We start from the raw sequence: 448,612 nt of genomic DNA on the forward strand, positions 1-448,612 counted from the left end.
TCCTGTTGCCTTTCTTTCACTCATACACCCTTCTCACAGATACTAAGGGAGGCCAAGGTTTGCACCACACAGTTTATGTCTAACTAAGAGGGAGAGCATGCACTGCAGTATCTCCAAACCCTGTCCTGCATTGTCCACACTGTAGCTGCCTTCTGGCCAGCGCACCCAAGTTTCTCACCTGTTCAAACCAAAGGACTGGTGAAGGGACGCAGGAGGACATGGGAAAAGGAAGCAGGTGCCTGAGCCACCACTTCAGCATGAGCTGAGGGCACAACCGAAACATGCACCTGAGTCCAGCACCTCAGCAGCACTGCCAGGGCCCTGCTTTAATCCCAGCCCTGGGACGGGGGCACATGTGAATACCAGTCAATCACCTTATTCTTGCTGCAGCAGGAGCTCTTCCCCTGCTTTGGGAAACCTGTGTGACTTCTGTCAGCCCTCTGTCTCCTCTCAGCGGAAGGACATCAGCATAAGTAGCAATCTCTCTGTTCACGCATGAGGGAGACAAGACTGATCATAGCCCTGCTCACCAGGGAAGCAGAAGACCTCTTTACATTAAAAAAAAAGTAGAGAACAGGCTTAGCATTTCTCCATTAGTCCATACTTATTGATCAGTCACCATTAAAAGTACGATGTAAAGGAAAAGAAAAACGCCACCTCACTGCAACTAACATGGAGGCATGAATCTAGCCCCAGATGTATCAATCCTTTAGGTTTGTACATCCAGCTTTCTAATAACCAGTAATCTTCTTCACACTCCCTGTAATAGTACAACACTGTACAGCTGTGGCACTGCCAAAAAAGGGGCTTTGAGCTCTCTTGCAGTGAATTTTGCCATAGACAGAGAAAAATCTTATTCATGGGAGCAAGCTCATGAGCGCAGCTAGGGTGTGCCACAGGAGGAAGCAGAAGTGGAGACCAAGAGAACAAATCCAGGGCACTGCCAGCAGGTGTTGGTCTCCTCCTGATGTGAGGAGGTTGTAGAGAAAGAGGAAACCGAGGGAAGGAGTGAGTCACCTTGAACAGGGTTTGGACAGTCTTCTCACCTCATACTTTCTTGGGCTGCATGTTCTGGCCCAAAATCCAAAGCAACAATTATATGAATAGCTACCCAGAAACAAATCCAGCTGCAGAAAAGATGGGTGGGGTAAATCCCTGTTCATTTTATGGAAGGCGTTTAATTGGTACTTATTTTTAAACAGACCACCCTTTCCATCGCATTGCAACAGTCTTGACACTTTTCCCTTCAAGTTTCCACTTGAATTGCCACTGAAACCACCATTAAATGGCAATGTAGTTCAGATTAAAGGAAATAATCTCCAATTTATTTTGTATTGCAGATGACTTTGGGAGGAAAAGAACATTCTGACAGCTGTTTCCATTTCATTGTGCTTTTTTGTTTTCAAAAAAGAGGAGAACATTTGTTTTCAATTTGTCTATAAATAATAGGGGAAAACACAGCTGAGGGGCCCAGTGTGATTTTTACAGAAAGTTCATTTTTAGAAATCTGATAAGCATATAACCACATATGTTTGAAATCACAGTAATATAAAATATAGAAACTTAAAAAAAAAACTACTTGTCAAGCCATCTAATATTTATTTTATCTAGCACTTAGCAGTATTTGTCAAATATTGTATGTTAGGGGCAACTTTGGACCTAGATTCTGAAAATGTGGGGAAGTATCTTGAGATGTTCAATTAAGTACTGACCCAGAAAACACTCCTACCCAGAAGACACTTAACATGTAAGTAACTCCTGTTAGAGTCCAAAGGCTTGCTCTGGACAGAGTTTGGCCATGACTCTATGCCAGGACATACAGCTATTGCCTGCCAGCTTGAGAAGCACACAGAGACAGAACGCTCACTGCTAATCAGATATCTGCCACCAATGTCTGCTGAGGCTTCAAGGACTGCTCCAGTTTCTCTGTCTGAAAAATGGAATTAACAGACAAGATTCAACCCTTTGGAGTCCAAAACTGTTGTGTTTTTCCCTAGATTGAGAGTGATCTCACAAACCAGCATGAGAATTTATTAGCTCATGTTTATCAAAATTATTCTTGAAGACAATGGACTACACCTCAGTTCTAGTCAAACTGCTGTGGTACAGACCAGACCCAGCAGATTACGAGTGGTATTGATGGCATCTGTTCCTCAGTCCCTCAGCTAGTACAGAGCTAAATCTATTTTCAGTTGCATAAATGAAGCCTACAAAAGCCCTGATGATGGCCAAAGCACAACAGCAAACCACCTAAGTAGTCCCCTATATGCCTCAGAAACACTGTGTGTGTGTGTGTGTGTGTGTGTGTGTGTGTGTGTGTGTGTGTATTTAAAACAAACAAACAAAAAACACACACGAGAAGGGGGTCTATGCCATTACTGTACCAAAAGAAAGTTCCCCAACCTTGAGTATTTTTCCTGACCATTAAGGAAGATTTCTGACCTACAGCACACTGGAACACAGTACAGCAATCTAAGAAGACTGAGGCAAAAGAGGGAGGTGAGTACAAATGTAGCTCAGATGTAATAGTATGCCTTGGAATATTAAGTTCTCTGTTCCCAGGCCTACTATAAAGATTGTTTATGATCCTAGTTTGTCCTCTATTTTCCCTAAGTATAATCACTTCGTGTCATGTCCATGCCATTTAACTGATATATTGTTAAGCTTTTATTCATAATGCAACTTTAAAGAATATTTCTGATCTGACTTAAATTTTTGTAGTTGAAGCCATTGGAAATAGTGTTCTTGGAGAAAGGCTGTTTTCAACTTGCATCATAGCTTGTGAAAGCTACAGGAAGCCATTAATAAACAGAAAGGTTTTATTACAGAGGCTCTGGCTGCGCCCTGCAAGGTTTTCACAGAATCAGAAATTCAGCCTGTTTATATCAGCACAGTGCCTGGAAAAGATACTGCATGCAACCTGGAGAAGCCCCTAAATCTTCACAGGAGAGGCTGCATTTCCTATATAAGGAAGCAGGCTCTGTGTTAAAGGCAAAGTTAGAAGATGTGAGGACATAAGAGAACACTTCCCATCAGACCAGTTGGCTGGAGCCATCTGTCCAACATGCAGGAAACTTGTAAAAGCTCATAGGAATGACCAGGCAGCAAAAAGACAAGTTCACCAAGGGGCTCAAGACAGTACAGCAAGCAACCGCTGTCCTTTCATCAGTGTCAAATTCCGCCCGTAAAAGCAACATGGGGCACAGAATAGCCCAGAGGTGGTTATTAGGGAGTCTAAAGGGAAGAAAATGGACAGCAGCTGCTGCCACTATTGGCTACAAAGGGTAAGCCCCTTCCATGTCTTTGAAAATTATTTCCTCTTCTGTTTCTGTCTAAGTAACAAAAAGCCAAATGAAGGCCTGACAAACTAACAAAGGGACATACAAAGATTCCTATGTAAAAAAAAACAACAACAAAGTGGTGTTTCCTAAAATTTTAATGGGTTTGTGGCTGCCTAGCACACATCATTAAGATGTCTCTTCTCTCCCTATGTCCTGCCTAGTTGACAGTAGGGACTGCAGATTACATCACATCTAGACTTTTGAAGAGACAGAAGGGCAGTTGCTGCGTCCACAGTCTTCTCAGACTTTCCTCCAGGTGCTCTGCTGGCAGCAGACTCTACTGCTCCCCAGAGAGGCAAGCAATGCTCTTTACTGTAAAAATGTTAGGAGACAATAACTAGTCATTTCAAGAATATGTTCTGTTTTCAAATAAACACATGGAACAGGCTGCTTGATGAAACAAGACTTTTTTCACAAAGGAAACTCTGCACTGCTCTCAGTGGACTTAATCTTGATTGCACTTGCTTTGACATCAGCCAAAAGTAACTTCCCTGAAACCCAAGAGGAGTATTTCAGCCAAGTGCATTAAGGCAGGTGATTGCCTAAAGCCCTCAGCTTCAGCCCACTGTGATTCAGACGCATCAAATTAAAAAACATCCCCCATAATCTCCATGTTCACAATATATTGATTCACATTGCCCACATACACACCCTGGGAGGACATGACAGAGTTGTTCCCGTCATCTTTTACCACTCCTTAAGGAAAGTATGTAACCAGCATCCCACCTGCCACATATTGAGTCACCTCCCAGTTAAATACATTTCTTGTTTGTATTTTTTCTGTTCAACAGATAAACATGTTTCATTTGTCAGTACAGCTCACTTCCTCAGGAAAAGAGCTGAAGGTTAAGCTCTAAACAGAATGCTAATCGCCCACCAGAAACACTTGCTGTAAGACATATGCTGATACTGGATCCAAGGGAACAATAAAAGGCATCGAGACCTATTTCAATCAGATGCTGCAGGAAGGAGGTCTTCTTATGTTGAAAAGGAAAGTGAATAATTCAGCTGGCATGGTGACCAGTTTTGTCATACAGAGTTAACATCCTGCTGTCATGCAATAATTTAAGCATGCTGGTTTTACACGCTCCAGTACAATCTAGACCATGGGTGGAAAGCTGTTAATGAGTCACCACAGCAGGCTGCTGTGTGCCACAGGAACAGGTAAGTGCCCTGTGGGCCCAGGCTCTTTGTAGCATCCACAGGCACTGGGTCCCCACCCTGGCAAAAGGTTCTAAACCAACAGCAGGACTGGCTTACTGCTGAGTCCAAGCCTCATCCACACACAAGGCCAGTCACACCACACTACCTGTGCTCACCTCAGAAAGACACTGCCATTCCCCCTCCCCAAAAAACATTCGATCACCTCCCACCACTGTGAAGTACGAGTGACATGCAAAAATTTTGACAACATGCTCACAGGACCATGGAGACTAACATCTCATGCTCTTGGGATAGGGAGTTCCTATAGTGCACATTCATAATCATTGCAGGATACACTGAAAGTGGTAAATTCCCAACAGTATTACATTAGATACTACTGAATTTTATTTAATTGAGTTATTTTTTTCCAAGCATCTTCATACACCGAGCCTCCTTCGCACATTATAGGGCATTATTGTCATTTCATAGGTGGACACAAAATTTAAGGTTTACAAATGGGTTATTTGCTAGAGCTCATGGAGCAGCCTGGCAGCAGAACCAGGAGCAAGTTTGGCATTCCCACTCTCTTGGCTTTATGCTTTAATCAAGCTTTATGTAAGACTAAGGAGGCCCAGGAACTGGCCGTCCTATCTCTAATGTCAGGAACTGATTACAAAGGCACCAGCGGTTCTTGTTCTTGCCAATACAGCTCCAGTCTGACAGAAAATTATTTGACTGAGGGCTGGTTCAGAAAAGAGCCATAAACTGATAATACCCACATTACTACAGGAACCAAGAACTTAATCTCTGATAGTTATTTCCCAAAGTAAATATTTAAATAAACTAACATCTAAAAAATAATAAAATGTAATTAGAGATAAGCAAAGTTATAAAAGCTGTTCTCTCATAGGTTGCAGGAAATTTTATTTCCAAATCCTTTCAACATACAATGGGATTAAAAAGTCACTATGATAGAAATAGACATTATAATCTAAAAACAGGTTTCCTCTTAATACCAAAAAGCATTTCCTGTAATGGGAAGCTGTCAACAGACCCACATAGTAGCAAAGAGAGTTGGTTTATTTTGGCATTGTCTTTAAGGAACATTTGGATATCCTGCCTATTTGCACCTGCTTCAAGCATCCAGATTGATTTGCCATGGTGGAGGACTCCAAGTCACTCATTACAAAAGGTCTATCTCTCATCCAGTAATCCAGGAGGTGTTATGAATCCACACATCTTTATTCTTGGGTTGCTTTTTTCTCTTTCAAGACAAGAAATCAGCCTATTTTTCTGCCACAAAATTTCAATTCCTGAGCACTACTTCTCTGTTCAAAAAAAAAAAAAAAAAAAAAAAAAAACACCACAAAAAACAGCCATTAATGTCTGTTGTTTCTTTCCTTTATGTTCTTTAAACTCCCCAAAAACAACGTGTCAAGGAGGAAAAAAAAAATCCATAACAAAGCATTTCAGTCCCCAACTCAGGAGCAGAGATGGCAGTGAGGCACCGGCCAGCAGGGCAGTGAGGCAAAGCGTCAGCCCAGCCCTGCGGGCTGCCAGCTCTTCATCTGTCCAGGCTCAAAGGGGAGGAAGAGGAGGAGCAGCGCAGAGGCTGCAGCAGCGGCGCTGCTTCCATTCACAAGCGCAGTCACCCTCCATAGGAGCATGGCAGGAATTTCAAATGGGATTAGCCACCCGGACAAGGGAAAGGTCATACTTGACATTTCCACAAGAAATTCTAATGCAAATAGGCCTCTGACACTCATGACATTTTTGCACGCACATCTAACAGCCATACATATGTAAAAGGAAAATGATAAAATGTGATGACTAATTTATGTAAATCCCATAAAGGCAATAACACTAAGGGCTGACTACATAGAAACATTAGTCAGGCAAAGGAGTACAATATTATTGTATTCCTCTTCTATTTGCTGCCATTTTAAATTAGTTTATTTTGATAGGGTTGTTATTTGGTTAGCTTTCAAAAGTGCCCAGTGCTGTACAAGGAGCAGGCCACGTAGTCCTTGCTTGTAGTAAGGAGCATAGTGATTTCTTGGCCTTATTTTGAATGGTTTGGGTTATTACAGTGGGGGTAGGAGCTGACAGAGGCAGAAGAAGAACAAAGAGGAGAGTTACTTTGTCGTCTAGGAAGCCAGTAAATTTTAACCTACTTCAGCTTTGAATTTTTATGTGCTGTAAAACCCTGGTTGAACACGCAAGGAAAGCAGCGGGTTTTGGAATTAGACACCAGTGCTATTCAAGTGGGACACTTACAACATGAAGATTACAAGGAAAATGGTTTTGTTAAAGCTTTTCTCACCTCAAAGAGCCTTAACAAGAGCACTAAGTGATGTCTAGCTGCTTGCAAACATCAGCCTACAGTTACGGCTATTTCTACCACATATCTTGATAAGCAAGTTTCCTGTCAGTTGTCTTTTGCAGCAAACAGAACATAAGTGCCTTGGTTAATCTACCTAAAGAAGAAAATCAAAGGTATTGGGCTGAACAACAGCAGAGAGGACTGATATTTTGGTTGTCATGCTTTTGTTATTTTACAAAGTGGCCTAAACTGCAGAGCAAACCATTAGAAGTACACTGTGGTATTTGCAAGCCTCTCCCAAGATAGGTAGAAAAGTAAGCCAAAGCTAAATATAAACTACATACAGAAAACCCAACACCTTCAGAGGTCTTATTCAAGGTTTTACTTTGGATGCAACTAAGGGGAGATTTTACCCGTTTGCTAACATCACCTGTTGTATTTCAATACGTTTATTCCTGCACTTCAACATTATTTCAAAGGGCAGTGCCTCATTTTCTCCTGCTGGGGATGGGGAAAACATTTATTAGACTACTTAAAAGCTTGTTTATTTTTCTTAAGGCTAATTACCTGCCCGCAATGATTTAATTCTGTTTATTACAAGTTTTAAAATGACAAGTTCATCTGAAACCAGAAAACAGTGATACTTTAGCAACAATGAAGGCCACAATCCTGCAAGCACTTATGCATATGCTTCACGTTTTGCATGTAAATAGTCCCATTGACTAAATCCCAGTTCTCTGAAAAGGAAGAAAAGGCTGAAAGGGAAGCATTGTTTTCCCAGGCAAACAGCGCTGGAGAAGAAAGGAACAAGTTAGGAATATAGAGAATTAACTCATTTCCCGTCTCCCACCACAAGCACACATATCCTGAAACGCGTGGAATGACTTTGGGGTGTAAAGTTTCTTCTGTATGCAACCCAGTTTTTGAGCGTCTTAATGCTTTACTGACACTCCAGGACACTTTATTTACGCAAATCTAGCACGGCAAAACCTTTAAAACGTTCTTCAAGACAAAACATTGAGAGCAAGCGAAGAGCAGATCTGGTTTGTACTCAGCCTCCCTGAAGTACTAAAAAACAAAACAAAACAAAACAAAACACCACACATACCCCAACCCACCATCATGGAAAGCTTTTGAACACCGTAGAAGTAAAATAATTCATCCCACACTTCCCTGAGGCTTCCCAATTAGCTCCATACCCATTTTCCTCCATGCTGGATAACCACAGGTGTGTTGCTGAAGTGAAAGCCAGCTGGCAGGACTGATCAAGACAATACAGCTGCCAAAACTGTTGACACGCCAGTGGCATCAGGGCTGTGCCCAAAATATAACATGTCATGAGCTGAAAGTGGGCTTGGACCCAGTAGGGACAGGCAGAGGATAAGCAGCCCAGCCTGAGCAACCTCCACCCCAGCACAAGGAAGCTCCCAGGTGTCCTCTCTAGCCAAGGCGGAGGAGCAGCCTACAGCCATGACCAGAAGCCCAACTCCAAATAGAGGATGGGAAAGATCGAGCCTGAGTCCAAGAGAAACCTGCAGCTTGGGGCTTTCCAGAGCATATGGTAAAAGCAATTCAGTTAATGGTGTGACATGGTAAAACCTGCAGCAAAGCTGCAGTACTGGAAGCAAGCAAAGTGTGTGCTAAGTATGACAGCAAACCAAAACACAGGTGACCCCTGTGTACCATCAGTGAGTTATAAAGCACAAACTATTACTGTGCAAGCAAGAACCCACTTCTGGGAAGATAGAAATTACTTTAAGAAGGATATAACTCTTGATTTAGGACATGAAATGATCATTTGCTGACATGGGTTAGAGCAGGGGTGTCAAACTCATTTTAACTGAGGGCCACATCAGCCTCGTGGCTGCCTTCAAAGGGCTGAATTCAGCCTTTGACATCCCTGGGTTAGAGTATGACTTTCTCTGTGAGCATGTTCTCACAGGTGCTACAGGGAGAGGCTGGGTAAGATAGCCCACACTAAAGCCCTCACTGCTGTGCTTAGCTTGCTGAAGTTTCAGCTGGCTTGTGTATTTCTGTACCACAACAGTGCAGCCAGAAGTGCTGACATACAGGTAAGACCCTTCGTGTGTGGGCATAGCGTGAGAGCCGTGGGCTGCAGCCCAGCCCAGTGGCCCACAAAATGAAGTCAGTGGGTAAAGAGCTGTCACTATCTGTGGAAAAAAATCTGAAAACACGCACAGATAGCTAAAAACAACATTACTAACAGTCATGGGCATCTTATTGGGTGCTAACGGTGGCAAAAACATTAGTAAGTGGAAATAGCCTTATATTACACATATGCGTGTTCCTACACAGGACGATGAGAACTAGATATACTATTCTGCTTCATACTGGGTTACAGTTTTTCCACTTGATAAAAAAAAAGCATTACTTGCTCTGAAGTTCCTTCTGCCATTATCAACTTCTTTCAAACCTGACTATCATACTGCCATCACTGAACCCACATGACAGGTTGGATGAGTGGAAAGAAGTACAATAAATTTGCTGGTGTTAATTTTCCTATAACTGTTCGTCACCAATTCTTATTAAAAAATAAGCACCCCCAGCACGGACAGATTAGTCATTATATAAAAGTAATTTAGACCGGAACTACTGCTTTGAGTTTCCTTCCAACATAAAATATTTTAAGATTCAAATTCCTTATAACAGCAATAACTTAGGTATAGGGGAGAAGACAGAGAAGCAGTCGTTACTCCTGTTGCCACCAAAAGAGATGAGCACAGCACGTGCAGTAGTGAATGAAGCTCTACAGTCTGTGTTAATTGAACAGTTTTTTGTAGCCTTAAGAGTTACAGCTGACACAACCTCTGCCTCTCAGCTGCACTCAAGTTACCACCTGGCAAATCTTCCAAGCAGTACAACTAAACCTATGCAAATATTTCAATTATTCTTACTGTCCAAAGATAACATTTTAATGGATAAAATGGGTGTGCAAGGGAAAACGCATGGAATTAATTAAGAATCATAAGCGAACTCTTCCTCACTGAGAAGTCCTACAGAGCCTAACAGTGGTGAAACCAATGGCTTTATATAGAAGATTGTCCTGAGAGCATTCTAAAATTTTCTAGGCCTGGTGTTTTAGGGCTTGCTTCAGGAAATTAAATACTAAAGAATTTTATCCCAGTGTCACATGCCAAACACCCTCCCCCTCCACCATTCAGAGACTTCAGAGCTAAAAAGAATCACACCAGAAACTTCAATCACTATGTGGTCATACAATCACAAAATGTAGTCCTTCATTTAGGACCTAGCTTATCTCCAAATATTTCTGATTATTTCAACAGAATTAGGGTAAAGTTCACACATGCACACACCAAGTGTCACATACTCATTTTAATACATCCTTCTGGAAAAAATGAAGTGATTGGGGAAAGAAAGTGGGAACAGCCCGTCTATGGTGTGCTTGCACTCACAAACATATGAGCACATAAGCTCGTATCAGACAGACTACTTCACATGGGCCACTACCACTCACAGTCTTTTCCCTCACTACCCAAGTGTCCCCTCTTCACTTGCTAGTGGTATGCCTCATGCAATGTCATTTCCATTACTTGTTAACACATTTTTCTTCCTGCTTTCAAGCAATTTTCTGTAAAGATCTAAACAATGCTACAGACAGCAAGCCAGCATGCACACTAAGTCATTTCCAATGCCTATTATCTTCCTCCCAGTAGAAGACGTCTTTCAAACAGTCCCCTGACGACATTTTCTTCTTCCACACTTGGACTGATACAGCGAGAACAGGATGTCCTCTCTCAGACATTAAAGATAGCAAGTGTTTTACCCACCTATCTTGGAAAAGATTGAAGATCTGCATGAAAGTCTCTTTTTGCTTCTCCTAAGCAATTAAAACCAAGCCTGGTCAGACTTTCTTCATAAGCCAGTCTAAACATCTTTGCTCTTTGAGCTGCCAGCTTGTGGTACAAGAGGCACACAGCCTTTCTTTCCCTTTTGCATGGTTCACCCAGTGTCACCGTGTGACACTAGAACACCTGCAAAAACACACGTGATGCTTCCAGGCACCCAATGAAATTCTCCAGAACCCACCAGCTTTCATGTAGATGCTTAGCAACTTCTAGTCACATATGTTCGGAACACACAGTCAACAACTAACCAGACCTTACCACTGGCCTATAACATCTCAGTCAATCTAAAGCTGTCCTGGCCTTTATATATATTTTTAAGTCACTGGCAGATTTATTTGTAATTTTTTGTGTGTGCACATATATTTGTGTTTGTATATATACATACACACACACACACACAAAAATACAAATAAAGCAGCCAGTGACTTGACTGGCTTTTATGCTGCTTCTGAAGGGGAAATTTCAAAAGCTAGCAAACAAGCAACAACAAAAAAAACAACCATGCAAAACACCACACACAGCAAATCCAAAACCCCAAATAGCCTTTAGCTCAGATCTCACATAGGCAATGAAAACAGAAGTTCAGGCCTTTAAACACCAAAATACATAGAAATCAGGAATGAGACCCCGTATTTGCAGCATATACATTGGCTATATGTTTTTACCCAACAAACGTGAGATCAGCTATTGCCAGTATTACCAGTCAACCAGCCACAAGTCAAGCCTAGGCTCACTAACAAGTCATCATGTATAATACTCTTCTGTATCAGATGAAAGAAACTGAAAGGCAACTCCAGTAACGTACAATTCATTACCTGCTGCACATGGGAAACAGAGAGAAAAATCATTAAAAGAAAAAATTACAAAACAAAAACTACTCCAGCCACCAACTAATCAGCTTCATGGAGCTACACTTCCCCGCCAAATCCATGTAAACTGCCTCACGTTTTCATGTCAGGGGCCCGAATGCTATGTTTCTCTCTGCTGAACGACAAGATGACAGTGTTAGGCATGAGTGACAAATCTGTAATTATACCTGGTGCCTTGACAGAGAGCACTTCAGAGGTTATTTTAGAAATTAATAAAATACACCATTCTTAAGTGTTTTGTTCTTGAATTGAATGTTTTACACCCTAAGAGTGCAATTAACTGCACCAAAAACATTTTAAGAAAGGCAAGATAACTCTTTTTCATGGGTACTTTTGAAAGACTGTGAAAACACATGGGTGGTTCTTCCATGGAGAAGCATGTAGAACTGCAAACCTTCATATCTAGACCAACTGGTATTACTGAGCAAGTAACTATTTAACAGACTTTAAAGGTAGAAATACTGTGAAATATAAATGCATACATGGACATAAATACCTCTAAGTCTGAGGATGGCAAAACTATCATGGCACAAACTGTGTTTTACTTACCTGACTGTATCACACACAACACACATGTCCTGCAAGTCTTAGGTATATGTGATGGGTATACAGTTTGCCTATAACACTTCTGCCTCATTTTGTGTAGCTTTCATGGGAAGGTGTTTGGTTTTCCCTCCCTACACATTATTCTGCATTGAAGTCTAACTGCACACCACTTAAACCCCAGTTTGCAGTCAGAATAATTATTAATCTCAACAGTTTTTCCCACAATGTTGTTCACCCCAGTAACTGCTTGTTTCACATGTGCTCATTTGTTTTAACAACCCCTATGAGACAGATATTATTAACATGCTTGTTTTAAAAGATAGAGCATGAAGCTAATTGGCTTTTGAGTAGCAGAATTCTGGCAGAAATTAGTTGCCACTGTGACTACTACCGGTAGGCAGCCTGACAGAAACACACGGATCCCTTGCCTTCCTTCCCACGTTCCTTCATCACTTCCACGTTACTTTTGACATAACAGATGATCGTCACAGCTCTAAGTGCCACCTCCAAGGGGGTCTTTATTACCCCCAAGGACACTACAGTGGGGAAGGGCAGCAGCAACGTCAAGCACATCTATCACATTTGGTGCTCAGTTTGAGATGCCTGAGAAGTGGCAAGCGGCAAGCGTGGTGCACATGTGCTCCAGCTACCTCTGCAGGTCCAGAGTGCTGCACAGCAGCTCCCCAGGGCAGGCATCAAAACAAACAAACTAACAACAACTAAATCACTATTCATAGCCCACAAAAAATGAAATTTAAGTGACTGGGGATAAGAAATTCGTACGAGTGTCCGGGGCACAACCATTTACTTTAAACAGACCGTGTCCCTTCTTTTCCTGCAGCTGCCTACCACGCTCAGCCCTCCCAAGCACTCAGCCTGGGGAGACCCTTGGGGCAGACCTGCTTTGTCCACCAGCTGAGACTGAAGATTTTCAACACAAACGTAAAACTGTGTGCAATGTAACCAACGACAGCATATGCCTATCCACAAATGGTGCACAGGAAACCCTAATTCTGATCGTTCGTGGCCTGCAAAAAGTCTTAATAATGTTATTTTACCACAAATTTCTGCATGCAATTGTCTTTAAAAAAAAAAAAAGAAGAGGGATGGGGAGAAGAGAATAAAATAAGCATGTAGTATGGTGCAGGATTAGAAACTTGATATCTCAGATGCTTAATCTAACAAAAGAACCAATGCCAATAAAAGTTTTTCGTCCCCTGTGTAGGAGCTGGACTGTGTTCAAGACATAAGAGCCCAGAGGAGCCTCCAGCCCCAGATAGAGGTACCTGCCCCAGCTCCCTGCGATGGTGGCACCTTGGCCAGGCACCGCTGCTCATGAGGAGCAGAGTCCCAGCAGCTGCAGCCCGACCAGCCGAGGAACAGAGCTACAAACTGCCGTCGTGATGCTGAATGCAACCAGCTCACACCACGGAAGTTCACGTTTCCCAGATGAAGGAGCATCCGTGACAGTCAGAATTTAAAAGCTGATGGTGAATCACTGAATGCAATACAGCTAGTATCTTTTTTAAAGGTTATGATTTAAGGGAGCAGCGCGGTGCACACCAGTAACAAAGGCGTTGTGGTAACCAGCAAATTATCCCCTGCAGAAAATTCCTACAAAATTGGGTAGTGGCAGAACCCAAGAGAAAAGGTCCATCAGGATTGTGGAGAGGAAACTAACAAGAAAACACCAAACACACCACACACCAAAGAAAAAAAAGCAATAAAAATCTTGCAGAACAGTGATCTTTCTCCTTTAACTTCTATGGGACCAGAAGCCTGTTTGTTTGGTTTTTGTGTTTGTTTTTTTTTTTCCCCAGACTACTCATGACTAAGCCATCTTGAATACATATTGAATACCCAATTAAAAATTAAATAAATAAATGAAACACTACAACTTTCTTGACTGTAGTTTTTAGATGACTGAATAACTTGCATAACAGCTTCTCTTCTGCTATTTCTAAGTCAGTCCAGATCAAGCTGGATGGGAGAGGTGAGTTTGAAGTCTGGTTTGGTTTCAGGCTAAAGCTCAAGGATAGTTTATCCATTTCTTTAGGAAAGAGATTACCCACCCTCCAACCAGATGCACTAAATTTTATGTTTAATGGGAAATAACATCAGAATATATAATTGATATACCAAGTGGGGTATAATGCACAATCAAATTGTAGGTTTGGGTTTTTTTTTAATTTCTGTAGAAACAACTGGTTTTCTTCTTACCGCATTTTACAGAATCTGCTTAACCTTCTTTAAACACCACCTCTTTTCTGTCTACAGGTGACTGGAAAGCCTTCTCTTTCTAAATCTCTCAAAGTTGCTTTTTGGAAAAGAGAAGCATCAGCTATTTTCTCCAGGGCTTGAGAGCATCTCCTCAGAAATAACTCTTCTGACCAACCTATCAGTGAAACACAGCAATTCAAGGCTCAACACCAACCTGAGAGGGTTTGGGGCTCCTAGTTTTTGGGCAGGTTTTAGCTCACCTGCCTGCACAACCAGGCATGAAAACCCCAAGCAAGGAGTAGTTTTGCTCCTCTCCGTCGATGTGTAGCTAAGGGCTTGGAAAGGAACACACAGCAGTTTGCATCATTGCACAAGATGAATATAAAACCTGAACCAAAACACAATTTGTTTTGCAGTTTATTAAAGGAAATGTTTTCATATCATTAATCATGGTCGGCGAGGCTGCTTTATACAACGGCGTTCCTCCCTACCCCCAGCCATCCCACATGCGGCCTGAGCCGGACTAAAATTCTGCAAAGCCTTGCATTGTTCTGCCTGACACCGGATCAGCGAACACAAAAAAGCAACTGCCAGCTCAAAAGCAATCCGGTGATAGAGCCTGGTGCTATCTAATCAAGGGCAAAAGGTCACTTCCGAACAACTGGGCAATAAAAGATTATTTCCAGCCACAGAACAGAAAGGCCCAGTGGTGGATGCTTGAAAGAGGGGGGTGGAAGGAGGGCAAAAGGGCTCCCGTCTGTGGGAGGAAGTGCATTGAATAAAGCCAGCAGACGGGAACCATCTGGCTTTGTGCGTGGTCTGTTCTTCAGAAGAGAGAGAAAGCCCCCTCAGCGGGGCCAGTGACTCCATGGAATGATTCAAACTTTTTTCTTTTTTATTTTCTTTGCAATTTAAAAGCAGTGTTCCCAGGCACCAAGAAACTGGAAAAGGGAACTTTCCCAACAGGCGGACGTGTCTTATCAAGTGCTGGCTGCAAAACAGAGCCCGCGTTTTAATTTGGTTGTGATAGATGGCTCTTATCAAGGCCTGTGGATAACCAGACGGGGCTTTTTTGTTTGTTTTGTTTTTAAAGATGGCTTCAGAAGAAACCTCTTAGGGACCCAGCACATTCAAGTTCCCAATCCATGCAATACACTTCCCAAGAAGCTGAGTTTGATCAAGCTTTTCAATAGCGAGCAGAATTTTCACTGGTATCACCTTTATTGTGTATACTTCATGCATTTCCCCCTTTCCTCTCACTCTCCTCTTGTTATATGGCCTCATTCGAATGAAAGCAAAAAAATAAAAGGGCCAGATTACATTCAGTCCAGTTGCCATGGCCTGTGGGAGGGCAGAATTGCAAACACTTCAGTACAAATGGTACAATCCCTCCTCCCTCCCTCCCTTCGCCCCTGCAGTCGTCCCACATGTCCTCACTTTCCCTCGCTACGTGATTCGCACCGGAGGCCTTTGGCACTCGGCAGTGAGGAGCTGAATCGGTGCATCTATTCAAGCTCCCAGACACCTCCTTCGTTCACTAGTGAATTAACTTTAAGCATGCAAATCACACTAATCCAGAATTCACAGGACAGGAAGTCAGGAGTGTTCCCAGTGCTCTGGGAAATATTTTCCTTTCGGGAAGGGGCAGCGGGGGGGTCATTGCACTCTTCTTTACAGCTCGCCGCAGGTCACTCTGGCTCATCTCAAAGAAAGCTTAGTTCAGAGGCTCAGCTTGACATTCATTGGTTTCTAAATCTGAACCTCTCAAGCAATTGTCCCAGCAAACCCAAGGATTGGGGCCTGAGCAAATAGCCACCGACTAATCCTGCTGTAGTAGGGGGAAACGAAGCAGTTAAATGTCCAGTTTATCAACAGAAAACAACAACTGAGCCTTTGTCCTAACAGGGTGCATTAGGAAACCGTTTGGCAGGGCTCATATGCATGAGAAAACAAGGCAGCTGGGAAACATGAACGTAGGTTTTAGAGAGATCCATGAAGACATTGGATGAGAAAAATATTCCTTATGTCGATTTTCTGTAGGGTCATCTTCAAAAAGGAAGAAAAACCTTAAGAATTCTGAATAGGTCTGACACATTTTAACACTTGAGGGGCTTTGTTTTGGGTTTGTTTGTTTGTTTTGGTTTGGGATTTTTTTGTTTGTTTGTTTAAAAAAAATAAATAAAAAACCAAAGGGAAAAGCCCATAAAGTAAGAGTTAAAACTGAGAAACATGAAACAGCAGCACAGCAGGTCCTGTGCCATAGTCTGCTTGCTACAGGGGGGAAACAAAGTGCTACCAACAGCAATTTGACCAAATGGTCACACCAAGGGCTGCAACAGCTGCAGTATTTATTCTCCACAGCTCTGCAAAGCTAAGGCACTGTGCAAAGATACCAGTGTTTCTACTACACTCTCAACAAAAGACCAGATAGCAAATAGATGTGGAAACACGGAATATAATTTAGAGACATAAGACCAACAACAGAAAACCATGGAGTTTAAATGGACTGCTATAAAGTGTGTTAAAAAGAAAAAAAAGTCACTGCCCCTGCTCTTCAGTACCAATCTATTCTCAGCTTTTACTCAAGAGTTTCTAATCACTCACAGACATTTTTCTCTAAAGATTTCAGACACCCAAAAGGTGCTAGAAAAGCACAGCCAAGGGATTTTCCCACCACATTCCCTATTTCCTCAAGAGCTGAGCAAAAAGCACTGTCCTGTTGGTCAGAGCAAGGTATATAATCCATGTAGCATACATGGAAACTGCACTTCACTCACTGTGCAAACCCAGCGGGAAAACAACCTAAAGGTGGAAAAAAAAACAAATTTAAAGTAAGCGAGCATCAGGTTAATACTGGTGTTGCTTTAACGGCAGCTTTCAACGCTTAAGAAAGTGAAACCACCTGTTGGAACAAGGAAGTCTAGTGCAAGGAGTAGGAGACAGGTAAGAAAATGTGTCGCCAGAGCAGCCCATTTACAAACAAGGCAAGGCTACATGATCGGGTTATCAACAGGAAGATCACATCACCAAACTCCTAGATCACAACCTACAACAGGAACTTACACAGAGCTGTTAAAGAAAAGCAAATATAGCCTTTCCTGGACTGCCAAAAAAAAATCCACCCAGAGGAATGCTTCTGTGGCCCAGGGGTACGATATTCATATGCCAGTCACAACAGAAACAAACATCTTCACTGCAGTGGGGGCAATTTCCACTGCCACGCACCACAACTGAAAACCCAGAGAACCACGGTTACTTTGGAAGTACACCAGCATTCTTTGAGGCCAGAGCATGCCCCACTAGCCCTGCGCTAAGCAGCCACCCTGGTTTCCACTTCACTTAGCATTAATTACAAGGCTCTTTCTTGGTCAGCTTGGCAGCTTTGTGGTTCAAGGGGAAAGAGGAAAAAAAAAAAAAAATCTCATCCTATTAAGCGCAGCCCAGCGACCAAAAGACTCTGAAAGATAGAAAACCCTTCTCAGCATGAACAAACATCAGAGTTGCACTTGAAAATACAGGTTCTAATTGCAAGTGGCATTTCCAAGCTACCCTGCTCCTGGAGCCACCTCCATGTGGGCAAGGCATGCTACCAGACAGTTAATACCCTCAAACAAACAGCTTCCCATTCCCAGCCACACACAGGGCTTGCAAGGTTTTAAAGATGCACCATTTGTATCACAAAAGCCACTCAAAGCCCTTGTCCTAGATGAGGAGCATCTCTAGCTAGACACCCAACAAAGAACAAGTGTATAGCTATTTGATAAGTACCTTGGTTTGGTGTCTGACAGATGCAAAGCAAGCATTTTGCAGAAAGCAGACACCGTAATTCACATATCAAACACCTGCAGCTTAATCACAGAACACAGAACACAGGCCAGTTTTATTGTCAACAGCTTTCTAGAGCACACACCACAGCATCCAGTACCCCAGCAGAGACTGACCTAATACATACCACATACTGCAGCGCAGCTCCAGCTAAAAAGAACAGGGCAGGAGGACTCCAGAAGCCACACAGGATCATAGCACACCCCTCCTGCAATAACCCCGCCAGGCTTATGGCTGCGGGTCCCGTGGCAAGCCTATATGCACCCCCATACTCCTGCATATAAGCAAAGGCTCTCCCTGGTTGAGGCTCCTCAGCTCAGGTAAATTAGCACCTGCTAATTTCGTGGACTAACACAGCTACTCTCAAGGTGTAGAAACCAGTTTGCCACAAAGGCCTCTGGTTGCTCAAAGCATTCCAGGCACAACTTTTCATTTTACCCTAAATTACAGATTCTGAAGCATTAGTCTGCCATGTTCTCAGTATCTTAACTTCCTTATCCAGCAACCCACATGAGAAGTGCTCTCTCTTGCTGATTTGGGATCCTTTAGGGTTGTACCCCAAGGCAAACATATTCCAGTAATCTACTGTGCAGATTAGGCATGCAACCACTATTTCTTGAATCCAGTTGTAAATCATACAGTTTCCTGCCTAGGTCTAGATAAGGATATAACCCCTAGGCTATGCACCAGCTGACAATATCAAGTCCTTTTGTTAAGGAAATGATTGCAGATGACTAAGTGCTTTCACCTGTTTCACTTTGCCAGGTAGCATCTCCTCTGTATGTCTGGACTGAGCTGAAGCTAATGGAGAAAAACAGCAAAAACTGTTTCTCCCCTAGAAACTTGAAGCTGAGACTGTTCAGACAAGAAATTTTACTGGGACTTTGGCTAGGGGGTCACAGCTCTCTGTCACCCAGGGGTGCCAGAGCAGGAGTGCACAAACAGGGCCGGGAAGCCCAAATACCTCTAACACAGGGGATGGTATGAGGAGACAGACTAGAACAGCAGCCATCCAGCTGGGAAGGAGCAGGAACCAGGGGCAAGGATATTGCCACAGAGGCACCAAGCCAGGGAAGAAGAAGAAAGATTCAAGGACAGGACAAAGAGAGCAATCAGAAATCACTTCACTGTTGTAGGAGAATTGCTATAGTCCCAGAGTTTCAGCAGTGCCACCCTGGCCTGATTTTAATTGTCAATGAGTCCTCGTGGTCTTATCACGTACTGTAGGTCAGCTGCAAAAAGGGGGCTTGGCCTAAAAACCTCCTCTCCAGCTGTAGAAGCCAAGGCTGGAGAACTGTGTTAGTGTCACTCCTCTACCTCCAAACTGGCCTTACAGACCATCCACTGCATTTCCAGCTCAGGAAGGCAAAAGAGACAGAGTCACTTCCATCTTAAACATTCCCTTTGTAACCATATCCTGGCAAGATCTGGCTCCTGTGGTCTTCACTTGGGGAAGTTCTTAACTCTGGTTATGCTGGAGATTCACAGACTTCAGCTTCAAGCCCTTTTCATGCCCTGTGGCAGTTCAGCTGGGGAGACATTGCTTTAAACTAAGGCAACTGCTAAAGAAGGACTTATAGACTGTGTTGGACAAAATCCTCAGCCTTGCTCTATGGAGCACAGCACAGTGAGATGGCGTGCAAAAGCAGGGGAAGGATGGGGAAGTAAAACTACATGTTACTAGTTATGCAAAAACCACTAGGAAGAGCTGTATCTCTAAATAATAGGAGATAAAACCTCAAGTGTCTTCCAAAGACCTACATGAGGATGTATGAGCCTTTAAAACAGTCACCTTTGAGACCACAACTTTTGCACCTAATGATTGCCCTTGTGTAGTCCCTTCTCATTAATGCCTCCAGAGAACAGAATAAAAAATACTTCATACAACTCAAATACGCATGTAATAATTTTGCAGTGCGTTGCTGAAGTACAGCACTAACACAGAGCAGTAACATCTCATAAAATATCCATTACATCAGAATTAGCTGCCATGTGGGGAAACAGAGGTGGGAAGCTAGGATGTCTTTCTTGTCCCTGAACAAGGATGAGATTTGAAGGCAGACCTTCCTGGCTTCGTCTTTTCTTTCTTGCTGCTTCCTACATACATGAAGTATAAAATCACACTTTATCAGGACAACAGTAAGACTACAAAACAGGTTCTACCACTACTTATTATCCAACTGAGGGGTGAGAGTTTCTCTGGAAGGAAGACCTGGGGGTGGAGGGTCTGCTGGCATCTCAGCCAAGGCTCAAGCCAGCTTGGGGAATTCTAAAAACTATTTGTTTTTCTGACTCTGGTGTATCATTGCACATCCTTGTCCAACTCATCCAGATTGTTGTTGCTGTCATTGCTGGAACTTCTTCTTTCTTCAGCACCAGTTAGGCAGCAGCTGGGTTCTTCTCCATGGGGTACATACCACCACAGCAGCAAGTTCTCCTCCATGGGGTAGGTACCACCACAGCCGCAGGCTCCCTCCAGCATGCCGCAGGCACGACACTGGAAACTCTGATGTCATGTCTCATAACCCATCAAAAAGCACCTTGTTTAAAGCAGAGAGATCAGATGAGATCATATAGAAGTTTTAACTATTCTATATTTTTGGCACACCACCTACTTACCTGGGAGGTATTGCGAGAGGGTATTGTAAAGGTTATGTAAAATCAAAACAAAATCGTCAGGCATTCCTCTGCCCATCGTTTGTTTTGGCAAATTTATATCCTCTGAAACACATGATAGAGGCATCATTTTCTGCAGGAGAACATCACGTACAAGCAAGGCTGATGAACAGAACATTTTGCCAGAGGTCGCTGGGGAAATTTTAGATGTAAGAGAGGAAAAACTTTGTTTTATGCTGAGTGCATATGCAGATATCCCCACATAGCATCTCTGTGCCCATAGAATGCAAAAGCAGGAGGAAAGATTTATCTATCACACATCCTGCGTCATGGAAGATATTTTTATCATTAACTGTATTTTACATAAACACTCCAGAAGAGACAGAAAGGCCCTTTGCCAACACATCTCAGTGAAAATCAGAAAACAAACCAGAGGAAGAGATGAAAAAATACAACAAAAAGGACTTCACTGAGTTTAAGTGACTGTGGGTGGGATTCACCTCACTTCATTCCAGCCATCTAAATGTTTGGCATCTAGTTTAATATGGTCAGCTATGACTCCTCAACAGGCCTCAGAAGCTCTCCACTGAGAGCTCCACCCCACCAACCTCAGGCTGGGGTCAATCACTATCCAGTCCTACTTTTCTTATCTTTCTGGTGGCAGAGGAAGCCCAGGCAGCCAGGCTGGCCTTTGGCTGTCAAAAAGCTGAGCATCTAGTAGCAAAGCTGAATCCCAGCCCATACAGCAATTCTTTCAGAAGGCCATAGCTTGCTGGGGAATCTAGTTAACAGAAATTAACCACCACCTCAATGTTTTTGTTTTGGCCATCTTTGCAAGCCTGCCATGCAGTTTATAACAATGTTTCATTTATAGATAAGTTCAATGGTGAAGGAGTCATGGAGGCAGGCCAACAACATCAACCCAATTACCGAAATAGAGTATCTGGCCACAACACCTCCAGGTCAGCCCAGAGTTTTGTCTGGCAGAGACCATCTCTAGCAGCAGTAACACTTGTGGTAGGACGTGCTAGAGACAGCACTTGAGCCTGGCTCAGTTGTATTGGGTTGACTTTTGATTAAAACATAAGTTTAGGGCCTACTCTTGCCTTATAATACCCCTGCTAAGCTGGGCAGAAAGAATGTACAAGCTGGTCCAGTCGAGAGGCACTAGCCTGGCTCCTGTACCCTCACCCGTGTGTGCAAAGTAAGAAGTAATTGTTGCAGTGAAATGGTAAATAATTATTAAGTAAGGAGAAAAAATATATACTTTATCTCAGCAATTCTAATTCAACTATTTTTAAAGCCAGTAGCCTGTAGTTAGGTTCTGAAATTCATGCATAGGAACCAAGCTAACTTGACTTTCAAAAATGTTGAGATTGTATCGTCCAGATAATAAGTCCAAATTTTAGGTAGTCTTTACATATACTCCTCATATGGACTTACATGGCGCTTCACTCGAGGCTCCCAGGTTAAGCTGAATTTGCAACTAAATCTGATACACTTGTTTCTCTGCTCTACATGGAGCTGTTGAACCTGCAAGTGCATTTTTGTTCTCTCCGGTGTAAAAACATAAGCTGGTTCATGTAACCTGTCATATACACACTCCTGAGACAACAGTGTAAATCAGAAACTCCTGGATTCTTTGGATTAAATTCCATTTGAAAGAGGAATAAAATACATAGGAGATGTGTACCCTCCCACTTTGGCAGGTATTTCCCTTACTCGTCCCATTGAGGCAATCTCTGTCACTTTTACTGGGATGTGCTAAACATCAGCATTCCCGAACTTTAGATTTGAACTTATCAGGGGAATCTCCCAGCTCTCAGAGGAAGAGATCAAATCCCGTAGGATTTCTACAAGGTTTAGCAATGGGTGCTTAGTTACCTTTGGAAGAAAGAGACCAGATTGGCAACAGTAAGGGCACATTTTGACATCTGGGGGAGGATGTGGCTTCCCAAGTGCAAATGGAAGTGCTGTTGCAGGTGGGAAAGGTGATGAGTGCATACCCGGGAAGGACTCTAAGAGCACAGGAACCTTGATCTCTGCAGCTGCACACTGGTCACCAAGGGCTAGTTCTGCTTCTCTGCTGGAGAACAGAAGCTTATAAACCTGAAAACTAAGTGCAGGCACAGACGAGGTGCTCACACTGCTGGAGAATGAAATAGAGAATGGTGGGGTGGATTTGAAGTGAACTGTGGTGGTCCAAAGCGGATTGCATTTACAAATACAACTACATTGTAAATGTAAGGTGCATGTAAACACATCTAGTGCTACAGCAGTTCACATTTCCCAAATGCAAAAGTACAAGATTTAGCAGCTGTAGTAGTAAAATCCAAAATTACTCTGCTAAATTGTATTGTGGTTTTCCAGAGGATTATTTTTTTAAATGTATATCTCCTGTATCTTCCTAAATTATCTGCAAGGAACTGGAGAAAGGAGGAAATAATCACAACCGCACAATAAAGCTACTAGTGAGCAAATTGTACATCTAGACTCTAAGGCTCTGCTCAGAATCTCTCCCTGCTCTTTTTCAGAGCTCCCGATGAAGATCAGCATCCTTTCATGTGTTCCCACCCTGGAGGAGACGTACATCAAAAGTGTTCCAACTCAGCATCCTTTTCTCCTTCTGTGACAGTTGCTATTGCAAGTGATGTCTAAAATATATTAAGTATTAACATAAGAGCTGCCAATTTAAAATTTGCTTTAGAAATTCTGCGAAGTAAGTATCAGTAACCACTAATAAATTATTCAAATGACTGACAGTAACATTCATATTTGAATGGTTTATATTGCAAGGAAAAAGCTTTACATATAATTTGTAGTGCTATCTAAAAGATAGCACGTTGTAGAAGAGGACAGCTACAACAGGAAGGAGGGGAAACAGAAGTAGGTTATTGAGTCAGTTTTTCCAAGTCTTGCAGATGGCAAGAACAAGAAGGAAAAGTCATGTTCACAGTTAAAGCTAATGAAATTCTACAAGCCTTATGGTAAACTCAGAAACACACACATAAAGTGCAGAATTGCTTTGTGGTTTTTTTTTTTCTTTAATACCTTGTTTGCTTGTTCAAATGCATGTGGAGGGAATGCACGTATAGAATTTAATCAGGTGCTGCAAGTTACTTCTGTTTTTTGGATTGTAGCCCTATATTCACGGCTGCAGTCTCAATAACCACCTATATAGTTGTGTCCTCAGGCAGGGAAGTAAGGAGAGAGAGTAGGTGACTGCCTTGGAGCCCGAGGGCACACCTAACACAGAGAGACAACCCTAAGCTAAGCTTACAGCCCCCAGGTCTGGCACTGTGTGACAGTTCCCCTGCCATGAGAGTCAAGAACAAGGATTCCCTTCCCCAATTTGCCCAGGTGCCCTGTGCTTTATGTTTTATAACCAGTTGGATGAACATTACCAAAGGAGGCAGCAACCTTTCAGGCCAGCAGTCCCAGCACCAAACTGTGCCCTCGGTTCAGAAAGAGACAAACAGCTGCCTTGGGGCAGGCAAACATGGGACAGGTGCCGAGCGCAGGTATGGCTTGCTAACAGTTTCAACCAGAGTAAAAACTGGAGTGAGTAGTGCTGCTTGTATCAGCCAGGATTTACTGGAGCAGGTTTTATCAGAGCAAGCTTTTCTATCTCTCCTACAGCTTTTGCATACATAAGGCTTGCAGATACAGAATGCAAGTGGGTATTTGCATGCTGGGCAACTACTTTATGTGTGTGCACGAATCTCCTGTGCCCTCAGGAAGTTTCCACATATACAGCAAGGCCAAATAAATAGTTCTACATGTCCAAAGAGAGATTTCTGCAATCAGCATGTTCAAAGGTCCATTTTTATTTTTCCTTTTTTAACTTGCCAGCATACTATGTGACAGCCTACAATGTGCAGACACAAAATTCACTTCTGAAGGCAGGTGACTCTTACTCTGATGTTAATATCTTCCTGATACGTGTAAGGAAGCTGAGCATCCCAAGTGAGACATTTCCTCTCTGTCTCAACCATGTGCAGTGCATTTTTAGATAAATACTAATAAGGATGTGAGAGTATTTTTTTTGCAGCTTCTTCTCAGGTGTCCACAGCTCTCCATTAACAAGATAAGGTTAAACAACAGACACTTATATCTTTATGCGGTAAAACAAGCTTCTGTATTTAAGATAAACTTTACAGGCCAGATGGTTGCCTAGAATTGAATATACAGAAGAAAACATTTAACTATCCAACATAAAAGTCAACAAAGTATGAGAGGCGTGCACCTAATAAAGGAGATAGAGGATACAATAAAAAGGGGCCCTAAATCAAAGAGCAGGTTCCCAACAGTAAACACCCCCATATTGGGCTGACTGCAAGAGCTGACTTGGCCAGACTTTGCTGCTCAGCCTTCAGCATCGCTAGCAACCCAATCGCTCTTGTGTTCTGCTGTTTCATTTATTTGCTTGGAGGTACATTTGACTCAGGACCATCTTGCTGGGGTTATGTCTGGGGCTGCATCCACAAGACTACTGTGCAGTGTCTACAATGGGGCTCGGTATGGACTTCCGCCTTTATCAGCTCTTTAGGAAAAAAAATAAAGAAAGGAATAAAAAACGCAGAGCAAACATTATCTATTGTTAATTACCTGTAAAGTAGGGCTTTTGCCACTTCCCCAGTTTCTAAGAGCTCTGAAGTGAAACCTGAAAGAAGCCACCTATTGTTTTCAATTGTGCAAGAGCCAGGAGCAAACAGGGCTCAAATTGCAGCTCTGAAAGGCAACAGGAAATTGGCAGCCCGGTAATCTGCTCCCAACTATTCATAGTAACAAAGGCTACATTCCTCCTAAAATATTCACCATTAGAAACCCAAGGCTGGTCTATTTAGTAGGGCCCACAGAATAAATCTGTGGAAATAAAGGGTTTTAATTAGAAGGCCATAGGATATGGCTCTAGTTTCTAGCCCTACAAGTAACAGGCATTATTTAGGCTCCTGCCTAGTTTCCCACATATACAAACGCTAATACCTGGAGATCAGGATCACTGTCATTTTCAAAAAAAAAAAGCTAATACATGTGGATCTGTTCACTGTATATGTGTCATATGGTACAGTGTACAGGACCATTTTAAATTGGCCCCTGCGTTAGGATTACACATTTCTCCAAACGAGTATTGCTTCTAAACCATCATAGTCAAACACACGCACATGATGTGTGGCATGTTACAACACACAACTTATAAATAGTGTCCAAAAAGTGCTACACTTTCAGGCATTTAGAGGTTTTCCCATTCATTCATCACTCTGTACAGAAGAATTATTTAATAATAAAACACCACACTGCTGGGCAAAGACTTCGTTGTGCTAGTGCCTCACAGCATGACTCCACACAGCGCTTCAGCCTCGGTTTTCCCAGTAGCAAAAGGGAAACACCTTCCTCAGAGCTCTTTTATCAGGTGTAGTTCATTTAAAAGCATTTGTTTTAAGTCCAAGTGCAAAATTCTTTGAGCTACTTGTTAAAGAGGCATTGCAACTTTTGCCACCTGGACAGATAGTTATCCCAAACCCAGTGTGTTAGGGTTGTCAGCGGGAAGGAGCAAATCAGATTAACATTTACAGGGGATGTTATCTGCACCTGGCAGCAGTGATGGATGATGGTGGAATGTCATACCACAGCAAGTGCTCCTGTTCCAGTACACGGCAAGAGATGGAAAGTGGGGAAACAAGCTCACAAGCTCTGAAACTCGGGATTTGAAAACCCCCACAAAAATCTATACGGAGTCTTCAGAAATGCATCTTATATGTCTACCACTTGCTCTCAGAGAGACCATTTAATGCAGGAGAACTGATAAGTTTTCAACAATAAGAGTATTTCCTCACACATTCTCACAGATCATTAAACTCAAGACCAGACACTGCCGAACTTTGGCAATTTCATAACTAGATCTGAACTTTGAACCAAAACAAAAGCATGAGATCCAACAGTACTCTATTTCCCACCCTGACTAATAAGGCTGGAGAAAAGACACAGCACTTTTCCTTTCCTCCCCAGCAACTAGTTTACACATTTTCATTTTGAACTGTGCTACTCAAAAGTGCGCAAATCAAAAAGCATTGAACACCACACGAAAAAAGAAATGCTTTGGAGAGGAGCTTTCCCAGGCCAGGTAACTTCAACTTTTCCTCCTGCTTAAAGTGCAGGAGAGGAATCCTCACAGCACTGGAAGAACTGTCAGATGGGTTGGAAGTTGAAGCACGTGCCAGAAGACAGGCCATTTCATTTAAAACATCCATTAAGTAGTTAATCAGTTATGCAATTTCAGCATATGTTTAGGGTATTCCAGCTACTTCTCACAGTTACTCTATCATATGAGCTAAGAATGTCTTAACTTATCAATGCTAGACATTCATAAGACAGCATGCTGCATTAACCAACCCAATTAATTAACAAACACACAAAAAACCCAAACAAACAAAAAACCCCAAAAAACAAAGCAGCAAAAAAAAAAAAACCCTGCCCCCAGTATTGAGCCCATTCAGAACTGCTTGCAGTGGCATTAGACCCTAGTGTAAGTACACTGTCGCGTGGCCAACTTAATCACTGGTGTAAATCCATCAACTTCATTCAGAAGCAATATTCCATGGTCTAAAACCAGTCATACTACGGTAGCAGCCCCGAAGGGTCAGGCAGGATGTGAGTCCCATTGTGCTCCTTATTGCACAAACACAATGAAGTTCAGCCGTTTGGGGTAGAGCCTGTCCAATGTTTGTGCCTTTTGACAATGTGTTCTGTAGGATATTTGTTTTCAGATTCCTAGCACTGTACATGTATACAAAGGTTTACTAAACAGGGCATGCTTACAATGCAAGAGAGGCATGGCTATCATGCACCCTTCTCCAAGGACTAAAACATGTTCGTTTCTTTTATTCAAAAGAGAGCAATTCACAGCAATTACATTTTCAAGCTGAAGATAGCTGATTATGTAATATGCACAACAATGCTATTTCCCTGGAAGTATACTGTTTCTCTTCATTTTACAATATTGTCATAAGACTATGTCAGGAATATTGAAAGATCCAGGTGAACTTCTGGTCCTTTTTTGAAGCTAAAATCAAAAGTTTTTCAGTTAGACTAGTTTCACCCCTGTATACTTAAACCCAAGAAATAAGACCATGTGTGGCCTGCAGGAAATCTGTCTTGTATTTGTATTTACTAACAAGTAAATGAGAAGTATCTCATCTCAAGACACCTTCATCAGGAGAAGTGGGAATGGCAGCTGCAAGCATTATACTGGGGAAAAACAGAAACATTGCATCTCCTTATCACAAATATAAACTGAGCAGTAAATATCACTCCAGGAATATCACTTCATTCCAACTGTGCTGGTTTCTGGTATGGTGGCCAGTATGTGTCCATGTTCCTCTTTTAGCCTTCAACAGACACTGAGTTTGGATTTACCTGTTAACACCACAGCCAGGAAACACACTACCTAACAGAAACAACCACAGCTAGGAAGTGCAAAAAATTAAAAGCTGCCCTAAGCCCCAGTGACAAAGGGTAATCGAAACATGACATTCGTAACCCATGCACTTCATAAGGCTGGTAAATCCAGCTGTGTGATAGCAGAACATAATTTTATTTCAGGTTTTTTGAAGAACCACCATGACTGACACAAATGGTCTTGCTGGAAAAAAGCCAACTATTAATAAGGATTCCTTAGAATTTGGTGGTAATTTTAGCAGAACAAGAAATACAGAAGTACCAGTGAGCCCTGAACATTCCTCCAGGACAAAAATCTATTACTTTGTAAATCCATTAAAACACTTCATACAGCCCTTTTAATCCCTTTTAACAGATTTGCTTTATCACAGACAGAGGGGCTAATCCTCCCCCATCTGTCTTTATGATATGGAACCATAAACAAGAGCAAGTGCTTTTCATTTGTTAAGCATTATCCCCCCTTAGATAATGCTATCATCCACACCAGCATCAGCGTAATGAAGCCGTCTTTAGAGAAACACCCCAACTCTCTTGAATTCCCATCCTAGCATTTTTTCCCTCCAGCAGGGAATGTGGAAACTTATTTACCATCTGTTTCCAAAACTCATCTCCAGCCATGGATTTCCTGATGCTAAGCAAACCAAGACTTGAATTCCAGCTTGCTGGCTTCCCTTTTCCTTTATCCCAAACCGCATGCAACACATATCAGGACTCTGCTGTGTGTTACCAGATGGCAGGCTTGTCCAAATCCCCCACTAACCCATACAATTAGGTTAGTAGGTCAGCTGAACGTATCACCTAATTAGACAATCTATTTTATACCAAGTTCTCTTTATTTTTCAGAATAAGATCTCCAAGCTATCTGACAACAGTTAAATAATTTTTTATGATCTACATTGTAATGGACCTCTGACAGTCCAACATGTAGAAAGCAACCAGAACAGCGCACTCACAAATTTGGGGAACTGAAATTCACACTTCAGTCTCCTAAGCACCAGAAATCTCATTAACATTTAGCAAACCCCCCTTGTAACAAAATACAGTATCTCTAGATGGTCATTCCAGTTGCTATACCGTAGAAAGGAGAACAGATTATAATGACTGACCACTCAGGGCATATTTAAAACAACTTTTGTCTCTTCAAGGTGTGGAGGCTTAACTTCATACATATGTCATCTGGCTCATTTTTTTCCCCACTAGAAAGACATTCATTTGCCCTCACGTGATCCCCTCCCCCCCCCCCCAAATCCACCTGCCTGAAAGAAGTCAGTGTCATTTCCATAGGGTAAGGCAATCACCATACATTCCAGAGGACCCAAAAGTGAACTCAAGTACATAAATATATGTTAAGTACAAATGATATGGCATCTAAACCAAGACAAAAAAGTATGATTCTTATTGCTTTAACACTGCCTTCTCTAGAACACCTGGCGATTAAAATAACACTCAGGTCACACAAGGAACCATTATCTTCTCCCTGCTGTGTAGGTCAAAGCAAATCTTTCCTCCTAAGGAAATGCAACTTGAAGTTACTCCCAAAGTTTGGTTAGTAAAGAATAGTCAGTCTGACTAACTAGACCATGGGTTTTGTAGGTTTTTTTTTTTTTTAAAGAAATCAGAAATAGTGATGTGACCTAGCTTATGATGAAAGATAATCATTAAAAAACAGAGTACATGTGGGTCCTTTGGGCTTGCTTCTGCTAGGAAACAAACCAAGCCCCCATACAAGTCACCTGCCTGAAAACAGAGACAGAGGTAAGCAATACAAAGCTTTTCCTGAAGAGGAATAACTAGCACCCTTTGAGCAAACTTACTCAACAGAGAGCTGGATTGAATTGTTATGAAAAGGCTGTTGACTCAGTGTTTTTAAGTGTCAGTACATAGTCTTAAAAGCAGTCATATCTGACCAACAGTGACTGTTGGACAAGGATTTCATTGTCTCCTGAGGGCTGTTCGCAGCTGTCACTGTTGGAGACATATTAGTGATAAGAAAGCAGCGCAAAGCAAGTCGCTTACTCCTCAGAAACATTCTTATCTTGGCTTGGCTTCATCTTGTGAAGAATAAATCTTGGAAAGCATACTTTGCATATATATATATACACAAATATATATATACACACATATATACACACACATACACACTGCCACTCCACAGCCTCCCACCTCTAAGTTTTGCCACACTAAGAGCGGGAGAGCAGAATTCTCCGCTGTATGCTGCAAAGCAAGTGGGTTCCTAGATGCAGCCAGATGATTTCACTGTATATTTCACAGAAGTCATTATGTGCCATTTAATAAAGAACGCAACATTTTGGTCAGCTCATTGTATGACTATGGATCAGCTTTGACAGAGTTAACTACAAAAGCCGAGCTTATCAATATGCTAGGACTCAGAATAGCTTGAATATGGCAAGTTGAAGCAGCAGGACTTCAAAATGCAAGATATGACATATCTGTCAAGTTATTACTCTGTTCTTAAAGTGGAGGTTCTCTTGAACCACTTATTCTGAACACCATGTGAAATTACATCCATTTATTAAACTTTTTTACTTTAAAAGAATTGTGATGTTAGCCTTGACCCTCACAAACAGAAGAATGAGTTTTCCCCATTCACTCTTAATGAAAAGCTTTTTTGTTCAATATGTGTTAAATGGCCACAAGTAGCTGTGACACTTAGGTCACCCTTAAGAGCGTTTAACTTAAAGACAGAAGATTCACTTGAAACCAGGAAAATGCATGGGAAAAGAGCCCAACAAGCCATATGCATAGGCACAAACACCCCCCTCCAAATTTCAAAGCTGGCAGCAACACAACCATTACTTTTTATCCTGCCTCTCGCTTTTTATTTAGATTTGAGCTTGATATGTTCAGTACTTCAGCTGATGTACAATTTAACCAGCCAAGAAGTTCCATCTAGGAAAATTTAAAATAGATTTACATGTTAATTTGGTATTCTTTAGGAAACAAAACTACTCAAAGTTATGGTTTCCTCATCCACAACTGTGTTTCCAAATGCTTTGGTAAACAAATAGGGCCCATACTTCTTGGCACTGTTAAGTACAATGTATATATTCAATTCTATTAAATATCTCATGGCAAACAATATATAGGTAGCAAACTTCAAATTAGGTAAACTAAACTAGAGCACAGACTAGTGGCTTTGAAGTATCAATAGGAAATTATTTTCTGCCTGATAGACCACAAAGAGGCAAAACCCCAGTAACCCAGCACTATGCATGTGTAGCACACAACCTGTCATTATAACAAAAGAACTCAAGAGCCATTTTCATTAATTAATATATTTTCTGCATTATAGTTAACATATGTACTTTCTTCGTGTCATCCTTATTTCGTTAAGTATTGATATTTTGTTATATTCAGACATGAGTACATTTTCAAAGTCTTTTGCAATAAATATCATAAAATAATAGAGATTCACATAATAAATATTCTTTACAATAAAAAAAGTTTTAACAGACTTTTGTCTTAAAAATAGTTGGGATTCAACTTTGTGTTTTATACATAAAATATACAAAAAAGACCACAACTTGTGGCTAAGGCAATAAAACAGGGACAGGATAAATTTATGAAGTACAGAGCAGAGCTAAACTCACTAAACTGAAGGATCACAAGGATTCAAGAATGCGTAGGTGACTCAATGACACCTGAAGGCTGTTTGGATACAGAACACCAGCAATTTTAATGTCAACTGATACTGATAGGCTACAAAAACAGGAGTAGAAGGGTGGAGTGAGCAATATCCTTCAAAGATTTGACAGACCAAGAAACAAATGAGTATGTTGCAGCCATAAAGCCTCCACTGTGAAGATCTACACAGTGTAGCAAAAACTGAAGTTACATTGAAAATGTAAAAAAACCAAAAAAGGTGGTGGGGTGATTCTCAGGACTGAGAATGTTCCAAAAGTGAAGACAAAAAGAGAGGAGGGGAAGAAGAAAAGTGGAGAAAACACAAAAAGCAGGCTGCTTATAGAAGAGTCAGGTCTTTCATTTGGTAAAGCCTTCATCTTACATCTCTCTCCAGAAAGAACACGAACAAAAAGTTATTTCAAAATCCAGCTCACTCATGAAAGTTATTCTTCCTTGGTACCCAGGGAGTTAAGGAAAAAGAAAAATTGCTGAGAACAAAAAAACATCTTTGGGAAAGACATTCACAGAGCAAGAAGCTTCAAGAGCCCAGTGAGCGAGCCCTCACTGTCCCTTTCCGGAGTGGTTCTGTTACAGACTCAAAAGACCCTGCCAAAGTAAGCGGCAGATGCAGATACCAGGTCCACACTTACCAAAGAGCAGCAATGACTATGTAAAACGCTCCACACTCAGCCAAGTCAATAGGAAGAGGAGAACAAAGATGCAAAGAGAAGGATTTGTGTATTTGAAGTTGGGGAAACAGAAACGAAAGTGAAAGAACTGCTACCCCCCCACCCCAAAATGAGGTGGGGGGCGGGGAGAAGAAAAAAAAGAAAAACCAGCTACAACCTGAAAAACTGAAGTTGGAGGAAGCAAACCTCCCTCCAAAAATCATGAAGGCTTGCCCTGACCCTGGGAGGGGCAGCTCTCCAGTTTACAATAGACCGTGTTGGAGTTCTTGCATCGGCAACCTGGACGGTTGACGCGGTCGTAACACCCTCGACACAGTTTTAGGCATCCTTTTGCAGGAGGGTAGCAGAGCAAGCAAGGCAGAAACAAGGACATTGCTCCCATACACAGGTACCTAGAACAGCAGTGCGACTGGGAACAAGAGCAGGGATTATCCGCGTAAGAGTCCCCTTCATCGTCGTTAGAACAGTGGTAGAAGATCCCTTTGACCAAACACATGCAGGTGCTGTACTCCACCATGCTCTCTGCAGAGCACAAGCACTGCCGGTTGCAGGCCAGGCAAGAAGGGAGGGCCCTCGGGGCTGTGCACTCGCCGCACTTGCACTTCCCACACTGTTCGCAGATAAACTTGTGCTGCGCCAAGTCCTCTTTCAAAGGACCCTTCAGGTCATCCACAATCAGAGACGACTGCTTGGGCTGCGTCCGGATTGTCCGATCGGATCTGTGGCCCGAGCCTGGCCTGGATGGAGGTGACCGGCCCAGCAGCCCTTGCTCTGAGGAAGCACTGCTGTTGCTCCCAGAGCTCGCCGCGCTGCCCGTGCTAGTTGATCTGCTCAACACAGGAGCCCTTGCGTTATGCTGATGTGCCAAGTGCCCCACGTGGCTGGGTCTTTGTTCATAATTATTATTCACATTAATTGGTATAATTTCATGAGTCCTCTCATGCTTCTCTTGCCTCGGTGCTGTCCGTGGACCAGACTTTTTCACCACAGATGGACCTTCGGTGTATTCATTGCTGCCCCTGATCACCTTGATCTGGTCCAGTGACAGGATAGCTGTAGGCTGGCTCTCTCTTTCATAGTCCAGTCGCTGCCGGCTGTCCAAGGAGGGCTGCTGAATCACCACTAGTGAACCACCACTGCCATGCTGACTTTGGGGCTCCATCTGTAGTGATCTCTACTTCTGGCATTCAGTGGGAACCTGGCATGCATCTGAAATCCTAAAATAAGAAGACAGAACGCATAAATAAACATTGCATGTGTACATATATACACACATACACAAGATCAAGGGCAAAAGAGGAATAGAGAACAAGATAGTTTTCAAAAACCAAAATGATATGGCAAACCACAAGTCGTCCTAGCCACTTGGTACTGATCTTTCAGCAGGGGATTACAACAACGTTGAGGATCTGGCCAAAGTCCAGTAATGGGGAGAGTCTGGGTATGGCATCATAGACGAGGAATGCAAAGGAGACCCCAACTCATTAAAAATAAACGAATAAGAAAGTCCCATGTTAACTTGAATGCTTACTTGCTTCTCACCTGCTACTGAACTCAATGTCTAACTAGCAATAGCAATTCTGAATGCCCTAAAACTAGGTTGGAAACGTGCAGGAACACCATGAGGTTCGTGTATGGCAAAGTAAAGAACATGCACAATTCTCACTCATCTGTCTGAATATGCAGCATCAGAAAGCTCGACGGATTCTCTTGTTAGTACATTTGGAAAGTTTCCTTTGTGAAGTGACATGTGCATTACAGAGCCTCGAGCTAAGTACTGTCAAGTGGCCAAGACATTTTCTGTAAGAAAGCAACTCAGCATCCAAATCTAATATGTTCTTTATAAAACCAGAGCAAGGGTGCAAACAACCCATTTTTCTGATCACAGCCTGGGGTGTGAAAGAAAAACATGTTGAAAAGACTAAGATGAACTAGGTGTCAGATAACATTTTTATTAATCCTTAGGTACTTTTTAGATAACAAAAAGAAAACAACACACAAACCTAAAACACAACCACAGAACAAATCCATTTTCACAAGACAAACTTATTAGAAGCTTCTCACATAAATACATCCTCTACTCTTTTTATTTAAATGTTATGCATTTCCATCCTTTACGTTCTGCCTAGCTATCAACGTGAACATTGCAACATGGGTTCAGAAAGTTGCAGTGAAAGTCCTGTACCTCTATAAAGATTTAGAGGAATATTCAAATGCCATATATATATATGGAGAGTCATGAAAATAAACTGCTTTCCTTTACTAACAGCTGGGGGTGGAAGTCCTCCCTAAGATGTCATATACATTTACCTGAAAAAGGAGAAACAGCAGTGCTATGCAATCAAGCATTTCCAAATAACTCATCCAATAATCACGAGAAAGAACCTGTCTTGCCTACGCAGACCCCAGCCAGCATGAAGCTGTTCTCCACTCAAGAGAGAAAAAGGCACAGGGATTGGCAAGAGCAGGAAAGGTTTCTTCTAACAGGTAGTTATGCATTTTTTATCATTCTGTCCACTAATGAATGCTTAGTGCCAGCTTCCGCCAGGACACAAAGTCTTTCTGCTTATCTACCAATCAAAAATTTCATTTTACATATAACGTCACCTGTGTGAGCTTTAGGGTCACCAGATTAAGAGGGAAAGAAAAAAACAACCAAACAAAACGCACACAAAAATCAGAACCCACATTCACTTCTAATTCTCCTCACAGAACAAGCTGCATCCTTCACAAGCACTGAATACAAATCCACAACAGACTAAGGGTGAATGAATGTGAAAAGGGAAAGATTTACAGCTGTACCAACCAGGAGCTGGGCTCTCCAGGGGATGAAAAATAACATCCCAAGAAATTGCAAAAGACATCCAGTGCCATCTTTGGGGCAAAATGCAACATCAACACGGCACACGGACTGACAAGACCAGCTGCAGACCAGGCAGAGAGCGGTACAGTTCAACCTCTACCCCCATGCAAATAAGCTTTAAACCGGTTATCCCCGCACAGCCCACCAATAAAATAAAACAAACGTACAGCAAAGACGGCGACAGACCTCATGTTTCTGCACGCAGGGCAGGCAGAGCCTGCAGTGCCTGCACCGCGTGTCAGCGCTCCCTCTCCACCCCTCAGCAACTCCCCCTTTCCCCACACCCCCTCGGAAACGCCGCCACCCCCCCTTCCCGGGCAGGCGGCGACGCGGCGCCCTCTGCGCTCCGAGCGGGGCGAGGCGCGGAACGCGCAGCTGACGGGGAGGAAGGAAGAGGAGGGGAAAAGAAAGAAAAAAAAGTTATGAATGAAAACAAGGGCTTTTTTTTTTCCTCCCCCTTTTGCAGGGGGAGGGCAGAGCCCGAGGTCGGCGCTGCCTCAGGAGGGCGGACTTCCCGGCATTTAAAGCGCCAGCGCACGGCCGAGCGGCCGCTATAGCGCTGGGGATTCCCCGCCGCCGCGGCCCGGGCACCGCCGGTTCTGCCCCCAGCCCCTCCGCCTCCCGGCCAAGCCGCCGCCTGCGAACCGTTTGTGTCTTTTTTACGTTATGCCCGTTTTCTGCGGGCCGAGGCTCCAAGCGCGAGGCGCGTAACGGTCACCCCTAAACGCAGCATGCCGCCCTCCCGCCCGGGCACGCCGGGGGCTGTCAGCACACCGATCCCCCGCCCTCGGTAGGTGCGGGACCCCTCCCGCGGAAGCCAAATCCCGGCAAGATTTTGCGGGTTTTTTTGGAGGGGAGGACACCGGCGCGTGTCGCGGGGGCCGGTCCGCGCCAGGGAGGTGACGCGCGTGTGCCCGCGCCCCCCACGGCACCTGCTCGCCGCCCCACGTGCACCGAGCTCGGCTCCGGTGTAAACGCACAAGGAGCTCCCGAACTTACTTCTTAACGAGGAGTCACTGGTAATGGCAAATCCACACAGCGGAGGGCGGCGCGACGGCAGCTCCGCGGGGCAGGGTGACGGCCGGGCTGCAGCCCCGGCTCCGCGCCCTCCCAGCCCCGCGGGGTGGGGGATGGCAGATGGGCCGCGCTCTTCGTCCTTGCGAAGCCCTCGTAGATCTCCACGTCCTAGTCGGCGAGCGGAGGAAAATCCACCTCTGCTGCCTGCCGCAGCCCTTCTCCCTCGGGGGCCGACATTCAGCGGCCGCCTTTCCCTCCCTCGCTCCGCTGCAGAGCCAGAGCACTCCGTGCCCGCGGGACTCCGGGGGAAGGGCTCTCCTTTGGCCAAGAGTCTCTGGCCCTGGAGGTGACGGAAAACAAATCAACCCCCTTCTGCAAACGGTTTATCTTGATCTAGTGTAAGCCAGCTGCAGCCCGCCGCAGACACCGCGGAGCAGGATCAGGCAGCGCGGGGCACTTGTGAGGAAGGTCTCCGAGAAGAGGCGGCAGAGCCAGGAATGCGAGGCTCCTGCTGTTCCTTCGCCGGGGCGGGCTGTTATTTCCCTTTTCTGACCGGAGCGGTCCCAGGCGATTCCTCCACGCTGGGGGTGTTGAGTGCAAGGCAGCGTTCCCGGGTCCGGCGCTCGGCTTCACCGCACGATCCTTGCCGCAGGTCCCTTCTGGCCTCAGCACCGGCAAAGTGCAACCACAACCCCTAGTGCAAAAGATTTTGGTGTTTGTTTTGTTTTTTTTTTTTTAAATCACGAAGAGGCACTTGCTTTCACGGCAGACCTCAGCAAACTGCACACGAAGCCAGCGGCAGAGCGTAATGGCTCTGCGAGCTCTCTGCAGAATGCCATGTGCTTGCTGTTGCTGTTGGAGGCTGATTGACAGGCTCGGAGCACAGTCGGCACGTCAGGGAGAAGCCTGCAATACAAGGCAGCCCCGCACACAAAAATCTTGCACGAAAAATCCCCAGAGCCTCCTCTGTATTTCGAGAGAATCAAACAAGGCTCCGGCACGCAAGTGAGATCCCCGCGTTAGGTAGGACAGACAATTCCAGCGCTTGCACAATTACTGAACTAGAAGTTTTACGATTACCAGCAAATTGAGACTGGCTTAGCGCTGATCACTCGGGAAGCCGAGCGACCGCTCTGCTGCCCGCACTCCCGCACAGGGACACGGGGCCGGCCCGGCGGTCGCTCCCGCCGCAGAGCACCCCGAGCGCGCAGCCCGTGGCGGGGAGCAGCAGAGGCAGCTCGCCTCTCCCCGCACCGCCTGTGCAGCGCTCCGGCTCGCACCGCTGCCGCCTGCCCCGCCACCCCGAAGCCCTCCGACCTCCCCGCCAGCTGCGGTAAAACCCTCGCTCCCCGCCCGCACCCCCGGCACCTGATCCGGCTCCCGAGGCGTGCGGGGGGAGCGGGGAGCACCGCCCAGGCTTACCTAAGGCCAAGGTGAACGCCTGCTTCCCGAGGCACATTGGCGGCCCCGGCGCGGAGTCCAGCCCGGGCAGTGTAGGCAGCCGCGCACCGCCGCCCGCTCCGCGCTGTCCCGCCGCCGTTCCGGAGTGACTCCGGCCGCGCTCCGCCGCCTTTCAGCGCGCAGCCCCCGCCCGCCGCTCGGCCGCGCCCCCGTGATGTCAATGTGTCACTCCGCAGCGCCCCCGAAATCCCGGAGTGGACTTCCCCGCCCTCCCGGGAGCCGCTCCGGCCCGCCGCGCTCGCACAGGTCACGGCCGCTCTCGCCGGGGCGGACTCGCCGCCGCGGGGCTGCGCCGGGCGAGCGCCGTCGACCTCGCGGGCGCCGCGGCGGGTCCCGGGGCCGGCCCGCGGTGCGGCGCCGGGGGGAGGAGGGGACGGGACGGGACGGGACGGGGTGTGTGCGCGGGAGCGCGGCGGCGCTCGGGAGCAGCCCCGGGCAGGCCCGCGCGCTGCCCGCAGCGGGGCGGCGCGCACCGGCACGTGCTGGGAGCCCGCCTTCCACCACGCGCGCCAGCACGGGCAGCGGCGCCGCGCGCCCGCCGGCGACACCCACCTGTCCCCGCACCCCGCGGTTTGTCCCCGCTGCTCCGGCTGCCCCCGGCCCCGGGCCGCACTCCCGGCCAGCAGGGGGAGCGCGCTGCGGGGCTGGGGTGCAGCGCGGGGGGCTTGTCCCCTTCCCCCCCCAGCGACTGTAAGGATGCGCGAAATGCCGGCCTGACAGACCGCGGGCGGAGACGAGAGGCGACTGTCCCTTTGGATCAGCCTTCAGCTGCTGTGCAGGTATAGGAGTAAGGATTGTAAATAAAGAAATACAGAAGCACAGCGGTTTCTTACCTAAAGCTCAGTTTTCGGGAATGACGCTTTCCTCGAGAGCAACTTGCACAGTTCAGAGAGATTTCCCCGGTGCCAGAGCGTGAGCTGTATGTATATCAAGCACGGGCAGGGTGCATGGACGAGGCAGCTGGGTTGGGCTAGCTGATCTCCAGAGGCCCTTTCCAACCCCAACCCTTCTGTGAAAGAATGCATTTATTTTTAGGTGCCAGCTGATGGAAGAAAATGTTGTTGGGCTGAAGTCCTACCATGCTCCTCTGATAATGTTACGGAGGTATTATTTTGTCTTAAGCAGGGTCTAGCCAGATGGAATAGCTATTAATTTGTATTTGTAAAATGTTTCTGCTTGTTTCATGCTATCAAAGGAGTAGCTGAAGACTTAAGAAAGCATTTACTCTTATAATCCTTCCATTAGATGGAAAAATCTTCCTACCGTTTTACAGGTGGTCCTGAAGCACTGGGAGATGATGCATTTTACCCAGTTGTCTTTCTCTACTGCCTTTTCCAGCCCTGGCTCTGCAATAGTTCCATCCAAAGCTCACCAGTGCATTTCAATCACGGTGCTGAAGAAATCAGAGTGATGCCTTCAAAGCTGTTATTTTTATAGTCAAATGTTATCTTCATGTTATACTTTAAGTGATTAAAGTGTTTTAAAAGGCAACTAAACGAACATGGAAAAATGATTTAAAAAAATAAAAGTTCTGATAATTATTTCATAAGAATACGTGGTACAAAGGTATTATTCAGTGACATAGTCTGTCCACCCAGATCACCCTTATTTTTCATTAAACTTCACTAAGCTTGGAAAGAAAATATCCAAACTACATTTTCCATCATTATACGAAAGTTTTACTTCAGCCACATATTTCTCTATGAAATAAGATCTTTATGCATTAAAGGCTATATACTGCATATCACTAATACTTCTAAATTTGTAATTAAGAGACTGCGGATATAGACAAACTATAAATACTGTCTTCCAACTACAGAGGTTCAAGTGACAAACAGCAGCATAAAAATCTTTGGCATGGTCACAGAAGTGTCCTAATCCATCATTAATACTGCTAGGGAAATTAAAAAATGTGATTGCTCACCAAAAGCATTTTCAGACACACTACAAGCAGAAAGTACAAAACTATTTTCAGTGAAATCTGTCTTAAAACTTTGGGACCTGTCATGGTTCAAACTAACAAAAGTTCCTATCGAAGAACAAAAATCACTACAAAAAACCTAACAGAAATTACTCCTGCAGAGCAGCACTTAGGTGCAAATCTGTCTTCTCCTGCTATATTTTAGATTTCTTTCACAAAACTCTGTTTTGAATAAAGATGAAACAAAAGAAGCAGCTTTTATGTAGGTGTCCTACGTATAGTAGTTCTTGCAGCGACACCAACAGTAGGAGCATCAGAGGCAGTGGCAGGCAAGCTGGAGATAACTGGTGGGGGACCAGCCTTTTGGGTTAGCAGGACTCTGCTACATGGCTGAGAATACTCCTTAGCAACTGACTGTCTTCTCACAGAAGTCAGTGTGTGTTTTTTTCTATGATAGTGCCATAAAAACAGTGGTTAGCACCTCTTCTTTCACATCTCTAAAGCAAGTGCTACCTTAAAAGACTATGCCAAGCATTAACAGCTTGATTTTTAGAAATACAATACTGGTCTTAAATGGGTCAGTAAAATAGTCAAGAATACTGGCAGCAGTCTACTCTCACTTGGCACCAGAACTGACACTTCACTGAAACAAGGGAGAACCCTACAGCTATATCAGAAGGCTCTCCACAGACTCCAGCAAACATACCTGCATGTCACTCAAGTCATCTCATTAGATTTTCTTGGAAATGATAGCAGTGAGAAGCTGTAGCAGGAGAGCTAAAATTATGGAGAATAAATTGGCAAGGTGGAAGAGGATTGACACACCTTATGACTACATCCTGGCACAACCTTAATTTGAGGATTGACACACAGACAGGAATCCAGTGCAACTAAGTTATTTTCCATCTCCAAACTGTTGTCTAAAGGAGCCTGTCTCTCTTTGACAAAAAAAAAAAAAGAAGTCAGGAGAGACCAGCCCTCTATGCCCAAAGGTAACCCTTCCGAAAAACTTCTCAGAATTAGGTTCAAGAGCCCAGATGATGGCTGATAACCATGATTCAATCCCCATTTCCACTTTCACTTTGAGGATCATGTACTGGAGATAAACTCCATCTTCTGCAGTCATATGATGCTTCTCCCTCGTGCAAGCTTTGGAGTGCCAAAAGACGTTGTACAGAATAAAAGCAGAGTGCTGTTTTCTGTTTGTTTTTCTTCCTAATCCATATCCAGAAGCAACTTTCATCTCTAGGTCACTTGATTGACCGTTAAAGGTAGTGATCTACCCCTTTGTAAAGATGAAGTGGATCAGCTGTGATCCTCCCGCTATCACTAGTGGTTAACAGTGCTTCCATGTCACACCCCACCTGGGAATACCATTGTATTTCCCCCAAAGCAGCATCTCCCAGCCCATGCTGAGGCACAGATCCCAGTGGAGAACCAGGACTTATAGTCAGTTCCAGACACTGGCACTTCATTCCAAAAACTATCCTGTCCATCAGCACAGCATCATCTCAGACAGAAGAGGTGACAAAAAGCGTGTACTTGAAGAATTCGATATTTACTGTTCCTGTCACTCATCTTCTGTGGCGATAACTATCTTGAGCCAATTTGGCTTTGCGGAAACTCAGCCGAGAAAGTGTTTACATTTACGCAAGCTATTTGTCAGTTAATAAGTAATCTTCACAGCTGTAACAATATTTCTGAAGTTATACAGGAATTCAAAAGCAATTTAAAAGAACCCCACACATTAGCATTTAAACAAAATTGCTGTGCCAGTCTTCTTACCTCTAGAATGTTTAAGTTATGTGTCTCCCCCTGAGCTGTACAGCGATAAGCTTACAGAGGTGGGGATTGTGAGAAACAACTGTTACCTGCAGCTCCCAAAACCTTAGCACAACTTTGACGTTGCGCTGGGTGGAACTTGGTGAGTGTTGGTGTTTGGAAGCTGAGGACCCACAGCATACTCAGAGAATCTTGGAAACACTCAGTGCAAGGAAACTATGTGTTTGCTGGTATAAGAACTATTACTGTGAAATTTTAACACACCTAGTAAAAATAAGAAAAAGTACACAACCCAACAAGGTCCTACAATAGCTATTGAACATTGCTGTGTACAGTTTCATATCAGCTCACTGAAAATCTTGGTGGTCCCGCCTTAAGCTGGTCGCTGCATGGGATGAACTAAACCTCTTCTGAAGAGCTGAAGTAAAAACCACGTGTGCTGCAGTGAGGGCATACCTTGAAAGGTACAGTGAAACATTTCAGGGTGAGAAAGGGAAAGTGAAGGATGACGTGAGGTAACATTTCCGATCATGCTTTCTCCTAGACAGGTTGACCTTTATCTGAGATCAAAGGGATCAGTCGCTGGGGATTTCTTCAGCTTGTGTGCAAGGATTGTTCATAAAGCTCTCTCAAGAAGCGCAGCCATGTAAAGCTACTCCTTGCCCGTCACTGCATGGGCCGGGGATAGGCACACAGGAAATTCACAGTCGCAAATACAATCTTGACTTGTCTCTTTAGAAGATAACATCAGTTTTTCTTAGAAGCAGACGAGATAGCAAAAGGCAGCAGCCAGGCAAACCTCTGAGAACAAAGGGACCAACCTTGACGCGAACCTGCTTCATGAACGTTTGAACGTAGAATCTAAGTGCAGGGGAAGCGTGGCAGAGCTAGGGTGTTGGTCCATGCCCAAATTTAGCATAAATTAACAAGAAACAAAATTCAAACATTTGTACAGTAAGTTGAGAGTTTGAGAACATGCTTCCCCCCTCCCACATCTCTTGCACCAAATTAGAGAAACAAGTGTTTTCCTTGGGTATTCTTCCTAATTACGGTGAGCAGCTGGAGATACAGGATTTAGTAGTCAGGTTAGTGATACACAATAGCTATTTCTGAATCACTGAAAATTCAGTTTGATAAACAGAGATTAGCAGGAAACATTGGCATGGCTGCAACTTAGGTAGAATCCAGCTGACTTTTTCGCCTTCCCAAACTGTAGTTTTTAATGCTATCTTGCTTTTGCTGTGAAGAATAGCAGAGCAACTTTTGCTGTCAAAAATGTAACTGAAGACAAATAGCATTGAAGAAAAGCTGTAGGAAAGACAACACATTGGTAAAGGCACCTAACAAGAGGAAAAACTGGTCACTCTTCTAAGCACAGGCCACAACATGTCTGTTCATTTTTCACTTGCCACATAGACAACTGGTACATTGACATTTCCCCTTCAGATATCCACAGTTACTTGTTTTATGGCCAAGTTTATTTCTTCCTTGGAGAACTAGCTCTGTAGATTTCATGTTTATCTGTTGTACTAATTGTCTGGGCTTATACAAGATATCTTACTAAGGTACTGATGATGTCTTCATTACTTGGTATTAATTTTTAACTCTTTTAGCAAATTAACTAGTATTGCTTCATCTGCCTGTATAAAAACCTCTGTGAAAAAGGAAAATTCTCTCTATTGCTTATTACAGATAATTTGTTCACATCTATTGTAAATTAAATTATCTGCAACTCTTTGTTTCTTGCCTTAGCACTAAGTGAGCTGCCTTTTACTATCCATTGAAAGATGATTCCTTGCATGGAAATTAGAATAATCTCTGTTCCATTTCAGTTTTCACTGATAGAGTATTCCTGTGTTGAGCTACATTACCACAGTTTTAAAGTCACTAAAGAGAAGAAAATGAGTGTCTATGAATCTAAGAATAGGGCTGTGTTAAAAGATCTTCTTTCTTTCTTAACCTTCTGGACCGGGCACATTTCACAATGTCTCAGTCCTGACTCCATTGAGTTTGTTTCCTGCCAGAGACAGCGAAGAGACTCATCACAGCAAAGCCACATTATGAGAGTATAACTCAATTAAGAGAGTAATTGTTTGGGTGTCTCCTTCAACCTGCCTTTTACTTGAAGGCCTGGTATCTGACTGAATGCTCAGCTTTTTCTGTTAAGATTTTACCAGATGAAAATGCAGTCTCCACATGTGAGGTGAGATGAGATGACTAAACCAAGCCCAGCTCCCAAGAAGGAAGCAGCATATTTGAGCCCTTAAACACAAGAAGCTTGCTACTGCAGCAGAGGCACAAAAGGAGAACACACTTGGTGGAACAGTTCTCGCTTCTCTCCTCCTCAGCAGCTCATTCCAGCATGCATTATATTTTTGAAAGGTGCTGGATTGGATTCTTGGATCATGGCATCACATCCCAGTCCCTCCAGTTTTATTCTGCTGCATTTTTAGCATGCAATTGAAATAAGAAAACCGCAACATTAACGTGAAGACTGTACTGATTTAGTGGGTGGAGCAAACCTGGGTAATTTAATTTCTGCAGCCATTTGAGTTTAAGTGGGTTCTCTCTATCTTTTTTTTTTCCTAAGGCCAATAAGTTTGTTTTTGCTTTTCTTCTGCTTTCTTCTACAGCTGAGTTAGGTAACAAACAGGTAGAGCTACAAAGAATCTCCTGGTGGGATTAAGTAGCATAGATCTAGCTGTGTAAGTATACAGTGAGAGCTGAATGAAAGGAGACGGCTGTTTTAATTACAGCTGATGAAAAACTAGCCAGAGGAAATCCACCATGACTGAATAATAGCATTTAACTTCAAAAACAACCGAGGAACAAACCTTTCCCATTTCTGTTCGAGAAGTGGCCACTCCCCAGGCGTGGACTGCATTATCAAAGAAAGAGGTAAAGATCTTCCCTAATTTAAATACATGGTTCTGTGTATGTTTTTATTATCTAACTGCTTGTGGAGACTCAGGTATTAGTACACCTCTAGGAATGCCTACTATTTATCAGGTTGTGCAATCCATCACTGTCAGCTGAAGGAGGTCTCAGGAGCAGCGTTTCTAATTTGATTTGAAAATATACATGGAAACCCGAGACTGCTTTTAGCCAGAATGATGGGGTTGGCCTAATGAACACAATCTCTCATGTTGTTCTCAAGAACAGTGTGTCAACAACTAAGTTTTGGTTCCCTCCACAGCTATGACAGCTTCTGTAGAGAAGCTGCAACTTATGTCTAGGCCACATTCTTGGTTCTGCTTTACCAATCAAAAGGCATTTCAGTGAGGTTTTAACAGACAGCCTTCAACTCTCTGGAATGCAAGCAGGGAGGAAGTTTTTCCATGGATCCCTTGAAAATAACTTTGCACCAAGTTTGAGGGTTTTTTTTCTTCACAGAAACTGATTCCCCAGTGTCTTCCTACAGGTGTATGATACTAACTGATGCTTATATCTAGAGACCCAGATCTCAGATAGCTACAATATTGTCATCGCTTTCGGGCCAGAAATTTGCTACAGGAAAATGAACATGCCCCAGAATGTCTTTGTGGCAGACACGCATGTATTCCTAGCTGCAGCATTATCCTCCTCAATAACTAAGTATTTAGGGTTTTTGGCTTATCCTGGGAAAAAAAACAACATACAAACAAAATAAAGCAAGCCCACAAACAAACCCCACAACCCCCACACCTTATTTACTCTTTTATGCCTGAAAGGACATGGAAAAGATCTCTCACCGTAAAAGAGTACAACAAAGTCACTGGTAGTTAGCTGCATCCCAATAAGAGAACGATCAAATAGAATTTTGCTGTTAATCTGTTGTTTGATAGGGTTTTTTTTCTTTTCAAGTTTTCAGGGTCTTCTTGAAAAGATTCTATTTAGATTTGGCAATATAAGTATTAAGTGCCAAGATAACCCTTAACGTGTTTAGTGTACTCTATGAGAGCTTGCTAGTCACATATTGAAATTTTGCTTTATAATAACAACTATCTGTCAAGGAATATTCAGTGTCAAGGGCCTGAATGTGTTCTTAGGAAAATCAAAAGTTAACCTTGGCTTCCTTTAGGATTGGTGAAGTCAGGAGAATTCTGTCTTTTTGAAGCTAGTTTGTGTGTTTGCTCTTTGCTCTAATTGTATATCAAATATATCCATATATATATATATCCATATATATATATATATATATATATATATATATCCATATATAAAACAACTTTTTGGTTTGAAAAGGTCAGATTTCTCTCACTAAAAATGATTTGAAAAACTCTTGATGATAAAGAACACAAACCACAGGTGACAATGCACATGATGTCATGTTATTGATTAAAAACCCCTCTCATTTCACTCAGGGTGGGAGATGGGCGGTAGAAGAGGCAGGAACTGTGCTGCTCCTATTCAAGGCAAGCTGCTAGGAAAGCTTGCTCTGCCTCTCCTGCTGGCTGGTGCCCAGAAGACACGTACAGACACACACCAACACGTGTACGTTATGACACCAAAATACTGGGCTGGTGTGTCGGGAGGGGGTTCCCTCTTTTAGACTCCCTCAATAACTCTGATTTATTGAACATGCTATTCTTTAGAAGCCAAAGAACTTCAATGCATGAAGGCCACGTCTACTCTTGAAACACATTTTATTTATCTCAAAGCCAGATTAGGATCTTGTATCTATTGCTTCCCAAGTTCAGGAAACTGAAGTTCGATAGTTTCAAAAGTCACAGAGAAAACCGATTTTTCCACTTGAGTAGTACACTAACCTTCTAAACCACTGCAGTAATGCTACTGCAAGATGACATTTTTTTGGGCCATTGCTATAACATTGAAGTATTCACAAGGGTGGTGCTGTAGTGTTCCTTACAGCTGTTTGGATAGATTTACAGTGGTATAATGTGGCCTAAAAGAAGCATCTGAATCAAGAAAAAAAAAAATGCAAAGTGTGCCTAATTGAAAAATACAAAATGCAGGACCTTTCCCAGTGTTCTTACTTTGTGTGTTTCCACTGCTCTTTATGCTTGCTTAGAAATGTGGACATCATTGCCTGACTGAATTCAGCCTTTGTAGTAATTTCCTGTCCTGCTTATTAAATAAAGGAAAAAAACCCAACAACAGTTCCTCAGTGGGTTGTAGTCTTTTATGCATGGAAGACTAGGCAGAGTCCCCAGAGTATTCAGAAAGGTTGTCTTCAGCTTCAGCAGATATTGAGGTCAACTGCTCAGCTGTTATTTATGTCCATGCCTCTTAAAGTAAGTGAAATAGCTGTCATCACCAGACTGGATTTCAGTTCTGTGTAGGGTAATCATCAGAACTTAAAACATCAATCTGTTAGAACTTAAACACCACTCTGTTCTTATAGCAAACTAAAACTTCTTTTCTAATTCTCCAAATTCCCCATCTCCAGAAAATTTAAACAGAAGCCTATGATATTCTTATGCAGGTAAGGCACAGTTTTCAGTATATTGCTGCCACATTCTGAGATTTTGTGGAAGGTATTGTACAGGTTGCTCATCAGGGCTCTCAGAAGTCACTGCTACTCTTGTTTCATCACACAAACAGTGTGAAACATGGGAAGTAAATGGAAAACAACATTTTTGGAGCTGGATTGGTGTCAAGAATTACTTTTTCAAAACCTTTACTGCTCTTTTTTTTAATTGCCACATGAAAAAAACCTGTGTCAATTACAAGCACTCCTGTAGACTCATTAGCTCCTGTAGACTTAATTTTCCAGGGTGCCAACTGCTTTAGAGTGCTCAGCACAGCTTACGAAATCTCAGAAAGAAACAGTTGCTCATAGAGTCCTTTCTAAGGCAGGAAGGCAGAATTCCCATCACCTAACCTCCCTGGACAGATCTTGAAAACATTGTCTTCTATTCTTAGCAGTGCTATTGAAATGTACCACTTGAGCACTAAGTGCTACCTAGATGTCAAGTCAATTCTAGGGCAATCATTCAATTTCAATCAGAATAAGTTACTGATATCACCTTATATATACCAATCATGTAAACATTTAATTTAAAAGACAACTGTACTAAAATGGTAGATGCATAAAGTTGAAGCTTTTAAAAACCCCAAGCAAACTCAAAAGTAGAACTCGTATGAAAGAGTTTCTTATTGAAACAGGAAATATATGATATTTAAAATAATATTAAAAATTGAGTCAGCCACTGATACAGCCAAGAGATGAATTTTCAGCTATCTCATACCCACGCTAATTTCAAACTAGTAAAAAGTGCATATTTTTTTCTGTTTGAAAGGAACAAATTAGTTTTTATCGTGGAGGCTTTCTATCATGCCAGGAGATATCCTCCCCCTCCCCTGCCCCAAAGGAAAGAGAGACAGAAAGGAAGAACCACGTCAGGAGAACCAAACAGGTTACTTGTTATGTGGGGAGCAAACCCACAAGGCACGAAGAACACGGCGCATCTATGAGCAACAACTAGAAGAGAAAGATCAGGTAGACACGTCACTGAGGAGACACTGAGAAGGCCGCAGAGACCCACGGAAATGTTTGAAGCAGAGGTGGATGTTAAATGACTGTGAGTTTACTTGTTAAGAACAACTTACTGCCTGGTTCCAAAGAACTGATTAACAATATCTGACTATGATGTCCCACCAGCTCCTACTACATTGAGAATAATCTTTGGTACCAATCAGATTAAAAACTGTAATTTATAAATGTTGGAGATGTTTTCAAGTATACAAAAGAGGATGCAGAGAATCAGTTCACTAATGGCGAAAAAAGAAACAATTTGTTATACTGACCACTGAATACGATACTCCTGCCTTATCAAAGGAACAACACTCAGAATAAGGAAACCAAAAAAAGAACACCTGAAAGCTATTCCTTCACTTTGGAATAGGACTGGGAACTCAGACGTGGGAACGGAGACTTATCAAGAAAAGCTTATTAAATCTCAAGCACATTTTTAGGTTCTCTGTCAACTGATGTTGAGAACTTCTGAAGGTATTAATTTACTAAATTGCATCCATCTTTCCATGTACTGTTAGTTACTTGGATGCTAATATGTATTGCATCCATATGTTTGTGCTTATAAAAATGCAAAGTAAATGTAACAGATGCAGTAAATATGAAACACTGTTTATTTCAACTTTGTTCCTTGCACAATAGCTAAACTTTTGATATTACAGGTAGTTCAGACAGACAACAGTTGGTCCATCGGGTCTATTATTATATAAACTTAGGCTTTGAACTAAAAGAAAAAAACCTCAAGATTTACTTAGTGCATGTCATGTAAGATCACTCAGTTTCAGGTGAAATCACAATGCCACGAGGAAGGGGCAGACAAACTTCAGTAAACACTTTTCAAAACATCAATAAAATTGTATTCTAAAGGCAGGTTGAGGAACAGGCTCCAGAACAAAGCCTTCGAACAGCAGAATCTAGTCAGCACCACACATTTTCTTCCTCATTCTTGACACGGTTGCACATGCAGTGCTGCAGAAAGAGCGCCTGCATTTCCCACTGCTCTGTCACGCTCTCAGAAAAAAACTATGGGCTTCCCTAGCACTAAACACATTTCAAATCTTGGTAATAAAAATAAGTTGCATAGCCTCACTAACCAGTAAAATTCAGTGACATAAATGTAGCTGTTTAAAGCTCGCTGACACTGCTCAGAGGCCATCTCCGGGGTCTTGAAGCAGAGGGTAACGCGAGACCCACGGGCTGGGAAACTGCGTTAATGTTTAGGCCTGGCCTGACCAGTGCATTGCTTTACCCAGGCCCCAGCTGATTTCCTGACAAAGATCATTACCAAAAAGTGAACTTCTAAGGAAAACAAAAGTGAAGCCCTAATGAACCAAAAAGCGAACTTCTAAGGGAAACAAAAGCGAGGCCTTAATGAACCATTTTGCAGTTGTAAGCCTGACGAAATCCTTACAACACTCAATACACCGTAGTTGTTTTCAGTGGAAGTTGTATCGTGCCCCATTTTGCAAAACCGGACACAATACAATATAACTTTTTGCAATACACCTTTTCACAATTTACTTTCCTTGAGGAGAACCTCTTGTCTGTATCAGAAGAATGGTCTGGTCATAAGCAAATAAAAGCAGAAAAGTCAAACCCTGATCTCCTCATCCAATTTCCTATCGCAGATATCCCCCAGACTTCACCGGGAGCAACGCCTCAGTAAAAGCTTACGACTGTTACTGTACTACATGTTTGTTTGATGAAACCTGCCGTGGTCCAAATAATTTCCACATCATAAATATTTTCAGCACTACTTGCTTCTCTGCTGAGCCGTGTAGAGGAAAACAATCCTTACCGGCAGGGAATGGGAAAGAAGCAGCATAACAACGCCTGAAGAGAAGGTGGAAAGGACAAAAAAGATGAGTAAAACCTCAGCAAAAGGAGTAGATCAATACAGCCGGACTGGTCTTTTGGCAGAAATGCGATGAGAGCTTCTTCCACATTTCACAAAAGGGGCATAAATAATTCCTCTATTTTCAGCACCTTTTCCCCATGTATCTAAAGACCATGCTTCAAACCACTTTGTTCCAAGTTATTCGCATAGGAGATATAAAAGAATACCATCCACATATAAGACAGGCAGCAACCGAGCTCCTACAAAAGAAACAGCTCTGTGGTATGGTTCATGTTCTGTGTTATTAGCAGTAATTAAATTAATTGCTGTATCTGTAAGCACCAGAGCAAACATAAACTGATAGGTACGGTCTGTGTGGCTGACAGAGCTGTGAACACGCCAGGCCGTTCCCCTGGCATGGCAACATCCAGCTGAGAGAAGCGTGACTAATTTTAAACTCTCAAAGCAGTGATTACTGATGAGATTAATACACCTAGAGGCCTTTCCAACTGCCACTTGATGTCAACAGTGACATGAGATGGCACTGGGAAGTTCACTGCCCAGGATAAGGCACTGGAAGTCACCAGTGCAGAGGGGAGTGTTGTATGGAAAGACCTGCAAAGGGGTAAATCTCCATTCCTGATTTTAGTGCTCCGTCACAGAAAGACTTTGGTCAGGCTACATTCTGTTCTAACTTTTTCTTTCACCGTCTCCCCACCCAACTTCATACAAATTCTTATAAAGGTTATGTACAGACTTGTACAAAATTGACACTGACACTAGCTCTTGGAGGATTTCCCAGAGCAAGTTTAACAGAGATTATATAACATGTTAAATCTGTGTGTTGGTTTTCTGTTGTTGGGGTTTTTTTGTTTGTTTTTTATTTAATTTAATATAGATGTTATTATACTAGTAGTTTATTCTCCTTAGCTTAACCCTCCAACCGCTCTTTTAAAATAGTTAATTATGTTTTGCAGAGATTAAAAACCCAAGGTTATTATGCACATTTTGTTTCCAGCCCTTACATAAAACAGGACAAATGTGTTAAAACTGGAGGGTCTCAGGGGATGACCAAGCAGACCTGCATGAAAAACAGTAGTGAGAAACAAAATGGTTTGTTGACAGTACAAGGTCCTTTTGATGGCTACAAATACTTGTAGAAAAATAGAATCTATTTGAGCTTGTTAATATTGCAGTGGGTTTTCCTTCTTCATCTCATTGTTTTCATTGTAGAGGAAATAAACAATGAAGCAGACTCAGAAGAAAGGAGGAAACTTTCCACACATGCTTTCTAATTTCTCTTCCACCCTACTTTTTCTTAGACTTCCACTCCTTAACCTTTTCCTCCTCTTCTCATTGAGAAAAAAGGCAAAATTCCACTCCTCTCTCCACTGCCTGATACTCAATTTCTGGAAAATTCAGAAGATAATAGTTTTAACTTTTTCTTTTAAAGTTTTTGCAGCTGTACTGACTCCTGCCAATGTTGTGATAATGAAATCAGAAAAATCTGTTAAAAAAAACATTATTTCATTCCATTCCAGCCATAACAGATACAAACAAGTAAAGCATAGTGATGTGCAGCTTGGCTGAGAAAGCCTTTCATTATGTTCTTTAATTACTCCAAGTTGAGGATGACATCAGGTGTCTGGGGACTAGCCTTGGCCGCAGCAGGACAGGGACATGAATAGACCCACAGGCCATCTCCACCCATGGGGCTTGCTGCACTTCAACAGGGGTTGCTCCGAAGGCTTCAGAGAGCTGTCCCTTCCATATGCTGCAAACACCTTGTGCTGCCCTGCTGCAATCGTTGTCCTTCCCAGACAACAAAGCCCATTTTGGAGGAGAGGTGGGAAAGAGGATAATTTCTTTTTCCTGGAAGACAGCAGCTGCAAGGTTGTTCTTCCTGCTGCAGGAGAAGCCCTTGGCAAGACCAATGCAGAAGCGGGGCTGGCCTAGGAAAATTTAGTCTTTGATGTTAAAAAAAGCCCAAAGAAAGTATGAATTGTGATTGACACCTTACATACACCTTAAGTATCTGACAGAGTCAAACTCCAGAAACACCTCTGCTAATCCAGTGCTGATGGGGTTAATGAGATCAAAGCCAGATTCCTCTTTGTGTTTAGTTACGAGACACTTCCTAACATAGGGCCAAGGTGGCTGGAGCCCTCCTTCAGCTCAACAGCACAGAAATCAGCATCAGAATAGCACAAATCAGCCCGTACTCTGATGACAATCAGTATCCCTACTTTCTGCCCCCTTCCAACTCCATCAAGCCTTTCCACATTAAAATCAGTCAGTGTTTAATTTCAGGATAATCTTCCTAATTCACAGGTTTAATTTCAAACATTTTTTCTGTCTCCTCTCGCACCCCCCCAGTTACTCAGGAATGGCTTCACATGCTCTGCTGCACGGGCTTACCTTCTCACCCAGCAGACTAAATGATCCCAAAATTCAGGTTCCCAACAGCCACATGCATAAATAACACGTCTCCTACCATCTTCTTTTAAGGCAAGAACAGCTCTCCTACCATCCTCTTTTAAATTGCTCTGGCAAGTGCAGGAAGGGGCCTAACAAAGCTGTATGCAGCCAATTGTGTTATCAAGGCACTTGGCACTACCAGCTGATCCTTGATTACTATTCATCCCTCAGGAAAATAAAACACCCTTTTGTAGTAAAAGTGTAATTGGTTACTATGATGCATTACATATTAACAAAAGCAGCTTTTAACCAAAATTACAGATGATGAAAGCCTAGAAGTGGAATCAGACCAAGGTAACCAGTAGTTTCTACACATTTCAGAGAGAAAGCAGACAGTTTAACCAAGATTTTCACTGCTAAGAAGAAATGAGTTATGAGAACGAGTTATGTTACATGTTTGTACATAAGATAGTCATGAGTTCTGTAAAACTAATATCAAGGATAACATTTTTATGTTGTAGCATCCTATGTATGCAACTGCTAGCACTGTAGTAACCTCAGTTTTCACAGGGTCTCTCAGAAGTTTTCAATATGCTTTCATATTCTTCTTTTTTTTTCTTTTCTTTTCTTTTCTTTTCCTAAAAGTACTGCTTATATAGTTATCTGAAAGGCAGACTTTACAAGGCAGAAGGGTAGAATTTGCTGGTTTGGTGGAATAATCCCTACTTAAGTGGTAAGGAAGCATTCCAGAATATTAAAGGATTTGTTTGTTTGCTAATCTACTTAAGCACCTGTAGGCCTTAACACCCACACCTTGTGTGCTTTAGGGATCTTTCACATCCACGGCCACTCTCAATACAATGGCTCTGCGTTACAACTGCGGATTGAGACTCCTGGCGCTGCAGCAAGCCGCCTATCGGGACACTTACCTGAAAATAGCCTCATGGCTTTGGGTCATTGACCCACCAAACCCTGTGTTACGTTCCTCAGAACCGGTGCTGGCCCGTGGGCACGTGCAGCAGCACATACACGTGCTGTGCATGCTCGCTCTGCTACTCGCATCTCACACAACAACTCCCCGTGAACACAGCGATCCAGGCACCATGGAAACATCTCATACATGATGCAGATGAGGCTAGAAGGGCACGTTTCACCTCCTCAGTTTGGCGAAGGCTCGCTGACAGAGGAGGGCAGCTTTAAACGGCATTTAGCAGAACAGGCTTGCTGTAAGCAGCTGCCCCTGTGTGAAACTTGAAGCTCTTGCCAGCGGTGTGGAGGAAAGACATGACCTCATTATTCCACAGCCCAGATAATCCATTCCTGGATAAAGTGAGAGCTGACAAGTGTTTCACCTTGAAGGTTATCAAAGCCCTTTCCACACTCTGCTGATGCGGAGGCATTTACCAAACAGGGATGTGAGAACTCTGTGTTTGTAAAAGAGATTTTAAAAGTCGGGTGGGGGTGTGTGGTTACGAGCACACTGCCATACCACACAGACACAGGAATGGAGAGGAAGAGACCAACAGCATTTCCAGAACCATTTATGCAAATGGGATATATTTGCATAAGCTGGTGAAATATTTGTCTCAATATTTTGAGTTAGTGCTGTCACTTCCCCCCATCTGCCTCTAGGCAACTTTCTCCAGATGAGAGCCTGAGGGGCCTCTCTTGACATCAGCTCTCCTGCTTAGCACCTCTAAAAAGGTAGTTCAGCTCTTAGCTGGGATAAATCTGTCTGGACCATCTTCTAGGGTCTCACCAACGAGTGCCAAGGGAACTGAGGGTGATTCCGGTCCCATAATATTTCAGTTAGATGAATCCAAGCTTTATTGCCATGGGTTTTACACGGGCACATGCAGTCAACACGCTAGCCTCAAACTTCGTTGGAAGGACCCGTAATCTGTTTGAGCAATGGCTCCACACTAGTTCAAGGGGAAAGAATGTCATCTGGTTGCCATTGCCTTCCCTTGCAACACCTGCGCTCTTGCTGGAGGCCTGCCATGCAAACAGAGCGGGGCTCCTTCCCCCTCACTGCCCTGGTCCTTGGTGGACTAGTTAACAGAGAAAACACACATCTCCTTCTCCTATCAGGACTCTGGAGTCATTGGATTTAAATCTGCAGGGAAGAAAGACACCATTTAAAGTATTTAACACAGAACATATAAAGCCCTGGAGGAAACGCAGGACTTCGTTTCCTACAGAAAAGATTAATAAATGAACAGGTAGCAGCTGCAGAAAGAGCAGACAAAAACCCCAAGATTAGGAGTAGGTTTCAGCTGAAATATTTGTCTTCCAGATGTTAACCTACCATTCAAAACATGCCCAAATCCAACTGCAATTCTGCTTGCCTCTTGCACCCACTACCTAGGAAAAGTTCTTAATTAAATCGCACACATTAGATCACCTACAGTATTTTCTTTCATGTCAGAGGAAAAAATGGCATCAGCAAAACCAAAATATTTTGATAAGAATTATTATAATTCATTACAACCATAACAACAACATTAAATACAAATACAAAAGGGTCACAATGTATAACCCATTTTTCAAATGCAGGTCTGTCATGAGTTAGCTCCACATTGACCCGCAACTTGAGTCTGGAACAGCTATAAAAAGCTTTGCATAGGCCATCTGGCTACTGCATCCAGTGGCCAACAGGTCACTCTGGAGTAGCTGAAATGCACTGATTATCCACCCTCCTTCACGCTGCCTCTCCTTACATGCTGGTTGTGGAAATGGCGTCCAGGCAGTGGACCTCCCCATCACAGAATCACAGAATGTCAGGGATTGAAATGGACCTCGAAAGATCATCCAGTCCAGTCCCCCTGCTGGAGCAGGAACACCCAGATGAGGTTGCACAGGAAGGTGTCCAGGCGGGTTTTGAATGTCTCCTGTGTCACAAGCAGGCTGAGGCACAGGTCAGTCTGTGCCCAGCTCCCTTGCAAGCTGCTTCCCATGGCCCCGACAGCATTAGCACGGGGGTGATGCCAAGGCATGGACACCAGAAGGAAGCACATTCAGTTTTGTCCCACCTTAATGATCAGAGGAAGCAAGGTAAGTTCTTTACACTTGCTTTATACTAATTATTTCAGGGGTTTTTGCCAAGGTTTTGGCAGCAGGTTCCAGACTTCCAGGCATGTGAGTGACTCTTTATCTTTCAAGTACAATTCCTTCCAAGTTCTTTCCTAGATGGCACTTAGATTATTGAGCTACCACAATGACTGGACGCTTGCTTTTCTATTACTGGTAATCCTGTTTTACCCACCCAATCAATTCCTTTCTCTGGGAGAACCAGAAGCAACCAAAAGCTTTAAGGGTCACCTCCTTCACGGGCTTGATACTTGCGTGTTGCAATAAGGAGGGGTAGTCTTCCTGCCAATGAATTTGCCGGCGTCCATCAATTAACTTGAGCTTACTGGGCAACACAGAGCAAAGCAGCAGGCTCTACAGCCCGGCTTGCTCTCCACCCCTCTCCATATCCCATCAGCAGGAGTTTGAAGGCTGCTTGCCAGGGAAACATCACCCACCGCTGCCTCCCACAGCGCGCGTCCACGGCCACTGTGCTGCAGGAGCACCGTACAGAGCCCGTGCCCGGCTTCTGAAGGACGAGAACCACACTCTGACATTTCAAATGAGCAAAGAAACTAAAAGGCAAGAGCCAGAATATGCAAGCCAGAAAAATCAACTTCAAGGACACAAAATTCAGAAGGGCCGACAAGCCTAAGCTCAATGATTTTAAATAGCCATCTTTGAAAATGATCCTGTCCCTGATGTTTGCCGTCACACCTGAACTCAGTAAACCTCATGTTCTGTTCTCATTTAGAGACTGTAGGCAAGTTATCCACATTCTTTCTCCAGGATTAAGAATTATATATTGTACTTGCAGTGAAAATCTGTTTTATGCATTAGGGAAAACACGGGACTCAATGTTTTTTCAAGTTAGGTGATGAGATTTTTGCATTTTGATCATAAATATTCTCCTGATCATTTCTGACAAACTTGTCAAAAGACATTTTATGCCATTTTGCAAGACACTGTTATTGGAGGGAAAAGTTAAATTTTGTATTTAAACAAATTGTGCCTGAAACACTGAAAAGCTGATTTAATGTTAACAATTCTGCAACTCAAGCAGTATTTGGGCCAAAAACTGGCTCCAAAAGATAATGGCAAGCAGCAAAGAGACTGTATTTCTAAAGAACATAATGAAATAAGTCTAGGAACCACTTCAGCAGTCAAAGACACGATGGCAGAGAGAGATTTTCTTCTCACGTGTGCTTTTCTGTTCGCCCAGCCTCTACCATTGTATTAAAATCAAATCTCACGGAAACATCCAAACAACGACAAACGTGATGAACCCAGCAGAAGAAAGGATGCCTCTATCTTTGATTTACTCTGGTGTTCCAGCTTATATGGCCTCACGCTGCAAGCAATTTGATTTGGTGCCAAAGCACAATGTGTTCAGTAAAACATGCTGTGAAAAGTTCAGCTCTGCATTAAAATACACTCATTTCAATGACCGGCTAACAGAAGATACTTTTGAAGTGCTCTGTCCTATAGTGCCCTCGTCAGTAAATTCCAATGAGAGGCTGAGGTGCAAAAGTGCTCATTGGACTGGATTATGAAAGGACTACGTTGCTCATGTGCTTTGAAGAAAATAGAATTTTTGGTTATTTTGCAGAATTCTGATAAGAAGGTTTCAAGCGCATAGTAACAGTGATCTGTCATTAGGAACCGGAAAGGGAATTCTCATACCTTCCTTTAAATCTCAATTTACCTGTGGCTTGAGATGGAGTAAGATTTTGAGCGACAACAGACTAGCCAATCTGCCAAAAGGAATAGTTAGGAGCAACATAAACCCAGGGATTTCACAAATTTGCTACAACTTGCTCTTTTTTAAAAAAATAAAAAAAAAAAAAAAATGAAGAGTCTTTCTTTTTTAAAAAAATCAAGTTCCACAAACCTAACGACAGAAAGAACAACTTCCTACATTTAAAATCACTTCAGGCGTGGAGGTACGTACCAAGAGGATAAATGTGGTACCACGTGGCTGAGAGGATAAATGTTTGCAGGGATGGGTTTTTTCCCAAGGCACAAACGACAGCCACGGGCCAGCATGCCCTCCTCATGTCCTAAAATTCAATGTGCAAAACTCCCTCTGACGGCATCAGGAGCCCACGGACGCAAAGGGCAGCAAACTCCTGTTCTCAGGGCAGATTCACGCCTTGGTGCACGTTCCCAAGGGATCTGGGCACTTCCCAGGGAATGTCCATCTAGTTTTGCTGCTCATCTGGGGCACCTGGAAGTGTTATTTTTAGGATACAGAATTACAAACAGAATTTGTTACTGGCAGTAAAAACTACATTCTCTGCTTCCTCCCTTCAGGAAAATTCCAGGGGATAAGTGTATGGCATTTAATTTTTTGAAACATCTGAAACGTAATTGTTATGATAAATGGTTCACATCCTGAGCTTCCAGGTGGAGTATATACACTGCAGAAAAGAAGGATAAAGTAGTTTCAAATGCAGTCTTGATCCTCAAGGCAATTCTTCCAGTTTATCGTGTTTTTAATTCCCTCTGCCTGGTGTATGAGTCAAACTATGAAAAAAGAATAAACCTGCACATACATCAGATGAACTAAGTAAACTACCTGCTTTTCCTCATCCTCTAATCCTTTCCAGAAATAGTAAAAGTAAATGCTAATTATAGCAACAAGAGGTTAGAATAACAGTAATAGAAAAACTATAATTTTAAACTAGTAGATTTCTGTTTAAAAGCTACGAATTGTGTACCGAGTGGAACTAAGTAAATCAAGGCCAACAGATTAACCCTTAATTTCATATTGATAATATAAGTAAATATGGTAGAAATATATCTTAGATATATACATTTCTTATAAAAGGATATAAACTTCTATATATTTATAACTCTCTCATGGATACACATGTAATGACTGCAAGAACCATCAAAAAACAAACCCATAAAATAACTGTACATGTGATAAAGCTTGAAACAATATTTCTTGTTTACTTTAAGAAATAAAAGCAGGATTTGGCTAAAATTTTTCTCTTTAAATTCTTCCACTTACCTGCAAAACATGGGGAAAACACAGAATTGCTCACTGAAACTCAAGGTTTTGTCACCTTTTTAATTTTTGTTATAGTTTGTCTTGGTTTTGCTTTATCTTTTCCTTTATTTTGTCTGGAATCGAAAAGCTCGGTCTTTCTAATGTGAGGGAAAATGCTGAAAATTAATTTACTTAATTACATTTCATACTGAGTGCAAGAGCAGAGAGCCCGTAAGGACCTGTTGTCATTTCAACAGATGATATAACAAACAAATAATGTGAAAAGATTTTATCTGTCCCTGAATTATTTTGTGGTCATTCATAACAGCTTTTGCAAGGAGGTTTTCTTATTCATTAATTAGGATTCACTAGGATTTTAAGTGGCCAACTTGAAATTACCAATCATCATTCCCATTTCTTTTGATGGAAACAAACAGCAAAAAGGTTCTTTTGCCAACGCCTGGCAGTGGTTTCAGGTTGGCCAAGAATTAGATGCAGTTCACGTCTCTGAATGCACAGGCGGCCTGGGGATGGACAATTTTTAAGGTGCCTGGGTAAAAAGGAGTTGTTGAAGACCAAAGATAAAGGTTTTGCTGTAATCGACCCGGATACCTTAGCTTTATCTCAGAAAGCTCTGTGTTCAGCAAGCCTGTTCAGCAGCTTTTCTGGGGATCGTAAATCAAAAGATTCAGAAGAACTTTCAGCGTTGCTGTGGTGCGGCCGCTCCCCAGGTCTGTGCCTCACTGGGATGGTCCCTGCGATTAAACTGAGGTCGAGGCATGAGCAAATGAAGATGCTCATTGGCACTATTTCAGGGCCAACAATCCACCCAAACTTCAGAATTTTATCATTACTGATACATGGATATACGCTCAGATAAACAGACTTAAACCAGCAATCTTACTACCTCTAAAATGCAGATTATACCACTTAAGTTGTAAAATACAAAGTTCTGACAATTTCCATTACACTCAAAAGTTCCACATGGGCATTTATTACGTTGATTCCGCACCACAGTTAACTTCGGGCATTCCAATCTCAATACAAAATTCTTCAGCTTTTGACAGCTTTACAAAGGAAATTTGCTATTCACACCATGAAAGGGAGTATGTATTAATTTGCCTTTCAAAGCGCGTGCAGTCCACTTTTCTGCTGATAATCTGCATAAAACTGGATTAAGGAATCGGGAATCCTTGGGGTGACGACAGTCAGCGCGTACCAAAAATGCCGTTCCTCAATACATTTGGCATCTATGTCTTCCTGAAGAGCTAGGAGGGCTGCTTCTCTGCAGACTGCTGTTATCTGGAAGAAACAACAAAAAACCCCCCAGCACGTAGCGTTGTTATTACAAAATGTATTACTTGAAAAGAAGAAAGTGAGCACAAGAATACCAACATCCTCCAAATACCAGATACTCACAGCGACAGAGTTGCTCCAACCTCTTTTTTTAATAAATGAGGTTGCAGGTGATTGGCATGTCCAAGAAACAGGATATAGCTCGAAATCCAAACCACAGCAACATTACATTTCATATTACAGTATGTGGCAAATTAACTTGATAATCATATTACCTTGTGTTAAACTCCCCGTGACACCTGATAAATTAAAACCCCGGCAAACAGCAGTACATTTTTCTGTCCCCAAAGCACAAGAGCAGATATTCCCAGGCTCTACGGGCACTTTTCTTTCTCAGCTTTACGCTGGGAAAGAAGTAAAAACAATTAATTCGGGAAGGAAGGCTGGAAGGAGAGGGTTGTGTGGAAGGGGAGGAGGGTTAATGTCTCATACCCTGCAATGTGTTTTTAAGCTCTCTGGACTTCAGACAGCGGAAACAGACTGATGCCAGTGTCACTCTAAAGACACATTACTGTGGTGAAAAGAGCTTGTGGAATGAAAAGAGATATTGTGATTTCCAGTGCAACAGGGAAAACAGTGATTGATATTGACTGCTCCCTTATATCTGTAAATGAAAGAGCCAGCTGAAACACATTTGTCCAGCTATTCAGCATATTTTCTCTGTTTGTTCACTTACTGAAAAGAGTTCCCCCGCTTCTGCTGTGCTAATGGTTGCCAAAGCCGTTTAGTAGCTTTTTAGAGGATTTAGCAGCATGTTTAGGAAGCTTTCACAAGAAAACATGCATGGATTTGGATGGCTTTGTCAAGTTACAACAATATTACTATTAGTTCTGTGCTGCTCTAATGAGCAGTGAAGCCAAACACTGCTGTTATGCATTTTAATGCTTTTCAGGACTTCAGAGACAGTTAAATGTGGAAGCGTAGCTGAGATTTAATGCACCGGCTTCTTGCAGAGGTAAGTAATACATCATCTAGAAAGTAACGCAGGGATCTTGGTCTTGCTGTTGAGGTTTTTCTCTAAGTAGACGGTGTGACTGTTTCCCTATCTCTAACACAAATATAAAACCACTTTAAAGAGGAAAAAAAACAAACCAGATCCAAGTCCCCCTCCATCCCCACCTAACACCAAAAGCAGAAGTCTTTCAAAAGGGAGAAGACAGTTGATGGAAAAACAGATCCCAAGCATCCTGGACTCTAAACTTGTGCTGATCTTTGAAGGAGGGGTCTGTTTGTCCTTGATATATCTGGCAGTAAATGCAAGTTTTCCACAAAACAAAAAGGAAGAGACCTTCTTGGGGTTTTCACACGCATTATTAAAAACACCCACAATGCAGTACGGCAGGTTTTGACCAATCTATTCTGCTCACAGAGACCATCACTGATCCATAGCATCAAAATTATGAAGTAGGGTATCACTACAGCACAAGACGTTCGCTTGTTAGGAGCTGGAATGTTTCACTGAAGGACAAGCTGAAGGAGAGACTGTCAAGTTGGCAGATCCAAAAAAGAAGGAACAGCACTGCCAGTCTTATTTCCTCCTGTTTCATTTGTACACTGATACACTTAGGAGAGATTTGCCCACAAGCTCATACTTCTGATGATGCTTTTTTTCATTTTCTCCATACTCTGCCAAGGATATGGGTAACAGTGATCATAATCAACCTCCAAATACAATTTTTTTGTTTGAATTTTATTCCTAAAGACTGAGCCAAATTTTGTGTTTGTTTCTGAGGAGTATCTGAACTGCTTTTAAGGGAAGAGGAAAGGATTTTAAAGCATGAATTATCATTCTCTTTTTTCCTGGCTGCACTCAGAATTTTTGTGGACTAAATATTTTATATGTTATTGAGTAATAAACAGCAAGCATTATGGCGCAGTGTTTAAAATTTGTGCCCTCGCATCTGGTCACAGAAATCACATGGCGTTGTTTCCATTCCTCGGCTAACCCAGGATATCAGGTTTCTGAAGTAAGAGATTCGACAAGGCAAGTTTGATTATTTTTCTTCATTCAAGTATGCAAACTTAAAAAAAGTCCTCACAAGCATTCTCACTAGCTAGTAAAGCTAAATCGCTCATGGAAAGCAAACACAAGTAGTAATACGGCCACAGTGAAATGAGAGCGAATTCATCTGGTGAAATCTACTGTGTTATTGGCCTGGGGTCTGCTGGTTATTCATAGATATTTCTTGTCATAGTCACGCTAGGACATTTCATACTAGACCAAGCAACTGAAGGGTTTTAAAATGTCATCTCTGCCTATTTAAAAAAACCAAACAGTATTAACTGGGTCAAATGAGAGAAAGAAGAAAGGTAGCAGAAGAGGCTAATTGACAAAAAAGGAAGAAAAACAGTGGCTTTGTAGCAAGATAGGGATCCTTCCCAGGCTTAGCAGCACTCCAAAACCAGAGGCTGCATCTAGATCATAAGTTTTTAAACCTTGCAGCACGCTTATCCTCAATGAATTCGTCCAATTACTTTCTTAAAACGCTTCTTGAGGCTTCCACAACGCCACCCTGTAATGAGTACCACGGTCTAATCACACATTGTATAAAAAGCACTTTTGTTTGTCTCTAACCTGGTATTTTCAACAAGCGCCTCCTAGATCCTGTGTTATGAGAACGATGATTCATCTGTTGTTCCCTGCTCACCTTCCCCATATCACTGACGGTTTTACAGGGTTTTACCTCATCCCCTCCCAGTCAAGTCTTTGCAAGCTGAAGAGCCCTCAGTGATTCAGTCCCTGCTCCTGCAGAACCTGTCCGTAGTTCAGACTGTCTGTCGTGCCACCTTGGCTCCTTCTGCTCCATCCTTTTGCTGTCGGGGGGCTGAGGCCGGCTCGGGCACGGGTGAGCTGCTGGCAGCTCCCTTCCTGCTATTGCAGTTGCCATTATGTTAGCACAGAGATTATTTTCTTCAGAAAATTATCCACACTGTCTCCAGCATCTTTTTCTGAGTGACAAGACCTAATTTAAGTTATATACTTGTGAATTTGAAGCCCGGATGATTTTCTTTTCTCTCCATTGCATCTATCACCATCACTAGCCTCTGCCTGCCCTATAAATAAATGCTGTGAACCAATATCACCTACCTGCCAGTTTTAAGACGATGCTTAATTATTTTCAAATATAAATCCAGGGGACTGCCATTTTTACCTTTTCAGCATTAACAAACAAACAAACCACAAACCCAACCAACCCAAACACAAAAAAGCGCACTCTCTTGGTTCTCTGTGTGCTGTGAGGAATAGGGATCGTGTCTTAGCCCTGTTCCAAAGGCAAAATTGCAGCTCAATGTATTGAAGGACAAAATAGATGTTCTTGACTGCATCTGAACAGAGAGTGACTTTCAGCGTTGGCTGTTAGAGCAGTAATGAAGACATTAAGCGATTGTCAGAAACAACAGTAATTAAACAGCAACAGACCAGGCAGCAGGTAATTAAGCAATAACCACTGAGGTGTGGAGTGTTATTGCAGAGATGGATAGCCAGCCAGGCACGGTTGAATACTATTGAGTCTATAAGTACCAGAATATGCCCTAGTTTTATTATTAATATCATTATAAATGAAAGTTTAACAAACACAATTCTCATTTTCAATGGAATGGGAGCAAATTACTGACCTATGCATTAGTCTGCTGTCTGCAGCCCTGTCTTAGCATGGAAGTAATTGTGAATTCATGTGTTTAAAACAGATTATTATTTTTTAAAGGACTGATTCATCATCTGAATGAGTGCTATAAGATCAGAAACTAAACAACTAATTTAGAGTTTTACTTCAAAGTAAAAAGGCAACTATATAAAGTTATCCTGGGAGGAAATAACTAAAATCTGCTATCTGAACTACAGACACACACAGAGCAGTAACAAGCAAAGCCACACACAAGCTCACAGCTATGGTGCAAATAATGATGAGTACCAAAAAGAAATGGATTTACACCTTGTTGTTCCTTCCCTCCCCATTTCACTCCCAGCAACAATAAAATGCTTATTGCCAGTTACTGTTCCCTGAATAAACAGCATTCAGCATGGCCCATCTTTCTCCCGAAACCAATGGTGACACTGGCTGATTGAGCTTGGCTGATTCTCCCCCACTCTGGCATTAACCACCAACTCTTTCCAGCAGACTGAAAGTCCTTTTCAGCTTCTTTGTATTTAAAGTGCTCTAAATAGCTTTAAAGAACTTTAAAAAAAAAAAAAAAAAAAAAGAGAGAAATGAGCTTCTGTGTTAAAGCCTTAGGTATTTTCAAGAAAGTGGTTTTGTTAGTGCAGAGCCTGTAGGGAACACCTGTGAATGTCGGGTTTAATTGGGCTGCAGCTGGTGTCGATTGTGTGCGCAGTAACTGGCAGCCACTGCCTGGCTGGACATTGTGTTTCATTTTCCTTTTTCCTTCCTTTTTAACTTGCTCCTCCACCCCGCCAGTTAAAGTTGTAAGGGATTGTGTGTAACAGGGATTAGGAGCCTGGAAACAGAATAGTACCCTGCGGCTTGTGAATGCTGCAAATTGTGGGGTTTCCTGGATGAAAACTACCTGCGGGACCCGGTGCTCTGTGGTGCGCGCCCACCAGGCAGCCTCAAAGGAGGATTAGGGATAGGTTTGGGGAGTTTGCTTTCCCACTCTGTTAAGGAGAGATAAAAGGTCCATACGTGGCATTTTAAAAAGACATGAATGACTCCCGGGTCAGGACATCTGCTTCTCTCTCAGGGAAACTCCTTCCTGTGGCTGGCACCTCCTCTTACCCCTGTGTCAGAAGCTGCTCTATGGAGAGCAACAGCCTTATCCCCACCAAACAGGGGAAGTCAGAAAGCTCGCAGGGCCTTCACCTGGCTGAGGACAGAGCTCAGCATGGAAGCCTTTCCAAAGCGAGCACAGAAAACAAATGGGGAGAAGATGTGCTGTAGGCAGAGAGGCTAAAAGGCAGTCCCAGGGAAAGGTTGCTGACCGTGTACTAAAATTGACATAAATCTCTGAATTTAGTGCAACTCCAGCAGCACACAACTCTCTGTGAGGGATCTGTATGAAGCTCAATGCCATGCTGGGCAGAGATGGTAAATACCTCTAGGTAAATACCTCAGAGAGGCAAATACTTCTAGGTTTTTGCCACCCCCGGCAGGTCACTCCCGCTCAAAGCGTGGGACACCGTGGCCCCTCTGTCCCCCTTCTTCTTTGTGCAGGCACCACCCGCTGCAGCCTCCCACTCATCCCTTGTGCCGGCTCTGGCACTAAGCTGGCCCTTTCATTAACTGATTCAATACACCAGAACATCAGAAAACCAACCCAGAGGAAAAAAAAAGAAGAAAGAAAAAGTGCTAGCTTGCTGCTGGGTTATTGAGATGGGCTCACAGGGGGATTCACCAAGCACCGGTCGGCATGGGAGGGGTGGAGAGCAGAGCAAGCGACACCCCTTCCACCCAGAGCAGAGACCTGCTGGATTGCCTTGGGGAATTTCTGCTCGCTTATCCCATTTCAGCATCCCCGCACTGTTCCAGATGTGCAAGGTGGTCTGTCTGAACGGGCTCAGGCACCGCAGCACCATGCTGCCCTAGATAACGCTTTTGTACAACATACGGCTATTAAAGATAGAAATACTATTTCAAGATGTCACCAATACACTTTTATTTAAAATGGGCTAAACTGAGTGGCTTTTAAGTGGAGACAGGTGGACTTTTTGATGTACTTCAAAAAGGCTTAAATTCAGTACTTCTCTTGTGTTCCTACTTGCCTGGTCTATATATAAAACAGGAAAGTACAAGATAAGGTGCCTTTTCTCGCTTCTTTGAGATAAGAAATTCTTACAGACCACTATAAATCTTGTTCCACTTAGCAAAAAAAGTTTCCATAACTATGAAACAATTGATTGCTATAATAAATTTTGATCTAACCCTTAAAAATAATTTATAAAAAGACAGACTTCCTTCTTCCTTGTTTATTAAAGAGACATTCAACAGGAGCAGATATTGGTTAGTCTACTTTAAAACAGGTCTGTAGTGCTGAGGCAGCACCTTTGCAATTCTTAAATAAAAAGGACAGGTATTATGTGTATCTCATGTCTCTGATCCAACAGGCTGAGCAAACAATCTCTGCTACTCTTGGTTTCTTTTATGAGAAGTTGTTATCGGAAATGTAATTGAACAAAACCAGTTCCTTTAATGATGTCTGTAGGAGATTTTACTTTGGAACAGACAGGCCCAAATTTTGACTTGGTATTTAATCCACAGTTTGCTTATTTGTGTCATTTTGCAGACTGATGTGCATGTGACCATGTGTGTGGGTGCCCACATCTTACCTGTGGTGCTGAGCGTGGACACGAAGTGGCTGTGCCACCCGAATACAGCCAGTCTGCCAGACAATGGTTCCCACTCAGCTCTTCCCATGGTGGCCACAGCTGCCTCGGGGGACCGCAGCAGGGACCAAGTCCTTCTCCTGCTCTCAGCCATGAGGCTTCAGATTCACCTCATCTACCTGCTTGGGTCACATCTGGCTTGTTGGCGAGGGGTTGAGCCACACAACCGGCCAGTTGCTCTTGTGGGACACTGCCATCATGGCAACAATAAGTGAGACAGCAAGGACCACAAAATGCTGTGTCTAATTGCCCTGACAGTACCAAAAGCGAGCAGGGGCTGTGTCTGGGCAGCAGACAGTATCACATGTATCAGTAGCTCTTACTATTCTATAAAGCTTAAACACACCCAGGGAAGAGAAGGGAAAGAGGAGGTGTGTAGCCAAAATTAAACGTATGTCTCATAACTATGCACATGATGACAGCTAAAGAGAATAAACTGGAGGCTTCAGTGGTACAGGCGAACTGTCATCATACATACCTCTGCTCATCCCGACATGTCCTAACAGAGCGAAACTTTGACTCCATCTGCAAGCTTTCCTTTTTCTTCTTTCCACTCTCTTAAAAAATATTACTGGCTGTGCTATACTTCCAAGCAATATATAAAACATGTAAATTCCAACATAACTTTTCTAACTGCAAGCCCAAAATGCAGCTATTTTCCAAAACGCACTCTGCCGATATGGCTCCCATCAGTTTGGCAGAGCCATGGCATAGCTACACCTTTCACAAAAGAATTCCGTAACAAAACGAGTTTTTACATGCTGAGACTAAATATTTTTAAACAGCACTCTCTGCCAACTCCAAGTTTCAGATATATTTGTGCAACTAAAAAAAAAAAAGAAAAAGTCACACATGTTTCTATACAAGATTAAGCTGCATTTCTGGTTAACCTCAGAATTATTTCATTTTTATATAAACATTTAATGAGAAAGTTTAACTTCCCTTAAGTGAGGAAAAGGAAGCCAAACCACCAGAAAAACAGTTTTTCTATATGTACACATACGTGTGTGTGTGTGCGTGCATGTGCTCGTGTGTGCATACACACTCATTTAATTAAAAGTAATTAACAGAATCCTGTGTTCTCACAGTACGCTGTTACTATGGAGGACCTGTACACAGAGCCAATGCTATTTTGCTGCATGCAGCTAGCAAGACAGATTGAATTATGCAAGTGAATATGTAAAGCTTGAAGCCTTGGACGACATCATTACCTAGAGCTGTCGCAAGTTGCTCTATAGAAAAGCAAAACAAAAGAAAAAACTACAAAACAGATTTGTCAGCTTCTACCTTATGAAACCTATCATAGTGTAGCTATTAATTAGCCGTTGTGTTTGCTTGCATGCTTTTCAGATCTTGAAGCAAAGAGATATGAGGTTGGGCGATACATTCAGCTTATTCCATATTTCCTGCACTGAAACATAATGCATGCATTTGCTTCTCAAACCTGTAATTCTTTTCTCAAGTTTAACCTGTGAAAGTAGTGGATGCCATAGACTCTTACCCAAACAAAGCAAATAAGAGCAATTCTGCAAAAAGAATTGGGAGAAGTGTCCTCCCTCCCCTAAAAATATGTGGTTTTTTTTTCATCGATAGAGCACGGCCAGTCTAGAACTGTCTTTCAACTCCTTTCTACTCCAGCAGCGTTTCTATTACATTATATCACCATTAAAAGAGCCCTAAACTTCTGAATCCACCCAGTAAAAAGGAATGAAAAAAAAACATTTTTTCATGTTTGGCTTTTAAAATATTTTATTTTATTTTATTTTATTTTATTTTATTTTATTTTATTTTATTTTATTTTATTTTATTTTATTTTATTTTATTTTATTTTATTTTATTTTATTTTTTAACTGTCCCTTTCATCCTGTCTTCAGAGCCACAGCAAATATCGTCTCTGATGCAAATCTTGCATAGTAGGTTAATAGCAACCATATTTGTAGTTACCTACCTATGAGATACCATAACACAACACAGTCAAAGCAAACAAACTCAGTTAAAAATAATGGCCAGAAAGTCTAACAGATCTTCTGGAGTCTTAGTGTTTCTATCAACTTGGCTAGAAAGCATACAAATCCTATGAAAATAAGAGAGATGAAAGCTTTCTGCAAACACATCCTGAGTTGAGGCAAGGAGAGAGAAAAGACATTTGCTGTGCAGGGCCTTTCGATTGCAAGCTGAATAATGTCCTTAATGGAAGCTCTCCTGATTTTTCATGTATTTGGTCTCAATTCCTGGAAGGTGCGAGATGTCTCCTGTGGAGTATCTATTTCCTCAGCAGAATGCTAGAGGAATTTTGGACTGTTTCTAAGTTTACCTCTTGGAGCTTCCCAAGGTACCCAGCTGCTCATGTTTCCCAAGAAAATCAGGGAGGAGAGCTACTGCATGCCTGTATTCCAGGGAGGCAGAACACGGCTGCGAGGACAGTCGGCCCTGGAAAGCAGTGCTGTTGGCCAGGGCCAGATGCCTCCATGTGCGGTTATTACTCCTTAAAGAGGAAGCAAAAAGGCTGGTAAAGAACTTAAGTTTTAATGCAAGTTTTGCTTCTGCAAGAAAATGAGCAATTATAGCAAGGAAAAACACAGAATGATATAAATATATAAAGCAAGGAAAGTGGTGTACCCACAATTATCTTGAGTTAAGGATTTATGTAAGGGGTATGTTTTAATGGAATGAAAAGGCAAGAAAATAGCAGTAAGACAGACGTGACAGTGTGACCTGTGCTTCCAGTCTAAACCAGTGATGCACTGGTCACCACCTCTTTTTGCTCTGGCCCCCTGATGAGCCTGTTCAAGTGCTAAGCAGCAGAAAACCAATGCAGCAGCACAGAAGAGAGTCTTTTTTCCTGGTTTAGCACCCTGCACTGGCTCACCCAGGATGCAGGCGGGAAGGCAGGCAAGGGAGGAAAACTGCAAAGGCAGGGGGAGGATGAGACTGCAGCAGAAAGCGGGTTTAAACCACACGGAAGCTGACATGTTAAGCCTACATACAAATGCTTTCTCTTGTGCAACTTGTTTTTCACTCATTGGCCAATTCAAAACCAATGCAAGATGTGTCTAATTAGGAAAAGTAAATGCCTGGTGTGTATACAGAGAGGCATTTGCTGGTGCAGGTGGCCTTGCGAATGACTCTTTCAGGTGGGCAGCCCCCAAGTTTCCCATAAGGATCTCGGTGTTCTGACTTGACACCCCTCGATCTACCAGGTTTTAGGATGTTCATGCTTGAAAAACCACCAGTATTTTGAGTTATTCAGTCATAAAACACTTAATAAAACTCTACTGTCAGTAACAGCATATCTGCTAATCACTTTTAGTTTGAATAAAAACCTCAAATGATACATCCCACAAGGTGTATTCTTGTGTCTACTAAGTATGGTCCGTAGCTAAATGTGGCCCACTGCTTCTGGTCTAGAATTCCTCAGTGCAGTGAATCACTGAGTGTGTACCACGAGGGACCCGCAGCACTGCCCAAAAGTACCAGCTGCCTCACAAGTGGAGCAGCTTGTCACCGGTATCATTGGCCCCCATCACTCCGGGAACAAACCACAGAACAGAATGAGGCAGCATAAGGTAAAATGTTGAAATGCAAGAAACTGTCAGAGCTGTCACTTACCTTCAGTGAAAAGTTATGAGTGACCAGATTAACAAGGCATCTGCTTTTGCATTGTTAACATTAAAACTTGTCATTTGAGTGTCCTCCTGCAGCTGAGAGAACTGAATCACATCACGTTTGAAAGTCACTTCAGTATTCCAGATAACCGGATCTGCTACTCCTTGGATAACAGATCTAATTTAGCAAATTCCTCTTTTTCTTCTCTTTCATACTCACAAACTCCTTCTCAGTTTGTGCATGTTATTGCGAAAACCTCCTCGGTCTCTTGTGCTTTCGATCCTTCTTTTCTTGTCTACACTAGACAATGCAACACGCATTTCCAGTGCTACAAAGACTTAGAAAATGGGTCATTTGCATTTCTCTTCATTTAAAGAAGATGCTTTATATTCAAGCAGTTTAAGGCTAGAGATTTATGCTTAATAGTTTTCAGCCATGAGGATCCCCCAAGAACCCTGTGGCATCTGCTGTCCTTGGCCGCAGCACCCTAGATTCAGCATTCCCGACTTTAAGCCCTTGCCTTTGGTATTTGCATCGCAGCACAATAGCTCTGGGCTCTCTGCAAAGAAAGCACTAATCTGCGGGTGCCCAGAAGGCTCCTCAGGTCACCCAAGCCCTGAGGAGAGGCACCTACCTTTCCCCAGCAGTGACAGAGGGAGGTGAGAGTGACCACACCTGCTAAGTAGGTGCTTAACATTTGAGGAAGGCTGTCTGTAGACACTGCCACATATGGTATTACTGTTTTCACAGTCACTGAGATAATGCCAGGTGTCTCCCACCTTTCTGGGCCCCAGGAAGATTTGCCAGGATAGCATCTAACACCAGGGCAGAGGCTGCAATCAAGGGAGGAGGGAATGACACCTGAAGGAGCTGCTATCGCTGTAGCACAGCTGGGGACGCTGCAAGAGTGAGCTAAGAAAGGTCCACTATAACAGAGCTAAGGACCGCAGCTAAAAAACCTTCAAAAGTCATTAAGAAATGTTAATGCAGCCAGAAACAGGACTGGCTTGGGCAGCTGAAGTGTTCCCAAGGTGCCAGGTTTGAGGGACAGTTGCAAATTGAGGTCACGCTCAGGTTCCCTGTAGGAGCGCGCCTCTTGCTGTGGGACTGGCTTACCTACCGGAGCGTACACTGCCAGAGAAAAGATTCTGCTCTCCCCGGTTTCACCACTAGAGAAAGGAACTGTATCAGCTCTCTTTGTCCAAACAGCTACGAAGGGAAAGGAGGAAAGAAAGATGAAGGAAACAACTATTACGGAGAGCAACAGACCCTTGGGCTGGGAGGGCTTTTGATGGAAGGGAAGAAGGAGAAAATGAGAGAAACCCCTGGTACGGTGGGTGGTACAGATCCTAGCCCACCCTCAAATCTGTAGCCTGAAAAGTAAGAACAGAACGCAGTCTTAGCCCATACTGCAAGCCTCCATATAAGAAGTCCGCAAGACTGGATCTTCAAAATAGCTAGCAGTTATCTTTGGGGGAAGCTGGGATAATACACAGGAAACGCTCACCTGTTCCTCTGACCTGCAGTGCTGCGGGTGCTCTCCTCCTCCCTTCTGTCAATATTTTACCACGCTGAATTATATGGCCAAACTATATAATCCCACAATAGAGCACAACTGCTCCCGTCGGTGCTGCTCCAGCCTATTGACCGGGCTCAGAAGTCACCTAACAGTCTACTTTGCATGGCACAGAAGAGTAAAGGAGGATGCTAAGGACAACAGTGTCCAACAGCATGTGCCAAGCTGGCCGTGAGCAGAAGCAGCAGAAAATACAGGACCTCTTATTCGATGGGCAATGCTGTAGCTCATGCTGCTCTGTCTTACAAGCATGGATTTCTACAGCTGGTACTGTCCCCAGCCCCTTAACTGGGAGATGAGTTCATCAGGTGTGCTCAGGAATTGTCTATGTGCAGGAGGAAAGGTGAGCTTTCCACTTTCCAGTTTGTTATGTTTACTCACCTTATGTTAGATGCACAGACACTAAGACTGGGACAGTGAGTGGTTTAGCTCCTCTCCAAATACAGTGAACGATGATAAAAGAAATGAAAACAGCACATACAAGATACCAGCACAGAAGCACTGGTTTCTCTACTGAACCGAAAAACAAGTGCTATTTTCTCTCTACTTTGCAATTATTCAGCACTGTAAAGATCGGGAGATGTTCTTAACATTTCCTGCTTGCTATCAAGTTTAATACTTTCCATGGTATCTAGAAGACTTTGTGATATCAATTGTTTGTGTGGTATCAGCAAGTTTTAAATGCATGAAATGTCACAGGGAGCCTGAATTTCATCACTTCCTTTCATTTGTGCGACACCACAAAACTGTTACTCACCTCAGCAGCTTGAATTCATGAAGATGCTTGTTTTAACCAAAAGGGTACATACAGAGTGCGGGATCTGTGTGTTCACAGACTGCATCAGAAAGTGCTGTTGTCATTCAGAAAGTCTCGCTCGTGCTGTAACGTGCATCTCCTACTTTGCAAGTGCAGTAATGGCTTACAACTCAAATACCATAACTCTGAGAGACTCGGTAATGGGCATAGAGTCCCAGTGACACTCCAGCACTGAAGTATTTTTTTTCCTCCAACATAACCGTGTTGGGAACAGCAGCACAAGAGCCCTGAAATTCTATGTCAATAAATGATATTTCACTAAATTAAAGGCCACAGGTAAGTCATGTTGTATCCATAAGCACATGCATGCCACAGGCCTCTCCCCTTCTGATACTTCCCTCAGCTGTCGATCATTCAAAATCCCACGGAAGAAATATGTCAGCGTTCATAGTCTTTTTTTTTCTGATGGGTAAGAGGAGAACCTTCCACCCCTTGGTAGACACTGCATTCAAACCACACTGCCAAATATGATATGATGCCCTTTCCAGAGTTAATTTTTAATTTCCTGACTCTACTGCATGAGAAATTTTCAAATTGTCTTGGCAGTCACTCCACGGCATGTGTGGACCTAATTGCAGAAGAGAATGCAGAGTCAGCCCAAATGAAAACCTCCGGACTAACTGAAGAATTTCTGCAGAATTAGTTAGTTGGTTGAATTAAGTTCCAGAGAGCACTGCAGTCCAAGAAACGATTGCAAATGTAACGCAAAGGGTGCAAACCTTTCTTGCCCCAGCCTGCTGTGCAGTAAGGGGAGGCAGGTGTCTTCAATGTCTCACTCAAAAACTCAATGATTTTCCATTTTCATTTTTTAATGCCACAATTCATAACCCACAGCTCTCCCGCACAGCTATAAATCTTGGCACTCTCTCGATTATGAAAGAATTTCCCCTGGTATTCAATTTTCTTTACCTTAAGTCACCCTAATCATGCTGACATCTACTATCGATGATTATATTAGCCCTAAAAGATCCTTAAACAAATGAAAAGGACTGACTTCCACTCCTAAAGTTCTGCTTCCAATTTTCTAAAGGAAATTAAATAATGTATAAATCAAATGCTGGGCGCAGGCCCAGGCAGCTGAACATCGCTTTGTCCTTTCAAAGTGAAGAGGAAGTGTCTGCTACAGAAGGGACAAGCCAAGAGAAATAAAGCTTAACCTCAGCTCCATGTGAAAGTGATTTGGGATAATCGGGGGAATCTGCAAAGAGGTTAAAACAGGGACCACATACTAACAGGGGAACTTTACATGATGATCAAAAATACATCAAGAGCTGACCTTCACCTTGGGGGAGCTGCACAGCCCTGGCAGGCTGTTACACCGGAGCGGAGTATGAAGGGCAGGAGAAAGAAAAGATGGGCAGGAAGTCAGACATCTATTTATAGCTGGCATTTGTCATGTCATGGTAATCTTATCAGGTTTTTTCAGTTTGCAAGGTTTATAAATAAGTACTGCCTGACAACTTTACAGCAAGCCAGCTATGCAGTAAATGTGCACGCTACTTTTCAGTTCTCCTTTAGCTAAGACGTACTACTTAGATTATTAAGTCAGCCACTGCGGGACTTCTTAATTTATGTAGTATTGATGGACTGCTGATTCTTCTCTTTAACACAGTGTATATCTAGAAGGGGAAAACCAGTAAAACAGTGCTAGATATTTTCCTGGTATTATTTTCTAAGCAAGCAATTGCTTTAATTGCCACAAGGCATTTCTTAAAACTATTGGGAACAGATGTATTTCATAATACGATTTCTCCATTAAAAGAAGATCCTGATCAAGTTTACACAACTCCAACAAGAGTTTATGCTGACATTTTTGCACACAGAAGAGTAGGTTTGAAATCTGAGATCAGCACTAGACTTCCTAATTAGAGTCACCCTAACCCCATTCACATAACCAAACTTTGATGGAGAGAAAAAGATGTGACATTCAGCTGTTAATGCTACACCTATGTACACTCTTGGCTATTTACAACATCCTCCTCTCCTCACCTTTAAAATCTAGAGAATGTTTTAGATGCAATGCAAATGGCCCTTAAACATGGATGGCGGAATATTCTAGTCTTTACACCTCCCGAGAAACCAGCACAATTATTTTCAGCGCTGTCATTTAGCAGTTGTTTGGTTTGTCACAACACTAATTGAGTAGCTGGCAAAGCAATGATAGCCACGTAGCCGCTACATATACATGCGAATTCAACAAACATCCTGTCGCAAACACGGCAGGAAATGCTTCACTGTTTAAAAAAAAAAAAAAAAAGAAAAAAAAAAGTAAATCTCCAAACAAAAATACTGGCGATTTCTTTCCCTTTTAAAATGCAGAGTCTGTATACACACTCTTATTTTGTACAGTTATTTTAGATTTATAGTATGCAATGAGTGCCACTTCCATTTAAATCTCTGTATACAAATTAATCCGAACATTAGGCACACTTGATTCAGAAGAACCAACATGTTTTCTGGGTTCATAGACTTGTAATTTGCCGACAAGTACCCGTATATTTAATGAGAGCTATAGGGGATTAGAACAGGCTTCAGGAACACTATTTTAGTATAAAGAGACAATCCAATCAAGCACTGTGAGCTGTGAGACTCTCCCATCCATCTCCCTGCTACCTCTCTCCTGACAGACCCCTGCGAATGAAGCATGAGCCCACGCTAAAGCTGTGTTTAAAAAAGCAAACCAAGCAAAGGAACCGGGGACCTGTGGGACCACAGGGTTTTATAAAAACACCGCTAGAATAAACTCCTCTATAAAGACCTCAAAGTTTCGCATCACTTTGTCTCTGCAGGTTACCAAATATCAATAACAAGAAGAAAAAAAAAACAAACTATAAAGAAGGATGGGGGAGAACTAGGAAGTTTTCACAGAATGCGGTTGTTTGCCATCCTTGAATTTAAACAAAACCAGACACGCAATATGTTACTCACACATGAAAAGAGAAGAGCCAAAAAGGGAAGGAGAGTCTTCTCTCTTTCCCGCTCTCCTTGTTTCATGAAAGCATCCCTGAAAGCACACAAGCATCTGCTTCGGGTTCCCCTGACGTCAGTAAATGTGACTGAAGTGAAGCACATGCTTAAATACATTCCAAAACACTTATCTGCTTTTCATAATTGAAAGCTAAATGGAAGCTATAAATCAATGAGCAGAACAAGTTCAATCAACAAGTAAGACATTTTTCAACGTTGTGATGGTACATGGTGGTACTTAACTGTTTCTGCAAAACTTTGGACACAACAATACCTATTATTGGAACTAGAGACAGTTTCTAACGTAGGATTCAATCCATTAATTTATGAATGCTAAAATATTTGCACTGGTAACAGAACGGAATTGTGATCCATATCAACATGTCACATCCCTTTGGTACTTCGTATCTTAAACACGGCATTAACATGAAATAGTTAAACTAGTTACAGGTAGGCCATTGTGTGCAAAGCACCCATCAGTAGCAGTTGAATCCTGGGTTCCCAAACTCCTGATGTGGTATGTATTTTACAGAAAGCTCTGCCACAAACTACCACCCTTCATTTTCACAGTCACCCCAATCTGCTGTTCCCAAGGTGTAAATGTCACATCTAAGCTTGTTAAATACCTGCCATGGAAAGCCAGGAGCTTCCACTGAATGTTGCAACACAAGCAGAGAGCAGGCAATAAAACAGTTTGTCACTAAGGATTTCTACCTATTTTTTAAATGCCGATCTCTTCAGTAGAAGCAAAATCAGAAGAAATGCAAGCGTCTAGTACAAGGACATTAGTCTCTGCTGGATATTTCTGCTAAGTCTGCCGGGCAGGAAGCTGTGACCAGCGCTCTCAGAGAGGCTGTGAGAGGGCTGAGAAATATGGGATCTTCCGCTGGTGTGCGGGAGACATTGCACACTGGGGACCTTGGCAGGGTTGGGCAAAAGCCACTTCTGCTCCAGACCCAAACAGGAGTCAGCCACTTGGCTATCCCTTTTCTAAGGGACTGAATGTAGGATTATAGGGGTTGGCTTTACCACAGATGCCATTTTTCACCATCTAGCAAGCTCTGCAGACACCTGGAATGGCTTGCCAGTGCCCACACACATCCTAAACCTCATGGACCAACCCTGGGACAGACTCCAGTTTGTTAGAAGCCATATAGCAATGGCCACACATGCGTCATCTATATACAGGTACTCATTTAAAAATGTATCATCTACCTACTGGAAATAACAAGACCTGAAATAATCTACAGTGACTTTGAAGTTGTGACCATCTACCACAACCATTTATTATTTAAGCACAGGATATTGCTTCTAATGCCATATATAAACATATATGACACTATTTCAAACATTGCATATTTAAAATGGGCACAAAGTAGTGTAGCTCTCATTAGAAATATAATCTGATGTGAGTTCATGGTGTTCAGCCTACAGCATCGTTTGCTGCATGTGTTTATCTGAAAACGACACTCCACGTGACTCTGCTTTCAAGATCTCCCAGAAATGGAGAATATGCTTCACCGGAGGCTTAGCACAGCCTTGCCACGGCAGCCTTGGTGGGGACGCATGGCTGGCAGGCACAAGCCTGACGTGCCCATCTCCAGCAGCTCCAGGAGACCCCTTGCCCAGAGCTGGTCTCTGCGCATGGGTGGTGGGAGGGTGGCTGGTGAGACTGGTCCCAGGGACTACCATGGGAACTACTGTAGTGGGATCTAATTATTCGGTAACAGGCGGTTAAACTGGCAATTCCTGGCTTTCAATAGGTTTATTTATCTTCAGGACAATTTATCTGCTGCTGTAACTCCCCTGGGGATTGTGCCAGCAAAGACTTTGGCCTAATAATTTCAGATTCATTTCTGTAGTATCATCTTTGGGAAGATTATCTGTATATCCCATCACTACAGATCTTGCAGAAGCAAATACCAATTCCAAGGGAAGATTTTGACTATGCAGCTGCTCTTTCAAGATAAAAAAGAGTAGCCTAGACTATGGGAAAAAAAACCCAGACTAAAATGTTTAACAAATATGGTAAGTTAATGCTCTCCTGTATATTGCTTTGTGTGTTATTAGCACCTAAATATTCTCCATGGTTGAAAGTGTATTAATGAGCTGGAAGACAAAGTGATCTAATCAGAAGACATCAGCGGTAATTTCTCCTGCAGATGATTTACATGCAGCAGCCATGTGTGATTGTTTATGATCTCTACATCTGGTAATGAGTTTTTGACATGATGGAAAGCTGTGGTAGAAAAATGCACTCTATTCCTCACACTGATTAATTAATGCTCTACTTAATCTGAAAAAAGGCACTTTAAAAATAAACACTAATTTTCAGCAGACCATAAAGAATAGGTAACAACTGAATCACATAGCATAGGCCTAAAAAATGTTGTACCAAACTCACAAGCATTAAAAAGGTGACTTTTTTTAACTCCCAGAGTACCATGTGAAGAGCATGTGCACACATATACTGCTCTGACTCCACAAACACTACATTAATGTTTCACCTTTTTCTGAAAGAGAAGCATAAACATATATTTTCTCTTTCCAGCAGCTTTCGTTTTGCACTGCTTTCAGAGCAACAGACCGTAGATACCTGCAGAGATGATCAAAGCCTCTGTGCCAGACTGTAGGAATGACAAAAGCCAGTAAGGGATGGCAGAGCTAAAACAGTCCCCATCATTCACACTCTGGGTGCCAAATTATGGTTTGCCTTTACAAGTTACCTAAAGCAACACTGTTGGTCATCACTCTCTATCCCATTCTGACAACTGATAAAATAAACAGTAAATCACATTTTCCACAAGTGTCGTTGACAGGAAAAGCAGTGAGACATTGAATCCCCACAAACAAACAAACAAACAAACATGGAGATGGGGCGTTCAGCCTGTCCTTTGCCCACAGGGCTGGCTGCTGGGGGGGGAGCATGGGGGGCTTGGTGTCCTCAGCTTCCACTGAAGTAATTCCATTGCTTTTAGTCACTTCACCAAGACCTTGTCTACACAGGATATTATGCTGGAACAACTACTGCATTTACATTCACACCCTATCTCATTCCAGGACAACTTCCTCACATTGACGTGCCCTTAGAAGTACAAGAAAGAGCATTCGTCTGTGGCTGCATTTAGCCCTAGGCTGAAGTCTCACGAGGTAAGAGAGAATAGAGATTTGACTTTATCTTATAAATGGTGCTAATATATATCACCACCCTTTGGACTGAAACCAACTTCTTCTCTCTAATCTCCCAATCACTTCCCACAGAAAGCACGCACTTTCTCTGGCCCATCAAAGAAGGCAAGGAGGTGAGGAAAATCAGAGGGGTTGCAGGGCACGGGCAGCCTGAGCGAGCTGCATCCACCAGCAAGTTTCCCAGAGGAGGACACTGGAGCTATGAAACGGCCCCTTTCAGTGACTGAGAAATTACCGCTGTGGCTAAGAGAAAAACTGTTTGGGCTACAAGTACTGAGGAACAACACTGTAGAGCCTTGGGACTGATTCTCCAGCTGGAATTAAATGTAAGTCAGGTGAAACACATAAACACGGAGCAAACAATTGACTAGAGATTAAAGCTTTTCATGTATATTGAGGTGACGATGTCAAAATACAGTTTCTCCTGCCAAGCACAAGTCCAGCCCCCCCACTCACACAGCCAATACATGAAGTTCATAACTCAGGAGCTCCTGTGGGCTCTTTAGATACAATAGAAAATGCGTTTTTGCTGTCCTCACAGCTGAGATCCCTAAACATATCCCACAGAGATCATCTGAAATATCCCTGGGATAATTCAGCAAAGAGGTTCAGATTTCCCAATGCCAGCTATGAGGACCAAGCAGAAAACCACACATTAGATGAGGATGTTCTGGCTCATATACCCGGTGAGGTACAAACAGGTAAGGTCAATAATGACAGGAAACAGCGAGTTGTCAAAATGGAACCAGCAACACCCTAGAAACACTTTGGTTTCAGGAAAACAGAGCGCAGGCTGAAGTCTGCAGAGAAGTGCCAGCCTCCGCGGCAGCACAAGGCACTCGTGAGCAAAGGGCATGGGATTATTCTCTGCACTCTTCCATCAGTGCTTTTCTGATAAAGATTTAATTGCGTTTGGCGGCAGCTGTACCTCAGTGGGTTCCTGGGTCTATGGAACAACTTTGTTCCATGTAGAATAATTCTTTCTTTGCTTCTGAGAGAAAACAAGTTACAGCTTCAGACCACCTCGGGCTGCTGTTTTAGTGCTGCAGATTCCCCACGTGCCCGCTTCTTCCCTTTCCTCAATTCTTCTCTATCTGATTTACTGTTTACTTACAGACCAGATGGGAAACGTCAGGAAAGCATGCATCCGGGTTCACGTTCAGAATAAATACTTTTTATGACTATTCCCATGACCTGCAGCAATAGACTAGATTAGTCACCCACAACTATGTATAATCATGCAATCATTTAAATACATTTTCAAAACAGAATAAGTTTTAAGATACAGATCAACTAAATATTCCTCTATAGACGTTCAACCACCTATTTCCTACAACTTTACCATTTCCACCTGAGATGGAAAGCGTTATCTTTCGAGCATGAAGTCTTCCCTCAAAAATACAGTGGAGAAATATAAACACACGTATCCACCTGAAAGTGTAGCCTGCAGGCTGCTAGTGCTGCCCTGTCTGCTCAGCTTTCTTAATGAAACAACAATTAAGAAGTGCAGTAGGAAAACAGCTGAAAATGGATGATGATACTGAAGTAATAGTGCCATTTACCAATATGTGCAAAAAAACCCCAAACCAACCACTTTTATAATTCTACGCCTGTTAATTTTAAGCTAATACAAAAGTATAATTGCAAAAGCTTTTTGCTGAAAAGAGAACAGAATATTCCCAAGCAGAATACGTAATTTAATCTAAACACAAACAAACAAAGGTTCAAATTCAACCTCACCCATTACACTTAGCAGAAGAATTGAAAGAAAATCTTGAAAAAGTTTTAACTTAAATACTTCAAATCTTTTCAACATTCTGAATTTTTTCTAACTAAAAAAAAAAAAAAGTCAATGACACAAAACTAATGATTCAATTTAGTGTTTCTAAATCACTGTTCACCACAAGAAAGTCTAAAGCAAAATTTATAAAAGTTAATAACTGCATTTTTTTCTCTGTAAGCAATGAGACAGCTACATCCTGTGCTCCTTTGTCTTATTCATTTTTTGTTTGTTTTTTTTTTTTTTTTTTTTTATTAATTATGATCAACCTCTGTGTTGAAGAAAAATCTACTGCATCCCTTTTGCTTTGGGAAGTGATTCTGATCACCTCTTGAGCGCTGCTGCATATGTGACTGGCGGGAACGAAGAACACTCGCAGCTCTCCGCCGCCTCCCTTCCCTCCACTGCCCACCCTGCAGGAGCCGGAAAGAATTCGCAGAACATCTCATCGGCCAAACGGACTGATTGCATCATGTTACAAGGCTGAAACAGAACACTAGGAATCTTTCTTTTGTTAAAATCATACACGAAAGAGGAAAAAGAATACAGAGAGTCCATAACTAAGGTAACTTGGCTTTCTATAGCTGTTGGTTTGGTTTTGTTGGGGTTGTTTTGGTTGTTTTGTTTTTTAATGAAATGGACGTCAGGTGTTATTTCTACAGGTAAATGCTGAGAATACTGTTGTAATCCTCTAAAAAGGAAAGAGGTTTTGTATTTCTTCTTTTCAAGAAGTGCTTCCCCTGTATGTTTCTGAGATGGTGCACAAGGTACTGCAAAGTCTTTCCATCTCACCACAGCAAGGCCGTTCAGCAAACACTCAGCTGTGAGCACCTGAGTCAGTCTCTCCCTGGTCAGCCTCAAGGATCCTTAAGGAGGGACTTGCCCCTATTTTTGAGGCTCGGCACATGGTGAACAGCTTTCCCAACCCCAGGCCCGTCAGCTTGCTCCATATCGACCCCACTGCGCACAGAGTCGTGTTGCTCCTGGAGCAGCAAGTGATCGGTCCCTGCCAGCTCCGTCTGAACTTGGAGAACGGGGGATCTGGAAAACTGTTTAAAACTGCAGATTTCCTTTCACTGCGTTTTCTTGTTGTTCTGCTTGTTTTGGGGGCAGAAGGCTGGAGCAGGAAGAGTCATTACATGGTGAAAAGCAAAAAAACACATTTTCATGTGTGATTACTTACACTAATATGTATCATTTTACATAAGTAGTACATCTACATATGGAACCTATTATTATTGAGGAAATGTTTTTTTAATGAGGAAGACTGAACAATACTTAAGAGAGAAAATGTTCAAACGCATGTTAATTTGCAGCAGAAGTAACAAAATATTTTAATAAAAACCAGTAAAAAGACTGGCCTTCGTATCTCGGATCAGCCCGGTCCTGTGTTTACACCTTGAGAACAGGATTCAACTTGTATGGCTTTTTCAAGCTTTGCAAACCTTCTAAGCTGAAATTTAACCTCTGACTCTGTCAAAGAGTTTTAAGAGTAAGACCAGTGCTTCAGCTCTCCAGAGAAATAAAGAGACAGTTCATGATATTTCTGTATTCCAGATCCATAGAAGCCTTTTTACTCCTTCCACTTTATTTTATAGAGCCTATGCCTGCCCTCCCTTTCCAGCCCCCAAACTCATCCAAAAATAAATAATAATAATAAAAAAGTATTTATGTAATACAATCACTTCTGTATAAATGTAGCTAATTACATTCCCAATTGCTGAACACTGTTTCCTCTCCCTGTATGCTGGGGTTAATTAAGCTTTCCTTAAATGCGGCATATGAATTAAGAAGAAACAAACAACAAAAACCCCTTGCTATTTACAAATGAAAAAAATCTGGTGCTAAGAAGTCCTGGCAGGCTAAACATTAGTACAATAAAACTGCTGGATTTTAAGTGGTAAAAATAAAGAGACCAAAAGCTCCCTGTTTTAAAAGTGGGACACTTTCAAGACTGTTCGCTGTAGGAGAGAGATGCTTTCTTTCAGGAATCATCTCAAAACCAAGGATGAATGATTAGTATCAAATCTAAACCTCAAACCAGCCGCAATCTGTTATCATAATGCAAATATTAATGTGTATTTGCTATTCCTGCCAAATGTTATCAGCGTTGTTCCGACTCGCAGGGAACAACCTGTTCTATGCAGATCCTGGCTGGGCTAGGACTGGACTGGGTTTATCATTTTAACACCAGTAACATTGTTTTGTTCACCTTGAGCACCCACAGCACGAGCAATGCTCACCGGAGGACACTGCCCGGGTCTCTGCGCTGGCGCTTTGGAGAAGCCCAAGGAGCTCTGGCACTGGGACACCAGTAGAGCAGCTCCTGTGGTCCAGGGAGCTGCCGCTGGCCGTGGCTCTCACCACTTCTCTCCACTTACCCTCTCTATTTACCCTTCTAAAGCCAGCATTTTAAAGCACTTTTTAAAAATCATCTGAACTACTTTTGCTATAAGTGTTTGGTTTTGAGGCGTGTGGGGGGGGGCTGGCTGGTTTGTTGTTTTGGTTTGGTTTTAGGGTTTTTATTTAAATTTAGCAACTTTCTAAGCTTCCTTGCTGTGTTTTCTAAGTCATCCTTTCAGCGGCAGGCCATCAGAACGGCAGTGAAACCAGCGCCAGCCGCTCCGTATCGCCCTGGTGCAACCTGCTGGTAACATCCCGCAGGAGCCAAGCACTGAAAGAAATGTGTGACCTGCGAAAAACAAATTGTAATAATGTCCCATGGGCATTTTGAATGCAATTTCTGATTTTGAAGCTGCACACTGCAAAAACGGTCCTGCAAGAAATCTGGCAAATTATCATTTCTTCTGTTACTCAGGTGGCTCACAGATACTACCGAATACAACACTGAGTGTCTTCCAAGTCTTATGTAACAACAGATTTCAAGTTGTAAACACCACACAGGCATCATAACAGGCTTTGAAATATGGTTTACTTGTTACCAAATACGATGCATTGAATGATTTATCAAATTCACAAGACAGAAGAAACCAATGAGACAATCCAACCTATCTGCCAGCAAGTCCAGGACTGTTTCCAGTAAAATGCAGACTGGCAGAAGAGAGATTTATTACCACAGTTTCTTAATGCTATGATTTATAATTTAGCAAGCCTTCCTATCATGCTGCACATGGTACTTTTACCAAGCACAACAGGCTTATCTGGATTTCTACTGCCTGCCTGACTCAGTGGGTCACTCGCTGCCCGTGTGCCTCTGTAGCTGATTCGTACACATGGAGCTATTCTTGAAACAACTTATTGGATGGCAATAATCTCGTGGGGACAAGAAAAAAAGGTTTGCTGCTTCAAAAAGATGTGGTAAGAGTGGCAGACTTGTTTTAAAAAGTCTCGCTGTTCTTTAATGTTCCTACAGCAGCACTGAGGCCACTCTGACTTGTACTCAACTGCAAAATGCAGATTAAAAGGACAGGTATTCATTTGGCCAGTGCTCCTCATGGACACATATAGCCATGTCTCATTAGAAACCTGTGGAAAGCAATACTGAGAGGCCTGGAAACACTTACAATGACTTAGCTTGGCACTAAATGGAACTGAGAAGATGCCTACTCTTCGATCCCATTGAAATGCAAGGGTTTTCTTGGTCATGGAAAAATCATGTTGCTGTATCGAAACCTAATTGCCCAAGCAGCGTTGGGTCGTTCATGCATCCGTTGGTTTGAAAGAACAGCCAAGAAATGACAGGCACCTAAGTGACAGCAATTGAATCTGGCTGCAAAAATACATCCTGCCTTGAAAATGAAAAAAAAAAATCAATATAAGCTTGGTACATCTACTGTTATTTCTGCTACCTAATTAATAACATATATGAAATTAGAATACATTTTTATCTTTAGGAATTAAATAAATAATCCCTGGATTTAGCAAGCTCAAACATGTATTTGGTTATAAGTTAATGAAATAATTCCATTGGTTAGAGGGAATTTTTTATGCACATAAAAAAATCTTTGAAATGCTGTAGGGTAACAATGTAAACTTTGACTAGGCCAGAAATGAGGAGGGATTAATAGTCTGGCTCTGGTTGAAGTGACAAAGGTGAGGAAATTCAGCTGAAGAGTTAAATTCAGATTTCAGATTATCTCAAACTTTCAAACTTGGTCAGACCAATTTTTAATTAGCCATTAAGAAGCAAGTATATTCCTTTGTGCAACACATATATGAAAGTAACGAAAAATACCTCCATGGTAGCTAACAGTTGTTCAGACTTGCAAGCAGACGTTGCAGACTATATTTTTGTTCCTTAGTAAAGGGTACATTGATTAGGACTATTGTATCTCATCGCACTTCATGACAAAGAAAACATGAGCAGCAACACACTTTCGTGAATTGAACACTAAGACTTCAAACAGCTAAGAAGAGATCTTTTTTGTTCATGTTCATCATGAATTCCTACTTCTCCGGGCTTCAGGTACAAATAGACAGTTTGGAACAGAGACCTTACAAGTTCATGATGAAATCCATTGCACATGCAGAACTGAAGGAAGTCGGCTGTTGCAATACACATCTGGCCAACTGGAATGTGTGCAATGAAAGCATTTTTGGTTTGAAATAGCTACGAAATGTAGTACATCTGCAGGACTGCCTGGCTGTAAAATACCACACCTGGCTGGATGATTCATTTGCAGCTTTTGCTGCTTCACCTTTAACAGCAAATTCATTGCATGAGGTAGGGGATGGTCACTTCAGAAGAAGAGCTAGTACACTCACTTTCAACACTGCAAAGACAGACCTGTGTATATTTAAGTGCTAAAGATAACATGAACATTTATAGTGCAATGCATATTGTACATATCGTCATTCATATTTTCATGAATTTCTGAAAATCCTAAATATTAGAAAAATACATATATGGTAAAAGTTCCTGTCATACCTTCATAAGCAAGAAATGTAAAGAAAGGGAAACACAAGTAGAACACAAAACCCAAATGAGCACTGTGTTACTATATGTGCAAATCAAATCAATGCAATGATACTATTACCGGAGTGACAATATTACAAACTGATTTTTAAAAAGCCTCTAACAAAAGTTGCAATCTTTTTCCATCACATAAGAGAGACTTTTGGGCTGTGTTTATGTATCATTTGAGTAAACTGGTTGAATTGCAAAGACAAAACTCTGTCCTAGAATAATGAAACAAAAATACTTCTGCTTGGAACTGACATTTATCAATATAAAGTACCCATTTTTTTTGCCACTGTTTGAAGTAAGGGAAGTAATTAAAGTACACAAATGCATTTCGATACTACAACACTATTTCCTGTACATGTTAGCAACAAAACGCTTCTCCTGCCCCCTCCACGCAGGCTGTTCATTAACTCTCACAATAAACATCGTACTTCCATATCACACATTTGAGAGCACTCCTGAACTGGTGAGTTGAGCAACAGCATTGCTCTGTGCAAAAACAGCCAAGTCCAGTCAGGAAACAGATTAATTTGAAAGCCTTAATTAATGACTGAACATTTATACAGCCAAGATTTATGAGTTACAAGGAAGTAAGTCCAAAACACAACACTCCCTGCTGCATGCAAGCTCTCTTTTTAATGGTAAACAATTAGCCTAGGGTAAGATACTGTCCCAATTCTCAAGTTCACTTTCTTCCTCCAACTTCTAAACATCGATAGAAGACAAATTAATTTAATGCTTTCCCCCTCCTCCCTTTTTCTTGGTCTTCCATAAATATAATTCTTAATTAACGAGGGTTAATGAAGACAAAATAAAGGTATTCTTTTCTCAAAAATAAATAAACCAAATTGTTTCAAAGGTTTTGGGTTAGTTTTGGTGTTTTTGCTGTTGTTTTTCAGTTTTTTAGCTCACAAGTTCAAAAACTATACAAAAAAAAAAAAGAAGAAGAAAGAACAGAGCACTTTTCTGGATGGATAAGTTGTCTATATATTGGATAATTGTCTATATATGTGTCTATATATGTCTATATATATGGATAATTGTCTATATATACTTGAAGCAAACGACAAATAAAAGGACGGTGCACATGTATATGTATAAAAAACTCTCTTAAAAAAAAATCCTAGGTTTTCTGCTGTGAGTTTACTTGACTGAATTCACAAATACTTTTGCAAATTTAGTAACAGCGACTGTTAGTAATGAAGAATAAGCTTTCAGCTTTTAACATGTGGACCATATTCCGCTTCTGAAGAGAACTGACATCTTATGATGATGAGCGCTTACTGTTTGAATATTAAAACAAGACTGCCAACTCTTCTTTGGAATTCTTCAGGCCTTAAACTAGAAAAATCAAAATCAAGGAAAGTTTTGTTCTCTCTTGTTTATACTAAGTCACCAAACACATTTTCTTGCCTGCAAATTTTCTTTTGCTAAAAAGGAGCGTAGTTTTTCTTCCCCCAGTTTCTATAACACGTAAATAAGCAAAAATGACCACAGCAGTGGCAAGATCCCATAAAGCGGTAACACATCTGAGTACAAGTGCCTGAGTACAAGAGCAGCGCGGGGATTTGGGGGTTGTGTTGGTTGGTTGATTGGGTTTTTTGGTTTGTTGGGTTTTTTTTTGGTTTTGTTTTGTATTTTGGTTTGGTTTGGGGGGTTTTGGGGGGATGTTTTTTGTTTGTTTGTTGGGTTTTTTTGCTTGCTCCGGGTAGTGTGGCAATGCTGACCAGCCAGCTGGCCCCAAGCCCCTATCATCACCTGTAATAAGAAAAATCCCCCACAACGTGTCCTCCTGGCTGATTCTGTTGGGTCCTTCCTTCTCGGCTACCCGACGAAAACCACGTGCCTTGCAAGGGAAAGTGGCTGCTGAAGAAAGATTGAGTGGAAAGAGTTTTCCTGACACAGAGTCACAAATACTTGGAAACATCCCACCACAATACCCACAGAGTCTAACCTATGAGCTGGGTAAGTTCCCCCCGCCCCCGCCAATCTTCATCAGTTTCTCATCAATGGGAGCTCACTGGGAAAAGTTCCAGGAAAATAAACAAAACAAAACAAAACAAAAAGACAAAATTGATTTATCCCAGTAAAAAGCACAATAAGACCAAAAATATACAGGACAAAACAGAAGACAGATTGCTGCACTCCCCTCCTTTCCCTCCAATGGTGTGCTTCACCGTGCAATGGTAAGTATAATCGTAATAGGCTAGTTTTATCACAAATTTACTTTGTTTTCTAGGAAATTATTCAAACACCACAAAGCCAATCTCTGTAAGATGCCAATTACTCTGAAATTATAACTAACCCCCTCCCCGCCTCCCTAAATAAGAAAATAAACCATCAAACAAACAAAATCCAAAGCAGCTCTTTTCAACTGGGCAAAATGCTCTTAGTTCTCCTCCGCTGACAATGGGGATGTCAGGCCCAATTAGCGACTCAAGTCATCTTGGGGTTTGCTCTGGTTTCTTCCACTGCAAGTGGTCAACCCAGATCCAATGGCTCGCTTCTATCCACGCAATGCCATGAACAAATTACAGAGGACTAAGACCTGAAAGGTTTTTTTTCTGCCCAACTATCCTTGACGTTTTCAAAGCCAAGAGACAAAAAGCCTGAGCTAAGAACTAGGTGGTAGTCTGAAAAAGTTTAATTAAAAAAAGCGAAACAGTCCACGGAATTGCTTCTACCATTGCTAATAATTTGCTGCAGAGTTATTATTGTGCTGTTTCCATCTGCCAATAACCACTTAATCCCTTCGCCAAAGGCAATCTAAAGCTTTATGTATTTTAGGGAAACCATGCAAGATAAGTTGGAAATAACGACTTTCAATTTTTGATACACAAAAATCTGAGCGACAATAGTGCATAAAGCCATTGGCTTTTCAGTAGTGCTAAGAAATGTTACTTGACAGCTTCTACTCCAGGCAATGGTTGGAAAGCTAAGACCAAAGTTTTGTGCAAATACAAATCTCTTAGTATTCAAATACAAACCACAAAAGCCAGCTGTAGATATCTCCCCTTTAAGTGGCTTCTTCAGTGGATTGCAGCTCCGCTTCCTACAAGCAGCCAGTGTTCAGGCACACCGTGAAAACAGAAGTTACATGACAAAAAGGAATATTTCCCTGTTTGAATATGTAGGTTTTGCTGCAAACACCCAAAAGCTCCCCTGTTCCCACATTCTGCACCGGTGACTATCTTAATTACTAGCAGCTTCTCAGACTGTTTCAGTATTACTGCCGGGCAGCTGAATCTCACCAAAAAGCCTCCAACTCCAATGTCATTGCTAAAGTTTGTGAGTTAAAAAAAAAAATAGGCAGATATTCCAACCATTCTTTAAAAAAAAATCTCACTTAGAAAATTAAAATTACACATATTCAAACCCTCTTTGACACAAAGAGAGCAGAGGGCATTTTCAAATTCAAACAACTGAATGGGATGATGACAAGTGTGTAAGCTTACAGCTCATATGCATTCTGAGCGATGGGAAATATTAAAGCATATCACAATTAAAATGGTAAGGAAAATAAAAAACCATCCAAGCACTTTATCCCAAAATAAACTCAACATTTACTTTGCACAAATGAAATATTATTTCTATTATACAAGCAATCACTTGAAGCAGAAGAGTTGGGGCATGTTCTATACAAATGTAGCTTTAACAGTGACAGCTTTTACATTTGAAATGTAGTACATCTATTGTTCAATATATTCACAATCTAATGGCATACTTCTTGATTTTTATTAGCTCTTATTAGAATTAGGTTCCAAATTTTCACAACAGAAACAGTTACTTCACTCATGACTGCCAAAGGCAAACATCCTATTTTATATGTACACAAAGATACCAATATATGCTCAAATATTTTAATTCACGCACATGCACCTCTCCAATCTTTGCAGTTCAGTGAAGTGTAAACAGTTAGTGTTGTTATTAAAATACACATTCTTCATTCACAGAACAATACTCAGGTAGATTAATAAGCCTTTATATCTGGGCTCCATTGTTCCCTTACTGCTCATTAACGTTTCTTCCACCTTGACAGCAATTTAACTGGCACAGTCCCAGAGTTACAAGTAGGTCAGCACAAGGTGTTCCTCTGCACAGTTTCATCTGGTATAAACATCCTACCTGATTTCGCCTTCAGGTACTACACATTTAAATATGCTTAGTACCAATTAAGATAATAATCAGAAGTATTTTGGATATTATTGTCCAAGTACTACCTTATTTCTGGTGTAAGTGATTCTGTTAAGGACAGAAAGGCAATTGTACTGCAGAAGTGGGGAGCGCTCTGCAGCTCTCCTGGCCAAGCTCAGTGCTACCTCTGTGGGAAACCCCCTTGAAATCCTCAGTGTATCATAGAGGAAAATGTATATATACGCATAAAGAAAGGTAAATTGAACACCGAGGTTTGAGAGTCAGACATTGTACACTATTAAAAGCAGGCACTTCAACCAGTCAGACACACACTAATCTCAAGGACATAAAAAACAGCAATGGATATGTAAGAATATTTACTTTTCCCCCCTTCATTATGAAAAAACTTGATATAAATCAATGGTCTCACATCACGGAAAATGAAACAAAAAGCTTCAGACAGATCTTTTGTTGACATGCTAAGATATTCAGTATTTACAGCAACTTCTAGATGTTGAGGAAGTTGGTTATAAGAGTCAAGGATCAGGTATTAATTCTCTGTGAAACGCAACAACTTTTGGGTGACTTTCTCTAATTTGTACACCTTGTCTTTAGGACCAGAGTTGAGTCAGACTCAAAGCAACAGGCTCACTTCTAACTGCATACTCTGTGACATATCATAACTTATAAAATCAAGCACAAGCACTACAGGTTTAAATCAGAAAAACAGGTCACCATGATGCAGTGCTTAACTTTTTTTCTTTTCCTTTTTTTAACATAAAAGCAAATTCTACCGCTCTGATCTGATACGAGCATTTGTATTACTTAAATGAAAAAGAGAATAAACCAGCTTTTTCAGTTGCTTCCTGATCACTGAAAAAGCAATTTTTACTCTGAACATTTAAGACTTTCATTTGTGATCAATGGTACACTGAAAGCATGTGCTATAAAACACTGAAGAATAATCCCTGCTGTCTGATTAAAAAAGGAAAAAAAGAAAAACGAAATAATTAAATTAAAAGCTGCTAGAAATAACTCACGGGCAAAAAATAAAACTAAAAGAAAACAATAGCAGTAGCCTAAAGAGACATATTTCTTCCTTCAGGAATGAATTTCCATCTGCTTTTAAAGAGCAACATGTTTTTCCATTATTGGGAATGACAGCCAAACCCAGGACAATAAAGCAGCAAAGTCACAGGCGAGAGCAGCGGGCAAGTGAAGCTGCCTGACGGGGCATCAGCCCAGGTCCCTCTTTTAGGAGCCCGCGTTTGGGTGACAGCACAGCAGCCCCCTCGCCGTGTTGCCGACACTCTTCCTTCTGCCACCCCCTGAACGAGGGGCTCCCGGTACCGCTGCTGGGTGCGAGGAAAAGGGAAAGCGAGGGCCACAGCATCGGTGGCAGAACACGCGTCTCCCACAGCCCCCGCTGGTTTGGTGAAACTCCAGATGTTTTATAAAAGCTCACGGGAAGCGAGCAGCCCCCTCAGCAGAGGAGCACTTACCCTGACACCAGCGATGCTCCTAACACAGGTGCTTTATCCAAACAGGCACACAACACGAAATAACCCTGCAAAGGCACAGGGAGGTCAAAAGCAAGTCTGAGTGCTCGTTTACAGAATCTAGGTGGACCGTGCCATTAAAATAGTTAACGAAGACACAGAAAGGAAGACAAAAACATAATGAAATTAGCTCTAAGGTTCCCACACCCTAAGTGATTCAGCATTTAAGGAATCAAAAATTTCAGCTCTTTGGGCTGTATGGAAAAAGAAAATCTCAGGTTTGAGAAGCAGGATAAATTTTATACCTTAACACTGTTTGGTGCTTGCTTGGGGTCTTATTCAAATTCCCTCCAGCATTTTCCCCAAGTTCCTCTAAGGATCACTGTTCTTTGAGTTATTTAGGAAGCAGTTCTGACTGTATCCTCCTGAGCTGCTAATGGGCCTGACCTTTTCAGAAACACTAATGTCCCTTCAGTCAGATGCATTAAATCTCCTCTGCTTGATTAAACTATTAGCAAATCATTATCTCACTGAAGGATAAAATGTTCTTTCCCAGATGAGTAAGCCATACATAAATTTCAGTGCAAAAGCTCTTCTGTATGCCATATCTTACATTTTGCATAAATATGCTAATTGTAAACCATACTTTATATACTCGTAGGGCGAATGCATATAGCACTTTATCAGGTCTCAGCTGAGACAAGATGTGATGAAAATCAGCCCACTTAAGGCAAGGATCCCCCTCCATCTCTGGAAAAATGAGGGAGGGGAACCAGATCTTTTTAAAGTGACTAAAAAGGGGAGCAGGAAGGGTGGCACAATGCTGCAAATTCTCACGGTTTGGCATCGCCATGCCAAGTGATTACCCAGGTGCTTGTGCTGCCCTCCTTCCCAATCGGCCCAAGCACATTCTGCACGTACGAGGCCCTTGTGAGACCAGCAGTAAGCAAAATCCCATGGGAAGTCCTGTGTAGTTAGTTATTTCCTTTCCTGTGATTCATCTCGTTTATCCTGAACACTGACATTCAGAAAACATGCCGAATGCCAGGTATTTCCTCACCTTCCAGCCACCTGTGCCAAACACATCCTCAGCACTGACAAACATGTGTAGGAAGGTGTTGATCCCATATTACCCACATTGGATGAAGGTTGAGTCTCTTTTCCTCACACACCCACACAATAATGTTCACTTTTCAATAAGTCGTATACATTAATAGATCCTATGCATCATTCCAAGAGAAACTTCAGAGGTTCATCTGAGGCCTTAATCTTGCTGTGTTTCAATTTGACAGTGTCCCTCACTTGGAAAATTGTGTTTTTCTGTAATGCCGTATCCCGGTGTGGAGCTAAGCAGAACTCCTTCGGAAGAAAAGGTCATCACACACATCACATGTTTCTGATAAGACACACGCATTTTTTTGCGGTATCCTAGAAGCTCAAAATCTGAGGGCCCAGTCCCAAGGCATGATGTGTTGAGTACCTTCAACACCTACTGAAATCAGTGGGAATTGAACACGCTCTGCATTTAGCATAACTAAACATAAAAGGAGCAAACATATTTGTACTTCAAAATTAAAACCACGAGCTTTAGCCAGGACATTATTTGCAACAGAATCTTTACCATTTTGTTTTGATAAAAAGCCTGTGTCCCTTTTTAGGCTACTATACAGGATTGGATCCATTGCTCTTTTAAAAGAAGGGCTTTCCCTTAAGTTTGGAGGATCTTTTCCTACATGGAAAACTAGATATAAACAGATAATACATCCTGATTTGTCAGATGTCCCATTTTTCCTATATCGAAGCCCTCTCCCACCTTTACTGTAGACGCTCCTTAGTAAAGAGACAAATGTACAGATTTTTCCCAATCTCTTAAAAGACTGTTTGCCCTCCTGTACACCTACGATAGAACGCATCTTCACTTCTTTTGTAGTCGGTACATTCCTCTACAAGAGTGAGAAGGGGGTTTGGGAAGATTTGGGGTGAGTTTTTATTAAAGTTTATGGTTTAAATATGTCAGTATCTGGTAAACAAGAACATACATGTTTTAGAATACGTATTTCAAGAGTCAAAGGCTTTAGCTGATTCAAGTCAGTGTGCTGCTGCAAAGATACTTTGGCAACAAATACAGTCTCATTTGAGCCAGAGCAAACCTTCATTGGCTTGCCTTTTTTTTTCCCTTCATTCTCTGTGTTCCCATCGAGAGTTATTGCAAAGTGAGAAAGATATTTTTTACATTAACTATTCTACTTCGACTAAGAACCAGTGAAAGATTTACAGGCTCCCAGGTTCCCGCTCTACTATTATTTCCTGTAAGCATGGAAACTGATAATACTATAGAAACAATGCCAGCCTTCCCTTCCACCATGACCTGCTTTCCACCAATTTAAAAGCAGTTGGTCCCATTAGCTCGCTTTTATAAGCACACTTGTCTTAAGAATATTACCATCATATCCAGAATATTTAATTTAATTACTTCTAACCATCTTTAAACTCAAAACGGCTCAAAACTTGGTTTAAGTTTCTGCCTAAAACCTCCCTCTCTGCTACTGCCTTCTAAACTGCAACAAAAACACAACCTGACCGGAGTTTAGACAATAAAAGAAGGTCCCTCGTTCTACCACGTTTATTTTCCTTTTTGTTTATCACCTGCTTTCCAGAACAAAATATTTCTACAGTGGGGAAACACTGTCTTCATCCCTCGCTCGTCCCTTTTTGGAAAGCAAACTCCAAGGATCTGAAGACAGATGCACCCCTGCCAGTTAATTTGTAAAGGCAAATGACACAATCTTTTATATCCCCCCACAGGTCTAATCAAGATATCAGTCTTCGCATTTATAAGGGCACATGTCCTTCCTCTAGGCCAAGACATGTCCCAGTCACAGCCTTTCTTCTTTTCTGTTTGAGACAATGTAAAATTTAAAAATCACACGACAAGCAATTTCCTATCAGATACTGCCCACATGATTTTGTTCTTGCTTGCACTAGAAAGTGTATTTTCTGTTACAACAGAGAGAAGCCAGTAATTATGAAAAACCTAATCTAAACTACAAATGAAAAAGGCAGACCACCTGAGTTTGCGGGAGGCCTATCTTTCCTCACGCAAGCTGGCTGTAGCAGCATCGTGAAAGCAAGCAAATGAGACGCAAAGAAATCACATTGCTTGCACTTTCAAACATTGCTTTTACATGCTTCTGTGGTTGGATCTTTAATTAATTGTACTTTATGCACAGTAAGCAATCAAGCAGATAAAACTCTTCACCATGAAGTGTAACAGTGAAAACGCCCTAGGAAAAAGCTATGGTCAGACTGAACAATCTCCCAGTGAAGACATCCAAAATATATAAAACCATTTAAAATAATAATCAGTTTTCTAAAAATGGGATCTCCTGCAATATTGCCCAAAATGAAATGTAGAAACACTAGAATTAACCTTATAAAAGTTTCAGTGCAGCACAATGTTTGCTGTTGAGGTTGAGGACAGTCCTAGGAAAAGGCAGATGCCTTCAGGACAGGGATGCAGTCAAAGAAGTTGCCTTGGAGGGAGGAGGAAATGATCCTCGGTGTCAACATCAGCTCAGAGGCCAAACCTTGCTATTCAGAAACTTCTAAAACAATTTCTGACTTCCCTGACTTGCAGATCCCTGAAGAAGAGCCTCCTGCACTGCTGCAGAGCACTACTTCAGAACGGCCTGGAAATGAAGACTGAACTCAAACTCAAGTATTTCCAGAAAGCTGAGGCTTTGTTTGACCTCTACTATTAGCATAATAAAAGCTAACTGTACAGACACTGCTCCTCTAATGCACTTTCTTTTTTTACACTAAACTTCACTTACATATGAGAGAAGGAGATTGTAATTCACCCTCATAAATTATCTTCCGTCTTCTCTCACATGAAACAGTGGGAAGTAATCACCCTATTTTGCTATCTTGATATATCTTTAAAGGTATTCATTAAAAGAAAGGTACATCCAGCAGGTGAATAGAGATAACTGGTCATAAGTGATGACAGGCAAAAATGCACAACTATCTGATCTGAAAACAGGCCAAGTTGGAAGCCAGATTCATACTGAACTATCCACTTTACTTGCTGTTTATTCAGCTCATGTCAGGATGATTCAACGCATCTTTACATGCAACTCCCTATTCATACAGCATCTTCTAGTCACAAAACCAAGCATTTTCCACTTCTTTTTCTAAACAAAGGGTATAACAGTGGAATGGGAACTTGCCATTCAACAGCGGAAACTATTTGTGAAGCTGGAGACACTAGGAAGAAAAGGCTTTAAGGAAACTAGCCACTGTGTGTGCCAACTGTCAAGACTTTTTATATGTTCTTCCAAGGAACACTGACTGAGGCTTTTTCTGTATTCAGTCTTTACATCTCAATTATTATAATTCTTTGACTGATGTGAAAGAACAAAATTCATGAGAAATGCCAGATTAGAGAAAGGCAGGCGGTTTTCCCCTGGATTAATCTATAGATGCACTCAATGAACCATTAACTTCTTTCTGGTTCTGTGCAAAACCTGCACCAGGACATTTGCGACTCATTATCAACTAAGCACAGGAATTGACCGCTAGAGCCTCAGCAGTTCCAGATCCAAAGGAAATCCCCATATGCTTGGAATTTCTGAAATAAAAGCATTACAGTCGTTGCCTGGTAAGAAGATGGTTTCTATACACAACAGAGGATATGTTTATATTTATGTTTTTGGAGGCTTGTAACTCAGCCAGAAGCAGATAAATTTTCCCAAGGCAGCAAATGTCATATTACTGAGATCTGTGTAAAAACATAGTGCTGTTTCACGTCACTGCTCCAAAGCACGGAGCCAGTAGAGCTCCAGCAGTTTCCCAGACCAACATTTAAGCCTGCAATCCTTTCTATTTCTGCCCTTTTTTCATTATGAGATCCCACATTCTGCGGTAAAAAGATGTCCTACTCGAAGCAGCTTCTCTCACTATGCTGCTTTCATTCATTCGCTCGCAGAGCACAGTTTGTCCTGGAGAGCTCTTGCGGGTTTGACTTTGGTGTCCGCCGTGACGCCGGTTCCCGGCACAAGCCTGGAGGGCAGCCCGGGTGCTGCTGCTGGCCGTGGCCACGTCTGACCCCAGCCCTTGGCCTTGGAGCACCCACAGCACTGCCCGCACCAGCCAGAGGCTACTGGTAGGCAATGCAGCATTTTACACCACGCCAGCGTTTAAGCGACGGCTAAATGAGCAAAAGTCTTGCCTAGGAACAGATCCAACGACCAGTCAGCTGAGAAGGGCCTTCAGCATTATGACACAAGTACTCCACAGTCACCCTTTCTTTTGGACCAAGGCAAAAGTTTAGCTTATTTCCCTGCCCTTGCAAACAGCATGTAGGAAGATGGGGGAGCCGAGGCAAGCACATCACATTTTCCGCTCTGCTATGGAAAAAGCAGAAGGTGACTATGTAATTAAAGATGGTGCGATAACGCGTACACTAGGACTGGCTACAGTAAGGTGGAAATTTTAATTCTGGTATTTCATACCTTTTAAGAGCTCGAATTGGCAACCTTAATAGCATTCTTTGAATTTTTGAAGTAATATAATTACTTTCAATTAATCAAAATGAGGAAAGAATGAAATATCCTTTCACGAGACACTGACATAAATAATATTCAGGGAACAGAGTGGTGACCACTAATGTACCGATGCTTATTGTAACTGCCAGGCAGCAGCATCTGACAAAGTTTCTCCTTCTACTTAGGACAGGCAGTAATTGTCTGATGTCCATTGTCAGAAGCTGATTAACTAATAGCAATGAGCTATAAGTGATGCTGTGAGGTCTCGATTACATGTAATAGGAAAACACCAGCTTCAAAGTGACCAGTGACTCCCTTGCAACTCCCCTACACTGTCTCATAGCTCTGTCTCTCCTCCCTCCACCCGAGCCTCTCAGTCACAATCCCAAATGCAAAAGATCCCTGGGGAGGTGGGGAGGCCCAGGTGAAGTGCCTGGGCAGCCTGAGGGCACTTGCCCCCATCTCCCTCCACTCCTTCTGGCAGCACATCCTCAGTGCAGCCACCCGCGACCGTGACAGGCTCACCCTGGAAGAAGCCCTTTCCCTGGCAACAATCAAGATGGAGATCTTGAAGGTAAAAAGCCACAGACTCTATTCTGCTTTCTGAGCAAAAACACAGGAATCTCTCAAACACGCCCTTTCATACCTCCATCTCACGCTTTGAGAAGACTCAAGGGAGGATATCTGGATACTTTAATTCAATTTTAAATACACAATTTTGTGTAGCTGTTACCATTTAGAAAGTTTTACCTCTGCTCCTGAGTACTTCTGTGTGTGCTGAACAAGCTCCTCTAAGCAGACTTCACCACTGACTGGCATGGACTGAAAATGAAGTTTGAAGATTTCCCCACGAGTGGCTGCATCTGGCAGTGGCACGTAGATAATTCTGTCTATTCGTCCCGGTCTCAGCAAGGCCTGCAATGAAAGCATCACAGAAAAAGTTAAAACGCACAGCACATCACATCAAGAAAGTAAAAACCACAATTCATTTAAAAACAACACCGCTGCCTAATAACCAACAATTTCAGCAAAAGCAAGAAGCTGCACAAGAACAATCAAGCTATGTACAAGAGGGGTTATTCTCCTATGTTAGAACAAATCAGTCACTGAAAAGACAGTAAGGCTACTCAGCTTGTGAAATACCAGTTTATGGAAAAAAGGCATCATAAAGGAACTATAGTCATTTTCCTAAAATAATAATTTTAGGCTTGTTGCAAGGTGTGCCGGAATGTTAGCACTTGGCAGAAGGACAAATGGCAATGGACGCATCCCAAGTTCAGATCTTCAATCAAGACAACAAGTAGAGCAAAAAGGTTTTTTTGAAGTGAAGCTTACATTCTGGATTCATGTTGCTTTATTCATTCCAAATACTTAGAGCTGCACACGCTTACCAAAGAGCAGATTACTCTTTCAGGTTTTTATGCAAAATAAGGTAACAATAGACAGAGGCCAGTGATGCTCAGGTTCAAAAAGGAAAAGGAAAAAACATAGGCTTGCAAAAGCACTATGGTTTAAGACACGTAGCATCAGCCTTGAAGTGCTGGAAAACTCTCAGTTTTTCCTTCTCCTGTGTTGTGAGACAACTGAAAATTCAACAGATTAACACAGTGACAAGTAGACGTCTCAGCTTTTCAGTTTCATACACATGTATTGGCCCTTGCACTTTGGTTTCTCAGGGTTCCTCCGATAAAATACACTGGGGAGAGGTGGGAAGGTGACAGAGCGAACTCAGGGCAGCAGCAACAGACAAGGTAAGAGGGGACAATGGCCCAAAGTGCAGCGTGGAGGGTTCAGACCGGACAGGAGGAAAAATCTCTAGCAGAGGAGTGCAGCACCGGGGCAGGTCATCGAGGAGGCTGCGGAAACTCTGTCCCCAGGGCTTTTGCAGCTGGGCCAGATGAAGCCAAGCTCTCCCCACCTGCCGCAGGGCCTCTGGGAGCCCCCTGCAACCAGCGTTTCTGTGACTCTGTGCTTTCTGGATGGAGTCAAAAAGTAAACATCTATACATAAAACAATTATACCCGATACACAGGAGAAGCCCAGATCTTAAATTTATGAGAAGAGAGGAAGTGCATTTTCCCGTACTTCTAAAAATCTCCAGCAAGATTTGTGAAAACGGTCTACAGCAAAAAAAGTAAAAAGCCTCCCAGCCTTTCTTACTTGACATTTGTGGAAAAAAGTGCGCATAGTGAATGCACATAAATAGTATTTAAACTATTTTTTAAAAACTGAACCATGTTTATAAGATTCAGCATGTAACCTAAATTGTTTTTATGTTATGGTTCTCCCTTGGGCAGAGTAGTTTGAGTTCCAGATGACTAGAGATATTGCATGGCTGTCCTGGGCTGTCAGCCAATAAGTCTTTTCCCAGCCTGATCATGTCAGTGAAAGTCATGCTGAAAAAATAGTAGGAAAGAGCTTTCCTTCCTGCACAGCATTGATCAAGTTAACACCCTTCCTAGAGTTTCTTTAAAAAGACTGTTGTGGTGCTTCAGAGTGGAAAAATGTATCCTGAATGTTAAGAGATGTCTTGTTATTTTTAAAACAGAACATGAAAACGCTCAGCAGAAAGTGCACAGCCCTGCAGTGCGTTGCATTGAGCTCTGTAAGGACATAGTGAGGCTGTACTGGGAAGCCTAAAGGTCCATATCCAGCCCAGTACCCTGTCCCTGGCAGTGGCCAACACTGGATCCTTACAAAAGAGAGCAAGAACCAAGCTGCCCACTGATATTTCCTCAGCAGACTGTGCTACTTTACTTGTGATATATTCGCCAAAGAACTCAGCCCACTGATGATAACCCGACCAGTGTGTAATTCAGTGTCTAAATCGTGTGTATCAGGATGTTGCCATTTTTTTGCCAACACACTTGAAAGAGAAATTTGCATGTTTCAAGACGAGGCTTGGAGGGAGAGAAATTACACTGCAATTGTGTTCTGCATGCTTTTAAGGAAATGCCTATAGCTAATTCTGTTATTTAGAAGAAACAAGAAATGTTCACATGAGTACAGTTGTATGCCTCTTTTAAATCCAGGCAGGTTTACTCAGAAAGCCCAGATAATTAGAACATTTTCTAGGGCCTGCTTAGCTTCACACTGATGAATGGCCATGGTTGTTGTGCAAGTGGGACAGGAAAAACACTTGATGCCAATCAGCTAGGACCAAACACTCCTTTGTATTGCATTGGCTTTTGGTTCTGAGATACAGTCTTCAAACATGACAGAGCACCCATGCTTGCAAAGTACAACTGCAGATGTAAAAGAGTGAATATATTTTTTATCAGTTGCTAAAATCATATTTCCTCCAGTTTGTCCCAAATGCTTTGGATTTTATATATAGGTATAGTTGGAGGCCAAACTTTTAAACACTATCATGACTTTTTGGTGCAATCAGGCCTAGGGACCCTGTCCAAGACAGCCATATGTGCTGGGAACTGTACAATAAAAAAGTACAAGTCGGTCTCTTCAGTGCTTGCTGCTTAAATAGACACCGATGAAAAGGAACAGAGAGAAAATATTTGGTAACCTCACAGGAGAGAAGAGTCAAATTCCCTCCAGCCCCTGGAGAGAAAAGCAGATTGAACTGAGAGCTGGTCTCCACCAGTGTTCCCGACAGTCCAGCTGGACAGGAACTGTGGAGACCCTGGGCACAGCCCAGCTGCTCCTCACTCTGCTGTCACCACCCTTTTCCCTTTGGCAAGCCACCAGCCCCCTCCACTCTATCCTCCTGAGGAACTAAAAGTGAAGAAGAGGGTGAGGAAGGGGCCTGCCTTGACCTGTCCTGTGTTACTGGAGAGCAAATCCCCAGTGAGGGCTGTGGGTGGGCTGCAGAGCTGCTCTGCAACAGCAAGTCCGGGCCATTCTCATCTGCAGGACACCATGTTGACCTCTCAGGCTAGATGCTGAGGCTTTTGGTCTCTGCATACTTCTCCTTTTTGGAATTGGAACTGAGCTGCATGTAGAGGTTTGCAATAAGGGAACAAGATAGCCTTCTTGATGCTTTTACTCGCTGAAGTTTCTTCTGGAGGACAGTGAGCTCTTTCTGGGTTGCTTCAAGAAGCCTACTGTGGCATTTGGTGCGGACATCTGCAACAACAGTGTCAGCTTTAAGATCGAGGCCCAGGTCATGCTTGTTTCTGCTGCTGGCAGCAGTGCTGAGTTTGATGGATGCTGGCACCACCTTTTTCCTCAACATCATTTCTAGAACTAGAAGCTATTTCTCTTCTCAGTGGGATGTTGCGTGACGCAGGCTTCCCCACGGGAAGGGTTTTGCAAGTGGTTGCCCCAAGCATGCGATGACTTTCACAGGCCACTCCAGAAGACAGAGCTTCCATCTTGCAGTTTGCTCTTTGGAAATCATGTAGAGAGCAATAAGGACACCCAGGTCACCTCCAGACAAGCCCTGCTACCCCCAGGGCACAGTGGGCACGGTGGCTGGGGGGACCTGGCACTGACTCATGCGTGAGGCAGGAGGTGAAGCTGCCTGGGACTGACCTTGGCTGCCAAGCGGGAGAAGTTGGGCAGAAGAAGGTGAGAAAGTGGGCAGGAGAAGGCAAGAAAGTGGGCAAGAGAAGGCAAGGAAGTGGGCAGGAGAAGGCGAGGAAGTGGGCAGGAGAAGGCAGCAGCGGCAGGAGGAGCGAGGCTGAGCACAAGGAGAGGCAGGAGGAGGAGGGTGAAGAGTTGAAGCGGGGCTGCAGGTCCGGGCAGATACGCGCTGCCGGGAGTGCAAAATTAACCGCTGGCGGCTGGGAGATGCAGAACTGATTTGAGGCTAGGAGCACACAGAAGGTGGGAAGTTGATGGGGCCAAAATTAATTGATGTGTGCGCAGAGCTACATAATTCATTGATGTCGAGATGTGAGAGTTGCATAATTTATGTAGGCCAGGAAGGGCACAAAATTAAGTAATTGGGGTTTTGGTAGAAACCAGAATACTTCATACCATTAAACAATTCTTTTGTGAGTTTATGTAATTTTTTTTGTTGCTACCACAACATTTATGAAAGGGGTCTGAGTGTACATACACTGTAAGGTTACAGTGGTACACAGGTACAATATTATTCATGGGGGCACCAGCAAAGTGAGATAATTGTCATGTAATACATAATATCATCAATAGCAAAACCACATTTTAATGAAGAAGAAACTACTCCCCTTTCAAAGAGAAAAGCTTAAATTCTTTAGTAATTAAAATAGAGTGTTACTTCAAAATGTATCATTGGAAAAGATACCTGGTTCAAAAATGTGTATTTTGTGAGCAATTATGAAGATGATTATTTCAGCAAAGAAAACTTAAATATGTAAAGCCAGGAAAATATTTGTGGTTCCTCTTCAGAATGGACTAGAATTAACCTTAGGGATTTGCTAATTTTTTTCCTCCTCTTTCAGTTTTTTTTAAAGCATTCATTTTTAATCAGCTTTTTCAAAGGGTACTTGGCCATTTCAAGAACTACTTTGTCAAACAATGCAGAATTCTAACACTGATGGAGGCATATACAGCTGACAAGCTTTCTGTGGGACAAAAAGAATAGCTTTCCTACTGACATACCTCTACAGACACGTCTAACTCGCCAAATAATTCTTAATCAGATCTTATAACAAAACATCATACATAATGGTGGAAGAGGGTAAGCTGACACTAGAAAATATAATTCCAGAAATGTGGCAAACTTAGACAAAACTTTCATTAGCAAAACATAACTTGCATAGCAAAATATATGCTGTGCAGTAAAGTGCATATTGAGGCAACAGAGAGAGCAAGTAGGTTCAGCAGGTAACAAAGTTCATCTGGAGAATCAATGTTACTGCATGTTCTCTGCTGCAATCAATCTCCACAAGTAGGAACAGATTTTTATACTAAATTTAAGACGTTTCCTTTCAAGTAAATACATTATTTTAATACAGAACCTAAAAAATGCAACTAAAAGTTTAATCTCACCTTTGGAGTCCATTGGGATTAGACCACAGATAAAAATGAGAGGACTGGAAATAACAAAACAATCTGTTTTCTTTGTAACTAAATCCTTCCAACTTAAACTAACAATTGCTATTTAAGAACCCTGGTTGTGGTCCCTACTTACACGGAGTCCCAAATATGAGAGGTACTCAATATCTTGTAATCTAATTTGGTAACGCAATATTTTTTACTTTTCTCATTACAGTATTTGAACATACATAAAGCATTTTAAAGTCAGTCACATTCTTCCTGCGGTCTGTGCAAGCACTGTTTGTGAGATCCTTTCAGCGTTTTTGCCCGCACGTCAGTACAGATGTGTTGCAAACATGGAAAATACTAAGGCAAAAGACAGGCTGGGGAAGTGAATTTGTTAACAACGATGAAAGGGCCTTCTTGTGCCATCATATTTCTCTGTTGCAGGAGCAAAGTCAGCTCCCATAAAGGCGCTTCTCCTGTGCTTTTGAGGCTCAGCTCGGTGCCTGACATTTTCATCCTCCCCCTGTGCCAGAGCAGGTTCACGTTCCCAATGCAGCAGCCCAGGAAGCACTTGGGCATTTTAGCATCTTCGGAAGTTTCAAGTCCGGGAAGCTCATCCATCCTGTTTGCTAGATAGGCTACTGGAGGTTTGTTGCAATCATGGCTTAATTACTGAAGATGAAAGGTGCTGAGGGGAAAAGACACATTAGAGTGTCACTCTTAGGCACTTAAAAAAACAGTCCAGTGGAGTGCTAAATTTTATTGCTCCACAAGGTGTTTATCCCCTTCCATCTGGCATGAGCTGCTTCAGAAGGCAACCTCGAACTCCTGTGTTTCAGGTGACACACTTATTTGCTGTGTCACAAGGCTGGAGTCGTGTAACTACAGGTTCTTGAGTCAAGCGATACTGCCTTTTTCTTGCCAAGAGCCCCTTTCCCCACACTCTTCCTCCTCCCCAGCTTCTTCCTTCTGTGCCAACGTCTGTCACCACCGTCAGCACATGCCAACATCTCAAACCAGTTCCCCTCTTTGATGACTTGTTGGCTGGTCACCACCCTTGTACTTCTCCCAAGATTTGTGCAGATTACTCTCTGCTCTCGTTACACAACATCTACGATTCCTCTCAGGGTGGAGCAGTTTGCTCCTTTAAGCTGCAGTATACCCACTACTTCAAAAACTGCATTTGCAAACAGAATTCCACTAGATATTATTGGAAACTAGCTCCTACAAAATGCCGCAGTCTCCTATTATCGGTCCCTATGCAAAGGCCTCACTTTCCACAGAGATTTCTAAAAATCAGGCTATACAACCCTTCCGTCATGTCAGTCTTGCTCAAGACCTGGAGCATTGTGCAAGTTGACAAGAAAAGACATGATATGTTTGACAGCAGGTGTTCAGGAAGAATGTGCGCTATCAAGTGGCAGTGAGCACAGCGTGAACGTTTTACTCAGGGATTAACCAGAAGTTCTAATTAAAGGCAGAGAACAAACATGTGGTTTGATACGTCGACAAACAGTAAACCAGCTTGAACAGGGAAACAGTTTATATCACCCAAATCCAAACAAAGATGAAGCGATACAGAGAGTTAACTATCTGAAAAATAAGAGGGCAACCTGTCCTTTGCTGCTAAGCAAACTCCCCTGCTTGTGTAGGATTTTACTACTCATTTGCTTAACCTCCAAGGCTACTACTATTAGTTAATCCTTTTACTTCACCCACTGATTTTTACCCCTTTCCAGTTTGTCTCATCAACAGAGGGAATTTTTTCTGTGTAATTCAATGTATCTTCTGGAATTGCTCACTTTGCTGGTTACCAACAGGAACTAACACATTCAGCTATCACTACAGATAGTCCCTTACTTATTACAGCAAAACACAGTTTACCCTGCAGTTCCCGTAAGCAGAAAAATAATGAATTCATCTTTTCTTATAAGATGAAATCTGGGAAAACAACTGCCTCGAATCAACAGAAACCACTGGTGTTGCTTGTTTGAATGACATACCCTGCTTCTGCGTGTTTCACAGCAAATCAGTCATTTCCACTAATGGTGGTGATTTTAAACAGATACAAGCGCTGCTTAAAGAGCTAAGTTACAAACAGGCAGTTTGTAAAAGTGCTTGAAAGAAAGCAAAAAATATCCAGAGTTGATGTGAAAGCACATCAAGCCTTCAGGCAGCCAAAGCATTCGGAGCTGATTTTGACTGTGAGTTCTCTTCTTTCCCTGCTGCCTGTTACCGATGAGGTCCCATAGAGGGCTGGGTCTTTAATCGCCACCACCACAGCACTGCCACCAGGCAGAGCCCACCCCAGAGCCAGCGCATTCAGCCCAGTGGCAGCCTGGCATCTGCACCGCAGCCTGGCGTCCGCACCGCAGCCCTCCCCTCCCTGCCAAGCCATGGGGTTTCAGGCTGCTCGGGCTGGAAGGAGCTGTGCCTCTGCCTTTGGGGATATGGCACCGAGCATGTAGCACCAGGGATTATTCAGCTGCCTTATCTTGCCTCTGTAGCTCAGGGAAGAGGCTCCTGTGCCCTCCTGCCTCCTCCTAAACTTACCTCCCACGGTCCCTCCTGCACCGTGGGCAGCTGTCGTCAGGTGTGGACAAAGGGCAGCAGGGAAGAGGGATGGCCGGTAGGGTTACAGCCTCTCCACCATCTAAAGAAACTGCTTGTGAATAGAGAAGCAGGAAAGCTCTGCAAAAAGCCAGGCTTATATTTCCAAACCTGCACAAAGCTGGACGCACCAAAATATTCTCATCTTTTTAATCAGTAACATCAGTGTCCCAACCGCTGTACATCACAGTCCTGCCACTGACAGAGCTTGATTAATATAGCTCATTCAAAGAGAATCACAGAGAAAGAAGACTTGAGGAGACTTGTTTCGTTGCAGCAGTGAGACCATGTAAACACAACTGTGAGGAACAATGTACTCCTTGGCCCATGCAGATAATACCAGAACACGTTTTTATGTGGTTTTGTTCAGATAGGATTAAAATATCTCAAGAAACTGAGTTTCAATCACTTCTCTTGGCAGAAACATCTGCAGTCAGATATTCTGCAGCTGCAGAACCAGTATCTCCGTGCTTTTTTTTTTCCCCTGATAATTCAAACAGTTAAATTGGCCAGTTGGCACAAATTACTACGGTGCTCATTGGGAGCCAAGCTTTGCCCAGGCCTCCATCTATAAAAGTCTAAACCTGTCAGTAACACAGCACATTTTCAATGCCGTAAAAGCAGCGCAAATCCAAGCAACCCTACTGATATGATTCCAGATACTCCAGTTTGGCACCGGAGAAACTCAGCTCCGACTCAAGCCTCTTACATGTATTGAAAGACATGGAGGCACCCACAGGGAGCCAAGCTCTCCTCCCCTCTGCTTTGTGAATACAGTCTCAGAAAAACCCAAAGCAATTTAGCAGATTCTCCAGAATCTGCCTCTAATTTCAGGACACACAAACACCTGTTTTCAAGCCACAGACTCTCTGTAAAAAACAGCACCTGACCATTCCTCCTCTTCTCGCTGGGCTGCAGCCGTGTCCTTCTCTCCTTGCGCCCATGCCAAGCGGCACAGCCCTGGCGCAGGGCCGTGGCGGCACCTTCTTTGGCAAGGGGCGCTGCAGGCACGAGAGCTTGTTCTTGCCCCATCTCCAACCTGAGCAGCCTTACTGCGGTGGCCTGCGGGCAGAGGATGTCCTGATATCTGGCTGTTTTCCTGCAATTTTAGTGAGGAGCCACGAGCTTCCTCCTTGCTGCGTTGCACGGAAAGGTTTTGTTGTGGATGAGGCACTGGACTCACCCTCTTCTTTCCTAAATCTTATGCAGGTCTTCCTCCCCCATTTCTGATAAAATGATTTTTAGTAAAATTAAAATAAACTGCAGAAAAAAAAATCTATCATCAGCTAATAAACAATGTAACACACCCTCTTCAGTGTATATCTAAGAGGTGCAAAACCTCAGGAATGTCAGTTCTTTTTTTCCCTCTTTTTTGGGGGCGGGGGTTTAATAAAAGAACCCCTTTAGAAAAGATAACAATTACATGTAATAGAACCTGGAACCAGACTCTTTTGGCAATTAATCACCCAGGAGCCGTTGCAATCCTGCAGGCTGTTTCTGACAGATTCTGAGAGCTTTACAGGAATCACTGGGATCAGATGTGCCTGGGCTGGCTTCTGACAGGGACCGATCATGTACAAAGTGGATTGTTGGTTGGGGGGGGGGGAGGTTTAGTGTTTATATTCATACACACACACATATATACACATGCGGATGTGTGCAGCCATATACACAATTATAAAGGAGTCTTTCTTTACATACATGAAACAACTGCAGAACTCATTTATTAGCCCAGAGGCAAAAAAAAAGACAAAAAAGAAGGAAAAAAGAAAAAAAAAAGCAAAAAAAAAAGCAAAAAAAAGCCTTTTCTTCCTCTCAGCAAAGTAGAGCTATCCATCACTTAACAGAGATACTTCCTGTTTTCAAGCAGTTGGGAAGGCATGACTTCCAATCCAAATACTTGGTTTGGCAACCTATTCCTGTGTTGACAGATGCTTTTATAACCACTTCATTCCACCTGAAGTTTCAGTATAAAAGGAGGTGGGTTTTGTTGTGTTTTGTTTTGGTTTTTTTTTTGAAGGGAGGAGAGAGGAAAGCAGAAAGGAAAGGAAAGAGAAGGAAGAGGAAGGAAAATACCACAATTATAACAGCTGGATGACAGAGGTTAGCATAGCTCTGACAGATGTTACCGTATAACCTCAAAATGACATGTTAGAGGAAAAAAAAAAACACCAAACCTGTTCCTTGTAGGAAAGAGAATTTTGAACTCCTGCCAAGACATTACAGTTCTCTTCAGAAGCTTTCAAAAGCTGTAACAATGATCTGCCACATAATACAATATTTTCCATACATAAGCTATGCTTTTATAGTACCATTGCTCTGACTGATTAAATTACCAGCACGGGATGAGAGTTTTTTCAAAGAGACATCTTAGCCTCAAAAGCCAAAAATCCACAGCAGGTCAGCTTGATCAGGACCTGCCTTGTAGCAGCTTTTCATCTCCTACGTTCTGTTTTCATAGGATTCATTAACAAGACATGCTCTAAACACTTCTTGAAACCGAATACTTCAGTGTATGACAAACAGCAGTAAAAATGCGTTGCACACAAGAAGATGTATTTGGAAAGCTGTATGATCCATTTTATACCACCTTTTGTCATATCAGTTTCTGTTTTGCTTACACCTGGTTATTTCAGTGACTACCCTACCACAAAAATCTTGATGAATTTACCTGGCTTGTGATCAAACTTTATAGACATGTCTAATAAACTACAGATAAATATAGTGTAAAAGAAAGGTTCACAGAAGAAAACAGGTACTTGAAACAAGCTGTTTCTGAAGAAAAATCATCAGAGGTAGGCAACATCAATGAATCAATTCAGAAACAGCTTCAAAAGGAAATCAATGACTTTCCATTGTCACAGCTAATGCTGTGGCAGAAAAAAAAAAGCATTTCTGGTTTTCATTATTTGAAAGATATTATTTTAATACTGTGGCTCTGGAAGACCATTTAGAGAAATAAAGTAGATACTGGTCACAATTACTGTAAGCTAAAGGAAAAGCCATTCAATTTGTACAGAGAATAAAGTCACAATAATAGAAATGTCACTCATTTGTACTTAAAATTGGAAACCAAGGTGATCTTGTCTTTTTAAAATCTGTCTTGAGGCTTATGTTTTATTCCAAAGAGACAGGGGGTGAAACAAACAAATCCTGGTTGTAACCCCTTCTCTTTGGGAGGTATAGCCCTCCTGCCCCTTTGTATCCAACACATACTGGGTACCATCCACTTGCATAGTGCCATTTGAGACCCACCAAGGTATCTTAGATACCTCCTTGAGGCTGGCACGTCCTACCAATGAGGCTTTCTGCCTGCCAAGGGCACAGCTGGTGGCCATGCAGGAGCCTGCTGAGCAGAGCAAATAGTGCAGGATGCCCCTGTTCAGGTCACGAAATCCCAACCATGCTTTTGGTATGAGTACAACCAGAAGACGCGCTGTAGGGTTTTAAACTCAGTCCAGATGTCTGAAAACCAATGAAGCCCTCTTCTCCTCTTAAAAAATGCACTTAATCAAATTTTGGTTATAAATTGAGGAGAAAAAAAACAAACAGATAAGTACATGCAGTAGGAAAGAAGCCTCTTACCAGCACCTGCAAAGTGGCGCGCGTGCAGCAAAGCACCACTTGATGTAGAACATCCAGCAGCAGACAGGCAACACGAGCCTTTAAACATGGCCATACAGCTAATGAGCCTTCCTGGGACCAGACTAGGACATCAGGGAAGAAGAATCTTTGGGAACAGGCAGATGCGGTCACTGAGCATGCCACCAGCATAACAGCACAGGTGACGCGGTTCCAGAGATTGAGAAAGTGAGGATAATACGGAAAAACTGCATCCTTGACTATAAAATCCCAGATTGCTACATGCCAGGATATTACTGTAGTCAAGACACAACCTAATTAAAAACAGTGGTGCACTGGCTGGGTCAGAAGCCAAGATACTCTGCTTGAAGAGTAGGCCCTGGCAGACATGCCTTCTTTTATTATTGCAAGCAGACAATCACTGACTTCCTCCACCCGGATGCAGGAAGACAACCTGGTGGTTTTCTCCCTCATACCGGCAGAAACCACTTTGTATGTTGATCTTAGAAACTTGTGGGTGGTGCTGAGTTTACATAAATTACAGTGCTTACTGCAGTTGCAAGTGACAGACAGAACTTGGAGTCTGGGATTGAAATATGTACTTTCCAGTAATTAGGCCTGGAACAGTGCTGATCAAAGTCCTGCAATCATTTTACAGGTCTGCCAAGAATTTGTAGCCCCTAACAGACATGAAATATTAGATAGAAACCTTTGGTGCCACTCCACTCAAATTTTTTGCCTACACTGCCAAGAGTTCCTTCAAACAGACGCAAGACTCTGCTGAGCCATCTGATTTTCTCCTTCACTGTCCCCAACTTTGTGAAGTCACCCATAATGTTTCCATCTCTGCGCACTTTCCAATGGAGGAAGTATTTTGGTCAGCCCCTTTTACATGTTCTACAGTCAGCCTGAAGGCATTCCTGCCATGGCAGACAGTCTGGCATCAGATCTGGCCTCATTCTTAGCATATATCCTAGATATTTCCATCTCCATTTCTGGATAATTTAGGAGATTAAGTCTTGTTCAACTCCCTGATGAATCTCAGTATTTGTTATAAATTCATTCCATTTAATACCTACTATTTCCCTGAGGCATTTACTTTCAAAAGCTTTTAGATGTCTGTCTGTACCTTTGGTGGATTTCCAGCTTTCACATCCAACTGTTAAGGTGGAAACAAAATTCTAGTGAAGACTCGCAGATTGATTTTAGATTGTGGTTTATCAACACCTAAACCTTCTTTATGCTGGTAAATGCAGCTGCTGTCTTGCTGATATATTACATTATTTCTTTCTGGACATCCTGTTCATTCACATCTTACTGCCGTGCAGCGTGAAGATGCCCGTTTTGCACATAGCTTGTTTTTGTATCACATTATTGAAGTCGAAAATGACTGTGGTTCTCATTACGTCTATTTGGTTTTTAACTATCTTTTTTTTTTTCTTCCCTCTTTCTTTTGTGCATGCGTGTCTGTTGGATCTAGTTCACCTAGAAAAGAACTTGGCTGTGGTTTCCGTTCAGCAACATAATGCATGTTCTACCTGAGTCAACCTTTTCTCTCCCACTCTTTCCCACTTAAACGAACACTGGCTCCAAAATAGCAGAGGGGAAAGACTGCACCTCTACTTCATACCCTTGTCTGCATAAAGGAGTATTCACCTGTCAATGTGCACTTCAACCAAATAAGCTGCACCTTGATCTAAAGCCTTGATGAGGCAATTACTTTTCTTAACATATGCTGTCATTTCAAGATGTTACAGACTCAATCCTGATGGACACAGTCCAATATTATCTTTAAATCTATGAGTATAATCTAGGTTATAAAACATTGGGGGAGGTGTTTCAAGTGAGTGTTTTGTTGAGTTACAGTGGGGATTAAATCTGATCAGCACATCATCTTCTGTTTTACTGAACTTCAACTGATCCAGCTATTTATTCTGCCTGAAACAACACAGGAGAAGACTTTTCTATCAATGGAAAAACCTCAGTGTCACGCTAATTATTATGCTAGTTAAGGTGATCTTTAATTTATCCTCCTATTTTTTTTCCCTGCTTTATTTTTTCACCCCAAATTACGCTTTTTCTACTGACTTTCAGTTACTTTTCCCAATGTCTTTTTTCATTTTCCGGGGCAGTATTCATTTACAGCTTTCCCTGGTTTTTGCTTTTCTATCAATTTCTTCCCTTTATGCTGTGAACTTGATGATATATACTTAAAAATTATTTATTTCCTAAGATTGATAGATTATTACACTACTCAGCTGTTTAGTATTATCATTGCTTATTTTCTTCCCTTTTTGTTATAAAATTTTGGTTTTTCCATAGTAGGAAGTGTGTAAACGTGCTAGTAAAGCATTTTCTTATCACCCCTTTAACCTTTGTTTATGCTTCTTTGATAAGGTCACCAGTTTATCTCTCGCCCTTTTTATACCGCATTTACTTGTGGTGCGATTTATAGAAATTCTGTGTGTCTCCCCCCCAACAAAGGGTATGTTTGAACAGTTAATTTGCATATTTTTCACAACTTTTACATATATAAACTAACCAGGATTTTTTAAACCTTGAATGTCTGGGAAGCTGCATTTATTTTACCAGTTATAAAGCTGTCAGGCAGAAAGGACCAAAACAAGCCACGTTTTGTTCCTGACATAAATTTGTTCTTCAGACAGGCTTTCTTTTTAAGTGTTATGGGACTTTCCCTCTTCTTCAGCTTACGGGTGTCCAAATAGGCGTGATAGGTGTGAGCTTTCCAGCTAAACAAACCTGCTCTCCTTGTGGAATGCAAGTTTTGGAAACCTTCAGTAATTTCAAAACATAAATACTTAAGTTATTGCCATACCCAAACTGTACATTTTCTTAGCTAATACGCTGAGAAGCCTTTTCAGTCCTGTCCTGTTGCCAGTGTCACAGGAGCCCACTCCTCAGCACTGGGGAACTGTAACTTACTAGCCAAGCAGAAAAACAACTTGATCGCTCCATCATCTAAAAGCAGTGTTGTGTTTTTCCTACCAAACTGGTGAGTTATTGCTCATTTGAAAACTGGAAACAGGAAATATCTTCAGTGTTCATGGCTAAGGTCTTCCCGGCATTTTGCGGTGTTTGATCCTGAAAGCTTATTAGGCGACTTGTTTGCGAGTCACTTTGAACTACTAGATTTATCTTGGGCTCTAATCACTGTTTAGAAGTAGATTTGAACTGTAGTACATTTAACATAACCATTTGATTAGTCCATCTGTCTTTTTCTAGTAATACTCTCAAGGTGTCATGTAGGCATGCAACGTATCATTTAAGACAGACAATAGCACAGTTCAGGACACAGTTTAGGAATAACATGCTCTGAGCTTGATGTTGCCCAAGGGCAATGTGACTTGTAAGGAGACACTTATCTCTATTTTCAATTGATCTGGAAGCATCTGCAAATTGGAGGAACTGTATCGAGACCTATTAAATTCAGATTACTCTAACTCACTTCATAGGGACATCACTACTCAAAGCTGACTTCTAATGAAGAGAAAATATGAACAGCTGCCCTCTTAATATGGATGACTCTTGAGCTCTAAAGTTAGGATTTAGCACAGGAAGCAAAGGAAAGAAAGCCCTTACTTCACATCAGTAGCTAAATTTCTAATACTGTGAGTTTCAGAACTACTCAAATTTCCTCACACGTATTCCTTAGCTTTTTTTGTACTCGTGTTCATTCTTCAAGTTTCTGAATCTGTAAAGCCATGCTTTGGCTGAAGGCCAGAATATGCAGGATCAAACAGAGATTTCCATTTAGTCAGGCTTCTTTGATGGAAAGAATCAGAGTTTCAGATTCTTTTTAGGGATGCAAAGATATAATCTTTTGGTACCAATAGCATATACACACAGAAATTAGTCTATGGGAAGTCTGTGTCAGGAAATTCAGCTCCTCTCATGACGAGCTCCCAAATCAGAGCAATCACAGAAGCTGGGAGAATTGCCTGGATGCTCTCTAAAGGCTTGCACATATCCCCAAAACCCAGATCCGGCACACACCAAATCCCAGTGAAGAACTGTCACAGTCACAGGCTCAGCATTTGCAAGGATACACTGGATAAACACCACAATAAAGCACACGTACCCTCAACACAAATTGCCTCCATTGACTTAAGCGGACAACAGTGGACATAAACAGAAGATAAAATTCTTTCTTGGCTGCTATCACTTAACAAAGTGACCGCATTTTGATTTTTTTTCACACACCAGACACCATCAGAAGTGAATCATGTCAGTCTAAATTTGGCTTCTGACAGACCATGTCATAGTCATAAGATGCCATTCACCCATGAGGAACTCCTTTTAATGGGGATGGGACCTTGGTGTACAGTAGTGAGGACATGCACAAAACATTTAGCATCCTGAGGGCACTTGGGGATGGGGACCCAGAGAGACAAAGAAGGAAGTTGGGAGAAAAGGCAACTCTAACAGTATTTCTAAAAATTAAGGCCAAGGCCACAATACCTGAATTTGTGAGCCTGACAGAAGTAGGATTCCCAGAGAGAAACAAGGTCATAACTGGAAAACAGCAAAACACCATCCTGGGAGGCCTCCATCCTCTTGAAACAGGCTTGATACATGAAGACGGATCAGCCTAATATGAAACTGCTGAAATCTATTTGTAAGATATTTGACTCAAATGAAGGAAAGGGTTTCTTTTCTTCTTCTCTTTCAAAGGACTGGACCTTCCTTCCAAATTTTGAAAAGCCTGGCACTGCTGGAACTTGGGCTACTTAGGACACCATTTTACTGTAGACTTGGACTCAGCAAAACACATTTGGCCATGGAGCACCTTTCTACAATGGAAAGTGGAAGCTCCCTTTCTTGTAGCTTTACAACTGAACAACATATGAAGAAGATTTCTGGAGAGAAAGTCCCTATATATGCACAACACATTATGACCTTTCCCAGCAGTTAATCTTATTTAATATAAGTTACCTGTACTTCTACAATTTTTTCAATGGAGAAAACAGGAAACACTTTGCTTTTCAACAGGAATTACCGAAGAGATTTCTTTGTGCTGTAATTTCTGTCACAAAGGGTGCTGACAATGACTCAAGACCCATTTTTTAAACATAAAAATGAAGAGAATTAAAATGTAAGCTGAAATAAATTGTTCCTCAGACAGAGTTGGGGATTATACCTGTCAGATTTTGATGCTACTATGACTTCTCATCTGCTCCAGGTAAGTTAACATTCAGTTGTTGACGCACGATTCAAATCTCCCTTTGCAAACACACTTGGCTTAGCATCTCTTTGTCGAAGGCTGATGTTTTAAAAAGAAAACTTGCATAACAGAGAACACGGTTTCAAAACTCAGAAACCCGCCATTCTGAAACTGTAACTACAAAACTGCCAGCATTCGAAAGTAAGCGAACCAAAGAAATGCCTCGCTGCAATGATCTACACGGACAGGCACTCGTGTCTGCACTGAAGAACTCCCTCGGCAGCCGAGTCTCCAACAACAGCAGCACTTAAAATCTCCGCAGACTTTATACTCATTTCTGGTACACCTGTGTATAGACCAACATGAGTGTTTCATAACGCACAGGGTTTCAGGATTCCTGGAAGATTTATTAACCGACGTGACAGCCTGAGAGCACAAACATCCACACACAAAAACTGGTGTGTGGAGGAAATGAATCTCTAAGCTAACACTGCTTTTCCATCCCACCCTGCACATCGGAAATGCTTCCAGAAAAATCCTCAAAGTCCTTGCACACAGTACAGAGCCTGCTCCTGTCACACAGTACTTCCTATTTTATTTTCTTACGCCAATACAGTCAGCCCTAAGACAGACAAAAGCCTGCTCAGCTACAGCTATACATAATTGCAGGGCTCTGCTGGGTGAGCAATCCCGGTCCTGGCCCTCCGCCTGCGACTCGTGTTAAGCAAACAGAAGAAAACATTTATCTGCAGAAGTCCAGGGAGCTCTGAAGTGTCCTCTCAAACGCCAGGCTTCACCTGTTCATAAATTGCTCAGATTTCACCACAAGGCATCCATTTAAAAGGCCGAGTTACAAAGCATGGCCTTGCCAGAGGCGCTGTGGGCAGCCACGAACTCCCACACACCCCGTTCATCTGCAGCTCTGAAACGCCATTGCCCTCCTCCTGCCCAAGAACATATCTTTTCAGTTTCATATCCATAAATCTCCTCCAGCAGGTTGAATGGAAACAAGGCCCATCCCTGCCCGAGCCAATGTCACCAAAAAAAAGTGGCCAGAGGAAAGGATGAAGGGTACATCCCTCCCAAACCTCTGGAAGCCACAAAAGGTGATCTAATACAAAAGCCTGCACCTGGGAAAGCAGTTAAGAGGTACCATGCTCCAAATGCAATGCAGTCACTTGGGCCCTTTAGTTTTATTTCCTAACAATAAATTCCAAGCAGTGGGAAGGGTAGTAAAATAATTATGATACTCTGCACCACACTAAGATACCACAGAACTTCCCCAAAAGCAATTCTGCTCTTTCAGAGTATGTAATATTAAGAAGATGGCCTTCTTCCTTCAGTGCCTAGTTCAGTCATCAGATGATGTAGGGCTCTGACCACAAAACTATATTGAACTTATCAAAATGAAGCACTTTTTCTCACTTGCTTTTTAATTATGACTTAATAAACACAGAGTAAAATAAAAAATATTTTAAATTTCTATTCACTGGTATGTATTAAATGGATGCTAAGTTAATGATAATACAGCTGATGTTACTATTTATATTGCTGAAATGAAACTTGACACATTGGAAGTTATACCAGAAACAATTCCTTTAACTTCCTATTTGTATTTTATTTTAAATTAAAACAGACGATGGGACTATTTTTTCAATTATATATTTCCTGCTGTTTTCTCTTTAGGTTTTCATTCTCATGAATCCCAGTGAAGCAGCTGTAAGAGGTAACAATTACAGCAAAAATGTTTAATTACCCAACTGGCTTTTAAACAGTACCTGTGGGCACATCCAGTCCTCACATAAAGTTACTTAAAAGTAAACCCACAGGAATTACTGTTAAATAATGGTATGATTATCAAAGAAAATTATTCTCTGTGAGTCATCTTACATTAATTACAATATATTATTTGGAAGGTAAGGTGGAGGCAGTTTATTCCGCAGAGTTCCTAGGCGAGTTTAACAAGCGGTCCCATTAGGAACCACGGGCAGGAGCTGGGCTGACACCAGCACTGGACGCGGCTCTCGCACCGACTCGCTGCCCGCGCCAAATCCGTCCCGCTTACACCCCAGCCTACACCAGACTTGGCAGGAACGGACTGAAGCAATAAAGCTAATGAAAAATCAGTTATGGGAGGCTACAAACACCTCAAAACTACTTGGAGAAAAACACGGAATTGAAGAACTGACCAGACTTCCAAATCCCACTTTTTGAATGCCCTTAAAATACCTGCTTTTTAAAAATCTCTCCAAACAACATTTTGAGAGAGTATACTCTAAAAATCTGAGAATTAATTCAGAAAAAAGCTATTTAAGTACCATTTATAACAGATGGAAGAATCTCATTTAGGCAACATTTATAAAGAGGAAAGTAGCTGTTAATCTCTGTGATTTTGACTCTTCCAGTGGGAAACTAGATCATGCACATGTTTTTTCAGTAACAAAAACCTCTTCTTCTATAGCAGCCCCATTTTTAAAAGAGATTAAATAACACACATAGCTTATATATTACTCACATGTGCAACACCATGTGTGTATGCATTGAGTTCAACTGGACTGCTGATCGCTCAGTTGCTTGAATTAGACTCCAGAGATAATTGTTTGCTTGCTTTGGACTATTATTCATAGTACCTTCCACTGCCTTCCCAAATTATTCACTGACGCACCTACCGAAGGGACAATCACTGTAACTCTGTACACTTACACTTGTTAAGACCTAAGAGCCACAGCCTGCTGTTGTAAACCAGTGTAGATTCACTGTCACCTTCTGGCACTTTGCTAATATTTACAGCAGCAGAGACTAGTCCCAGAAATTAAGCAGTGGCCAGTGGCTTCTCCATTAAATGAATCAGCAAGTTTATATAACCTCAAAATCCTACAATTTGGGTGGTTGAATCTTACTCCTTATTCCATCATTGAGTCCTTTTGGCTGGCAGGGAATTCCAGAATTTGGAAATTATGTCTAATTCACCATGATCAACACACAAGGATTACAGATGGCTTTCTTCTGCTCCAGGGAATCAAAGCCCACGTTAAAGAGTTTCCTGACTGAGGAGTTGCAGCTAAAATGGAAACCAGCACTAACTGTTTCTACCGCAGAAGAAAAGAGCCAGGAATTGGAGCCAGAATAATGGAGGAGTGAACAAGAGAAAAGTGGGGAAAAAAAGAACAAGAGAACAGAAAAAGCCAAAAAGAAAGTAAAGAGAGAATATTTTCCATTAAGATCTGTCAAAAGAGACAAAGATGTCAACAGGATTCACACATACAAGTGGTTCTTGAAAGGATCTGCCATAATTAGCACTGCAGTCTGACAGCAAAGGAAAACGAACACCAGCAGCTAGAGTTGGCCAGACTTGTGCATCCCTCCATTTTCTGGCAAAGACTTTAGGCTGAGAACTTCTGGGTCAGAAAACCAAGTAAAAGACTCAGAAGCGGCTATAGGGTGCCTCCCTGGAGCTTCTGCTTGCATACATAAAGCACGGTGCAAACACGTGCTGCGAGCTTCCAGGCCAAGCTGTGTCCCTTGGGATGCAGGTGGTTGTCCCTGCTGCTGCGCCTTGGGGACAGCTGGTGGCTGCAGGGGTCCTCAGGGTGGCCTTGGGGACACCCAGCACTGACCAAGAGCAGAGGGGTGAAGCATATGAGCTACAGTACCTACCATGTTTCCCCAAAAAATAAGACCTACCCCCAAAACAAAACCTAGCAGGATTTTTGAGTAGGCTCAAAATATAATCCCTACTCCAAAAATAAGCCCTGGTTACAGTTAATTTAAAAAGTTGATTTAAATAGTGTCCAGGCAGCTATACGTGTAAAAAAGTAGTAAGTTTTGGAGGAAAAAATAATATAAGACCCTGTCTTATTTTCGGGGAAACAGGGTAGGCAAGCATAGACACGGTGTTTTCAAACCAAAGTACTTCCAGTGGACTGGATATCTCATGTAAAAAAAAGCAACCTGCCCCCAAAAACCCAAAACAAAACAAACCCCACCAAACCCAAACAAACAAAAAAACCACACCACCACCACCACCAAAACCCAAACCAAAACAACAGCAAACCAACAAACCCCACCTCATTTCTATAGCAAGAAACCAATCAGAAACACTGGTTATTCATATAAAGAACTGATCTGACTTTTTTTACCACAGGAGCATCTCAAAAAAGTTACCTGACATAAGAGGAAAACAAAACCTGTTTTTTTTTCAGCCAGATAGCTCTGGATATCTCGACCATAGTTCAGCAGCTTTAGGTGGGATAAAGAAACTGCATCAGGTCCTTTCCGTATTAAAGGGAACTATTAACACAAAGTTAAGCTGGCAGATTCCTAGAAATAGGAATGGTTAAAAATTCTAGCTTTTTATATCCAGGCTAGCCAAGGTCAGACCATTTTAGAAATTATTCTCAATATTTTTGTGGCTATGGAAACTACTTGCTAATATTTTACTGGAAGAAAAATAATAGTTTCAAATTATTCCACATTAACATGGTTTATCTTGTAGCACAGAAATTCAGAAAAGTAAGCACAGCAGTCTGGTATGTAAGACCTGATCTATATAACCACAAATAAAAATTAATCTGAAAGGTGAACGGTGTAACAATGCCTATTCTTTAAATTCCTCTGATAAGTACATACTAGAACCCCTCCAGGGAATATGCCCAACCTTCCCTACTGTCTAAACATGTTACCTTGAAGTCTCTACTATCGTCTACACATAACATACAATGCTGGGTTGCCCTTGTATAGTTTGACATAGCATTAGAAGCAGGACTTGGGAAGGTTGCCAAATACCTAAGGCTAAATCCCTAGCCCATTAGAAGTCTATTTACGATTGCCCATAATGCGATTTTATATATAAAAATGCAAAAGGAGATGCATATGGAATTAACTATTAACTGTATTGTTCATTTTTGTTCTTTTTTATTGTCTTTTTTTTTTTTTCTTTCGGTACATGAAAGAACTAGGTCAACATTTTCCAGAATTACCCAATTTGCTTTATACTTACAAGAAAGGAAAAGCATTCCTATTACCACCATTGTCTGGGGGAAAACAGTACAATATGTATGAGAATTTTCTCATTTGAGATTTTAGAAAAGGCAACCTAGTAGAAAAACCCTCTACCATGTGGAATAATACAGGTTTTTATGTGAAATATCAGTACGGACATCTGCCGCCGGAGCTAATAAAGCAGCACCAGTCTATCAGGTGGGCCACTCACCAGAGGAAAATTAAGACTATATCATGCCTTTGGGTTTCACAGCGCTGTTTTGATTCCAGAAGCATGCAGAAGAATCTAGATTCTGTGTGACATTTGATGTACCCCATTAAAAGATCCATCTGCTTCATTTTACTTGTACTGACTTCTACATCGGTCCACTCTAATTAATTTAGCTGCTTGATACCCAGCTCCACAGATGCCATTGCTCTCCACTCTCCTTGCACACTGGGTGCCCCACTCTCGGCTTTCGGTCCTCTGAGCAACACGGGTGAGAAAACCAAACCGTCATCAGTGCCAGACAAGCTCACATTCAATGACAACTGTTTAATTCAGCTGCCAAACTCCATCAAGCCTCTAGTGCACATGCAGAAACTAAGGTTTATTATAAGTAAAATTTTCCCAAATCTGGACAGATCTTTCACAGAGATAACAAAGGTACCCTCAGAGCAGAAGTTTCAAGCCTTTCCTGGTGTGCAATGAGTGACAGTGCTCCTCCACCAAACCACACTATGAAAAAGAAAACAGTACAGGCAAAACCAAGCACCTGGGGGAAGATATCATTCCCCTGTTTATTTTGTCCTGAGAAAGATGAAAGTGGCATCTTTGCTGATATTAATAAAGCCTGAAGCACGCAATTGTTTCAATGGTCAAAGACTCCTATAACTGAACCATTTGGCAAAGAGTTGGGCAACTTTAAATATAGGTAGCACTATCTAGATCACCCATAAAAAGCATCAAGGACTTCAACTCCACTAAGGCAGGAGGCACACTTGTGTTATCCTACCTTGTCAGCGGACACACGGTATTTTCAGAATTAGTTGACTGAGACTCCACAGACTTCACTAAATCATCACACGGGATGGTTAAGACGTGCTACCTTCCCATGAACTAGCAAATGGTTCTAAAATAATGGGCAATGTCTCCATGAACCCCAGTGCTGATTCCATAAATACATTAACATTTTCAGTCCACCCAGGTCTGTCTTTAATGTGTCTGAAGTTAATGTAAATGAGATTTTTTTAAATTTTGAACAAATATGTAAATATCTATTTGAGTAGAAGATGGCAGGCAAATTGGGAACATATTTGTTCATTGAACCAATGCACCTGCTGCCATGCAAACACTCGTTGCTTCATCAGTAGCCAAAAGCCCAGAGAGCACAAAGAGGAATGCATCATTCCCCAACATGTGCCCTCTTTATTACCAGCCATTCATACAAACCACATTGTCCAGAGAGGCCACTGGGTCTTTAAGATGGTTAAGCCATGGTTTGTGCACATTAACAGTATCATGGGTAGATACCCACCTCCCTGCAGCACTACAAACAACAGGCAAGTTCCTTGACAGTTTATGTCCAAAGTGTTTTGGGGGTGCTGGGATTATTTTAAAGTTTATTTTTATATTTTCCCAGCACACTGATATTCCACCTGGTAGCTCCAGAAGTGTGTTCACACTCCAATATCTCTACTTAAAATATTTAAAAGGTTATAGTAAGCAGAGGAAAAGGTAGCAGATACAAATAAGTGTACTGAGTCACATACTCACCCCAAGCAAAAGTATTGCTTACCTTTGATGAGGTAAGTAAATAATTAGCTATACTTAAAGCACTTCTCTTCCAGTCTCTCAGAACACTGTTACACAGGCAAAAGCTTTTGAAGACTTTCAGAAGGGAAGCACTCAAAATTCGCCATCTCCTTGCGCAGACAAAATATCATGCCTTCAAAACTGAGCATCTATACCAAGGATCTTGGGATGTTAAACTGATTAATGATGGTAACGGTTTTCCTTGATAGACTGCCTCATAAATAAAATCGGTAATTGTGCTAAATGCAAAGTATTTCTCAGGAATGTGCCCACTTTGATTAAAGCTTTCTACAAAACGTTTTGGGGCTTTGTCTCTCTACTGAGGGAGAAGCAATGGTATACGCATGTGAGACCAGGGCACAAAGAAACCTTCTCCTTGGAATAACCCAGTGTTTTGTTTTTTTATTTGAGGGAGGGATAAGTCAGACAGTTGTGTCATGACCATAAATACCTTAAGTGTCAGGTTATGAATCTTGGTAAAATGGGGTTCATCTGGTTAAATACAGACACCCATCTTCAAGTTAATCACCCTGTGCACCACTGATAGTCAGGGGAGTTCAAGGTGTAATTAATTTTTTTCATTTAAAAAATACCTAAGTAAAGTTATTTATTCTCTTAAATCTCTAATTGACTATAAAAGTGAAATAGACTATAAAGGGAATCCATCTGCTGTTCAGTGTTGGAACTTTTATTTTTACCCTCATTGCCATCATTATAAACCCAAGCTAAATATGTAAGAAAACCCAGAACCATTTAGCTTTACATGCTTTTACACTAACTATCATCTCTACAAAACTATCATCTTATTTGTGTACCCCTTAACACCTATCCTACAAAATAATTATAGCCTCCAGATAAGGAATTACGATATATAACAAACAGTATAACTAAGAACAAACCCTATTGAAAAGATGTGACTAGTGGCAAGATGCTTATGTAACAACAGATGTTAAATATGTGTAACAATTCAAATTATTTTGTATTTTTCTTATTGAAGTATACAAGATGAAAGTCCAAAAGTGCAATTAATACAATGTTATTTTATGTAGTCACAAGGTAAATTAATAAAATTCAGCTGTCATAGGTGGTTTTTCTCATTTTATTTTTGTTTTTACTCCCTTGTGTTCCTCTTGGTTTAGAGGCCATGCTCTGTAAGGGCTTCATTTAAGGAAATCTTACTGAACCCAATTACTCCATAATAGGTTACAGAACATCTAAAACTCTGAGAAAACAAAGTGTGCTCTGAGGATGGAAGAAACATTGAGTCAAGCAATCAATACTCAAAAGGTTTGGAATAAAAACAAGTTATTGAGGACAGATATTAACTGCTAGGACTTGACAAATCCTGTGCCACCTCTTAACCTCCTGCCTTGGGTGGCTCCTGGTTCTCTGGGAGCTACTGAAAGCACTTTTCAGTTCCTACCAACATTTGGTACTACAGACCCTAAAGCTCCTAAAGACTTTGCAGCAATACTTGCTCTGTGTGTTACTGACTGATGTGCTGTGTAAGACCCTGGCTTTTACGTAGCCTCTCTAACCTCAAGTAGCACCTCACCAGTCGGCAATATTTTGGTGTAGGCAAATAAAATTATTTTATATACTTGAATCAATAAACGATTGACAAAAAAGCCACCCCACAAAAGTAATTAACATCAGGGCATGATTTAAGACCGAGTGAGAAACATCAAAAGACATTACAACACTGTTTGATGCTCCTTTCTTGGCAATAAGCCTTCCCCAATTTCAGAAACAGAGAGAAAAATGTTTCCAGTTATACGGATGCTCATGCACTCTTTGCTTAGTGAGGCCAGATCTTTCTCTGCTGACTCCATTGATAGGCCTTTGGCTTCATATATTTCTCAGAAATAAGAGGTTTTTCCTGCAGCAATGCCTAGATACTAAGGGATGACTATGAGATGAAAACGAACTTACTTCCAAAGGAGAATAAATGGCTATGAATACAGTACAATGCAGTACGAAGAATTTTATCCCCATATAGGCAATTACACAATATAAAACTCTCCTCAGGGAATTAATGTTATCACACAAACATTACTAGAAAGTATGGACTTCCAGGTGTAGTTGAGAGTCTGAGGAAAGTAAAACAATATTTACCCCCATCATTCATTATAAGAATATGCTATCAATCATAAAACCATAGACTCATTCTGGTTAGAAGAGACCCTTAAGATCATTGAATCCAACCATAACCTAACTCTATCACTAAACCACGTCCCTAAGAACCTTGTCTATACATCTTTGAAACACCTCCGGGGATGGTGACTCCACCACTTCCCTGGGCAGCCTGTTCCAGTGCTTCACAACCCTTTCCATGAAGAATTTTTTCCTCATATCCAATCTGAACCTTTCCTGGTACAACCCAAGGCCACTTCCTCCCGTTCTATCACTCGCTACTTGGGAGAAGAGACCAACCCCCTCCATTCTACAACCTCCTGCCAGGTAGTTGTAGACAACAACAAGATCTCCTTGCAGTCTCCTCCAAGCTATGAATGAAATGCTGTGAAAGGCCGTCAATGAAATGATGGGCGACTTCTTAGTGTCCCATCCCGTGTTACCGCCCATGCCCAGCCAGGTCACCTCCAGAGGCAGCAGACAGAGCAGGGCCCTTTCTGTGCTGTTGCCTCTGAGATAACAAGAAAGTCTGGATATCATGTGAAGCAGAAGCAGCATGACTGTGTTGTCAAAATTGTTTCCACAAACCGGTGGAAATCTCAACAAAACGCCTTACACTTCATAGCATAAAGCAGAAGTCTCACACACTCCAAACATTTTGAAACCATTCCTTAAAAAGCTAAATGGTTTCTGGCTATAAAATTGTGCATAAATGAAATGGAAAAATAAACAATTAAAGCAGTACAGATATTTACAAAGAAACAGATGTAAATACATCTCCATGGCAGAAGTGTGCACAGAAAAATGTTTGCAAGATTTTCGCCTGCTCTGAAACTAATAACAATGTCAGAGAGAAACAAGCAGAAAAACAACAGTGGAAATCTAATGAGATATAACTGTTTTCTGAATATCCTTATGTATCCATGATTATCAAGAACATAAAATACAAAAATAATTAGAGGTGTTTTCTACAGAATAACTGACAACAGTATTCACACTATTGCTTGATATTTTCTGAAACAGCCACTGAAACTGCCAGGTTTTCAAAGAAAGTTTCCATCATTTGTTTGTTTATGGGTGCCCCAAGTCTTTACCATAACACAATGATACGCAGCCTTTAACAAAATGGTGTACAGCTGAGTAAACCTATTTACTCCCTGACCTGCAACCCCATTTGGATGATTTTAGCCCCTTTGGAAACAGTAGGAATGACTGAGATAAAATACTTTTGCCCCATTATCAGTGATGTCCCTTCACGTCACCAGACAAACCAGAGCAGTTGCTTCTCCCGGTCTTGTACTGGTGATGAACTTCAGTAATCACCTCTCTCTGTGTGCCAGGGAACATCTTAAGGCGCCTGGAAGCCACAAAAGTTTGGCAAACCATCTGGCTCTGTTTTAAATACTATGCAGATTACAGAGGACAGAGAACAAGTCCTACTTTGTAAATACAATTAACAACAGTTACATCTTTACCTTTGCACTCAGGTTTTTCTTTTTAACAGTTTAATCTCCGAGCTGTACAAGGGTGTCCTCACTTTATTTGTCAGGCACAGAAATCTACGCTGTGGGCAAGATGCACACTTGACACTGGGTTCCAGTATAACCGGTCTGCTTTCCAGAGTAAATCGGCAGCCTGGAAGACCAGCTGGAGCTCAGGGAAGCTACTGGCTGCTCATAAGAAAGGAAATGGAGCTGTCATATGGGGAAGTCTTTCCCTGTTCAAAAGCCAGTGAATAACTCTATTCAAAATAAATGACTTAAACACTTTGGTCAACCAAGGCCTTAGGAAAGACTTAAGATGCCCATTTTGAGCACCTTTTTCAAGCTGCAACAGCAAATTTAAGAGTGCTCTAAGACCTCACCGGAGCATGTATTTGAGAATGAAGCACTCGGGAAGACGTGGGGGAGTTGTAACTAAAATCTCAAAACTTGGTTAAATGTAGAAGGTTCTACGTATGAACACAGGAGGCCGCCATCCAGGAAAGGTAGCTTGGGCTGTCTGAGAGGAGAACATGCAAGAGCGAAATGGCTGAGCTGGACAAATAGTAAAATCCACCAATTACCTTCTCAATGTAAAGCTGCCGGTAGCTGTGTGAGCAAGCAGGAATCCTCTTTAGTGATAAATGATCAGCAGATGTAGTAAGTATGGTATGCGTACACACACTCTTTACCTCCATTGTTATAATGTGGTCTTACAAGGATCCTAATGGCTCGTGGTGTATCTAAAAGTATAGAACACTCCCAGCCATTTATTAAGCCTGTTAAAATGCTTTATATTGATTCATCAGCGCCTAGAATACAGTTTTCTAACTTTATACTGGATAACATAAATTAAAGATCTGGGCGTGCGATTCAACGTGAAGGTTTTGGTAATTGTAAACCCTTTCTCTCCACCTGCCTGGTTTAAATCTCTATCTTACAAAAAATGAAATAAAATGAAATGAAATAAAATAAAATAAAATAAAATAAAATAAAATAAAATAAAATAAAATAAAATAAAATAAAATAAAATAAAATAAAATACCCAACACACCCTTAGAGAAGGTGAGACTGCAACAGGCTATGCAAAAAAGCAAAATACTTTCTGAATCAGAGATGGAGCCACTTGTTTCAAATTAAGTAATGAGTCTGTTTCCCTCCTAATCAAAATAACACTTAATTATTGATAACTTCAGTGCATTCATCAGCTGCTTAATAAAACACATTCACTAATCAATGTCAAGTGCAATTGCTTCTAAACCCTTCCATACACTTGCATATAATCTTGGAAAAAGAAGCAAAAATAAAAGCAGTTTGCTCAAGGAAACTCCATAATCCTGAGAGTTAAAGTATGAGAGAAGAAAGAATATTCTGCAATACGCTAACACTTTCATTTTGCTTTGCTGTACAACTTCTTCTTTATAGACAAGATAGTCCTAATTGATGTACAGACACTGGTCATCTTGTCTATGTGCATTGTATCAGGCATGGGTAAAATTAATGCACACTATATGAGGACAGAGAAGAGATTTAAGTAGGTTTTTCATTCCAAGCTGTCTAACTGGAAAAAAAAGTCATTAGGAAAAAAATATATTTGGAGTCTCCAGATATATAATCTCTTTCGCCAAAAAGTTTACAAGAAAACCTCCCTTCCATATGCACCTTCTATTTTTGTACACACTTTTCCCCATTTCTTAAATAACACTGCAGCAAAACAGGAGAAATGCAAAAACAATTGGTTACGTTTTGGCAAAGATTAAAAAGTATAGGGAAAGTCTGGAACATAGAAAGCTGGGCACACAATAACCATAACTTTGTTCTTGTACACAGCACGACTTATTAATTTCCCACTAATTTGGTATTTGCCTGGATTCACAATTCTTGGGTTTTATACAAGAGTTTGTATTTCTCTAGAAACGTCCAGTCTGAAAGGCTTTTCATTCCAAAACAAAAGGATAGCAGCGCGAAGCTGCAATGTACATGGAAACCGAAATTTGCTTCGAGCAAGGTGTGACTTAGAACAGTTCCATGTACCTGTTGCATGAGCCCTCTGAAGAGGTGCCAGCCCCAGCCAGACTAAAACTGGGACGCTGTTGGGTGCAAGGGAAGTTTCTGCATTCAGCAGGGACAGAACTATCCTCAGAGAACAGCAGGAAGGCAACTGGCATGACCCAAGGGGTTGATGTTGTCTCTACATTCCAATGGTGAAATCTAGAGACGCCCATGAGTAACTGTGTATGCACCATAACCGCATCACTTTTCCCACAAATATGTGAATTTGGCTCCGTGACCCTTTGTTTACTAAATGAACTAGCCCTTTTAAGGACTCCATAGGTGTTAGTGCCTCTGCTTTTTTTCTACTTTTTAAAAACACTGATTACATATTAAAATAATGACTTGTTAGTAATTTAAATTCAACCAAATGCTGCATATGACACGCAAGAAATGTTCTACATAGTGTTGTTGAAGAAAATTAAATTCACACCTGAATGGTGGCAGGGGAGAAATACTACAACCAATGGATATAAAATAGCAGAAAATATTGTTTTCTCCAAAGGACTCCACCAGTTCCCACCAGTTCCAGGACTCCACCAGTTTCCCCTCAGTTCCAGAAGGACAGGGAACTGCTGGAGAGGGTCCAGTGTAGGGCAATGAAGATGATTAAGGGAGTGAAGCACCTCCCTTATGAGGAAAGGCTGAGGGAGCTGGGTCTCTTTAGCTTGGAGAAGAGGAGACTAAGGGGGGACCTTATAAATGTTTATAAATATATAAAGGGTGAGTGCCATGAGGATGGAGCCAGGCTCTTCTCGGTGGCAAACAATGATAGGACAAGGGGCAATGGGATCAAGCTGGAACACAAGAGGTTCCGCTTAAATTTGAGAAGAAACTTCTTCTCAGTGAGGGTGACAGACACTGGAACAGGCTGCCCAGGGGGGTTGTGCAGTCTCCTCTGGAGACATTCAAAACCCGCCTGGACATGTTCCTGTGCGACCTCACCTAGGCGTTCCTGCTCCAGCAGGGGGATTGGACTAGATGATCTTTTGAGGTCCCTTCCAATCCCAAACATACTGTGATACTGTAAAAAGCCAGCAGGGAACAGCTATGGGTACAGAAAAGTCACATACCTTTTCAGTCATGACCATAGTTTGCTTAACTAGAATAAATCACAAAACATAAGTAGATAAGTCAGATAGAGAAGGTATATCTAAATTTAATATCACATTTCAAAATTTTTCAAGGCACTTCAGGAACGTGAGTCCCGAATACCTGATTTTTTCTTACTTCTAGTGACAAAACGGGCCCTCCACTCTGAAAAAGCTGGAGCACAGTATTTTTGAACATCTCACCTTCAGTAAAGTCATATAATACAGACTTAATAATATAATATGAAATATCTTTATTACCTAGAGAAATGACTAGACCTCAGGCAATTTTCTGGGACACCTTCAGCACAGTACCAGTTGCTACTAAAGTGTCATCAGCTGGAGGGCAAGGGGGAAAAGACAAAAAGAAGAGTCCTTTCGGGAGAAGCAATATTGAAGAATGGGTTTGGGAATTACTCATTCCTGAGTGCCTGCAATCCAGGAAGGTCCCACACATAATCTTGGGTTTAAAGTGCAGTTGATCTCTGAAGAGGAGGTGGACAGAGGCTGCAGAGATTTATGTGGCTATAGACTTGTTGGCTTTACTGTGAGCTGGTACGCAGCTCTGATTTAAGATGTGCTGAGCAGGCCTTGATATAAAATAATAATAAATTAGTGATGTGCATGATGATTTATGTGTCCGGAGCCCAGAGCACAGAATGCGCACTCAGTAGGTTTTATAAATCCCTATAAATAAATACAAATGAAATCACACCGTGGGATGTCTCTGTGTTATGTCTCTCAATAGTATCTAAATTAGGTAGGGTCTATTTTCAACATATAAATATGCTCAGAAAAACACACTATTATCAGCCTCCAAAAACCAGCCTGGGTTATGACAACTAATTAAGTCCTCTGTGGGTTCATTTTTGTCAGGCAAGTCAGCAGAGACAACTCAAAACATACACAGGAAGTATATCTGCTGCCTAAGATGAGATGTGTACAATTACTTTTCTGACCATAAATACGCTTACTTCACTTCTTCTTGCTAACTTTACATTTCCCATGTATGATTCATGGTGTTACACCAAGGTCACCCAGGTCCTTGGTATTAAAAGGTTACACAAACACATCTCTGGAGTAACCAAAATGAATCAGAGAGGCAGCGGAGAGAGTGCAGGTCTGAACTTGGAAAGGGAGGGCGTGTTAAAGCCAGACCCCTGCCACTAAAAAGAAATTTCACTTTCATTTGTAACTTCACACAGAAGACAAAGAAATGTACTATTACTGGGAAAGAAAATCAGCAGAAAATGTTTCCCTTAAGAGAGCACTGTTGGGGAGACGAGCAGGGAGGCAAAAAGGCAAAACCCCCGATATTCATCTCACTAGAAACTACCCGAGGACCTCTCAGTACTCTGGGTTCTCCTGCTGTTCCCCAAACCCAGCACCTACACAGCTCAGTGCCTTAAAGTCCCAGCACTGACAAGGACTTGTGGTTGCAGCCTAGTCTCAGGCTGCTGTTTTACGGTTGACATTCTGTCAGACAAGCTACTCCACCAGTGAAACAAAATTAGAAAAAGTAAAAGTTGCAGTCAGGTCGATGAAAGAATCACACATATCCATTCCTTTTCCATGGAACTTCTGTTAACCCTATACCACTTTGCTACAATCACTGACATGCATAAAAATGTTGGTAGAGGGATGTTGCAAAACAGCATCAAACAGTAAGACTAATAATTTGTAACTCTACATCTTCAAAATACTGTAATATTAACAGCAAAAATCTGTTTGCAACATCTCTGTGAAACAAGGGACATGACAGTTTTACAAGTGTGGAAATTGGTGAGCACAGTCTTTTAGTGGTTTCTCAGAAGCACCCTAGGAAGTCAGTGGTCAAAATAAAATTATAATAGTATCCAATTTTTCTACTTCTAGTATTATCTGTGCACAGCCTTTTAATCCTCCTAGGTCTCAAGCAACTTCTAACTTCTTATAAACTCCTAAATCACTGCCACAGAGCAATCAGAAGCAACACTAACTCTTTGATAAGGCATCAAAGTGGAACAGCAAGCTGCAGTGGCCAGCTTAGTAACCACAACACCACAGGTCAGCTTTGACCTGCATCGCAGAAAAAAGACAGACCTATACCACAGAAAAAACATCTCTCCCTGAAAGATATTTCAGGCTAGCTCTGTACTCTACAGCTCCAGCTCCCATCCAATTCAGACAGGTGATTGGGACTCCAGCACCAGACTGGAGCGAGGGAATCCCAGTAGAGAGGGGGACACAAGCTCTGCCTCGAGCCCAAACGGCTCAAGCAACAGGTTCTCAGCCAACCTTAGCTTTAAGCTCAAGTTCCTGGGAGTCAATAAATAATACAAACATTTTTCATGGATGCACATACTGCCCAGCACCATTTGATTTATTTCACTGCCTATACGTAGATGAATTGCTCAAATTCAAGTAGACTAGATGAGTGAGAGGGAGTAAAAACTACCATTGTTCCCACCAACCAGTAATCAGCAAGCTAAAAGACTAAATCATCCTCAGATATAAATTTCCTGATTTTGCTGGCTTATGTAACTGTGATTTTCTGAGTACAACTCCTCAAAGTATCTTCATCTGCACTTCTTTGCTCAGTACAGTCTTGCTGTGAATTCTAATAATCCCTCTCCTGACACTCAATTGTGCTTTGAATGCTTATTCTTTCTATTACTCACCAAATAAGACTCAAAGCATAAATGGAATGCGGTGGCAGAAACTACCTTCCAGCTTTCAATTCCTGACACTACAAACCAAAGTCTATAATTTATAGGTTTTCTTTTTTTTTTCTCTCTCTAAAAAAAAAAAAAAAAAGGCAATGACTTCTTGTTATTGTTACCTTTATTTGAGAGGTTACAGCCAAAAACTGTCCAAATTCCAGACGGTGCAGGAACAGTCACACTTTCTCCTGCCAACTGACAGCATGTTAGGACAGGAATAATTTTTTGTAAGAGGACAACACGTTTGAGGCTGTTTCAGAGCAACCTTTTTTAAACAGTGAATTAAGAAATACTACCTATATTCGCTGACAAACTGATAACCAACATCTGGCACACACCCTGTCTGTTCCCAACCAGACCAACACCCATTTCCTCTGCTCTTGTTCTTTGCTGGAAATCTCAAGGTCTGGCTGATGTCCTCCACCGAAAATTCATCCTTCCTTTTAATTTTTCCGCATTCCCGGCTAAGTCAACCCTGTTTCTTCAACTTCAGTGAAAAATTATTTCCAAAATCCCAAGTCCCTTTACCAACTTTTCATTCAGTGTTCCTCCTTGCTTCTACTTCCTTCCTACATATAATCCAGAAAATTTCTTCCTATAGAAAATATCACAACATAATACCTTTACCTTTCCACTTTCCACCATCATTCATATATACAATTCTTTCCTCTTTCATTTCTGTCCCAGCTGCAGTTTCCTTCTTCTTATCTGATGGTCCCTTCACTCCTCTGCTTGCCTGTCTGGACTCACCAAACTCACCTGCTTGGGTCCTTCAAATCCACATCTGCCTTGTTCCCAACCTTTTGGCATCTCTGACTCATTCCACAAAGTAAAGACTTTGTTTCTACCACCCTAAAAATCACATTCTTCAGCACCTCTGCCCCAATCCCAAGCCTCTTCTTATCTCTTTGTGGAGTCCCATTCTTCTAGTTCTCATCCAGACTGTCTCTAATTGACATCGTCCACCACAATCTCTTTCACACACGTCGTCTGATATCACCCATCCTCAAAGTATTTTTCTCCATCTTCCAATGATGTCATCACTATAGGTGCGCATGTTTATCTTCTCAAAACTTGTCTGTAGTAATCCCTTCCACTGATTTCCTAAATTTTGACTTCCTATAGGAGTCTTGCTTTTCACGGCCTTTGTTTCTTTTCTCCCCTTGCAAACTGTCTTTCAGCATGCTTAGCCATACACATAAATACAACTCCCATTTTCATATTGAATACTCAAATGTTCTCTGTTGCAGTCTTTTCTCTCCCTTCTTCAAACTTCTTGAGCAACATCTCGGAAAATTCTTGCAGAGAACCACCATCAGCTGAGGAATGACATGGATACCACCGCTGATTTATCCCCATCGCTTTTCTCACTCAATGTGAACCAGAAAATTACCCTGTCAGTCAAGATTATAACCCGATCACCTCTGACTCAGACCATTTCCTGAGTTCTTGACATGTAGGAGAGATCTACTTTGTAGATTCTTTCTGCAAAACATTTCTAAAATAGATGCATTCATTAACTAAATACCATATTGATGTGCTACCTCAATGACTCTTTAGATGCTTGGCGTACTTAAAACCAAAAAACCACATACAAAGCAAAATCTAAACATGTTACACTGCCTCCAACACTTGGACTGTGGAGTGTGTTTTGCCAATAACCTTTATCCTTCAGGTCCTCCAGATACCTCTTCAGAATCTTTATAGCTATGAAATACACACACCCACATCAAGCTCCACAATCCTTATAAAATTTGGTCCATTTACATGCTGAGGCCAGTGCATGAAGTATTTGTTGCTCTGCTCTTTTCATTTTTCTGCCTGTAGCCATTTGTTTTCTCAAGACTTGTACCCAGATTACCAGTTCTTGCAGTCAGAAACTTTATTGGAGCTCTACCTCTGACAAAAAGGCTTGAGTCCTCATATAAAGTCCAAAGGCATTACTGCTTGTTAAATAATCAAAACTTAAGGTTTCTGCCCAACAATAATATTTCAAAATGCATTTCTGAGATTTCTGCAGCCCTTGAACCTGTGTTTTGTCTTTTTTCTACAGCAAAAATATCAAAACAAAGCAAGTATATCACTTAATGTTTCACATTAATTAAAACCAAGTAACTTCATTTCTCCAAGCATAAGTATAAACATTTTCGAGAAGCAGAAGTATTTATAAAGACATCAGGACTTCCATTTTACAGATGGAGTAAAGGAAGGAAGAAAAATCAATCAGATTCTACCAGTGAAACCATGCAAGTTGAGAAACAGACTTTGAAATAGAACCCCATCTGATGTCCTTTCATTTGGTGATCTGCGCAGATAGGCTTTACCCAACAAACTACCCAACTTCCACGATAAGCAAAAAGGCAGAACGTTTTGTGAGCAAGGCATATGAACAGCAACAAAGCCCAAGAGTCTTATTACTCCTTTCCACTGAGACTGTGCAATGAAAAAGAAATGCATTCTTGATTTGCTGATATTGATCAGATTCTTTGCCAATTAATATTGGTAAAATAAACTAATTAATTTTATTCCAAAACAGAGTTACTGAGAATGAAGTTCAGATTACTGAAAATATTCTCAATTAAGTTAGTGAGAGTAAAATGTAAAACTTTTGTTTGTAAGTGCTAGCTTATAATTGAGAGTATAACATTACAAACCGTGCTAGGGCTTTTCCAGCTAACAAGAAGCAGGTACCATTCTACAGAAGGCAATAGAACTGTGTAAAAATAACTGTATGGTCAGGTACGCTTGCAGTAGGACCGAACAAAAGTATAATGACACCTCATTTCACATTGAGGACTCCTGAAGCACGAGGGACTGCATCACTGCATCCAGCACCAAGTTATCTTCATCTCTAGGGTGGAACCTATGCTGACAAAATTATTTTGTACAGGTAATATAAATTCACACTTTCCAGTGAAACAAATCACCTTCCAAGGCTCTAGATGAGCCAGTCTGGGGCCCACATCACCAAACTTCACACAGACACCTTTCATCACAGAGCCGCCTCTCAAAGCTGCCAAAAAAATCAGCGCATCTCCTGAGCTGAGAGGTGAGAGGTGGCATCCCAGTCCTGGGGCAACGGCTCCTCCAGCACCAGGTGAGGACCTGAGCTGCTGTCCAGGACCTGCCGAGCACCTTCCACTGCCTTACCTCTGATTTGTGCCGTGCCTTACAGAAAAACCTTGACGTTTTCCCCTTCCTGACAGACACGCACACGGCATCAAGCACATACCAAACCCTGCTGCAGACACAACGGTGCAAAAGCCTCCAGCTACCTCCTGACAATGTCATCAGGTGAAACAGGCACTTGGTGCCCTGAGTAAACAGAACTGGACAAGGGAAGGAATTAGTGACGTTTCCGGGTCTGAAACGAGACCTCAGCTCCTTTCCAGGTCAGACTGTCTGCCGCCATGGATGCTGACGGGGAAAGGGAGACGAGGATGGTCTCCTTGTGGTGATTGAGGGCCTGGGAGACAGACAGAGAGAAGGAAAAACATATTTCTAATACCTTGCAGACTTCTGAGTTAGACAAACCTGTTAGCCCAGCCTTTTTTTGTTGTTGTTGTCATTTCTTCTGCAGGATTAAGATCCTTATCTCGATAAGTTATTTTCTTAAAGTTGAAAATCAATGTTAGTTACGGAACCCAGGGAGGAGAAATGGACCGAAAAGCTTGTGTTTGTTCACATGCCCTGGCTGACGTGTGCACTGGGATTACAGTGGCCACAAGCTTTCCTCTGCTGGGTGAGGGGCACAATCTCCTGCGTGGGCAATTACAAGTTTTGATCATGTCTTCTATAACAGCTAACAAAGCAACAGAAGATCCTATTCCACCCAAATCCAATTTCTCTACTAAAAATTCTAGTTTTCTAGGACAGAAAATCAAAACAGATTAGGGTCCTCAGGAAAAAACAACCCACTGTGTAATTTTTTTTAATAGCACTTTCAGATTAAGACCATTATATTCAAAGGCTTTTCAGAGTTTCTGGGAATGTTTTTACTTCGACCTGCATATCCCTGATTTCTCTACCTCTGAGCATTAGCAGGAGGGTGAAGAGGAATAATTCCACAAAAATAATTGCAGTTCTTGGGTGCAGAAATCTATCTCCCCAGACTTTGAGCTGGACTGCCAATGTAACTTACTCAGCAAACACAAAGTTTCTTACACCTACGGAGGATCAAATGAAGATAATTTCATAGAATAGTTTGGGTTGGATGGCACCTTCAAAGCTCATCTTGTCCAACCCCCCTGCCATGAGCAGGGACATCTTCAACTAGATCAGGTTGCTCAGAGGCCCGTCCAGCCTGGCCTGGAATGTTTCCAGTGATGGGGCATCTACCACCTCTGTGGGCAACCTGTACCAGCGTTTCACCACCCTCCTAGTAAAAAAACCTCTTAATTATATCTAAGCCTAAATCTACCTTGTTTTAGTTTAAAACCGTTACCCCTTGTCCCATTAATCTTTTCAAAGTCCCCTCTTCTCCCTGTTCCATTTGCGGTGTTCCTCAGTCTCATCCTAGTGACTCAAGAGAGCAGCCGGCACGGACGGTCCAGTGAGCTGGGCTCTCTCCTTGCTCACAAGAAACTGTTCAGCAGGAGTCTTTGGCAAGCTTAAGGTTCTTACAGAACCAATTATAACCTCTCATCTTCAAGAGAGATGTCAACTCAGTGTTGTGAAACTCACAGTATTTCACAAAACATTTTCAATATATTGATCTAATGACGTGTTCGGATGTCACTAACAAACAGCCTGTCATTTTTAAATTAATTTAAAGCCCTGTAAAATGCTGAAGATGTGCTGCTTTATATTTTTTTCCATGTAAAGTAGAACAGTATTCCTTAGCTGTATCTTTTAGTATTATTGTTATATAGTCTGTATCCTTGCATCAGCTATTTGGGAGTATCTATGCTCCAACAGTTACTTACAAAATTCAAACAGTGCCAAGAAGTCTGCACCCAAAAACTATTACAACTAAATCTCTCTGCTCACTTGAATAGGAGTCACCTTCTGCAGTCTGTTGCTAAGTCTAGAAGAAAGAAGTGTGAAAATGCAGGCTGCTTCATCCTTTCATGAGTTTTTTCCACTACGCACAGCAGTGCTTAGGAAATGCATTGTACTGAACACAGAACAAGAAAGCAAGCACGATGCAGCCCTCACGCTCCACAGGGCTTGTCATAGGCAACAAGCCTCTCTGTGCGCTTAACTAACTCCTTGAATTGCAGATCTGACTGAGTAATTACCTTAAATTCAGATTCTTTTTGCGCTGCCCTAATTGTTACAGAGTATGATCTTCCTGGGACTACACATTAACAACGGAGATATATTTGCAGTCTCACGCAAGGGACATAGGGCATAAAAGAAGAGACAGATGGGAGCAGTCTTGCCCTGCTGCCATGCACCCAGCCTTTCAAAACCCTTGGGGACACCAACTTCCAGACCACTCGGCTTTCTCTTTGGTTACAAATTCTTCTGAGTGTTTGGGTAACAAGGGTATGGGTCTGTGTATGAAGCTGGTAGGAGGGGATTTAACTAATGGTCAGGACAGAAAGTGCATGCATGTCTTTGTATCAATCTCCAGGTACTCTTTCTCTGACCCACTGAACCTCTCCTGTAACTTTACACCAGAGAACAGCCCTGTTCTGTGTTTCAAACTTATTAATGGCTTTCAAGATTTTAATCATCCATTCATTGGCTGTGAAGTGAATATTATATCCCTTTCCTGTAGGCAATCAGATACCATAAGGCTTTAATGTTAAAACTCGTTAATGCTGCATACAAAAAAGTAACAAACAGTTTCTTATTTAGTGCTGGACTGGTACCCGGAACACCACCTAACTCGCTGCATATATCCTGAAAGCACCTTTATTAAGGTGCTGATCTGACAATATTTGAAAACAAAACAGCAAAAGGCAACATTTATAATGAAAAAACAGGCATTGTTTTAAAACTACAACCAGTCATGACTTTGCATTTTTATAGGAAAATCCTAAAACTGCATCAGTGCAGAACAATGACATTGTTAATTGTCTTAGTGAAAAGCTCCACTACCTTGGGTTTTTTTTGTGTTTTGCAGTATATTTGGTAAATATACCATTTGGCTGTGTATATTGTGGCCATTGCTTTAACAGATAAGGGAGAAAAAACAGCATATATGGTATTCCTGAGAAACATACCAGTGCACTGTACCTGCGAGATGCAAACTGGGAATTTAAGTGATTCTTGTATTCTTTCTTAGACATCTGCTTTTTGGCAATTGCTGGAGATGGGCAATCGGACTAGATGAATCCTTGGTCTGGCTACTCTTATGCTCCCCAGATTTTCAAACAATCCGGTAAACTGGTAGAAGGGTTTTGCACAACAGAATTGTTCCTTTTTACTCAGGATTAAAACACTTCCTCTTGAAATAAGCTATAATTTGACATGGTAATCAAATGAATTACAGAAAACTCTTCTTTTTCAAACCTCTGGTTTTGTTCTCCTTTCCTGTATTTTTGAAACTCAAGGGATCTGACCTCAAGCACAATGAAGTCAATGAAAATCTTTCCACTATCTTCATCAGATTTTGGGTCATGACCAAAGCTGGTTTTCCCCTGTTGCCTCCTCTCCACAATGGTTATAGGCAAAATAGACAGAATAACAACCTGTTGACAGGTAATAGTAATTTACAGTTATATGAGAGGTAGAAGCATCATACACAGATATGCTGTAAACTGAGCTCAATACTATTTGTAACCTACATAACTTCATGTCTCAGATTTCTTTGCAATCGTAACAACGACTTCTTTCAAAGACAAGTTTTTCTCCAAATTATTACATCCTTTAAATCACTGGGTATCTCCCAGTCTGTCATCAAATAATAAAGAATACAATACATATATAAAAAGCCAGAAAGGAATCCTTTAATGCACTTTTACCAAGATGGTTCTGTCAGTTTTGCAGCTCACATCATGCACTACAGGCTAATGAGACAAAGCAGCCCATGACAGTTCTTGAATTATGATATTTTTAAAAATATTGGTTTAAAAACCTTCTTACTACAAGAACAGTCAAGTTAAAAGAAGGGAACACGGTGGGGTGGTGGGGGACAGGGAAGAATTATTGCCCTACCAGCAGTTCCAGTGAAGGTTTTACTTTCAACACATCCCCAAGCACATTATTCCCTGCCATTCAGTATTCCATGCAAACAAACAAAATGTTTTCTTAGCTAATTTTAAATTCTGAATAAGTATATTTGTGGCTGAAGTACTTCTTGGCCATATTGTGTACCAACAAATACAATTTCTAATTTTCAATATGCACTACCGAATTACAAAGAAGGTATTGCTATTTATCATTTTATACTAGATAATGATCTCCTTCATACCAGATGTACCCTTATTCTGGCAGTGGAGTCCCTTCATCTTTCAGTAAGGTATTGAACCATTACAACCAGTAAGGCAACCGTAACTTCTGGGGAAGCTTACAGCATCATTTACAACTAAAACCAAACACCATCAGGCTTCTTCCTCACATCTTTATATTATCTGATTTTATATGTGCATGTATGTATATATACACACAGATACAGAACTATGCTACTGAGAAAGCTATATGCGCATGGAAACTATGCTTTATCACCACTAAGATTGTTATATATAACAGGGAAAGTTGGTGGAGGAGGAAAGGAAGAAAAGCCGCTATGAGCCTGTGTTTTTGCTGGACTGATACATTGGACGCCCATCCAACAACGCAAATCATTTCAGCTGCAGTGGACCAGCCCCTCTGAGCTTCACACTGAGCACACACGGGCTTTTACAGGAGTGAACCAGCATATTGTTAACCAACCATGCTAATCTAATAAAGGACATTCAGCTGGGAAAGAAAGGTTAGATGGTAAAGGTATCATTCAACATCTTTTATGCTGACTATTTAACATAAACAGGAAAGCAGCAAATCAGGACAGAAACATGATACATGTAGGGTAATCTAACCACTACTTTGCAATCAGAAAGGACTTTTCATCATTACTACTGCTGGGAGATAAAGTTGGTAATAAATACAATGTATGACATTTTGGAGGCAATTGTTCTCTTGATGGTCTACCAGTAAGCTGTTATTAGAAAGCCGAAATACCCGTAAACTCGAATGTAAACAACTTACATATCCCTGAGAGTCACTAGGCTTTACTTTTTGACTCGTTAAGGAAGTTGCAGCAATGTATTAATTTGCACTGATGATCAGAGCATCTTGAATACGTTCACGAGTAATACATTAAAAAAAACTACTGGAAGTACATGCTGAAAAAAAAACAAAGTCAAAAGGCCAGCAATACGGAACAAAATTTCAAATCTCAGGAAAAACAACAAAAGAAACTTTTGGAAGGCCAAGCACTGTAAAAATACTGTAATTTGCTGTCAGTGAGAAAGCTCGAATAAACATTCTCAGCACAGTATTTGCCTTTCTGAAATCACTGACTGTAATGTTTTGAATGTACACATGTGTATGTAAATACATTTTGGTTAATCAGGAATCATATAAAATTAAAATGAAAATAAATTCTATGAAATAGTAAAACAGGAGTTCTCGCCAACAACACCCAGCCTGCAAGATACAGCAGTGCAGACTTCCAGACAGATTTACTGTTTATAACTGCAACGCACCTCGAAACAATGCAAGGTAAAGATGTAAACTTAACCTGAAAAACACAGATTTTTAATCACAATGAACCACACACTCAACTTTCTTCTCTTCAGCAAGCTTTTGTGCAGGACATCCTTCTGTGAAAATACATGCATCGAACAATTACAACAAAAGGGGCCTTGAAGAACTCTGTGGCTTAATTTTTCTACCTGTAATAGTCATATTGCCAAAGTAATGGGAAAGGTATGAGCAATTCTTCAAACAGTTGTGTTTTAATTCTGATGCCAAGTCTTTTGGTTATGAAGAATTTTTTTGACTGAGTTGAAAGTCTATCGCAAGTACACAGAAAGACCTAGGGCAAGAACAAAGGTGCAGGGCAGAAGCTAGTTTATTCAGGTTTGTCAAGTCAAATCTTGTAAAATATGTACACATTTAATTGTTTTCATCATTTATATATGTTTCAAGCGTGGAGGGGGCCTCCTGAATCATTTAAGGTAGAAGGCAAGTGCTGATTCTGGAAGTCCTGTTTGATCAGAGAAGTCACTAATTTCTGGCAAAATGTGAAGCTTTAAAAGACTTCATTTGGGGCGGGGAGGGGTGTCACACTAAACAGAGAGAATTTGGAAACATTTATTCCAAGCAAAAATCTCTCAACAGCAGCCTGAACTTTGGAAGCAACCCTAACAGTGGGTTAGGCACCTTATAAAGGATTAAACAAAGCAATAAAGTAATGGGGAATAAATGAGGGGCAATGAGTGTGTGGGAGAGACACTGTAATTGAGAAAGCATTATAAAATGAGGTACCAACTGCAGTAAAACAGTTAATGAAAGCACAGCACAAGTCTGGTTTCTCTCTTTTGTTGTCACTTATTTTTCTGAATGACGGGATTTGCTGCCTCTTTTCTTCTAAAAAAAAAATATATATAATCAAAGATTACAAAAGGGACACCTGGAAAAACACGGATGTGGTCTTTTTCACTCCAGCCTACCTCCCTGGCCCCCCCCATGCACACTCATCACTGCCCAGGCTCCTCCCCATCTTCTTTCTTTCCTCAAAAGCAGTTTCTCTCAGCCGCAGGAATGCCAGGCCATTCTTTCAGGTAGCTCAGCCTCCCCAGTTCTCCTTTCACATGTCAGGATGTGCCATTCAGCAGAGCTTTGTAGGTACATGTTGGGAGGGGTTTTTTTCAGTATCTGTACCAGAAGCGCACACACAAATGGTTTAAGAACAAAACAAGGAGTTCTCTCTACCAGCCCATCAGGTCCCCGGAGACCATTGTACCATTTTTACACTAAGATTTTTCTCTTATGCCCGCTTTTGACTATTGTTTTGACAAATGTTAATTACAAGAGATCCCAACAGGAAGAACGTTCCGTGTATTCATTCACCAGCAATATTATTTTAAACATAAGAATAATGAGAACCGCAGAGGAATCTTTCTTACCCAGGTTGAGTTTTGAGTTGATCAATTTTAACACTAAAGGTAGGTGGAAAAAAATACATGGCGCATTCAATACGCCCCTTCCACCAGCCCCTGTGGTGATGAGAAGAGAAAACACAACCACAGCCATTAATGCTGTTCATGAAAAATACCTTTTTCTTCTAATATCCTGAAGAGGGGCCTTGCACAAGTCTCCCATCAGCCTCCCTACACCTACAAGGGAATAAGGAGACTTACCCTGCTCGGTATCCTGGCTTGTGCTCTACATCTAAGCAGCAAGAACATAGAGCTTGGTGAGAAATGTAGCAGCTAAGGATAAATAAAGCAGTATTGCTTCATGCTTAGGATACTACTGTGAAAACTGTAGTTGAAGCAGTTTGCTCCCAAGCAGGTATTTCATGTAGTGTCTCACAGCTGGAAGTAAATATTCGTGGAAAATGGCAGGACTGACACATCACCCCTTGGTTGTACAGCATTCTACCCTTGCGATGTACCTAAGCCAAATTGCATTCAAGAAAAAGGATACATAGTTGAAATAATCATTTATGCCCTCAAAATGGAGTAGACCATTAACAAGGTGACTCTTGGGACAAATGCAAAATAAAACTTATTTTGCTAAGAGCTTACAGTACTGGAAAATATTGATCAAATTTTTATATGGTATAAGAGATTGACTTTTTCTACGTAATCAAAAGTTCTGCAATATCCACATTGACAACAGAATGCAGTTTTAGCATGACGAACAGACAAACTAAGTGAGAATTATTCTGGGACAGAAGAGGCTTCTGTACAGTCTTCTGCTCTAACAAAAATTACTCCAGATGTTTTGTGGAGGTCACTTTGCTTCTTTCTGATTTGGTGATGTTTGAAATAGCAATTAAAGCACCAAAACTTTGCAGGATATTCTGAGAGATCAAATGTACACTGGGAACCACAACAACCCACTGAAGGTACTCCTGGGACAGGTGTTCAAAACAATACATTTTGTTTTCCTTTAAGAATACCAAGGAGAATTGAAGGTCTAAGCACTGTCTCTAAAATGCAACTAAAAAGATTATCAGCACACAACGCAATGCAACGGCAAAACAAGTACTAAAACAGTCAGTGCTCTTTCCGTCACGTGTTGCCCACAAAGCAAATGCTAATCAAGCTTTAAGACTCTTCTGGAAAGGTTCCTCCAGTATAATCTACAGCAGTGCTTCACGGTGTAGCCTTGGTCTCATGTGTTCCTACAAAAGCATTCCACAACAATCCTGAAGAATCACATGGGTGATTTCTTCCCACAGTGTTACCCAATAATAAATATCACATGGTGAGCATCAACAGCAGTATCACTCCCATGTTAATTGCTTATTTTGCAAAGAAAAAGATACGGCTGTTTTCTTTCTTTCATATTAAGAATGCTAAAAGAGGATCCTTGTATCACATCCTTCTTCCAGAATTCAAAATAGTTGCCAAAAATATAACCTGTATATCATTAGTGGAAAAAGATTTCCTGGGGGAAAGGTATTGTGCATGCAGTTTCCGCTATCTACCACACGGAGTATTTAGGAAACAAACATTCTTTTTCCTATAATGACAAAACAAGTTATGTGAACAACATGAAACGAATCGCAAGTTTGGGCTTTATTCCAAAACCCCTATATATTAAATCCAACCATCAGCTGGATCATCACATCTGTTTTCTAAAGAATATAATAGATGGAAATCTGCTTCTTAAACTGTTTTTCATATAACAGGAAACAGACAAAATAGCATTGCAACAGTAACTCACAGAGGCAAAAGGAAGCACCGATCTTGAAATCAGAGCTCTTCTCGCCGAATGCTTCTTCAACAAAAATGGAAAGTGTATCACTTTCAGTAAAGGAAGACCCCAGTTTGCATCTTTATTATGCATTATATGTTTTTTAAGGTATTTATAAATTAAAGAGAAAAATGTTCCATTACAACCTGATACACAAGGCTTTTCTACCGTCATATCACACCATTCTAAACAAGCACACAACATAGAGACAAACAGCCACGTGCAGAAGCACACACACAAATACATGCACACATATACACACAAAGAAAGCTTAAAATTATAAAATGTTTTAAAATATGTTTTTAGAAGAAGTAGCTTCTGCCATTCATGATGCAGATATAAGCAATTTCTGAATGTTTCCCCCCTTCTCCCTCATTTAAGAAAAGTTTGAACTTCACGTACTTTAATATTAACTTTTTAAAAAATTGTTTTCCTCTGAAATTTTGTTATAATTGAACCAGGTGATCAAAATATGCACCTCACTGAAAACCACAGGCTCACTTGCCCCAAAATAAAAACTGTTCAGTGGAGAAAAATCAATGAACTTCTCAGATATGATCTGGTAACTTGCTGGTCTCAACATTCAGGCTACCAACACTATTACCCTCTTGAATAAACAAAGCTTTTGGAAAGGTTAAACCTGTGAGGTCCTCATCGGAAAGTCCCTGAGTAAATTATAACATTTGATGATGACATTCCTGTGTCTTTTGGAACCAGTGAGGGGAAGTAAGGGTAGGTCATTATAAGCCACTTGCCTTTACAACCGGCTGTAAAAGACAATGAGGACAGGAAGCTTCCCACCGAGATCAAGGTGCACAATCCCCAGCTAAAAATAAACAAGCCCTGATAGTCACATCTGCTGGAAAATATCATTGGAGCCTGAATTCCCAGGTGCCGAAGCAACGGGAAGAGAATGTCTCGGTACAGCAGGCTCCCGAAGGATCACAAAATAATAATTACAGGGATTGGCAGCGATCATTGTTCGTGTTAACGCTGCGGATAAAAATATCAGAGCACGCCAACTTGTTTTATCAGGGAAATAAAATAAGTTAAAATAAAGATCATATTAAAATAAATTAAATTTACTCTACATTTACTCTTTGCCATCCTTTAAGTCTACCAGAGTATGCAAATTTTAGCAGCGTGGCCCTGTGCAAAGCGTTTCTGCCATGTATGACCAGCTCTGGTTACCAGCATGTCTAGGAGCACAAGGAGCACGCGGTGGGACACAGCAGCAGGCTGCGCTTTCCTCAGCGCACAGCAGTCCCTTTCCTCACTGAAGTTCACTCATCCTCAGCTAATTAAGCCCTCAAATTGGTGAGCATTGGTTTAGTGTGAGTGCGCGTGTCCCCCCGGCACAGCCTCCAACCTCGGCTGCTGTGGGAGCGGTGCCTCTTCCCACGTGCTGCTGGAGCACACCTGCGTCCAGCCCCCCAGCCCACTTCCCAAAATTAAACTCCCCTGTGACTGGGGCAGAGCATCACTTCCACAGTCCAAAGCTGACACAAAACAATATGAGCACCCAGCAACTGGCCTCCTGACCCACCACAGAGCTTAATGATTATTTTAACTTAGATTGTCATGTTTTTCGTCTGTAGATCTCAATAGTTTTTATCACAAAGTTAATGTTTCATTTTATACTGCTATTCCACAGACCAGTGCCTTGCCCATTAGACATCACTGCCGCCCACATACGCCACCCACTCCCAGAGCCTCTCAATTGCTTTGGCGATCGATAGCCATATGTCCGTGCCAAGAAATATGTACTCTCTGCTGAGAGAACCGAGTTGCTATAGTCACTAAGATACTCCCCTGTCAAACTAGTTATGTGCAAACAACCAGGACCTGTGGGCAGGCCTGCCACGGCTGAGCAGCAGTGGAAGAAAAGATGGATAACCGCATTTCTTAAGAAGAGGGTGGTTCTCCTTTCAGCCATTATTTGGTTGAGCGGTGGAGGAGTTTTCTGCCCTAGCTTTTTGGTTTTTTGTGTCATTGTGTGCAGGGTTTTTTTTTGTTGTTTTGTTTTGTGGGGTTTGTTTGGTTTTTTACTTATTTCAGAAGCTAAGACAAGAAGGAGAACTCTGGGGGAAGCAGCAATCCTGCAGTTTTCCAGCTACAGTGAGGCTGGTGGACAAGGGAGCGAGAAGTCCAGGAGAAACCAGTCAAACACCACGTCTGGCCAGCCAGCTCTTAATGTGCTCCAGCTCCTCCTGCAGACAGAGGACATGTACCTGGTGGCTGGTTTGGTTTTGTTTGGGATTTTCCTTTGTTTTTCTTAAGTCAACCTTAAATGCAGCTTTGAAAAAGGAAAAGGCCCAGTCAAGAAGTGAGGTGCAGCCCCTACCCGGCCTGTCCCTGCTCTGAGCTGGAGGACCATCGCTCAGGACGGACGTGCCATGAGCAGGCTGGCTTCAGCAAGCTGCCCGTGAACACTCTGATGACAACTTGAGTCATAAATCCTTTCCTATTCTGATTTTTTGGCAGCTCTTTCTGCACAGAACGGCCTGGTGATAGACTATGGTCTAAAGACTACAGTGGGAATGACGGAAATTCAGAATGCTCCAAAAACTAATTCTGATGCCATTAATACATAAATGTATTGGCCTTGAGGCAGTTTTATGTAATTCGTAGATACCCTAGAAAAGTTTTAAAAACAATAGATTGGAAACCATTTCTGGCTGTCAGTACTAGGAAAGGCTATGCACAGGAATGTACCCTGAAACCTGATATAAAGATTACCTAAACAAAAACAAGACCTGGGACTAAAATACAAAATGAAAAATATTCCAGCTGTGGGAGGGCAGGAGGAGCATTGTGTTTCAGGCCTTTATAATGTTTTAATTACTTACAATTCACCGTGTACCGCTTGAAGCCTTCTGCTCTAAAGAAGAGGGGCTTTTCACACTCCCAGGCCTCCTCACCTGTGTTTGGTGGTTTGCTACTGCTTCTGCTTCTTCAAAAGGCTTTTAAAATCCCTTCTTTTTCAGTGCCACTCAAGAACAACTACAATTGGTGTGGAAGAACTTCTACTGACTGGTGGTAACCATACAGTTACTATATAATAACAGACTTGCATAATTATACAGATAATCTCTTCTTTAAAATAGAGTATCCACATTCTAAGAATTGGCCGGAAGGGGTGAAAAGTAGAACTAGATACAAAAAAAGCAATTAGCCATCTTTTGTAACTCTTCTTTCTAGACTATAACTATTTTTGCAGGACTAATTTCTGCAAAGTGTTAATGGCTAATATAGGTCACTCTCCTACATACTCTGCTGCACATTGTAACCTGAGAGCTATGAGACACATTCTCTTGGACACATTTTCCACATTATTTGAATATATACTACCCTTAAAATTATTCTGGCATGACATTAAGGAAGTTGTGGCTCAGGTGGTAAATCAAGGACCATCTTGAAAGGCAAGCTGGTAAATTAAGTTATATTCAAATTAAATGGGAAACCACTGGTTGTTAAGATTTTATAAAACTACCCCTAAGAACAAAAGGCATTTTAAATTTCTGTTGGCTGCCTAATAGCAGGAGCTATATTCTGGTTCCATAGCATTCATATTACAATATAAGCAGCCCCCACATTCCCCATATGAGTTAAGTTCAAGCTGTAGCAGCTCCAAGGCGCTGTTCTGCCTCGGAAGCAGCTGGGCTCGCTCTCAGCAAGGAGCGTCCTTAGAAATACGAGTCTTGCACTCCAGGCAGGGGCACTGTGCATGTCACCCTTGCGCTATTCAGCTCAAGGGCCAAGCCACGTTTGCATTTCTCATGCAGGTGAGGGACGGCCCTATCATCCTTCCCTTCCCGTATTCCCTTTCGCATCTCCTCCCAACGCAGTCAACAAAACCAATGAAGGAAAAAGCAAGGTTTAGTTTGCCCCCAGCCCCACTCCTGCAGAGCATCAGAATTGTAAAACAAAGTTCAATACAGCATCCAAACCATCTCAGTCCAGTCCACTAAAACCCAAATATTACAGGTATAAGTGCAAAATTAAGTTAATCAGCTGAATTCTTCCATGAGTTTGCCTTTTTTTCCCCACTAACATTACTTTTTCAGGACTCAAATCTGCTGCATGTAAAATGCTTAGAGCATCACTTCATTGCTTCCAGTGGAGCACAGAAATACTCTTTCCAGCATGGCTCAGAGTGTCAGACTGCAGCTGAGGGAAAGCAGAGGGGCAATTTCAGGGCCTCTTAAATAAAAAACCAGCAAGTTACCCAAGTATTCTGCAAAACCACATTGTTTTAAAAAACATGATTTCTTTTCTAAATCTAACTTACCAAGAGACATAGTACCTTGACCATTTGAACATGCAAGTACAGTAAAACAGGTCAAGTCCTTTTTCTAACACTTAAGATTTTTGCAGCAAAAATCTCTGCAAAACAACTTCATGCATGAAATCTCTCGTTCTAGGGGTTTCACAGACAATTCATTTTAGTATCTTCTTGCAAATCAGCTTGATTGCTTTCACAGCTCAGTTTTCTTTTTTTAATATTACAAAGGATGGACCAGATGCAGGAAGAAACTTCCTTAAACCAGAATGACTGGGAGGACAGGCCGTTTCATTGGATTGTTGCAAGGATGGAGATCAGACATACAGCTTAGAGGGAAACATCTAATTTCACGTTTTAAACACCTGCATAAAAAAAAAATCTCACTCTGATCAGAGGAATCAGGGGACTGGGATTTATGAGTAAAACTGTCAAGAGTATAAGAAACAGAATACAGTACTTCCAGCTCCCTTGCCAAATCCTTATTATGACTTCAGTTCATTTTACATAGATTTGAGCAAGCAACCAAAAAAAAAAGAAGATAGAAATAAAGGGAAAAAAAAAAAAAGTCTTACGGTCTACAGAAACATCAGGGATTAAATGTCAGCAGCAAATCTCTCAGTACTTCCTGCCACCATGCCAAATAAAGCCTGTTTCCAAGCCAAACATCTGCTTTATCTGTCCCAAACAGGAACTCATGAGAAAGAAATGTAGCACCCTTTACCACTGTGGTCAAAAGACAACATTTTTAAAATTCCACTCAATTCAATGATTTACCTGTCAAATCTCTGAAAAAGTAAGTATTAAAAAAAAAGACTCTGTCATTGGTACTGTGTTCCTCAAGGGCTCACACAACCAAGACATCATTCATCAATCATGCAAATGTTGCATTGGCAAGAATATTCACCCCGGCTAATGCTTTTTGCAGAAGTTCCAGTTCCACATACATTAATTCTAAAATAATAAACCAGACTGACATTTATTATGTGCACATGTATATAGAACCTTCTCTCTCTTTTACTCTCTAAAATACGAGATTATATAAAAATCAGGTGTTTCAATGACATTGACGCTACTTTGAGAGTAGAGTTTTCTCTGTGTCTAATGCTATCAGACTTCCACAACAGCTACAGAGGGTTCCATATCATTCCTATTTTCCTGCTTTTGGCTCCAACTAACAAATAATATTATTGTAAACTAGATTATGTACTGAAAATTGACGTGGCAAGGTAAAACATACAAACATTTTTCTAGGTCAGAATTTCCAGCAGACTGCATCAGAGCTTTTGTGGCAAAGCATTTTGATGTCCCAGAAGGTGGAGGCCTCTTGGGAACTGTGTCTGAAATTCCCTGTTGTCATTTGTGAGGGCTGACAAAACATTTTGTTGATACATAAGACGACAGCAATCTCTATGATGAGTTGGAACTCCAACATAAAATATATCAAATTATCTTCCACCTACGTTTTGTTCAGTTGAACTGTCTCAAATTACATTATCTGAAAATCTTGCCGAAACATTCCTAGCATCCATACAATAACTTGTGTATGCAGTTAATTAATCCTCACTCCACTCTGTTGAGACACTGAGGTTGGCCTCCTCCTTTTCCAGGTAGAAGACACATAGACAAGCCTAAACTACAGAGCCAGGAAGGGGCAAAACCCAGATTAGCACTTCTTGTTCTGTAATCCTGTGATGAGTCTTACAGATCACAGTGCACTTATGAGCCATGAAGCTGAAGGACACAAAAACTATACTACTGTTCAGAAAAGAATTAACATTTAGAATAGTGTTATTTGGTGATGAACTTCACAGTTCAAAACTGCAGTGAAAACAATGCCATGGCGTAAACATTAAAATAAGGGAAGGAAACAAGGAGAGACAAAATCTAGATAATCCACACATGAATAAAAGGATAGTGACTTCTCAGCAATGGAAGTGAGGACCTCGAAGTTCAAGTCAAATTACTTATTAGATATGAAAATGCGTGCAGTTCACTTTCAGTTTGGATAAACCAGCAATGAAAAAAGAAATCCTAATTCTTTCAGAGATAGAAAACTGAGAATTGCTTTTTTTCCTTCATAGCAAACAGTATTGGCATCGTTATTCAGACCTTACAGAAGTAAACAGCAAACATAGACTCTAATAACGAAAAGGTTTTTAATAAACAATAATATTTACTTAGTGTGCATTATTTAAAAATAGTATTTTTGTTAGGACTTGCTGGAGTTTTCAGTTGTTTTTATCTTGCAAATCTCTCGTATCGAGTTTCAAGCCAAAGTCATGTTTCCACATGAAATAGTAACTTGACTTGCTGTCAAATGTAGCTTCCATTGCTGAGGAAATTTACATTTTCAGGTAAAAATTTGAAAGAAAATCAGCCATTAAGCATCTCTGTGCAATACAGGATCAGCAGATGGCCACCTTCCCTTTGCTTCCCTTAAAAGATACAGTGTATTTATTAATCCTCAGACACATTGATCATTCAAAGATTATTAAGAGACACCCCTTCTTAATAAGGAGCTACTCTGTGTGAATCTATGTGCTGTTGGTGAAGTTCTTTGACCCTTCTTGATTTAGATAATGGAGAAGCAGAGAGGAAACAGAAACTGAGTTTTTCAAAGAACTGTTAAGTGATGAAACAGATTTTTTTTAAAAAGTTAAATCCTTCAGGCCTTTAGTCCTGTTGCCTCAAATTTGTTGCTACTCTGGACTCAGGAACATGGGGAGCTCAGCTCCAAGTCAGACCACCTGGTAGGCTGCTGAAAAGCCAGGAAGGCCTGGGAACCTTTGTATCTCAGAGAAATGAAAGACTTTTTCCCATCCAGCCACCCTTAATTGCTCAGTGTGTTTCCTGGGGATCGCAAAGGAAATGAGTTGCTGCTCAATTCACTAGAGCCCTGTCTATAGCTCACTTAAGAAAATAAAAAGGCAGGGATGGGGGCAAACATAAAAGAGTAGCTAAGCAAAATGGGTTACGGGACTTAAAGAAACTCACATCTAATTCCTGGCTCACTTCTAGTTTTCCATACGGTTTTGAGCATATGCATTTAACATGTCCTATCACAGCTGCTCACTGTTGCATCTGTTGCTTGGATGTATACAACCCATTCATGACTGTGACCTCCACAGACATTTCGGTGGAGAGTACAATGTATACCTAGGTACCATCCTTCACCCACTCACATGCTTTCTTCTTGTGGTTTCTGTCTTTCCTGCTACTCAGATTTATTTTCTTGCAAAGGTATATTCAAGAATACAGTCACACAGCAGCTTCTTAATAGTTAAGACTGCAAGAGCCTTCCCAGAACAAAGAACACGTGCAATCTCTTTAAAACTTGAAGAAGTACATAACACTTAACTTGGCATGTGCTAGAATTAAATCAGGGTTGCATTTGGGTTTAGAACCCAAATAAAGTTTCCAAGGCATGAGAGAAAGCAAGCAGACCTTCAGAAAAACAAAGCAATTAGTAATTTATTTTCTACTGTGGGACTAATTTTTATCAGCTTACCTTGCCATCAATCAGTTCTCATCTTATATGGGAACTTGATTATCACAGCTCATTTTTAACCTAGTCTTTGCAATATTTCCCAAGAGTGTTCCCTTGTGATTTTAAAAACCAAACAAACAAGAACTTTGACCAAATTGAAAATTAATGAAACACCATTTATCAATTCTCTGCAAGCAACAACTGAATTTGCAAATGTTGATATTTATAAAATTTAGGCATCTAAAATGGAATTAATTTCTGTGTATCTTTTAAAACAGCATATATCAAAAGACTTCTTTTTAAGTGTGCTGTTGCTAACTTAGGAAGGACTCCTTCACTACTGTCAGCCAAATAAAGAGTTTTAATTGGTACACTGCTACTCCTCTGAAGTAGCTTCCCATGATGGCAGGTAGGAAAGATACTATTGTTTCCTAATTAACATAATTATAATCTCATTGATTGAACTGGTTTTTAGGAGACAAAAAACTTCTGAGAAGCAATATTTTCCACAGGACCTGGGCACCATTCACTTCCTAATTCTTCAAGTGTTTGAGTGAAGTATCAGACACAAAACTCCGTTAAACTGAAATCTGGCCCGTTGAGAGGGGGGCTATGAGAGGAGGAAAAAGGGAGACAATGAAGGAACACTGGGGAATCACATAGGGGTAAGTTAGGAAAATATCAAAATTATAGTAAAATGCCCACAAAAGGGAAAACAAACATTAGAAAATGTGAATGTGTTTAGGTAAATCTAACAAGTAATTTGTCCTAGGAGGAACCAATCACATCCCATCCTCTTCAGCAACAAGTTGGTTTCAATTATAGATTCTGGTGTTTATTTTTGGTGGAAGGATTTTCTCCAACTGGCATAAAAAACTTGCAACGAATTTAATTTGAGGAGCACGTTATCCTTCTGCAGTTGAAGTAGCAACAATGTCAGCCACAAAGAACTGATCTCATACACAAGGGAGCTGGCACAGCAGAGGACGGGTGACAGAAAAGCGCAACAGAGAGTCGAACATTAGGTGAGCTTCCCTCCTCTCCCGTGAGCTGCCAGTGTCACTCTCTTAGTTAACCACACAGGGCTGAGTAAATGTGCAGCTCTACATCCCGTGTCATTTAATGACAAGTAATACATGTGCAACCCAGAGCTCCAGCAAGAAGAACAGACACCCTTACATGGGTGCCTATAAGTTTGAGATCCGTCTCATTGTCTAAAGGAGGAACGTAATAGAAACAGTTTTACTTTATTTGTATCTGTTATTTTTTGACTAATTGACAAAATCAGAATTAGATATTTTTACAAATGCTTTGCAAATATTTCCAGCAGAAAATTCTGATTTTTAAGATCTAACAGAGCGCTGTTCATCTGGGCTGCTTCTGTGGTCTGTGTACTGCTGTCAGGGATAGAGTTTTTCAAACCACTATACAGCTAAGAACAGACCTGTCCTGTTTGGCTCCCCTAGTTATAGCAACTTCTGAAATACAAATACAGCTGATCCAGCAAAACATTAAGAGCTTCTTGCCTGCTTCTTTCTCTCACACAGAGTTAGGATCAATTCAACTAGTTTAAGTATTTTAGTGTACATAAAACACTTTAGATTTAGTCATCTAATATTGAATATAATCTAACAATACCACTACCAGATTGAACCACAGTTCCAGTTTGCCTGTCTCATAAATTAGAAGTCACAACGCAAAGGCCCGGTGCATGAAGGTACATACCACTCCACTACAGCCTAAAGGAACTTATGGGACAACCAGAAAAAAAGCCCAAATGTGACTAAAACATTTGGAGCAGGAAAGAAGGAATGGTTATTTTACACTGCAACAACCTTCCAGTCTTCAGTTTCTTACAGATAAGCCCACTATAGCTGAACAAGCACCTCTACCTTAAGAACCACCAAAGCATGCATACGTTACTACACTTGGCTACTTGCAATATTATCATAAGGGTAGTCCAACTTTATGCCAACCTGTTTATGAGTATTAATTTTGTCATGCCAAAATGAGGATATCCATTCTCTTGGGCAAGAAGCTTGACTATACTTGTACTGATAGGAATCTAGCCTAGTTTTAGGCTTTAACAAAATGAGAAAAATACAATGATGACACTAAAATGTACAGTGGAAACCTAAATTCCATTACTTAACAAAATTGAAGAGTGTTTTTGTCATTTTTTTAACACGTTAGCAGATGGACAATAGTAAGAGAAAGACATACTTTTGAAAGATTTAGTTAGTATTTCAGAATAATTAAGATTAATGGGAGGCTTCCAAACTAGTCTGCTAATGTACCATGCACAGCCTGTTAAGCTTGACACCGTAAGGTTTGTCACATGGCCTTGACTGCAATGACTATTTAACGTATCTGGTGTGTGCTGTCCCCTAGGACCACAAAATAGACTTTATAAACTGTAAGGACAAACACTGACGTGCATCTAACTTTGTTTATCGCTGAAGCCATGCCAAACGGTGCTAATTGGAGTTCTTCTGCTAAACAATGTTTATGCACTAATTAGTCCACTTCCTAAACTAAATGTTCCAAGAAAAACTAAGAATACATGGCAAACTGCCACTAAGTTGCAGTCTTGTCAAGAACATTAGTTTGCAGACAGATGGGGACAGGTAACCAATGATAAATTCAAAAGGATGAACCAATGTCTGTGGCTAAACAACATATAGAAAGCCTTTACCACCTGAGAAAGCAAAGCAGTTCCATGGTTTTAATTCAGAACCAAAACACTCAACTTGTAACAGCAGAAAAAATACACTGTTGTACCCAATGAGACAGAACAGCAGGGGTGAGGGTGTCTCCAATAAATTAATATGCTGTATTTTGATTGCAAATGCACTGTGCTACTATTATTTAGTTTAGACTACTAACAAAAACCTAAATAGGATAAGGCTGCCAAATTATTTAAAAAGCTAAATCACTCAGGCCTTTGAAAACAGCAAATTAAACCAGCCAAGAGACAAAATCTGGTTGTATTTTACAGACAAACAGCAAGTCCATTTTGCAGGGGAATGGGGAAAAGAGGTTAAAAAAGGACTGAAACTCCACTAAGGGCAAAAGCTCCTGACCCACCCCCCCCCCGTCCCTGCCCCCCAGGTAGCTCCTGGGCAAGGAAAGGACAGGAGGATGATATGAAGGAGAAGCCACTGGTAGGGAGACAAAGCTACAAGATCACAGTGAAGGAGGGAGTCAGAGAATCATCTCAAGGGGAACACCTCCCTTTGCTTTCCACGTTGATTTTGATTATGAGACAGTGGGCTCTGGAACATGCATGTTTTTGGTTACCCTGTGCATGATCGAGGGGCTTTAGTATGTATAACAGAATAATTTGGAGGCCAGTATCTAGCGGAGTGCCTCAGGGGTCAGTACTGGGGCCAATATTATTCAATATATTCATTAACGATTTAGACGAGGGAATAGAGTGTACTATCAGCAAGTTTGCTGATGACACCAAGCTGGGAGGAGTGGCTGACACGCCAGAAGGCTGTGCTGCCATCCAGAGACCTGGACAGGCTGGAGAGTTGGGTGGGGGATAACCTGATTAAATTTAACAAGGGCAAGTGTAGAGTCCTGCATCTGGGCAGGAACAACCCCAGGTTCCAGTATAGGCTGGGGAATTACATATTAGAGAGCAGTGTAGGGGAAAGGGACCTGGGGGTCCTGGTGGACAACAGGATGACCATGAGCCAGCACTGTGCCCTTGTGGCCAGGAAGGCCAATGGCATCCTGGGGTGTATTAGAAGGGGGGTGGCTAGTAGATCGAGAGAGGTTCTCCTTCCCCTCTACTCTGCCCTGGTGAGACCACATCTGGAATATTGTGTCCAGTTCTGGGCCCCTCAGTTCAAGAAGGACAGGGAACTGCTGGAGAGGGTCCAGCGTAGGGCAACAAAGATGATTAAGGGAGTGGAGCACCTCCCTTATGAAGAAAGGCTGAGGGAGCTGGGTCTCTTTAGTTTGGAGAAGAGGAGACTAAGGGGGGACCTCATTAATGTTTATAAATATATAAAGGGTGAGTGCCATGAGGATGGAGCCAGGCTCTTCTCGGTGGCAAACAATGATAGGACAAGGGGTAATGGGATCAAACTGGAACACAAGAGGTTCCGCTTAAATTTGAGAAAAAACTTCTTCTCAGTGAGGGTGACAGACACTGGAACAGGCTGCCCAGGGGGGTTGTGGAGTCTCCTCCTCTGGAGACATTCAAAACCCGCCTGGACATGTTCCTGTGTGACCTCACCTAGGCGTTCCTGCTCCAGCAGGGGGATTGGACTAGATGATCTTTTGAGGTCCCTTCCAATCCCAAACATACTGTGATACTGTAATTTGAAAAGAGAGTCAGAAAATCCAGATACGAAGATCTTCAGTGTTTGTGGTTTGGTTTTGGGGGGTTGTGTTTGTTTGTTTTTGTTTGGATTTTTTTGGTGTTAGTTTTGTCTTGTTTTGTTTTGGTTTTTTAAGATAAGTCATAGGTCACTTGCACAAAAAGCATGGTAAGACTATAAATGTTTTCATGCACCAGTCTGAATTCTAAGAAAGCTTTTCAGAGCATGAGCAGCCAGTGCAAGACCGAGTACAAAAGGAACCTGATCTCTAGATGCTACTGGATTATCAGTATTACTGGTAATCAGAAATGCCTTCTGCTCTGTTTAACAAAAGGAGGAAAAACTCTTCGCCTGGAATTTCAAGCTAGTTTTGCAATTTATGTCTTTTGACCCCATAGTCTCTGACCTGCATTTCATTCCACTCTGATGCTGAAAGACTTCCGCATGCGGTCACAGCCGAGGGCCAGACACAGAGTCTGATCTGGTCCGGATCTTCAAAAACGTTATCTCCAGCCAGCAACTTCCTCTGCAACTACAAAGACCTGGACCATGGCTGACTCCCTGCTGTACCAAAGGAACCAAATCCAGGAGCATGCCTAACTGGTCCCAGATGCCTCAGGAGTCCCATGGCTTCCTCTCTCTGCCCAGCAGGACAGCTTCTTGCTCAGAGCCCTGGGGCTACAAGGGGCTCCCTCCCACCTCAGGTTCCTTCAGAGCCTGTGATCACATCTAGGAAACACATACCAAAGCCTCAAGTAGGTTCCTTCTTCCTACACACAGCCTCAAGTACTGTTCTCCTCCATCGTGAGCACCGGATAAGAGCAGCTGGCTCTGAACTGTCCATCTCTTAAGCAGGGAGATGTGAGAAGAGTAAGGAGAAAGGTGCGTGTCCCCCGAGGAGGTGGGAAGGGTGAGTGCTCATGCAAGAGGATGATCCCTGCAGCAAGGTAAAATTGCCTTCAGGATATTAAAAGGCACAAGGTGGCAAAGGATAAGCACAGTAGACAGGAGTGAGACAGAAATCAGGTCCTTAACCAATAACTGATCTTTTCTAGGATACACCTGGGAGCTTGCTTGGTTTCCTTATTTAAACTTTCATGTGGCTGTACAACTAACTGGGCTAAAGATGTTCACTCAGCAGTAGGATATAGCTGCAAAATATCCTCTTGCTACAAATCTTTTTACACCACTCTAGAAAAGCTGGTGGTTTCTCCTCCCCACAGCTTGATCCTTCCTAAACCACGGGATCTCCATAGGATCTTTCCCAAGTCATACATTTCTACTTCTGGAGCTGCCTTCGTTTTTTGTTCATTGATTTCTCAGTTACCAAAAACCAAGGGCACAGTATTCCCTAGAGGTTTTAATCATAAGAAAACAATCACTCCCAACAGCTCAGCACTGTCAAAAGAAAACAAACAGGTCATAAGCTATTTAAACTGTTCCTTCAAATCCTCCAACTGAAAAGACCAGCAATTTCACTTATTTATTAACAAGTTCTTCTATCAACACACATTTTCTCTTTAATTCAAATCTTAACCTCCACTTTCGTTAGAGGAATAAATTGCCTTTCCAGTGATGGGGAAACCCATTTAGAACCCAGGGGTACTTAGTTAATTCACAAACACATCACATTGCTGGTAGAGGAAAACACAGTGTCTACAGCTTTGCTTATGCCTGTGGATGCCAAAGGATATACTAAAAGGTACACGTAATCAGCAACCTGCAGAGTATAATTGAGAATAAAGGACAAAGCTCCACACATGGGATATATTACAAACATAATCAGCTTCAGAAGACTTCTTTCTTAAAACATGAAAACCTTGAAAAAATTCATGCCTCAGTATAACCAAATTTGTCATGTAAATTTTAAGAATGCTCCCATGCTTGATAATCATTATGTATTTTGTCATTTCTTTATAAAGCAAGAATATTGTTTTGTTCATATATGAGTTTGGAAAAATATTTCAAAATTTGAGTTGTTACAGTTGAGGGTCCAATATTGTCCAATATTGCTACAGAAGTGGTAGTGGTGCACAAATCAGAATGTCAACTATAAAGCAAGGTGTTGAGGACTATTCTAAGCCAGTTTATGCTCAAAACAAAATAATAAAGTAGTAAGAAATATTCACCAAAAAATACAGCACCATTTAAACACTCAGGTTGTGATTTCCAGAATGCCACTGCCCACAGAAATACTTTTGGAAAAGCAACATTGCTAGCAGAGAATAGCAGCAATTAAAAAGAACAGTAAAGCTGTCAGCAGCTTCCTTCTTGTTCAGGCCACTGTGATTTCTGTCCCCAAAAACACATCTTCACTGATGAGAGGAACAAAAATGAAGAAAGTCAAGAATGACTGCACATGTCAAATATCCCCAGACTCTGGAAGTGAGGTAGCACAAATCTTGTCTCACTTCACTTCACAGCAAACGCTCCCTACCACCAGATTCTGTGACCGTGACAGATGTACAGCCTGCTGCAAATCTGGGGGTGATTTGTATCAGAGGGAGGCCCCAAGAGCCTTTCCACCAGGCTCAGTAGGGTCTGCTCTTCTCCTGCACTGGAGCTTTTGGAGCTCCAAGCAGCTTCTCACACACCATTCATTGCAAGGTCACGTTTCAGTAAACAGCACCTTGACTGCTGACAGACACGAACCTCTTCCTGATCACCACAGGGATGATGGCTGGTACGGAAAAACAATCACAACGAAGCATCCCTCAACTTTGAACTTTGCTTCAGGCACAGGAACAAGTGTTTTGAACTTTTAAAAGAAAATTAAGAGAATACAGACTGCTTTAATTCGCTCCTGTCGGGCTTGTCTACAAAGACCTTAATGGCTCCGCTAATCCTGTTGAGACACTTGAATTCCAGGATTAATGCTTCTTATCCTCTTCTGCTTGTATTTTGTACACAGCAAAAACAGAAAAAAAGGGAATGTTCATCCTGGCCTACAAGCATCCTTGTGAGGAGGTACACTGGGGTAGCCACCACGGCATCACCGAACTTCTTGAAGGAAAAAGTCTTTATCCCTGCTCCTCATCTCACAGAATCACAGTATATCATTTGTTCCTTTCCTGCTCACTTGCACCGAAAGGAAACCAACAGCAGCAGTTCTCCTGACTGCTTGTTTGGGAACTGCTGGACAGCTCAGGGACTATTGCATCTACCATGGAAATGTTCTTTCTCATAAGAAATGCAACTTCTTATGATAAAGTCATGTAGTTTCTGGGCCAAATTCACCCACGGTTTTCAGTGTAGATCCAGTAAATACAAAATATCTGGGTGGATAAAACAAAGACTAAAAATTAGCCTTCTATGTCCGAGAAATACTGATGCTTATCTCCCCTTCTACTTGTACTGGGAAACAGCTACTGCTTCATTCCACTAAAAGAGAGGTCTGATTCTTCCGTAAACTGACAAGATATAGATTATTTCTCATCATTGCAGCTCTAATGCTGTAGATGTCATATGCATCAGCTTCCTCCTGCAGTATCTGTCAAAAAGTTAAGACATCTACTAACAGACAACAGGATTTGCTCAGCTGGGCCTTAAGCTAAAAGAAGTACTGAATTGTAAATAGGCAGTGCTTTAGGACAAAACATGTCAAAAGAGCACAATCTGAACAATGACATGTAAGGAAAAGTGAAAAACTAATCATTTGCAACTAGACTCAAAACACATTTAGCCCCTGCTGCCCCCTGCCAATAGCTACAATAAATGTGAGGCATAAAAGCATCTCTTTAAGAACTGTAAAAAGTAATATTTAATACAAGGAAAGCCTTATTTGGTGCAATGAGTACAAAGTACAGGTGAAAAAGTTCCATGACCTAAATAACAGGTTATTTCCTCAACTGCCAATGGAATTTAAAAGTGCCTCAACATTAGTTATTTCCTTAGGAAGCATTCTCATAGTTTACAGCTGCCTGTAATTTCAAAGCAGCTGAGAGCCTTATTTACGTGGCTCTGGTCAGCGATTTACAGGAAAACTCTATGTTGGTATTACCTGACATTCACTGGTGCAGGATGATGCTAAAGAACGAGTCAATGTGCTCCGGCTAATCTCATACTTTCTTCAACCATTCAGCCTGAGATTGAACTTTTTATTAAAGCTCCAAGCAACAGTAGCAAACAGCTGGGATCCAATTTTCTTTTTTTAATTAAGTGTACATTCAAGCAAAAAAAAAAATAACAGGGATTTAAATAAAAAAGATTGTTGTGTTTAATACTCTGATTTGTAAACAGAGAAGCAAAAAAAAAAGAGAGTTCAACAAGGTGAAACTGTTCCTTCCATTCATGTTACTTTCTAAGGAGATTAGATTAGAAAAGAAAATCGATGCTTACTTTAATATTATTATGTTCAGATCATATCTGGAATTGTTTCCTAAGGTTTCCTCCATTGGCAAACATAATGAGATTAAAAAGTACAAATAAATCAAATACTAAATATTTGTAATAAATAAAGCAATACTGCCATGAAGAAAAGAAAAATCACATTCTGAAAATATCTGCCCGCCAGGCACACCAGAGAACAGGCCCAAGTGTCCAAATCAATAGCAAAATGTATTTCAGAATTTGGCCTAACAAATGAATAGCTATCATCTCTACTATGAAACACATTTCCAATGTACTCCTACCAGCTTCTTAAATAACTCAATATCTCCAGTATGAGAAATTTTGAAGAAGCTACAGTAACAGTAATTAAGAAGTAAAGTAGTAAATAAGAAATGGGATGCTTTACAAGGCATCATACAAAGTGATTTCCATCCTGCGATACATTTTTGATGCAAAGCTTTAGCTGTCATTTAAAATGGGCAAAATTAAAATTGTAATCTTATGCTTCCTACAGACCAGGAGGGAATCAATGTAACTAATAATGTTCTTTTCCCCATACATAGTTTTTCTTATGGCCTTTTTCTCCATCCAGTCCAAGTCAGCACGCCTGCTTTCTACACAGGGGTACCTGTACTTCCCCCTCTTGACAAATACAGTGGTTCCATTAACACTTGCAGACCAAGTACAAAAGTCTTCTGTGTACCTTTATAAGACGCATTGTCCATAAACACTTGTGGAATTAAACAGTGAACTTTCCCCTCTGGGCTGAGGCTGACTGGGAAGCAGTGGCTGGATACAGAATGGTTTTTGCAAACAGGTCAAGCAGGAAGGTTAAGAGAGCAGACAAAAAAAACATCAGCTGAGAGTAACTGTGAGTCTGCTGCAAACTCACAGGAAACTCACAATATATTTTAACAGATGTCATTGCTTAAACCTCTTGACACTCACGTGCTCCATGCCAAAATGGCCAGCTTCATTCCTATGCAACCCAAGCACCTACCCATCACAAGGTCTTCCCCTTTTCTCTCTGTTGTAACTTTAATTTACTGGGTATTGCAGGGAGTGGGAAGGAGAAGCAGGGTGGCATCACTGCTTTTGTTACTGAAGAAACCACTTATCCATTTCAGAAAAGGGTCTGAACAGTCAAAAGACAGTGATAATGAGTATCTGAAACACAATGACTTCACTTAAATAGGCAGTATGGAGAAGCAAGGAAGAAGTTACAAATGGTAGAAACTAGAGGACAAGGAGCAAAACTCACTGAAAGTTTCAGGAAAAAATAAAAACATAAAAATAAAATTTAAAAAGTCAAACAATAAATATTTTTTATACAATATATATACCACAGCAATTGTTAGTCCAAAATAAGAAATACCAGGAAAGGGAAATCTGGGAAGGAAGTGCAGAGGTGAAGGGACAGCAGTTAGTCAAGAAAGAAACGCAACTGAAGAAAATTTTGGGAAATCAGAGGAATCAGAGTAAAACAGAACTTTAAAAATAGCTAAAGCCTTGAAATTTGGAGCAAGCTATTAAAAACAAACAAACCCCCAACATAAAGTCTTCAGCCTCCTGAATCGTATTTTGCAAAACCTCGAGACCATTGACATATTGTGGTCTGGTTTCACCAGGAAATCAGGTTAACATCATCATACCGCATCCAAGGGTAACTGAGCTCAGATCACCCCCGCCCCTGGTCCACATCACTTATATATATAAGAAGGGCAGAGCGTAATATTTCTTTCCTGCATTGGGTTCTGTGGTGTTTAATACACCGAGTTCAGCTGCAGCCTTCCGAAATTCAGCAGATGTCATCAGCCAACTAAGAGACAAACAAACCCATCAGAAGTTTCATCACTTTTCACGGCTTTGTGGAATCACTTGTTTTAGCTCTGGGAGGAAAGGATGCTGGTGTGGAAAAGCTGATTGTGTTGCCATGAACTATTTTCAAGGTATATTTTTTCCAAGTTATCATTTATTTTCACTTTTTAACTGTTCTTACTCAGTACCTCTAATGTCACTAATCTATTGTAAAACCTTGGCAAACAGTTACTGAAAAGAGGTCAGAATCAGAGGATCTGTTTACAAATTAAAAAAAGAACAAAACAAAAACAACACAATACGCTTGGAAACTTCCTTACAAAGGTGTTTGATTTTGCCAGAAGTGACAAAACGAGAGGTAGTGGTTGTGAACAGGAAGGGTGGGAAACACTAAGATGGAGAAATACAGTGAAAGGGAAAAGACAAGAAGTTTCACAAAAAGAGGGAGGAAAAGCAGGTGAAAATTTGAAACCATGAAGTCAACAGAATGAAGAAAGGTCAAGCTGGGAGCAACGGAGAAATTCAGGCACTGAATAGGCCAGTGTTCACAAAAGGAGCAAGTCACAAGGAAAAGTATCATTAGTGGTGGAAAAGGGCAAGTTGTGGTTCAGAGAAAAACAATTGAGAAAGATTTGGGACTGGGGGGAAAATCCACACAGAGTTTGATAAAGATCAGCTCAAGTGAATGAACTGAAAGAGCAAACAGGCGATGCAACCCAGAGAACAGCAAGATGGCTCTAAAAGAAAAAAAAGATTCCAGAGACACCGGAATTTGGTTGATTTTGACCTTGGAAATGGAGAATTTGTTTGGCATATTTGATAAGAGTCTCAGATAACTCTAGACATTTAAGCACAACTTTGCTGTCCTTTGCAGGACAATGATTTCAGCCAATTTTTGTTGAACTTATGAGAAGATGAAATGTAAAGACAGACTGTGAAAGAAATGAGTTTTGAAATTAAAAAAATACTTATGAACTTTGTATCATCACCATAATTGTTTGCAGCTCTAATGTCTCTGAAAGAATTCTGCCACTCCACTGCTTTTTGCTTTGCAAGCAAATCTACTGATACAGACCATAGCCAGGAAAACAAATAGATTTTGAATATGTGGGGAAAAGTGAGCACAATGACAATTATACAATGTAATTTTATTTATAAATACAGAAACTGAGTCTCAGAATTACAGCGCACATTGAAATTCAGCAGCTACTGTCTGAGAAATGAAAAAACATGTCCCACCACCAGTAAACTGAACACCTGATCTGATGGTTCTGAAAGGACAGTACAACGCAAAAATCAGTCTTTACTACCTAGTGCTGGGATTGATACAGCCATCCAAAATGCAGGTTGTAACTCTCTCTTCATCAGGATACAGAAAAAGCACCGTCTTTCATGAATCAGCTGACAAAGGGAAAAAGAATGTTCCTGGCAAACAGACCCCTCTTTAGTTTAAGGGGACATGTGCCTGAAAGTTCTTCAATTTCTTTAAGGTTATTTCTCTGCAAACCTCACCTTTCTTACAAACCCAGAGCACAACGACCGTAACAATACATTAACAACATAGGACATAAAAGTAATTATTCTGCTCCCATAAATTGTCCCGGCCTTCTGTTCTGCATGTGGGTTTTTAACAATTCTTTAGGCTTATCACTGCAAAATGGTATTTTCTTTAAGAAAAAAATAATCCTTAAACCATGAACAACATGTTATGAAGTGAAATTGCTCTTAAATACTACTGAATCTTCTGTGTGTCGCCTGACACCCAAGTCTTGCAGACACCTGATGAACTACATAGAAATCAGGCTTTGGAAGCAGAGGACAAGACTGAGAAAATATGTATTCCCCAGAACATGATGTTTAGTTACCTGCAAAGGAGGTAATTGCAAAATTCTAGCCAAATTAGTTCAGGTATACCTTTGACGCTACGTCAGAAGTATTTTCTGATATTAGTGTATTGAATACATATATTTAAGAAAACCAAAAGCAAAAAAGCAGATAGTAAAACAAATAAATAAGCAGATGGAAAAGGGTAGGAGATGGGGTAGCTGAGGAGACTTATGAAAGAATTGCAATAAGAAATTTGCAGTTAAGGTCTAATTAATATTTCTACTTTTTTTTTCTTGTGAACTTCAACATGGCACCAAGAAATGTTTGATTAGAGCCTGCTGCCATTTAGGTGGGCTTTCATCCTGGTAAGCTGTACGGCAGACACAAAGTCCTTGCGAGGATTTCAGTTCATTATGAATTAGTGTCTAACATTGAGAACACCTTTCATCATCAACTTGTACTGCCTTCAGGTGCCTATAAATTCCTCTCAGTCTTTATGTAGCGCTTGTCTATCAGACCATGTCATCAATTTTACTGCAGGCAAGAGGCAGACACACCTCTTCCTGAGACAGAGACAACACAACAATTACCACAGCCACTCTTGCGTGATCATTTCATATCAGCTCATTGCCAACTGCTAATCAGCCACGACTCACTATGGAAAACATGTCACATTTTCCAGGCTTTCCTTACATCGCTGGCACCGAGAGCTGTAAGGCTGAGATGGTCCCATCATCACATCAAGTGTACAAGTCGCTCTGACATCACCCACCAAACACATCCATGTGGCAATTGTGCCCCTTCTCTCTTGTTCTGCTAATATACAATGATCAACAAACTATATTCCAAGAGAAAGGGTTTTTTACCTTTGATTATGACTTCATTATTCATTTATAGCCTTTTTAATCGACTATGCCAAACCTACATGGAAAAAACAAAACAAAACAAAACAGGCAATACATGCTATCTGAATAGAAATTAATAGCTAATGAATACTTATAAAATAACAGCAGGGGCCTTTCAACTTTTTTTAACCAAGTCTGTGCTGCTTGTAAAATGAGTTGTTTTGTTAAAGAAGAGCTGACTGAAATTATGTCTTCTCATTTGAACATTCAAAAAATTATGCATGAACACACCTATCCCTCCAGGGATGGGGGGACTCAAGGGATGGGATAGGGAGTGCTTATGTTGAGGGGCACAAGCTAAATCTAAAGCTGTAACCATCCCCTCATAGCTGTTTGGTTAAAGGTGCTGATGCTCAGCTCCCCAGCTAGTATGAATGGATGTTCATTCATACTACCCTTGTCATCAGCTAACTGTGAGATTCCTCAGTTAGACACAACGATTGAAGAAGAGGGACCAAAACCAAAGTGTTGACTGCCTGAAGATATCATCCTCTGCCTAAATTCACATTTCAGAGCCTAATTCTGATCCCAGTTAAAATCTGCACTTCCACTGACAAACAATCACTCAGGTCCTAGACACAAATCCTAAATATAACAGTGTGCACACAGACATATTCCAGCCAAAGATGAGCATTTTTCAGTTTAGCTTCCATTACTAGTGAAGGCAACTGAGGCAGGCCAAAAGCACAGCTAAAATTAAACTAGTAGCCCTACGCCAAAATGAGAGCCTAAATACAGGAGACTATAAAGATAAATCTTCCCATATATTTAAAACCTAAAATGTATCCTGTACAGTGTAGGAAGCAATCCCCTCAAAATAATTTTAAGACTCATTAGCAGAGCTGAATGAGAAAGGCACAGGCCTGAAGAAAAGTCTTAATTTCTCAGGGTTGCTATTTTATCTTTTTCAGAATTTAAATTAAATTTGTCTAAGAATTTTTCTGCCCAAAAGGAACAAGGAGAACAATGACACATTCCTTTGCAGGGCTGAGAAACAATTCACACAGGCCACAACACTCAAACCTCAGGTGTCAGCAGCAGGTCCAGGTCTTGATTCCCTGATAAAAGTAGAGACAAACAATGAAAAACTATTGGAATTAGCGAGTCTCAGAAAAGTTACTTCCCCCCTTCCTCCAAAACGTGATTGGCCTCGTCAGTCCTAACCTGCTGCTATTAATCCCACATAAAATGAGTTCAGTTAAACCACCTTCATGGCTCAAGTTTTGATGCTTGCTTTGGCACAGAAGAACCCACGCACAATTCAGTTACATCATCTCAGCAGCAGCTTCTAGCTCAGGGGTAGGAACATCATGCACCCTGATAACTCCACAGCTTGTGACTGCCAGTCCATACTTTGATCGCGTACAGTATCGGATTGCTGTGGCCATGAGATGATGGAGTGGAACATCTCCCTTATGAGGAAAGGCTGAGGGAGCTGGGGCTCTTTAGCTTGGAGAAGAGGAGACTGAGGGGTGACCTCATTAATGTTTATGAATATATAAAGGGTGAGTGTCTCTTTATTGGTGACTTATTGGCTCTTCTTGGTGACAACCAATGATAGAACAAGGGGTAATGGGTACAAACTGGAACACAGGAGGTTCCACTCAAATATGAAAAGAAAATTCTTCTCCGTGAGGGTGACAGACACTGGAACAGGCTGCCCAGGGGGGTTGTGGAGTCTCCTTCTCTGGAGACATTCAAAATCCGCCTGGACATGTTCCTGTGTAACCTCATCTGGGTGTTCCTGCTCTGGCAGGGGGATTGGACTGGATGAGCTTTTGAAGGCCCTTCCAATTCCTAACATTCTGTGGTTCTGTGAGATGCAGCTAATTTGTGCTGCCAAGCACCTGTCTTCTGTATTACATGTAAGTATTTCGGGAACCTAGTTCAATGCAGTCTACTTCTCTCTCATGTTTCCACAGAGACGGTGTCCCCAGCAGAGATGGAGCACCCTGCTGCTCCTCCACCTCCTGAAGAGCACAGCCCAGCAGCTGCTCCTCTCCAGGTCCCCACTGCACAAGGGAACGAGCACGCACCGTCAAATTATTCTTACGAAACAATTCAGTCTTCAAACTGTTAAATCTCATCCAAACGTGTGTTTTGCTTGTCAATCCTTTGATTCTGTTTTCATAGGAAGGAAGTAATGATAAATTACTGCACAAAAGCATGTGAGCTCTGGCAGGCTGTTTGAAAGCTATTGACAAAAACCAGTCTATTCAGTGCAAGCGTCCTACTTTTACAATCTCTCTGATCAGGAGGCAGAGGCCTAATTCAATAGTTCCTGATGGAAAAATACCTAGTAGGAGTGTTTGATTTCTGGAGACAATGGTTGTCATGTGGAGCTTTTCTCTACCTCCATCCCTCTATTTTCCCCTCTTCCCCCCTGCCCTTTTTTTTTGTTGTTTTAAGATCTGAACAATTTACTCTGAAATACCATAGTAATACTTCACTTCCACAAAGCCTACTTAAAAAAAAAATAAAAAAAGAAAAGAGAAAGAAAAAAGTTGAGGGAGGCGGAGCAGCTTTTCAGTAGGGCTGGGACCTTACTAAGTACTACTTAATCAGGGCAGGCTGCTTCCCACAGGCAAGCCCATATTATGCGGACTACACATGGTCATGAATGTCAAAAAATATCCTACACTGTAATTTGTTCACCAACTGAAAGAGAATCAGGTTTAATGCAGGACCCTAAACTGGAGCATTTCAAACCTCTTTCTAGAGTAAGAGGCTCAACAGAGCCATCCATGCTATAAATGCTGGTGAGTTCGCAGCAATTCTTACGCTACCTGAAGGCTGGAGTCCCTGGCACTAGTAGCAAGCTCCTCTGCTCCCTGTTTGCCAAATCATGACAAGACTTTTCACACATGAGGCATATAAAAAGAGCGTGTGAAAACTCATAGCAAAGATCACATCTTCCAGTGTTCTCATTGCACAACAGCACTGACCATAATTACAGCTTCAGAACCATTCACAGACCTTTGACAAAGCAAAATTCCATGTTTTAAGCAAAGTTATTCCAGTCACAACTTAGAATCTCATCAAAATAGCACCCTCATTGTCCTCTTTTAACAATACCATTTGTTAGGAGTGGAAGATCTAATGCAGCTTATTTATCAATATCTCCCCCAGGTTTCCAATGGTGTGTGCCTGCTCTCTTTTAAAGCTGAGCTTAATTGAGGTAGTAGCCTGAGATTTGAGGCATGTTACAGGTCTGAGCCCAAATCAGGGCAAACTTAGCAGTTAAAAACCTTCACATTCTAAGCATATTCCTATTTTAAGCATAGACACTAACACTTATTACATTAAAATTTAGATCATTCTGAACAGTTCTATGTGGGTAGAAACCTGTTTTGGCTGTATAGAGCAAACATGGGAACAGACCAGCATATGGGCCAGAAAAATGGCCTTTATTCAACTACACGGGCAGAGATTCTAAAGAGGAAAGAGTGAGCCTTTTTCTTTTAATATTAACGGTTTTATATGGTAGAATTGCAATACTAGATTGTTCTACATTTCGAAACCTGACATTACTTGCAATCTCAAGAATTATTCCCTTTCTGTAGATAACATTACATGAGAAGTCAGGTGCATATTGGAAGTACATGGATGATTAGAACTCAGTAACCACAACACAGAATGTGAGCAACTCAATTGAAAAACATACTATGGGAAAGACCATTGACAATGAAACTACAGTCTGCTTGATTACCTTTTTTTTTTTTAATAGATAACCTATGATAATCAACTTACAATTTCCAAAAAGCAAGTAACTCTCTCAAAACAAAACCCAAGAACTCTGAAACTCCTACATGTAAAATCAAGATACACATCCTCATGAATGAATATTTTGCGGGTTTCCTTTGAAATTTATCTCACAAAATATCAGCTAATCCTTATTTCATCCAGTACTTTTTAAGTAGAAAACCTGTAAAAACATTTCACCATACTGGACATTTGACCCAGTCACCAGCAAGCAAAGAACAGAGCTAATAATTCAGACATAACACCAAGTTTTAGGTCAATTCTGCGAGAGAGGAAGCTGACAAGAACCTGTGGCTTATCACCTCTTATGCCTCAGGACCTTTACCTTGCAATTCCATCAACCAGACAGCTTTTCAGTTCAGCACACAGTTCATTTAGATTTCCCTCCTCCAAATCCCCGTGTACAGCAAATCCAGGGAATCAATCCAGAATTACTGTTCTACAGAAGGGCAGAAACCTGTGTTACGGTACAAATCAAAAAACAACCAAGGACTGAAGAGTTTCCTTGCCATTATCTCCAGACAGTACCCAAGAAGACGAGAAGGAGGGCTCAGCCCTTTCACAATGCAAAAGATACACACTGGTTAGGTTGAGCTTCAGAAGTCTGGGTCTGAGAACCCAGGGGCTTAATATTTTTATCATCATCAAGCGCTGCCTCAAGCAGGAAGACTGGAAACATAATGTAGAACCAGAAAAAAATGCTGAAATTAACCCCATTATTTTATGCTCTGATCAACAGGATCAGTGCTGCAATTGGAATAAATTATGCCCTTCTGAAATTAAATCAGGTATCAGTGAAACCCCATGAAAAATGTAGAAGAGAGATGGACAGAATGGTTGAAACAATACTAGGCACAACACTGGGTTATATTCCGAGATTGCCTTTGTGCTCTAAATTATATACATATTTAAGATTATAGTAACTGCAGCTAGCAAAAATTCGTGGCAAAATTACATTATCTATCAGTGGAGGTATCAGCACTGGGTGTAATACGGAATACGCTACCTCTCATTTTGAGCTCTGCTCATTTTTCCCTCAGTTTTGAAACCTATGTTGACAGCAGAGCTGGAGATACTCCAACGTGCCGCACCACTATTGATCATCAGATTCACGGGAGCGTAAGAGTATTCATGGGAGCACAAGAGTAGCGGGCCTGCAGGACTGCTGCTGCTTTGATCTAAAAGAAAGCTACACATCATTTTCTGAAAAATTATTTCACTTGATATCAGTCTCTCTCTTCACATTAGCTAAGCCAGACCTGTGACTTCATTACCAGAAGAAAAAGTAATTTTCTTCACCCTGCACTCTATTTTCAGATTGATTCCTACACCCACTTTGTCACAAAATCAAAAGTTCAGAGCTCTCATGATCTCCTTTGTCTTTGCTCTCCAGACATGCATGTATATACACACACCATCAGATGACTTTTTGCACTTTTGTAGCTTTTCTTTGTTCCAGCAACAATCCAGAGAACAAACAAAGCCCTCTCCTCCTTCATCACTCCTCCCCCCCTAAATGATCTGCTTTTAATCACAACTAACATTTAAAACAAACATTAGAAAGGAGAGGCTACCCCTTTATAATTACGGAGCTTGATAATTACCTGGTGACTTGTAACAGACCGGTTCTCAATGCATCTTCCTTCCTCTCTCCCTTAATAATGTAATCTGATCTCCTGGCTATGCTTTCATCTGGCATCCAATGCTGCACGTTGTTTATCAAACAACAATCTTTCCTTAGGTAATGACAGAACAAAGGCAAGGAAGAGCAACTTTGGTAAAACTACAGCACTTACCACTTCAAAAGTAACTGCATCAGTATAATTTACATTGCCTGTGTGCTTTTTTCTTCTCTTAAATCTAGTATTATCTTCTCCATGGGAGACCATGACCTACCTTCACCCTTTTACTGGACCCTCTATATGTTTACACATTACAGAAGGTATTGTGCAAAGTGTCGCCAGTAGAAGTCAAAACTAAAAACATGGGTCTCAAATACAGAAAGCTGAAATATGCCATAAATGCCTTCATATTTGAACATACAAATATTTTCTGTGACAACAAAATCATGTGTTTTATGTTACTGGACCATCGCAAAGTCTTCACAATAATGTTCAACGAATGCTTTTTTAACACATTTTATTCTCTCAATGGCACATTTAGAAATTCTCATAAGACTCTAAACACAAGTCAAATTTCTCAGACTTCTTATATCTCAAAATGGAAGAGAGGTCATGTTGCAGAAGTTTCTGCTTTGGAATAATGTGTTCATCAGTCAACGTACGAAGTGTGCACAACTGGCAAGCACAAAAGCTTGGTCTCTTCCACCACAGACGATGTAAAACGATAAAAAAATAGATCTGGGTGAAGGAAGAGATAGAGGAGTATGAGCTATACAACTATGCTAATCTGAGCTTTAAGATCTTTGTACTGAAAGAAACCGAATGCATGTGTTATTATAAAAGAAAGCCCTCAAGTACCACTCTCAGAGTCACATCAGCACATGCCCTTCACAAGGTGAAGTCTCATATGCCCTAAGCGTGCTTGTATTTACTATTGATTACCAAAGAATAACAGCTTTATGGTGTATGACTCTAGCGCAAACTAACTTTGTTATTAAGATGATGATGATACAATTTTCCTGCTCACTTTTCATGTGATTTGAACAGATTCAGAAATTCCCTGAATCTTCCCTGACCATTAGTTGCAGCAAACAGCTCAGATGATGTTTTCCAAAGGTAGAGCGTAACCACCTACTTAAATAGGAATGAACCAAAAAAGGACTAAGATGAGCAAGTCAAAAACCACAGAAAAATGTGGGTGTGAGGATGCTGCCAAGTTCTAATGCTGTTGCAGCTTCTGACTGAAAACACTGTCCTGGGACAGGTAAATCAGGTCAACTCCAGAACTAACAGTAGGGAAAAAGGGGTAACAGCACTGCAAGTCAAGTGCGGGATTGGTATATCCTTCCGTAAATCAGCAGGTAAGACTTCCATTCCTTAAAGCACCTACTTACCTAACAACACTAAGTTAACTAACATTTTTTTAACAGGAAAAAAAGGTCTGTAGTTTTCTCCTGAGAAGTCCTTGTTTACTTAGTGAAATCAAAAGAAAACAAATTTTTAAAGTTGTGTACAAAGTAATCATTATCCTCCGTGATCTCAGAGGTCTTTATAATAATGACCTTTGCAGACATTCCCAGTTAGCAGGAAGCTCATGAGGACAAGCTAAAAAGAGTTATGTCAAAGCTTTGATGGAAGAACAGAAAACTGTTCTGATTCTCCAGAAAGAGGAAAGGCCTCAGGACCAACTTAAATTAATACTTAAAATAAATCAATAACTTGCAGACTATATCTTTTATTGTCATTAAATTTTGCAAAAAGCCAGGGCGCTTCAGATAGGAATGCATAATAAAACATAAAAAACCAGACACTTCTTCAGTAAAGCTGCAGTTATAAAGCCATTTCTCAAGCACATAAAGAGAAAGCTATAAAAGCACGAGCTGATTTCTTTAATGCCAGCAGTGAACCCGAGAGCTTTTACTGAGTCAAAGACACGGTGCCTCTGGCGATCTTGCAGCAATGAGGGCACTCGGAAGTTGTTATGACACAGAACAGGTGCGGAGCTTTGCCTCAACCGCTACGCACGACTGCCCATTATATACCTATCACTTATGGGACCACTTATACTGTCTTCTGCCAGGAGGTTAGGCTGGAGGTAAAAGAAGCCATGCCACATCCTATCAATCCGGCAGCTTGCACACTAAACCTGTCTCTTTGCATTTGTTACGCGAGAAGACCCTATATGTGCTGTCCCTCCCCATGCGTTCCTGCTTCAGCCTCTTTTTCTTTAGGAGGTCGAAATAAAAGGACACTTCGAGAAGGTTTTAAATAAGCAGAACACATTCTAACCTAACCAAAGGTGAACTTTCATCAGCATGCCAACCATTTAATTTCCTCCCAATCACTTGCGTAAGAGCAGTGAGTAATTAGATGGATTTAGGTTATTTCTAATGGTATTTCTTTTTAAGTAGTTACACCACCCAATCGCAATGGCAACAACAGTGCTGTAATTGGGCCCTAACAGCTTTTGCACCTGAACCTTTCACTGAAATCCACTCACAGCAATTCCACTTACACGCCCCTGGCAAAATATTGTGTCATGAGAAGAAACGCAGCGTAATACAAAACAAGTTAATTCAGGTACCAGTCATACAGTTTGATTAATGCAACCCTCAGACTAAATACAAACCCATTTCTCCACACCACGTGAAGAGCAACACAACTGTTGTTGCCACTGTCCCGTTCCCTGATACCTGGCCTGGCTTCTTCAGATCTAGTTCATCTTTGTGTGGCCCAACATCAGGTCAAACACACGGATTGTCTTGCCTTTAAGCCATCTTCTTCTCCAACTGAAAAGTGCTTCTCAAACTAGCACATCTAACAAAACAGTTTATACAAGAAGCATCTGTCTCTCAAACACGCTGTCATTATTTGTCAAGGCATCTAGCCATTCTTCAGTACATGCTGGTTGCTACCAACAAAACGATAAATTTTAGAGCAGTTGCAAATGTTAAAATACTTTTGCACCTGTTTTTGCATCTAAAACCCTTTAGTCCAGTGCAGGGCCAACCTGATGAGGCTGAGGAGGGCAGGACATGCTCTGCAAGGGCTCTGCACAGTTAGAGGGGAGGGAATAAGAGAGAAACCCAGAGCACCTTTCTGTAATTCTGTAATTAAAAAAAATAATCTCTTAGTGATGAAACAATTTCCACTAATGTCACCTATCCAGCAAATTACCGCTGTTCCTCGCAAACTATACCACTGCCAATAATTCTTGGTAAGCATGAATGTTAACAAACCTGCAACGCTTATTGGATAGCTCTTGTAAAAATGACAAATCGTGAGTGAATCATAGCTTTATTAGCCGCCCATTACCCCAGCCTATAAGAAAACTGCCATAATTAACCTTCCCGTTACTGTTTCCCACCTTTCTTACCTTTAGTAATAAAAATTTAGCACAGTTACTACTTCTATTTTACTAGAAAAGAATCATGCCATGATTTTACAACAAGAGAACATGTATCAGTTGAAGTCTGCATTTAAAAACAAATAAAATCGGGGTTTTTTTCCCAGTGTTCTCAGAAAGTATTGTAACAGCTGTGTAAGGAAAGGTTATTTTAACCTCCAAAATCTATTATTTCTTTTTTTCTCCTAAAAATTTTCTGGAGCCAGACAACACAAAGCTGCTGTGCCCTGAGCTAGAATGGAAGGTGGGGATGATAGGAGGGGGGGGTGCCTGTTTACAATTACTCCATTCCTGTTTTTGATGAATCTTGCTGAATGACCACTAAGTGTTGGTTTTGTTCTTTGGAACAAGGGAGCTATTAATGGAGGACCTAAAAAGGAAGGAAAAGGGAAAGCAAACAGAAAGCTGCCAAACTCAAAGGCGTTTCAAACATTTCAGCTGCATGTCCCGGAGGTAATCTGCTCCACAGGCACAAGACTGTCCCTACACATTTGCAGTTGCTTTTCATCCTCTTCCTTAACATGCTAAAATGAAACAGCTGAGATACGGGGGAACAAGAGAACGTCAGAACTAAAGTAAAAATTCAAGATACCTAGTAAAAGATGACTAGTTACATTATTCAAATTTATGTAACGAGAATTGAATCACTGTCTATGTTTGGCCGTGGCAGCCACTTGCAAGCAAGCCTTCCAGAACCACATCGGCAGTTGTCTTCAAGAGGAAAGGATGGATCATGTCTTTCTTGCACCATCGTCTGCCTTCTCTGCGCACCATCCCATAGTCGCCCCTCTCAAGAGTCTCCTCTGCCATTACGCTGAGACAAAAAACAAAAGCAGCAAAAACCACACTCTGCCTCCCTGCTGCACATACATACTTCACCTCCTCCCTGCAGGGGCCAGAACTTCAGAAACTGTCATATTAAATACCGGGTCAGGGATTTAAACTGAGCGACCAACAACTTGCAATCCACCACAGGCAATCCTGAGAGCCCTTCAGTGAGGATCCCAAATATTTCACTGAGGAACCCGGCTTTCTCACTTTTTACCTCAGCTGGGCAAGACTGCAAAGCATCAGACCGTCTTAGTCCAACAATCTCATAAGCAGAAAAGGTATTTTACATTTACTTCTTACTGTATAGTAGTTAAATATTGTCCCTTCTTACAAGCACAGGGAGTATATTTCATGAACAACAAAAAAGTATAACGTCAACTAATAAGTTTTCCTTCAAAGTTGTTTCAAAAATTATATAGTACAGACACACAAAAATGGGACTATGTGGTTTGTTTTGTGTGTAGTGTGGTTTAAATACTCTATTGACACACATTTAGAGAAACCTCCTTACAGCCACATACTTTGAGTAATATAGTCATGTCAAATTTATGCCAGCAAAACCATTATGTACCTCAGCAAATTACCAAGTTTTCCTATATGCTTAACTGAACATGTCGTCAACCAACTTGATTGAAAGTGTTGCTTAGAAGAAAATCGCTTTCCTCTAATTCTCAGAAAAAATGTGCAATGCTGTACGACTTGCTATATGGCAGTCCATTTATAAAGCTGACCGGGGTGGACAGTTTCAATTGGTTAACTGTTCATCTGCTATGACATTTGTTTATTTACAAAAGATACCGGTCCTCTACAGTGTATGAAACTATCGAAGTTGCACAGCGATGTTAAAACACCATGGCTGTGATGCCACGTGTCTGTAGTACCACTCCTTACTGCACTTTTTCCAATACCTTCAAAAGCCATCAAATAGATCTGGGCTTGTATAAACATCAGTTGTATGTGCCTATACTGTATAGAGGTATTTGCATCCAAAACAAATATATGTTAATATTCACCTGCTGCACACCGGGCAAAGAGGACAACAGCTTTGCATTGCTTTCCTGCTTGCCCATTCATACTGTCTAGAGGGTTTTAGTTTTGCCCCTGCTAATCGCCAGTGTGGTATTGCAGGAGAGGCAGGTCCAGAGCAGCTCAAACACGAATGGGGAAGATCATCCAAGAAATCCGCAATACATCAAAGCACAGGGAAAAAGAAAGAGAGAGGAGAAGGAAACAAAACAGGAGAAAGTAGTTTACTTTTTGGGTTTTTTTTGACATTTAGAGAAGCAACAAATCAACAATGAAAAAAAAATATTCTGTTTACCTTCACAGTAACTGTTGGGACACACACACACAAAAATTGAATGCAATCATAGTATTATTTCTACTTCAGTGAGAAGAAGCAGTGCAAAAGAAAACTTTCCTTGAAAACAATTAATTGGCATGCACACTTGGGATTCCTACCCTATAAAAGTGACATAATTTATATTATTTAGCATTTTGATTAATCCCACGTGTTGTTGCTAGAGCTCACCATGAAGGATTTTTGAATACTTCTGCAGCCAATATGATAGAAGCAATAATAAAAATAAGATAACTTTAAAAGCTTGTAACAACATATTCTCCCATAAAGTACTATATAAAGCAAGAAACTACTCTAAACAAAAAAATTAGCAGCCATTATTACACAAATACCTCTGCCTATTTTAACATCTCATTTCACACGTATCTTTGACAGAGAGGCTGTCACCAGCTAAGCGTGTACTTACAGACTTGGAACCACCATGACCTATTGATGACAAGAAGCTGCATTACCTTTAGACTTCATATGTGGTAACCATGTTTCGCCTTCTGGTGTCCCTGCAATGGTGGCTGGAATGCACATTTTCACCGACTCAAATCAAGAGGGGTAAGTTACCACATGTTTCCCACAGCTCACACAGGCAGATGAGCCACACAAAGGAAGAGTGACCAGAGCGCAGGTGACCTTTGCTGCTGTTTGTGTATCAAAACCTTCAGTCTCTACCTTGTGAGGATCCTTTAAGCTCCAGGAAGCAGAGGGTGACTAATATTGTCAGTTATAAGGGTTTATGTTCATTTTAAAACACAGACATGACAAAACACATATATTTATTCTTAAAATTTGGATAGTTTTATTACCTGAACAAATACAAAATCCATTGTGCAATCTGGCTATGATGCTTATCTCAGTGACATTGTATGGCAGTGATTGCTTTGACCTATTTCTCTCTTCTCTGGTGCTTTTTAAAACAGTTCTTTCATTAGCCACTTAGCACTGATAGTCACCAGTCTCTCTTAGCACCAGATAGCCACTTATCTACCCATCGTAATTATCTCCTTCAAGTTACAAAGAATACAAATAGATATTTTCATTCCATCTTCTTCCCTATTCACTGCTGCATTCGCTTTTGCCTTCTTTTTACTCACGTTCAGCCAAGACTAAAATAATGATGATAACAGACATGTTCCCTTATCTGAAAGCTGCTGTACTCCCCAAACGATTGAGATTGCTGATCTCTGAACCTCCTCCACAGCACTGGCCACATTGTTCCATTTGAGAGCATAACACCAGACTATTTTTATATCATCCCTATACTGCTCGGCATATATCTTAACGCTTTGTTTGTTTTTTGATTGTTGCTGCACTCGGAGCAGATATTTTCACTGGCATTGAGCCATCCATAAGTAATCCCTCAAACAAATACTTTGTGCTTGTGAAAGCTCAGGCAGGACCCTACAACATACACACAAAGGAGAACAAAATAAGGTCACAGCTGCCCATGCAGGTCTGGTAAACTCCCAGCATCTGGCTTTGCAACCTTAAAGTGTCTTTTATCAGATTCTCTTTATGTATTTATTGAAGCTTAATAGAAGAGCTATCTGCAAGGAAAACCAGAGAGTCTATGATGTGGCACTCTGCTGACACAATGGGAATTCGGGGTCCTCACCTCCTGCGGTGGGCAGGAACGGGGTTTTTTCTGTACAGTGCCTGGCACAACACAGCCTTGGTCTAGGACTGGGGCTCCCAGCAGCCTTCCTGCATATACCAACGTAAATAGCCAGTCCACAGACCAGACACTTTCCATGTGGATGAAGAGAACAATTTGTGGTGTTATTCTGTATGTGGACCAGCCACTCAAAAGTCCTACCACAGATACGTTGCCTGTGGATTATACTACTATTTGCAAGGAAGCAGAGAAATGATTTCTTTTAAAACTTGGCTTCTTTTTCTGGCCCCTAAGGAGGAATGTGGTCCAGTGGTTACCAGCATCACAACCAAACACGGACTTCTCTGAAAGTCTGGGTGACTAAACGGATGCTATTTAAGAGCTCTGGTACAGCTACAATCAGACCTCCGCTTCTCCACAAGTATCTAATGTGACCACAAGCAACGTCTCCATTGTGCCATTTGCAAACAGGGTGAGCGCTCCTTGCTCGCCTTCGCTCTGTGATACCGTTCCACAACGACCATAAAATGCACGGAATTAACATTCAATCAAGAGACTAATATGCATGCTTTTTTTGGATACTTTTGCCCTTTTCCTTACCACACAGGACAGTGGGGGACTTCTGAATTCTCACCACTTTCCTCTCCCTAAACATAAAGTCTGGATTTTGTGCTTCTCAGACAAAAGACATAATGGAAAACAAGACTCTGCAGTTAGCACACAGAGAGCCTTATGTTGTCCAGACTACCCAAAGCGCAGAGAAGCTGTTTGCAGAATTTTGTGATAAGCCGATTAAATTTGCTGAGCAAATACATTTTCCATGGCCAAACCTAGGTGAATCTTCTCAGGGAAAGCAATACTCCTGTTTGGATTATCACCAATGCACAAAAGACGAAGAGCCTGGAGTTTTTCAGACACTTGATTTGATCTAATCTTGACAAATTATTCCCTCCTTTTTCTTTTTTTTTAATTCTCAGAATCAGCTACAACATTCTCATGAAAACTTAAACACATCAGTCCAAAACAAAGAGTAAGCCCAGAGTATTTCAGTTAGAGTGGTTAATGTCACACACTCTTTCCTTAGTGGCACCTGTAGGTTTTGATACCACAGCAGCCAAAGAATGAGAAAGAATTGAGGAGTTGGAGTTCCCTGTTTTACCCACACATACACACAAATGCTGTGGTTTTTGGCTCACACAGCTACATCAGCAGAAAATCTCCTCCTGTCAGAATATGTTGGTCTCCACCAGAGCCTTCTTCCAGCTTAACTAGAGAAAGGGAGCTCTTGGGGACACTCAGTGACACCAGCACAGTCACAGCTGTACAAGCCTCGTGAGCAGACCAGACACGAGCAGGATTTCAGATGGAGAAACTGAAATTAGTGCCCAAGTTACTTAAACTCCAATCCCTAACATTCTGTGATTCTGTGTGTGTGTAATTCAGGTTTACACGTAATTTGTGTTAGCTTGCACAAAAGCAAAATGATTCAATTTCTTCTCAGTTCAGGGCCTGCACATACAACGTTGCTACTGCTAGTCTGCTGTCAGCTGACATTTCTCTAAGAAGCATATCTTGTATGGAGATAAAAGAAAAAGCAGGAAATAAGGGTATCTTAAACGGAAATTCCCCACATTTCTTTTTCCTCTCGGACTATAAAACAGGACGAGGATGATTTCAGGATTAAATACATGACATCTTTGGGGTGTCATTTACAGGCCAGATGAAAACTGAAGTGAAATTGAGAGCACTAAGACAGGAGACTGTTTTTCACAGTATTTTCATCAGAGATTTTAACTGGCAAATAAATATGTAAAGCTAGAGCTAACAGCCTACATTTGAAGGACAAAAACTATCCTCCTGGCTACTAGGTTACTTTTTCTAGGCATTTGAGAATGCAAGCCACCACTTCACGTGTCCTGGAGAGCAGTTGCACGCCTACATCATATGGTAAAAACTAATTAAGAGTTAAAGAAAACAGAGCCAGTGATACAGCCCAGTCTAAACAGTGCCATGTCAGACAACAATACTCTTGTTCTAGTAACCCTTATACAACCTATTTTCTGTCTTTTATATCCCATACTTATCTTACCTTGCTTTCTCCTACTACCAACGTTTGGATACACCCTACTGTCTCCACTGCCTCACCTGCAGAACACAACTTTTCTCTAGATAAAAAAATGCAGTGCTTCAACACACAACCATAACAGCAACACCATCTGAAATAAAAGAAAATTATTTATAGTTTCTCTGACTTTTGCTTTCCCTTCGGCTCACTTTCTCAGTTCCTTGCATCTTTTGCAATTGCCACGTCAGGGACTTATTTTGAGAGTATCTATTTAGATGGGATATCTATTTAGACAGGATTCTCACTGCTGAGGCCGGATTGCATGGAAAACACTGGGCAGCCCCTGCACACCGACAAAAACCCCACCTGTACCCCCTTGGCAAGAGGTTGATGGAGACTCAGAAGGAAGCAGGATAGAGGGCACCACTTGCTACCACAGCAAGCAGACTTTGCAGTAGCTGTGGGCAATTTAAAATACGAAAAGGTGTAACCTTTCTATGTTACACAAGTATTGACCAGAAGTTAGTGCTAGAGAAAGAGGGAACACAAACTCTTTTTGATTCTAGTGCAACTGTCCATTATAAGCATGGTTTTCCAGCAGTCTTGCCTTTATTTTGCCTTTCTTCAAGGAAAGAAAAACTGCAGGGATTATGCCCAGAGCGCCCACACTCTTGAGTCTTACTTTCAAAAACCAACACAGCCCCGTAAAGATCTTTAAGAACTTCATCTTCCTTGTCATTCATAACACAAAAGCTGCACTGCATTCTTCTTGCAATCCAGGGTGGTACAATTCAACTAAAACACATTTTCCTGAGCAAAAAGTATCTTTCAGTCTTTACCACTTATATAGACTGAGACACCTTGGAAGAGGCAAATTGTTCTTTATCTTCCATCGCGGAAGAGATTCTCACCAGCCTTTACAGATCTCATATATTTTTGCTGAAGGGGTTTAGGGCACTCAGAGGATCAGAGAAACCCCAGCCCTTAGTGGGCTCTTTCCAGTGGAAGAAGTGGATGTTCTTCACCTGTTCCCAGCACACTGCTACAGCTCAGCAAAGGGCTGGAGGAGGAGAGAGGAGGGCACCAAACAGGAGGGGATGGAGCCACCACAGCAGCCGACAGCTCCAGAGCCCTGTCCCTGCCCAAGAGGCCGCGTTTGGCACTGCCAGGCACGTGGCTCAGTCTCGGGCCAAGAGCCATCTCACCCAGGAAACGTCAAATGCCACCACGCCACACGGGACACAGTTTATACCCTTGCACCTTCGGTTCGAGCAAGGGGCACAGCAGACTGTGAGTACAGCCCAAACTCACCATCCGGGCACAGTCTGGTTCGGATCCCCTGATGTATTCTGAAGGAGAGGAGTCCTCATTGCCTTAGTCTCTAATCTTTTTCTCCTTCTCTAGAGACTCAAAATACATTTCAGAAATAACCAGATGGTCAGCAAGCACTAGAAAATGGCTTTTGATAATGAAACCTAATTAATGCTGACCTGATCTCCCTTGTGTATTATCAGCTTTGGCCATCATAAGAACTTTGCAGTTCCACAACCACTACAGGCAAAATTTGGACACAAAGTTTGTGGAAACCCTTATTCTCTGGGTTCCACCTAGCCCCTTAATTTTTGCAAATGAATTCAAATGGGACTACTAGTTTTACAAGGAAATTAGTACTTGCATTGAGAGCACAAGTTTATTCTGAAGCTTTTGCTTCCTTTGAACGTGTTCTGCAGATTTGCATTATTGTAGGCTCGGTGGCAAAGCACTACAGTCACAGACAAGATTCCTTGCTGAAACAACAATTTTCCCTTTATGGCTTCTTAGAGCAAATTCAAGTCAAAATAACAAAAAGAAACAAAACAAATGCATAGCTGTCATTTAAAAACATATATTCTTAAAAGGCTTTAGGGGTATCATTTATGAAACACAAAGAGATTTCCTTCTTTAGCAGTGTTCCAACACATGACTCTTTCGTGCTTACTCCAAGACATGAATATACTTGCCTGAGATGTCAGTGAGGTATTTATACAAAGGCAACTCTTGGGAAGCCTGTTATTGCGAATACAAAACAGGAAGTACAGTAATACCAGCAGTGGATGCTAAATAATGCTTAGCATAAACTCTGCTCTCCAATTAATAAGCACTGTTAACCCCTTCAGGGGAAAATGAGACGTGAAGCGTGAACTGAAAACACTGACTCATGATTAAACCTTTGAGTATTTTTCTCACAAGGTTTTTTCTTTCATTGGCTTCTTTTGGTTTTGTTTTTTCCCCTCCCTTCCTAATAGCAGACAGAACACAACAGAGGACAGAACTTGCAATATAAATGAGAAAATGGGAGGAAAAAAAATGAGGGTTGAAGCTTGTTGATCTGTTGTAAATGAATAAAAGAAAAATATGAAAATGGAACAAAATTATAGTGCAATAAACCCTTAATGATACTTTGCACTCTGCAAGTCCTTTCACAGTTACACTTTCACTACGCCTTGTAATAACCATGCCATACGGAGGGTGCATCTTTAGGAACTACTCCAAGTATTCAAATACATTCGTACTGATGTACAAATGTCACAATTATTTAGAACAGGATGCAAATAAAAATACCATACTATACTAAATATTCTTCAGTCACTTAGCTGGTACTCGACAAAACTGCAAGATCAAAGTTAAAAATTAACATTAAAAATAAGGCATTAACCACTGAGAATGGTTTTTATTAAAAAAAATAAACTTATCAGTAAAAAATGCATTACCCCATAATGAGACAGACACTCCAGGCATAAAAGCAAAGCTTTTTCTTCACACATTTTGAATAAGAAAAATATTTTAAATAGACATTTCTAGAACACAAGTGAGACAACCCCATCACCAGTTTGTTCTTTTCAAAACATGCGCAGCTGTAGAAAACAACCAACCAAACAACCACACCACAAAATACAACACCAAGAGCTTCCTAAGTACAAAAACCTGAAACAAAACACATGTGCAAATTCCAGATGGACAAAATTCAAAACTCCTTCTTCCTATGGTCTGACAAACCCGTATCTGTTTACAAATGGGGGAGAACACCTCTTCTGACACAACTGAGTCACACAGACTCTCTCTCTATCTCCACTTTCTCCTCTAAGCACAGTATTTTGAAATCTTCATGCCAGCTAAGAGACTGAACTTTGGTTTGACTGCCATCTGCTGATCCCAGGTTTTGGGAATCAGAGGAGTTATTTAAAAACACAGCTTTCAAAGTGCTCAGTGTTTGTTCTTCCAGTTCTTGGTAAAAATAGAAATTAGGGAATTAGAAATAACAGGGATATATGTTTAGAGAAATCAAATCAAACCGAATGTCCTGATATTTAGCATTCTTTAGCTCATTTTCAGAAAAACAGAGAAAATGTAATTATTAAGTGTGCATGAATAGGACAACAGTTGAAACAAAAGCATGTTACACACAGGACCACTGTGACAATGAGAAACAGAATCAGGTACAACAGTTACTCCTTAAAGAGAAACATAGCTGAAGCAACTATTAAACAATAAAAAAGGAAACCACAAAATAGTAATAGACTACCTTTATACTCCTCTGCAAGGAAGAACATCACAACAATCCTTTTACCACAAAAAGATTTGATAGAATGTAAAGTCATTGTTTCATTAATAACTAATGAAACACACACACATAAGAAACCCAATCCACTTTCAGGACCCCCACATTTTGTTGTTTTCTTTCCTTCAAGATGGCATTTACTTCTTGAAGGGCTGAATGGGTTGCTAGCACTGAAATGATGGAATCAGCCTCTTTAGAACTGATTATACCATGAATGAGGACAGCACTTTAAGTGGTATATTTTTCTAATCAATAATGTTTTTTATCAGTACAACCCACCATTTCGATTCATATCAACACAGCTCAAAGCCAAAACTGAAGCAGTAGGAGATTTTTCTCCTGTTCCATACAGGAATGTCCTGCTAAAACCAGCTTCAGCTCGTGTGTCTACAGTAGGTGACGGAGCAGCTTGTGCATGTGCAGAAAGTCATGTCAGGGCATCAGGACCACCTGGCTGAGAAAATATCTGGTTTATTTTTATTCTTCCCCTCAACCTTGATGAGGTGCGAAAGCTCTTATATCCCCACTTTACTTCTTCTCAGTTTGTTCCTTCGGCAGAGCTGTAGTTCTTTCCATTATTATATCAGAAAACTAGAAAAATCAAGTGATTATATTTATCTAAGCAGACAATGATAAAACCCAAAGGGTTCAGAATTGCCACAATGACTGTTTCAGCCCAGTTTGTATCCATGCTATATTTTTACCTAATCAGATATGAACATCAGTCACCTTTATCCAGTTCCTAAAATTCCAGTGCTGCAAACATTCAAATGCACGCTTAGCTTTAAAGTTAAGCTTATACATTAATTATTCCAGTGCTGGAAACAAATGCAATCTTTGGCTTATGCGAAAACAGCTTTAAAGGCTTGAGTGTAGACTGAAGGAGTTCCAGCAAACCTACCCATGTTCCAGGCTACAAACTTTTGTAGCAGTTATTTCTATGAGAATAAGATTCACATGAATAAACCCATGGAAGTCTCACCACAACACAAAAAAAACCCCAAACAAAACACAACACAAAAAACCCAAAACAAAACAACCCACGACACACCACAGAAAAACAAAACAAAACAGACTGACATTTGAATAATGAGTTTAGATTTTTCTATGAGCCCAGAACTTCAGGTGGCATGTGGTTTCTGAATGAAACCACAACTTTGATTCTCTTAAAACAGTACTAAAGAAAATAATTTTAAAATATATTAAGTGTCTCAGAAGTTAAATGGCTCCAGTTAATATTTTTATTTTTCCAAGAACTTGCATTATTTGTGTGTAGGGCAACAAAGATGATGGAGTGGACCATCTCCCTATGAGGAAAGGCTGAGGGAGCTGGGGCTCTTTACTTTGGAGAAGAGGAGACTGAGGGGTGACCTCTTTAATGCTCACAAATATATAAAGGGTGAGTGTCAGGAGGATGGAGCCAGGCTCTTCTTGGTGACAACCAATAAGAGGACAAGGGGTAATGGGTTCAAACTGGAACACAAGAGGCTCCCCTTAAATTTGAGAAGAAACTTCTTCTCAGTGAGGGTGACAGACACTGGAACAGGCTGCCCAGGGGGGTTGTGGAGTCTCCTTCTCTGGAGACATTCAAAACCCGCCTGGACACCTTCCTGTGTAACCTCATCTGGGTGTTCCTGCTCTGGCAGGGGGATTGGACTGGATGAGCTTTTGAGGTCCCTTCCAATCCCTGACATTCTGTGATTCTGTGTTCTGTCACAGCATTGCTGGCAGATCACATAAGAATACACCTTTGCTGTGGAAATGTGTGTGCTTTAACAGCTTCTTTATTTGTGATGTGGCATGTTCTGTGAAAAATACTGTTTTCACATGCAAAACAAAGACAGGACATATGCTCTACAAAACCTGTAAATGATCTTGTAAAAATCCCACAGACTATCTAGGATCTTCAGCAGTGGCTTCTTTGCTTCTCTTGCTCTGTCTGACAGAAATAAAAGTAGCTTACAAAGAAAAGTAACCCATCAAGAGGAAAAGGGAAAAGACTTTCCCTTCAGTCAGAATTCTGAAATCTCTTCAGATACAGTGGGGTTGCGGAGTCATAGAAAAGGAAAGAATTTTATCCTCCGTGAATGTTAATCAGCAACTTTATTGAGAAGCTGTGAGGGAACAGCACCTAATGCCTCAGTTACAGTGCCTACAGCAATTACAGCTGGTTTACTTTCTTTCCATCCCTATTACAAGCACTCTTGTTTAGAATGTTTAGAATGTACAAAGGATACAGAGGTCCTGAAAAAGAAGGTGGCATTCTTCTATGGGTACTACACCAGCCATAATTGCGGTGAGGAACACAACCTATTTCCACTTCAAACCAGTTCTCTGCACTGTTCCACCCCCAGATAACACTTTTCGCTGGAGAACAGGCAGACAGTTGAAGCAATATCATAAAATGCCTCATGGTTGGTGTGAAAAGTCTACATTCTTATAGTAAAATGTACATATAAGCAAAACAACAACAACAAAACTCTAGGTAATCTCCAAGCAACACGGTGCATTACTTAGCATAGGCCAGTATGGCTTGATCTAGCTAAGACACACCTTTCATTAAAGAAACTAACTGTTTATCTTGATTTCTGCTGCACAGAACCAAACCATTATTTAAGAGCAATATCCTGTGAAGCCGGTGTTTCTAGGTGAAGAGCAAGGTTTGCACTCCAGCTGCCCTGGGAAATGCATTGCTTCTGAGTACAGGCAGGGAAGCTCAGGGGAACACAAGGAATAGGAATCAATGGAGAAATCTAGGATGAAGCCAGTTACATTTCCTCACACCTACTCAAATGGCATCATTAGTGCACAAGACAGAGAAGCTCAGATATCAGATCAAAATGGTACTTAAGCACTAAAACAGGTATTTAAAGACTTTAACACACTTCAGTATTAAAAGCATGAAAGAATCGTGTTCCAGTTTTACAAAATAAAAAGATAATTTTGTAAGCTAGCACAGAGTACTTACATTCCTTAATAAAACTAAAATAAATGGCCATTTTATAAGTGCAGTAACATGTTCCAAGGTGTGTGTTTGCCAATTGCACACACCTCAATGTTGACTGATGAACACACACCCCCTGGCGTGTGTTCTTGCTTACATATCTCACGTGCCTCCCTGTTAAGTAATGGAATAAGACTTGCCTTGCAAACTGGCTAATGTTGCCTCTTCTCACTCAGTGACTTCTGCAGAAAATATTCACTGTTAAGAAAAACAACTTCTGAAACAGAGTTGAACTATTTGCAATCTTAAATACACCCTCTCTGCAAGACCAAACTCTCTGATAACCCCCATTTTCTGTGTCACTGTCAGGCATGTGTTTTCCCCCAAGACTGGGTTGGCATTCAGCATTTTTCTGTGTGCATTGCTGCCTACTGTAAAGACACAATCCTCTTTACCAATCGTGTTTTCCATACCAGCTACTTGCTCTCAACGACTGCCTGTTTCACTGTTTTCCAGGTTATAAGAAGATGGGCACACTCATGCTCTCCACACAATGACAAGGTACACTATGGTAAGGAGATGGCCTTCTTCTAGAATGATTTTTCTCTTTAAAAACATTTTTTTACATAGTTTTGTTTTTACTTGCTTATTTCGAATAAATGCTGGCTAGTGTATAATAGCTCTAACAGAAAGGCATGCTTCTTGCAAAACAGTACATTTCTCAGCCTGCTGGAAGCCAATCCATGGGGTTTTTTAGTTTTGTTTTATTTTGAGTCACAGGACTTTATTCCACAGACATATCAACACCAAGACCTGCAACTCACCTTTCATGGTCATTTCTGACATGATATAGCAAAAACAGTGCCATGCTTATTGTTCTCCTTTTCAGAACCAATGTACAACAGTGCAATGGGATTCAAATTCTCTTGAGTTCATCATATTGTGTGATGCTTTATCTCTCATTCCTCTGTTTTCAATAAGAGTCCAACTGTGCTTGTCAGGATCTGTCTGCAGATAACAGAGCGTACTGGCAGCACTGAGGCCCTTCCTATGTTACCTCTCTATTGCAACACAATACAGACCCCCTGCATCTCATCCGTTTTTCCTGTACAAAACTTGCACCTCCTTTATGAGGTCTGCTACTGAAAAAATGATGTAATACAGGAACCATAATTACTGATGATATAGTTACCCAAAGCAACAAGGATGAAAACTGAGGGAGAAGAACCATCCAAGACTCTCAGGAGACGTAGCAACCAGACATATTCAATGCAAGTAAACGCAAAGTAATGAACATGGGAAATTCAGTATTCCCTTCATATATAAAAGGTTGGGCTGTAAGATGAATCATTACCACTTCTAGTTTTAATAGACAGTGATGAGAACTTTAGCTCAGTTCTTGGCAGCAGCCAAAAGAGCAAATCAAGTATTAAAAATTTGGAACTGCTAATAAAAGAGTGAAGAAAGCATATTGCACCCACAGAAATCCAAGTCGCACCCATACCTTGGATACTGTGTGCAGTCCCGGTCTCTTTGTCTCAGAAGGGACACTACAAATCTGGAAAAGTCAATAATTTGCCTTCCCTCCTCTTAGCAGTTTCGGAAGGTATTACTGCAGGTGACACAGAAGCACATTCATACACAGGCCATGAAGTTTAAGCTAGTAATGACTGCAGCCCTCTAAATAAATAGCCCAGTGTTTCAAGAGGTTTATTTACCTCTGTTTATCTATCTTCATACTCCATTAGTTCTCTATCTCTGTGTCTTCACCTGAGAAAAACTCTAGTGACATTGATGCAAGTTCTGACATCCTTTTCTATTGTATCAACTGCCAACCCAGTTCCCGAACAGAGTTTACAAAGCAAAACTCCCTGTACAGGAAATTAGAAAGTGGATGTGGGGGGAAAAAGAAACACAGGAGGATAAGGACAGAAAAGATTTGTTATACAGCGCTCATGGTTACTGATGTGAGTTTACAGGGAAAGGATATCAACAACAGCAGCAAAACTTGACCATATACAATTAATATGCTATTAATTAATAGAATTTTCTATTTTCTAAAATTTGTTTTCATACCATTTTTTTATGTTCGCATTACAACTTTGAGTGAGGCTATCAACAGGAAAATAGAATACACATTCTATCTAAAGTAGTGGCTAGTATAACAAAACCAAAGCAGCTCATTTTTAGGTTTAAAAGAGATGAGTAGCACAAAGCAAGAATTTTATTGTGTGATCACCAAAACAAAGGAACAGCTCTCAAATAACCTCAAGCTTTTCAGCATCTGATAGGGACCAGTTATTCAGGAAGAGTCTATAGAAAGCATTCAGAATATTGTCATAAAGTGTGCACAAAGCACATTCAAGAGAGAGCTTTTCAAAATCTTTCTGTATGTCTGGTATAGGTGTCTCTGCAGTACAAAGCTTAATTTGCCATGGAGAAAATACACTTACATTTAAAACAAAGGAACAAGTAACTACACCCTTTTTAATTGAATTCCCGAGTGAAGCAAGAACATGTAACAGACACAACCCCCAGAAGGAGCAGTCACCTGAGATCTCCAGAAGAACTGCTGAGTGGAGTTTTATCAGCCACTGCCCGGCACCACTCAATCAAAATACTCATATGACTTCCAGACATTTCTCAATCAGCTTCAAATACCTTGTAGTCTACACCTTTTTCTAGATTATCCCAAAAATCTAGGAAACTGTCATGATTCTGAGCCAACTCTTACAGTTGTATATACATCAAATCATACAGAGCTTCAAACAAGCTTTTGTTATTAAATGACATTGGCATATGCAACCCTGAGGTACTCCAGTGACCTAAATACCCATCTACCAAGTGTCCACTGTTCATAAGAGACATTAATGTCTCATTTGGACATGAATAGAGCCCTAGCGTTGCACTCCTGCAAGTATGCATCACAATCCTTCCACATAACTTATGAGAATGAGGTATTATGAATCAATAACCTTCAGACTGTTCCCTTTTCTTTTATGCTACATTACTATAGCGCTGCCTTCATTTAGCTTGATGTTAAGAATTGTGGTTTTTAATGACTAAGATGTTATAGAAAGAACCTGTTTTTCCTGAACAAACTTCTTTTCTTTCATTGCTACAGGTACTGCACACAAATGGTCTACTTATCCCTAAGCGGTACAGACACCACATGTGCAAGACATCCAGTTTTCATCACTGATGAAGCAAATAAAATGGAAGGCTGGATCCTCTTGAACAAAACAAACAAAAATAATAATAATAAAAAGAAAACACAACACACCAACCCACACACAACCACAACTAGTCTATGATGCCTATGATGCGGTATTTTTCCTTCTCTCCACAGAGTTGTCACAAACGAAAGACTGCTCTAATCAACTGAATACACCAATGGTTGCCTCCAGTATCCATGGAGATCCTCAAGTAAAATATTACTATTATCCTTACTTAGAAAAAAGTGTATATTGGCAAATCCCTAAATTCAACTGTTGTTCATAGAGCCCTTTAGTAACGTAGAGAACTTGATCATATTCTGACTTGCCCATTGTAAAGCCCTGAGGTTCAGAGGTTTTCTATACCTCAAACTAAAATGGTCACCACCTTAAAGTGTCCAACCAGCGAATGACACTGTGGTCACCACTCCCAGGCTGCACTCCGCCATGATTGATACTAAACCACTGGTATGCACAATGCTGGGCTTTCTATTCAACCATGACTTCCATTTTCACTGAAACAGCTTCCACCCTATTAGGGGAGAGATTAGTATCAGCACTTAACATAGAAGTCACTCAACATTTAACTTTATAAGACCATGCATTTAGTACCTTATGCTCTTCTGAGCTTTGACCTTCTTGTCCTTTCCAAGCTGGCTGGCTGCCTTTGACTGATTTGTTTTGTAATGTTCCAGTCAAAACATTTCAGCTGTTGTGTGAGGAGGAGGCCAGGAAAAATGTCGCTTGATCTACAATTTTACACAAATAATAAAATTATTTCACCCTAACCTTTGGAGGGAGGTCTTGAGATCTGACCACATTAGAAGGATTTGAAACATCTCAATTTGAAAAAGCTTTGTGAGGATTCTTGACATTTAGCAGATGCATTTTCCAAGTTTTGACCCCTCAAAGACTGATCCTACGAAGGCTCAAGGAGTCTGCAGGCCATGCTGGATCCTGGCTCCCAAACTGACAGCAGGAAAATGACCTCTCCTCTTAATGGAGTCACCTGCATCCAGTCAAGCAGGACAAGGAGAAAGAGGACACCAGAATTGACTCCACGAGAAAGAAAAGCATGATACGAGAAGTAAACTCATTGAAAAGTAAGAGTCTGGACAGCGGGCAAAACTGATACTCACTAAGAAAGGACACCAGATGTGGGAGCCTGGGAGGAGAAAGAGGACTGGGGAATCCTGGCTGGGCAGGAATGTGCCTGATGAGAAGCACAGGGAAAAAAGTTGACATCAACTGAGCAAAATGACTAGAAGCAAGAATACTACTGAGATTAGATGAATACTTTGTTGAAGATGTGAAGTCAGGAGTCATTGGAAACACAGACCCAGATTGGATACTGGATAAAGAGAGCCAGCAAACTGAACAGGGAGAAACAACAAGGAAAAATGTAAGGAAGGAGTTACGCTCACGGAAAGCTGGAAGAAGCGTTACTACTGAAAAAGTAATTTATCTACCCATTCCTATGTTGTCAGAAAATATCCTAGATAACAGGTAAAAGTCCCATTCTTGCACAGTAGACACCACAAAGCAAAGGAGTTTAACATTGTTGTCAGTTTACCAGCTATTTCAAGCAACCAAGTTTTCTATGGCAGATCAAGAAGGTCCTATGCTGCTGATAGCCACAAAGTTCTCGATATAACACCACACGATGGAATCTGGATACTCCCCTCAGAAACTAGCAATTGTTCCTCTGATTTTAAACAGCATAAATCAAAGCCCTCAAAAGAAGGAAATATGAGTATTAAGGTAATTAAAGTAGACACAATCATAATGACTTGTAAAAATAATTTTCTAAATTAATGCAATTTAATTAACCATGCAAAATGAATACCACTTTAATTAACATAATTAAAGATTATATTATGATGCATATGCACAAAGAAGAATGACCCAAGATTATACACACAAGCTTACCTATGGCAGTTCTTAATTCATAGGTGCTTGACAAGCACAACATTCTCTATAATACTATTTTAATATAGTATACACAAAAAAAACTACATACACACTGTGCATTTTGCATCCACAAAGAGGAAAGCTGAGCAGAAGACCAACTGCAAACGAAGCACTAAATGTGTTCATGGCTACAGCCCAAGTTCCATAATTGTGGCCATTTCTCCAGCCCCTGTAGCTCACAGTGCTACACTAACACCCTTTCTACATCATTCCCATAAATATTTAAACAAAACAAGACTTTTTGGAATGTCTCTTCCTTAACTGTTGTCACTGCCCTAATGTAGCTTATTAAATATAAGAAGACTCATGAGATCCAACATGCCTGACTGCGAAATAGGCCTTGCTTCTCTGCCATCAAGCCCAGGATCCCCAGCTACAAGCCACCAAGGCCCTGGCGGCTCCCAAAGATGCTCCCACAGGCACTGAGCCAAGACACATGGCTCTGGAGAGCTAACTCTGCACAACCCAAACCCTGACACAACACGGGAAGAGCGAATTGAAAGGATTTAAGAGGGAGAGGTTATCGTCATAGAGACTGTTCTCAACTCATTCAAGTAGGAAGTGAAAACCTGTACTTTTACAAGCACAGTTAAAACTTGCTTGTAAAACTTTGTACGTGAAAATCAGTCATAAAATTAGCGTTACTTCTGTAGACAAAGTTGTATGCTTTGTCACTAAACCCACACGAGGAATAGAGTTGACCTAACCCAACACTTAGGAATTTACACCCAGCCTACATGTACTGCTGAAATGCACTCCATTTTTTAGAAGCATGAATCATTTTAACCCATAAGTGTATATTCCCACATTCTGTTACAAATACAGTGTCATTTCCATGTCAATGTTAAAAAACAACCAACCAACCCAACAAACACACAGGTGGTATCACAGTTACAGACTCGCTGAACTGGGGGATGTTATTTACACAACGAACATGGATCTGACAGCCTTTCAAACTTCCCACTTGGTGAATTATCTGGAGGTTTTTTAACATGCTGTGCTCCTCATCTGGACTTTGTTAGGCTAGGAGGTACGAATAAGAACAAACTTTGGCCATTGGCCTCTACTTTCCCACCGTTACACTTTACCAAAAGAAGTAAACACACTTTAATACCTTCAAGTAAGTTTTCTGGCATGTGTTGCAAAGAAGTTTATGAAAATATTAGTGATGCTAAAATACATGACCGAGCCAATGCAAGGAATGCTTTCCTTTATAAAGAATAAGAGCAAACATATTTACTTTTGTGTTCTATTTGAAGTAAAACCATTCTATTTTTTTTTTACATACATTGTTTAGAGGTATGTTTCCACAGAAAAAATAAAGCAAATTTATCCTGGCCCTATAGTGTATCTGTTAAAGGAGAAAATATGCAGCCCAGCAAGTTTTCCCTCCAACCTTTCTTTTCAGGCAAGTAATAAATCTTGAGTGAAAAAGTCACTGTGCTCTTCAGCTGTCACCACTAAGATTTTGTTTTTTAAAACCGTAGCAGCCTTAAGGCTGATTTACTACTCAGCCCTCCACACTCTGACAATCGAATAGTTGGAAACAAAAATCACTTTTGCACACCTGGAAATATTTTATTTGCTGTACTCATGAGAAAACAAACTTTTCATCAGCAAGGAAGGGGAGGTAGGGAGGGAGAGAGAGATTTTCAGGTGAATCTTAACACCCACTGCTTGACTTAAACGACCTCTGCATTCAAACAGAGCAGTCGGGCTCTTTAGGGGCAATGGGCTCAGGATGCAATCCAGCCTCAAATCACCAGCTTGGAGGTCTTGGCCGGTCAGCAGCAGTGCTCATCAGCTGCGTCCAGTCAGTCACTTCAGTTTGGCAGGTGAAAAGAATTTGTGACAATTCCTAAATGGTTTCATTCACTCTTTTTGCTTTTCTTCTTTTAAATCAACTTAGTACACTCTTAATCACCTTAAAATGTAAACACCTGATACTAATAAAGGCAAAAATTAGATTTTTTGAGAAACAGCTACTTTCTAGAGCACCTCTTTGCCCTACTCAGAGCTGCAAGTTTAACAAGATTAAGGGTAAAAACCAAAAAATCACAGGGAAAAAACGATTGATGGAAAACGTGATTGTGCCAAGACTGTGAAACAATTTCACAATATCACATCCTCTTTTCAATGGCATGTAGTTTGATAAAATTTTTCCCTAAAGCTTCATTTTCAGAAAATTTATTATATGTTCCACAACAATCTTGTCTTCAAAAGAAATCCCACATCTTCTGTTATTTCAAAGAACTAAACTTGCACCTGGGCAAAATGATGTAAGCACTCGAGGTGCTGGCTAACTGAAAAGGATACCCACAAAAACCTCTCTATTTTTAATCCCAGAGCTTTACAAGAATATGAGGAGTGCCCTTTGAGAAGCAGAGAGGTATTTCAGCACTTATAGTAAAAACAAAATAATAATTAATGGTTCAGCACTGTGGAGAGGCACAGCAATTGCATTTACATTATTTGATTTCTGCTCTGAAATACTTTGCCACCTGTTCTATTCTCATGATGACTACAAAGCCCACCTAGAAATGACAACTGATTGCAGTAACATGACAGCAGACAAGGCAAGAAGTTTAGCAAATTACTTGATAGCTATACCTACCAGTTTCCAGGCTGGACAACTTCATCTCCAGTAACCTAGCTGTGCCAAATTAAGTATGCAAAAAGATTTAATTCTAACTAGTGTTTACTTAGTACTAATTTATTCAACTATCATAGAATACTTGGTCTAGCAGTAAGTGTTACAACACTCTCCTCCTCCTAAAAAGTACCCACTCCTGTGCCACCTATCTTTCAAATCTGGATGAAATCTGCACAGAAGCAATGCTGAGAAATGACAGATAGAGACATACCCCTGTTCCCTGCTGGGACTCTGCTCGTGTTGTATCACTGCAAGGCCAAGGGACACTTGACTGCTCATCCTTGAGCCAAATCCAGCGCAGAACAGAATTAATAGCTAGATATTTACATTTCTTCCTCCAGAATCCTAAAGCAGGTTAGTACAGGTAGAACCTTCTTTCAGGAGCAGCTAGGGATAGGAAAAAACAAAACAAACAAGAAAACCCACAAAAAAAACCCCATAACACAAAGTTCTCCTTCACAATCCAGTGCACAACTATCTGTATTCATGTACCTAAAGCAGCAGCGAGTGGCGGGATGGTTTGTAGAGAAGATGGAGCCATACACTTCTCGAAGGTACACAGCAGACACAAGTTACAACAAGCTAGAATGGTAGAGATAAGGAAAGAAAACCTCCCAGGTGAAGGTGGTCAAACAGCACAGCAGGTGCCCAGGGGCTGTGAAATCTCCATCCTTGGAGAAAATCCATTCCCTCCCAAACCAGCACCGAGCAACCTGACCTAACCCTGATGTTGGCCCTGCTCAAGCAGGAGCCTGGACCAGAGGACAGCCCAGGGGCCCCTTCCAACCTGGAGTTTCCTACATCTTCAATCAAATGAGAGGTGAACGGTTGTCACAGAGGGAAACATAACACGTGGCCGATGGATTGTGTGGCTTGTAACTCCACAGTTCTACACTATATTTGGGAAAACTGAATTCCTACCAAGCCAAAGCTGTAACATAGGAAGAACCTTTAGTAAGATGTATGTGACCAAAATGGAAATCACAAAAAGGCAAATATGCAAATAGGAAAATATGTTATGTGGTAGCAACTCAGTTTTGTGCCACTGCATCTGACTGCTAAATATGCTTGTAGTATCACCTGCTTTACCACAGCACATAGATATTTTCAGACAATTCTGAATAAATACACAAGATTCTTTCCTATTCCTTTTAACTTGTAAAACTGCAAACCTAAATATTTGAATTTTTTCCATAAGCCTCCAGAAAGACAGAACTTTGATGTTTTTAAAAAGGAAAGATTATTTACTTTTGCTGCAGGCAAGAAATCAGAGTTTCTTTACTGATTCTGCCAAATGGCTCTATCATGCATTTTTTTATTTTCATCAAAACAAGTCACTTTAAATTAAGGTTGTCCCATAACTACACAGTAATCAACATTTTAAGGGTCAGATCAACTTGCTGAACCTCGCTTTGACTTCTCTGTCCAAAGGAACTCCTCCAAATCCAAATGAACCACAGGGGAAGGGAGTTTTATTCCCTTTCCTTATGCTTGGCAGTTGCTAGGAAGAATATAGGCTGCGGTTTTAGTTCGTTCACATAGGCAGAACAGACAACTCAATAGTATCGGCATGGTTCTGAATTTAAACCTGGTGGTTAATACACCGAAGCCAACAGGCCTTATCTAAGAACAGCAAAACTTGCAGGTAAAGGAAGAGAAAGAGGAAGACAGTGAGGAGGAAGGCTGGGGAGCGGGAAGTTTTTCAAAAAAGAAAACAGATGTGCAAAAGAAGGCAGTGAAAATCCTCTGCACTGACACAATACACAGAGCACATGTTCTTATACCAGCACACAAGATGCTTCAGGATTGTTATTACAGGAAGGCTTGGCCCCCAAAGCATTTGTAAAGATTCAGCTCTTCAATAACCACAGTACCAGGGTAGTTTCTGGTTCAAGCTACGCTGAAGCCCATGAACACGGACAAAATCCAGACCATCATCAATCTAGAGACAATGGGGCAACACTGACAGCACAGCATCTCATTAATCTTCATTTGTCCTATCACATCCCGTCATTCTTATGCAAATAGCATATTTGAGGATACATCTTTTCTGCACCCCACGATAAGGAAAAGTGAAGCTGTCAGGAGCACCAGGATGTCATCCTACACCACAGGCCATCCCTTCACTCAGCGCCTTGTGTTTTACATCACAGTTAATGTGTTTGACATTCAAATTTGACCCAGCAGGAGGTAAAACTATCTGATGCCGCAGCAACATGCATCCAGCTTCCTGTGCTAAAACATCCACCAAGGTCCCTGGGGAGCTGACAACCTCTCTTCCTTTGCTGTACTCTTGCTAATGGAGATTGAAATGCTGCTTAAAAAGAAGATAACTGCATGGGCAGGTAATGATAGCAATTCACCCTTCTCACCCAAGAAATAAGCCCAGGACTAGAAGGCAAGGAAAAGAGGTTCCACTGAAAAAGCAAAAAAAAAAGGAAACAAAAATCCTGATGAGTTGGTCTAGGTTTGCTCCCATGGAAATCTGTCAGACTACACCGGAAAACTTGTCCACATATATGTCTGAATAGAACTTTTAATTTCAAGGTATCAAACTATACACAGTGTTCAAAATATTTTACGCAAGGGGATGAGTGATCTCTCTTGTTAGGCCAACTAACACATGGGCAAATATAGACAAGCTTTAAATGGTAAGCAGCTCCACAAAGTTCCTGCAAAGTATTTAGGCATTAATAAATAAATAAATAAATAAAGCTCTCCTGAGTGGATAAGTCACCAAAAAGGAAATGCATTTCTCCTATTATTGCTCATCAATTCTACTTAAAGAAACAAGAACAGAAGGGGAGGTTTTACTATTATTATTACTGAGTCAGTGTTTTGTTTCTGTATCACTTTCAAAGAATGTTCAGAACATCTTGTTCCAGAATACTTCCCTTCCAAGACAAATCACTCTTTCAGCATCATACAAGGCTGAAAACATTATGTGCTGGTTTTGTTTTCTTGTGAAAAACAGAAGCTATCACAAAGTATTTCCAGCATCCCATGAATGGGATGCAACGTAGCTAAGTGCTACAAACATGAGACGCAACTTCAGGTTGGAATAAGATTTCAATACAATCATGAGATCTTAGAGAAATTACCTTATTAATAGACATTTAAAACAAGTCAAAACAACCTTGCCATTAAACAACTTTATAAAGTCTGATTCAAAATCTATTCACTATCCAAAAGCAACACCCTGTAGTGTCTGCAAGGATGATGAAGTCTTCACTAGGCTCAGGGGAATACCCTTACATTCCATATTCTCACATACTGTTTTCAACTTACAGAAGATTGATCATATTTGTCAGTTAAGAAGCAGCCACATAAATGGAGATGTTAAGTGGATTATTAAGTTTTATATTACATGCTTACAAAATTGTTACAAAAAGTGCATTCCTCCAACATTCTTGGTTTGAAATACTAAAAAACAATCGCAAAAAACATACCAGACATGTTCCCAGTCCTGGGAAGTACAGACTACAGACTGCCTTGTACCTTTATACCGTAAGTAAAGTTCACACATTCAAAGTTACTGTATAGTCATCTAAGATCTATGAAAACAGGGCACACTTTTATTGTAATACATAACTGAACTGATATTTCCATATAAAGCGTTAAATTGATTTAACAAATATTACCTTTTCCAAGCGATCAATCACAACATAAACTAAAGGCCCATACTGAAAGATTTCCCATTAAGTGAATGAAGTTCACAACACAAACACTTTGTGGTGTCGATCTCCTTTACTCCAGGGAAGAAAAAGTACAACTAGTGCACTGCAAATACTGCACAGACTGAGGGGGGATGGTGTCCTGGTACAGCCTGTCTGGCCTGGATGGAACATGGTGTGAACAATACCAACTCGAATGGGCTTCTCCAGTCCCTTTAAATCACAGTTCAAACTCCCCCTTCCTCCAGAATGGTGACATTTTGCTCTGCTGCTCTGTAAGTCAACTCTTTCTACAAAGTTACCAGAACTTCTTTGCCTTATATCTCAGTAAAACAAGTTTTTAAAAATATCTAAATTGTCAATAAAATCCTAAAATTCCTATAATCACACAGCTTGCTCCTGTGAGGAGCACTGTCATGCAACCTTTTCCTTTTCTTTACATTTACGGTCAGAAATATCAGCTTTACCTGGGAAAAGAATACGTAAGCCTAATGCTGTAACCTAAACAAAAGTGTGCTGTTAGTTCTTAAAAAGTTGACCACCCCCATAAAATCCTGATGCATAAAAGATGTCCAATTCTTACCCACCAGATTAAAATGAAAACTTTCAGTTCTAGGCTAAGAGATCTGGATTTGCATCAGTGATGCAGGCACAGTTGGCATGTATCTAGTAACTAGTCCTATCTAAAAGCTGCAGATATTGGAGGGTGGCAGCCTTAACACACTGTAGAACTGCCTTGATATCGCCAATATTTCAAATAAACACTGTCCCAGTATGCCAATTTTTCAAATAAAAACTAAAATATAAGAAAATAGCATTCACTGTGGGCCCAGGAGAAATCCAGCAGAAGGGAGAATGACAGAGCACTGAATTCTCAGGCAGCAATGGAGATAACACAGCCCAGAGCTGAACTGACCCAGAAGGAAATTTCCCTTCTGCTCCACATGCAAACTTTCCTTCAAATTTAACTCAGTCTGAAACCAAAGAATAGTTACCAAGGAAAAATGAAATCAATTTGACCGAAGTGAAATCTTGAAAATTTCAATTTTGCACAAGCATATTTTTCTCTGATGAGTTCTATTATCTTTTACTGAAAACTCTTTGCTAGCTCTGTTTTGCCATGGCAAGCACACAGTGTGTAAGGAAGCACTAAGTGAGCCTAGGACAGGACACCGTCAGGACACTGTCAGCTGTGTGGCTTCCTTCAGTTCAAAAGGGAAGAGGCTATGCCAAAATACTATTCTTTTTTCCCCTCAAGATTTCATTTCTATATAAACCTGACTTTAAAAGCGTTTACTTCATAAGTATTTTATGCCTGAACGCTCCAAGACAAACAGAAAAGACTATTCAAGAAATATCTTAAAATAGGAGAATTTGTTAACATTAAAAGATCACGAAAATAAATTTCATTAATTTGTCATCAAGTTCATGAATGTTGCGAAGGTGAAAAGTTGTGGAATAAAGAACCTTACCAACACTACAAAATATACCTTAAAGGAAATCACTTCAGATTGGTCTGTCTACTGCACTTAGCTGTGAGAAGACACAGCAGTGGTAGACAGCTTTAAAGTGGATTTTCTAGAGGGCTGCTGGGTTGGTTTTGTGTCTGGAGGTTTTCTGCAGTAAGTGTTACAATCCTCCTGCTTTTACAAACTTGAAATGTTCTTGTTGCTACAGCAAAGCTACCGCAGGATCTAAGGAGAAATTGTACTGTTTACAGTTGGAAACGGTATTGCTGGCAGCAGGCTAAGGGCACCAAGGAGATATTTAATCTTTTGAAAGGAAGTAACTAATGGAACCAACAAACTCCAGCAAACTCCTGCATAAACAAGCACAACAGAAGCAAAAACCACAAAAGCAGTTTGACAGAAATGTTGTTGCATAAGTTCAATGAGCTTGATTTAAGGAAAATTTCTTCTAGGAAACAGCTACTTAAGGCCATCACAAAACATTCTGTTTCTATTAAAAACACTGTAGAGGGAGGAAAAAAAAGCCATAGACATAATCCTTTTCTTTGCCTTGTCTTCATTTTCACATTTCTACTTTTAATCATTAAATTGATTAGACAAGGGTTTGGAGAGTAGAAGATAATTTAATTGTTCCAGAACCTGGTCTTCTCAAGAGAACAGGATACACAGCAGTGCATCTATTCGTACCTTGTCTATCATGTCCGGTCTGTTTGTAGCTGCCAAAATTGTCACGTCCTTCAGCTGTTCTATCCCATCCATTTCCGTTAACAGCTGAGCCAAGACACGGTCTGCTACATTTCCAGCACCTGAAGAGCTGATTGAAAAGAAAAGTCACAGCATGAGCTTTCCCTTCCCAGAAAATTGGAAAGAAAAAAAGGAAAGAATATACTGTCCTTTCAAATTCATAGTGATCCACCTTTTTATGTTAATTCTTTCTGATTTTTATTTTCACCTTCAGTCCCTGAGGTAAAAGAGTGTCAGTCATAGGAAGCAAGTAAATGCAAACTGGAGAATTCAAAAGATTTCTTGGTATTCAGTAAAGCAACTCAGGTTTGTTTGGTTGGTTGGTTTTACTTACTATTCTGCTATGTAAATTGTAAAGATTTTAATACAACGTGAATGTCTGGAATAAACACTTAAGAAAACAAATGAATTCATGCAGCTTCTTTAGAAGTCAAACTTTAGCTTTTAGCACCATCCATGTGAGTGCTCACATCAACCTACGCAGTGTAAAAAGTTAGATAGTTATGCATTTTAAAAAGCTGCTCTATATTTTTATGTTCTCCCTATCAAATGATAATAAATCAAGCGTTGACCAAGTGCCTCACAATAGCATTGTCAGTCCTTTAGCTTGGCTGATTTTCCATACACGAGGGGGAAAAAAAACAAGACTGAGGAAGGGAAAATGCCAGTTTGGAAACCACCAATATGTGAAAAAAACAACCAAAAAAAACCCCAAACAGACAGGGCATAAACTATCCTGAGCTTTTATTTCTTCAGTTTGGAATTCACTCTAGTAACCTTGAAGTTCACGGAAAAATTGCTTATACTGTTGAACTATATGCAACAAAGAACATTGCAGAAATTTCATTAAAGCTTGTAATAATTTAAAAATAATAACCAAATAACATACCACCTTTTTCCTAGACAATTATTTGTGACGCATAAATAGGTAGGGACATATATGTATATGTGTGTGCTCATATCCACACATACACCAAAGAATGCAGAAGAGGAAGACATTGCATAAATTAAACTGATATCAAACGGATCTGTTGTGATAAATAATCTCATGAATAGTTGTGTTCTTTAAAACATCCTTCTAATTCTACATAGAGTTTTTATTTCTGAAAATACTATTAAAAATAGGTGACTACACATCATACTTTTTTATATTTGAAAGGTTACTAGACACAGGAGATGCTCAGTCCATCACAATTACGTGTATATACTCATATATTGGCAGACACACTACACAAATGATGTATGTGCCCCTTGTAGCATCCAGCTCTATATAAATTTGGGGAGCGGGGCTGGTGCAGGCAGCGGCTTATCCAAAAAGTACCCTCTGCTGAGCAGGGGCAGGGAAGATGAAGCAGGCTGGGGAAAGTGGCTGAGGGACTGGCATACAGCACCAAAAATGGGAGGTTTACTCGTCTTCCTCAGAGAGCAGGAGCCCTGCTCTTGGCAAATGCCAAAAGTCTTGCTGCTTTTGACACAACCTTCTTTTATGGATGGCACACACCCTCCCACATCTTCCTTCACTACGGGGACTGCACTTCCAGGGCTATTCCCCCCTCCACTGAACATGAGAGGACTTCATTTCTCTATCCAAAAATGGGCACTCCTCATAGAATCATGGAATCGTTTATGTTGGAAAAGACCCTTAAGATCATCAAGTCCAACTGCCAAGTCCACCTCTAAGCCATGTCCCTAAGATTCTCCCCCCTCCAGGGATGGTGACTCCACCACTTCCCTGGGCAGCCTGTTCCAATGTCTGACAACCCTTTCCATGAAGAATTTTTCCCTAATATCCAATCTAAACCTCCCCTGGCGCAACTTGAGGCCATTTCTTTTTGTCCTATCACTTATTACGTGGGAGACCAACCCCCTTCATGCTACACCCTCTTTTCAGGTAGTTGTAGACAGTGATAAGGTCTCCCCTCAGTCTCCTTCTCTCCAGGCTGAACAGCCCCAGTTCCCTCAGCTGCTCCTCATCAGACTTGTGCTCCAGGCCCCTCACCAGCCTTGTCACCTCCTCTGCACTCTCTCCAGCACCTCAGTGTCTTTCCTGTAGTGAGGGGCCCAAAACTGAACTCAGGATTCCAAGTGCGGTCTCACCAGTGGCACAGTCACTTCTCTAGTCCTGCTGGCCACGTTATTCCTGATACAAGCCAGGATGCTTTTGGCCACCTGGGCACATGCTGGCTCATGTTCAGCTGCTGTCAGCCAATACCCCCAGGTCCTTTTCCCCCAGGCACTTTCCAGCCACCCTTCCCCGAGCCTGTAGCACTGCCTGGGGTTGTTGTGACCTGAGTGCAGGACCTGGCACTTGGCCTTGTTGAACCTCATGCAATTGGCCTCAGCCCATTGATCCAGCTGGTCCAGATCCCTCTGTAGAGCCTTTTGACTCCCAAGCAGACCAACTCTCCCACCCAACTTGGTGTATTTTCAATTCAGTTCAAAGAAATTAATCTCTCAAATTCCTCCAAATCTATTTAACTTCATGCTAAAGCAGTCTGAAACTCAAAATGAGGCCAGGTTTCTTCCTGCAACACACATCTTTTTGTCTTCTGTCACTCCAGCTCTATGTAGGATTAGGATAATTTTTTAAATATCAAAAGTTTTTCTGAAACTTCTTTTTTGAAAGTACTCTTAAGTGTTTATACAGATATACAGGCACCTACACACATAAATACTGTACAATTATCCAGCTGAACAGTGGTTTTCAAAATAAATATTAGATTTTAAAATTTAAGCCATCCAACTATGTCCAACAGAGAATACAGGTGTATAGTTGCATAGTTGTTACACACACATACTGCTGCAGCCCCGCCATCCACCACCAGCACGCCTGCAACCCAAGTGCTTCCCAAATGTCCCAGGGGCAAAGCAGCCCTAACGACCCCATGGCTGTGGTACAGATTTCCTCCTCACAACTTCTCTAACTTTCCTATTCTACAACTGGTTCTGTAATTTTCCGGTGCAAAACAGTTAACTTATCAGACCTAGTCTGGAAAATATCTTTGAGGAGCTATAATAAGTGTTGGCTAACAGAATATTTAGGTTGTTAAGAAATATTAGAGAAGGGACTTGGGTTAGCTAGTTGTCAGCTTCTCGGTTTGCTGCAGCCGCGTTACAAACTCCCAAGGGATACCAGAGCACTTCTACCATACCCATGGGTCACGGTCCCATTGACTTATAGAGAGCTGAACATGATAAAACTCTTGAGGTGTTGGACAAAGACAGTAAATTCTTTTCAAAGGACACAGAACTTAAAGGAAATTAAAATCAACTTTGTAACATAAGCTGGTCTCAGTAGGAATTCAGGCCTCCCATCTTGCATAAGTTTGACATTTACTTGACTTTATACCCAATGGACTGCACCAAGAAAGCGCTAAGCAAAGGAAAAAAATATTGTAAGTCTGGGACCAAAATGTCAACATAATATGAGATGATCTGAAGTTAGACGACTTTGGGGAAGACGCCAAACTTGTTTTTAATGAAACAAAGAAGAAATATGGTGGGTAGAACGGATATTACATCTTTCTCCAATATAAATATTTCTCTTACAAGCTTCATACTAAAAAAAAATAAAATAAAAAAAATTAAAGACAAGTTTATTCTAAAGAAAACGCCCATGGTTACAGGGGAAACACTTTCACACCATTAGGGCATAATCAGAGAACTGCAGCTAAGCTATCGCTGATGGCATAATAGCCCTCAAAGAATGAAAGGGTGAATTTTTAGGGCTTTTCTTATTATTTGCTAAATGCAGAGTTAAAAAGTGTTACAACCACACAGGCAAAAATTATCAGTAACAAAAGCAGTATCAAATGAAGAGGTGTCTGGGACCTGTGACACCAGGAATTTTCAATTTCAGTGCTTTTATTTACACCGTTCACTAAGCTGTCATGTGATGAACCCTATTTAGCTCAGAGTCTCCAGCAAATTAACTTTTGGCTTAACAGGATACCCTATAAAAATCCACAGGTTTACATCGGAGCTGCACCACACGCTCTGAGAGCCCTAGTGCTGCCTAAGCTGTTAATCTGAAGGGTGACACGCAAGTATGCGTTTTTCCATTTTCCCATGATTTCCCAGCAAGGGTTTCAAATTAACACGGCAACGTTCACTAAGGCTGCCTGGACTTTTGACGCAAACAGCAGCCAGGGAAACAAATCATGATTAACCCTCCAGTCCCATGGAGGCATTGCCAAAGCCAACTTCCAGCCAAGAGGCTGCCTCTGCCCCCATCACCCCCCCAACCTGACCTCCACACGTCGATGTCATCATCACAACGGCATGGAAACAGCCCTCAAAAGGCACGTCCTGGTACAAACTAATTTCCTGTCAACGCGCTGCCTGCAAATCCAGGCAGTCAGAATTAAGCCCCTCACATAATCCGCACGGGGCCATGTGTGCGCAGGCCTGCGGATGCGAGAGCCGTGCCCTAACCAGAAATACCTTGAACTTCAACATAAAAAAAGTGCAAGCAAAGAGGAGTCTGGCTGCTCTGTAAGGGCCTGAGAATTTCAACTAATCTCTTGTGTTGTCCTAATGAAATACATCAGTCTGTAGGCTATGTGTTATTGCCATCTTCTTGCCAACCCCTCTTTCTTTAAAATCCTCAATGAAGGAGTTTTAAAGGCAAAAAATGTCTTTGCTTACTAGTTTATTACATTACTTAGAGCCAGATATCCTCCCCTATGTGACATTGCAGCTAATCCTGCAAGTGTCCCAACAAGTCTCAGACCAAGCACACACGTGCTCCAGCACAGGCACTTTGCTTGACCATCAGAGAAGATTCCTGAATGGCAAGAGACTGTCAGGTAAGACTATCCATGGATTAAATGGTGAATATGGGAAAGAAAATTCATTCTTGGTATTTTATTTTAGCCTAGAGGCACTTCCAATACACATTTTGACAGAAATAAACTTCAATTCTATGGTCTACCGAAGCCTCACAATTAATCTGAATTAATTCTGGATTTGTCTGAAAGAACTGGGAGACCATGAGCCCCAGCTCCAAGTTCAGTATAGCAGGCAAGGGCTCTCCATAGCACATTTTCTTTTCCTTATCTCCTTCAGCCTTATCCAATGCCTGTTCTAACCAGCTGGATTCACATCTTAGTGGGCACTGACATTTCCACTTGAACAGCATAAGCCACACTCATACTTCTTTCTGAGGATACAGAAGCAACTTGATGCTATGACTGCATCAAGGAGTACACACAGTTCACCAGCTGATATAGTTCTTCAAGCCAAAGAGATTCTGTTTCTGGACATAACCAGATGTATGAAATCACCAGGTTTAAATCTGTTACCCTTCTTGCGATAGGCACTTTTTTGGCAGCAACCGACTTGTTTTGAGCATTTTCACTTTTTTAACTTCCTTTCCTTCTTCCCCTCCACCTTCCTTTATCTAACAGATTTTTCTAGTATTTGAAAACTAAAAGCGGTCTGAGAATGCAGTCATTAGTGTGTCACATCATGATGAAATTTGGTAAGCATCACCACTGCGAGCTAGTGCAAATGTACGTTTGCATCCTCTGGCAGCCTAGAACACTTCCAAAGCCAATGGAATTAATGTTTTTTTCAGAGCACCAGATGTCATTTTCATTGGAAAATGTATTCAAGTCTCAATCACTGTCCTGCAGAGAGGAACCAGTGACTTGCCATCCCAACCCTAACATAAATGTCCTGAAACCTGTCTAACACCTTCGCTTCAGAATCAGGACCTTAATTGAGTTATGCTGTTAAACCGTAGACACAGAAAATGCAGGGAATATTCACACAAGAACATTCTGAGCACTCTCGAGTGCACAGCAACTGTGAAGCTACAAAACCAGAAGGAAGCCTGGGAGGGCCCCTCTCCTGAGAAGCCCCATTTCTGCACAGATGACCCTGCCTCAGGCAGATCCGCAAGGTCGAAGAGGCAGACCTGGGACAAGTCTCCAGGATAAATTACTGCAGAGGGATTAATCTCCACACAGCTGAAATCTATAACGTGGGTTTTGTGAGAAGGGAGAACAGCCCACCTTCTTTTCCAAAATGTCACATCAGGCAAGATTTACATACAGATAAAAGCTGCCTTTATTATTATTTTTTTCCCCCCTAACAAAAGAATTGCAATCGTAATCAAAATTTACAGGTTTTAAAAATACTTGTGGACGTGATATCATCTCAAATAATTATTTTACTGGAATATCTGGAAATAATTTCATATCAAAACAAACGTAAAAGCCATTGATACGACAAAAGGGTTGGTATAAAAAAAATTAATATGGGTTGAAATAGACCTTTCTGGCAGAAGTCTCCACTTTGCACAAACTACCAAGGTAAAAGGTTCCTGAAATACCAAAGCCCCCTGCCAGCTCACTCCCACGCGACAGTCTCCTCGCTCACACAGTCTGAAGGATTTTTATTGAGTCTGACATTTCGGTCAGAGCTTTGCAGGGGTAACCTGTCAGCAAGGAGCACCTGCCAAGTCTGTCTTTTCAGTCCAACTGCCGTGATCGTAATTAACTCTCACACTGTTTTATTTCCTTCCCTCACAAACTCCGATGAAATATAGCATTGGCAGTTCAAGGTTTTGCACAGCATTTGGGAAGAAAAAACTATCTACTCCAATAGCATCACCAGAAAAATAATAATTGCAGCATCTTCTTGGATACTGAATTTCATTCAAAAATTATCAGTGGGATATTTTGTCCAGCAGAATGGACACTGCCATGCCAGTTAGAAAAAGCAGGCTCTTCTAATCCCCTGCTGAAATACTAATTCAGTCATAATATTCTTATATCTAAAGAGCAGGCCTTTACCTTAACTTTGAACTTCAAAACCCAAACTTAACTAAATATTCTAGGTTTACAGAGGCATGCTTAGATAAGCAGCACAATATCACTATTTTTTCCTACAGCAGTTTTCCCTCTCCTCCTCAAAACCACACCACCTTTTTATGTCATATACTTATTTCTGCTTACAAGCACGATTCCTGCTTTGAGCTGCAAAACTGTCAACCACAATTACTAATTGATTCCTCTGTGTACATACACTCACAACAAAAGAGGTAATTCATAAAACAAAAAGGCATAGCAAGCACATCTAGGCATCAGTGATCATTATTAAAGCACTGGGCCAAATTAACTTCTGGTACATGTAGGGTACAACTTCAATGCATATTATTAATTCAGACCACTACAGATACTACAGGCTTGGGTGTAATTAAAAGGTCTAGGAGAGATACACAGCATCCAAATCTTGCATGTTTTTAGTTAAATATTTTGGCTATTCATTAAAAAAAAACCACCACCATACCACTCTCTTCAGTGCTAAGATAAGAAACATTCCCCATAGCAGGGAATTTTCCTGCCTGTGTTGTCAGAAAAATCTCTTAAAGAAGATAATCGTCAACCCTTCCCTCCATCAGCACCCTACAATAAGATGCTCTTGTATTCTATACACATCTGTATCAGCTATTATTCACTATATTGTTTCAGATCTCCCCTGTTCCTGCAAGAGCAAAATTAGAGTATTACAGAAGGGGAATCTGAATTTTCCAGACTTTCCCAGGTTTCCTCTGGAGATTCCCCTTCTATAATACATTTAGCTTTATGGTCACCTCCAGGCCAAAATGGTGTTTTGCCAACTGTCAATTCGCCAACTAAGTGTGGTTCATGGCATTTGGGTTTTAAGAAAAGCACAGAAAAATGAAAGAACTCCATTGAGTGGCCTCCAGCTTTTAAGTAAGCTTCCTAAAAAGAGAAGATGAGCTTTATGAAAACAGGGAACAGTGCTCAGATCTCAGCAGATGACTGAAACAAATGGCCTACAGACCACTGCAGAAACATCCTAATGATCTGCACAGTCATACACCCAGACTCTTCCATTTGCCCAAATTTTTTGCTATTGCAGCTTCCAGAAGCTAGTGAAGCAGGCCCAAAAAAGGAAACACAGTGAAAGGAGAGAAAAGGAGGAAAGGAGCCAGTCTGAGATGGGTTTGGAATCAACAGGCTTTCTTCCAGATGCTTTCCCCAGGCACATCTCCAAATCCTTAAGTACCTAGATGGTGATCCATCGTTCATTTCCACCTGCCTGCAACCAGTTCCAGATGTATGTCCATGAAAGATGGATGTTAGACCTTGCCTTCATCTGGCCCTGGCATCATCCAGCTGAAATAGGAAGGATGCTAACATCAGGAGTTCTCCTATTCTGTTAACACTGACATTGCTTTAAAAAAAGTAATCCAAAACCACACCTGATGCACAGAGAATTTCCCATTTCCTTTCTTTCTGTTTTCCTCAGCATTTCTCCTCTGCACATTCCTAGAAGTTAATCGAGTTGAAAACTGTAGTCAATCATGTCTACCAGGGAAGCAAGTACAGTTTCAGTTGGATATATTACAGACATAGAAGTACCTAGACTGGATTTCATTTCATTATAACAATATTTAAATATGAGAGGTTCACCTTCATCTGGAATAAGTTTCACAGAATGGTTGATGTTGGAAGGGACCTCTGGAGATCATCTAGTCCAACCCACTTGCTAAAGCAGGTTCACCCAGAGTAGATTGCACAGGAATGTGTTCAGGTGGGTCTTGAATGTCTCCAGAGAAGGAGACTCCACAACCATTCTGGGCAGCCTGTTCCAGGGCTCTGGCACCCTCAAAGGAAAGAAGTTTCTCCTCGTATTCAGATGGAACCTCCTGTGCTTCAGTCTGTGCCCGTTGCCTCTCATCCTATCGTTGGGCACCACTGAAGGGTCTGGTCACACCCTCTTGACGTACACTCTTGAGATATATATAAACATAGATGAGATCCCCTCTCAGCCTTCTCTTCTCTAAGCTGAACAGACGCAGCTCTCTCAGTCTCTCCTCATAAGAAAGGTGCTTTAAGTCCTTAATCATCTTCATATCCCTTCGCTGGACTCTGTCCAGCAGTTCTCTGTCCTTCTTAAACTGGGAAGCCCAGAACTGGACACAGAACTCCAGACGCAGCCTCACCAGGGCCGAGCAGACAGGCAGGAGAACCTCCCTTGGCCTGCTGGTCACACTCTTTTTAATGCCTCCCAGGTACCATTTGCCTTCTTGGCCATAAGGGCACATTCATTTATAAGTTTTAGTTACAATTACATTTAGTGTGGGTGAGCTGACCTTCTTTCATAGCCAATGCCCTACAGTGGTCACTATATATGCCCAGAGAGAAGCTCAAATTAATGTTTTGGCTGAAGCATCTAGCTGCAGGTCAGCTTTGCCGCAGCACTGCCAAGCCCTGCAGAACGCCTTGCCTACGTTAACTGACTTGATCACTCGCTCTCAACCCTGTACATCTAGCCATGCACTTAAATGACTGCAAGAAAAGGGTTTACAGATCCCGTTGTGCTTCCACTGATGCCAATATAAGTGCCTACCGACTTCAAATACCCAAATTATAACACAGGGTGGCAAAGTTACAAATTTATTTTTTTGAAACAAAAAGGAAATACAGATTTAAAACACATTGTGATAAAGGATTCTTGCTAGACAAGAAGTGTTAATGACTTTATTTTAGAATTAAAGGGATTGCAGACATTTATCTTATATACACACAACCTACGAGTAATGCTATTTGTTAAAATTGCTATTCCAAAGCAAATCACAAGCTTTACTGTCCAACTAAATTGTTTCAAAACTTTATTTCTTCACCACTCCTTGCTAGTCTAAAATAGAAAGCTGGCACTGGACACGCAGCTCTTTTTTGTTTTTCCCCACAGAATATTTCTATTTGGACACCAAATTTCAAAACCTTAAAGAACTCAGACAGCAATCACAAAAGCTTTTAATTTCTCAGTGCTCCATCGCACACAAGCACAGCTCAGATATTGCAGGGAATCAGCTGATGTTCCCCAACTCAGAGACAACCAGTGCCAACACAAGCCAGAAAAGCCAAGTTCCTTGCCCAACTGAGCCAGCTGCTAGAACAAAACAAGTACAATGCAGAAAATTCCATTTCTTCCATGTGTTCTTTTTTCACTCTCTTTTGCCTTTGCATCAGTAACATTAGGGTGACAGTACCTCCTTCAGCCCTGCCACTAGTGATTTATCATGTGCAAGGTAGTTTTCCACTGAGAACCTCTGTCCTACCTAATGCCACTTTGCTCTGTCCCAGCCTGTAGGTTTCATGGGACACAGCAGGCTGATCTCCTTCCTGACAGAGGCTGCCGATTACACAAGGGCGTTTGCACAGACAGAAAAATGTGACACTGTGTTCAAGTGTACAGTGTAAATATGTGCTAAAATATTCCAGAAAGACAGAGAGTCTGGTTTAAAACCAGCAGCTTTATCACAGTGCCTTTTGAAAGCAAAAATGGCAAACACTGCAGAAGAGAAGCTGCTGTTTTTCACAGCTTCATTTAGCAGCCTGAGCACCTCAAAAACTAAGACTGCAAATATTCTAAAGGGAAAACAGTACGTTTCAGACATTATGAGCATTTTAACTGTGGCTTAGGAATGTACCTATATTCCACCCCCAGTCTACAGGATAACACACCTCCTGGAAAAGCACCATCACATTGTAGTGTGAGGCAGCTGGTACCAAAGTCCCTTCACTTTGTCACTCCTACCCTCACTCCAATAGTTAGCATTATTCATCTGTCAACTTAATTTGACCTTCACAAGTCAAATGCAAGGTGCCGATTTTTGTCCCTTGTCTTTCTCCCCACCCCTCCTTGAAAATGGAATTTATCAGTGTCTTTCACATCAGTCTACAACATTTCCCATCTTACATTACAAAGATTTGCAGTTGAAGGGGAAAATGCTTTGCTTCTTAAAAACAAGAAAAGGAACAAATAAGTCTCTTGCCCAAAAATCCTAAAAATCCTACTTATATAAACAACATCCCATTTCCAAAGCACAGAGATTTCTTAAGTTCAGCAAACAGACTGTCTGCTGCATTTACACAGAGCCACATTCATTCATCACTTTCAAGTCTAATTACCGAGCCATTTCCCTCTTGGCAACCTCTAACAGCCAGAAGAATTAGGTTTTACATCATCAGGATACCAAGGGATAACAAATACCCATAACTCTTTGCAGCTGTGCAATTTGTAAAGCATCTCAAGCTTTGACCAGGGAAGGGATTACTTCCAGGCAAACGTTTTTCATCATGTGCTGCTGTATCTGGTACCAGAGCTGTGGGTCTCACTTCAGCACAGTCTCTCCTACAAAGAGTCACAATGTCAGCTTCCATAAGCAAGGAGGGGGAAATAAAGTCATAACCCACTTGTGGAAGAAAATGCTAATTAGAGCCACAGAGCAGTGGAAAAGGTTTCGTGCATCACACAGTTCACCTCTCCTGGTGCACGACTGCTCCTCGCTGCATGTTAATCCACGAAACATCAGTTCTGTTTGAAAGATGTCAAGTGGTAAGTTGCCAGAGCTCCTCCCATGTGACTAATTCACAGTGAAGGAGAATTCTCTATCAAAAGCCTTTCTGATTTACAGAAGTCTTCCCTATCTCAATCATTTTTTCTTACTCAAAATTTATCATGACACCTCTATTTTCTCCCAGTGTTTCTTCTATAGGTTTATCATCTGTTCTTTAGAACCAGTTGTGAATGCCTCCCTTTTGCTTTATAGTCAGTCCATTCAGCCCCTAGTCTTTTATTTTTGATTCTCTCTAAGATTCCTGTAACATCTCAACATAAACCAGACTGAGAGGGAAAAAAATCTTCTGAGAGTGCTAGAAGAAGCACAGTGCAACACAACAAAATGCAGAAATCAATATAGCTCAAATTATCTTCACTACCACACTGGAAAGCCAGGTCCATTCAGAATCACCCTTTCATCTCTTTGCTTCAAGGATACTTGGGCTTCTCTGCTGAGCAACTGCTCCTTACACTGAACTATTTTTCTACAGAAGTACAGGATTACATTTTTGTAGATTCTGTCCCAGGCTGGTGTGTATCCAGCCCAATTTTGTCTTTTGATTAAAATGTATTACTTTATTGTCTATATGCAAAATAGCAGGGGAACAACCCAAGAAAAAAGGCAACCCAGGATCTTAGTTCGTCTATATAAAACATATGAAAGTTCTAAGCGGGCTGGATGAGAAATAATATTTTCAGAAATAGTACATTTTGACACTGAACAATGTCAATTTATATAAATTTTGCTGACTTCAAAGTATTATTTCTTGTAACTAATACATGAACACAAATACCTTTTATTAAAAAAAAAAACCTGCTACACAAGACAATTACATCTGATAGTGTTAGATGTATTAAAATTATGGAGTTATGGCTTGGGAATGTATAATAAATAAAACACTGTGGCATATCTGAATGCAGCTACAGTGTTTGCCATGGAACAAGGGCTTGTGCAGTGATAGAAAATCCACAACACAATGCAAAGGAGACATTATATTGCATGGTGCAAATAAGAAAATTTCTTCGCTTTCTTCATCTATCTGTATTATAATTAATTACCAAGTCTATTAATTTGTATGTGGCTGCTGATAAGAAGGGATTGTTTAGTGATGTCTACAGAGGGTTGGGAGCAAAACTTGTGTTTAAACCCACATGCTCTAGTCAAATCTAAACAAGTAATAATGGGTTAATACTCAACGAAGTGCTTTGAAAAGCAAAAGCATTAAGCAGTTATTCAATGTTATTTCACATCTGCATTTCAGATCTGAACTGTGCATAAAACTACTCTCACAACTTAACAGTTCAGGCTTCTCTGCGTCTCTGGATACGTCCTGTAAGAATCAGGAGATGTTACCTACCTGGGAGATCTGGGATACAAGTGCATTCTGCACAAAACCCACAGGATCCTTGCAAGGATTTAAACCGAGAGGATAAACTTTTACAAAGCTGTATCACAGAGTGTTTCTCACTGCAAGGCAGAGAAAACCAATGCAACCAACAGAGGGAATGGGGAGACAATATAAACAGGTGTTTCCTTGAAAACCAGTATGGTTAGTAACAGTGCAGGAAATGGATCTCCAGAGGCCACAAATCGTTAGCATCTCTAATGCATTTGCAAATTCCTACTGTGCAAAGTCAGCCTGTAAAAAAAGGCCGTTTCTAATAAGTGCCTTGTCTGGTTTCCTACACCATTTAATTTCAGATGAATTTTATGAGAATTCTGCTACATAATTTACCTCCCATCTGGTTCAGATTTGACAATGAAATATTTGTGTGTCCCACCCTGTTCTTTTTAAAGCTCCAAAACCAGATGTCTCCAGCACAACATGACTGCAGCAGGTCATAACACATTCTTCAGCAAGCTGTGCCAGGCCTCCTACCCCCCACAGACAGTTCCAGGTAGGGTAAAATTGGGTTGTTTACTCTCTAATAGAATAAAACAAATAAACTCAACACCTCTAGAGCACCATGTGAGGAGGTGGATTAAAATACACTATGCCTTATTCTTCCAAAAGGTTTTATCTTGATAAAGCAGCGTTTCTGAAAGCTAAACACATTAAGAATTGCAATTTTTTTTTTCCTATTGGCTTGATTCCAGCACACATTTTTGCAACTTCTGTACTGCAATAAGCAGACAGGTGTTTCAGGGTGTTTAGCATTTCTAGGAAGTTTACAAATTTCACCGTTGCATACATTGCATATGAGAAGGATGCTGATGAAAATACCTATCAGATTTTGCATTTTCTACAGAAAAATGTGTTAATTTCTTAGCAGCTTCACAGGGCAGCTCTGTGCTGCACGTGATGCCACCTCCTGTTACAGAAACCATTTGTGTTGCTGAAATGTCAGAATGACACCTTTTATCCTCTCCTGGAGATACAAATGACCCTTTTGCCATACAAAGGAATCTGTAGGGTTACCAAGGTAACTTCCTTTCCAGAAAAATGATGAAGTTGTGATATACCTTTAAAATGGACAACTACTTTCTACATGCACATATTTGACAGTTTTTCACACAAAACAAAGCAGAAAAAAGTACTTGCTCCCAAGCATTAGTATTTCTTAAGAAGGTATCCCCCAAGAAAGACCACTTACACACCCTGTCAAATTTTAAAAGCTGTAGTAGGAACTAAAACCTGCTATAATCCTCCTTCAGACAAGAGATAAATGTCTCTCATAACCATCGCAAAGCAGGATAATAAAAAACATCGTTAGCTGCTTGCACAATAATACCTTATTAATGTCACACATGAAAGGATATAAGTGTTCCCCATGAAGGTTTTCCCCTGTCTGGTGAAATGCTTAAATGTAAGCATTTAGGCACAAATGGTAAGCATTTAGGCATAAGGTAAATATAGGCATACAAGCAGTCTCCTTGGAAAACCCAATATTATATAGCATATGATCATATTATTTGCTTGATGAAGGCACTATTCTAGGCCAGTGCAACAACCCTGGGAAAATAAAGGAGTCGGTTACTGGAAATAAATGCAAGGTAAAACCACAGAAAAGATTCAAAGGGCACGAGAATCAGTAAAATCCTTCCTATTAATGACATGAGAAAGGAGGAACTCCATCAGCTTTCCTGTTGGTGCCACGCTGAGAATGCTTAGGTAGAAGTCACAAATTCAACACTTCTGCATGTAAATATATTTAATAAAATAATTATAGAAAGGTAACATACTTGTAATTGCACAAAGAGTAATTTATCAGAAAATAACATCTGTGATTTTTGTGACAGGATTACTTACTTTCCCCTTTCAACTGCCAAGGCATCTATTTCATCAAAGAAAAGGATAGAAGGAGCCACTGCTCTGGCTTTCCGAAAGATCTAGAAAAACAGCAATGAAACACTCAGTTTTAAAGAATGGAAAAGTTTTACATAATGCCATCACCCCCTGCACACCTCAAAAACTACAGTGTCACAGGAGAGAAATAAGCCTTGTGGCCTTTTTTTTTTAATAATAATAAAAACCCCACATCTTTTAGAAGGTATTCAGGACACTGCACAATACAGGCTTACACTGAAAGCTGCTACTGGATCCCAAATCCGACATGCATTACTAGGCTGGTGCAGGAAAAAATGAAACAGCACAAAATATCCATTCTGCTTTTTTTCTTTTCTTTTTTAAACTTAAACCAGAAGAAGTTTTTTTTGAAAGTGTAAAGGTAACCTTGTAAGCAGAGAAGAATGTGAATGCCAAGAAAGCTTAACATATAACATTATGTATGGTTTGCCCTTTCTCACCTCTCTCACTGCTCGTTCAGACTCACCAACATATTTATTCATCAGCTCAGGTCCCTGCAAAATTTAAAAAAAAAAGAAGTTTTAAAAGCATATTAGATTTGTGTATGAAATGACTGAGACAACTTGGCTGTGATACATTACTGATGCTCTTTTACAATGAATTTTTATAACTTGTCACTTGCAAGTCTTATTTGTGTATTTTTAGACTTACCGTCTACCTGTCTCAAGTTCTTCTCAATTTGTTATAGCACTGTGCATGCATGTAACTATGCATGTAGGTTAGTCCTCTTACCATAATACTTCCCTGGTATTCCCATGAGAAACAGAATTCACCAAAAAAACAAACACTTTGGGGTTCTTAAAATCTATTGGCTCAACTACAGCAACAAGGGGGCTGCAAATCAGTCCAAAAGCATTTGCTTGCACTCAACATGCATCCTGTGTAGCCCAGCACCAAAACAGTGACTTAAACCAATGCTTAACAGCACTTCTTCGAATTTGATGGCTTGCAGGTCCAGAAAGAAGCAGCTGCCACAGCAGCACACCTGAAACCCATCCATGAGGCACCCCATGCCCAGCGAGAAAGCTGTTCAGTGTCTGAGCTCATCCACATTCCTTCTCCCCTCTGCCAAGCAGCATCACCACTGCCAGCTGCTGCGGGGCTGGTTATACTCACAGCCCTGTCCACCAGGAACAGCCCAGGGACCATGGGGTCAACCCTCGAGTCTCAAACAAGTACTTACAACTATAAAAAGTAAAACAATGGAGAATTCTCCAAGCATTTTCAGTTCTGCTATATCCTGCAGGATAGGCCGCTTAAATAATGCTTCCTAATGGGACTAAGATCCTCCTGGGATTGGTAACGACTCATTGACTTCAGCCTGGTTTGCATCAACATTGACCTGCAGCCACGACCAACAATTATTATCCCCTGCCCTGAATTAAAATAGTCAGTGGTTTAAATCTATTTTCCAGGGAACAGGTGTCCTCATAATTTCACCAGCAGAAACTACAACCTTCTTCACAGTCCGAAAAGTGAACAACCTTCCTGCTCCACAGCTGCAAATACCTTCAGGTAATGCTCAGCTCAGGGCAGCAGGGCAGCTTTAAACCCTGGGTATGCAAGAAACAACGTGTGGCAGACACACATTTCTACATTAGCAGCGACAGCGCTTCCGTGACAGCTGCTCTTTGAACAGGACCGTCTGGACTTCGTACCCAGATGGGTAGAACACTGATTCATTACTCTAGAAAGAAATCACACTGGTTTTTGCAGTCTCCCCTCTCCACACTGATTTTCACTCTTGCAACAACAGTTAAAGCACTGACTTGATCTTGACACTGGCACCATTGGAAAAATCCTGTGCATACGTATGGGGAAGAACGTATACTCTAAAAAGGGAAGCACAAGGTATGTGATATCAGCAAAGCATCCAGGCCATGCTGCTATTTTTGTTTATTTATTTATTTTCAAAGAGTTGTCCATTACAAAAAGAACCAGGTGAGACAGTCCAGTGGCCAGACCTGTTGTACTACACAGGTAAAACCAGCTGCGTGAGGGCTGGAAGAAGACTACCATGTGCCTTGCTGGTAGGAAATGATACAATTAGCATTGCTTCCTTTCATCAACATCCCCCCCTTAAAACAACTGCTGCGGTAGCTAAAGTTAAAACATCGCCTGCGGGCTTTCAACAACTCCAATACTGGAGTCTGTTGGGTACCTGGGCGGAAACAGAATTACCCAGACACATAACTGATGAAGAACACAGGAAAGAGAGAAGGAAAAAACAAGGTGAGAGCAATACAAAGCCTTTTCCTACTATTCACTGTGGCCACTGAAGGTGAGGAGCATGCAGCAGGCTGTGCAGAACAGGCCTGTGGCTCAAAGACACGATCCAGCTGCTCCGGGCCCTTGCCATTCATCACATTCAGCGCAGATGAGGAATCTGATAGCACGGGCCTAACAAACCCTTAAGGAACGAACACCGTCTACTTTCTGTCTAGCTTTTTCTTAAACCGAGTTGATACACTGAGAAACGTCTGCAGATTCTACCCACAATTATAGATTTCTTTCACTAATGTCTTCTCGGAGCCTGTGGACCTCCTTTTTCATGCCCTTCTTCTCACAAGTAATCTTTGTTCACATCAGCATTCTCGTGGAAGCCAACATCACACACATCAGTGCCAACTCCTCTAGAACGACACTACATCAAATAGCCTGACACGTTGTTTTCTTTTGTCTGAGCAAAAAAATACTTAAACCCCAAACTACTGCCTTCGAGCTTTAAGGTACAATGTAATTTCAGATGCTTGGAGATTTATTTTTAATTAAGCATTAAAATATGATCAAGGCAACATCAAAGCAATAAATACTGTTTAAAATGTTTCCAAAGAGAATTATTTTGAATTCATGGTTTTGCTGTAAGCTTTGACATGAAGTTTTTCCTCCATTTTTCCCGTCATTAAGTAGCAACCCCAGGTGAAGGACTGCTATGAATTAATGACCTGTGCCTCTTCATGAAGAACTTTCATGGAAGTTGATTTGAAGCTCTCCTAGTTCACCACTCATGAGCAATACCAAAACTGCCATTCAGAACCACAGCTTTTATTGCAAGCAGCTTGTAACTCTTATTATATATGGCAGTATAGGAGAAGACTCCAAAGTAAGAGAAAGATCACACAGAACAGGAGGAATTAGTATACATTTCATCACATGCAAACACTTAAAACCACAACACAAAAACTAGAAATGTTCAAAGAAGCTGGATGTAGAAACTGCATTGAGTTGGCTCTGGTCTGTGCTGAACCCCTGCCTTACCCTGTCTGGACACGGGCTGTCCTTGGGCTGACACTGGTGGCAGCTCTTCTGAAAAGCACATCTGAATCACCAGCAGTCTACAGGCCACCACCTGCTGACAGGTGACACGGTTTCCAGTTTTCACAAATCTCACCTTCTCTTTCTAAGAAGTTTGCTTTTAAGGTGGAGGCCACTCAAGAAATACCAGGAGGTGTGGGGTTCGTTTTTATTATTTTTTCAATGCTTTTCTAATGCTTTAAAAATCAAATTACGTGGGCCCCACTTAGTCAGCGAGTTTACATTTTCTGAAACCTCAGTTTTGGCCCAGAGGTGAGCACAATGATTCCTTTAAAAGCTGTTCACAACTGTTGATATACTGACCACAAGGTGCTGCTAACAAATGGTTCCGGTTAACGATGCATTGCTCTGTTCTCTTCTGCAACAAGCGATCTTCCATATGAAGGGACATGAAGAAATACAACCTGTTCCTTCTGGTTGTTTGCACGGTGACTCCAAAACCAGCAAAACATTTGGAGGAGGAAGTTGCCAGAAGTAGTTGTAGCTCAGCCTTGCATATAAGCTTACCATTTGTGAGCTACAATCCAGACTAACAGTATAAAATCTGCCAATTCAGGTCCACTGTATACTGAGGAGTTGTATTTTTCAGTCTCAAAGCAGATAGTTTCCAGGTATACTCTGGTTAAAGACTATCCCATTCTTGTTTACATGATACATTCCCCATGTATCATGAAACCTTCCAATTGTTTATGGTCTGGATTGGGCGTGGATTTTCCTCTTATGTTGATTTTTTTTTAAAAAACATAAAAAAGTGAGAAGAAAATTCCTTAGATTTAAAATATTATCCAAATAAGCTCTTTAAAGATTAACTGCACAAAAGATAAGATTCCTGTATACAGGCTGCAACATGAGATAAGCTTATGTACACATGGTTATGACAGAAGTTCTCAAAGTGTTTTTAAACTGCAAGAGAAACATCTGGTACCCCTGAAGTTAAAGAGTATCAGTAATTTTCCTAAGCAGTGCTTAAAACCACTTGTGGATTTTTTCTGCCTGAAAATACCGGGCAAGCAACTTTCAACTAATAGGAAAGTTAGTCAGTGACTTCCCTATATATATATATATATATATATGTGTGTGTGTATATATATATATATATATATATATGGGGGTTTTTTTTGCTGTTTTGACAATCAGGTAAGTTATGCATTTATGCTTGTTGAGCCAGATGGATATGGCTCCAGATTTCTCCAGCATACAGCTCTGTTTACTCTCTTCAAAATCCTGCCATAACCTCACATGCAAGTTCTGGGCTCTCTGACACAGATGCACTAAACTATGTTAACCATAGGGTACAATTAATTCATTTTTTTTTTAATCAAATTATTTAGAGAATTTACATGACATCCTACAGATTACTCTTTCTATATATCTAGTGCACAATTCCTTCTTTGCCACGTTCAAAGTAGAAATAAGACATTCAAATATCAGTCATAATTAATATCTAATTTAAAATTAAGTATCTAGAAACTGAGCTCTCCACTTTGAATCTCAAAAAGGGAAAAAAGAAAGGGGGTGCCCAAATTAGTTTTCAGCTGTTCAAAATGTGTACCTAAGGCAATGTTCATTGCCCACACTCCGACATCTGCATTTGAATCAGGCATTCGCTCTAACTGATTTGGCCAGACAGGCATCTACCTCATGGACGCAATCCACCTCACTCTGCTGCGCTGATTTCTCATCCGACTGCACAAGGACGGTACACAGCCAGCTCAGAGCCAAGCCTGATCCCATCCCAACCAACACCTCTTTCACGGAGTTAAAACCACAATTTTGGCTTCCTTTTTCTTCCTTTTTTTTTTTTTTTTTTTTTTTTTTAATTTATTTCCAGTTCTATGACAACGCATGTGAGACGATCTACTGTCACAGCATTAACTGATTCGGAAGAGACTCAGAATGTCCCATCCCTGCAGACATCCCAGGCCAGGCTGGACGGGGCTCTGAGCAACCTGATCCAGTTGAAGATGTCCCTGCTCACTGCAAGGGGCCTGGACAGATCACCTTTCAAGGTCCCTTCCAACCCAAGCCACTCTCTGATATCATACAATTAGTTACTTAGCCTTTTGATACTGTAATCTCAACAGCAAAACACCATCCCATCCCACCACGATCAAACCAACTCAACATACGACCCAGGCCAGCTGTAGGAAATAGAGCTAACAAGATAAACAGTGAGAGTTCCTTTATTTTAACAGTAAGGCTATTTGTAACGCAAAGGTTGTACATGCGTGATTTTGTAATTGGTTACACTACACAAAGAAATACCTGCTTAGAAAATGCATTATACTTGCTTATTAAGAATAAAGCCTACTTCCTCTCCTTCAGCGCTGTTTAATAGTTTAATCTGCATCATTCCCAGCTTCTCTGCTGATGTAAACCCCAGGCTGAGCACCATGCACCATTTTAATCACTTCCTCTCCCTCCGCTCTGCATTCCAGAAGACCTTAAAAACTTGTTGACACCTGTCTGATGTTCTAAATATTTCAACAGGTGCTTGTGGGCTCCAAAGTATCCAAGGGAGTAAGGTGACAAAAAATTGCCACCGTCAATCCTTGCAGTGAAGTTGCTAAAAGCAGCAAAATGAAACTGCAAAGGCAAATATAATATATGTTTTTTCTTTATTGGCATGCCGCAGAATTCACTTGTTTGCCATTTGCCTTGACGAGCAAACTTTAATGACAATCTTTTCAGGCTTCTTTACACAAGGCAGAAGCCAGTATTTGTAGTGTAGCATGGGAACTGACCAGAAACATTGAATTAAATTCACTGCATGCAACAGTGCCTTCAGAGAGGCCTACGGCTGCACCCAAACCCACCAGAATTTGGCATGCTTACGAGGTGCTGTGGCGGCACGGGCACAGCAATATCAAGTCGGAGGCAAAATTCCATCGCAGCAGAGTTGAAACAGATCTAAAAGTAACCAGTCTCGCTCACCAACCGTGTCCACAGAGAAATCCCTTTGTAAGTCATTGCCATTTATCCTGGATTTTCAGCACCCATTCCTGTTCACTGCCACATTCAGCCACCGATTAAAATGCTGCCACCCACTGCCCTGCCTGGGACCAGGCTTGGCATCGCCAGGGCACTATCGACGTGGGATCAAAAATCACACAGCAAAAAGACACAAAATCAGCCATCTGCACTGCAAACTGTATTTGGCTGCTGACACCTCACCCCTCCAGCAACACCCCATTCCACAATCACTACTTTGCCGTATCCTGATTGCTGAGAAACCCTTAGTAACTTGAAGGGAGAGAGGAGAAATAAGCGCTAATAAAAATTAATCTTGCAACGTTATTGAGAAAGGACAAGGAAACAGAGACGGGATTATCTTTGAATCACTGTTTGCCTGCACACTCACTTTTGGGAATCTTATAGTAAGAATGGATGAGTAAAACATGAAGATAGCTGTGGGATTAAATGAGTTCATTAAAGTATCTCAAATTATTATCCCTTGCGAAAAATGTTGAACAAGAAATTTTCAAATACAGTTAGTTTCACCATCTGCTAATTAACTAATAAGTTACTGTAAGTGTGTTACTATGGATCTTTTTGGAAGTTTTATCAAATGTTTGCAGAGTTTCTCATAAAACCACAATACTGCTTCGTTTTCATTTAAAACGTTTCACTTAGCTAGTCAGAGTCATGCAGCTTTCTTATTTCATGCTTCTGCTCACTGAAACCCCCATCAGAAGGCTACACTGTCTCCCCAAAATTCAGTGACAGTTCTTCACAAAGAAAAGCAGCTGGCCTTTCCAAGCCTCATTAATCTGTTTGAGCTGCCACAGTCAAGAGATGAAGGGAAAAGGAAACTTCAATTGGAAAATATTTTGACGTAATTGACTCAGATGACAAACTAAGCTTAAGCACGTCAAGCAGGGGGAGAGGTACAAAAGCATCGACAGGGTGATACAAGAAGTTAAATCAAGCCGAGGTGAAGTCCGAGCTCTGAGAACAGTGTATATTTTTGTAATTACTGCCAACCGAAAAAAATATATTCCTTCAGCCCAAGATCTTAAGTAACAGCAAATAAAGTGTCCAGAATGTTTTCTAACCTTTTTTTTTTCCTCACCATACTTGGAGCTCCTAACCAATGCAAATAATATTTCAGAGCAGTATAGTACACATCATCTGTACCATTCGTTTGCTCAGTGTTAACGTCCTTAAACACCGTCATGAGTGGGATTGGGGTTTGTTGGATTTGTTTGTTTGTTTTTAAATATTGCTCCATCACGTTTACAACAATTAGTGTGTCTCATCTGAATTCCAGGGGGTTTAACTTTTGCAGATCTAAATTTTCTGAAAATCTAAGGTGGTTTTTGTCACTATCAGTGAGTGAGTTTTTGCCTTAGTTTTGAACGGACAAATACTAAAAGCAGTAAGGAGCAAGACTAAAGCGATGCTTCCAAAACCACTATAAGCACATAGAAACTACATAATTTTTCTTGTTATTTATTTTGTAAACTCAGATAACCTGTTAGTTGGACAGAAAACAGAACTACAACTCCCTTGTTGACACAACCCTGAGCAAAAGCCTCCTGAAATCAGCAGAAAGTGTCACTGTGTTTTTAGCCGGCTGAGTAAGTAGAAGGTAGAAAGAAGATGCCATCAATAACCTACATCCCCTCTAGTGTGCAGCATCCTGGGCTAAAACCCTGAAAAGCTTTGATGCTACAAGAGATTTAGAAAAAGGGGTGGTGGGAGGGAGCAGGAAGGGCCATCCCCTGCAAAGTAGTTGACAGCATCCTCCCCAATAAATATAGCAGATACATTGTATTAGAGACAAAGAAGGAGAGTCAAGTGAAGGAATAAAAATAAACAATTCCCCTTAGGAATTACATGCAAGATTGCTTTGTAAAACAAACAAACCAACCAACTGCTTTTCTCTGGAAAAGCAAAAGGTCACCAATCTGGGTGAAAATATAGCTATAAAAAGTTTTGGCCAAATATCAAAGAGCAGGTTTACAAAAGGGCCACGTTCATTGGAACACTAACCATTCAAACTTCACAATAGATCTCGGGAGAGAACAGGATGCAACGTCACGTATCTGTTATCGTGTTGTTTTCTTCAGCTCCTCTGCCCAGAAATTACACCTAGACTTTGCACATCTTCCAAACCTCATTAGAGACAACTCCGACGTGGGCTGGAGGCTGCGCCATTTCGACCATGCGTCACGCAGCGTTATGACAACCAGCCATGCGCAAGACACATGGAAACATCACATTTTAACCCAGATGAAGTACCTCATTTAACAGAGCCAGCTGTCCAAACTGCACAGACGTTGCACAGACACATCTGGACAAACAGTGCAAAGCCTTCCTGGGGCCAGGCTGGGGCGATACCTGTTGCAGCCGAGCAGGACAGCCAACTTAGACAAGCAGAGTACATTCAGCACTTCTTGAGAGAGCTGGACTTGCTGTGCCCAAGTATCTTAAATGTAGCGTGCAGACATAATAGGTCCATCTTTCAGAAAATCGCTGGACCAAGTAAACGCTGCATGTAACGTACTCTATTTCCTCTCCGGTTTCAGACACAGGAGACAGACGGCATCCAGCAGCCGTGTCTCCTCTTGAGAAGGACCCAAGAACCTAAGCCACCCGAGTTATCCCGAAAGAGTACACGTATCCTACAGGCTGTACGGCAGACACTTTTCATCAAGACTACCTGATTTGAGGCAGGAGAGACTGGAAGGAAAACGCAAGTCTGAAAAGTTAATTATCAAGAAACACACTTCCATTTCAAAAAGTCTGATATCAGTTCCAGGAGAGACATTTGAGTCATAACGTAGAGAACAGGAAAATCACTAGGACTATAAGGAAAAAAAAAAAAAGCCTTCTAAAAAAAAAAAATCATATTCATCTACTTTGGATTTATTGCAGGAACACATGCACTGGAAATTAATTCATGCCTGTTGTGCTTTAAGAAGTGCCACAGACAATGACGTTTAACACATTTAGCACATGATGGATGTTGCCTTTTCTGTCCAGGAAGCAAATGTGGAGTCAGAGAAAGTGGGCTATGCTCCCTTCCTGGAGTCAACATATCCAAGGCTGGACATGCTCCAGAGATGTGCTGCTTGAAACATCTGGACATTTGAATATTAGACCAGTTCCAGGTCAAGGGATTTAAACCGACAGGGAATAAAAGGCAGTTTCCTGGAGCCAGGCACTTCGCTGCAGCTTGTCAATGACAGAGGGGTTTGCACCATCAAACTCCACCATGAAGAAATGCTGCATTCCTGTACAAAAGCACTTCATAGCAGTGCAGCTTCAGATACCCCCTATTCCACATAAGCCACCTTTTCCATTTGCACAATTAAGTGCATTGTAACAATGCCTTATGTAGCTATGACTGATGAATACAGCATAGCGACAACATTTATTTTTAGCTGGGTTTTTTGTTTCTGTTTGGTTTTTTGTGTTTTTTGGTTGGTTGTTTTTTTGTTTTGTTTTTCCAGATTGCTACCTTTTTTCCCCCACACTCTCAGGCATCAGTGCTTTGGGAGAGACAAAGAGGAACGTTCTCTTCTAAGCAGCACAGGATGAAAAAGCTACCATTAACTCTGGAGTACAAAGAACTTCTTTATGGAAGAGGCAGTACAAGGCAGTGTTTCTTAAGGGCTGAGGTTTCCGAGGCTGCTCTCATTGATGTGACCGTGACCCAGAGGCCTGTCTGTAACCCTGGGAAGCACCAGCAAGGACGGGCTGCTGGCCTTGGGGTCAGCGGGACAGGCTCTGCTCACAGGCAGGACGGATCCAGAGCCGCGGTGTCTCTGAAAGCAGCGGCGGAGGAGGAAGCTGTGCAGAAACTCACAACACAGGCGGCTTTGTGAGCCGAGAGATGGTCAACAGACTAGAGGACGTGATCTTACTGCTGAGGAGATACTTCTAAAATACTTAAACAAATGTTTTTTCTTGCACTTCATTAACATTCTGACACAGCTGCGAGAATACCCCATGTGGAATCACTCTGCTGTCTTTTTTTTTTCCTTCCTATGCGTTGAAGCTCGGTTTTATTATTAAATAACTTCCATTCATGCGTTTTCCATACGACCCACGCTAATCAATTACACTGATTCATAGGCAACGAAATCCAAAATTTTTCAATACTTAAAGTGTTCCGTAATACTGAGAGAATATCCCACTTATCCAAGAGTACTCCAGATATAACTGATTTTGCAAACTTTCTAAAAAACTGATGAAGTGGAATGATTTCCTCTGAAAAATGGCAAATAGGGCAAGAAAGATCTGTAATGAAACATGAACAGTAAGATACAGAAAGTGGCTTTCCTGAGGAATGAAAAGGAATGCAAGAGATGAGATATTATTTCCATGCAAGCAACTATTACAGTAAAAAGAGCTATCAACTATCCAGAGTTGTATTTCATTTATACTGCTTTAAGAATTTAGTGGTTTCCACTTTAAAAAATATTTTAAATTATGCCATTAATTAAGATGCCACTACATAGCTTACCCACCCATCTAATATATAATTTCTGTGCTCTGATAAATTAAATAATACATTTTTTAAAAGCATACCAAAAAAACCCACAAACCTCAATATTTACAAGGTGTTTGCTGTAGCATATATAACTATCAGGAACACTAAGAGGCACTGGGTTTTAGCACTGGAAATTGGTAAGCTATCAATAATTACGTAGGAGTTGAGGAAACAGAAGACTAAACGGCCTACCTTGACTGCCAAGAAGTTGAGGCCACTTTCATGAGCCAAAGCCTTTGCTATCATTGTTTTTGAGCACCCAGGAGGTCCGTAGAGCAGCACACCTTTTGGAGGCTGAATCCCCATTCGGATGAAGGAGCCGGGATGTTTGAGAGGCCATTCAACCGCCTGCTTCAGTTTCAGCTTAACATCTTCTAGTCCTCCTATGTCTGACCAAGACACCTGCAAAGCACACCACTTTGCTGAATTCAGACAACACAGCAAAACTATTAAAACAAAAAAAGAACACGACAAAAGCGCCCTGTAGAGCACCTACTAGTTATTTCATGAAGTTGTTTTTCATCAGTCACTTTTTCAAAAAGCCTTTTAAACAAGAAACAATTACTAATAAAGTCACATGAGTAAGGGAGATTAGACTCACTTTATACTGGGGGATGTAGGTAAAATATTTTCTATCTACTTCAAAGATGAGTACCAAAATATAGAAAAATAACAATAAAATGACATCACGATCATACAGACAGCAACACTTTGTGTGATCACTAGCGAATTCACAACTCGGATCTCTTGTTTTTTAATGTGATGCTGATGCAGAATTTGTACATTACTTCAGTGTCTTCCCTGCAGGAAAGGACTGCATGAGCTATACCTGGTTTTATTTACAGCTGCAGAGTGAGGCCCTGATCCCAGCTGTATAATCCCACTAAGCTGAACAGGAACAAGCATTAGAAGCTTTGGAGGTTCCTACGCTCACCAGCACTATCAGTCCCACAGGGATTTGGGCACCAGGCATTTGACTAGAAATTTAAAAATAAGCAATCCTCCAAACAGACAAGTATTTACAGAAAAGAAGAACTGCACACAACAAAGCAACACTCAAACCCAACTGCAGTTCAATTTGCTCTGTTGAAACCACAAGACAGGCTTGTCAGACATACACTGGAACAGAACTAATACATCCCACCCAAAACAGAAGACTGACCTAAAACCTGCTCCACCTCTCCCCGCATTGCTGTCAACAAGCCTGAGACTTTTCCCCACATCCCCCGGCCTGTTCTTTGTCCTGTCACCATCCATTCCCATCCACTTCAAATATTAAACATGTCAAGACGCACCTAAATCAAATGATCTTCTGTCTTAAAACACTCTTCCAAAAATTTACTAGACATAAATCCCCTTCAGCTCTGGAAAGTCAGCTGCACTTGAAGGGCAAGCAGAGTATCACACAGAGGCAACGTATCGCCTTTTCTCCTGATTTGAAAACTGGTGTCACTGCTGGCTTGTCCCTATTGCTATTTTCCTGATACCAGTACACAGAGTGGAAACCATGAGCAGAAAGTCCCTGAACAAGGCAATTCAGCCCACTACCAATGTGGAAGACAAAGAGGATTTGGAAGTGGTGCAAGCACTTTTGTGTAAGTCCAAGCAAATTGCAAAGTAAATAAAACTTCTCCTCGATTGTGAGTCTTTGACATGGAAGAAAATGACAAAGACCATGGAGAGCAAACACCAAAGGTCAACACACACGGGTCTACCTCTCTGAGTATTTTTAAAGGCTAACTGGAAAGGGAGGAGCTGACAATCTGCTGCCCGCAGAACATCTCTTTTACACCAGGAATATGGGACAGCAACACTAGAAAAAACAGAACCCTTTATCTTTATTAGTGGCCAGCAGCTTCTGGTTCTTAAATAATTACTTTATAAGCTTGGGGAAGTATGAGATATGTTATGCTGACCACCACTAGGTACTAAGAAGGATCTGAGGACAGAGGGAACTGCCAAAGGCAGAATTCCTGTGAGGGAAAGAAAGGAGGGAAAGAAAGGAGGGAAAGAAAGGAGGGAAAGAAAGGAGGGAAAGAAAGGAGGGAAAGAAAGGAGGGAAAGAAAGGAGGGAAAGAAAGGAGGGAAAGAAAGGAGGGAAAGAAAGGAGGGAAAGAAAGGAGGGAAAGAAAGGAGGGAAAGAAAGGAGGGAAAGAAAGGAGGGAAAGAAAGGAGGGAAAGAAAGGAGGGAAAGAAAGGAGGGAAAGAAAGGAGGGAAAGAAAGGAGGGAAAGAAAGGAGGGAAAGAAAGGAGGGAAAGAAAGGAGGGAAAGAAAGGAGGGAAAGAAAGGAGGGAAAGAAAGGAGGGAAAGAAAGGAGGGAAAGAAAGGAGCACAAATTCCTATCACCCAGCTTTGAGCCAGGCACCTTGGGCTGCCGACACAGGAGGGATGGAGGGAGAGCGGGGAAGGGGACAGACAACTTGGCAGAGAGGTTCAGCTGCAGTACGACTGCTTCACAAGTCAGACAGGGGTCTCACACCCAGTTTCTCCCTTTCCTTCAGAGGCGAGATGTCTTATCTGGGCACCCCATTTAAGTTCCTGAAGTTAGAAAGCATCCTCCCCATCCACTTGAGTTTTCGCAAGAGACAGAAATCTACTTGCAGAGTTTTGATCGCCATAAAGCAAACGTACATGTTTCTAAAAAGTGATGATATGTCAGATACCTCACCTGCATATTGCCACTGTTCCACACATGCAAACCAGCTCTTTTAACTCAAATTTCATGGTTGAGTAACATAATTAAGCTCAGAACAGTTAATCCAAGTCTTCTCTGACTTTATATCTAAAATGGTGTGGTTAAAATAATTTTAAAAATACACGTTACCTATCCCTACAACCCTTATACTACCTAGCAGCTCTGGCAACTGCACAGAACTAAATCTCAGCACTTTTAAACAAGTAGATGGTTTTCTTAGAGAGGACAACACAAAAAATAAGCTTGTTCTCTTTTTCACTATCAATCCTGCTAAAGCGTGGACTAATCATTTCTATCATAATGTCTTTCTAGCCAGACAAAGATTTTGACAAACATGAAAAAAGAATGTCTTTAAATTAATTAAGCCACCAGGAATTCTCTAGAAGTTTCAGCAACAGTAGGGAAAATCCATTAGTGGTACTTCGCATGCAAGCAAAAAGCCAAAGAGAAAACAGCGAAATGTTAGTTTTACCCTCCTGCAAATCTTCAGACTACTTCACAGGTCTTCTGAGGCATTATTCAAATGATTTTTCAGACATGCCATCTGTCATTTAACATCAACACACGCAATAGAATTGTACAGAAAAGGTGAAGTAGGGCAAACTTATATGAAGGTTCCTTTCTGTAATCTGAAGGCTTATTTTGATTTTGGTTACATTTAAAACCAGGAAGGGCAGAAAAGGGAGACAGCTGGATCAGGACATACAAACAAGCCCACTAAACGTGAGCCTGCCTGTTGTGAGTTGAAAACAGAATAGTTAAACAGTCAAAAATTCATTTAACTTACTCAGAATTTCTCTAACACAAGGTGTGGATTTCAAGCAGAAAAGGTATTAAAAGCAAAAATAGATGATAAAACACTACCTTCACATTCTGGTCAAGTCCTTAACAATTCTTTTTTCCTCATTTCGAAGGGATAGAGGTCAATAGGGAAAAAAAAAAACACACAAAACAGCCCACCAACAATAAAACACTTACAAGTCAGAATTAATTTAGATTCATATAAGCTTGGAAGAGCCAGGTGGATTGCTTTTGCACACACATCCTCAGTGACTTCCAACTGCAATGAACCCAAATTCTAGCGTATATGTGAGGACAGCGACACTTCTTTACCTGCACACCGACTCAAAGGTCCTGCAACACAAGCAATGAAGTGTGATATTCTGTCACCGTGGAAATGGTTTTAAAGATTAACCTCGGGGCTGAGCTTACACATACGAATACAGTGCTCTGTTACAGTGTGTAAGACACCAAGATTTCGTTATTGCCATAATCTTTAGCTCTCCCCAGGTCAACAGAGCTCAGAATACAAGGCAGAACAGCAACTCCTCAGAGGCTGTTAAGCAGCAGCAATAAAGAAATAAAACAGACATGCAAAAGATGTCTCATCCAGAACCTTCTGGCTGCAGAGACACAAATCTGGGTGTTAAATTACAGTAAAAGTAATGAAACAGGCAAGCAAAACCCATAGCACTCTGCAAAAATTTCAGAAAGACCCATAGGAGAGGGAGGAACAGCAACTACAGTGCAACTCTCCAAAGAACAGAAGTATTAACTTCCTGATTTATAATGTGCATCCCCTCTCTCCCAAATCCCCATTGAAAAAAAAAGGCAGCCTTCTAAAAATGCTGTAACACACAGCAAAGTTCAAGAAAGATTCTGTAAAAATGGAAAACAAGATGCTACATGGAACCGAGCAGGCGTGTATTTTGTATTTGCCTTGGCCACAGGCAGTGCGCATGGCAGCCTGGCCACCCATGGAAGGATGAAGGAATAGAGAAAAGGGAAACACACACACACACACAGAGCGCCCATGGTGGCACCTCTGCCTCCAACAGCTTCTCCTGCACACAACCTCACCCCAACCTCACTTCATTTTGGCTGTTTTCCCCACCACTGATTTCAAATATGCTTGGAGTAAGAAAAGAGCTCAAGATACGTCAGTGTCAAAACCCCTAATAACCAGCTTGTCATAGAGCGCTTTTCAGAAGCAGACTGCGAAGCCTTCTATAAATGTTACCCAACATCCTCAGATACCAAGAAGTGACTTGCTCAAGTCCATCCAAACAACTCACTTCTCATATACCCACTTGCTCTGCAGCTACTACCCCAAGTATACATAGAACAAGAGGTTATTCCAGGCTTTAAATAAGACAGAAGACTGCAACAGAGCAATTTAGCCTAGTAGCCTTCTAAACAGCCAGGCAGCTAGTGCTCAGTTCTAGGACCTAAAAAGCAAAGACTGATTTGAAACCCAAATTTTCCTCACAGCCTACTCAAAAGTTCTGCAGATTTTACAGAACAAGTTCTGTGTTGACAAAACAATTTGGAGTTCATGACAAACCAAGAAATTACTTTCATTCAGTATGAGAGGTGATACCAGCTTAAAAAAAACCACAAACAAACAAACCAAAAAAACCCAAGCAATCAGAAAAAAAAAAAAACACATAAATGGCAAAGTTGTCATGACTACAAAGGGAAGGAGCACTTTAACAAAATTCATTTACTTGTGGCCTTATTTAGAAGTTACTTTGAACTTTTATTCAATTGACACATGGCTGCTGCAAAGCAGTGAAATATAAAATATATAGAAAGATAGATAGATAGAAAGATTAGATAGATAGATAAATAGATAGATAGATATCTGAAAATGGTGTGGATGGAACTTTTGGGCTAAGGGAGCTCCCAAGTGAATAATGTATCTGCAACAAACAGCAGGGAAGCAGATTTATTAACATAGTTCAGACTTCTGTTTTCTCTTTGGAAAAAAAAAATATCATAGCTGATCATTTATTTCACATTTAAAGTTATTTTTAGCGAGGATTTTTTAGATTATAATGTTACGATCAGACTTCAAAACACAAAGGAATGTAACCCCTGATTTTCTAACAAATTGGCCCACACAATTAACTGTCTAGCGGCATACCTTCTGGGGCAAGGACAGCAGGGGAAGAAAGGCCTATCCTTAGAGAGAGAGAATCTGGAGATTAATCAATACAGGATGATTCAATAAAATACTATGCACACAGATACGTTAACCAGGAAAAAAAAACCACAACAAGTTTTAGGTTTCTCAAAGATAGCTGGATTCCTCTCTCAGCCGTGTTTTCTTTTCTGCTCCCCCCACACCCAGCTATGACTTTTATAGCTTGATAATAATGCAACAAAAGGTGTAAGTAAGGCAGTTTCTGTTGGTACAAATTACTGTAGGTAATGTCCCAGTACGACACGGCCAACAGCCAACTAAGTGTTGAACCAGTAAGTGACCCAAGTCCACGGACTGAAAGCACTGCACTGAAAAGAGGGATAAACCAGTAAAGCAAAATAACTTATTATAGAAACTAGGACTATTAACATCAGTTCTGTGGTAAGCAAGTAACTTTAAGGTTTCCTCACAGGTGTTGCAGGAGTAGACATTCAGGCATAACAATATTAAACAGCAACAGGACACAGCATCATTGACACAAGATGATGCAACTAATTAATAGCTCTGCAGTTGCATTCATTTGGCTTCTTAGATATGTGATTTACTACTGAAACCAAGTACTTCAACATCAAATTAGTTGCAAATGTTAGTGTAATCAAACACACGGCTTCAACCGGAGCAGTTAAATACACAACTTTAATCAGTGAAGCAAAAAATGAGCCTGTGAAATTAGATTAGGGCATACCTAAAATTCATTACTAGAAGCATGCAATATAAAATGTTTCATATACTTGTTAAAAAAAATGTTATCCAAGAAATTAGAAGATGCATTGTATCTTCTGCTGCAATCTGTGTTCCAAACAACAAGTCCAGCTTGTAAATTCTCTGGACAACAGTACATTAAATGCTAATTGACCGGCACTCAGACACTAACAATCAGGTGAGAATAAGACATACTTATTTGCTAACAAATAGCAAATTACACTACCCGGAGTTTAATAACAATGATAAATAGACTTTTTAAATTTCACTTGTCTACAAACCACACGGTGGACAACTTTTTTTTTTAAATTGCTACACCATACTAAAATAAATGAATGAGTTTCAGACATTTACAAAGGTTCCCACATCACCTCCCAAGCCCCCAGTAATCAGCCCTAACGAGGGGGCTGCAGCCCGGATTCCTGTTGCTTCCTTCCCCTGTGCTGCCACCCCTGCCACCCAGCTGCAGCGTAACCAAGTTCCTTCAACCAACCCATGGACTTGAGCACTGACTTACAGCACCTGTCCCCCTCAAACACAAATGGCAACAGAGCAGTTAGCCCTGAGGGTGGTGGTGTTACAGGGCTGGATTTACACCACTGTGACTTTCACAGACACCTGTGTCAGTATTTCCAGATATTCATACTGCTTCTGGCATGCACAGGTACCTTTGGTTTGGTAGACTGGTAGTTCTTGCCTCCCTAAATAATGGTTAAACTGAATTCCAGCACATCCTTCGGTAGGTGATGTGGGAAGACACAAAATCTGTTGCACCCGGTACTTTAGTTTCCATTTTAAACTCACCCCAGGCACCAAGGAGATGGCTTGAAATTTACCCTACATCTTCATAGACTATGCATTATTTTGTAAAAACGCAGGTCCTGTCAGCATGAAAAAAAACTGAACTGTGGTGTTACCTCCCTTCAGTAAAGGAATAAATTTCAGTAGTATTGCAGTGACTCAGCTGGTGTTTAACAACCAGAAACGTGACAATCAAGGAAGCCACTGGCAGGATGCTTCAGTGGACAGCAGGAGCCTGAGTAGTAGATTGACCTGGATTCTGAACAGATTTCCTGCAGTAGCTGGAGACCTGGCTTCTACCTGTCTTTATTGTGCTGGTTAGCAGCACCCCATCTAGCTCCAAATGGGCTGGTATATCTAAAAGACACAGCACAGTGATAATGATGTGAGCTCAAGAGCCAGGAGCACAAGTAACAAGAGAATTGGTAACTCTGGTTCTCAGCAGAACTAATAAGCCCATGCAGATATTGATGCCACTACACCATTTCCAGGAAAAGTTGTCCAGGGCCAGCCCAGGCATTTCGACCCAGTGCTTCACTACACAGCGTGGACTCTTTAACAAGCCAAGTGTGATATCCGAGCTGGCTGTGCGCAGCATCCTGTTCACAGATTTTATTTCCCATTCCTATAGTTTGGGAATAATGGTCTACAGTTGTGAAATCAAATTCCCAGATGACTCATCTTCATGCAACAAGACGTAAATGTTTTCTTCTAGGGCTCGGAGAGCTGTTGAGAAACACCAGCAGAACAGCTCATGGGCTCAAGATTTATTAAGATTAAAGACACCATCTTCTTTTGCTCAATCTTCCTAAACCAGATCAGAGTCATCTTAAACCAGATCAGTTTCCCAGTCCAATTAATGTTGTGTCTGCTACCAAACTACTATAATACAATACTGAGAGAGCAGTCAGTGGGGTAAAGGTGAACCTGTCATTGCCAATAGAACTGTTGATGTAATGACAGCCCCAGGTGGGCAACTGCTTGGCAGCAATAACCCACCTACAGTATCTAATTCTGCCCTCTGTTAAAACCATGTAATGTCACTGAAGACATTCAGGTCACAGCAGTATGAACTGTGTGTAGAATTAGTTAACTGCTTTACATGAAATGACAGCAATCAGTCTTCTCACAACTTTGTTTCAACACACTTCAGCTACAAATGCTAAAAGCTGGTATCTGCTTAAGTTTGTGTTTGCTTTACAAAAGGCTCCAGCTTGCACGGCTATTCAGAATCTGCTCTGAGCAGACATCTGAAGCTTTAAACTCCATTAACCCACTCAGGACATAAAACTACAGATCAGGAGATATGCTCTCGCACTAACAACTTTTCCTAAGGCATTAGGAAATGAAGTTCCTGTAAATGGGTCTTCAAAATTATACTTAAACAAACAAATATCGAAACAAAAAGATGATGCACCACATTTATTGGCAACCTGAGGCTTCCACTTCACAAAATGACTCTCTTTTGGCAGGGCATTTCAATGCCTAACTGAAAGTTTTAATGTGGCTCTAACAGCGTTGCTAGCGTATTGCAAAAAATAACTTACTTTTGGCACATCAACTGCCACCTCCCTCATGGCGCTGGGCCTGACATCCCGCATCCCCTGCAGGAAGTCATTGAAGGCAATTGTCACTGACCCAGCCACCTCCGCGTCTAACGGGTTACGGCGCTTCCCCAGTGCTCTCCGCAATGCGTACAAACCTATTAAAAACAAAACAAACAAACCAAAAATATGTAGACATCCTCCAGGTTCTCACAAGCATAAAAAGTACAGCACACAAGCACACGGCAGCACTGGAAAGGAAATGATGTTCAAACAAATGTCTCCATGCCAGGCCTTGGCTAGGTCAAAGAACACACAAGACACTTCTGATAAGAGAACAAGAAAAAAGAGGATTTCATTACCACAGACAGAATGTAAACTAAATCTCTTCCAAAAGAGAGAATGAAACAGCCTTGTCGCTGTGTTGCCAGAGATGAAGAAGCTAACAGGGCAAACTCCAAATGTCCACACATCAAGATGAACACATTTCTAAACCACAGAGGGAAGAGGGATAACAAATATTTAACGCAAGTCTTATGTGAGCTGATTCTGATTTAACACATCTGCAACCTTGTCTGTTCCTCTATTAATAGGACAGTATTTTCCAAGCTGCTCTTAAAAACAAACTGATAAGATTTCTCTTGCTTTCATTGGAACCCTATTTTGCTATCTATTAAGACAGCAAATACCTATACTTTTCTTGATATTCAAAAACTTTCCCCTGCAACACTCAATAGCTATTTTCTCCCTTCAGCGATCACACCTCTCAAACATAAGTTGCTTTTACCTTCTTTGTTTGGCCAAATCACTCACACACAATACCTATAAATCTGGATACTAATTCCCAGCTTCCTCCTATAATTCAGTCCTTCAAAAGCCGCGCAAGTCCCACCCAGTCGCACATCAGTACATCAATACTCTCCTGGCAGGACCAAGCAGCGCTGTGTGCAGCTCCCAGACATGCCCCCGGGACAGCAGCTACAGCCCCCCTTGTGTAAGATGCCCAGAAGCACCATGGTTTTCCCACTGTATAATTCTGCATTTGGAGTTCTGTTGCTTCTATTTCCAATTCTGTTGTGCAAATCGAAACTGTTAAATGTGTGATTTGGTATATTATTACCTGACGGGTATAATCTTACACACGGGTATACACACACCTGCACACATGCAGGTATGTAGTACAACCTGTCATGTGTTACCAAAACAATATGAGCCTGTTAGTATGACATCACTTCATCTTGCATGACCATAAAAAGGCAAACATTTGTTAAATCTTTTCTATATTTAACCAAACAAAACATCAGTTAGTGCTACATGAAAGCACAATAAAAGGGATAAGCCATTTCTGAAAATAGTCATGGTTTTAACCTTCAGTGGATTGTTGCTTTTTTTCCTACAGAGTCATTGGTACGCACAGACATGTGAAGTTTCTGACAATGACAGGAATTCTGTATTTCCTACAATATGTACAACGTGTGAAGAGATATAATATCTCCCTTGTGAAGCTGTACAGCTGGTGTCTCTCCATAAACTGCCAATTATGGCAGAGGCTGAGCACCTGCATTCAATACCCAGCCTCTTAATACAATAATGAAAAAAAAGTTTGTAATTCGGGTTTCCTCTTGTGCAGAACATCCAGAACTAATAAGATGTATAAATGAAAGCATTCCATGATGCCGAGGAGAAAAATTAAAATCTGGTCACCAGAGGACAAGCATAAAATATAACTGACCCAGACGTTTTAACAACCCAGACAATTTCCATGTTCTTCCTCCCCCCTTTTCTTCCTTCCTCTGAAACAGTTCATTTTAAGCAAACAAAAAGCTTCAACAAGACAACACAGATTCATCCCCCAGATTTAAAATTTACATCCGAGCAAATAACAAACCTGACATCTTATTTTAGTGTCATTGCAGCTAACACTTTTGAGGGTGGGAGCAGGTATTTGGGTTGAGTCCTACAGTTTCTTTTTGGTGCAGTCAATTCACATGGGACTCTTACTTAAAAAAACAACAACAACAACAAAAAAAACCAACATAACATGAAATTAAGTCACAGAGAAAGTAAGTAACTGATAGAGATCTCTGCTCCTCATTTCTGTAAATATCTACTCCATCAGGTACAGGTTTAGCCCGGTGGCCATTTGATGGATTTTAATCATGGTTATCTTTCCTTCGTGACATCAGGAATTCTTAAAACCAAACAAGTTTATTTTAAAAATTGAGAGAGAACAGCACATAAAATGCTCAAGTAGAGCACTGCCCTTAAGGATCATTACTGCCTGTGCTACTAGGAGCACGAGTGAAATCTCAGTCCTCAGCAGTGGGTTTGAAATGCAACAGCCTTGAACCAGAACAGGAATAAAGAGGTCACAGCTTTCCAAACAAAGCCTGAATTCATTTCGGCATGTGCACGCACACGCCACTGCACAGGTCAGCACTTAATTGAAACAATGTTTTACATTAAAACAATAATAAAAAACAGATTGAAAAAAGAAAGCATGATTCTTCCTGTTTCCTCCTGTTATCATAATCATTCTTTCCTGCACTTCGGATTGACCTCTAACCAGAGCGGGGGTGGAGAGGGGGACTCTTATTAACAGGAGGAGGATACAGCCAGTGGCTTACAGGAGACAGAAAAGCACATCCTCGTCTGGAGACACTGAAAGAAGTATTTAAAGTAAGGAAGTGCAGGATAGAGTGCAAAACATGCTGCTAGAAGCGATGCAGCAGCAAAGGAGGTGGAACACTACAGCAAAACCAAGCTTATCGCTACAGAAGTTGTAACGCAGGCGAACTGAAGATTCAGCCATAGTACCTCAGAAAACACCAGGCATCTCAGCTTAGCCCTTGGGTATCTTTAGCATGGGGATGTTTTGGTTTGAGCACATGGCATTGCTGTAAACCCGACTCTTAAGCACACACAGCATTGCCTTCAGTTTTGCTTGCTCCTTTTCTGATGCTATTTCATTCTTAAGGATTAATGAATGTCAATAGCCTTTCAGCAGAGACTTTCGGCTCAGAAGTGGGTGAGTATGTTTGCCCGGTTTTATTCCAGCCCGAGTCCTGTGTGACGGGAGGAAGGTCACCGAGGTAGTTACCCGTTCCCAGTAAAGGGCACAGGGCTGGTCCCCAGGACCGCCCTTTGCAAAGCAGAAACTTAACCTGGAAGTTAACATGAAAGGCAAAATTTGCAGTAGCAAACAACAACGATTCTCAGTGGAGTATAAATGGAAAACCCCAGTTTAAAAAAAAAAAAAAAAAAGAAGAAACCAGCATAATAAGTCACGCATGATTACAAACAATGGAAAATAAACAATTTGTTCCAGTCCAACAACTGTGTGCTCTACCTCACCAACTTATCCTGTCTGTCTAGAACAGAGGAAACTAAGTGGACAGAGCTGGGGGGGGAAGAAAAAACCACCACCAAACAGCAGAACACCCTGTCCTGGTACAGATGATTCTTCTTTGGTACTGGGCTGTGCATGAGGTCAATAGCATTGTTTCCCTGTAAGATTTTCTTGCTCATAGCTTGGCTAAGTGTTGGCACATTAGATCATCATCACAAATGTCTGAGCCTAAAAAGAGACCCTGTGACACTGCTGTATTTATCAGAGTCTGTGTATGATTATATACTACTGTAAATAATAGAAAGCATCCACTCAAAACGATGAACATATACACATTAGTTTTCAAAAACAGAATATACACAACACTTGGGGAAATGAATGGAACAAAACAAAATTATTAATCATGCATCTTTCACTGCCCATCAGCTATTTCTTCCACAAATACATCTTGTCTGAACTTACACTGCCAGAATCTTAATACCAGAATTTGTAAGTAGCGTTGAAGAAATTGTAATCATCATATAAGATTGTTTACAAAAGGAAATGTTTCTTCTTTCCCTGCTCATCTGGCATTTCTCTCTGCAATTATTATAGCCAAACCCAGAAGACACATACCATTTCTCCCTGTGATAGCTATCAGATCCAACATGATACTCTCCTGTGTGACTGGAAGTGGAACACTTAACAGCGTACAGAAAGATTTCAGTTTCCTAATGGCAGTGGATGGGGTGCCTTCCTCTACTTCTAGATCTTTACATACTAAACTTCAAAAATTAACAGTTTTATGCACAGAAAAAGCAATTCATACAACCTGAAACCAATTCTGAACTTTAGAAGCTGTAAGAGGAGCATACGTGACTTCTCAGGCAATGGATACAAAAGTTATTCCAGCGTTTCAAGTTTTTGAGATAAGGAGCTCTTCTGCTTTATATTTGACAATTTCTAACCAGCATGGCTTTCTGCACTCATTCATGACAGCAATCCCAAAATTATACTAGGAAATGTTTTAGAGAATGTCAAGTGTCATATACTACAACTCGCATGTGTTCTTGAACATATCATAGCCTCATAAACAAAGGGCGTTTATATTAGCACTTCATTACATGAGGATATTGGATTATCAGATCCAAGACAAAAATAGAGAAAATGTGTATGTATATTCTTTGCAGTCATGCATGAATATGGAGTAACACAGACAAAGCCTGTTTGCCTAGCAGATGGAAACCTTGCCGTCACCTGGTAAGAACCGCTGATCCACAGAGAACGCCCCGTCAGACACATCCTCATCTGTTCAGTCAAATCTTTCACCCTGCGCAGACCCAGCAAACCAGCTCCTGCCCATCAAGGTGAGACAGCGCCAGGCAATAACAGAGCAGCTGGCACGAGCACCGAGACACAGCAGGGATGTGTCGAGGCAAAGGCTCTTTTTCCCTTTACTCCCCAGACAAAATAATGGAACGACAGCACCAGGCAAGTACCTGCTATCTGTGGACCACCAGCAAGATTTCCTCTGACCTGGAGGCAGGAGCCAGCCTTGACAATGGCTGAAAATTCACACGTATTCTTCCATTTGCATCCTAAGAAACTTCTACAGTTTGGAGGGAGGTTTTGGTTTGTTTGATTTTTATTTGTCTTCCCTTCCCCAGTGTAAATAAGTATGGAATCACACCAACAAATTTACCAAGGAATAAGAAACCCACCCATGGATCAGACTTTCATAAATATATATTTTAACCTTATTTCTTTTTCATTTAACCGATACATGAAATGCATGCTGATTTCAAAAAAATTTCTGGAAGCAGAAACCCTTGCTTTTGCTCTTGAAGCTATGTTCTGCGATCTGTCTCTAGCTGCCAGCGCTATATGGGAAAATCCCTGAAGAACTTTCATATGCTGTTTGCACAGGAAAGATAATGCCCTTAAATCCCATGTAACCATAACACTGCAAATTCGCTCAGCTAACCTGAGCACTAATCTTCTGTAGGGATTACATACGCGATTTATAGCCCTTTGTGAAGAGCTCCGGCATTTGCTGGAACACGTCTACGGAGCTGACTAGATGTTGCTGAGAGGTACGACAGGGGAGGGAAAGGAAGGAAGGAAGGAAGGAGGAACTGCATTTTCAAAACTTCTTTCATACAGGAAACAGTTTATTCACAGATCAGGTATGCACACATCATTTATCCTAAAACAATGACAACAAGAGGGAAATAAGGAATACCAGACTGCCCGTGTTTCTCGCCTGCTCTCATATGGAGACGTACCTAAGCTAGGGCAAGTCATACATGCCCTGAAGGAAAACAAGGACTGCAACGTTACCAGAATAGCAAAGGCAGAAAGGCAAGAAGCAAAAGTTCATGGCTAAATGCTGGCCTAATTGCAATTAGGAATGTTGTCAAGTCAAACTATAGCTAAAAGTTAAAGTCAGGAGACCTATGAAAACTTTGCCTGAAGATATTTAAGCTATTCAGTCTACATACAAATGCCAACAGTTAACTGATATTACTCCTGCAGAACTAACACAGACATACAAGTTAAGTTACATTTTTTAAGTTACATCTTTTATGATTCTTTAGCAACTAAATGAAAGAACTGCTTTCAGATCCTAAATTTGCCAATATATATTCCCAGAAAATTATTTGCCTGGACTATGACAGGGAGTCAGAAAACATCAAACTCTTCTCCTATAATACCACTTCTACACAAATAGCTTAGCTGAAGTATAGTTGTGCTTTTTTTCCCAGAATAAACTAGTATCAGCTATGGAAAACATCCTTTTTTAGCCAGATACTGAGAAAACGTGCAACTTTGCGACCTGAATATGAACATCTACTCTAAGCGGGTTAGTTCAGATGTAGTTCTGAAGTCAGCAGAGCAAGATGGAGTGACATGAATCATAACACGGCCAGTCCCTCCCTACATACTACGAGAGGAACAAAACTCCTATGGATTTTTAGTACAAGCAGAACTGCACCTCAGATGTATATGAAACTGAGTCTATTACCATTGATGTTCAAGTTACATTTGAAACCAGACTCAGCACAAAAGCAAAAAGCAAAAAATAAAAAGCATAATAATTGCTTCAGAGTGATGATGCTGTACTTGAGCTCTAGATGTTCCCATATTATGGTCACTTGAAGAATGTAAGAGCAAAACAATCGATTAAACAATTTTTGAAGAGAACTAGGGAGGGAAATGTTAGCCAAAATTCAAGGTATTTAAATCTAGAAAAAAAAAGTGTCAAATTAAATGCTACCTACAAAAACACAAAGTGGCATAAATGAATATCAGACACTTCATAAAAACACAAAACAGAAGGAAATGAAAAACAAATGCGATTCCAAAATTTTAAAAAATATATAGGTGCATGTATATATATATATATATCTATAAAAATAAAACTTCCAAGTCAACACAGGAGAACAAGCAGCTCAGACCATTGTAGAAAAAAAACAAGCCTATAGGATAATTTAGAAGATCATGGACTGCAGAGTGTCTTCAAAAGTCAGTTTAGTCTTGGTCAAATCATTTTCATCCATTCAAAGCTTCTGCACATAGAGCTGAGGCCGCCCCGTTTCTAGCAGGCCCCCAGTGCCTGGCACACCACTCCCACCCAGCTCGGCACCCCAAGAGCCTGCAGCACCCCAGGGACACCAAACCCAACACACGTCACTCATGTCACACGACTTGGAGCTGGGTTAACGACACGGCTTTGATTCCAGGTCTAGAAATTAAACAGGGACCACGCAGAACTGTCTGTTCCTGCCAAAGCTCAGCCAATGACCCAGCCTAAGAAATTTATTCTGTTCTTAAGCAAAAATGACATAACACTAAATTTTCAGGAACTGCAAGCTGAGGAATGATATTCTGGCTGCCCCTGACAGGCAGCAGCCTACACAGGTGGGGCTGCACTGGTGTCCTGCACCCCACAAACCACACAGCTCCTTTTGGGGCTGAACCTCCAACCCATTCAAACGCACAAGTCCCTATACGCGTTGCCACACATGAATAATATCATTCCTTCTGTATCACTCAAGCTGCAGAAGCAAGAACATGGTCTCCAGCTGCCAAGGAGGTTAATTTAGAATATTGTCAATAGTTACTGATCAACTCTTCAGAATATATCCAGTCTTTCCTGCTTATATAAATATCGGCAGACAGAATGGGATGTGCTCTAAACAGACTATTAAGTACTCAACCCACGACTGTGTATATGAAGTCAGCAATCCCATCATCCAATTAACTGCAAGCCAGTTTCAGATAAACACATACTTAAAATTAATTATGATGAAACCCAAAAGTTCGTGTGCCCTGACTGCAGAAAGTGCAATGTTTTTCCATATAAAATCAAAAATCAAGTACCATTATCAAACAAGAAAAAAGCCAAAGAAAAAATAACCACAAAAAGCAACATAATGCGCACCAGTGTATCTTCAGAGAGGCAAACACAGCAAGACTTTTTCTCTCTGGATACAAAGACAATCACAGTAAGGAAACATCTGTGCACTCAGAGACACAGGGGAAAAAATACTCAGAAATTTTGCAATCGCATCAGAACGATGCCGAACCAAAGTGGAAGGGTGAGAATCTAACCCAATGCAGCTAAAATAATAATAATTTTGTGGAATCTTGAGAAAGTAATTGAACTAATTTACACGTCCAATACAGCAATTCTAAAATCAATTCTGACTTTGCCAAGATGTTGGGGTAGGGGGATGAATCCTAAGAAAGAGTGCAAGGGATCCCACAGACAAGAACAAGGTCAAGCGCTCCACCCTGTCTCAGGCACGTTCCTTCAAGCTGCTCAGTGACATCCAGATGTAGCCAGTTGTGCACAAAAGCCACCGTTCTGAGTTGATGCTCCAGGAAAGAATCCAACACCACATGTTACAAAGTGTGTCCAAAAAAGCCACATTGCTTCGTTATGTGTGCGTGCAAGAAAGGACACATCTGTTTATAACCTGTTAAGATGCCAAACTATGTCAATTGCTTTGGTTTAAAAACAGCTTCAAAATTACAGAACGCAGTACAAACTTAAAACTCACAAATGCTGAAGATGTAGGCTGGAATTTCTTGGTCTTGTTACACTGTAAATTAGCATGATGGAACACAGTATCAGGAAATTCAGATGTTCCAGTCCATATATTCATTTGTAGCTTTACTTCTATATCATGTCTGGACTTCTCAGGGCATTTTAAAATCCAGTGTTATGCCATTTCTGAAAAAAACTTCTAAATTTCATAGGAATAATTCTTTTTGTATTGACCATCTATGTTATTAACATATATATAAAAAAACCTGCATGACCTTTTTATAAAAAGGCAAGCAGCCTTTCCTTCCCATGGGAACCAGTATTCAGTTAGAGAATGCAGTACCAGACCATTTGCAACAGCAGAGTTTCATTCTTTTTCTGTGCTACGATAAAAGAAAAAAACAACAACACAGACATGGTATTTTCAGTCACTTTCCAGCAGGGAATAAAATAATTACAGCACATCAATCAGTGCTTTCTTTTTAAAATCTGCAACTGCAATCAGTTAATTTGAAAACAAACAACCCCATTGCCTTGGTCATCAACTGCCTTTGTCAAAATCTACACTTTCAATAAGTGTTTCAGCCCCTATTACTACATGTAGGATGATAATCCAAGAAAAATATTTACATGTATTGCACACCCCCACCAGAACTCGGGTCCAAATTGTTTTGGGAAAGGTTCAGACTGAAGCATGAAGTTCGTGGCTTACAGAAAGGATGGATATTCCTGATGCCCTAACACTAGGCTGTTTCATCCAGACTGTGTCTGAGCTGAAATGATGAGCTCAAATTTGTGATACAAGGCTGAGAAGCCACATATTGAACGCAGTGTTTGTCTAATTGAAAGCCCAGTCAGGGGCTGGTCCTCAGGGTGCACAGAGACTCACTGTTAATCACATTAGCCCAAACAGCTCACGTTTCCTGCAGGTGGCCAGGCGACCAAAACTGCAGAAGCTGGGGAAGAAAAACAGGTCTAACAAAGAGACATTCCTGGGCTTCAGGGGAATTTACTTCCCCATCAATTACAGGAAAAACCAAAAAACTGAGGAGCCAGCCCTTCAATTGCCTAATTTCTTTTTTTATTTTTTTTTTTCTTTTTTAAATATAATGCCAGTGTATTGCAGAGACTCTTTCTTGGGTCATAAATAACTTATAAATAACTTTTTGGGGTCCCCTAAATAACTTATAGCTTTACAGATCTAATATCTCCATATAATACATATTCAGAGCTATCAACTAAATAGCATAAAGACTCTTCATCCTAGCTGCACTATTTATCAGAACTCAGGGATAATAAAGGGGCCAAATGAATCCCATAGACTATAAGATCTCTAGACAACAGGACTCTTAAAATTATGAACAAAAGACAACAGACCACATCATATGTATATGCAAGTAGCTTCACCAATTCAGCAGAGCAGCACTGATTCATACCAGTCAAAGATGCAGCTAAAGCTCTATTTCCATCATATTATTTGGAACAGGCAGCTGAAGCCAGTGAACCATTATAATCCTAAAGGCTAAGCAAGGTGATAGCTGTAACTGTATTACAATCAGACAATTTGAAAAACTTTGTCGCAAAATGAAGCGATTAGTGCTTCTTTCACAGGAGTCTCAAAGTTTCAGTGGTTTCAATACGACATCCTTACTGGAACCAAATAGATGTTATTGCAAGAGAGACCACTGTTTAAACAAAGACATTTATTCTTCCTCTCCTCATGATGCTATCTTATCATAGTCCAAGTGTTTTGTATCAGCACACTGAAATCATGTGTAATGAACAAGGATGTTCAAGATAAATTCTAAGAGTTACAAAGCAAATACTTCCTTTCTCTGTAAACAATATGACTGAACCCACTTCTTGAAGAAATCAAGCTATATTTATATTCACCCTGTTGAAATGCTACAGGCAGCCATAGAAGGGCAAGTTTATAATAAATTGCTATATTTGGAAACCTTTGTTGCTAAGCATCTTCTAACATTCAGTACAGTTTATACCATTCATGTCCCCGCTACATAATTAACATTTCATATGTTTCTCCAAAAAAGTGCAGTGCTTATATTTGTTGTTAAATTAAAACCATTATAATTTTTAAGGGAATTTAATAAAAGACTGTGTGGCCAATTAATTAAAGCAGAAACAAGAAGATCTTAGGGGTATACAAACACTGACATTATATGCAAGGATATGGCAGAGTCGGTCTTCTTAAACACTGCCTCTACTTGAGATAAAACTCAGAATGCAGCTGTTCACACTACAAGGTAGTCTACTAAATAATTTAGGACGCAGTAGACCTCTTCCAGTCTTATTGACTTTCTCAGCTGCACACATAACTAAATCCTTTTCTTGTCATGAATTCTGTGCACGTGAATCCCTCAGAAGGTACTTGAGTCCCCACGAGCCTCCCACGAGGAGCCCAGTGCAAGCTGATGTCCATGGGATGTGGTCCTTCGCCCACCGAGTATTCACAGGTTTCCTTACTATGCCGTTAACCTATATGAAAGGTTACAAGAACAAGCAACACGCAGCTAATTGGGGAAGTTACAAATACACTGCTGGCAGTAGAGAATCAGAGCAAAACACAGTTTTTCCAATGTAGTCATTACAGAGAACATAGGTTAAGTGTATCTTGAACACAGGTTAAGTGTATCTATCCTGAAAAGCACTGCATGTCATCTAGCGATGCTTGCCATGTTAGAAATACCAGCTTTACTTTTAATTTTGCTGGGCTGATCATAAGCAATCTCTTAGTTATTTGTAAAATGGAAAACAATATCTTGCTTAACATGCGAGATAGGGATATGAGTACTTTGTGCAACAACGAAGGCTGAGATAGACACACATCGAGAGCTGACGGCTGCCACTGTTGGCAACTCTTCCAACAGTAACTGTGAGCTTCACGATACCTAGCATTTTTTGTATAAACAGCCACATAATTTTGTAGTTTTGTTTTATGAAAGGCTAGAACTGTATCTTTAGTAAATAAGGTGTTGAAAGAAAAATCCACTAATATTTTAAAAATTCAGCAGATCAAATAAAAATGCCCTTAGCTGATGATTATGTCTATCTATATAAAAATATCTCACGGGTGTTCGGTCATAATACCCCCTTTGGAAAAGTCCAGAGCACACTGCAGAGATTCTGCAGATGTCTTGTCCACCTTTCCCCTCCTTGTCCATTCCAGCACACACACCACCACAGTTCTGTACACACCAAATAAACAGAGGCCTAAAAACATTCAGTGCAAGCTGAGCATTAAAAGGCTCCTAAAACTTCTTAGTGACTTCCATGAAAACACACAAAGTTGCTCAACAGAACAGAAAACTTGCCTCTCCGCCCCCAGGAGAACCACTAAGCCACTCTTGCACCGGAGAACAATTTCTGCCAAGAAAACAGTTGGAGTATGTTTAACTCTCCAACAGCTATTTACTTTTCATTAACACAAGTTCTTCAGAATTGTATAGAAGACAAACATCAAAGCTTTTATAATACAGTATTTAGGAAACCTAACTATAGATGCAAAAGTGAAAGATTTGCCCATCATAGTCCTACAACTGCTACATTTACTGTGTGACATTAATTACTACACCATGGTTTATATAAGCAGTATATACACAATATTATACATGTGCTAAAAAAACAGAGTTGAAGTATAAAGATAAGGAAGGATGAGTCCTTTGGAAATTATCTAAACTTGGTATGAAGAATATAAACATATTTAGCTCGTAAACTTCCAGGCTTTCGAGCCACGTATGAAGTACCTAAAGCTACAAATGGGGTAACCAGGACTCAGTCTCCCAAAGACCACTACTGCAGTACAACTGGCAAGCGACAATAATATTGTACCGAAAACTGGATGTGTATTGCTGAGTTCGGAATTCCTGCTTCTGAATTAGTTTCCATGTTGTACCTGTATTTACACACACATCATGTATGAAAATGACACAAGTAACCTTAAAATCTGTGAAAGAACTCAGCTCCGATATTGCCTAAATATTAGGCATTTTGGTTGTCTAGAAATGCACACCAGTAGTCTTAACTATATGTCTATATCAGGTTTTACGCTGTAATAAATACAAATTATTACGTTCAGTTCTGAGCCCCACATTACCAAAAGGTTATTGACAAACTGGAGGGAGTTCAGAGAAAAATCAACATAACTTCTCAGAAGGCAGGAAGGACTTATTTATGAGGAAAGATTAAAAGAGCTAAATATTTATAGTTTGGCTCAGTAATGAATGAGGAGGTAGGGGACATGAGAACAGCCTAGAGATATCTGAAGGGTGTAAACACTAAGGAGGGAGAGTGAACATGTTCCACAAGGATGTAAATAGAATGAATGGCATAAAACTAAACAAGGAAAACTCAGGCTGAATATCAGAGAGCATTCCTGGACAGCAAGCTATCTTGGCCCACGGCACAGTTTCGTAAGTGAAGCAATACAAGCCCATTGCTTGGAACAACAAACAAGACTAGACAAAACACTGGAAAATTTGCCACATGGAATAATCCCACTCTGCTGAGGAGAAATATAAAAGCTCGTCTTTTCTAAGTTTAACTCCAGTGAAAGCAGTAATATTTTACAAGGTGTTGAAAACTTAATAAAAAAAATAGATATCAAGAGCTTAACCAGAAAAAAGACTCCAGCTAAGAACGTTCCTTAACCACGAGCAACTTAAATTCATTTTAAGCAATCCTTTGACTGACTCATGCTTCTTCAACTCTTTGAAAAGGGAAAATACTTGTGGACTGCAAAGAGTTAATGACGCCGGACTGTATTTTCCCCAGCAGAGGTCACTACAAGTTAACAAATAACGTGGAAATAGAACAGCGTGGATTCGGGCTTCAGGAAAGAAGATCCATAGAAAAGAGACACCCTCCTTCCCAGCACAGGATGTGGGTGCAAAGCTCCCAGATGACAGCATGTCCTGCAATCAGCAGCAGGTAGATGCCAGAAGTTTTGGTCTACATAGTACGTATGTTCAATTTACACAACGTCCAGAATTTATTTTCTAAAGGGCCCTCATGAAGTGGGTAAATATTGCCTGCGTACAGCTGGATAATGAAGTGCCCGGGATTGATGTGTGCATCACAAGGCTGGGTCATGTTTGGAACTGAAACCACAACACACTCCACTGAACGTTTTAGATTACATTAGTTAAGTATTTACTATGTGAGGACTGTGACACAGGCAGACTGACAGGCTTCCAAAAACAGAGAGGAAGCAAAATAAAAAGGAAGTTTATCTGTGTTGTTGTTTGTACATATTTGTTTTTCAAAAAAATGTTTGCTAACTTAGAGCTTAAAAGACAAGCAAAGCCAACAGAAGAGCACTATAAAAAGAACAGTCCGTGTCCATACATATTTTTTCTTCATGATCCATACTGAAGTCCACAAATGCACATTTGAGAACTATCTCAAAAATTTGGGCAACTGGTAGGTAAAATCCTTGCTGTTCCAGGTGCCATCACCCCTGATTAAACTTCTGTCATCTAATAGCTAATTCTGATGCAAGAATTAACTGCACTGTGCCACTGCCGGAGGAAGCTGTCCCAGTGCCAAAGGAAATAAAAGTAACCGGCACACACAGCAAACATATATTTGCCAACTACAGGAGAGCAAATATGCGTAAGCAGAGCTGAAGAGTCGTATTTTGACTAGACTGCTTTAAAAGGCTGCTCATGGGCAGATTTAACGTCCAACACTTAAACCACGTTAGACACATTCTAGCAAAATGTACAAATTGATAGAGCACACTTTCATCCAATGAAAACAGAATTGAACTCATGTTTAAGTATCCCTTGGAACGTACTGAACCCTGGCTGCATGATATGCGGATAACGCTTCAGGCCTGTACGGGCGGCCAAGGGACAATTTCCAGCCCCCAGCCCAGGGTGAGCTGCTCTCCAGCTCTCCCAGCCCCACCACACAACCCGACCCAGGTGCCTGCAGCCCCACAGCCCCATGTCCGCAGGTAGATGACACACAGGCACAAAACAAGGAAGGAAACCACTGTAAACACACTCAGGCCAACAGTCTCAACGTCCTGGGAACCAGGGCCCACAGGACAAGCTCTCTAGCCTGAGTGACTTGGGATTATTGTATGAAAAGAGTAGGCTGTAGAGGATGGAGCAGAAAAACTCTTAGAGATATGCCAGTTAACTCATTAAACCACTGGTAAGCTACATTGTATATTAGAAATGGCACAGGGATTCCCCACTGTTATTAATCTTAACATTGGTTTTAAAATAGATTAATACTTGATTAATAATTTATTAATAATATTAATAGTAATGATATAATTAATAATTTAATAATACTTAATAAAGGTTGTCTGATCTGCTCAGGAACAGATAGGTGTTTCTCATATTCCATGCTTTGTTATGGGTTTTTTTGGACATAAAAATTAATTAACTCTCATTATTTTAATAGCTATTAGTACAGACTATGGATTTTTAACTTTTTCAACCAAAATAAGGAGACTAAAGTAAGATCCTAAATAAGCTACACAAACCCTTACCTGCTTCCTTGCACAGGGCTGCCAAGTCTGCACCCACATAACCATGTGCGCTATCGGCCAGTTGCACCAGCTCTGCTGCTGTGAGTGAATGGGGAACTTTCTTCAGAAGCTTTTGGAGTATGTCCAGACGGTCTTGGGCATTAGGAATCCCAATTTCTATCTCCTTATCAAAACGCCCGGGTCTGCGCAGCGCTGCATCCAGTGCGTGAGGACGATTAGTGGCCCCAAGGACCAAGAGCTGCCCTTCGCTGCCCTCCTGAACACATCAAACGATGCAAAATATTAATTTGAAAATACAATCAAACGTCACGCAGGTTATAAACATACTTCTTGCTTACTTTTCACAATTACTACACACACTAAAACCCTGATGCTATGTCTAAAGGAACAAAGCAAACTTTTCATAATATATACCCAACGTGATCCCACCCAATCTATCCCTGCAATTTAGCAATATTATAGGCTGTATGTACATACAAATAATACAAGAGAAACTTCACTCCAAACTCCCTCATCCCAGTGTCTCCCACTCTAACCCCCAAGAACCTGATTTCCTACCTCAGGAAAGTAAGCTAAAAGGCACAAGAACACACACAAAAAAAAGTATCAACGGATCTTGAATAAACAAGGTTGGGAAACGAATCATTTAAGGTACCAAAAACAGCAGAGACAGGAGGTTATAAAGCTTCCTGTAGGTTCAGTAGGAAAAGTAAGGTCAGTAATCCTGACCAATTTCCTCATGCTCTGCTTTTTCACTTTTAGAGTGAGGCAAAAATCAGTTCAGAGGTCTCTTGTCGTGCCATTCTCTTTTTAAGAATGAATCACTTTCTCTGGGAAGAATGTCCATCAGCCTTTGCCATCAAAAATATGTTCCGCCTGTGAACAACTCCAGACTGTGCAGCTCAAACTATTATGCAGGAAAATAACTAGAAACTTGCAGATTACATAAACAGCAGAGACTGATTTTCATATTGTGGACAGAGTTCTTTCACCTTTTCTGCTAATAATCAGAAAACAATAGATGCGAGATGGGCAAACTTTATGGACTTAATCCATAACATACTTAATTAAATTTACTGTTTCTTCAGTAGGCTTTTGTTTATATCCTAAACATTACTATAGCAATCCTGAAATAGCTGTTGTTGCTTTTAATAATGCATCCTACATACCATCAGAAGTATTTTGACAACTTTGATTTCAGAGCAATTAAAAATACCTGGGCTGTCACTAAAATTTATCTCCAAAACTACGAGAGTGGGGAAAGGCAAAGGAAAGACAGTGAATGGAAGAAAACTTACTTTCTTTTAATTTGACAGTTATCAGGAGACACATTTCCCTCCTATGTCTTTTGCTTAGCACCCAATAAAGCATTAGATTACTATATAAAGTCTCACATAAGCCTATTTTCTGCATTATAGATGAAAAATTATTTTGTTCAGCTAGTCCCCATACACATTAATTGTCTCACGGCAGTCTACTTACTGAGCCAATGCCATCCATTAATGTCAGCAATGAAGCAACAACTCTCTTTTCAACTTCATTCTGAGCCCCTTCTCTCTTTGGACAGAGTGCATCCAATTCATCTATAAATATAATGGAGGGGCGACTGGGAAAAAAAAGGGGGAGGGAGTGGAGAAATGTTAAGGTGCTCAGAAAGATTTAAAATGGCAAGGCAAAGAAGTGCAAAGCTGTTTACAGAAAACACCCAGCTCCTATGAAAATTAACAAGCATCCCACTCTTTCAAGCAACTGAAAGTTTCAACCTTGAATATGGTGTTACTCAAAGAGATAACTAACGTGACTAATGTATTAGACAACTAATACCTTTAAGATGACCTACCAACCTACTTTTCTGTGACTCTCTCCTGAAGACCCAACACTAAATATTCTGACTTCACGAGTAAAAAGAGCATTTTATTTGCCACCTCTACAAATAAAGGACGTGTTCGTCCTTTGCTGATGTATTATGAACAACAACCACCTGGAAGGCTGAGATCTGCCTTAACCAGGTCTCACAACTGTGAGCAGAATGCCACCCTGATCCAGAGACAACCCAGTACCAACACTAGCTCATTTTGAGCTGGCTTCCATGTCTCAGCACAGCACTACTTTGCTCTCCAAAGATAAAACTAGACAGAAAAATCTGGATCCGGGTGAAACTGTGGCTCACACTTCCATCTGCTGAAATAAGTGTACAATACGCTAACAATACAGACTGAGCGATTTGGCACCATCTGTAACAGTTCCTTAAAAAGGGTAGTGTCCAAAAGCGTTTAATAGGCATACTAGAATTTCACTGCTTTCCTTCTAGCTAAGCTCTATATAAACAAATTTATTTCCTTTTAAAAACCACTGCAGGAAAAAATTACAATTCAAAGATTCTTGCAAATGTTTTCCCTTAAAGAACATTGACACTAGAACCAATACCGCAAATAAGTGAGCACGAATAAAATTATCCAAAAGAACATACCGCAGTGAGGCTTCAGCAAATATCTGACGTAATCTTGATTCAGACTCCCCATAAAACCTATAATAATTAAAATATTTTCATAAAAAACATTTTTGGGGCTTTTCCGAGCAACTTGGAAAATTACTGGGCACGTGTTCCAAAAAGTCACAGTCCACCCTTTCCAAGTCCCAAAGTACAGGCAAATCTACAGTAAGCTTTATTTCCACAAGGACAAGACATTTAGGTAAAACAGGGCACTTGCAAAGACATAACCATCTTGTAACTAGAAAAAAGGTTAAAAGGAAAAGCTTCTCTCGTCTCTGTTAGAAACAATTCTATCTGTACTTTTAAAGAACAAAAACGTGGTTCCCTGAAGCCATTAATCTGTGCAGTCATCTTTTAATTTCAAATAGGTTTTAACAGCTCACTCTTCTTGTTGCACAACTAACACACAATTGCAGATGCAGTTTTAATCCCCTTTTTAATTTAGTCCATGCCTCGCACAAATTTCTTGGCCAAATCCAATGAACCTCTTATGACAAGAAGAAACATAAGCCCAACTTGAGAGAACCCTTTCCCGTCTGTTTTTGACTCTTGGGCAGACAGCACATAGCCAGTCCTACAGGGAGGATGGAGGACACCCAGTGGGTAGATGCCAGTACGGATTTGGGGCTAACATCTTTACAGAATTAATGAAAATAAATTGGGTAGACTTACTTGCTTATTATTTCAGGACCGTTGATAACAGTAACGTGAGCACCAACCTCACTCGCAATGGCTTTGGCAATCATAGTCTTCCCAGTCCCCGGAGGGCCGTACAACAGCACCCCTCTGGGAGGAGAGATCCCTTTAAACAAGCACAGGCACACAAACAGAGGAGAACGTTAGTTGTGATAAATAACACCAGACTGAACAACCTCCACTTGCACATTTCACTGCTCCAGTTATTACTGGTTATAACTTGGCCTCAGCAGTAACTTCTTTAATCAGCATGGCATTTTGATAAAGTTGTATGCTTTCAGGGGGAAGACAACTCGCATATGGCATCTATGTTTTTTAAAGTCCAAATGATCCTGTTTACATTCTTATATTTTTCAGAAGTTTGACATTATCATTCTCCCTATGCTTTCTGGTGTGTTTGGGTTTTTTTTTTCTGAAACGTTACTGGACTGCGTCATTATTACAAATTCCCAACATCAGAAAACCACATCTGTTCAACACTCCAAAGAATTTCAGAAATACTACAAGGCTTGTTTTAAGAACACTTAGAAAAAGATGAAAAATACACATCAAAATGATGAATTTGCTTCTTTAATGGCAAATGTTGAGAGCTGAAACAGACAGAACTATTCAGGCACAAAACATAAGGGACACTAGAAGAACAAGGTACTATTGTGTAGAGTTAAAACTGGACAGAAACTGTAGGTAAGTGCATGAAGTAATACTACGATCCCAGGTAAATAGCCAAAGAATAAAAGCTTCAGAGCAGCAAAGCTGAATTAAATGGGCATAAAGTAAAACGTGAAAAATTAGAAAGGAAGAAGAACAGACAAGCATTTGACAACGGATTGACCCAGGCACAAAGGCGTTCCCGAAACAGAACCAAGAAACATCAGTTCGGTACTGCAATTGCACACAGGGAATGATGCTTGAAGGGCAGGTTGCCACATTGCCGTGGTGACAGAGAAGAATAGAGCTGGAGTGAACAGAAAGCCTGACTCTCAGGAACTAATATACTCAAAATGAAAAAAATTACCTGCTAACTGACAGAGGATGGAAATAGTGTCTTTACAGACAGGTTACTTCACAACAGCGCATTAAAACATGTGCTGCTCCCTCGTGTGGTGTCTCTGGTACTGGCGAGAAAAGGAGCTGCTGCACCAGAGGTCTCAACTCAACCCACAGCCTCGCTCCCCACCAGCACACAAGGACTCTCAGCGTCTGGATGGTTACTAAAGGTTTGTAACTGGTGAGGAAATATCAGCATCTCTCATGTAATTAGTATAACAAAGAATGTGATCAGGTACTTTAGGGACTAATGCTGAAGCAACCTTTCAGCTAACACAAAACGCGCGGTGATGCTGAGGTTGGAGGTCAGCGAACTGAGCTAGACCACATAGGGATGAAGACACCTCACACCATCCCACTGACACCTGCCAATGATGCCCAAGCAACACACATAGAAAGAGCCACCTGCGTGTCATGGAAATTGTCCCAGCGATCACTGAAATCACCTCCTCTCTAAAGCATGTGTATGGGAAGAGGTAAGGCAGAGAAATAAAAAGCCTCAAAGACATGATATGAAAGAAATATTTATAGGTAAGAGCCCTGTCTCACAGTGATGCACACCTAGACAGTACAAAGAGCAGACATGCCTGCTTTATGTATATATCCATTAGTGATAAATGCACAGTACAGAGTTTCATCTTGGTCACAAATAACCTGTAAGTTCATATATATGTTAGATACAACTTTATATACGGCAATGGTAATCATGTTAGTTTTTCCACCCTGTAATTCCATACTAAACACACTGAGAAGTTTGAGTAAACAGCCCTAAACACTCCCTTAAAATTTTGCAGGAACCCTACAACACACAGAGATAAAAACAGCAGAAGAACTTATCTGAATTTTTCTCACCTTAAAAAAATATAATTAGTTGACTCTACCAAAAAAGTTAAAATTTTACGAAGACACCAACATTTGCACCTTTCAAACGCCAGACTATATAAACCTTTCCTATTTGCAATAAGTTCTGCTTATGCATACCCAAACTTTCTTAGAGACACATATTCTTTCTTATTCAATTCTTTTTCACACAAGCTGATCATAACATCTTCACAGTACCCATAGAGCATAATTATAAAACAGTTTGACATTTTTGGACACACAAGTACACCAGATTAACGTTACATAAAATTCAGTGCATATTCCTGGAAGAATAACTTTTGGGGTTTTTTTGTTGTTTGTTTTTTAAAAAGCCATGTTAAAGATAAAAAAACTAACATCAAATGAAGAAAACCAAGTCTTAAGTATCATACCATAACTCTTGAACAGTTCAGCTTGCTTCATGGGCAGTTCAACAGTTTCTCTAATAGTTCTGAGCTGGCTGCTTAGACCTCCTATCATATCATAGGTGACTCGGGACTCACAATCACCGTCTTCTGCTACGCTGGTCCTTGTTTCAATAAAATTGATTCTAGTTCTTGAAGAAATGAAATAAAATGTGTCTGTACTGCTCACTGCTCCAGTTTTGCCGGTTAGCAGGAGTCCCTCACTGTCACCTTTTCCCGCCAGCTCCAGGTCATCGGTGAGGTCTGCACCACCTCCCTTGCTGTAGGTTTCATCTCCCTGACCAGAGTCTTGACCACTGGCTGCCACAGCAGGACTGGGTGTAACTGGCGAACCGGGATCCATCGGTTTGCTTGGTGTGCTCGTACATTCAACCTCTGGGCTACCGTCGATGTCCATCTTGCTGAGCTGCAAGGACAAATCTAGCGAACTTGTCTCCAAATCGGATCTTTCAAGGTCTGGCTCGGGCGTTTCACTGGGAACGGCGCTGCCCTGGGCAGTCAGCTCTGCACCATCGGTTCCTTTCACCTTCATCACCACGATGTTACAAAGTTTGCCATAGAAAGTGAAAGCCAAGAGGTTTCCTGGCAAAACTATTTTCCCATCTATGAGAGAGGATTAAAAAAGAAAAAAAAGACAGATGATGAAATTTCAGTCTAGTTTGGCAGCAATAACATTCAGGCATTCATATAATTCTTAATCAGGAAGTCTGAAGAGTGATTATAAATCAACCTAACCAAAAAACCCTAATCTAGGCAATTTCAAGGTAATTTCAGGTAATGCAGATGATCCTTTTGTACACAAGCAGACTGTACTGGATAAACATTTGTATCTAATACAGAGCTCATCATTAATTTGAGCCTTTTAAATTTCATACAGCATACACAGGGAGATTATGGAATTAGTATTTTAAGGAGTAACAATTGTGTTTGCCATGTTCACAACATTTCATGTTTAGGCCATCTTGACAGTCTTGGCCTAAAAAAAAGGTTTTAACCTCTGTGTTGACAGATTAGGAAATGTGATCTGAATGCACCCTGCACACAGGCACAGGAAAAAAAAAAGAAGACAAAAATGTAAACAAGATTTATTATTGCCAGCCAAATTCATGAATCTGGAACACAGTTCACATTTCCTGCTTCTTAGCATAGCAATACTGTTATTAATCCCTAAACCAGAAGATTCCTTTCGAGCAGAACAATTTGTAGTGAGTGCTTCAAGTAGCACCACTTTGAATAACTTACCTTGCGTTTTGCCTTATCTATACAAACCTACCATACAATGAACAGCAATTTTGCTTATTTACCACCAACATAAAAAAAGATTCAGAGTATGAGATTTCATGTTAATAAATATCCCGTGCCTTGTTTTTATCGCTCTCTTTTCTTCACAGTGCAAGTAGACTCTGAAGGGCACCACAGTATCAGCCAATTGCTAAACAACCATAACTTGAACCAGCAATATGCACAATGGACAGAAGAAACGCAATCAGGATCAATGCATATTAGATATGTATAGCATGGCAAAACTATTTAGCCCAAAGAAAACAGATCCCTAAGAGAACTGTTAGCAGAATAACTTCCTCTATTTTGCCATAAGCTCTCGATTAAGAAGGTAAGAGGAAACCGTTTGCCCTTCTATCCAAAACGTGATGATCTACTACAAAAATTAAGCAGCCAAAAGAAAAGCAACAAAACTTATACCTAGGTTTCTCAGCAGACAGACGGACATTTCCTCGGCATTAATGGTGGCATCTTTGTCCCTGTGGTATGAAAAGAAAAAAAACAAACACAACAACACACCACAAAATTTTCCAAGCAGTAACTACTTCAAAACCAAAAAAAGAGTCCACACCATTAAGGCACCAGAATGACAAATATCACCTGTTTTACAGTATATGATTTAATCCCACAAACAGAAAAGGTGGATGAGCACTTTACAGACTTCAGATTATATAATCTTAATTCTGAAGATGTTAGACACATAGTAACAGAAGAAGTGTACGTATTAATTTTGATGTAGTTTTCCATACAAAATAATGTAATAGTAACATAATTATATTTATCATTTCTTAAGATTACAAATATGCAATGCATGCTTCTCATCTCAGCATGCAGAATGCTCATTGCTGCGTTCACTGAAATGAAAAGATTACAGATAAGGTCTGTTTCAGCCCTGCAAACACACATATAAACACACATATCTTATAGATTAAACTGGTGCCTTGAGTGCTTGCAAAACTGTGCATGTCTGAAGTACTGCACATCCACTAGCAAAACAGTACGACTTTTCCTCACGATGTAGTCTTTCATTAAACCAAGTTTAAGTGATGGAACAGACCAGGCTTGAGCCACCGCCCCCAGCAGCCCCGGCCAGGCCCACGGTGTTTTCTCAAACACTGATCGCTGGGATTTAACACACGACTGAACACGTGTGCTCTTAGCCCAGAGCAAATGACAGGTAATAGGTGTCTCATGTGAATGTCTTTCATATTAAAACATTTTACATCACATTTACAACTGGCTGAGAGCACAGACATCATTAACTCTCCCTGCTCCTCAGACACACTGCAAAGTACAACGATGTAGCAATTCAATCATTTTTCAGTGACACTTGATCCATATAATCTTTTTCCTGTTTCAGCTGCGGCTCTACCTTTTGTTAAAGTCCATCCAACCACTTTTTAAAATTCAGTATTTACCCTGCTCAGCCAATCTGTATGAGCCTCACAGATCAGCCCTTCTGTTTTCACAATAAAATAAAGGTTTTTCTACATCTGTTTTGCACATAAATGTCCATGGCATTTGTAAGCCCTTCGACCTGTATGATGAAAAGCATTAATTACACTGAGACCTGAACAGCAGCAGCACCAAAGGCATTTAAAGCAGTTATGGCTGTTGCAAATGAAGGTATGATCAACAGGGGGAGCTCTAAACCTAGAAATAAAAACCCATTTCTCCATTCTACCGATCAAGAAAGCAACTTGCGGTATTGAGCTAAGTTAGAGGAGACCTCTCAAAAACCATAGCTGCTCCTGACAAGTAAACACACACTCAATTATGTTGCTGGGGTCTGAGGTTGGGGTTGATTTTTTAACTGGAAGAAAAAGCTAAATTATGCATGCAAGCAACACCACAGAGCTATTAATTTGCAGAGAATGAACTACACCTGTAAAGTATCTAGGAAACTAAGCAGTACTAGAATAATGGGATTTGTGTTTATTTTTTAATAATTTATATTCTTACAGAATAGGATGGCACTATAGTTTGTGGTCAATTAGCAAGCTTGAAACAGACCAGTTACTGTTGTCATGTTTTCTCTCCTAGAGTAATTCTAGAAAAAACAGTCACTTATATGACTTGGAATCCGGTGGTACATACGTACAACAATCCTCGGAGCCTGACTCTTGACTGGCTGAGATAGAAAACCTCTGACTGTGGAACAGTTCCCAAAAAATATTACAGTAACCATAAAAACCAGAAGCTACAAACAATTCCTCTGACCTCATCCTTAGCTTTATATTTCAGTGAAAGTCACAGCTTTAAAGAAAGAACACACTGCGTATTAGCATGGGAAAATATAAATAGATTAGGCTTAATTACTTAATGTGGCATTGCTTTTTAACGAAATGAGTGTTTTCAACCACTGATACAACCAAGAGGTATGTAACAATAATAGAACTTCCTATAGAATTAAATTAGCCATAGCAAAAAACTGTAAAGATACCTTAATTTATCATTTTCTAGTGAGAAAAGTGGCAGAGAGGGCACAGCAGGCTGACACCAGAAGTCAGCACACAATGTGCAGCCAAGTCAACCAGTAAAACTATCATTGAAGCTAAACTGATGATATTACTGACAAAAAGCAAGATTGCCTCACCACCGTTTCTGAGAGCCGGTATGCTGGAACAGAGCATCTCCCCCTTAAAATGGACAATGACAACGCCAGGTTTGAAAACAGAGATTTGACAGGGAAGTGAAGGTAATCGATAGAAATTAAAGTGTTGGGACACTTTCCAAAGTAACTGTAAAATAAATTTATTTAGGAAATAACCATAATCAGATGCTGCATCAACCCAAATGCTGACTCTGTGGAACGTTACGAGAATGACAAATACAGCAACTCATTAATCAGATCGGTAAACTGCTAATTTTTCAGGAGAGCTTTGATTTGCACATGTGCTCCCTTTTGGGTGAATTTCAAGTAAAAACCAAAAACACGTTTCAGAATTTCCAATCCTAAAATATATTCCAGTAAATAAAAGGTGGAGCACAAACCTACACGTATACAAAGGCGAAGGTCTGAAGGGAAGTGGTTAAAAAAAATCACTTAGCTCTCCGCAAACTGTGAGCCAGTCGGTTCTCTCAACCACGACAGGAATTTCAACAAGAGCTGCTCAGATGGCAGTTTGCAGTATATTTCCTAATGACATGAGGAGCAACACAGGCTCCTTCTAACCTGACATCAACTCTATCGGGAGTGATCATCCTCATCCTTTACAAGAATATGAAAGAACCTCTTAAGACTAATGGGCTTAGTGGCATTATATTCCCCACACCAGCACCACCTCTCAGTTAAGATTTTTGCACAACAGCTGAGCCACTCTGCTGCCCACACAGGAGGCAGCACTCAGCAGCAATCAGCCACTGAACTTCACTCTTAATCCTACAAACACCTGCACACGTTTTACTTTGTGTGGGGACTAATTCAATCAAAGCAAGAGAGAAAAATGGCATCTTCTAAGAGGCACAAGGCTGCAGCACAAAGCAGACACCTCATGGTATGTCACTGGGTTATAACAAGTGCCATACCTCAGCTTTACATCAACCTCCTCTGCCTGGATGACTGCACCGGTCACAGGCTGCACAGTGACAGCATCGCCGGGATTTACTTTCAGGTTCTTCTGCGTGGTTTCACTCAGCCCAACTTTCCCACCTGGAAAGCCTGTGGTGGGCCAAGCCGTACAGACCTAGGCAGAGTTTCAAAGCAAACAAACGTTAGCTGAGGTTTCCCATCCCTCCCCCGCCCCATTCACAGTCTTCCAGTTAAAGTAATCCAGGTTTTGTTATGAAAAACATGGGCACAGGGAAAGAAGGATTGGGTGCCACAGTGCAAGATACAAGTAGCACTGAGTTCCTAAGATAGGGTCCAAGCCACTTTTCAAGAAATAAGAGGTTGCATTTTGCCTACAAAGGAGATAATAAAATTCTACACATTCTGCAGGTGACACAAAAGCATATGCTCTGCTGACTAGGAAATGCTATAGAACAATGAAGAAAGAAGAGTAAAGGGCTACACTCTTTCTTTGAAAATAAAATACACGTGTGCATATATAATATACAATATATAACCCATGTTCACACACAACTTCTAAATTAATTGAAAAAGATGAGCAGCATGGATTTTTTTTCCAGTTCATAGAATCACAGAATGTCAGGGATTGGAAGGGACCTCGAAAGATCATCCAGTCCAATCCCCCTGCCGGAGCAGGAACACCCAGATGAGGTTACACAGGAAGGTGTCCAGGCGGGTTTTGAATGTCTCCAGAGAAGGAGACTCCACAACCCCCCTGGGCAGCCTGTTCCAGAGTCTGTCACCCTCACTGAGAAGAAGTTTCTTCTCAAATTTAAGCGGAACCTCTTGTGTTCCAGCTTGATCCCATTACCCCTTGTCCTATCATTGTTTGTCACCGAGAAGAGCCTGGCTCCATCCTCATGGCACTCACCCTTTATATATTTATAAACATTAATAAGGTCCCCCCTTAGTCTCCTCCTCTCCAAACTAAAGAGCCCCAGCTCCCTCAGCCTTTCTTCATAAGGGAGATGCTCCACTCCCTTCATCATCTTGGTTGCCCTACGCTGGACCCTCTCCAGCAGTTCCCTGTCCTTCTTGAACTGAGGGGCCCAGAACTGGACACAATATTCCAGGTGTGGTCTCACCAGGGCGGAGTAGAGGGGAAGGAGAACCTCTCTGACCTACTGACCACCCCCCTTCTCATACACCCCAGGTACCATTGGCCTTCCTGGCCACAAGGGCACAGTGCTGCCTCATGGTCCAGTTCTGAAAATAAATTCCTAACTACCGTACAGCAAACACAGAAGAGCACACTGGCAGTCTTCCCCGATGCACACTGCATCCCGCTGCCTGTCGAGCCCACCAGGAGCACAGGGGAAGCGCAGAAGAGCGCGGGCAGGGCAGGACCGGGTCTCACCTCCTGCCGCCCGCCCGCGGCGCCCAGCAGCACCGGGCGGCCGATGCAGGCGCCTGCGGACTTCATGCTGCTCAGCGACAGCTGCGCCAGGGCCCTGCGCAGCATCCTGGGGACCTTGTCATCTCCTAACGGTTTCAGAAGAAACAAAAAATACATAATCGGTTTTTTTTTTCTCCACGTGTCAGAGGAGACCAGTGTTTCCCGCACTCCCCAGTCAGCACAACCGGCCGGACCCTCCCAGCCCGGCCCGGGCACGGCCCCGGCACACGCTGCTGCTCGCTGGCTGTTCCGCACGGTTCCAGTCCCCGGCGGTACCTCCCGCGGCGGCCGTTACTCTCCCACACGGCCATAAAAAACAAATGTCACGGTGTCTCAGCCGGCCTGGCCTGAGAGACGCCACGCACCCGGTCCCTGAGGGGCCGGGGAAGCGGGAACCCACCCGGCTCTGCCCAGACTCATTTTTAACCCAGCCGCCCTCCGCCCGGCGTGAGCCGCCGCCCGCGCCCCCGTACCTGCCTCCACGGCGTCGACGACGCCCAGCACCAGTGGCCCGCCCTCGGCGGGGCGAGCCCGCGGGGAGCCGCCGCTGCCGCCGCCGCCCGGGGCCGCACGCCCCTTGCTCTTCCTCCTGGAGCCGGCAGACATGCTGCCCGCCGGCCGCTGCTGAGAGCTTCCGGGGCAGAGGCCGGCACCGCCCCGCTGGCGGCCGGTTCCCCCCGCTGCTGGGCTGCGCGGCCATGGTCCGGCTGTGGCGGGCGCGGGGCTGGGCGGCTCTGTCGGGGCTGCGGGCGCGGCCGGACAGGTTCGGGGGGGTGAGCGTGGACCTGGCCGAGCTGCGCCGTCCCCTCCGCGTGGAGCGGGCCGCCTTCGGGCGGTGGCTGCGGGGCAAGTGCCGGGTCCCCGGGGCCGCAGGGTGGGCCGGGTGGGGGTTCCCGGGGCGCCTGGGCCCATGAGTGACCGGCCCTCGGCCGCCTCAGCTGGACGGCGCGGCGGTCGCTGCCCTCCCCACAACCGCGGGCTGGCGGCGGAGGGACGTTCCCTCCCGTCACATTGTCACATAAGAGCCACCTGTCCCTGTGTGAACACCCAACCCAGCCGCCTGAAATGCCGAGCTGGCCGCACCCCCCCACCCCCCCAGTCATATCTCACACCGATGGTCACTTGGCCCTGTGGTAAATGAGGTAAAAATACGGATTTTCAGGCATAGATCCCAGTGCTTGTGCACAACAGGGTTTAAAAGCAGAAGGAGAAAGGGCGAGGGGCACCCAGAGGGTCCTAGTGGGCCGGTGTCCCCACGGGTGACCCTGCCTTGCTCTGGGCAGAGGCGCTGGCCCGCTGGCGGCACGAAGGCCGCGTCGCCGTGTGGCTGCGTGTCCCCATCCTGCAGAGCGGGCTGGCGGCGGCGGCCGCCGCGCAGGGCTTCGCCTTCCACCACGCGGAGCCGGGATCGTCCACCTTGACGCTGTGGCTGGGAGAAGGGCCCAGCCGGCTGCCGGGGTTCGCCACCCACCAGCTGGGAGTCGCAGGTTAGTTACAAAATAAAGAGTGGTTGCGTCCAAGAAATGGCTTTTAAACGCTTAGGAGCAGGTTCGGCAGGGAACGGACTGCACCTCTGCCCAGGCAGTGTGTGGAAACCTGCTCGCTGTTTGGGGAACTTCTCAAAGTGAAGCATCACGGATGCACCTGTGCAGCCGCGCGTGTTGCTAAACAGGCCGATAGAGAAGTTTCTCAAATTACTCCAGTTTGAGAAAATGGTTGACAACAGCTCAGGGAGAAGAAAATGTGGTCCCAAAGCATTAGAGTTTAACTCATGGATATTGTTATTAATCATCTAGCATCATTAAGCATCCAGCGCAGGGCAACAAAGATGATGAAGGGAGTGGAACATCTCCCTTAGGAGGAAAGGCTGAGGGAGCTGGGGCTCTTTAGCTTGGAGGAGACTGAGGGGTGACCTCATTAATGTTTATAAATATGTAAAGGGTGAGTGTCACAAGGATGGAGCCAGGCTCTTCTTGGTCACAACCAATGATAGGACAAGGGGCAATGGGTTCAAACTGGAACACAAGAGGTTCCACTTAAATTTGAGAAGAAACTTCTTCTCCGTGAGGGTGACAGACACTGGAACAGGCTGCCCAGGGGGTTGTGGAGTCTCCTTCTCTGGAGACATTCAAAACCCGCCTGGACACCTTCCTGTGTAACCTCATCTGGGTGTTCCTGCTCCATGGGGGGATTGGACTGGATGAGCTTTTGAGGTCCCTTCTAATCCCTGACATTCCGTGATTCTGTGATCTTTTTGAGAAACATCTCTTGGCTTTCAGTTTGCAGGTGGGAGGGGTAGGATTTCAAGGTTCAAGTGGTTCAATTTTAAAAATAAAAAAGTAACTACAAACAACTCAGAAAAAAAAAAACCAAACACTTCTTTGCTTCCTGTCCTTATTGTAGATGCTTAAAATACATGCATCTGCTTAAACTATGGTCAGGGTAAGGTCTGTAAATGGGGCAAACTTGGAGCAAGGGGGATTGTTCAGGAGCCAGCTCAACTTTTAGCCCAAATGACAAGGGTCCAAACCTGCTTTTGGCTGTGCCTGGAAATCTGCAACCCAAACATATTTTACAAACAAACATCTGGACACCATACTCTTACCCATCTAGACCTCCCACAACCACAGCTGGAAAGGAGTTGCTCTGAAATCTGAGGAAATTCCCAAGGAACTAGATAAGACAATTTCCCATTTATTTTATACAGCACAGTACAGGGAACTGAGCCAAAAATACACTCAGATTCACCAAATGTGAATGTTTTTGCCCCCTCTCAGCAGCCTTCCACAGATATGCAGCTATCTTTCCCGTTACTCAGTGATGGTTTGGACCCCTTGCGTGCTGGTAAAGGCTGTAACAGTCACAGCAGAGGGACCGTGGATCTCTGCTGTTAGGAGCTTGACTTGCTTCTTTGTGGCTTGCAAAGGCTGTGTGGGGCATTAATTCTCCACCAGGTGGCTTTAAGACTCCTAAGTAGCCCTTTGAGAAATCTGGCTAGATTGGAGTCATAAGAGCTGGGTTATTCTGTGTAGCAAGAGGTCAGGTGAAAGGAAACTTTGGAAAAGTAAAGCCTTCAAATACAAAAAAGCGCTACTGCTGCCATCGGCAGTGGGAGTTCGTGTCACAAAGCCAGCAGAGGGCAGCGTGCAAGCTGCAGAGAGGCTTGGATCGCTTCAATGGACATGTTAGAGCATGTTTTCCCGAGGTTCGAAAACCTCACTGTTAAAATATGTGGCATTAAACTCGAGCAAGATAGTGCGTTCTCCTACCGAAAGCACCCTGTTACTCCTTATGGGTAAAACTTGCATGTTTGAGAAAACATGACTAACTGAAAGGGGATTTTTCTGAAGTAGGTTTTGCATAGCTGAAAGTGCTGTTTCAAATAAAATCATGTGATGGATGTGTTGTGACCCTGATGGTTATCAGGAAGAATGTAATATAGGAAAAATCATAACTTTGAAAATTGTTTCAAATAAACATTTGAAAATATGAAAAACGCACTTTCAAAGCATAATCTGCTGATGTGCTTTGAGATAAACACTTTGCACACTGCAAACCTTTGAGGAAAGAAAAAGAGTTTCATACATGGGTTATATGGATTTTATGATTTATTGCACAGATTTAAAAATTGCACAACATGTTATGTATATGTCCTTTGCTACCAGTTTTCAAACCTGTACATTTTTATTCATGAATAGAGTTTCTTTAGTAGAGGGAAAGACTTAAGGAAGGCGTTTGGGCAGGTGAAACAAATTTCTGTGTGTGACTTAATGACTGCAATTTTTTCCTTTCTCTGTTCCACTCACTCTTGGTGGAACTTGGACGCATTCAGAGAATATATTAAGCAGTGTAGATACCACCTTGTATACGTTTATTCCATTATCTTTCTACTTCAGGAGGGAGAGCCTGGGTAGGGGAAGGGCTTTATTCTAATTTTATTGAAATATTATCTAGCTACGTACATTTACATTGTGTGTATATCTCCAACCCGTGGTGTTTTTATTTCCTGCACCAAAAAAAAAGTGTATTTTAGAAAGTTTCTGCAGTAAAGAGGAGCAAATTTGCTGATGAGAGTGTTCATGTCAAAGCCAGTTGGTTAATTACAGTACTTAGTCCCTTGAGCATCCTGAAAATAAAGAGCAAAGCCGCTAAGCATGGTTTGCTGGCCCGCAGGAGGGCAGCACAGGGAGCAGGCGGCAGGTAGCCAGCCGGCATTGCCAGGTAGCCCGGCAGCTGGGTTGTGGCTGTCTGGAGTTTCCCACAGGGTTTGGCATCACCCAGCCGAGCGATGACAAAGGTGTGAATAAGCGAGGTCAGGGCATCCTTTGCCAGGCTGGATCAGAGTCGCCAAGCAGAGAGTAGCAAACGTTACTCATTGGGCTTGGCCATCATTGTTTAGAAGTAGTGGAATATGTGATGTATCTTCCAGCTGACTTACTGCATCCGTTTGTAGGCGGCAGGACTTTCCAAATATGTAAAGGTCCAAAAAAAGCTTCTGGTGTGTAAAATGATTAAAATGTTTTTGAAAAGCATTTCCAAAATTCTCGGCTCTTAGGAGGAAGTGGTCTGCCAGCCAGAAAGTGACGGATTTGTAAATATGCCACATAACAATGGCGTGGGAAGACAAGTTGAGGAAGGAAAGTAAAATGAGATGAAGAAAAGTAAAAGTCATCCTCTTCCACCTCCTGTGCAGCATAATCCTTGCAGTGTGGCTGTTATTTTCATTGCTTCCTAATCTAGTTGCTGAAACAAAGTCACTGGAGTGAAAGAGAGAGGGGTCTCCATACACACCCGTGATCACCAGCCTTGGCCAGTCGTGTTACTTACAGAACTGTGTAAAACGAGCAGCTGCATAAACGTCAAACTGCGCAGGAAGATGGAGTTTGACAGGTTATGGCGGCCCAGGGCACAGCAGTTCCAAAAAGCAGTTTTACAAAGCAGTATCTGTTCCTGCCTGCTGGTGTCTACAATGGAGGCTGTCATGTGCACTCACTACATGAATGACAAGTGCTTCTCAGCCCTGAATATCCTCTCATACATCTTGTATCAGTCATAAATAAAACAGGTAGAGGGAAGATATTTTTCCCCTCCATTACTCATTGTTTGGAGTTGTCTGAGGGATTTTTTTTTTATTAATTTTCTTAGCTATTTCCCAAAAGAGAACATTCAAAACAAAGCAATGTTGTAATAGCAATTATTTGGTTAGGCTGCAAGTGTAAACCTTTCCAGAAAGTCATCCTGGCACTGGATGATTTACAGCTCCAGGTACCACATTTGTAGCAGGAGTGAGAGCTTTAAAAACCACAGTCAGAGCCTGCAACCAAACTCCCATCTCACTGATAGTAACCAGGTGTGGCCCAGCAAGCCTCAGCAGTGGGGCTCCTGAGTTACACTTGGGAAAATGGGACCAGACAGCAAATCCCATTAGTGCTTTTTTCTTCTTGCTTAGGATTTAGGTACCACCTAGCAAAGATTCTGGACATCTCACAGGGAATTTCACTGCCAAAAATTCACAGGCATTGATTTCTGGAGGAACAGAGGAGAGAACACATTCTTTCTGTTTGATTCAAATTGCAGTTTCCATTCTTCAGAAGTCCTCCTTGGTCTCAGCAAGCCACTTGGCTGAAGAATGGCTTTTCTAGAAAATAACCCCTGTAATCACAGCAGGAATCGAACTTGCTCTTGCTTTCCTTTTGTTCCTTCCTTTCATCGTTGGAGTACTTGAACATGGACACTGCTAAGTAGTTACAGGAGGAATGAAATTGTAAAGTCACAAGCCACAGGGAGGCAGATGTGTGACTACCCTCTTAAAGCACGTCCTTTCACGTATCTTGAAGGAAGACTGGTATTTCATCTTTTAAATATTCCTCCTACACGTAAGTCTGCCGTGTATTATTAAAAAACAGAGGATGTTTTGAGCTGGACTCTCATTCCTTAATAATTCCCTTCTGTGGAAATACTTCCCCGTAGCATTTTCAATGTGTATATCATCACAGATCTGTCCATATACTCTTCCTCCTGCTGTAAAATGATATAAGCATTTTTTTATCATTAACTACTAATTTAAAACCCATGCATGACTGATGTGGAAAAGAGCCTGGTAAGTTGCACCACTGTACTCATTCTGCTCACCACAGTGCACAACTTGAAAATCTTAGAAAATGCCTGTTGTAAAGAGAACACATTTTTAAACTATGACCAATGAGTGTGACATAATGATTAAACATGAAAGCACTTGGGTTTCAAAAGTAGGAAAACGTGCAGTCCATGGGAGAGAGTCATGGGCTGAGCTTGAGGACACAAAGAAAAGCTGAACTTTTCAATCATACATCCTGAAACATGCTTTTTACTCAGGTGGAAGTGTCCCTTTTCCATGTGGAAGCAATGCTTTTGAATTGCTCACAATTTAACTCAGGTTACTCTGCAGTTCCTGTCATGAGTTGTTAGCTGGGTAGCACAGTATGAGTTTATAGATAGTCAGCCAGTTGAACATTATTAGTACAGTCAGTCCATTGAGCCCTAAACCTTGTATGTTATTAACAGAAAACACTCAGATTTTCACTACAGCAGGCAGGGAGTTTGTCATTAATTTCACTGGAGAAAGGTTCTTGCCCATTGTGGCTACTCAGCCAGAGTCACTGGCAACATTTCTGTGTTTTGAGCAAGATCACAGACGCGTCTGCTGAAGCACACAGCTTTGCTGCATTCTTTGGATCTTGATCTTGCATTCTTTACTTCTGATAATAACGCAAGTCAATTATTCTTTTAATTTCTTGTCTAATCTGGAACTTAAATGTGGGAGGTATTAATCTTGGTACTGCTAGCTTTGAATTTTTATACAGGATTCTTAACCATTTTTCATATTTTATTACATAGTAGTTTTCCACCGACAAAAGCACTTTCTGCAGTTCATCCAGACAATTCTTCCTAACTACAAACTGAGTGTCAGCACGGGTTTGTCATTCTTTATCAAAACATGTTAACTTTCCATTGTTAAGATTTAATGCGGTCATCTAACACTTAATCTTTTTCAATATTGTCTGTCTACTAGGTGCTGTTTTAGATGAAAGCACTGGAAAGGTGTTGGTCGTACAAGACAGAAACAGGGTAAGTTTGTTACAGCATTACAAAACAGAGAAGTTCATTTAGATAAGCCTACTCTGTAGTAGAAAACAAAGATATTTGTATTTTCATTCCAGCCCAAAATTGTGATAAAGTTACTTCCTTTCAGTAATGTCTTGGCAGCCATCTATCAACAGATTGCTGTCTTGCATTTGAAGAAAAAAAATAATATAGAATGCAAAGATCAAAAGCTTTGTTGTTAATTATAACTGGTGATTGAATCAGCAGAATTAAGTATCCGTTCTGCTTTGAGTTTTCCCTTTTCTCCTGTAACTGACCCAGGAGCCCCTGATCTTGTGTTTGGATCCACACAGACCTCTGGAAAATCCTCACGGCTCACAGCAGCTTTTGGGAGAAGGATTCTGATTGTGGTTTCAAAAATTTCAGCCATATTTGTGGCTTTAAATAAGCAACAACATGGTTTGCCATGACCTGGAGACCACCTTTGTAAAGCAGGTGTAAAGATCATTAATTTCTCACAAGCTTAAGTGACCTTACTACTAATACTAAGCAAGCCAAACCAGAGAGTGTTAGCGTGGCGATGGTGGGTCGTGTGATGTGGCTTGAGGTAACCGAGCATCCATCATGGGTAGTGCCTTCCAGCCTCTGTCAGGATAACCGAGGTTTTAATACAGCAAGGGCAGAAATGTCATCATCCCAGTAAAAAACACAAGGTAAAATAACAACCTAAACATACAGTACTGCTTAGCATAAGACAGTCTAAAATACAAAAGCACTTCCCAGCAGCCCTGCCTTTTCTGCTTTTAAAAGAGCCTCTAAAAATGTAATAAAGTATTTCAGATGGGAGACATTAAAAATAACTGCAGCACATACACTCCAGTCATATATCTCAAGAGGGATATTGCCAGCTTCCCTGGGTATCTTCTTCTGGATGACTGGCATTTTCATTGGAGGATCCAGAAATACCCATAATAAACCAGCTCATCAGCAGTTGCCTATGCTGTTCCATTTCAAATATACTTAGCTTCTGTTATGCTTTCATTTGCAAATTTAATAAAAGTGTCTGTAGTGAGATTAACTGCAGTTTTACCATGGAAACAATCAGATTTTATATACAGTAACTTATGTTTGCATGATTTTCATTTTATATATTTAAAACCAAGCCAGAATCTCAGTGGCTACATTTTTCTGTCTCTCCTGGAACAGCTACTAAGAGATTCATTGTCAGGACCCAGACTAACCATCACTGAAGTTCATCGGTAACTACAACACAGCTAATGAACATCCATGAAGGATGCTTTCATAGGCAGGTTCAGTCATACAACAGGCTCAATTTCTAACATGAGTTCAGAAGAAGAAAAACACCCTGTTCTCGCTTCCTGTAAGCAATTTTATATTTTTACTTACTGTAAAGTGAAATTCTCCAAGGTCTTCTCTATAGCAGGACCATCCGGCTTACATTCAGTAATTACTAATTAAAGCAAAAATCCAGCATGCAAGCTATAGGCTCCAGAAGAGGTTCCAGTTCTAAAGACTCTCCAGGAACAGAACAGCACAGAGGAAACTTCACAAATGCTACTTTCATTGTTCCTTTTATGCACACAAATTACAAAACTGCGTGCTTACCTTTTAGTAAATATTTTTAACAGTCTGCAGAGTAAAACTGGAAACCGCACATTCTGCATATGTAGAAGGAAACAGTAGTTTCTTAACTAGGCCCAGGAGGCTTCAGGTTTCACTCAACGCTGTGGTTCTGTTCAGGCTCATCCGCACCATTTTAAGTGCAGATATCTCTATCCAGTTTGACAGAGGCATCAGCTGCTCTATTCCGGTTCTAGGTGCAATTCCATACTCACCAGACACGACCTCCTTGGCTGCTGGCCCCAAAGCAGGAGAGGGCCAGCCTGGTGCCCCTTCTCCCTCCAGTTCATTCTGAAAAGCGGGATGGGTATATTCCAGGTCAACTATTTCAGGTTATCTTTCCAGAACAAAGCTGACACTTGGCATGGTGAGCAAGGAAAGTAAAAGGAAAAAAGTGATTGTTTCTGTATTCCCCCTTTTACAGCTTTCTTATGGAGTGGATAAATTAAGCATAAAAGCTAAGTGTATGAACACCCATCCATTTCTTGTGCAGTGAGCAAATAAAAGATCTCAGTGCAAGCAACTGGCTCAGACAGTTGTTTCCCAATGTCAGTTCCAGCACTCCTTTCCCTTCTCATTCCCCCCCCAAAATGAACAATTTCCCTGAAACAGTGACTTTTAATAGAAATTATGTTCTGAAAGCTTAAAAATAATTAAGCAGCTAGTGGAATTTTAAGAGCCGTTTCGATTTAATCATGAAAGGACAATTCCACAGCACACAAAGAAAGACTTCCAGGAACTGAAAGCAAATCTGAAAGCCAATGGATAAATACATGTATTTTCCATCTGCACTATTTTTAATCTATTAAATTTCTATCCAAGCCCTTTAAGCATGCCCAGAAAAAAACATTTTCCAATGTAGTTGGTGGGGTTTCAAATCACTGGAAAGCGTACAGCTTCCCTCTCTATGCTCCATGTGCCAGAGAGTACATTTTTACAGCGTGAATTCCTGTTTGAAGGTTAACTTCTTCCTACATAAACTTTCAATAAGGCAAGAAATAACAAGTACACAGATACAAAGCGTACAAATCTTTGTGCCTTTGCAAGAGGTGTAGGAACTGGGACTCCTTTACCAGTATCAACAACAGCACCAAGTCTGCACTTCACGTTCTAAGTACTGAACTTTATTGCAATTCAATAAATGTTTCTCTACATAAATCACACACAAGGCCTCAGTTTTCATAGTCCATAAAAACAAACAGGTTACACTAAATGGTTATTACAGACACACAAAGTCATCTTAAAGCCAGTGCAGTATAGAACAGTACTACAATCATAATAACTGTTTGTAAGATTAAATATATATACATTTATTAAAAGCCAAAACCATGGAAGTGGAATACATTAGTGATTAAATATAAGATTATATATTCTGTAGCAGCTTTTTTAATATTCAACTGCTCTAGTTATCTAGCAGCAATGTTGTCTATTGACTCTTAGCTTGTTTCTTCAATCAGTAGATGTTTGGTTCCAATATTTTGTACAGACTGTAGGTATCTGTGACCATCACATCAGCAAGAAGTTCCTACTTAGAGCCTTACTGATGTTTGTGAGAGTAATTAAAATACTGCAACTTCAACAGGAAAAAAAAGAGTCACGTGTTAATTGTCTCCTTCATATTAGAGAGTACAAAACAGACTGCATGCTTCATTAATGTTGTTTTCCTTCAATACAGACTATAAATGCATGGAAATTTCCAGGAGGGCTGTCTAATCCAGGCGAAGACATTGGTAAGTCCTCGGATACCAGGTCAGACGTCAACAGAATTGTAAGACTCACATCGCTCCTGTGACTAATCACTGCTTTGAATTAGTGGTGAACAGATGAAGTGACATGATCCTATGACCGTAATGGTAATGAGGTGACATTATGTTGCGGGCAGAGCGGCTTTGTATTTGTAACATTTACCCTTTTCCACAATTTTTCTTAAACAAATGCTTGAAGCCAGCTTGTTTTTTGTAGGCTTGTTTGATATGCTGTAATATGAGCTGAAAGCACAGAGGATTAAGGTAATCAGTGTATAACCCAAATAACACTGAAACAAGCAGCTCTGAGCTTCACTGGAATCCAGGGCAGTGAGCTCAATGATGGACTGAGCAAAACTTTCCAACTCTCCATTTTTACGTACAAAACTAAAATAAATACACTTGCTTCCTCCCACCCTTGTCCATTTGATTTGTTTAGACTAAGCTGGTGGGCACAGGACCAGCGTCAAGTGCAGCGCCCGAGTCTTGCGGGCACCTACTTCGATAAACACAAGGCACTTCTGTGTTAAAAAACAATGCAGACTTGAGGAAACCCATCAATTGTACCCAGCGTAGCCCAGCCAACAATGAATACTGCTGTGGTTCTGTTCAAAGGTGAATGAACAAGGGTGTTTATGAACAGATGGGAAACGGCGCTTTTTCTTCTCCTAGTATCTCACCCCTTAAAATTACAATCCATAGACTGGTTAATTCTTAAGTTACATTGCAGTTATTAGGTATGTCTTAGTTTCAAAGGTTAATTCGCTCATGTTAATTTAGCCCCACGTCAGTATTCGGATATGAATATCCTCTTCCAATAAGTATTGCAGGACTCAGATGTTGCCCAGAGCAAAGCGGCAGCTCTGGCAAACTGGGTGCTGAGCCTAGGTTTCCCGAATCTGTTTCACACCTTAGAAATAGCTCTACATTACCTTAGCAGTCTTCCTACAACAACGTGTGGAAGGCTTGTATTCCAGTTCATTATTTCAATACATGGAGATATTGTCTAGTTAGTGGGATATGGTCGAGTTGTAGTTAAAACAGGACTCATGAGTTAAAAAAAATAAGTCTTTTCATCAAACACGGTGACAGAAATCAAACTTATTTGCTTGACGGTGCACATACAGGTAACATAGTGAAATGGATTAATGTTTTCCAAAATTCCCAAACACCCTGTTTGTCTAGCCAGGCCCCATTTCACAGGGCAGGCCGTGGATCTAGGCCAGGAGATACCAGAGGGATTTTTGTACTAAGGGAAAAGAACGACCAGCACTGGCCACAGCTTCCCCAGAGAAATCCTGTGACTCAGTCAGCCAGTGGCCATCCCTCAAATAATGGGCGAGGTTATGGCCAGAGCCTGATGTAGGTACAGAGAAAGAAATGGGAGGAAACAAGTCTCTTACAGCTCCCCTCCTGCCACTACTGAACTATCTCATAACAAAAGTTATGATTCTCTGCATCATATCTTAATATTACAAGAAGACAGAAATTAGTGAAGCACAAAATATAACAGAACTTAGTTTTACTTTTTTATCCTTACATCAAACATTAAAAACTCAGTCATTCAAGGGAAGAAATTTCTGATTACAATTACAAATTGCAATTACAATGCTTGAAGACCCTGTGATTATATGAAGTGACAAGATACATGACCGCCTACTTTAATGAGTACAGACTGACTTGCACAAGTCATATGAGTAGTTTCATAACGCAGATTAAGCAAAGTGCACACATTTTTGTATCTGAATATTTCTGAAACTCAAGCCCTAGTGTTTCTTCTACTTTGTCATTATACCTTTAAATATATATATATACACATTTTAATCAAAGGGAAACAGAAAAAGGCAGTTTATGAAGCAAAATTTAAATGAAATCTGTAATTATTTCATTTTTCTTACCGTAGCCTGCCTCAGCATTCCTTACCATCTCAGTTGCTTACCTTCTTTGATCACTTTTGTGTAATACAGCCCCTTGTCTAATAATAAAACCACTTGCCACAGGGAGTTTGCTTCACAACCGCTCTTTTAAACCAGAGGACTGCGGGGCCCTCTCTGGGCAGCCTAAAGCGCCATCTCTCCAAGGTCACTAATGGTAAATTAGTATCTTCCCCCTTGTACTTTTTCCCCATGTGCAGTAGCCTTCTAACTAATTAATACTATAACCTAAAGTCACAGACATAAATGTTCTGCAGGCACCAGGCACTGGCGGGTGTCCAGGCCCACAAAGACCTCTACTTACTTGGTGTAAACTTTACACAGGTCGTTCCATTGCAAGATGGGAGTTGAGCTAAGGCAGAGGTATGTGCGGGGTCAGAGCCATTAATCCATTAATATATAGTCGTTTGGCCTCTTCTGGATAACTAATTTTATTCATGTATTGCTAGCCACTGCCTGTCCTCAAATTCTTTTCAAAAATTTGAAACTACCTCTAAAATGTCTGTTTTGTTCCCCCCTGACACGTCCAGACGCAGGCTTCCAGAGGAAGGTGAAATCCACACGGTCTTGTAAAATATCTTTTGCTTTTGGAAGTAAGCCAACACACTGATTTCTAACTGAAAGTGAACTACCTGAAGCAGATAACACTGCAAAACAATATGTATTTACCACTCAAGACACAACTACGAGTTTCACTAGATTTGTAAGAAACCTAGTGTTTTATCTGCCAGTAGTTACCCTCAAGAAAACAGGATTTGAACGGACTACAGTGAAAACTGCAGAATTTGGGGAAATAAGTGAAATATCAAAAAAATCTCATTTGAGCTCTTTTAAGTTATTATTCAAGAGCAAAACCTTTGCTGTTGAAGAATACTGGATAGATGGGTAACTCTGGCTTTAATTGCAGGACACAGGCTCTCTAGACCCTTGAAGTTACAGCTCCTTTTGTGACAGGGAATTTAACACGTCGCTTTGGTTGGCGGACACAAAATGTACATGTGCCGCATGTGTTCTGTGTTCTTCAAACAGCAGTTTTACCCATGTTGTTAACACCTCGTGGCAAAGGGCAATGAAGCCAAGCGATTTGATGAGTGATCTGACAAGCACACAGGTGCTGAGCTGCACAGGGTCTGGCCCTGAAATGGCACAGAGGCAAGGAGAGAGACAGGGACTAAGATTCGAGGGACTGAAAAGTGGGTGCGATGCCTTCTTGGATTAAGAGAACAGTGGAGCTGGCAGCCACCAGATTGTCCATTTCAAAGCCACACCCTGTACAGTATTATCAAAAGTTTCTGACTTTCATAATTTTGTAGGATACACAAGGAAGCCACGTAGCAATTAGTTTTGTTCATGGACCAAAAAAATTAGCTTATCCTTGTGGTGAAATAAGCAGGCTTACATTCTGGAAAGGTTATGAAGCAGAACAGAGAACGCCTTGAACTAGAAATTTTCTGTGATCAAAAGATTTAAAGTGTTAAGCTATCACATGGACTGTAAGGATTGCTCTTTTCACCTAGGAGACACAGCAGTTCGAGAGGTTTTTGAAGAGACTGGCATCAAGTCAGAGTTCAAGTCCATCCTAAGCATCAGACAGCAACACAAACACCCTGGGGCCTTTGGGCAGTCGGATATGTACATCATCTGTCGCCTGCAGCCCTCCTCCTTCAACATCAGCTTCTGCCAGCAGGAGTGTCTGAGGTGTGAGTGGATGGACCTCCAGGAGCTTGCCCGCACCAAACACGCTACTCCCATCACCAGCAACGTCGCTAAACTCTTGCTTTACGGGTACCGGGAAGGGTTTGATAAGATTGATATAACCATGAGACAGTTTCCAGCTGTTTATACAGGCCTGTTCTACAAACTATACCACAGGGAGCTGCCCGAGTCCTATAACAATATTACATGATAGCAATAAATTTCACATTTCATTATAATAATAATTTAGGAGCATTGTAGCATTATTTAGACCGTATGAAAGTTATCCATGGACATTTTTTTAGGTAATTATTAGAAAGTAATTATTTACTCTATTCTCTAATATGCTATAGAGATATAAATTATTTCAAAAGGTAAATATTCCTGTAAGTGTGCATCAGATTTGTTTTCCTTTACTCTGTAAAGCAAACATAAGGTAAATAAAATATCTCTACATAGATATCTAGCAGGAAACAGAAGTGTTACTGATCCTGTAAATACGTTTCTCCCAAGTAATTTTACCTCCACACACACTGGCACAATAGGTTTAAAGAGCAATATAAAGACAGTATGAAACATTCATGTTTTAATGTTTTATCTGCACAAGTAGTTAATATCAGCAAATAACTGCTTGTATTTTTGCTACTTTGGAGAGGAATAGGAAACTCAACCTCTCTAGTGTAGTGTGGCGTATATACTCGGAACCTGCCAGGGCGATCAGCTTTTAGCAGACATGGGAAGAAAAAGGATAGCTTTCTGTCCAGGTCCAGTTTTTGGTCCAGGTTTGTACTGTCCAGTTCTTTTCAGTGCCACATACCAATCAGAGTACTTCCGTGATCGGTAAGTGTTGTAGTTATTAGATTCCAAACGCTCAAAAAAGAAACATTCTTCTGTTGCACATTTCTAAAAGGGAAAGAGAAAAGCATTATTGACATTCCATCGCGACAAATCAATTCTTCAGATTCCTCGGACTAACTTATCAAGAAGCCAAGTTAGCAGTACATTTGGTTTTAAGGAATTCACGTTAAATGTTTCATGTTTGAAGAAAGCTACAGGTCATTACAATATTGTTAAAAACACCTACAAGAAGAAGAGTTTTTAACTATGATTCATTTATTGTCTTTAACACACACCAAGCAGATTCTAAGTTGCTTTCACTACGTAACTCTTTTTCTGATCTGAAATTCAGTCAAACCATTAAGTGAAGAACCCTGTGCCTTGGCACTTGATGGGAGATCTCAACTTCCACGCTCAGCAGTTTTGCCATGGCATCCTAGGTTATAATTTGACCAAAAAGAAAAGCAGGATGTAATAGAACAGCGAGTATTTCCCTCACCTTCCTCAAAGCAACCTTTTAGCAATTAGATAAATAGTATGGGACAGCTGCAGCCTTTGCCTATTCTTTTCTAATTGTGAGGTAAGGCCACTACAGATCTGTATTTACACCCCTGTGAAACAATGGCAAGCCTGCATCTGCTCAGGATTTTTTGAAATCCAAAACTTCTAAAATAATTTTAAGAAAAGAGGAGACCTGGCAAACAGGTTTATACCGCATAGAAATAAAGCATATTTGGTTAGTGTTTAGAAGGACATCTATGGAATTACTCTGTTTAAGGAAGTATGTCTTCAAAACCTGCTCCCCCTCCCCTGGATTAGCGTGCCTTCACACCTACAAAAGAAGGTGGTTCTTCACTTGACAGGTAACAATTGAACTGTGCAGCTCCTTACCATGGGAAGTTATCATTTCCCCGACTTACATGGATTCAAGTCACTCTTGGATAAGTTCATGGAAAAGAAATTCACTGAGATTTACTGAACATGTAGAAACTGTTCTTGGCTGAGAGGTCCCCAAAGCTGAATTCATTTGGGGGCTGGGAGACCATTACAGGGCATTACTACATATGTCTTCTCTTACACTCCACATTTGGTCACCAGAGGGAAGATACTCAACTGCATACACAGCCCTCCAAAGGTACGCCCGCCATTAATGAATGAGCGGGATGCGCTTTCCTCGGCACAGCTTTGCATACAGAAGAAGCCACTGCTCCCTCGGGATGGGAAGCACTCTTCATTTTCAAATGATGCCATTCATAGCAGTGAGATCAGGTAAGGTCGGTATTATCTATTGCAAGATTTTAACCCACAAATGTCCTAGATAGTTATTATTGCCTGGAGCGCTTAAACCTGAGCTCATTTAACTGTGACTAGTATTTATAGCTGTTCGTAGTCAACAGAAAACAGGAAAGTTTATTCACTTCCCATAATCCCCCACTAACAAACCACGTGGTTCGTCTGTATTGACAATGTAAGAGGACATAGAAACAGCTACAAATAAGATCTCAATCTATAGGAAGAGGATCGCTATCTGTATTTAACTGCATTTATCCCAAGGTACAAATGCCTTTCAATGAACATTAGTGCTCTCATAGCAGTAACAGTGACAAACTTGCCTGCAGAACCTACGCTTTAAGCAAGAGAAATGATTTTCTCAAATACAAAGATGGCTGCAGTTCAACACCGCAGGAACTTGATGGAGGGTGGAGGGGATGGCGCTTTCTTTTCTTATACACTGTCTGTCAGTCCATCAGTTCAGTTGCACTCATTTACCCAGAAAGGTTTGGGGAACGCTGGAGGAGCAGCAAAGCTATTCACTCAAAAGCAAGCAAGTAAAATCCAGGAGAGGAAACTGGGAACATGAGGAAATTCCCAAATGAGCAGGCTACTCTCTGTTACAATTTTCTGTTAACATTCATGAACATATGAAATACCCAACTGGAACTAAAAAGTGAGCTTGGAACAACTAGGCTTCCTATGGTTGCATGAAAACAGACGAGGAGAATAACTCCTCATATATGCCAAGGATCTGTAGCTACAAGCAATTAAGTCATTAAAATGTAGTCTGGAATAAAGTGATCTGTCTCCAAACATATGTCTCCAAATATAAGTTTTTTTCCTCCTCTTCAACCATTTTCAGATATGAATTTTGGTTTCTAAGGAAAAGAACTTCCAAGAAAAAATGCATACGCAATTTTTCATGTCTATAACTAATATTTTTACATTTCAAATAGAAATCACATTAACAATTTTCGCATGATTTGTATTTTAAATAATCTTCAAGATAAATTGTGTTTTAATGCCTTTCATTCTAGCAATGTGAAACAGATGCATTAATCATCTCAAGCCACAGATCCAAGCCTGAAATGAATCCTAGCAGCCTTAAGAGAGCACAGAAACTGTGTAAAGAAAAGAAGCATTTAAGAACAAAAATACACTTTAAGCAGAGTTTAGGCAAGTTCAGTCCAAATGCCCACGCTGGCAGTCCTGGCAGAGCCCATCGCAGCCGGCTCACCCCTCCCCTCCGCCAGCGCCGCCACCACTCAGTGCTTTGTCCGCGGCCGAGCAAGAGCTCCATCCCACAGAACTCCAAGAGACTAAATAAAACCACCGAGCGCACGAGTTCTCATCATTAGCAGTCGTGGCTGCGCTTGTGCCACACGCAGCGTGTCTGCTGTGAGCTCAGCGGAGCCGAACCGTACCGACCGCCGAAATCCGCAGGGTGACCCACCCGCGGCAGAGTAAATGATTGAAAGAGGCAGCAAATTCTGCGACAACGTTTTTCCTCCCTTATTCGCACGGCCAAACGCCACCCATGATTCGCTTTCAGTGCAAACTGTATCTTCCTTAACACCACGTCATGTTAATTAAATAGTTTTGACATTTTGGACTCAGATTAGGAATAAAAATTCCTCAAGTTTGTTCATTCTTAAAACCAACAGCAGAGGGTTAACCTGTATCTACCGCACTGCATGAAGTATGACCCAGGAAAGGTGAGCATCATTTTTAGCCTTTTCCAACTCCAAAAAGGCCAGGAAATAAAGGTTATTCCCACAAATATTACTGTACCACAATTTTAATCTATAACATTAAAAGAAAATAATTTTCCTCAAGTCATGTCCTTCAGTCTGGCAAGACGTGTCCGGTCATAGTGAAACCACAGAGGCATGACAGGTGCAGTGAGCAGGTCATACCCTTACAAGTCAATCAAAATCAAAATTCTTTCTCTTACTGGAAATTTTGAGAAATTTCTTCTTGAAATAATAAAAAATGTTTAATCCCATAAAGATTTCATTATTATAATTAAATGAAACTGCAAAGTCAAAATGAAATATAGTAGTGAAACGTTGCAATTTTTCCATTTCTGCACAAATATTTTTAGTTAAAGCAGCATTTTCCAAGGGGAGGTCTTGATTAACTGCATTAATAACCAGCCATTTCCTCCAGTGACTGAACTGGTCAAGATTACCTCCCCCCACAACTGAGTCCGTTAGTAAACGGCATGAAACTGCTCAACTACCAGCTGTATCATCCAGCTTTCAAGACAAGAATGGGATCCAGCGCACCACCACGCAGCCACCAACGTAAAGCAGTGATATGGCTATGCAATAAACCGTTTTGCAGCCCAACTCCGAACAAACCATGAAAACACGCCTCAACAAAGTAATCACAAAAACATCCAACCAGATGAAAAATGAGCCTGAATGATAATTTGCAAAAGTAATTTTGAAGATGTTAGCAAGGACACTAAATAAATTGATCCTTGACACTAAAAGTAATAAAAAAGAAGAAACAAAAGAGATGTTAAGAAGTGTTTACCTAAGAACAGGAAGCCTACTCAAAACTGTAACTGATTGCTAGGTATTAAAAAGAAAACAGGTGTTTCACACAGTGCTCGGAAACCTGGCTCATGGCACAAAGCAACACGCAAGTACAGGTAAGAGAGCCTGCAATAACAAAAAGTGCCCAATGTATCTGGGACAGGGAATAAACTCTGTAAACTGATGTTTGAGTTAGTGGGCAACTGTGCAACACCAAAGAGAATTTTTATCTCAGTATCCAAAAAAAAAAACAGATACTTAAAGATTGGAGTATTGGTAGTTACGCAATAAATCCACAATGGGCCAAGGCACAGGAACACCAAACTGAACAGGGAGGGAACATGGGTTTAGGCTCATACACAGGAGACCCAGAATGTGACCCGATGAAGGGAAAAAACGTTGAGGAGACCATGACCAGCGGTTTCACCACAGAAATTTGTGAAGCCTTCACAACGTTTAAGATTCTTCACTCCAGGAACAAATTTGCCTCTAACATGTTCTCTTCATTGGAAAGCATGCTACTTAAAATTACTGATGAAATAGCAGAGAAGAGCACCTGACTGACTAGCAGATTAGAGAACTAAATAGGTGTTTAGAAATTAAAGTTCCAGAATATCTTAAAAGAAATAACCAAAGGTTTCAGCCGATATGAATTCATGTGCACTGACGAGATCCCTTCACCACAAAGATTTCCAGCACATGCTGTTAAGAAGCTCTCGCTGAAATACAACACTGCTCTAACTGAATAAGAAATGTGGGCAATAGGGACAGTTTCGTGAGCGCGTTTGTAGGCAGAAAACAGCAGAGGCACCACTGGCCACAAACTGAAGTCACCGTACAGAAATGCTCAGAGAAAAAACATTGCCTGTGCTTCAGAAAATGACTGTGAAATTGCAGAAGTATTCATTAGGCTGGCTGAAGACCAAAAATCTTAAGAGTAGACAGGTTTCACCTATGAATAGCAAAAATTAATAGCTATAGGAAACAGTGTTGGCAGCAGACATGATTCAAGTAATACTGTTTTCCAGAAACAAAGCAAAACAAATGTTTTCTAAATGTTCCAACAAGAAGCACGAAGTGACCCAACTTGACCAGATTTGAGAGAGTAATTCCAAGTGAACAGCAGAGAGTCTCCTTACATCGCCTTACAGGAGCTAAGCTGATAAAAACCACTGCATATAGCTGCAAGAGAAGCATATTCTATGCAAAGGACACAACGGAAATTCACCATGCAACAACAGGTTGGAAATCCCAAATATAAATGCACCTGGGTGTTTCTAACTTTACCAACAGTCCTGACTGCCCTATTTTGACCATTCACTGCTGCTCAGGGTAAGAAGGGCAATTTGAACGGGAAGGCAAATGCCAGCACGCCAGCACCACAGGAAATTCCCAATTATCCTTAATTCAAGAATAGCACAGTGGACGACTACTCACATTTTCTTCAACTGAGCTGTCACACGATATCCAAGTAAATAAAGCTGTAACTTGAAACAGGTTCTTTAACTGTATTCACAGGCATAAACAAAATCGCTTCCTGGAGGCAGAGACTTGCCGTGCTGGGGCACCACACCAGGGCTCCCTGCTCACCTATGAAACTGCTGAAGCGTTTCGTTTGCCTTCAGCCTAATTTCACTTTGGCAGAGGCAGAACTGAGGGGAATCAGAAGTAACTTTGCAGCCTTTCACAGGGCTCTTTCATTAGCTGTGGCTCAGCTGGGGTCACAGATCCACTTTATTATTTAACACCTGTTACGGGTGGGGAGTTGCACAGAAGCTGAATGGGGCTGTGTTCAAGATACCGAAGCATCAGGGCTTATTTCAAACTAAAATTCTAGTAGGAAGCCCTACAGTGGTATTTCACAAGTGTTGAAGGTTTCTCTGCACTGAAGGTTGTAAATATGGAGATTTACAGTATCTGTGTCTCATAAGCAAAATGAGACTGCAGCTCTTAAAGCAAAATTTATAATCTAGCTCGAGGAGACCTTTCAGTTCTCAGAGTCTGCTAAACATATTGGCTTTGAAACACTGTTAAAAATTGCATTGATACTAGTAAAATTCATGGAGCTTAAACTAAAACCAGTCCCATGAGAGACCAGTTTACCCACATTTAATAGCTTCTTAAAAATTTTATCATCACATTTTCAAAAAGCTTTTCTTGACAGTTTTCTAGCTTAGAAGTCTACATGACCAAAATCCTAATTCTCTACAAAGAGGAATATGAAAAAACAATATATACAGATTACTATCAAAAACATACAAGTCAAAATTTTAAAAAGTTTGCTTTACTTCCTATTTTAAAAGGGTCTTTACAATCACTTCATGAGAGAATAAATGAAAGAGGAGAATACTCATGGGGGAAAAAAAGGGAGAGACTTTATCCTTCATTTGTTCCTATGATTTCCTTCTATATACGATCACTACAATATTTCTTTCTCAGGCTGTTTTAGTTAAATTCTGCAGCTTCTAAGCAGGGGCAGAGATATCCATCTCGTCATTGTTCAATTAACTGACAAAAGCTTTGTGGAGCTAATTGCTCCCTGATAAATCACATACAGAGAAGTTGAGTAAGTCCTGCTGGAGCAGAAACTGCTCAATACAGAGCGAGGAGAGTACCCACCAATACAGATACACACATAGAGAACACACACTAAGAACTGCTGCTTACCAAGGCCAGCAATCTGCCATCCTCCTTCATAGCCAGAAAGCGATTTGCACTGACACCTTTGATTGACACCACTCCTCTTTCTTCCGCTTGAAGTTGCAGTTTGACTGCGAACAAAAGACAAACAAACAAACAAAGGCAAAAGTAAATTTTCACTGCCGTTGTGGTATTTCAGCACTTGACTGCAAAGCTTCAAACCTAAAACCTGAGAAAGCCTGAGCTTCGGCTTGCAGTGAACATAGTAACCTTTCAACCTTTAGCTTTCTGATCCCATTTTTCATCAAATAAAATACTTCTTGCAAAGCAAGTAGCCACTGGCAACAAGCACAAGTTATTCTTCTATGTTCATCTCACATAAAAGCAATTTAAAACCCTTAAAATGCCTTAAAGGACCACTAACAGCATAGTTGACTGCTCATAGAAAACGGGAATTTTTCACGGCAATTTTCTTAAGGAGATATTTCTCAATGTTCATAGAGCAGCGTCAGGCACTGATGCGATTCTATACAGCTACATTGTCAGCGAGGCAGGAGTCCGGACTATTATAAAGATCATTCAAGACCACATCACTGAGGGAACTCACTCAATGTTCTATAAGTTCCCAAAAGTATCAATTAGTTTACACCATACATCCAACAAGTGGTTAGAACGAACACACCAAACTGCAAAAGTAGATGAGGATAGCCAAGACACAAGAAATGGTGTTACGGAAATCAGCAACATGAAAAGTGGGTTTATTTTCACCAAGTATTTAAATAAATGAACAGTCATGGTTGTTTGAAAATCTGTAAGGTCATATCACATAGCTTTTTGCTACTGCCTGTGAATTAACACAAAGTCTGATTTTTCTAGCCACAAAGCAAACCCAGGAGTTTACACTAAAACACAAATGTTCTCCCTCTGCCTGCAGCTTGTTTCAAGCTATAAATATAAAGTAAAAGTGGTCCTAAATCCAGAAGAGCTGTTTGCTTTTTTTCTTCCCTGATTGTTCACATCCTTGCATTCAGAATGACAAATAAATCAAGCCTTTAAGTGGTTAAAACAGCAGAGCCAGGATGTTGCACCTACGCTGCATTTTGGTGCAACCTTAACAGGAACATCTGTGACATTGCCCCTCAAAGTTCAGGTTTTCCAAGCACTATCTACACAAAACAAGGAATACTACATTACAATAAAAAAAACATAGAAAAGTCCATCAGACATCTTCTACGTGACTTAAGTATTTATGGCTCAAAAGAAATCTAAACACTGTGTTGGAACTGACATTTTTCTGGAGGACAGGAAAAGGGAACAAATTACATGTTGTCCTAAACCTCACACAAGATCCTGTTCTACTGCCACTGTTTTTACATCACCTCCCCCCGAAAACCTATCATTGATTATTTAAAACATCGCTTAAAGAAGGGGAAAAGATCCATACAGCAACTAAAACAAGTTCTTAGGACTGCGTGGCTTGACATGTGGTCCTTCCCTTCCCAGCAAACATGCGCCCATTCCCCGCAGCTCCGTCCCACGGAGCCAGCTTGCACGGGCAGTATGATTCCATCCGATTTCTGCTAAAAACACACACCACCATTTCTGTAACAGTAGAACACAAGAAACTGGATCTCCGCAATCCCCCGGTTTGCCTCTGTTGTGGATGGCCATCACTTCCAGCAAAACCCACACCCTCAAACCCCCTCACTCACGGAACAGCAGTGAGAAGCCAGCGCAGAGGAGCATGAGCTTTCTGTGCCACACTGGGCTTCCATCCGCAGCTCCACAAAAGAGCAATTGTATTCTGTAACAGGAAGCAAGATCATTGCAACACAGGCATCAAAAATGAGGAATAGCTGAGAAACAGCTTCTCACCTTCTTGGGATGTATAAAGACAAAGAAGACTTGGACACAGAACTGCAGCAGCTAAAGAAGAAACAAGCAGCGTGTCGCAAGCTGGTACTGGTTATGAGTCCATCAGGTGTCGGAACAAAGGATGTGACTCATCTGGTGCGAGACTATCTGTGTTTCCAAACATGAAACAGGCTGCAACTTCTCCCTTCTTACACATGAATCCCAGAAATTATTTTGGGAATTAGTTAAAAACATTTTCTCTTTGAACACTCTATACAGAGAACTCACCATGGCAAAAGCCCAGCTAGAGGAACCAACAGCTACGCCCCATTTGTTCAGAAGGACTCAGCCAGGGACTCGCATCCGTTTGTGTTTGCCCATTTCTTTCTTTGAAGGGCTGATGTGAGACAGCAACCCCTGTTCACCCACACACCCGGTTCTGTACAGTGAGGCTGGTTTCGCAGCTTAGTGGGCAAAACCTGATGGGCAGCACTGAGACGCATCACCTCAGACACAAGCTTCCTTCACCTACCTGCTTTTGCAGAGTATATTGTTTTTTTCTATTTAAAGTATTAAAAAGCTTGATCTTTCAAGCAACCAGAATAAATGCTTGAAGTGATCACAAATTTGGGGGTGGGAGCAGCTCTTGAGATCCAGAGGGGTGTTGCTGCTTATTTGGCTCTTAGCTTGCAGGGAGAAAGAGATTTCTGCAATTCAAATGAAAACTTTATTGGTTTACTTCTATTCCTCCTAAACACAGGACTGAAGAAACTCCAACAATATCAGGAACAGGAGATCTTTAGGATAATTGCCACAAACCCTTTTTTAAGTATTAAAATTATTTAATCTGATTTTTCCCTAGATAGAGACAGATATCAGTACGAGTTGCTAGTAAATCCAGTAATCTGTATACACAACTGAAGCTGTATTAATACAAATGCTCCACTCTAAAGAAGATAAAATGGTTTCTTACGAATTATGTGCCTGTTGCCATTTTGCACAAAGGAAAAAAAAGCCTCTCTCATAATTCACTAATAACCCCTGACTTCCAAGGAATACAGAAACCTCTGTAGTCATAAAAAGTTGAGCGAGATGTTTAATTTCATCCCAGGATGAAGTATGCAAAATGCAGCCCTCCCTGAGTTACTAAGCCAAAATCAGACTTGCAAACAGCTTCAAAAACCTTCAGTGCAACTCCTTGGCCTCTGGGGAAGCAAGAATGCAGAGAAGTGCTCTGGGCAGGGACTGGGGGAAATGGACTTTTGAGATGTGCCCAAGTATACCGCACATTAACAAGAAACAGCTGTGTAAAATATCTGAAAAGTAATATTAATTACTGCAGTACGGACTTATTATGCTTCGTGACTTTCTCCTGACAAAAAAAGCATACCAGCTCCTACGGCGTCATCCAGGGCCAGAAGTTCAGGTTCTGTAAAAATAAACTTTTAATACAGGTTTTTAAGGCCTGTAAAAATATTTGTATAGTTTGGAGAAGCTTGTGAAAAGTGTTACTTTATTTTTTTTTTGTTTTTAATAAAAGGCATTTTCCTGCAGAGTTTGAAAAGCACTTCAATACTGAAAGCCCCAAAAGCAACAATCGGCTTCACTGGTTTTTCCTCTCTAACTCAAAAAACACATGAATAAGCAAAGCCAAAATAGTAACATTAAGTTTTGCAAGTTTCAGAGTTATCTCATTACTTTATTAATGCAAGGTCATTATTTGCCACAGTGTTATGTTGATGTGGAGATGCCAAAATATAACACAGCCTTGCTAATCAAACACATTTTGACAACGCAATCATCACCAGAAGCAACAGTTTTAGGTTTAAGCTCAATGCAACTCAGTGCGATCAATTTTAAGAGAAATGTAACACTTGACACTGATGATCCCTATCTTTTGTAGCCTTGAGGTCACTGATAGCAACAGTTCAGACACAGGCCATCATCTTCGATCTATTTGTAACATTTGTCTTCAGCATACTTGTACCTCAAAACCAGATCCATAAAAAGCTTGTATTCCAAAAAAGTAGCACGGATTGTTATGAAACAGCTAATCAACAGAGGGCCAAAAAGGCAGGTTTTCCCAGTTTTTCTGGCAGCTTTTGGGAGGCCCCCTCCGGCCCGGCAGTTCGGCATTTCACCGTTCACGTTCGCAGCACGCCCCGTCATTTGTGGTGGGCGCCAAGCGCAAGGCTGTGGTTGATGCCTGCTGGTTTTGTGACAGCAGAGAACTCGGCACGCTGAGCAAACATCTTGAGCACTGAGGCCAAGTCATCACAAAGTTATGAAATAAAAAATGTCGTATCCCAGTTATAACCCGTGCGAGCTTTATGCACTGACAACTAAAAAGGACTTGCTAAATTTACTACTACTAAGGCTTTCTTTTGTATTTCTTCTGACCAAGCTGAAGTATGATCATCTTCACTTTTACTACCAAGAAAGAAGAAATGAAGGGCAAGATACACAATTTTTATTTCATGCCAGGGTAGAAACTCCGAGGAATAAGGATAAAGTGGTATCTTTGGGAAGATATTAAAAGGTTTAGAAAATATTAATGAAATAAAGACAAAGTTAAGCACTTAACTATAATTCAGGAGATGGATTTAAAACCTTTGTCTGACACAACTTCTAATACCGTAAGATAGGATTATAGAAGTATCCTAAATAAAACTCTCCTTTGAGCCATTTCCTTGTTCCTGTGTTCAGCACAATTACAAATCTTCTACCTGAGTCAATTAACAAAACGCAATTGATGGATATAACACGGTCTATAATACTATATTAAAGATTTCCCCAGAGAAAAGATACCAAGCCCAGAAGAAGATACTGTACCGCCCTCTCACAAGCTGTACAGTTAAAAGCACAAAACCAGATGTGGCATCATAAGGTGGAAAGAGAACAAGCCAGATAAAGACAAAACTCTCAAACCAAGATTAAATTCATTGATAGATATTTACAGCTTTTGAGACAGAAAGCATTAAGCAAATTTTTAATCAGAAGGTCGTTGTCTAAAAGGCATCTGGCTGAAATGCAAGAAATGCTGATGAAAGTTCCAATTAGAGGGAAAAGAAACACAATATCTGAAAGACACGATGAGCAAATCTCTCTTTGCTCGCGCTGCCTACGAAACCAGGAGATCCTATCACACTCGTCTCCTTGGAAGCACATTTTCCAGTTCCTCTGTGCCGTAATAAACACGGGAGTAAGGTACCACTAGCCGTGCCCCAGCCCTTTCCCAGTTAACTCACACAGCAGCAGCGTACAAATATACAAACCAGAAAAATTTAACTATGGGTCCAAAGTTGGGGTTTTTTTTAAGTCACTCAGTTAACAATGAGTTTTTCTCAAATTTTGCAAAAGGATTCCCATACCAAAAAACTCACAAGCTGTCATCCTCTTGAACTGCAAAATGCTTTCCACAGGCAGACGGTGTCCAAATCCCGTCTCCAGCTGCTGAGGGCGGTGCATCCCATTACCAGAGCACAGCAATTCTGCATCTGACAGCAGCCAAGCTAAAAGCTCACTGAGCCCCAGCTCTTCCACCAGGATCCGCAGCAACCGCTGCGCCTCAGCGCAGCACTCGCAACACAGAATATCAATGCTTTGTCCATTTTTTTTCCACAGCAATTCCCTGAAAGGTAGGTGAACCATAGCTGAGCCAAAATAAAAGAGGACTTAATCCTGTAAAAAATGTGACCGTGTTCATTTTTGACAGGACATTTTATTAGGCGCTGTGACTGGGAGAAAAAACATGAAAAAGGAGTCCTGACTTAGCACCCAGTTGTTGAACATTGTTAGAGGTATCATTAAAGACTGTTACACATATACAGCCTTCTAAAGCCATAAGGGTAATCTAATACTCAGAATTTCCAGTATTTCTTTTACAGTCATAAATCTTCTCACTTATAATACCGTCTACATCTCTATATGGCAGATTATCCAAAGAGCTACTTTTACCTAAGGAGAATACCATTAACTAGGAAAACACATCACTTTGGATGTAGTTTGAGTAAAACTACTATGCCTCCCAGTACTATAAAACGGGATAGAGGGGAGACACTTTTTCTTCACAATTCACAGAGGCTGAGTTAAGAATACATACTCGCTAATGCTTTGGCTGAAGAACAATTCAAGCCACAGCCTAATCTGAATTTCCACTGAGACCAGGACAATTTGTGGCATTAAAGGATGTTGAACCACACTGCAACACGCACCAGAACACCTGGGAGAGTTTTCCCCATGTTGCACTACACACAGCGTCTCCTGGATAAATACAGCTGTTCTGGAGCATGCCCATGACCATACAAGAACGTGGGGGCTTTTGCCCTTAACACAAGGAATGTGCAGGTGCACTCTTTCCAACAGTGACACTTGGGCACAGAGATTTTTACCAGCATCTGAAAGGCAAAATGACTGAAGCGATATGTTCCTTTTTGTTGTAAGACAATTTACAGAAGATTGAACCTCTTCAAGACTGCTCCATGATGTATGATAGGTTCAACAGTTCGGAGTGGGGTTTTTTTAGATTGGGTCCTGATCCTGTGACATGTAAAACACAGACAAAACACTCCCTGCACCGATGTGTCCCTCCCCTGCAGCTGGCAGAGCTGCACAGGCAGGGATTTCTGCATGCAGTCATGTCACTAGTGGATTGTGGATGTAAGATTATAGTAACACATACATGACTATCCCTCTTTCATAGGATATATGGCCAGGACAGATTCACAAGTCGCAGGTTTACCTAGCTAGCATATTTGAGAGTTAAAAATGGGCACTTACTTCACTACTTGGTGAGACTTTTCTAAGAACATGAAAGTTGAAAAGTGGAATTCAATAGCATTGTGGCTGGCAAGGTGCAAGATTGCTGTTAAGAACTTCTTAAAGAGCTCAGAAAAGTATTTCCAATGTTGTTTTGCATACTGCAGAGGAGAAAAGCACAACACAGACAGAAAAGGTGCAGAGTACAGAAAATGTGTACAGTTTCCAAAAGTTTTTCTGTTGCCCTAAGCGCTAGAAAAATTACACGTACAATGAAGACTCCAAAGTCCTTTCACAGTTCTCTCAACCCAGCAAAGCTTTTGTAATGGCCCAGACCAAATAATACTGCACTAACTTAAATGGTCCCAAATGATTTCATTGCTCTGCATCATAAAGAGTTCGGCCAAAAAAACTCCTTCAAAATTGGTTTCTTTAGAAGATCTTGGCAAAACCCAGTAACTTAATACTTTAGGAAAAGAGAGCTGCACGTTGGAAGTTACTGGCTGCCGAGCTCGTAGTACCTTTCTCACACACTCCCAGTCGATCGAACACGTGCTGGCAGACGCAGAGAACAGCGCGTCCGGCCTCCTGCAGCAGGAGCCCTTTGCCTGGGGCAACCGGGCTGCGCAAAGCCACGTGCTATTATTTTACTCGGAGCAGCTGCGTTGGCGAAGATGTTCTGGGGCACGAGTATGCCACAGGATCACTAAGGAAGAGGGAAAGCAAAGGTCATAGAGGGGGAAGAAAGCCACAGAAATACATAAGGAAAAATAAAAGACGGAGACATGAAGAGCAAACAGCAAGGCAAAGGGGCAGGGGAAGCGTGCAGTATCACAGTGTCACAGTATCACAGTATGTATGGGATTGGAAGGGACCTCAAAAGATCATCTAGTCCAATCCCCCTGCTGGAGCAGGAACGCCTAGGTGAGGTCGCACAGGAACATGTCCAGGCGGGTTTTGAATGTCTCCAGCGAAGGAGACTCCACAACCTCCCTGGGCAGCCTGTTCCAGTGTCTGTCACCCCCACTGAGAAGAAGTTTTTTCTCAAATTTAAGTGGAACCTCTTGTGTTCCAGCTTGATCCCATTACCCCTTGTCCTATCATTGTTTGCCACCGAGAAGAGCCTGGCTCCATCCTCGTGGCACTCACCCTTTATATATTTATAAACATTAATGAGGTCCCCCCTTAGTCTCCTCTTCTCCAAGCTAAAGAGCCCCAGCTCCCACAGCCTTTCTTCATAAGGGAGATACTCCACTCCCTTAATCATCTTCGTTGCCCTACGCTGGACTCTCTCCAGCAGTTCCCTGTGCTTCTGGAACTGAGGGGCCCAGAACTGGACACAATATTCCAGATGGGGTCTCACCAGGGCGGAGTAGAGGGGAAGGAGAACCTCTCTCTATCTACTAACCACCCCCCTTCTAATACACCCCAGGATGCCATTGGCCTTCCTGGCCACAAGGGCACAGTACATCAGGGTGCTGTACTGGGGCAAACTTGGCATGTCAGGTAGGTGGAATTCGAGATGTATTAGCCAAGTGGATTCCCAAAATCCCCATCTTCCCACTCCTCCACAAAGAAACAGGAAATCTAACCACTGCATCAGAGAAACCCTAAAATAAAAACCATCAGCTCCTGGTTTTAGATACACTTACAGAGCAAATAAAGGTATGATTAAAGCCTAAACTAGACTTCCATTATAATCTACCTAGTAAAGATCACTACAAACAGACTTCCGTGCCGACTAAAACAGCGAATACCTAGTCATGGTCTCAAAATTACTTAAAACTCAGGTCAGAAGGACCCTATCTAGTCCAGCCTCCTGCTCAAGGGTTTCCATCACTTCACAGTGAAAACTCTGCTGCCACATTTTCGCTACTGTCAAACACACACACAACTTCAATCAAAGCTCACAAGGGTTCACTGACTTTTCCTGCAGCCACAACCACGGTGCCCCACTGCAGCATCGCTTTTAAGACTCTGCAAGAATGTGAGTGAGATACAACATTTTGTCAAGAGGACTCTGGGCCCAAAACCACTGATCAGCCAGTGGTCCAAGAGATTATCTGGAGTTTGCAAACATGTCAACAGCAAATGCACCCCTTGCCCAGACACAGCAACGAACAGCAGTTTATGGACCCTGGAAAGACGGGAGGAATCTCATGCTATTTCAACGCATGTTTTCATTAACATACGGCCACTTCATTTGAACTAAAAAGGTCATTAGCAAAACACCTCTCACTTGGTTTACAAGAAGGGAGAGTTTATGTACCTCCTGAAAAACCCCAGGCTGCACGTCTCTGGATCAATGACTAGCATTACTACAGTCTCTGCTGTGGAAAAGCTAAAGCCAAGCCAAAGGCTCAGGGCCCATCTCCAACATATTTGCAGAGGCCCTGTAAGGAAAATCCTTCCATGGGGCCCCTGAATGACACTGCGGTGAAGCTACCGCGCCAGCTCCTCATCAGTCGTCCTCCCGCACCCCCGGGCCCGCAGAAAAGAACAAAGCAGCAACTATTTTGCGGTCTCACTGCTGCAGAGGTGGATCACCTCTGGAGGGAAGGAGAATCAGACATGCAGGAAAGTTCACCAAAAAGTGGGGAAATATAACAATCAACAATGCTTTTCCAAATGCAACACTCTGCGACTGAATTTCCACTCCTGCATACTCCGTGGCTTAAGCTGGACGATTCCTTCACGCTTAGGGGCAACGTCTATTCCCAGTCAGGTGTCCAAGCAAGACACACAGAGTCGGACGTGTTTGCTCCACACCTAACATAATAAACCCTCCCAAACCCAAGGGCAGGTTCATCCGAGAGACACACGCATGTACACACACACACACAGATTAAACATCCCCATTCTGGCATTTCCAGAGCCAGACAAAGCTGCCCTTGTGGGTCTGATCCAAACCTCAGCTCATGAGCTGGTGATGCCTACTGTAATGTATCTCTAGGAATCAGAAATATCTTTGGCTCTGTCCCCGTACATCTAGGCTCTGACACTTTTTGATGTCTCTTTCTGGAAGCCATATTAAGCACATTAAAATCTTCTGCTAAGCAATAAGCTTTGCATTGACATATGAGGCATCCCCAGTCTTGAGATTGCAAACACTCTTGCTTCCACAGCCCCATTGTAAAGCAACTGTGCCATCGGCAGAGCTGCAGAAGTACATGCTGCCTAAACCCTGGAACGTACGTGTGGGGAAAAGGCAGAAATACGTATGAAAAACAGCAAGGAGCCTCAGCAGAAGAGGTGGTCTTTTCATGAACAAAACCCACAGAACAGCAACAAAAACAATCAAGCAAACGAAGTGTCGCACTGAGAAATAGTGAGTCACGCTCCCATACAAAGGCACATTGCTTTGCTTTTGCATGACAACATTGTAAGTGTATCTTTTTCCTTTTTGCCAGCCAGAGGCATAAAACCACTTGCAGACAGACCTACGGTCTTCAAAATGTAAACATCTACCAGAAAAATATACACTTCTGAAATATCAACACTTCAAAAAGTTCCGGTTACACTTACAAGTAAATCCAAGGCTTTAAACAAAATAATAACTTGTGTAACTGTATATCGACCCAGTAACCTAGTCTGCTGTTTAACATGGACATTCACAGATCCTAAGAGTTTTAATCTTTTTAAGTAGTTCAAACACTGAATACAATGAAAATTATTTCCTTGTTCAGGTTCTTCATTTATTCTCATTTATATCTTAACCCAAGCTCCTATAAATATCCAACTCCATCTAACATATACCTATCACACCAACTCCATCTAACATATACCTATCACACTGCGAGTCCTCCCCCAGAAACACTGATTACCAAATACACAGCATCCTCAAATGCTCCCTATAAATTTCATATAAAGGACAGCAAAATCATCCTGCAGAAGAATAATTTCAGAATAATGTGACATACAACTTCTCTGGCAACAGTCAGGCTTAGTGCTCCTTGCTTAAATGCCCACGTGTAAAACATGAACAATTACGTTTCTTCATTTCACACAGCTTGCACAAACCAATTGATCAAACTTCATCGGGTCCTTTAAAAGTTAAAAGCACTAGAGTTTCTGTATTTTGCTTACAAAACACAACTTGGGTATTTTGTGCTGTGATTGCTTGGCATTAAGGATTTCAAACACCACAGACCACAAGTACCCTATGGTATAAAACGATTCGCCGTACCTCGCTGCCACACTGTTTGCAGTTTCCTTGGCTCTGTAAATGAGCCGACTGCATCACTTAAAGTCAAAGGGCCAAATCCATGCAGAAAGAACTAGTAACTTTAGCAGAGGAGGACTTCCTTCATTACTGGCTAGGGGTAATAAAGCCTAGTCTCTGAGTTACCGATACCTTTACTTCAAATTCTTGATTTAGAACCACGTTTGAGGTTTCCCAATGAAGGCAATTAATGCATGTTCACACACGTTTTTCAGGACTTTTCTCAAAGGGCTTTTCGTAACAAGGGTACAGTAATCCAGCATGTTTCTTTAAACTGCTTTCACTTCATTTAGTATTCACAGAAGTCCATCACAGAATAACCACTTTCAGTTGCTCAGCTTTAGAACAAAGCTGGTACGATGTTCAGCCAACATAACAATGTCACTGACTAACATCACAAGACATGTACAGACCTTGCAGAATTTCGGCTCTTTGTGTTTACCATGCATTCACTTATCTCTGTAACTACGACCTGTTTTTCACCTGCAGTAAAATAAACATACAAAACCAGAGACAACCTGATACAAGCCCAAAAATGTGATTTCAGAAGACAGAGAAGGTAAAAAATATCATTTTTAAAAGGTATTTTTAGTGCTCCTTCACACAAATGTTCAGTAGCACACAGTATTTTAGAGCTGTAACTGATGTCCGAGCAGTGGATAACGGATTTGATGTGATAAAAGGAAAATGCTGCCTGAGCAGTGGTGAGAAATTGCCAGCCCATTGACATAATAGGCTTTAGTGTCACAGGTGGAAGGGAAAAGCTCGATTTTAGAAATGCCAAGAAGAACCGGCAAACTGGATTTTAAGAGAGTCTGAAGCACAGAGGAACTGCGTCAGGCACCAGCGAGATGGCATAGCCCACAGGGTAGGAAGAAATAACAAGCTGATAAGGAGGAGTTCCTATAAATTAAGTTGCCCTTTAGAGTAAATTACTCTTAATCTGACCAAAAGGTTAAGAGACAATGTCTGTGTGGAGTTTGAATTTCCCCCGCCTCCCACACCAATGAAAAGATGACTTACCAGAATTAATCAGAGTCTTTAATAAATATTTGCAAAAAGTCAACTAAATAAAACCCACAATCAAAATCCATACACATACAGTACTGTACTGGTGCCTGTTCACCTAGTTTACTGCAAGGACAATGCAAGGACATTAAGCCTGGAGACTTACTTCATCCTCCATCTATTTTATCCCCTTCCACCAAGCTGTGTGTATCCACCCTATGCTGACATTTAAATAATGCATCCACAGGGGAACAGCATGAGTTGCAACTAGGGACAACAGCTGTCAGTCACTGCTGACCTAGAACAGTAGTGAACCAGAGTCTTCACAAAAAGGCTCCAACTTGCTTTTGAATGCAGCTGCCTTTGAGTATAAAGAGTTTTTCTTTGTAAAAACCCCAATCCCCTAACACCGGGGAAAAAAAAAAAAAGAGGCAGAGTGCATTTTTAGACTTTTCCTTCAAATATCTGGGTAACAGATACATTTACATTTCACATTTACAGCCCCCTACAACCACTTAAAGGAGGCAGACTGCATCCACCATGGCACCCAGTCTATACTGGGGAGCCAAGACCTTGGGTCTGCAGGACCACAGCAAGAGGGATCAGGCTGTAGTCACTTCCCCAGTTCTCTGAATAAAAACCCACTGCTTATTCTGAATACCTTCATACTGTACTAAGGCAGCACACGAGTATTTTCCTGACAAGAAAAGAGAGACTCACCATCTGCAGCTTGGAAGAACCTACTTGGCTCCCTGCTGCTGCAGCCAGACCATTACTAGTACTCACAGTACTCACAGTGCTGGTTCCACACCGCTCCAGGCTGCAGTGCAAGAGCACGCTCCCAAAGTACACCACGGCTACAAGCACCAGCGGTCACGCTGCCTCGATCAAATCAGAAGGCAGGCCAGATGTCTCTCAATCCTAACAATATTTTCTCTTAATATCACATAGACAACACTGATCCATGTTGTTAGAACTCGATCACTGACATTCAGCCTCATTTTGAGACACCTTGCTCTGATCTTCAACATCAATAGTAACACCTTGCAGTCACTTGTACTAGCTCAAGCCCAGACAGTTAAATGCTCTGGAAGACAATGCTTCTCAAAGCAGAAAAGCAAGCCAAGGTTGGGGCTGAAACCAAAACGGGCAGCATGGGACAGTTCTGTGGACCTCTTCAGTTTTCCGGAATTCCTTCATTTCTAAGGACACAAGCATTGTAGGTCTTTTTCCTCAGTTTTCCTCAATGAACTACATTACTGTAAGTAAAACATCCATAGTAATTCTGTAAACATCTATAAAACCACAAAATGAATCTTTCATATTTACATATTCAGAAGCATGGCCAGACGCACGTTTAGTTTATTCATCCCAATCGCTCCATTACAGCCAGAGGAACCCAATGAACTGAATCCATACACTATTTCCCAGAAATCACTCAGTCTAACAAGCCTGTGCAGCAGGACACCACAGGTGACTTCCAAACAGATATGACGGCCTCTCCCCGTATTTCCTCTAGATGACCCTCACTGGCTGCTTCCTCTCAGTAAAAAATGCTTTTATTTTTGTATCCATCTCTGTTGCCGTAGGTATCAACAGGACTGAGGAGAGTATTGCACAAAACTACTCTACAAGGGTGATTATCTACATCCAGAAATCTCAGTCTCACTACTGGTCTTCCCAGAGTTGTGGGACTATATTAACACTAATCGTAATACGGTCCTAAAATTACTACTCTAACCTGAAATGTAACATAGGTGATGACTGCATGGACACTGTTCATCCTCTTCAAGTCATCTATCAAGGAAGATGCTGTGATGCCCATACACTTGAGTGTGTTAAGGGCATCCTTTATCAGCAAAAATCACCGCAGTCTTGCACCATCACAGAATGGCAACAGAACTTCTAATAAAACAAATCAGCATGATAAAAGTTTGGAGATGGACACCAGGTAATGTGAGCACGAGGCTAGGTCAGCCTGAAAGTAGAAAGAGCCAAGAAACAGACTGCAAGTACTTTCTAGCTGTATCACAGTTCATATCTGTCCTTGCTTTTACAAAACACATCACCACGCAGTATTTCATAGCTGCGAGTATCAGGCTTTTGTGATTTGCACATTGCAGCTGGAATCCTAATAATTTCTATTTTATGAGATCTGCTAAAGTCTCAACACAAAGAAGCAAGCTAACGAGCTCCACAATACAAGAACATAATTTCACCACATTGCCACTGCAAATGGCTATGAAGTCTGGTTCCTACTTCGCCCTTCCATAGTACCATTAACATCTTTCTCCTTTGAATCACTCCAGCAATGTGATTTAAAGCTCTAAAAGTCAAACATGACTGATAAGTTCATACAGGATCACTCAACCAGAAGTGTACCATGACAGCTTGTGCACGACATCCTCCACCCTACTTTGTAGACATCATCTCATTTATATTCTCGGACGAGCATATCAGGCTCCAGTCAAAATCTGACCCTACCCTGAACAAACAAATACGTAAGATAATAATCCTGAAATGCCGTAAGACTCCAAACAGTCGCCCTTTAAATATTTTTATTGAGAAGTCAGGAGGCAGCAGAGAAGGCAGACAGGAACTCACGTTTACCCATATATTGTCAGAAAAGACATTACCGAAAATGGCAAATGCAGAGACACCTGCTTTATTTTGAAGTGTACGGTCTTGAACAGATACTGATAAAAGGATATTAATTCTCCCTGAGAATTAAAATGCAACAGCATTACTGACTTTTAGACTTCACAAGTCATGCCATAAACATTTCAACTATCACTTGCTATAGATATTCAATCCACAGATTTCATGCAAATATATTTTTTTTTCAGTAACAGTAACTTGATTCTCAGGATAACCTTTATTTCAAAACCGGATTACATTAACATTATATAGCCTGTTTTGTATTGACTACATCATTGGACTAAACATGCTGCCACCGACTATCAAAAAGCTACATCGTTTCTAGAGTTATTAACCAGTTAATTACAACTGATCACCTCTCAAGTATTTTTAAACAACAGATGAAAGGTGATCCCAGAGCAATGCTGCCAGGAGTGCTAAAAACCATCATAATCAAAATACAAACTTCAGTCTTCTTTTAGTCAGATCAGAAGTTACGGATGGATTTGCGGATTTATTTCAAACTGCCTGTACAAATGAGGAAATAGCAGAAAAATCATTTTCTGAAGGGAAAAAAAGGAAGAAAAGGGTAAAAAAAAAAAAAGCTCAGAGAAAAACTTTCATAGAATCTCTCGTTACACGTTTCATTTCAGCATGTTAACAACCTTAAGTATATAGCAACCACTGGGTAATTGTTTTTTAAGACTGCTTGCCACATATGTAATCCAAAGGGGTTGGGAAAAGCTTACAGAAACAGAACGTCACTGAAAAGATCACGATTTAAAATTCAGGCTGAGATATCGATTAATTAAAGGGCATTTAAACAGAATTCTGCCAAAAAAAAAAAAAAAATACCCTGCAGTGGAACAATCTCCTGTCTTTTAGAAAAGACGATAGATGTATTCTGTGGAAACTGAACATGAGAAAAGAGCATTTTTCTGGGTTCTGCCTTCCAACATCTTTTGAACCCTGTGACTGTTAATTCTACTGCCAAAACCAGCGCTGCATCTCTTCTTGCCCAATCCAACTGTCTGTGCACTTGGCACTTCTCTTGCTTTTATTATGGAATACAGAACTTGAACCTGCTTTTATTGCAGACAATGAATCTGAACACCTTTTAAACTTCTTTAGTAATAGACACCAAACACTTTAAAAAAGAAAAAGGAGGAGAAAAAAAAAAAAAAGGAAAAAACCAAAACACAACCCCACAGTTTTTAACCAACTGCAATTTGGTCTCTTAATCTTGTATGTCAAAAGAAATAATATCTTTTTAAAAGTTACTAATATAGTTCACCTTCTGTAAAATGATTTTAAATACATCTCCAACACACGATAAACTTTTTCTTAGAATTTAAGCATTTATTAGCAAAATTTAATGCAAAATTTAAGCATTTATTAGCCAAATAAAAACCATTAGCAGACACCTGATCTCATTTTCTTGTGAGCAATTCAGGAATATGCAGCTCTGTTTTATCAAGATGACAAATGTCACCAAGTCTTCATTCTGACTTCACTAAACATCATATGTGTATCACTGCAGTTTTTACGGAAAGCCTCAGTCTACCCGTATAAGGGGAGCATAAAAACAGCTTTTGCAAGAACGTGCAAGTTATGTGACTATCTCCATAATTTGTCCATATACTGTCAAATTATTATACATTATCTGTGTTTGTCTTATTTTTCAGCTATGGCTGTGCAACTGCTAAGCAGGAGTTGGACTGTTTCTTTTGTAATCAAGAATATGTAACTACCTACAAGTACTCCCCATCTCCAAAGCCCATGAGAAGATTTAAGGGCTAAACCCTGCCCTCTAGTGTACCTGGGGATGGCAGTGCCTTGGGAACCTTCCACACTCTTCCAGCAGCCCTTTCCAAACCAGGCAGAAAACAGCTGGGAGAGACAGGACAGTTCACTGCCCACCAGAAACATCTCGTTATTTGCCTTTTCCAAGTGTACCCACTGCTCAGTCACACACCTTCGGGGGTAAGACTCACCAAAACCTGGGCAAGACAATTAGCAGACACGACAACAGAGGAGAGAACATCCTCTCCTGAACAGCACATGTCCCTCAGCGTGCCCAGCCAGCACAGGTGCTCTGTCCCTCACCTAATTAATTTAATAAATTTACCCTGCAGGACCATGCATGAAAACAGTATGATGGTATTTCTATGATGAAATACGCAAAAGACACAAAGGAAACACATTCTGAACTTTTTTTTTTTGGGGGGGGGCTCTCTGCTACATTATTCCCTAAAACCAGCTACATATGAGAGCCAGGAGGAATTTCTGTGTTGACTCTGTCGCAAAGCACTAATATTTGGCAAACCAGCTGAGGTCTGTGCAATAGATCAAAAGTAATGCAAAACGAGTCTGTTTTTAAGCAGACCAGGGTAGAAGGAATATATTTGGACATTTAGGGCCAGGTTTTCACAAAAAAGCCAACTCTCACCTAGTGCTAAGATTTAGAAGAGGATGCCCTGTCAATAGCTCCAGACACGTCTGTGGAACACTGAAATGGGGGAGGAGATCTCCTGAGTCCCATATAACTTATGCACATAACCGGGTATTGAACCATTACAGTAAAACACTTGACATTTGCTCAAATTTTTGTTTCTGAGGATCACTGTTAGTTCTTTCTCCTATTCACAGGAACAGCACTCAAGATTTCTAATTTCTTGACTAAGCTGGTATGCTCTAAAAGTCTGCATATACTTCAATATGGTCTTTTCAAAACATGTACAGTGTAACCATTTAAACGTTAAGATTTTTACTTGTATCATACACAACATTAGCAACCAGGTATGAAAGGAACTTTCTTAAGAAGAAATTTTCCTGGACCAGTATTAGCCTACTTTACATTTTCTTGAGATATTTGTGGAAGACTAGCTGGCTACCGAGCAGGAAGAAGGTCCTTCAGACATCTGCAGGGCTGACAAGAGCTCATGCTGCTGAATCCTTTCCGAGTGACAGACTGGAGCCTTGTCACCTCATTAACAAGTGGACGAGAACAGCTCGGGATTCCTTGGACGCCTTGGTTTACGCTCACCATAAAATAAAGCTGCTTGAGAAATTATGGAAATATATAAATGCCAACCATTCCTCAATGAGGGAAACTGTGAAGGGAACCAGCTGTGCTATTAGACATTTTCTAAAATGTATGGATAAGCGTTGCCTTTCCATTCCCCTCACTTTTCCCCTTCACCGACACTGTGGCCTCTTTGAGGCAAACACCTCTGGAGAGTTTCTAAAAGCCTTTCCAGAAAGACCGTGATCTTTGTACTTTTTCCAGGACATAAATCAAAAGTTGTTCATCAAGAACAACAACAAAAGACACATATTTTTTGTTGTTTTGCTTTAAGCAACAAAACTCTAAGAAAGTGCCTTCTGTTCCTGGTTCTTGTTTGTCTGAAATGTACCTCTTCCAGGGAAAAAAAAAACAGCAGAAGTCCCCAGGGTGTGTCCAAAGGGGCACTTCACTGAAGTCACTGTACAACACACATCAGATGTGGCAATATCAACCACGTAAGCCGTATTGTCCTGTTTTTCAGCTGTGTGAATCATGCGATTCTGACCCTCCAGCACGCAGGACGTAAACTTCCATTCCCAATTTCACTGACGACATTATTATGAATAAATGATCGTGAATGGGGTGAGTGTAAAACAGTCAAAGCTCTTGGTGCCATGACATAAAACAGGCCATATACTCCGAACAAGTTGTCCTTTGTATTAAAGGCAGAAGGGGGTGAGCAAAAAAGGGCATGGATAATGGAAATTTGTTTACAGTATTAGATTTTGGGTTGAAACATACGGAGTTAGTCATTTGCCCTCTAAAATAAAAACTTCCTTTAAAAGTAAAAATGAGGATGTGTTAATCAAATGCTATTTTGTGTAATTAATCCGTAAGAATAGCAGCTACCACAAGAATCTCTCCTAACTGTCCTTTAATTAGTTTCTAAACCAAATTCTCTGCAGCTATTATATTTCTTTTCTCAAAACCATCTTACAAAAACCTTTTACTTAAATAAGTGAAACACCATGAATTATTTTGAGGTGTATATTTTCTTTGGTGTTTTTTGGTTGGTTTTGTTTGTTTGTTTTTTAAAAGTCTTTTCACGTTGTCCCAAGATTTATTGCCATCTGCCACGCCAACGCGACCTGCCAGGCATACCACAAGATTTCACAGGGACGTCCACAGAGCAGCATTCACCAGGTCAGAGTTCAGCATCGTGCAGATTCGTAGCAAATGACGTATTTACAACAAAGATGCTAGGGACGTGAACCATGTAATGCCGCAGCAACACGCTTTGCTGACGCTTCAAGCACTGATATCGCCACTTCTCAGAACTAGAGTTCTTCCAAGCCAAAATAAAAAAGCAATAAACAAAACAACAAAAACATGGAACAAAGAGTTGTCTGATAACGAGGAAGGGAGGAGGGAGGGAGGCAGTCCCTGAGTAGTCCCATGCAACTGCCTCCACAGAGTTGCACAGCAGCGGCCAAGGGAGCAGCTGGGGCACGGCTGTACTCGTCTGCCTACGCGCACTTGTCGGTAGTGAGTCCCACCAGTCCTACAGCTGTATCGCACTTACACATCATTCTTTTTAAATAAAGGGATTTTCTGCAGATGGCCAGAGAGTGTGAAGCTCACGGGTACCTGAGGAGCTCCCCGGCAGCTGATTTTCTGCAGTACAGGGCACAGGCCACGTCAGTCATTTAAAATTCAGGTTTTTCTTTACCTGTTGCCTCCATTCACTTAATAGGAAAAAGGGTAGGAAAACAGAAGGGTTTCAGAGAGGAAAACAAGGGAAAATACTACGTAAGATTAGATAGTACTGAAGTGGCAGAGAAGGTAAGTTGTACAGAGACAAAACGGAGCCAGAAAGAAATGACAGCAAAAGTAAAGCTATAGAGCAAAACAGAGAAACTCGAAAGGGAAAGACACGGCATGGAAAGATTAAGGCACTACCACCAACAAGATGATTTGAAAACCTAATTCAATACTACATAAGCAGCATGTGAAGTCAGTTAAAATTCTTACCATTGATAAGGCTCAATAGGAAGACAAAAGACACATTAGAAGGACATGAGAACATAACATTAGAATTGCTCTGGCAGAACGGCTAGTACCAGTTTTCCTGGCAGAATAATAATTAAAAAAAAAAAGGGGGGTTGGTGGGAAATGATGGCAGGGAAGCTCTATGATGAAAAAGGTGACAATGACAAACACCACCACCACTCAGGGCATCTAGCCCCAGCCAGGTGAGCACAGAACAACAGGCACCACTACTGGCACCCATCACCACAAAAAGCAGAGTACTGAATGAGGTAGCAGCTGAGAGCCATGGCAATGTCTGGAGACCCAGCTTCAGCCCTGTACATCCCCAACTCAACATCATCTCCCTTCGCAGCAGATTCCCAGCACATTCTCATTACTACTCCTAGGGGTGAGATAACAGGTTTGAAGAACTAATGAGACTTATTTCCTGTAAGAATTCCCGTATTTCCCAAATATAAGAGGCTAACACAAGCCAAATACATTATTGTACACTTTCCAGCACAGACTTGATCCTGTGCAGTAACTGACTGGTATGTGTAAAAACCAAGTCACTTATCTATATGGTAAATTAATGCTTTGCTTTAGGTATCAACATTCAAAAAGCCCCCATGCAATAAGTGACTGCATTGTATTGGCAATAACTATACTTTGTTACTATTCACCACAACGTCTACATTTCCCTTTAAGCCAGTATCTAAGAAAGAGAATGAAGTGCAACCTGGCAATACTGTTATTTGGGAACAGTCTGTTACAGTATTTCTTTGGAACTTTAAGAAAAGTGTTTTTGCAAATGGTGAATGTCCAAACTGGCAAGTAACATTAACAACTTTTTGTCTGTCTCCTCACTTCCTTCTCCCCTTCATCCCCTGACTTAAGTCCCCTCTGTGCACCTATCACTCAGAGGACAGGTGCAAAAGAGATGAAGAATCACAGTAAGATATTTCACCTGCTCTTTATACCAGGCACCTGCAGACAGGCCACTGCCTGGTCGAGATGCATACATTGTATAAGAACAAGCTTTCTCAAACCAGGAATTGAATTGAGGTTGTCTGACAGAGTGCTATACAGCAATTCCTTTAACCTGTTTTGAAGGAAATACCTCATGGGCATTTTGAAAACTTGCCAATTTTTCTACAAAAACTCCATGCTCAACACTTCCAACATATTTTGAGGTCTGCAAAAAGGCATTTTGTTTGTGGGACAAAGAACAGCCTGCGTTTGTAATAACGACGTGGCCCATGGTCCCTGTGAGAGCAGGCACTGAACACCGCGGAAGGCAGCGGCCAGCTCGGGTCACAGACCCTCAGACCACGCTAACCACTGAACCATGAGCTGTGCTCCCAGCTCAGGAGCCGCTTCCTCCCTCAAAACATCAGGTATCAGGGGACAAACTGCTTCTAGTGAAATCTACAGGTTTTATCTGCATTTCACCTTAATGAAGTTTGTTTGGGTTTTTTAATAAAGACATACAATTTTTTAAATCAAAAAGGTGTTTCTGCAGCACTTTCTTGTAAGTTTGCAACAGGCTGCCTAGGGCAGTGGTGGAGTCACCATCCCTGGAGGTGTTCAAAAGGTGTTTAGATGAGGTTCTTAGGGACATGGTTTAGTGCTAGAGTTAGGTTATAGTTGGACTCGATGATCCTGAGTGTCTCTTCCAACTGAAATGATTTTAAGTGCTCTCTGTTTCCCTCAACAGATTTACACCTCTCTTCCTAAGAGTACTTCTATTCACAACAACTTACCTGCACTGGAAAAAAAAACAACCTTCTTTCTACCTTTATGCAACCATTGTATTTACCACTGCTGTGTAAAGCAGTGAAGTGCCATTATGTCCATTTAAGAACCATGCAAACAAACTCAGAGACCTTCAAGCACATAAGCATATTTTAGTGCATTTGACAAGGTCTGGAGTGCAGCAGGTTGAAGGAGAAGATGCCAACAAGAGTTTGCACCAGGACACCCCACAAGTGCCGATGTGGTACCCAGCTGTGGAAAGCCCATCACGGTCTGGAGCCACCAGCTGCCCCCAGCAGACCCCGGCCGCTCCCACCACCTGTCAGCAGCCCCGCCGGGCCGGCCCAGAGCCGCAGCTTGCATGGCGAGTCGGGGACCAAAGCAGCTTGAGGCTCGGAAGCGCAACTGGCTGGAACATGTTGGGAGGTGGGTCTGCAGCCTCAGAGCCTCTGCGAGGGCGCCGGTCTCAGTGAAAGTTAAATACAGGAAGGCACAGCGAGACGTGGATTTGTGATACATGCCGGTACGTGCATATGAATAAAACATACGCCTGTACATACGTACACTTATTTATACACAAGGGTATGCATATTTACAGATGTTTTGTAAGCAACGCTCACTGCTGATGCTTCAGCAGGACGGGACGGCCGCCGAGGCACCGGCCCCTCTCGTACGCCCCGCTGCCTCGGGCGGGGCTGCCGCCCGCCCCGGTGGGACACTCACTGTGGGGGTCGCTCTTCTCCCGGACGCCGTCCACCCTGCCGTCGGGGTTGATGCGCAGGAAGAAGCCGCCGTTCTTGCAGTAGAGCCGCTTGGGGTCCTTGAAGTGCCCGGGGGGGAAGGCTCCGCTACCCCCGTCGTCGGGCAGCGCTGGCAGCGTGGTGATGCTCCCCGCCGCCGCTGCCGCCATGCGTCGGGCCCCGGCGGCGCCCCGCCGCCCCGGGCCCCCGCCGTCCCCTGCCGCCAGCTCCGGGCGGCCTCGTCCCCTGCCCCGGCCGTCCAGCCTCGCCTCCCCGCCGCCCGTCCCAAGCCCTGCCCGGCCGGCCCCGCTCGCCGGAGGGTCCGGTGCGGTCTGCTCCCGTCCCGTCCGCAGGAGCTGCGCAACGGCGCTGCCGGCCGGCGAGAGGCGGGCGGGCAGGGAGAGCCGAGCACACCGCGGACGGGCTCCCCGGCGGCACCGGGCTGCCCCCGTCGCCGCCCCGCCCCCGCCCGCCCCCGCTCCGCGCCGGGGGCCGCTCCCTGCCGCCGGGGCAGCGGGCGGGCGAGGCGCTTCCCTGGGGCGGCCCGAGGGGCAGAGCGGGGCCGGCTGGCTGCGGGGGACCCGGGGGGCACTACGAGCCCCGTGTGGCGCCGGGCGGGAGCGGGCCCTGGGGCCAGGCCCGGCTGTCCCGGGAGCGGGCCGGCGGGGCCCGGCCCGCCTTGAATCGCGGGTCTTCGTGCCGTGCGAGCGCGGCACTGCTGCGCGGAACAGCGGCTCCCGCCGCCGGCAGCGCTGGGAACGGAGTGCGACAAACGTGCCAGATTCAAGGTCAGACATCTTCTCCACTGGCTTTATAAATAAAATTAAATAACTGGAGAGTTGTTTTAAACCAGAAGAAGTTATGTGGCCTCTGTATCATATTAAATTGCTTAAATCACAATATAATAAAATGTGTTGACCTGTTAAAATCCACATGGCAACCATTTGACTTCCGTGCATTTACTAGAAAGAAACTAGTTCATCTCTAGCAAACTCATGTACTGCTATCTACAAAAGGCAACGGGAGAATTCTGGCATCAGCCTTTAACAACACTACTAGTACTTCTAAAACAAATGTGTACATAGCTTATAAAGTGTATAGACCCATCCAATACAATTTGTGCTTGAGGCCAGCAACAAAACTGAATGGTTTGTTTCAAAATCGATGATTTGTGCCCCAAATCACCTGTCTAGCAGCAGGGTGTTCATGCCTGTACCTTGGAAAGCTTTCTGACTTCAAAGGCAGCACCAGCAGCCCTGGACAATCCTATCCAGGACAGCTAACACCAATATTTTCATTTCACACAGCTAACAAACAGAAACCCACACTGAGAAAAAAAACACCAAAGCAAGGCACGTCTGTCCAGCAGATGCAATTTGTAATACCTTTTTTGCTAGCACAGATGTAAAGCAATTTTGTTCCCAGTCATCAATTTCCCTTCCCAACTCCGACCCTTTGCAAGCCATAAATTGTAATTCTTTACCAGAATCAGTGACAATTACGCTGCTTCCCACACCCTCACTCCAGAGGCTTAATCATGATGAATGGAGCACGCAGAGCACAGTGTGTCCCGGCCCAGGGCAGGCGCAGGTTCACCCCCGTGTCAGCCAGCCGCCCCCTCGCAGCACCATGGGCACAGCCAAGTGTCACACGCCTGTGGTCCTTCTCGATGTGTGAGGATTTCAGCCCTGTCACTCATGAGCGAGCCCCCCTCTCCTTACGTTTCCAGCTCTCTCTTCTTGCCACCCATCCACTTATGACACTTTCTGCCATTTCTCCTGGAAACCCCACTGTTACCACTGTACCTGAAAGTTGTAGACATCATGGTCAGCGGTGAAGACCTTCCTGATTTCCTCTTGTAACAGAAGCTGCATTTGTGGAAATTCGTGTCCTTGCACTATAGTCTTCCAAAGTCCTTGCCTTGCCTCTTTCTTGGAAGGTAAGTAAAAGGAAGATAAGGTAGATTCAGGTAGATGATGAGAAAAGGTGAACACATGATTCTTAAAGCTGTAAGAAGTTGTGGGGTTTTGTTTGTGTTTGGTTTGGGGTTTTGTTTTTTTGGGGTTTGTTTGAGTTTTTTAAAATATTAACCCCCACCCCCCACACCGGCAAACACCAACTTTTCTAAAGACTAAACATCCGTCTTTTCACTCAACTATTTCTGTAATTCTGTCTTCCCCTGCACACACAGCAGGTCATTCACAGCTCTCCCATATCAAACCCTAAGCACTGTTCTGGGAAATCGCATTTTGGCACCTTGTAGGTGAGCGCTCTATCTTCTGGGAAGAAGGATACACCCGGCAGGGTAGGAGCAGCCCCCGTGCCCCAGGAGGGCCCTGCAAGAGTGGGCCAGCTGGAAGCTCTGCCATGTTTCACTGGATAGGGCCCACTTATTTCTCAGTTTTCTGAGCCCTGGCCCCCATGGTGGGGCCCAACCCAGCGGTGGCAGGGCGGATAACATAGTTAGCTCAAATTCCTTATCAAATGATCCTTTAAAGCTTGTGCAGCTGGAACTGGCTACCAGTAAACTTATGGGGCTTGAGAGCTCTTTAGAAGCTTGTAATTGGGGCTTATATCTGTGGGGCCTAGAAATGAAAGACAACAAAGCTCAAATGGGAGGCCATATTCCCTAAGTTATCTGCACTCACCTCAAGATCTGCCAATTTTTTTTTTATGTTTTCCTATCTTTCTTCCAATGGAAAACATACTATTTTTTCTCTTCTCCATTCTATTTTCTTCTGCACTCCAACCTCTTAATATGGTCATTAATTTTCCTCTTAACACTGACTAAAGCAATTTTGGCAGTAGCATTTTCCTTTCTTGTGGCCTCAACCATGTTAACCCTAACACCACCCTTCCTCAACTTAGATCTTGCACACAATTACACCAATACAGCTACTTCCCCTCCACCCAAACCATTAATTATCCCTGCTTCCAACCCCTTTCATAAGCCTTCTCTTGGCCCATGTAAAACATAGCCCGTGTTAAAATGACTGAAACCCTACCTTCCTTCTACTTCAAAAATAAATCTTAGAGACATATTCTCTAACTCATTCCATTTATCTAAATTATATACCTTTTTGTGTTTGTCTTCCATTGTTTTGTAACTAGCTAGATTTTTTAATAGCTTACCTCTTAGAGGGAAAGACTTCTTTTATCCAGGGCTGCTCTCACACTGGGTGGGCACACTGAACACAAGGTACTTCACAAACAAGACAGACACATCATTCCAATGGTAGATAATTGTGGGCCATCTGCATGTCCAAACATTGCCTTTTTTCAATATCTAATGGTCTAGAGACCTTTAGTAGCATTGCACTCAGAACACCTGAAAAAAATCATATTGTTAGTCTGGTTATAGAAAAACCTTGAAAAATGCAAGAGTAATCTTTGAGATATTTCAAATTAGGAGTAACAGGCTGCATCAGCTCCATCAGGTTTTAATTTTTAATCCAAAGTGCAAGAATCCAGTCTACAACTTTCCCAGGCTCTCTGGCAGATATTACTACAAATCCTGCTGTACGACAACCCCATAAAATTTCAATCCCCTTTCACGGAATTTGCCTTTAGAGGAGTTTCAGCCATGTGTCCTTGACAGTTTGCTAGGAATATGTCTCCACAGTGTGTTTGGTCATACAGGTATCATGAAGACTGCGTTCAAAAGGCGTGCTAAAATAATCTGCAGCAGACCTGATTTACCATAGAATTAAAGCAAAAAAGCCCTCTCTTTTGAAGACTTATTAAAACCATTAGAAAGCAGAGACACACAGGAACACCTTGGCTCATCCGTCTTCCCACCATTAAGACATAGCAGGTGGTTTGTATCAATATGGCAGCAGGAAATGCTTTCAACTATTAGAAATGGAACATCAGCCCCAGGCCTCCAGTGCATCACAGCACTTCTTGATTCTCTGGGTTTCTTGGCTTCCCAGTCACTCTCTTTGGTGCATATCCAAGTAACGATTAGCCAAAAAGAGATGGATAGGCTGTGTCTCTTTTGAAGTTTTTCCTATGTTGTCTAGTGCTCAGCCTTACAGTGGAAAAAACATCTCTCTCACTTCACCAGCACATACGGATGCCGAATGCCTCCCACCATGCTCTCATTCACTTGTCAAAGGCAACATCCTCCGCAAAGTTCCACGCTCGTGGCCAAATCTTCTGTAAGCATCTTTGACTTCAGCGTTACACTAGCACCCAGTCTGGCCCACACAGGAGCTGCCAAACAGCCAGTAACACCCCAGCAGGGAGTGCCAGGTCTTGTTTGGAGCAGGGAACAGCCTACACATTGCCTGGGCTTGTGCAGCGCCTCAGTCAGGGTAAGCCTCATGCTCACCAACTTAATGTAAAGCAATATTATACAACACACGTCTCCTGAATCAATCTCAGGAACACTGTGACAAGAGACCTTATATACAGCCAAGATATGCACTCAACTTCTCTGACAGTGAATTGCAGTTCTTCTGATTCAGTCTTACTTGGTTAATCCTTAGCATTAAGGAAGGCTTCTCCTTCCTCCAAATAACCTGTGGGAAGAGGGGCTTGCAAAATGAGCAAGAGGTCAATTTGTAGTTCCGGTAGTTTGCGAAGAAAAGAGTTGTACTAGGATCAGAAATGGAAAAGAGCATTCTCTCTCTGTGTCTTTCTCCTCTAACTTTCTGGATGTTACAATTCTCTGCTCCAGATGTCTTCCCCAGCTTAGAAAAATAAATCACAAAATATGCATGATGTGCGCTTGAATAAATCTACCTCAGTGCTCACTCCAAGTGGAAGATAACGTTAATGTGAGACAACGGCTTTTGTGCAGACAGTCCAGGCAGGTGCTGACTAGATGAAATATAGCAAGTGTCTTAATCTTTTAGTGAATTGTTTACTTTTAAGATAATACATTTCTGGGGAAAAAAAAAAATACTGCTTAACTTTAAACCTATTTCCATCTATGTCTGAGCATGAGCTTAAGAATTCAGTAGCAATTTATTCCCCAGAATTCTCAGTTCTTTCACCATCAGCAGCTGATATTTATATTCTGGGTCAATATTCGTATGCTCGCTCAGGAGCTCAACCACGTGCTTCATCTGCTTTGTGTGGTGGAAGCGTACAGCCACAAAACTGTCAATAACAGTCTGAATTTTTCTTGTCAGTATTAGTTACTATAGAAAGTAGACTCATTTTTTTGCTCATCCACTTTTGTAAGTGCAGATTATGAGAAGTTTCTGTATTTGAAGTATTTATGCATATCAAGTGCCTAAAAAGTCTTCCTTTTTAAAAAAATCTGTAACAGAAGTTCAGCTTTTCATTCATTCATCTTTCTCATGGCTTTCTGACACTTCATCAATATTTTTTTAAACAAAATCTTATTTCTGCCCACTTAATCTTTTTTCTAGTACAAACAGTAGAAAGAAATCACATCTACAAGAGAAAAAAAAAATCTCCTTCCTATTATAAACCTGCTATAGTCCCCATTCCAGAAGAGTATTTTATTCCTGTAAAGCACCAGTGGACACTTGTTTATGTCTTTCTAAAGTAAAATTTTCTGAATATATGCTTAATCTGAATATGACCACAAACGGTCAAAACTTTGCTTTGGGTTGTCTTTACAAATAGTTGATGTTGGAAACATAACAGCCCAGGACGGCTGAAGATAAGAGAACTAACAATCCAGTGAGGCTGAAATTGGAAGTAAATCAAATTTGTCATGGTCCAAAATGATTGCACTTGGAAAACGACCTAAACTGTCTAAAACCAGTGACGCCTGTTGCAGATATGAGAGATACGGTAGTGACCTCAACTTATGAGAAACAAGAAATAGTGTTCTAAGTATTTATGGAGGTTAGAGTTCAGAATTAGCAAAATGGCTACTCTCTCTAACATATAATCAAACACATACACACTCTCCTTCTCTGTATCCACATTATATAGAGTAATAAATATAAATTAGCAAAATTACTCCAGACTAAGAAAATAAACCATGTCAACATAAAGACTGAGAATATTCAGGAAAAAGAAAAGAACCACTTTTAAAAATACTTTGAAACCAAACATCATGAACTAAAAGAATTTGAGTTAATATTGGATTTCAAAGAAACCCCGATTTATTAGAGGGAAGTGACTCCTTAGTGGGAACAATCATAAAAACACATCTTTTTCTCACAGCATTGCATTATAACCATAAGGTCGTGATTTAGGTATTTAACTCTCCTGATCCCACGCCAGTGGAGCAGTAGTGGCTGAAAAGGTCACTGCTCCAGCTGTCCTTCCTATCTGCAGGACAGCTGTGGCTGAGCTGCCCCAGCGTGGACTCTGAGTCAAGGCAGTTTAAAGACCTTTATGTTGTCAGTAGTTCTGTCAGTTGTCCCAAAGTAACTTATCCCCGGCTTATGACTCAGACACGTTTCAGTTTCATTATATCACTACAGGGTAAAGTAGTCGCTCTTGTGCTGGAAGTGCTTGGACACACATAAGAGATGATAAGGAGATCGTCTTCCCTATAGTGTGGGAAAATCAGTGCTTGTGAGGCAGATACAAAAAATGCAGCCCATGTCTGTCTGTGATGTTGTCATTCAAGAAACCCATGTGAACAGAGTGCATACAAAAATTTAAGAAGTGGATCTTCACATTAACATCGAATAATTCAGGTTGGAAGGCACCTCTGGAGGTCATCTGGTCCAACACCCCTGCTCAAGCAGGGCCACCGAGAGCTGTTTCAAGTTCTAATGATTTTTCACTCTAAACACTTCCACATCAACTACAATCCACTCTGGGAAAAATATTACCTACCTCACTGTGTTACACTGCCTAGCTGATCAGGAAATAGCGGTATATCTGTTGCAGATTCTTCTTTATCCTCTTTTCAGTTAGGTTATTCTCTTATAAGGGTCATAAGATTCATAACTTCCATATGGGCTAATTCTGGAGAATGCCAAATTATTCACAGGACTGCAGCTGGAAATTAAAATATAGGTGGAGGTGGGGAAAAATCTTCTTTCCATTCACTGCTATGTTATACTACAAGGCAAGACTAACTTCATGGAGGAATATAGCAAAGACAGGCTATTCCCAAGGAACAGGAGTTACCACATCATGCAGCTTTCATCATTTCACGTTTAAGGGCAAGGAAAGATGAGATCAGCGAGACGTTACAAAGAAAAAATATGTTATTTTACTATATCATGGATTTAGTTTCTACCAGTTGCTCAATCAAAACCTCACTCTGCATTATTTCTGTAGAATGGATTGGCTGGCAGGTAGAAAATAACAGAAATAAAAAACAAAAGCCAAAACCCTCTCTCTTGGTAACAATCTGTACTGATAGTATTCCAGAAGGAATGTCACAACAACTTTCCCGTTTGTTTTCTCTTTGTTTCAGGGCGGTTTCCATGGATGCCCAAACCTAGGCCCCACTGAAGGGCTCCCCAGAGCATAACACCATGTAGCAGCAGGTCACAGACCAAGCATCACATGCAGAACACAAACAGAATTCCAGTAGCACAACCAACACATTAAACCTCTTGCAAATACAGTTTACTGTTCAGGATATAAGTATACCAGAATTTGAAGAAAGAGAGACAGGCCCTGGAGCACTATTAGAAGTGCAAATAAATTACGCAGTCTCTTGTACTGTATTAGCTTTTAGTTCTAGGGAGGGAGAACTATCCCCAATGAGTTTGAGACAGCATTCAGTGCTGGGGTGGATATAGTTATTATTGCTCCACCACACCCCAATTCACCCATCCATGCAACAGCTAACTTAGGTGAAATGCCTTCTGGATTTCTCCCCTTTCTCAGCTATGAAATCATTCCTAAATGTCTTTAAATTTACCATTACTGCACACGAACCTACACCTCCTACAATATCTGAAGTTACAAGTACTGTAAGTGCAACTTAAGCCAACTGGCTCTTGTGAAATCTTGTTTGTTTCTTGGAGAGAAGCTTAGTGTGTTTCTGAGTGGTAATTTAAAAAACCGTAAGCTGCTATCCGCATGCCAAAATACAATTTGTTATCTGCCAAAAAAATGACTTTCCCAACACTGTCCAGGCTAATATCTCAAACCTGACCGGCAATAATTAACTTCCAAGCATCTGGGAGGTTAAATGGCTCAGTGATCTTTTTCTATGCAAAAGGAATACTCATCACATGAGAACTACTGTTTAGTTTACATGCATTTTTCCCCTCAGGAAAAATTAGAGAATGAATGCCTGTGTAAACCACTTTGTTACACCCTCATTAGTTTTATCAAATGCAGTCTTTCACCAAGTACTTGATGGAAATTTTGTAAGAATATGCCCATCTTTGAAAGCAACCTGAAGAGAGAGAAAAGGATTTCTACGTTGCTATGTAGTCCTTATCCCAGTGACAGTAAATTGATGAGTCGATGGATTTCACTTTTCTGGCTCTAATCAAATATCCAGGCAAAAAACATCACAACATACATTACTATACTATACATGACAGCAGATAATCTGGAAAGCAGTAGGAGAAGGACCTGCTCCTGCTTTCCTGGTTGTGTGTTGTTTTTCCTCTAGAAGCTGTATTATGTGGCCAAAGAACCACTAGTGAATGCTGAAGTTTGCTCTGACACTGATGTGGCCAATTACTGACCCCTGCCTTGTTCAGTTGCCAGGCATAAATTCCAGCCATTTCATCCTTCAGACAGCATTTGGTAGAAACTTCTTTACAGACCCCTTTAACATTACAATGACATGCAAGAAAAGCTAGATGTACCTTAAAGAGAATGCTGAAGGTTCAAACTCTAAGCACCAGAGACCTAAAGGCCAAAAGCCAGAGTTAAAGGTGCCTTTCCAGTCTGAATGTTTGCCCTGAAGCTTTCATGCTCTGTTAAAACTGTTAATCGGCCCTAATCTAAAACTCACGAATTCTCTGCTGACATCCTAAGGGGGTTATCTGCTGATAATGCATCACTAGCTTTGCCACAGGCCGTAATTACTCTGTGACAGTAAAACAGTAAAAGTTGCTGTCACTCCCCCATATTGAGTGGTAGTAAGAGGAGTCAATGCATGTATGTTATCAGTGGATTTCAATCTTCTGACAGCAGATGAAGGGAAAGGCTGTGTAATCCTCCTCAGACCCAGGAGTAAAAACCAGGAGGACACTGAAATAGGCACAGACTCATCTTCCTTTCTCTTGTCTGCTCCACCCTCCACCCCCAGCCTGTCTCATCTCCTCATCCTTTGTCCCCACCCTGTTCCTTTCCCTTCCCCTGCTGCCAGGCACAGGTTTCTAGCCTGTTTCTAAATCTTTCCTCAGCTCCTTATGCCAAGCTCTGTCCTTTGGACTACTTTTCCTTTGTATTTCCCTATGGCTCCTAGCCACGTGCTTCATCGCTGGGTTTCCTTTCCCCACTTCTTAATCTCTGCCTCCTTTCTTGAAGTTCAGAGCCCATGTTCTCATTCCCCGGCCAATCCTTGTAAACCTATAGCTTAGTTTTTCCATGGACATTTTTTTTCTCCCTTCCCCTAGTACTTTCCCTCCTCGCAGCCATTCCCAGCTCCCTGTTTCACTCCTCACAGGGTTGAAGCGTCCAGTCCCCTCAGCTTGCCCATCACCACCACCCTGCCTGCCTGTGTATGACAGGGAATGCTGGACAATCTCCAGCCAGTCTGAAGTTCAAAAAGGTTCAAAAGGTTCAAAAAATGAAACGATTTTTAAGACTCATACAACTTACTGCAGAACTCATTACAAAATTCTTCATTCCTCTTTAAAGGAAGTAAGATACTGTTGCATAGAATACCTCAGCAAGTGCAACCAATCGCAAACTTCTGTGTTGTCTAAGAGTGCCTCACTGTGAGGAAAAATAACAAAAATATATGTGTCTAACTTCATTGCCATAAATATTAAGGGCTTTCATTCTGACTAATGGCCCACCTTGAGTCATTTCACTGCAGTCGACAAGTAACTTGCAAAAAGAACAAAAAACTCAGTAAGGAAATGAAAAAATCCTTCCCCTCAAAGATGAGGAGGTAAAATTCATTGCAATTAATGATATTAATGAATTAAATGAAATCAAGGCAGCCAGCTAGCATCTTTAGTGCATATGTTTGCATACATATACTATACACACAGGATGCATAAAACTGAGTGCCTAGAAGTCTATTTTGTAAAATTTACTTGGCATCCTGGCCAAGATGAATACTGGATTTTAGCTGTTATTTCCGTTAATAATTGAATTGCATTTTTTCAGACAGAATAACCTCAGCATTTTCATATTAAATTGACAGCAGTTTATGAATGAATTTATGGGATTTTTCATCTAGTGGTTCATTTATTTTAAAAAGACCAAGTTAATATAAAAAATGCCTTTTATTGTGTTATACATCACATTTTATGTCAGTTGCTCCTAATACGAAGTTGGGCTTTTCTTTAATTAATTTCTTCCCCATTGTTGCATTTCCTACTGTTGTTGTTGGAATACAAACAAATAAGGCCACTCACCTCAGAGGTATTAGTCTTTTCTTATGACATCAGTGTGTAGGCTGTGCAAAATCGAGGCATCTGTTAGTCACTCGCACCATCTGTGTGGGCCCGGAGAAAGCAAGATGTAATCTGTCTTATGGTGAGCTTTGTACAAAACAGCAACAATCCATATTCAGCTGCGCAGATGCAGCGGATCCCTTGAGGAGCTTCAGTCTGCCAGAGCGTGCGCTTGTGGGTGTCAGTGCTGGGGGTCAGCTCTTCATAACGCAATGAGGGAAAACTTTTTGTTTGTCCAGACAGGAACTGTGAGGGTGGTGGCAGTCAGCTTCACAGACCAGAGTTGCTGAGCCAAACTGCGGTGGTATTAAGTAGCACTTTAAAATTTCAGAGCCAATATCCTTTCTCATTTTTACTCATGTAAGAAAATTTGCTCTGGGATGAGTTGAATAGAAGGAGGAAGAAAGTGATGAAATCATTCCCTTTAGGTTTTTCTTTCCCACAGGAGTAAACCCATTGTCTTTCCAGGCCTCTCTGAAGCTACCACAATGCTGTTCCTCAAAGTGGGGAAGGAAGGAGTCTACCAGGCAAAGGCTAAATGCATAGTTAGCAGGTCTACAGGAGTCTCCCTGCATAGCAGCGTGCAGAAGGAAGAACAGGACGAGCACAGGACATATCTCCAGGCTACCTCACCTATTTGGTTGGAATTTATGATAACATTACCTTTTACTCACACCCTTTCAATACATTGCACCTTTCCACTGACTTCTTTGGCAGTCATCTCTAGATTTTATTTTTAGTGCATACAGATGACAACTACATGAAGGTACAGCAGTATTTTTACCTACAGCACCTGCATGTTCCCATGAAAAGCACACAAGGGCTTTTACAGCCCTACATCAAATTACTTCCACTTGTGCTGAACAGAATTCCTGTAATACGTATTTTCTCTAACGAGGGGTCCTGTCACAGTCCCCACCATCACAGCTACTGTAAGACAACACCAATGCCATGCCAACTACTCCATGTTTATCAAGGGTATCTGTGGACATTACTTTCAAGGACACTTACGCATTCCAACCTCTTTTTTTGCAGTGGTACCACGTAGCCTAAAACACATTATTACTTGCTGAGGAATGGTTCTCCTATCTTCCATATATATTGCTCACCACTTTTTTGGACTTTTTTTTTGAAGGTAAAGAAATCTGTTACTTATTTTCAGATGAAGTATATGATCTCATGCACAAATTTAGTATTGAGCATCGTTATTTTTATGCAACCTTTTTTTTTTCCTAGTGGCTAGGTTCACCACAGAGAGACAGACGAGCATAAATACTTTTCCCAGATGTGGTTGTGGAATGGAGAACAGAATGGAGCAACAGAGAACTGTGATCTTCAACAAACAAAAGATTCCATAATTCTGAGGGAGGAGGAATGCAGTCTGTCTTCTCATCCCAACAGTCACCAGAAGAGGAAGAGCAAGAGCCTTTTCTTATGCTTTTTTTCTGTAAGCACTAGAGCAAACTCCTTGCATGTTTTGCTGCGTCTAACAGCATGTGCTCTTGTTATCTGGTTTCTAAGAGTAAGTCTCCATGCTCCATAAGGACAAACAGATGAGACAGTTACAATATAAGTATCATAACAAAGCTCTCAGGAGCTTGGGGTAGGAAAGAGAGAAGAAGTATATATGGGAAGAAATGGAAAATGCAATATAAGGAATGAGTTACTGCCAATGCATGTTTTATCCAGAGCCTATAACAAACAAAGGTTAATAATCTAATAAAATAAAATTAGTTCGACCATTATTTTGAACAATTAGTGAGTGTTTTGATGAGTCAATGTGACCTATTTGGGAGCTCTATTCAGAACTCTTTTCAAGCTTAGGCGATGACTGCAATTAAATTAACTTCATTGGAGTTGTTAGCTTGATGACAAACCTCTTTAAATCAAACTTTTTCTGTTGTTCTTCCTTACACTCTAATGTTCAATACCCTTAGCATAACTCTCTAGAGAAATTAATATTTTAGGGTATCTTCCATTTTGTCTACAATTTTTAAGCAGTTGATTCCCAGGCAACATCCCCAATGCTCTCCAAGTTAAGCACCAGTAAAGCATCTTGGCACTCTAACACTGGAGTCAATTCAGGCCTCAATCCAAATCCCTTAAAAACCTATTGGGCTCTTTCAACTGACCATGGTAGCCATTGATTTTAAGAAATGTAACTTCCCAGTCAGTTCTCCCTAGAAGTCCATTCTCTTTGCATCACATCTGTGAAACTACTTGGTTCTAGGCCATGTAGTAAGGACAACCGAGTAAATATGTGACAAAAATACTGATGAAGTGATTTGCTTAAAAAAAAGTCAGCACAATTTGTAGCTTTATCCAGTTATTTTTTAAGCAATTGTACTTAGCAGATGGAAGTAATTTTTCCAAAAAAGAAGAAGAAAAAAGAGGTCCCTGCAACTTTATGAAGGGGTGAACAAAATTTCTTTTGGCTGCCACATGCCCAAGACACAACACCAAATTCCTAGTGGTCTAGAAAAAAAGCTGCAGCATGTGTGTTATTGCACCTATTATGAGGTGACAGAGGTGAATAGTTTTGGTTGTTAAAATTAGTAAAGCAAGATAGCTTTGTTCTTCCATTCACATACTAAAGAGATCAGGACTTAATAGTGTCTATTTTTATTTCAGTCTCTTTATGTCAACTTTGTGTACTGTCTCACAGCCTCCTCATAGACAAGCTCAGGAAGCATGGGCTGGATGAACGCAGATGGATTATGAAGCGGCTGGATGGCAGAGTTCAGAGGGTTGTGATCAATGATGCAAAGTCTGGTTGGAGGCCCATAGTTAGTGGGGTTTCCCAGGGGGGTATCAGGTCCAGTACTGTTCAACCTGTTCATCAGTGGCCTGGGTGAAGAGACTGAGAGCACCCTCAGCAAGTTTGCTGATCATACCAAACTGGGAGGAAGGGCTGACACATGAGAAGGCTGTGCTGCCATTCAGCGAGACATGGACAGGTTGGAGAACTGGGCAGGGAAGAACCTGATGAAGTTCAACAAGGGCAACTACCGGGTCCTGCAGCTGGGGAGGAATAACCCCAGGCACCAGTACAGGTTAGGGGTGGACCTGCTGGAAAGCAGCACTGCAGAGAAGGATTTGGGAGTTCTGGTCAACAACAGGTTGACCATGAGTCAACAATGTGCCCTTGTGGCCAAGAAGGCAAATGGTACCTGGGAGGCATTGAGTGTGACCAGCAGGTCAAGGGAGGTTCTCCTGTCCCTCTGCTCTGCCCAGGTGAGGCCGCATCTGGAGTTGTGTGTCCAGTTCTGGGCTCCCCAGTTTAAGAAGGACAAGGAATTACTGGAGGGAGTCCAGCAGCAGGCTACGAAGATGATTAGAGGTCTGGAGCATCTTTCTTATGAGGAGAGACTGAGAGAGCTGGGTCTGTTCAGCTTGGAGAAGAGAAGGCTGAGAGGGGATCTCATCAATGCTTATGAATATCTCAAGGGTGGGTGTCAGGAGGATGGGACCACACTCCTTTCAGTGGTGCCCAATGGTAGGATGAGGCACAACAGGCACAGGCTGAAGCGTAGGAGGTTCCATCTGAATATGAGGAGAAACTTCTTTCCTTTGAGGGTGCCAGAGCCCTGAAACAGGCTGCCCAGAGAGGTTGTGAAGTCTCCTTCCTTGGAGACATTCAAGATCCACCTGAACACATTCCTGTGCAATCTACTCTGGGTGAACCTGCTTTAGCAAGTGGGTTGGACTAGATGATCTCCAGAGGTCCCTTCCAACCCCACCCATTCTGTGATCCTTTAAAAAAAAAAAAAAAGATTAGCATATATTCTGATGTTTGGATTACTACCATGTGGAATAATTGAAAACACAATTACATTACCTCTCAGACACAAGGCTTTTTTCCAGGATAGTCACATGCAAGAAAGGCAAATTATGCTGTAAGCAATGACATGAAAAGACTGGAACAAACTATGCAATTAGCTTTGCAGTGTGTATGGAATGGGCCAGAATTCAGATGTGATACAAATTAGTATAAACAAAGGAGCTGCATTTGCTTACCTCATGTCTGATTTTGATCAACTGGTCTTAGCATATGAAAAGCAGTGGTACTGGGAGTAATTTAGCTGTAATTCCTGCTTTGTTGTACTTCACTAAACCCTCATTGACTTCGGCTTGCAGATCAGGCTCAGATTGGTTAAGAACTTCCCCACATTATCTTCAATACATTCCGAAGCCAAGGCAGGGCACACAGGTCTCATTTCAACTGCCTTTAAAAGAAAAAAAAATATCAATGAGCTTTGCTATGAAATTTCAGCAGAATCATTTTTAAGGTTCTAGGCCACAAGAGAAAAATCACATGTAATAAAGTAACACTGTACTGTTCCTGACTAGTATAAGAAATGTATACTATACTGTGGTTCTGGTGTTTTAAGACTGACTCATCAAAACTGGTTGAAAAACAAATTCTTACAAATGTACAGGAACATAAAGCAGCATGCAGAACAAGCACAACTCAGAGGGTTACATATAGCAAACAGATAATGTCCACGTTGACATGCATAAGATATGCTTTCTCTCACTGGAACACATTTTATGATTTTCATACTAATCTATTCTCACTAGAAGTGACTCCATCTTCACTGACCATAAAGTATAATCTCACAACGTTACCTTTTCAGGCAAGTAATTTGTCCGAAAGAAGAACAGAATAACTGTTCTTAGACATAGTACCTCTTGCTAGCCCTTTCTCAGGATGCAGTTGCCATTTGAATGGCAATTGTACCACTCCACAGTTTAGGGTAAAGGCGACAATTTTTTCTTATCTCCCTTTGGGGAACTATTACCCTTGTTAGTCTTCAACTCCCAAGTGTTAGGGAAAGAGGAGATTTTTGACTCCAGGGACTACAGCCACAGCCCATGGAAAGCAGAAGCAAGGAAGTGTCTTTTGGTACACCAAATTCCCTCCCCAAGACAGACAGACAGACGTCATTTTTTCAGATGAGACACAACCCAGCACTCCACAAAACAAAACAAAAATTTTTTTAAGTGTATGACACAATGGAGGAAAGAGGTTAGTGCTGAGGGTAAATTCCAAATAGCTCGGCATGTTTTCCTGGATTGTCTCTTACGTAACTGTCAAAACTCAGTCTCCAAACAGGCCGCTGGGAGCAGAGGGGAGTGGGGCTGGAGCTCATGGACAATGCCAGGCACACGTGCACATACACACACAGCCACCGCACACACAAGGCAACAAGAATTAGCTAGTCCACTGCAAATGTCAGCCAATTTATGTAATATCCTTTTACTCGGCATTTCTTATTCACAAGAGGGTAAAAAAATCTCATTAAACAGCCTCTGAAGAACTGGAAGCAGGGGGAAGCTGGTTGGATTCATGGTCTTTCTCTGGTCACCACTGTTGTTGGCTGCTTGACAGTCTATACGTTACTTCAGTTCAATAACTAGTGAACAAGTGGGCATTTATTTCCTAAGAATCACTGATGCAATAGGTGTTAACAAGTTCTAATTGTTATTAACAGCAGCTGTCAGTTTAAGCTGACTAAGCACACCAGCTCTGGGCTGCTGCTGTTCATGTTATCCCATGAGGCACACGGAAGACTTCCTGAAGAATCCAATTTGTTCAGAGAATAGTTTTTCAGATGGTAGAGAGCCAGAAAGTACGGACCAGATGACAGCAGTGCAAGACTTGCTGATTTAACACACCTAGGAAATAAAGAAAAAGCTGAGAAGTGGGAGGAGAGTATGAAGATGAACAGACTAGATATAAATAATACCAATTATTTCCCCAGCTAACCTTTCTAGTAAAGAAACACATTAGTGATACACTTATACCGCCTTGAAATAAGAATTCCACCTGCTCAGTGCTTCAGAATTACGTTATTTGGCAGCTCATGAAATATGACCTTTGTTGCTACACTACATTACCTTTCTATTATTATTTTTAAATTACTTTCATTTCAGAGCTCTAATTTCTTGTTCTTTCCAGCAGAGTGAGCAGTAATAAGCTGTTAACAAATGCTGAAGCTTTTTTGTTTAGATAGGAAGAAGAAGATAGCAGATTTTCTAATCATCACAAAACAGAAGAAATTTCAGTTAATTGGCTTACAATCAGAATCAAAAGCGGTTGTGATCAAAGTAAAGCTTACAATGCACATGACAGAATTCTAAAAATAAATCACTTCCCTTCACAAGTATTGAAAAACCTAAGAAAAATGTAGGGTTAAAGTTCCAAAACCAAGTATAGAAATTCTCTCTTTCTAGAACAATGTCGTAAGGGAAAAACAAAATGTAATCAGCAAGCACAAAAACTTGAATTTTTACATGCTACTTGTACTCTTGTTTCCCATGGATGCCTTTATTGACTCCATAGACATCTCACTTTATGAGACTTCCTTGAAAAGCTATTGGTTTATGCTCCTCTTAAAAGCACAATATTCAGTTCTTTCTTAGGAACTGGTCATATGTTTAGGATTATCTATATGAGGGAGTAGATGTTCTAAATATTGTGTAATGTTTGGTGCACTATTTTGTACCTGCCTGGTAAAACTATTCTTGCAGCTATTCCAAACCTGTATGATAACATAATCTGTTTATTCAGTCTCATGATTGATCTGATGTACATGAAGAAAACTTATTCTGGAGAGTTTTGGTTTTTTATAGTCATCTTCAGTTCTAATGAATACTTCTGGTTTTGATGGAGAAGACAGATCTGTTTAACATATGGATCTAACCTCTAACACTGAGGGGAACATTACTCTGTGAAAGACAGAGGCATGCATAGAAAATTTAAAAATAAACCTGTTTTACATTAAACAAAGTGTTCTACAATAATCGTAAACATTGTATTTATTTACAAGACTTAAGTTATTTTGCTGGCTTTTCTTTTTCAGTAACTAAAGTTTCCATTTGTTACTCTTGCCCCTGCTGGAAATACAGCAGTAAACAATATCTTAAGTTATTACAAATACTCAGATGACTTTGCTGAAAGAGTATTTACCTCAAGCATGTCCCAAGAGTCATCAGATTCAGCTTGGCTTGTATTTTCTGTCTAACACTAAACTAAAAATGTCCATTTAGATAAAAGATAGAGGATATGTCACTAAACAACAAACAAACAAAAAACCAAAACAACAAAACACAAAAAAAACAACCAAACAAACCACAAACCCTACAGGAAATGAGAAAGTATTAGAGACTGGGTTCTAGTTTAAGTGTTAAAAGATTATGTCTCAATATATCATTGTAAATGACGCCTCATTTATACAAATCCAGTTAATATGAACTAAATATACCATTTTCCAGAAGAGGCAGCACATTCACACAAATCATAAAAGTAAAATATAATTACATGCCATCATGTAGAATTTCAAAAAATATGGCAAGCTCCAGACTTGGTGTAAATCCTCCTGAATTCAGTCTCTTTTGACGCAAGTAAGGATTTGAGCAATGCCTGATGAGGTGTCCCCTCCAAGAAAACCCACTTGTAGAGAGCATGCAAACCTCACCGACCTTGCAGTATGAAGGAGGACAGAAGTTAATTTATGAAATCAAGATTAATATGATCCCATAAACTACAGAAATAAACAGAAGTCTGATGGATTTTTATTTTATTTTCAGCTTGGAATTTGTTTGATTTAGAGATGTTTGATTTATAATTATATCATGCTGGCTGAATGCTTAGTTGTGTTATGGCTCCCTGCCCAGAGATCCTCATGGATGCAGCTTTGAACAATTTCTTTGTGTTTCACAGATGGTCTGTGCCTTTCCTTCCTTCCTTCCTTCCTTTACTTCCTTCCTTCCTCTTTCTTACTTTCATCCCAAGATTTTAAAATTAAAAAAAAAGCAATAGTAACAGTGGAACAGTTTTAGGCTTCAAGTGGTTACTTTTCTCCAGAGTTTCTTGTGGAACTGAGTTGCTTCGGATTAATGTAAATTCTGTAACATACATATCCTATTAATCTCTAAGTAGTGTTTGAAATACTAGCAATATGTAATGCCTTCAGAATTATGTTTGATGTAGCTAGTGGTAAGAGATCATCTGTCTTAATTACAACAACCACAAAACCTTTCACAAAGAATTGCTGCCTATTGTTAGTCTGCTGTAGTGCGGCAGAACTTTGCTGCCTCAAACATACCTGTAAGGCAATAAGCAGACATGACAACGAAATTTAAACCCTTAAAGACTTACCTTGAGGCACAAGGTGTAGGTTTGCGTGGTTAACAAAAGATAGGTAGTGTTGGAAAACTAGAAAAACGGGAATGGGGATTTTCTCCCTGAAAGGGAAGAATGACAGTACATCCTTCCTCCAGTTAGTTCTTTCTGAGACTGCACAAACTACAGGCAGTTCCCTATAGGGTACACTGGAGTCCCTATAGACAATGCAATAGTTTGAAAAGGTCACATGGTTCACACGGGCATCCCAAATATCAACTGTAGCCAACCTCTGGTAATCAACTTAATAAAAATAAGCAAACCAACCCAAACAACAGCAACAAAGAATTGTCTCATGCTATTCTACAGCCTGTCATATCTATCACTCCAGATGGCATCACGGAGATAGTTCCATCCACTTCTGGCACTGTCCTCCAGAGCAGGCTACACGGTGACTCTGCCTCACATTAATTCGATTTTCAGTGACATTTCTTCTACAGAACAAGAAAGTCCTGATTGATTGCAGCAAATTGCAAGTAGCCCAAGTTCCTCTCAGAAGCAAACACTGGGATCTTGAGCCCAAATATTTCATATTTGACGATGTTGTGGGGTTTGGCTTTAAGTCCCTTACTTTCCTGCCAATTTCAAATGTGATTCAAAACTGAGTTCATGTTCTGATCTGTTGCAGTCATTCTCATTTGTGAGAAGCAGAATATAGAGGGGATTGTAAAAAAATAAATTGAAAGAATTTCCGAAGCTGGCACATCCAAAAGGATTTAAGAGGCTAGATCAGATGATGAGGCCATCATCTTTATATTAATCCCTTCCTTCTATGTGCATGTTAGAGGCCTAGGAAGAATTATCTCTTGCCTAGATTTTGAATACAAAAAGCTATTTATGTAGAGACAACATCTACTGTAGAAGATTTGCTTTGACTGTCATTAATGAACATGAAATTATCAGCTCATAAATGATGATGACACAGTAAAGCAATCCAAGAATCAATCCTACCACTTGTGACTCCTTCCCAGTAAGTTAAATTTCAGTGGGACTTTTGCTATTGTTTTCAACAGACTGCAAAGAAAAACGCAGGCTGTAATCAGCAGCAATTTCACAGCAAATGAGGAGGAGTAAATAAATGCCACAAAGAATCCTTCTTAGGCTGCTGGCAACAGCACAGCTACAAAATCAGCCTCTGCTTATGACGTTCAAACAGATGGGTGTCACCCAGGTGGAACAGATGACACATTGAACAACAGACAGTCTCTCACTGTCGTATTTGACCCCAAAAGAATGACAAAGCTTATATTTAAGGAAGAAATTACTACGATCTGCTAAGCATTTGATGGAAGTCACCTCACATACATTCAGAGACATAAATACAGAACAGACTGTGTTATATGAGGGGTTTATGTATATTAATTTAACCCACAGGCATTATGGAAAGATAAGTCTGTAGTTGAGCATCCTATACAAATAAAATATTTTTGATCTGTCTGTAAAACAGATATTTTGCTGTGCAAACAACAAGAGAAGATAATAATTAGTTCCATTTAAAACAAAACACACAATGAAGAAATAAAGTGCAGTGAAAGAAGAGAAACAGGCTAAAGGTAAATTTAACAGATTTACTGTGCTCGTCTCTTTAAGAAGAGTAAGCAGCAAAGCAACATGGGTTTATAAAAATAAAGTTTATACCAGCTACATACATGGGAGATGACAGTCTTAGAGGTGACATCTTAAGCAAAGCTGGATCAGTTAAGTCAGAAATGGATTTAAACCCAGTAGAATTTCTGAGATGTCAAGCCAGGTAACTTCTAGTGTATTTTCTCCTCAGGAAATGTGGGGTTTTTTCAGATAAATATTTAAAGTAAAGCAGGTAGGTTTTCATCTATTTAGAATTCCTGCTGAAAGCAATGAAATTGTAAACAAGGGAAGCAAAATAGTGTATGAACCTATTGGAAGCATAATTAAGAGCACTTTATTTTTACAGCCCACGGTAAAAACCTCCAATAGCTAGAAACATTTGCTGTTTTTCAAGAAGACTGTTTTTCATCAAATATCACAAGAGAGAAACAACCAAGATCAAAATAATGTCTCACACATTTTATTTTATGTATGAATCAACTAGTTTAAAGTCAATACTACCTTCTTTGACTAGAAGCACCGGAGAGTTCAAGGATAGAGTATGTATTTTTAAAGAAAAGCCTAATACACATGTTTGGAAAGGAAAAGGACAAGACTTAAGCTCCTGGCAGTATTTGCAGACATCCACAGACATTTTGAATAGAGGTATTCTTCTGGGGGCTTTCACCTTGTCTGAAGGTTTTGTACTTGTTCCAGGTCTCGCACTGTTTATTACATTTTAAAAAGTCAAGTTATTCTTTCCTACTGCACTGCAAACTAGAACATTACTCTTGCTAATTTTGGGGACTCCAGAGTAAACAGAGCAGGGGAAGAGCCAGACACAGATGGGAGCATATTTCTAAAAAAGCAATTTCAGTTTCCACTTTAAAAAAAAAAAAAAAAAAGAACAAAACCAAACAGGAAAAAAAAAAAAAAACAGAAGAGGCAAGGATTTTCCTCAAACCCGCAGCAATAAGGTCAGTTAATTTTCTGCTTGCGATATTGAATCCATTGCTATAGAAAATGCCTGACCCAGTACTGTGTCACATCAGCAATACAGGAAACATGACAAGGGACAACTTCTTACTCTTTTGTCAGACCAAGCCAAATAAACAGAGATCCAACACTGGAGATTAATATTAAAGCCATAAATAAAGGGGCCACATGTAAAGTAAGTGACTGCAGATTATAAGGAATTATTTACAAGAGATATTAAAAAGAATATGTTAAACTCAAAACACAAACCTCACACATATAGCGCAGTCTCATTTCGTTTCCATAGTATTTAAAAAGAAGACATTCATTCCATCCTGCCAGTATGTCAATATGTACGTAGAGGAACCGTTCTGCTCTACTGAGTTTGCACTGTATGTTGTATGACTACTAGTAGCTCTGTTTGGCACACTACAACTGCTGTGGTTTAATTTTCATCCTATATTCTAAGAAAGAGCTACTGTGTTCAGAGGCAAGGTTCACTACTACCCTCCAAGAAGTACTCTCTCCTAGATATTATCACTGGGGAGTCCAGACTTGTGGGAATTCTGTATGGCCAAGCAAGGCAGGAGGCTTCTAGACAAAGTCAACCAGCTTTATCAGGTTTGCAAATCAGGGAAATGCCTTTCAAGAAGACAAATCTTAAATGACATCAAGCATTCATCCATTACTAAAATTATTCTGACTGCTATTTGTTATCCAAGGCCTCATTTTGTTACGCACTATATGAGCAGAATAAAGAGTTTCTTCTCTACAGAGTTTGCAGTTAAGAAACAGATTGATAGAGTTGGATATGACTGTTTCAAAGCTGACTGTTCTTCCTAAGTGACATTCCCTGCAAGAAACATCTTTTAACTACTAGGGATACTGGGCTTTTAATCCTCATGAAATACTTCAGTGGAAAGGATGGCTCAGCCTACTGCATCTCTGAAGTAAATTTTTTCCAGGTCATCATTAAGTATTCTATTGCTATTAGAACTTATTAGATGTTATCTGAGAAAGACCGCCTTTTAATGAAGGTTGCGCTCCTCGTCAGCATCAGCAGTCCTTAACTATACATTTCTTTCCACTAAGAAATGATCAGAAATACACCCTTTTCCAGTATTCAGGAGAGTGAGGAAAGACGCTCATGTTTTTGCAATAATCTGTTTCTTAGGGACCAAGCATTTCAACTCCCCAAAGCAATGGAAACTTGACCGATGTTTTTAATGAAAAAGGGATTGGTTCCTGTATTAATTCACAACCAAGCATGATTCTTCCTTCCCCTCCAGTCTCCTGAGAATAACATATCAGTGAAGTAACATCTTGTCACACATGCACATCAGCAAAAGCAATCATAAATTCTCATTCAAGAACTGAATTTGTGGTAGTGGCTCATAGCAACACATAAAACAGAAAGAAAACAGCTTGATTGGCCTTTTAAAAATATCCAATTCCTAACAAGTCCTATTTTAACTTGTTAGCTGAGGAAGATGGACATGAGCATTTAAGGAAGGACAGAGAATAGAACATGTTAGTATAATGCCTCTTCACACCATGGGCACATGTTAAATTCCAAGTATCGTATTGTATGGCAGTCTAAAGTTCTATTTTACATATACATGAACACAATTAATAAAGGCAGCCCCTCTGGGCACACACAGAAGTCACAAACTTTTAAATTAGCCCCTGTGTTTTGGAAAGCCTATCTTCAGCAACTTCATATACAGTAATTACTGATCTGACATTTGGCAATTCTCTTGAGCTTATTTACAGCACTGATGTGAGATGTCAAATACTTCAAAAATACAGGCTAGAATAACTGCATAGCCAGGGTCACACATAAAACCATTTTTAAAATTAATTGCCTGGTACTTCAGATAACAAAGAAATATTTGGGCTTCTTTTCCAGTGAAGTCCTCTTACTGCCAATTACATCTGAGTTTCCTGGCTTCTGGCAGCCATCAGTATATTGTCACAGCTAAACAGCTCCAGAAAACAAGTATCCTTGAACAACTTGAATTAATATACTTGGGCTGGTTATTTAAACAGTGCTCACATAAACTAATAGACTAAGGGCAGTAAGAAGTGGGGTACTGAACACTGATTACCCCTTGCCTTGAGTGGGGCATACGCAAGGAATTGGAATACTGTTACATCAGGAAGACTTTGCCAGATAATCAAACTGATCTAATCACCATATCTATATATTGCAGGTGTAGTAATCTAATTTTAATTACTCTAGGGAATCAAAGGCATTATGCTGATATGGAATTATACATACGTAATTGCACTTACGAACGCTTCCCCTAAAACAGTACATGCATGGTATATGCGTACCTTTGTGCTACAACCCACAGACAGAACTGCATGGAGCAGCAAATAAAATAAAGGCATTAATACCCAAAACAAGAAATAATTCCTTTCAATTTACTGGAGGTGTTCTTTTTGTAAAAGGTTGTTCTTGGACAAAATTAGGATTTACTGATAATAGGTAGTTATTCTGAAAAAGGAGATGTTCTGATAATTTCCTTTGATATAAACAAGAATTGAACTGATTAACTGCCCTAGCTCAGGATTGTATGATTGGACTACAGGTTAGTGTTGCTAGCAGAGAAACTATGTGTATTCTGCTCTAGAATGTGTGTGTGTATATATATGTAGATAAATAAAATGTATTTTATACAACTCCTCTGGAGTTATTTTGTCTCTCCAGTACTAACAAATTGGAGGGGGGGTGCTTTAGGTTTGGTTTTGTTTTAAAGTTTCGTCAGTGAAAGCAGCGACTCAGATTACACCTTGGAAATAAATCAGTTTGCAAACTGTGTTATTTTTAGTCATCTCTCCAAATCTGCAACATTGGTTAAATATTTGGTCTAACAACACAGTGGACAAAAGTTGCGAATAGCACTAAACCCCAGCCTACTGATTTGAGCTGACATAAAAGACAGTCAGGGACCAACCTTCCCATTACTTCTAAATAAAAACTGCATGCTGTCTTTTATACTCTTGCAATAATTAAAAAATAATCCTATTGTTTGGAATAGCACTTGGTCCTCAAGGAAAGAATTTCTTTCCATGTAAACAGAATTTTACTTGTGTTTGGAATCTCTGCCAGGCAGGGAAACCAAATACAGGCTTTCCCCACTTGGTTTCCCCGGGTTCTCATTTGCTCTTTCAGCATCTGTGCCTGATTACTGCCCAGCCTTTCTTTCCTCCCCTCTGAAAAGCACACAGGGATACCTCCCAAACATGTCTATCATGAGAACACGTCTGCTGGGGATGGTGCTGGGGAACTTGAGGTTGGATTAAATGTGACACGAAGCCACTCCCCAGGAGCCATGGCAGTGATGTGGTGTTAGAAGCTGGGGAACTGTTTTTTCAGCTACACTCAGGGAAGCACCTCCTCCCTAAACTGCTCCTGTGCCTCCCTGAACTGCATGGGACAAGGAAGACACTGTCACCAACCACTGCAGCTGGCACTGAAGTCTGGACATGTTTTCTGTGCTCTCCCCATTTCAGCGACTGCTCTGTAGACTACTAGAGCTGCTCTGCAGGGTTTTTGTCTGTAAATCCATGCACTAATGAATTCAGCGATCACTCTTTTGCATGGCTTGCTCAACCATCAAGGGGTTTTGTACCGTCCCTCTTCACGGCTGCTCAGAATGTCTATCCCCTGCCATGTCCTCTGTGGGGATTCAGTGCTTACAGCTCAAAGGCATTAAATGCAAGAAAGATAGTGAACGCTGTGGTGAACACTTGGCCCATAGAGATCACATCAGTCAGTCTGCAGGAAGCTTTGCACTGACAATGTCTTCAGCCAGCAAAAGCTAGAAACTTTCTGCTAAGAACAACTGGCTTTTCAGAAGCCATTAAAGTACTAAACACTGCAGACATGTGACTATATTAACTTCATTTTTGTTCCTCTGCTAAATCTTGAAACGCATGCTGCGTGCCTGGAAAGGGAGTGCTTGCAGGGGAACAGAAATGCAGTTGCACCTCAGACATTGTTTCCTCTGATTACACACTCCTGTCTAGTCTCTCCTTTATCTGCAAACTTTGCAAGTATTTGTAAGGATTTGCAGAAGTACTTGCAAAAGTTTTCAGCTCAGGTTATGTTCTTAAGGCTTACTGTAATGCACATAGCATGGTTCCAACCCTGCTGGGCACTGTGGAATACACAGTCCAGAACTTGCACAACTTACACACAATGGACAGCTACAAATGCTAACCACAGTTTTCAAAATTGAAACAACAGTAAAAGTTAAGTTCTCAGGAACATGCAACAAACTGGATCGCAGTGCTCACAGCAACGCATCACTGACATGCAGCTAAAGAAACCACTGTGGGTGTTTGCAAACGTCTAAAGAAATAGATATTACTATGGGATTAAACAGATACGTAGCGAAAACAGATGGAGCAGTGTGTTCTTTTCTTCCTTCCACCATTCAGGATCAAAACCAGTCTCTAGTTTGTGCACGTGCCTGACCTGTTCTCCCTCTCCCCTCAGCTGCACTGAAACAATCTCTGTAGACATTAGTTCTCGGAGCAACGTTATCTTCAAAGATACCCAGCTCCCCACTACCTGCCTCCCCTGCCTGGGCAGGAAAAGGGCAGGGCAGGGCAGCCGGGGTGGCAGAACTCCCAGGCGGGATGGCTGGGGCAGCAGGCTGACGCCCGCCAGGCTGCTGCCTGCCCCAGCGGCACATTTGGCCTGCTGTCAGTACCAGTCGCACACTTCCCCCCTCAAAATATTTGCATACACATGATTTATTCTTAATCCAATTTTTCCACAGGGGAATTTGGAGAGAAGGTCCAAAGGGAATAGAGGGAGCCATAGCAGAACTGATCTGAGACACAGCCCGTCCCAGTTCTCCTCCCTTTGCACTTTCATTACTCACTGTGCCGTACCAAGGCAAAGAAACTAATAAATCTGCTGATGTTAATGAATCACTTAGAGTAGACATAAGCCTTGGGGAAAACCCTGTAATCAATGCTTCCTTCTGCCTTTGAGATTTAAGCTAACATCTTTGCACTAGGACAATGAAGATTTTCCTCAAATACAGAAACAAAATGCAAGGAAAGCTGACAGACTTTCCAGTGTCTGGTGAGCCAGACAGCATTTACCGTAACTCCAGAAAATTGGCCTTTTAAACACACAGAGCAAACCTCCTTCTGGTAACCCAATATGCTACTTGCACCATAAATTCTAGAGGAATACAGCTAGGAAAGCAATTTCATCACCAGTGCAGTGAAAACACACCTCACCAGTTTCTTGCTGGCTAGGGCTCTATAGCACATTCCTACTGAAAAGTACCTGTGGTTATGCCAACTGTTACACACAAGTAAAATTTCATTTTAGTGAAGCTCTACTTCTATTAGAAAGTAAAGGTATATATAGGAAGTGACAGAGCAAGGGCGACAAACACTTAAACCTTGAGTTAACTCAGATTCAGCATAGGCACACTTCTCTTAAAGATCAGGAGGTTATTTAACTCACACATGTGTACATGTGCACATGTGTACACACCATCTCCATTGTTAGCCTTCCTGTTGCTAACCTCTACTACAGCCTCAGAAGCCGCAGCTGACATGTCTCAAAATACCTCAGCATAAACATGATGCTAGGGGTAACACCTTATCTGTTCCACATCCAGGCCTATGCTTGGTTTTCTCTATCCAAAGCAGCACAAGAACCGCAGCGGGAAGCTTTGATTTATTGGTAGTCTGCTCCTGTCTCCCTTGACATGGCACCTCACCCCACAGCAGAGATGCACCTTCCACTTCAGCCCTGCTTCAACTGATGAGATAACTTGTGTTTACCTTGTCCTTGTAAGCAGAGCTGAAAATCTCATCACTCCATAACTCTTCTCATAAATTAGATCCTTTCTCTAGCCTCTCAAATAAAAGCAAATGTCCTCCCCACCTCTTCAACAGTCCCAGCCTGAGATAACACAATGAGGTCAGAACAAATAAACAGTTTCAACTCCCAGCTCTCTTGTGAGCTCAGGTTTTCTGCTTGAGCCCTTGCTGGTGCATAACTACCTTAGCCGCCACAGCCTCCAGTCTCCCACAGTTATTTCATGGCCTGCCCAGGGACCATTGCCTCCTACATTTCCTAGCTCATTTTTTTCAGCATTCTTGGTAGCAGGCAAACTATCAAATGCCTCGTAACAACCATTGATCATCAGGCTATCAGTCCTTATGGGACCAGAATTTGCAAGCAGGTTGTGCCCTCTAAGCTAGCCCAGCCTGGGACAAGGGTCTTGTTGCTATGATTAAGACCTCTGCTACATTTCAGGAAATCATGCAGGAACAGAGAGGCCTAAAAGGTTTGCCTTACAAAGATAAATGTTAAATAAAGAGGCATCAGCCCTAAACAGAAGGAGGAGTCATCAGGGAATGATATACTGGGATGCAAGGGAGAAACGAGGCACCTGACTAGGACAGGGTTTCAGCAGGGACTGAGACGCTACCTACTCCATGGGACAATCCCTTCCCTAAAATCTCTGCCATTTCCCAGGTATGTCAAATATAAAAGCTTAGCTCTTCCATCACATCATACTGTATACAAACAGCCTTTGTGTACCCTAGGAGGAGCCTCTGCCCAGGAGAAGCTGAAATCACCCGTGGCAGTTGTTGAAATCGTTCCCTGCGCCGAGAGCCACGGCAGACATGCACAGGACCTCATTCAGTGGGGCAAAGAGGTTTGAAGCTGAGGAAGCCACACATGTATATTGTATTTCATGCTGAAGAAGGAGGATGACTTGAGGACCCCATGCATGTTAATTGTCTATGAATATCAAAGAGATAATTTGAAGTAATCCAGGATACAATATCTAGCCAGTTTATAAAATTTTCCATTTCATTGGCCTGTAGAAAAACAAGTGTTAAATAATCAAAACATAATGCCTGACAGCTTCTTAGAAAACCTGTGCATCACAATATTTAAATATATCATTATATGCTTTTTAAAATCCTGATTGGAAAAATTACATCATTCTGGATTTGTTGAACATTTGGTGCGTCAGCTCTCAGTGTCTAAGAGCCCTATAAATAGACATTTGGACCACCTCAACACAACTTGTGTATGCACTTTTTCCATAATCCACTTAACTCTATTATTCAAATAAAGTACAACTGGATCTTTTCTTGGGAACAGGGATGATGCAATGCTCAGTACAGGAGGTTCAAGAAAAACAGTATAAAGCCAAAAATGAGCTGCAAACACTTGCAAAGCAGCAGAGGTTGTTTATATTTATTTATATGCTATGTTTCCATTTCTTTCTCACCTAACACCCACTAGCTCCTTTTGCCTCTTTCGATCTACCAAACTCTGTCTCTCTCTCACATCTTAGTACACCAAGTGTACTAATTGTACACCAAGTGCAGCCAAGCAGTTAAACATCAATTGCCAGTTGATTAATAATGAAAATATAATTGCAGAATGATCAAAATTTTAATATAACTAGATTGCTATGCTGCTAGGAACTGCTGTTTCAAATTAAAATTATAAAATGCTGTACTATCGATGAGATTTAGCCAAAACCCACTGAATTCTGGACTTTGTTAGAAAACCAAAATATTTACAGTTTCAGATCAGACATGGCCAAATACTATGAGCATAGTTTTCTGCACACAGAAGGCTTTTCCTCTCTTATTTCTAAAAGGCAGCTGCTATGAATGTGCTCCCTTAACCTTCTTAAGAGCTTTCCAGTTACATGCAAGTAGAATATGAAAATAAAAATATGAAATTCAGCAATGAGAGCTCTGAATATATATTGCTGAAATTCAGCAATGAGAGCTTTGAAAATATATTGTGTAACGTTACTTTAATACACATGCACATATATCTATATGCATCTAAAACAAATTTGAGGATGAACTTAGTATCAGAGAATCATTTAGGCTGGAAAAGACCCTTAAGATGAGTCCAACCATTAACATAACACTGCCAATTCCATCACTAAGTCATGTCCCTGAGTGCCACATCTACATATCTTTTAAATGCCTCCAGGGATGGTGACTCAACCACTTCCCTGGGCAGCCTGCTCCACTGCCTGACAACTCATTCAGTGAAGAAATCTTTCCTAATATCCAATCTAAACCTCCCCGGCACAACTTGAGGCCATTTCCTCTTGTCCTATTGCTTGTTACCTGGAAAAAGAAACCAACGCCCTCCATTCTACAACCTCCATTCAGGTAGTTCATTATCTGTGTCTTTATTTTCCTTATATACTGAATATAACAGTTATTCACATAGTGAGGACCACGTGGGTAAACAGCTCTATAAAAATCTGAATTTGATACAATATATATATTAGCATAGAAGAAAGCTCCAGGATAAAATACATATAGATGGATTCTCTTCATCATAAAAATGAAGATAGGGCGTCTTGTCAGTTCACTCAAAAGATGTTTCTAAGCATCCAAATTTCATCTCAGGCTTAAGGTTAATTTAGACCATGAACAGACTATCCCATCTCTCTGGGGAACTCCCAGTTACAGAGATCCATAACCTTTAAACAAGTCTCAAAAAGGGCTATTTTTAGCAGGATGTGGTGTAGGTTATGGAGTTATGTGTTATATGAATTAAGACATTAAAAGAAGCAAAAAAAATGGAGAAAATGAAGGGAGGTAGAAAATATCAAATGCTGTCAAATATCTACTGTCAATTACAATGGGAAATAATGCCCAAGTGTTGGCACCACAGGGGAGACATCTGAGGAACTGTCTGTCCTTTTCATTAACTCCAGCCCTCCGGAATTTGGAGCTGTGAAACGGGGACGGGCCTTCCCAAAAGGAAGGAGTGACTCCAGCAGGACACAGAGAACTGCGTTAAGGCTCAGTATAAGTCAAGTGGGGGACTGCCAGTGTTTACTGGGGCTTAAGGCAGCTGATGGGTCTTCTCCGAGATGTCTTCTGCAGTGGGAGATACCACAAGGAAATAAGTCCAGAAGAAAAAACCACCCACTTAAAATAGTAAGTAAGTAGAAGCATAAGCTCTAACAATAAAATAACTACTCATTTTCTGTCTGCCTTTTCACTGAATCAGGACTCAGAAAATGCTCTTTAGTGCACCCCAATTCTTAGCTTTCACCACAGGAGTCTGCCACCAGCACCAGCAATCTCAAGGAGTAAGTGTTTAACTGCCAGCCATTAGTGTTTTAATGAGAAGGTTCCTAAAGGCAAGAATCCGCTTTAGTATCACCATTTCCATTCTTTTTCCATTCTGTTTTCACTGGACTGGTGAGACATTTCACATTAAGCGTGATTCAGAATGCCAATTTCAGAAAAAACATCATCATAGTTACACACCTCTTTCTTGCAACAAAGTGCCCATTTTCTGGGGCTCTGCCTTCAAAATTTAAGTTCTGAAACACAGTAAAAGTGCTTTGCTTCAATCATCATGATAGATTTGTTTTCAGCTAAAACATTTTCCTCTCTGCAAGGATAACTGAAAGAGCCTAAAGGAAATAACCTAAAACCCGCAATCATGATGTAAAATAAAACTCTGTGTAGAGATACTTCCATTCTATAATACCAAAAAGGAGGATTCAGCCTGAATTTATGTCAAGAGAAATTCCGAACAGTATATATTTGAAAATAGGAGATATTTGGCACATATAAATATGCAAAAATAGAATCTACTAATACAGTCTCTTAGCATAAAATGTAACACTCAAATTACTCCAAGTTTAACTCTTACATTTGCAATGTACAGAAATTAAGAGCAAGATTAATTAAAAATTATGTTATATATTTTCTTTCATTTAAGTATGCCGAGTATATTTTATAAGTAAAAGCCATTAAAATACATTAAATAAGAATAATTTAGAGAACACAAGTCCAAACACCTTATACAGACTGCACATGTTCAGTATATAAGCACATCCAAGGTATCAAACTTTTCTCCAAACAGATTCAATATGTACCCACCTGCTCAGTGTTCCTCATTATAATTAAAAAAACAAAACAAAACAAAAACAACAACAAAAAAAAACACCAAAAAAATCCAGCACATCTGCTCTGCTAAATAAGGTAAGAGAAGTCAATTTGACTGGATTAATCCATCCATACAAACAATATCATTAGTCAGAAACACTGAGGTTAGAGCTGAGGTTAGAGCTAAGCCCACAAGCGATTTTTGTTTGTTATCTAACTCCTGCTTCCAGAAATAAGGAATTATTTCTGCCTTGTGAGTGTTTCACATAATGATTTCCTCTGTTACGCTCTAAAGTCATAATCACATCTAAATGTTTGCTTTATAAACTATGAAGAAATGCAGATTGTACCTGGACTTCTTCCACCCACTGACTCACGGACTTCTACATAAAGCTTGCAACTCCTATAAAAACATGAATTCACTTGATCCATGCGAGTTCAATAACTGATTCCTTTTGGGACCTGTGATAATTTCGGCATCTGTTTGAAGCACTAGTAGCACCAAGTCTAGAGCTCTCCGCCACGCCTCTGTCTTGGCTGTAACATTATCATAAACCTTTAAAACCTCCGTGTGGTCAGTGAAGGGACTAGAACCACTGCTGAACAGGTCACCTCTTCTAAACTCCTTCAATATATATGCTGAGGGAGAGCCACAGTCAGCTGCTTTTTGGAGGTGATGTTCAATTGACGTACATGCTTCCAACTCTGACGCAGCTTTTGCAGTGTTACACATAACCACCGAAAGATACTGCTTCCAGCCCCTTGCTAACGCTTGGAGGACAACTGATTTATATTCTGACACAGATGCTGCCAGCCAAGGGTTGTGAAAGTCTCTCACAGCGTTTTTATTTGCTGGTTGTAAAGGCTCATCTCCAAGCATCTGAATGTGACTAAGGCATAAGAGCTCCACTGCACCACCACCAAGGAAAACCTTCCCATCGTTTAAAGCATGATGGAGTCGATACACAAAAGTCCAGAATTGGTCTTCTATGAGCTGCATCTTTGAAGCTACAGTACTGGTAAGCACAGCTGTGAGCAGGGAAATTCCTTGCACTTTTACCCTGACTGGCACAAGCTCACCCAGATCCATTGCACGCCCATCGCTGGCCTTCCACAGCTCCACCTGGGCCCCGCTCCCCAGGCAAGAAGCCTTCAGCTGAGTGAGGTATGTCACTGGCTGGGCACCAGTGACCTCCCGAAAAGCACACAACACATCCCGAGCCACAGAACCAATTACCAATATACTGTTTGCTATGCAACCTTCCAGTAAGTTTTCACACACATTTCCTTTGACCAAAACCAAGTTTACTTCAAAGCTTTTTAGAATATCTAACATATTCCTCAGCCACAAGTCTCCTGCTCTGTCTTCCTGTAGGCCGGGATGCTCCAGTATGGTCCTTACATTACATGGTCTACTAAAACCTAAGTGACGATATTGTTCAGTTAGGTCACCATCCATTAGCAGGATCCGAAGGGGTTTGTCTTCAAAGTATTTGATAACTGTGGCTTGTTCTGGTGATACTAGTGTGACAAAGCCTGGGGAAACACAAGAATAGCTTTCAGGCAGGCCCAGTAAACAGCATGTCACCACTTCTGCAATATTAAACTGGGAAGAGCCACGCCGTTCTGCTCTCTCTTGTTGATACGCAACAATGCTTTGTAGCAGTTTCATGCTAGTCTGATTTCCATAGCTCAGAGCCATCGCCAGGTGCCCTAAACCATAACATTCACATGGCTCTGCTGATTGTCCTGACAGGTATCCCTGAAAATCACGTTGCTGGCTTGAAAAATGGCTTTTTCCTAGAGTGCTGAAGTATCTGCTATGTGTTAACTTTTTTTTGTTGCAGCTAGATGTGATAACACCACTTCCAGCAATCAGAGACATACTTTTGTCACCTGCTGGTTTGACACGGGGAGCTATTGAACCAAAGCCGACCAAAGGTGAAACAAGGTGCTTGTCAAAATTACAGTCCTCATCTTGATGGGAACAAGAATTTATTGGAAATATTTCTTCTGGTGCAGAAATTTCTTTCTGAAAATCTAGGAAAATCTGAGGATTTAGAAGACTGTCACATCCAATTTGGCAAGTTTTGCTTTTAAAGGCATGTGCCCTAACTCTGCTAGAACACAGCTCTTTATTCACATCATGTACTGACATTTGAAGGCACCGGACTTTCTCACAGCAAGAGTTCAACCCCTCTGACATCACAGATACTATTGCTGAAACAGGAACATTCTGCTGGAGGCATTCCAGTACAGCATCGCTCCACGCACCAACAAGAAACAACAGGGTACTCATCCCAGTCTTAAATTCCTTGTTTTGTGCCTGAATGGTTTCATTAAGAAGCTGTCCGGCAGCACTAGTTAAATCCAAACTTTCGATCAGTCGAACAGCAGAACAAATCAATGTGCTTTGGTTGGTGCTTTCATCCACAATGAATTTACATGATTTAATTGGCCCCAACAACGTTCTTCCAGCTCCCGCTAAGGATGAAAGCTGCTGAAGTCCAATATGTCTTCTTGCATTCACGTCCTTGAAAGCCATTGGCAGCAGGCAGGACCTGTGAACAGAACACAGACTTACTGCCCCATGCTCACAGGACTCCAGAGCACACAGCAGCCAAAAATTAAATTAGCAGTCTAACACTGATCATAGCACTCCTATGAGGCACTCTGTGCAAAACAGTTCTTCATTCTACCCACTTATTATGAGACACAGATGCAGTTATTTGCCTTACTTAGAGCAGACTGGACAATTCTGTGCAAGCCAAAGTGCTCTGTACAGATCCGTGTTGGTACCAATAGTTATGCTGTTGACTTTAACCTTCAAATCTGGAAAAACATGCTCAAACTTATTTTATTCCACTTCTATTTATGCCATTTAACATGCATCAATACTTCATTAAATGTGCATGAAAAAGAACAAACTGCCAAGACTTTAAAGTTTTGATCTAATAGTCAGTTTTAACATGCCAAAAATAAATCTTCTTTCCCTTTAAAGCCCTTCCACACCACACTCCTGTGGCAGACCACATGGATTAAACTAAAGCTTCTTTTCTTTTTTTTCCCCTTTTTTTTTAAATGAAAAGTGTACACACCAAGAATTAAGCAGCGTTAACTCATATACATTTTATGCTCAGATACAAATGATTTATTTCATCATCCTACAGGTTCCTTTGCATAGCTATCCCAAATCCAAAAAACTCTTTCCCACCTCACTCAATGAGTGTCCATCTGAATATTATCCCAAACAAATACGAAGTGTGAATTTAAAAAGCAGAGCAGGCAGTCAGAAATAACCTTATACCCTGAAAGACCTAAAGTTCCAGTCCAGCCTACAATTTTTCTTTCATTACTAGATACATCTTGAAGTACCAAAAGAATAATTAACCAATCAATCATTTTAGTCTATAGTTACCTGCAATTAACAACAACAACAAAAAAGCACTTTTTCAGATAAGCAGGTACGTTTGGCTTTACAAGGGTACTGGGAGTGTGCATCTGAAAACTTCCATGCAACCTGCTTAAGGTTTTTTTCTGGAAATTTTTCTTGGCAATCTCTTGCAATAACAGTCTAGCCATACTCTGTATCTGTATCAGTACTTCCAGTAACGACAATAAAAAAGCCTCCTTTTTCTTAATTGGAATCCTTAGCTTAATATCACAGGTAGTTTGTTTTGAAACAAACAAACAAAAGAAATTATTAAGTAATAACCATTGTATCATGGAATCCAATACGAAACGTTTCCACCACTCCCCTAAAAACCCATTCTATCTGATTTCTCTTAAGCATTTACTAAGGCAGTGGTTTTTTGACATCACTTTTTCTGAATTCAAGCAGTTCTCTGCTAGTAACGGCCCCTTCTCACCTTGCTCATTTGGATAGAATGAACAAATAACCAATTCATGATTCTCTTAATAAAATTTAGGAAAGAGCTAAGCTGGCGATGCTGAAAGGCCAGGTAATGCTCTCTCGCTGTCTAGGTCATCAGAAGGCCATGCTGCTGTTTGGATGGGAGACAACTATGGAAGGATTGCTGGGAAAGGGGTTTCCATTTGGCAGTACAGTGAACTTCTTACTACCCAGTCAGTCCCGAACGCGGGTTCAGCTCAGCAGTATGAGCTACTGTCACACTGGAATGGTGTTTTTATTTCAATGCATGTGAAACCAAGACTGGTTATGAAACAGATTAATTAGTGGTACTACAGCACCTTATATCAAGCTAATGCATTTTCAACAAACCTCAGCACAGACAAATACAAGTTATTTAACTAAAATTTTCTCAGAGATTTAAGTTAAAAAAATGTGCCCCTTCCTTTCTGCTTAAACTTGTACTTTAAAACTGTAGCTTCATTTTGGGCACCAGCCCGTACCTCTGCAGACACATAAACCTGAATCAAATGGACCCAGTGCTTGGCTGCAAAACCAAATGAAGGCAGGCCATGCACTTACAGGAAAGAATGTTTTTATTTCATTGCTTGCACAACCTCTGGCATGTGTGATTTACGATTTTGTGAAACTTTTCCCTCTCTTTTTGTTTAATGCGTGTTATTCTGGCAAGAACATCACACTGTCCTATGCTAGCAGAACCAATATAGAGCAGACCCAAAATTCAACTTTTCATCCCCCCATTCCCTGACCTCTTACCTCTTTTTCCATCCAGTCTGAGGTGGAAAAGGTAAGAGTCAAATGGAATTACATTTCAGAGTCAAACACAAGTGAGGTCATCAAAGAGGAGGCATCCTGGAGAATAAATGAACAAACAAAACTGGTAGTGAAAGTCTGACACTTATGAGACATTACCTACAGATGGCTTCTGCTGAGTTAACTTGCATGCTGACCTATTGCTGCCCACCTCATCATCTGTCTCTGCAAGCAAAATAAAACTTGGGCTTAGGTTCAGTTTATGTTTACGCACATGGGTTTTAGCTGTCTGAAGCGAACTCTAAGATACCAGAGGTACACCAAAAACTTATGACTTACGTTGTCTTACAGCACCACAAGCATGAGGGCTGAATAACAAAATTTTAGCTCAGATTTCCAAATTAATGTATTTTTGAGAAATGTTGGCCAAATAAAAAAGTCTCTCATGCATGCACACACGTTCTCTTGCACCAGCACTGGTGCACGCTGAATGAAAAACAGGTAGAAAATGCTCTGCTTACAACTAAACCACCAAGTGTTCAGGTAACTGTCACGACTCACTTGAGCTACCTAAAACCTACCTATGTGTGGAGAGAAAGAGCTTCCTAAACGGCTGTAGCTGAGGCCAAACGCCGCTCGTGAAGCAGCGTGGCAGCAGAGACCGGCCGGCACGCACGGAGGGAGGCGGAGGGACTCCAGCAGGGGGTAAGCACCCCGGAGTCGCCCTGCCCGGGCCTGGCGGCGGCCCGGCCGCTTCCTCTCGGCCGGAGGGCCGGCCCAGGCCCCCCTCTGTCTGCACAGCAGGCGGCTGCCGGTTTCTCACCGGTGCGGCTGCGCTTTGCTCCGCGCCCGGACCCGCGCTGAGGTGAGGCAGGGCGGGCGCGCGCTACCAACGGCTGCCGCCCTCGCCGCGCGCCGTTGCCAGGACACCGCCGCTTAGTTGGTGCACCCGGCGGGCGGAGCGGCCGCCGCGCTCTCGCTGACGTCACGAGCCCGCCGGGTACCATTGGCCCGCGCCGCGGAGGTGGGCGGCTCCTCCGGCGCGTCCTGCTCGCCCATTGGGCGGCGCGTTCCGTTGCGTGCGGCGGGGCCGAGCGGGTAGCGCCGACCCGGAGCCGTGTCCGTGCAGCGCGGCCGGATGGTGAGCGCCCTTTCCCCCGCCGCGGGCCCCTCTGCCCCTCGCCGCCGCCGAACGGCTGCAGCAGCCTCCCGCATGCGTCCCTCCGCGCCTTCCCGCTTGCGGCCGCGGGCTCGGCTTGCCCAGGGGCCCGGAGCCCTCTGCCCATCCCCGGCCTCGGGCAGGCAGCCCTGGGCCGCGAAGGGCTGCGGGGAACGGGCCGCCGCCTGTTGCGCGGTTTGCCGGCAGTGCCGCCCGGTTTCGTCGCACAGGCGGAAGTCGGCGCTCGGGCCAAGAAGGGAAAGGCCTCCCCCAGAAAACTCGGCACTATGAAATACACCCCGATAAAACACCGAGAATCGCGAACTGTGTCACCTGCTTTCGCGGTGCGGGGTCGGCCAGAGGCTGGGTGGTGTTATCGCAGCGTCCTGCCCTGCTCCGCTTCTCCCTCCCCTGCAGCACCTGCGGCCGGCACTGGCCGGGGAGAACCTGGAACATAAAATGGATTTGCACAACTCAGTTTTGAAATAAACAAAGGGGAGTCGATGCACACACTGCTACTCAGGATCTTCAAATTTGTTGCTAGATTTGTAGGTGTATATGCATGCAGCAAGAAAAGAGGTTCAGGTAGTGCGTATTTTTTTCTTTATAGCCAGGAAAGCATCTCGTGGGTTTCTCTCAGAGTGGAATGTAGTAAAAATCTGATACCTGGGTTAACAGCAGAGAAAAGAGGTGTTCCTGGCAAATTGGTTTGCAATCCAACTTGGGAAGGACAAATCATGTTAAAAAATGAAATTTCATTTCCAAATACAACAAAAAGGAGTCCTCTGTGTTAACAGATTGGGTATTTCAAAGAGAGAACCCAGGCAGAAACGTCTGTCTATTCAGCAGAGATAAGAGATTGCTCAGCAACAGCCAGAAAACAAATTCCTTTCTTTTGTGTTTACTCTTTTTAACCCCAACCAGTTAAAGCTGGGCTTCCATGAGTCTGCGCAGATTCAAGACCGGAGGACTAAAACCTGCTGCTGGTTTAGAAAACCTATACTCAAGAAAAACATCTTTCCTGCTTACGGGCAGGGGGTGGGGAAACCACTGTGTACACTTACACCAGAAGCAGGAAAGGTCACCGAAGTGTCCTGGGTAATAATGCACAAGCTCAGCGCAAGCAGCTTAGTTCTCCATGTGGGACAGGTTTTGTGCTGATCTCACTGTTAATACGGCTTGTTGTTACCTCGCACCACAGCTAGCTGGCGGACAAGCAGGCTGGAGCTACACACCTCCCTTTACACTTTGCTCCAACAGAGAAGATGCTCTCACACATCTCAATTCATTGCTGACTTTGAGGAGTGGCTGAATTGGAGTCTCCTGAACAGAAAAGACCCTATATAACCAGCCTTTTTAGCTGTGAGGATGATTTATTTGACATTTTCCAGGTGAAACCACTCCTGACTAAACAAAGCCACCAGCAGGAGGTGCAGAGGGTCTTAGTCACCTCAGTGAAGTGTTCATTTCCAGCCTGCCTGCCTGTTCTTCTGGTATCACTCCTTTAACTGATGGTATTTCTGTTTAAAACATGAAGCCCAGATGCTTATTCCCCAGTAACAAAGTCTTCAGCTTGTTTTCTTTCTAGAATAACGTCAGAAAATGTGGATAGAGACCCAGTGTCCACCACTTGCAACGAAAAACCTGTCTCACTTCTGCTACAGCTTTACTGTTGTTATTTATAATTCAGTTGTGTTTTGAATTTTCTTGAGAGTAGGCTATTTCTTATTGTTTCTCTCCATCACTTTCTTTAGGCATCCAACTATAGAAAACCTGGCTTAAGTACAGCCCAGAGGAAGAAAAGCGGCTTGAAACCGGAACTTACAGAAGAGCAAAAGCAGGAGATCAGAGAAGCTTTTGATTTGTTTGATACTGATGGATCTGGAAGCATTGATGTAAAAGAACTGAAGGTTTTCAAACTCTTTTTCTTGGATGGAAATAGCTTTGGTCTCAGAATTTAAGCTGGTTTTCTGTTTTCCAGCCCTGTTCTAAAATAGTTTTGAAGTATGAACAAGAGTAATGGCTTGCTGTCACAAATGAATATGGGGTGTACCACATGGTTAACCTGAGAAAGCATTGCATGTAACATGTCAGAGCACACAAGCCTCTCTAATACATGGATAGTAAGTCACATAGCTCTGAATATCTGAGCATTAGAGGAACCAAACAGTTCCTCTGTTTACGTAGACACCGTCCACACTTCAGCTTTCCTGACTGGCTGAGCTCATTGTTTCTGGGAAATGGACTTCTGCTGGTTTAGAATGAATGTCAGAATGTAAGTTTTTTCCTTGTCTCAGAAACAAAACAGAGATTTTGCACACATTCAGAAAAGATACAACATCATTTTCATACACTTGTTCCAAAAATTGCCATCAAGAAATAACAGATCCAAGTTGCCCTTTAGTAACAAAACAGGTAGTGTGTGTGTGTGTGCACACCTGTGCATACACGCAGTAGTACAAGAGGAAGATTATTCTCCATTTTCTCCCTATATTTTACTGATATGATTTTTTTTTTTTAAAGCCTGAATTTTTTATCTTAATTATCTCCTTGCCCATGGTTTCTCACATACACACAATCTGCCTCAATTTCTGCGTATGTTACCTAAAAGAGTGAGTTACCTAAGCCTGTGGCTTATCTCAGGATTTATCTGGAAGTAGTTATGATTGATTAAGGAGAGTGTATTCTCTGAACGCAGATTAGACATTAAATATACATTAAATATAAATATAAATATGTTAAAATATACTTCTTAAAATGGACCAAAACATTTTTAGCACCAACCATTTAATGCTATATTTTTCTTTTTCAAAATTAATTTTTAAATATAGGTATTTTACAATAGAAAGCTTTCCCTTCTGAAAGACAAAATGGAACATTTTCAGTTGTCCCATCATAAGAAACTGGTCAGAAAACACACAAATGCACTTCAGTTAAACCTTAAATTTCTGGTGAGTTAGCACTTTCCAGTAGACAAGTGTTAAGTAAAAAAAATCTGCCTAATATTAACTATTGATTTCCACTAGCGCATATAGGAAGAATGAATGTTCACAGTTCAAATCTTCCTCTAGTTATGTGTTCTTGAAATTTCAGTCTCTGAATTAAATACGCTGTAATCATCTGGAACACCAGCAGTGTGAAATTACTAATAAACACTCAGCAAAATCATTGTTCTAGGCCAGTGAAATGCTAAAGCCTGGTTTTAAAACAATGTTAATATTAAGCATTTGCACAACAATCTACACAACAACTGTTTTGATGGTGACACTTTGCTTGTGCTCTGTGAGGCTCAGGTTTGCTTTTCTTCTCCTCACTAGCACAGCAGTCAGTCTTTGATTTGCTGAGGCTGCGACTTACAGAGCATTGTCAGTAGCCAAAGGTGCCAAAAGCTGTGCACGTGGATTTCTTCTGTCTCTGTGTACTGGGTTGTGTAAAGTTAACTACATGTAATTCTGCCCTAAATTTCAAATGGAGAGAGATCACATCGCTCGTTTCCAACCTCTTGTGAATTCCCCATTTGATAATCCACTTGCTTTAGGAGCTATGTTGAAAATAAATCTGTAGTTCAGAAATGTAGATTGGAACCTTTGCCTAATTCAGACACAGTAAGTTTCTCTTGGTTTCAGAAATATATCCATGTTTCATATGGGCCTAAAGTGAAAATACATCTGAGTCTTAAGAATATTAAACCTACATTATTACTATTTGGAAAGATGAAACAGGCAGGTAAGAGATATCAAGATATTCTCATTGCAGTGAGTTACTATTACAGTTTTGGATGAGGAAATTAAGCTTTAGTGCAGCTGCTATCACTATAATTCTGGTGGCCTCCTAACAGTTGGTTTTTGGCACAGGTTGCAATGCGTGCTCTAGGCTTTGAGCCAAAGAAGGAAGAAATTAAGAAAATGATAGCAGATATTGACAAAGAAGGAAGTGGCACCATTGACTTTGAAGACTTCTTGGCCATGATGACGCAAAAAATGGTAGGAATTCTTAACAGAAATTCTTGTGACAGCATAAAAAAATACTGTAAAGGAATATCCTGGTGGTGGGTATTTTATAATTAATATGTGTTTTGTTTTAGAGTGAAAAGGATTCAAAAGAAGAAATCTTGAAAGCTTTCAGATTGTTTGATGATGATGGGACAGGAAAAATTTCATTCAAAAACTTGAAAAGGGTTGCCAAGGAGCTGGGAGAAAATTTAACAGATGAAGAGCTTCAGGTAAATTCTCATTTGCCAGAGGTTTCCTAAGAGGCACAGACCAATCCTGTAGCTCCTAAGGAGTGGGTAGAAATTTATGCCTATAGAAAAAGGGCCAAAAGGTCAGAAATATGAAGAATCAAATACACAGTTATGTTTTCACACTATGTGCTTCTGTTTTGTTTTAATGAATGGAAGATCTCGTGTTTAGAGTCCAGTGCCTGACCAAATATACAATATATTTTGTAGGAAATGATTGATGAAGCTGATCGAGATGGAGATGGAGAAGTAAGTGAGCAAGAATTTTTGAGAATTATGAAGAAAACTAGCTTATATTAATATTTGTTGCCTTGCTATACAGCTACTCCAAAAGATAACCTGGAAAAGACTTAAAAACTGGGCTTGTGCCTCCTGCATATGTCCTGCTACATAAAGAAAGTCTGAAAGGACGGATTTTTGGTTCATTCTTCTTTTTCAGCAAAGTTAATTGAGGAAGGGGGGGCTTCAGTACCCAGAACTATTAAAACGAGGTATTGCAGAAGTGAAAAGGAAGGATGAACTGAACCTGCAAGGCAGGATCCCGTCCCTTCCCCTCCCCCTTGACAATTTCATTGATTGCTATTTTGGACAAAAAATGCTGTTTCAACTATTTATCTAAAAGACATTTCACTTGAGATGTTCAAATTCCCCCTGCTTCTGGGAAGGGCCAATTGTGACTTTCCTAAGACTACAAAATGAAGGTACAAGCACAGTATTTTTATTCCTTTTAAGGCTTTTAGGTTATCTCTTGGTATTTGTCTCCTTCTGTTTATTTCCTTGAAAGACTCTAAACCCAACTGCATATCTGTATTTATTTCTGTACAAAACAGTTTTCCCATGACAAGTTTTTGGCCCTAATGGGAAGCAAATGCAGCGAACCAGATTTGGTTCTTCATTCAGAGCTGTGTGCCATCACTAGATGTTCTTTTGTTTATCTGATTGTCTGAAACCTGGTTTACTTGAATGTAACCTGCTTGGATTATCACAGTTTATTGTATAACCAGTCAACATCTTGCACCATTGTTTGTACTCCCAAGACATTACAGAGCTGCTGTTACGTATGCCAGGATTTAAGGCACCTAAAAGTTCAGTGCGGCATGCTAGGGTAAATTTCTCTTTGGTATTTCAAGTCAAGTTGCAGGGAGGACTCGCATCTGAAGTGAAAAAATAGCTCACCTTGGACATCTGTGAAACACTGAATATATTTAGAACCATGCAGCCCAAATTCATTTCAGACATCACAGGTTTGGTTTGTTGGGTTTGTTTTAGGAGTACCTTCATTTAAAAAAAATATTTCTTACATACATTGTCAGTGTAGGAGTTACTGGAGAGCCACATTTCCTTCTATGTTATGGTAACACAGCAGTGCCACACAACATGACATCCGACGATGTGGTTCTGGCAGGAGGGTTTTTCCTTGGGTTCGGATTAGACAATCAGCTTCAAAACTGCAGGGAAATGGTATCATCCTAAATTACATCTCCCTCTAATAACGTGCCTGACTGAGAGTTTGTTTCTGCTCACTGTGAAACGGCAAGTAGGTAGCAAAGTGGCAGGAGGGCTCAAGGGGAAGAGAAGGGAAAGAACAGTAGTTCACCAGTAGCTGTGAAGATCTCTCTTCAGACAGCTTCTGCTGCTTCACAGCATGGACAGTGTTTGCACAAGAAAGGAAGGGCCAGCTCCTGGCTTAGCTCTTCATTACAGCTGCTGTGGCTCTTCAGGCTGTAAGGGCCCAGCAGGGGGAGAATTCGTTTCAACAGTGAAAGGAGAAGAGCTCATTCACCCATCTTGTTCTCAGCGTGCAGACGTGGACCTGGCACATTCTGCCCAAGTCCTCCAAGTGTTGTACTCTGAACAGCGCTCTCTAAATAGAGCCTCTCTAACCTGCACAGAAGTGGGCTCAAACCTGGGGGAGAGCAGGGATTGTGTAGGACCCTGGAAAACTCAAGACATCTGTGAAGTCCCCTGTTAACACAGTCAGTGGCAGTAGATGTAAACTATAGTACAGTAAGCGTTTTAAAATGTCTATTAATTTTGTATAAGTGTGAAATAAAACTGTTTTGCAAGTTAAGGACTTTGTGTGCTTTATAACTTGGTGTGCTTACTATGAAAACTAAATATTCAAAAATAATTCTAAAGTGTTAAATGGTTCACCACGTACATTTTCACTATCATTTATCTTTTCTTTCTAAGAGAGAAATTCTTAGGTGCAGTAGTCTATCACACAGTTTATCTGCCTCTTCCACTATGCTTATTAAAAGTTTCTATTACTAACCACTTATATTCAGAAAGGGAAGTTTGAAGTTCTGGGTGATTATGGGGAAACCCAGAGCCTATTAGACTGCCTGTACTTTTTTTTAATGCTTCTACAGGAAGAGATTGATGACTGTTGTTTACCTATGATGCATGTCACTTCTCTCTTCCTGTTCTAATCCCATTACTTGACTTCTGAAGGTAGGAAAAAGACACACAATCATACCTACCATATATACTACAATGATGAACGGTTATTTCTGGCTTGCCCATTAATTTCTTAAGTCCGGAATGTGGAGCAGTGGCTGAACTAGCACAGAACTTGCAAGTGTTAACGTAATAGAATAAGTGTCTCATGCTGCTTTAGCTCGTGTGGTAGCGAGGGATTCCTTCAGTCGCATGCAGCGAGTATGACGACTAACCCACAACAGTATCAGCAGCAGCCCACAGCGGTGCTGTGGTTCTGCACCGACTGTTTTCAATGTTCTTGTGAATCCCTTCTAGAATTTTATCTTTTACGTTTCTATACATGGTGGAGGAAAGGAGCCTGATTGAAGCCAGTGGCAGAACTCAGGTTTGTGTGAGGAACAGGTACTGAAATGTCCATTTAGGAATTCAGTTCTTTTACTGTGCTGGAGAAAGTGACTCAGATCAATGAACTGGGAACGTACCCAGCAGACATTTTTTCCTGGGCTCTGTTCTAGTGCCTACGCATGTAGTTTACTCTAAATTGAGGGGTTTCACTAAAGACAGCTTACTTGCATCCCTCTCCTCATTCACTCTGTTCTCCAAAACAGGAGCTGGGACGCTTCCAGAAGACTTGGATTCAACCCCTTTGCACTTAAGCACCAAAAAGGAAGCAAAGCAGCAGTTTGGGATGCCTTGCCTCAAAGGACCCATCCCTCAAGGCACCCGAATCCAAGTGGTCAGCAGTGTGAGCATGTCCCCACTGGCACCCGATGCAGAGGGGAAGGCTTCAGTCCCAACCCCGCTTTATGTTCCCCACAGACAGATCAGGGCAGCTCTGGGGGCAAGGGGACGGATGGCTGTGACCCTCATCTTTTGCATCCCTTTTCCCTCCATGCTGGCAGGGAGGCTGGGTTCTTACCTGGCACTTGCAAATTCTCCTCAAACAGCTGCAGTTCGCACTCTCCAGCATGCGAATCCCACTGGGACTCTTCCTTCTGCAACATCGGTGAAGCCCGGTTTTCAGTTTGAGTGTTTGTGCTGATCAGATGCTGCACAAAAAGGAAAGTAGAACTGCAGTTTGTATTCGACAAGTGCCTAAATATCAAAGCATTGATAAGGGCAGTAGCTGCTAGGGAGATAAAACTGCAAATGACTTCCAGCAAAAAATGTTTTTAAATCAGAATGTTCTAGGCTTTTAATAAAATACAAAATAGTTCAAGAGAAAAAATTTACGTAGCAGCTGTATGCCAAAATATGCCAATTGCATGGTAATTTTAAACTAACTTTTGCTGTTATCTCCCCTGCGCAACTTTTAAGTTCTTTATCATCTCTCAGTCCCGCAGCACAGTAAAGCAAATCTTCAGCTGGCTTCAGAAAAAGCAAACACAACAAAAACCCACCAAAAACCCCAACAAAAAACAACAACAAAAACCCCAAACCAACCAACCACAACCACCAACCAAACAAAAACAAAACAAGAAACCCAACCAAACAAAAGTCATCTGAACTGGCAACTTCAGACAACGGACTGTTGTGCTTTGTGACCACATCACAGTGGAAAGTGGATAAAGGCAGCAGTCTGGGAGCAGGCTGACTATTTTGCAGTTATACTGGTGCCAAATGCAAGTCAAATAGCAGGCTGGCCAGGCACAGGTGACTGCAAAAGACTGGAGGAGGCTTTGGCTGCCTGAGGTGCTCCTGCAGTTAGCAGGTAATGAGCACTACGCTCTCACTTCACTGGGTGTGAGTTTGTCTTCAGAGCAATAAGCACAGGGTCAGCTACTAACGTTGCAGTTAATTAACAGCTTCTTTTCAGGTAAGCCTAATCTTGGCATGTTAAAGAGGATGAGGGAAGGCAACAAAAGAAACCCCTTGGTGTACTTTCACATGCCAAGAGTCCTACTAACAGAGCCTAAATATTTCAATAAACTCATGAAGCATTTAATGTTGAAGTATTTAAATTGGTCATTTACAGTTTTGAAGAGTAACTCATGTCCTGCAAACTGCTTGGTGAAGTCATACCACATATTCGAAATGTTAAGTATTAATTCCCTGGAAACTCCTCACTGAGTTAATATAAATCAAATATCACCATATTACATTAAACACCCCTGGATATTGTACTCAGGTTTTAAGAAAGACTTGGGCTGTAGAAAGCGCGCCGGGCCAGAATTCAGCGTTGACACATTTGATACACGGAAATGCTACCAGAACATGTTTTCTTGACACGGGTTAAATCTTTCTGTGACCCCTCCAAAAAATTCTACAGTACCATGCTACTTAAATCTATTCCATGCGCTGGCTGGTACTTTTGGCAATCTTTGCAAGCTTGTCATTGCCTTTAGGTGGTGCATTTTTTGCAATCATCCATTCTCCCAAAATATCAATGTTAAAGCCAAATCAGGATCACTGAGACTGCATCCAGCTGTCATTGCCAGTGGCCCTCCTGCTCACTCAGAACTTATTATCCCTCCTTCAATTTGTTTGAAAATTATTTTTGTTTCCTTAACCAGATAAAACCAAAAGAAGATGAGAAAAATACTGCTCCCAAGATGCTTTGAAACACCAGCTTTGTTTCAAAACCTAGTTACATATGCTAACAAACTAGCTGCAGCTGCCTGACACATTTTACAAAAACCAGGCAGGGAGAGTAAATCGTTAGTGAGGGATGTTCTTCGGACACCCCACAACACAAGTGACCAGGCAGGCACAACCTGCACGTCCCTGGCGTAAGGGAGCAAACAAACTGCGTGGTCCGCAGGATGGGATGATCCTTGACACTTGAGGAAAGAATCCCTATGAGGATAATTTTTCAAATATAGCTTCCTTTTTGTCACGTGTATCAACATAAATAGTGTAGCTGTGAGTGGACAGCCACCCCACACCACAACACCACATGCCAGTGCCCCAGCCATCAGGACATGCCCGTCTGAATCACTCCTGTGAAGAGAAGGCCATGGCTGCCCCTTTGCTGCAGCTCAAGGTTGCTGTGAAAGTCTCTGCTGAGAAGCTGTAAAAATCTGCTTTCAGTGGGTGTTACACACCCCGCTTAACTAGAGGATGCGCTCCTAAATTTCTACATTAAGGAAAGATGTAGAAGTCTTTTCTGTCTCCCTGTAAGGGAGAAAAGAACTGATAGTTCTGAGACTGTGACAGTCTCGCTAGAGGGCATTCAGTTACTAACGTGTAAGATGAGTGATGCTTATTTCCCTCCTCTGTGGCTTTTAATGACGATCGAAAGTAGGCTAACAAACACCATCCAGCTGGGGCCTGAAATATGTGGTTGGATACAGAATTATTTTTTTCTTAAAAAGGAACACAAGACTTCTCACACAACTCAAACACAAAATGCTGTACTTATTAGCTGATTGTTCAAAGCTAAACCCCCAAACCACACTTTCTGAAACTCCCACTCTGTATCAATAATTACAGACACACTCTCAGGGGAGCGGAAAACTGAAGTTGCCTTTCACACAGTCCCCCTGAGTGCTCTGACCACTACTCTAGAGGGTTATTTGCTCTCTTTGGGAATATTGCTACCAAATGGAACCACCTGAAGCAGAGAGACAAAGCCAGACCTACTGCAGGATGCTTGTGGCCCTCCCTTGGGATGTGAGAAAACTGGAATCACGGCCTTGCTTCGAGTCAAGAGGAACAAGGATTTGAGAATTAGACTCTTGTCCCCAAGGTGAGTGTGTCAACCTTTAGGACACCGGGATGTGCCTTATTCCAGTGGCCTTGTGGGGTGGAACGTGACCAAGAAACGCATTTTCAGGACACTGGCTGGACAGAGCCCACAAGCATGATAGATAGACACCTGTCTTCACTTGATAGTAGCTCAGAATATCAAGAGCTCGACAGCTCACATCTCGTGCTGAAAAAATACAGGGGCCCTGTAAGGAAGAAATGTGGATTTAGGGTGGAGCAAGACAGAGGACCTGCAAAGCTTGATGCTTCAGTACCTGATTTGTAGGTGCCCAATTCCTTAAGCAGTACAGAGAAAATGAGGGTCTTAAAGCAATGATCCAAATCTCTGCTGAGCTGGGAGCCCAGCAGAGCTGGCTCATAGCAAACCTGCTCCCATGCAGAGCATCAGAACATCCACCAGCAGTTCAGACTTCATCACAAATTGTACAGACGTGGTGCCCACCTTTAAGAGCCTCAGCCCTTTCTGACCTTTGCTCCTTGATGATTTCAGAGACCCACTGCAGTGGCGTTGAGGACTTAAAACGGTACCTCTTGACCTCTTTGGAGTTCTGGCTGCCACCAATTACTAAACTTGAAATTGCTCAAGTCATTTTTTGCTTGTCTGAATTAGATTTGATGCTGTGAATAAGAACAAAACAAAGTTGTCAAACCTGAGCTGCAAACACGCAAAATTCTGGGCATGGTCTTAACAGTTTCACATGCATTTATTATTCCCTCCATGTTGGATGCATGTGCATGCACACACATACTGCATACACACATACTGTGTGTGCACATGCAAAACTTGCAGTCCTGTCATTATTAGAATTTCACAAACTTTTCACATGCAAAAAGCCCAAATGTGAGTGCACATTTGGAAGCTTCAACTGGGAAAAGGGTGCATTTGCTGCAGCGTTTTAGTCCCAGGTAGGATAGGATCTGCGTACCGCAGAGTCATGATGGAGCACAAGTCTGGCCCTTATTTCCCTGGAGTGGAAATCCCAGAGGGTTATGACCACAGACAAAGTTGATGGGTAGGTGGGATGGATATTGTCAGTCCAGCACTAAGCCAAGAGCTGTGGGGCAGGGCTGCACTGCATCAAGCTTTTGAAAGCCCAGCTTTGGTAGCAGTGCCATGTTAGTCCCTGCAGCATGGGGTTCAAAGGCAATGCCTGCCCCATAGCCTGTGGCACACAGTGCTCCCAGACGGGGACAGAAGCCACTGCACCCATCTGTTGCAGGCACATGGGCTGCCTGGACAGCCAGGGCCACCAAGGGCTGTGGGACGGGCACCGGAGCTGCTGGACCAGGCTCAGGGGCTGCAACCCACTGGTGCAGACTCGCTGAGCTGCCCTTGTTCTCAAGGCCACTTTATTTCCTTGGAAATCTTCTGACTGGTTCTAGTAGTTTCACTATAAAAAGCAATCCCCCAACATCAAATAAAGTAAAAAATAGCTTTCTGTGGGAAACAAATGCAACAGCTAACCTAGCCCATTTCCAATCTTATTTTAAAGAGCTCTCTGCCCAAAAACATGGCACAGCATGAACAAAACCAGTAAAATTTACACATCCATGCTATTGTATGAAGTTCCTCCCTAGTATGGCTTCTTCTTTACCTGCCTCTTCTCAATACGCTTAACAAAGAGAAAACAGATACATGCTTTCCTGTAAATTCTTTCAGACCTCCAAATGAGAAATATCATGAAAGATCTAAACATCAGGGAAAAACTGACTGCAAACATTGCAGGTCTGATTTATAAACACAGGAAGGTATTTTAGTATAAACAAGCAGCATTTCTACTGGCTTTTAAAAATGTGGTATCAGATCATCTCGATTTCAGTTTTCAAAAGTGTGTGTTCTCCAAGTTAAAACAAAAGCTAAGGTGACAGGTCCAGATGTTTCCTCTTTGGGCAGCTTATGCCATGATCAGCCGAAGAAGAAATCCATAGAAACATGGTTTCCACACATCTTTTGAATGTTATGTTTAAATTAGTCCATACAATGTAGTTAATTAAGTGAGGTCGAAGATGATTACTGCAGAATAGCTCATTTTGGAATGGGAGGTGCACTTTTTTTTTCTTATTAAGTTAACTAAATTAATACGGGACCCGCATAGTGATGAGGTCCAAAAAATAAGACACACAGAACTATCCTTTTCATCTATCCTCAACATCTGGACTTCTCTTGTTTGTTCTGTTTCATATTTCTTATGAGGCCTCGGCAACTTCGAGTAGGTAGGACTGGTGGTCCCATTTAAATCAAATGTTAAAGCTTGTAATTTCTGAATCATTTCTCCCTGTCACCTACCATTTCCAAAGCTCCTGTTACTCAGTTCTTGATGGCTCATTAGTTACATGAGGAAACAGAAACCAGCTTTGCTTAAAACTCCACCAAATGAGCACAGTAAGTGAACAAAGATTTTTCAATTACTTTTCCAGTTCTAGTGGTCTCATCTGTTACTTGTGGAACAACAGGTACATTTTGCAAAAAAACAGAACAAGATTTTTCTACATGAAAAAAATGCGTGTCAGTGGAGGTACCGTCTATCTAGAGAAGACCAATGCTTTTGTAAATAACAGGTGAAACAGCTGTAAAACCTACGATTTTTTTCTCTAGGCAGAAAATTACCACAGTCGAGAATAGTGTTTGGCAAACATATCCTGTAAGTGGCTATTTTTCACCTTATTCCTTCATATTAGGAAGCAATAAAGTATTCAACAAAATGGCTGATAGGTTTGAATATCATTTCTGCTCATGCTGTGAAGCAAAGAAATATTATTTGTCAAATCCTGATAAAGTAGGTCACTACATGGGTCAAGTAAACACTTCGGATCCTACTGCAGAAAGCAATTTTATTATTGCTTACAGTATTAAAGATAGTAATATTACAAATCCGAGGGAAAATATGAGTTGAAAATGCTTCTGTATCAAAATTAAAGGAGCTTTTCCCAGAAATGAAACAGTTTTTAGAAGGGGGGTGGGAAAAAACAAGTATTCTTGTTTTTCCTAGTACCAAACCAAGATGCAACAGATGTATTAAACAGGATATTATTTATTACGTGGGGATTTTTGCGCGAAGATTCAGATTTCTCCTATCAAATGCCATGCAATACTATGAGTCACTGAGTCAAGTTGTAGGATGGTTCAGTCCTGACCACCTCCTGCTACAGGCTCAGTATCATCTATTCCCATTGCCTTCAGCAGGACCAAGCGGTCCTTAGCACTTTTGCAAAACTGGGCCCTAGACAATGAAGGCTTTAGGTATGGGCTTCCTATTTCCTGCAGTGGATTTGTGTAGGTGGCCTTGTTACCAGAAATCCATACTCCTACACAGCAACTTCTGACTGTGTTTCTGCAGAAATGACTATGATGAAAGGAATGAAATATTTTTAAAATAAAAATCATGTGTTTGTTTCTCCAAACCAGTTAGGCTATCTCCTGCTGGTGAGATGAACGTCTCCACCTCCTGTGTGGCAAAATTAAGAGCAGGGTGGGAAACAAAAGGATTAAGGTTTGCAAAGACGCTGTGGCTGGGGCTGCTGGGCGCACCAAGAGGGGAGAGCCCGTCTGTACCGTCCCTCGCCCATTGCCAGCGGCTGAGTCACTGGCCCAGCCTGCAGAGCTTCTCGCTGCTGCGTTTCGCAGCCAGGAAAATCCCACATCCTCCCAGTGGGTGTAGGAAATGCAGCTACAGCCTCTGGATGCGTCGCCACCAAAAACAAAGGGGAGACTGTGGTGCGGGTGGTGTCTGAGGGTGCAGGGCCAGTGTCCCGGGACCTTGCAGACAGCACACGGGCTCTCAGGGCACAAGAAGCCACGGTGGGTGGGAGCAGAGCCCATGGCCAGCGTTGCCCACCTGCTGCCCACAGCCCCGCGGGTTTGCCAACCCCAGTGATGTAAGGTGCAAGACCAGCACAACCTCCCCACAGGGGGATCTGCCAGGGCCACCAGGAAACCTCCTCTCCTGTCCCACCCCATCCTGCCTCTCTGTGCTTTAGCGAGGTGACGTCACCCTTAGCCCATAATTGTCTTCCCTGTGGGCCAGCCAGCCCAGACTTTTTGCCTTCCAGCGCAGGGGGAAGTCACTAGTCTTGCCATGCTGTTGTGGCCAGCTTAGGCCTGGCAGGCTCCAGTGAAGATCACTGGAGATGCTCCTCTCACCTCCCACCCATCTCAGCTCACTCAAACATTCTCCATGAGCAGACGATTGCAAAGTTGGGTACAATTAGCCAGGGCAGCTTCAATAACTTGATTTGCCAATAACAGCTGAATATTGCCAACACTGCTTCAGATGATGGCTCTGCAAGCATACTGCAGGGAAAGCAACTGAAGACATTGCTCACAAATCCACAGTGTTTCTTTCTACAAGATCCCTGTGGCACTTGCCAAGCTCATGTTGAGGGTGGTGTTGTTCTGAGAAGACCGCAAGCATCGTGGGTCAGACAGCCAGAGCCTGGATGTCCAGTCTAAGGTTGAGCATTGCTCTTGAGAAAGAAAACACAGCGGCAGACTGACATGGGTTTGTCCAGCTGTCTGGGCAACTGCTCCAGACAAAAGCTCTTTTGAGAAGCCGCTTCTGTAAAGCTGACAAGAAGAGAGCTGTCATCCCCAAAAGTGTGTTCACATGCACAGGTGGCAGCAGAGCTGGCACCAGGAGCTACTGCCTTAGGAGAGCAATCGAACAGCTGCTGTCAATCCTATGCAGTACAAGCCTTCCCACCCTAAGTCTCCAATGGCTTATGAACCCCTTTTCTCAGAGCTGGCATCAGGTCCCCAGCCAACCCCGCAGCCCTAACACAACCCTTCTTCACTAGCGCCATGCTGCTCCTTACGCCTCCTTAGCAGAGCTGCTGCCCTGCACCTCCAGCACTGCTCTCCCGGTCTGTTTGGCCACCAGTACTTCTCCTAGGAAGGCTAAGAAGTGCAACCACGCAGGAAATAAAGGAGAGAAAAAAATATCTCCTGGCATCCATTCCCTGTCACATTTGTTCCATGCATAAATTGACCAAAACAGGAAAGCTCAGAGAGGGGAAAATAGCTACATGTGAAAGGAAAAACAAACCAGCCTATCCTAGCTCTGTCTCGGCATGTATTCATTTACCGGACCAAGTGCCTTTGACCCAGCCCAATGGGCAGACAAGAGAGCCTGCCTTTGTGATCTCTGCCAACAAGGGGGAAAATGAGTCCCCACAAGTACTTTACCATTACTGGGTCACCACTTGGACGTTTTAACACTGGTGTTCAACACCAATATTTTCTTCTGAGGAGGTGTCATAGGGGTTGGCTCCTCCATTGGTCTGGCTGAGGAGAATGCAACTGCTCAGGGAAAAGCTGGTTATACCACAGGTTCCTCCTTCATTGGGTTCACTGCATCACCTATCAGGCAAACTATTTTACAGTGATGACCAAGTAGATGTTTACAGGTACTTCACAGCCACCATCTGGAACGTTTCTAAATGTCCACATCTGCATTCTTGGGGTGAATTTCCTTTTACACGTTGGAGATAGAGTGAGTTTGTATCAATAAAAAGCGTGTAAGCTGCTGGCTCATTGTCCTGGAGTTCAAAAGTTTAAGGTGGTTTTTGAATACCACCTGAAAATGTAAAGGTGGAAGATGAGTTCCTTTTAACCTACAAAATGATTTGTTTTTAAGACTGAAGCACTGATTCAAACTGAATCTAGGTATTTAATGGAAAATTGAGTCTAGGACAGTAACTTGTGTGGCATTGTTGCCATCTTGAAACTTTCATAGTTCAAAAGGTGGCTTAGGCTTAAGTCTTTGACAAAATGAAATCGTTTGACACTTATTTCAGCAGTTTCCATTGAGAAATTGGCTTGTTCAAGGCACTGTCTCTCTGAAAAAATCACATCAACTTCAGTAGATTTTACCTGATAACGCTCACTGAGTTCCTAGCAATTACCGCTCTTTATTATTTGCATATGAAATTTTTAGGGACTATCCAAGCAGAACATTAATAGCTCCATGGCCTAGAAAGCTTTCGACCTCAGCAGAAGACAGCTGGCAACAGACAGACAATGCATAAGGCAGTATTGGCCAGAAATCCAAGGACCATTAACATCCTTCTGACAGTAATACCTTAGAGAAGGGACATTTCCAAAAGCCATCTGAAGAAGACTGAAGTTGGGATGCTTTGGAAATACCAAAAAACGTGCACTCTTAAATATGTAACAGGAAGGTGGTAGAGCCTTGGAGCACAGGTCTGTAAGAGATAGAAGGGATCATACCAACAGTGAGTGCGAGATGATCATGAGGCTGAAAGAGCACCAAAGCTGGCACTGGATGAACAGCCATTTTATTTGCATCTAATACCGCAGAGCAGAGAGATGTCATAGAAATTAGTTAAGCAGAGAGGGAGGCTTGGAAAATCAGCTTTGCAGGAGAAGGCAATGACTATGTGAGAGGCAAGAAGAATCCTGTAATAACAGAGATACAAGAAGAAAATTTAGCTCTGTGAATAAAACCTTTCATGCTACTGAATATACACACCCAGATGTAAGCATTATCTGGATAGAGAATAGTCCCAGTCAAAGATGACACCCAAGTTGCAAGTCTGAGATAGAAGCAAGATGCTAGGGCTTTAGCGACCCAACAGCAAGTACAGCCAGCTCTCAGTTGTCCATGGGTGCCTAATCCATGTTGCAGATTGAAGTGCAGACACACTGGAGAAGTCCCAGAGCACAGCCAGCAGATTCAGACATGGGCCAAGCAAACAAAGCCATACAGCTCTCTAGGTCTGCAGAGATCCAAACTCAGGTTTTGTGCTTTTTGGCAGGGCTGCCCCTAAACAATCAACTTGCAGATTGGTTGCTGTAAAAAAAACAAACCAAACCAAACCAAACCAAAACTAAAACAAACAAAAACCAAACCAACCAACCAAACAAAACAACAACAAAAAACCCCACAAGCCAAACATTTCTATACTTTTGCCTGTGGCTCCTCAGTTTGGGTTCCTGGAGCATTCGGGAAGGTGAGCGAAGGCTTTGCAACCACATGGAGCCAGTGTGGGTCTGGCAGCACACCTGGAATGACAAGCCTTGATGGACACCAGAGTGATCTGTGTGGAGACACCCAGGTGGCTGCCATGGAGCCAACACGCCAGGCAAGGTGAAGCTGAGCCAGGATTGACCTGTTTTGTTCCACCTCTGTGCAGACTGGCCAAGGTGGCCATATTCTGCACTCTCTGATACACCCTCTGCTATTTGGTTTTGTCAGAGCACAGACCTTTCAGTGCCTTCTTTACCTGTGCACAGCCATGCAAACTTCAGACTAGCAGTAAATGCTAAGATGTGCTGAAGCTGAGCTTCAGCTTATGAGATACTGTCTTAATCATCCTAGGACTAGAAGTACCCAGCATGACACTGACCTAGCAAGAATTTGGGGTGGCTACAATGTCAGGGACTGAAGATGCCGTCTTACTGCCTTGTGCTGGGTCACGTACTCCGCTGTGCTTCCTGTACCTCCTGGGTTCAGCAGTGGGGAACTGTCAGTAACCACAGCACCATGATTAGCACGACACACCACACCACACTCATGAGAACCATAAGATTCTTTTCAATGCATGACAGCCTGGCAGGTGTGACAGGAAGAATACGAATCTCCTTCTCTGCCTTGGGAAACCCGTGCGGCCTCCAACAGGGAGCTGGAAAGAGAGGTGTAGACAGCAGCCGATAGCAATTCATATATAATAGACTAGAGTGCCTAGGGAAAAAAATTACAGCAAACTGCAGAGGAGTATTGGAGCAGGGAATTATCTTGCCCTTTGTCAGGTAGAAGTGGGGGACATGAAATGGTGTTGCCAATTCCTCCTGCCTCCTCAGTTATGGTCACTTTACTCACTTGACTTAAATTGTGATTGTGTGCATATATTCCCGAACAGATCCACACTAACATACAGCCAGCTTTGCTGTTGCTTCTGCAAAGCTCTTCCTCAGCACAGGTTGTTCTTACTGTTTCTCTGCTAGCCTGCAGCCATATACACACCTGGAACTTTCCTCATTGCGTTCAGCATAATGTTGTCATAATAATGTCATTCCTGCTCCTCAAAGCAATGCAATCCACAGGCCTCGCTGGGGCTGCTGCTCACTCCTTCTCATGCAGTGCCTGCTGTCCTGGCCAAAGCCCAGCCCTGCAGCCAGTGGCTCCCCTGCCTGTTCACATGGCTGCGCTCAGCTCACCCTCAACGAGCCTTCTCTTTTTCCACCTCATTCTGTACCCCTTCCTACACCGTCAGCTGCTTCACACCATCTTTGCTACTCACGGATTTGCACCAACTTCAAGAATCATGGTACTCTTGTAAAGTGATACAAACACTTGGAATAGCATGAGGAGCTTTTTCACCTGTGTCCTTTATGGTGGCAATCTGACCAGCTAATAGCTACTACCAAACTGGTGTTACAGAAACCCCTCAGTGTATTGCAGTACTTCAACTAACTGCTTCATTTAACTTGGTTTCAGTTTGATCAGTGCAACCCCTGTGCGTCTGGTCAAAACCCACTGCTGGCAGCTGCTTGCAGGACGAGCTCTACAGAAAAAAGAAGAGCTGCAGCCGATTCTGAGCGTGTTCCTCCTAGATGGATAAAGAAACCTATTTGACAGTCACGCGTGCAATGAGTAACTCAATAAGAAACTCCACGTATAAGAGTCCAAAGCAACTTCACCTAATACTCAAGCTTAGCCGAGAGAGGGGTGGACTGAAGCACCTCCCCATGGCCAGACGGGCAGCTAAGCAAAGACAGGCCACCTGGGGCAGTCCTGATCCAAGCCGGGCAGGATCCATAGCCAGACAGCAAATTCATGCAACACTAGGATGTCTGCGTGACCCTGAGGGACTATGATCTAAGGCAGATAACAGAGTTAGTCTGAATTTATGCTAAAATCATCTGTGTTTTTCAGTTTCCTCCTTCCTCATATGCTTACTCTGAAGGAAGAGGAGAATTATATCTAAGTCTAATCTTTATGTATGTTCGCTCAAACTATTACAAGAAACAGGCAGGAGGCTCCAGAAGCAGGACTTCCAGAGCACCAGGTCCTGTGTATACCTGTGTGTCAGCAGGACATCACTGTTACCACTACAGGTACACTGGGCTCCTGCTTACTGTTCCTATCTGTCCTTCCCCTTCTCCAGCAGTCGTTTTTACTAAGAGTGGATATGCTTGTTTTTCAGAGCCCATACTCTTACAACTTAGTGTTTACCTCAACATGTAACTTCACATGTTCCTCTCCTTCAAAACCGCCCAAAGGGGCAAAGTTGTAGTTACATGCAAGGAGCAGTTACCAAATATCTACAGGATTTAGAAGCACAAATTCTGCTTACCCTCAGCATGACTCCTAATGGTAAATATCTCTGACGTTTTTGCAAATTTCCCCTTTGTAGGTTAAAAACTAAATTCTGAAGGAGACATGAATTAATTTTTACCTTTAGCCGAAGAATAGCACAACAGAGGATTGTTTCAAGTCACAAACGAGAGGCATACACCAGAGAGAGAAGGAACCAGTTCCTCCAAGTCTTAGAGTAAAATCTGGGACACAGGGAAGTGCTGGAGGAAGAAAGGAGGGAACCACCATGGTCACTTAGCAAGTCCTGAATCCAAATCCCTTCCTGCACTCAAAACTGCCTGGCACAAAGGTATACACCATCTTTACAGGATGTGTTGCACAACTTGGTCACAGGTTGCTGCATGTTTTATGTGGCTGTGGAAATGCATCTGAGAGTTTATTTTTGGCAGGTACACAGATAAAAGGTACCAAGTGAGTCTTATATAAGTAAAAAAAGAAACTCTGCCTTCCCCCACCTGCTCCGCCTCACTTGAGGGAGTTTGACTCACGATTTTCCAACTTTTGGAGACTTGTAAAGGCTTTTCTCACAGTGCAAGCCACAGCCACAGCCTTAGAAAGGTGAGTAGAAGGGACATAACACAGCAGCATTGTGCAGAAAGGAGTTGTAAAGCTGTCAGGGAATTTCTTAACTTTGAACACAGGACTTTGAACTCAGAACAAGCTTCTACCAGCATTTCTTTCGGACCAAGGTAGAAGTTGATTTACTTATTTGATTTCTAGCATTTAAAACCTTCAAAAGTCATCTGGTCCAACCACCCTGCAATGAGAAGGGACATCTTCAACTAGATCACATTGCTGAGAGCCCTGTCCAGCCTGGCTTTGAATGTGTAATCTCCCAGCCCTATGTGCAGCCTGTTCCAGTGTTTCACCGCCCTTGTCGTAAAGAGTTCCTCCCTAATATCTGGCCATAATCTCCCCTCTTGTAGTTTAAAACCATTACCCCTTATCCTATCACTCCAGGCTCCCACCCCAAAGCAACACACCCCCCAAAAAATATGCCTCTTCTTCCCCACAAAAACAAACCCCTTATTTTTTTCTTTAGAACAATTCACTCCAAAGCAAGCATATGGCTTCCAGGAAAAATATTCCCTAAAAATGATACCAGGTTTTCTCAGCAAGTCTTTGACTATTAACTCCTCTTCATTGCATGTGATACGAGCCCTCAGCAGCACATCTTTCATTTCATGCAAGTTTCAGGAATTTTGAAGCGAAACATTGCCAATTTGAATTTAGAGGAATTTAAGCCTAATTTACCAAGTAGGTAAGTTATGTCAGTAGCTGGCGTCTTCTCAGTTTCTATCTTGTTGTACCAACCTCCTTTATTTTCTTTTTATGTCGTCTTTTCCAGTGCTATACCATGCATTTCTTTTAGCAATCTTTGCCTTGATAAAGCAACTGTCTTCTGGTTTCTGCAAAACTTCATTCCAGTAATGTGTGCTTATGACCTATGTATGTTTTTAATCTTAAATCATCCTTAAAACTTATGTTACTATCCTGATGAATGCATTGCTCTTTTCTTTCTGATCTGGCTTCTTCGGCAAAGGTTATATATGGTTGGTCAGATAAGTAGTAAACAAATGTTACCATCAGTTTCAGATCACTTCTGAGAAAGAGAAGCCCCCACAAGCCAACAGATGTTCTAATACACAGGCAGAACCGGCAGGCTAATTTTTTTGTTTGTTGGTTTTAATTTTAAGAAGCCTCTTTGCAGATCTGCTTGCTTCCTATACTGAAGAAATGCAGAACCGCAGATATGGACTGTTGTCTTCAGACCAGTGACAGACGCAAATGGTTTATTTATTTTTTTCCCCTTGCACAGTTTTCATTTCAGTAGTGACATTTGCATTTTTATGGATGAGTAATTTGGAGGGAGAATGCACACTAAAAAGGTAAGACTACAGAATGGTGTCTGTTTAGCTTTGGGAAGACTCTAGCTCTTGTTTAAGCTGATGTTACTGCTATGCATTTCTAAGGGTAGAATCTGGATCTGCTGAAGGTCAGATCTTTCTGAATAACTCCATGTGCAGAGAAGTGTGTTCTGGATTAAGAGTGATGAGTCTCCATATAGTTTATCCATTTTTATTCTTACTTTTCTAGGTTGCCAAAAGAGGGGAAAGAAGATCTTATGCTGGGGAAAGATCTTACGTGTAGGGGAAAGGGACCTGGGGGTCCTGGGGGACAGCAGGATGACCATGAGCCAGCACTGTGCCCTTGTGGCCAGGAAGGCCAATGGTATCCTGGGGTGTATTAGAAGGGGGGTGGTCAGTAGGTCAGAGAGGTTCTCCTCCCCCTCTACTCTGCCCTGGTGAGACCACACCTGGAATATTGTGTCCAGTTCTGGGCCCCTCAGTTCCAGAAGGACAGGGAACTGCTGGAGAGGGTCCAGCGTAGGGCAACAAAGATGATGAAGGGAGTGGAACATCTCCCTTAGGAGGAAAGGCTAAGGGAGCTGGGGCTCTTTAGCTTGGAGGAGACTGAGGGGTGACCTCATTAATGTTTACAGATATATAAAGGGTGAGTGTCATGAGGATGGAGCCAGACTCTTCTCGGTGACAACCAGTGATAGGACAAGAGGCAATGGGTTCAAACTGGAACACAAGAGGTTCCACTTAAATTTGAGAAGAAACTTCTTCTCAGCAAGGGTGACAGACACTGGAACAGGCTGCCCAGGGGGGTTGTGGAGTCTCCTACTCTGGAGATATTAAAAACTCGCCTGGACATGTTCCTGTGCGACCTCATCTGGGTGTTCCTGCTCCAGCAGGGGGATTGGACTGGATGATCTCTTGAGGTCCTTCCAATCCCTGACATTCTGTGATTCTGTGATTACTTCTTCTGACTATTGAACTGGTAGGATATATAGGCAGACTTTGCCTAGCATGGCAATTCTTTCTGCTTATTTCTGATAGGAAAAACAGTACATAGACTCCTGCAAGTCTTTCTTTTCCTACTGTAACTTTGTCCAGATGAAATATTAGACAATGCTCTGACTCTCACATGCCCTTTCAGTAAAGCATTTTCCCCTTCATTATTCATCAGAAAAGGATTATATCTGGGAAACTGCAAGGTTGTACCTAAAGATGCAAATCAAAATTAAGGACCCCTTCCTTAGTCAACCGTGATCAAACATTCAGTGCGTGCACTGAGTCTTCTAGCACACCTCCACAGCCACTCATTTCACAGATGCTACTCCTTCTGGGGAGAGCTACACCTTCTGCTCTTGGTTTGCCTTGGTTTACCTCTGAAAAAAATAAGTATTCTTAGCTGGAGCTGACTAACTCAAAGTGAAATCCTAGCACAGATAAGGCATGGTTTAGTTTTCCTATAAGCTAACACCCAGAATTAGGGTATTTGGGGTGGTGTATTTATAATAACCATGATAGAACTAAATGATTCTATGGTATTTTCATGCTTCATATATCATGATTGATATAAATATGCAGCCAGACTCTGTGCACCATCAAACAGTAGAAATACTCAGCCAAAACCCATCTGACATCCTGAGCTGCCCACACAATTCCCCTGAGTGTGCAAAGCACCCAGGACCCGTATGCCAGACATTAAGCACAAACCCTCTCTCAAATCTTAGCACCCCACTGCAGCTGACACGAGGAAATCTGCTTTGGCTCGTCTGAAGTAACGCTAAAATAAAACCAGACAGCTGATTCTTTGGCTGCAGACACGCTAACATAAATCACTGAAAAATCTGAGGGCAACCTCAATGCACACAGTGGCTGTGGCTGGCAGCTGTCTCTCCAAACACTGTGGTGTGCCACGAATCCCCCCTTCTCCGCTGCCCTGCTGCAGGCCTGCACTGCCGCGTATTTATCCTCCCCAACCCCGCTTGCCCCGGGACAAAACCACCCTGACTCATCTCCAGCTGCTTTTGCAGCTCGTCGATTGCCACTGGGCAATTCCGCTACTGCTTAGAAAGAGCATCCTATGATACGATAGTCGAAGAAAAGGCAAACGGCCGCCCTGTACGTGCCTGAATATTTCTGCGTGGTGCAGTACTCCCTAAAGGGCAAATTTTTCCATTTCTAAGAACAAGAATTCTGCTCTTGTTCTAGGTCACTTGTGGAACCACGCAGATAAGAGATCTTACCAAAATGTCACTAATGATAAAGTATAGAGTTTTCAAAACTGTGTTTCTGAAGGTAGGCACTTTATCTAGGTGTCTAAATGGAGGGGGCAATATTCATACCCAATTTCCAAGACTTACTTTTGAAAGCACTGGCCCAATTATACGTGGATATTCAAAAGCTAAGCAGGGTGCTCTGGGTGTTGCACCAGGGCAAGGAAAAGCTCAGTGGTCAGTTTAAACACCAGTTTGCTGAACAGGATGGGACCAGCCACACCACGCCGCACACCACAAACATGACTGTTTTCTGACTGACTGTGACTGCACAGCACTGAGCCACCTAATTCACATCTGCCAGTGCAACGTAGCCAGCTCACAGGCTGGAAACATCACTTTGGCTTCTGTCCCACAACATGCCTCTTTGCTCCCTGTTCCACTGCCTTTTTTGTGGCAGCTGAACTGCTTGCAAATAAGAAGGCCTAACATGCACAATGTACCACATGCAACAGAAGATTTTGCAAAATGTAGGGCTGGTCGTTGGCTGCCCCGTAGCTTGCGAGCTTGGCACCTGAATGGTGCTTTCCCACAATCTCCTCTGAAGCCATATCCGGGGGAAAATTCAACAGTCTCTATTTTCAGTAGCCGGTTGGTAAAATAATTGCTTTTGGCTGAAAAAAAATAAATATCACTGACCCATAATCAAAATATAGTTTGTTTTTTAAACAACACTTTAGCTTCAAGGCCATTGAGTCCATCTCAGACCATGCTGAGATGGTAGTTGTGCTGTGTCTTGACATGCAGGGGGGGAAGAACACAGACTTGTTTCCGCTTTTCTCTGTTCTCACCTGAATGACGGGATCAAGGTTAAACAACCACAGACAGAAGGAAAAAAGATCACTGAGCAGAAGGGGAAATGTGAAATACGTCACATAATTTTTTCTTTTTTGCTGTCAGAGGTGCTCAGAAGTCGTGGCCAATGAGGCAAGAACAGACAGGCAGTCTGCAGAACGGGAGATTTCTGACGGTGAAGTCCTGTTGGGGTTTTTTGGGACAGTTACATACAAAACACCAAAGGAATGCCTCAGAACTACTATCCCCACCTACAGTGTTTCTTTTCCTTTACATTTACGGTAACAATGTTTAGGCAATAGTTTGTTTTTTTCAGTTCCCACTTACTATTCATTGTGAAACTTGGTAAGATTGGCCATGTTATAATGGTTCTCCACAAGTATGTGGATAAAGACATTTTTCTTCAACAGTTTTTTGCTGTATTTATTAACCTATCCCATTGTTTGGACATATTAACCTATCCCTTAGGACATATAACATGACTGGCATTGGTCTAGCATAAATCTTCCACAATCCTGCTAACTTATTCCTGTGTATATAAACCATATCCAAGTGTTTTCTGATACTTTGCCCAACTGCATAAACACAGAGTACCAAAACTAACTGCAGAAATTTTAATCACTGCTACAGCAAGTGACTCCAGGCATGATTTGGAGCAACGGGCAGATCTGTAAGAACAAATACTGAAGTAAAACTCCACGTAATACAAACAGCAGCGGCACGGCAAACCACAAAGATCAAGTTACGAATCTGAGTACTCCAAAGTTTTTAGTTAAAGTAATTAGTCCGAAATCAAAGGTTCTACCCTAAGCCTGGATTATGTGTGCAAAGGAAAGGGATTCACTTGGTTATAGAATCATAAAATAATTTTGGATGGAAGAGCCCTGTTATGCTACAGAACAAGGAGCCTTTCTAATCTGCACGGTCAGTGCTGCTACTCCTTTTACTTGGTAAGTATAAAATTCTTTATTTTAGGTTATCTAGGCCTTAAATTCACAGAAACACAAATTTAAATTAACTTCACATTCGTTGACATTAAGTAGCTTTGTTTAATTCAATTGAGAAGTCCATGAAATATCTGAGCCCTAGTCTGCTTAGTGAAACTTGACCTTCTACTATGCAAACCCAGGAAAAACCCCTCTTCTGCCATTTCCAGTTGCAGAAATAATACCCAAGAAAACACTTCAGGAAGAAAAAATTTGCAGTAGATAGATAAATACCATTTTAAAGGCAATCATGAATAAGAACCTTTGACGTCTGTCAACCTTTTCACTACCTGAGAACTACCTGCTGCTGGAAAACTCTCAGGTGGCTGAACACTGCTTTCATAGGCAAGTTTGTCTTTGCCCATAATTAAGGCCAAATTTAAAAATCACCTGTCTATATACTGAGGAGCAAATTTTATCCTCAGAAATTCAAACTTGTGAGCAAATCAGGGTTAGAATAAAAACACACTGCTATTCATGTATGGGATTGCAAAATGTAAGCCAAAACAGCAGAAGTGATAGAAGGTCAGCCTAAATACTTATATTTCACTTCATTAAAACAAGGTATCTTTAAATCCCTCATTGTGCTACCTTGTTCGTAACATTTGTTTTTAAACTCTGCCTTATTGCCATTCACATGCTTAATATTCTTGATGGTAGTCACAGCACTCAGGTCCAGTCATATCTTATTCATAATTTGATGTTAAAGGGGTACATTTCTAAAAAGACACCACCTGGGCACCCGTAAAATGATGTGCGAATGTCCCCATGTTCCCTTTTGCCACAAAGCAGCACAAGTTTGCACAATGACGTCTGCATTTTTCAAACACTGACAGTGAACAAATGGACACGAGCATGTGCCCAGGCTTGAGCATCTGTGACCACAAACCCCAGCGGGGTTTCTGAAAGTGCAGGGTTTGACACTGGTGAACAGAGAGTCGTTTACTAGCAGTCTCTGGATATTCCCAGGTTTCCTGTCACTGAGGAAAGGGGCACCAACGTGCACGTGAGGAGCTGCTAGCACCCTGGCAGAAACTGCAGTACTCATCTTTCTGTAGCTGTGATGATTCACGGGTACAAGTGAATCCAGGTTTGTAAAGGGAAACTGTATCTTGTCAGCCTGACCAAGGCTGGGTGGGAGCCTCAATCAAATCTGCCCCAATTTCTTTTCAGGCTGAATAGTTACTGCTGCTCTTGCCAGTTTTGAACTCACTGCAACTCCCTTCTGGCAGTAAATTCCCCAGAACAAAGCACAATAGTTCTCTCTTGTGTCTGACAAATCTCATACACCACTTTTGCTGCCCCACGGTGTAGTAAATAAATCTCAAGTTTGCTGTCTGAGCTCATCTTAGCATCTTTTTGTCGAGCTCTGTTGCCCTCCGTTGAGAAGGCATGCTATCAACTAGCACTGCTTTGAAAAAACCAATCCACCAGTAGCAGAAACATTTGGCTCAGGCCACCACTAAGTACTGGCACAGCAGACAAGACGTACAAAATTGCTTGGAAAATTGAAGTTTGAAAATGTGGCTGCAGTATTTTGAGAATGGTCATAGCTGATACTATGATTCAGTATCAGCAACTACCCAAACAGTCTCCACTTTATCTGGAAGCAATTTATGTCCTTTGCAAGCTGACCATGCTCTAAGCAATGCTCACAACTAAAATTCACTGTCTTCCACATAAGCCTTGCAAAAGCATTTGGCCAACCATTACATTCTGAAATGGAATTGAGACTCCTATTTCTGCCCTGGAGATACAGTCATTTACTGGTGTGACAATTCACAGATTTAGAATACAGCAAAGGCATGAAAAATACATATCTTATTTTCTCCCTGTGATATATTCAGCTTGAAATTCAGTAATGGATGAGGGATTTTCATTTTTCCACCCACGGAGATGACTACCCTTAGTACACTAGGAAGAATGCCTTTGAAAAGCATATTCCTCAGGACAAAGCATACTACTTATCTCATATGAAATAATTTCTAAATAAATCATAAACTAATAATTTATATTGCTCTTGCTGCCTTACAGTAAATTTGGTTGATAGGTACATCAAAAATAGCTCTAATGAAGTGTGTAGATTGTGAACATTAGGTTAAGAGGCAGTCTGGTTGGCAATCCTAACCAAGTCTAGCTGGGGAAACTGCCAACATGTACAGTTGATGTGCGCCTGCAGATCTCTTTGTACGTGGCCGCTACTGTTGTGCCTCTGCCAACAGGGAAAGCGTCCTGTCAGCAGTGCTTCTGGCCACACTCAGCGCTGATTCCTCTTCATATTTTCCCCTCCCACCACCTTCACAAGCATTAATCAAAAGTCATTCATGAAAAGCTTTCACCATGCAGCAGTTTGATTTCTGCTCCAGACAGCCCTCAGCAAGGAAGAGTCAAAGAGCTGGGCCATCTGACCTCATGTGCCCTCTTCAATTCACAGCACGTATGCCAGCACTGCCATAAATATCACACCTCCTACATGTGGCAGTCTTCACTTTGCTAACTTTTGTCACCCTCTCAATCACGCGTCCTCCCGCAGCCACCCGGCGCGGCACTGACCTGCAGGAGCCAGAGGCTCGGAGCCCAGCCTGCAGGACCCGTGCCACCGGGGTGCCGAGGGGGTCGGGAGGGACCATGCCGCTTCTCAGTTCTTTCATCTGTGTAGCAATGGTTGGTAACTTCACAATCTTTTTTGGAATAATTGTGAAAAAATCCTGTTAGGGAAATGCAAAACAATGAGTGTGTAAATGCTTCACATAAAATTTTCATTTCTATCCAGAGCTATTTGTTGTGAGTTTAAGGAATTTCCCTTACCCTCCCTGACCACTCCCCAAAATGCACCCAATCCCCCCAGTCCCCAAAACAGCTGCTGAGTCTCCAGGGTGCCCCTGCAAGTAACGCACACAGCCTGACTTCCACCCAAGCTGTTTTGTGGTCCTCCTCTTTGGGGATGGTGTGATAACACTGAGGTAGACAGAAAGCTCGTGTGAACAACATACATTTTCACAAAGATTACAAAATACTCATCCCGCTCACCATATGGAGATGCAAACACGAACTTCATACTGAGCCAGACTTTTGGTCTGATTTGACAAACAGGGTCAGGAATTTTGGTGTAGGTAGGGGGATCGCTGTCCATCAAAGCCCCTCGGCCCACCACATCCAGGTGTGCTCACCGAGGAACTGCATTACAGAGGCAGCCGAGGCAGCCGCAGCGTTTGCCCGGCCCAAGGGAACTGCCAGGCTGGATCCAGCGCGATGGGGCTGAAAAGCAGCCCAGCGTCCAGCCGAGGAGGCACTGCCGGCTCTCCGTGTGGGGCACAGCCTCTGCGCCCCAAGGAATGCCCTGCAGGCACCACTGTCCCCCAGTACACAGGTTTTCTTTTTCTCCGTTTAGTTTAACTATAGATGACATTATCAGTGTGCCTAATTGTTCTGAATCTCATGAATGTCTTGCCCTTGGTGATGCCAAAGCAAAAACTTCAACAGCTTGATTGTCTGCTGCATTAAAAAGCACTGGTTTTAATTCAAGTGTGCAGTATTTTTCTTACCTTTCTTGTTATGTTTTACTATATATTTACTTAAATATTCCAAAATACTCTGAAATTAAGATATGATCCACATTCTTCATTAAATAAAGCAAAAATAGCCTTCAAATGTACCAACAAAATAAAATCATCTCCTGGAATGAATCAATAAAACCACCAGACCATTTTCAAGTAAAATGACACCACATTGCCAGAATGACAAGCACAGAATTGCCTCATAGATAATAAACCAGATTGAATTTGAGAAACCTCATATAGACTTTCTACAGTGAATCATCTTTTTTTTTTTTTTCTAGCTGGAGGTTGAAGAAAGGGTGATTCATCCCATTCTGAAATTGTTTTTTGTTTCAATACAATACAACTTTGTTCTCTTCTTTGTTCTTTTGAGCAATGTTGGAAGCACAGAATAATAACCAGTTAAACCAGTCCCAACAGAAGAGAAAAACAAGTCTGGGGACAGGAAGAGGCATTTTCCACCTGAAAAAGGAAGGAGTGGAGAACCAATGAGGCAGAGTTGTATGAAAATGTCTTTCTCAAGGCAAAGAAAATTCATGTTTTTAAACCAGAGACAAATATTTCGAAGGGAGAGAAGGAAATGGTGAGTGTTAGGTGAAAAGAAGAAACTGAGATCCATGGGCTTTAAAGCCAGTGAGGCATTGGGGAGCTGTTCCTTAGCCAGCAGGGGAGTGCAGGGCTTGTGACCTGGACATGCCAGTTTTGTCACAGCCACTGGCTGGTGACGTGTCAGATGCACCGAGATGGCAGGAGCTGGGGCGAGGGGGAGGAAGGCGAGGATGAGGACGCAGCAATACCATGCTGCAGGAACACCAAGTGCTGACGTGCTCACAGGGACAAAGTGAATGTGAATGTAAAGTCAAAGCCAAGGAGGAAACAGATGCTAAAATTACAAGTAATAAGAGGGATGTCAGGTTTGGGAGTGTATCTCTTGCCCCAAACAGGGAAGCCTGGCTTTGAGGCTCCTAGCAAGGAAGCGGAAATAAAACCACAAGTTTTCTTGTTCAGCCAGACAGAGTGACTGCGGGTAGTCGCTAGCTGTGACTAGTGCCACAGAGTCTTACCAGTGCTGAGAATGTGCAGGTCCTGTGCCTTGCAGCAGGAGGTACATGCTAGGCACTGAAGTCACTTACTTATGTACCTCTTGCCTATAAATTTAGGAGAAAAGTATTGCTTGTACATATAGTCCTCAGAGTCTTGGGCAAACTAACTTACTTGATGAAGTAATCCTGGGAAAACTGTTTGCCAGGAAGGATTGGAAGGAGGATAAGAGGATGGCTTGGCAGTCCCACTGCAGCAGCTGTTCCCAGAGGTGCAGATGCCCAGTGGTGGTTCCCAGAGGTGCAGCTCCATGGAGAAGGCAGGACCAGCGGGCAGGGATGTGGGTTGGTGCAGATGCCCAGTGTGCCCAGCCAGGAGCAAGCAGGTGGTCCTGGCCAGAAGCTGCCTGTGGGAACAGCATGGGGGGAGCTGGCTAGCAGTGGTGGTGCAGCTCCCTGCTGCTGGGCCCTTGACTGCATCCTGTGCTCTGCAGCTGCCTGGGACCTGGGCCCACCTTTGGCTGCTGGCCTGCAAGTCTGACCAAGGAGCTGAAATCCTGAAGGACCTCTTTGGTCATTTAACACGGGGCTCAGCTCCTAAGGGCAGCTGTCTCCTACAAGTGTGCTCCTGAGTCATGATGCTGTTCTATCCACAAAGGATACCGGACTCTGCTTCACCTCTCTGGTGCCACCCTTTCTTCTCCAAGGCACCTACTGTAACCGCATCTTCAGCCCTTTGAACTGCAGTTTGAGGTTACCTGAGCATTAGAGATCCTTTATCAATCTCAGACCATTGGGTGGTGTTCTTCTCTCAGCTGGTGAGACCCATGTTCATGACCACAAGAGGCATGATCCCAATTACATGGCTCCCCAGCAAACAATTGCCATGTCACATAACCCAGAGAAGCACGTTTACTGCTCGGTGCAGCAGGTAAAGATGACAGAGTGCCCCAGTGTTGCTAGGGTAATGGTAAGAGAGCAAAAAGCAAGACAGAAAGAAGTCTTCATCATATAACTGAGAGCAGAAAGAAATGGAGGAAATCCAGGGGAATGGGGGCAAGAAGAAAATTATGGGAAGAGATGAGCAGAGACACATCCCAAAAAAGAGATCACAATATCTCTTCTTTCTACTAGAAAAGTCCTTTTAAATCTAACATATAGCTCATTTCTTTCTCCATAGCCATTTATAAGGTGATCACTTTAATACCTGAGTACCTTGCAGGCCTTGGGGAGTGGGGGCAGAGAAGAGGTGTACAGGAGCCTTCATTTACTCTGTTAGCACTAACTCGCGGTAGTATGTCCCTGCACCTCCTGGATGGCTGAACGCTCTGCTTCCCACTTTAGATTGTCTGCTCTTGCCACTTATTACAATTAAACACATGAAAAATATACGAAGTATGGATGTGGGGAAAACAAAGCGACCTCTCTGGTCCTGTCATGTCATGTCCCAAGTATTTCCAGTGATGTATCCTTTTCCTAAACAGGCACAGCAGCATGAAAACTACTTATGTGGGACTTAGTATTTAGTTTTTTTGCCCCACATGTAAGCAACGAACTTAACAATAGGAGGAGCCTGGAGAATGGCTTTGATGTCATACAGAGCTTTCTATGCTCCTCATCAAACCTCTCAATCTACAAACTCCTGCCAAAATTGTCCAGCAAACCATTAATGTATACTGCATTCAGGCACCATTTGCACAGTGATTGCTCAGCTTTCCAACGAGGTACCAGAGGATTATTTAACCAGCAGAGGGTCTGGGAGGCTTCTGTTGCACTGATGTGATGTCTATGCTACTGCAAGCCAGCTGTTTGGAACCTGGTCCAAGCTGATTTCATTCTGGCCATACAAAGAGCTTGGAGACAAATTTCTGGACTACATAAAATCAGCACAGTGAGGTGTATGGGCTACTCAACAAGTAAAGTCAGAGCACGCTCCATCCCACTTATCCTTTGTAGTACAGTACTGCCCAAAGGATTACTGTAGCTCATATACTTTCAGCCCTGCTTATTCTACAGTACAGCACAGTGGAAAGTTAGGGTTATAATTTCATCAGTACCAGAGTAAAGGGCTGGAAAGGAGGCTGAAGGCTCCTTTCCATGTCCTAAACTCGGAGCACTACATTTAGGTCTGGTCCACAGTCACGTAAAAGACTGCCTCTATTAACAGTAATGCTGGGGATCTTCTGTAACTTTTTTCACTTAAAGCTCTTCACAGAGGAAGAGAAGTTCCTTCCCCTCTGACAGCTCAGGGAAGAGAGGAATGGCACAAAAGGCTTGCCCTATGTGACTGAGTGGCCTCATGACACGCTCAAGCATAAACCACCAATTACTGTAAGCAGCCTGCACAAGATTTACCTGCTACCGATTCTCCATTATTTTTAAACTTCTTGCTGCTCACTTGTTTCTCTGTGTGTGACCTACTAGGATTGCTTATTGACCTGCTCAGCATTGCACTATACGTGGAATATATGGAGAAAGCAATTTGGGTGAAGGATGATATTTGATGCTGCTGTCCTCCACACTGAGTCACATCAAATAGAACATCTGAAACCTTTAGTGTAAACAACTCTCCTTAGCTCCCCGTTGCCCTCACAGGCAGTTGTGCAGCACATAAGCAATACTATCAGTGAGGAACAAACCACTATTCAGATCACAGGCACTTGAAAGGTAAATGTTTCAAGTTATTTGCTTCCCTCTTAGATAATGGTCTATCAAAATATAAACCACCCCACCCTGGTTTCAAAACATAAACATGCTAAGGTGGGGTTAACCAAGGGCATTCTGTCCCTGCTGTTTTTTAAGAAACATTAATATTGAACTTTATTCAATCAACAGCAGTTAAGCAAAACTACATATATCAGACACACCTCAAAGAAAATCTTCTTGCTGTCCACGTACAGTATCAACTATTTTGTGTATGACACAAAGGGCATATACCTACTATCCATATGTGTTTTAGAAGCATCAAGCTGCACGATGATGAACATGACCACTGAAATGGTCCTGCTGCTGGTATTCCAGCCTGCCTTTACTGTGGGCAGACACTCAAGTGTCTCTCATGGCTTACCTGGTGGGAAGCAGGTGAGATTGCACAAGGGTTCGGATTCAGCCTGGTGTGGGTCCCTGTGGGGAAGCCCTGCTGCACCCTCGTGTGTAGCTAGCATGCATGCTGAAGCTCTCAAGTGTGCGGGGTTGAGGGCAGCTTCCCTGTGCACCAACTCTTTTTATTTTTAAAAGGCATCTGAGCTTACCCTGCATTGCTGTACATACTCTGAAGAAGCAAAGAAACAAAAAGGAGAGGTATTTTTTAAAAGTTTGATGTGAAATATCCTCAATTTACTCAGATTTCTAAAGCAAGTAAAGTGTCTTTCCATGCAAGACACTGCCTGTCATAGAAACAGTCTCCAGAATGAAACTCACTCATTAGCTTGTGCAAGCTAAGTTAGAGAATGGCAGCCTCCTGGCAACTTATCTTAATTCCTAAATAAATCCATTGAATGCTTCCCCTGAGCCTCACATCTCTCTAAATCTCAGCCTTTGCAGGAAGAACTATGCATATATTTTATATTTTGTAAAAAGACTGCACAGATCTTGAATTTAAAGACTTCAAGGCATTCAATTCTTTAGAAATAAGAAGTAACACGATAGTTTGTGTTTTAGGTTACTTCCTACTGTATCCTCTTGATAAAATGAAGGCTATACACCTTCACAATTTTCCATTTACACAGAATTCCACCAGTTTAATCAAACTGAAACATAAGGTACTGTTATGGTCCCTGTACCTTCAGATTTCCTTACTGATAACCCACATACTATCCGTTAACCCATTGCATCATTCAGAAGAATAAACAACCTGGGCTCAGCATACAGGAAGCTGAACAAAAAGGAAATAGAAAATATTAGTTTTCATATATATATCTATTTTGACCTCTGCGCAGTTGAGACTGACATGTTTTCACAAATTGATGTTATCCTTCAGAAGAGCCTGTTATGTTCACTACGGAGGCTAAAAGCATTTCTTGTTTTCCAAGTCTGAGCTTTTTCCATTTAAACCACTGTTACCTCACTCCCACTGAACTAAAGGTTGGATCTGGTGGTTAATAAGGATAGCAAAAGTCATGACTTCCCATTCTCTTGTAACAAGCCACCCGGAATCATTCAGGCTACATGCACCATGAACACGCATTTTTTCCAAGCATCTTTCTTTAGGTTCAGCAAGATTCATATGCTTCCCTATTCAGCAAGTCCTCTTTTCACAGGGGAAGTTGGGAAGTTACTTGCTTTAACAGTGGTGCGATGATTGTGAACAAAGCTTACAAGGCTGAAATCAATGCAATACAAATTGCCTTTTTATTAATTGGGAAAGAATGGTGTCATCATAAGGTACTCAAAATGCTTCTGATGGCAGAGAGCTGGCATGATCTGGGTGTTTGCTGACCCCACATAACCATACCTCGTACTTCTGCCCCGCTGCTGTGAGAAGGGAACCTAGTGACGTTTTCCTTTTAAAGCAAATAACAACCCCCCCCATGATACTAGAAGCCAAAAGAAGCCATTTGCCAACTCTGTTCTATATAATTTTTTTCCCCTCAGCTAACTCGGAAAATATTTTTTCCTTTTTTCTTCTTTTCTTTTTTTTTTTTTTAATAATTTTCTGGGGGCTAAGGCAGGTATTGTTAATTTGAAATTTAATTAGGCAATACAACTCCAAATACATTGTCTTTACCATTGCACCACAATAGCCTGTTATTCGACACACACACAAATTATTATAGTTCTATAAGACTTCATAATGTAGAATACTCCTTTCACTTTCTCAATATTTTGCTAGACTTCTTTATGCTGGGAACGCTTTTCTTAGTAATTTCACTAAAAATCTAAGAAATGGGATATCCAGATTATTTCTAAAGCTGCTTTTGAAATGCATACTGCATCTTAAGCAAACCTTCTTGCATATATATATGAATAACTTTGGGTTAAGTACAGGCTGTTTTGTTGTACACATAATTTTATTCATTATATTAAAGACTAAAGTTTTCAGTTACTCTTATTAATCTTTAGTGGGTTTGAATGACATTCTTGGTCCATCAGTTATTTCAGGGCTGCTTATGAAATCTGTCACTGATTTTTGTTAAAGTTACTGCAATAAAATAATGTAACCAACAGATTTGTTCTGAAATTCTTTTAAAGATTACCCATCAATAAATCCACACAGGCAAAAGATTATTTCTGGGGGCATTTTGGTGGCTTTAGGTTATTCCTTCTGTACAGCTTTAGCATAAGGGAATAAGTACTTGCACTTTGTACACCTTCTCCCCTTTTCTGATGAAACAGTTTTTTCCTCAGCTCTAAGATACTTGCCACTTGAGCGTGATGCTAAATGGAAACACTGTCATCTGCAAACAAAACAGTAACATATAGATAATTAAATATTGCTCACCATAGCCTTGGACAGGAGATATTGATTTTAAAGCTGCTATTGCATTCTGCCATTTCACTGTAACCCTGGTGTAAGTCAGCTACCTAAAGTGCTGAGAGACAGCGCGAAAATAAAGAAGCAGCTGAATTCACAAGTGTAGGAAGTTTTCACCTTCTGTCTCCCAGCAGAGTATCTACATGATTATTTTCTGGGGCTGTTAAGTGTACTTACATTGCTGACACTATTCACAAGTCCACTAGAGAGCAGCTACGCCTCACATTTAACTGAATTGGCGGGGAAAGGGAGGGGGGGTGTTAATTAGTTTCTCTGACATTTATTACACTTAACTCAATGACTAATCAGACCTGAAAAGCTTTCTCAGTACTAGACTGAGAAGTGATGGAGGTGTGGATTCTGGCTGCTCTGATTCATAACCAGTGCAATAACCTCTCTTTTAACAGTGGTCTTGTTCACACACATTGCTCTTAGAGAAATCTTGGCTCATATTCTAGTTTGGGCTATTCCATTTAAACTGAAGAAATGCAGGGCTGAGTTACAGGCTTTTTCTTAAACAAGCCTTGAGTGTCCCATGGTGTGAGCTCCCTTGAATTTCTTCAGAAAGAGGAATTCGGATTTTTTGGAAGAGGTCCAGAGCATCGGTCAGCCAAAGGACCGCCAGGCCTGACCTGGCCTTTTCAGTCAGTGCGCAAAATGGGAATTGACAAATAGCCAATTAAGGCTTTTTTTACCCCATTTCCACCACACACAAAAAAGTGCTGTGTTGGTCTATAGAACTAGTAAGGCATAGCAGTCCACATCAACCCATATTAGACCATCTTCCACTAACTTATGGAAGATGTTAAGTAACACTGAAGAATAATTTACATTAATGAGAAAACAAAGTATTGTATAAAATATAATCGTATACAAAGAAGACAATTTATCATATAAAAGATTGGCTTCTCCTGACCATTCTCTTAACCTTATAAAGAGATTGCACTTGTATTTTTTAAAACAGAAAGGAACAAGTTAAATATAAAGACACTGTTTAATTCAAAAAGCCTCACTATTTATCTTTCTGTGAGAGAAAAAAAAAATAAAGGAAACTACTACCTCTAATAGCAGTTGGTAAATCCAGATTCCCTAGCCTGGTCTGGCAAGTCAAAGAAAATTGCTCTGGCCCTGTTAGAAGCAGACAAATATTAAGATAGAAAGGACATCACCCCATCTCCAGTCCCCAGACCTAACCAGATCCGCACTGGCCAGCTCTTCCCTGAGCTACACAAAGCTTTCGCAGATATTCCACAGCTCCTCATGGTCAATCACACTTAGTCACCCAAGTATGTCACCAAATGCGTTAGAGTACGGACTGACAGCAGGACACATGCAAGTAAAGGCAGGGCCAGGGAAGCTGATGCTAAAATCTAAGAAAGCACAGAGAATGACTACTAAATGTTAGACTGATTGCCTAAAACAGGGTGGGCATCTGATTTTTTTATTTGCTGGAAGATGTATGAAGTGCCACACACAGATTGCAATTACTGAGATAGTCAAGCAAAAAAAAAGCTCACCTCCAGTTGAATATTCTGCATCAAACTATGAAAAAATATCTTCCACCTTTTAAAACTGTTTCAAATAAAACAAAATTTCAGAATGAAACATCATAACTGGAGAACCAAAATGCTTATATGAAAGTGTCAACATGAAATATTTTGATATTTCTAATTATTTATTAGACAGAAATTAGACAAACTTAAAACACAATATGACGAAGAACAGAGCTAAAAGAGAAAATTCATGCAGTTCAATCCTTAAAAGCATTGAACTAGATCTAGCAATAGAGCAGGAAAAAAGACAGCTCAGAGAACGAGTGAGGAGAGTTTCCATGGCATATATGATTATACCAGAAGGTAAAACTATTTAATCTCTGCTCAATTTAAAGGCAATTTAAAGTGAAGTGAACAGTGCCACTTCTCTCAGAAAAAAACAGCATGGTCAAGACAGAAAGGCAGAGAGCACTGGCAAAAAGAAAGGCAAGAAAAAAGCTACAGAGTCTATTGCTTCTCTGCAATACTCAGTATTTTTCACAGCACCCTTCAAAATAATGTTCTTTAACCTTTTCCTGCAGATCCACCACAAACTGTGATTTGAAACAGCCTCCTTTGATCTCTGGTTATTGTTTTGGAAATCACATCTTTGTCTCCTTTTGTCTTCAGGCCGTTTCTGACACTCTAACAGAAGCAAAGAATTTTCCTGTTCTCTGCTCTAGTGTTTCCATTTCCCTTCATGTTGTCACCCGCTGTGCAGCAATATGAAGTATAATTATTTTGCAGCCTCTGTACTCCAATCAGCATCTCCTGACATGTGGTGTCATGAGGATGGAGCCAGGCTCTTCTCAGTGACTGCCAATGATAGGACAAGGGGCAATGGGTACAACCTGGAACACAGGAGGTTCCACTTAAATTTGAGAAGAAACTTCTTCTCAGTGAGGGTGACAGACACTGGAACAGGCTGCCCAGGGGGTTGTGGAGTGTCCTAATCTGGAGACATTCAAAACCCGCCTGTGTAACCTCATGTAGGGGTTCCTGCTCTGGCAGGGGCATTGGACTAGATGATCTTCCAAGGTCCCTTCCAATCCCTAATATTCTGTGATTCTGTGTGCATGATCTTAGAATAGTTTGTGATGGAAGAGACCTTCAAAGATCATCTATCCAACCCCCCTGCAGCGAGCAGGGACATCTTCAGCTCGATTAGGATGCTCAGAGCCCTGTCCAGCCTGGCCTCGAATGTTTCCAGGGATGGGGCATCTACCACCTCTCTATGGACACACAACTACTCCAGGAGATCAAGGTGCTGTGGCTTTAGCCCTGGTACATGTGCATTCTTTGACCAGCCCAAAGGGCAAGTAAAATGCAATATTTCTAGTGATTTATGCTCTCAGCGTTTCATTTTGCCTGCCGTTGGGCTACAAGCAAGTAAACAGTTGCCAGCAGTGGCTCAGTTGATGGCAGGGGAAGGTCTGGTTTGAAGGCACAGCAAGGTACCTGCAGTGTCTGTGCCCAGACTGCCAAGCACTCCCCAGGATAAGCACCACCATGAGGTCTGGTGCAGCCTAACAACTCCCTGCTGCTACAACATATGTTTTCAGCTGGATGACTGAACCTGTCCCCTGAGAGGCAAACACCAAAGCTGGTGAATGACTGGTGCTGGAAGAAGAGGAAAAAAAGGGACATCCTGTGACTTTTTAGCTAGCCCTTCAACATCCAGGGCTCAAGTCTGCAGAAGGGGAGATTTAAGGAGCTGCTTTTGCTCCTCAGCACCGTAGATGTGACAATCCTGGGAAGGAGAAGGGGTGTCTGGTGCAGAGGTACAGCACTGATGCTTCACTGCCTATCCCTGGTCTGCAACAGGCAAGTAGATTAGGAGGAAGGCAGGCCCAGAGAGACAACTGGAGATGTAGTGGCTAAGAAACCACCTAAAAACGTCACCAACCAGGGATCTGAAGAACTGTAGTCTTAGTTACACAGAAAAAGATACAACATAGGCACAGACCAAAAAAAAAAAAAAAAGGTTCTTCCTTGGTTATCTGTATATTCCACACTTGCAGTTGATTATGGGGGAAAAGTGATTTTCAAAAGCCTCCATTGATCTGGACTAGCATCTTAAATGCCTCCTTGTTTTTCTCTCATTTTCCCAGTAGTTAGTTGAGAGAAACTGCACTGTCTGCTCAAGGAATGGGGTATCAAATGTTGAGTCTGCAAGAAGAACATAAGTAACAGGCAAGAAAAATGTCATTGTCCACAACAGTATCTTAATAAAGTAGTTTTACTGTTTTCTTATATATTTGCCTACAGATGCAGTTGCCATGGTTATTGGGTATGTTTTCTGGAAGGAAAACACAAGCAGGACAAGACACCTTCATTTTCCAATGTTGGAGTAACAGCTTGGGGGTTTTTGTGTGTGTGTGGTGTGGTGCTTTTTTGCTTTTTTCTTTTCCTGAGAAGAAGCAAAGGAACAACTCTTCTGTCAGGACCAATGAGACAGTTGCAAGGAATTAAAATCTATGGTCTTCTATTGATGTTTCAATATAGCAACTAGTGAAATTTATTACGATGAATCTTAAGAGTCATCCCTCTGAAATTAATCGGTAGTGGGTAATCACACTTTCAATCTGCGCATGCAGAAGTCTTTGACTAATGTTTTCAGATGATTTTTGTACTCCCACAAACGCACTGAGTAGTCATTTTCACACAAGTACTTATTTTATTTAAATTTTAGCAAGAAACTTTGTTTTGTACCTTGAATGTTCTTTTTCTTCTCCTTTGTTTCCTGTTAAGAGGTCTTTGCTCATTTCCATAGGTTCACTTAGAGAGAATGGTGTACGTGCTTCTGGGAACTTGCCTGCCAGAGGCAAAAGTTGTTGTTGGTGAAAACTCAGAGGTCTGGGCAGTCATAGGAACAGGATTTGCCAACACCAGGGACTCAGATATCCTGCACTGCCACAGCCTGGCTTTCTGGGGATGATGGTAGGTACTCACCAGAGGAAGGAAAGGCAATGCAGTGGGGCCATGACTCTCCTGGTCAGACATGGATGCCTTTCTGCAAGAACTATACAGCACAGAGCAGCCAAGAAATTTCCTCTATGCTCCTTCCAACTCCAGCTGTGCACACCTGCTATGTCCACTGCTCCAACATCAGCACATTTCACTTTTCAACAAATGGAATCAATTCACTGAATGGAGCATAAAACTCAACTATGAAAGAAAAAAACATTTAACTGATCTAGTGTTCAATCACGTTTTTCTGTGATTGCAACTGCTTCTGCTGCAGCTCCTTCTTTGTCCTGCCTTTAAAGTAGAGTCATTAGTCTTGGATTTACCTTGCATGTCAACTTATTCATTTGTTTAAACCACCTGAAAGAGTATAGATACTGCTGGCTACCCTAAATGGTACCAGTACCATGGTTTACTCTAAATTACCTTACTTAGTTGTTTGTGGTTCTTTCATTTATTTATTAGTCAAACTCTCACTTGGAAGATTTTTATTTTATAATGTCTATGTCATTCCCCAGTTAATTTCTCTCTTTGTCTCCACACTTGAGAAATGTGTTCACCCTTTATTTAATTTTAATTTCCTTCTTAGACCTTAATCATAATCAAGAATATCTTGATTCTTCTTCCTTTTTGAGGTCAAAACAGGCTCGCGGTACCTCTTAAAACATTTCCATTATTGTTTCCACTGAATGCAAGGAAAATATGTTGACTTCATTAAAAAAAAAATAAAATTGAACCAGAGATAATTTTCATAAATTAGATGTACAGATTTCACAGCTCAGTAACAAGGATGTCAAATGTGTCCAGCTTATACAGCCTCCTACACAGAAACCACAACGTTTCAACGATAAGTCACTGAAACCACAGCATTCAGCTTTTTATCCAAGGCTACCTTTACCAAATGGGTGCTGCTGCTTCAGTGTGATGACTGATCACACAATAATTTTTCCAAGGTTCGCTTAAGGTGCTGACCTGTGAAAAAAAATGAAACTCATTATGCAAAGCAACTATGCCATACAGCTTTTCAAATCTGCATGTATGCGCATATAAAAGATAGATATGTAGGCACAGGCACACACATTCATATCTCTTATATATGTCTAGTCATATATGAAGACAGAAACAGACACATCTGAAAAAATTAGACCAAGAAAAACTGGTTTTTATAAAGATACTACATTAAAGTTAAATCTGTTAAGGACAACATGAGATAGTCACCTCAGACCATTACATAACCTGCTGTAAAAAATTCAATAGCAGATTTAAGTGTAAAGTCATAACAAAGTGCATTATGTTCACAAAGTAATTAATATTTTAGAAACAGTGTTAGTATTCCTATTTAAGATAATTTTACACCGGTACAGTTAAATCCACATCAGAAATTTTATTGGTATAACTGCCAGAAAAAACCCGACAAATCTTGCCCAAGTTATACTATTATACCCGCAAGAGTTTTAAATGCGGACCAAGCTGCAAAGTTAAGATTTCCCTAAATCTTCTTCCTTAACATGATTCTGTCAGAAACTGCATTTCAGGCACTGCTAAAGCGCTGGATGCTGTTTGCACTGGCACCAAATTGCTGTTCCTGGAATGAAGTTGCTGAGTGATACCCACCGCCCCTCCCCAGCCTTGTGTGTGAAGTAGTTACTTGTTGCGTAGGTGATCGACAGTTTTTATCAGTGGCAAAGCCTGTAGAAGAAGAGTTTGACTTCTTGTGACTCACTTCTGTTTGCAAACCTGTCAGTTGTGCTAAGGAGGAAGTAGAGTTGATAGTGAAATGATTCCAGTCAAGACAAAGTATATCAAACAAACTCTCAAGGTCTTTGAAAGCGGAAGTTTTTAACCTGGATCATTTCAATGACCCAAGCTACTGTAACAGAAGCTCCTCAGACTGCAGTAAACTGTGACACAGAGATACAGCGGAATGGCAGTGACCTGAAGTAGAAAGTTCTTTAAATGGCTTTGCTGCTGAAGAAAGCACTTGCACTACTACATCCTGAGATCTGCAGAGATGGCTTCTGTCTCGGCCTTCCCTTTCATTATGCGACAGGACACGAGAGCCTCTTCTCTGCTGCAGAAGCTGAAGTACAAGCAACATGTGACAGCTGATCCACTGGTTTGCAGCACATACAGTGGCAGCACACAGCAGAAGCTGAGAAGTTGGTCTGTGAGCAGGTACGTGGAGTCACTCCAAGGAGAGAAAGACCACATCGTCCAGCACGATGTCACGCTGCTCCTCTGTCCTCACTATTTCTTGCTGTGCCAAGGAGGTATCCCAGCATGGTACAACATGATGCTGCTCCTGGGAGACAAAAAAAAAGGCAGGAGAACAATGTGAATGAGTTTATAGAACTTGAAACCATTGAAACCAACACTACCATTAAAAAAATAGTTCTAGTAGAAACTGTATATGCACACAAACATATATACACATATGACATGAGAAAGGAATTTTTTACTATGAATGTGGTGAAACACTGGCCCAGGTTGCCCAGAGAGGTGGTAGATGCTCCATCCCTGGAGACATTCAAGGCCAGTCTGGATGGGGCGCTGAGCAACCTGATCTAGCTGAAGATGTCCCTGCTCATTGCGGGGGGGTTGGACTAGATGACCTTTGAAGGTGCCTTCCAAGCCAAACTACTCTATGATTCTATGAAGGAGGGTACAATTCGTAATATTTTGGTAGTACATGAGAACCAGAAAGCGAAACTAGTTAGCAATAAAAGTGGTATTCAGTCATCTGCTTCTACCAATATACACTAAAAGGTAAAGCATAATAAAAAGTAAAAAACATTTGATTTTGAAGATAACTTTAAGTAGAATGTCTTTGTAAAGAAGGTAAAAATCAGGGTAGATTTGCTGGAGGAGAGAAAAGGGGCCATAGCCTCTCACTAGCTGCACTGTGCATTTTGGTCTAGACTATGTAAGAGGGGAACAATTGTACTGCCGCAGAGACCCCACACCAGCCTTGCCAAACCCTGACAGTGACTTCCAGAAGAATCTGTAACATAAAACCTTTAATTTTTACATTGAAATGCCATCTGTGATGCCAAGCTGATCACCATGCAATGCATGTCAGGATATAGGAAGGCCCAACTGCCAGTGGAATAGTTATATATGCGGTGCATTCCCACAGGCTGCAACGGACCCCACACCAGACCTGTCCATCTTTAGACTAAAATGTTTTGGGGTTTATGTTTTATGCTATTGATATTGTAACACAGAAGTAACTCTCTTCTGAATTCTTTTCATTAAGATTAGCAAATGAACAAAGGCAGCAGTCTGTGTTGTGCCACTCTGCTTCTGCCATTCACTGCCTAACATATATTCACTTTTCTTTCTGAACATTTTGAATAAACATAACATTTACTGTTGGGTGTTAGTACTACCACATCGCTGCTTTTTGCAACATAGGCCATAGTGTCTCTTGGTGGAGTTGTCAGGAAACATGTGTTACAAACAGAGAACAGTTCTGCCGTAGGAAGACTGTGCACTGCTGCGCCATGTTTCCCAAGGAGACCTGAAGATCGGCACTGCAACGCCAGCAGGCACTAGAGCTACAGGAGAAGTCAGCGTTGGAACACTGACTGTTCTTGCTTATTGCCCCCACCTCTCCCTGCCTGTGGCTTTCAGATGAACAACTACTTTCTGCTCTCAAATTGTGAAGCGAACTGTGGTAGCTTGACTTCCTGTCAACAGCTGCCTTGTCTTCTGAAGGTGGCTGTCCTTTAGTAGTGGGTAAAGATTATGAGTAGTACTGTAAGTAAGAATGAAGTTGCCCTATAAAAGCTGGAATGCAGCTCAGGCACAGAAGCTCTAAGCTCTTATCATTACAGAGATCAAACTGGTAAGACCTCATACAGGAGTTTTTAGCTGAAATGTGAAAGGAACTATATGACATGGATGCCTGCAATGGCAAAAGACCAGACTTGGTGACCCAGCAAAATTTCTTCCATCCTACATGTGGAGAAAGTTCAGCCAGGAGGTGTAAAGCTGCTCCAGCATGAAAGGAAAGGACATTTTTAGGTAATTAAATGTAATTAATTATATGTAATTAAATGTAATTTTAAACATTTATAAATGTTTATACAATCCTAAAATTACCTTTGTCCCTTTGAAGGCAACTGTGAGGCTGATGGGGCCCCCAGTGAAAATGAGTTTGACACCCCTGTTCTACATGCGTGGGGAATTTCTTGCTCAAAAGTTTAGTCTGGCTGGGCAAAACCAGGAGAACAGGAAGCTGACTCTGTTCTTTTAGCATCCAGAAGGAAGGAAGAGATGGGATACAACACAGAGACATTTTAATTTGACATGCCAATACTGAACAGACTCCTAAAATTTAGTTAATAACCTAGCCAGATTAGCACTTGTCATACTCCTTGTTATCCAGCAACTGGGAGTTGTCATCAATGTTGTATTCAAGGTAATTACCCATATATGATAGAAGAATCTTCTGTAATAAAAGCACCCCTTTGATCTTCAGTACATTCTGTTAGGACAGAAATTCACAATCTCCTGTGAAAACTGCTCCATTTATTCCTCTAATTCCTTCATTTACTGTATGGAATCTTTTTATTAGCCAATGTCAGACCCACTTCAGTATGGATTAGAAATTGGCTGTAAGTTAACTCTGGAGGAACATTATGGAGAATGTAAATGGTTTTACAGTGTTGTATGAAGTCTGATAAATTTTTAGTGTCTATGTCAGCACATTCAAAGTTGTATTTACTCTGATTTTTATAGCAAATACAAGTTAAGAACAGATTTTCTTCCCAGGTTTGACTTTCCCTTTTTAAAATAAGGTTAAAAGACAGAACAATTATACAAAAGCTTATAACAAGAAAGTAAGATTTGAAGAGGGTAGAATGGGCTTGGAAAGCTGTCAGAAATATTTTAAACACTAGTTTTCCTGAATCTGGTACACAGGAGTCTTCTTCTTAGTCTCCCATTTTCCAGCATAACTCTCTCCCCCTTGCTTTCATACAATCCCCCCAAGTCGCAGATAGGATATGCATGAAATTTCACGTACATCAGTTATAAAAATTCTTTGAAAGCAGCCCTGTACATTACGGGCTCTTTTGGCTGAGCCATAGCAATGACTAAGCTATGGGAAAAGCCTCCATTCAGCTACACTGTAAAGGAAAATGTGGGTGGGGGAACCGGGCTTTCAGGGTCAAAGTCATTCAGCACTTGGGTGGCACTGTCGCAAAGAGGAAAGAGGAGGACTCGGCCTCATGATGGGAGGATTTTCAGATTTCCACTCCGCAGCCGTCGCTCTGGGGCTGGGCAGGCAGCGGTGTGAGAGAGAGTGTCACCATTTGACTCAGCATGTTCCTACGCCACAAAAGAAGTGACGTATATAAAAAGCGTGTTGCTCATTGTTATCTGATAAAAGGGATATCAAGGAGTTTTCTCCACTGCCTAGACATATAGGAAGTTCTTTGTCCTTATATTTCACTTTCTCACAGTATGCCTTTCTTCAAGCAATTATTGTGACCTTATAGCCTCTAACACAAAACAGAAGTCTCTAGATTTTTAGAGACATGATACGCAACCACTCAGTATCACATTGTTAAATACCTATTGTTTAGCTTCTAATTACTCCACCAACTTTAAAACTGATTTTAAATATGATAGATGTAATTTAGAAATATCTTAGAGCCATTTCACCTCTCATGGATTTGGTGGGGGTTTGCCTCCACCAAATCCATGAATTATCCTGCTGGACCAGCAAATGAATAAAATCTGCTGCATTTATGTGGGGCTTCTGGTAGAACACGACAATGCTTCACTTAGTACAATACGTACTGCCCAAATGGTCTCTAACATTATTGCACAACCATTCTTTCACACAGTAGGTTTCACTTCAAAACATGCAGTGGTCTTCACTGCAATCAGCCTTTCACATAAAGAACTTCTTAATTTCATCTAATATCATAAACTGCCTTTAGCAGTGCAGTGCTGCACAGGCAGGTTTGTTTTGTTAGGACCGGGGCCAGCACACAGACCTGCCAGCCATCAGCAGCGCTCTCCCATTGGACTCAGTTTACAAGATCGTTAAGTAAACCTAAAGAGCCTAATACAACAGCTTTGCTTAAATGTGAAGCTTGTGATGACTCAAACTCCTCAAAATAGTGCTCATCAGGCTTGAGCTTTGGTCAGTGGGTTTAAAGCTGCCTTTGTCTGCCATTATAATTCCTCGCTTTCCTAAAGCAACAGGTTGTCAGGAGTGTCCAGGCTAGTCACGTGCTAAGCCTCACAATGAGCTCACTCTTCTGTTACTTGATCTCCAGAAACAGCACTGTTTTATGACCTGGTCACTGCATTAGATCTGTAATTATTACAAGTTTCTGAAAAAAACCCATAACATTAAAATTAAAATGGTTGTTAGCTACACACGTATGATTCTACTATGGAGTTGTAGGGTCTCATTACGTGTCGCTGTACAGAGCAGAACCAGTATCTGGAAATTACTCCCAGAGACACAACTACCATCTCTAGAATGCAGGTACGCATACTCTAGTACAGCAAATCACTAAGGACAAAAATGCAATGTTAGTTTATAATAGTGAAGCATTTCTAGTTGATATGATAAAATATTAAAACCACTAATGTGTCTGTACAATGACAAGAACCAATGCCCTACATGTTGCCCCACCAAGCCCTGTGTTTCTGAAAATACATGGACAGTCATATTGCACATTAACTGAAGTTCCTGCGTGGTCCCGGAGTTGTCTGGTCAACACAAACAACCTGCAGTGACATCTTTGCATGAATAACTGCCAACCATCTAATGAGGACACAGCTAACAGTCATACTCTGCGTCCAAGCAGAAAGCTTCCAACCCTTCAACCACATAAAGATGCATAAAAGAAAGGCTAACAGGGTTAGCACGATCACCTACAGCAATGGGGCTCGAAGGAGCTTCCCCAAAAAATTCACAGTTGAAACACTGACAATAAAAAGCAGAAGCAGACATTATCAGCAGCCTGCTCCTTGACCATCAATACTGCCAACAGCACAGTCAAACACTGGATTGAGACGACAATGCATGTTCATTCAAGTTACTAGTCAACAATCTACAGAGAAGACAAAGGTTCCACTATGGTGAAGAGGAGCAGAGCTCAGTACCCTCTTCTTGTAAAGAACACCACTATCAGAAATAATGTCTCCATCCTCTCAGCAGCCTCACAGAGGTGTTGAACAGTGGTTTAAAAAAAACCCAACAACAATATTGCAAAGCTTCACACTAATGGGATGGGAGGAAGTCAGGGACAAAATATCCTGCTGTTTTTCATTCATGAACCTTAGCTATAAATTAACACAATTTCTGAATAAAATCTGTTGAGATGCTCCCTACTTCACAGTACAGCTGAGCTGCTTATCTAAAATTATTTCAAGACATGTCCATCAAAATAAATAAATAAAAAAAAAAATGATCGCACTACTTTTTCTTCAAGAAATTACATTTTAGACTATGTGGCAGAAGAAGATTTTCTTTTCCTTTGAGTTCTCATCTTTCAGGATTTCTGTTTGATCAGGTGTGATCAGCTATCCCTTTCACCAGGAGAGATTTAGTGCCTGCACACATGAGAGCAGGAGTGCATTATGTATATCTATGCACACACCTATAAAATCTCTTCCTTTAAGCTATCCAATTTCTGAAAGGCTAAAAAGGCGTAAGTACATAAACAGCATACAGTAAATAATCACTTGTATACAGAAAATGAACACACTTGAGTATGCCAGATAGAGCTCGTATTAGCTCATTTTGAAATGAACAATGAGAAAGAAGTGACCCAACTTGACCGCCCAGATTGACCCACCAGACAGAAACATACAGATGCTTTTTATATAATGTCAGCATATTTCACAGACCAGCATTCTAGATAAAGGTGACACCAAACTTAAGTCCAAACACTGTATAGATTTTGTAAAGCATTTCCAAAGCAACATCAATTCTTCAGACTTCCAGAGTCAAAGATTTAATCTGAAAGACACTTGAGCATCTTTTTATTCAGCAAAGTGAAGGTGTGCAAGTGATTTTAACTGCCCTCTACTAATTCCACAGAGGAACCTTTTAATGGTGATACCACATTGTTGATAACTGTTTGTTAATGATAATACATATAAGAGCCAAACCATTTATTAATGACAATACATATGAGCCACTTAAAGTATTTTTTTTTCTTTCCTCCTCCCTGTGATGAAATATTAGGAACAGTGACTTGGAAATCAACTGATTCCTAGAGCTGGCACCCCAGTCAGTCCCTAGTGCCTGCAGAGCACCTTACTGAGAACACTGCAGCTCAGGGAGTGACAGGATCTGCACCTGGGCTGAAGGCAGCGAACACAAAAAAAGGAGTATACTCAAGATGAGTACCTTTAAATACCTTTAAATTCAGTGACAGCCATTTAGAAAGAAGGCCACTGTGGAAGTCCCATAAAAGAAGAATCCTTACCAGCATTTGCTGGAAAAAAAAGTCCCTCCGCTAATACAATTCTTTTAAACATTAAATAAATCTTCTCAAAAGCAGCACATATACTTAATTACAACAGGTATGAATTTTGAAGGAAATTATGAAAGTCTGCCTTATTTCTTGATTCAGATAATTCTGCTGGTTTTACTTGGGCTTTACAATTTTTAAAGTACGCACTTTTATTTGGATTTCACACAAAACAAATGCACTCCTACGTTCTCAAGAGAACTCTCAGGTCTCAGTATCACATCTCATTTGACGAGTTGCATTAAATTGCAAAACTAACCTTAAGCCTAGCTGCTGCAGAATGTAGCTGAATATGTTTAGCTGCCATAATCACTGGACCACCACCACAAAGTGGTAACGTTCCTTGGAACTCACCAGGATTTAATCCCTGACCTTCTGGTATTGCTCCCATTTGGGGAATGGGCATGATACAGGGATCCACCTCTCCCAGGGCAACACACCTCTCTACAACTGCACTTTCATCCTCCAGTGGACATAATCTCTGTGACACTCCTAAAATATTTGGTACTGGTTCCAAGTAAATGTAAAATAAACTTCAGATGGCTCAAATGCTAAGATGAGCTTTTACTCACAGCTGTTGCAGAAACCAAGCAGCAGTAAAAGCAGCAGTTCAGACATCAGGAGAACTAGCTAACAAACATCCCTTGGAGTCATAAAGTAGTAGGATAAATACATTTAGGTTCTGAAAAGAAGCCCTGTCATATTTCTCCAGCACAGTACAGAAGAACTTTGGATGGACTGGAGAGATTCACTGCTGTAAGAAACAAGAAAAAAGAAATGCAGAATCTTTGTTTACCTAGGTCTGTGGTTTCTAAGTACCTACTTTTTACTACGATCATTTCTTGACTCAAAGTGAAAATGGGAATTCACCATTTTCTCTTTTTTTCCTGTCCAATGTGCAGATGGGGCATATTTTCGTTCGCTCCATCAATCCCTGCCCCCTACGCACAAACTCGTATACATGCACCTAGCCAGTGGAAAAGAAAAAAAGGTTACTCATTAATCCATTCTACAAAGCTTTCCAAACTGAAATGGGTGGGTTTTACATCTCCAGCAAGGATCAATATATAGGTAGGTACGTAGCATACCTCAGCACAGCTCAAAGTGAAGTGTTCATCTTGGATAGCACAACTTTGCTCCTGGCATATTTTAAAACAAAACTCAACAGTATGGAGAGGATGATTATTTTCTGTATGCTTTTCTTCTGCTCTAGTACGGCACTGACTGCAGCTCCACACAAAATAGCAAAATACAAACAACTTTTAAAGACAATTGATCGGTTAGAACCCATAGTGAAAGATAAGGTAAGCAAAGTATTTGTCATAATATTATTTTCAAGCATTATGTACTGCTTAGAATATATCTTGTGAGGGATATAACTTTCAAATGTTTAACTTTTCTAACTTAGATTTATTTTATTGTAGGATGTCGAATTGCTGCATACACCAGAAAACCCTGTGGTGAGACTCCTTTAACCTTTCTAATTGTATGAATTTGATTCTGTACTGGTTTATCCCATTGCCAAACGGCAGATGACTTCTTTTTCACATCTCTGACCTAGTACTCTTAATGCAAGCTAGATTTAAAAAGAAAGTACTTTGATAAAAGTTCCTTATTTCTGGATTTTTAGTGGCAGAACTGTTTATACTATGTAATCTTAATAACTATCTTGCTATTGTGTGTGTATTCCAAGACACCCACAGATTCAAATTTGTATGTATTCTGTTTACTCAAGAAACGGTGCTAAGAGTGGGGATTCACACAAGCTCTAGCTGAGCAGTGGTGCTCTTGGGGATGCAGGTTTTGGGAGTGGAAGTGCCTCTGGCTGCCGGGAGCTGCAGCAGCACTGGGAACACCCCCGAGCGAAACCCCAGCAGACCCCCTTTCCCCCCACTGAAGCTAAAAGCCAAGTGTGACACTGTAAGGCCACGTTACGTGGTGCTTCCTCTCATAGGGGATCACACTTGTTTCTCTGAGACTATTCGTGTGCAAGGGTTGTGCTAGCAGTGGGAACACAGAACTGCATTTTGCAAGTATTCTCTTTGGATTTTAACGAGTTAAAATCACAAGAACAGGTCCCTGTTAATCCCCTTTTAATACAGACATTTATTCATACATTATTTAATGCTGATATTTTGTGTTCCAAGCTCAGGAACTTCTTACCTGTAGTAAATTACTCTAGAGTCACAGAAAGTGTGTGCATACTCGAATGTGGCAGGATGCAAGATTTACTGTGAAACTAAATGCTAATAGTAATAACAACATGTCTGAAAAGCTTACAAAGTAAATGCATCCTCCTTTCTTTTGATAATCCCCAACATGCAACAAAGCTCTAGAGCTAGTCATGGCTAATCTAATGTTATACTTCTGTTACCAGTTGTCTTAAATTTACCCGTAATGTTGATTTCTTAGCCCTTCAGAAAGCAAATAATTTTGATCAATGTATAAAAATGATCATTATGCACAGCTTTTTGAAAATGCTGAAAGTGTAAAGCTATTGACTCAGGACTGTAAACTTTCTTGCAAAACAAGGACAAGAAGAAAGGAAGACCACTCACCTCATTTCACACAGGTTTTGTTAGCCTCCTCCTAGGCTTCGCAGTTGGGTGCATTTTTTACTTCCCAAAACCCTACAGAACCATGACCAAAACAGATACGGTCCATCTCAATGCTAGAAACAACTGCAGTGCAAAAACCTAATGCACCCTAACTAATTGCTGGCGTTTTTTTTTTTTATTAACACGCTTTCTAACTTGTGGTGTCAAAGTGAAAAGGAGGAGATGATTAGCTGTCATTTCACTGCAGTGTTTGCCACTACCTCTGAAACAAAGCAAATACAACTAGTGACTAATCGCTTCATCAGTCTGCATTTTGTTTTTTTCAAAAAACATGGTCACCTCAGGAAGGAAGACAACAGTTCATGTGCAGCTTAGGGCTTTACGATCTTATTCTGGGAGGTCTCAACTATCTTTGCTGAAAACTAGAGAAGATAGAGAATTCACATATTTACAAGGTACAAAGTCAATATAGGTTCAGCCTCTGATGAAAAGCTGAAAAATATTTCTGTGCTAATAGTAATTATCACCAGCAAACACAGTAACAAACTTCTCATCCTGCAGGGTGAAATTTACATTTACTGAATTGTCCAAATAATAAAATATGAATGACAGTGTGCCAAAGCTGTGCTCAGGGTGACTAGGTGCAATTACATCCAAATGAAACAGGATTTAATGAAAAGTCTTTCATGTAACTGTATTTCAAATATCAAAATACCGCTTCTATGACAATCTGCTTATGCCAGATTTACATTTGGCTTTAAATATTCAGGAAGAAGACTACCTTTTATAACATTCAAAATTCAGTGGTTTATCACTACTTTGTTTTACTTCCTTGAGCTTCCTGTGAGTGGAGTGAATATTAGCCTCAATTCAATCCCACACACTTTTCTCATACATTTATTAATGAAATATCTTAAAAAAGAAAAAAAAAAAAAAAAGGAGGTGAGAAGTTTAAAAGCTCTGAGGATATTAACTCCAGGGAAAACCTGCTGAGGCTGAAAAAGTAATCTTAAGGCTGAACTCATTCAAGACCAGAGGGAAAACAAGGTCTATTGCTGCTGATTGACAGTGCAGCTGAAGCCAGTGGCACAACGCTGATTTACATCGGATCAGCATCTAACTCCACTGAACACTAATTCAGGAAGTGAAGGCTTTTCAGGCTAACCTGTAAAGTTAGTTTGAGTCAGATGCAGAGTATTGCTGCAAATTGCCTCTCATACAAGTGTTTTACATGTTTGCCCAGGCACCCTTAGACATCCCCAGTGGTCTACGGTTTTAAATGCAGCTTCATCAAACTGCTTAACCCATCACAGCATATCAAACCCCACAATCCCTGTGCTCCTCTGACTGTTGGCCTGCCTACAGCTAACTGTTAACTCAGCAAAAAAAAACAGACAAAGAAAGGCAGCATGCATGAGAAATGCTGGTTTCTCAGCACAGGCAGAAAATGTTTTCAGTTTCAGCTGGAAAACTGAGCTTTTCAAAAACTAGTGTTTTTTTTCCAGTAAGCAAGACTGGTTACGGTAAGAAGCCTGAAACAAACATAAATGTGTGGTTTTTTAGGAAAATAAAATGTTACATCTAACCAATATAAAATGTTGCTATTAAAATTTGCTGTAAGCAACATATATGAAAGTTGCCTTGTCCTTGCCAAAGCAGCAAACTGCAGCAGCATCTAATGAACCAGATGAGATTCAGCATCAGTAGCAGTTGGTATGCAAAACAGGGATGATGGCTTTGGAGCCTGTCTAATGTGCATCATCAGCACTTCTAAATGTTTCCTTCTTTGGAAAACAGAAAGCAAGTTAGAAACTGGCTTCAGTAAACACTGCTGTTCTTTCTCTGCTGACTACAGGTTAGTTTTGGTGATATTTTCCACGGTTGCATGCCTAGGAAAGGAAATCAGCCACTGTGCAGGAAAGGAGATTCCGTAGCGCTTGTAGTCTTTCTGTTCACACCAGTAAAATCAATATGCAGTTGCATCATGAAAAAGGCAGGTTGCTCTAATTCCAGATAAACTGCAGCAAGTTCATGCCATCCAAATGGATGGCTTCTTTTTCAAGTTAGATACAAATGCTTATTGGTCTTGACTTGGGTCTAATGTGCACCTGAACTTGAAGCAATGTGGTGAGACAATACAAGTCAGGAGCCTGGCTCCTTATCCTGCCTCTCATCCTCAATCCTTCTTTTCCCTTTAGTAAGGTAACTAACTTCATCACCTTCATTTCCCATGCTACCAAGAGAGAACTGTTAAATAATATTTGAAAATATGCAGTTCTATGTCAATTCTAAGTATAATTATTAAGAATGTAATATTAGAAACGGTGAAAAAAAAGGCAGGAAAAAAGTGTATTCCCACATACTGCATCAAGAAACAGTCCACAGTTATATTAGTTGTTGTTGTTTTATTTTGAAAAAAGAAAATACTCATTCTTATGCTTGCGAAAACCTGCTACATATAACACAATCTAGTAGCATTTTCTACCAATTGCTGTCACAATTAGTATCTAAGTGGACACTTTAGGCATTTATTTTATGACAAAATCCTTGAGTATTTATCAAAGAACAGGTAAAGATTAAGTATCTCTGGCATATCTAGAAATAACTTAAAACAAAAAACAATAATACACTTGGATCTTCTCAATTAATATCCTGCACCGTTCATTTTCACATGGACCTCAAACTAACATGTGGGAAAAAATTGTGCAACATTCATTTAAAACCTGTTGCTTCTTTTCCTGCTCTAGGACGAATGCCTGTTCACTGCTGTGACCTGCTTCCAGAAGGGCACACTGAAATTACAACCAGAAAGCAGCCAAGTAAATTCTACATTCACCCAAACCATTAAAGCCTTGAAGAGATTCACCTTCAACAACTCTGGAAAGGTAGGATTACCTCACAATGCTCATAATGATGATCGTTGCTCCTTATTTTCTATAGCAGATGCCACCTGCAATGGTGGAATTGCAGAAAGCAAACTTAGTAGGAAAACTGATGTGTCTTTCATTATTTTCGAAATTAAAAATGTCCAATTTTCAGCACTTCTGGGAAAGGCATTCACTCTGATCCTATCAGTCAATTGCATATATGCACTTGGCAACCACACCATGTCCTGGACAAGAGGACAGGGATTATTGTAAAATGTGTGAACAAAAGGTGTCATTACTACATTATTTCCCCTTCTGAAATAACCCATGTCTCAGCTTTTCCAGGCTTCAATTTCAACCCTCCTGGTTTTTCAGTAAAAAGTCTTATATTATTATTTATGATTCTGATGTGCTGTTTAGAAGTGGTGTGATTTTCTTTATCTTCCAGCAGTGTGAGTCTTCATGTGAATCGTATGAGAAAAAAACCCCTCGAGAGTTTTTGAAGAGCTTTGCAAAATTAATCCAAAAGGTAATCAGAGTTGATTCCTCTTGGGTGCTTTCTGACATTTTGCAAACAATTACAGATATCATTATTTGATACTCTTTCTAACAATGTATTGTTTTCACAGTTATTCAAGGACTAATAGAGGACACACCAGAGCTGACGGCTATGGAAAATCTACTATTTAAAGCAGACACTATGTTATTTAAGAGAACATAAAAAATGTAAATATTTTGCATTGCTACTATGCTGTGTGTGTGGTAAGTGAAATCTTCTCCCAAAATATTGAGTCCTATTTGGATGGCTATTCATAAGGTGAATGCTGTTTTGAAAGTGACCCTAGACTCAACTCACTGTGAAAACTGAATTGTAATTTCATAAAAACATGTTCTTTTAAGGGACTTAACTATCACCTTCTGCTGAACTGGAAATCCATGAGGTGGCTACTCTTGGTTTTTTTTTTGCTTTGATCTTAAGTGAATCTCATACAGAGATGTCCGAGACTTTCTAAAGAAAACCAAACCAAACCAAACCAGAGGCTTTGAAGCCACAAAAGGTGTCTACTTGAACTGATTTACTGATCTGCAATAATACCACACACAGAGTTTTATTTAGAAGTTCTTAGACTGTATCTTAGCTAACTATGAAAAAATACCCTGCATTGAACGCTCTTATAAATAGTGGAAAAACATTTACAAATCATACCGTGTGGCATGGGTCTGACCTGTGTCCATGTTGAAGCTACTGGCACATTTGCCCTGGGTTTCGATAGGGAGAGGAGTAGCTCCCATGCCCTAAATGAAGCGATAGGATTCTGTGGGGAAAAACATATTTCAGACAACAGATGTCCACCTAGAGTCCCTCCACTTAACATCATCAATACAGCAGAGGCATGACTGGCTGGTGAGACCAGCCACTGCCAAGTAATTGATCATTGTTTGGAGCAAAGCAGCTCAAATGCATATTGCTCTTTCTCAGAAGACAATGCTTTACACTTATATTCACGTACCATTAACACTATTCCTTCTCTCTGCTCTTGATTCATTCTAGCGGTTTAAGTTTTAATTGCATTTTTTGCTTTAAAAACTGACAAATTTTTTGTTATGTGGAAACCTGCCTGTAGAGCTTCTAAATCCTGAACATGTATGTAGAACTATGGCCAGAGATACCACTGAAACTTTAAAATAAAAGTGAGTATCACAGCACTTCAAACTAGTTTTTAGCAGCTTAATTATATACCACCATATTCTGTTTGAGGTGATTCTGGACCACTAGACTCTTCCATCTTAGAAGGAGCTGTTAATTTACCCACAAACAGATAGTAGCCTCATACGAGGAAACTGATTTTGGAAGAGAGTATAAAGCCTTCCAGTAAAAATGAACTTTTCATCTAATTTTCTCTCTACCTAGTAGAAATGCAGTATAGAGAGGAAACTGGAAAACTACATCTAGTGTTATGATGGAAAATGACAGGCTTAGTTACTTCCAAAAACAATGAGGTAGCATTGAAAATATTTCCATTCCTACCAATGTCAGCCTAAAGGAAAACTAATACAAGAAGCTTTTTGCCTCCACATTTTCACTGTCTTGAAATGGGAACCTCTTCAAAAACATATGTCAGAGGAAGAAAGGAACTTCAAGGCAACAACAAACCAAGTTTCCACAATGAAGAACCCTTGTTTCTGGTGATGACCATTTTGATTTAGAATTTTTCTCTCTTCAAAAACCGCTTCTACTCTGAGTAACGTTCTCTCTCATACCTCAATGTTTCCACATTACTGCATGAGAATTACTGTTCTAAACATGAGCTACCACTCACATGTAAGTAACAAAGCTACTGAGTTTAAATGGCATTCTGCACCTTTTATCCCCATTTCTCTGACTTTGCTGCACATGAAGTCCCTTAACCACCAACTGATAAGCAATATGCAAACCTGCTGCAACTGCAATGGACTGAAATTTACAGAAGTAGAGAAAGTCAGGGTAAAACTTAATTTCAGATTTAGATTAAAAAAACTGGGAACGTATTAAAGCAAGTCCTGCAAACGCAGAGTACCTGCTGATGTTTCCAAATGTTACATTTTTACAGAATACTTTAATTGAATGCCTTTATCATGAACTAAGGACTTTTTTCTGGCAAGTCCCAGAAGGCCAACCAATAAAACAGTGCTTTTTAATCACTTTCATGGAATATTTGCATGTGGAGAGTTTTGGGAAAAGAGCTTTGTTTTTGTACAAAGAAGGAAGTATCTATTTTTTGATTTGTAAATGTCTTTTCCAGTAATTTGCTAAATGCATTCAAATCAATCGTCTAAAAGAATCTGTTAAAACTCTTGTGCAAATGAAATGTGATGAGCGTGCCCTAACAAAGAGAACATAGTGCATTACATATGGGCTGTTTCAAAATTACAGACCCAACTTAATAATAATGCTTTGAAACTGGGTCCAACTTTTTGAAATACCCTGTATTTATCAATAATCATTATAAAACATTGAGAAGCAACTTTTGTACCTGGGATGGATATTTTATAACAGAAAAGCAATTTCCTGCCAGAATGTGATAAGCTAACTAGTTACTACTGCCTACTCTGGAACAATTTCTGGGTTTTGTACAGGAGGCAGCAGGTAATGCAGTAAGTAATGTAGCTATTTCTGTTTAGTGACTTGCTCCACTGTTTTTAAACTATGGATCTTATCACAGCAAGCATAGTGCTAAAGGTTTGTTGTTGTTTTAAATGTAATATGCTCTTTTGTTAATTGAGGCTATTTCTTGTACCTGCAGAACGCCTTAAGTCAAAATGTTCAACCATATGATTAAAAAAACTAATGAGAAACTGTAACAAATGTAACTTAGAAGGTTAATTGTTCTCAGATCTTAGAGAAAACTGTATTTATTGGACAATACAACCCATATACGTATGGGGAGAACTAGTCACAAAATTATCACAGCTGATTTTAGTTACCACCACACTTCTGGGCAGTGTCAGCACAATCACTGTGGGCAACTTTGTACACTTCAAATCTGCTTTGACTTAGATGACACTGAGGCCTTGTGCTAACTTTTCGATTTGTCAGAGTTAGGAAAGGCTAAGTGTATTAGGTGAATCCCAAATGAAGAACAGGAAATCAGTGCACAGACCAGCCGTCAAGAAGACATCATCTTGTTCTTCAGCACCGTTCTCAGAAAAAAAACCAGAAGATGTCCCAGGAGGAACTTGTGACCCTAGGAAGGACTAGTAATCACAATTCAAGATGTGTACACAATCTTGACTTGTAAAATGCACTCTCTCTGTACTAACTGCCCTCTCTGCAGAAACAACCTATGTTTCATTAAGTGAGTACACAGAGCAAGCCATAAAAGCTCATTACCTCCCAGGGAGGTTTTACAGTGTATTTATGATTTTGGTCATAAGTGCCATTTGCAGGCACTTCAAGATGTGTTTTAGCATGGAATATATGACTCTGTATAATTATTTACTTTTCCTGAGAAGATTCTTTATTTTTATAGCAACTGACTCATCTAATTTAATTATTTATTGCATTTTTGAGAATGGAATGTTCATACTAAGGACTACATGGTCTGATTTATTTATATGCCTGTGATATTAAATAATTTCTGCTAATATGATTTTCTCTTGTTCTTTTCTTTAAAAACTTCTGACCATTCCTACCCTGACAGTGGCCCATAAGATCCCTCAGTGAACTTCATTCTTTGCTAAACTACATTATCATAGATTTTGCCAGATCAGATCAGGGCCATGGCACACAAAGTTCATCTTCCCCCTTACGTAATGAACAGATGGTAGTTCAAGAGAAAGACAAGACATTCTTATTACACCTTACACATAAAGTCTCTACTGCTACAGGGTATCTTCCAGGGGAGTAAGATGTTCAGCCTACAGGTGGCTTACGCATGCCCATTTACCTTAAATTTACTGATTAGCACCAGTTCAGATTGTACAATTACCAGTGTCAAAACAGCCATGCTTACAGTAAACATTATTTTAATTTACTAACTCAAAATTAATGATTGAGTGCTCTTCTATAACTGTTAAGAAAGGAACATTTATTTTTTTAGCGTTCCCATCTCATTTGATTTTTTTTTCCCAAAAATTGGCTTTTCAGGCTAAATTCCTTTTAGCAAATTCACAGCAGGTCAAATCATGTCACCTAGATTTCTTTAGACTGACACAAACAAAAATCAAGTAACTTCATGTTTTGAGTCTACACAGAATAAAGTCAAACACCTGAAAAGGTAACTCTAGAAGTAACGACTACGCAGTCTGTTTTTCACTGTTCACTCATCTTACTTTTCTCTTGCTTTGATTTATCAATCCTTTTTCCCATGCCAATTTGTTCTCAAAAACATGAGTATCTTTAGCAATTACAGTTTACAAGGGTAGCTACGTTTTACCTTTTATAAAAATGCCCTTTTGCTAATATGTAAAAAAAAGGACTTTGTTCCAACAAACAAGCACAAAACTCTAACAAAAACAAAGCCTAAACAGCTGAACATCCATTCCTTCCCTTTTTATCTGTTCATAAAACATTGACTCAAACAGTACCTCTTTTCATTAGGTTTCCTGTCATCACACGTCTGCATTTGTTGGGTCTGATTTACTTAAAAAAAAAATCCTTCAAAAACAAATAAAAACAAAGAGGAAGTGTCATAAAACATTGAGAAACCTCAGGCATAAACTGCTCGTACAGCCAGGACAACAGGGGTGGATGTGCAGGACAATGCTGCTGTGATCTCTCTCCCAGCAGACAAGAGTCCTGCTCTGCCCAGTAGTTATTGTCCTTAGTTTCCAAAGACGAGCCAGCAGACTGACTCCCACATGGCTGGATGTGCCAGCTGCGTGTTGGCTCCCAAAGAGTTCAGTGGTGTCAGACACCTGAATGTGCAGCCTAGATCACCTTGTCAAAGTGTTCAGAGGGAAGAGGAAAAGGATAGGATCTAATCCAAGCCATCTTTGCACACAAGAAACCAGTGGGTGCAAGGTACGCTGGGATTCACTCAGAGTTATCTATCAGTCAAAGCTGAGCCATTGTGTCCACTCAACAAAGAGAAACAGACACACACAGGACCAACTCATCCCACTTCAAACTAGGTATGTAATATGGGTGACTGGAAAATGCATAGGGAATAGTTCACACTCAGATAACTACCTATTTAATACCTGTTATTAGACAAGATGAATCTCACTCAGACTACCTAGGATTTAGATGCAAGTCAAAATGTTCAAAATACTTTCTGTGTCTGATGCAGTGTCTCCAGGTGCATATTTGCTCTTTCTTGGTATAACTTCTTTAATTTTGCACATATAGACTGCTTTTATTGCTTACTTCCATTGCTCAGTATTTCTACCTACAGCTACAATCACATTAGAAAACACAGGAAAGTACAGGAAACAGAACATCTGGAGTTAGACTTTGCTCTTAAAATCTAAGGAAACTGAAAAATAAATACAGATCAGGAATGTAAGTATGATTTCAGAAATATTTTTAGTGGCTGATCTGACAGTGTCTCTGCTACGTAGACTGATAGCATGTAAGTATCTTGACACCACATTGTGGGAAGCAAACAGAACCTGAAGCCCTGTGGCCAAGCTCCTTTGTCTTCCTAAGTACCTGGTTTATTGTGTATACGTATACATATTCTCTCAACCCTCTCCAACCTCATAGAACCTGAAGCAGATCGCACAGAAACTTTTATCAGAAGGTTTTAGGCTTCTGGTACCTTCAGAAATATTTGCTGGAGCACAGGGGATACACTGTGCATTGTATGGATACGTGAGGGTGCGACAGAGAACAGAGCCTCCCGAACCAAAGACAGTTGTGCTAACACTAGAATAACTCAGCTACTCAACTCTGCTTAGAAGTCAAGACACAACTTTGCCCAAACTGACCTAGATAATCTGTGCACCAACACTGCTGTGTAGATGTAAAAGAACTCCCATTCAGAGTTGGAGCATCTCAAATATGTTGGTTTGTATTGCAAAGAAATGGTCTTTCTCTCCATAAGGTGGGGATTTTTTTGTTTGTTGCTTTTGTAAACTCCCTGCATATTGTCTCAACAGTTGTGGGGGAGGGAAATAAAACAAACCTACCCTACAATGCTCTTGCTTTGCACTTGTGCTGATGATCCATGTTGTGAAAAGGGTAAAGGTGAAAATTTCCTATTCAAACATCATCTTTGTCCACACTGATGATCTGAACTGCTCTACTGCCACCTGTTGATAATTGTAGGGAAATTTAAGACAGTTCCAGATAAAAAAATAGATAAACTGAAAGAATCATTCTCATTACAGTATGCTTTGAGATACACTACAGAGACAATAATTATTTACTTCCCATTTAGTTTTCTCTTTTTCTGCTTACACAGTTGAAGACTCCCCAATATTCTTTTCTTATCCAATTGTTACTGCTGTAACAACATTAAGTATATGTTTAAAAAACCCAGAGAGAGGGCAAATGAAAAATTACTCAAAATTTTTCTAGGTTTCAGAGATGTTAAGAATCCAAAAGACAGGGCATTATTCATACAGGATAATTTGTCTGTTTCTGATGGAAGCTTAGTTTCTCTGTTCTTACATGTGGCTTTCCTACCATTTAGGTATCACAGGACCCCAACAGTTCAGCATCTTTCTTGCATACCACTTCCACCGCTCCTGAACAGACCAAAGTATCAGCGACAATTACAGAGCATGAAGGGTTTATACAGTGGGAAAAGCCTTTGAAGGCACTAGAGAGGATGACAACTGAAAGTACAGCAATATGGAGTCACCCAGAAAATTTGAAAGTTAGTTTAAAATAAAGACAAACTACCTCAAACCATGAACAATACACATAGGTCAAAGCATACTACCTATATACAGATGTTCTGAGGCTAAGTTTAAGTCTTTCTGTTTTCTTTTGGATGAGAGTATCTTCAATGGGTTTAATACAGTTTAGCTTGTGTACCTTGACTTCATATGACCTGTTGACCTGTTTTTCCAGAGAATCACCTTCAAAACAGAATCCGATCAAACCTGGCTGACAGGTCATGCCTCTTGGTGGTATCCTTATATTGGCTTGTAGCCCCCCAAAATAAAGAAATTCTCAGTGAAACTGACAAAGATGAGAGCTACTTGCAGCATGGTCCTTGGGCAGTAGCACTCCCAAGTAAAACGAATTACCTGAGAAAATCTTTAATAAATACCTCCAAAAATTTTGAGAGTCAACAATGATTGTGATAAAGATTAAAGATGCTGTGGCAAGAGAATACAGATGCAGTCCTCAAAACTCATTGCTGGTACCAACTTGCCAACAGATAACAATTCATCTGTACATAGTCAACCGAGATAATCCAGAACACCTCTCTATATTGCCTGTATATTAAGACAATCCTCCTACGTCAGGGACTTGATAAGGTATGCAGCGAACACATTCTCTCTTCTTACTCCTGTCATTAGAAGGGAATCAGATATCTATTTCCAAATGTACATGAACACCACATATTCACTATACCCTGCCTTTAGACACCTTGCCATCTTTATGTCCAGCAACATTCCCTGTGATTGCTTGCTCAAGTACAGTAGCATCGTGATATTTTCTGTTCTCTGTTCTTAATTCCTAATATTTAACTTGCTCTTCTGACTGCTCCTGAGCCACAAATTGATAATTTTGTGCCAGTATCAGGTTACCCAAAAGTGTAATTCATGTGCGGTCATGTCCAGCTCGGAGCTCACTGTTTTACATGTAAAGCTGGGATTTCCCATGCACAGACACATAGACATGACTGTAGCTCTATCAACACTGAATTTCACCATTCTTTTGCCCAGTCAGTCTTGCAGAGTTTTTCCAGAATGTCTTGTGCTCTGCCCTTGTCCTCGCTGCCCTATCACCAGCAAACTTCCCAAGGTAATCCCTATTACAAGAATAGCATTACACTCAGTTCTGTCTGCTGTTTGTTATCCTTCAACCAATTATTTTCCCATTCAATGACCCTCCTTTTAAGTCTATTGATATCTGGAGTTATTACCCTCCAGGACTTTGTACATTTTGGAAATCCACACGACTATGGAAATCAAATCACCTTTATCCATATGAGTGTTAACCCCTCCAAAGATTTGCAAAAATGTTTTAAAAGCAGGATTTGTCTTTCCAAAAGCCACAGTGACTCTTCTTAAGCAGATTACATTTACTCAGGTAGCCACTAATTCATTTATTCACTTCCCAACTGAGCCTTTTAGCTTCTTCTACCTAAATAATTAGCTTACCTTTGATAATCTTACCCTCTTTCACCAGTCCTTTCATATTTGATCATCATGTTACACACTCTTGGAGCATTTCTTGCTCTTATGTTTAAAAGAAGATTTAATATTATTTTTTGCTAGATGTTACCTCAAACATTTTTTTAGCCCACCTTTTATTTATTTTTTTTTTTACATTATATACTTGTCTATTTATCATCCTATTTTCTTCATTTGAATATATCACCAGTTTTCTGAAGGACGTCAATAGCATGCTAGCTTCATTAGCTACTCCTTTCCCCTTGTAAGTGGCTGCACAAATCAATGTTGTGTTTGTTTCCCTTCATTAATTGTCCAACAACCTATCATGATTTCTCCTGCCCCTTTTAGGCTCTTTGTAAAGAGCTTTCTCATTTTTATCTCTCATTTTTATTTTTAAACTTCTCTCTCTGCTATTCCCTGTCCCCTCTCTGTGCCAATCCTTGATTCTCCATCTTTCTTCTTCCCATTCCTCCCATTTCCCACATGTTCTCCAACTCCAATTCACCTCCTTCCTATTGTTACGCTTTCTCCATTTCTGTTTTCAAGATTTTTCAGACACGTGGCCCATCAACATCAGTTGTACAATTGATTTAAAACTGAAAAACAGTTGAACAAAACTTCATAAGGTCCACTGGATATTAGCATTAAACTCCTTATTCACCCCAGCTGCTGTTTATCAACAGCTATAAATTCACACAAGAAAAAAATATGACTCATGAACTCAGGGCAGCCTCTCTATGCTGAATAGCAAAAGATCAGCCATAGGAGAACATCCTTACAAAAAAAAAAATCACAAATATTTTCATTTTTAAGCCAAAGAAGTGAGAGGATCACTCGCAGCTCAGATACAACGGAAGGCACAGAATGTTTCATATCAAGCTTATCACAACAGATCAGGCAAATGGTTTAACACCGTGACAGAGCAGCCCCCCACATCCTGCCTTGAAACTAATGCAGAGACAGTTAATGAAAAAGGGGTCAAGGCCAGAGCCAGTTTATATTAAGACAGAGAGTGAATGGAAGACAGTACCTACAGGGAATGAAATACAGAAAAACATATGAGGTTGGCACACCAAATTTAGCATTTCATCAAATCGAGAAACAACTCCAAGTCTGTAATTGCCTTTATGGATTGCAAGTAAACACACCAATGTAAAGACCAGCTTGTAGCACGAGAGGGCAGCAGGCAACAGAGAAAGGAAAATAGATCTTGTCCTCCTCTTCTTCCCTGCCCCTCACCAGCTTTTTTAAAAAAATAATTTCACCAACTGTCAAGCGTAGGGAAAAAGTTTTTGAATAGATAACTTAACTAAAAAGAGGTACAATGCTCCCATTTCTGAGTAAGTAGTAATGATCAAGCTGACTTTCTGAATACAAACTAAGACACTTCAGGGTCCAGTGAACTTAAAAGGAAAATCCTACATTTACCTAACAGCGGCCCATACTCAATGAAACAGATCTGATCAGTCCTGAAGATAACTGTTTTTGACTAACAGGACAAAGCCTGCACAGACACTATTTATTCTGATAGTTTAAAAACATGGACGTGGCAGAATATTACAAAAAAGTGAAAATATTATTTTACGCACCAGGTATTTATAAAGCCTACCACCACTGTGTCTGAAGACCTCACAAATGATTCATCTCATCAGTATTATTATTATTCCCTGTTTTACCACTGGGGAACTCAGGCTTTCCCAAAGCTTCAGATGAACTCTCTATCAGAGGCATATAATGAAGCAAAATGATGCTAATGATTCCAGTCCAATACCATTACCAGGCACGTTTGAAGACATGTAGGTGTGACTCCCAGCACGCATGCACCCATCCACCTTAACAGCTCACACAGCATCTCATGAATGCTTTTCACAAGGGCACGAGACACATTCCTGTTGATACAACGTGCACTTGCTCTTGGTGAGGCCTTTTTAGAATTCAGATGGAATACACGGTATCTGTAAGGAAGGGGGAAATTTCTAAAATATCTTGCTCCCTGGCATACATACACACTCTCTTTTCAAGGCTGCTTATGAAATGGAGTAAATCAAGTCAATACAGCAAGAAACACCTGGCTGGTATGTTAAAAACAACATCAAGAAAACTGAAGGCCCTTTGCCTGGGTTCTGTGAGCAAAGAACACACAGGAAACCTAGAACACCCCTCACAATTTCCTCTGCCACTCAAACCTATTCTTGGTAAGAGTGGATATTTTTGCAATGTGGTGGGGGTGATTTTTTAATAAGAGCTCATTTTGTGGAAAACAGGTATTTTTAAGCAAAAAAAATATTGACCTCAAGCTCACTTAAACCGAAAACAGGCCTACCTACACACCTACCTACAAAGTTTTAAAAGTTTGCTGATGGTTCCATGTTCTAGCCCGAAGAATCCATGTTATTGCAAGCTTCTCAGCTAAATGAAGCGCATTAATCAGAGAATGGCAAAGGCTGTTCATACTTTGGAATCTCCTAATGAAAGCTCAGAACATCAATGCCACACTATAGCATAAGGAGAATTATCACTTGGAAACAAACATGCATATAAATCACAAATAAGAACAGAAAACTTAACAGGCTCTTCGCTATGCCTGGAAGAATCTATACTTCCCTTCTAGAAGTTTCTAACACAGTTTTTCTCTGATGGCAATTATGAGTGCCAGCACAAAGAAAGGGCTATTTTTTGCAAAGAAACAGAGCTTGCTCACAGCACCGAGCTCAGAGGATAAGGCAAGGAACTGATGGGAGGGAAATGGTGGGAGGTCTCCCTCAGAGCCATCACTGAGTGTGCCCTCTGAGGAGCCAGGTCCTGCAGTGGGCACTCTTCCCATGGCACAGCGTGCTGCTCCTCTTCTGGCCACAGAGCACTTGGCACATTCCTGAAATACCAACCTAGTACCTGCAGCTGAATGACACTTCCTAACACGCCTTGTTGGCTTACTGCCTCCCTTCTTGGTGGACACATCATTTTTGCTTGAACTCTCAGTCTCCTGAGGTGTCCCATGTTCTGTTAGGCGCTACACTCTACTCCCCATGTAGTTTTTCCAGTCCCTGCCTTTATAATATTTTTAGACGAACGTACACGTCTGGTGAGACTAGCTTCAGAAATTCTTACTCTTCTCCCCATGCTCATCCACCCTTTCAACTCCCTCAATCTCAACCCTTCACTATATCTTAGCTGGGCAAGTGTAGCTGCAACTGCTCTTCAAATCTGAAAAGATTCAGGTTAAAAAAAACAGACTTGGCCCCCCCAGCAAAAATATTTTGGAGGATTCTTTTTTCTTTTGACCGATTCTTTCCATTATATTATTTATACCATGTCCCTACAAAGAGCTGAACAAATACCAAGTATCAATTTGATCTGCCAGTAATAATTTTTTTTATGGCACTGGAAAACACAGTACTGGGTACGTACAGCCTCAAGCTCCTTTTTCAGAGCCATCTGTGTTTTACTGGAGCAGGGCTGGCTTAAACTACTCCCACTTCTGCCCACTTCTGGGGGAGGGCAAGGAGGCAAATTATATTTGATCTGGGTCAGTTCTCTGATCCAGACACATGTACTGCACAATCACATGAACTTGCATGGCATCACAGACTAGCACAACAGCAGAAGCAGCCAGAAAATGGGAACAAGAATCCAGTATCAGGAGAAATATGAGCCCAGTCAGCTCAAGGAGTCCCAACTCTGGTGAGATCATTGCCCCGGCTCAACACCCATGGCACCTACACCAGGCTGGGCTGCTCACTGCAGTACTCAGCACAAACACAGGCAAGAACCTCACCTGGATTTACTAATGATTAACCGATAGCTGCCTTTAAAACATGTCATCCTTAAGTGTGAATGTTCTGCAACTTAATAAGACTCTCCTTAAAGAGATGTTGTACAAGGCAAACTCAGAAGTAGGTGGGCTGGGAATTTTTCAGTGAAATGTTTTTCCACTGGAGGGTGACAGCTTGTTGAAATTGAAACTTTTCTTTGCAACTTTCACTGAAACAGTCTGACAAAAATTTAGACAAATAACATTTCTCAGGTCCAGGATGGAATTTCTATTAAAAACAAGAGCATGTGCACAACAGCAGAGCAGACAGTATGTGTCTGGGACGGGCATTCACTGCAGTTGCTGCAGTTGGAGTCCAATCCCCACTCTGCTTGTTTGGGTTCTGCATTTGGACATGCTCCACCAAGATGCCAGAGGAGGTGCCTACTCAACAGGCTACTGACTGCTCTGGATCAGCCTCTCTCTTCCTTGAGTGTTTTTTTATTAAAATAGTTGAAAATTTCCAATATAATTTCCCTGTGACACAGGAAAAAAGAAAAAAAGGTCAACATTGAAAAAAATTACACTTCTGCGAGATAAGAAAATACTTTCTAGCTAGTTCTATCTGGTTCTCATAAGATTTGTCTCAGTGTTTGAGGCAATTCTCTGGCAAATTTCCCAGTCTGACACATATACCTTATTTACCCTTTAAGTGAAATCCAGTGGGCAGCACAGTGATGAATGTCAGATGAAGAGCAGCAGAGGTATATACAAACAGTAAATCCCTTTATCAAACAGAAGAAACTGTAGGTTGAAAAGTCAATGGGAGAACAAAAGTGGATAATCTATTTTAAAACTTCTCCCTCTATGAAAGTTTCTGTATGAGTACTGATCCATCAATAACCCACTTCACAATCAAAAGCACTCAAGGTGTTTTCCCAGCCCCCACCGATCTCCTTATTTTCCACCAAGACAACTAATTCTCTTCAGTCAAATTGCTCTGCACCAACAGTCAGCTATCAGCAGTCACATGACTTTGGATAATTCATGCTCAGTTTTCAAGTTAAAGGAGTGATGATTTGTCCTTTGAAATATAAGATAAACATATTTTAAGCTCTGTAAGTTTAAGACAGATATGTAGCTCCATATACTTGTAACATAAAATTTTATAATTGTCATTCATCATAAGCTATGATTAAAATTGTGGTTCCTTCTGTTGTTCTATTTGAATATTGCTCATATATTAAAAATTATCCAGACATATGTGAACAACTAACACATTACAGTCTACATACATGCAGCATCCCCATGCCTTGATTCTATTAACCCTAGGGATGGAGAATTACAAAAAAAATCATGCAACTATGTCATATTTCACTTATCACAGGCACATTTTTTACTGCCTGTTCAATAGGTAATACTGAACTGGTAAGGACATCTCAAATTGATATGACTACATTGCTAAATAAACAGGAAAAAACCCAAACCAAACCACAAAAGACAACCAATGAATATACAGTGAAAAATAAACTTGATGTTTAGCATTAGATTGCTGAAGTTGACAGTATTTTCCTCATTGTATAGCCAACATTATTTCAAAACCAGCACTTTCCCTTTAAGCACTCTCACCAAGCCTACAATGTCTACAAATGCTGGTATATAGTAATCTGCTCGTTTATTTTAAGACTTAGTGCAGAAAGTTTACATTCATATTTTTGCAATTATTTCTAACAGATGTTTTTGAGACATCTCTCTCTAAGCTGGCTGTCTGGGGATGTGAGATTTTATAGGGCTAAAATGAAGTATTGTTACAGGGGAATTTCCAAAACAGCACAGTGTTGACCTCGTTCAATTCTACCCTCTGAATCCTATTGGAACAACAGTTGCAGAAGTAGCAATTCAGTGCTAATTACCAACTTTATTTTTTGCATCCTTTTGACATTATGGAGTTTTTGCAGTTCCAAATTCCCCTTTTCATCACATCCAAGTCAATGGACACAGATAACCAATAAAAAATTGGTCATGTTGATAGGTTCTCACATGTAACATTAAAATGAGTCACAGTGACTAGATCTCAGACTTTCTATATCCAAAATCATACCAGATGTGGCCACTTTCTTATTATCATTTGCACAGATTTCACAAATTTTAGCTGATTTTCAAACATGGAACATCAGCTTCCCTGGTACTCTATCCTTATCTCTTGTTTTGAACTGTAAGGCTTTCAATCCCTACCTATCATGCAAGATTTAAATTGAAAGAATAGGTCCTCACTGGCAAAACAGAAGCACCACAGTCAACACCTCTCAAAAAGCAAGTCTTAGTCAGTGGTGTTAGAGAAAACTGGCTGACTTCACTCAGCAAGAGAACACTGCTTAGGCCTGCCTATGGCAGCTACATTTGTTTCTGCCCTGGAAACTAATCAACACAGGAGGAGGCCCTGAGCAAGCCAAGGAAAACACCAGATGGAGATGATGCTCATGCTCTTGTTATCTCCTCACTACTGCTGTGTCAAGGACTTAGTGAGGCAGGTTCAGAATATAAACCGGTGGGATATGGTGTTTTGATGAATTGCATTCTCCACAGAAGCAGCCTCCACAGGTATATGCAATCAGACACCACTTTTGGTCTCTGCAGACTACAAGAGAGGCTGAATATCACGAGGGAGCTGTGCTGGCTGTGTATGTCCTGCCTTGGCAGTTAAGGGAACAGCACCACACCGGCATGATGTGGCATTCTGTTCCTTTGGAGGTGGGAAGTGGAGAAGGACTGCTGTCTTATCATAAATCTCAAATTTTCACATGTCATTTGCCACTTTCATAATGAACTCAACTCACAGACTCTTAAAAATTAGCAATATGATTTAGCCACTTCTATAAATAGCTAGTTCTCTGCTGGTAAGACCATCTCATGTAATACTGTTAACTAAAGCCTCTGGAAAGACTATTCCAAAATTATCGACTTTATTATCTCTGGAAGTAACCAAGACATGGGTCTTTTACCAGGAAAAGGTCATATCCAAAGCCCTTGCACTCAGTAGAGCCGAGAGAACAAATTAGTTCTACATCAACTGCTCCTTTGTAACCATTGCTCTTGTGCATGTCTCTAGCCTGAAGACTGCAGCAGCTTACCTCCCCATGAAAGAAAGGTAAGATGTCTCACCGCCTGATGGTAGCTTGTTTCTGTCAACAGCCACGGTTGCAGTGTTCAGAATATACAAATTCTTAGGTTCAGGAGTTTCTTAGATTTTAGTAAACACAGACAGGCTTGACAGACTGCTATCCTGGTATAAATGTAGTGCATGTTTCTTGACTCCCGTGAGCTAATAAAAAACAAGAAAACAAACATATTATGACTTCAAATTCAAATTTATTATTTCAAATTTATGATTTTAAATTCCACAATTTCAGACTTCCCTGCCTGGTACTATGACCTCATTACCATTCTGGCCTCAAGCAACAGTGACTTTTTATTCTGCCTAACTATGGTTAAAAGTCTAACTTTGCAATGAGCCACTAAGATAAAGTGAAAGACAAAGCTGAGCAAGTAGCCCCTCAGCAGGAGATCACAGCAAGAATACGGTTATTTAGGAAGTTCTTCTGGTTAATGACAGATGCTGTCTCCTGTGATCTCAGGCTGAAGTGCTGCAAGTGTGCTGCACACCAGACTTTGCAGGGACCCTTTGCTGACTTTCCCATTCAGCTAAAGCAGCCCCCTGAAATGTCAATGGCAGTCACCTTTACACTGCTGCTTTACACTGCCCTCCCCACACCTGCCTCAGGGTGGTTCTTCTGTTTCCATTTGCTTCCTCCACTCTCAGCAGAAAGCAGCTTCCTCACGTTAACTCTCTGACAGTCTAACCTTCTCAACCCATTTCCAGACTACTGTTTCTGGCCTTCCAAACTCCTACAATATCTGGCCATTTAGCACAAAAGAGAAAAGAACAGAAGCAGATTCGTGAATTGGCAAGTGCATCCCAGTGTAAGTACTGTGACTGCCTTGTAGCAGCCTGCAGTCTTATGCATACCTCCTCCTGTGTTTTGGAGATGACAGTATGTCAAAACCTGTTACAACACAAAGCATGGAGAACTATATGGAATCTGGTACCACGTTTTTCCTCATTTTGGGGCACTGGAGTCAATCCTTGTGTTCCTCCTGTAAATTAACTTAGAAAATATTTTAAAAAATAATTGTGACATATATTAGATGACTGAAATAAACACAGAGTGGCCATTACTTCTTTGTGGTGGAGCAGTCATGGGACACGATTATGCCAGACCAGGGGCAACGCCAACTGCCTCCACTGAAAGCACATGGGTATGACCCCCATGAGAACTGCAGGTGCTCCATGCCTTAAGAGAACATACAGGCTACATCTTGTACATGAGATACACCCATATGCATCAGCCAGACCAGGAGGCACCAGCAGATGGTGCCCCAGAGCAGATACTGTATCACCTCCTGGTGTTTGCTGAGCACCACACCCCAGCTCAATCTTAGCAGAAATGGCTTCCTCTGCACAGCTCACTGCACGGTGCTCTTACTATTCAGTGTCCCTGAAAGTCAGGAGCAGATAATTTCAGTTTCCATAATTATCAATTTCCAAAGTACCAACTCAATTTAAAAAATACTTTTATTAAAACAATTAATCACAGGAAAAGCTTGCAAACAGCAAAGCTCCTTTACAAGAAATCCTTCAGAGAATATGAGTAATGTACCTGTACTTTTAAAATATAATAAACATTGAGTCAAGGCCTACTCATTTTCTTACTCTGATTTTTTCTTTTGTTGTTTTTTTCTTTACAATCTTTAAATCATTTTGTGAATGGAAAAAACAGCTTGGTTTCTGAACAGAAGTAAAAGTCCTTTCACTTCTACTTAGAATTCAGGATTCTCACAAGCACGGCAGTGCAAGGGGCCCCATGAACCCCACAGTCTACAGCACAAAGAGAAATACACTGAAAGAGTTTTCAGTGCACTGACTGCATGGTATATTCGGAGTGCTACCAAATCCAACAGTTTGTTCTTGCTATGTATTTTTTTTCCCCCTAGCTGCCTCTGTTGATTTGCAGAGAACATCCAGACACTTATGGATTTCAAATGAATGTTTGGACCTTTGTGTGTATATATTGACAAAGGGCGAACTACTTGTAATGTCATTTCCAGCTTGTGTGTATGCAAAAGAACTGACCTGTGAGCTTCTAATCACACATATAATGAGAGTTACCTGAAGGATATTTTAGTGTGTTTTAAAATGTTTAATATTATTACTCTCCACTGCCTCAACATTTCAGGCATTCCTTGCTATTGTACAAACAATGAATTGCATAGAAACAGGATAGCAAAAGTGTATTAACATGAAAAAGAACTCAAGCACTACTGATTGTCAACTTCTTTCTTGCACAGACATGCTATATTTTCTGAGAACGGACAGATTCACTGAATAATAACAATCCATCTCCTCATCATCTCCTAGGAGCTGCCACAGTCTATCAGTATTTCAGACCTGCAGGCATCCCTCCAAGTCTTTTTTCCGCACTGCTCTTGCACCATTTCCTCTTCCAGTCTCAGCTGCTATCTCTCAACCCCCAGTACCTGAGTCTGCTCTCCTCTGCAGCCAGCGCTGGCATCTGCATGTCCATCAAGCTCAAGAAACACCACAAGTAGCATATGAATAGCTTATTTTTCAACTCAGTGGCCGCCAAAAAAGTTGAATACAACTTTTTACTGATGCTAAGCCTTTTCTGGAGAGAGAGAGAGAACTGCAAAGAAATATTTAAAAAAAAAATCAATATTTAGGAGCTGAAAAGGTTCAGTTCTGTATTATAGGCTACTTAAAAATACTACATAAGAATAATGTAAACTTAAACATGAATAATTCATTATTTTTCTAAACATTGCTCAAAATCTCACAACCATGTGTGTCCTCTTTCTTTTTCTAGAATTCACCCACATAAGGTAAAAATTTCTCTATTAACATAATAATGAAATAATATAATACTTCACACTGGCCTTATTTTTGGAAGGGGCAAACCCAATTCTTGCTTGCCCTTTCAAATGCAGATGAGCACAGACATCCCAAAGGTATTAGTCACCCAGCAGGACCAAGAAATTACACATACACTTCATGCAGCAACTATGTTTTTGTAGCACTTGAACCCTGTTCAGATGAATTCTGAAGCTATAACTACCTATAAATAACTGAACTATCAAAACAGGGTCATATAATAGAAATGCCAGGTGAATTCAACTATAGTAACTAGAAACATTGTTCACTTGAGCAACTTTAAGTCTTCCTCCCAGAACCTACATGTTGAAAAGAACAATCATTCCCACTCCATGTACAATTAATACACAGTTTACACTAGTTGTATTAGGCTACACAGCAGGTCAAACGGCAAAACTGGCAAAAAAATCCAGGTGTCCTGACCTTTGTGTTTTGTTACCAAATTTTCCCATTCCAAATTCCCAAGTGTCTACTGCCATGTTGTTCCAGTTTCACTCGCTCAAAATTACCTGACACTCCCCTCCATAAAAGCTGCCAAAGTGAATACTCTTACAGAATTTCCCAACAGCTTGCTATTTATAGAAAGTCATAGAATCATTTCAGCTGGAAGAGACCCTCAGGATCATCGAGTCCAACCATAACCCAACTCTAGCACTAAACCATGTCCCTAAGAACCTTGTCTAAACACCTTTTAAACACCACCAGGGATGGTGACTCCACCACTTCTCTGGGCAGCCTGTTGCAATGCCTGACAGCCCTTTCCATAAAGAATTTTTTCCTAATATCCAATCTGAACCTCCCCTGGTGCAACTTGAGGCCACTTCCTCTATCACTTGTTACTTCGCAAAAGAGACCAAACCCCTCCATGCTACACCCTCCGGTCAGGTAGTTGTAGACAGTGATAAGGTCTCCCCTCAGTCTCCATTTCTCCAGGCTGAACAGCCCCAGTTCCCTCAGCTGCTCCTCACCAGACTTGTGCTCCAGACCCCTCAACCAGCTTCACTGCCCTCCTCTGCACTAGTATTTCAATGCCCTTCTTATGAAGAAGGGCCCAAAACTGGACACAAGTCGATGACAAAGACTGAACAAGTCACTTGCTTCCACATAAATGACAAAACAGCACCTCACAGATACAGCAACATACACTACCTCAAAGACTACTGCCATCTTACTGATTTTTCTGCTGGCATTTCAGAAACTCATTTCACCTCTCTCAAATTCTACACATGGAACACAGGAAAACTGCTATGAATTTTATTTGTAAAATGCGTTAGGAGGTACCAATTAGCACTGCTATGAAATAATTGGGTATTATTACACAACATCAAGGACAAGAACCTATTAGAATCTACCTGTGCAACACAAACATCAGATAATATTTGTGTTGTACTCAAAGAGTAGACACACCTCCTTTTTAGCAGTGGCTAAACTGACTAAACTACAAGGCCACAGCACTGGTTGATTTCCCCCCCACCATTATCTGTTTGGTAAACATGCGGAAAGTTTTTTTCTCTTCACTTTTGGTTTTAATATTAAATTTGGTAACTTAAGTTCCTCATAAATAAAGTAATAACCCCTAGGGAAAAATGAGTGGGAAACTTAACACGTGCGCATCTATGGAGTTATTAACGATGCTTGCGGTAACACTTCTTTTTAATATTTATGCTTCCTGTTTAACATCGGAAATTTGTCTCCCCCAGAGCTTGGTTTCACTCTTTGTCTTTTTCCTAGGCATTTAAATGGAACCTTTTCACATTTTTGTTTAGACATGCATAGCTAAGATTTAGCTAAGATTTTTGGAGGCACAGTAATAACAGTGCTCTATATTTCATAAAATATACAAGATATTTCATAAAATATACAATGTCTCATAAAATATTCCTCCCATTTCTCTAAATGTAGAATCTGAATGCATAGGTTTTCATAGATCCCAGACCATTATACTTCAGGCAGTAAATGAAGAATTAAGTCTGGCAGAGACATTTAACAAAGGGTTTTCCCCTTTCCTTCCCTAGGTACTAAGCATGTGTACAACAGTTAGAAACAATCAATTACACAATCCCTGTGTATAATGTCAACTCTCAATGAATCAACAGGATTTGAAAAACAGTACCTTGCAAGGAAAATGCATCATTTTGCTTGCTCTAACCTTTGGATTGGTGTGGCTTTTTTTTTCTCTTTTTAAACTATGACTATGTGGACTCTCTCATAGAGCAGTTAATGAAAAACAGGTTAGTAGCCATGAGTAAACTAGTGCCACACAAGCAACACAGCAACCACTTGTAAAATTTTACATGGATAAAGAAACCAGTGTTTGGGAAAAATCATTAAGCCATATAATAGAAAACGCTATGAAAGTAATGCTATTAATACAAGACCTAGGTTTGGAAGGTAGCAGCATTGCATCTCTAGCCAGTACTCCCTGGATGAGGTACTAAGTTCTCAGTTTGAAAAAGAGCTGATGGTCTGAAGATGGATCATGTGCAATTGGTTGATCAGGTACAGTGTGAGTGGCCTCAGTGCACACAAACTTGCAGCATGCTCGGCACAGAGTTATTCCGCATATAGGTGAAACTGCACAAGTACTCCTCGTAGTCAAAAATTGTCTCGCTCTCAAGATAATGCTACTCAGAAAGGTTTGGTAGCCAGACTAGAAAACCCACCTTATTCTCTTCCCCCTTCACTGCAAGTCTCAGGGCATTTCCTTGAAAAAGATGGTGCAGACTTCATACTGCCAGATTCCAAGCAGAGCCATGATGAGTCCAAGAGAAAGCCAGGGGGAGAAAGACAAAGACCAGCAACAGACCCTCAAATCCCCAACCCTTACAGTAAAAGCAGTGATTTCAAATACGAGGTGTCACTTTAAACAGCATTCTGAGATACAATGCTCATTTTTTTCACCCCTTACCTATTATAATACTCTTCATTAAAATATCACATACTCTCCCTTTTGTTTTATGAACTGGAATTTGACCTTGACAGATACATCCCTGATTCCTACTTTAAAAAACTGTTTATAGTATTTGTGGTGGTTTGGCCCTGGCTGGATGCCAGGTGCTCACTGAAGCTGCTCTATCACTGCCTCTCCTCAGCTGGATGTAGGAGAGAAAAATATAATTAAAGGCTCATGAGTCGAGGCAAGGACAGGGAGAGATCCCTCACCAGTTCCCATCCTGGGCAAAAGAGACTTGACCTGGGGGAAAATTAATTTATTACCAATCAAAATCAAGACTAGGGTAATGAGAAATAAAACCAATTTTTTAAACACCTTCCTCCCATCCCTCCCTTCTTCACAGGCTCAGCTTCATTCCTGATTTTCTCCACCTCCTCTACCACAACAGTGTAGAGAGACAGGCAACATGAGTTGCAGTCAGTTCATCACTCATTGTCTCTGCTGCTCCTTGTCCTCACACTCTTCCCCTGCTCCAGCATGGGGTCCCTCCCACAGGACAGTCCCTCCATGAACTTCTCCAACTCTCTTTCCCACAGGCTGCAGTTCTTCACAAATTGCTCCAGCATGGGTCCCTTGCAGGGGTGCAACTGTTCAGGGACAGACTGCTCCAGTGTGGATCCCCCACGCGGTCACACATCCTGACAGGAGCCTGCTCCAGCACGCGTTTCCTATGGGGTCACAGTTTCTTCCCTGCTGTGGGGTCCTCCCCAGGGTGCAGGTGGGTATCTGCCCCACCATGGACTTCTATGGGTTGCAGTGAGTCAGCCAGTCTCACCACGGTCTACATCACGGGCTGCAGGGGAATCTCTGCTCCAGTGCCTGAAGCACCCCCTTCCCCTCCTCCTCTGCCCTTGGTGTGTGCAGAGTTGTTCCTCTCACTTCTCTCTCTGGCTGCTGCTGCTGTTCTGCAGCAACATTTTCCTCTTCTTAAACAAGTTATCCCAGAGGTGCAACCACCACTGCTGATGGGCTCAGTCTTGGCCAGCGGCAGGTCTGTCTTGGAGCTGGCTGGCACTGGCTCTGTTGGACATGGGGGAAGTTTCTAGCAGCTTCTCACAAAAGCCAGCCCTGTAGTCCCCCTGCTACCAAACCTCATCACACAAACCCAACACAGAGTTATGCGAACCTCTACACATTACCGTGGAAGATCACTGCTCAACTGTTAAAGCACTAAGGTGGTGCAACCAGGATCATCAACTGCATCTTAGAGGCTAGTGACTAAAATAGATTTTTACTGTGGCAATCCACAAGTGAAATGTAATAAAGCAACAAAATTTCTTTAGGAACAGAGATATCTACTTGAGATAAGGAGTTGGTTTTTTTTGTTTGTTTGTGGTTTTTGTTTGTTTGTTTTCCAGAACTATGTGTTATCCATCCTATTATCATTACGCTGAAGTACATTACATTATCACCAATTTCAGTGGGAAAAAATACTAGAGCCCAAACCAGGAGATATTTATAAGATAAGTACTCCAAAATTGTACATCAAAATGAAGAAATTCATCAATGCAAAGCATTTCTTGGTTTCTGTGAGATCAGGATTAAGACTGGATTATTCAGAAGTAGGCATAAAGTTCCTGCAGAATGTAGTGGTGAAATTTCACTCTCATTTACTCATGAAGAAAATTAAAGCAGGAGTCAGCAACTTCCCCAGGTAACAAGGGAGGCAGCGTCATAGCTAGAATGACAACATGGGAGTCTCCAAACCACATCCCTGCTTAAGGTCATACTTCCCCTCACCAGGTAATCCCACAAAAACCTCTCAGGACTGGACATAAAGGAAGAAATTAATATACAGTCATCTAGGAGAACAGGAAGAATTAGACTATATGCCCAACGGAACAGGCAGGAGAAGAAAAACCCTGAATTACCACAAGCAAGGATATACCATACATCATAGGGGGAAACCCCTATGTTCTACATATGAATCACCTTTGTTAATAAAGAATTTATAACCCAAACCACAAAAAGTATTCTGTATTCATCCTAACTTTTTTAATTAGAAGGATAGAAAATGGGGTCAAAGTACTATGGCTTCTTGCACTGTAAGAGAAATCTGTCTGGATCACACAGACTTTGTACATTAAGTTTGCAAGATACTAGGAGATCTATTTTAGCATGGGAAGATACCTTAGTATTCAGAATAATAAGTATTCAAAATGAAAAAAAAAAGATTTAGACCATTTTCTTTGTGCTTAAGCTAGTTGTTTGGTGTAAAATAAATGAGGAAAATAAAATAAAAAATACCAAACAGAAATAAACAAACCAAACCACCACCCAAAACCCCGTAATTGTACCAGAGCTACCAACACTACCTGAATCAGAAGCCCTGGAATAAGAAGCCCTCCCATGTGCTTGTTTCTTGTCTCACATTTGGTGGTGAAGCCGCAGGAACCGTCACTCCCTCCGGTCCCTACATGCCAACATAATTTAAGTTATTGTGTATCTGCAAGATGAAGGTATCCTCAAGACTCTGAAATTGTTTTATATAATAATGCTTATGAACACAGTTGCAGAGAAAACCTGCAATGCAATGCACCATGACCAGTCAGGCTAGCCACCACCTGTCATGGTACTGCCTACTCAACGTGATCCAAATTTCCACTATGTACCGTTCCTGCATTACCACTGTCCTGTGCATTATCAGCTAGAATTTCTCAACATACCAGGTTTCCTCCATGAATCTGGTGATGCGGTCAAAGTCTAGATTTAAACAGCAGAAAGGCAGTGAACTCTTTTTAAATTCTGAAGCCTTAACCAGTATTTTCAAAAGAGTGACATTTTTCGCTTGGGGATTAAAAAAAAGGTCTACCATGACCTTCTGTAACTTCTGTATAGATGCCACATAGTGCTTCAGAAAAACACACTGAAGACTACATATCTCTCTTACTACTCTATTTTCTACAGCAGTTGAGTCCCATTTCACATAAAGCAGAACCACAATTGTTCCAACATGACCATCACTTTTGATGTTTTTAGCAGCAATTGCAGTAAGAATTTTTCAGGTACAGTATTAGGACAAATCCTAAAACTCAGTGGATCATTTTCACACCTCCTACAACCCAATGGATTCTCAAATTGAAGAAGTCAGACAATCCTTGTTAGGATTCTAAGAAGTGACACCTTCCCAAGAACTCCCCTTCTTCCTTCCACCCTATAGGCTTCGTGCTTCTTTGTTTTAGGTAACAGTTGGTCAGTGTGATTCCTCAGTAAATTTTCTCATTTTCTTCACTGCTCAGTATTTTTAAGAGATTTTAATGTCTAATATTATTGGGTAGTGTCAGCTCCCTTTTTCAAAGGGTATAATGACCTGCTCCTGCCATCAGGGAAAGTAATTTCAGCCATGAAGTGTTTTACTGACTCAGAATGCAAAAATTCAAACCATCTCACCAGAACACGAAGAAAATAACCCACAAATACATAGAATTCTAATAGCTACTATTTTCAAATGTGTGTGCTAACAATGGATAAGTCTTACATTCTATGTATATAACCAATTACAGTATCATGGCAAGATCAGGAAGAATGATCAACATTAAATCTTTTCAAACCAGCAAAAATCAATATTTGATAGTAATTTCATGTTAAAATATGAAAGAAATCATCACACTACACCAAAGATAATCACAAGAATCTTTTGAATAGATGCTTCACAGAGGTAATGTTTTATTTCCTTCTGGAATTGTCAGGAGCTTTCCCTGGGGCACTCAAAAGCTGATCAAAGCCTCCAATTTTGGACAGAAAGCTTATTACCAGAAATGGCTTCTGTAAAGTAGGGATTACGAGTCAGTAGCAGAAGTCTGCTACTTCATTTCAGTGTCTTGCTCAAATCTTTACATTTCAATTTATGAATAAATGGCTTGTGCAGACAGCTCTGTTCATTAGAGACTGAAAAAAGAAGAGTGATTTCCAATAAAAAGTGTATTTCATAGAAATCCATAATAAAAATAATAGCAAATAATGACAATATTGCATGTTCACTTCTCTTCCTCTAGCCTCAGTCTGAAACAAATGCACTGAAAAGTCCTTTATCATTACCACGATAATGCATGGTAGCAGTTTCATTCATTGAGCATCTAAGGTTTAACTATCTCTACATGAAATCCTGAGGTGTCCAGACTATACACATTCTATTTGTATTTGCTATACTAATGGACTACATCATCAGATTAAAGTCCTTCACTTTTTCCTTTTCCACAGGTGGAAGGTGCATTTATGTTATCTGTTTTCATGGGGTTTTTTTTTTTGGTCATCCCCTTTCTCCTCTCCTACCTCAGTTTCTCTTCTATTGCAGCGCTGCCTTTCAGACCTTAACATTTGGATGTAAATGTCAGGTCCATTCCACTGACAGCTCGTCCCATAGACAAACGCATGATTAGGTGATTACAGTCTAGTAAGCTATAGTCATTTTTGTACTTGTTTCAGTGACTGATATTCTCTGTGGTTAAAAAGGGAACTTTTCACTGATCACACATGCACTGTTCCCCACTTTATCTCATGGAAGCCAGCCTTTCGCAGGTGCTGTACTACTGATATGCTAACACTGAAGAGCAAATCCAAAAGATGCTTTTGTTAAAAGCTTTAAAACTGAATAGACACAAAATGACATATTCAAGGGCCTCTCTGCTCCTATTGATTTATATCAAAACCTTTATGTTACTAAAATTTTTAAACTTGGATCTTAACAGGGCGTGGGGACGAAATGCTTACTCTCTCACACACTTGGTTATGGAATATATGACTGAAGTTGCTATGATGCATTTGCCACCAATAAATCACTGTCAATCTTTCCTTCAGCAACATATGGAAAGTAAAAAGTACAGTAATTTGAATAATGGTGGGAAGACCAATACCCAAGCAAATTTCTCCACCGCTTTTGCCTCCACTGCCAAATTTGTCAATAAGAAAGACTGGAGACCAAGTGAGAACACGGCACTAACACTTCAGCTTTGTTTCCCACAATGAAGTCTTACTAACCTTTATATCTAGCTACTAAAGCAGGGAATCACCCAAAATAAGTCTACACTTCAGGTAGAGCTTGTATTGCATTTAAACTCTTACTTTGTGGTTTAATAGACTTCTCATGTTCTATCGAGATTGCAAAAATAGAGCATGAAGAGAATAAACTCTAATCAGATCACTGTGGTCCTTTCAGAAACCTCTAACTACATGATCAAGTTTCAATTTCCTGCACTTTTCATTACTGATGAGCGAAAGTAAATAGCAATATACAGATATAATGAGGTTAACAGACCAAATGATTTTATGTTATTTGGATAGAATAGCCCACTTTCCTCAGATGATAATCCATTGCTTCAGAAGAGTTCAGTTTCTCTTGTGAAAATCAGTCATATTCTTTCTGCTACTACGCCATTCACTCTTGCCTCTCTGAAAACTGCTTGCAGAGCTGCAGAAATGTAAGCAGATCTTTCCCAAACTCCATAAAACTTACACGTACAAGACTTAGCACCTGAACCCTACTGAACACAAGTATTCTAGGAATTATTATTACCCGTCATTATTTATGAGCATGTTCAATGTAATACAACAGTTGCTTCTCTCCTTCTGTGTTTATAAACTTAAGACAATGGATCCAGATTTCACGGGTCATGTCTGAGCATTATCATAACATGAATAACAAAACAACAGTGCACGCTTTTAAAAAGAAAGCATGTTCTAGGTCTTCAAATTGCAAGCAAGATGTGAAGCACTTGCCAGGTAAGTAGTCTCTGCCAGTTTGGAGTCTAATACTTCCAGTCTCCTAACTGGCCTTGGTACCACAGAAACTTGCTCCCCCCATGCCAACATAAATCTTGGTAAAACTTGCTTCTACCAAGATCCACCATTTTTTTTCAGGGCATTTTATGATGTTCTTAAGGCATTAAAGAGAAGAATTACACTACAGTGGAAGAATTACACTATTCTTTCTGATTTCTCCATTTAGATAAGAGATAGGGGCATGAGCTGATATGGGCGCTATACTATCGTCCAGATCACAACCTAGCTAGAATGCACAGCATCTCCTTTCCAGCCCACACAACTGCATTTCCTTTCTGAGAAAACCAAGGTACAGGAGGAAAGGTGACGCACATTTCAGTCTTGCATGGGTATGGGGTCATGACGTGGATGAGGCAGACATGCAGATCTAGGGGCATGTGCTCTTTTAAAATTACCATATGACTTTAATTATGAAATACGGGGTTACTATACTACGATGTGTAATTTTTATTTTCTGTTGAGGTAACTATTTCATTGTAGTTTTTCATACACTCTCTCCTTTCCCCAGATGGAGAAGCATGCACAGTATGTCCTAGATACTGCTATCCTGAGCAGATGCCTCACTTGGTAAAAGCCTTCTTTTAGGCATTTGTGTCTATGAGGACACCGCCCAACCTACTCCTCCAGCGCAGCCCCAAAGCTCTCCCCTTTGCACACTCCTTATTTCATTGCAGAGAAGAGTACAGAATGACTCCAACACCACTGTGGAACTCACTTCTGTGAATCAGTCAGCTTCTCCAATGACTGATGAGCAAATACTCTTACCTTCCCCAAAACTGCACAGTAACAACTGCTCAAATATGTAACGGAACAAACTCATCCTTCAGGCTGTGTCTAGCCGTACTTGTGAGCCCAAACTCCTGTTATCCCAAGGGCTTTACAAACAGAACAAAATGAGTACTCCTAATCTAGAAAGCAAGTCAGAAATTAAATTAAGAAAGCTAGAGAAGTAGTAATAGTAAAGGACTTTTGTAGGCCTTCCAACAGTCTTAAGATAATGTAAGGCTTTTGCCCTAAGTCAAATAGACATCAAGGAAAATGGCCATAAGTGTAGAACCATGTCTACAGCTAGAAGTGATCACAGAGCGGGATCAGATTGCTTACATAAGATTCTAAAACTGACATCTGCCCAGAAAGAATTTATCAGGTTAGCTATACTCTGGTCACATTTACGAAAATACAGCTATATACACAGAATTAGAAAAAAAGAGGGTTCTTCATTGAAGGGGGTGTTCATTCAGCCTTAACTTTGTGATGGGTATGGCAATTTCCCTCTGCAGGCAAAAAGTAACTTTGCTGCTTCACAACAGCATCTGAAACTTTATTCCTGATAGGCTACCCATCTGATCACGTTTTAGCATCCAAAAAACCCCATAAAAATTTCCTTATTAAGATTCTATTCTTCCTACTAAATTCACAACGACTACATCACTATTTCATTTACTGTATTCCATGACTGATTTTAAATTTGTTGTACTAAAAAGACTTATTCCTTTGAGTACTTTCCTTTCCTTGAAACTGAATCCTTGAGTTCTCCTGATTCCCACCTCATGTCTAGAGGTCAACAATCACATTTGCGTGGCTAAATCCAAGTGTTTCTCCACACTAAGGAGAACTAGAACATCATCTTGCCCTTGTCTGGATTGCTAAGTCTTAAGTAACACAAAGTGGGGCTGCACAGCAGACCTGAAGGAGATGTGCCCTCAATTTCAGCCTTCTCTTTTTCATGCCTATATTGTCTCGACTGTTAAGTCACTAAACAAATGAAGAGATCCGTACAGAAGTTGCTGTATTTATTTTTTCACCCCAATAATCAGAAACCCTTTTTTTTTTTCCCCAAGTCTGTGCTGTCTAGCAACATTTGCTTTGAAAATGACGCTAACAGACCACAGCAATGTAGAATACATAGAGAAAAGAGGAACTACAGACATTATGTGCCTTGGACTCAAACTCCAGAAATCCATAGCTATCCAAAAGTATTCTTCATACTATACTGTGCGGGATCACAGAACACATATCTGGAAAGAAAAACGTTTCCAGGTCATTGCAAACACACAAAGCAGCTTTGATTGTGAGGTGATAATATGTACATCATCTGATTCACATCAACTGTTCTGTAAGAAAGGATATGCAAAATTTATGCCACATTAAATCCAATACACCTTCAGAACTTCGCACAGGCAGGTGAACAAAAACTGGATGTGAGGACTCTGGTGAACAGTTTGTCCCCTTCCATCAGTTTGTCTAACAGAACACAGCACTCACTACTCTTTCAACATCAAGATTATCACAGCTATAAGATAACTATGACATTTTATCTGGTGTTTGATTCAGCGGTATTTGCTTTCTTCAACTCCTATCACTAATATGAGTCGAACAGTACCATGTCGTTGGGAACAACTGAACAGAGGTGATTTAAGATTCACTAATTCAATGGAATTTGAATGGGGAAGATTTAACTTGTATCCTATCAGAAATGCACAGTGCAGTGGTCCCCAATCAGTCAGACTACATATGAGAAATACTCCAGAATGGAAGTCATACAAGAAGCAGAAAAGCTATTTCTGCTAGCTAGCTTCTGCCAGTAGCTCAGAAACAGCTGGGTGAAATTTCAGCTTCTGTATCATCACATTGTAAAGAGATGCTTATCCATCCATTTAGAAAACAAAAAACAAAAATAAAAACAAACAAAACCACAACAACAAAAACAAAAAACAAAACCAACAACTTTAGTCATTATGGCCCAAGTAGAATGTCTCAGAAATAACCCTCGGACCTACTGCATATACTGCTTCATATTGCAAGGGTGTAAATTGTTTAGTGTTATCTAAAAAAGGCACAGCGCTAACACTTACATTATTGAGATCTCGAGCAGTATAAAAATTTAGCTCTGATCACTATACCAATGACCTTATGCCAAACCGATTTTGTGATTTTTCTGTACATACGGAAACAAAACACTTGTGTCAAGCTTTCAGTTTTTAAATTAACCGGATGCTGAACTGATGCAACTAATAGGAGCAAATGTAGAGTAAACACAAAAACTGTGATCTAGATAGGGAAACATGTTTATAATAGTAAAAAAATGTAGCAGACACATATGAAATTCTGCCTGTCTATCACGGCATTTGTGTTAGGACCAGAGATGGCTTTGCTCCATCTGTGTTAGTAATGAAATGATTTTCAACATGAGCAAAAGGGAAAGAACCAGGAACATTCCTTAGCACTGAATCAGCCACTGACACCCACAAAGGATTTTCCTAGCAAAAGGTATTTTTACTTCGGTTTTATGTTCAAATTCAAGTTGTGCCAGGTCAATGGTATGGAAATTTGCCCTTGTAATCGCTATTAAATTTGCATTTGTATTCATTATTTCTGTAGTCTATCACTTAAAACTCCCACTCTTCAGACAAACAAATTGCAACTTTTAGTTGCAGGGTTTTTGTTTTGAAAGTTGATAATTAATCTACTATGACAACACTAAGGCATTACACTAATTTCACATGTTGTCTTTGGGACAAAATGGACATACTTACAAGGCAGAATTTTATACACCATTTAAGCTAAGCAAGAAAAGAAACCACAGCCTCCTCATTTGATCCAGCTGCAAATCATCCATAACAACCCTCTTTCAAAGGGGTGTCCTAAGTCTAACATTTTGTTTGACTTGACCAACAGAGGATGGCTATGGAAGATACTTCTTCAATACAGTCTCTAAGCCACTTTGGATTTGTGGCTTAAGAGCTTCTTGAACAAAAGGCAGCATCTTTGTTTTTAAAGGAATAAAAATACTACTGGAGCTATAAAATTGTCTATGGGTTTTCTGAAGCTTTGTAAAATTCTGGTACACACAATATCCTGTAGCAAGGAGCTCCTCTGCTTAACTACACTGAGATGATACAAAGAAGCCTTCATTTGGAACCCATTATCTCAGCTTGTTTCACTGTTCATTCTTCAACTAAATAGATATTCCCTTTTTGTCCTCTGTCAGCTCGCTGAGTTTATAGGCCGCTAATATCTTTCATCATTCACATGTCTCCAGCTTGAAGAGTCTGAGTCTACTTCACTGTTTCTCACATTTTCATTCCACTGGTCAGCTGTGACCAGACGTGGGACCAGGACCGCACACACTATGGAAGATGTGGGTGCACCTCAGATTTACACAGCAAGGCTTTGTTCTCCTTTCCTGGTAGTACCTACCATTCTGCTTTTTGATTAATATCAGGTATTGAGGTGAGATTTGAACTGAACCACTCTAATGACAAGACAGACTTCCTAAGTGGTACCAGCTATATTTTCCCATGTAAGATCAGGACAATTTTTCAAAACTTCCTTAGTTTTGGGCCTCTAAGACCTAGTTCTAAGTTATTTTAATAAGGGATTTTCTGTTGACTATGAGCTGAAGTCTTACTTGACATCCCCAGCTGGCATCTAAACTACCTAAACTACTAGCTGGCATCTAATCTATATTCACATCATCAGCTTAGCTAGATGCACTGGGCAAATGATAGCTTACTTCTATCCACACAGAGTAGCTGGAAGGCTCAACAAAGTAGCTTCCTCAGCAACGATCTCATTAATCCTCAAAGTGGTCAATACTTATCTTTGCTAATGACCTGGACAATGGGCAAAGAGTGCACGCTCAGCATGTTTGCTGAGAATACAAAATGGGGACGAACGGCTGACAGACAAGACAGCTGTGCTGCGTGCTATTCAGAGGGACCTTGACAGGCTGGGGAAATTTGCCAACAAGAACCTTATGAAGTTCAATAAGGGTAAATGCAAAGTCCTGAACGTGGGGAGGAATAACCCTCCCCACAGCAAAAAAGGCTCGTAGCACCTTATAAAGGTATATGAATACCCGATTTGCAGAGGGGAACAAGTAAAGAAGATGGACCCAGGCTCTTCACAGTGGTGCCCAGTAACAGGCCAAGAGGCAACTGGCACAAACTGAAATACAGCAAATTCCAGTTAAACATAAGATTTTTAAAAATGTATTTTATTTGAAACGTCAAGAGTGGTCAGATACCGGAACAGCCTGTCCAGAAGGGCTGTGGAGTTTCTATCCTTGGAGACGGCTCAGAACCTGACTAGGCATGGCCCTGAGCAACTTGCTCCACTTGATGGTACCATGAGCAGGGGGTGGGACTACACAGTCTCCAGAAGTGCCTTCTAACCCCAACCACTATGCGAAAATAAAACCTACTCTAATATCTAGCTCCCACTTAGTCACCTGCCCCTTCCTCCCATGTCACAAAGCACCTGAGGTGTGAAGATTATATTCAAGAGCAGAGCACTTCCTTCCACTCCAGAAGGTGTAAGTGAAGTCATTTGTTGAATATTTAACAGGCAAGGAAAATGAGCAAAAGCATGAAGAAATGTTATTTTTCACTCGCACAGAGCTACTGCATAGACTTATCTTCATCATGGCAACTGAAATAAGGATATGCAAAATCCCTTCTTAGGAAGCCTTCAACTTTGTTAGGGGCTCAAAATGCATTTGATATTTATTACTATTTCATCATTTTGTTCCTCTAATAATTAATTTCAGATGCATAGACAGAGAAATACAACACTGTCAAGCATTTTGAGACTCTGGATGATAAAGACTTAGAGATCAGTTTCTTCCCTGGCAAACACCATACTTAGCCACCACTACTGTTACATTCAAAAAAAATCCCAAGAAGAAAAATGGCACACATAGAACACTCTATGCTTGTATAGCCTTCCACACTTTAGACTTTGAAAGCACAGCAGGAACAAGTAACCACCTATCTTTTGAATTTCTGAACACCTCTCCAAATGCAGGTGCACATACCCAATTCTTAGCATTGAGAAGAAGAGGTTCATATACCATTTGCCTCTTACCAGATAAACATCCTCACTAACTATTCCTCCTCACGAAAAAGGAGGGTCTGGTTGAAGCAGTAAAGGTTGAGGGCTGCCTTGGTTGCAGCGACCGTGAAATGGTGGAGTTCAGGATCTTGTGTGGCAGGAGCAGAAGAGCAAGCAGAATTGCGACCCTGGATTTCAGCAGGGAAAACTTTGGCCTTTTCAGGCAATTGCTAGGGGAAATCCCATGGGCAAGGCTGTCTGAAGGTAAAGGGGCCCAAGATAGTTGGTTAGTGTTCAGGGATTCCTTCTACCAGGCTCAAGATCAGAGCATCCCAACACGTAGGAAGTCAAGGAAGGGAGCCACGAGACCTCTGTGGTTAAACAGGGAGCTGCTGGGTATGCTCAAGTGGAAGAGGAGAGTTTACAGATCATGGAAGGAGGGACTGGCCACTTGGGAAGAATATAAGGCTGTTGTCAGAGGATGTATGGAGCCAACTAGGAAAGCTAAGGCCTTCTTAGAATTAAATGTGGCAAGAGGGGTCAAGGACAACAGAAAAGAGCTTTTACAAATACATGGCAGATATAACTAACACCAGAGGCAATGTAGGCCCACTGATGAACGAGGTGGGTGCCCTGGTGACAGAAGATACAGAGAAGGCAGAGTTATTGAATGTCTTCTTTGTCTCTGTCTACTCTGCCGGAAGCTGTCCTGAGGAGCCCCGTACCGCTGAGGCCCCAGAGGAAGGCAGGACAATGGAGGAGTTTGCCTCAGTTGATGAGGACGGGGTTAGGGAGCAATTAGGCAGTCTGGACATCCATAAATCCATGGGTCCAGATGGGATGCACCCACGGGTATTGAGTGAGCTGGCTGAGGTCATTGCTGGACCACTCTCCATCATCTTTGCCAAGTCTTGGGAAATGGAGAGGTGCCTGAGGACTGGAGGAAAGCAACTGTCACTCCAGTCTTCAAAAAGGGCAAGAAGGAGGACCTGGGTAACTATCACCAGTCAGCCTCACCTCCATCCCTGGCAAAGTGATGGAACAACTTATCCTTGGGGCCATCTGAAGGCATATCAAGGATAAGAGGGTCATTAGGGGCAGTCAACATGGCTTCACCAAGGGAAGTCGTGCTTGACCAACCTCATTGACTTTTATGAGGAGATAACTAGATGGATGGATGATGGCAGAGCGGTGGACGTGGTCTACCTTGACTTCAGTAAAGCATTTGACACAGTCTCCCACAGCATCCTCAGAGCTAAACTGAGGAAGTGTGGTTTGGACTATCAGGTAGTGAGGTGGACTGTGAACTGGCTGAAGGAAAGAAGCCAGTTGGGAGAGTTGTGGTCAATAGGGCAGAGTCTAGTTGGAGGCCAGTATCTAGTGGCGTGCCTCAGGGGTCAGTACTGGGGCCAGTATTATTCAATATATTCATCAGTGATTTGGACGAGGGACTAGAGTGTACTATCAGCAAGTTTGCTGATGACACCAAGCTGGGAGGAGTGGCTGACACGCCAGAAGGTTGTGCTGCCATCCAGAGACCTGGACAGGCTGGAGAGTTGGGTGGGGAAAGATCTAATGAAATAAAACAAGGGCAAGTGTAGAGTCTTGCATCTGGGTAGGAACAACCCCAGCTTCCATTATAAATTGGGGAAAGACCTATTAGAGCACAGCGTAGGGGAAAGGGACTTGGAGGTCATGGTGGACAGCAGGATGACCATGAGCCAGCACTGTGCCCTTGTGGTCTGGAAGGCCAATGGCATCCTGGGGTGTATTAGAAGGGGGGTGGTTAGTAGGTCAAGAGAGGTTCTCCTTCCCCTCTACTCTGCCCTGGTGAGACCACATCTGGAATATTGTGTCCAATTCTGGGCCCCTCAGTTCCAGAAGGAGGAGAGAGTCCAGCACAGAGCAACAAAGATGCTGAAGGGAGTGGAGCATCTCCTGTATGAGGAAAGGCTGAGGGAGCTGGGGCTCTTTAGCTTGGAGGAGAGGAGACTGAGGGGTGTCCTTATTAATGTTTACAAATATATAAAAGGTGAGTGTCACAAGGATGGAGCCAGGCTCTTCTCAGTGACAACCAATGGTAGGACAAGGGGTAATGGGTTCAAATTGGAACACAAGAGGTTCCACTTAAATTTGGGAAGAAACTTCTTCACAGTGAGGGTAACAGAACACTGGAACAGGCTGCCCAGGGAGGTTGTGGAGCCTCCTTCTCTGGAGACATTCAAGACCCGCCTGGACACATTCCTGTGTAGCCTCATATAAGTGTTCCTGCTCCAGCAGGAGGACTGGACTAGATGATCTCAAGGTCCCTTCCAATCCCTAACATTCTGTGATTCTGTGATCTTCATTTTAAAGACGAAGACCCTTCTCCTGCCATCATCCATCCAGTAAAAGTAAATTTAATGGGGGTGTCCTTCTTTGAAACTTAAGAAGGGAGCAAGACCAGCCTATTCATCACCACAGGCAAAAGCAATATTGCCCCTCTGCATTAAGACAGATAACTTACCATTGTTAGTTATGTCATTGTTATCAAAAGCCATAATGGAAAGCCACCCTAATGACAGTCTTGACAATGGTCTCATTTGTCCACAGTTCAAGTGGTGCCTAATGGCATTTACAGTGTCACAAACACTACTTAGTTGCCTTAAAGAGACCAGAAAAATGAGCAAGAACATACCTTTCAGACACCAAGACAATATTAAGTCCTTGGAGATCACAAACACCAGACTCAGACTTAAAAATAAAATTAAAAAAAATTCTCTTTATGACTATTACATACATCATCCAACAAGAGCAGTGAAAATGGAATTCCTTTTACCTCTAAATGTGGAAAAAAGTTGAGATGACATCACCTTTTCAGATATTATTTCATTACAAAAATTCCTAAAATTAGATATTAAGAAACTAGACTCATTGTCACACTTCCTTACACAGAATGACAGATTACTTAAGATGATAAATAAAATCTACACTATTCTCTCTAAACAGCAGTTGTCACATTTTTTGCTATAGAAAACACCCAGCTAATTCTACAGAGTCCACCTAACTCTTTCTGGAGTTATCCTAATTCCAAGCAAAACCTTTCAATAACTGTGACAAACACAGCAAAAAAAAAGTTAAGAAATGCTATCTGCCTCAACTTACATTGTAAATTGCTATAACAAGTGTTGCTTACCACTGAAGGATGCAAGATTTGTGAAATACTACAGGCAAGAGAATCACATATTTTTCATGTGTAGCTAGATAAAGTCTTCATTCTAAAAATATGTCGCTTTCAGGTTTTGACTTGTATTCAAAGATGACTAAAAGAAGAAAGCACACCACCCCACACAATTCTTTCAGGAGTATACGGATGAGAACTAAAGTAAGATCAACACCCAAGTTGATGTTAGCACTACAATGAAAGCAAATCCTAAAACTACAGAGATAAAATGTGTGTGTGATGCCTTAAGAAATCAAGAATATGAGAGATAAACATTCAGTATAAACCCCATATTTAGCAATGACAGATTATAGGCAGATTTTGAATTATACGATAAAGGTAAATTCCAATTATTAAAACCTGTTTTCTTTAAAGTACCACCGTGTGCTGAGAGTTGCAGAAGCTTCACCAAAGAAAGCAAGATAGCATGTGAAAGAAAAAAGCAAGAGATGGCCTCTAATCTGACAATTTCCATTAGAAACAAAATCTTAGAGTTACAGTGACACATCAATGTCAACTCAGTGTGCAGCCTATGTTAGAGAAGCAAATCTCATGTCAGGAACTATAAACATAGTAACACAGAACAAATCAGAAAATAATGTCATGCAACTGTATTAAACAAAAAAAAAAAAAAAAACAACAACAAAAAACAAAAAAAAACCAAAAACCAACAAAAAAAAATGAAAAATATCAGTTGTAGTCCTCTCATGTACAAAGGAGAATAGCAGAACTTCAAAGGGCTCAAGGAACGGCAACAATAACAGGCAAACGTCTGTTATTCTGTACAACAAACAGCACAGGAAAGACAGTCTAGAAAAGACATAATTCTTGTAGACAAAGTTCCACATAATTTTGAGTGTCACAGCACAGATAGACTGGAATACTCACTGCCTCTTCCAGCACAAGGACTGAAAGGTAGCAACATCACATAAACCTAACAGAAACCATGACGAAAACAAAGCAAAGTCACAGTGCCAGGTTTGTGGAACTTGCTAACCGTTTACGCTGTGGATGCTAAGAGTTTGCGTTGTTCAAGGCAGTGCCTGAAGAAATATTAAGGATTAGTCAATACAAAGGAACCACTTCTGACTGAATGGTTCCTCTGAGCTGAGAAAAACTGGCATTTGGGAAAGTACTCAGGAGTACCATATGCCCCAAGATTCTGATTGTGGCCACCTTTTGCAGAAAGAGCTAAATTAAGTGGACTCTTCAGCTGATGAAGGATGACTCCAGAATTTAAGGAAGCTAAACTGTTATTCTCCTTCCAATGTTATTTAGACTATTTCAAAACAAACCCTTTGTATATTCAACAGAACTCCACTAAATTCCACAGGGTCTCCACAGACAGAAGGGCTGGCTAACATGGACAGAGTGAGAGGAAGACAGTCTCTGATCAAACCCTTCTGCGCTAATGCTTGTAATATTCAACCAGGAATGCAGTATCTACAGAAGTACAGGAATATAATTGTGGGTGCAGGTATGAGAGTAGACAAAACAAGCACACGTGGGGAAGCTCCTGCCCCTCCCCAGCAAATCCCACACAATCAATCAAGCAAGTGAGAAGTGAGCAAAAAGAAAATGGAATCAAGAAACTGAACTTTAAGAGAACAAGAAAAGACTGAAGGAGCTGGGTCTCTTTAGTTTGGAGGAGAATGAGGGGTGACCTCATTAATGTTTATAAATTTGTAAAGGGTGAGTGTCACAAGGATGGAGCCAGGCTCTTCTCAGTGACAAGCAGTGACAAGACAAGGGGCAATGGGTGCAAACTGGAACACAGGAGGTTCTACTGAAATATGAGAAGAAACTTCTTCTCCGTGAGGGTGACAGACACTGGAACAGGCTGCCCAGGGGGGTTGTGGAGTCTCCTTCTCTGGAGACATTCAAAACCCGCCTGGACACATTCCTGTGTAACCTCATCTGGGTGTTCCTGCTCCGGCAGGGGGATTGGACTAGATGATCTTTTGAGGTCCCTTCCAATCCCTAACATGTTGTGCTTGTCATAAAAATGCATATATACAATTTTGAGCCTTCATCACTGCCAGCCAGCATTGAGGTTGTATTTCAATAGCTTCTGTCACTATCTAGTGAAGAATCTAGGCCATCTGCTTAGCATGTGCATTATCATAACATTCAGTAAGGTAAAACAATGTGGTTTGTTAACATCCTGTATTGTTATAATCTGACACTGGCCTTTTGACCTAGTAGGGCAATTTTAACTTTCATTTTACTGCACATTTCTTAAATCCAGAGACTGAGAATAGTTTGGCAACAAACTGGTTTGCCAGTGTATATACACCAACTTCTTTCCCACTGCAAAACAGTTAACATTGAAATCCTTTACCTTCAAGCTTTTTCTCCAATAGCTAAAATGAGAAATAAAAAACAAACAAAGAAAACAATAATACTTGATTGTGCCAAATAACTTCAGAATTGAAACACACAGCCTGTCTCTGTTAAAACCTGTTTATAAACCCTGAGCAAGAGAAACACACACAGGATTCCCCCTGTGGTGGATTCTCAAATTGAGAAAGACTTGATATAGAAAACTTCATATTCAGTCCCCTATAACACAGTGTATGATGGGAGGAAAAAAAAAAGGTGAGTTTTTTTGTGTTTTAATGAACATTCTGAACTTAACGGCACTGTAATTATCCTGAGGCAAGATAGCACTTAACAGATAGCATTTATTCAACACACTGTATACTGAATGAAGGTGGGGATTTTTCATTACAGTTTATATTATATATCAACACACTCAAGTAACCGTACCTCAAGACAAAGAACAGAGCACAAGAACCAAGTCTCCATCCTAGTGTTACTCTCATTAAATGACACTGCTTCAGAACATGGCAGGCACCCAGTGTGTCAAGAGACATACATGAAGGAGGGCCTACACAGCATCTAGACATCCTAGAGGGACCACAGGAACAGTTAAAACATCCAGTGAAAAAGTACGGGTTGTAAAATGGACAAGGCATTCTTCTGAGAATTTCCCAGGTCTCAACCTATGCAAGCGGAAAGGCTGTGAAGCTGGAAAGAGCAGCACCAGCCAAAGCAACAGTATCAGGCTATTACATCTTTTCAATTTCAAATTGTGACCACATGGCTGAAAATCTATCATAGTTGTGAATCCACCTGTAAAAACCAGTTGGTGCTTGCACTTAAAGAGCCCAAAGCTTCCCATTCTGGTCCTTGTTCCTCTTGCCAACATCTAATCTGCCTTTACTTATTGCTACAAAACCAGGCTCAAGTCCATCCCTCTACCATACTCCAAGCTCACCACTTACTATAGAAAAAAAGCAATCTGGGCAAAGACACTCAGTCTGCAGCTCAGGTAAAATCCTCTGAAAAAGCACGTGAGACCTAAATCTTGCTACTATAGTACTAGAACCTTCAACTGCTAGCAAGTTTTTTAAAGGTACAGATGACTTACTTTCTCACGAAGTAATGGGTCAAAGACTGGTCCTATTTGGGTAAGATGTGAATTCATCTGCCATTTAATTGTACTTCCAGGACATGGGAGGGGCTGTGGAGAGAGTGGGGTAATTATGAAATCTTCAATTTATAGATCAGAAAGTATTTTGCTATGTTCATCTGTTCCAACCTGTCTGGTTTTGCACATGCATAGTGACAGCAGTCACCAGCATTGGATAAAGGCATATGAATTTCTACTTCAAGAACTACTATTACAGCTTTTCCTAGTTGTTTAGTTCTGTTACACAGGTAACAAGCAGCATGTAAGAATAGAACTGTGAGCTTTAAATCATCCAGTGTCTTAAGATAAAATGCAGTAATTGTATATTTCAGCACAGTAACTTAAAATTTCTCTAGCGCAACTCAAAAGTAGCCTGTGATATGTTCCTAAGTATTTGAAAGAGAAACCAAGGTCAGAGTTTGCATGGCAGTGGCAAATGTCAACCGGTTTTCATGCCGAGTTGCTTCCTGGCTATCACATAAGAATTTCTTAAAATTTTCACACCACTCACCACAGTACAGCGACAACCCAATAAGACACCACAGATGAGCTCTGCCCTGAAAACACAAAAGTATTTACTGCCTTTTGAAAGAGAAGTATGGAAGAAAGCAACCTCATCTCTTACTCCAAAGTATCCCTACTCTTTCTCTTTAAATGACCTCCCCCATTCCCCACCAAAACCAAGTCTTGTTCTAATTTGAGCTACCTAGAACGTTTGCCAGATCTCAGTTTCCTTACAGCCACAACAAGGCACCTCTTTGTCTTAGGCCCACCAGGATGATTACACCGGTGGTCAAACAGCTTATGTATCACTGATGCCTATTCCTAAAGGTAACGCACCTAGAACACTGTGTGAGTATTTTAATGAGTTTTGGTATACATTACAACAACGAGTAATTATACAGTAACTGCAGAAAGAATCTCTGCAGAATACCAGAGGGTTCATGACACTTTCACTCTGTAGCTCCTTCCCATCACACTGCACCAGTAATAGTTAACCCATGGTGACACCGCTCAAGAACAATGCTCTGATTTGATCTCATCTCTTCAGAATCCCTCCAATTTGCTTTCCTTTTTCTTAAGCAGATAGAGAAATATCCAACATCTAAGTCCAGAACACATACTTCTTCCTGGAAATCATAAAGGACAAGAACCTGAAGGACCTGCTCAGTTTTCTACCCATACGCCAACAAAATCAGTGGGCCAGACTCACAGAATTGTGTCTCATCAGCAGTGCGTTTGTAATGGTCTCTACAGCTCTTCACCTAAAAAGAAGTGTGAAACAAAACTAGCATAGGTTAACACTTGTATTATTTTGTGGGTTTACTGGGAACACTTTTAGCACGTTTGGTGCACGTTCAGCTAAGAGGAAACACGTAACTGAAGTTTTGATACTGGAAGCACTTACTGTGGAAACAGCTTCACAAAATCCATTTGGACACAAAAGAAAAAAAGAAAGAGGCTTATCATCCTTGTAAATGTATGCCGGACCTACCCAAGATAGATTATACCTACACAGAAAGAAGCCATTCAAGTTCACCGAGAAATCTTGCAAAAATTAAACTATTTCCTCTGTAAAAACAGCACATCATTTTAACCTGTGTTACATCCAGTCCTAATCCTTACCCTTTATCAATCAACTCTACTTCACATTATGCTGTAACTCACAGTAATTCATCTTCTCTTTCAGATTTGCAATCACTCCACATTTCACCATAAAACAAAACCACTGACTCTGAAGTTCACAACCTCTGTGAATTTACTTCCTGAAAATGTGAAGTTTTAAAAGAATTTCAGTTGCTCTTCTTCAGATGTATTGAAGAAGCTCTTCTTATAATGCCCTAACTGCATTGGCCAACAATTAAAGGAAAAAAGTTAGGGATAGTTAACATTTAGCACATACTGCTACCTGACTTTTTAGCCATTTCAGATTCTTGTTCTAATAAAATTCTGTAGCAACTTCTATACAAATAATTATGACTGTATAAGAAGTGAACTTCTTCAAGTGCTAATGCTCACATATACTTCAGAGATAAAATGATGCATCTCTGCCATATACATATTTTTGCATGTTTTGCATGTTTGATCACCACAAGAGATGCCTACTACAAATATTCCAAGACCTCTACAGGCTGCAAATGACTGACCACTACTGAACCTAATGGTGCAGCTGCTTTTGCCACCCACTCTGCAGTCCTCCCATCCAAACCACACCTCTACAATCTTGAAAGGATGCCATCAGCAACACTACTTGCTCAGGCTGACATAGGGAACATTCACTGCTCCTTCTTTGTCCACAGAACCCAACACTGCATTGCAGAAGGCAACCAGGCTGTTAAAGCAGAAGGTGCCCTTCAGTAAATCTGTACTGACCCGCAGCCAAGCACCTCCTTGTCCTTCAAGTCCCCAAAGACTTGCTCTCTAATTTACCCAGGGATTATGGTGACGCTGACCAGCCTCTAGCTCTTCAGATCCTTCCCCTCATCCTTTGTTTTTCACATTGCTCTTGCTTTTTACTAGTCAGTGGAGATATACAATCACCATGATCTTTGGTTGTATTTCACATACCAACAGAAATGAATAATCAAAACACACTGCTGTCAACAATAAATCTGATAATAGTGAGTATGTCAAATGCTCTACATTGGGTGAAAGTTGCTTTGAGAAATTCAGTTAGAGATGGTTCTTAATGTTTCAAGGAAGAATCAGTATCTACAGCATTTAAGAGGTATATGGTACGATGACTTGCATTGAAAAAAAATGAACTGAGCAGACGTGCGGCAAGACACCACTTCTATAAAATGAAAATCAGGCTACACAGCTGGGCACAAGGCAGATTCACGACTGTCTAAATATATAGAGGGGAGAGACCTATCCTGTGAGATCTCACTACGCTGCTAGGAACCATGCCCTTAGCCGATGCTAACTATGGTGATGGGAAACACCAAGGTTCCCGTAAGTCTTTCACCCCATACCCCAACTAAATCCACACCTATTAAACAAGTACAAACAAGACTTTTAGAAGGATAGGAACTGTCTGGAACATGAGTTTCTAAGGAAAGATTAAAATTACTTTTCCCAAGGACAAGCTAGTTCGTAATTATTAAAACTACTTTTTTTTTTTTAAATTGCTCACTCTTAATGTTGGCCCTTTCAATGAAAAAGTACTAAAAAACCCAGGTTTTGTGAAGGGATTCCCAATCGTTGCCTATTCTGAGATCATTTTAGTTAAACGTCTAAAACCAAAATACTTTCTTTAAAAAAAACCCACTGACATTCTTACAGGAAAAGTTCACTCTAAGAATTACTCACTTTGGTTTTTTTTTTCAGCACTTTCTCCTGAAACACTGGGTACTTGCCCTAATCAGGGACAATAGCCAGCTAGTTAAAACCACTGTTCTAATCCAATATGGCAACTCCTTGCTTCCATTTTACCTTTTGTTTCATTTGTCCTTGTCACACAAGCCATGCAAAGCATACCTTCCCGCATCGTCCTTTACCATTGCAGTGAAGAAGATACCACATACATTGGTGAATCAGCAAAATTCATGCTATAATCCTGTGAGAAGCAAGAAAGGAAAACCATTTAAAGCTTTCTCCTGCTTTTTCTTAACTTTCCTTATAAACACAAGTATCAGTTCATCCCTAACTTTAAATACCAATATGTTATGGAATCCGTTGCCTTTATCTGAAAACTGTTCTACTTGTAGTATCTATTGAAAATGTAGTGCAAAATGGAGACAGTTTGCTGGCTCTAACTCGGGTATCTCCATGGTTGTTCTCGCTCAACAGAAAATACAGCACTCACCTATTCAATCGGTTAGAGATTTTTAGGATCACAGGGGCTTTGAAAGAAGGTGCTGCATTTTACAGGGTGTACTGAACTCACACAGTTTCGTGCTGTTTCTTTTATTTAAAGTTTGTATTCTTTTGTTATTAGCCTGTCATGGTTCATTCAGCGATGGACTCATGATGGTTCATTTATACCTTGATCCTGAAACGCAAAATTAAGGCAAACAAAATGCCAAGGGGTTATAAATTCAATCAAACGGTGCTACTTTATTATTTTGCCTGTAAAGCGGCACGTGATAGAGAAAGTAGAGAAAACGGGAAAGGAAAAGGGGGAAAGCAGGTTGGTTACCACCACGGGTCCAAAGGTGTCCCTATGGTCCCAGGTCCCGAACAGCATCCTGCCGGTCCTCCATTGTGATCCATGATCCTTTGGTGACAGATCTCAATGGTGTCCATTTGGGAGTCATCTTTTATGCTTCTTCACCCCACCTCGCTCCCACTGTTTGAGGCCAATCTCCACCTTTGTTTCACAATCCAGGCTTAACTGCGCAGGCTCAAAAAATCTCCGCTCTGCGTGCCAGGACCCACCTGCACCTGCGTTCAGGGGTCTCCTTCTGGTTCATTGGGTGGACTCAGGACCACTGGCGAGCTTCTGGGCATGCTCTTCTTCGCTGGCCGTTGTTTCAGGGAGGGGGTGGGGAGCAGGTGTGACTGAGGTAGCAGGTGAGAATCCATCTTCTGGACGGCAGTTACTGTCCCCAGGTTGGAGAGACCCATACAACAATCCCTTTTAGGACGCGGAGGCTAGTTTGGCTGAGGCAGCAGGTGAAGTCCATACAGCAGCCATTGTTACCAGTAGCCCCCCGGGTCGGAGAGACCTGTGCAACACAATTCTTCTCCTCAGGCCTCTCTCCAAATCACTGTCATTCTGTTCTTGATGGCAATGTTCAAGCAGATACTGTTCTTTGGACTAACTCCTACATAACCTAACACCTTTAATAAAATGAATTTTACATTTGAATACAGGCAGAATCATGAACCTCTGCTACTGCTTGACTGAACAAAAAGACCGAGAGAAGGCTGAAGAAGGAAAGATGTGGCTATCTCCTTCTGATGGCTTAAAATTGAACGATAAAAAACTGCTACTCAACCCTTTATTCAAAACTTCACTTCAAAAATCTTTACATAAGTCTCTCTACTGATGTAGGAAGAATACTAAAGGCTTACTTTCTACAGGTTATTACCTATAAATTATGAGATCTCAAACAGCAGACAACCTCTACTATTCAAAATCCTTTAAAACAGCCCTAGAACACAGCTAGAAAGAGTTAAATCAACAGATCATGATCACAAATTGATGGTTATCACCTTCATCAGACATATGAACTCCACTATGGTTCCTATGACTCTACTGACAGTAATCTTGTCAAAGCACGCTTGTACAGTAGGAGTCTGAACCTGCACATGAACTGAAGTGCACCAAACAAGACATTCACAGTGAGTTTAGCTGAATACCACTTTGATCTGGTGATGGAGAAAGGAGGCAAGCACCTTGATGAACAAGATTCCTAATACCTCAATGAAACCAAAACTTCTCTCCAAAATTAACCAGTCATCAGGTTTGCAAGGGAAGGAGAGGGTGAAAGATGCAATCTTTCAGTTCAGAAAGACACAATAAGAACCTAAATTGAGAGGAGTCAGATCCTATGTAAAAAATTTTCCAGACTTTGAAGTTGTACAGATCAGTTTAGTCAGTGTGTGTCATCTACTTTTACTCATTTTCTAACAGAGAAAATGATCCCTTATTCTTTATATTAGGCATAAGTCCTACAAAACCAATAAACAGTGCACTAAAACCACAGCAAGACACAAACATTCTTCTCCCTTATCCACAAATACTGTTTTCCTTTCATACATTTGCTTTACTGCTAACTAATCTTCCTTAAAAATTCAGGCAATGCTTTTAAAGCATTCCATAAAGCTTTTCTGGTATGGTACATTTTACAGTGTTTTTCTTATAATGTTGTTTTAGTGTAACAATATTTTATTTAGAACAAAAATATAGAAATCAACCAACCTTTCATAATTGTGCATTAAAATCAAAACCAAATCAAAACCAAAACCCCACAGATGACATGGTCACCAGTACCTGCTCCCAATACATTTTAAGGGTAGGATTTTGGGGGCTCAGCATTGGCAGCACTACCGTATCCTGTGTGATTCCAAGGCAACATAAAGGAGCAATTTCGGTTCCTGTGGTGAAGTTGGCAGAGCTATCTAAATCAGCGCACCTCTGAATAAAACCCAATGTAATTCCTCATCTAGTAAAAAACCACAAGCTCAGACTGAATGCAATTATTGAAACCTGACAAGTGCAAGAAGTCCAACACCATACAGAGAGATATATTACTGTATTTAAAAGTTATAGCACATCAGCATATTCTCGTGTGAAAAAGCTATCCATCTCTGACAGTATATGAGCCCCTGAGCAGACAATGAACTACTGGTTTGTTATAATCTGACAAACAGCACTTAGGTGAAAAATACACAAGTAAGAAAAACTTAATTAAAAAAAAAAAAAAAAAGGACAAAGAAGTTCCAGACACATCTACTGAAACACAACAGTACCACAGGGAATTGTCGGGGGGCTTATACCATCATGACAACATACCAGTCACAAAGAAGGCCGCTCTACAGCTGACCTATAGTCTTAGTAGTACCATGACCATAAATGTTCTGACTGTGTCCCTGCAGATGCAACTTCTTTCTACTACTTGTGGTCAGATTCCGCTTCTTTCTTTCTACTACTTGTGGTTAGATTTGGTTTGTCTTCCACGTACACATGGAAGAGAGAAGAGCCTATAAAAGTAGTCTAACTACTTTGGGAATTGCTTAGCTAGCATAGTGAAGACTAAATTTTAAGCAGGACAGACTCCTAAAACCTAAGGTGTAACACAAACATAAAGTTATGTGTTAACAATAACAGAGTTTGTGCTGTTTCGGGGTTTATCAATATACTCCAAGCCATCTCCTCCCAAATCCAATAAAAATGGTCAAAATAAGATCTGTCACCTTCTCCCACTGGACCACAAAGCCTGCAGCAAAATGTTACAGGAAAATTAATCACTCAAACTACTTTGTACAATTTATTAAACAGTGCATATTCAAACTTCAGCCCTTGCTGCCTTGAAATGTAAGCCTCTTTTATTCTTTAAAAACCATTACCAGATAAAGATCTGACTCCAATTACACCTAAACTACAACTAAAATCACAGTTTTGCACACTATGACCTAAAAACAACTTAAGAGGAAACTGTTTTTAAAAGCCCTATGGTCAAAGATGCATGTGAGCTAGTTACCCAAACAGTGTTAGTTTTTTAGCAGACCTTGCTGAAAAATTGGACAGAATGCTCAGGCTTTATCTTTTTTTAAGTTCTCCATGATTTGCAAAAGAAAACAGCAGAATGCTGGGAAAATAAAGCAATAATCCAGTGCTGGCTGTGTTGCATTTTAAGCACTGATGCAAAAAACCCCAATGCTCCAGCACAAAGGAAGTGCTTAGAGCAACCTCTAACCTAAACCGTGCTACAAACTACTCCAGAAAGGTGTCAGATTCAGAATCTCAGTCAGTGCTTCCACATCTATTTCCATGTAATATTTTGTAAAGAGGAGAGAAATCTCCACAATATTATTGAGCCAATGTAGCAAAGACTGAATAGCATTGAAAACAGTAAACAGTTATGCCAATTTCATTACAAACAAAAACATGTCTTGTGCTCACTATTATTTCTGTTTATACAGTCAAAACACATTAACTTAAACCGAACAACTAAAAACCTTGAATAAAATGATCTAACTTTATAAGCACCCTGGAGAAAAGCTGGGAACGCAGCGTTCAGCAGTTCACCTTTGCTGTCATAACTAATTTGAAACTGTTTACTATCAATAATAACTGCAAGACAAAAGATATAGTGCCAGAAGACATCTCAAACTGTGCAAATACGACATATTGCAAGTTACAATAGCTACTTTGGGCTTCCGTATGACTATACACATTAAATACCTGTACTTATTTCAAAAGCAGGAAATTAATACTAAGCTCTCCAGCAGCTGGGATCATGCTGCTAATTAACACCAGTTTAATGGTTAATAGACAGACACTAATAAGACAAATTATAATAATGGACTGTATTTAATCCAAGCAGAAGTGTATCCTAACCAACTCTGAACCCATTCACTCTCCCTCAGATTACATGATCAGAACCTGTAAATTTCCACACACAGTTTTACATGCAGTGGCGGCTGAAGCAGTTACCTACCCAGTCTTGCTCATTCTGAATGCTACAAAACTTCAACCCACAATAGCATGCAAACCCAGAATTTATTCCACACAGTTTCAGCAACTGAATTCACTAAGCAAAAGAATAGTTTCATATAATGTAAAAGACTTCTGGGCAGTAGGGGGAGTATTTAGCTCAGAATTATACTCGGAATTAAGAAAACTCTCGAATTTTAAACTCTGCACATAGCATTCCAAAGATATCAGTCAACAGACCTCTGAACCAGAAAAGAACAACAGTTCAGCAATATCATGCAAGTTCAGCATCAAATGACTGCTTACTCTCAACTTCAGTACTGTGATACACACCACAAAACGCAGTGGGTTAGGTATCAGTGAGAAAAATCTGTAAATACTTTAAAAAGCAGTGTATTTTCATTATAAGCTGGAGAAAAGTGAAAGGTGCACACAAGGAAAAAAGAACAGCATTAAGACATACAGTAACAGAAAAATGGTTTAACATCCCAAAACAAAGAGTCCTGCCCTTTTTTTCAATAAACATTTTAAATTTAATGGTATAAAGACTGACTCACGCACCTCAGCTTACATTAACTGTCTGTGTAAAAGATGACAGGTAAAACCACCTTCAGACAGGAAGCCAACTTTCTTCCTGTTGTTTCATCAACAATTACTAAAATGAGAATGCTTCTTTCTTCTTCAAAAATGCCACAGAATTTGTGGAAGGATAAATACATACAGATAAACAAACAAAAGGGTTAAATGATACATCTTTAGAACAACATTTTGTGTGGCAGTAGCATATTCTATGGGGGAGTGGGACAGCACATGAGGGAAAAAGTGTTTCATGCAGAGAGATTGTCTAAAGTGAGTGTGGGCTTCTCTTACCCCAGTGAATGTAGGTAAAATCCCTCTTGCTTTATAAAAATTCCAAAGTGTCATCAGGGGAGGAAAAACAAAAGTAATGATTCTTGCCATACAGGTAGAACACATGAAAAAATGTGTAATAAAACCTCTTTTACATGACGCCCCCATCTTTTTCCCACCCCCCAGAAAAAAAGTATAAATACACTAAACAGCTTAATGACAACTTATCAGCTCTCATCATATATCACCACTCAAATACTAGCATACAGATAATCAGAACACTGACATGATGTGCAAAGTACTGATCTTCAGCTGTATTTCAGCTGTGATGCTTATGACCACCGCTTATGGAGCATCTCTGGCAACAGAAAAAGATCGACTTCTTAAAGCTTTAATAAAAGATTTAAAATTCCTGGAAAAAAGCAAGAATGTAAGTGGACGATTTTATTTTAAGTTCCTTTTCTATTTTTTTTCCCCTATGTATTTTTTCAGAAAAAAAAATTAATAACTTTTTCTCCCCCTGTTCTACAGAAGATTCATCTTGATCTTTACACACCAAATGAGAAACAGGTGAGTTTAAATTTTCTGTTTACGGAAGGATTTCTATAGTATGGCTACTTTATGTTATTGAGTTACACCAAAGTAACTGGCTTATTAGACGGGCAGATATAAAATACAAATCTGAATAGCCTGAATTCAGCCTAGGGAGTTTGGTTCTTAAAAGACACTTCTACTTTTGATTTGTGTTTTCAAACATTAACAGGGTGATATGCAATTTTGCCTAATTGTTCTGTGCAATATGTAACACAAAATGAATTCTCCCTATTAATCCTGCTTAATACATGGTTGAATTAACATAGAAATGTTTAAAGAATCATTTAAACACCGAGAATGAAATGAGACTTAGAAATAGATTAATTAAAGCAATCTATATGAAACTGCCGATGTATTATCTAAACTAGATGCAGAACCACTAGTAGGTTCTGTTTAAGAATTTATAAGTGTTCTATATTCCACCAATGATGAAATTCAGTTATGCTCTATCTAGCTCTTTTCAGGAATAAAACTTTACCAAGCCATTCTGAATATATTAGCTGTATATTCATGTTTTATGGTATTTAGTTAATATCTAAGACTTAGTTCCACAAGAATACTATTGATTGCATCTTTCTAAAAATTGCACACCAGAGTGCAGCTAGCATTCTACGTACACCTTTACCACAGACTATTCATCACTGACAGGTCGCTGATCAGCATTACTTTTTAATTCAGCGCACAAGTGTATCAACAAACAAGAGCATCAAGTTACTTAGTACTGGGAAGTAGTTAAAGTCTTTGCGCAACTTATCTGTCAACTACTTTAAACCTCCAGTTAAGTTTTTAATCCAGAAGAATTCTCACTTAACAGTCATCTTGTCTCAGTAAAGATTTCAAGTGAGATTCTGCAACCACTTCCTTATCTGAGTCATTTTTCTCATATGCTGGCAACATCAAGACATAACTACCTCAGAGCTCCTGTACTCTAATGCAAATGTATGAGGCTGATTAATAACATTGTCACTGAGTGCCTGAAATAGCTTGTGAGAGTGATGTGTAAAGTTATTTATCATATTCAAAAGCCAGATCAGCTGTAGATATTAGACGAAGCAACCAAAGTGCAGCAACTGAATATGGCTCTGAAAAGGCCACTGTAAAACTGACAGAGGCTTTGACTAAGACATGATTGGCACATGGTAACTGGGAGTAAAGCCTGCTTTAGGAGCCGATGCTACAGCTTCTGTTCTCAAGAGATATTCCCACATTTTGAAAATGTTAATTATTCACGTGTCAAAAGCCGCAATAATCTACCACAGAACTAAGGCCATATATAACATCTTACAGTACAAGGGGAATGAATGAAATATACGTTATAGAAAAAAAAAACCAGTCTCATGGCTGATATAAGTAAAATTGTTCTCAGTAAACAAGTCATAATGATTTTCTTACTGTTCTAGGAGTGCAGCTGGCACACTCTACAATGTTACCTGACAGAAATGGGCACCCTGGAAAATGAAATTGAAGATGAGGACTTTCATAATCTTCGAAATATCAAAATGAATCTCCAGAGTCTCATGGTAGGCAATCTTTATACCCAGTTAAAAAAAAAAAAAAAAAAAAAAAAAAGAAGTAGAAGTTTCAGTGTTAGTGAAAGACAATGCCAGGATCAGTGGTTTTGTGCTTCAAAGTCTATGTGTTATCATCCCTTAAGAAGATGAGGTTATATACAAAAATATCATAACATTAAACTATGTGACAACATCTATTTGCATGATCAGCCTGCAGAGTAAAATATATTTGATCCCTTCTAGTTATACAAGTCAACATTTTAAAAAATACGACATTTATTTTCTTTACTAAATCATGCAAGGCATCTCACGCTGACAAAAACTTGCTTTTAGGAGCATAATAATGATTTGTGCAAGCAATGGCTTTGAAAACTGTGCCATAAATTTATGAATGTAAAGAATCAACAATAAATTAATACACCTTGATATGTTACATAAACAATAGCTTAGAGATCCTTTACTCATTTTAGAAATCCTCTTCAGGCTAGAGATTAAGATTTGCCTCTGCTGCAGTATTTATCATAGAGAGTGAAAGCATTCAGCTTGTAATATTTTTACATTTACAAAACACTTTTTATAAGCAGCTGCTTCATCATGTCATCTCTTAACACTTACCAACCAAAAGCATCAAACCCCCCTGAAGGGTTCTTTTTTCTTAAAAAAAAACCCCTTAACATACAGAAGTCGATGTCTTATTGCTAAAACTAGCTGGCAACAGAGTTGTCACCAATCAAAACAAATACCTGTATTGCAGGACCTAACTCCCCAAGGAACTGGATGCAAGATCTGTGAAGCTCATGACAAGAAGAGGTTTCCTGCATTTCACCAAGAACTGAACAACTTTCTGATATCTATGCTAAAATAATCAGATCACCATTTTTATTTTTACTGCTCCATTATTTATTTAAATATTTAATTATGACTAATTTATACATTTTGCCCTGTGGCTTACCAGCTTGCTGCCCATTTTGGGACCACTGTATTTTCTTAGCCTGGGTGATAAGGCAGTCTGTTCTAAGATCACATTTGATCCTTTCTGTAAGCCCTACGGGCTCAAAATGTACGTTGGAAAACTAATTAATTCTCACTTTGTCAATAAACTTAGAGAGACAACTATTTATTGAAAGAACTATTAAAAGTTACTTGTAGATGATATTTAATAAATTTTGATAATGTATAAAAATTCACGTCCAGAGTCTTCTTTGTTAAATCATACTGGGTTTATCTCTGGTAACTTACTATTCTGCTTTTTTTAAAAACTCGATTAAAAACAAAACTCAAAATCACTTACCAGCATACATACATACAGGTAACCAGACTCAAAACAAGAGACCTGCAGACAACCTTTTTAAAGGAATATAAAATAGCAGTTTATGCTGGCATCCAGCACAAGGTCCACAAGTAATAGTACCAAGTTGCTTCACCCCATCAAGAAACTCAAAACCCCAAACTTTTTTTGTGAGTTGCTCTACTTAGCTACACGGGCTTTCTGCTCTATTTTTTTACAGGATGCTTTTTTCTTCTTGTTGTAAGCAAAATAGGTAGTTCTCAAAAATCTTCAGAGACAAGAAACATTATGAAAACAATAACACCTGATGTAGTAACTATGCAGGTAACTGAGGTATCAGTGTCCCAGAACACTCACATAACCAACTCTTTCCAGCAACAACCAATATAATACTAACAATTAATGTATAAATCCTTAAGAACATGTACTGCCTTAACTATTCACAATGAGCTTACTTCAAATGGAGTAAGTCAAATTGCATTGTAAGTTCTATGCAGAAGGAAACTACTAAGAGCATCTTTTACAATCCAAACCCCACCACTGAAGGCCAACAATGCAAGCTGTAATTGATGAAAGTAAGCACACTAGAGCAGTTATCAGCCTATCATTTAGTCTTTGATGTGTTTTGCTGGTGGGTGTGGTATGGAGTATTTGAAGCTATACTTAAACACCAACTAACAATGGAAAAACCAGCCCTTTTCTTGAACGCTGCAAAGAGAAAATAAGTGTTAACGATAGCTTTCTGCCAAAACTGGGAAAATACTTACAGCACTGGTATCTGTTGCTCTACTTATCTTCTCTTCCCCCAGTGAAGGAGTGCTCTGTCCCCACCCACAAGAACTCAAAAAAGCAAATACTGTCAGTCATCCCCACCACAAAGAGATCAGCTCCACCCTCTTCACAAATCAGATGCCTTCCAAATCACAGTCTGCAATAACAGTAAGACCTAAGCACAGAATGACCTGGAAGATGATAAAACAGACAAGAAATTTATTCATAAAAATTTGCTCTACTTTGTCAGTCTTTGTAGAATAATGCTTCTCTTTACATACATTCCTTCTACATTCCTTATTCCTTGATAAATTCTTTAAAGCAGCATGCAAAAAGAATTTTAAAAATACTCCTTTAAACAAAGACAATATTTAAAGACATAGTAAGCACTGAGCCTATAAATCAGAAAGATTAGCCTTAAAAAAATCCCATAAGAATGTAAGACTGACACAAATGACTTGACTACTACTGCCAATTCTAGAGGAATTTTAGTGTACAGAATCTTGCAAAACCACCCATAGCTTAGTGTCCGCATTAATAAAACCAAATAATGCTGAAATTGCCCAGCAGTGACACTAACCTGCAGAGTCTAATCCAGAGATGCCCTTGAACACCTGCTGGACCCCCTATCAGTCTGTGTCTGATTAGCGTGGGAAGCTGGTGTAAGGGGGGGGCTGACTTCCACTCTAATGCTGAGTAGTAGGCAGGGAATGGAAACAGAGTTACAGTTCAACAGTAAATATACACAGTTTACATGGTTTAAGACTAATAATTAATAGAATTACAATTGTAAAAACATACTAAATAATGTAATTGCAACTCAGTTTCAGCAATGTGGCTTTAGACTACCCATTACTCCATTCGTTTTTTTCACTGGGTTACTTGATAAACGGAACCTTTTGAATCAGTTCCATCTAAAGCCTCTAATCTACAGCAGATAGCTGCACCCTGAAGTAACAGCATCACACATAACAAATAATCGTAGAATACCAGGCTGGAAAGGACATCAGGGATCCAACCTTTCTTGGCAAAATCAGAATCTAGACAAGATGGCCCAGCATCCTGTCCAGCTGAATCTTAAAAGCATCCAATGTTGGAGAATCCAACACTTCCCTGGGCAGCTTATTCCAATGGTTGATTGTTCTCATTGTGGAGTTTCCCTCTTGTCCAATTGGAATCTCCCCAGGAGTAACTTGGGGCCCATTACACCTGTCTCTTCCACGTGACTCCTTATAAAAAGGGAGTCTCCATCTTCTTTGTAGCCACCCTGTCAATACTGGAGCACAGTGACGAGGTCTCCCCTTAGCCTTCTTTTCTCAAGGCTAAGCAAGCCCAGTTCTCTCAGCTTTTCCTCATATGGCAGCTTCTCAGTCCTTTGATCATCTTTGTGGCCCTTCTCTGGACTCCCTCCAGCCTGCCACATTTTTTTGCGTAGTGGAGGCCAAAACTGAATACATGAACTTCTCTGTCTCTGCTGGTGATGCCCTTGCTAATGCAACCCAGCATCCTGTTTGCTTTCTATGGTGCAACAGCACACTGGTAACTCATACTGAGCTTGTTGTCCACCAGGACCCCCAGCTCCCTTTCCACAGAGCTGCCCCACAGCCAGTTAGATCCCAGCCTGTGCTGCGCTCCTGGGTTATGTTCTCCCAGGCACAAGATGTTGCACTTGTTCTTGCCGAACTTCATAAGGTTAGCCCACTCTTCCAGACTATCCAGGTCTTCCTGCAGGTGGCTCTCCTTTCCCAGGTGTCCACTTCCCTACTCAGTTTGGTATCATCAGCAAACTTCATCAGGGTACACTTGATCCCATCATCCAAATCACTTATATTAAGAAGCGCTGGGCCCAATATCAGTCCCTGGGAGACCTCACTTGTGACAGGTTGCCAGTTTGAAACAGAGCCATTTGCCCTTACCCTCTAGGTGCAGCCTTTCAGCCAGTTCCCCACACACCGCACCGATCACTTGTCTAGACCATAATGCATCTGTTTCCCCAGGAGCAGGCTATGGGAATCCATGTCAAAACCTTTGCAGAAGTCCAGGTAGACAACATCTACCACTCGCCCCACATCAACCAAGCATGTTCCTTCATTGTAGAAGGTGATCATGTCTGTCAAGCACTGTTTGCCTTGGTGGATCTGCACTAGCTTTTACTCAAGCACACGCTTCCTTTTACTTGTGACAGGCCCCAGGAGGATTCATTCCATAGCTTTCCCAGGGACTGAAGTCAGACTGATGGGTCTATCATTTCCTGGATCCTCCTTTAAGCCCTTCTTGTAGATGGGAGTGACATCAGCCTTCCTTCAGTCTTCTGTGACCTCCCCAATCTCCAGTACTTCTCAAAGATTGTGGAAAACAGCCTCACAATGACATCACCCAGCTCTCTCAACACCCTTCGAAGTGGCTTTGCAAACAAATTCCAGTATCAGGCCACACACGTTTATCTGCACTGCTGCCCCAGCTCTCAGCAGTCACAAAGCAGGTACAGGAGCAGTTTTCATTGAACATAGTTCTGTTAATAGATAAGGCTTCCTTTACCATTTGCTTAAGCATGAGAAACCTCAACTCTGAAGATCTGGTAAAACCTACCTCAGGATCAATCCATGCAGTTGGACATCCCAAGCAGAATAACCAAGACCTTTTCTAAGTCCCTAAACAGTAAGCACTCAGTAAGACAGAAACAGTCAAGTACTTCAGGAATCGAGCAAAGATGGTAAAGAGACACTTCCCTGTGCATTCATATGAGGCCATGGCTCATGAACAATATCATAAAACAGATGCAGTGTGAAAATATATACATGCTTTGGGCCTGTGCAAACTGCTTTGGAACTGGGCT

General features: G+C 41.2%; 8 protein-coding genes and 3 long non-coding RNA genes across 21 annotated transcripts; 6 read left to right on the forward strand and 5 right to left on the reverse strand.

Moving 5' to 3' along the window:
- Positions 1 to 31,508: 31,508 nt before the first annotated feature.
- On the reverse strand, positions 31,509 to 33,724 carry SPRY1 (sprouty RTK signaling antagonist 1). The gene has a single exon (XM_021298668.2). It carries the CDS (start codon positions 33,722 to 33,724, stop codon positions 32,762 to 32,764), a length of 963 nt encoding a protein of 320 aa, XP_021154343.1. The 3' UTR covers positions 31,509 to 32,761.
- Positions 33,642 to 259,383, reverse strand: AFG2A (AFG2 AAA ATPase homolog A). 4 transcript variants are annotated; one of them, XM_065062122.1, is made up of 17 exons: positions 258,845 to 259,383; positions 258,333 to 258,457; positions 256,933 to 257,090; positions 253,825 to 253,883; positions 252,091 to 252,726; positions 249,767 to 249,896; positions 249,071 to 249,127; positions 248,083 to 248,206; positions 246,601 to 246,856; positions 231,700 to 231,854; positions 223,160 to 223,369; positions 212,592 to 212,645; positions 212,095 to 212,174; positions 197,405 to 197,531; positions 96,885 to 97,049; positions 90,592 to 90,656; positions 59,523 to 59,702 (listed from the first exon to the last, which is right to left on the reverse strand). In XM_065062122.1, exons 1-17 carry the CDS (start codon positions 259,281 to 259,283, stop codon positions 59,699 to 59,701), a joined length of 2,844 nt encoding a protein of 947 aa, XP_064918194.1. In that variant the 5' UTR covers positions 259,284 to 259,383; the 3' UTR covers positions 59,523 to 59,698. The 4 variants fall into 4 exon arrangements, with proteins under 4 accessions (XP_064918195.1, XP_064918193.1, XP_064918197.1 ...); XM_065062123.1 differs by lacking the exons at positions 59,523 to 59,702; positions 90,592 to 90,656 and adding an exon at positions 33,642 to 33,779; XM_065062121.1 differs by lacking the exon at positions 90,592 to 90,656 and having other exon boundaries at positions 59,366 to 59,702; positions 258,845 to 259,298.
- LOC102092131 (uncharacterized) lies at positions 38,277 to 39,455 on the forward strand. Its single transcript, XR_272409.3, has 3 exons — positions 38,277 to 38,682; positions 38,939 to 39,007; positions 39,177 to 39,455. It is a non-coding gene; the product is annotated as an uncharacterized LOC102092131 (long non-coding RNA).
- On the forward strand, positions 259,282 to 272,929 carry NUDT6 (nudix hydrolase 6). Its single transcript, XM_065062952.1, has 5 exons — positions 259,282 to 259,488; positions 259,612 to 259,858; positions 265,423 to 265,478; positions 268,771 to 268,825; positions 272,292 to 272,929. Exons 1-5 carry the CDS (start codon positions 259,282 to 259,284, stop codon positions 272,678 to 272,680), a joined length of 954 nt encoding a protein of 317 aa, XP_064919024.1. The 3' UTR covers positions 272,681 to 272,929.
- FGF2 (fibroblast growth factor 2) lies at positions 268,198 to 302,585 on the reverse strand. The gene is made up of 3 exons (XM_065062129.1): positions 301,757 to 302,585; positions 279,792 to 279,895; positions 268,198 to 273,372 (listed from the first exon to the last, which is right to left on the reverse strand). The coding sequence occupies exons 1-3, from the start codon at positions 302,568 to 302,570 to the stop codon at positions 273,187 to 273,189; spliced, it is 1,104 nt and encodes a 367-aa protein (XP_064918201.1). The 5' UTR covers positions 302,571 to 302,585; the 3' UTR covers positions 268,198 to 273,186.
- Positions 302,368 to 313,632, forward strand: LOC110364866 (uncharacterized). Of its 2 annotated transcripts, none has more exons than XR_010472438.1 (3): positions 302,368 to 302,561; positions 313,296 to 313,395; positions 313,497 to 313,632. It is a non-coding gene; the product is annotated as an uncharacterized LOC110364866 (long non-coding RNA). The 2 variants fall into 2 exon arrangements; XR_010472439.1 differs by having other exon boundaries at positions 302,434 to 302,561; positions 312,729 to 313,395.
- Positions 313,633 to 316,277: 2,645 nt separating this feature from the next.
- On the reverse strand, positions 316,278 to 367,170 carry BBS12 (Bardet-Biedl syndrome 12). Of its 4 annotated transcripts, XR_010472432.1 has the most exons (6): positions 366,930 to 367,170; positions 346,337 to 346,466; positions 339,069 to 339,182; positions 337,580 to 337,675; positions 333,282 to 335,492; positions 316,278 to 316,486 (listed from the first exon to the last, which is right to left on the reverse strand). XR_010472432.1 is itself a non-coding variant. In XM_021298650.2 (3 exons), exon 3 carries the CDS (start codon positions 335,474 to 335,476, stop codon positions 333,335 to 333,337), a length of 2,142 nt encoding a protein of 713 aa, XP_021154325.2. In that variant the 5' UTR covers positions 335,477 to 335,492; positions 337,580 to 337,675; positions 338,158 to 338,505; the 3' UTR covers positions 332,554 to 333,334. The 4 variants fall into 4 exon arrangements, 1 of the variants encoding a protein (XP_021154325.2); XR_010472433.1 differs by lacking the exons at positions 339,069 to 339,182; positions 346,337 to 346,466; positions 366,930 to 367,170 and adding an exon at positions 338,400 to 338,516; XR_010472431.1 differs by lacking the exons at positions 339,069 to 339,182; positions 346,337 to 346,466; positions 366,930 to 367,170 and adding an exon at positions 338,158 to 338,505.
- On the forward strand, positions 338,565 to 345,046 carry LOC102091950 (uncharacterized). The gene is made up of 5 exons (XM_065062130.1): positions 338,565 to 338,717; positions 340,490 to 340,645; positions 342,590 to 342,718; positions 342,820 to 342,957; positions 343,186 to 345,046. The coding sequence occupies exons 1-5, from the start codon at positions 338,715 to 338,717 to the stop codon at positions 343,273 to 343,275; spliced, it is 516 nt and encodes a 171-aa protein (XP_064918202.1). The 5' UTR covers positions 338,565 to 338,714; the 3' UTR covers positions 343,276 to 345,046.
- Positions 367,171 to 368,536: 1,366 nt separating the features above from the next.
- On the reverse strand, positions 368,537 to 443,761 carry LOC110364861 (uncharacterized). Of its 4 annotated transcripts, XR_010472436.1 has the most exons (7): positions 433,168 to 443,761; positions 432,615 to 432,707; positions 416,682 to 416,779; positions 380,560 to 381,247; positions 378,931 to 379,917; positions 378,691 to 378,793; positions 368,537 to 378,147 (listed from the first exon to the last, which is right to left on the reverse strand). It is a non-coding gene; the product is annotated as an uncharacterized LOC110364861 (long non-coding RNA). The 4 variants fall into 4 exon arrangements; XR_010472434.1 differs by having other exon boundaries at positions 378,691 to 379,917; XR_010472435.1 differs by lacking the exon at positions 416,682 to 416,779 and having other exon boundaries at positions 378,691 to 379,917.
- Positions 388,570 to 393,891, forward strand: IL21 (interleukin 21). Its single transcript, XM_065062131.1, has 4 exons — positions 388,570 to 388,756; positions 388,877 to 388,912; positions 392,758 to 392,895; positions 393,326 to 393,891. Exons 1-4 carry the CDS (start codon positions 388,622 to 388,624, stop codon positions 393,473 to 393,475), a joined length of 459 nt encoding a protein of 152 aa, XP_064918203.1. The 5' UTR covers positions 388,570 to 388,621; the 3' UTR covers positions 393,476 to 393,891.
- LOC102091580 (interleukin-15) lies at positions 441,899 to 444,878 on the forward strand. The gene is made up of 4 exons (XM_005510665.1): positions 441,899 to 442,042; positions 442,144 to 442,182; positions 443,607 to 443,726; positions 444,472 to 444,878. The coding sequence occupies exons 1-4, from the start codon at positions 441,899 to 441,901 to the stop codon at positions 444,580 to 444,582; spliced, it is 414 nt and encodes a 137-aa protein (XP_005510722.1). The 3' UTR covers positions 444,583 to 444,878.
- Positions 444,879 to 448,612: the final 3,734 nt, after the last annotated feature.

Source organism: Columba livia, chromosome 4 (genome assembly GCF_036013475.1).
Source record: "Columba livia isolate bColLiv1 breed racing homer chromosome 4, bColLiv1.pat.W.v2, whole genome shotgun sequence".
NCBI lineage: Eukaryota > Metazoa > Chordata > Aves > Columbiformes > Columbidae > Columba > Columba livia.

What these genes read in the sequence shown, in the direction of transcription:
- AFG2A (XM_065062121.1), bottom strand. Translation starts at nt 259,283, where the DNA reads ATGGGCCCAGGCGCCCCGGGAACCCCCACCCGGCCCACCCTGCGGCCC. An exon ending in CGTCGACGCCGTGGAGGCAG is followed by an intron (nt 258,458 to 258,844) that starts GTACGGGGGCGC and finishes TGAAACCGTTAG; the next exon opens with GAGATGACAAGGTCCCCAGG. An exon ending in TTGGCAGTTGAAAGGGGAAA is followed by an intron (nt 197,532 to 212,094) that starts GTAAGTAATCCT and finishes CTTTTCAATCAG; the next exon opens with CTCTTCAGGTGCTGGAAATG.
- LOC102091950 (XM_065062130.1), top strand. An exon ending in TTGATGTAAAAGAACTGAAG is followed by an intron (nt 340,646 to 342,589) that starts GTTTTCAAACTC and finishes TTTTTGGCACAG; the next exon opens with GTTGCAATGCGTGCTCTAGG. An exon ending in TAACAGATGAAGAGCTTCAG is followed by an intron (nt 342,958 to 343,185) that starts GTAAATTCTCAT and finishes TATATTTTGTAG; the next exon opens with GAAATGATTGATGAAGCTGA.
- BBS12 (XM_021298650.2), bottom strand. Translation starts at nt 335,476, where the DNA reads ATGGCTTTCAAGGACGTGAATGCAAGAAGACATATTGGACTTCAGCAG.
- FGF2 (XM_065062129.1), bottom strand. Translation starts at nt 302,570, where the DNA reads ATGTCTGACCTTGAATCTGGCACGTTTGTCGCACTCCGTTCCCAGCGC. An exon ending in GGAGAAGAGCGACCCCCACA is followed by an intron (nt 279,896 to 301,756) that starts GTGAGTGTCCCA and finishes TTTTGTTCGCAG; the next exon opens with TCAAACTGCAACTTCAAGCG. An exon ending in ATGGCAGATTGCTGGCCTTG is followed by an intron (nt 273,373 to 279,791) that starts GTAAGCAGCAGT and finishes TTTCCCTTTTAG; the next exon opens with AAATGTGCAACAGAAGAATG.
- NUDT6 (XM_065062952.1), top strand. Translation starts at nt 259,282, where the DNA reads ATGAGTGACCGGCCCTCGGCCGCCTCAGCTGGACGGCGCGGCGGTCGC. An exon ending in CCACCAGCTGGGAGTCGCAG is followed by an intron (nt 259,859 to 265,422) that starts GTTAGTTACAAA and finishes TCTGTCTACTAG; the next exon opens with GTGCTGTTTTAGATGAAAGC. An exon ending in TCGTACAAGACAGAAACAGG is followed by an intron (nt 265,479 to 268,770) that starts GTAAGTTTGTTA and finishes CCTTCAATACAG; the next exon opens with ACTATAAATGCATGGAAATT.
- LOC102091580 (XM_005510665.1), top strand. Translation starts at nt 441,899, where the DNA reads ATGATGTGCAAAGTACTGATCTTCAGCTGTATTTCAGCTGTGATGCTT. An exon ending in ACACACCAAATGAGAAACAG is followed by an intron (nt 442,183 to 443,606) that starts GTGAGTTTAAAT and finishes TTACTGTTCTAG; the next exon opens with GAGTGCAGCTGGCACACTCT. An exon ending in TGAATCTCCAGAGTCTCATG is followed by an intron (nt 443,727 to 444,471) that starts GTAGGCAATCTT and finishes CCTGTATTGCAG; the next exon opens with GACCTAACTCCCCAAGGAAC.
- SPRY1 (XM_021298668.2), bottom strand. Translation starts at nt 33,724, where the DNA reads ATGGAGCCCCAAAGTCAGCATGGCAGTGGTGGTTCACTAGTGGTGATT.
- IL21 (XM_065062131.1), top strand. Translation starts at nt 388,622, where the DNA reads ATGGAGAGGATGATTATTTTCTGTATGCTTTTCTTCTGCTCTAGTACG. An exon ending in ATACACCAGAAAACCCTGTG is followed by an intron (nt 388,913 to 392,757) that starts GTGAGACTCCTT and finishes TTCCTGCTCTAG; the next exon opens with GACGAATGCCTGTTCACTGC. An exon ending in CCTTCAACAACTCTGGAAAG is followed by an intron (nt 392,896 to 393,325) that starts GTAGGATTACCT and finishes TTTATCTTCCAG; the next exon opens with CAGTGTGAGTCTTCATGTGA.